The 544,674-nt window shown below is 41.8% G+C and overlaps 4 protein-coding genes and 1 long non-coding RNA gene across 5 annotated transcripts; 1 reads left to right on the plus strand and 4 right to left on the minus strand.

Annotated features, from left to right (window-relative positions):
- Window positions 1–39,330: 39,330 nt before the first annotated feature.
- On the plus strand, window positions 39,331–162,528 carry CEP85L (centrosomal protein 85L). The gene is made up of 13 exons (XM_082481490.1): window positions 39,331–39,484; window positions 56,526–56,687; window positions 86,559–87,322; window positions 126,973–127,094; window positions 140,633–140,750; window positions 142,716–142,892; window positions 147,505–147,657; window positions 147,937–148,091; window positions 149,715–149,832; window positions 150,152–150,202; window positions 155,879–155,986; window positions 156,376–156,589; window positions 157,983–162,528. The coding sequence occupies exons 1-13, from the start codon at window positions 39,436–39,438 to the stop codon at window positions 158,144–158,146; spliced, it is 2,355 nt and encodes a 784-aa protein (XP_082337616.1). The 5' UTR covers window positions 39,331–39,435; the 3' UTR covers window positions 158,147–162,528.
- On the minus strand, window positions 91,489–108,460 carry LOC309670521. The gene is made up of 3 exons (XR_014269015.1): window positions 108,377–108,460; window positions 103,109–103,143; window positions 91,489–95,638 (listed from the first exon to the last, which is right to left on the minus strand). It is a non-coding gene; the product is annotated as an uncharacterized lncRNA (long non-coding RNA).
- On the minus strand, window positions 100,037–100,344 carry PLN (phospholamban; the record flags this gene model as incomplete). Its single annotated transcript, XM_082481491.1, has 1 exon — window positions 100,037–100,344. One exon carries the CDS (start codon window positions 100,342–100,344, stop codon window positions 100,186–100,188), a length of 159 nt encoding a protein of 52 aa, XP_082337617.1. The 3' UTR covers window positions 100,037–100,185.
- Window positions 162,529–211,166: 48,638 nt separating the features above from the next.
- On the minus strand, window positions 211,167–459,320 carry SLC35F1 (solute carrier family 35 member F1; the record flags this gene model as incomplete). The annotated part of the gene is made up of 8 exons (XM_082480362.1): window positions 211,167–211,391; window positions 232,473–232,627; window positions 237,888–237,940; window positions 242,079–242,235; window positions 247,634–247,793; window positions 260,712–260,839; window positions 314,768–314,943; window positions 459,106–459,320. The coding sequence occupies 8 exons, from the start codon at window positions 459,318–459,320 to the stop codon at window positions 211,167–211,169; spliced, it is 1,269 nt and encodes a 422-aa protein (XP_082336488.1).
- Window positions 459,321–525,005: 65,685 nt separating this feature from the next.
- NUS1 (NUS1 dehydrodolichyl diphosphate synthase subunit) lies at window positions 525,006–542,348 on the minus strand. The gene is made up of 5 exons (XM_082480660.1): window positions 541,712–542,348; window positions 532,768–532,890; window positions 530,224–530,376; window positions 525,956–526,055; window positions 525,006–525,236 (listed from the first exon to the last, which is right to left on the minus strand). The coding sequence occupies exons 1-5, from the start codon at window positions 542,121–542,123 to the stop codon at window positions 525,146–525,148; spliced, it is 879 nt and encodes a 292-aa protein (XP_082336786.1). The 5' UTR covers window positions 542,124–542,348; the 3' UTR covers window positions 525,006–525,145.
- Window positions 542,349–544,674: the final 2,326 nt, after the last annotated feature.

Consider the following 544,674-nt stretch of genomic DNA (forward strand, 5'->3'; position numbering starts at 1 on the left):
GCTTTTCACATTAAATTCACGTTTCACATTAAATTCTGCATTTCCTAGGAAGAAGTTTTCATATATATGATAATAGATTCTATGTATACTTTCATGGGGTGTCATCCACTGTAAAAAAATCCCAGCACCTAGATATGTCTTACAGGTAAAATTTGTCAGTAAGAAAAGTGAATGTGCGTGATGAAACAAATATGATATCAATGCCTGCTGTTACATTTACTGTATCAATGCAATATCATTTCATAAGTCCTTAAGGAGACCCATCCATAAAAAATGCACTTATATGAATAAAAGAGTGCATGTCTTCTCTGAATTATTACTCTACATTTTTAGGTGCTATGTTTGCCTCCTGCTAAAAGGGAATTCCTTCTACTGAACCAAATATTGCAGTTTTACATATATGAAGAAACACAAGGTTGGGCTGCCAAACTTGTAAAATCCATTTGGTACCTGAATTTTCAATGAGTTTTTAAAAATTGCCCATAACCAACAAAAGGTGTCTCTCAAGTGAAGTTATACTTAAAATAAACCTGGGGAATGCCATGTCTTGCACTGGTTTCTGTAAATTGCAAGTGAATAGGACCAAATTACGAATTTTTTCATCATACACAATGTGGAATAAGATCCATGGTTCCTTCTCTCTCGTGTTGTCTTCACAGGTCTCAAGGAATTTAGAAAAACACAGAAACTTATGTTGTCAGTTAAAATAATGAGCTTAACAGAAAGTCTGCAAAGATCAGACCACAGAAGTGTGACCCTTCCTGTCCACTTGCTTTGTAAAGACACATTTTAAATCAATGGATTTTGAACTTGTGCAGGGGCTGCATAAGGTCAAGATAAACAGATATGGAACTGGCAAAGTGAAATAAAAGAAATGTATTCTGTGGTTGATTGCCCTGAGTGCAATAGTTATAGCCATGTGACACCACAGCTGGAAATGATGAAAATATAGCAGTCTGACAGGAATTATGTATTTTGTGTTCTTGCTGAGGTAAATAAAAGAAATATGATTTTTTTTGTTTGTACTGTACATATTTTTGCAGCATAATGTCAGGATGGCCACATTTCTAAAACTCATCTTAGATGGCTAACCATTCCTTTACAATGGTATGAATCAATCCAGTGGGTCAGGAACAGTCTCTCTGGTTTTCTTTTCTTCTTCTATAAGATGCACTGTGGGGATTCCTGCTGAATGAGTGATTATTTCCAGCTGTGTTAATAAATTTTCTGAACAAGGAATTGTTTGGATGTTGTCTTTTAACTGTCTAAAATCAATTTTGAATTTGAAAAGGAAGTGCCTAGTATCAATTTCAGACATACAGTTTGCAAAGAACTACCAAATATACTGTGGGGAACAAATCTTTACGAGGAGTGGAAGAGGAGGAGCCCTGAAACATTTCTGTGATTCAGATATTCTTCAGAGTGTCTTCCTTAAAAAGGGCACTTTCAAATAAAAATGCTTCCCTTTTTAAAAAAGAGGAGGATTTGATGCCATGCTTGGGTTTAAACTTATCCTTGTCTCTTCCCACACAGTGAAGCCACATAGTTTGAATTAAAGAAACAAAGTAAAAAGCAATAACTGTATTTTTAAAATGTTGCTCAGGAATGTGTCCATTAAGGAGAATAGCTAATGTCAAGAAAGAGCTTTACATAATGAAAAGGCTGAACTCCAAAACAATTCCTTATTCATTCAAAAAATAAGCCTGCATAAGCATCTATTTGCTACAGACGGTACTATCAGCTCTAACGAACCATGATTTTAATATGAATTACTGTGGTTTGGTTTTGTTTTAGGCAATGTTTATCCAAACAGACTGTTTAGACTAATTATTTAGCCCACAGGTATTTGTATTTCCACCCACTGAACCTCTACAGTCTTCATTTGCAGCCATAAATTATAGCCCTAAATTACAGATCTGGTTTAGCAGATCTGATCGTTCTCAGAACTGTTAAAATTTGTTGCAAAGAGAAAATGGCTGTATTTGCTGTTATCTTTGTTTGGGTGAGGACAGCAAGTTGTCTCACCAAGGGAAAAGAGTTGCATAAATGCAGCGGAGGGATTCGCCCATTGGCAGGTAACGGCCTAACATTACCCAAAAGCAATCAGTGGTAGCAAGATCAATGTTTATCTTACCAATATTTATCTGCACATTTGCCTGGATCCCAAGAGAAAATGGCAGTGAGTAAACCCCACAAATCCCATGAGGACATGTAACTCCTAGCCAGGAAAAATACTTCAGTGTTTCATTTAGCCTCAAGAGTATTGCATCAGAAAAACAAAGACTCGGGCGCCTGAGTTAAAAATTCGTATCTTCAAAACCCCTGCAGTACTTCTGCCCAACACAAACGGGAGTTTCTGTGTGCCAGCTTTCCAGCAGTGAAGTTCCCTCAGGAGTTGAAGTGTATGTTTTGTGTACAGTCTGTTGCTACCTAGTGTACGTAGCTAAGTTACACTGAGATCTTTATTTCAAGCAAATATCTACTGAGCTGATTGGTAAGACTAGGTGCATTTGGTATTCAATGAACATGGTTCAATGTACAAGATAAATGAAACAGTAGTTCAAACACTTGTTTGAGTTCACGTCCATCTTCTCTTCATGAGTTTTTGAACTCATCTCTATTATGGATACTTTAATTAGCTACATAACACTACAGGATGAGGCAGCTTTAATAACTTCTCTTGCAAAATGGAACAGCTTAATAAAATAATTAGAGAAAGACAATAACTTCATGGCTAGACCACTTGTCTAGATTGGGGGAGGGAAAGAAGACTCGGGTTCTTCCTTCTACTCTTGTGAATACTTAACATTAAATATCCTACCAATAAATGGGTTTCCCCAAATCTAGGTGAATGCTTAAACCTCAAGGCCATGGCTAAACTCAGTGCAAATCTGTAAATATTCAATGCAAAGAGCAATACTTTCAACACAAGGAATCAAGAGAATCCCATCCTATGCTGAGGCCAAAGTTGGTAGCTCCCCTGGGGCTTTGTTGGCATCTCTTTCCTGTGAACTGAACTGCTTCCAGGAAAAGTCTTGGTATGTGACTTGCTCTTTGTGAAATGAAAAGTTTAATACGCATTTAAGGCCGGCAATATCTTGTTCCACAATCGGACAGTTAGAGCATCTAGATAGGAAACCGTAGGTTTTCAATGCTCTGTAAAGAGATCAAAATTGAATTTGGACCTTCCATACACTGGCCCAAGCAGTGTTTTATTAGGAATTGGAGGTCTTCTGATGGTAGCAACTGTGACAATATCTGTGAAGAAGCATTAGCATACAACATTAGGGCTCTGAAGTTAAACAGAAAGCCAATCACTTAAGAGCCAGGTGTTGCAACATGCACATCCTTTTGTGAAGCTGGTCCCTAGCAGAAAGCAGGTGGGTCCTTTTCCCCCTCTCGTACTGCTGTTCAGTTACATGCATACAGTATAGCTCAAAATAACTGGTGGTCTTTGGCCAGGGTGATGGGCTAAGAGAGAAAGGGCAGGACAGCTGGATGAACTTCCACAGAGGAGCTAGCAACTTTAAACTAAAGGGAACTTAAAGGGAAATTGTGGCTATACCTGAAAAAGCTGGGGGGGGGGGGGGGTGCAAGGGAGGAAGGGAGAGAGAGCAATCCTGAAGGGTTGCGTTATACAGTCTGGACTGAAGGGAAGAAGAGGGGGAGACGGGGAAACAATCAAGACATAAAAAAGTGTTTGATTTTGTTTTCATTTATACCATTCCTTATTAGAAATCTTCTTAGTAAGAGGAGTAAGCGAGAAGTTAGGAAGCTAGAAAGTGAAGAGTCACTTGAAAAGGAAATAGTAAGAGGGTTAAGGCGGTAACAGGAACCCAGGGAGGAAATAGAACATGAAACTCGAGGGCAAAAAGGCCTTTAGCTTTTGATGAATTGCATAGACATCTGACTTGTCAGGGGACAGCCTTTTCACTTCAGTCAGCTAGTAATACCCACCATTCTTGTCGAATCATCTGTTGCTGTTATCTGCTGATAGGATTGGGGGGCGGGAGGGGATGGAATACCGTGTCTGTGTTCTCAGGTTCCCAAAAAAGTGGCAAAGTTACCTGTGGTATCAAATAACCCGCACGGCAAGTGCCTTTGGTGCAGGCAGGTATTCTACAGAAGTTGAAACTATGTTTTTCCAGGCACTGCTGCTCAGACCATCTGCAGATGCAGTGAGGAAAGACTGGATATGTTTAATGGGGAAAAATGCAGAGAAACCTGGCGCATTTCACTGAAGCTAGGTGAAACCTTTCTTTCCTTCAGGGAGTCTCTACATCCTTTTACTTGCGTTATGCAAGAGAGTATTACTAACATGCTTTAGTCGCTGGCACAGTTGTTTCCTTTCACATGTGCATCTCCAGTGATTTTTTAGTCTGACATGTAACTGTGTAAGCAGCACCTCCTGGACTCTATGTCATGGAGCTGACTCAGCTTACAAACAAATACTTTTCCCTAATCACTAACCCTGCAGAGTCAGACTGAGATCCTAAAGGCATTCCGCAAGTTTCTTGACTCAGGCCCAGAAACACAGGTTCTGTAGGCTACGATCTGCCCTTCAGCAATACCCTACAATTGCTCTTTTCTGTAATTCTGCTGGCTTTTCCAGCCACACCATCCCTGCAAGATTTTTCAGGTGTCAGAGCAGTCAGAATTTGTTCTTGCAGTTGCAATTTAGTTAACAGCATTTAATCCACTCGCAGGAATATTTCATTGCTCTGCTGTGACCCTCAACCTTATCTAACCATTCAGTGGGTGCTAAACTGACTTTGACAAAAATGCAAATTTGAAAGTATAAACCTTGCTGAGGCAATCCGGTTAGTAAAGGCATGCCAAACTGCCTGCAGTATCTGATGTTATCAGAGCTTTTCCATGAGTTCACAGTCTTACATACATACTTGTGTGAGCTGGATATTAATGGCAGTTTCCTGCATCTGTCAGATGCTAATTCAAGAAACAAAAAAGAGTTTGTAGTTCCTGTCTTAAAGGCTGTGGGACGCTGGCACAGTTTCAGCTAGCTGTCTGCCCTACTATGAAACCCTGTTGTAAGAAGAAAGTAGGAGCAGGGTCCCAATTCACTGCGGACAAAGTTCGGCCTCAGCCAAGAATGCAAAGGCACGTGGAGTTGTCTTTGGACCTACTTGACTCATGAGCGTGCACATCTGTTCTCAGCACCCTCTCTACCACGCTGCAGCAAAAGACGAGGCAAGAGAGGTCCGGGTTAATCCCTATATGACTAGGAGAGAGTAAAAGGTCAGTGTTGCCTTTAATAAAGACAGTGAACATATCTCCAGATAAAATCAGTAATAAATGATGGCACAACTCGGATGCTCTTCATCTGTAGGTCTCGGAGCACTTCACAGTGGTAAGTGTTGCTATTCCAAGCACAGAGCTATCATGAGTAATAAAGCCTTCTCACAGACATATTTCATGTGGATTTTTGTTAAAGCCGCTTCTCTTCACAAGACGCCTGTTTAAGATTTACATGCGAAGTACAAGAAGAAGGGGAGGCGGCTGTCAGTTGTTGCTTACCAATCCAGTGCTGATTGCCTTTGCACTTTGCAGTGGGTGGTTTGAGCTGCAGGCGCGTAGCTTACCCGTAATTACCACAATTTCCTGTTACACTCATTTGAAAAGACAATGTTCCTGAGGAAGTTATGAAGACGGCAAGTAAGTTGCTGCCTTAATTTCTGCGTGTTTGATTTAAGGGGGCTGTCTTAATTATGCCGGTTAGAGCTTATTTACAGTGCTTCTCAAACGCTGCTGTATTTGGAGGGATAAGAAGGCTTGTGCTTCCAGATAACATATGGGCAAATTCGGATATTCTGCAGCCCTCTCAGCATGTTGCTCAGAAACAGCTGCAGGAGATTCAAGTCAACTCTTTCTTTTACGGGTGCTGAAACTGTGAGGAAAGTAGCTTAAATATTCAGTTGCAAGATGCTGCTGCAGCTGGGATGTCAGATAAGAAAATGTAGCCATCACAATATTTTTATATTATTTTTATGTTACAGTATGACTGTAAATGTTCCTTAAAGGCAATAACTGAAAAAATAATTTCACATGTTCAAACCAGCATGTTTTTTTACAGTACTGAATTATTTATGCCTTCGGATGGACTCTCCCGACGGTTGTGAAGTGTGTGCTAGAGAGCTCCCTCACTGCTCACAAAACAGGGTTTTCAGTAGGAAGGATATCTGTACCTTTTTGCTAACAGTCATGGCTTCCTGCCTTTGTTAGGGGAAATACGGTGGAGGGAAGCAGCGAGTTTGCTGTCTGTCTGATGCACAGATAACCTGTTCGGGGCGCAGAGCGTTACTGCACGGCTTGCAGCACAGACAGGACTGGTTTGACTTTGCCGGCGCTGTCTGTCGTGACAGCAATTGCCTTGGCTAGTTACAGCTCCAGTGTGTACAGAGGGCTGAATACAGCTCTCAAGTAAGGGGATTACCCAGAGAGAATATTAGGTGCTATACTTTTTTTCTGGGCACACAACGCGTGCGAGGAAATGTTGTGGGAAAAGCTGGGTTGCTAGGCAGTTGTTTTGCTGGTAATGAGGGAACTAAGCCAGCGCAGAGCAAGCCATAGAGGCTGTTCTTTTCAGGCCACGGAACAGCAGAGAGCTTCAGCACGTTCTTTGCACTCTGAGTTTTGATCTGTGTCTGTTTGGAAGCCCTTGATGCCATGTACCACCACTCTTTAAAACTGACAAACCACCTGTGACGCTCTTCTCTCCATTCACCATTCACCCCAAAGGTTTTAATTTCTTTAACACATCTCTGATCAGTTTTTAAGTTCCAGTTAATCTAGCAAAACTTCCATTGTCACCACTAGAAAAAGTGAGATTTAGGAAAGGAAAGAAAGCTCGTAACTTGAAAAGTAGCAAATGCAAAAAATGAGAGCAAAAATTATTACGGTTTAGTGTGTGACATGAATAATAGAGAAAATAAATTATTTGGCTGTACGCTCACCAGTGACACCCCAGGTTTCTTTGCATCGTCACTTTAAAGATTCATTCTGCTTAAGGTTGAGCAAACTAGAATAGTCCCCTATACGCTCACACTAACTTAAAACATCATTAACTGGATACGAAGTGACATGTGGAGGTCCAAAAAGATTCCTGTAGTTTACGTGAAGAACTGCAAGATCCAGAGACTTACGACGCAGCCTTAGTAATAGGGATTAAATTCAATTTCTGAGATAAAGTAGAGAGAAAAGTACAGCCCTTGGGCATTACACCGCATTTCAGGGAGCTGTGTGAGCCAGTCTCAGGTACTTCAGCTGTAGAATTGGAAACCCCATGCCAGACAGAGGGAAGCCACAGAGCTGCTCTCGGGGAGAGTCACAGATACTGTACTCTGACTCTGATTTAAAGAAGAGAGAGGGTATTTTTCAATGCCACTATTCAGCTTGTCTCCGTTGCCTCCTGTGAGTCCGCAAAAGGCTTTGTGTCGGAGAAACTACCGTTAGACTTGGTGCTCATGGGCATCACCACTGACAGTGCCAGCAGGGTCTCAGGGCCTGACGAACGTGGAGAACAGGATCTTGCATTCTGAGTGACCTTCCTGCTGTCTGGTGGCAAATTCTATTTGAAAGGATTATTGTAGCTTCGGGTTGGTGGTGCCAACCCAAATCTCTGTCAGTGCCAAGCCTGGCAAGGGTGTGAATGGTTTGCCATGAATGTTCGGGAGGAGGATGAGTTTCTTGCAAAGGGGAGCTCTCATTCCTGCTGTCTATAATGCACAAGCCCTGCGGTGGCCTGAGAAACCAGAAGCTGGGTGTCATCTTTCACAGTTACTGTATGTGCCTTCCTTCATTTGCTTTGATATATTTAAGTTAATATTTCCCAAGTTGTGGCTAACAACATTATGGCATCTTTTCAGCTCATGTTTGTTAATTCCAATTTTAGCTACCATGTTAGCTGAATAGAAGACCTTATTTTTTTCACACACTAATTCATTTTCTTTCTTCCTGCTCTTCATAAATAAGTCAATGTACAGAATTGTATTACAGAAGCTCTACTAAATAATAAATAATGCATTTGGCTTGCCATATGATTCTGTGCTTGTGCCTCTGCCCAGTGCTCCTCTAATTCACAAAATGGGGTTTTTTATCATAGGGCATGTAAAGTTAAAATTGGACTTTTTGTTGTATCTTTCGGAAAACTCACGCCTATTCTGAACAAGACGCTTCTGCAAAGAGTTTATACGGAGCAATAGTATACAGAGCAAAAAATCTTTATTTATTTTATAATCTCTCTCTGAGGTTTTAGTTGTGGGGGTTTTATTTATGTTTTTGTTATGAAGTTTGGAGTTGATAAGCAGTGTTCTCCCAAACCCTCATGACTCTGTCACATACAGATTCTGTTTTTAAATACCTTCTGAAGGTGTTAGGGGAGCTCAGAGGCTACCTGTTCTGTGGCTGTTGTGTACTTCCCTGGTATGAAATCCATTCAAATTATCGGTATGTTTCAGGAGAGCAAATGGTTCTGTTACAAGGGCAAGGGTCTAGAGAGCAGTTTGAGAGAAATGTTGATGTATTGTGGGCTGACTGGACTATCCAGATGCTGATAGCTTGCAGGAGTAAGTGCAGACGTGGAGCCAAAAACTAGTAAGTGAATGATTGTTTCTCTTCAAAAGCTTCTACTAGAACACGTGCATTATAATGTTCAAGCTAAACAGAAAATTGACCTAAGAGATTCCACCTGGTATTCACCGTATCAAGAGTGATTCTTCCCTGAAAACTCACTCGCCCCTTGTTTAGCTCAGTGACAAAGTTTCCAGCTAAGGTCTTGTTGCTTCATAGCAGTGTGAGCAGCGAAGGCAAATCAAGATATTAATAGAAGGTGCCAGAAAGACCTATGACAAAACGGGACCGTGAGAAGATGGTGAGCCACAAGCTGTTGGCACCAGCCCAGAACAAAGTGCAGAGGAATATCTACAGGCAATTAAATTAGTCCTGAAAAGCTTGAATATGCTAGGAAAGTGGCTAAGGTAACCTTGATATTGGAAGATATCCTGGCCCGTGAAAAGGCAGAGGCAGTGGGTCACTGTAAAGGGGCATATGCATTATGAATGAGCAAACCTCAAAAACTTTGCAGAAAACACAAGCAAACAGCTAAGGTGGAAATTAATGAATTTGCCAGGAACTTTGATATTGCAGAATTCTCTTCAGATTTTTCAAGCTGAGAGAGGTATTCAAAATAATAAGGACTAAGAAGGAAGTACTACCAGGCAGACTCTAAGTCACCAATGCTGAACGTTTGATGATCTCAGGAAAAGGCACCCTAAAGACAACGTAATATTCAAAACATAGACCTTTACAAGCAGGATGATAATGAGCACTGCGTTGTACTGGAGAAAGTTACGAGTACTGGCCAGAAGTTTCTGGAAGAAAAGGTCCAAAGAGTGGATGGGTGTGAGCAAGGTGATCCAGAAGAGGAGGAGCTGGTCTGTTCAGGAAGTCACATGTGCTATATAATACCCAGAAAGAAAAAAAAGATTCTTAAATAAGGGATGAGGAAAGTCAATTCTGCGGTTAGTGCCTAAGAAAGGTGAGCTGCTAAGCTGCACAAGTCACCGTAGACGGCTGATCAGTGAAATTTAGTCCTTCTCAAAAGATTCACAGTACAGAGGAGTGTGTCTGAGGAACAGGCCGCTGCTCAGTGTCTGGAACGCAAGACTTGACAGCTGTGAGCTGTTTGGTCTGCCTTAATAAAGCACTTCATAGTCCAAAAAGCACTGCTCTGGATTCACTGGAGGTAGGCAAGGTTGGCTCCCAAAAACATCTCAGGTAAGGTGAGATCAGTGGACTTGACAAACTGCTCAGGTTAAGCACCTGGTTCAAGGTGATAACTGGCAGTACATAGGATATCTGTTATTTCCCAGTGCTTTCCTAGCCTTCCTGGAGAAACTCATTAATGGAGATATAATGGCAGAAAGGGTCACAACAGGAAGATATGTTTCGCAAAGACAGAGAATACAGGTTTGAAGAGCGAAGTCAACAGCTTCCTCAGACCGGTGAATTACTTGAACTGCTCATCAGCGTGTACAAGGCATGGCAAAAACAGTGGCCTTCTGCAAGGGAGAGGAAAAGAATTACGTGGATATTAACAAGGCAGCAGCACGACTGGTGTGCATCGTCTTCTGTGTAAAGGCAGCTTGATCACATAGGATAGCAATTGTTTAAGGAAACCATGAGGGATTGCTCAGTGGAAGTGGTCTTGGCTTATGCAAGGTCTCTACAGAGGGAGAGATTAGTAATTTTCAATTTACAAGTCCCTGGGAATTTATGGACTTCTAAGTTCTTGAAACACCATGCAAAAAAGCAAGCTTTGCTGTCAGTGAATTTAGCGTTTGTGAAAAGTGTTGAGAGAGCAGAGAAGAGGATTAGCAACAAGGACAGAAAGAGTGGTGTATGTTGCAATTTAGTTCCACCTATAAATGACTGGAGCAGGTCTGTTAAATCTCACATCGCTCCCCGGCCCTGTAACTAATGTTGCTCTAACAATATGGACCTAGCATTTGCCTTGAATCTAAAGAGTTGCTACCAAACTTTCAAAGAGAAGATATTTTCCAATGTGCGTCATCAGTACCTAAATTGGGGCTGGACTACATAGTGCCTTCATCATGCTCCGAGTCACTTCATGCCTTGGTCATGCCTCCATCTCCTTCTCAACAGTCTGCCAGGATGAAAAGGATCTTATCCAAAGACTATTGCATCTACTGCTGACTGATGGAAATACAATAGCATTATCTTTAAAATACTGGTGAGTTGTGTGGCAGGATAGCATTTGTTAAAATATTCTTCTTCCCTGTTTAATTAATTTGTATGACTTAGTGTCTTCATAGTTTTAATTTTTCCATCCGCTGCTCTTAGATTTATGGGCAACAGCATGGTGACCCCTCTGAAAGAATTCCTTGGAATAGTTTGTGCAGTGATGTCTTGTGAGGGACAAGGACACGGGGTGCTGAAATCTTATTAGCCCTCACATAAGCTGAAGCCCTTTCTGAGACGTTCTGAAAAGAATGTCAATAAAATGTCCGTAAAGCAGATTGACAGGAGGAGCATATCCTCAGTGAAATGCACATGGGAGAGGAGGTTGTAGGGCAAAGATCTCAGCAAAAGTGCTAAGAAGTAAGTAGCTGTAGCTACCTTCCTTTTAAGCTCTTCTCCTTTATAACCTCCTCTTCTAGCAAAGTCATACTCTGGTGAATCCTTTGAGATAAAAGTAATAGGAGTTACCCTAGGGAAGGGATGAAGTAAGTGGCTCAGAGGACTGTAGCCTAAAGTTTTAAACAGTAAGAATTAAGAAAGTGATGCTACAAGGAAGACATTTTAGAAAATGAAAAACTGAGCCTTAATCTGAGTGTGGCTTTCAAAGCAATGATGGTTTCCTTCCCCCCCTCCTCCCAGCACATACGCACATATTTCCCTCAAAATAGCAAATTATGATGACTACAGTACAGAGAGAGAGCCAAAAGATTTGCTAATATATATTCTACGCATACTAGTGGTGGATATGTCATACAGAAAAAATGCATGGGATTTTTTTTTTTACATTTCTAATAGCAATAACCAACAGAGGTCAGGGCACTTCCTGAAGATTTATTGACTGTTTGGAGCTAATATCATTCACCTTACTTACGGATCACCGTTTGCTCCCATCCAGCCATTAATCTGCAGGAAACACCCTGCACTGTAGTCACTGTTTCCTATGGGTAACAGCAGCGCAAATCAGTAGAAATGGTGTTTGAAGAGTGGGTAGAAATGCTGCCCTGTACCCAAAATACATGTCATGTGCAAGAATAAGGGCAAGAAAAAAGCGCCTCCTGCCCCCAGGACCAGACTGATTCTTGTATAACACAACATTGTCCTTCCATTGGACGTTGAGGGAAATAGGTTGACCTCTTCTGATCCTCTTCTAGTCAGTAGCCTCACCACCTACAACTAAGTTCCAGCAGGAAACATTACTTGACAGCAGCACCTCAAGACATTATGGCACAGACGTAGGGTCTTTTCTGTCACTGTTGACTTTTCTGCATTTTTTACCCCTCTGTTTTAAAGTTATAATAAATTAGCTAAATGTGTCATATTTGATGAGTGACATTTCTCCATGCTTGCAGTTTTTTTCAGTCTATAAACAAAATTACACTCCCTTAATCTCTGAAAAATTACAGGCTGAGACTAAGTGCAGTGTAAGGACGATGGTCTCTGGGAAAGCACAGATGGAGTCTGATAGAGTAGAGCCATGGAAACTATATAAATAAAAGCAGAATTGTTTATAAATATTTCCCTTTTTGTGGTGTGGGTGTGCACAATTGCATTATTTGAAGACACTTTTCTCTCATAACGTCTTTTTTTTCATCCTCGGCGCAGCAGTGGGTTCCTAAGTAAATGCACAGCAGTGGGCAGGATGGCTGCGGGAGTCCCCCAGGGATCACAACGCAGCGGAGGAGCCCCGGGAGCCCCCGAGCTGGATCTGCAGCGGGAGCCCGGGCGCAGGGCAGCACTCTGCCTTGCCGAGTGTGCTCTGCTGAGCAGCAAAGCCAGGGAGCTTGGACAGCCTCTCCGCTAACGTGACTTAGCTGCTTCCAGCAACCAAAATACTCCTCGTACTGCCTCCAACTGACTTTGTAGCCAGTCCCGTCCTGTCACTCAAGTGGTTGCAATTGGAGCTTTCAGCACGTAATTGAAAGCTGGTGTGACGAGGAGGGTGTTATGGCTTCACATAATAGAATTTAGGTTTACTGTAATTTACAAAAGAGAGTGTTATAAGTGGTTAGGCACAAAAACTCTCCTAAAAGAGCTTTGCTTCCAGGTCGAGAGGTGGCTTTACTCCTGCAGTGGCTTTGATCCTGTAAAAGCACATATTTCCATCTTACATAAACTGCCTTGCACCTTTCAAAATGATGCCGCCCATGCTCATTAATTCAGCCTCCCAAAGCTCCTGGGGGCAAAGATGAGGGGTAGCACCATGGAGGGGAGCGGAGGGGACCACCAGCACGGAGGTCCTGTAGAAAGAGGAAGCTTCTCCTCTGAGCAAATGCGCAAGCAAGGCAGATGGTGACAAGGTGAAGACATGACCCCAGAAGAGGACACACAATTAGACCGAGGAGGAAGCTGAGAAGAGGATGTGATTGGCCAGAGAGGGGCAGGGCATGGGGAAATAACAGCCAGGTTCATGAGAGAAACCGAGTAGAAAAAATACAAGCAAAGAGTTAGTCTCCAAAAAACCTATAAAATATATGTCCAAATGACAGAACTGCTGGTATGTGTGTGAATATTTCTAGCAGTTGTTTCTTACAGTTTTGAATTTCTAAAACATAGTAGTATGATTTTACTATGTTATCTTATTATTTAAAAAGCTTTTGTTCAGATCTTCTGGATGGTGTCCAAATAAGTCTTGTAATGTGTATTTAGAACCCTTGTTTTGGAAATCTGTTTTACACATACGAAAGAAACACATCTCTGGTGAGCAGTATTGCTGGAGATGGTGAGGATGCGTAACCCTGTCTTGGTATTCCTACTGGCGCTACTCCATGGGCCCCAGCCAAGAGGCTGAGGTTATGCAGACACAGGGTGACAGAAAGATTCTGCTTTGGAAAACTCGCAGGGCTTTTATTCTTCTTTTATTCACTGCTTTTAAGCCTGGGGAGCAGAGCGGATGTCGTCAGGGCCACGCTTACCACACCCCGGCCCCATGGCCTGGCACTGGCGTCAGGAGGGGCACCCGTCCGGGCTGGAGGCCAAGCGATGTGTAACACCCCCATGGGGGTCTGTGGCTCAGCCCAGGGCATCTGTCTCACTCTCCTCCCACAGGGCCAGGAACTGGTGAGATCCCATGGCCGTAGCTTGGGGAGACGGGCAAAAATGCATATCCTGAATTAAAATCTGGGAGAAAATAGCATTCTGAAAACTTTGAGCAGCATGCTTAAACATGGCAATGTTTTCCAGGACTGCCCTGGCTGGTGGCTCTATCTGTGTCTCCAGCCAGGCCAAGCGTCCACTCAGACTTTCCTCAGGTTTAACTGATGACTTCCTGGAAATGCCCATTAGTTACACCAGGAGGAAAAAGCATTTGACAAGACCTAAATCAAAGATAATTAAGCTCACTAAACTGGAAATTCCTTTATTTGCGTAACCGTGATCATCATGGGGCAGTTCAGGGGAAGGTCAGGAGGCACACAGGAAACAGGTCCATGGCTGGGGCCATCACCAGGCTGCAGTAAGCCCTGGAGAAGTAGGAAAGTGGTGACCAAACCAGGGAGCAGGGTTGGACACCAGAGCCATAGAGCAGGACACTGAACTTTGGTGCAGAGGAGGGCAGGGTGGAGAAGCTGGACTGGAGAAGAGCTGGGTGCTGATCCTCATATGGATTGCTGGGGTACAGGTCCCTTCTCTCCTGTTCTGTTCCTACTTTAACCTATTACTGCTTCTGGTTTTAATTTTACCCGAGGCATCAGTACAGGTTAGGGGCTGACCTCCTGGAGAACAGCTCTGTGGAAAGGGACCTGGGAGTCCTGGTGGACAAGAAGATGACCATGAGCCAGCAATGTGCCCTGGTGGCCAAGAAGGCAAATGGCATCCAGGGCTGCATCAAGAAGAGTGTGGCCAGCAGGTTGAGGGACCCCATCCTCCCCCTCTACTCTGCCCTGGTGAGGCCGCATCTGGAGTACTGTGTCCAGTTCTGGGCTCCCCAGTTCAAGAAAGACAGGGAACTGCTGGAGAGGGTCCAGCAAAGGGCTACTAAGATGATTAAGGGATTGGAGCATCTTTCTTATGAGGAAAGGCTGAGGGAGTTATATAGGCAATCCTGCTTTAGCAGGGGAGTTGGACTAGATGATCTCTAGAGGTCCCTTCCAACTCTGAAAACTCCGTGATTCCGTGATTCCATGAGTTGGGTCTTTTCAGTTTAGAGGAAAGAAGATTGAGGGGGGATCTTATCAATACTTATAAATACTTAAAGGGAGGGTGCCAGGTAGATGGGAACAATCCTTTTTCAGTGGTGCCCAGTGATAGGACGAGAGGTAACAGGCACAAACGTGAGCAGAGGAATTTACATCTAAACATGAGGAGGGACCTCTTTACTTTGAGGGTGGCAGAGCACTGGAACAGGCTGCCCAGAGAGGTGGTGGAGTCTCCCTCTGGAGACATTCAAAACCCTCCTGGACACTGTCCTGTGCAACCTGCTGTAGGTGACCCACTCTGGCAGGAGGTTGGACTAGATGATCTCCAGAGGTCCCTTCCGACCCTGACCATTCTGTGTTTCAGTGATTCTGTAATTTTGCTGAAGCACAGAAGGCAACATGGGTTGTGCCAACTCATACAGTTTCTAATTTAGCTTGTACATCAGTGCATGAAAGAAATTAGCGCATCCTTAGCCAGGATGTGAATATATAGTTCATTAGCTACTTTGTACTATATGCTTTATGGGTGTCCTTAGTATACAATAAATATTACAGTAACTTACTCTGTGCAAAAGCCTAGAGCGGACTACTTGTGGGGAGTAAATTTACACTCTAGCTACTGCACACTAACTTACTCACTGTAGGCAGACCCCGACTTATAGCCGCATCACTTCTCTGCATAGATGAGGTTTATTTTTTTGTGCTTGTAGTTCCTATATGATCAGGAATCAACTGCAGCCGGAGCCTGTAAGTGGGTTTGTAATGGAAGCAGAATAATAACTAATTGAAATGGAATAAATTGGTTGTGTCATTGTAAGCATGCTGTTAGATGAGGTAAAGAAAGCCCTTAATTTGTAAGATGTTAAATAGAGACACACAAAGACCCAGTTCCTGTCTTTAATTTCTTAACTGATGTGCAGTTAAGGGTATTTGTGGGTATTTCTTTTACTTCCAACCTGTCACAGGTGAGGAACAGTTCTTTTACTGGTGTTCAAGCAGTGTGTTGTGTTTTGGCTGGAGGAATCTGCCGTTTATGTCTGGAGGAATCTGCCATTTATGTTTCCTTGCTTGTGTATCAGGGGGCCTTTGGCTTACGCTGCCGGGACTTAAGGAAGTAACTGTGAAGCCAGGTGAAGAGATGGGAGGCATCTTTCTTCAATCTGTTCTCTGTTCATCCCAAGCTCCTGTATTTGGAGGACTTGCAGAGCTATTTGCAAATCCAGGTGATGACAAGCCAGGAACGCTGCAGTGAAGACAGCCAGTCCCTCTTTCCCCAAGCAATGGAAGAGCCATCGCTTGGAGGCACTGTTCAGGGGGACCTGTTTTAATGAGATAAACAAGCACCCAAAACGGTTCACTGTATTGGACAGGGTAGAGAGATAAAGGTTAACTTGTTGCAATTAACCAAGGCTATAAAGGCAAAGATAATTAATTCTGTGTTTAATTAGGAGATCATCCCTGTGAAAAGGGATGTTCCATGGGTTAAGTTTCCTACAGTGTATAAATGCCAAGACCGAATTCACTAGCTTGGTAAAAGCAAATGCAGAGGTGAAGGGGTTAAAAAACACAGTATGTAGCGCACATGGGCTTGTAGTAGCGTGATTTTATTTTGTCGTGGAAAAAGACTGAAAGGGCTTGAATATTACTATTTGAGGCTGGTAAGTGACACCTGACCACTCTTGTTAATCAAATGCCACATTTTGAGTTCTTTTTTAAAAGGCCGTTTATTTCTTTATAGCCTTACAATCATAAAAATCTCATTTTTTATTTAAGAATCAGTTAGTTCTAAAAGAACATGACTTGTAAATAATGCTAGCTCTCTAGCAGCCTGACAGACAGGATGATACTCTGCTATCACCGCAGATAACATCAAAGAAATGGGTCTTTTCAAAGGACAATGGTTGTGCTGATACATAAATATTCCAATATTTATGCAAAAATAAATGTCAAGGCGAAGGCAACATTCTCAGCAAGTAACCAACTAATTTCCAGAGCAATGTATAATTGTGTACTTTGGGGGAAGTCCTCATTTATACAAAGTCTTCTTCCTTCTTCTGAATGACCTCAGTGTAAATGAAGGTGAAGCTTTTTACACAGTAGCTGCTGGTGAAGCTGCAAGTGGGTTGCTTTCTGTGCCAATATAAATGATTTGCATTCTGAATGATGCTCTTCTCTTTGGTTAAAACGAGAAGTTACTTAGAAAAATAAAGATGCTGTGGCACTCAAGGAACGTTACCTTACCTGATCTACGTAAGATTTATCTATGATAGAATCATAGATTCATAGAATGGTTTAGGTTGGAAGGGTCCTTAAAGATCATCAAGTTCCAACCCCCCTGCCATGGGCAGGGACACCTCCCACTAGACCAGGTTGCTCAAAGCCCCATCCAACCTGACCTTGAACATTTCCAGGGATGGGGCATCTACAACTTCTCTGGGCAACCTGTTCCAGTGTCTCACCACCCTCATAGCTGCCCTGCAAAAATATCTAGATTTTTACAATTATTAAATACAGCTCTGTTCTTTGTTGTTTTTTTATTTTATTTTATTTTATTTTTTTAGAGAAACTAGCTTTTGATGGAAGAGCTCTGTTGCTGTTACTCTGGTGAGTCAAGCTTGATCAGTAGAATGAAAGGAAGTGTAACATTGGTAATTATTCCTTTTCCATGTAGCCAAAAGGACTTCCTAAGTTCAAAATATGTTCCATGCAGATTAGATAATTGCCACTGATAAGTGACCAGAAAGAGAACAAGAGAGTCAGAATGTGTTTATACCTATGAATTAATGACCTTTCTCGTCTCTACTCTTTACATCTCTATTGCAAACCTTGTGCTATGCAACTTCTCTTGGAATGCGCCACACCAGTGCAATTATGCCGATGCTGCAAACCTCCACGTCAGAACTGCTCCCGGTCGTGAATGAGTTGTACAGCCAAGGTTTCAGGAGCTGTCTTTTGTGTTAGGAATGTTGTGTTGGGCTCTAATGTCACCAAGTGAAGCTGTGAGAGGGATGCATTGCTCCATGGCAGAAGCTATGGAGAGTGCTTTCCAGAGGGAAAACTTATGGGGTAGTACAAAGCGATAAAATTCCGGAGGCGTTTGGTAGTATTATCCCAGGTACATGTCAAGGGCCTGGTCTTGGTTTAGGGTTTGGATATTTTTTTATTTCATTCCTACTTTTTTCTAAGCTTGTCAGATACTACTCTGGACTAGGCTGTTATTTCACAGTCCCAAGGTCAGCATACTCGCTCCGCCCAAGATCACGGCAAGAATGTAGACTAGTTTCCTGAGAAGTGCTAGAAGCTGTATTGTTCAGGACATTTGAGAGGATGCTGGAGAAAATAATGTTAAATAAAGAAAATTCATTATATTTTGCAGGAGGATGAACCATATCACCCAGTAAGTTTCTTCTAGATGTACCTTTTGTGATTCTTTGAGGTAGATAACAGGATCAGAAAACAAGATGATATTGTAGAGCTTTCAAAAAAGGAAATCTCGTTTTTGGTTCCAGCAATATTAAAGAAGATTGGGGAAGGAGAAACTGTAATTGTTGCCATCATTGATTTTTAACTGAAGTCACATATTGTAGCTAGCAAGACACTTACGTAACACTGTCTAAAATGTCTTTGTACTTAGGAAAGGTCATAAGTAAATGACTTTGAAGCTTAATCAGTGGAAGTGCAGGACAATTTCCGTATTTCATTATAAATCCAGTTTAAATCCAGTGAGGTCAGCAGAGTTACTTGGGATTTACAGGAGCGTAAATGTGTGCAGAATATGGCTCCATGATTTTAACCGTGCTTTATTTCCAACTTGCAGAGAATAATTTAAAAGACTCAGTATACAAACCCATAAAATAATAGGCACAGGGCAAAAAGTGTAAAGTTTAACGTTGCTTAATATACAAAATATTTTCTAGTGTTTCTACAATAGTCTACAAAACTACTGAATACTTTTTGTAGGGATTACAGTGACTAGTTTTGTATGTAGGACATTTTAGAACAGGATTTAAAAGTACAGTCTTGCTGTCTTTATAGTTATGTTTATCTTCTTGATGCATTATATATTTTTGTGATCTGTAGGCCAAGCCATAAACCCTTTGGAGAAGGAGCAGCTCTCCAGAGGAGTCTAGTTTGTTAAGTTTCTTTTGAGCTAGCTTAGATCCCCGGGTTTGTTGGGTTTGGTTTTTGGCACGTAGATAACAGAGAGCACTTTCACCATCTCAGGTCACACAGAGGAATCGGTAGGGCCCTTTGCTTCAGGATATAAATGTGCCGTCGGCAATGCTGGGGAACCAAAGGCAGCAGGAGAAGACTTTCAGCACGAGTGCTCTGTTTTCTGAAGCAGCTGAGAGTAACATTTGATTTGAACCTATAAAACAAATCCTGCACTTCTGTATAATTGCTTATGAAGAATACAGTAAAAGGCAAGACTTGAACAGAGAATAAAAATCAGAAGTAATAGAATAGAAATCACATTTGGATTCACAAGGTTTATATGCAGGACTGGGTCAAAACTTCCAAAGAAGTCACAGGATTTAGATCCTAAGCCTGAAGTTGTTTCAGTACTAAGCGGAATGATGTAAAAGAAGAGAAGAGGGGAAAGCATCCAGAAAGTTACTCGTGGAAGGTAGACGTAGCCCATCTAAACCAATGCATTTTTCCTGGGATTCCTGTGTGGCTTTTTCTAGAGGGGACATATAGAGACACAGCAGTACTGAGCAGACTGTAGCTACTGTCTGCTGCTGAAGCCAGTGCACTTTCTGCAGCTGGGACTCTTTTCACTGATTCGTGTACGAAAACTGCTCTGAACCCGGCCCTGAAAGTAAAAGATAAAATGACAGGGAAGTTCTGCTCAGTGGTCTTATTTTGGGGGGATGAATTAGGCTGTGCAAAATTCAAAGGGGTGGGTTTTCCTGTTTCTTTTCTAGTGGCGATTTTTACGGTGTGCAAATATGGGAGGTGCACATATCTGTGGGCATTCTTCCTGTAGAATCATCATGGAGTAGACAGATAAAACAATACAGCCAATTAATTTAGGAGTGTTATTTAAAGGTAAAGAGTTGAACAACACAAGCGACTGTTAAATTCATTGCCAAATACAAGGGCTTTTGTGAGTGCTCTAGAAAAATAATCATAAATATGTTTGTATAAAATGTCTTCTGTTTGTATGTTTTGCTATCTTGGTAAAAATAAAAAAATGCCCTTCTTCCTGGGAAAATTTAGTGTGATAATCACTTTTTGAGCCAGACGGATTCAGAAGACGAGGTGCAGCTGTGCTGCCTCTGGAGGAAAGGACAGTGTTCCTGGGCATTTCCTGGCCCAGGAGGAGTATGGCTCTCGTCAAAAAGCCTGCTGCACTGAGGGTAAAGCTTGTACCTCTTTTGGCTGGACACCTTGCTGCGTCGCAGTGGCTCTCTGCCAGGTGGTAGGAGCAGCGCCTGTGTGCCTTCTGGCAGACCTCTCCACCGGAAGACTGTTTGATGCACTGGAATTGAGGCTTTCCACAGCAAGATGTCCATTTTGCTTTCAAGTTCAGCAAAGAAGCAAGCGGGGAGGCAGCCTGGCTCAGAGGTGACCTCAAACGTGATGTGGCTTGCTGCCTGATGGTTCAGTGTTCTGCCAGGCCACCGAAGCCCCAGGGGGTTCTCCAGCCAGGATAGGGGGCAACTGTCCCCCCGAGAGATGCCCCTGGGGAGGCAGCTGCAAGGAATCTTCAGGGCCAGGCTTCCCGGGACCCTGGGCAACTCAGGGAACAGGTTATCTGTTTGGAGACTCAGGGATCCGCCTATCTCAACTGAGAACAAGGCCACATCTAAACTGGTCTTGACTTATTCTCCCCAGGAAAAAAAAAAGGTTTTCCTGCTGATGCTAAGCATCAATAAGGGCACAAATAATGCCAGTCTAGGAATGGAGGGTAGAATATTCATACCGCTCTTCCCTACACTTAGTCTAGTCCTGTGCATGCAATGCTTTCTATCAGTTACTTGATAACCCATCATTAAGAATTACCCAGTGATTTGTTGATTCAGGACATATGCAGTGATTCCGCTGGTAAGCCAAGAGAATTTATATTTGACAACAAGTTTCTGAATAACTAGAGATGGAGTGTCATTAGGGATGTATTCAGATTGTGAAATGGGCAGATACATTTTAAAAAATCTTATTTTACTAGGCTTAATACTGTGCTGGCAGTGCTGATGTAGCTTGTGGAAATCAGTTTACATTTCATGTAAATCTGAGAGAGATTTTTTTTATAGTTATTTCTTGTTTTAATGACAAGAATGTCAATCTACATAGTATATGAAATTTACTGAAAACTAAACAAATAATAATACCATCAGACACTTGGGTCTTGTCTTTGTGTTCCAGTGGCAGGGCTGGGTATAGCGTGAAGAACGTGACCAGAGCAGCTGGTTTCCATCAAATGGCATCATGATGATATAGAGGAAGGTAAACTGCGCCCTGCTGACTCTATTGTTTGTGCTCTGCAGATCAGCTGATGTAATTTTCTCTGATGGGTCTCTCTCCATTTCTGTAGTGTCCTGGGGAGCTGCACCGCAGTTGCCTATTCATGCTGCCCTTGACAGATAGCTAAGTGCATAGAAGTGCACCATCCAAAAAGGCAGTGGTGCCGGCTTTCCATTAATATTCCTGTGTGTCCTTTTGGTGAGTTCTCTGGGTGAAAAACCATCAAGTCTGGAATCTGTTACCTATTAAGTAGCTGTTATCTTACAGACACGGCAATGTTGATGTAAGGTCTTGTGATACAATGGGTTTTGCAAAATAATGCCATCTGTCTGCTGGAAATCAGATTATATACATCTCTTTTTATAGACCAGTGACTATGTGTCAATGGCAACATCTTTTATTCAGTGACCTGGAACCTGATTTGTAGATGCATCCGTCTGGTTTTATGTTCATATGCATCCTTTGTGTTTTTTAGTATGCTAGTGCCAATGTAAACACGCTTCATGAAGCAAGCACCTTGATTAGATTTGGGCTTGTGTAAATATTTTATTTTATCTATCCTAAATTACTTCTTCCAGATAACCACATTTTCTTGCACGTCCAATGTAAAAACTTGCCAGGTGCCTCACACTCTGTTGCTCTAGCACCAAATTACTACAGCTTTAACTCTCCCACAGAAACATTTGTGTGCAGTAGTGTTTTTGTGCACGTTTTAAAATTGCACTGTGTAGTAAATATGCTGCTCAGTGACAAATAGAACCTATTTCATAAAAATGTGATGAAAAAATGTAAATATTAAACAATTACATTTCATTTAAGAGCCAAGGCCATGCCTCATCATGATATGTCTGACAAAAAGCTCGTATGTAATTATAAACTGAAATGATGACATAACAGAAAGAGAGAAGCTTTTTCTCTGTCCTAAAAGAAACACAGTCATAGTTTCTGGAAGTCAAATCCTTGATAACCTCTGCTGAAGTTCAGCCTTCTGAGAGTCTTCTTAGAGCTGCAAAAAAATTCACTAAATCATTCCCTCTCCTTCCCCGATTTCTTGAAACCATGCAGGAAACAGTCTTTAGATATGTTCTCAGATCATTTTTCTATAGCCAAATTATATTTTTTTTTACAATCTGCAAACAGCTAGAATGTGATTTTTTTTTTTTTTTAAATCTGCATTGGCAGCAAGGAGAAAGCTAAATACAGATGCTGTAATTAACATTTATAATGAAAGGTACTGCAAAACCAGCAAAACTTTGAGCATCGCCTTAACTGGCTGGTTATAGTCTCTATTTTTCAATATGAAGAAAATGAGAGAATACAGGACTTAAATGCTCAACATGTCTTTTAGGCAGCAGCTTTCAATCTAACTTCATGAAGAATTATATGCAAAAGATCATTATACAGCACATCAGTCAGAAGAGAGTCATCCTCACTGCATAGATAGGGGCAGGGAGATTACAACAAACACCTTGTACCTTGGTCAAGTTCTTTCTTTTTATTTGGCCTCTGGCTTGAAAGAGGTACGAATTCTAGATTAGAAATCCAGTGTATTACATGCTTTTGTGAGTAATCCAGGTTAGTTTTAAAGTACTTGTGTTCTATGGCTTATTCATGATCTGCATGTCCTCAGATGGTTACCTACAAAGCCACTGCAAGGAAAAGTGCTACACTTGTCAGATCGTGAGGGAGCCTGTGGCAGGCAGAGTTTGGAGTTGGCTCCAGTCCCCTCAGGGTGCCAGGCTGTGGGGACAGTGGCCAGGCACAGACACAGCATTTGGGATGTAAAGTGGTCTGTGAATTACTTTTTAAAAGGTTGTGTGGTGCTCAGCTGGGAAAGGGTTTGCGCTCTCTCTCTCTCTCTCTCTCAGACACTGATCCAGACAGGCAAAAAATTTTCTGGTGAAGTCTGTAAGTGAGATAAAACCTGGTGAAATAGTAAGTGAATGCAACACCTTAGAGCTGTGCCTGCACAAAGAGCCTGTGTTGGCTCCTTGGGATCCGGTCAGACATAGACCACGGACACCATTCTCAAGTGAGGTTATAAAAAGCTGGTCAACTTCTGGTCTGGATGACACTCAGCTTTCTAGCCTGTTGACTATGTCTTCTTTCTGCCGGCTACAAAGCTGCATCTAAATACAAACCCCCCAGAGCAATTAGATTTTCCCACACAACCTGAAAGCAAGCATCCCAACTTACTCTCCTATGAGGAAAACTCCATGTTTCCCAAATAAACCCCTGCTGGATCGCTGGGACTTTGCTGTCAGGAAGGTTTTCACTGGTGCGCACTGAAAATCTGGAGCCTGTCGCGCTCAGTGCCCATACTCTGTTTTTAGCAGGGTTTTTATTTCTTCAGCCAGAGCTGGGAACACTGACATTCACCCAGCATGTTTCCTCTGTGCTGAATTCCTCTACGTTGAATGACTAACAAGAGACCAAGGAACACTGTGAAGATAGCTTTTCATTGGTAGTGCTCAGATTTTTCCATTCATTGCCAAGGCACAGCATCCATTTCCAGCAGTAAATGTCATGCACACAATAGCTCTGCTGTCAGTGTGAAAACCTAGCTTAACTAGAGGAGGAGGCATAAAAGATCAGAGCACATCCTCTGGGTGCAGAACTGTACAATCCAAAATAAGTCTCATACCGGCAATTCAAAATAGAATGATTAGACAAGGTTGTATCCAAAGCTTCATTGTCTGACTGCATCAGATGTTACTTTTTTTTTTTTTAACTTGAATCATCTTTACATGCCTGGGTACTCAAACTGATTATGGTCCTTACTTGGCCAAAAGAAGGCAGTGTTTGAAGGAAGGTTTGCAGACTACAGACCTGACTACATGTCGTCTTCACCTGGGTGAGCAGGGGTTGGGTGAATTACAGGAGATACTGGGGCTGTTTTTCTTTATCCAGCTTGGAGCAGGCAATCATAGAATCATAGAATTGCTGAGGTTGGAGGGGACTTTTAAGATCATCGAGTCCAACCATTAACCTACCCTGACAAAACCACTTCTAAACCATGTCCCCAAGTACCACATCTACCCTTTTTCTAAACACCTCCAGGGATGGTGAATCCACCACCTCCCTGGGCAGCCTATTCCAATGTTTAATAACCCTTTCAGTGAAAAATGTTTCCTAATATTCAATCTAAACCTGCCCTGACATAACTTAAACCCATTTCCTCTCGTCCTATCACTTGTCACCAGGGAGAAGAGGTCAGCCCCCACCTCTCTACAACCTCCTTTCAGGTACTTGTAGAGGGTGATAAGATCTCCCCTCAGCCTCCTCTTCTCCAGGCTAAACAACCCCAGTTCCCTCAGTCGTTCCTCATAAGATTTGTCCTTCAGACCCCTCATCAGCTTTGTAGCCCTTCTCTGGACACGCTCCAACACCTCAATGTCCTTCTTGTAGTGAGGGGCCCAAAACTGAACGCAGTACTCGAGGTGGGACCTCACCAGTGCCGAGTACAGGGGGATGATCACTTCCGTAGTCCAATGCTCCAGAGGTCATGTTTAAGCAAGCAGGAGATGTGAGGGACAGCAACAGAAGATGGCATAGGACAAAAGCAAGCAGATCCAGCGATGTCTCAGTGCAAGGCAATGTTAGAAAACAAAGGCTAGGGAATGTGTTTGAGGTCAGTCTCTGAGCTAGGAGCAAACCTCAAATCAAAATCTGAATCTTCTGCCTTGTAGTTTGACCTTCACTGCATAGTCTGTAAATTGATTTAAAAGCAGCGTAATTCCTCAGTGCAAAAGAGTTTCAAATGTATGAGAATATTTCTCCAGCTTTATATAGTAAGGGACACATAAAATCTGATTTGAAAAATAATATAGCATGCAATGAATAAATGATACGCTCTGACATTTGGTGGTGTTTGTGAGATATAAGTCTATTTCTAGTGCAGGGTAGGCTTAAATAGCCAGGTGGTGTTTATAGGAGATGGGCTGCTGCATTCCTTTTCAGTTTGCTAATAAGCGCTAGTCCACTGAAGTAAGCCAGCCCTGCGCTGAATAAACACATGGGACTCTGTTCATCTATAGGATGATGTGAATAGACCATCATGCCTTCGCTGGAGATCTATGCATACATCATATCTTAAATTGCAAAAAAAGAAAACAGAATTTAACCTAATTGACAATACTCTTTGGATACATGCTCAGCCTCTGTATATGACTTAGTTTAACTAATTGAAACTTGACTTAAAAATAATCCGTAGCTGGAAAATCTTTGTGATGGACACTGTAAAATTCCAGTGAGATGGTTGTGAAGTGTAGTTTATTCTTGTAAAATGCTTTAGGATCTTTGTTTTAAATGTTTTTAAACCGTAAATGCTATTAAGTGTTTGTTTTACTGCTGTTCAGTACTTTCAGTGTTGCATCATTACATTAAGAAATGGAGGCACGTCACTTTGGCTGAATTACCATGCAAAACTTTGTTCTGTACAGTCCTGCAGCCAGAGCACAGAAACCTGAGTTCTCCTGTACTGGTGAATATACTAGAGAGATGGGGATACCGAGCTGTGTAGTGCCACCACCAAGTAGTAGATGTAGGGAAAAAATCATCTGGTATGACTGGACTGACATTCAGTCACTGGAAAAAAAAAAAAAAAAAAGCTAACACAATAGGGCAAGCATTAATGATTCTCTTCATTATCTCTCTAAGAGAATTTTGGCTTGTTTGCAAGGTGATTCTAAATCCAAAGTACTTTGGGAGGTTGTGGGAAAGATTTGAATTTGAATATAGATTGTCCTCTCAGATTTACAGTGGTTCTCTTTCTCTACAGTGACCTGAACAACCCCCCAAAAAACAATGTCTGATCTTCTATAGATGTAGCTGGTGCATCATTAGGAGCTATCAGGCCTTATTCAGAATGCTGCTTTCAGTCTCCAAAAATTCAAATCCCATCTACTTTAGGAAGACGCTGAGCCAAAGTCCCTGATCGTTTCTTCTTGGATCTTGCTTGGGTAGTAGCTAAGTGAAAAGCTTCACCCAGTTCTCTGAAAGCAGCTCCCTCCTACCCTCTTACTGAGAATCATTTTAACTGAGATTATTGCTGTGATCAGTTAATTAAGCCAGATGATAGAAACATACTGAGAGCCGTGGCATGATTTTCACTTGTAGCGTCTAGGTCTTGAGAAGGAAAATGTTAACACGGGATACTATCTTGCCACTTGGGAATACGTAATTGTGCTTGAGCGCTCTTTCACTATGGAGAGGGACTCTGTAAGTGGATTGCAAACCTCTGGAAGTGGCTTCCTAATGGAAACAACAGATCACGCACCAGGTAACTAAAGTAGCTGCTGGATTGATTATATTAATGCCCAGAAGGAAATATGTCCCTTAATTTTTTTCTGTGGCTTTCTATTGTAGCTTTCAGTCATTTAACAATGATCCACATACGAGATAGGCTAAGGACAATGCAAATTGGAGGAGGGAAATAATTGCCTTTAAGCAATGTCCTTTTGCTGTCAGACTAGCTGGGATTGTTTTCCCTCTCTCTTAGGAACCCCTATGTATAGCCAGTGAGCAGGGTCGGCTGCTTGGTTTGAATTTCTCTTTGTTTACTGTGACAAAAAAGACCTCAGCTTGGAAGCAAACTGCAAAGCATTTAGCAAGGATGTGTTTGAAGGACAGGAACAGCTGAGCCTTCTGGAGCCTCTACAGTTTGTTGATTATTGTCCTCTCCTGGCTGATTTTGCTTAGTTATATGTATGTGATTTATCCACATATCCAATTTTATAAATTATTCCAAAGGGGAATCAGTATAATGCTAGTCTCAAAACTTCCCTTTCCCTCTCTCCAAGATGAAGAAATCGTTTTTCCAAAACTGCATGTTATCAGAGCTTTCTTCTCGCCCTTTCTCTCTTTCTCTCCTTTCTTTCTTTCTTGCTTCCTTCCTTCCCTTTCTGTTTCTTTTCTTCTTTCCTTCCTTCCTTCCTTCCCTTTCTGTTTCTTTTCTTCTTTCCTTCCTTCCTTCCTTCCCTCTTTCTCTTTTTCTTTCCTTTGTTCTATTTTCTCTTTTATTCTCTCTTACTTTCCTTCTCTTCTTTTTTTACTTTCTTTCTCTGCTGCTTTGTCTCTCATTTTTTGCCTTCTGTTTTGTTTTCTCCCCCTTCTTTTGTTCTGTCTCATGCTGTCTTTCTCTCTCATTCTTCTTTCTCCCTTTCTGTTTTTTATTCTCTTTCTGAAAGCCACTACATTTTTACAGAGTGGACAAATAAACTTTATGTTTTGTTTACTGCTTTCTGAAGCACTTTGTATGAAGAGAGCTCATGATCTAAATGCATACCTTGCTGATGGTTCTTTTGACCCTCTGTGAGTTTAGCAAATCACTCATCAGCTTAACTTGGAACAGGATCGGGCCCCCAAGATGAATTTCAGTTCTGACTGCACACAAAATCATAGTTTGGGTTGGAAGGGACCTTTAAAGGTCACCTAGTCCAACCTCCCCTGCAATGAGCAGTCTGCACGAAAACAAGACAGAAAAGAAAGACTCATCAATTTATTTACTTGTCTACCTAAAACTATTACAACAAAGAAAGCTTGAACAGTTTCTGAACTAAAGAGTTTTTGAGGAAAACATGAACACTCCAGGAGCTGATATCAACACATTTCTGAAAAGGCACTACTTCATAGTACAGTTATATGTTTCTTTGTAGCATCCAGGAAATTATATTTGACTGTTGCTATTGAGAACTGACTGTGCACTTCATGCTGTTGGAGAGGCAAATGAAAATTCAGGGCCTCCTACCAGGCGCCTGTTTCTTATTTCTGAAAAGCTAACTATGCTTTAATTGTGGTCTGGAAGTTAATGTTATTTCAGAATTGTCTTCTTAATTCCCATCATTCCTATTCTGCAGATGTGGAAAATTACCCTCTTTACTACATTGCCCATGATTCTCTTCATTATCATCTGCTAAGGTTCCAAAATCTGTTATGAGCTCACTGCTAATTTCAACTTCCTTTCCTTTTTGGGGGGAAAAAAAACCCACAACCCACAACAGAAAATAACCCATCTGTATAGCTACTGAACAACTTACCCTGTTGTAATAAAGAACTCTTTTCAGAGACATAAGTCAATACTTCCGCTTAGGTCAGCCAAGAGGAATTGTCTTTTCTTGGGTACATCCTATACCCATCTCTTCTTTCCTAGGGAAAACAGTTTGCACCAGGCAAGCTGATACTCTGCCAGCTAGGAAAAAAAAAATGTGGTGTTTGAAAAATTAAAGTTGTCTTTAATAAAAACCTCTTTTCTAATATAACCATTCCTCCTCTATTAGCCAGCTATGCAGTGGTAAAGTGTTCGGAAAATGGTATTTCATAGTATTATGAAAACAGCAATTTTCTAAAATGTGCATTCATTTTTAATTTTGTCTATTCTTTGTCACTTTTTCTAATAGCTATGCACAGCATAAAAGTAATTGGACTGTTTGGATTCTCCCTGTGTATTTTTAAAATAATTTAGTTTAAATGATAGACTTGAAACCAGTCAGTAATAATATCACTGTTGCAAAAAAAAATCCATTTTTAGCAAAACCTCAGCTTACTAAGCTGTGAATAAACACTTCTATGGGTAGTGACTACATTTAGCATTGTCTAACGGGGAAACATTAAAGCTGGAGAGCCCGGAACTCCCTTCCCAACTTCATAGTGGGCTGTTGTGCACCCAGTTTCCATCATCTTTGAAACGGCCGCAACGGGACTCACTCCCGCCGGCTTGGATGTGATGTCTGAAAGTGCAAGGCAGAATAAGAGTGAAAGATTTTGAGGAGGGGCTATATAGCATGAAGGCCTGGGGGGGACAGATATTTTACACCATGTCTTTGAAAGCCTCGACACACGGATATATTATCACAAATAACTCTTATGATGCATTTGCCGGTTACTTCTGCAGATACTAGCAACCCCCTAAAGGATCTGCCCACTCATTTGTGGTAGTTGAACAGGACTGAAGCCGTTGGCAGTGCCTGCATCAAAGCTGAAATATGATGAAAGGGTTTGTGTTGTGTGTACTGAACGGGGGCAGACCTGCATCACGCTCATTTCTCGTCCAGCAAATGCTACTTGCTGACGCCGTGACGTGTTTATAGGGGCAGGTCTCCCTCTTTCCTGTGCCAAGCAGTAAGCCCAGCTAAGTCTGCCATCCTTCTGTTAAATTTGTAACAGCGTGACCAACTGTCAAATCTCAGGAAATTCTATGGAGCTAGCTTTGTATATATAAAGAGAGCTGATGAGGGGGTGGGGGGGAAGAACACATCCAGAAATCTGGCTTTTTGTTCTTTGCCGAACGGCCCCACTCTGTCTCAGGTGGATTTTGCAAAGAGCTCACCATATGGGAGGACAAGGGCTTGGGAAGACCTGACCCCAAGTTCCTTCAAAAATGTGGTCTTCTGGGATGGTAAACCATGCGATTAAGTTGCACAGCTAATTGGATAATTTGTTCTACAGTCCTAATGTACTTATTCGTCCTGTATATAATCAGTAGAGTCAGTGCTGAGGTCCAGTCAGTCAATGGGTTACTTTTCAAGCCTTTGCAAGTGGGTTTGGGGACCCTGCAGGTGTGTCAAGCAGCGTCTCCCCACAGACCAGAGCCACGGGAACCCCGAGCCCGAGCCCTCTTCTGCACCACACCACTAACTCTTGTCTCTGCCCCTTTTTTGATAAATCGACCATAGCGTATCAGGGAGCTTGTAAGCCTGCATTGTGCTGCTCCGTATGGAAACACCATCAGGCAAGGAGGACCTGCTGTACGCACCCCATGCCACATGTTGTGGAAATGTCTGACGTGGCTGAGGTCCAGGGGCAGTAAAACCCTATATTGCAGTCGCTACTTGGGGTCGCAGAAAGGATTTTTGTGACCAGCTGTGGATATGGTTCATCAGGACTCTTCAAGACAGTCCGTTTCAGTGACTGCTCGCTTGTATTTTAAATGAATGAGTCTTTAGCAAAGCAGTCTCTTACCATATGGTCCGGTTTGAGTACCTAGATATACTTCATGCAAAATTATATTTAAAAATCGTATGGAAGATTATGCTAAAAAACCCAGTGAGGGAAAATTAGGGACTTCATTGGATAAAGAAACACAGCTCGCAGCCTCTCAGACTAGATAGTTGGATCTGTTTGATCCAACTTGGCTCATAAATTGACTTCCTACCCCAACGGAAGTTACTGTATTTATTGACTTACCCGTTCTTTTAAAAGAAGGAACTAAACTGCCAACATTTTATTTACATCTGTGTTCACCCAAATTTGAATTTGCAATAGGTCGTGTTTTGTTTGTGATGGCACACTTCAAGAGCTCACAACAAAATGTTGATAATTCATCTGAATTTTAGAATTTTTTTTGTGCTTCAGAACTGATGTGGAAATCTTGCAAGGTGAAGCTTTGTTCTGAACATTCAGTGTGCCTCATGATGACATTTTTTTCTAGTGATTTTTTAATGCTTCTGTAGATGCAGTTTCAGCACTTAAAGCACGACGCAGCAAATTCTAAATATAGACTCAAGTAAAATAGTTGGTAGTTTTTGTTTTACACAGCTCAGTTTTCTTATCTCTGTGCAAGGGAGACTGGTTTACTTAAAATGACATATATAAGCTCAAGGATATATAGCACTCAGTAGATATTATTCTTTGATTATGTTCTGCTTTTAGAGTTTGTTACACACTTATAGGGTTGAGATCTTTCAGGTTACTTTAGAGGTCTATTAGAGTCACCCTTCAGAGGTCACATATTTATGTTTTAACCTTATGCGTTCTTGCATATCAGTAACATCTGAAAGCAGTAACACATAAATTGAGCAAATTTTGTGGGTTTGGAATATGTGGCCCTTAATACAATGCAAAATACATGTTTTTCCTGTGTTTTTAATCCAAATTGTGTTAGCTTATCCTTGCAGCAATTATCTTCAAACACAGAAGTGAAAGAGAAGTAATATTTGCCAGCATTAAAGGATACTTTACTACAGCGGTTTGTTTCCTTTTAATTTCTTTCTCATTTTTCTGTTCTATCTTTTAACCATAGTGGCTGCCCTAAGCAAAGATCTTGTCATGGTGACTGCTGGGTATGTGTCCAGGAGGACCAAGATCAGGAAAGGCTAACGTAATGTAAGCTTAGTGGTGGCTTCCAGCAAGGACTTCCGTGAATGAATCGACTTCATGGAGCATTCATTCACTGGAATAGTTTGCAGATGGGAGTCTTGTGCATGACTGCTTCTTGCATTTTTTTAATGCATATTAGCTGCTGTCCGTTTCAGCTTCCTGCACTGCTTGTCGTGTCCTGTTTCAGTATATTTTTTGCTCTTTGTAATTTTCACACTGGGAGCATATACATAACGTTGTTTTGTAAGGATGCAGCCAGTTCCAAACTGTGAGATAGGCTATTTATCTCTTCCCACTAATGCATTTCATTTGGGTGGTTCAAGCCACTTACCTTGTGAAGAGATGTCAATCAGTCTTCCTTCAGAAGGTAGGGGGATGGTGCCATGTTCTGGGTTGACCTTCTGATGCTTGGCTCAGAACATCGTAATGCTGAGAACTAGTGGTCAAAGTATAGAGCATATTTGTACCATACATTTGTACCGTACATGTCCTGCATCAACCAGAAAATTGTAATTATGTTTCTTCAATTAGTTTTTAATTGACTTAACCAGATATTCTTATTTGAGATGTTAGAATGGTACGCCGGTGCACTACATGATGTGCAATTCTTAAACCATGGGATTCCTAAATTAGTGGGAAAGTCCCCAACAATTCAAGCAGCAATACTTAAACTTCTATGCTTCTCTTATTTACGTACATTTGAAGTTACATGCTCACTTAGAAGCCCCATTTCTTGTTTTCTCTGTGACCAAAGATCAGGTTGCATGTTTACTAAAATGCCTCCCAGATCAATTTGGTCACTCAAGCAATGTGTTAAAAGTAGAATACGAGACAATGATCTTGCAGCCAAGCCAGAGTCACAAAGTTACTTTTAGTAAACACTGTTGTCTCTGATAATTTTAAGTCAAAAGCAAAACAGTCTAAGGATACTGTGGTGGATTCGTATGGTAAGTCATATACTAACCCTGAGGTCCCATGAAAAAAATCTGATGGGCGCTGTGGTCAGTGCAAACTAGTACAGTCCACTTTCTGCATTTCAGTCATTTGTATAAAAAAGTGTATGCTAATATATATATGTTTATCAGTTTAATGTGAGAATGTTATTAAAAAGACTGAAGGATACGAAGCTCATGGTATAAGCAAACTGTGCTTTGCGGTCTCAGGCATAAGAAACCCAGAGAGTGTTTTCTCAGGCTGCCAATCCTGCACACCGGGAAGTTCCCAGCAGTGCCATGATTGACGGCTGCTGGCCCTTGTGCATGGTACCAGGAGTGGGCTGCTTCTGAGACATCTGCAGGGGGTGTGCTGGGTGAGTCTAAAAGTGTCCTTTTAAACTGGATTTTATTCCACCAGCATCGAATACCCCATCGTTTTAGGCATGGACCTCTCACTGCTGAGAGAAAACAAAAAGTATTGTAATACTGATACATTATTATAGTATATAGTAGTGAATGATTGTAAAATCAGTATGTCAGTGATTTTTGTGGAATAAAAGTCAATGGAGAAAAAAACGAGGCGGGGAGCTTCACAAAGTTAATCGTATTTATAGTCAAAGCATGAAATAAATTTTTCCATCAGACTTCTACATATGGGCATATGACAGCACTGAGCTGACTAAACCGAGCGCTGGCACAACTCCATTGACTTTACTGAAATTTCATCCCTTTGCAGCAATAGCGGGTTTGGCTCGAACACAAGTGACCAGATAATTTTCTGTCTGGTAATGTTCATAGGTTGTATTTCTGACTTGGAGTAAACAAACTGCATATGTCAGGCTATAATCAGATAATGATGGCCATTTGAAAGAAATTTCCAAGTATTAACACAATGTTGTATCGCTGGCTGGCTGTGCTCTAGTGTGTTTGGCCTTCCTGTACACAATCACTTGTAGTTTTAAATACTGTATTTCTCAAAAGTTATAGAATTTGGTGGGGGGATTTGTTGCAAAAGGAAAACGGGATTTATTCCTGTCCGCGCCAAGGTGGAGATGGAGCAGGGCACCTCGGTGCACCGTCTGATCCTTTGTTTCAGTGACTGCATACAAGGGGGATGCTTTTTGATTAACCTTTGAAGCAGGCAGGTTTTAAACAGGTCAGGTGAAATGCTGTTTTGTGCTTCTAATATGGCAGTTACTTCACATCTGAGTTTAAGCTATATAAAGAGGCTTAGAAAAAATCTGCAAATTATCGTATAGCGGCATCATCAAATGCTTTATCCTTCTGCACTCATTTGTTTGTGTATAACATGGAGTGAAAGAAGACTGCCTTGAAGTAACTTGTCCACTCTAAAAACTGAAGCATTGCCAGTGCCAGTCGGATTGAAAACCTAAACTGCAGCACTGCTGGGGCTTCTTAGGCTTTAGCATGGAAAATTAAACACAAAAAGTTCAGTATTTTGATAATCCCAAATTGAAAGGGGTTTGGTACAGCCATTTTGGACGTGAATTGTGCCTGCCTGGTCTGATGACTGGTAGCACAGTTATATCATGACTTCATTTTCTTCATTTTGCTGGTCCTTCTCTCAGAAGAATACCAAACAATACTTTATAAAGTACCAAATTATAATTTTTTATTAATTGTTACAAAGAAGCCTCTAGACTGCAATAGGTCCCAAATATGGCCTTCATCAGATGTTTCAGCATCATAACAGATATAGAATATCACCAAGAGGTCTCAGTCCTCTCTCTCAAGAGGATTTACAGCTAGACCTACTGGGAGAAAAAAAAAAAAAGGATGGGTGCTCCTAAAATCAGGTCATGTGTTCATAGAAAGTGAAGGTGACTCTAGCGGGCTCAAGAACAAGAGAACTGGAGAGATTGTGAAAAAGTCATGCAGCACAAGCAGGAAAAGGAATTTCAAAAAAATATTTTTTGTTGAAGTATTATGTCCTGAAAGGAAGTTAGATATGTTAGTGAGTCCTCCCAGGGCTAGGGGAAGCGGCTTGCTGCTCGGGTACAGGCAGTCTGGCTCTTAAATGTGTTAGGAGCCAACCCTGGACACCTGGGAGAAGCAGCCCTTCCTGCAGCCTATAGGTTTTTATGTATTCTCTCCATCCCCTCCCAAGTAATTTGTATTTGCCCTACTTTCCCACTGCCTTTGGGAGAGGAGGGGATGAAAAAAAGAGAAGGTAGAATGCAGAACTCAAAATTTTCCCCTTGAAAAAAACACACCTTGGAAATTCCTGATTATCTTCACAAGCTACTGGCTAGATGCCACTGGATCCCACCCCCTGCATATGTTCTTCTTCCTGCGGTGACACAGAGTTTATGTAAATCTTTTAGCTTTATTTTAAAATCATATGACAAAAAAAAATTTGTCCCACCCACCACTAACGAACCATGTAAACCCCCTGACTCCCAAGGGTCTTCTAGCAATGATGTAAATGACACTATTTTCAGGCTGAGGTTCTCAGGTGAAAATCTGATTCTGAAACCTGGAACATGAAGAAGAATCAGAAATTTCAGGAGGCTGGTAATAAACCATAGCTATGGTTGCAACAAGTTGGCTAGCTTTTATTCTCTCTCACGATATAAGCTGTTACCGAAAGCGCAGGGCAAAGCAGATTCAAATCAGTATCAATTTGTTCTCCTTTGTGAAAGACATCCACTCTCATTTGCTTGTAGAAAAGGCAAAAATAAAAACATTGCACGCACCACGTTATTTCATGATGCCTGCTTTGCAGCTATTAGGGGACACAGTTTATTGTTAATGCAGTGAAAGCAATGTACTTTTAGTGGAACATTTCAGTCTTTTGTAGGCCAGCCTGCCCCTACCAGCAGGGGTGCACTTTATTAGGTAACCTAATCTGATCTTAATTACAGTGCCACCCAATATTGTTTAACATCTCGCTTCGTAACATGCATAGTTATTTTTTGCAAAGCAGGCGGAATTACTCTAAGATTTCTTGGAGGCTGCTTAGACTTTGCTAGGACACCGTGTTCGACTGAAAAAGTTGTAGGTGGAAGAAAAGGATTTCTGTACTTAGTGAAGCAACTCAGTAACTGAAAATTTGTCATTTTAATTTCAAAGTCATTTACAATATAGATGTGCTTACAGAAATGTCGCTGTTGCTTTTTGATAGAATGCACACATGCTTGATGTCTTAATTAGATAGGGGAAATAGCCTGCATTCTCTTGGAACAATGTTTAGCTCTTTAGCATTTGGGTTTTTTTAATAATCTTTTAATTCTGTTAAATGTGAAAGCAAGTGTGTAGAATAAATATTGAATGCATTTCTGGCTTTAATCAAAGAAAAATGCTGCTTTCAGTGGTTATGCTTCAGCTTAATTCCATTTAGAGCATTATGTTTGTACTCAGGGAAAAAAAAAAAAAAAAAGAGATGTGATTTCTCAACCTGGAAATAGATCACAAACCCTTGGGTAAGATGGGCTGCAATTGACATTGATGAGACAGCATCTGCCTCGTACCAATGCCTAAGCTGTTACTTTCTATTGTTATTTTTCTTTGTTGATCCTGCCAAGAGGGTAGAGTTTGTGTCAGAAGATCCTGAGTAAAGAGGTGGGGAGAAGGCTTTTCAGACAATAAGAACTCGAGTCCCTTCATTGTCTGGAGCATCACATTTCACAGCAATTATGTGAGGATGCAGGCTGTTTCCACTTACCATTGATTCACATGTAAGGTTACATGAGCATTCCCTCGTACCACGCTGCCCTTTTCTATGAGTATTGAGACATTTATACCCCTCTTGAGTGGGGCAATACTGGAAGACAGATTGCCACGCTCCTAATTCTTACCAACCTAAGAGATGTTAAGTGGTGATAAGCTAATGCAAGTCATCTTAGTGTAGGTAGGCTCCATTAGGCGCAGAGGGACAAATGCATGTAGAATGGACCAGAGCCAGTACCACCCACCAGCTCTGCACGGTTGGGCCTCGGAGGTGGGACAACAGAGACTGGTTAAGACAGGGGCCTTGATGTCGCCAGGGCCCACTGCATTGCCAGGCTGAGATCCATGTGAAAGTAGAGGCTTGCTTCAGCAGCATTATATAGCACAAATTCATCTCTGCAGGAGGTCCAAGCCAGCTAGTATGCTTTTTCAAGAGGTTTTTTGAAAATCTAAAACAAATACTGCTCCCAGTCTATAACTGTGTACATAAGCAGACTGTAGATGTAAAAGATTGCTGGATAGTGAATAAAGCATTAACAAGTTAAATTTATTTATAGAACAAAACTACTGGCTTCAGTTTGGCCTGGTTTCCAGACAGATTAACCGAGGTTATTCATAGCGAAAAAAGCTTTACTAATTACATTCAGTTTCTATTAAAATGACTTAAAATCCAACCAAAAGGATGAACATATCTCAGGTTCTGTTATCTGATTCCTTAAATTTAAGCACGCTTTTTTTTTTTTTTTCTTTCTGCTCTGAGCAGTAGCAGTGTCCAAGCACAGATGCCCCAGTGGGGATGGCTTGGAAGACATGGTGCTGCTGTCAGAGGTGATTCTGCGAGACTACCCGGTTGTGTTCTGCCACCCTCATCTTGGCCATTTTATCTGTTTTTTTTTCCCCTCTGTGGTATTGTTCATGTGTAGACAGGAGATACATAGGAAATGGCAAAGCTTCCATTCATGGCAATACCAAGGTACACAAAAACACTGCAGTGACATTTATTAGGAGATGGACGAGCTGTTATCACAACACCTCTTCCAGGCATGCAGCTCTCTGGGGTCGTGATATGCCTCTGGATTCTTGCAGCTGCATTATGGGGCAGCATCACAAACTCCAGAGCTCAGCAGTGATGAAGTAATTTTCCTCTTCGCCTACTGCTAGATGCCTTCCCCTTCTTGATATTCAGCTTCCTCACAGCTCACTGCGTCCTCCTGTAAATATGCTAAGTACACATGCTTATTGAACAAAATCGCATGCAACAAATGTTACACGCAGACAAGTCCTTTAAAAAGGTCTCGAACTAAGCTGTTTACATGTTTCTTGATCTTGAGCGTTTTGCAAGATACTTTAGCTTTTCTTCCTATATTCGTGTTTACCTCCCATGCTCTTGTAACTTTCCGCAGTATTGAAGTTGGCTTCAGGGTTTGAAAGGCTGGACAATTTCACTGACGTGTTATTAACAATAATTTATTTTCCTGTGTTGGTCTTCTACTCTAAGCCAGTATTTGTGGTTGAAAAGGCTTCCAACCTTTCATCATTCAGAGAACCTCTAGCAACAGCCTGCAGGTTTTGACAGGATCTCACAGAGTTTTAATATTTCGGGGTTTTATTCTTTATTTAGTAACTTTTTGAAGCCTGTGTTTCTACAGCTTTACCTACGAAACACCTACAGTTATGCTCCATAGTTAAAATGAGCTGGTGAGGAATGCATGTTGTGTCAGGTCTTCAGTGAGTACGTAAGGACTTTAGATGGATGAGAAAGAGAATGACATAACAATATGCAGCATTTCTACATGCTCATTCCAGTACTTCTGAGGCCTCTTTTACTGAGTACATTAGCTAGGCATAAATAAAATATGACTTGTGCTGAAATATAACTTTCCAAAGAGATAAAAGCTATTCTGTGATCATCAGCTACTAATTAAAAATGCATCAGGTCAGCAGGAAGTGTTTGAACACAGATTTTATTTATTGATTGAACACAGAGCTGCTCCGGTTTCACCTCGCCTCCCTAAGCTGTAATGTCCATCACTCTGCAATGCCACCTAAAGCCTTGCTTTCTGTCTCAGTGGTGGTGCGTTTTGTAATTTTGGGACGGTTACACTGAAGTTAGAAGCTGTCCATGTATTTTCTCCTTCTCTTTGTTTTTGCCTGACAGTGCTGATCGAGTCAGGGTACACTTGTTCAGAAGGCAGTTTACAACGGGGACCACTGCAGTTGCAAACAACAGTAGCGCGACGGCTGCTATTGCAGAATTATCTCTTGAAGTATTTGGAGCAGACCCAGAGCGGCCCGGGGAAGGGGGGGGAACTGGGGAAAACTCTTGCTGGGTTTCTATTCCTGCTGACAGGAGCATTTTGTTTCCAGTCCTGTGGCGTACACTTCATGACGATACGGAGGATCTTTCAGTCGAAGCGGTCGTTCAAATGAACTATACGATTCTTCTTTCTTTCCACATCGTTTTCTTACTAAACCAAAAGTACAGGAAAATTGTGATTTTTATTATAAACTCCGCACCTACGGGCCTTGGGTATTTCAAATGCCGTGATTCTGGAGTAAGCCATTTCGCTTTCCTTTACCAATTATCTTCATACCCAATTAAGTGCTTTCAATTAGGTGGTTTCCCCGATGACGGTTACGCGCCGTTGCTAACCGGCGCCTTCCCCGACCCCGGGTGGAGCGGACGGGAACCGCGGGTCCCGCCGGGGGCTCATCCCCGCCGGGCGGCCTCGGGGGCGGCCCCACGAGTAAGTTAACAACCCGGAGGCCACCGGGAGCGCCCAAACCGCCTCCGCGGCCCCAGCGGGGACCGAGCGGGGCGCGGGGGCCAACCGGCCGGGTGCTGCGGGGGAGCGGCGGGGCCGCGGCCTGCGGATCGGGCCGGGCCGGACGGAGTCGCCCTCCGCGTCCGTTCGCCCCGCGCCCCCTCCCCGTGGGCCGGGTTATGCAAGCGGCTCATCCCCAAGCAGCGGCGGCTGCAGCAGCAGCAGCGGCGGCGGCAGCATCTGCGGGGCTCCCGCCCCTGTCCCCGCCCCGCTCCCAGCGCCGGAGAGGCAGGCGGCGGCGGCAGCGCAATAAAGCAAGTTTTGTCTCCGGCGGGGGGAGCGGCGAGGTTCCACCGCTCTCCGCGGCCCGGCACTATGGCTGCGGCGTCCCTGGGGCAGGCAGCAGCCCCCGCCGCCGTGGCGGCAGCAGCAGCTCCCCGCTAACCGCCCTCGGCAGCGGGAGCCGCCGTCTCCCCCCCTCGCCATCCGGGCCGCGGCCGCCCGCCGAAGAGCGCGCAGCTCCGCGCCGCCGCTGCCGGAGAGCGGCGGCCCTCCGAAGTCCGGCCCGGCACGATGTGGGGCGGGCTGCACCCCCAGCTCGGCTTCCGCGGCTACAAGGCGGGTAAGGAGCCCCCGCGGCCCCGCCGCCGGCGGGGCGGGAAGGGGATGAGGCGGGTGTGTGTGTGAGTCACAAGGGCCCCGCCGCGGTGGGGCAGCGGCGGTGGGGCGGGCCGGGCCGGGCCTCTCTCCTTATCCCCCGGCTCGGCTCGCTCCCGGCTCCCCACAGAAACGTCTGAGGGAGCAGCTCTCTCCCCGCCCGGCTCTGTGAGGGGGGACGTGGCGGTGGGGCCTCACGGAGTGGGCGCGGGGGCCGTCCCGACGCCGCCGCCGCCGCCGCCGCCTCGGCCCCTACCGGGGCCGAGGCGGCGGCGTCGGGCCGTCCGTCCGGCGTGGGGGGGCTCTGTGTTCCCTGAGCTGGACCCTACAGCGGATGATAAAAACTGATGTTAACCCACATAATCCGTTTTCTTGGTTTGGGTTTACCCTCTCCCTCCCCTCCTTTTTGTTAGCAGATCCTTAGGCAGAGGCTGGAATCGCGCTTCCCTTTATGCTTTTGGTTTTAAATGTAGACTGCAAGAAATCGGTCGAGTCCTATTCCTCCCCCCCCTCCCCCCTTCTCTCCCCGCTTCTCTGTCTCTGGATTAATTAGAACCCGGTTGCTGCGGGTTGGCAGGGATACGCTGAAATTGTACGCTTGGAGTTGGGTCGTTACTGGGGAGACATCCTATCTGCGAGCCCTGGGCTGACTTTCAGCCGTAAAGGCTGTCAAAACTGGGAGGGGGGGAAAGGGGTGAATTCGTGGCAGAGCTTTTACTTTTGGGCAGGTAAGGCTAGGCACCCCCTCTTTTGGATGCCCTTTTCAGGGTTTGGAAATGTTACCGACTGTATCACCTGCTTTACTCTGGCAAGAGTTCCTGCACGTGTTTTGTGATGTTTTGACTTATTGAGGCAATTGATCACTGTGGCAGTCTGTGGTTTGGCTCTGTTGTTACAAATGTTGGAATAATTTTTTAACTGTTGGAATCATTTTTTTTTTTTCTTCCTTCAGAAATTTGGGTTCATGTTTTAATTTTGGGATTGCAAAATACGACTGCATAATGCGTATGCAGTTAGTTGACATATTTAAATGGCAGGATTGTTTTCCTTTCTACTGACAGGGTTTTTCTTGCAAATACAAGAGCTGCTAAGACGTTCTCAGCAGCTGCCTCAATCTCTACAAGGAGTCTAATGTTCAGTCCCCATAGTGTGAAAGAAGACATTGTTCCTTTTTTCTGTGCTATTATTAAGTTATTAATTTCTATGTATAACACGTTTGCCTTGTTGAAGTGTTGTCAGGTTTTTGTTTTGTGTTTTTTTTTTTTTTTTTTTTTAACGCTTCCCGCAGAAGAATTGAGTTACATTATCTTTGTGCTACAGCTTGCTAGGTGCAGAGATTTCAGTTAGTTTGATGGCAACTGCAGGAATTTTGGGTGTTTCAATTGATTATTTGTGTTTAGGGCAAGAATATTCTAAGGTTTTATCACAAGCATGTACTGGCACTATACTTCAGACCGTTATAAAGATTGTTGACACTAATTTTTACATTTGTTTCAGAAAACTTTGGATTTTGCCATTTGCTACGGTGTTATCCCTTCTGTTTGGGGTCAAATAAAGTGTTTTCGCACTGTGTTGAATTTGTCAGCAGTTCTGATCAGTCAGTTATTGGATAAATGTTTTACTTTTGCTTGTCAAAATTGTCTAAGATTTGAGAACTGATTTTGTATATTGCTTTTCTTTTTTCCCCCATCCCCTCTTTAATACTTACGGTCAGTATGAAGTTCAAAATATACATTTATCTGTAAGCAGTGGAAGTATAAAGCTAGCAAAACTTGTAGAAGAATCTCAAGTTAGAGACAAGATAGACTAACAGAAGGTGGTGGTTAGTTAGAAAGCAAGTAGATAAAGTTTTAACCTTGAGATATGATCTCTGCACCATAATTTCCAGCATAGTAGCCCGTTCCTTCATCAGTCTCACTTTGAAAGAGTTGGGAAGTTGTTTTGTGGGCTTCATAATCCCTCTGAAGAAGAGGAAGTTAATTAGCTCCATGCAGGCATTTTAATGAAAGGATGATGGCTATGAAGATCCCGTGCTATTCTATTATTGCCAGATTAGATTTTCGTCGGGTTTTTTTGAGAAGGAAGCTGTCCATGGGAAAAGTATTTTATCGCAGAATGGTAGAGTCCTACTAGGAAGCAGAAGTTTAAGGTTTTATTTTTCAAGCTGAAGGGATTTTTCTTTTGCCAAAATATGTTTAATTCTTTAATGGCAACTACTTGCTGTGGATTCGATTGTCTTTTAAATATCAGTTAATGACTGTGAATTCTTGTTAAGCTGCGTTTATTACTGAAAAGCATTCTATTTTGCTAGTTGTATTTTAGTTATCTATGGATATGGGTATTTAGAAGTCCCGTTTTGTTCAAAAATCTTACAGTTCCCTTACAAAGCTAGGTGCCTACTGAAGACTTCTGTAACTATTTACACGTGGGAGTTATCAGATTTTCAGTAATATATGCAAATTAATTCTGATTTTCTTAAAATGGAGCAGGCAAGGACACTTCTTGGGGAGTATTTAATTTGTGGGCTTCAGTTTTATTCAGTCTTGTTCTTGCTTTTCAGTTCAATAGGAGTGTGTTCTCTGAAAAAATATAATGTGCTGTCTTGTTTGCATGCTGCTGAGGTTTTTTTTTTTAGGTAGGTGCTGCTTGTTTAACCAGTGGATTTAATGACAAAGTTTGCTGCCCATACAAAATAAATTCAGCTTCTCACAGTCTCAGTACCTGTCCTGAAAAATTAAATTGCTATTTTTGGAATGTGTATGGTTGACTTAAAGTCTTTCAGTCTTCTTGTACGCATTTAACTGTTTATGAAAACCTTACAGCATCATTTATACCTCTACAATAAAGACAGCAGTTACCCACTATGCTGCAGGAATTTAAATAACTGCAGTGAAGGACATGCAGGATTTCAAACCCTTTGCCTATTCATCTAGAACGTCCTTGGAGATGCACAGTTGGTTAATAACTTTTAAGACTATGAAAATATTCCTCTAGGTGTGTTTTTCCTTGGGCCATGCAGTCAAGTCAGTCAGTTAGGCTATGTGTGTCCAACAGATGCCTGTGGAAAGTGAAGCAAACACACTTTAAAATGTAGTAACAAGTATTTATTACTTTCAGTTAACTGTGCCACTTCTGGTCAAGCTTCTCTCCACTGTCCAATATTACCAGTAGTTGACCACTACTGAAATTTGGCCTGTAATAGCTGTTTAGGTGACAAAAGTACGAAGTGGTGAAAACTAGAAGTAAAATGCTCAAATGGATGTGATTGACACTCCCTAAAAATAGTAGCCTGCATCCCTCTGCTCCTAGAGCCCTGGCAATGTGATTTGTTCGTAAGGCAAATCCCAGAAGTTACCCGCATTCTCCTACTTAACCCTTGTTGGCAGTTATCATGATGCATGTCGGTCTGACAGATTATTTAATGAAGTCGCAGTCAAAGTGTCAGCAGCAATAAGGTCACAACACATTGTAAGGCCTCGGGGGAGGCTGCCTCCGTGGGGTACCCATGGAGTTCACAGGCAGGTTCACAACACAGCCAGGGGTGGGGAGGATGGGGATGACGACACTCCTTTTCATCCTTTGGAGTGGAGAGGGGACAGAAATCCAATGGTTTCATATCTGTAACAAGTTTTATTGCTCTGCTGTTGGAGGTCTGCAGCTGGGGATGTGACAACTCTCGGGACATCTTGAGAAGGCATGTTTGTCTTTGCAGGCTAGGCAAGGCAATAGATGGTGAGTTAGTGTTACCAAGGGTAGACTTCAAGATTGATTCCCCGAGCTTAAAAATGTAATGTTTCAGCTGCAAGACTGGCTACTAGAATGGCCTTTGCTATCTTTCACAGATCGCAATGACGTGAAATGACATTCTGTTTGAGTGGTGGCGAACAGGAGTCACTTACTTCCCTTCAAAAACAATGCCCTTTTTTTATTTCCCTTCCTCCAGGCAATTAACTTCTATGGACACAGTATCCACTCCTTTAATGTGTACAAAACATGAATTTCTTAACTGCTTAGCTGCAGGAAAAGAGTGATAGAGGTAAGGGTGTATTATATTGTTGGTCTTAGGGGTTAGCAATAGTTCTGATCTCTTGTATGTTAAATGTTTACTAACTGAATACGGACGTGGTTTCAGTAATTCTGTGCTTTTAAAAATTTAAAGGAAGTAGTAATTAGTTTAATAGTTTTCAGAAGAATGCATTAATTTTAAACAGCTGTACGGAATAAGTATGTAGTAAAAAGCAGCCTGAGCCATCACATCTCTGCTAGGGGATAGTGGTGAAGAAAGTGCTAGTTAGGATAAGAGCACCTGTAGTTTCTCCACAAGAAGGCCTAGGATTTATGTCCACCAAATATTGCTTGTTACAGTTACAAATTATTTATGCTATGATTTTGCTCAGGCATTTAATAACTGTTAAAGAACCCATGTGTTTCAAAACATGGAAAAGTTGTCAAATACAGTAACAGTGCATGGTTGTAAGAATAGCTGAAAGACTCTGAAATCAGTAGTTCTTGCATGGCTTGAGGTTGTAGCCAGATGTGATCGTCTGCCATTTTGGAAACAAAGCCTGTTTGTTGTAGACAGGTTAGTTAAGGAGAAGAGGGGTAGTAGTACTGCACTTGTTCAATATCAACTGCTCTGCCTTCTGTATTCTTTGGATGCTTGTTTTTATCACATAACTTGCTTGTGGTTTAATAGTTGCAAGGTTAAATTAATTGTCAAGTCCCGTGCTGGTTGTTTTTTTTTTTTTTGCTGAAAAAGTGCTGACTTGGTTGTAGTTGTTAGTAGTCTCTCAGATGCCCAAATGTGTCTTGAAATTGTACACTGACAATAAAACAGTTTCATTGTGGTTGTAATGGTTGTAGCTTTAAAACGTGTTCAGTGTGTTTGCTATGTGATTCAAAAAGTAGCTTACTTACTTACTGACTTCTGTGGTGGGTTGACCATGGCTGGCTGCCAGATGCCCACCCAGCTGCTCGCTCACTCTTCCTCAGCGAGAGGGGAGAGAAAATAGGCCGGTAAAGCATGTGGGTTGAGATGAAGACAAGGAGATTGCTTACCAGTTACCGTCACAGGCAAAAGACACTTGACTGTTGGGTCAGTCCATGACAGCTCTCCACGCTCTGTCCTCCTCACGCTGCCTGCTGCAGCGTGGTCTCTCCAGGCCCTGATGGGGAATCTCTGCTCAGGTGCCCAGAGCTGCTGCTCTTCCTCCTCCTCCCCTCCTGCTCTTGCCTCTGGGCTCTCAGGGCTGTTTTTCATGCTTTTTTCACCTCACCTACTGCCCCCGGGCAGTGTTTTGCCCTTCCTTATACACACTTTCCCTGAAATGCCACCATGGTGGCTCTGGGGCTTGAGCGGGGCTCTGCGGTGGGGCCATTGGAGCTGGCTGGAATTGGCCGTGTCTGGCACGGGACAGCCCCAGCCGCTTCTCACAGAGGCCACCCTGCAGCCCCCGGCTCACACCTGGGCACCTGCAGCCGGTACAACTTCTGAAGAAGGAAGCCTTTACGTTTTGAGTATTTCTTCTGGTAGACCTGGAATAATACTATACATAACTCTGAAGTTTGTTCCTGCTGACCCTGGGGGAAGGTGGGGTGTTGCGGCCAGGTAGAGGGGAGCAAGCACACCGATACGATGTATGTTAGCGTTAATCTCCGCTAAGCTCCGTTTATTGCTAACACTCGGGTTACATATATAGTCATTCATATCTTGTACACGCGATCACGCATTGTTTGATTGGCTGTCTCGCTTTGTGCATGCGGCGAGCACGCAGGGTTATTTCACCCATGATTGGTTAACATTAGCATATTGTTTAATCTTGCTCAAGTGTTATTTTTCTTGCTGACACCTGTTCTTGTTTTACTCTTTTTGCCAACTTTCCCTGTTATCTAGTCTCAAGGTTAAGGCGTCCTTCACAATTTGCTATACACATGGTCTATTTTCCAAGGACTAGCTCCCACAGTGGGGGAAGGCATACTGAAGTATAAGAAAATTCTGCTTTCTGTCTTAGGCTCCCACATGGGAGTTTCTTGCTGTCTAGGGCAAGTTGAGGAGGTTCTAAATGTGGCACATGGGAGACTGCAGATCAGCTGCAGAGAATCGGAGGTGGATGGCTGGAGAAGAAGACAAGAACTCGCAAGCCGGGAATAACTTGTGTAAATATGCTCACAAGTATGCCTAGGTTTGTGTTAGTCCTGACCGATCATCCCTCATGTGCCCTGAAACTGCTGACCCCCATGGAATCATCCCTGAGGCTGCCAGCTTTCCCCGGGCACCGTTATCTACAGCATCTGGCTTGGTTGTCTGGGCTAGAACATCTTATTGATTGCACAGCTATGTTCAAGTGACCTATTTTTCTGCAACAAGCCATGCCGTAAGTGGCACTTCATCTTTCTGTCCTCATTTCCCAGGGATCTTTGCTGGTTTTTTTAGAATCAAAAGGCCCCTCTGTAAAAGGAGGCATTAACACAAATAAAAGAAAGGCAAGCGTTGAGAATTTTTTTTCTTTTTTCTTTCAAGGTATGATAGTCCCTGGAATGTGGGAAGATGTGACAGGTAAACTCCTTTTGGCTGAAGGGCTGTATGTGGGCCGATTGCAGGGCATGATTTAACAGCTAAGATAAACTAGTGGGTAATGCTCCCACCCTTCTAGGTACTTCCACTTATGTATCCTTACTGTATCCTGCGTGCCCACTCTAGCACTTGATCAGCCTTATGGCAGGCTAATTTGGGGACCTGGACCAGGAAAATACTAAAGTTAAATAAGTACTGAAGGGGGGATTTATAGTTGCCTGACCCGGTGTGAGACTTTGCTGCAGGAAGCATCTGTGCTGGTGTCAGGTGGGTGTGGAATACCTGGAGTCAAATAGGCTGGCCCTTGAGTCAGCTGATGGATAGCGGAAAAATCTCCTAGCACAATCTTGCTGCACCACTGTTGATGACATCAGGAAGTGTATAGTTAATCCTCAGACTTACTGTGAAGACCAAGGAAGATTAAGAGGGAGGATCAGGAAAAAGTTACATTAATTCCGCTAGACAGGGTAGCTTCTACCAATTAGTGGACTTGCATACAGGTTGAAATGGGTCCAGGATAACGGATAATGACTGGAGAGGTAGTAGGAGACTGTCTCAGTCTTGCTGAGGAAGGGCAGTGCAAGTAGTGTCAAGGAAAACTCATGCCGCCTCTTTATTGATTAAAATACCTGAAGTAGACTTAGCAAATACAAGTAGAAAAGCAAATGATGCTTTTCAAACTTTCAACTTCCTAATATGTTAAGAGATCGGTGGTGTAGTATTCAGACAAGAAACATTCTTGAATCGTCCTGGAGTCAGCTCTGAGATTCCTTATAAGGTATCCTTATGTTTTTAATGTCTGCTTTACTCCTTTTGTAGCATAGTTTCCAGATGGTGTGGAAAGCTGCGACTTTTTTGAATGTTTCAGAATAAATAAGACCTTTTTCAAGTCTGTATTTCTTTAAAAGATGGTATCTTCTCTCCTGAATATCTACTCTACAGCAAAGCTATTTAAACCTTTTGGCAATTCTGAACCTTTGGAGACGTTCTTATAGTTGAGAATTAATGCTTTGTATAAAAGTTCGGTGACTAGCACTGATCAAAGGCCCAATAGTTCTGTAGGCAGTAAGAAAACAAAGTGGGAGTATAGTGGCCCAGCTAGAAGCACTAAAAGGCATTGAAAAAACTATCACTTTATCACTTTTGCTAGAGACTTCATGAAAAACAAAGCTAACAGTTGCGATCTTAACCTCTTTCTGTTTACTCCATCATCTGAAATACGAAACATTGAACAATGGGTTTTGTGTGGTTGGTATAATTGTTGTAATGTAAAGATTTACATCAGAAGAGATTGTAGTTGTGAAGATGGAAACACAAGAAATAATGGTTTTGACTGGAAGTATCCTAGGTAGGGTTGATGGTATACAGTGTGAAGGATTTTTTTTTTTAACTGTCCTTGCTTTATATTGAATAGGTGTGAGTGGAAGCTGAGAAGCGGAGCTTGGGGAAAGTTGTGGCTTGTGACATGACCATTGGAAGTTTTTAAGGAAAATCTCCTGATGACTGAAGGGAAGCCAGAATTTCATCCTTTTAACCCAAATGTAACAATGTGGGAACTCACATGTGCATACTTCTGTTAGTGTGCGGTAAAACTAAAGTCTGGAGGCTCAGTTTCTGGTACGTCTATATTAAAGTACATCCTGTTATATGTATAATGCAGATTAGACATCTTTGAAAAATGATGGAAAAATTCTAGCATCATTGAGCAAAATGTTTCGGTGAATTTTTTTTTTATCTGTCTTCACCGTTTTTTGTAGTGTCAAGGGTATCTTTGGATCTGATACCTGGTTACAAGGAGGAGATACTTTTTTCAAACATAAGCATAATTTAAGACTGCTAGACTCTTTTATTTGATCCACCTTGGTAAGTGTGGGAACTGCTTAAAACCATTAGTACTTTTTGACTCATTCTAGCAGCTGTGATTACTTCACTTTTCCCCACATATAGAGGAGGTTGAATTAACTCTTGAACTAGAAAGAGGGAGGACAAAGGTAATTCTGTAAGAGAAATGTTGTAATGATAAACAATTTTGGAGAAAAACTTACCTGATCATAGTTTTGCATACCAGTAAAGCCAAGCTGCAAGAAAGGCTGAAATATAGATGATAATCTGTGGTCATTAGCTTTTTTTTGATAGGAGAAAGATTCAGCTGGTCACCTGCTAGTGCACAGCTTTTTAACAGGCTCTAGGAGCTGACTGCATGTCCTGAGGGCTTGCCATTTGAAGTTGATATTAACTTTAAGCTTAACGTAAAGTGTTTATTTTCCTAGATATTCCCCTCTTTATATTCTAAGTGATAAACTTTCCAAGTTTAGAAGGTAGCCTTCTCCGCCGCAGTTACTATGTGGAAGTGAATGGAAACTAAGAATATAATTTTGTGTTTCTAAGGGGTGAATAGTGCATTGAATCCGAAGACAAAGAGGCAAGCCAGCATAGCAGGCATGAGGTAATATATGTAGTCTGTGTGCCAAACACGAAATAAGAAACATCTGCAGTTTGTATTTTGAAGTTCTGTTTTATGCAAATACCCTATCTGGAAGCTGAAAACTCACAGGAGTGCCATCAACAACTGGACTGAATTCCTGTTCTTGCTCCTGTCAGTGATGAAATGAAAGCAAACCGCTTTCTTTCCTGACATGGGTAGGAATTTTATCATTGGGTTGATATTAAATAACTACAGCTAAATTCTGTCTGTATAAAAATGATAAAGCATATTATGAATGAGTTCATTTTACATACTTTCTAGACTAGAAATCAGGGAGACCAAGTCTGTTACTACATACTGTGTCAGTCTAAAGGTTTTGCTACCTTTTCAGCTAGCAGAACGCTGTGTTGAACATAGGTTTCTGCTAGTTGAACAAATTTTGTCCTCCCCAGTGAAGCCAGCAGAGATTTATGTCTATCTTGCTTCAGTTTAGAATCTGCCTTAATGTGCGATTTGGCAGTAAGGATACACATAGTTACTAGCTAGTTGCTGCTAGGCATGAGAAGTGTGCCTGTACGTTCCTGCTCCTTCCTTGGCACTGCTCCTAGTCTGACCCCTTGCTGCGCCAGCTTGGGAAATCAAATTAGCAGTTAACCTTTTCTGTAAGTGGGGACAGTTTGTTCCTGAACCACTTTCTGTGGTGTCTGGGGAAGCAACAGTGAATATGTGTCTGGGAAAGGTGACCAGCCTGTGCATAGCAGCTGACCACTAGATCCGATTAGCTCTAATGTCAAACAGCATTCTCAGCTCAAACCCGTTTTAGCCAGCGGCGTAAGCTAGCCAGCTGGACTCCTTGATGGAAAGTCAGAGCTGGGCATGTCTTGCCTTCTATGGACCCAGGTGCAAGGGGTTGAGAGAGAATGAGCTACCTGATTGTGTCTTTAACTGCCATGGCAAGATTCTGTAAAGCTCATTTGTCAAATCGACATATTTGTTCTTTTTTGTTTCCATTCTTCCTTCTAGACTGCATACTTCCCTGCATGAGAAACCTTGTAACTTGTACAGTGCCATACACATTTGTAAAATTGTAAAAAATTGTAACTTGTGAAAGTTCACACTGAAATACCATTTTGTATAGAAGACAAGGGTTTTATAGATGTAATTATTTATGATGAGAGATTGTACATTTAGCCTCTTCTGGGGGGGGACCAAAATGATTTAACTTCTATTAAGGAGTTCCAGAGGCAAAAGAAGCTGGAGGTTTGGTGGCACACTCTACTTAAAATTTAGCTCTCTTAAGAAATTGAAGCACAAGTTTATGTTCCTTAAAATATGATACTAGTCAGGTTCCTCTAATTGATACTACCAATTAGGTGTATGTTTACTTAGAGGATTGTATTTTGAGGATTTTCTTCTTTAGGTTTCTCTCTTCTATTTTCATGTTTCCCTCTGCTATTTTATGATGTTTTTCTCTCTCTCTAGTAAGTGAATTCTTTTGCACACGAATAGTACAGAGGACAGCCATGGGCCTTTGTATGCCAGGCAGTATGTTCTCAGGCTGTACAAGTAAAAATGCCAGTAAAAAGGTGTCTCTCAATATTCTTCTGCTTAAACTCTTGCATTCCTGTTTTTCTTTCCCTGCTTCCCTCTATATCTGTACCTTTTTGTCTTTCTTCATACTTAAGGATTAGTCTAATCAGTTTCCAACTGAAAAACTAGGAGAGCTTAGTTCAATAGCTTGCAGGCTCTGTCAAGAAAGCACACTAATAAAGGATATGAGTCCTCAGGATGAATCATCCTTTAGCTGTCTGACATTGTAAAGTGCTTTTGAGAAAATGAAATGTAAAAATTCAGTAGTTACGGCTGTGATTTCATCCCGCTTTGCCCTGCTCCTTTTTGTGCTCAGATTAAGCTGTATCATCCACCTACTCTCAGCTGCATTCATGTGAGAGGAGGGACTAGGACCTTCTGGTACCTCAGTTCATGGCCAGCTGGTAGAGCTGTGGGCTTCCACCACCTCCAGAGTGTTTGTGAAAAGGGTCCTGAAACTGTCATCTGGCCATCTTCCCTGAAAGCGTTAGAAACCCTCTCTTACCAGTGTACTGCTCAACTCAGAAGAGGATGCATTGTAGATGTGGAACTTGTTTTGGGTGTTTGTATTAATAAAAGTTGAGATTTGTTTTGCAGAAGTATCATGGAGATGTAGAGCACCTAGCAAATATTTGTCTAGGTGTCAGGGTTGGCATCCAATTTTTTAATATTATTTTCAAGAGTATGTATTTATTGTGTCAGGATATTGGATTGAATCCAGTTTATCTTTTGCTTCATCTTTGATAGAAAGAGACTGCTGTTGCACTGTGATTATAAGGCTGACAGCTTTTAAAAAAAAAACAAACAAACAAACAAACAAAAAAAAACAAAACCAAACAAACCCTATATAAATATGTTAAAGTATGACATCTCTTGTGTTCACTTTTTGAAAAGGGCTTTTATTGGCATTTTAAGTTCCCCTGCCTCCATTTCCTTTACTCACTATTTGTGTCTTCTTTCTAGCAGTTAAAAAAAAAAAAGTTGTTGGCAAAGAATTGTCGTGCACGAAACATGCACTGAAGTGAGATTTCTTTACTTGTTCAGCAATAATGATCTTGCAGCTATGATGAGTAAACATAAACATTTTCCTACTGAAGTAAGTTTATTCCTACAATACAGCAAACGGTTCACTGAGAGACCATGTGTGTGTTTGTGCAAAACCTTGAAGGCTTCGTTGAGAATGAGTGGGGGGGAATTGCAACTAGAGTAAGTTGAGCAGTGTCAGGAGAGTGTATGAGTAGGTGCACAGGAACTGGGTTGAAGGTGGGTTGACTTCTTTCAAAATACTGCTGTATGATCTTCCAGAATAAGTAGCAGGGTTTTGGGTAAAGCTGTTGATGGTGAGGGTGAACCAAATAACTTTGGCAGCATGTTTGGGCTGAAATGCTGGCTCTTTCCTTGAAAGAGCTTCGGGCAGGCTTCAGTGACATCGTGGCACTAAATACTGTTGTACAGCCTGGTCACATCTGTGAGGACTAGACTGTGTAGTTGTCAGTTTTGATAGTACTGTAGTGAGATCTTCCCTTCAGAAGCCTTTGGCTGTATAAATTTGCACTGGCTGTCGTGGGTGATTCATTCCTGGTTGCAATCTATGTCAAAGTCATGGTGTGGAATAGAAAAATCAGTATCCTTACTTAAGGATACATCTGCAGTGAAACCCAGTTAAGTCTTTTGCTGTTGCTTTATATTCAGCGTTTAGGTAAAATAACAGTATCATAGCTGTCACTTAAAATAATACTTTTTAGATTCAAGGATGTTAGAGGTATTTTAGGGACCAAATATAAAGACGGTGGTGTTATTTTGTGTATGTAGATCATGTGGGATCTGTGCGTGCTGCTGAAATTAGGAGTAGTAATGATCCAGAATTACTGGGTGCCCTCCTGCCAGCAGTAGCTGACAGCATTCTGTAATACACAGAAAAAGATACATGTTTTTGTGGAGTGAAATTTCAACAACTGTTCTCTTCTAATAATCTACTTCCTGCACTTCATATAATTAGTTGTTAACTGATCTGTTTTAAATGCCTAGACTGGGAACATAGTACTATGTTGGTATATTTAACTGGCCAAATTCAAGGATGCAGTCAACAGTCTGTATAAACAAGGTTCTTTCTGAGATTGTTTGGGATCTTGAATGTATTTTCTTTGTTATGTTTGTTGTTGGAAATTGTAGCCAGCTAAGATGACACTACTTTTCATTCCAGTTAGGAATGATTGTAGTCAGATGGTAATGTACAATTTAACACCACAAATACCTATTAGAAATTTTTGCTTGCTTCTCTCGCCCCACTCTGTATTTTGGGCAGATGGACAGTAGCTGTTGATTGGCAGGTTTGAGATTCGAGCAGCAGGGTAAAGCAGGTGTGCTAGCTGAGCAGCATGGGGACTCCTGTGTATCTTCTCCCCCTCTTACGGTTGGTTCGTTTAGTGTAGGCAGTTGGGTTTATTTTTGCTGTGTGATCATTCATTTATGGAGAGCTGTTGGAAGGGAGATGAAGAGCATAGAACAGGGTGCATGGCGATTGGTGGTGCTTCAGGATTTGGCTCTGAAAGTTCCTTTGCAAATAATGAAACTAGTAAAGTAATCTTTAAATAATGACTTGGACCAATGAGGTCTATAAAGTGTTATTTTCTTGGTTGTTTCCTTATTGGAGTTTGTGTAATTACCTTCCCTCAAGGATGGGAATGGGGTCTGCTATCTGACACTTTGAATTGGGTACACATGACTTACTGTTGAGACTTTTACAGAGTCCATCAGTACTATCTTGTTGACTCCTTTTTGGCCATTTATGGGAGTGAGTTCAAATAGCTTTGAAAAGCTCTTTTTACGTAGACAGTTTATTTTCATAATGGCCTTCTATTGTGCAGAATCATCGTTAGTTCAGCAAGGTAAAGCAATGATGCGGATGCACCAGGAAACATTAAAAAGTGTAGACTTCTGGAATATCTCATTAGCTTTCTTTAAATGTCTAGCATTTTTTTTTTTTTAATGTCAGGATTTCTGTGGGAGGCAAAGAGAAAGAGTTCCTTGAAGTGATCACATGCAAGCATGCTCTGTTGGCATATCTAAAACAAGTTAAAAAGCGCACACTGTTTCCCAATTCCAATTTTAAAACAATTCTCTTTCTTGGGACATATCCCTTTTAAATCCAGAGGCTGCTCCTGAACAGTAGAAGCCCAGTGAGTAAGAAAATGAGACTTTTCCCCGCCATTCCCACCCCCCTCCAAGCCTCTGTACAGGATGGCTGTAAGGGAAAAGCGTGATCCTGGTGATAGCACCGTGGGCGCACTGCTGCTGCACAAAGCCAGCTGTGCGTCACAAGGGATGGTGAGAGGGAGCGTCTGATTGAAGAGACGCTTCTGGAGCCCAGAGCACAGTGCAGAGAGACTTTGAGTGTTTCCTGGGGGAGCCAGACGGGATCTGGCGGGCCTGTGCTGAGCCAAAGCTAAAACTCTTGCTGGCCTTGTGCTGATCTGTGTGTAGCTATGCATGTGTACAGCACTTACCTCTTCAAGGCCTACCAGCTTAAGAATCGGGCTTTATTTAGAAATGCTGTACTGCCCCTGGATGCAAAAGTGCTCCAGAAAATGCTATGTTCATGTTGTGTTGTGCCAGCAAGTCCGCCTGGACCTATGCTTCAGCACCACAACTGGGGCTCAGTATGTCCCCAAGCTGTCTGTGTGTAGATTGAAAATTTAGAGTAGCTGTTTTGTGAGGCTTTTGATTTCCTCAACTAACAATACGTATAGAGATCCTGATGGGAATGACTGTCTGCCCCTCGGTGCGTTAGCCCTTTTGTAGAGTCTAGTTGCACTATACTGTCGCATCTTTTGTGATATGTTGCAAGAAGCACAGTCTGGATCATGAGACTCTGATGAGATGTTAGGAGAATCTTCTTTGCACTGAGGGTGGTTAAATGCTGGAATGGGCTACCCAGAGAGGTTGTGGAATCTGAGTCCCTGGAGGTGTTCGAGACTCAGCTGGATGTGACCCTGAGCAGCCTGATTTAATTAGCTTCACTTTGAGCTGGGGCTTGGACTAGATGACCTCTGAATGTCCTTTCCTACCAAAGTTACTCTGTCCTTCTGTGGTGTTTTTAGCTTTTTTAACTCAAAGTTCCACCAAAGTGAAAATTATCTCTCCCTTTTGGGGGTCTGCACATGGATGGCTATAGGACCATGTTCTGAACAGTTGTCCAGCCAAGAGGTCTTAAGAGTTTGACACTTAATGCTGTGTTGATTTAATGTGCAGTAGGTGTTATCATTATCTACTGTATTTCTTTTAACACTTTTTTAATGCCATAAAAGCTGAAATGTCACCAAAGAGTTTTATTGTGGAGAACAGCATAATAAAGGGTAAATGAAACTAAATTTCTCTTCTATAAATGTATTTTAAATGTCTTCTAAATCAGAACTGTCTCTGGCTTAATTAGCTTGGGCTCCCATAAGTCAACTTCACTCTTGCTGGAATAGCTAGATGCAGCTTGAGAAGCATGAAGTAGAACTCCTATGTAAAGCAGACCTATTTAGAGGGAGGGACGGAAAAATTACTGCTCCCAAAGCAGCCAGAGTGTTTAGTGAAAAATGTGCTGGATGGTAGGGAAGGAAGAAACGTCCCAGTTTCCCACAAGCTGTACGTGAAACTATCACATTTTGGTATGTTAGATGATGACACAGAGAGGATGGGATAAAGAATGACACCTGGAGTGGTATTTGTTTAGGATCTTAGCTGGGATCTCCTTACAGGATGTGACTGGTGAGCCATGGGCAGTCACATTCATGTCTGGTTCCTCTGGTCTTCTGTTCTGCTGCGTCACCCTTGGACTTGAGAGCTACTCAATGGTATAGTTAAGAGACTTTTGGGGAAGAAAAGCAAAAAGTTTAAGGAAGAGAGGAAATATATTGCACAAGTTATGGTTAAAGTAGAAGGAAGGGGAAGGAGAACTGAAAGATTCTGAAGACTGAAAAAAGATAGTTAAAGAGAAAAAGAGGCAGTAACATCAGAGGAGAATGAATTTGAGGCAAATGGGATGGACGGGCATATCGAAGATCTCCAAGAACCTAGTTACAGAAAGTAGATTGTCCTAGATGTCATGTTACAGTTACATAGTATATACAGTAAGGAAGCACATACTGTATTCCTCAATTTACAAGTGGTTTGGCGAGCAGCTGTTATCACTCTGGCTAGTGATTTGGCTGCTATATGGGGAGTATGTATATATTCATATATATGTGGGGGGTTATATATATAAGCACATATGTATTCGTTTTTACATCCTTTTCTAAACTATTTAATTTACTGGGAAACAAGTACAGCTGGAAATAGGAATGATGTGCAGATGTCATTGCAGAGGCAAATTGCTGTTACAACTCTGGATGGACACTGCTGAAAACGTTTAAGTGACCTAAAAATAACCACATGTAGCATAAGAGACATTGTATGTGAACTGATACTTCTTCATGAGTCATTTCCTGCTGAGTGTGTTATGCAAAGCTAACTGCTAGAGGGGGTGTATGTATGTGATTATATATAAAATCAAGAGCAGGCCATGCTTTTTTCCAGGGCTCTTTATGTGGCTCTGCTGGTTTGGAGTGCGACCATACTGATCAGTATTCTGCCTATAAACAATGCTCAGATTTAGATATTGGCTATTTGAAATTGTGATGGTCCTCTGGGGTGTATTTTCCGTTGGGACTGACTATAAAGTAGGCCACACATTCTCAAAAATTCCTTAAACAGAGGAACTATTTGCCACTCTGAATTGCTCTTTAAAATTTAATATTATAACAATTATTTAAATAGAAAAATAAAATAACCAAAATGAAACAAAACACTAGATGACTAGATGTCTCACAAAGACAGCTTGTGTGCAGCTACTATGTAGTACCTGAGTTGGTAGTCTGTCTTTTGATAATTGAAAACTACTGGTACCAATGGAACGTAATGAATTACTTTAAATATCAGTGTTACCAATTTAATTGCTGGCTTTATTTTATTGCCTAGGTCATGTGGTTTGTGCACAGCTGGAAATGACTGTATTTAACTGGCCAAATCTTCAACTGTCCTAAAATTCATTCATCTCTGACTGTACTTAAATGCTTGCAATGCTAAATTCTGTGAATTGAGAATAAATTCTAGGATAAGAATCGTATGATAAATGTCTTGTTAAAGTTAGCACAAAAACAGTTTAAGGCTCATGTTTTTAAATAGTAAAAATGTATTCACTGGAACTTTTTTGGGAAGCTTCCACCTAGCAAAAGTATTTTAATAAAAAGATACCCCCAAAACATTGGCACAGAGTCTTGGCTCAAATCTGAACTGTGAAATATAGGATTCAGTTTTCATCTTCACTGGTATTTTGTTGTTGAATTCTGTACTGTATCTGTAATGACAGACTTCTGGCTTCCTTCTTTATAGGCTCAGATTATTCCTCAGTGGGATGGTTACCTGGTACTGAATCCCTGTGGCAGTCCACAACCATTTCATCAAGCAGTCAGAACAATCCTGTCAGAAGACACAGTATAGCTTCCGACAGCGGGGACACTGGGATTGGTACCTCCTGTTCTGATAGTGTGGAAGGTGAGTTGACACTGCTAAGTTTTGGATGTTTCTGAGAGAGAAACGATCCAAAATGTTTCAAAGATACTTTTCCAAACATGTTTAGTGCATGCAGTTCTTTGTTTTCCTGTCTGGACCAAGTAATTGTTTTGGTGGAATTTAATTAATTTACTTCTGCATGAGTTGTGTGCATTAACTTGCGTTTCTGCCACAAAGCTGGGACTTGTGTTAGATCTTTTGATAATTGCAGTTACAAGAAGTGCCAGATTTATACAAAGAAGTAATACAGCACTTGATAAACAAGTGGTAAAAGCAGAAAAACTTTTGAGGGAGTTGATGAACAGACAATGCTTTCTGGTATTTATTGTGTGTGTCAGCAAAGAAAGCTTACTCATTGGGGCTGGGATGGGGCTGGGGCATGTTGTCTTCTCATTTCTTTCTCCTGCTGGGAAATATGTTTACATTTTATTGCATGGCATTTGACACATAGTCAAAGATCTTTAGGGAAAATCAACAGTATCTAAAGATTGTTAATACTTACTTAGGACTAAATCATGATTACTCAAAGTTGATCTTATCAGGGAGGGGTTCAGCTTCTACAGTAACAGCATCTCAATAATGTTGGCACCCTCCCTTACGGAATGTGTCACTGGAATTAAGACTGAATGAGAGACTAGTCAGTAATAAGGTTTGAGGTTTTCTTGTTGCATAGCCTTATTTCCCAGTAAGATTTTTCAAGACTAAGGTAACAACTGCGGGACTGTGATGTACTTTTCTCCAGCACCTTTCTGTGCCTGGTAAATTTTTCAAGAAGGGGTAGCTGAAATGAGGAAGAACAGGAAGAGTTAATAGAAATGAGGTAAGGAATGCAGAATCAATCTAAAAGACAGAAGTCTTTATAGGGGTGCTGAGCATTCTTGAGAGGTCTGAGTGCCTCAGAGTTAAGTCTGTCAAACCTCTTTGCACATCAGGAAATGCTTTCCACCTTCTCCCGGTTGCATCTGTCAGTTGGAAAGGAACTCGGTAGGATAGTCCTCATAGCTTTCTTGCTGCTTACTTTGATTTCTAAACTTTTATCGGCATTGGCAAAATAAAGTTCTTACTCAAATACTCAAATTCTTGGGTGTAAAACTGAAATAGTAAATGGTTATTAATGCAGAAGCCTTATTGCCTTTTTTTTTTTTTTTAAAGATGTAAGGGGAATAAAGCACTTTCATGATGTGTGTATATAGATTTACAATCAGACTCACCCAAGAGTTACACAGTAGTATTTTAAGATGCAGCATTTGAATTAAAAACATGCTCTCCCCTCCCCCCCCTTTGAGGGCTTCTCCATTTGAGGGGTGGGAGGAAGGAGAGGAAATGAAACAGCACCTCATCAGATGTCCTCCTGGCTAAAGAGAACAGAACAACTGTTCTTGGGGGCGGGAGCATGATGGCACACTGATATAATGACAAGTTTGATAAGCATTTGTTACTAGTTAATTAATAACTCTGTCCATTTGCATGCTTTTAATAGATCATTGTTATGAGCTGCTTTTGGGGTTTCTCAAAGTAAAATAAAAAGGGGAAGAGTTGCAACACCAGATGTTTTATGACATTTGTGCCTCTGGCGATGCTTGATAATGGTCAGTTCTAGTGTATCCTTAAGGTTGTCGGTTTCCCACCTCCATGTTTGAAAAACTTTCAGTAGCAGAAAAGAAAATGTTAAAGAAAAATGGAGGGAAACCTAAATGTAAAATGAAAGTTAATGGAAGGAGCATATGGCAGGTTTGGAAATTGACTGTATATGTACGTTGTTAGTGGAAAGTACTATTGCCTGTGATACCTAGTTGTCTGCATCTCTCAAGCTGCCCCCTCCCCACATCCAGGAAAAGAAGAGAGTATCATTGTGATCTGTGGGACTGCCAGGCCAGACTGGTAATTGCAGACTTGATGCTGGCCATCTGCTCTCAATGTGGTGCTTGGGAAGAAGCCCTTGGGGATTTTTCAGAGCGGGATTTTTTTCACAAGTCAGCAGATCATTACAATATTTAACAATGCTCAGGGAATGAAATGTGGCCTTGTTATTTTCTTAATATTATTCCCACTAAAAATCAAAAACTTAATTTCAGAATCAACATTAACATCTGCTTTAATTCTGGAAGTTGCAAGTGAATTCATTTGTACAGATGTGTAGTTACTAGTAAATATGCTGGTGCAGGGTATGGAGCTCAGATGCATTTAAAATGTGTTTTTACTGGTTTTCCTTGAATCTTTAATGTTCTTTTAAATTCATCTTCTTATAATTCATTTCAGGAGCTCTTGTTCTTTTTGAAAATGCAACGTTTAAAGAATAGTGCCAGGTAGCTTTTGTTTGGCTCAAACCTGTAACCTTTGGAGGGGAGATGGGTTTTGACAGAGACAAGAGGAATCTTTTATGTCAAAATGTATTCAGTTGGTTGTCTGTGTATTATGTTGTGCAAAGGCAGGAAAAATAGGAAGTGAAATAACTAGTGGAGTTTGATTGTTGAAGTTGAGCAATGTTAATGAGCACTGGGGGAAGCCGAGGAGAGAAATTTAGAAGCTGTAAATATGGGGATGTTAGTTTGGGTAGAATAGGTCTAAAACTTTGAATTAAGAGTGCTCTTAAGTTAAGGATAAAAAAGCATTTTATTTCTGTGTAAACTACAGTGAATGTGGATTGTTTTTTTTGTTTGTTTGTTTCCTGTCAGAAAGAGGTTCTGGATTCAGATCAGCTTTTGAGTGAGATAAAAATAATTCTGTATGGAGCAGGAGGAAGAGATTTTGATACAGTGTTTTCCAAGTTCTTTTCTTTTTAAACTTGCCTCTACTTGTAAGTCGCCTCTGTTATTACTGTTTTGAACTTACCCCATACTAAACTGACTGAATAGTTTTGTCTCGGGCATTGACTGCAGCTAAGTCTTCAGAAAAATCTCATATTCTCTGTTAAGAAATATGGTGGAAGTGAAACATAGAGCCCTATGAAAGTGTTGAAAAGTTTCGGAGTTTTTGGTAGAGTAGGAGGTTGTGTTTGGGATGAATCATGTGGATGAAAATGTTTTAGTTGATGGCCAACAGCTGATCAGCTATCAGTGAAGACTATCTGAAAGGGCTTGTTCTCCTTTGGTTCTCACTGGCAACTCCCTGAAATCTGCAGACGTCATATTTGTGGCTTATGCTTATAGGGACAAACGATAGCTCCCAACGTCAAACAGCTAACAGCTATGCTATGTGTAGCTCTTTAGATTTAGGCTGTCTTTTAAACTTCAGACTTTGACCAAAAGATTGTTGTTACTATTTCGGAACTGAAGCTAAAAGAGGAAGCAAGGTTAAGGGGAGGTGAGTGGCAGAAAAAAGCCTCCCGTAATGAAAAAGTGTGGGTATAAAGTTCTGAAAACTTTTAGTTACAGGATCTCATGTCTTTGCAGCTGAGAGGTGTTTCAAATGGAAGTAGACTGTGGTAAACTTCTAAATTATGACTTCTCTAATTCTGTCTACCTTAAATGCATGGTCTAGATTAAAGTGCTTCTCTTACAATTTACAATGTCAATGAGGAAAAAGGTGTGGGATACTGTATGGAAATGTGTAATGCATTCATGAAGCACAACGTTTCCTATTCTCCATCAGCAATAATAGCATTTATACTTACAGTTTTTAATAACCACTATGACACCTGTGCCAGTCATCCATTGGTCTCAGTATAACCATTCTTTGAGTACCATTTACATAAGAAACATGACGTATATATTTTAAACGTTTTTGAGACTGTTTTTATTTGGTTACCTAATTAGAGAATCGGGGTCTTATCTGAAATTAAATGGGCTGTTAAACCCCAGCAGAGCCCTTTTCCCTGTGTGTGTTCTGAGTTTTGCCTTTTGGACAGGAGGGATAAAAACTAGATATTGATGTGACAAAATACAGGCCCCGTGGCTCTTGCAGGCCAAAATATTTTCCTCCATCAGATAAGCTTGCTATGCAGTGGAAAGTTCCTTATAAAGGAGATCTTTCTCCCTTACTATTAAATACAATTCTTGATTTATCATTCCTGGTTGTAAATTAGTAGGCATGAAAATTCATAGAATGTTGCTTTCCTGGAAGAGAGAGACTGGATGCAGAGGATCAGCCTTACTACTTTTTTATTGGGGAGTTGATGTTCTGCTAGGTTAAATTTAAAAAAAAAAAAAAAAACAAAACCAAAACAACAAACTTTTTTAAACTTCTCTCCCACCCTGGCCCCTGTAGAAATGTTGATTTAAGATGGATGGGTAATTGTGTCTCTTTTAATATAACAATCTGAGTAAGCGTGGTCTGTTCAGAATTTAAAACGCTGTTCCATAGCTATTTATAGAGGTTGCGTTTGGGAGAGGAGTTTCACAAGCGGTAGTTCAGAGAGTATAGTGGACTAGATGCAGCATGTGTGATATATTGTCACTGCATTTTGTGTCTATATGACTTCTGTGGAATACTTAACTGATAGAAGAGGAACTTGTTTTAATCTTATGAGACCCAAAGGAGTCTCTTGTCTCTCATTTTGAACTGAATATGTTACCTTTTTAACAGATTACAAAATCTAATTAGTTCAGTTTAATTTTAGTGTTTCTTGATAGGCCAGGGAGCATGGTACAGCCACCTCCAAAGTTACTTGATTTTGCTATTTCAAGCTTGCTTCTTCCAGCGTGTTCTGAGCATTGTATTCTAACACTTCTTTTTTTTTTTTCTCTTTGCTGAAGGGAAAATAAGTAATAAATATAGCTATTGAATATAGTGAAAGGCAGACCTGAATTTCAGGAGACAAAATCTAATTATGAGTATGTTGGAGGGGTTTCTTCTTTTGTTTAGTTTAGCATGCTGCTAAAAATAATGGGATTGAGAATGTGTACAGGTCAAATACTAGTTTGCACTATCAGTTTTGGTATCAGAAATGTGCAATAGCACAAGGATCCTAGATCTTGAGAGCTGGCAGTGTACTTTGTGCTCATTGTCTCCTGTGCTCAGTAATTTTGGAAGATGATGGATTTTCAGAGAAGTCCCTGAACTTAATTGATTTGAGGTTAATCTCTATGCCTTTTGGATTCTGGCAAGCACTGGCCTAAGTTTGGTGCAGTAGCTAGATTATTTTGAGGGTAGAAAATAATTGTTTCAGGCATTCTTCCTTGGTTTCCTTCCTCCCTGCTTGCCAAGTCTTAGGTTGTGGATCAGTGTCCTGCCCTCTCTGTATTTCTGAGGGGAATATAAATATTGATGCTCAGAGCTTGGCTGTTTATTTTCTGAGGCCTTTTTGGTAGGATTTGAACAAAATTCAAACATGGGTTATTTCAGAATTCTAGTAACGTATTTCCAGGATTTAGCGGCGAGGAAAAAATGATGCTAATAAATTTCCACTAAAATAAAACATGGAGAAGTTGCTTCAAATGACAATGACATACTCCCTGTGTTAACCTGCATACTCTGAATTTGAAATTGGCTTGAACTAAACTAATGGCACTCACTAGTTCCACATGTGAATGTTCTGCAGAAAGAGATAGACGCTGCTTTAACTTCATGCTTTGCCTTCTTTTGTGATAGTTTCTCCATAGAAACAAGCTCACAGTATGCACATGCTCAGTTTGCCTCATATTAAAAAATACTAGCAGGATTTTTCTGCAGCTAGTGGGAGTGTATCACCCAGTGAATTTTGCTTTCAGCTAACATCAGTACTTGGTTTTTAGAAAGATGACTTCTGTTTGTTCTAATTGGAAATGACTCGGTGAAAACAAATTGTGCTTACTTAGGATTTGGCAACATTTGCTTTGATACTGTGCAAAATGTTACTTCCATCATATGTATTTTGGAAGCTATGCTGCTGTTTGAGTTATATCAAAATGAATGTGTTTGAGATGGTATGGGAGGTTGTCCCCTGCTGGCAGGTAAGCCCCCAAACAGTCTCTCACTCTCCCCCAGTGGGATCCGAAGAGCAAAAGCAAGGGAAAAAAAAAAAACCCAAACTTGTGTGTTGAGATAAGGACAGTTTAATAAGTGAAAGCGAAAACATCAAATAAACAAAAATCAAGTGATGCAAAAACACCACCAGCAGACCAGCCAGTCTACGAGCAACAAATACTTTGGAAAAAAACTGTCCTCGGTTTTATTGCTGAGCATGACATTATATAGTATGGAATCTCTTTGGTATTTCAGGTCAGCTGTCCCAGCTGTGTCCTCTCCCAACCTCTTGTGCACCCCCTCGCTGGGATGCAGGGGCCTCGATGGTGTGTAAGCACTCTTCAGCGATAGCTAATGCACTGGTATGTTATCAACACTGTTTTGGTCACCAGTGTGAAACACAGCACCATAGGGACTGCTATAAGGAAAATTAACTCTGTCCCAGTACAAGCTCTGCCCCTTATTCCATATAATTTGCGTCATGGTCAAGTGGAAAAATCTCGGGGAGTTGTTTTTAATATGAGCTATAATCTGTGTGTTTGGAGTGTAGTGGATATCTGGGATTCTGATGGGAGCACCATACAATGATTTTATCTGTATTAACGTTGGCATCATGAGACTTGAGCATGTCAAGCATTACACATCTTTGCTGAGAGATTTCATGGAGGACTTTGCACTTTCCCTTGCTGCAGTTACGTCAAAGAAAACTCTCTGGCCTGCATTCATCAGCTCTGTAACTCAGGATCTCATGAAGCAAAGGAGTGAGATCAGTTTCAGAACAGCAAGAGGGGAACATTTTGAGCATTAAACTACCTTTGTATGAACACTGGAAACATTCTGTAGCTACTCAGTATTTAAGGTACACATTCAAGTAGCATTCGTGGCCTTATCTGAAAAAAATCACAGGACTCCTTAATCCTTTCCACTGTAGACAAAGTAGTGCGCTTAGTGATAGGCCATACTCATTTAGGATGTAGGCAGTGAGGTGCTTATAGCCTGCTGAGCAAGAAAATGCCGGTTGCTGCTGCCTGGAGTTCTTGTTTGGGACTTGGCTGAGAAGACGGGTTGTATCCCCCATAGAAAGGTTTGTAAATCCCTGTTTTTTTTTAACAGTTTTATGACACTACCTGTTTTTGGAGGGCTTATGCTTTGCTCTTAGTCTTTATTCAACACACCTGTTTCTACCTTAATGTATGCAGATAAAACCTTTTTTGTGGGTGTAAAGTCCAGTTAGTGTGTTTAATGTCATCCTTTATTTTAGCTGTGATTTCAGCATACTGATAAAAGGTTTTTTTACAAAAATTCCTTATTGAAGTGGAAGGTAAAAGCTGAAAAAGGTTCTCTTTAACAGGGAGGACCTCACTTGTGTTTCTGTGAGTGAGACTTTTTACATCAATCTTAGCAGTGTAAAGGCAGCAGTGAGAAAGAACAAAGTGCAGAGACCACTCTTACATGAAGCAGAGTTACTCCTTCTCACTTCCTTCATCTCTGACTTTCTTCAGGTTAGGGGATTAAATGTCTGTATGAGAAAGTAAGAAATACACAGCAAATGACAATCTGACTAGCTAGCTGAGATTTTGGGTGAGATGAAACCATTTGAATTGTGAGAGGGAAAGAAAAAAAGCCTGCAAGAATGCTTTCCTGTCAAGAATGGTTTCCTGTCTGCTCGTGGTGGGGGGGTGCTGTTTGCAGTAACCTCACCTGAGTGATGGTTGGTAACAGCTGGCCTGTTAATTTTGAGGCAGAAAAGGTGCAAGTTGGTTGCTTTTGATGTGTTAAATTCCTTGGAGAAGTGTAACTGTTTTGTTTTCAGAACAATTTTTATTGTCATTGTTTCAGCATCTTAAATGCTTCTAAATTTGACTGGGTGAGACGGAAAATTGGTGTGGGTTTTTCCCAATACAAACATGGTAAAAGAAATATTTTTTTTTTCTTTTATCTCTCAGCCGTTTTAAAGGAAGAAGATTTTGCTATGACAATGATTGCATTTGTGTCAGCTGCAGTCGCGGGTGTCTGCACTGTAGAAATACAGTCAGCTACACAGGGGTTGCTTCTCTGCCACTGAAAGGCAACAACCCCTCATTCTAGAAAGTGTCTTTTAAGTGTGCACTTGGCAAATTCGAATGTAAAACTATGAATTGAGATGACGATGGAGTTGATCTGCATTTTTTACATTATATTGAGCTATCAACAGCTATCATCAGTCTTTCAGTTAATTAGAGTTTTTTTGCTTTCTTAGCGGCCCTCTGACTTTTTTAGAAATTGCGTTTAAAAAATATACACGTGTATCTTTCCTTCATTCAGGTTGAAGAGATAACTAGGGCATGTAATTTGAGATGAGCAGAGGTGGTAATAAACCTAGAAAAAAAGGGCTGTCTCGCTTAAAAGGATTCGTTAATCTATAAGAATAATCTTGATTTAGTCCTTGTGATAAGTTATTCCAGTTTTAGGTAATGTTACAGTAATTAGAAGTTTTCCTAAATATTTTTTATTTAAATGTTTATTTTAGTTTTTGTATTTTTAGTCCTTAGAGAGTGTGCAGTAAATGTAATCTCTTCTTCCTGCTGTGTTAAAGAGGAAATTGCAGGTGAAACCCCAGTCACCTATGTGCTGTGGTATTAAATATTTTCTCTGCTCTATGTTTTTGTTGTACTTGAACACTTTTAAAGCTCCTGGAGCAGATGGTCATATTCTCACACCATCACATCACATTCTCATGTCACTTTTAAAGGTTGCTTGTCGTTTATTTCCACAATAACTAGAATCTGTGACCCTCTTTCACAGCCTCATACTGAGTGCTACGATGTAATTTTACTGAAGTTTTGGAGACTTGAGGATGTGTCTAACTTTAGGTACGCGTACTTCTAAGAGCTAATTTACCCAGGTTTACAGTTTGTATTTTCAGCAAAAAATACAAGGGTAAAAGTAGCATGTCATTAATTCATTGCAAATACAAGTATTTGAGCTGAAGAAAATTGAACAATGAGTGGGTGCTAAAGCGAATTCATCATTAATGTTGAGTCTTAACGGAAGAAGAAAAGACTTTCCAATGCAAAAGTGCATGAGTGAATTTAATTTCTTTGATAGCTCATAGTTTTACTGTTCTTTGTTCTTACCAGTAGTGAGGTTTTAGGGATGTGGTGAAAGAAGAAAGTTCTTAATTCAAAACCTCCTTGTGTTTAAGAGGAATTGGTATGAAGTATATCAAGAGAGTGGAGGTGAGAACATCTTCCAAGTAGGTGTTCCTCCATTTGAAATTCAGCTTTATAGCTGTGCACAAAAGATAATATTGTGGGTGCTATTTTAAAATAACCTGGATGAAGTCTGTACGTAGTCTGAAGAATAGTTTTGGTTATACAAAACACAGAGGTAAGTCTTTCTTGCCCAGTTTTTGCCAACACCTTATGAACTATTTACTTTGTTCATTTGGATGTGCCAGGTAGCACCAGGTGACCTGTTGTGAGCATCAGCAGTTGGTATTTGGGTTGAAAGCTGCACTGAATTTGGAACTGGGCTGAAATGAACTTGCTGCTTAAGACATTTTTTCTTATGGCTCTGTTGTTAAGATCTAGACAGTATCAATACTGTTGGTAATGCCAGGAAAAAGAAAAGCCTAAAAAGTGGAGGCCCTGTGTTCCCTTCTGGCTGCAGGATGGTCATTGAAATGTAGCAGTAAATAGCCTTTTGATTGCAGGGTCAGAGTTGGGACCTTTGTCCATTTCTCCCTGTTTCATTTGAGAGAAACTCTTTTCATCTCTGAAACTTAACATTAAAAAAGCAAAAGCATCATGCTACAGATAGGACATCTGAATATGCTGCAGTTTTAAGCCAGCTGCAAAGAAAACCGTAAGATATGTCTCAATTTAAAAGTACCTTTTTTTTTTTTGCTTTGTGTCATGATAACTTGTCAGTGATACTGAAAAAAAAATGCTTGAACTTTGAAAGAGTAGGTTTTAATGTGGGTTTTAAAATATAATTTGTATAATAAGTCTTGCCTGTTGCTCTTCAAACTTCTCAGTTTTCTGCCTGTGATGCTCTTCTTATTTCACTTAAAATTTGGTTTAAAGTTAGATCTGTTTTGTCTGGATATCAATCCTGGACTTGCTTTTGTCCAGAACGACATTATGGAGCCTCGTCCTATGGATGGCAGGATATTGGCCACTGTGAGAGGAAACTTGTGTCTTGATTTGGCTTAGTTTTGGTTTGTTGTTTGTTTTTTTTTTTTTTTTTTTTTTTTTCTCCCCTCCTGTTGTTGTTGGTGGGTTTTTTTCTTTTTTATAGAACCCCCAAGCAAAACCCACAGTTCTTCTCTACTGTGAAATCCTCCGATGTTCCCCACCCCCACAGGGATAGCAAATCCTCTCATGAAGTGCCCACATGGAGGCTTTGTGAAGGTTTGCTGGTTTATTTTAGTACCCTCTATTGGTAATAAACCTCTTAAAGTATGTTCTTGCCTCTTGACTATTTTGAAATTGTTGGAGGGAAAAAGCTTCCATTAGAGATGATTTTTCCACTGCAATTTTATGTTCTTGTATTGAAGTTATCCTGTGTAATTGGTTGAAAAGTTTATGCCTCATTCTGCTTACGAAAACAAATACAACTTATATAACAAATAGCTTTTTAGTAAATATTCAAGCTTTTTCTGCAGAAAAATGCTTTGAGGCAACCCTGGTAGGAAATGTTAGTCGCATAGATCTAAAGAGTATTTTCCATGTGTGTATTGTTTTTAAAATGTCTATTAACTAGCAACATCAGAAAAAAATATCAAAAGGCCATCTAGTTGTGTATGTGTTTTTTTTTCTGGCCAAAACTGTGTACTGGCTCAGCATTCATCTTTCTCACTGTGTCAGCTGTTTGTATGCACTCATACTTTGCTGTTGAGAATGATGACAAGGTTTTAATTCTATGTTAGCTCGGCTTGAAAAATTAATTAAAAATATGTTCAGAGTGCATAGAAAGGGATTTGGAATCACTGGGGCACCCATAATCATCATTTGTGGTTCTCCTCACGTGTTAGAGAAATCTTACTAGCCAAAAGAAGTCTAGTTGAAAAAATTTTAGAGACTATTCAGAATTCAAATGAGAGGTGCTGAGTTTTTATTTTTTTTATTTTTTTTTTTCCTTTTGGCAGTAGTAAACTAAGAACTGGCAAGTTCGTGGTGCAGATATTTAGTAAAGGGAGCATGTATGATTGTCTTGTTCTAGTATAATGATCTTTTTATTTTATTTAACTGTGTGTTTTAATGGGATTCTTAAAAGCAACAATTTAAAAATCAGCCTTTATTTATGACTCTGCAAAATGTATGTGTAATGCACATGAGCAGTTTGTGTTGATTATCCAAGTTTTGTGATCTAAAATTAACTCAAAAAGGTGCTAAGCTGTGAATTAGGATGTTCAAACTCTATATGACTTTCTACTTTTATGTATATGCAAGTCCTGTTGGTATAGAGTGCAGCTATTTTCTTTCTTGGAGGAGAATAATAAAAAGTTACTATATTCAGAGTATAAAGATCTGCCTCAAAATGTGGTTATTTTCAAGCTTATATGAATCTGATGTCATAGATCCACAAAGGATCATTCTGGATTGGAAGTGAATGGAAGGCCAGGGTATTTGCAGGTTTGATGGACATGGAGACTTGGAAATCATGGCTTTTGTGTAAGTTTGTAAGTTACACTGGAAAAGTTTATTTTGTGGGGTGATACTGCTTGTGGAAGAACAACTCTTTTGCCTTATCTAGACCAGGAGAAAAACTACTCGCGATGAGAAAAAAAAAAAATCCCTTGTGAAGAAAGCAATAGCACTTTTTGTGGAGGTTGCTTGGATATCTGTTGTCTAAAACAGCTTCTGAAAAGTCGTGAGTGAAGTGATTCATGGCTTCTGTAGAACTGGAAACTTTCTGTCCTTGTGGCATGTGGTCTGAACTTGATCTTACGTCATTTTTTCTCTCCTTTCAACTCTCATCAGTGTTACCACCTCTACTATTCCTGGTCAGGTCTCATTACTGCCCCATCTTCTCTCTCCTAATGGGGTTAAGAGAGAAAAGGGCGAAGACAAAACTGACTTGAAGTAGTCCAGAGGATAGATATGCTTTCTACATTTGGAGCTCTCTCACCAGGTACTCAAATGATGTTACTCCTTGATGCTGAGGGGACTATGGTAGAGGACTTCAGTACAGGATGCTCAGCTGGATTAGCTTTACGTACACAACTGTTCCAGTTTGTTAATTTTCTATTCTTTCAGTGTCAGTTCCTTTAAAAAAAAAAAAAAGTGATGGAAGGCTGGTTCTGGCCAGACTTCCTGTTTTAAGGTCTTTGTCGTAACTTCTGATGTTACTAATGGCTCAATTCCTGTAAAACTTTGGTCTTGAGAATCATCTTTTGGCTTAAAAAGAATAGTATGTGATATAAAGAACAAGAGAAGAAACAGACCTTGATTTATAGTGGTGGGATTTCTGCTTTTAGAATATCTTTGAGATGGTGGGGTAATACTTTTTGTCCTTCTTTTCTTGCTGATTTTTTTTTTTTATTATTTTTTTTTGTAAAATGAGGTCTGGGAGAGTTGCTTTGTTTTCCTACATTTTAAGACTAATATCAGTACGTGATATAATCAAACTCTTGCAGGTTACAAAGATGCAGTATATATACAGACATAATGAGTGAATAGCAGAAATTGCAGATTTTGTGTTTATCCATGAGTTTAAATTAATTTTTTAATGGAAATTAAAATTTATTTAGTCCTTAATGGAAAAGGGGATGGAATATTTTGGAAGAAGATGAGGAATGTGGAAAAAAAACCTCAGAAGCTCTTAAATAAGTACTTCTGAAATTTTGGAATGGAATGGAAATTTGAGAGTAGGTAGGAATATTTTTATGAATATTTACTTTAGTTCTGGCAGGTAGCATAGTCTAGTAGAATTAATAAAACATGTGACTTAGTGCCAAGAGTTCTTGTTTATATGTCTCCGGGGCTACTATACTCCCATGGGAGTACTATACCCTTAAATTACTGTAAAAGTTGAAGAATAATTAATTAGACTGTTGCTTACATGAGTGGATATTATTCCAGCCATTGGGAGGTAGGAGTGGGACTTGATGGAGAATGTGACGTGTGGTGGAATTCTATGTTTCAGAAGTCATATCCATGCTTCTCTAAGTCTGATATTACTTTTTATTTCCCTCTGAAACTTACTGATTTGTGAGGGTGGTTAAATAACTTAATTTATCTTTTATATGTGCTTATATAGATAGTTTCATTAATAGGTATTATATGAGAGTTTGTATGTGTGTATATATATGTACAACACAGTTACCATGCTTGTTTTTCCAACATCATTAGTTGTCTTGGCCTGTAATAAGTGAGAATATAAATTAAAATTTAAAAATAAAGTGCAGTACAGAATGACAGGATGAAAATATTTGGGGTTTCTGTTAAGAAGCTGTTCTTGCATTCAGTGTTTATAATTCTGTTATTGATACAGTTCAGTTTCCACTGCTTCATCATTTCAGTATTGTAATTGTGCCTAATCTGCCTACAAACGCTAGCCCAAGATGCAAAAGGGAATTTAGCAGTGGCTGATTATAAAAATATTTTATGGAATGTGAAGCGTGGTAGTCTTGATTTGTCAAAAATCATTTGTGTCAACCTCTTTTCTAAAGCTGAAGTGCATTAATAGCCTTCTACCACTTGAGTGGTGATCTGAAGATCTGTATGTAGCTTCTAAAATTGCTACCCTTTGCAGAGTTTCAGATTTCATCCTGGTAACTTGGATGGGGGCTGAATGCCGTTACAATTTGCTATGTTAGGGATTTACTGGTACTATTAGGTAACACTGGAGAACACATTAGATACTGCATTGCGCAAAATGGCTCTGTTGTGTTTTGCTGGAGTGAAAGATGACTTCAATTATTAACTTCATTAGACAAATTTAATTTTTTTATTTAAATACTTGCTGTGCATAGACAATTCAGACTCTCTGAGCTAGAGGTTATGGAGCTGACTTTATTTCAGGTCCAGAGAGCAGGTCCCGGTAAGCTGTTCTCTCCCTCACCAGCTTTTATGATATACTTTGTTCCTGATTGTTTTGATCAAAAAGTAAGATCTGAAATTGAGTCTAGCTTTTTAAGAGTTCTATTTTTAATTTCTGGAACATGCTGTGCTAGTAATACCACAGCTGAGGTGTTTCTTAATAGGTTGGAGAGCGGAGAAGAAACAGTTTTGTATTGTTTTGTGTGGGTCAAAGCACTGCTAATGTGCTTGGATACCATAGTGATGAGTACTATAAATATCCAAATATATGAGCCAACAACTGGAAATAAATTTATAAACACTAAATTCTTTCCATTATCAAAGGCAGCAATTGAAACATTCTCTGCTCTCCCACCTCTGGCTCTTTACTTGTAACTGTGCACATCAGAAAACAAAATGGACTTACAACCTCTCGGTCTTCTAATTTTCATGGGGTGCAGGCAGAAGCGATCACCAAACTCTTTGAAGAAAAATGTAATTCTGATTGTTTTTAAGCTTGTTAGCTGTTTGTAAACAGTGAACCCCTCTTCTGCTTTAACGATGTCTAGGAGTTAGTGCTCAGAACACTGTTTAGTAAGACAGGTAGCAGCATTTAACATAACTCAGCAATTCTTATGTCATATGATATGCTTTGTTTAAGCGTGAAGGCTGTGCTCAGTAATGCTGGAGATTCAGTGGGTGCTTTGGAGAGGCATGTTGGCATTGAAGCAGCATCCCATTTAGGTGCTAGGTAAACCACCCTGTTGGGAATTGAGATGCCAAACTGATTTTTAGAATTGTGGTGATCGAACCCCAAAACTTTACTAAGGAAGGATTTTGTGTGTGTGGTGACATCTTTTTGTTTTGAATGCTTTAGCGTGTTTTATCTTCAGTGACTATAGAAGTTATCTCAAATGCACAAGTTGGAGTTTGGTTACAGTTCTGTTCAGTGGATCAAGTCTTTTAACCTGAGACTGTTTATATCATTTGTAGCAAGTGTTGTGTTTCATACCAGGGAGATGGATTTGGCAGACCAAATGGTGCCTGACATATATATAAGTTGGCAAAGGAACTTTTTGTCTTTTGGGATGAGAAACATTCTTTTAAACCATTTGTTATAATTAATGACTTACATTTTCTTGCTCTTAGGATTTAGTTGTATTTGTCACTTTCATTTAATTAGTGTGCTAATTAATAAAATCTTCTAAATTCTGGTAACATCAGGGCACTAATACCTTCTCTAGTATGGGCAGTGGGGGGAGAAACAATAACTTTTTTAGAAATGAATTGCCAGTGAAAGAATGAAGAAGTAATAAACTGCTGTTAATGTGTTTTGTTTTGTTTTGTTTTTTTTTTTTTAAATTATTTGCAAAGCTGAATATTTTCATTAGGAAAAGCTGTGATAAAAGACTGTACTGGGCATTAGACATTTCTCTTCTAATTTGGTATCTGTTTGTTTAAGTGTTGGTTATAGTTAAAATCATGTCTTACAGCCAGCCTTTTCAAAGCACACAAATGGCCTTCAATTTTCAGAATAATTCTAAAAAAAAGTGACATAAAGGTCCTTACTTTACAGACAGACTACTAGCAGGTGAAGAAACGCTGGTAAGCATTAAGATCTGCATATATATTCCAGGAAAACTTCAGAGTAATATTACTCAGATGGTAACATGCATGAGTTTTTCTTTTTCTCCAGCCTTTAAAATTATCTTTTGGGCTTCTTTGATGGTGGACATATAAGGAAGTATAGCTCCCTTCTGGAGGGAGGATTGTTTTTTACAGTACAGAAATCCTCCTAAGAGTGAGATTTAGTTCTAAATATAGCCTCTGAATTAACACTGCTAATTTTACCAGTGTATTATTCACACTTGCTCAAACTATCAACTGTCCTTCAAAAAAAGCACAATTTAGTCCTCAGAGTGTGTGTGGGGAAGGTGGATGTCTTGGAGGGAGGGTTGTTTATGGGTGTTACAGAAATGTGAATCCCTCTCCTTTGTTTTATGCTGTAGAGAAATTATGTATTAGAAATGGACCAACATTCAGTTATCAGTCTTAGTATCACGGCTTCACAGGTGTGTCTGAAAAAAAGAAAATATTAGAAGCTAGAGTCAAAATGGTGAAAGCCAGATGATGCAGGAGAAAAGGTTCAGGAAAATCAAGGGTTTTCCACATCTGTTTGTTATATTAAATCAGTTTTGTAGGGTGGAATTCAGTAACTTTTCCGTATCTTCTTCTTGCCACTGTTGCTTTCAGAAATGTTTCTATTAGTAATAGGAATGTCTAATTCTTTGGGCAGGTATCAAGTTTTTGGTTGCTATAGGAAAATGCTGAGAATGTCAGGTCGGTCTTACCCTCCTTTCCTCCCAGTTTATTCCTTCTTTTTGTTCCACTTGAATTTGCAAAGCTTAAAATGTATACCTTATACCGGGGTAGCCAGTATTGCTCAGTGTATAGAGCAGTGGGTGGAAGGAGGTAAGATTTATGAAGTGACGTCAAGCTAGTTGTTGTAACACTTTGCCTCCTGTTCTTGATTTGAGAAATAATGATGCTTAATTTTTAAAGTATAAAAAGTGACTTCTGTAGGATATAGAGCTATGCTCAAATCCAATTTAAGGTTAATCCTCTGGGACCTGAGCTGGGTTCCAGATGGTGACCTACATGTGGAGTAGGCTGTTGATTTGTTATCAGAGACCTGAAGTGTCCAAGAAATTTTAATGGAAGGAGAGAGTCTGATGAGAGTAAATAAAGGGTAGAGTAACAAAGCTAAGAATTGAAAGTTAGCAAATAGAGAGCTAGATTTACTTCTGCAATATTGTATTTTGCTCCTTTGTGTATTTCTTTTATGTTTTTTTTTTAATGTGTTGGGTTTTGTCTTGGTGAGTAATTACATAGACCAAGACTACTAGATCCTCAGCAGACCTATTCCAGTTGAATATAAGCATTATTCTGGTGCTCTTTGGGATTCGGCTTCTGAAGGGGAGAGACTTACTTCTCCAATGAACTAAATTATTCTTGAGGCAGTAGTTGAATTTTTAGGATTCCTGGGGATGATTTCTTCCCCTTGGAAGGGATTACTGTTTGATGCAGGCTGTTGCCAAAGTATATTAAGTAAATTGCTTGTGGTGCGGTAACCACTTGAAGTGGTACGTAGCAGCGGCAGTGCTGTGGCAAGATGACTGTGTTTGTCGACCTGGCCTGACCTTTGTCTGCAGCAGAAGGAAGGAGGAAAGAGACAGGCAGAGACAGTCTTGCTATGGATCGGTGTGAGAGCCATCAAGCAGTATCCTCCTGCTTTGCTGGGCCTGTGGCAGCCTCACTGCTGTGCCTGCTTACAGCACCTGCTTCTGCCTGTGAAAGGATTTCTTTTTCCATCTGGGTAAAAGCTGGTACACATGCGCTTTTATTGTACAGAAGCCTGTGTGATACTTGAAAGGCTCACTCATTAAAGGGTTATCAAGCACTGGAACGGGCTGCCCAGGGAAGTTGTCGAGTCTCCATCCATCCATAGACATGTAGATGTGGTGCTTAGAGACATGATTTAGTTGTGGACTTGGCAGTGTTAGGTTAACAGTTGGACTCGATGGTCATAAGGGTCTTTTCCAACCTAAATGATTCTATTCTGTGGTTATGATTTTGGGCTGAGGCTCCCAAAGTGAGAATGCAGAAGTAAACTGGGAGGATGACTACTGTGTGTAAGGCTTAACGGGGGGAAATCAGTAGAGGAAATAAGGTGGGAGTATGAGGTTGGGAGAGAAAATGACGACAAAGTTATGCCTCCTTCCACCCTTGGGTAGTGTGGCATAAAGCTGAAAGCTGCTGCTCATAATAGGAAGAGCTATTCTTGGTGGGCTGTAAAGCAATATAAGAGATCCACTGCTTAGTGGTGTGCAGAATGATGAATCTAAATTTTAAGCTAAAGCCCGTCTTAGTAGGAGCAAGGATTAAACTTTCAGTAATGGATAATTATCTCAAAAACATTGCCAGAAACTCCAGTATCCTTGGAAGTTGAAAGTGGGATTTAACCTTCTAAAGTTACTTGACGTTAAATTATAGGCTCTGTTTCTACCTGTACTTACGAATAAAATGTAAGGGATTGATATACACCTTGGTCAACAACAAAGTTTTAACTGCATGGAATGATAATGCTCTGTGGGAACCCTCAGGTTTTCCTCTGGTCCCTTGAATTAGAGGAAGTCTCTTCTCTTAACTCTCCTTGTGTGGGTCTCCTCATATGACCCTCCTTTTCCCTTCATGTCTTAGGTGAGGGGGTGTCACTGCTGAAAGGCATCAGTCTAGCTAATGTGGGAATGCTGGTGTTGGAGATGACACCTGGAGTAAGTTAGAGAGTTGGGATAATACAAATAACTTTCCTTTGGAGCCTGAGAAAGTACTTCTGTTTTGGTATGAGAAAGTGGAGGGGCAGGTATGTTCCTGCTACTGGATGTTCTCTGTAAGAGAACAAAACTACCTAGGATTTTCTCCCTTGGGAGAGCAGGGTGGATTTTGCTTCTGATTGGCCAAGTTACTCCCATTTTTTTGGAGTCGACCCTAGCTGGGGAGGAAGAAGTAATGCCAGCAAGAGGGAGTATCTGGTGGCTGTTGAAGTAGATGGTATTTATGGCCTGGGTATCTTGCAGATTCAGAAAGGAAGGAGATACATTGTGACATCCGCAGTAATTATTTTTTTTCCTTTAGCCATTACTTTTAGTGAAGGTCCTAGGGGAATATTTGATTTCTGCATGTCTTCACTGTTAAGTGCTTTTTGTTGGAAAATGGAATTGGAAGCTGTGGATAGCCTTCATAAAAAGGCAAATGCAAGTTAAGATCTAGACTTTAAAAAAAAAAAAAATGAACCAACCACAAAAGAAAAAAAAAAGTCCCTGTGGCAGTATAAGTTTTCACTCATGCTTTCATTTCAGCAAAATGAAGTTGCCTGATTACGTGACTGCTGTTCTGGAATATTGCTTTATCCTCTTATCTGGGGGGAAAAATAGAACCTGTTAATCTAAAAATCATTCTACTTAGTTATATAACTATTTCTTAAAAATAGCTCCGGATTGCTGGGGTACAAAATTTCTATTTTGTTCCGTTTCTGCTCTTTCACATAGAGCATCCACATCTTATATGCAATATTTTTTTACTATTTTGTAGTGACCAGTTGCATGTTACTCACATGTACTCATACAGCAGCTTATGAACGTCCTGTAGTACAGTTCTCTATCAGATGCTGTATATGTACGGTAGTAATAACACCAAAGCTGAATGCTGAAGAGCTGGTAGGCAGAGAGGTACACAAAGAGAAAGCATTGAGGATGGGGTATCTCTTTGTACGTGTGGCAGTTAACTGCTGTGAAAGTTTAACTTTGAAAATGATTGTTCAGAGCATCCTTTGTTATGTTGTGTTTCTAGAAATCGCAATTATATTTGACTTTGGATGTGTGATATCTGTGGGATAAGGAGGCAAAATGCATAAATCAAAAGGTTTGTTGTATTCTGGTAAAATGAATTATTTCTTTTAAGACATACTTCTATCTTAGGATGCTCAGTTTTCTCATCTAAAGAGATATTATGTAAGTTAGGTTAGCCTTTGTCTTTGTAGATTAATTTAGCCGATGGCCATTGCAAGCTTGGACTAATGGCAGTTATAAATAACTTGTTTCTAGTGACTGATATGAAGTAAAAACTTGCTCTTGGGATTACCTGCTGTTTACTTTAGACTCTGATCAGATACAGCCTGTGAAATCTTTTCTGCTTCAATTAAGTACCCTTAATCTGTACTTTCACATTTCTCTAACATTGGCATCTGGAATAATTGAGTACAGTAAAGAACAGAATAGAATCTTGGAATAGTTGATTCTGCTGTAATTATTTTTCTCTGCTGAATAATCTTCCCTGTAAAACTATTCACCTGCTGCTTTTTGAACTGTGTGCTATTTCGTTAAAGCTGTCCTTGTTGCACAGGACTGATACCTGACTTCATTTTGGAGTGGCAGCATCCCATCTCTGTGCAGTGCTACTCTTCTTTACAGTCTCCTGTTAAATCGTCTTCCAAATATGGACTTCATGTGTGCAAGGTGATTTGACCCAGATCTGGCTCAAAAGTAGGAAGTTATTAAAATTGTTTGAAAATGTTTCTCTTCTGGAGTCATAGATTCCCTGTCTGAGTATTATTAGCCTACATATTGCTAGGCAAATTGTCACAAAAATATTAGTAGGCAGTCCTATTTGTATTAAATCTTAAAATATCAGTTATGTTAAGATCCCTTAAACAGGATGGCTGTACTTGGTGTGTATGTGATAAGTTGGGGGCTTAGGGATTTTCTTTTTTTTTTTTCTCTGCGTGTATATATCTAGTGCCTGTTAAAACCTCAGTTTTATCACAGCAAATCTCAGGAGTTTTACTGTACCACACATAGGTGTTTGCCTTTGTTTGTTTGTTTGTGGAGCTTGTATTTGTTTTCCCCTATCAAAAATTGTTGCACTGGCTTGGTACAGTCTCCCTGAAGTCAACTGTTGCAAAGCACAAAATGTTCTTAGAAGTTTTTGTTAAGCTTTATTTGTTGAAATGCACCGTAAACTTTTTATTATTTGAGATTTTTGATAATTGATACTGCCAAACAGCTAGTTTAAAGGAACATTTTTTTAAGCAGAATGTGGATCATTTTACCAGATATCTTCTTGCACAAAAAAACCACCCCAGCTATATATTTCAAGGGAACGCTTATTAATTTTTAATGGGGGTGGCTTGAATGATAAGACATTTCAGTAGAATGACCTTTCATTTCGGTTAAGGTAATTTCTCAAGTATGGGACATCACTTTTTAAATAAATGAAAGCTGGGAGTGTCTGCTGTGTCCTAATGAGAGTTGGGCAAAGAGCAGACTTCTAAAAGTGTTTCAGTACCCTAACTACTATAACTGAATACAGTCGAAGTAGTAACTGTTACAGGGCATGTTCCTTGTCAATACTGTGTTCTGGTAAATCTGAAGCAGGGCAACCTTCTATGTGGTAAGCTGAAAACAGGATTTAAATAGTATGAAAATAGGGAAATATGAGTAAATAATTTTCTAATAATTGTTCATTGAAATGGTTTTCGGTGGCAATCAGTTTCTGTGTTAAGCTTTGTTAATGAAACTTTAGAACATACTTGTTTCCCTTTTTCCATATTATTTGAAAGTTAAGAGTGTTAGCCTCACTTCTTGCAGTAAGTAGGATTGTTGCTCCCTTATCACTTCTCTGGCAAACAAGGGAGAAGGTAAGTTTGCCAGAAGGGTTGTGGAAATGAGTGAGGTGTCGCAAATGGAAAAAGGAAAGTCATTAGCTGTATAGGAGGAGGATAATGAAGATGATACCAAATGGCCAGTTCATAATAAGTTAGGTGGGCTGTGTTAGGCAAGTTTCTGTTAAAGTATTTTCATAGAATCATAGAATTGCTGAGGTTGGAAGGGAACTTTAAGATCATCAAGTCTAACCATTAACCTACCCTGACAAAAACCACTTCTAAACCATGTCCCCAAGTACCACATCTACCCTTTTTTATAAACACCTCCAGGAATGGTGAATCCACCACCTCCCTGGGCACCATATTCCAATGTTTAATAACCCTTTCAGTGAAAAAGTGTTTCCTAATATTCAATCTAAACCTCCCCTGACATAACTTAAACCCACTTCCCCTCGTCCTATCACTTGTCACCAGGGAGATGAGGTCAGCCCCCACCTCTCTACAACCTCCTTTCAGGTACTTGTAGAGGGTGATAAGATCTCCCCTCAGCCTCCTCTTCTCCAGGCTAAACAACCCCAGTTCCCTCAGTCGTTCCTCATAAGATTTGTCCTCCAGACCCCTCACCAGCTTTGTAGCCCTTCTCTGGACACGCTCCAACACCTCAATGTCCTTCTTGTAGTGAGGGGCCCAAAACTGAACGCAGTACTTGGGGGGGGGGGGGGGGGGGGGGCTCGAGTACAGGGGGATGATCACTTCCCTAGTCCTGCTCACCACACTATTCCTGATGCAGGCCAGGATGCTGTTGGCCTTCTTGGCCACTTGGGCACACTGCTGGCTCATATTCAGCCGGCTGTCCACCAACACCCCCAGGTCCTTTTCTGCCAGGCAGCTTTCGAGCCACTCCACCCCAATCCTGTAGTGCAGCATGGGGTTGTTGTGACCCAAGTGCAGGACCCGGCACTTGGCTTAGTTGAGCCTCATACCATTGGCCTCAGCCCATTGGTCCAGTCTGTCCAGATCCCTATGCAGACCCAGCCTACCCTCAAGCAGATCAACATGCCCACCTAGTTTAGTGTCATCTGCAAACTTACTGAGGGTGCATCCAGGTCATACATATGTAGTATTCCTTCTGTTCATAAGGATGTTGTTTAACATCCTTACGAGCAAGGTACTGTTTAGCGTCTTTGTTGGTGACATGGATATTGGGATGGAGTGCACCCTCAGCAAGTTTGCCGATGACACCAAGCTGTGTGGAGTGGTCGACATGCTGGAGGGAGGGGATGCCATCCAGAGGGACCTGGACAGGCTGCAGAGGTGGGCCCATGCGAACCTCATGCAGTTCAACAAGGCCAAGTGCAAGGTCCTGCATGTGGGTTAGGGCAGTCCCATGCACAAATGCAGGCTGGGCAGAGAATGGATTGAGAGCAGCCCTGAGGAGAAGGACTTGGGGGTGCTGGTTGACGAGAAGCTCAACATGAGCCAGCAATGTGCGATCGCAGCCCGGAAGGCCAACCATATCTTGGGCTGCATCAAAAAAAGCATGGCCAGCAGGTCGAGGGAGGTGATTCTGCCCCTCTGCTCTTGTGAGACCCCACCTGGAGTACTGCATCCAGCTCTGGAGTCCCCAACATAAGAAGGACATCGACCTGCTGGAGCGTGTCCAGAGGAGGGCCACGAAGATAATCAGAGGGCTGAAGCACCTCTACTGTGAGGACAGACTGAGAGAGTTGGGGTTGTTCAGCCTGGAGAAGAGAAGACTCCAGGGACACCTTATAGTGGCCTTCTGGTATCTGAAAGGCACCTACAAGGCTGGAAAGGGACTTTTTACGTGGGCTTGTAGTGATCGGACGAGGGCTAATGGCTTCAAACTGGAAAAGGGGAGATTTAGAATAGATATTAGGAAAAAAAATTTCACTCTGCAGGTGGTGAGGCACTGAAACAGGTTGCCCAGAGAAGTTGAGGATGCCCCGTCCCTAGAGGTGTTCAAGGTCAGGCTGAATGGGGCTTTGAGCAACATGGTCTAGTGGAAGATGTCCCTGCCCATGGCTTCCAACCATTTAGTTCCAACCTCCCATGGCAGGGAGGTTGGAAGTAGATGATCTTTAAGGTCCCTTCCAACCTAAACCATTCTATGATTCTGTGTCTGAGAAGCTGTTTACCATTTGCTTTTACTCTTTCCAGCACTGCTTTCTGCTGTTTACTAGAAATACTTTAAACTCCTCATAGTATTTTTTGATTTTTGTAGGTTGTAGGAGGTCTGTGAGGCTGACCTACCATTTATTCCTTCTTCCATCTCCCTACAATAACATTGCTCAGGGATATTAGCTTTACAAGTATTTCATCACACATCTTACTCTGTAATGATGCTGTTTGAAGGTAATAATAAAAGCAACAAGATTGCTTCACTTTTTGAGAATTATGTCTCAGCTGCAGCCTCATAAGTTTGCATTTGTATTATTCAGGGTTGTACTGTTTGTACTCGTGAGTTATGTAGATTCTAAATTACTTCAACTTTTAAAAATAGCAATTTTTTAGGTACAAGTTGCGTTCTTTTGGTGTGCAACACAGTAGATTACAGAAAATTTTACAGGAATTAGTTTGAAATAAAGTAGAACTGACTCGGAGTTGCTCTTCTTATGTAGAACAGTTCTGATTGACACTGCCAGTATGGTAACTGGTGATGGTGGAAGCCAGTGAACTTGCTTCTTCTTTTCCAAATAGTGTTAATTAAACTTGCTTCTGGACACCACTTGACTGTTTCTTCTTTGAAGGCATAGATGTGACACAGGCAACTCAGTTTACTGGCAGTAAGTATTTTAGTTTTTAATATAGTCTTATTTTAAATTGGCATTAATTGGTTAGTATTAAGCTATATTTTGCCTCTAGTAGGTTTTTTGTTAGTTACTGTTTTGTTTTAGTTCCTTGCCGTTGAAACACAGTATTTTATAAACAAATAATGCTTAGGAATTGTATGAGGATTTGGGGCCTGCTTTCTCACACAGAATTTGTTAAATGTCTGAACGCTTCTCTCCTGTGTCTGCAGCGCTTCCTTTTCTGTTACAGCTTTCTATGATGCATGCTTGTATGTATTTATTCTTTGGAAGGGATTTATTTGCTGAGTTTCTGTCCATTCACTCACCTCATATTCTGACATAGTAAACTTGAAGTAATGTGAACAGGGCTTGTAAAAAGGGGTGGGAGGGGGTCAAAAAACCCGAGCAAAACAAACCAATTAAATCCAAACCATGATTGCTACTGCACCCTGCAAAGGCATGCTTTTGCTTCCACAGGTTGAGGAGTGAGTCTGTTCAAGGCTTTTTGCCAGGGCTGGCCTCCTGTCTGTCCATTTTGAAATTTCTTTTGGCTTATCTGATTATCTATGCTGCATTAAGGCTAGTCCAATTTGTAAGTAGGTAGGTAGAGGGGAGCACACGAGTGTAAATACTGCTGTCATGGCACACCATCCTAAGGTCTTCATTTTTTGACCAACTCCCATGAGAGTTAGACACTCCTGGCCCCTTCAGTAAGTCATATGTTGGATGCTGGAATTGTTTGTGGTTTGTTGCTGGGGTCCATGCAGTTAAAAGTTACAGAACAGTTTAGAGAAGCATTCAGAACTAACATCCTATAATGAATGTTAGAACTTTTGTACGTTAAACCGCAGCCAAATTCAAGACCTTCAGTTTGTATAGTAAAGGCTTGACTTCCTACGTTTATCTTTTGCTCAGTTATTAAGAATAGTTCAGTTTATTTTGCTGGATTAGGGTAATCTATGTCAGTGTTTTGGGGGGATGGGAGGGGAGAGCAGGAAGATGAGGTCAGCTGTTTTTAATACTGGTGTTTTTCTCCATGGTAAGGGCTTTCTAATTATACCCTGAATAAAATATCAAATTTCAAAGTCCTTCACACAAGGAACGTTCTCTGTTTTCAGTGGCATTAGATACATATACATCACGTGCATTTTGGTTTTGATTAGTATTGGGTAACTGTATTAGCTGATTGCCCTGCTCTTGTTTGATAAAAGCTTATTGGGAGCAGTGAAGAAATTGTCACATATAGGAGTATATCTTGTAGATGGGGATTCTTACAGCACTAGTTCCATTCTGCAGCTAGAGAAGTTATTCAGGGTTACAGTTAACCTTCTCTGTCTCTTGTGACCTGTTGGACAACAGATAAGGATTTTAAGTAGCTGAGTGATGGTGTTGTGTATCTGACATGAGAAATGGCTTCAGAGATTTTCTTCTGGGTATGATATACATAGTTGGCACTAGTGATTTAAAAAGCATAGCACAGGAAAATGTAAATGAGTAGGAGCCATTCATTAACTTTATATTGGAGGGTTTCTTTCTTCTCCCCCTTCTTCAAAACAAAGTGTCTGCTGTGCTCTCTCTCTGTGATTAGGTTTTTAAGACCAAAATTGATAATGTTATTTTCTATGCCAGATATGCAGTAATGAAATGGTTCAGAAGTGTAGCATGAGATAGTAAGAAAGCCATATGAAATGCTCTTCTTTTTTATTCCATCTGCTCCTATTATGTGGTAGAAATCTTGTGGCATGTTTTTAAAATACATTGTTTTCAATTCTCTTATGTGGTTTGGGAAGTACTGGATCAGGTATTAAAATGTCACGCCTATTAGGAAAGTGCTCTAGGGAGCTTTGTGGTGGGCCCTCCAAAAAATTATTAGGATAACTGAAAAGCAAAATTTGACGTATAATCTTGATGCTGTTCAAAGGAAAGCCAGTAGTAAATAGCTATTTTTTTTCTTGTCTTTTAAGTTTTCATTAATAAGAGCAATCTTAAGCATTTAAGACTCTGATGACACACAAGCCATGTTTAAGAGTGTGTAATCTTCAAATAAATACTAGCGCAGTGAAATGAAAGCTGAGTAATGCTGAGAAGAGAGCACTTTTAGTTCTGAACCGGGCATTTGCTTACCCCTGACTGTATAGAAGGGAAAAATCTGCTCCTTGGATAAAGTGGTCTTTGGCAGGATTTGGCCAAATGAAGCTTATTCCCATGACTACAGAATAAGTAATATCTTTTAAGTTTGATGGTACTTTCTAGATTCTCTCTTATTTTCAATGAAATTTCTGAATTTCATGCTTTTTGTGTTGTGAAGAGATGTTTCAGAATGCAGACTGGCTCTCTTTCCAGCTGAGCCTGCAGTCAAGGCAGACTGAAGCAATATGCTCTAAGAAGTGGTGTGAATTTTCTCATATGTTTCATGGAGAATTAATGGGAAGACTAATTAGGACAACTTGAAGCCAAAACTGCTGTGTTTCTTTTTAAGACAAATTAACAGAGACTTCCATCAGCTGTAGCTGCATGTATGTAGCATTTCAAGTTTAAATCTACTTGAAGAATTTAGAAACGGAAGTGAGGAAAAGAAGTTTAAATGTAACTCAGGACTTAAATTCAGAGGAGAACAAGGAAAAATAAAAATCTACCACATATGAATAACTATACTGTAATAAAAATAGGTGATCATATACTTCTAATTATTATTGCTTTTAATACTAGTTTGAAGACTGCATGTAGATGATGTTAAGTCAGTATTTCAGACTGGAAATACCATAATAAATACTATTATAATTTTCTTTTATATGGAATTGTATTTAATGTTACAGATACATGCATACAGATAGGGTTTCTTCTCTTACCTTTCTCTTGCAGGTGTGATAGTTCTACTCGTAGAAATTTGCATAGCCTAAAAGAAAGGTCCCCACTGTCAGTTCTTTTTTTTTGCATCCTAATATACTCTTATTTCCGTTGGATATAAAATCACCTGTGGCCGCTTCCTTATGCTATGTCAGATTCAGCTTCTGGGTACAGTATAAGAGTTAAGTTGCTTGAATGTTAGAGGCAGCAGCTAAGGCAGGCTAATGAGTACCTGTACAAGAAGTGCATTTTTTTGCTGTGCATTTTCTTTCCTACTCTCCCCAGGAGAGTAGAAGAAGAGCAGGAGTCTCTCCCTGCTCTTCTGCTGCGTGCTGCTAGAAAGCAGGACTCTAACCCTGTGCTTTCCATCCATATATATGTTTGAGTCTCCAGCTCCATCATGTCATATACCTCTTTTACCTGCTTGTAACTGCTTTGATGTCCTCAGCCAGAGATGACCGAGTACCTTTACTTTCATTGCAGAGCAGGGATGGAAGCTGGCAGCCCCTGCCATACAAAGTAGCAAGAGGTACCTGATTTATAGTGGGTATCTATGCAAGTGTCTACTGTGCTACTAGAGAAGGCAGAAAGGCAGAGCTGAGAGAAGCTGGCCCTGCACCTAGCACAGGCAGATTGGTTACATGTGGTGGGCATATCACTGTTTTGGGAACTTGTAGTATTGCGTATCACTGTCTCCACTGCCTCAATACCTGCGGGCACAAATGTGTTTGGTCAGAATACTGTGATTCCTTCCACTTGGAATGGGTTGTGGGGCCTTCTGTCTTCCCTTTGACATGTCCCACCTCTTGATCAATATCATGACAGAGAAAACAGCCAAGGAAAATGTTTCTCTCTGCAGTATAGAATTTTTAAGGAGTAATTGCAGGGAAGAGGGAAGGGCTTTCCTCTTGCATGTAAAAACTGGTACCTCACACTTATTAGCAATGTGATCCATCAGGTAACAAGCTGGTGGTATTCTACTCCCCATTTCACTTTCTCTAATGTGAGCATCCTATGTGTATTTTATGGCCATCAGCAGTAGCCTGGGAATAACTCTTATATTGTTGGTCCATTTCAACCAACTCTGACAGTTTTGTCAAGTCTTAAAGATAGGTATGTTCTGTAATTACTGTGCTAGTAGGTGGCTAGGTAGAGGCAAGAGACAATGTAGTATGACCTTATGTGTTGAAACAGGATGGTCTGTGGTGGGACAGTGACTCATTAGGAGGCAGGAAGGCTTCAACAAGAATTTTGACCTTCTTAAGAGCCCTGGCTCCTTCGGGAGCCAGAAGTCAAGTATGTAATAAACAGGTATCAATTAAGGAACCGTTTATTATTTTGTGGACTATAATGCATTTTTCTCATGAGAAGTGTGGTTATATTATTTTGTGCTGTGCTGCAAGTGCAAGGAGTGATGAAGTCTGGTCCCAAATAGGGAGAGGTATTCAAGGTGGGGGTAAGGATATCTTTATTTAGACACGTAGAAAAAAAAGCACTGCCATTTTTAAAAGTTGTTGCACCATTGGAAATGCTCTTCTCTTTCCTATCTGTGGCATGGTATATTGAGTCAAATACATCCTTTGAAAGTGTGCATAATTAATAATGTGTCCTGGCTTTCACCAAATCACATTAATCTCATGTAGCCATCAAACTGGGTAGGCCAGCTGAACTTCTAGAGCAATTTTTTTTTTTAATTGTCCCATTATGAACTGTTGTACCAGCTGACAAATCCCAAAGAAAAACGTTCTCTCTAGGTTACGACGAGAGAAATAAGAAGAGTGTATCTGTCTTGCTCTTGGCAAAAAGGACCCCATAAGAATCTTCTAATGAGGGCAATTTCATTCTATCAGCCATGAACCTAACAAGCAATATAAGTGTCCTAAGGTGCAGCCATGGGAGATGATCCTCTAATGAGAGGATTAGGTGTTTATTTCTGTTTTTCCACAGCCTGCGATGCTAAGCACATGTCACTGGGTGTGCAAGAGTTCCCAGCCAGTCCCCAGTAATCTCTCCTTTACCTCTCTCATCTTTGCTCTTCTGTCCCCTCCTGAGTATCACCTCACTGATTTTTCTGTTCTTGATATTTCAGCTTGGGATAGGTTTCATAAATTATATTACACATGGTTTCTGTGTGTTATTGTATTTGGGTCTGTAAATAACACAAAACCTAAATGGAATATGAAATTTTTCAGAATCGTGTTTTTTAGCAAATCACCTGGGGAAGTGTTGTGGTTTAACCCCAGCAGACAACTAGGCACCACATGGCTACTCACTCCCTGCTCCGCCCCACCCCAGTGGGATGGGGGAGAGAATTGGAAACGTAAAAGTGAGAAAACTTGTGGGTTGAGATAAAAACAGTTTAATAATTGAAAAAATATAATAATAATACATTGACTCTGTGTAAGCACTGCTCGGCAGTAGCTAAAACATCCCTGTTTTATCAACACCATCTCCAGCACAAATCTAAACCACAGTCCCATACTAGGTACTATGAAGGAAATTAACTCTATCCCAGCCAAAACCAGCACAGCAAGCATAGTTTGAAATGGGTGAGATCAAAAAGGGATGAATAGTTCTCTCCAAGAGGCTTGTCTGCAGCACTGCCACTTTACAAAGTACTTTTAGTGAATTGTTTTGTCTTTAAAAAATGAGAAGAGGGGTGCTGGAAGGGGAACCAGTCCTGGGGCTCCTGAATTGTGATACCTCTACCCTTTATCGTACAGAAGCTTCTTAATATTATGTGAGGTGGGGGAGAAATCCAGCGTGCTACTTCAAAGCCAAGGAATGAATGCTGCCTTCTGCTTACGGCCCAAGGATTGTATGCAGCACTGCTGTTGCCACCACTTAGTATAGTTCTCTTTTTGTAATAATGGCACCTGAGCAAAATAAATTTGAAAATCTCCTGCTTTAATAGGTTTCCCTTCTCATAATCTTGAATGGTTTAGAAGACCCTATTTTATCAAGAAGCCTGTTTCCTTCTATTTTTGCGTTTCACCTTGAATTCGATGTTTTGTTCTCTGGGCACTAATGTGAATATGAGTTCTGTATTGTACTTATTTACATGATAAATCTCTCTTCCCAGATCATTCGACTTCAAGTGGTACATCCTCGTTTAAGCCCAGCCGATCACTGGTTTCTATTCCCACTGCCCATGTGATGCCGTCTAATGCCAGCTCTTCACTTTCCAAACACAGGGAAGCTTTCAAGTCTGATGGCTCAAAATGGAGTACAAGCTTTGTACGGTCAGGAGGAGGCAGAAATCAGGGTGCACTGGACAATTCTCTTGACATGAAGGATGTAAGACCTGTAAGAAAATGGTCCTCCTTGTCTAAACTCAGCTCACCAAATACCTTCAGCCAAGATGGTAGTAGTCATTCAGTGGACTCCAGGGCTAGTACAGACAAAGCTGTGTCACCGCAATTAAGGACAAATGGGCCAAGTTGTTTGCATGATAGCATGGAGTTGCTAAAAATTGAGGACAAAGAAATGGGGAAAAAACGATCTTCTCTACTGGACTGCAAATACAAATTTGAAACGTGCAGCAAAGATGATTTTGTTTCAGATTCCTCAAGTAGGAGACATGCCTTAGACTTGACCTACAGTGCCTTACCTGAAAGCAAACCTACGGCAGCCAGTTGTGAAGCTTTCGGACAGAGATACGCAACTCTGGGACAGCAGGCTGTGAGCGGAGCTCCCATACAGCCAGCAGTGAGGACTCAAATGTGGCTTAAAGAACAGTTACGTGCAAATCCCCTGGACTGCAGGACTGCTGAGGAGCCCTACGGTGTAGCTGCATGGCATGTGCAGCAGCTTGAAGATTTTAGAACAGGTGAACAGCCTGTGCAGGTAAGGCTAAAGCTTGGTGTTTGCTGCCATCATGTGGCATCATGTGTTGTACCTGAGGAATGACATCAGGCAATTTTCAGTAAACTAGGAAAGGGGACAGGTCCTCTTAACCAGGTGATGGTGTCTTTAAACTTTGATTGGGGATGCTGCTGCTTGCTTCCCCATATTGCCTGAGTGCCAGGGTTTGGGTTTTTTTTTCTGACATCTGCTTATAGTTTACTCTGATTCAGTGTGCCTGTTTACATGAGACTAGCATCTCTCTTTCTGAAGCTGGACAGAGTAAGAAGTTTATCAAATAACGTTTTCAGTAGCTCTTAAGAGAATCTTTGGTCACAGTGTGGTGGAGGAATGTGAATGTATTTTGATCTGAATGGATTTACAAAGATGCTGCATTTATGTGTTCACTGAAAGAGGAGTGACTCCTGCGTACTGCAAGGATGAATATTCAGTATCACAATGCCTAGGACTTAAAAACTGAATTCATTTTGATATTACTGCTTATTTTTTTTACTAATTAGAATTAATTAATAATAGTCAACCAATCTGGTTTATTTTAATAAAATAATATATAATTTTTATGTGTCATACTTGAAGTATTTTCATACAGAAAACATTAAACAGTTTTAAGAGACAGATAACCCTTACTAACACGACAATTCACAATCTTTGTTTACAGTTCTTACCCTAATGGGAAAAGATAGCTTGTGAAGGAAGGCAGTATTTAAAATCTAAATGTTCAGGTTTACCTATGTAGGTAATACTTGATTTGTGAAAAAAATCCCAAGCAGATTACAACGTGTAAATTTTCCTGAAAGTTAGTTTAAGGTTAGACTAGGATATTACCAGAGCGGAGATAATCTAGCTGTATGTGCAAATACCTGTTTTCTCCAGCCTGAAATATTAAGTAGTTTACAGAGTTGTGCTGAAATTTTGTTGTTTCTTTCACTGTGTTGAAGGAGAGACTGACAAGTTCAGAGGTTGTCAAGATCTAATTTTGCTCTTAATAGTGATCTGGGGTTTTAATTCTTTTTTTTTTTTTTTTAACCTTAAATTTGAATGCAATTAATATGGCTGAACTAACATTAATTCTTAAGGGTCGTGCTAAAAAACTGGCATTGTTCCAGTAGCCACCCTTTTACATTACCCTTATTACTACAGATACCGTCATCTTTCTCTATGCTTTTTGAAGATTTCCATTGTGAGAAATTGCCCAGGCAGAGAGTTGATGCTGAGGGGTCCTCTCGGAGCCAAAGCAACAGAAACTGGCTCAGTACTGAGGCTGTGTTGGGGACACAGCTGAGCTCTTGGCAGCTGGGAGCTACCAGTGGCATCGGGGTACAAAAGAGGGGTTTGGGGAGCGACAGCAGGGTACTGCGGACGAGCTCTGTCCATCCATTCATTCAAGTCGTCTTGACACCTGTGGGACGTGTAGCTGGCTGCAGCTGTCAGCAGTGCTGTCTGTGAGGTTTGCATGCAGCTTACCATGCCTGGTGGTTCTCCTTTTGAACTTAAATATATATTCAGGGTAAGCTTTATCTACTACTTCCCTTCATGTAGGTATATGTCTTTTCATTTTCTCTTATGTACCTTTCACAACAGTATATTTAGGATAGGTGTTTAGGTCAGAACAGCTCCCAGCTGTTTTTTATGTCTCATGAGTGCTTTCTCACTCTGATTGTGATTAAATACAGTGTCTCCTTTTTGAATGAAGGCAAAGTTTCATGTTTGAAACAGATGAAGCCCTGTATGTACTATTACGGTTATTCAAAAACTTTGTTCGCGCAGGCATTGATGCTGAGCAGTGTTTTGAGGACAGAGCCAACAGGGGGAGCACAAGCATTATTTATCTTTGTCTGAATTAATAAAATGATACTGCACCTCTTCGGGTTTTTTAGATTGTAAGATTATAGGATGAAGTTTTGCCTAAAACTAGTTGGTTTTTTTTACTTTTTCTTTTTCTTGCTCCTGTTATTTTTATATCTGTATCAATAACTGATATATATATGCTACAGCACCCAGCTAGCCCCTGGCTTGGTAAGCAGTGATCCTATCAGCTGTCTGGTCAGTCCTGGAAAATAGGGGCAGTCCTTGAAGCTGTGGCCTTTACTCTGCTTAATCCGACCTCCTGCTTGTTGCAAGGAGGGGCCACAGGGAGCCTGACAGTAGTTAAGGGCACAAGGGGTGCAGAGGAGGTTCCTTGTGGCCTTAGCAAGCACTTCCATTGGTATGATTTGGAGTTGCGTAGATGAGCCTTGAAATGCTACCTGTTATGTTGCCTCAAGTGAGAAGATGTGGTTGTGAAATAGGACCCAGAGAAAGAGAAAATTAAAGCGTGTGCAAGAGCAATGAGCCTTTGGGCATCCTCTGCTGGCCCTCCCTGCCTGCCCTGTCTTTCTGCCCAGAGGTTACAGCTGTAAGGAGGAGGGATGCGAGAAGACATTAAGAAAGGAGAATGGTTTTCCCTGTCAACGCCTGTGTTTTGTTTTGTTTTGTGTTTGTTGTTTGTTTTTTTTTGTTTTGTTTTTGTTTTTTTTTTAACAAACCTCGACATAAGGGCGGGGTAATCCTTGTTATACATACAAATTGGGGGATGATAAGCTGGAGAGCAGCCCCACGGAAAGAGATTTGGAGGTTTGGGTTGATAGCAAGTTGAGTATGAGTCAACACCGTGCCCTGTGAGCCAAAAGGGCCAACCACGTCCTGGGGTGCATCAAGCACAGCATAGCTGGCTGTTGAGGGAGGTGATTGTCCCACTCTACACTTCAGTTTGGGGCACCTCAGTGTAAGAAGTACATCAGACTAATAGAGTGTGTCCAGATGAGGGTGACCAAGATGGTGAGAGATCTTGAGGGCGAGACTTATGAGGAGGAGCTGAAGTTATTTCATTTGTTCAGCCTGGAGGACAGAAGGCTGAGGGGTGACCTTATCACAGTCTAAAACTTCCTCAAGGGGGGTGGTAAAGGGGAAGGTGCTGATCTCCTCTCTGGTGACCAGCGAGGAAATGGAATGAATCTGCATCAGGCTAAGTTCAGATTGGACATTAGGAAAAGGTTCTTCACTGAGAGGGTGGTTGCTCTCTGGAGCAGGGTCCCCAGGGAAGTGGTCATGGCACCAAGCCTGTTGGAGATCAAGGAGCATCTGGATTAGTCATATGGTTTAATTTTAGGTAGTCCTACAAGGAGCAGGGAGTTGGACTCGATATCCTTCCGGGTCCTTTCCAACTTGAGATATTCTACGATTCCATAATTGTTCTATGATTTTTTTTTTTATGAGAAAATTAGTTTATCATCCTTTTACTTTAAAAGCACCGTTGCCATGAACAGAAAACCAAATGAACTTGACTTTTTTACCTGTGTATCCTTACAGTAGGCTGGCAGAGGGAGAGACTATAGAGGGCAGCTATCACTAATGAAGTAAGAATAGATTGCAATGATTTTTGAGTTGGTCTTGAGAATTGGTGGTTCAGCAACAGCTATTGGACTTAGTAGACAGTAATACAGTCTACAAATAAATTTTTATGCCTTTACAGACTAGTATAGACAGTTTACCCCACAAAACTCTGAATTAGGGTTTATTTTTATAAAATCAGACAAGCTTTGCATTTGTTTGCTGTAAAAGGGTAATGTATTGCAGTCCTTAAAAGCTGTTCCAAGGTTAATTAATCTCAAAAATAAGATTCTGTTCTTCCTTAATAGTCTGAGTTTAACTGAACGCAGCATCTACCTGTTGGTTTTTTGTTACGCTTTGCTCCCCGAGTTAAAAAGCCTATAATGTGGCTTGTACATTTCAATTGTAAACTATAATTTTCAAAATAAAACATTTACTGTGCATTGTAAGGCAAGCTCAGAGTGTTGGGTAGAAGACCTACAGCTACAATGAGATTTTCAGGTTTGCAACCACAGAAAAGATGCAGTGGATCAAAAGAATGCCTCTTTAGAGAAGGTTCATTGTTTAGCTGTGGGTGTGATGTTTGTACATTTTGGAAATAAATCTCCAAGGAGGATCTGGTCTATGGTTATTGTGTAACATCATAGTTGTATATGAAAATTCTTTTCTCTAGCTAATGTGTACTATTTGATACATACTTTTTGAAGATAAACATTCTCCTATGCATTACCAAGGAACACATTTAACAGTACATCAATGAAAATAATTTCCATGCAGAATTTATATTTCACCATACGCTTTATTTTCAGTGTACAACTGATCTTTCAGCAGACATGAACATTATAATACCTTTTTTCTTTTTTAACCTCCAAAGTAAGGAAATGTGTGATTAGGCCTGTGTTAAGGGAAAAAATGCTTGTAATACACGACAGCAGTTCCCATTTACTGAACTGGGAGGCCATACAAATCTGGATAAAAAGGAAGTATGCTTTCATGTAAAGGCATTTCTTAAAGCCTGATCCTATTATCTGTCCTATTGTCTGAATGTACCTAGGTACATACTGTATGCTAGTCCAGAAATGAGGTTTAAAATAAAAGCATGCCTTTAAAATTGTGGGAGATAATACAATAAGAAGGAAGATTTCAGAAGGTCACGTATCTCCTTATTAGCTCTGTACAATGTTGTAGGTGTCACGTGATGTATCTCTGTTTTTTGCCAGTGTATGGGGCATCTGTGTGATTTCTTCGTGGCATGCCAACGTGTGTCAGAATATAGCAGAAATAATAAATGGAAATTGCTTCAGTGCATCTCTTTCCTTTAATGTATCTTGTTTACTGTTTTTATCTTTAATGAGGAAAACACTGCCTTTTTCATACTGTGTATATAAAAGTTACTGGAAATTAAATTTTAATGCCTTGAGAAATTTAGAGATACTACAGCAATCTTAATTTCAAGAGAGAAGGAAGAAAGTAAACTGCATGCATACCTAAACATAGTTAAACAAAAGTTGTAAAACTTTAATTGAAAGAAAAAATTATAGCATTCTTCAAATGATGTTGCCACAGAAAACTTTATTCTTAAACGTCAACTCAAAACTAGTTTTCCTTATGATCCTGGCAGATCAGAAAACTAAAACCAATTACCGGCAACATTTTTTCCTGTGTCACATTTTGATGAAACCATACTTTTCAGCAGGATAAAACTTTTTAACATGAAGAATCATTGCCTTTAGGGAGAGCAAACTCCTTCAGTGTGAGCCACAATTAAGCTTTTATGTTCTGTTCCTTTTGCTGTGAAGTTCGTAGTCCAACAACTGGGATTGCGTTTGTTACACTGTATCTGGGGGCTCAGTCCGGAGTAAGTGCTAGCAGGTGATGGGAACCCAAACTTGGACTGTGCTTAATTGCAAAAAGAGCCTTGGCATGGGTTAACTGATAACTTGCCAGTTGTATGTGTTGTCTTAGGAGAATGCATGTTTCAGTTTCAGCAGTGTATTTCAACTTTTGTTGAAGAATCTGTAACTTTCATTGCTGGCTGAGAGGAGGCTGCTGGAGTTGTTTCTTGGGGTTGTTTCTGCTAATGGTAGACTTTCTTGTAGAATTCCTTTGTATGTATTTTTGGATCTGGAAGTAAATGATTGTTGGTGGTAGTAGATTCATATTTTTCTTTTATTAAAAAAAGCATATGTGATTTTTGTGTGGTGTTTTTTTTTTGTTTTTGTCAGGGCTAGCTCATTTGTCTCATTTTAGCTATTAAACTGTCACAGTGGTTTCCTGAGGACAGGAAAACTTTTGAGCATACAGAAGAGCATACAGAGAATAAGCTTTGTACAAGCATGAGCAGTGTATCAGTGAATTGCCATTTTGCTGGGAAAACCATTTTTATTCTTCTTTAGACTAGAGTGGGCTTCGTATCAATTTCTGTCGTTGTGGTATGTTTTGTGCCATCTATGTCAAGCACCAGCAGAAATCCTGCCAAGTAATACATAACTATGTTATAATATATATCCCTTGTATATAAATTTATGGATTTTTTTTTTTAAAGCAGAGTATTTCAAGGTTATCAGAATAAGCGATAAAGTGCTTACAGTGATGTAGCTGTGCAAAGTTTCCTGCTTTAAATGAAAACAGACAGGAATTGATATTACTATAGCAACATCAAAAAGGTATAGATGTATTGTTGCAGAAGATATTTTAAAGGATTACTGCACGTATTTCAGAGCAGATGAGAGAGAAAACCTTTTGTTTTGAGTCTCTGTGCTGTCCCAGCTAGTGTTGCCTAAGCTTTGGAGCAGGTAGCATAAAGTAGAATGTGGATGCTGTTAATGGTAGAACTCGCATAAACCTTCTGTTTTGCCTAGACATACTGGTTTTGTCCTGTGAAAAGTCTTTTTGTTAATCCAATTTAGATGCATCTGTTCCCGATAACTGAACCACCCCACAACAACAGTAGCTGTCTGGAAGTCCTGAGTGTGAACATGAGCAGATCAGCTCTGTAATATATTCGGCACTTGCTCACGAGTGCTGGACCACCAGTATATGTGCTGAATCAGGGATGTGCTGTTGGCAATAAAAAGCTGGAAGCTGGGGCTTGCCCCACCATGGGAGCAATGTCTGCCTTTTTTGCTTGTGTGCAAAAGACTGTTAGTGTGTGTATGTATGGCATTAAGTTTACTGTACAATGTATATGTGTTGGTGCACTTTGTTACCAAGATGTACTTGAGAAAGAGAGATGCTAAGAGTAAGCTGTTTGGCCCCAGTCTGGCCACCATCTTTCCCAGCATCTCAGGTGCGTAGAGCTACCTTCTGGGTAAATAACTCCAGGAGAAGCAATCTCTTCTTGGCCACTGTCCTTCCCAGGGACCTGTGGAGAATGTACATCATTCTGTAAAGAGCCATAGAAGAAGGTCCTGTAAGAAGTGTAGGTTGCATACTTAATGTGAGGACAAGCTATGGACTGGGTGATTGCACTGGCAAGTAACAAGTGGTATGTCAAATGCAGCTTGAGGGCTCCCACGCTGCACACTTGACCTGTGCATAAGTGGTAAATCCGGCTTGTTAAGGCTGTAGCACACTTCTTGCGTTTGTGCAAATGCACCTACTGCTTATGTACGTGGCAGCGTTAAGGGCTTCGTAGGCACAGTTATGATAACCCTTGTTAATGGTCGTTTGGTTTTCAGTTGTTTGGCAGCTGCTTCTTCTGATGTTGCTGGATAACACTAATGGCTTCTGGCTTTTAAGGTGTTGCTGTGAACCGCAGATGTCAAAAAAGGTGTAACTAATAATTATGCTTTCATATTTAAACTTAACTTATCTCCGTCTCAGCTGCTGCAAGCTGCTTGTCATGGATATCATTGTTTGCATCTACAGCATCTGTGCTTTTGCTCTCCACAGGTAATTTGATGCATGCTGCCAACCCAATGTAGGTGTTTTGTTCTGTCTTCCTGCTGTAGCCGTGTCATTTCCCATGAAGGAAATGTTCTACAGAAATCCCATTTTTAAAATTTGAGTTCTGCTGTCCCCTTTGTAGAAACGGTGTTCCTTGAAGGCTGCAGATCTTCTGTAGATTTTTAAATGCAAGTCAGCTGTAGCAGTGAGCAAACTACAGTAACTGCTGATGCATACTTGGATTTTCTCATGTACTCAGCAAGGCTCTAGATGCTTTTATTACTCAATGGCAGGTAGATAATTGTGCTCAGCTTTTGGGATCACTCTCCGATAAAATAGGTATGTGAACCCTTTTCTAACTGTCAGATGTTTCAGTACGCAGTCTTTGCATATTTTTGTTCAGATAGTTTGAAGTGTCTATGTTATCATTGCAAAACCGTCAAAACAAGATTTGAGAAAGAAACGGAGCCTTATGGAGGTTCACATCAGCTTCACAAGGATAAATGCGAGCACCAGAACCAAGACAATAAGCAGAAAATTGAGTAGCAGGTTGAGACCTCTGTTGTTAGCAAGATCCATAATGGGCAGCCGTCTCTTGTGCTTGCAGCAGGCTCTTGAATGCAGCTTTGGGTTGCTCCTTCAATAGTAAGCATATAGTTTCACATGAGTTTCATTGTGTCCTCAGCTGTTTAACTGCTTGTAGTTTCTGCCACTTAAGAAAAAAAGGTTTGTTTAGATTTCTTTGTTTTCCAAAACAAGGAATATGGATGCCCCTACAAGCCTTTTTTCCCCCCAAATACATTAAAAATAAATGAAAAAAAAAGTTAACAATAGCTTTCATTATACTACTGAAGAATTTGTGAAGAACTGATTGATGGAGAAAGGACTTGAATTTTAAACAGTTTGGCTCTTTATTTATTTACCTTTTTTAATGTGTGTGTGGTACTCCAGGTCCATTTGATTTGTAAAAGAATGGCTATTCTCCAGACTTGCTCTGTTTCAGCAATAGATTATTGAAAATTTACTTGTAAAAGAAGATTTCTGTAGGTGTAAAAAAAAAAAAAAAAAAAAAGGCAAGCTTTCTCATCTGGGCAAAATGTACCTCTGTTAACAGGAGCATTTCCTACCCTTCTAGGGTTTGGCATCATGCAGTGCAGAGGTAGCATTTGCCAGCGGTGTGCTGTGTAGGATTCATTGCAGCTTTGCAAATGCCTTATTAAGAATCTAGACTGGGCTGGCAGAGGATGCATACTTAGTGCTTTTAATAGCACATACGCAATAACTTATTTTAAGATAGTATTAATAACTTAGCAATTGTGTTTTATATATAGAAATACATATATAATTATCTAAAAGAAACAAATAGGACTGCTCAGTTCTAACAGTGAAATGTTGCCAAACTTCCTTTTAATAACCAGCTAGGTTTTTAGGAAAGATCACAAGAGGGCAGTGTTTTATAGTTTTATATTTCATACAAAAATGGAACTTTTGGCATTTTTTTATCTTAAAAAAATACAACGGGCTTACAAAGCAATCAGCTTGCCTAAACTAACTGTCAGATATTACAATAAATCTAGGGCCTGTTTTAAATAATTTAAAATTACGAGGATTCTTACTGAGATGAGCATCAGTTTTTGAAGGAACCCTTACAAATATGTTCTTCTGGTTTTAGTCCTTGCAATGAGCAAGAGGTGTTTACTCATCTCCTCCTGTAACCAAAAGAGGTTGGTTTGTTTGTATTTTCAGTTTTTAACATCTAGGTCAAAGCTTATAAGGACTACATTTGTTGATTAAATAAAATATATGTATGCATCTTGTAGGAATTCACAAATATTTTCTAATTGTATTCTGACAGACACTATTTATTAATAGCCATACAAATACAGGTATCTGTTCTGTAATCTATAGTATGTTAGTATGCTTCCAGATATGAACTAGAATATTCTCTAAATGAATGTGTTCATTACTGTGCTCTGTTTTTGGCAGAGAGGATATAGGTGAAGTACATCTCAGCATAAGTGTGTATGTCTGACACAATTATTGTTCTGTGCGTAATTGTAGCAGAACTTACATAAAAGTTCTTTATGCTGGGGCCAAATATTTTGTGCATGTTTTGTGAAAAATTTTGTTTAAGCCTATTTCACGCTTGTCTGTCCACTGAGTGGTTCAGTTATGCTAGTAAGGGCAGTTGTTGCTAAATACATGCAGAAAAGTTAATAAAGAAATGCAAGTACCTGCAGCCCTCTAAAACGCCTTACTGACTAGTCTTAATCAAACAAAATTTAAATTCTGAAATGGGTTATGTCTTCACCAGAAGCAAAATGGGTAGATGTATCAATTTTTGCTGAAGAGCTGGCTGAGGAGGCACATCTTTAAACCAGGCATATTCTTGTTCCTGATTCAGCTCTTTTCCAGTGTAAAAGTGCCATGGAAATTTGTCATTTGTTTTTCTGGAGAAAGAGTAATACCAGATTGTTGCCTGTCTTCTTTTCTTTATTCACTGTCAGTGTGTGTAAGATGAACTTAGCAAAAAGACGTAGCCTTGGGTGGAGTGGAGCAGAGAAATCAAAACTTAATCCAAGCTACATGCTGTGTTTGGAATTTTTATTATGGCTTATAAAAGTAGTGAACTCTGATTACACTTCCATAAAATTCATTAAGATTGCTTATGTGCAGTAGTTGGTGAGTGTAAATTAAGTATGTGTAGGTGATGTGGACATTGCAAAATAGGCAAGGTTACTGTTGAAAACCAAAACAATAAACAAACAGAGGTATAAAGAATTGGAAATCTGTGTGATGACTAGCTCTTTTTCATATACCTTTAATAAGTAGGTGATAGAATGGATATTTCTTTCTACACAGAATTGTATTTAAGTATCTTATTTTATGCATTATATATTTTCAAGCATTTTAATAAATAAAAATACAGTAGTTGTTAGTATTAAAGCCCATGTAAGTATACAAAGAAGATTGTACTATATACAAAAGGTCATGGGTTTTTTTAATCTCTGGGTTCAGTTGACATTTAGTTATATAGAGGGTGATAGCAGTCTTTCAAATCAGCAGAACCATAAGACACAAAAGACCCATACAGTACATGCAGTTTATTTGCATTGCTGTAAAATAACAGTAGGGCTTCCAGTTTGTTTATACTTTGGTTTTGTTCTTGTTTATTCATTGTTTTTAGATAAATAATGGCTTTTCAGGTACATAAGAGGGAAGTGGTGGGTTTGTTTATGTGAGGAGGGGTGGGGTTCTTATTTTTTTTAGAAATAGATTACTTTGGCTTCTACATATTACTGGCTTGTGAAACCTATAGTCCCAATGTGTCCTCTGAATGTTTGTGCTGATATTTTACTCTTAGCACCTTTTTTCTTCAGGAACTTTTCAGTACTGTAAAACTGTTGTTTATTTCCAATTGAAGTCTCTTGAAATGCCTCCAAAGCAAACTAAAACTGGAAACCCTATCCATCATAAAAATAAAGCTTTAAAAAGAGAAGAAAGTAACTTTAGTTTTTTGTTATCTTCAGCCCTCTCCCTCCCTTTCTCCTCCACACCCCGCCCCCCTGAAGTGCACCGTTTGTGGTTTTTCTTAAGAAGAAGGATTAATGAAGGACAGTATGCATACTAAAATCTCATGCATTTGTGATGGTGGTCAGAATGCATGAAATGGAAATGAGATTTACATTGACAGTTTGAATCTGTTGTATTCATATACTAACTTGCAAGTGGGGGGGTGTGTTGCCAATGCCATCAGTGCTTGCCCTAATCTTCATACAGTAGCTAATTTATTTCCTCCAGCGATTAACCTTATTTCAGAGGTCTGGTCTCAGCATATCTGTTTGCCAGATAGGAAGTAACTCACCACTGGACGTGCTTGCATTCCATCAAATACAGAGTTTTTTTCAAAGATTTCTTCCCTTCCTGCTCAGCTGTTCATTTTCAATCTCTACTCATGGAATATTAAGTCTTAAAGGCAGAATACAAGATTAAGATAAACTCGTTTTGATTTTCTGTATTCATCAGTAGTATTGCTTACATAGGGTGGTATAGAAAGACACCTGTTTAAAAAATAAATGCCTGTTTGACCTCATCTGTTGATTGTTGAGCTTTCTTTAAATTTGAAAACCTTATAAAGTTTCTAGGAATTTAGCTTAATACCAGCAACACATGGGAGGGTTGGAAGCCTACTGCTCAGTCTTGTTACTGACAACTGCTGGAGTAGAAACTTCATCGTTTTATGCATAGAGACTGTGGTTTACATGTTGAAAAGATACTTCTGCAGTGCCTTCCCTCCTGTATACAATTGTTTATAATTTATTTTCTTTTCTATGTATTATTTAATTTAGGAAAACACTTGCTTGTTCTCTAACAGGCATTTGCAGTTGAAGGTGGTGGTGTCACTTGTATTTGTATGATACACTTCAATCGTGGCAGTAAAGGAGACCTTAACCTTGCTCTTTACCACATCAGAGGTAAACCACCTTGAGTGACACTGGCAAATACCAAGTTTTCTGTAGTTTTAAACTGAGATTATTGCATAAATTGCAGCAGGCCACAATAAAGTTGTCTGAAGCCAAATAATAAGAACTCGGAAAACTATTTTTGATTTTTGAGGTGTGTGTATTGTCATGCCAGTTAAATGACTATAGAAAATTCAATCTTTGTGTCATGGTTTGGGCTGGGCACACGAATGACAGATGGTCTCTTTAAATACCAGTGTGATAGTGTCAATTTTTCTGCAAAACATAGTGAAAAAACTTTTCCAGATGTCATTTAGTTCTGTAAGGATGCATCTGGTGAAAAATACAGTGAATGAAGTTGCCTTTTTTCTTTCAGATCCAAGTAGTGGGGGTGTGTGTATATCTATACATACACACAAATACATATGTGTGTATATCTATACATACACACAAATACATATGTGTGTATATCTATACATACACACAAATACATATGTCTTAAACTGGGAGAAAAGCATATGAAATAGTTTTTATTTCTGGGTTAGAAGACTTCTTTGGTTTATTCTCATATTCCCTTAAAAACACTAAAACCATTTGAAAGTCTTCAGTTGATAATACAGGGATGCAGCACCTTGAAGTAAGCAGGGCAGAAGTCTTCCTGCCATGCGTCGAGGGCTGTGTGCCTGTAGGTGTGTTTTGGGTGGATGTGGACTGAATTTAGAACCCCTGTAACGACTTAGGGATTTTCTGAGAAACTTAAAAACACTCAGGCCTCCAAAAAGTGAGGTTGCTGTTTGTGTGATCTAGCTAAAACATTGAGGAACTTACCAGCTCCAGGAAGAGACAGTACTTTACCCCATTCTGAAAAGACATCTCTTGACTGAGACAGACACAATTAGGTCATGCACAGCTTTGTAACAACAGGCTCTAAACACTGCTCTGCACAGAAGTGTGGTTTTAATACATGGTAGGTAGAAAGAGAATAGTGCGATGGTTGGCGTACAGCTCTAGTCCAAGTGCTAGCCCCTCTCACAAGAGGATCCTTGCATTGGGAGTTGCAGGTGTAGGTGTCTCTTCCCTTTTGGGTGACTTTCCTAGAGGACAGTGCAGAGAAGTACTGGAACTTCAGAGGAGCATCACAATGATACAGATCAGCAAGAGGCAAATTAAAATCAGGCAGAAATTCACAAAGAGCTCTTGGAGCCTTTGGCGTGCTTGTGGGTTGACCTCAATAGTTGAGGCTCTCCTCAGAGCAGAGCGGGTTATGTATTGGACCTTCTCCATGGCAACAAGAAAGCAGAGGGCACAAATCAGAGGTTTTAGGAGTGCAGGGAAGAAGAGAAGTTGTCAGGAACAGTGCAAAGTGCCTGGTGTCTTCTCTTTTTGTTTTAGACAGCCTTTGTGGAGCTGGGAAAGCAGGAAAGTGAAGAGTTAGAAATACAGAAGAAAAGAGTTTTGATGAGTGCAAAAGGAGATTATTTTAAAGTTCTAAAAACCCTGAAGTAAATAGGTTGCCTTTACAGTGCTTTTACTTTAAAACAGGATTTGTGCTGTATTGTTTCTCTTTCTGAAAGCTACTGACCACCTGTCTCTTAGCAGTGGTGAGGAATTGTAAAATGGAAATTGTGGATTTGTGGGATTTACTCGGATCATTGCTTTAGATCCTAATCTTTTGGTCCTTCACAGTTGGTGGAAAGGCCATGGATGACTTCCCTCCCAGCCACCCACCCCTGCTTTAATTGTTTAAGCACAGCTGGAAGCCTGATGATAGGGCTGGAGTCACAGACCTTTCAGCCAGGAGATCTGGATGTTACTGCTGGCTGTTAGTGACTTGGGCAGATAACCTGGTTTACCACTACCTTATTTTGAAAATGAGGAAAGAAATCTTGTTGAAGCATTTCCATTCCAAGTAAAAATACTTTAAGGTATGTAATTAACAGCTATGCATCACTGCTGTAGGAAATTTTAGTAGTCAACAGACAAAACAGAATAAGGACTAAATTTTTATATATATATATATATATATATATATATATATACACACACACACATGGGACCATGTGTTACAAAAATGTAGGTGCAAAAGCAGAGGACTGTTTTATAAGGAACAAAATAAAGCATATATATAACTTTGTCTCTGAAGTGAGTATGTTATTTGAAGTGTATTTCCTCCCTTTTTAATGTTGGATGGAAGCACAGGATGTCAATTGTCTTAAAACTCCCAATATGTAGTTGTGGTGTAAAACCCTTCTGTACGAATCTTCCATGGTCTTGATATATGCTTGCTTAGCACATAGCAAGGTGGATTCTGTAGGTGCTATTGCAATGTGAAAAAATGGTTTTCAAGATGATGATGATATTTACATCTCAAACTTTGCTCCTAAAACTGCACTTGCCACTAAATGTTTTATGAGTATATATCTTTGAGAGAAAGCCACTCCTTGTCATCTTTTTTTTTTTTCTCCAATAAATTAAATTTTTATCTGCTCATATATGCCACATAAAGGAAAACCATTGCTTAGATATCTCAGGCCTAAATTATATGATGATCCTGATATGCCTGAATCAGAGGTACTTTGTTGTCCACTAATTTGTCTTTAGATAGACTAAAATGGAAAACCTTAAAAAGAAACAGAGGTCTCTTTCAGACTCCTTTTTAGTCCTTCCATGTGGGGGCTGTAGATTCAAATAGTGCTGTGTGAGCAGAATATGTGTGCTTTCAGTGGCAGAGTTGGAATTTATAAAGAGACTTTTAAAAGAAACCAGATCACACATGGATATTTTAATACCTTTAGATGATTCCATGTGATGACATCTCCTCTGAAAATTGAACTTCGGATTTTGTTATGATGTTTTGAGCTACAGCTGATTTAACTTTATTGCAAACGAAATGCACACCAGGAACTTACTTGCATAGTGACTGTAATTTTTCAGCTTTGTTTGACTTTATGCTATACCCGTTTTCATCTATTTAAGCAGTTGAAGTGCTTGCCAAGTATATCCGTAGCTCTTTGCTCGTCACTGTCTGTCCCAAGTGCAGTAAAAGCAAGACGTGCACAGGAATTCTCAAGTGGCTTGGCTGACGGCACATTCGTTCTCCCAGCCCAGTACAGACTGAGGTGCATTAGGCTGTTTATCCGCTTCTAGCCAAGGCACGGTAGGTGAACCACTGACGGATTTATGCTAGTGCAGAAAAGTTTGTGTAACTAGCTTGTGTGACGGACACTGCACAGAGAACAGTATTTCCTGAGGATGACTCCATAACAACTTGCTACATATTTTTTTTTTTTTTTTTTTTTTTTTTTTAACGCAGGGTGTGTGCAACCTGTGGGCTTTGGGCTGTGCATGACCTGCTGCAGCAGCGTATCTGTCTTCTTCCTGGCTGCCCTCAGGAGGGCTGGAGCAGCAGGAGTTTTTACCTGCATATATGCACAATAAGTCCATTTCTGTGTACAGCATTAGATTTACTACACATGTGCAAGCAGCTGCACTGCTGTGTTACTGCATACGTTTCACTTGCATGACTCAAGGGGCAGGGCCTGGGGCTTTGAAGTGCTTTTGTAAAAGGCAGTATTTGCTAGTTGGGCATCTTAGATGCAAGGCCAACACAGGTGAGCAGAGACAGTGCGATCTCTGGGGACAGGAAAAAAACCAACCAAACCCAAACATTATTCGCCTTGGAAAGGGTGAGAGATGTGTCTGAAGGAGCAGGCAATAGGTCAGAAGGCTCAGTTGAGCTGTCACGCTGACATTAGCGATAAGAAAGGATTTTAAAAAAAGGAAGGTAGTGTAAGTTTAAAATGGATACCTTTTATGGCTAGAAACTGGTGTAGAGAAGGGATCAGGAAAGGTCAAAATAGAGTAACCTGATTTTCTTGATTTAAAGGCTCATATGGAATTGGAAATTTTTAAAACGCCTACATGTTGTTTTACCTACTAAGCCTGTCTGTGGGAGAAGTTTTCTTACAAGCAAAGGAAGCAAGTTCTGTGTCTGTATTTCAACAAGTTTGTCTTCACAAGTGCACGGCTTCAACTAATAAACACATACCTTGCTTGTTAATCCTCCATGGCGCTGTCACCCACCTAAAGTGTGCATAAAGAGAAACAGGATTCAGTACCGCAGCTGCATATGGGTGGCTATCAAGGTCAAAAGGGACAGCCTGAAAAATCATTACACTGAAATGAAGGCTGATCATTGCCACAAATAGTAGCTGTTCTCTGCTGTTCAGACCCCTGACTGTGTTTTAGGTCAGTATTAAGAAGTATCGTGCATGCACACACTACTTCTTGAAAGGAAAGTGCAACAAAAGGGCAAGGTATAGTTGACCTTTTTTTAAAATTGGTGTTGCACTCGTGTGACAAGACCAAGTATCGCTCAAGAGAAACTGTTGGCTGCATTGCTGTGCGGTTGTGTGTTTAATCCAGTGTTGTTAATGGATGTCAAAGGCTTGGTTTATGCACAGCATCAATCTGCAGGGAGCGGTCACATGGCTGACCCCGTATGTTACTGTGTAGGGGTCCCCTGTACCTGGTGCCCTAGAATGAGTCACCGATCACAATTATTGCTTCCTTCTTCACTGACATGTGACTGTTTCCCTGATTTGTATTAGGTTATTTTTATCTTTGTTCCTGGGTGTCCTTCACAATGAGAGGAGGTATGTGACCAAAGTGAAAACTGTGGGCCATGCTCGTTCCTGGTGCAACTGCATTGACTCCATTGAAGTCACACAGGATAAATTTGGCTCCTTTGGAAATGCCACAGCAATTTTAGACACAGCCTGTTTCCTGTCATATGTTTACTAAATGCAGCAGTGATATCAGTGGAATAGAAGAGGTTTGACATATTTGATTTGTTGCTCTCCCATATGACCAAGTGAAGCCCTGAAAAGGCATTGTTAAAAAGTAATATTGCATAACAATCTATTGCATAGATTTTTACAATGAGATGTCCCCAAAACCCAGTAATTCAGTTTCATCCATTGAAAAGAAATGTCTTAACCGTAACCATAGTGATGCAAAAAGTACCATCAAGTTACGCGATCCTCGGTCTAGTACGTGTTTGGAATTGTTACCAAGAATTACCTGGCCTGGGAGATTCCCGTAGCTGTTTGTGTGAGCGGTATGATACTCCTAGGCAGGAAGAGGCATCCTCTGCATGTCCAGAGGAGGTAAGTTTAAAGATTTGTGTGTATAGTGCCAAAGCAAAGAACCTTGCGTGCAGGACTAAATGCTGTGAATTAAATTGAACCTGGAGCCCTTTGTCACCATTACTTGTGGATTGTGTGGCCCCCAGAGGAGAAGACCTTGCCGAGTTCTAAAGCTGTGCCTGTGCACAGCAGCTGCACTTGATGTGTAGGCATGCTTGGCTGTCCTGTGTTAATGTATATATCCTCCTCATATGAGGAGGATGAGGGGTGAGAAGGGAGTGAAGAAGAAAGAAGTCTGAATTAACGCTAGAGACCTCTAGAGGGTCTCACTGCTGTCAATTTAGTTCAGTAAGTAAAAGTTTCCAACGATAAAACAGAAGTTGTGTGCAGGTTTACAAGAACAGATTATAAAGGTATGTCATAATTTTTTATTGTTGTTCTTTTTACAAAAAAAATGAATAGTATGGAGATGACTTGCTAGGATTTACCCCAGCAGCTGGATTTTGTATTCACCTATGCTAAGGGTGCAGAATTCTGTTGCTTATTCTGATTTTAGGCTGAGTTGCACTAGGCAGTTGTGTCAGTGATGAAGGCTATTAAGGGCATTAGCATGAAAGGGGAAAGAACGAGCTGGAGGTCGAAAACAAAGACTGGGATGGGTGAAGACAAGAATGCAGTCAATAGAGCAGGAGAGGACAGATTGAGGGAGGAAAGTAGAAGACAATGAACAGGAAGAGAGGAGAGTGTGGAAAAAGAGCAAGGAATTGCACGAGGGGAAGGAGAAAACTGCAGCTGGAGTACATTGCCATTGAAGAGAGCTAGAGACTGACTTGTAGAATATATTGTCATTTTTTTAATCACACGCAGAAAACATTTCCTTGGGATAGGGAAGAGCAGCAATTGAGTCCATAGAGTTTGAGAAGTGCTGGTAACAGGAAAAGCAAACTTATTTTATCCTTCTTTTTACCTTTTGTTTTAAAGTCTGTTTTGTACTGGTGTGAATATTTTTCGTGTGTTTGGGAGAGGCTAGGGGAAGGCTCACACTTCAGCTTAGATTCTTTTTTATTAATTCTTATTAATTCATTCCTCTCAGTCTTCTTTTTGGCTAGCTTTGATCTTCTTGGTGTTCTAGATGCAAGATTGCCAGTAAGAGCCTTTGCCTGTATTTCAAGTCCATGAGAATGTGACAAGTGTAGGTACAAAGAAATTACACTGACGAACAGTTGAACGCGCCTGGTTTGACAAGTTGTTCTTTGGAAGTTATCCGCATACCTTGTGGATAACTGGGACTTCTATCTGTGTGCTGGCCCCTTAGTAGCCTGGGAGCTAATGCTTTGGGCTAGTTTTTAACTCTGGGTTAAATTCCCTGCCACTGTTGCAGGACCATGGAGTGGGACCTCGGGCAAGTACTTCAGTCTTCATACTTATCTGTTCCCCTAATCAAAATAAGACATATAATAACCATATACTTTTTCCAATCTGTTGGTATGATTTACCTTTTACGTAGTAACTTTATTTTAGGAAATTAACTCCTTCCTCCACTGCATGCACCGAGTACCTAATGCCTTGTAGTTTCAAGTTGGGTTTTAGGTTCTGGTGGTTCAGATGACACTAGTTATTAATAGGAAATGGGGTAAGTGCAATTTGAACTGAAGTAAAAATTGAAATATATCTAGTATGTATAAAAGGTAGAAGTAGAAGGGGATGTTGCAAATTGTGTTTTTAACCTTTTTAGCAGCTCAGGGGACAGTGACATGGCATTGAAAGAAGAATATAGTAGATAAATTCAGCTTCTGAGAAGTAACTTGCTGCCAGGAAAGTCCTCTTAAGCCATGTATCAATCTCTAGAAAGCAAAAGCAATCTTCCAGTTCTAAAGTGTTTTGTAGTCTAGGGAACATAACATTACTTTCCTGTGGGATTTTTTGTTTCTCCAGTTGGGGTACTTTTCTATTCCTAAATCAAATTATTCTTAAAGCAAATAAACTGTTCTTGTGGCTGTGTACGTGTATCCTATATGTTTTTGTTTGCTGATTGTCTGAAAAAATCAGTGAAAATCACCTTTATGCTGTCTGATTGCAGACCGATTTTAATGAGTTTCATATTGTGCAATGAAGACACTATATTCCTAACCTCTTCAGAGGATGAGAAATAAATGCAACTTTTTCAAATAGAAATGTGGTATATACATAAATCTGAATCTCTTTAAATACAAATAATGTAGCTATCTTGACAATTGAGTGGTTAATTAAAAAAAAGCAGAAAATGGTTATTTGCTGTAAATTAAATGCAGTATTTCACATCTGACTTGTAACACATTACTTGCTGTATAGCACATGCTTCTGTCATGACTGTCAGTTGTTGTTACTTAGGATTTGGATGTCTGTGGCATGGGATGTTATCGGTGTGAAATTTTTAGATTTAACTTAACAGCTGAGCCACACTGTCATCTGCTTTAAATTACCTAACTCTGTGCAGGACAGAATTAAGATGCATGGGTGTCTAACCTGCTGTAGCTATGGATGCATTCCAGTAAAGAGCCACCACAGCAGTTAGGTTTCAGTGTGTATGTTCGTAAACTCTGTGTGCGTGTGCATAAACTCTGTATTTTTAAAGGTGTGTGTATGCAGTGGTTAGGAGAGAAAGATTCTCTACATGCTAGAATAAACCCAAGCTACTCTTTTCACTTGAAACTACATTTTATGTTACTTTAGCCTTGTGCAAAAAAAATATAAATCTGTCTGTCTCTCAGGATCACAGAATAGTCAGGGTTGGAAGGGACCTCTGGAGATCATCTAGTCCAACCCCCCTGCCAGAGCAGGGACACCTACAACAGGTGAATCTTCTTGCTCATCGTAGGCATTGGTTCAAAGGCACTGGGAGTTCTGAAGTGCTGCTTCTGCCTACTGGAAACAGCTTGTAGAGAACTTCGTAACAGGTTGTTTGCCTTAGGAGTAACAGGACATCTGGGCGTTGCCAGTACTTGTCTATTCAAGACTGGTACAAGGCTGCTGAGCACAAAACCAAGCACCTGCATATATTTTTGCCTGATGCCTACCAGTCAGTAATAGGAAAAGGAATTAGGTGTGTCTGTTTGGCAGCGGGGAAAACACGCCTCACAAAATTAATGTCTATATTGTCTGTCTTTTCTAAAACCAGAACCTTAAGTAGACATAAGGTGTGACTTGATGGAAGGGGGGAATGTGATTGTAAAGAGGAGAAACTCCTTAGAGACCTACGCACTCATGAATTACATTAATTTTAAAAATATTTGTATATTTAAATATTAAAATGTCCTTTATGTGACATGTTTTTAAGATGCACGTTTTTTTTTGTTTGCAGTGATTTTTAAAGCTGGGGTTGTGTTTTGTTGTACAGTGTGCATGCACTTCCCTTAGCTGGAAATAAATGGATTACTTTCTGCATTCAGAAATTCAGTTCATGATGTTACAAAGCCTAACTAAATTATTTGTCTGTTATTAGAAGCATTCTAGGACAAGTCTGGCAGTTGCAATGACCAGCCAGAGAAAATAAACCTTTAAAGGAATTCACAGCAAAAATGCTGTATGAATTCTGTAGTTTGAACTGCAGTTTGAATAATGTGGTATAATTTCAGTCCTAGTACTTCTGTAAACGGCTTAAATTTTTTAATTAAGGGTACTTTTTCATTGTAGAGCAAAGAAAGGTTTTCTCTCTCAATTTGTTAGAAAAATGCCGAGTTAAATGGTGAAAGAGCTTTACATTTGCTGGGCTGTGGATAGGCAGCTTTGGGGAAACAAAAGTGCATCTACAAAACCTTAAGTTAATTACTTTGTGGATTTTGTATTAAAAAACAAAAACCCACCAAATTTAAAAGGAGAGACAAAGGTCTGAGGAAAATGATGAAAGCTTCTCACCTTCTGGTGTAATGCTACCTCTGTTAAATCATCCTACCCAAGGACAGCTAGTGTCCCACCAGCATGTAGAAAAATCAGTTGCCTTTATTATCCCTAAAATATGTCCCCCACAGCATTATATTTTTGACTCAGAACTGTAATGCCTACATTTCTATATTTTTCGATTAAACAATTATAACCAGCTGTTAATTTGAGTAGAGGAGTTTTTGTAGAAAACTACACCTAGAGTGCTTTGCTTTAAGAATTAAAAGCGTAAAAGAAGAGAGGTTCCTTACCTCTGGTGTGACTGTTAGTGAAGCGCAGAGGAGCCTGCTCGGGGCTGTGGGAAATGTCTGTAGATCTCTGGCAACTTGTCCGAGTCTGTGACCAAGTTGTGGGAACAATTGAAGTAGGTTGAGGGGAAAAAATAACAAAAGTTTCAGAGGCAGGACTCGTGGTGTCATTCAGCAGCTCACAAATTGTGATTGGTCCCACTTCTGCCTTCTGACACAGACAGTTGCTCCTCTAAACTTGTTCACAGCAGTAATATATTAAACATGGGCAACATCTTTCCTCTTGTGAAGGGAGCTGTGCCAGGGAGACCACCTGCGCAGCCTGAGGATGAAGGAATCTGGGAAGCAGCACTCTTCAGTGGGGTAGCGAAGGGAGCTCCTTGCTTACACCCTGCCTTTTCTTAAACAAGAACTTAAATGGGAATTTGTTCAGGGAGCTGTTACTTTAGCTACAGCAGTGTTTATTCATCATGAAAAAAACCCTAAATCTCGTGTGTGGCATCACGTTTCATATAGGCTTTTGACTTGGAGTAATTTTATTTTTTTTTGTATAAGGGGTTTCTTAAACTACACTTCCAGTATGTATAGTTTTGATAATTCTTTTACACTGTAAACTGAATACCAGCTGTGTTTGATGTGTATTTTCCAATATCATCTTTCATCTGACAGTGCTTGAACTGAAGTAATTTTTCTGTATTTCAAGCCTCTACCAACCTTTCAAGCTGATTTGTGGGTTAGAGGATTCCCCCCCCCCCCCCCCCCCCCCCCCCCCCCCCCCGGTAAAATCCACACTCCACCCCCCTTTTTCTCCCCCTCCCTCTTCTTGTGGCTGGAAACTATCCAAGTGATTTTTGAGAACCCCTTCTGTTTGTTTGGATAGGAGTAGCAGGTGGATGCTACTTTGCAGGTTATCTTATGTATATTATCCTGCGTTGGAAAATGACAAATAAGACCACAGTGCATATACGGAGTAGGTTTTGTGCATCCAGGAAGTGGAGGATTTACTGGATGTGAAAGGACTGAACTGTTGAGTGTGTGAGCATCCAGCATCAGGCTTCGTATGTGGGTGCTACTGACAGTATGTGCCTTTGCCCAATTTGGAAATTGCAGGCAGAAATGCAGAAGCTCAGCCTAACTCTGAACACTTGCAGATCCAGTTTTGACAATAATTGTTTAGCATAGGTTAGTGCTTGGCTTTGAGCAGGAAACCAGACATGGTGGGTTTTTTTTTCAGTTGGGTTTTTTTTTCATTCCCTACAAGCCCTGCTGTGATACATGCTGCAGAGCAGAGACAAAAAGGCCTTGGAGGTGATGTACCACCTTGTTTCAAATCGAGCTCTATTTTTATTTTTGTAAATAAGGTTTAGCTCTTCTGCAAAATTGGTTGTAATGTAGTTGAAGTTAGAAACTCAGTTTTAATATAATAAATCTGCCTGCTTTGTGTTATCCTTTAAGATCAAACCCAGGAAATTTAGGGCCACATATTTCGGCTGAAAGTTACTTGAATATCTCCACAGTGAAGAGTGATAGTTCTTTACCAGTGCAAAGGGTTTCATAATTTACTTATAATGGCATTATTAACATTATAAACCTATTGCAGTCAAGCAAACCGTTTGGCCTTTTTATGAGGGAAGTGTCATGTTTTTATCGTGTGCTGTCATCCAGCAAAAGTACTGTTATCGTTGCATTGTCTGCTTTTTGTAAGATGTAGGGTGAACTTTTACTATTGAAATTCAGCTCTGTACTTTGTTATTAAAGGCCAACACCCAGCACTGCAGTAGCTGTGATGCGAGTTCCTCCCTTTTACCAAGTCACTGTAAAATGATCATGTTTAATTACTCTGCCCCAAATTCTCAGCTTTTTTTGTTACAGAATTGGACCTAATCAGCACCTAGGAGCTTTTTAGAAATGAGGTGCCTTAAAAGAATGCTGATTTTGTGTGTGAGTTGCTGACGGTCATAGCTTAGTGTTCTTTTTAAAGAATTATACTTAAATATGCAAGGTAAGGCATTAGTAAAAATAGCGGTATCTTAAAAATACAGTGCCTGCCTTCTGTGTATGTCTAATTCGGATAAGAAATTTTCAGATGGAAAATATTAAATAACAATAACATACACAAATTCAGACCACATGGGTGTTGTAGATCTTGTATTGATGCTGTTTCTCTGACAACAAACTTGTTTGGGTACCCCCTCTCAAGAACATTTTTCCAGTTCAGTTACTCCCTCGTGTAACTCACAGGGATTTTGGTGGGGTTCTGAGGCAGATGCCAAAGCGCTGCTCGTAGGACATGTCAGTCTGACAGGTACAGACAGTATATACGAGTGCATCGTTGTGCTGTTTGATTCACCCCTGGGTGAACGGGTCCAGACACCCGTGGATATCAGAAAGGAAAAGCTTTAAAAAAGGAATCTGTGTTGGAGGTTCTGGTCTGCTTTATTTTGTTCTGGGGAACAAAAATGTGCAGCTGTTGCTTGCTTGACCTTAAATGGAGATGGTCTGGGCTTTCTCCAGTGGGATTAGAAATCTGCCACCAGAGCATGTTTCTTCTCATAAATTTATTTAGAGATCTGGTTGAAGTTTGGGATAATGCCCAAAAAGAGATGGGTTATACTTCAGCGTACCAGCTCCTTTATTTAAATAATAAGACTTATATTCACATTGGCAATAATTTCCGGGACTATTTTTGCCTTTCATGTGATAGTTTTTAAAATTTCAGCTGTAAACACTGTCCACCTGCAAAATCTGTGTAAAGAGTTTGAGATATCAGTATCTCTGGTCCGTTGATAATCCACAACGCTGCATAGAAATGAACTGTTATCCAAGCCAAATTATTTGCACAAGTAAAGAAATTCAGTGGTAAGTCCGAGTACTCAGGTTAGTGTGTTATTTCATGTCGCTGCTGCAGTTCTCTTTCATACTGCAAGTGTACTTCTACGATACTACACTGCTAAGGTTCTTGGGTTGCACGTTTGGTTTAAAAGTAACTAAAAACGAAGAGAAAGGAGAAGCGGGTGCTCCCACAGATGTGCACTAGTTTGTGTGTGTGTAGGTGAGACAGAATAGCAGATTTTGGAATTGAAGCTGAGTACTAAAATGACATCTTTTTCTTTTGTAAATAGTATTTTTCTGGTCTCATTCTGTTGCTAGCAGCAGCGTGTGTAATGGCTTGTAGGCATCCAGGTATCAGCAAATGTGGCTTACGAGACGCTTTTTGCTGATCTGTGCTAAGGGAGAGGACCAGCTAATGTATCCTTCAGTTACATTTGTACTGCAGGTCTAATACAACCTAAAGGGAGACGGGAGTTTTTTCTTCCTTCTAAAAATACATGAAAAGCAATATTTTCAGCTGGTGTGAACATCATTCCAGATTTACACCAGGTAAGGAGACAGCCTAATCAGTTTGGAGATAGTAACATTTTTTTATGCCTTTGAGGTTTTTTTTTGCTTGAATTTGATAGATTTATGATCCATATGTTTGTATGTTTTACCTCATGGCTCCTTTAATGCTTATCTGACTTCAGTGATTCCAACTAACATCTGGAATCTCAATGTTTTTTGGATGTATGTGAACAAAGTTGCCTTTCTGAGGCTGCAGATTTTCCTGCTTCTATAATGAGACTTACAGTTTCTGTTAGCATTATAGGAAACAAGTCTGCTGAGACATCTAGGCTGTGTGTCGTGTTATGCTCCTCTGGGACAAGAAGTATTTACTTTTCCTTAGCATTGGACAGTCATTAAATTAGTTTGAACTTCACGTTTTGTTCTTCATTATAAACAAGGTGAACTATTTGAAGCTGCAACTTGTGAAGTGTACCATTGCAAAGTGATTAAAAAAACTGTACAAAATAAATTAATCGAAAACTATACAACTTGGGCTGAAATATTTCTCATTTTGGGAATGCTGAAGGCTCTGGCAGGCCTAGTCATCTGATTTGTTACTAACCAAAGACATTTTTGGAAAGGTCAGCTTGAATGTTTTCATTTCAGTCACGGTTACTGGCATGAACTTTTAACCATTAAAGTAGATCACAAGGCTCAGAAGTGTATAACGCCTGTTTATTGTCTCTAGTGCTTTGACCCAGTGTTAGGAGAGAAGTAGGGGAACATGAAATTTTGCCTGGCTATTGCTCTGAAAAATCCACGGTGTCCTTCCTCTTCCATACCCCCGTAGGGAGCACTTCTTTCACTTGGAGGCAACACAGTTAGTACAGCCTTGACCCATGTAGCTTTTCTGTTTTGCAAAAAAATATTGACAGCACAAAAAGCCATGCTCTTTCAAATACCTGGTTGCTTTCATATCAGTGAAGTATACTTTTTTACTCGACCGATGAAGTTCAAATAATTGAATAGCAGAAATTAATTGCAGTGGTGCAAAGTGCCTTCAGAATAGCAACATGATACAGAGCAGGAAGTTTGGTGGTCTTCATTACCGTGGAAGGTTTTTTATTTCTATGAAATGCCTGGAAGAACTGTGTTTTGGTGTTTACTAGTGTCCTCAATTGGTTAAGCTGAACAATGTGCTTTAGGTGGTGTGCTGAGATCCTTATACCTAAGAAACTGTGTTGAGTGTCTTTGAGATAAACTGTTCTAGGAAGCACAGAGATTAGTTGTGTTATTTGACATGTTATGAGTGATGGATGAACAGCGGGACAAAGGCATATGAAGGAGAGATAAAGTCGGAAGACCATGTTCCAGTTGCCAAGTGGTGGTGCTGGATTATCTCCACTTAAAACAGTAACTGCAGAATGGAGGAGAAACGATTGGGGTTTTAGATTTAGCTGCTACCTATCTTCAGCTGAAGGTTGTCCTAACAGAAATGTGTAAACATTGCCCAAATGATGAACACATTAGCAGCATTCGGAAGCTGAAGGATTCTCTTGTGCAGAGTGACCGCCCTCATGTAGTGTGAAGGGGGAGCTTGTAAACCAGTGGCCTCAACATCTTGCCCAACTGGGGTCTTCATTTAGATCAACTTCTAGATCAGAGATTTAAAGGGTCTTTATGCTAATTTTTAGTTGGTCCTACTTTGACATGTGCATATGGGAAGTGTGAACCAGAAATACCTTTCTTTCTCTTGGTTGAGGTTAAGAACGGTGTCTTTCTTTTCTTCACTTATTTCTTCTGCCCATTGCCCTGCTTTTTTTTTTTTTTTTTTTGGGGGGGGGGGGGGGGGGATGGTGTGGCTATAAATAAGACTAGCACAATTCCCATGGTGAATGTCAAGCTATCTATCACTTCCTTTCTACATGCTATTCGTAGAGGTAGTTTTTTTACTACTTCAGAAATCACTGAGGTTTGTTTAAATAGCAGACTGTCTTTTGCCTCTTCAGCAACAAAGTGCTGTCTCCCAATTACATATACAGGAAAAACATCCTTTATTTTGAAAATAAAATTATGATTCCCTCCTAGACATCCAGAAAGTTAACATCCCAAACTCTATAACTTGAGAAATTGAGATACAAAACTTTGGGGGTTTTGTTGTTTGTGGTTGTTTTTTGTTGGTTTTTTTTTTTTTTTTTTTTTCCCCTGTTGTAGAATCTGCCAAAACAAAAGAATTGCTGTACTTCTCTGGTTCAGACCATCTGAGTATCAAGAACAGATTTCCTGGTCTTGCAAATATTTTCTGATTATGTATTTTGTTACAGGCAGCTGCTTCCTCATGGAAGTTCTGTTGTCACTCACTGGAGTGTGGAAACTTTGTCCTGTATAGTCTCACAGGTTCTTTTGGCTGTAGCTGCCTGGCCACCAAAATGATGTGAAGGAGAGCTTTTCATCCTCCTTTTATGACTTTTTTTCTTACAGAAGAAACTATTTGCTTTCCTCTTTTTGTGCTCTCTATTGAAAATAAATTGGTCCTGTAGTTTTGATATATAGTCCTTTGTATCTGTTGGTTATATGAGTATTTGGTATAAAAATATTATTGACTTCTTTGAATTAGAAAATGAAAACAGTTCATTCTGAAACATGAGCTTTGCCACCTTCTAGATGAGTCTCCTTCTTCTGTGTTAAAATACAGTTGCCTAATTCATGTTATATCGGATTACTCTAGTACTAGTTTTAAAAAGAGACTAAATGTATAGTTATAGTTTGGGTTTTCTTCCTTGCAATAAACTGCAGCATTTACATTAAATTTCAAACTCTTCAGACTGCAATAACTCCCTTCTAGATTAAGAAGTATACAGATTGAGGATATACCGTTTTACTTGATTAGTTTAATGTGTTAGATACCACTGTGGACAGAGTGTGAGTGTACTTGATGAAGGGAAGGGAAAGGAAACAAGGGGACGTTTCAGTGTAAAAAAGGTCTTCAAATACGCTTTAGGGTTATATAGCTGAAAAACACACCTGCTTGAATAGTCAGTATGACTTTTTCAGTGTGTAGGACTACAAAGGCAAAAGTATAGAGTATTTCCTAAGGTCCTTACAGACCAACTGAGGTTCCTGGTGCTTCTTTCTATCTATGGAGGATTTTGCAGATTTCCATTCATCTAAAACACTTTAGTAATGATAGTGCAGAAAGGTAAATCGAGAATTAGCAAGCCTTTTGAATTTGACTAGTGGATAGAGTATAGCTTAATGGAAGTAGCAGTGGACTGGAATTTGGAAAATGATGATGCTGAATCTCATCCACGTTACCAGATTTGTGCATGTTTCTTTTGATATTTTTTTTTTCCCCCAAAGACAGTAGGAAAGCTATTTTGAGCTTCTGTCACAAAGAAACTAGGGCTCTGAAGTAGTTGTTATTGAACCAGCTTTTAGTTCTTTCCAAATGTTTGGTAGTATTGACAGGACGAGGGGTAATGGGCACAAGTTAGAACATAGGAAGTTCCATTCGAATGCACGGAAAAACTTCTTTACGGTGAGGGTGACGGAGCACTGGCACAGGCTGCCCAGGGAGGTTGTGGAGTCCCCTTCTCTGGAGCTTTTCAAGACCCGCCTGGATGCAGTCCTGAGTAATGTGCTCTGGGCAATCCTGCTTTGGCAGGGGAGTTGGACTAGATGATCTCTAGAGGTCCCTTCTAACTCTGAAAACTCCATGATTCTGTGATTCCATGATTGGTGCATTATTAGACAGTATACTAGGAAGGGTTTGCTGTACTTCTAGCAGAGTGGCTCATCACTACACTGGAAATCATGTTCCCCTCTCATTCTCTCAGTATTGGACACACAAGGGAGTCCCCAGCTGGAGCATTAGGTGATCTGCCTCTGTGTGTGACATTTTCTAGCATGATGTAAAATAGATTCAGATACTGTAAGACAGGATGTGCAGCTTTATCTCCATTTTGGCTCCAAGGATGTTCTGGATGCATAAGACCTTGCTTTTCTTCTTAATTCAATCAAAAACTTCATTCAACCCATGTTTATTTTTCTTTAGGCAGGGATAGTCTCATTTGTGTCTGTTAAAAACAGTATTTTGCTTACAGAATGGTTTCCACACTGGAGAATCTTCTGTGTTTTGGTGCTCTTTGGAGAGCCTTGGACAGTCTTTGCTCTTGTCTCAGTTTCCTTTCTGTAGAATGAGAATTACACGACTAGTTTCTTTTTAAGATACTTTGAGACTTACAAGTGACAAGTACTAATTGCTAGTGATGGAAGTGATACTAATTTTTAGTGTGAACTTTTTCTGTTCTTTCTGCTTATATTAAGAAGGTGCTAGGGCTCCCCCCCCCCTCCCCCCCCCAGTTTATCTCCTAAGGAAGGAAAACACCTTCACACACTGACACGGATGTTCAAATGCACCCTTACATCATACTGCTACTTTCGTTAGAGACAAGTGCATTTCAAGTACCCCTCATAAACTGAAGTGGGAAAGGTTCACAATCTGGATTGAAGCCAAACAGTTTAAATATCTGTCACTTATTCCGCATGCAAATTGTGTGACTACCTTCCATGCTTGTGTGGTTCCCAGTTTCACAGGCAGTGTCAAACTGGCTGTGTTTCTTGTGTTTGTCAGTGACACAAAAGTTTCAGGCCAGGATTTTCAAATGTGTGACTTTTGAGATTCCAGGGCCTGATTTGTCAGAGGTACAAAGCCTGTGCAATTCCCTGTGAAATTTAGAAAGTCACACATGTACATGGTGTCTCCATGTAAGTTAAAAATTATTTCTTTTTTTTCCAGAATTCTTGGGCAAGTGACAGAATCATTATTGTTTACATGATGATACGTGGTGTATGTCCTGTACAGGAATTGTGGTAGAATCCCTGCTCGAAGCAATCAAAATCTTTTCGTAGCTGATCCATGTGCTGTCCTGCAGGAACTTGCTGGGTGAAACCCAGCTAGTTCCTGCAAGGGAGAATTCCTGCTGTGGGGACAGAAAACATGAGTATGCTGATAATTTTTCCATCTACTGAAGTTTTTCAAGGTAGTCACCAACAATGTAAATGAGTACTGTGCTCATGTTGTGCAGAGCTCTGACATCTATAGACCTTATTATCTCTGCATGACATTTGAGAACTTGGTTTTGTCTTAAAATCTCCAGTAAAGTGGCTTTACTAAATCCCCCGCTTGCTGCTGTTCATAGAATATTCTTGGGTTTTTTTCCTTGTCTTTTTTAAATCTGTGTTCATGGTAATGAGAGCTGGGAAAGAACAAAGATGGGGGTGTATGTGAGAATTCTTTCTTTCTGCTTTATCAGCCTAAAACGGAGTGGAAAACAGTATATTACCTAATCATTCCTTCCCGACGTGCTATCAGTTGTAACATGTACAGAAGTTGTATCTGGAAAACTTGAAATGCACAGGTTCCAGTAATTTGGCTAGACTCCATTCTTTCTGCAAGTGCCCACAGAGACCAGTTCTGGATTGCCATTTGTAAATAAAGTGCGCTTTTACGAGCTTTTGTGAGTGCTTAGATTTGTTGGCATATAAATATTTTGAACATTTTTGCTTTATTTTTGTGGGAGTTTTTTCCTTCTTTTTAACTTCAGTTAAATCTGATGAATATTACGCTCATAGCTCACGTTTCTTTTAAAGTCATGAAAAGCTAAAACAAATAGAATGCAGAGGAAGAGAGGCCCACTTTTCTGCTTCAGGGGCCAGGACCCTTTGCAGAATCTAAAGATCTTTCATTTCAAAAATTGGAACCCTTGATAAAGAATTTGCAGGGCATCAGTTTTCCCCAAATGTATGCTCCTACTTCATATTAAATTCATAGCGACTTACCTCTCCTTCATGCATGTTTTGCTAAGAGAATCTGATGCTCTGTGCTTATTGGGTTCTTCTAAAATTTTCTTCTCAATTACTACACAGCAAGTAAGTATTCCCCCCCGCCAATATTCACTCAAGTTGCACTCTTTTCATTATCCTCTTGTTACAAAAGGGCTCCTGTCCATTTCTGTGCAAGACTGATGGCCAGCTCTGCTCATCCGTGCAGAGTTCCTGCAGGCTGGAAAAGATACCTTTTTGCTTGCTTTCTACATCACTTTTTGCATCCACTCTTTTTTGGTGTGAGCAGGAGTAATAAGTATTGAATGAGCAATCAACAGTGACCCTTAGTAAACTGGTATTTGTAGATATTAGCAATGTACATTTAAGATAAAGGTTTTTATAAATGATCAGAACTTGATTGAGGATGCCTGAGTGCAAATGCCTGAGATACTTTAGTTTTAGGGGTGCTTTCGTTTGTGATTGATTTGCGACTTATCTTGTCTTCCCAAGTATTCCTTATTTCTAATCTATTTCTGTCTTACTTATACAGTTCATAAAATTTTGTAGTGAATAATGCATGTCCTACATTTGTGCAGCACTTGAAACAATGGTCTTCTTGTGGGCTTTGGATAACTATCGTCACTTTTTGGTCATGCTGCTTTCCAGGCCCGAATAGGAAACAAAAGAAAAAATCAATGTAACAGTGAAGCTTTCACTAAAAGCTTGAAGAAAAAAAATAGTTAAAATCGTTCTCCTTGTAGAAGGTCCCTTTTATCTCAAGATTTATTATTTTTTTTTTAGTAAAGAACATTTGAATTTCAATGTAATGGGAAGATAAAATGAACACTTAATAAAACAAGTGCTTCTATACTTAGGAAAGACCCAATTGTTATCAGTGGAAAATTCCAGGCACTGTTGCTTTTAACGTCATATTAAGTGGCACCTAGAAGTGTTTTGTGTTCATAACATTTGCCAGAATATAAATGGAAAGGATTTCTGACAAAAATAATATTGGTGTTGTGTGGAGTATAAAGGAATGTTATAACAACACATAAAAGTGAGAGAAGTGTAGTTGTTCATAGGAAGATAAGCAGAAGAGGGTGTATAAGGCAGCCTGCAGCTCTGGGAGTGCCGCTTTCACCCTTTAAGAACATAGTGGCTTAAGGTGGCAGAGATGAGAAAGTCATGGAGGACTGCTGAGTGGCTGCAGCCTCCTGTAATGATGCCGTCCCTGACTCGTACGGTAACAACATGCATCTGTAGGGATCTTGCAAAGTCTTTTCAGAGTTAATATGTTGACTTCCTAGTTTGTTGTTTGAGGCTTTTGCACAATAAATACCATCAAGGATGCTAGCGGGAACGAAACCTTGCCAGTTTAAACGGTGGCCAGCATTCTGGTTCACTTCCCTTACTAATCCCCTGTTGTGTTCCTGTTTTATTTAGGAACTCTTGTTGGAGGCAGATTCTGAGCACATACAGATCTTTCACATGTACAGTTTCTGACTATAGGCTAGGACTGTGGACTCTGCTGCTGGTCCTGTGTGTGCTCTCGTAAATCAGATAACCTGCGCAGGCGGGACTACTTCAAAAGATAAGAAAGTGCGGGAGGTTGGTTTTTTGTTTGGTTTTTTTTTTAATTCTCTTATGCCATCTTCATGTGGAAGTTCCTTTTCTTGAACTGGTTGCATGTTTAACCACCGGGTGTTGGTCAGTAACTTGACATTGTCACAGCAACTGCGTAGTAGTATTTTTTTTCAGAAGCTTAGAAAATATTCAGTCCACAAACCGATACTTTTGGAAGGTTTGGCACTGTCTAGAGTTGAGATAATTCACCTTGTGGTTGTGTGTTTGTACTAATCCAGCACAAAGCTGTGCCACTGAAAACCTTGTTGTCTTGTACGCTGTCTGTACACTTAACGGTGTGTGCCGGTGCTAGCTTTCACGTGGCCTTGTACAATGAATCTGATAGGAGCCTGCCCTACATACAAATAACCGTCAGGTGTACGGGATGGAGGGAGAGTGTAGGACTAGGGCTGTCAGGAGGGAGCTAAAAGGTATGAATGTTTGAAGTGGTGAGAAGGGCCTGCTCCCTTTGATACCAGTGTAAACCTATGCCACGTTTAAGTGACCATGCGGTTGCTATCAAAACCCTGTAACTATGCCATCAGTAGCAAATTTCTGCTATTTTTTTTTTTTCCTCGCTCCATGGTGAATAGCATACCTGACCTTACCATTTGTTTTCTCCCATCTCTCTTAGTATCCCAGCAACCATGTACTTGTTGTGATTTTTTTTTTTTTTTTTTTTTCTTAATTCATTTGTAAGCCATTGTGCTAAGGGATCATGTCTTCCTCTTGCTGTGGTTATCAAACCTGACCTTGATAAAGTTCAGAAGCAACTGCAGTATAAACAATGCTGGGGAAGAAGTAAACATACAAATAACAGTAACTCATAGGACAGTTAATTTCCTCCCTGGCTTATTTGGGTCAAGTCCTTGAGGTCTCTATAAGCACATAATGCCTTGTGTGCAATGGGAATTTCATTTGTGAAGGAGGCTTCGGTAAAGGTTCTTGAAAATGTGTAATGGCTAGTGGGAGTGCTGCATTTAGGAGTCATTCTAATGCTGTTATTGTTTCTTCTTTTCCTTTTTGAAAGCTTTCCACTTTCTAAAAGATACGATGATAGTGGTGGTGTCTGTAAAGAGTCAGCATTAGCATTTTAATTTTTTTATTGGAAAAGCTTTAAAAAGTCCTACAACAGATGTAATAATGTGGTTAACCGAAGAGAGGCACGTTGCTCCCCGGCCCCCCTTGCAGACCAGAACAACTCATTGCAATTTTAAACACTTGCTGCAAAGAGAAGGAGCGGGTTAGTGCAGTAGTAAAGAACTTCGTGTGCTTGCGTAGTAAAGCCCTATATGATATTGCAATGCCAAATTGAATGGCTCTGATTCTGTAATGGCAAAAAACCCACATGAAAATGGCGGCGGGGGGGGGGATTGTCCTTTTTTTGTTGCATTGTTTAGCCAATTTTGAGACTCCAAATTACCAACACTAATTTAGACTACTGCGAGCTGGGGTAACAATTAGTGCATCTGTCATGCTGGCTGCTTATTATGTAGAAATTCTTTCTGTAGCATCCATGTAGCTCAACTGCGGCTATATATTTTTAAGGTGAGTCCTATCTTAAATGAGTTTTGATCTTGTTTTTCAGTCTGAGGTTGGAGCCTAACTGTAATTCACTTCTCAACATAGTGTAGTCAGTTTTGTTCTTAGTCACGTGTACATGGTCCCAGCATAGTTTAACACTGAGAAGAAGTCCTGATGTGTCATAAGTAAGGACTAGCTTGCCCTTTAGTTCATAAACTTCATTTAGTGTAGATCCTAAAATCTTAAAATCTGAACCCTCTTTCAATTGTTTGTGAGATGCTTTTGCCATTTTTCTCCTTCTTTTTAGTTTGTTTGTTTTGTTGTTGTTTTGTTGTGTTTTTTTTTTTTCTCCCAACACTCTTGTGTCAAATTGTCATATCTCAACTTTCATTCCATCAGCCTTGGTTTGTATGGACTGTCAGCCTAGGAAACAAAGTATTTGCTGTCTGATTTCATGTCTCTTCAGCCTTTGTGGTATTTAGCTCTTTACTTGCATGTCGCTCTTTCTAAGCTTTTTAATCATTAGACTTGCTCTTCTTTGGACATGTTCTACTATTGCAGTGGCTTTCTGGTAGTACGATGCCTAGAACTAAACACGTTCTTCTAGCCGGAGCTATTTAAAGTAACTGTCTTACTCCTTCCCTCCCACCCTTTCTCTGTGCCCTGACGTATTATATATATATAGGCAATCCAGACTTGCATTAAGCTGATTTTCAGGACGGTTAAATTGTGAACTCCTGTGATGTTTATTCTCCCTGTTAATTGTGGTTCCTCTTATACTAACTACTTTGCAGGTTACATGTCTGTATAAAGTATATGTTTGGGAATTTTTTCCAAGCGTTATTGATTTTTTTGATATTTTTTTCCATACTGGATTTCACCACTTGCTGTTGGCAGTGCTAACGTCTCTACAATACATCTGTATTTCTCAGTACCTCACAACTTGGTGATGTTTCAAATTTTAATTATGTCCTCATTAAAAATTCCCCCCAAACACCCCATGTGTACCATGGCTGGAATAAGGGTGCAAGGGTTGTTCTCTCCTCCATGGCTGCTGGAGACTTGTGAAAGTATAGCAAAATGCGATACAGCCTAGGTGTGGCTGCCAAGAACTGTAGTGATTAGATCCTGCTGAGCAGAAACACTGGCTTCCCTAAATGGCAAAGATGGAGCAGAGTGGACCGGTAAGTAGGTGGTGGTGAAATACAGACACCACAAATCAAGATTTCTTGAATCAGTCCATAGCCTTGTTCTTACTGAGCTGGGAATCTGTTGTAATGCTGCTTTGAGGCTGTTCTTTCTAGTGCATTTCAGCAAGGCACAGTCTCTTTCTATAGAAATGATTCCTTGCCTTGCTTTTAAAGTTATTTAAAATTAGGGCCTGATTCCGTGATTGCAGCCTCCTCTTGCTTTTCCTGCGCGAGAGCCTCTAGCCCTGTCATGTTTTGCTGGCAAGAAGATGGATGATCCTCCTGAATTGTCTGAATTAAGGGAGCTGTTGTAAGCCGAAACACTCGGCCTGATGTTAGGAGAAAATCTGGGTGGGGAGGAAGGGATGGGTAAATCCTTCTTTCCTTACCCAGGGTGGGGAGCAGTTGCAGAGCTCATTAGTGGCCACTGCTTTGCCTTTACAGATCTAATCCTTTTCCCATCACATGGAAGCCAAGAGCAAGGATCATCTCTGTGATAACAGTGCGTTTGGGCTTGCTGGTGCCACATCCACCTCTTCTTTATCCCTCATTGCCCAGTGAGGTGGTAGGGCAAGTGCCATGTCCCCGAAGCATAGCCTGTGAGGACACTCATATTTGTTTCCTCTGCTGTCAGTTAAACAAAAGGAACCATTTGTGCTCCTGCTGACGTTGGTTGCATGGATTCTTTGCCTTGGATTAGCTGTGGATGCAAGGAATTCTTTCTCCTGAATAATGAATGCCTGTAAAATGCAGTGAGAGAAGAATGATACCTACAGAGAGGGTTTATGATAGCGTAGGGCAGTGCAAGCAGTTGCCCAAAAGAGATCATTCGCTTAGCATAACCTGTTGGCGCTCTGCTAGCGGTTAGTAATGGGCTATGAAAACTTTATGGTTGTAGTACAGACAGTGTTAAATTATTTAAACTGCAACTTTCAGGGGGAAAAAGAACCCCAGCTTTAAAATCCATTCCTTTTTTGAGATTAGCTATCATTGACAATTTTGGACTCCACCTTTTTACTTTGTGATACAACTTGTTATGTGGAACGCTATGCTACTCTATGCTGAGACACTGAACTGTTTCAGACACAAACTACGAGCATGTTTGGAGAAGATAATTTTAATTAGCACAATTAAAATCTCAGCTGTTATTGGCCCAAGTTATCCAAGTGTTGTTACCCTCTAGTCCAGAGAAAAATTATTTTCCCACTGTTAAGAAACATGATGGAATCGGTCAGCAATGTGTGTTCCAGCAATAAGTATTTGCATATAGGCTAGTACAGCAAAGATTTTTTAATTATTTTTTTTTTCTCAGTAGATAGCTGTGCCTCAGCAGTGACTTGAAGGCTTGCCAGGTTGTGAAAGTCAAGGCCAAGCCCTTGTCAAAAGACAAGCTAGTGAAGACCTTTGGACGCCACTGTGCGAAGGATACTGTTTTAACTGAACAGATGTTCTCAGTCCAAGGCTGATACTCTTGGAAGAGGTGCCAGGCGACAAAAATAGTTGTATTTTATAGGGCAGATGGAAAAGAATGCTGTGCGTTTCAAGATGGTATTTTATTTTGCAGTTGTGGAGGATTCAAGTTGGGAACTTGATGTTGTGGATGGCTTTCTGTGTATGAGTCCTGAAAGTGTATCTTGCTCTTAGTATTTGGTTTGATGTCCTTGGGAGTCAAAATACTTGAGTGTAAGTGGACCACCTGTGTGTTACCACACCGTTCAAAGCAGCTAGAAAGCTGTTTGGAGTAGTCAACGCCATGTGCTTATAAATGAGTGAAGTGTCTTGTTATTCTGGGAAGTGCTAAGAAGTATTTTTAGCATATTCTTTTTTTTTTTTTTTTGTAAATTGGCTGAAACATGATATCGGAAACAGAAATATTTTTTTGTTGTTTTCGTCTGTTCAGAGTGACAAATTGAAGCACACAGTTATAATACAGAATAATATTTTTTGTTGTTATGTATGTGTATACAGCATCTATATATTCCATAAGATTAGATATATTCCAAAGCTAAAAGCGTCTCAGTCAGTCAGCCAAGGAGGCCTCATGTATTAGATTTAAAAAAAAAAAAAAAAAAACCACATATTATTGTTAGCATCTAATTGACAAAATATTGCTGTTGTTAACTTTGGAAAACTCATTGCTGTGTTTTTTTAGCAGCCTTTAGCAGCCAGTCAATATATAATTGACTTCTTGTATAGTCACTTATGGTACCAAAATTGAAGGGTATCTTTCTAATTTTAGTGCAAACTATTACGTTTCCAAAGCTGATAGATTGAAGTAATGGTCTTACTTTGAAGAATTTTGCTAGAGAAACCACTGGTGGCTTCCAAGATGTTTTCAGTTAATAGGGGTTCATATGTAAATAGTTGGTTTTAATTCTCTTCATTTTTATAGTTTAGTCTTAAAGACAAAATCACCTTGCTCAATATATGGCTTGATTTTGTTCTGTAAAGCCATATATTTCCTGTTTATCGTGTCAAACCCTTGTGGGTTGATTCTTTTGGGTAGAGATGGACTTTCTGGCTCTGAAAAGTAAGGATCTAATCCCAGCTGCATTGAGGACTCTTTCTCTTCTTTTGACTGTAGCATAATGGTAGATAGAGAAAAGCATTCTTCAGCACTGTAGTGGGAGGAGCAAAGGAAAAAATTCCATGGCACAAAGTGCAGTGATAGTTCCTGATATTGTCACTTTATGCTGCATGACATGGCATGTGTGACTAAGAGAAAACTATTTCACTGAAATAGTTTTGTGCTGGTGCCTGTTAATTCGGCCAGTCATGTGGATAACTGTAATACAGGACAATATGTGACAATCCTAAGGTATTCTGTAAGCACCAAAGATGACTTTGAAGTCATCTGGTCTGGATTGAGTGATGCGGGCAAAATTAATTTTACATTCATTTGATCCTTGAAGACTCTGCACATGTATTGCTTACAGGAAGAATCATGATGTGGTGTCTTTCCTGGGTTTTCTTAGACTGCTGCCCAAACCAAAAAAAGCCAAGGTGATATCACCAATTTAGGATGTTTTAATGCTAATATTAATTACTGCATGAAAAAAGAAGCAAGACAACCGTTAAATCGATCATAAATGTTAACAAATGGGTGATAGACCTTAATCCAAGCAGCACTTAGCTTTGCCATTCCTTGCCTCCCAGTGGAGTCCAGTGCCATCTTTAACATAACTTCCTTGAACAAGCAGAGGTTTAATGGACTGACTTACTAGAAATTGCAGATGTGACAAATTTTATTCCCACAAAACTTTCATACCTAGATTATGCTTCAGTAAGCAATTGTATGAGGCACGTTTTTAGGTGCAACAATTGAGAGAATTTTCACATATTTTCTGTGGGTTTTATTGCTTGTGGGATGTAATCATGAATGAGCATGTGATAAGAAATATTAACCATAGTCATAAATTAGTGAATACTTTTAAGACAAAGTTTTATTTTAATATTATTTCACATTTTACTTTTCCTCAAAAAGCAGTGTTTATCCAGCCTCTTCAGTAAAGATACAATACTTTATATTGTTCAGCAAGGAGCACAGTCAACATTCCAGAAACTGGCATGAAGTGTTTAATCTGTAGAATTGTCGATGTGTGTTTTGGTTTTTTGTTTTGTTTTGTTTTTTTTTTAAAATAATTCATAACTAATTTCACTATTGAAGCTATCTAGTTTCTTAAGCAAAGGAAATATTCCCTGAAGTAGATGAATTTGATTTTGGGGGGCAGGTCACAGTCTTGAAAGATTTTAAAACTAGTAAGTCTTGTCATCTTATATGTAGTTTTAAGTTACACATTAAAAGAGGGAAAATGTGTTTCTGTCCATTTTATCAATGGGTAAGCTAGGGATTGAACTGAAGTAGACTGAATGGGAAAAAATACTTTTGCAATTTACAGAAGAGAGCACAGCTGTCAGGAGTTGGTTCCTGACTTCAGCATATCATGGTATGGGGGTTTAGGCAAAATTCTCTCCATTCAGTGTTACAATTCACAGTAAAGTTTTCACCAGAAGCATGGATTGCTTGACAGATGTTTACCTAATTTTAATTGTTGCTGGTATGTCTTGTTCTTAATACAGTTTATTTTAACTTCAAATGAAATTTAAAACATTTTAGAGCAATACAAGTAAAAATATCCTAAAATCTAAACTTTTTTTTTTTCTAAAAAAGGATCCATGTTTTCTTTTTTTTTTCTTTTCCTTCTGCTCTCTTCCAAAATCATAAAAAGGCAACATGGTTCAGGACACCTCCCAGATAATAAAAAGAGAAATCTTTTTTTCAGTGATTTAAAAAAAAACTGGTGGAAGATTAGATGATACCTCATGGCAGCTGATGCTGGGTTCCCTCACTCTGATCACAGAAGTTCTAACTTAAACCTTCCCTTGTGTGAATTCCTGATACAAATATTTGTAGTACTTTTTGTATTCTGAGTATAAAAATTTTCTTCATTAAACATCCAAGTTAGTTGTTTACTTTTCTTCCAAACCATAATGTTGTTGGTTCATATTCAGTTCAACAGTCATCCTCAGTTTGTTGTCAGACACATAGCCTGGCTTTTGTGAAGGTGAATGGAAAGCCTGAAACCTGTTACTTGTGAAGCTTTTATTTTTGGAAACAGTTAGAATTTAACTAGAATTATATTCCCATGTTCTGTATTTTAAATGCACACATGTCTAGGTGAATTTCTCTTTCTCTATATGCTAAAGTTACAGGTGGGAATCAAACAAGTTAAAGGAATGGTAACTGTTATCTGCAATTATCAGCAGGTCTAAAGCTATCTTGTTTGTAGTACTACAAGAATTGCAACAGATGAACATTTCATGGTGTTTGTCTTAATTATATACTTACATTCTAAATAAGCTTTTAATCTTAAACTGCTTTCAGAGTTTCAGAAATTATAAAATAAGTTGTAAATCACTGACACTGGACTGAAATTTGTTTCAAGAAACTCGTTTATAAATCCAATTGTTTTATATAAAGCAAATCTGAATTAAACTGAAGAACTACTGTTAGGTTTCTGAAACAACAAACCGCTTTGTAAATGCCCTAATACCTGGGATATTACTTACCTTTACTGTTTTGGAGGCTAATTGCGCAATTATTTTATGCAGGTTCCGACTGGAACATCACGTCAAAGTTACCCAGCTACCAGCTATCAGGACTTCAGCAACTGGGAATCTCTAATGAAAATTAAAGAGGGGCTGCTAAGACAGAAAGAGATTGTGATTGATCGGTGAGTAACCTGCGCCTGCTGCAGCCGTTAGATTAGGTGATGTAAAAGCTATGATGTAGGAACGGACTTTCAGGAGAGCTGCTTACTCAGTAAAGTTGTTAGGTTCCCGTCCAGCAAATATTTATGCAAAAATATGTGAGAGCTAATCCTTCCTAGGAGAGAAGACTGGCTGCTGGCTAGAAGTCTTTTACAGAGTTAGAAATTTACTTAGGGGTTTAATGCCTCTGCAATGGAAAAGGGAGAGTGCGAGCAACAGGCAGTTCTGCTGTCAGCTTCCCCGTCTTAGCTTCTTACCAGTCCGGGGGGTTGTGTCGGACATCTTTCTGCTCGTACGGGTCTTGGACGTGACTGGCAAGATGAAAATTGGTAAACTGCATTTCTTTTCAGTGACAGGTACAGAAATGCAATGTATTTGAAGCCAATTGATAAAGCTTTGAGAAATCGGCCTTTGCAGTAACATGCAGTGGTAAAATCCTATTCAAATGCTCATACAAATTATTCAGATAATAAAATACTAAATCCAGGATCTATCTGTCAGTAAATACGTCACTACTTATTAAAACTGATATCAATCTGAAATGGGCCTTGGCAGCAACTCACTGCTGTTATGTTTCTAGTATATCTGAAGTAATTTCTGGAGTTCTTGATGCTAGGATAAAATGAAGCCTTAATGAGGAAAATGTGTTTTAAATAAAGGGCTTGAGCTTAATGAAGCTTACACTAAATTAGCAGATGTCAGCAGGAGCTGCAGAGTTTGTATGTAGGACATTTAAGAAGGGCATTTTTATGTTTGACATAATTATCATTTGGCTTAGTCTGTGTTTTAATAATAAACTCTTGGCTCGTGGCTGAAAGAGGAGTGGTTGTTCTGATCTTGAAATAGTTGTGCCCTCTTATTGATAGTTTGCTCTACAGCATGAGGAGAACTGCGTAAAGCAGGTGTGTGTTGATCACAGGAATGTCAGGCATCTATTATGAATGTTTTCCTTTCATCTAGCAGTTCTTCTGTTTTAATGGGTGGAGATAGACTATTTGGGCATAATTTACTTTGGGACCAGGAGAATTATGCATGTGCAGCATCTGTTCCTTCCTCTATTGCAACAGAGCAAGGAATTGCCGTGGTTTAAGGTGTTTCTGTCCCCTAGCAATCCGGCCAACACCTCTGTTGGCACTGTAGTGAGGAAGGTCAGCATCAGCTTTCCCAATTTGATGTGGGCATATTGGTGTGCCTTTACCTGTCTCTGCAGCTGAAGGTGATACTCAAAGTTACGAACTGCGGGGGCTGAGGCACGGGCGCACCATCCCACTCCGCAGAGGTGGTGATCTCCCAAAGGGCTAAGTAGTTAAAACGAAAACAACTTTGACTGTTGCTTAGATCTCCTCTGTCCTAACCTTTTGATCAGCTGCTTAAAGGCTGTCTGAATTAGTGTTTTTTTTCAGGCTTGCTGTTATCAGTAGTAGTGCTGTATAACCTGCAGCCCGCCTCCCCGGGCCCAAGCTGTCAGCAGCATTTGTGAGCACCTTGGCCATGGTGGCTAGGGGCTGTCTATGGCGCCTCCCCTGAGCGTATAATCCGCTGCGCTTTCCACGAAGGCCTGTTATACAATGGCAACTAAAAAGGCAGTTCACATCATTCTTCTCACACTGGAAATGCGTTTACAGCGAAGAGTGACATTTCTGAAGTGACAGTTTGTAACCTAGTTGCTTGTTAATGTTACTTGATACTGACCATGTTGAGGAAGAAAAGCTGTTTCTTGATACCTGATGGCAGTATGCTTGTTCTTATTCAAGGCAAACAAGGCAAACTTTTTTGTCACTTAATGGTAGTGAATACAGTTCTTCCTGGATTTCTGACCAGAAATCCGTTGAGATGATTCCTTTTCATTCAGCTGCAAAGGCAAAATACATTCTGGAAGCTATTGAAGCAAAACAAAGACCACTTAGTGATGTTACAGTCGTTTCCTTTAAGTAGATGTTTGGTGTTATAGTTAACAATGTTGTAAAATATAATGATGCAGTATAATAATACATCACAGCAAGGGCTCTTTTTGAATATTGAGCCTCCATTTGGGCAAAATGTGTCTTAAAAGTTATTTTTAAATGAAATAAAATTATTTAAAATAGATGCTTTGTATTTAAAATTAGTACAAAGTGATGTTGCGTATTTATAAAGATGTTGCAACAGATTTTTTTCCTTTTTTTTTTCCAGAAGAGGTAGTGTTTTCTATGACGAATAAAAATGTTTGTTTTCATGGAGAAAATAATACGTAGCTGCTGTCCAATATCCTAGAAATAGAACTCCCTTATAAAGCAGTAGTGTTATATTTCTTATTAGATGGGTTATTAATAATACTTAAGTGTGAATAATACTTTTCTGCAAAGCACTAAGTGAAAATTTTATATTTTCCATATTTAATGCATAGGGACATGAGGTGTTGCACTGAGAGTCAAGATGATGTTTAGGAGTAAACCTAAGTCTTCCAGCTCCTGGTCTCCTGAGCTTACTTTAAACTTCTTTTCAGAATTTGAATTTACTTGGGAATAGTGACCTAAAATATATGTATAAGGTTTGCTAAATTGTGGTTAATTAAGATTCAAGATGGTGGCAGTTAAATTACAGAGTTTATGCTTTCAGAAAGTGGAGGAGGAACTCTTTTGTTGACTGAGATTTGGTGGTAGGTGTCTGCTGAGAAGGCCCTTCGTACCTGTGGTTCTCACGGAGTTTTAAAAGGTGTTCCCTCCTTAAGTCATGTCTCGTGCTGAATTTACAAACTGGTAACTGAAGAATGCCAGCAAGACTTGTTTAATTCAGGGAGGGACGGAAGCTTGGGAGTGGGGTTAACCTTGTGCTGTCTGGAAGCCAGAGGAGCAGGATAGCAGCCAGCATGGTGCTCCAGACCCAGCTGTTTGCTGCTGATGGGTATAAGGAACGGCTTGATAAAAGGAAGCACACCGGGAACACCCTGCTCTTGCCCTTGTCACCAGACTCCCTTTCAACCACAGGGTCATTACCCAGTTCTTTTTTTTTTTCAGGTTAAATCCTTTTCTGTTGGGAATTGCACTGGGGCCCCACTAATCCAGGAGGTGGAGGAGATTGACATCAATCTTTGCATCGCTGTCATGGTTTAGGCACACCTTGTTCTGCATAGCAGTGTTTAAATCTGTTGAGAAGTAGGAAAAGTAGGCTGTGTACAGGGCAGTATCCTTAAGCTTTTCTACCTTTATCTTGTTAAAAAGGGAGGAGGAGGAGGAGGAGGGAAAAGAAACCTGTTGCCTGCTTCCCTTCTTTCCACACAGTGATTAAAAGGCAACAAAAATCCAGCCCTTCCGGACTAGATTATTAAACTTCCTTGTTTTGCATTGGAAATCTAACAGTTTGGAATAGCCATGAGCAAGTTCCAAACAGTCATTAAAAACAATTCAAGGAATAATACTTACAATGTAAATCACTGTATTTGGATAGTTTGGTGTATCACTGGAAATTCAAAGCTGTGAATAGCATTTTTAAAAATGCAAACAGTCACTTGCATCTGTGAATAGAAGAAGTGGCTTGTTTTTTATTCTGTACACTGTGTTGAAGAGCAGATTTAGTAATAGATGACTTAAAATTGATTTGATTTGGGTAGTCTGTTCGGCATAACAAATGTATATTTTTAAGTATAAATGAACAGAGTAGCATAATTGGGTGGGTTTAAAAGTGGTTTGGGTTTGCTTTTTAAAACTACTGTAGGAATCACTGCCAATTTAATGAGTAAGAGCCTGAAATTGTTTTTTAAGTCTGCTTTTAAAAAATGGGATGGAGACCATACTTTCAGGAAGTGAAAACGTGGTGTGTGTGTGTGTGCACAGGATCACAATGGCACTTCTTAAAGGTGTGTGTCGTGTTTTCTCCATATAAGAACTGTTGGTACAGGCTGTGAGTAAGGATTTAAGGATTTTGTCTGTAAGAGAAAATCTGCTGCTGTAACACTTATTACTAAAATGTCTGTCATCTACAGTACAAAATAATTGGATTATATCATTGCCTTACTACTTTGGTGGTTTAGTTTGTAACACTATGCTATATTATGTTAGCACCAGTTTTAGTTTGTAGCACTGTTATATATGTTAGCACCAGAGGGAGCCAACAGTGTTTGTATTGGTTTAGAAAATTACGGCATCACATTTTAATTCTCTGTGTTGCTCCTCTGTTCAGTACATTCACAACACTGAATATTGTACAGTGTTTGATACAATAGTGAATGTCTATTGAGACTGGCCAGCCACTGTAGATGTCTCTAGTGTGGCCCTGGCACCGTTTCTTTGGCAGGGACTGCACATAGGGGGTACACGAATAAATGCCAAATATCTGAACATATGACATAAGCTGCTGGGAATAACACTGTGCATGCAGTGTTCTCTTCCAGACAGCTTAAGGGCATTTGAAGAGCTTTTTAAGGAAAGGTAGATATAGAAGTATAATTTTAGTGAATAGCTGTCATTCCTCGGGACATAATAACATTTACATTCTTAAACCAGTTGCTAAATCATTAGTTTTCCACCCATAGCTGAATTATGCTGAGGTGTTTTCATTGTTACAATAGAATTAGATTTTCCAACTCTAATCATTCTGTGATTCTGTTGTATGATTTTCTTTGCCTTATGTCAAATTACCCTGACTTCAGTAGTTGACATCAAACTGTATGTGCTCTGACAGGGCTTGTGTTACTGCTAGCGTAAAGCTATAATTCTCTTAATTTAGGATGGTATGTTAAGATCTGCAGCATTATCATATCCACTTGAATGATAATTTGATGTCATTTTTGAAACAGCTTTGAAGCTTTACGCAACCCAGGGTCTGAGTGCATGCACGGATAAAAGGGAGTCCTGTGCAGGGAGCAGGGCTGTAAGGAACGTCATCAGAGTGTCTTGCTGTGCAAAATATTATTTGCTCGCAATAATAGCTTGAAAAGGATCCATTTATCTTTTTCTGATATCACCAGGTGCCCAGGTAACTTGTGGTTGAGGCTTTTGTATCTTGGAAGATTTTGTTACAGTGTAGTTATTTTAGCAGTTTTAAAAGCTCACCTTTTCAGAGGTGGATACTAGTAATATCAATGACATGGAATTTGTTAACATTATTTTTCCCATAGTAACCTAGATCTCGACAATAATGAGAGAATGTAGGGCTAGAAAGGACCTGTCTAACATCTGTTGGGTCCTAGGGAGGACAAACTGTAGTGGTGCCACTCCTGGTAGATGTCTACGCTATTGCTATCTGCAATAGCAGATGTTCCACAGCTTTTAGGGGTTGGACAGTTCCGCGATTAATTAGCCGAAACACTAGAAAACTTTTCCTGGTATGACTTAGTCTTTCCTCCTAGGTCATGCTTTCTAGATCTCTGGTAACCTTTGTTATTCCTTGAGATTTCTCCAGCTGATTAGTACTTCTTCCCTGAAGTATCCAAACCAGCCCGTCGAGGCTTCCCTCCAGCTGAGCGCTCATCTGTCTCACAGGCCGTGCTTGTGTAGTGTTTGCTTTTTGCAGTACGAGGTTGCGCAGTTTTGATCAGCTGCAATCCCAGATCCTTTTCTGTGGAACTGATGTCAAGCCATTTCCTGTTCTGTAGGTTTAAATATTTTTAGGTAGTTCTAGTATTTGGCAGAGCTGAGAACGGCAGGGGAGGTGCAAGGCTTGCTCTTGTAGTCATCCTGTCAGGAGACTGCAGAAGTCGAAAACCTCCCACCGTGGGAGGGAGGGTGCAGTTCTTTCTCTGCTCAGACAGTCACGTCTGTGTCCCACCTGTGCCTCGCACCCCCTTGACTAAGTAGCCCAGAATATCTGAGAAAGTAGAGTGCAGTTGCTGACTGTGCTCTTGCCTGCCTTGCTTCAGCACTAGGTTACCTCCCGTGAGTCAGGCTAGTATTTCAGACTTCTGTGCAATTCAGAAAAGTGATTTTAAAAATAACAATCCATCCAGAACAGAGATCACCTCTTGAGTCTCAGAGGTAGCGTTCCCATCTTCTTTCAAGATAAGTTCTCCTGTGACTGGTGGAAATTAATATTCACTTTGAACTGCAGGCTCTTGATTTCACCAGAAATCCAGATTTTATTGCGTAGGAGGTTTGAGATCATCTTTTCTCACAAGCTTTGCTGGTGTTGGAGTTCTTTGGCATTGCCTTCCAAATTACGGAAAATGCATTCGCATTGGTTTTAAGACTTTGTTTACTACTGATCTCTTTCCCTATCAGTACTCTGCACGTTTGGACTTGTCCCAGGAGATCATCCCTTTAAAACAAAGGGATATAAAAATTAGTATCCAACAACTTAAGCAACAAAGCAAAGCGGCATACTTCCAACTGCAGTGTGGAACAAATTATATTTGTAATACAGAAGGATCTGTGTTATATATTACTTTGCATCCTAATACTGAGGAAATCTGCTCGGGTATTTTCACCTAAAGCAACTCTTTCTTGTTAACTCATGACTTTTGAAGGTAAGCCTCAAATGTCGTTTGATTTATTATGAAGTTACTAGTGTCCCTTCTGTGGGGGAGGAAGCTCTGTTCTAAAGTCCCCGAAGTGTTTGAAGATACTGGACCTTTATCTTGACTTACAGTGTAGGACTTAGATTTACGCTAATTTAAGTCTCTTAAAAGTTGAGAGGAGGAAATGCTTCTCTGGCAGATGTGGGTTTCTAAAGGCTCTTTCAGGTTAGGTAAGTGAGAGTAAGATGGGTTTATAGAGAACAGATGAGTTAGTCCCTGGTTGAAGAAAATGTGGTTTATTTCTGGATGAATGCATATATGAGTGTCTGTGTAAGCACGTGTCCACAGTTCACTTGTCCTGTGTGAATACGAGAAAATGATGTGAATGTCAGTTTTGTTGTACTAATGTTTTTGAGACATACACAGAAGCAATTTGTATATTAAGCAGAATATTTATTATTAATGCTCGTCTCTGAAGACAGTCCAGCTGACTTCTCTTCTCTGCTATCCCATGTCCTTTGTGCTGAGTTGAGTTTTCAAAGGGGGCTTGTTTGAGCTAAAGGACAGAACTACAAATTAATCAAAACCGAGGTCTGTCCCCCCTTCCCCTTGATAATCCAGTCTTATGGCTGTAACTTTCTTTTTGCTCATTTGAATGGATCCAGTTAGTGTCAAGTGGCACCAGTAGTTTTCCTCTGGATTCTAACCAGCTTCGTAAGTAGAGACAGTCATCCAGGATGGGGGGAGCTTGGCTGCCATTTCATGGGGCGTAGTGTGTTGTCTTCCCCATGTTCGTCTGCAGAGAGTAGTGGCACAGGGAATATGCACCACCAAAACCACCCTCTTATTGTTCATGGGCAGAGAGACTGCAAATTTAGCAGACCCATAATGGAAATGCACATGTGAAGCCTCTTTTGGTCATTCCCTAGCCTGCCTTTAAGTGTTTTCTGAGTCTGACTATTAAATACAAATGTCCTCGTGAGGTGATGCTCTGATCACTGAGGCGAGTATTTGGCCTGCATTTCTCCCTTTGTTAATGTGCAGAAGAGCACTAACTCTTTTGATTGCACAGTGATGCCGGGGTGGGCCATGGTGGAGGTCCCTGTTCCAGCTCTGGCATCTTGGCTGGGCGGTACCAGCCCAGTATGGTGTGCCATGGAGGGGAAGGAGAACCATAGCAGTGCTGCCTGGGCTCTTGCCTCTCCTCCTCATCAGCTCTCCTTAGTCAGTCCCTCACCTTCAAGTGCCATCGCAAGGCCCCAGCTCCAGGGACCATCCCCAAAGTTTTGCTCATGGCCAGGGTAGTTCATAGTGCTACAAGATTGTCCCTGGTTTTTTTACCCACAGCTCCTTCAACCCCAGTAACTTCTCACTCTGCTCTCTCCCTTCCAGCCCTGTGAGGGCCAGAGGTTCCCGGGGAGCGTGACAGGGTGGGCAGGGGGCCGTGATCCAGTGAGCTGTTGAAAGCTGATGTCCAGGGTGCAGGATGGACACCAACAGCCTCTCCCCAAACAGACGGGGCAGCACAGCGTTAGTGCATTTTCTTCTCGTCACCTGCATATACCAACTGAACGTGAGCTGCTTATTTACAGACCTGGCTGTACGCAAGCTAGAAATAGTTACTTGATGTTGGGGCACGCTAATGGTCATTACAAGAGAAAAGGCTAGCTGGTGGGCTGTTTTGCTGTTTGCAAGGGCTTAAAAAGAGTATTTTTTTCCTTAGGTGCATAATTGGCTGAAAGTATTCTGGGATTTGCTTTTGCTTCCCTTGTCCTTGGCATCAGAAAGATAGAATTTTGAGCCAAATTTGGTGAACCACCCTTCTCGGACACTTCATGCTCAGATTGACTTTCTCCCCAGACATAGTGACATTCAGGATCAAGGGCTTTTGCTTTTTTTCCCACAGCAAAGGACATTGGCAGAGACCTGTCAGAACCATGCAGGCGTATGTCGCTTTGTTGGTTTCAGTCCTTTGAGCATGGATTTTTTAGCTTCCTGATGCTCAACATTCTTCAGTTTGATTTAAATTGTTGGGCTTGTCAACACAGAGGTTGCTGTGTGGGAATGGAAGTGTCTGTGGCAGGCAGGAAGCCAGGTAAGGAGAACTACTCTGCATAAATGCCATAAAAATAATTAAGCAGGATCAACATCTCGGGTAGCCTAGTCTTTCGTGCCAGCGGTTCATGTAGGCATAGTAAGTAGTTGGTAATTCTGGGAAAGGCAAGAGAATGGTACTATCTGCCATGACAGGTTTTTAACTTTTCCTTCCTTACAAAGTATCATTTATCTGCAGTAGTGAAACATGACTGAAGCCTTGAAGTCTTGTTTACAAAAATAAAGAAAGCTCAAGGAAATAGAGGAAAAGGCAACAAAAGATGTGTGCGTTTTACAAGACCTGAAAGTAAGCCAAAGTCATTAGTTTTTGAAAATTGTAGGATTTTCCATAAATAATCTCGCTAGCATGTAAATAACTATTATGTGGGAATTGGAACAAAAGAGGTGGTTATAGGGGACTGTAGAGCATGTAGCCACCATTTGACTCATATGTTGGTTAACCTATTACTTCCGCTCAGTTTGCTCAGAAAGAATGTACCTGGGAGCAGCACAAGGAGGATTTGATCCCGGAATGTTTATAAATTATGGCTGGAGGTCCAAAAAAATTGGGTGCAAAGGCATAGTCCAGGGTATCAGTGAAATTTTTAAAAGAAAAATAATAATGAAAACACAAAAAGCAAAAAAAAAAAAGCCTTAAAATCATCATATCTGGAAAAAAAAATAACACAAGGCAATGTCTTCAGTGTTTTCATTGCAGAACTCTTCTGCGGGTAACTGCAATGGTCTTCTGTGTACCAGAGAATCTTCTCCTAGTTCAAAAGGAGTTTCAGTTCTCTTTTTGTCTGTTTGCTTCTGCACTGCCATCCCCCATTCCTGGAGGCAATATTACACCTTGAGGGACAACTGGAAAGATTTGTGCCAGAAGTGTTTGTGAAAACAATGTTATTGGTGCCATGTTTTTATTACTCAGTTGGATGGAAGAGTTAAAGTGTATGCATCTTTTAATGACATTTTCTTCTGAAACATCAATTTAAATAAGGCACTCTTATAAATGTCACTCCCAAAAGGATGTTTTTCATTCCTGCCTTTTGTGACTTTTTTTTTTTTAAAAAACAAGCTTTTCTCCTCTCTGAATCCCTTTGGTTGGTTGATGACTTTAGAGCAGGGCATTGCCACCTTTGCTCTTTAAGTCTGAGTGTAAGGGGAAGGGATGTGTCAAGACAGACACTTGAAGTGCAATAGAGTACGTTCTCTTTGGACAAAGGAGCTGAATGAAACCATGTGAGAAGTCCCGTGGCATTCACATAATATGCAACTAACTCTTACTTTGCTGTCAACATAGAGTTGTAACGCTCACTCATGGGAAAAAAAAACAGGGAATTTGTGAAGGAGAGTAGTTCCCATGGTACCTAGGTACAGTATGTTCATTGAACCTGGTTGTGTGCGTTACGATCTGGTTTATGTAAAGGCAAGTCTCAAGGGTGGGCTCCTGTCAGATTCCCCCCATGCCTTGAGCTCAGGCCACAGCCTGTGCCCACTCATACGCAGGTGGCTTCTGGAGTCACAAAAGCTTGAAGAGCTTGACGTCTGGAGACTTCAGTCCTCTGTAAGACCGAGTGATTGGAAATTCCTGTGTTGAAGGTTACAGGAAAAAAGAGTAGGTGAGAGTGATGCAGTCCGGCTCTGTAACTCTAGCATCTGTGGCAAAGAAATAAAAAAAGGGAATTTAATATTTTTTTTATTTAACATCTTCAACCCCTGGGGGGACTTGGGGGTGTTAGCAGCTGATCAGAGGAAGGGAAGAGTGCAGGAGAGTTTGCCGACATCGGTCACGTCAGTAACAGAATTTCAGTCTGCTCTACTCTGGCCTTCTGTGAACACAGAGGATGCGCATGAGGGTAAAACGTTACAGCTGATACAGGGTGAGAGTAGCATTGCTGCTCATAAGGTAAAATACCTCAGTTTCAGTATTATTTATATCTGGTTTGGGCCTACCCAGAGCGGCAGTTGCCATGCATCTGAGCAGAATTTTGAAAGCATGTAAATGCTGAAGGTTTTTGCTGTTTTGGGGTTTGGTGGTTTTTTTGTTGTTTTTTTTTTTTGTTTTGGGGTGGGCTTCTTTTTTGGTGTTTCGGGGATTTTTTTTAGTGGTGTTTTTTCTTTTTTAAGTGCTAGGGTGATTGATTGATTGGTAATAGAGAGTCTTCTGGGGACAGTGTTCCCACCGCAATATGCGAGCTGTGTTTGTGAGAGCATTTGAACTTTTCTAGACTCCCTTTAAATAAAGCTCACAGCCTGTGGTTATGCAGCGGATTAATAGTAACAGCTGTGGGCTAACAGAGGATTAAAACTGTCTTAGCATATGAGAACATCAGTGATAAAATGCATCTGGTATGAAGTCTCCAAAGACTTATAGGATTGTATGTAAATAGTAAATATGTTTCTATGGTGCTTATCTTCTGTTCTGCTTGTGACTGCTGGACTGTTTTCAGAATTTTTGTTTCTGGGTGCCATGAGGTTAATGGTATTTTCAGAGAGGCGGTTATGCAAAGAAGTTGTGCGGAATCTGCGCAGCCTTAAAACAATTGTGCGGTGTGTTGTGTTGGCAGAGTTTTATAACGGTGGAGAGTTTCATGCTTTGCAGAGTGAAAAGAAGCAAGCTAGTTACACTCTGTGCTAGCGCAGCTCTGTTTCATCAAGGATTAATTTGTCTCACCTTTTTTCCTGCAGGGATTTGGTAGGGTAGGCAAAGGATTATGAAAGGAAATATGGTAATGTAGTTCAGACAACATTGGAAGTTCAAAAATATTTTAAAACATTCACTCCAGGCTGTAGTGTTTAGTTCAGGCTATTGAAATCCTGCCTGTGAAGGAAGGCACTGCTAAGATACAATCAGCCACAAACAGAAAATCACGTAATGCCTTCAAGGGATAAGTGACAAATGGATAAATAATTTTAAAACACATGGGACAAAGATATTTTAATAGAACTGACTAGTAAGTAATAAGGTGATAAAAATAAAAAATTACTTTTATTCATAGGTTAAGACAACTCATGCTAAATAATTTTGGTATCTGTGACCAAGCATGCACAGGAGTCATCAAGCTTTTATATTTTCTCATGTGATTATACAAGCTCTTGGTCTGTTACAAGTTAAGAGTGTAATCTTTTACCTAATCTTCAAATCTGCTTCTTCCAAAATAAGTTTGAAGATTTTTGTTTGTAGTGCCATTGTACAGACGCCAACCAGAACCGTACTGTCTTTCAGCGTTACATACTTCTTTTATGTTTGTAAAAGCTTGTTCTGTCTAGGTAGTGGAACGGAAGAGGGAAGTCTCAAAATCACCTGTGGTGATACAGAATATTTTAAGGCTTCGTATGGAGTCACATAAACACATTCGGTTGCTCTGTTTGTATGCGTTGCATTGAATGAATTGTTCTAAGATACTACCAAATTGCAACTTGTTTATACTGGTTTTCCATTTGTTGCTATTCTTTATAGATATTAAAGTAGGGAAACAAAAAAAAATGTTCTGTAGGCATTGTATCTTCTGAAATGTGTATAGCTTAAAAGTTTAACTTATATATTCTCTATTTTTGAAATACTAAGTTCTTCTTGTAAGCCAAATAATTTGGATACAATTGGCTGATAACTAGCTAGGAGAATGTACATGGCTAAAATATTCCCTTTATCTGGGTTTTCACATCTCATTTTTCCTCTTAAAATTTGCAGTTGGCATCTTTTCAACTAATATATTTGGTGTTAGTTTATAGATTGTATAATAAATATTTTGTATACTCATGCTAACATTTCTGAGATGCTCTTCCTAAACACAACTCCCCCCAAATTTAAAAAAGCAAACCAATTTTGATCGTCTCCCGTGCTTTTGGAGGATTTGCTTCTCCAGTATGTACACAGGCAGGCCTTCTCCCTTGAAGTTAACCTGTATTTGCTGTTTATCTCCTCTTAAGATTGGGTTTAGTCATCTCTGTTCAGCATCATCGTTTCCAGAAAAGCCAATCATATTGCATGCTTAGAGGTGAAGTGTTCAGAAACAATTTCATGCTTGCATGCAGATATTTCCTAGTATAAAGAAGAAGGAAAAAGGGAAATTAAAGGAGTCCACAAAATTGATTTTAAGTTTGAGAAGGTTGCTCCTTTCTGGAGCCAATCATTGAGGTGCCCATTGCTCCATAGAGAGTAGAACACATCTCAGAGGGCTGTAATGTGGGCCGGGGCTGAGACCTGGCTTGTATTTGCCCTGCAGTCATGCTAGTTCAAATGCAGTCATGATGTAAGTAGTGATATGATTTGTGATATAATTAAATAGTGATATAATAGTGATACTGTTTCTGCTGTACACTGGCCAAGCGATTGGTGTAAGAGGTTAATTCTGGTTTAGTATGCTTGTGGTATTTCACCCTAGGGGTAGGGAACATCTTATGTAAAGTAGCTGATTGAGCAAGTCTTAAGCAAAGCAAAAAGAAAGACCTTGCAAGAAAGCCATGCTGACTATCTTCTATAATGACTTTTTCTTAAGTTCTTTCTGCTCAGCTTGATTTGTACATCCTTAACCTGTGTCAAAAGTCAGCTCTGGCAAAGAGGGGCTGAGCAGATGTCCAGGTAAAACAGAAGTGCAAGTTTTGTTTGCCCTAGGAGCAAATGACAACAGAAGCCTCTTTCAACCCCCCCCAAAATTGATAGAGATTTCAAGTCGTATTTCTACAAGATTTGCGTATTATTGATAGTTGAGCACAGACCCTTTGGGGTACGCTTAAGTGAAAGTTACATGACAACTGTAGTGTAATAGCTCATATCCTGATAAGATTCCAGTTCTAGTGGTAAACTAGACTAGTTGCAGTCTGGCTGTGGTGGGAAAAAGCCCACAGCTGATGTCGGTCCAGGATAGTCAAATAGCATTGTTACAGTATTCTTCAGTATGAGTCTTAAGATCTATGTTTTTTTTAATCTCTGTTCCATTCCTTTTCTTTTCAAATAAAATCTGTGTATTACAGGCAAAAGCAGCAAATTAACAATTTACATCAGAAGATAAGGGAGAATGAATTACGAGCTCAACATGCAAGATTGAGCCATCTTGTGAACTGCGAAGAACCTTACATGGCTAATTTGCAGGTAAAATGGATATTTCTCTTTTAGCAAAGCTTTCCATTGCTCAGTAACTGACACCTGAAAGCACATTCACAATTTACTGCAGTCCAAAATGTAGAGCTTTTGTGATTATTGATGGTTGTGTAATTGTATAACTATAAATTGCATAGAGGAGTGTACCCTGCAAGTGTTAGAGTTTACCTTACATTTGCAGAAATCTAAGTTACATTAACATTTTGTACATGTTTGACATCTGATAAAAATAGGGTAAAATGAGGGATTGTGACACTGTAAGAACAACTGATGGAAGGTTTTCTGAAGAGGAGAAGGAGGTAATGCCCAAAGGAGTGGTTAGCTTGTATCAATAGAATAGAAAGAAGAGATGTGAGAAGGCAAACTGACTGGTGGAATATCTTTGTACAAGACACCCGAAACAGATACGGATTAGTACTCCTAGGGAACACCTAGTCTGAAAGGGAATGTGTAGTGGTATTTTGGGCATACCTGTCCTAATTTTTCTCTAACTAGTGCAAATATCAGAAAGTGTAAGGAAGAGGTAGCATAGGCTAACTGTGAAAGTTTGAGGACTGTGGCTGCTACCCTGTCGTAGCACAGAAATTCCGTTTCCAGACCTTGGTGTATCTAAAAGGCAGTGCAGAAAGAGAATGTTAAAGGCAGATATGCAGAGAAATAGCTTTTCTGTCACCCTTTTATTACGTTATCTTTCTCTGTCACAAACACTGCGCCAGGATCTCAGGATCTCAGCTAGTGTACTTCAGCATGATGTTAATTAATTATCCTTGGGGTAGCACAGCTATGCATCAGGTGAAAGAATCTGGTTTGTGTGAGACAGGAGAGAAATTCAAGTGGAACCTCGGTGGGAAGTTAGGTATTCAGAAACTTTTTCAGACATCTAGGAATGTGGCTTTTGGTGCTTCCAGAAGCTCTTTTATAAAATACTTCAAAATTCTGTTACAATAAAGATTTTGAAGAAAAAAAAAAAAAAAAAAAGACTGCAGAAACTGAAATTCTAGTGTATGTATCTTAGTGTACTGTAATACACTTCAAATAAAGCAACAGATGTGTTCATCTTTCTTAACTTAAAGAGTTAAAGTTTATGATGTATTAGGATTTCTGCTTCATTTGTGTGCCTTCTATAAGATTAACTTACAAATGCAAATCTCCTTTAATGGAGGTTCTAATCTCTTTTAATGCTTTGCTGAAGGAATGTTACTAGTTAAAAATAGTCTCTCTATAATTTCTGTAAAGACACCAATTTATGTTATTAAAAGAATCTTGAAACTGAAAGCCTAGGGGGATGCATCTCCTTTTTCATCCCACATGCAGCTGATTTCCATTTTGTGCTTGTCTTTCTGTGGGCAGTGGAGGTAGAAGAGTAATATTGAACTGTATGAAATGGAGGAGGGTTTTGGTAGACAGGACAGAAGGTAGAAGGCCTGCCTTCTGATTGTAGCTCTATTCACAGGCTTGTGCCTGCACCCTTCTGCACCGCAGGTGCGAGAGCTCTAAAGTTTGACTAGTACTAATGTTCTGCTTTAGAGGGATCTTGAAATTAGAGCATCTCTTAGTTTAATATATTCATAGTCATTTTATAGAGTGTTTTTTCTTCTTAGGGAATGGCATGATAATGCAGTGGCAGTGATTTGTTTGACAACACTTTTTGTTTGGATTTTCAGGCCTTTCTTTTGGAGGAAAAGTCGCACCTCTTCCATATATCTGAGGGGAAATTGGCCCCACAGTGTTCATTTGCATGTCTTGTGAATGTCAGGGTGTCCAGCATCTTTATCTTTTTTTCTCTAGATTCCTGAAATACATGCTGTTACCTTGTATTTTAATGTTTGAACAATCAAACCCCACCCTTCCTGACAGTGGGAAAAAAAATGCAGGACTTGTTTATTGCTGTGCTGCTGAAGTATACCCTGGTACGTGTGCATTCATTTGTTTGATTGTTTTATTTCTTTTTGTAAGCAACCACAGTATGAGAGCACATCACTGCAACCTCACGTTTCGGAAAGATCAACATCCCACGTTGAGGAGCTTGAGCGAAAGATTGCAGCAGCTGAGAATAAGGAATTACAACTCAGTGAATTTATAAAACAAATTTCAAACAAATCTAGTGAGGAGAAAAAGAAGATGGAGGAGAAAGTAAGTGTCTTTCATGTTCCAAATTTCCTTTTGACACTCATAGCAGTATATGTTTTGTTTGCTAAAAAGGAACTTAGTATGTGGGTTGCTGAGCTATTTTCAAAAGGTAGCTAAGCTATCTGTGATAGAAAAATTGATAGTTAGTGATTGTAGGTGTCGACAATGGATAAATCTCAACTAGTAGTTAATACACCCTAAAAAGCGAAACTAGATGAAAAGGCTATTGTGACAGTTTTAACCAGGTATCAGTTAAACTTGCTTTGAAGAAAAGCTAAGAATTTATGTAGCTTGAAGCATTTATTACAGTAAACAAAGTAGCATTTATAAACATAGCAAGAGTGTGAAAATTTTTAGCATGGTCTGTAAGTGCATGCCTCATGTTTTGAGATGCACTTACCAGCCTGGGTGTGTGCACTCAGCAGGAGTGATTCTCTTGTAGTCTTGCTAGGATGTGCAGAGTAGACTTTAGTCTGAGACAAGGAAGGGGCTTAGATAGCTGTGTTCTTGGAACTCTATTGACAAGGGGTTTCTTTGGAGGCTGAAGCAATACCCATGGGTAGTTTTGAAAGTCCTGACAGCCTTCCTTTACTGCAACAGGAATGTGCTATTGACCAAGTCATTCCTCATTAATGTTTAGGGATATATTGTCACTGTTACCATCTCTTCTTTGATCACTGGGCCTTACTACTGGGCTTAGATTTATACTAATGCAGGTTTGAGGGGTAGGAGCAGTATGATACAGTGAAGTGGCAGGTGAGAAGACAAAGAAGAAAGCATAATTCATCTCAAATTCTGCCTTATCATTTCCTATGAACCCTGCAGTATGCTTTTCACTGAGGGTAACATTCAGGAAGGGCAGAAATTGGATGCTGCTGCTTCCTCCTGTCTCAGCTTTTACTGCTTGTGTTCCTCACTGTGCAGGAATTCCTGCTGTAGGTGGTGGCAGTGGTGAGAACCTGTGCAGCAGCGCTTGTGTCAGCGGATTGTACGTAGCTAGGAGCCTGATTCACGGCACAGTTTGGATTCTTCCCCTTAACACCCATCCGTTCTGTGCGCTGAACAAAAGGCTTTCAAGGAGAGAAAGGGCAGGGAGGGAGAACATGTGTTTCTATCATAAAATTAGTGCCCTTATGTTTGAGGGAAGACTGCGGAGGGAGGAAGGAGCTTTGCTGTGTTCCTACAGGGATGTGGCAGGCTGGGAACCCGAGCCGTGGGCTGGGTGCTGAGCCTGGGGAGAGCTGTCTCTAGAGTTCCTCTGCTGTGCTCATAGGAAGATCATCCCAGAGCCCAAAGGCATAGTGTCCCAGGTCAGTGACTGATGTTAGGGGCCAAAACCACAATTTCTGTACTGATCAGAGGGATTGTTGCCAATAGCTGTGCTAGGGTTATTTCCAAGTGAATACCTGACTCTTCAGAGAGGGTAAGTTGTTTTTTTTTTTTCAGCCCAAAGCTGGTTTTGGGCAGGGAGTGGAGAAAATGCTGTTAACATTCAGGTGAGCTTTGCTTGTAAGTGTATGCTAAAAGAACACATAGAAGTTTAGGTTAAGTCTGCTGGCATGCATTTCTACTTCTCTGCCCCACTTTTGCAAATAATATTATCTTTTCCTGCATTAGTTTTTAACATACAACATTTAAATACAGTGTACAGACGGTATGTTTTTGGCAGTAATGGACAAGCTGTGACCATTCGGTGTAGGTCATAGGAAAGAAAACATGGAACAATCCCGTTGCCTTGACCATCTTTTGTCAGTGGTTAGAAGTCTGGGAAAGTCTCCCTCCTCACAAACCCAGCATGTATTAGAACTGGAAAAGGTTCAGAGAAGGGCAACAAAGCAGATATCCATCAGAAAAACACAGGAGGAATGACAAAATCTTCACACTGGAAAAGAAGTGACAGAAGGGGAGCATGATGGAGTGTGCAGAGCCACAGGCAGCCTGGAAGGGACGGAGGGCAGTCAGCTCCTCACTGCAGCTCCCATTGCAGAAGCAAGGGAACATCTCGTGAAGCTTCAGAAGCCAAATACATGATCAGCAAAAGGAGCTGATTCCTCATGCCAGTTCTCTATAGTGAACCTGTAGATTGTCTCTCTGAAGGCTGTTGTGGATGCTAAGAGTATGAGTAGTCTCAAGGGAAAAATGGGTGAGTTGATGGAAGTGCTCTCTTGTTCTAAATGCACAGAAATAATGACTGCCTCAGGAGCGCCCCTAAGGTGAAAGCAGTTGGAGGCTGGAAAAATGTGCTTTCCTTGTTCTTTCCCTACCATAGACAGCTGCTTATGGCTACTGTTGGAGATGAGATGTCGGGCTAGAAGGCCTCTTGGTCTGAAGCATTGTGCCCCTTCTAACATTAGGGTGGATATACTTGATACTTTCCTTTTGAGAAACTGCAGGGCCAGTAGAGATCAGAGGTGCTATTTGTTCACTGCTGGTATCATACCTGTCTTGGCCCCACGCAGACATACCAAGCAAGGAGGTATTTCTACCACCTTTTGAATAATTCTCGTGCCTGAAAAGAAGCATTTTTTTCCCAAGGCTCCATGTGTAGTCAGTGTAGGACTGAGGTGATTGAGAGCTCTTTAATTGGCACTGAAATTTTAGAAGCCTGAAGAAGCTTCCCTGATCTGGCTGGCTAGTGGTCGTGGTAGCTCCTCATAGCTTCCTAGTTGAGGCAGCCTGCAAAGGTAGATACTACAGTACTCTCCACCAGTGTCCATGTCAAGAATTCCTAGGTTCTTCCTTTTCCTTATGCCAGGCATGAGTGTGCCTCTTGGCATCTGCAGATTTTGCAGCCCTCACTTTAGTTCTGAGGCACTTCATCTGGAAGTTGGACTGCTGGGCTGGAAATGCTTCAGTTCATACACCTGTACCCTGGTGTCTGTTCCATCTCCCTCTTCTATGGCTAATTCTGAAGGACTCCTGAAAAGTACTGCTGATAGCCTGTAGTAGTGTTCTCCCCTATGATATCTGTGGCCTTGCTTTTAATATTTAATTGCCAAGAGATGGGAACTTTCCTATTTTTTCCTGCCCCAACAAAGTCATCAGCAGTGTGTGTATGAAGGAGGAAATAAAAAAAAAAAAAAAAAAAAAACAAAAAAAAAAAACCCAAAATCTAAAGGTTGTTTTCCCCTCAGCAGAGTCAGCAAGAGTGAATGGGAAAAAAAAAAACCCAAACGCTTTTTTCTTCTTAGGTGACAGAAGGTGAAAAGAGTCCTTGGGATGATGCTGGGGATGGGATTTAGAGAGGGCGGGAGGAATCTGAAGGCAAACATGGTAGCTACTAGAAGGAGGGAGGTTACAGGAGAAGAAATTGCCTGTGATACATATGCAGGACAAAAAGATTTGGAAACCATGTAATCTTTGTCACACAAGTACTGGAGTATTCTGACTGGTCAACTCGTCGTCCTTAGTGGTATGTGAGAAACAGAGGGAAGGGATTCACTTAGCTAACAGTCAGAGTTTTGGCAATTCTTAATGTGCAGTGTTGGCTTACACGTGCATATTTATATCACTGCCCTAAGGCTTGGGCTATAGGGGGGCATATGTGGTTCTGAAGCACATGTTGTGGCAAAAGATCCTGGCTGAGTTGTAAATTTGCCTTACTGAATGTGTGGTTTACTTGGGCTTTGTGTAATCAGAAAGATTTTAAAGCAGTCTGAAAGCTTTGTTCAGTTTTGAGGTCTTGATAAAATAAAAGATATAAAGATTTCTTGGCCTTTTCACCATCCTCAGTTTTTAGGCCCATATAGAAGGCTGTCTCTGGAAAAGCTTTCCAGATATTATTGACTTAAACTTTTCAGCAGGCTCTGTTACTGAGCTCTGACACTGACAGTGTCACACATTTATTTCTTGGTGAAATGGATGTATGTGGCACCGAAATAAAAGTACATTTAGCATTTACTCTAGTGACAAGTGTTTGTTATCTGCAAATTACTACACCTTAGTTCAAGCAATAGAGATACTGTTCTTCATTAAATTGGACTATGACTGGAAAATACTCCTTTTCCTGCCTTCCTTTGTGCTTTTTTGACCTAGGTAATAAAGCAAAATAAGTACCAGGAATGCAAGCAAAGATAACACAATATAAAAAAAACCTTTTGCAGGCTGATGGACAATTAAGATGCCTGTAGAAAAGGTGTTTAGGAAAGGCACTATTCTGTTCTGATGTCATCTGCTGTAATTGACAGACTGCATGAAAGTCAGGTTGCTGCCTCCAGGTCTTGTTAGGTTAAGTTCTTGGTCCCTGTGTTTTTAGTTGTTTTCCTAGGCCAGAGGGAGAGGATAGACTAAAATATTTCCTGATCATTTGTTGCATATAAACATCTTCATTGGTGAAAAAACTAAGAATATTTTAATTGTTGAACTGTCCGTGTGTTCAGTTCACAAGGCATGTGGAGAGTTCTGGGCAGAGGTGAAGCAACTGTGGTTTGAGGTCACATGTGAGTCTATGATTTGGAGCTGCTGGGATTTATCATTCTTTGGTTTTGTTTTCTGTAGTAACCAACCCTTTTGTGCAGCTGAGAGTACAAGTCTTGGAAGAGTGACCAACCTCTGCTTCCAAAGCAGGTTTATTTTTCACTGTAATCATAAAACATGTACTCTTACTTTCTTCTAGCTTAAAACTAGAGACCGATATATTAATAGCCTGAAAAAGAAATGCCAGAAAGAGTCTGAGCAAAACAAAGAAAAACAAAGACGAATTGAAACCTTAGAAAAATATCTGGCTGACCTACCAACGCTGGATGATATAGAAGGGCAGACTAAGCAGGTAAGGTAAAGGGAGTTTGGTTTACATTTTTAAAATGCAAGTAAGCTCCCTAATCTGTTATCAGGTTTTTTTACTGTTTCAACATATTTTTTTTTTCCACGTCTGTTTAGGAAGAGAAGTATTTCAATGTTTTAGAAAGCACTGTAGCTATTAGGGATTCTCATACTCAGATAAGTGAAATGGGCCTAAGGTTTTACAGCAGGTAACTGCAAGGCTGTGGCCTGCCACAAGGCATTCTGCTAATGTGACATCGTGTCTGACTAATGTAATCTGTGTTAGCTGCAAATTCTAGAAGAGAAGAACAAGCAACTTCAAGAAACTATGACTGAATTAGAAAAGAAGCTTGGAGAGGCCCGATCGCAGTGCAGAGAGAGAGAACTGCAACTGGTGTGTCAGAAGAAAAAAGAAAAAGAGCTGGTCACAACAGTACAGAGGTATGAACAGCTGCTTGGGCTGCGCCCTGAAACGGGTGTGCTTTCCCACCTGATGTCAAGACCTAATGTTATGCACTCTTAATCTATTACAATGCTAATGATTTTTCATGGCATAAATATATTACTGTGCAGAATGACAGTGTAATGCAATGGAAAATCCAACCAGATTTTTATTTGTGTCGAGTTGCAAGTAATGCCACAGAGAAGAGTCTGCCTAGGATGCTCTTCACGATCTTTCTTTAAAGATGTGGGACACCGCTGCAATGGCATCACAGGCTGCTGCCAGATAGAGGGTAGAATAAACACGTGGAGCAAAGGGGCATTGTGTAGAAGCTGTCAGCACTCCTATTTGATAACTAATCCTGTCACGAGCTGTGGAAAAGCTCCCTGGATACTGGCTGACGGGTATAACGGGGAAGGGTCAAAGATTTAAATAAATTGTAGCTGTTTCTTACCTTTTCACTGACGGTGGGGTAATTTACAGGGAAATTTAGCTGTAGCTAATCTGCTGTCATTGAACTTGCATAACTATGAAGAAACAAATGGGACAGACATACATGAAATGATTCCAGATGAGACATGGAGATGTTGTTCTGGTACATTTTAGATCAGGAGAGCTGCTTAAACACTTCTTTTAAAAAAAAAAAAAAGAGGCAAGAGGGGAAGCGAGGGGGAATCACTTTTAATAATTTATGTGGATGTTACTACAGTTCACTGTCCCTCCAGTGGGTAAAGGTGCATGCCAGAGGAGTCTGAAAGTGTTTCCATGATGAAAGGCAAGCTGGTTGTGACACCTTGCCAGCAAAATTGTTGATGCATTGTTTCCATCTTACCAATGAAAGGGCTTTTTTCTTCATGCCCTCATAATCTAGAGGGGGATCATTTTGCCTTTTCTGAAAGCCTACAAATAGTTGAGGTGGCCGCTGGTTTCTAAATTAGACAGCAAGATTAACACTAATAAAGTGTATTTCCTTTCTGAGAGAAGGTGAGCAGGCAAAGGACCTAGCTACACCTAGGAGCTTGAGCTGAGCTAGCTACAGAGGGTCTGAAGGTTGTGTGGGAGCAGCTGGCAGGAGTAGCTTTATGTTCTTCCTTAGAAGTCATAGAGGGCATGAAGGGTAGGCCTCCAGTACTCGGTGCAGCCTCCGATTCTGGACTCCACTTTGAGGTGTATGTGCCCCCAGTGAGAGAGTCTGATTTTAAAGCTCCTGTAACTTTGAGAGGTCCAAAGACTGTTCTGATCTATGGTGGTGCTGGCTTTGCCTGCCACAGTAGCACAGAGCAGCTGTGAACACCACAAACCTTTTCTTTGCTCCTCTCTGCCCACTCTCCTTATGCTGTACTGCTGGAGCTCTGCCTTTTGGGAGATGCACAACAGAATCTGGTCCATAAAGCCTATTCTGCATTAATCTATTCTTGTCAGTGCCACGGTAGCTTTGGTAGTTTAGGATTTTTGCATCATGCATCCACTGTTGGTTTGCTCATTCATAATGCTGAATTCTGCTGGGTACGGTTTTACGGTTCTGGTTGGAAGACGGTGCAACTTTCTAATTTTTCACTAGAACACACAGACCTTCTGGTTTCTGTCAGCACACTTAATTTTTCTTTCCTGTTGAATGGCAGTTTACAACAGAAAGTAGAAAAATGCCTGGAAGATGGTATTCGCCTTCCCATGTTGGACACAAAACAGCTTCAGAGCGAGAATGAAAGTCTCAAAGAAAAGAATGAGAAAGCCAGTAAGGTTAGTCTGCAAATGATCTGTTGGTGGCATCTTTAACCTTGAGTCCTGAATTTCTTTATTTTTTTACTTTAGAAATAAAATCTCGCTAAAGAATTACACATTTGTTGCTAATTCAGATTTCTTTTCAATGGCTGTTTGTTTCTGTTCAGTACGTTTATTTTGCACGAATTTCCTGTTCTGTCAGAGTTAAACTCTCTGTCTTATCACTTACATTTTTTCAAATATTCCATTTAAAATTTGGCTGCACACCTGTCAGCTGATTTTTAAAAAAGGACCTGAAGAGATTCAAGCCTTTAAATTACTCAATTTTATATTCTAGGTCATAGACAATCAACAAAATCAGATAGCTGGACTGATTTTAGACATGCAGGTAAGGAAGTGTGTATATTCTGTTGTTTACTCTTCACATTTTCAGTTCATAAATACAATATTACTAAAGTTGAACTTTGCCCTTTTATCTTCCCAAATAGAAGGCAAAGGTAGAAATGCCTGTAGTTGACCCGTGTTCTCTTGCGGGCTCATAATGCCTTTGTTATTGATGTTTGTATGGTTTAGCACTTTGCTGATACTCATCATAATGTAAAAAAACGTTGCTGTGTAGCATCCTTATTCTGCTGGTCTAGTGGATGTCATATCAAAGCTGCCTGTTTCAAGTATGAGGACTGCCTCTGTAAGTAACAGTGAAACCCCCCATCTGACTTTGGGCTTCAGATGGTCATCCGAAGTGCAAAAAGGGATGTTCATAAGGGGCTTCACTGCTGAGATCCTTGGTGTAGACAGGTGCCTTTCTAAACCATACCACTTCATGTTTCACATTGTTTAAGCAGGTCCCTGTTCAATGGTTTCTGACACGTCATTCATTTAGATATCTTAACTCTCTTGGCGGATCTTGGGCACCTAGCTTGGAGCCAAGGATTTTTCAAGACAGCATAAATTGGCAGCTAGGAGTCAGTTGCAGCTCTGTGGATCAGGTTAACACATCAAGCTCCTGAGACTTGAAAGTTACTTAGTGACCAGTGTTTGTTGTGGAGGAAAGGAAACATTATACAGGTTGTAGGGAAGAAGGTATGACTTGCTCTAGAAAAAGCTGAGCATTTAAAAAAACAAACATCTGTTTTCAGAAAATACTGAAGCCAAAGTCAATAAATTCTAGTTTCTGCATTCTTCTAGATTGGCATTTGTCTCCATGTTTTTGCTTCCTTGCCCTCCAGAGAGACTGATGTTACAGGGTTGAGAATGAAGAAGGTGTTTCTGCTTTGGCTGTGTGTACATTAGGTTTGGAAGAACAACAAAATGGTAGTAAACAATCAGCTGAATGCCTGCTCTTTCTGAAGTGGAAGGGAACACTATGGAGCTAGAATCCAAAGAACAAAGAGACACAAAACTGTTTGTGTAACACTTGCTAAGAGAAAGTGCTTTCTTATTTCCACTTTGCACACTGGAGCCAAGTTTGCTTATTTGTAGCTGTTGAAAGTAAGTTGTCTTCCACCATTAAATTGCTTCCTTTCTCTACCATGCAGGTAAATAGCAGGCCTGATGCACGTCAACAAATGTATTTTTGCTTAATTAAATTACCAAGTATTAAATACATCTGTAGAGAAGCAGCAGGGGAATTTAAGTTGCAACACAACATACGTCTGTTAATTGAAAAGCAAAATCAATCGCTAAGCTTCTGAATATTTAAAGAAAACAAAAATCATCATATTGAGATGCTTTCATGGAGCAGCCTGTTATATGCAAAAATTGTGACACAAGCAAATGTAGTTTTCAGTATTTCGTAATTTAAAAGAAAAGTTCCATAACCATTCTGAGGTTCTCTGTCCCTTATCCCCAATCTTTAGTTAAGATTATTTACATATTTACTATGTGTATAAGAAATATGCACAACTTGCCTAAATGTATTATGACCAACCTAAATGTTCTCATATTTCCTAAACATTATGATCTTTTTTTCTCCGTCACCTTTATCTTGAGACTAGTAACTTCTGTGCACGTTTATACAGATGGCTGTTTTGTGTGCTTAGTCTGAAATGACTTTAGGGAGCTGAGACCAGGAAATGCTGAGTAGTTGTGACAGTCTTGTGAACCGAGTACCGTTCTGTTCTTCAGGACTTTCTCTTACATTTCCTCTTTTGAGGTATTTTATATAAGGACAGAAAATAAGATTTGAAAATGGTGTTAGTCCTCAAATTACTTGTAGGCTACAGCAGCTTCTTTGTATCGTTGATTCCCCTCGCTTTCCACGTTTTTTCCCTAGGAAGCATTGAAAATTAGTTCATTATAAACTGAAATCCCGTATCACAGAGATACAATTTATCTTCAGCTCAGAAGATCTCATTTTATTCCCTGTCTTCTGCCACATTGTGAACTTATTCTTGAGAATGTATTTCAGTTCATTGTTTTTAACTTGCAAGCTGAAGACAAAGAAATTCAGTTTCAGACAGCAGTGTATGAAGCTGTACTAGTTTCTATTTGCTGATAATTGCAGTGGAATGATTTTGATCTTTCATGTATGGTTTTGCTTGGTTGATCTGTTCTCCTGAGTATGAGGGATTAACATTCTGGTTGGTCTTGACAAGATGTCATGTTGCATATATAGTATAACTTCAGAAAGAGAAAAATTATAGATGAGAGCGGCATTTAAAAAAAAAATCTGTATGTACATGATTAATTTAGATATCAAAAAATTAGCATTTTTGTTACCAAAAAGACAGTAGATGTAAGAGTGTGCAATGCCTGCGTTGCCCAAAGTACATCTGTCAGTCCTGTCAGTCACAATAAACCCAAACTCTGCCAGGCTAGGAGTAGTGCCACCAAATTGTAACTTTGGAAAGCACATGGAAAAAGTTAGGATGAAATACAGAGGACTGATAGCACTGTGAGCACTGGGAAATCATAACACTGTGGGCTCAACCAAGCTGGTAAGCACATGTACTTTTTCTGACCTTTAAGATTAGGTTAGCACAGAATGATAGATGTTAGGTGTATCTTCTAGAAATGGGAATTAGTGTTTATTTCTATTAGTTACCATTAAACAGTGCAACTCATGAGCTGAACATATTATTTGGAATATTCTAGAAGTCATTTTTGGAGTAGTTTGTACAGTCATGTAAACTTAATAGCAAATGTAGTTCTGAAAATACACCGAGGAAGGTAATATTTCTGAACCTGTCTTCCCCACCACCTACCCACCCTCAGGAAGGCTGCACGGTCAAACGTTTAATGTCTGGCGTTGACAGAAACATGGAAAGTGTAAGTGGTGGTTCTAATGCGTGTATCATAACTGGGGCTCTGGGTGTCCCTGAACTTGCTCATGAAAGAGAAGTGCATCAAAGACTATTAAAAATTTGAAGACACTTGGAAGCTGGGAGGGTGTTTTGGACACCTGCAATTACTGTACTGCCCTGTTCTCCTCCTCCCTAAGCATCTTCTGTTTGGCTGCAGACAGATCTAGAGGGACCTTCAGTCTGACTCAATATGGCGATTTTCTCAGTAAAAAATGTTTTTGGTGTTTGTGTTGTGTGTGTGTTTTTTTTGTTTGTTTGTTTTTTTTTTTTAAAAAACACACAAACCAAAAACCTAAAGGAGACGGTTCAACAGCACTGCAAGTTCTGATCATCTGCAAGCGCGACAGAGGAAATGCCTGAAGCAGAGCTATTTCCTGCCCTCTCCTGGCCCAGGGTGTTTCCTTTGACGTGGGACAGGGCCCTCTTTCTTCTTCCCCTTCCTCCCACTGGAGTGCGAAACCGTGCTTTCTTGCACAGCTTATCTTTAGGATGCACATTACTTCAGCACTTCCTTTTGAGGGGCACATCAGGGGTGAACTGAGAGGTGGATCAAGTGTGTGAAAACGGTTTTGAAAACAAGTAGTCATGTCTGGGTTCTGCCTGCTGATTCTGATTACTTACATGAAAATAAAATGTGGATTTTTTTTTAGTTCATATTAAGTGTGTACACTTAGCACCATTGTTCCCAGCTTTGCAAAGGGTATGACAAGGTACTGTCTCTTCTCACGGCTTGTGCAGCATTGAGCAGAATGTGATGGGAAATTTTGTCAAGGCTGCACACGTCCTATGAGTAGCCAGGCCATTAAAACCTCTCCTCAGTGTCAGCCCTGCCTTTCCTCTTGTCACTCCCTGCCTTCTCATCAGCACTAATAATTCTTATAGCTGGCAAGTCAATTAAATGGCTTCTTGTCCACCCAGTAGGCCACATACATGATAAAGGGCAGGCCTGTATATATACATAGTCTCTTATGTGCTACAGCCCCCAGTACTGATAACCTGAAAGTTCCATTCTTCATACATATTAGGAGCAACTCACACAAGAGTAAATTTGTTTCCTTTTCCAAAGCTAAATTGTTTTCCTAAGACCCCAAAATCAGCATAGCTTGACGTGATTTGCTGTGGTTCTGTCAAGTGGGGAGTTTGTGGGTTTTTTTTTCTGTCTTTGAATAAGGTTGCAGAGTCATAATGCAGCAATTTAAACACATTTTTTACTGGGGACTGACATTGATCTCTCTATAGCATTTTTTTTTAAGCTACCACATAGAATTCCCTGTGAGAGAGTTCTCTACTTTGGAAGAAGAATCATTAGGGTTGTTCCCACAGAGATTCAAGAAGAAACATTCTTCTGGGACAGTGTCATTCCATAAACTGAGCGCCATTGGTTTGTGGAATGCAACTTCTCCCCCCATCATTGTCTCCAGTTCCACTCTGTGGAAGGCTACAGTCAAAACTGTGCCAAGACATGCACCATTGTTACCAGTGCTCCAGCTGTATTTTGAGCATGATGGGATTGGATTTGCATCTTATAATTGAAATTGGGCAACAGGTTTTACATATTAACGTGCTGAGCTTGGGGTGAGGAGTAGGTTTTATATGCACTGTGCTAGCACAGCATTGGATTTGTGAGTAATACCATTAATGACAAAAGAGGATTTTTTTCTTCATGAAAGCTGAAAAGATCTCTCTGTTTTAAAGCATCAGGAGTTTATATAATCCCTATTCATTGTTAATAATATTCAGATAGGATAGTTCGAATATTCCTTTTTCTGGATTTTGCCAGATGACCTTGAAAGACACATCTACAGATCTAAAAGCCAACTAGTGGAATAAATATGAGTGCTTTTAACAACAAAGACACCTGTGGTCATAATGAATTCACCCCCCAAAAAAAATCCACTTTGGAAATACCTCATGACTTCTCAGTTTCAACTTTCTAGGTGAAAACTGGGGAGCTGACAGAAGCTGTTTCCATATTGCAGTGGTTGTTCATTTGTTGCTGCTTGCGACTGATCTGGAAGTCAGTCATGGAAAGCTCCAATACTTCAGTCCAACAGCACCGTAGAAACTTACTGCTGTTTTCATTACTGAAAATAGTAATTATTGTATCTGTTAAAAATGACATTATAAACTACAAATAAGTTGTTGCCTGTGGTTGTTTTTTCAATGTGGTAGAGTTGTATAGATGGATCTGATTTATCTTATATGTGAATGGTTTTAAAGTGCTTGCTGCTCTGTATCAACTGTCAGAGGCTTTCCTCTTAGCTGTATAGAAGGTGAGATGAATTCTGTGTTACGAAAGGTTGTAGGAAGCCCTGCCATAGACTTGTGGAAAATAGAGACCAAAAAATTCTTCAGTTACAACTTGGAATTGCACAAATGAAGCTTAGCTGTCATTAATCTGCTTATTTCAAGTTAAATTATTTATTTAGAATAAACAATATTGCATGGCTATTTTAGACTTCATGCATTCTGCATTGGAGTAACATTTTGCATACATATTGTCCTTTTGTTTCTAAACGGATACTGCTTATTTAAAGGGTTTCACTGATACTTGGAATAGCTGTGTTAGTATACATACAGCTGTTGGGGTCCAGTTGAATATTACAAGGTGAACATGGTAGAAAATAAAACCCAAAGAATTAATATGAAAGCAATAAATAATTGAAACTCAGAAATTTACTGAGGATGCATGTTTTTGTCAGTACTAATATAAAGTGTGAAAATTTTAAATCTTTACCTATGCTTTTCATTCGATTTAGTCTATGCAAGAGAAGCTTTTGCAAGAAAAGCTGATAGTTCAGAAGATGACAAATGATCTTGAAGAAAAAGAAAGGAATATAGAGCAGTTAAATAAAACTCTCTCTGAAGTAAGTAAAAACTCCAAAAACCCAACCCCTGACCACACCAGTTGGGAAGAATCTTATGGAATGATTATAAGATTTCAGGGTAGGGCTGTATGAGCTTAATTACATACTTGACTGTGCTGCCTGACCTGCAGACATATAATAGATATTATCCCTACCGCAGGAAGTGAGAACTTCAAGGGTGAAGGCCGCTAAGCAATGGTAACATGAAATAGACAGCCATGTAAAAGCTGTCTATCTGCCATTCTTTAGAGGGGTACAGAAATACTGATTACATGTATGGAAAGTAATTATTTTTAATTATATTGTTTGTGGTTTGAATCAGGAAACTTTCTGCTACAATGTGTACTGCAGACTAACTTTCCCCTTTTTCCTATCTACTTTTCACAAAGAACCAAAGACTGATGGAAGAGAACGCTTCCCTGAAGGAACAGATGCGGCAGGTGGAGCAGTCCAGGCAACCAGTATCTGAGAAGATGCCTATAGCAGACCAGTTGTTCAAGGAAATGTCCCATTGCTTGTTTGACTTGAAAGCACTGTGCAGTATTCTTACCCAGAGAGCTCAGGGCAAGGAGCCTAACCTTTCCTTACTGCTGGGAATCAGATGTAAGTGATGTTGTCGTTCCAATGCTTAGTAGTGTTTTGACACAGAGGAGTAACAGTTTTGCTAAGTGGTGCTCAAACTGCCAGCTGGGCAGTCCAGTGTCCTCCTTGCTATGCAACTGGAGCAGTTGTGCATGATGTGTACTCCTGGAGCTCTCTGGAAGAGCTGGGCTTTTAGTGCACCTGTGCTGCTAAATGCCTATGACTATACAGGTCTTTGCCAAGTCTGGAGAGAAGGTAGCTGGGTCTTCATATGGACCCAGTCTGTACGTACATTCACCCCACCAGAAGAGAAAGGTGTGTAGCCAGATGTCCATCCCTCCTGAGACACATTGCAGTCGCCATGAGGGTTAATGGATGCTTTTCTGTCAAACGTGTTCTGCTCTGTAAACTCATTTTAAAATGAGAGAGGTTAGGCATAAGCGCACCTGGTGTGGCTACATCACAGGCCTGGTGTGGCTAAATCACGTGGTTTTGTTTTAAAGTCCTTGGGGTCAAGTGGGAGGAATATACATTTGCTGTTTCAACATGTGTATGTCTGGTTTAGGGGTGGGAAGTGAGGGTGTCTGCATGTATTAGATAAGCCTAATGCCCAGCAACTCCATCTCCAGTACTGTTAACGGCACATCTAGTCTTCAGCACTCGTTAAGCTGTTAAACTTAACCAGGAAACGAGAAGCATGCCCTAAAGCCAGTCAGCATAGTGAGTTTGTGTTAGGTCTCTTCTTTTAATGGGCTTAATAAACAATTATGTTGCTTTGACCTGAATGTATCCTATTCTATTGTTTTCTGAGTGTTAATTAGAATTAATCAGATAGTCGAGTTCAGCAACCAGTCTATCAGCAAGGTAGAAAGGTAAAAGTATAATGTCCTGTGCAGCAAGAGCTGCTACGTGCCACATACTCATTTACACCATAACCCCCTGAAGTACTGGGGAGCGCAGTATGTGCCGGTCTCAAAGTCCATGAGGCCATCATCAGCCAGCAGGATGAATAGTGCAGCATATCTGTAGTACTATCTCATTGTCTTACATGGCCTCCTTTCCCAAGCCCTCCTATCCCTCTTTTCCGAGTGGCTGTAGAAACCTCCAAAATCTCTAGGAAATAGTTGTTCTACCCAGTTATTTCACTGCTGTTGAGATCCATCAAACTTTAGCAAGTCTAGATCTTGGTGCAAACAGCAAAGCATGCCTTTCAGAGAAGCGCTGATGGACTCTGAATTGACTTTAAGTTCACATGGTACCACATTTTCTTGGCTTTTCATCATACTAAAGCACGACTTGTCTTGATGTGATTAAGTTAAAGTGACCTGCCCCTTATTTCAAGGGGGACTGACTAATTGAAATATTCACAAAGTGCAGTTGCTAGAGCCTTAACCTTGAGCGTTGTTTTTTGTAGCGCTGAGCTGTTCATCTGAAGAGAATGAAAATTACCACAGCACAGAAACCCTTTCGAAGAAGCTCTTGGACGTTTGTCAGTTACGAAAGGATATTGATGAATTAAGGACTATAATGTCGGACCGTTACGCTCAGGACATGGGGGACAATTGCATTACTCAATGACAACATTTCATCTAGTAGCAAATGACTTATTAAATGCTGCTGTGTCGCAGGTCTTTGCATTTCTATTAAGGAGCCATATTGGAAGACTGCAAATAGCACCGCACGTGCGTCTCTCTGAGGTTTGTGAATATTTGATCTCGGGAGTCTGGCGGGTAGGGAAGAGTCATTGTTTGAACAGTGGTACAAACTACAAGAAATCTTTTCTCGAAACTACTGAATGTAGGAACAAGCTGTGAAGAATGATTCAGTTGGATACTCGGTTTCCTTCAGTAAAGCTCATTTTGTTACTTCACCTAGTTTGTGGAATCAGAGCATCAAAACAACCGTGCTGCTACTACTCTCTTTTCCTTCATCAAGGGTTTGTGTGGCATTATCTGTGTTCTGAAATTGGAGCAGAGGGTCAAAGGACCTACAGCTCAGTGTGGTGAAGCCAGAGGCTTCTGCAATGGCACGTCACTCCAGGAATTGCAGTTGGAACAATCTCGGAGCAGTACAAAATGTAGTTGCTCTTCAAGTTGCCTAAAAATTTCGATACAGGGAAGATGATGTTTTTAGTAATGGATGTCTAGCTGCTTTGCCCAACAGCAGAAGACTGCCAAGTTTTAACTCCTTTATGCAGATGAAGTCCATAAACTATAGTGCTGTCAAATTGTTTTAAGCATTCTCACATAGCTGTAAGAAGTTTCAATAATGAAGTCGGTGACAAACCCAGAGAAGCTGGAAGGCATGAAACTGCAGCGCGGTATGTGGCTGTCAGAGAGGGGAAAAAAAAAAAAGACTGTATTTTAGTGTTTGTACCATACTTACTTTTCCCTTAGGTCATCTCCATTTTAAGATTTGTCTGGTCTATATTCCATCTCTGTAGGCCTCTGATGAGGTTGTGAACCACCTCAACCATTCCTTATCACAGCTACAAAACGGGTGTTTCTCACTTGGCAGAATCAGGGCTCAGAACAGAATGTTTCCACTTAGCAGTATTAAGGACTCGGTTATGGGAGGACTGCAAAATTTTCCACGCTGTTTGGGAATTCCTGATTTCTCCATTTATGTAGGAAGCTATTACATTAAAAAAATAAGATCATGTTCCATAGTTTATTCGGTGAGTGTCACTTGGCAGTGCTGTTTCACTCCCGTGGGACAGATGACATATGAACGCTTCAAATTTCCTGGAACATTACTGCAAGTTAGCTGCACAGTTATGCATGGTGTAAAATAGTATTTAACTGAAGGAAACAAAAACTTGCAAAAAGCAAACCCACTCTCAAATCACACTGTTAAGAAAACATATGAGCATCAGTTACGCGTATGGTATCAAAAGCAAATTTCAAATGACTAAGGTGCGAGTCAGTGAACTGACCCAGAGTGTGGATAACAGCAGAAATCTCTTAGAAAGCTTAGCAGTTAGAACCAAGTAAATTCTAGGGTAACATTTTTATGGCAAAAGTGTTAGCATCTTCAGTTTTCTGATGATATTTATGTTAATAGAAAAAAAAATGGTATAGCAATGTAGACTGGTTACCAGTTTTAACTTGGTGATGTTTTGCTTTCTGTTCATTGTTAAACAGTTATCGTTAATGTTGTTTTCATAATTTAGTGATTTTATTTTTTTTTAGCTATATGGACTTATTTATTTGACAGTTTTCTCTATCCTGAACCTACACGTGGACTAATTTGTGAGAAGTAGTGTTGCTATTTATATTATTGCTACATGGTGTTTTCAGATAGATTAATCTGACTGGTTCAGCTCCTGTGAGCACTAAAACAGTGTTTAGATGAAATCTCAATTGAAATTGCCTAGTGTCTCTACTTCAAGGTAAAAACCGAGGCCATTTTATTTTAAATTTCTATGCTCTTTCTGTAGGTCTGAAGGTGTCCTTTTATACTAGTGCAAAACTGAAAACAAGGATCTTCGCACAAATGGGCTTGCAGAGTTTCCTGGGCCTCTAACAGTATAGGTTTTTGTGACTGGGGCCTCAGCTTGTTCCTTTGGTGTAGTTTGTTGGTTTTGGCCCCACAGTGAAGTAATAGTCTCCGGTTTGTGGCATCTGTCTTGTAACAGAATTCAACAATAGCATTTCAGATAATAAACCAGAAGTATTAGGGAGAGAGGAAACACCTAAGTTGTATGTTATTATTTCCTTAGATGGAAATGTACCTATAAAAAATTACAAAGCAACACATTTTTCTAAATTTTATGGGAATTAGAAGCAGTTTAATAGAGCAATTAGAGAGGAGCAGGAGATTTTTTGAGTCACCTTGAACTGTTAAGCTGGTCGCTTGGCTGGTGTGCTTCCACTGTCCCTCCTCTTAAATGGTGATACTGTACTGCAGAGTTGAGATCAGTAATTTATATTTGCAAAGCACTTCAGGAGCTTTTATGCTCTTCAAGTATTAGTTGAAAGTCCCTCAGGAAGGAGGTCCCATTTCATTTGTAATTCTTTGATAGCAGTACTGTAATCCTGCATTGTAATATTTTTATTATGGAACTGGTAATATTTATGTTGACTTTAAGGCACTTGATTTTAAAAAAACCCTGAGTTTATCTGCCTCTGTCAAATTGAAGTAGGGAGGTAAATGATGGATGTATGAGCCAAAGATGCAGACTACCAATTGACTGTCTACAGTGATACAGTATTTTGCTTTGATTTCTTAAAATTTGGCCTGTTATAGTAGTGGCAATTACTATATATGCATCAGTTTACGGATGCCTCTAAATGGAATAAGCTTTGTCTAAGATATGCATGATTGTTTAATTAGTTAAAATGTAGTGCGTGTGGTCTCATTCAGCATATTTAATACAGAGTTGATTAATGAATGTTAACATTGGAACTGCTTAGATTTAGTCATGACAACTTTTTGCTGTAGCTGTTAGACAATCTCAAGGGCTGAAAAACAACTGCTAATGAATGGATACTGTACCGTTCTGGCTGTCAGCAAATTTGTACAGTAATTTTTTGTATAGTTTCCGATTGAATTTATACAATCCTTTAGAAGATATTTACAGTAACTACTGTATTCAAGAATGTATTTTGAAAAAAAAAAAAAAAACTTGGAAAGTAACTGTCTTCGGACAAGCTATAGGTGATGCTATGTATTTACTATATAGAAGTAACGCAGCTCAGTTGTGTAAATGTGATTTAGGTTGCTAGCCTCTGCTGTGCAGCTTTGTAGTGTGATAGTTGTGTGAAATTGGAGATTGCTGTCACCACCCACTCGGGCTCCAGCATTTGAAACTGCCCTGGCCGTAAAGTCATTACGAGAGCTGAAATTTTGTCCTTTTCACTTGAAAAGGTTTCCTTCCTTCCTTTGCCCTCGCTGCTCGCCATTTGTTTCAAACTTTTTTTGGACATTTTTCTTGCAGAGTAATAGCACAAGGAAAGAAAGCAAGCAAACCCCTTCCTCCGTGACCTGCTGCCCTAGCACGGGCAGTGGTGGCACGCTGCAGTCTCTCCACATGGATGTAGTTTGCTCTAGTTTTCCTTGTCCTTATCAATGATGTTACGTAGGTGGAGTTGGAGGTATGACTGGGCTCTTCTCATTGATGTGACACGTTCTGTCATGAGCGGGGAAAAGATCTTCTGAACTAATCTGCATTCTTCGACTGTAAACAAATCAATGGTTATTATCTATAGGGATGACTTATTCTGGTAGCTCATTAGCAATATTAATTCCACAGCTGCATACCTTTGTGCCTTTATTTGCCTGAAGTAAGTGTATATTCCCCTTGAACTTTAGATAAGTTGTTAGGATGCTGATGACTGCACCTTGTTTTCCTCTTTACCTGCCGGTATTTTGTTTATAAGCTTTTGTAGTAAGAACTCCGCATAATGCCTGGAAACAGAAGTACTTAAACTAGGTACTAGGTGTACACTTTGAATGTTAGGCTGGTTGTAGTGTGCAGCTTTTTTGAATATGAAGCCTGAACAGGAAACTCAAATCATAATGTGTTTATTTTGTGTATATTAATTACAGTATATCATTAGTTCAGTGGGGAGGAGTGTCTGGAGCTATCTTTTAAAAGCACAGCTGACATACGTACTGGATCAGTCCCTGAAGACTGGTAGTTTTGTAAATTGGGTTCAATTTTTGAACCGCTCAGAATACCTCATATGTAAATAGAGTTGTCATGACTTAATCACAATGTGTTCATTGTAAAAATTAAAGGAGCCACTGGCTGGCTCAGCTTTAGGCTTGTTGTTCTTGCCTCTTTTTGTAATTTTTTTTAAAGTAGGGTTTACAGCTAGAATTTTGAATGCCAAAGTTCTATTTATTAAATAATAATAAAAGTTTTCATTGTTAATGACTGGTATTTTTCCACTGGAATTTGTTTGTTGATGTTTGGGATTTGTATCCACAGAGCAAAAATAAATTTTGTTACAAAAGTGATTTCTTCATTCTTCTCATTTGTCCAATATCTGACATGTGACAGAAATGACCAAAGCTGGTCCAAGGGCAGGAGACAAGAAAGGAATCGTGAAAGAACTTCCCAGTGCACACCCCAGCTTCCCTTTGTTAGTCTGTATTTCTGCTTGAATACCAACTGATGGAGCTCCCTTCCTGGCATTAATTTAAAAAACAAGCAAACAAACAAACAAAAAAAAACCACAACAAAACAACAAAAAAACCCCAAGGCCTCGGTAGTGAAAACATCGTATCAGTGTAATGAAAATATTTTAGAGCAGAGTTCCATGTAAAGTCCTTGCTGCTTTTTTAGGCAGGTGCTGCTGTTGTCCATCTTGGATGCTGATTGGAGACATCACAGGTAGGACTCTCTAAAAGACAAAGTTGGCACAAAATAGTAGCCAGAAGTGTTATGATAGTTAGTTTTGAAGATGCCAAAAGATTCATCAGCTTTGGAATGTGTGGTTGACCCAAAGCCAGTCACACAGGGCAAAAAAGAAAATGGGATGGTGAAACGAACAGTGGTAGGTAATGGTACAATGGTACCAAGGAGAAAACTCGGCATCAGAAATGATGTGTGTTTTTAATTATTATTTTTCATTTAGAAAGCACAGATGGATGGATGGCCAGACTGAGCAGTAGTTAAGGCCGTCGAGAATCCCTGCCGCGTGACGTACTGCAGGTCAGCATAGTTCAACACAACCAAGCGGTGTTGACTTCCCTTCCATATCAAGTTAGTGCAGCCTCGGGAGAAGTTAAAGGTTAAGGATTTTAGTCAATGAAACAGGAGCCCTCGCAAGTGCCGAGGGAAGCGGGGTCACCCAACAATGGTTTCTTCTCTGACAGCTCCCTATGAGGAATCTTAGGTCCTGTTTGGAGCGTCTAGTGCTGAATGAGCTTTGTGTGTAGAGCGGTGTTCCCTGCTTCCCCCAGTACACTGCATTGTGCAGAGCACAAAAGCTGATGCTACCTCTTCTATTCAAAGACACTGGGAAATTCACTTTAATTAGCTAATGCATTATATATGGTAGAGATCACTCACTTTTCTCCAGCCTTGTGACTGAAAGTTGAATGATGGGCTTCTAACTCAATTAAAAACATTCTGTGCCCTGTGTAAATGTGTGTAAAGGGCTGCACAGATGCCAACTTTCCATAAGATTTCTGAGCGTGACCTTTTGTGAGCTGCTCAAAGTCAGGTTTAGGTTTCAAAGTATCATGATTAAAGCACTGCTAACAATAGTAGTGGTAGAAAATGTTCTGTTGCCTTTATGCCACAAACAAAATACAGCTCCAAATGTGGATAAAAATGAAACCTTAAAACAATAACGTTGCGCATAACCCCGCAGCATCTTGAATGAGGACAACTTGCAACAGCTAAATCTGTGGTAGATTGCCTACGTTATGTAAATTAAGCAATTCTGCAGGATGTGCTAACGACACTGGGTCGTTTGTTTTGTAAATGAATGGGTTCAGTATACTTGGCGAATTGCCAAGTGGCAAGGGAATGACGGTATTTAATTATGTTTTAGTATGCGCATATTTCTCTTCCTACTTTGTGCCCTTTGGGGGCGGCTGCTCCTTTTCTCCTTCTCTTGGTGTTGCGGGTCTGAATTTTCTGGAGAAGGCGGCATGCTTCAAGTCATGGACCTGAAGCCTGCTCAGTTTGTGGGGAACCTGATATGCTCAGCTAATGCTTCGCGGCCCTTTCACGAACGGTTTGGCTGCTCTCCCAAAGAATGCGACCCTGTGGGTATTAATAGACCAGAAAAATGATTTACTGGTCTGTGTACCTGCGAAAGCATTTGCCTGGAGGAAGGCAAAAGGAAACCGATGTCAAGTTCTGGTCGAGAAAAATGGTATCTGTTGCTGCGAGGGTGAATTGCAAGGCTTAAAGGTTGTGGTAAGAGAGTTTTTGGAGGGAAAACCCCTCCTGGAGGGGGAACCAAATAGAATTTAGTATCAAAAAAAAAAAAAAGCTCATCTCTGCTCCATTAAAAACTGAGAACACAAGTAGTCCCTGACTGCCAGGGAGATACCACAAACCCATCCCAGACCAAATGGGCTGTATTAATCTTTGCGGTGGCCCCAGGTGCCAAACGGGAGGCTATTTCAGAGCCCGGCTGCTGTCAGCCTGTGTTGGGGAGAGGGCCCAGCCCCATGCAGGGATGGTTGCCCACTGCCCTGGCCCCCAGGGCTGAGCTCTGCCTCGGAGGGGTCAGGAGCTAGCCCCTGGCCTTGCGGCCACAAAACTGGTCATGGTGGTCCAATGTGGGCTGAGCCAGAGGCTGGATTTTCCTGGTTTCTCAAGATGATGACTTGCCCTTTCTGGCACCAGGGAGATGCGGCTGATTAAGGATTTTGGCTAGCTGTGGCACAGGCGCTGCCGCCTGTAGCTTCAGTCACAGAAAATGTAGACCTTATCCCTCCCATGTTAGCACAGGGGGGAAGAGGCAGAGTGTGAAGCCAAATTAGCCTTTTACATGTTCCCAGGACTGTTGTACTGGGCCAGCAGAGAAAAGTAGTTCAAAATGTCTGCGTCGGCTGCTGACCCTTTTCTCTGATGAGACAACAGTTCCTTATCAATTGTAATGATTTACTATTAGGGAAAAAACCCTCAACCTTTAATCACTACATTTGAATGGCTTAAAACAGTTTTTTGCTGTTGATTGTCTGATGACAAATTAACTGCTGTTGGCTTTTTTTCCAGGCTGTATTTATGACGCCGGTGTTGTGGAGGAAGAGCATTACAGAAATCAGTTTGGCTGAGATCCTGACACTAATGCCGTACTTGCAGCAAGGACTCATTACACTCTCTGTAATCATATACGCTTTCATTAATTTACCAAAGTATTTTGCAGGATGCTGCAATCACTTTGAGACATTTTCGTTTGGTTTTGCGTTTCTAACTGGAGGGATCAGGTGTGTAAGGTCTCGGCTGGGGGAGGACAGGGAGGAAAGACCTCGCTGTCTGTGTAGATGTGGCTCTTCACAAGAGCAAGGCAGCATGCCTTTCTAAAGGCGATTCGGACGACAGGACTTAATGGGCTGATGCATTTTCTGACCTTCTGCTATTTTTGATCCCATAATGGTTAAATCAGACATTGTCTAATTTATTGTCATTTTACTCGGAGGGGGAATCCAGCAACAGGGAGAGAGGGAGAGAGGGTGCCACTGATCAGAGTGAGCGATGACACACACTTTTTCAGGTGATCCATCTTCCCCCAGTGCATGGACCCTTGAGCTGTTCATGAAGCTGGTCTTGTGTTGGTGCATTTGAGCCCGGTGTTTTATGGTGGCCCGTAAGCAATGCTGGCGCCTGGGGCAAGTCCGGAGCTGTGGAGCAGCCATGGATGGGCCAGTGAAGACCCTCTGTCCCACTGCAAACAAATCCTAGCTGCGAGACAGGCTCTGGAGTCTGACGCTTACACCCCACTCCAGCCCTTGAAAGCCTCACTGGGGCATCCTGGTGGCTGTCACACCTTGAGCACAACCCCCTGACTCTTCATTCAGTTCAGCCTTTTGAAATCTCCCACAGGATTTTCAAACTGAGCTCTCTCCCTTATGAGCTCAGCTACACTGCAGCGTGCTGCTGGCCTCCACCCTCCCGGTGATCCAGACAGCTCCTCGATGTCCTTTTTACATCAGAGCTGGGGTGGCAGGACCCAGTTTCTGGACCCTTCTTTGGTCAATAACTTTGTTATGATAAATATGGTTTAAAGCCACAAAACAGCCACCTTCCAGAGAAAAAAAATCATCCCTAAAATATTATAACAATGACCAGATGATCATCAAACTTCAGCTGTTTGTAACTGAGCGTTTGCCCCCCTCGTGGGAGCCCATGGCTTTGGGGATAGAAAATAAAGGTTACAGCTGGGAGGGAGCTGGTGGAGGCGTACCCCCCCCTGCAGAGCGCGCTGCTGAAAGGGGGAGTGCTGCCGAGGGCTTTGATTGATGGCACAATCTCATCAACCCCCAGCCACGCTTCATTATACAAGCCGCCGACAATCAGATCATTAGTTACATTATCGCCCGCTGCCTTAGTGCCCGTGAAATAGCGAAGATAAGTAATAGAATATTTTTAGTTTAAATTATGGTTCAAACATTTTAATTAAAAGCCAATTATAATCAATCTGTTTCTAACGCTCCTTCATTCATAAAAATTAATTACCACCGTGAAGAGCCGGTGAGTGAGTATATCCCGTTCCTGGCTGGGGACAGCTTCAGAGGCCGGGTCTGGCACTGCTGGGAGGGGAGCTGCAAGCACGGTGCCAGCCCAAATGGTGTGCGTGGGCGAAACCAGGCAGGCAGGGCAGGTTAGCGGCCCTCCTGCTGCCAGGGGTGGCCCAGCGTGGGCTGGGTTGCAAGTCGTTGAAGCAAAAGCGATGTACCCTGGTATCTCGGGCATCCGTTTGTGTCATGGAGGTGAAAGGAACTGCGAACACCTAGATTTTTCACCGGTTTTAAAAGAAAATTGTTTTCTCAAAGTGCTGGCATTTTCAAAACATCCCAAATCTTCCCTAAGGTGCTCCTATGAAGGTCAGCACAAATATCACCCCAAATGGCTGAGAGCCGCTAACAGCATGGGCATCCCAGACACCTTAAAATTAAGTATGTGCAGCCTGACCCCCAAAATATATTGAGACTGTAAGAATAAATACAAAACTGATCCTTTTTTTAAAAAAATTAACCCCAAGTCATTGGTTAAACTTTGCCTTGACCTTCTCAAGGCTCATCACTGTTCCCAGCCTGCATAAACAAAGGGACAATTTGGCCTTAAAATACCTCATTTGGGAATTAAACTCTTTCCAGCAACTCTGCAGTCTGAATCACAAATGTTTCCTCTGTCAAAGAGAAATCGGCAATTCTAAGTGAGGGCTTTTCTTAATTGTCAAAAAGAAAAAAGGAAGCTGCTGTTATTTCCCCGTGGGAAGTGCCCACAGCTTTACTGCTCCCATCAGGAGGGCTGGAAAGCAGCTCCTGGTACGGGTTCGAAAGAAGGAAAGGATTGCTGTCCTACCAAAAGCAGCCTCGTGCCCTTGCTGCTGTGGACGGACCCACGGACAGGCGTTTGGGCTGTGGCATGAATGCATTTGAGAGCGTTATCTACCCCATCAGATTTCATTTCCTGTTTGAGGATGATCCAAGCTGGTAGGGACCTTTATCTTAAGCGGCTCTGATGCCGAGGGGTAAATATTTGGGAGCAAGGCAGTTTCTCTCTACCTTTCAGGCTGCTGGAGGAAGGCACCAAACCCCTTCTCATCCCATGTAAAGCTCTGCTCTTGGCCCCGCTGCGTGCGGGTCACTGTGCTGTGCTGGTTTGGGGTGAGCGAGGCAGACCCCAGGGAGCAGTGCTGACCTCCTGCCTGGGGACAAAGCCCTTCCTTTGTCACTGGGGAACCTGGGTTCAGTGCTCCTGGGGCTGACTGGATGCAGTCCTGAGTAATGTGCTCTGGGCAATCCTGCTTTAGCAGGGGAGTTGGACTAGATGACCTCTAGAGGTCCCTTCCAACTCTGAAAACTCCGTGATTCCGTGAATTATGAGATTATAGACCGTGACAAAACAGGGGCAAAGCATCTTGTTGAAAGTCAGAGGCCACCACGCAGCTACTGCAGGAGAGTGAGAGGAGGCATTCTGCCCACGACCTTCAGAAGTTTTGGAGCAATTTGAGTAAGCCACCTGGCTGTGTCTAAAGGGACGTTTGACTGTAAGAGTGCAGAATGGTACTTCTGCTGCAAATCCTCCAGTTACCCAGGAGCCTTTCTGGGCGCAGGTTGCTGTGGGACAGAGGCAGGAGGCAGCCGGCCATCAGCTTAGGCATCTTTTTGCTCCATATAGCACGAGGCACAAACCCTTCTGGTGGGGATCTGAGCTGGGTTGTCCTGGTTTGAGGTAAGACAGAACCAATTTTCTGTCATTTTACTTTTTAGCTAGGCATCTTCTAACTACTGAAATTAACAGCATATTGTGCAGACACTGTTGACTCTCAGAGTGATAAGACCTATGTTTATAGCTGATGCCAAGGAATGGTGTGCAGAGAGACTCCTGCTTATACTTATTGCTGTAACAGCCAAGGCCAACCAACTTCATTATTTGCCCCATTGGGGGGTCAGAAGCGGAAAAGCGTAGAGGAGTCCCACCTGCGGGGAGGAGCGGACGGGACAAGTGACCCAAAACTGACCAACGGGGTATTCCATCCCATCTGCCTCATGCTCAGTATAAAAGCTGAGGGATCAGAGGGTCAGCCCTTTTTTTTTTCTTCAATGGCTGGCATCCGAGGAGGACTCTGTCTGTTCATCTGCCTTTGACCCTAATCCGTGCATTCCTGAATGCAGATCCGGAATCCAGTTCCCGTCCATCACTGAGTCCAGTCTGGGACTTTTCCAGTGACTCTTGGTGACATGATCATCATCCTGGGAGCTTGATACAGTTTTGTATATATTTCTTTTTTTAATTTTTTTTATTATTAATATTTTTCATTAAAGTAGATTAGTTAAAGTAGATTAGTTTCTTCTAAAGTCTAAGTGTTGTCTTCTAAAGAAGACTTAGGTGACTGTGCAAAGCGAAAGAGTAAGTCAAAGACCTTGATCACATAAAGTAAGAACACCTAGTTCAGGAAAGAAATTCAGGTCCTTTTTTTCTAAATAAGCAAAAAACTTCACTGTTACAGGCTTACAGACAAATTAACCGACAACTGCAATAGGACCCATAATTCATCAGTTTGTCCATGAGGATGTTATTGGAGACAGTGCTGAAAGCCTTCCTAAAGTCAAGGTGATATCACCCATTGTTCTCCCCTTGTCTACAGAGCAAATAATTTTGTTGTAGAAGTCTATCAGGTTGGTCACCCATGATTTCCCCTTCATAAATCCACGCTGACTACTCCCAATCACTTTTTTGTCTTTCATATGTTCAGAAGCAGTTTCCAGCACAACTCGCTTCATCACCTTCCCAGGGATCAAGGTGAGACTGACCAGCCTGTAGTTCCCTGCATCCCTCCTACTTGTCCTTCTTGAAGGTGCCAGTGACATTTGCTTTCTTCCAGTCATCAGGACCCTCTGCCTAGACTGTCCAAAGATTATCGAGCGTGTCCTTGCAATGGCATCCGGCAGCTCCCTCAACATTCATGGTTACATCCTACAGGGCTCAAGGATCTGTGCATGCCCAGCTTGGTTAAATGCCTAACCCAAGCCACCTTCATGGTGGGTAAATCTTCATTGCTCCATATTACATTGCTCCATATTCCCAAACCTGGAAAACAGTCTAATCTCTGCCAGCTACAACTGCATTTAGTGCTGCTGTTCGCTTGTTTGTGTACCCCTTCCATTCACTCTAAAAACATCACAGCCCCATAGTACTATTATTTATGCACACATTAATACAAAACACCACAAGGTTTCTGTTTAATTAAAGCAAAAAAAAAAAAAATTACATAAACTGACCCTCTAATAAGAAGAAATTAATTAGCCCTGCACTTACACATTCTAAATCTGACTTTTGACTGCTTTGAATTGTTTCAGTGTACAGAGTGAAGAATTTGTTTCTTCTTGACACAAACTAACCAAGAAGAGGTCAACCTTACATCTGTGACATGCCTGAAACATATTTCAGAGGCACCATGTCCTGGAAAATAGGCACAAAATGCCCAAATGTGGTCCTGCCTGTTCTGTTTGGGGTGTGCTGGGCAGCTCTGGGCAAGTTGCTCGATCTCAGTGCCTCGGTGTACGTGTATGTCAAGCGGAGATTGCACAGGCCCCTTTGGAAAGCATCTTGACACCTCTGGATGAAAATTTCTACAAGAACTAAACAGCATCTGTACTAATCAGAATTCGCACACAAGACTGTGGCGTGTGAAATTAAATGCTAAAAAAAAGAAAATAGCAGTTTTCAATCTACCCAAAAAACTAGGATTCTACATCTGCTGTCTTGAATCCCCTACCACCCCATGGCAATCAGTAAAGCGGGAAAGCCGTCCTACTCCCAGAACTGAGATTAGTTGAGCTGCACAAAACTAAATCCATTCCTCATACAAGAGGGAACAGGGGGGGGAAACAACCTTTAAAATGTTTCCTAACTAGTACCCAAAGGGCCAAATTCTGCCAGAAAGTTATAATTTCATTTACATGCATGATTTTACATGATTTCCCTGGATCCACAGGTACTACAGCAGGAAGACCTGAATTATTTTTCTCTCCTTCTTCTGTAGACCTGGCACAGAACATAAGCTTTCCTTCACTGAGTACCAGATCAACCTGTCAATTGTTGAATTCCCCGGGTTGGCTGGGTTCCCCACGTTGGCTCCTGCTCAGTCGTGGTGTGGAGATTGTCACCCTGTGCTTGTGCACCACGGGGGAGTGTTGCTGCCTCACGTGCTTGCAAAGGAATGACCAAGAGAGCGGAAAAAGCTAGCGCATCGCTCAGGCATCTGGCTTTTTTTGGGAAGCAGTCCCTTGGGAAGTGAGCGCTATGGGAGAGCATCATTCAACATCGCGGGGCTGCGTGGAGCGGAGGTTTGCCTCCCACCCACCGCAGGCAGCGGATGCCGCCTTTGCTGCTCTCCCTTTTTTGTCTGTCTGCCCCTGAATTTACAGAGCAGCAGCTCCCAGCCCCCCTTCCTGGCTGGACCCCGGTGTTTTTCCTCCCCACCACCACTAAGGCACGGACAGGGGTGGTGAGCACCACCGTGGCAGTGGCTGCTGTTGCACACCGATGTTACTCGGTGATTTAATTCTCATAATTGAAAGCCCTCTGCTCAGATGTTCAGCAGTCTGACAGTGCTTCAGGCTGTGTATGTGCAATACAAAATGGAAAATGAGCTAGAAAATATCAGGAAAAACTTAAAAGCTCAGGCACAGCTGTTTGATCCTTTGACAATCAGTGGACAGATTACGCTTTCTCATTTCAACCAGGAGAAGGAACATCAGGATTACAGAAATAAAGTAGTTCCACCAGGAAGAGTCCCGGCTGAGCAAACAGAGGTTTGCAGCACTGATGAGGAAAAAACATGCAGGACAAAATGTACAGGATTAGTTTAAGTGGGTAGATGTCGGGATCGTGATGATCACAAGTGGTGTATTTACAGTGCTCTTAATTTCCTTCGGATTTAAAAAAAAAAAAAGCAGTTGACTTTGTCCCCTTGCTTCACACCGGGGTGGCAGCAGCATGGGATCTTAGCCCCACTCCGTGGGATCTTAACCCCCTTCCCTTGGGAGCAGAAGTCTTACCAGGGTGTCCTACTACCTGCATATCTTACTCCGTTTTAGGGACTGTTCCTTAGCTGTGGCAGATGGATGAAGAATTCTCTCCCTGCCACAAGCTACGTTTCCTGCAGTCCCCGTGCCAAAGGCTGCCGATGCACCTGAAGCAGCAAACGCTCCCACGTGCCGGCGAGCCCTCGCTGTGCAGAAGCAGCGTGCCGTACGGGGGTTTGTCCCCAGGTACGGGCAGGGGGCATCATTCATCTTATTCCAACAGCCGCGGTAAAAATACTCTTCAGCCGTGACTCAACGATTTTCATTACCACTTAGTAATGCATTTCCCAAGTATTAACAGCCCTCCTCTCACTCCCTCACCCTTGCAATACAAGGCGGCAGAGCAAAGCATGAGTGCACACACGGTGTCTCACCTCCCGCGGCTGCTCCTCGATTATCACAGTATCACAGTATCACAGTATGCTAGGGATTGGAAGGGACCTCAAAAGATCATCTAGTCCAATCCCCCTGTCGGAGCAGGAACACCTAGATGAGGTTGCACAGGAAGGCGTCCAGGTGAGTTTTGAATGTCTCCAGAGAAGGAGACTCCACAACCTCCCTGGGCAGCCTGTTCCAGTGCTCTGTCACCCTCACTGAGAAGAAGTTTCTTCTCAAATTTAAGTGGAACCTCTTGTGTTCCAGCTTGAATCCATTACCCCTTGTCCTATCATTGGTTGCTACTGAGAAGAGCCTGGCTCCATCCTCATGACATTCCCCCTTTATATATTTATAAATGCTAATAAGATCACCCCTCAGTCTCCTCTTCTCCAAACTAAGGAGACCCAGCTCCCTCAGTCTTTCCTCATAAGGGAGATGCTCCACTCGTGGAGATGCTCCACATCGTGCCAGCAGATGAGGCCCTCGGTGCGCACATCAGCTTATTCACTGTATCGCCTCTGCCTCGCTGCGGGAGCTAAGGGGAAAGGTGGGGGGACACTTGGCTCAGTTTGGCTTCAGCAATGGGAAGAGTGGAAGGGAGCTGGGCGAGCTCTTGCTGCCCGTCCCTGGCACAGACAAACCGAAAGCAAGGCTCAAACCCAATCCTGACTTAAATCCCTGCGGATCCTGCTCTCGTGCACCTTCTTCTTGTACCAGCAATCGCTCCTCCACCCACCTGACATTTTGCTAGTTAATGATTCATGTGTTTGGCCTTCTCCTAAGGCAGATTCAACAGCACAACCCTTTCCATCTCCAGTCTGCAGAGGCAAAAGGTGACGCCGTCACAGTCTGTTTTAGAAACATCCAAGTGTCTCTGGCTGAAAGCAGCATAGGCTCCATTCAAGTAAAGGATTCTCCTTTACAGAAGGGAGACCTTGAGGAGCACAACTGCAGCAAGATTTACTGGCTAACCTAGCGGTGGGCTGCGTTTTCAGAATGGAGATTTTTATTTTTGAACACCTTTGGCTCAGCATTCAGTGAGAGCACTCATCACTGGGCTGCCCAGCAAGGAGTCTGTCCTCACCACAGACTATGCTGGTACCATTGCTTCTGAAAATGGTGAGGGTCTGTGAATACTGACCAGGAAGAAGATGACTTAATCTACAAGTGAAATATGAAGTTATTGCAAAAGAAACTGGAGAAATGACTATGAAGTCTTTAAGACTTGTGTTAATTTGTTAGTATATAAGCGCCTGTAACTACCAAGACCTTTATGAATAGGAAAACTGAAACGGGAAACTGTTGCTACCTCCCTTTGGATCAGTATTGCAAACAGCTGCTTTAAAGCAAACCAAACAAAAGTTAGATTGGAGAAAACCATCCAACAGCACAGCTAATAAAATACCATATTGAATTCCAGTGCAAATAAAGCGAATTCACCTGAGGAGTAAAAGCTATCCATTCGTGCCAAGAAAATCCTGTGCAATACTGCTCCCTAATTCAAAGTGTAGGCAGTATATGCCATCAAAGGCTTTCTAAGAAGCAGATCCTATTCTTTCTCCAAAGGGAGAAAAAGAAAAGGCTGGAGAGGCTTCATCAAAAGCATCACTAACGCAGAGATAACCCATTCAGTACATGCCAGGATTGCGTATGCCTACGTGCCTCACTATGGCTCAGGGGGAGCTTCAAAGCATGAGGGACCCTCCTGAGATGCCCCCTGTCATTCAGGTAGTCATCACTTGCAAATGAGCACATTGTGGGAGAGGAAGGGAGATAAACCATCAACTCCAAGAAAAGCCTTGAAATTCAAAAGCCCAAACCATGGATATTATGAGCCTGATGTTTTGAAAACCCCAGACTAAGGCTGAACATATGAATGCAGGGATTCCCACAAGCAGTGTCTTTGTGAACACACAGTCCTCCTCTGACTGGACACAATAAAGCTTTGAACATTGGGCTAGCTGGAGGCGGCCATGAGCCTTTGGAGTAGGCCCCTGTTCCACCACTCAGTGACATGTAATGAAGGATGAGCTTCAGAGCAGCAGCACAGTGAACCTGGGGCGCCATCACCCAGGGGAGACACCACAGATCTCACAGCTGGGACGCAGTAACTCTCAGTGGGACCACCAACCTTCACACTGGCTCTTTCAAATGTGCCTCAACATGAAAGTCCCTTGATAAGATGACCTTTCTCTACTTGTCATGGTGCCCCCTATAAAAGATAGCTACAAAGAGCACTAAAGTGAATGACGAGAAGACTTCTTAAAAGGGACTTTCACACCATGACATGTTTGAAAGCAGCAGTGATGCAACAAATCTTTCCCTTGCCTGCATTTTTACATCTCTCTCTTGCTCTTGTTGCAGATCTGTGCTGCTTGTCCAAGCTCTCTCCCTCTCGCCATGTCTCCCGTCTGCATCCAAGCAAGGCCACACACAGGAAGGTGGAAACGCTCAGGATGGTTGCCAAACTGGCCTGGATACAGCACAATGAACTCAGACGGGTGTGCTCCCCACCGTGCACCTTCCCGTGGTGGAAAACTGTTTGGGAGCCCCCAGACCCTCCCCACCAGCTCCAAGCCCCTCGCAGCCTGGGGGCTGCTCTCCTTAACCCACGGAGGGGCTCTTCAGGTGCCCTCACTTTCCTTAAAGGAAATTCACTATTCACGCACTGTGTTCCCTGTCTAATTACCTGCTGTAGCTCTCAGCAATTATTCCAGTGGCCGGTAGCAGTAAGTGTACTGCTATGTAAAAGAGGGACAAGGCTCAGCCTTTCGGCTCAGCTGCTGGCGCTATTCCCAAGCTCTACCTCACGCCACGAGCAGGGGCGACCCCTGAGCACTGCAGCCATGCTCACAGCACGGCCCCCAGGAGCAGAGACGGATTTCTGGTCTCCTTTCAGTCGGCAACATAGTCATGGCTGTAGAGACATCTTTGGGAATAATAATAGTAATAAAAAAGATTCCTTCTGCAGCCTTCAAGCCTCATTTCTGCTCTGCAATTTTCCGTGAGTACTCACCAAAGCTGTTTGGATGCCTGGACTGTACAGCAAGAAAAAGAGGGCCTGGATCACAGTTTGTCTTGGATGAACATTTATCTTTATTAGTGATTTATCACCAGTCACTACTTAATCACCAACATTTACCCTAGCAATAGGCACATCAGCTACATTATTAATGCTGTAAGGAATTCGGTTCCTCCATTAGCTGTTCTGTTTCTCTTGCAAAGACAGGGAAAAAAAGTGTTTAAAACCAGCCTTTGGCCCTAATTTATCTCCATAACAACAGCCGCAAACTTGTTTTTCCTGACAGCAAACGCGGGTGCAGCCGGGCTGGCTGGCCAGGCTCATCTGCCCTGTGCTGCTCCCAGGATCCCACTGGGGTCTGGCACCGGACAGCCGGAGGGGGGAGATGCACAAATAGAGCTTCTTCACGATGACAAGCACTTAGCTAAAACTGCCCCCTTCCTGCTGGGAATATCCGTTGGCTGGAGACGGGAGACATGAGAGGTTTACACATTTTGCCAAACCTTAGGTTATCGTATAGTGTGGAATGATCACCCCTCGGTTCTCCATAAGGAAGTGTAGTTGCTTCTAGAGATGTTTGGCATCAACCACTGCCCATCCCACCCCCCAGCCCACAACCATTTTTGCAGGGATGCTCAGGGGCCCCTGTTATTTTGCAGCACTGAAAAACTCAACATTAAACTGCAGTTGGCTGTTTGTAATCCCACTCTTCCAAACTGGGATGTGCAGGGAAGCCATCGAAAGGGGTCACTGCTTGTGCCTGGGAGGGCAGGAGCTGGGCATCCCACCTAGGGCTTGCGCAGCTCCTCCTTATGCCACCTTGGTCCCCTCTGCCCTGCCCCAGCTGTCCTGCCCGTCCCTGGGCTGAAGGACAGAGCCCATGTCCCCGTCGCTCCTGACCACACCACCACTGCTCTCTGGGAGGCACCGTACCTGACTCTGGGAACACACTGGTTTTTTTTTTGGGGGGGAGAGAGTGGGGAGAAGGTGAGAGAAGCAGCTTGTCAGGAGTATACATAGTACATACAAGTTTGTATAATGAACACCACTTCTCCCTTACTGAATTTTTGACCCCTCTGATGAGGCAGAGGATAAAGAAGAATGATGAAGGGCAGAAAGATGTTCCTCCCTCAGTGGTGAGCACAGTGCTCTGCTTGCTTTTTCAGGAAAAAAAACATAAAAATTCAACATTTGTGCAGGATGACCCAAATTTCTTTTTTAAAATATGCATGAATCTTTAATCTTTTTCTTCCCCCTGACATATCATTTAAATTCAGAGCAATGGAGGTGTCTATATCCTGACAGACAGTCAGCCCATTTCATTCAAGGTGTTCATAAAATATTTCGCACACTAAGGATGGCTGTCACTACAAAGAGTAATTCCTACATAACAGTAGAAGTTATTATGATAGCATTGAAATATACGTATTATTTCACAATAATATTTTTTCCTTGCCAGGCCAGAAGATGGTAAAAGAAAAAAAAAGTAATATCAAACAAGAGTACAAACAACTTCACACTTGGCACCTATGCCTTCATCTTGTAGGCTACTGACAAAATATAATCTATTTGTTCTTCACACCTATTAGTGATATTTCTGTTTTCAGCCACTGCTTGAACAGCTCTGGAGGCAGGGAGAGGGTTGTGGCTGCCCACCTCCAGCAGCCAAGTGCAGAGAGGCGGCCACCCTGACGCTGGCTCCACTTCCAGACCTGGCAGATCTTATCCCCCGGACCACGCTCACAGCTCCCCCTGAACTCATCTAATCACTGGTTCTCAAACTTACCTATGGAACCAGAATAATGCTGGAATCAAACCCACTCTGACTCCAAAGAAGCCACACCCCAAGTTTTCCAAGTCCCAGGCAAATATCCTGGCACGTGCTTGGGGGTTGTTACGAGGGAGGAGGAAACAGAGCAAAATGCATAAAGCCAAGCTCTTGCCTCCTTGCTACGGAGCTTCTCTGAAGACAGCTTAAGATTAATAGAGGTGCCCATTGTGAGGTCTTCAAGCAGGCAACTGGTCGGATCTACTTCCATGCCTAGGACAAGGTTAGCAGAAGGCAGCTGAGAAATCATGGCTTCAGATTAAATTGGTTCATGGCACTCCCTCCATCTGTGGCTAGTGGAGAGAATTATGCCCCTAACATGAGGATCTCTGTCACTCCTCATAGCTTCCAGGAATCTTAAATTTATCCATAGATTACACACATTACCGGGGCAACATCCATATTTTTAAATCAGTGGAGAGAAGAGCTTTGAACTGGTAAGTGTATCTTGACAGGTCAACGTCTGGTCCCTCTGGGCCCCATGTCAATGGTCAAAAAAACCATCTGAAATCCATTAATTTTCAATCTACTTGCTTCAGTGTAATTGAAATGCAAATCTCAGCAAAACATCTTGGCTAAACTAATGAGTTTCTCTTTCAATCATGCAACGATGCCATTCTTGAAGAACAATTTGCTTGACACAAAGCGCACAGGCTCTGGAGACCTCAAAATCTACCAGCGCTTAAGCTTATGAATGATAAACTTGCCACATCAAAACATGAGGAATTAATTGCTACTAACAGCAGGACTTGTCTGATGTACTCAATTTAAATTATGCATCTTTCAGAGTAACATGAATTGCTCATTTAATGGACTTTTACATGGAGCACAATTGTAGCAACACCTTCAAGACCTGAAATATTTGTAAGACCCTCAGTAAGAACGACCTGAACATTTGGGACACCAGAGACTTGGTGAGATAGGGTAATTTTAAATGAACTTTCCGGTCTAAGCAGAACCAAAAACATCAAATTACTTTGTTTTTTTTTTTTTTTTTACTTGTGACCCCAAAAACCTAAAGTGTCAGAATTACTGAATATCAGCATTTCAAAGAGTTCATTGCAAATAAGAATAAAAAGGTCTGGCATATGTAATATATTTACAAATGTAATATACTATGTATAAATATGTAATGTAAATACATGTATATGTACACTCATATAGTGCTAATTGTGCATGAGCAACTATTTAATTTAATTAAACAAAAAAACCACCAACTTGTGACAAAAAATTTAAAGATGCTCGAGTTCCTGTACAAAAGCCATAGCCCATTTGGATGTTGGATCGTTCTGTATTATCTATATGGTTATATGTAATAGTCTTTTTCTTATTTTAAGGTGACCATCTACAATGCTCTTGGGAAATAATCTGCAAACTTGTGACAGAGCATTAGAGGCATAAGTGAAGAGGCACAACCTGTGCTGATATTTAGGACATTGCCTGGTGCCCGTGAAAAGGACTTTGAAACTGAGGATGGAATGAGAAGACGAAGACGAAGACGAAGACGTAGAAGAAGAAGAAGAAGAAGAAGAAGAAGAAGAAGAAGAAGAAACAACTGTTAAGATGCAAAAATCTTCAACTGAAAAATGTTAAGTACATTGTACCATGATAGGCTATCAGTTTCCAGTAAGACATTAAAGCTTTAGAAAGCACTGCAGATTTGTGTCCTACAAGTGGGTTAGCATTGACCTAATGCTCCACAGCCACTTCGTGTGAAGAGAGAGAAGGAGCAAACATGCAACAGCAATCCCGACTTCTGGGAAACAACCTGCCACAGAGAGCTTGTGGGTGGATCCATTACAGCACTAAAGAAATACTGAACAAGACCAATGGAAATGCTGCCATAGACTTTCCAGCTAACACTACCCATGTTTGAAGAGACAGAAGACAGCTGTCAGTCTCTGACTAATGAGGTGCCCTCACCGCACAGCAGAAGCATGGTGCATTCTTAAAGGTCCACTTCAAAACTTCTGGGATGTCGTTGATGATTGAGAGGCAGGAAATAGATCAGGACAAATTCACCTGTGGTGTAAGCCTATTTATTTCGCTCTATTTAGATTAGATTTGAAATTGGTTCTTACTGGGATTTTAAATGATGATTAAATTTGAAATGTCACTATCGGCCTTCAGAAAAGCGAGAGCTCCAGCAGGCACGTACGGCCTGTGGAAGGAAGTGGTGCTGAGCCACCTGGAGAGCAGCCATCCGTCTTCCTGAAAGAAAATCATTAAATTCTTCAACCAGAAGCTTATCAAGTTATGGGACTTTTAACAGAGCAGCCTTCTAGGTGTCTACTTTGTCTCCCCGCATGTGGCACAAGTTGCCAAATTTCATTACAGCCGGGATAAGACGGTTGGCCCTTGTGTCCAACGAGCTATAGCAGCTGCATGATACCTGTAACAACTGCTGCTCGAAAGAGCACAGTAATTTCTCTCTTCAGCACCGTGCTGGCTGACAAATTCGTGACATGGGTCCAGATGTTGGCAGACAGCTGTTCAGCAATGCTCCAGGTGATATAAAATGTGCAGACGTTCTTGTGGCTTGAATGTCTTCTGCCCTCATGTCAATCTTTGTCCAGTCTCAGCCAGGTGGCTCTCGCCACCTCAGCGGTGTTCATCAGTGGCACAGGTGGGAAGGAAATACAGTGTTCACCTTTTTTAGACATTTGTTCAGCATGATATGGACTGGAACAACATTCTTTGCATTGTAAATGAGTCATTATCGGGGTGAGGAAAATACTAAGGCCTAAAGCTGTCGCTCTGTACCCTCAACCTTGCCTGCAAACATATTCTACTTAAATAGCAAATGGAAACAATGATTGATAAAACTTTAAAAAATTGATAAAACTCCTACCTTTGCAGCCCTGTTAAAGCACTGCCCACTCTGACCTTTTCCGGCAGGCAGTATTGTAAGCTTGGTTTCAGCAACTCCTTTTCCAAAGTCAAAATTCGTTGCCTTTCTTGTCTCAGCAGACGGTTATATTTCCCTCCCACTGAAGATCAGAGGAGCTTTTGTGTGACCACATTTCACCCAGGCGATGGCATCATGGATTTGCGGTATGCTCCATATGTCATTACAAGAACACAATCTCAGCTGCAGTGGAAAGCAGGCGCGTGCTTCACAGTGACCCACCTTGCCTTGTCCACCAAGCAGAAGCGTGTGTTGTAGAGCCGCTTCATAGACTGCGGATTCGGATCTAACCTTACTCACAACTTGCTTGTGAGCGACAGCAGAGATGTTATTCTTTCCTGAATGCTATTTTAACCTTGCTGGAAGCTGATCAACAGCAGCTTGGGTGCTTCCTCTCCAAGTGTTGGGTTGACGGTAAGGAAATGTTTTGGAGGCACGACTTCCCCAGAAGGCCCCCCCCTTGCAAATTGGGGTGTCGGGGAAAGAGCACGCAATGGGTAGGTGGGAACGCTAGAGGGGTGGCAGTAGAAGGGGAAACACTGCTCCAACAACGCTTGGGTGAACAACTTTTCAAAACATATTTAGGGACTGACAAATGATAGGATCAATATTTGGACTAGAGATTTTCAAAAAGTGCTTCAAAGTTGGCCCAGTGTTGCCCCTCGTAAAAATGAGAGCTTTCCCATGAACCATGACAGGAGAGAAGTTTGAGGTCAGTGCTTAGTTCCTCTTGAAGCAGTCCAGCACCGGCGTCTGGTACACTGAAGTGGCATTAGTGCACTCTCTCAAAGAGAGTTACAAAAGTACATAAAAGCAGAGAGAAATTTATATCTGGAGACACATGCAACTTTCCAAGGTGGCAAGGAGATCAGTGGAAGAGTTAAAATCCAAATCACAGACAAAAGGCAGTAAAGTTCTATCTTATTTTGCTTAATTTAAAGGGTTAGAATACAGGCACTGACCCAAAGAGGAAATCTTGTTAAGAAAATAAGGTAGAAGGGGAACTGCAAGAGCTGAATCTTTAGAGGGGCATTGAGACAATTTAGATTTGCCTCTTTGGGAGCACAGAGCAAATAAAAAATCACAAACAGTAGAAGAAAATCAGGTATGTCGAAAGGAAAACAGCATGGCTATGTGTCAGCGTAAAAGATATAACTAAAAGCAGTAAAATATCCTTACAAACAAACAAACAAAAAAGCACGGTGTCCTAATTAGGGTTGCAAACCTGGCAGTACACAGGCCAAAAATGTGTAAGGAACAACTTGTAAAGTACATCATTGAAAAAAAAATCCCCGAAACTTTTTTGAAGTTATTAAGGTTATCACCTAAAGGACATACAGATGATCCAGATATGATAGAACTTCCTCGAGAAAATCAACCATGGTCAAACATCTAAGTGAATCTCTTCACATCTGCAATTACCGTTAAGTAGCTTGAAGAAGTTCAGTGCTAGGCCTGCTCCCTCTTGTCCACCCCCGTTTTTTTTAGTAGAAGACACAGAGGATCTCTCTCCAGATGCAAACTTTGGCAGAAGGGCTATGGAATCATGAAGAAAGTGAAGGGGAGGAGAGCATGTGGCGAATGGACAGAACGAGCAGTAGCAAATAGCCGGGACCCAGTTGCATTCACTCTGGAGTTCTCAAGAAACCCTGAGATAAAATAGCTGAACTGCTGCCAGTGGAGTGCACCCTCTCACCTGCTGCCAGAGGGAAGGGGAAGGTGGAAACGTGATGACAATATTCCTAAGAGGTGCCAGGGAGGTCGGGCCACCACAGGGCAGGGATTCCCAACTGACAGGAAAAGTGTTCAGTGCTGTGAAGAAGAGCACCGCTGAGCACATGGGTCACTGCAGCATTTTGGAGAAGACTCAGCCTGGATTTCGCAATGGAAAGTTATGCTCATCTATTGTTACTCTTTCAAGAAAGCAACAGCCCGTACCTCCTTGTCCACGTTCTTGTGCCGGCTCCTTGGTTTTCAAAGAGGCTTTCTCAAAGTCTTCAGAGGTTCTTTAGGGACTCTGGTGCCTCGAGGTGAATGGAAGTGGCCTCAGACGGATCGACAGCTTGTTAGAGGGTTGGAAACAGAGGGCAGAACTGAACAGATCATTTACAGAGTAGAGTGAGAGCTCACACAATCCTGTGCTCAAGCTGATGCTATGCAACGTATCCAGACATGATCTGGGGGAAAAAGAATTTAAAAAGGTTTTCTTCCAGAACTAGTTTAATCAAGATATTCGGGGGGGGGGGGGGGGGGCAAGAGAAGAACTATAGAAGACTTTGTGATACTGAATGATTGTATTAAAAAACAGAAGATGAAATGCAGCTCCCCACTGAAATATCAGCTTGGGGCGGGGGGGGGGGAGGGGGGAGAGAAGAAAAGGAGAAGAAGAGAAGAGAAGAGAAGAGAAGAGAAGAGAAGAGAAGAGAAGAGAAGAGAAGAGAAGAGAAGAGAAGAGAAGAGAGAAGAGAAGAGAAGAGAAGAGAAGAGAAGAGAAGAGAAGAGAAGAGAAGAGAAGAGAAGAGAAGAGAAGAGAAGAGAAGAGAAGAGAAGAGAAGAGAAGAGAAGAGAAGAGAAGAGAAGAGAAGAGAAGAGAAGGAGAAGGAGTAATTTGGAACAAGATAACAAACCCAAACATACAGCTGGGACCCTGGCTACATCTGTACCCTGAATGCTGTAGGAAGTTCCTGTCTCAAAGACAGTAAAGGAAAAATGGCTAAGTTTCTTCGAAAGATGTATGGAGCAGCTTTCAGGTGACAAATAACTAAAGTCACTAAGACTCTTCAGTCTAACAAAAAAATACGCCCAAACCCCACAAAACTGCATTGTCTATAAAATTGCAAGTGTCATAGAAGAAAGAAGTTAGGATGTTTCCCATTCTTTCCAATACAAGTAAATGGAGCATCAAGTTCAAAAAGAAAACAAAGTGAAGAGGTTGATCCCCACACAGCATGGAGAGAAGATGATAAACTCCTTGTGAATGACATTATGGATGCTAAAAAGATTCTTTGGGCTCAAAAGAGCACCTGGAAAATTTGATTGGAGAAAAATCCATCACAACTTATTATATACAGGTCACCACCTCTGGCTCAAAGTTCCCCCATGGCATTTCTGCCTGTGGCTAAAACTTTGTTCTGGGAGTTATTGCTCCTGGGTTACCTTGACCTTCTCATCTCCTCTAGGCATCTGCTGCTGAAGGCAGGAAACTTGGCTATGGGTGTCTTTGCTATCGCCAAGAAAAGCCTTTCTTTTTCTCTGGTTACCCTAGCCAACAGGAAACACAGTACAAACCTGTTTTTGAGAGGAAAAACAGAGAAATGTGGAAATGCAATTAAAGAAATCTTTTATCCAACTGCAAGACAAATATGTCATTGCATCTGTGTATGAAACACCATGTAAGCAGTTTCTGTTTGCATTTTTAATCAGATCCATTTTCACCTTTCACTTTAGTGTCTCAAACCCATTACTAAATTTCAGATAGGATGCTAATCACTGGAACCAGGTAAATGTGCACTTTTCCCCCAGATGGATCAGTAACAAGCACAAAGGCTAGAAGATGGGGCATATTAATTATTCCTTCCAGTGGCAACCTTATCCAGAAGATGTCACCAAAACACAAGTAGTGCTAACAGTTCCTAGAACACAGAACATAAAGGGAAGGACTTCAGACGTATAAAAAACACAGAAATATCAAGAAAGATTTTGAAAGAACATCTCAAAATAAAAATTGTTCTTTTTTGGGGAAGAAGATTAAACCCTCATCACAGCAAGAAGGTTGGTATATAGATGAAACGATGTACAAACAGCAAGTCACGCAGACAAAATATCATTATGTTGTTTTGAGTGAAGACTACATTCTTTTCAAAATTCTTCCCTTAAATTAACAAAGCACAGGCATAGCAGCCAGAAACCTGATTGCTTTATTTTTCCATCCTCACCGAGTCCCTTTACTGTTTGTCTTCTCTGCTTGGCTTGCATGGTAACAATCTGCTTCTATCTCAGATTGTGTCTCTGACCTATTAGGGAGTATATCTGCACACACACCGAATCAATACCTAATTGCTGCATTATACAGATCAGCTTCATGCTTCAGAAGATCATGTTCACCAAGTTTTTTCCTTTTGCACTTGCACTGTGAATTTTAAAGCACTGAAGACCATCTTTGTCTGACTGGAAACAAAAACTGAGCTAAGAAAGATCAAAGGGATTCATAACCTGCGGGAATGCAAAATGCATCAAGTGCAGCAACGAAAAACATTAGCGTACACAGATCCAGAGCTACTCTAGTGGTACCTGCTGTGTGATAGCTGAACCCAAGCCGCAACAAAAACTAGGGGATCAGTTAACGTCAAATCAGTGCCTGGAGCAAAGCCTCTCAGTGTTTCTGAGAGTTTGGTCTAGCGTGGCAGAAACGCTGCCACTGCTGCAATCTCAAGCAGAGCAGCAATCAGCAGCTGACATCTGACAGGTAAATATCATTTCACTTCTTTGTGACAGCTGAGCGCAGGTATGAGCCAGCATGGCTTGTGTTGACTAGCGCACTGTGGCTTGGAAGACGTGCTACTGCGGGAACACGTTTAACATAAAGCACACAGACCAGGACACCACCCAGCAGGAATTGTCCTGAGTCTTGAGCTTTGGGTTTAAAGGTTCTCTTGACACTCTGTGACACCAGGAGATAAGCCCCATTCCACCACATTTATCCTTCTCTAAGAAACCAAAACAAATCTACCTGGCAATGGTGAAATACACAGATACTTTAGGACTGACAACCTGGGAGGGTTATCACCGTCTGAGCACCGCTTTTCACAGACCACACCGATGAAGGTGTTCTAGGAGCAATAACAGTATGAATCACATAACTTTTAAACTCAATAGCCCTTTATTCAGGTCTTGTTTGTGCACATGACTGCCCAATCGATTTACACCATTTTGAGCATGAAATTAAAAATAACATTTGCTCCAGCTTTTTTTGCACTGTTATTGGAAAAAGTTTTGTAAGAAGTGCTCCTAGGAGATTGTGCATAGCAGTTGCATAATATGAGTAATCATGTTCTTATAATGTCAATTAGGTAGGGTTAGCCTAATCTCTAGGAAACTTAGGCTGATAGAAAGTGTGTCCTCTCTGATTTTGTATCAATCTAAACAATGGAATGGGACCAGGTCTACACTTAAAGAAAAAAAGTTTCTGTTACCTTGAAATCTGAAAGTATTTCACCACGAAGTTCCAGTGTCCTGAAGCTAGCTATAGTCTAGGCAGATTTTGTTATATGCTTCTAAATTATAAATACATATATATATACACACACACTATTAGGAACATTCCATTTCCATATTTAGATTTTCAATCTACCCAATGCAATCATAGAATCACAGAATCATAGAATGGTTTGAGTTGGAAGGGACGTTAAAGATCATCTAGTTCCAACCCCCCTGCCCCATCCAGCCTGGCCTTGAACGCTTCCAGGGATGGGGCATCCACAACTTCTCTGGGCAACCTGTTCCACTGTCTCACCACTCGGAAAGTAAAGAATTACTTCCTAATATCTAATCTAAATCTACCCTCTTTCAGTTTAAAACCATTACCCCTTGTCCTATTGCTTCATTCCCTGATAAAGAGTCCCTCCCCAGCTCTCCTGTAGGCCAGCTTTAGGTACTGGAAGGCTGCTATAAGGTTGCCCCGGAGCCTTCTCATCTCCAGGCTGAACAGCCCCAACTGTCTCAGCCTGTCTTCATAGGATATGCAAGTCTTCTGTAAAAATTAGTATTGCTTCAAAGTCTGGACATCTAGCACTTACTAAACAAAAAAAGTTTTTCTTTTTCAGTTTCTAAAAATTCATAAAAACAATTTAGCCAGTAGTGAGGTGAAATGAGAATTCCTTTTAAATCAGAATTTATTTGGGTTTCAAAAGAAATGAATAGCGTGCTTCTTGTCTGAAGAAGTTCAAATTGCAGACAGAGTCCTTAAAAAAATCAATGCATAGAACCTAGCCTTGTTGCTTGTGTCTGAATAATCAAAGCACTGTTTTGTTTTGGATAAAAAGAAGCAGTTTCCTTAGCAAGCTCTGAATGTTAAAAAACACAGTAGCAGAAAAAAAAGGTGTTTGCTGCACACACATACTTAAAGTAGTAATAAAAATGCTATGCTACTTTACTAGCATGTTGGATCCCAAGTCATGACTAATAGATGAAATCTTAGAACATCACATAGTCCTGAGCTCCCCCACAGGGAAGAAACTCAACAAGGAGAGAGGGTCAGGAAGTTAAAAGCAATCTCTGCAGAAGTCAACCGTGTTATAAACGTAATTCTCCAGTGCTCATGATGAGGACTTGCCTGGTTCAGAGAGTCCTTTTCAGAAAGCTCTTCTCATTTGCCTCTGCCCATAACAGGGGTATTTTTCTGAGTGAGAACAGAGGTGGAAGGAGTGGGGCAGGTGGTTGTTTTAATGCAAGATAGGACTGGAGATCAGGTTGTTACTGACAAAGATTCTTCTCTTTGTCACACATTAAGAAGACCATATAGCTTTATATAAAGGTAGACTTTACATCAAAATCTAATGCCTGATTAGACATAATTTGGGAGAGCAGGCATCCAGCCTTAATGGGTAGAACAAAATCAGAATTTCAGGCTCTGGGAAGCTCTGTTTGCGGACCTACCGGGCAATAAATCGCTGGAAAATCACAGGCATTTGGACAGAATGACAGAAATCCTCCTCCATTCTACAAAACTATTTCTTGCTCTCTTTGCCATAGTCTAAAAGAGGGTGGTTGATAATAAACACCCTCAAACAATTCTCATTAATTTACTGCTGTTTGTGCAAAACCTTCCTGGTTTCACACAGACCTGGACAACCAGTATGGTTAGGAAGTAAGATGTTGGGACCAACCAGAACCATCACAGTTATCAACTGGGTAACTGATGAGATCTTTGCAATTTTAAAAATCAAAAAGCTTTGAGTGTATATTTCCATGAGCAAAGACACTTACAGAGAAATGAAAATAAGTCGGGAGATATTGAAATCCACTTTTTTCTCTTTTGTTATTTTGTGAGTAGACCCAGATTCTGTTCTGTGTTGACATCACAGTTGGGTTTGCTGGTAGATCCCAAGAAAAGCATTTACCATCCTAAGACACATTTTATTGGGAAAAAATGCTTCCAAATGCAGCAGTAAGTAACTTTAGCTACTGTCAACCACATGCAATTGAAAAGTCACATTTTATTTCACATGCTGATCATTTACTCTTCTATATTTTCAGCCAGTGCTTAGCAGTATTCACAGGTTGTCATATACATTGCAATTAAAAAGAAGACACAGTTATGAGAAAATTACTAGTTCTTTACATATACTTTTACCTTCTATTCTGTGCTATTTTCTGTATTGCTATAGAATACAACATCACATATTGCTCTTTTATCAAATGCCATCATGCAGTACTTGCTGCTATGGATTTCTTATGTTCTAAGGAGCTATAGGCACGAAGTTTCTGCAGCTGCTGTACCCACAGTACTGATTACTTAAAAATGGGATATAAAATGTAATTATACGAGTGTACCTTCAATTTCATTCAGAGAAAGACTAGGGTTACATTAAGGCCGACCTCAGTCTCTTCTCTGAATATTTCGCTGCAGGCAATGAAACAGAAGTGTTCGTTCAGAAGCTACACTATCATGGTGATGGTGATCCACTGCCAAATTTGGCACTGATGCTAGGGACAGAGATTTGAGCTGACACTAAGTCACAAGGTCTCTTAAATTAATTTGGCATCAAGTAAAACAGCCTGGCAGACACAGCAGAGGCAGACACAACCAGAGAGTCTGGTTTCTCAATGTTCATTTTTCAATCGTACCTCCTTTATCTAAGTTGCTCGGCTGGAGCCCTTGGATGGTGCAGAGACAGTTCCTACTCAAAATACAGTGGGTACGAGGTTGTACCCCTCCTGGACCTGGCTGTGCAATTTGCTTCCTTAGCTGAAGCACTACATTAGTGGTTAGAAGTAGCAGACTTGAAAGTAAGAATCTGTATTTCTGTGAAGAAGAACAACATTGGCCGCATCTGTGATGAGATGTGGCTCCGACGATTGCCACCCCAGCCGCAGTACTTCCAACTCCAACCTTTTGTCCTTAAATCGGGAGTTCCTCAGGGCAGGTAGGTATCTTCCCTTGAAGTTCAGAGAGGAAAAAGAATTCTGAACAGCACCATAGCTAATTAGAGGCTACTATTAGGGAAGATGGAAAAGAAGGTTAACCGAGTTTCTGTGACTGTTCAGGTGCTTGAGGACTTGCTAATTAAGAGGCTGGATAACTCATAGGCTTAACCTGAATTGTATAGTTAAGCACAGGACTGCATGAAAGCCTGTGGCTTCAGCCACTCTGGGGCACTTGGAGCATCCTGGTACTTACATTTTGTGGTACAGAATCCCGTCTACTAAAAACTAGTCTGAACCCTTAGTTTATTGTACAAGCAAGTCAATGAAGAAACTTAGATTTCAATAATTTTCTGTTAGCATGAATGTAGGAGGGTTTTAAATAAATCGCAGTAAGTAGGAACATAGTAGACAGCCTATATGCTTAACCATCTCAACTTACAGGTCTGTCTTTTTTTTTTTTTTTTTTTTTTAAAAAAAAAAACAACAAAGTGGAAATATGCAGGATCATTCCTTTTTGTTTGGTAAATGACAGCATTGTTTCATATAAAAAAAAAAAAGCCACGCTGCTCAGCCACCCACACACTTTCTTTAAAGCTCTCATAAACTGGATCAACATTTAGAAAGCACAGCAAGTACTGGCATTTAAGTAATATTATAAAAACAGTCAAGCTGCAATAGCAAATATGTATCCTTCCTTTGTATGTTAGCTACCCTACGCACATACGACGTTATGAGATGCTGCTCAGCAGTACAAGAGCATGATTTTCAAGGGAATTTCACAATTAGAAATCACCGCTTCTCTTACGTACACGAGCAATGCAGCTAAGCTCCCCCTCTCCCCAGCACCGGCTATTCGCAGAGCTGCTCCCTCATCCTGCCTCTGATTACGTGGTTATCCTCTGAGCTTGGTGGCATCTGCCTCTCCCAGTGCAAGAGGTTCGCCACAAGCTCTTTGTGTCAACTGCATGGTCCTCCCACACCTCAACTTAAACTGAATTGGATCCTTACGTGCCCTGGGAACGGCTACAGCTATTGCTGCGCCCTATCCCTACTTCGTCCAAAGTTCATTGCTGTGTCAGCACTATGCATCCTCTGCTGCCAAGGAAAGACAAGTTAAATAAGATAAAACTGTTGTAAGATTTGCTCAACTCCAAAATACACAGTTGTCGTTTCATCCTTTTTCACATACAATGCAGTTGCATGAAAACAAGCTTGGGTTGGGTTTTTTTTTGGGGGAAAGTCACTTTTGGTAAAGTCACTGTGAACAGACAGTGGTGGTCTCTCATTCTGCTGCTTTGGCTCTGGCTATTATTTAAAGTTTGTGTAATGTTTACTTTCTTTTACTGTATTTTGAAGCAAATATACACACACTAACTCAAATTTTAGGATTATAAAGAAGCTGGACAGATGCATTATTACCCTTTAAAAGAACACCAAGTCTTCAATGTTTACCCACTTGTCCTCGTTTGAGGTAAAACAGAACCAATTTTGTTCAGTAACCGCTTCTTAGCTGGGCCTCTTCTAATTACTGAAATTAACTGCATATTGTGCAGACAGTGTTCACTCTCTCAGAGTGATAAGGCCAATGTTTACAGCCGATGCCCAGGCATGGGATGCAGAGAGGCTCCTGCTTATACTTATTGCTGTAACAGCCAAGGCCAACCAACTCTGTTATTTGCCACGTTGGAGGGTCGGAAGCGGAAAAATGTAGAGGGGTCCCACCTGTGGGGAGGAGCGGACAGGACAGGTGACCCAAACCTGACCAACAGGGTATTCCATCCCATCTGCCTCATGCTCAGTATAAAAGCTGAGGGATCAAAGGGTCACGGGCTCTTCCTTCAATGGCCGATGTCTGAGGAGGACTCTGTTCATCTACCTGTGATCCCGATCCTGACTCCAGATCCGGAATCCAGTTCCCGTCCATCACTGAGTCCAGCCTGGGACTGCCCCAGTGCCAGCCAGTGACGTGATTGTCATCTCGGGAGCTTGATACGGTTTTGTATATATTTCATTATTTCTTTTTATTTTACTATTAATATTTCATTAAAGTAGTTTAGTTCCTTCTAAACTCATAAGTCTCTTTTTCCTCCTCTGCCTCTCTCTTTGAAGAGGGGTAGAGGGGAGCATCTGTCGGTCCCGTTTGGGGTCCCTCGGGTCCCCAGTGGTGGATTTGGCCTAAACCACGACACCACTTTACTGCCAGTTCCTCCTTAGCACCAGTCTGATCTCTCCTCTTTGGGATGTTTGGGGTTTTTTTGTGCCTTGAATTTTCAACAGAGCTGAAAGTTAACAAGTTATTGAGATCTTGTTACTATTCTAGCTGAACCCTTCCGTGGTCAACCCTCACAAGATGCATTGCCCAGGAATGTGAGCTGGCTTCTGAAGCTTGGCTTCTCCCTGCTTCTGAAGCACCGCGGAGAGAGCACGGGCATCCCAGGAGCCCACCCCATGGCTGGCCCAAAAACTGAGCAGTTTTGCAAATGGAAATCCTAATACATCAACCAGCATTAGCATATGCCAGAAATATGTCAATCAACTTGAGTCTTCAGCTACCTCACATTTGAAAGCCAGGATACACACGTTAAAACAACGGACCTACCCCAATTGTTTGGGTTGTCGGCTTTTTACTGATGTCCTTGCAGTCCCCTCTAGAGCACATTGGCTGGTAAAGAAAGGCAACCAGCAGGCTTCTGAGGGTAGGGAATGTTACTTTCTAGGGAGGCAGAACCTGAAAAGGTGTATAGTATTCTCTTTTAGCTTGCGTACTGCTGCTGGTGGTGTCAGAGGTGTTGGTGAGTGATCAAGACAAGTCGTAATTCTGATTTCTTTGATCTGTATTATCTGCCTGCATAATCTTCACAGGCTATGAGAGACAGGCAAACGTGTCCTCTGAGCAACCACAGCATGCAGCTTTTTTTTTTTTTTTTTATCCTTTCAAGGAATGCCGGGATGAAGGGACCAGCGTGGGGAAAGATCTTTGTAGCCCCTCAAGCCACTGGGATGGGGGTCATAGCATACCCTTGGCTGGCTGAGGCAGAAAGAAGATGAACCTGCCCAGCGCTGATGCTCAGAGGAGAGTGCCCAGGACTGAGAGCCTTCCTGGGGTGCAGGAAGGACCCCTCACTCCACACTCCCCAAGGGTGGCTGGCAGCTCTTGGCGAGGCCGTTCTCCTTCCCTGCCACTCAAAAACACGTACAAAGGCTTACATGTCTTATAAACTGCGCCTTGTGAAAGTTAATGTACGGCTGTGGCCACAGTATGTTCTCTCTTTAAATAGAAGTGATGATGCTTACAGCAGGATGCTGGATCCTATCATCTGCCCTCAAGGCAACATCTACCCAGTCATTAAGTGGTCCAACAGGCTTGCTCTGCTTGGGCTAAGCAGGGACCATTCAATTCATTTCACTCAGAAGTGGAATTTAAAGCAGAGTTTAAAACTGCAGACCCAGAAAATTGATCTTAAAAACCCGGTTGGCTCTGTGAAGAGCTCATAAACCCCAAATTAAAGCTTTAAAGTAAATGCAAAAGCCATCATCTACTGCATTATGTTTCTTGGTTATACCAATTTAAAATTTTCACACTGAGATAATCAGAGTAGCCCAACTCTGTCAGTAATATCACCTACACTAAGGCCCTGCAAGCACAGCAACAAACCCTCTCAGGCAGGAGGCCAGGTGCCAGCACCAGCTACTGAACTTGAAATCAATTTTTTCTCTCAAGTGTAACTTTATTCTTGTACTCTATGAATATATCACTGTGTACAGGGACAGCTGTACACACATTTTACAGAGATAAGATGAAACCACTGACTTAATAAATTCATTTTTTTTATAGATGTACAGTACCTCTGTGCAGCTGTGTAACACAGAGCAGGACTGAAGCAAAGTAATGCAAAGCAGGAAGAAAGTAAAGACAAGGAGATCTTCTTTAAGATCTGTTACAGTTTCTTGCTCTGGAAAGGAAGCCCTATTTCTCTCCTGTGAGCTTTATTGTCTCAGTGAGGGATTGCTTTGAGGGTTTTCACCATTTTTGTCTTAAAGGAGTTGACTCCAGGCTTTATTTCTTGTTCTCCTGTCACCCACACAAGTAAGCCGGTATTTGCAACCGCAGTTCTCCTTCTCCCATGTCACAACGGTTTAAGTTTACCTGGTCTATAAAGTGCCCCAAAATAAGCTGGACTTGGAATACCCTTTGCAGATTCCCAAAAAAGGAAAAAGTGCAGATGAACTACCTTATCCTCTGAGTTAAGAGATGTAAATTATTAGTTCCAATACTGAATTATGGCATATAAATTCACTCACAAAACATTCGCTTGGAGTTGGAGGGGAGGGGAATAAGGAAGAAAAAAACATGTTCAGAATAAAGAGAGCTGGCTGCAGAAGCCCGCAGTTAATGCTCTGCTGGCAGCAGGCTGAGGTACCTGCATTTATCTTAAAAACTAAATGTGAATTAGACAGTTCTTACATACAATTAAAGTAGTAGAAAATACTCATCACCTTCGGTTTGTAGTCATATCATTAATAATATGCATACCTATTTTTTCACTCATATTAGACCACTTAAGTCTGAGCTGAAATTCTTTAATGTCCTTTCGCCAGAAGAGTTAGTTAACGGCTCCCTCTAACTCTAGGGTGACACATCTCAGCACAGTTCAAGCTCACGCTTTTGGCAGAGGTAACCCTCTCAGGAGGCAGATCTGCTCACTACTGCGACCATTTGATGATTTTGAAACAAGCAGAGGCGTTTAGGCAGAAGTGCTGTGGTCGTCTTGCTCTAATGGCTTCGTTATCTGGCACGATGCCTGGCATCTTTTGATGCCTCGTTATCTTGTAAAAGCAGAACAGCCGCACACGTGGTACAGTTTTTCCAATGAACAAGTCACAAGACTCTCAGAGATACAACTGGTGAAAGGCTGTTGAAATGCTCTTAGAATTATAATGACAACTTATCAATGCTTGGAACAAAATCATCCTTTTACTGATTAATTCACAGGCTCCGGGAAGAGTATTTGCTTGTGAAACCTCTTCTGCCTTTTTTTTTTTTTTTTCTGTCTTCTTCCTTACTTTTTAATGGCGAGCTGTAAAAAGAGAATGTTAAGAACAGCACAGCCGTGGACTCTTCTGAATTTAGCTCTGTTATCAGATAGCTTTCTCAGGAGACTAAAAGATAAAAGAAAAACATGACTTTTCTCACCAAATAACAACTGCTTTGACATGCACAGTTGGAGAGATAAGCTGCCTGTGCCTGTCATCATCTACAGGCCTGTGATCTTTGTACTACGGCTCTGTTGCCCACTGGGTAGCCAACCCTAAAATGTGGGCATCAGCCCACCTGGGACCATGCGGAAAAAGAAGCTCCTTAGGACTCTTCAGCTGAGTAGAGATTCCCTCGCAGGGAAGCTGATAATACAAAACAGCCCCAGATGAAACTGCATATAGCTTTTATCAGGAAGCAAGAGTGACAACCTGTATTTCAACCCGTAGCCGGTAATTAAAGATCCCTTACTTGACTTACTCAACCCCAGGCAAAAAATAAAGAACTAAACCCATGATGCTTGTTAGCAGCTATTCAGCTGATGGGATTACAGCCGCTAAAAATTATACTCCAAGAAAACAGAGATGATAAGCAGAAGAGACTCAGTATTAGATAAATTTACACATGGAGAAGAACTTTTCTATCTGACAGGTCTGAATCACACTCTACCGAGGACAAATAACTTCACATCTTTCCAAAATAAGCCGCAACACAGCTTCTTTCAAATAGAGGAATGACTCAGAGGGTGCCACTGTCACCAAGTCTGGCTGCGAGTCCTTCAGAAGTCACAGTGACACCCTCTCTGGCTTCAAACACTGGATGACAAAAGCCAGAGCGATCTTCACACTTCAGGCTGCAAAACAGCAGGTGGTTTGCATTTGTATTTAATCCAAGTGGTACAACGGCAGGGTTTATATAAGCTCACACAGCTGATAATTACAAAGTCCCCTATGGTAAACAAGAAAAGCCACAGAAGCCACCCCTCCCTGTCAAAACCCTTGACAGGGACTATAGTCCATGCAGAATAGGTCCTGTGCCAGAAAAGTCCTGTACCCTCAGACCTGGCCAGTGCCAAGGCTTGTTCTTTCTGCAAGCAAATCACTGAGAGAAGAAAAGGACACAATGACACGTTTCTGAGAAGGCAGATTAGAGCCTAAGAGCACTAAACCAACATTTGCCTTGGCTGGAAGAGGAAGTGTGCTGTAAAGATAAGTCTCTGAGTTTTGTCTGTGGCACTCCTATTTGTGTCCTGCAAGGGACACTATGGTTACCATTAGGTTATCAGAAGTTTCTTGTTTTCAGTAGTGCTTTTCACTTCAGGTCCAGCTACAAGGCAGGGAGAGTGCTGGCTTGAGGTGGCAGCATCTAGAGGGACTCTTACCTCCTTGAGGAAAGGAGCCCGGTACGTCTTTGTCAGCCTTTTGAAGTTACCAATCCAAATGGAGACAGAAAACCCTTTGCACCAGCTCCCCAGGACAGGGATGTAGATTTCTCAGTGATGAAACCTCTGCTTTACTTGCTGCTCTGGTTACTTTTCATCTCATCTACGGTCCCCACTCACAGCAGGCAATGTATGCAACATCTTTGACAATCTACACACTTGGTCCAAAGAAAAAAACAGAGATGCTGGCATCCAGATACACTGGGGTCATCTACAGCTTTTTGTTTGTTTTGCTTTTCTTTTTTTGGCCTTCCCTCTCCCAAATCTTCCTTATGCAGCCTTTAAGAAGGCTATGATAGAATGATACCACAGTGGTAACAATTGCAGAGCGTCAACAGGCAAAATAAGCTCTTTCATCTCAAAGCTGTTTCCAAGAAACTGAGGTACACATTGATTAAGATCATAAATTGCGCATGCTCATGTGAACACTGACTACGCAGTCGAGAGGGCAAAGGAGGTACTTTATGTACGAAACACCAATATTATTTACTTGCACAGAAAAATACCCTAAAAGACATCTTGCCAGTACGAGTAGGATACTTAGGTTTTTACTCCCATTAGATCAGCCATTGGATTATTTCTAAAGAGACATCGTCCAAAGAGTCCAGAACAAAGGAACGCAGATGTGTAGCTCCAGAAGCAGCTCTACATGTTGAAAAGATGCTCACTAGGATCTAAGTGGTATTATGTTTTTCTTCTGGAAATAATTAACCTCCATAAGCTGAAGGAGTTTGCCAACTTGGTAAAACTCAGACAAGAATGATGCAGCATTACTAATACAGGAAGGCAAATATTGTATTAGGATATGAAATACGGTGAATGTCGTGCACGTAATCTGAAAATCACAGCTCAGTGCTGACTTCTAATGAGGTTTTGCAATTGTGCCAGAAGAGGCTTCCCCAATAAGGGAGTAAAAATCTGAGCTGTTTATCATTTACTAATACATAACACAACTGGTAGAGACAGCTTCTTCAAGATCTAGTATTGTAATATATATTTTGACAGCTGTAATCTTGGGATAAACAACACTGAACATAATGTGATTAGCAGCTATAATTTCCATTTGACATGAATGCAATAACCCTGACTCAAATCTAAACCAGAAAATGAGTAACTAAGAAATTTTCAGCCAGTCAGCCCTGGAGATAAAGTTAAACAGAGAGTACCCATCTCCGTTGTGGAAACAGTCTGGGGCTCTTGAGATGGACTCAGCTGGGCCCCAAGAAATACCACTTCCAATAAAGCCAATCTAAACACTTCATATCAATTTAACTGCAAATTATAAAAGGTGCTTTTTTAAACAGAATAGGGAAGAATTTTCCAAAGCCTCTGATTTTTTTATACTGCATTAGTTAGCATAGGAAGAACTGATTCCTGGTAACAAATATGTTATTAATGTCATACACCGCTCTTGGAAATCGGAGACAACAAGCACCTGGTAGCTTCTTGACAGTGAGGTCTCATCCAAGAGATTTTCTTATCCCTTCTTTCCTGTCAATTTTTGTTCTTGATGGTATTCTTACATTGCTTTAAACGCCCTAAGTAACGTGGCTTCTTCATCATGTTTTAGGAAACCATTCTAATTTGATACATAATACTTACAAATTTACTTGCAGGCTAAATTTTTTTGTTAATTAGTTTAATGCCATTGATTTCAGAATATCTACCCCGTTTGAGAGTCAAGCCTTTCAGATACTGAGGAAAGCTCACAGCTATGGACAGATAATGTTATCTTGCCTACTTTTATAAAGCCTTTTTTTTTTTCCCCCAAACCCAATCTTTCCACATTTCAGACAGGCTCTCAAGACTTCTTACCCTTCCTGCAATTACTTAAATTCACCAGAGCCAATGCTTTGGAAGGCAGAGATCAGAGCCTCGTCTTGGTGCAGTTGTACGTATACTAGGCCTGGCTGAACTCTGCTTCACCACACATCTGATGAAGCTAAAAATCTTGAAGGGATTTTTTTTTAATTATTTTTTGTCGTCAAGCTAAATTCTCTCCAGAGAAAAGAACTTTTTTCCCCCCTTCCCAGTTTTTCTCCCAATCTGAAATTGAACAGCAAATTTTTACTCTCTGAGAGATGTAGTTGCTACTGTGGAGTGAAATTAAATGAATTCAAAACTGGGTACGTACTGGCACACAAGATAAAAGACAAACATAAGGAATATACAAGAGGTTTCCAGTGGTCTTACATGCTTCGTTGTGCACATAATACAACATTGCAGGTGGCAGTTCAAGCCTCAGCTTAAGAGGTCCTGTGAGAGCAGCAGCAAAAGACAGTTGTTCAGTTGTCCTGAATATGCACTGTAGAAAAGTGACACTAATGGCTATGACAAATTGTTATCTAAAGGGACTGTCAAAACCTCTAACTTGGGACCAAAGCCTTACATAACCCTGCAATGTACTCTATACACACCGGGTAAATTAATCTTTATTTAATAAAGTCAAGCAGACAGCTCCAGTAACACCTCATTCCTATGCATCAGTCATTGAGGTTTTTGGCAAACCACAAGCATCGTTAATTAAAAGAAAAAGAGCACAACCATTTAGCAAGAACTACTTTGAACGGTTGAGGTAACAGATGTGATGTCCTAGCTACTGCCCACCATTCCCAGAGCACACAGCAGAGCCCTCTTGATAACAGCACTATGCATGTAGCCACTACTTCTGCCTTCTACGTTACGTTCAGCTCTTTCTCTGCCTTGCTGTGTTTTGGGGACTCCATTCTTCCTGACTTGGGACCTGTTGGAGCACAGTACACGGAAACCAGAGCCAGAGAGGACTGGTGCATCCCAGACCTTACATCAGCGTAGAGCGGGTGTGTAGGTAAGGCATACCTGCAACCAAAGCAATGCCTGTGTATGAGGGCACCGGAAGAAAATGAAGAGATCAAGGGTTAAAATAATAGCAAATATCACTAGATAACTGAGTACATGGCAGACAGCAATCAGACTCATAAACACAGAGGAATGTGTTGCCACCAGGATGCATCTCATCTAGATGTGAACAAGATGATGGCAACAAAGCTACATCACATGCGCCGTTCCCCCCTGCATCACCCAACCAGAAGTCAAGTTACAGCCAGAAACATAAACAAATCAAGGAAACAAAGGCACCAGGCAGCAACTGCACCCAAGATTAACAGAAGACAAGAAAAGCAAGGTTCAGAGGTGAAAGCTTATCCCGTGGTAACTGTTGAGTCTGATGAGGCTCACCAAGTCTATCCAGAAACAAGTTTTTCTCTCCTGAGAGGAGCTGAAGACTTAGAAGCTGAAGTTCTAGTTCTTGGTGTGGCTCACTACTGCTCTTGGATGGTTTGTGAGTACCTGGGTATGAATGAGTGCAGTCCATGCAACAGTGAACATGACTGATGGCAGTTGTTGTTTAAGGTATCTCCTTCCCTTTCCATAAGGTCTTACGCAGACTTCTCTTACATTAATTTTCTACAAAATTTCAGGTAATAGAAGATTGTTCTATTTGAAAAGAAAGAGGTGACTAGCTTCCCTGCACTAAGGAAACCTTTAAAAAAGAACCACAGAACAAGATCCACCTACCTGATGCCAGCTGAACCCACAACACTTCAGTGATAAACAGTGAGGAGCCTCTGCTGCTGCAGACACTTGTGGTAATTACTTTTCCTCCTCCTTATCTGCAGCTGAAGAAAAAAAAAAAAAAAAAAAGTGGAATTGATCTCTTAAGTGCTGTGCCTGAAGAACCTTTAAGGAGAAACTACTTTAATTAAACCAAGTTGAGCAGCAGCATTTCTTCAGGACAAAACTGCACACCCATTGAAAGGAGCAGTGGCTTCAGGACTGCAGAGTTCACAGTAATTAAGAACAGAGATAAGCAGCTCTGGTGGGAAGGGACTGAGCAAGGCTTAAGCCAGGCTGTCACCCACAAAATGATGCCAGAGAGACCAGCAGATGGTTTAGTCTGGACAGAGAAAACTGATCTGAACTTGAGAGGAAGATTTGGAAGTCATTAGCATTCACCTGGCAGATGGTATATGAACAAGTTTACCCGTGGATAAGATGCAGAAGGAAGAGAGAGAAAGCAACCAAGGAATTACATTCTCCAAGACTTAGAGGAGAGCTAGAGGGGGCACAGTTAAAAGCATTCAGAACATACATTAGAAAAACTGAGAAGATCAAACCAAAAGAAGGACAAATTTCTAGATCTCAGGAGTATATGCAATTGCCACAGAAACTTGCTTGGATGATGTCAAGGTGATTGCTAGTAAAATAGGGAGAGGAAGGGCAAGATCTGACATGCGTTCACAAAGATCTTCCCAAGGGCTGGGCAGGAGCCATCCTGAAGCTTCAGCAACATCTGGCAGCTGGGCAGAAGGCAAGGGGATTAGCTACTGCCCAGCCACCATTTGCTCAATGCACCTCCAGAAAAGGTTAAAATTTGCAGCCATCTGTTGTTAAACAGCTTTCTGTAGAAGTTGTTCCCTGTGTACAGACGCCTGAAGGCATCATCAGGGGATGGAAATGGGAGGGTGGCATCCAAAAGGAGAAAACCCATTTAAAGAGAGACATCAGTTGACAGCGCAAGAGAGGAATAGATTTCCAAAATAATCTGTCTGTACACTTTTGCAGCAGTTCTCTTTTCTGTTTAAGTGCTTAAATGCAAAATCTATTAGGTTGCTCTTATTTTAAAATACGATACATAGAACACCACATATATATTGGAGAAACAGGTATAAGTGTGGGAACTTCAGTAAAAGAAATTTAGAACTTAATGGCATTAGTTTTAAATACAACAGCATGTTTGAATTTTAAGAGCTATGCCATATAAAACTGGGAAAAGATAAATGTATTTCAAATACTTACTCCTTTTATCAAGGGCTTTTAAAAGATATCCCAAGTATATCCCAAGCATCTCCCAAGCTGAGATGTAAATATCCAGAAAAAATCTGATATTAAATCATGACAAGTTAAATTATTAAATCATCACAGTGGCAAGACCCAGAAACAAGACTCGGCTCTGCCACCATTCATAATTAGCACTGATCACTTGCTTCAGTAAGAAGAAAGTATGAAGGCCAAATGGGCATGGTACCATTGTCACCCACAGGGTACATGGAGCAACACTGTGTATACCGCTCTGCTGTACACAAGCCCTTACGTATAGCTCTGCAAGCGTAATAGAAGCATTCAGATCTAGTACCATGTTTCTCCATGTGGCAAGTGAGTCTTAGACTTCATGAGAAAGAAAGAAAATATTCTTTCTTTTGAAGTGCTACTGGACAGCACAAATGTCTGTAGTACGCAACATCCTCCCACACCCTCAGCAGGCTGAAAATTATTTTTGCTTGTATCTAGGTAATAGACACAAATAGCTGTAAATTCAATTGATAAAGTGAAAATCACCTTTGCATACGCAAAGACCAGATGACTGATTGCGTTCATGTCACCAACTGTACGTGAAAGGCCCCTAGCGAAAGGTTTGTTCTGTGGGGCCGGGGCTAAATAACGTTGCCTCAGAAGTAAGACAGCTCCTGTGAAAGACGTGTTTTCACCCCAAGGACATGCTATTGCAATCTGGGTGGGGATAGTTCTGCGTAGACATCTTCCATGTGGGGATTAGTCCTTCTGCACTCATCAATGGATGATGTGACAGGCTGGTTCATTTTCTGTGCACCACACCTATCATTTCATGGAAATCAGAAGGCCCAAGCATTTTAGCTGTGCTATTTTTTCCAAATGCATTAGTGACCATTAAAGGCTGAAACAGTCTGAGGTTAGTTGTAAGCTTCTGTTCAGTGTGCTCTCATATGTGCTGCTTCACTCTTTTTTCTTTATTCTCTTTCTCAAATCTGTGTGTCAAAATGGACCCTGTAGGCTCTGTTATTAAAGATTCCGGCACATCTCTAGGCCTAGGGAGAGGAAGAGTTCAGACTAATTGTGGCTTCAGTACTTTATGAACCCACAGTTACAGAGGCAAAACCATCACATGAGGGGCCCACAGAGCCCCCAACAGTTTTTCTCCGTTTATTTCTCTCATCTTTTCTCCTTCCTGCAGAACGAGCAGTGAAAGAAATGACACCTTTATTTCCTAGCTCTGTTGCAAGCCAAGTACGGGGCACGCGGGAGAGGAAACGTTGAACATAAGATCTGGGAGTTGCTTTTGTCCAGAAATGTTGATATAACAAGACTGAGTTATTTTATAAGGCTTAAAATTCTTCCAAACAAAATGTTTTGAAATAACAAACAGAAAGTTCCAGGCACTTCTCATTAGATTAAAGTGTCAGTGGCAAACTCCAGGCACTCCTCTTACAGAGCCTCAAACTTACCAATTGCCATTCAGCTTTTGCAAAAAAAGCCAGAAGACAGCCAGTATCAACACTGTGAAATACAGAAAAACAAATGAGGGTGGGTTACTTTCCCTCTGCTCAGACATACTGACAGTCTCTCACGTTCATAGAGATGTCATCTCCCCAGAATACAAATGTTCAACACAGCAACAATTTTCCCTCGTACATTGATATATACTTTTAAAAGTCAGTCTGGGGCAGGGGCCATTTGTAGGAAAAGGCCCCAACAAGCAAGGCAACAAGGATACCTTGTATGACAGCAGGAATAAGGTCCCTTTCCATACCAGTATTCTTGTTTGATGATTTTTTCTTCTGTCTTGAATATCTGGGAGGGGTCGTTCATTGACTTTGGCGGTGTCTTGTTTTAGGTACACACAACCCCAACACAAGGACCACAAGATACAGCTTCTAAGGAGGAGCCACATACAAATGAATCTCCTTTTTATTTCCCTGGGGATTTCAGAGGCAGATCAGCGAGGTGGGAAGGTGTGAGTCCCCAGGAAAAGCGCTGTCACGTGGGAAGGTCAGCAGTGCCAGAATGCCATTAAAAGTCGGTGGGAACAGCTAAGAGTAGAAGTCCCTACTTTCTAGTATTAGTACAAGTCAAGAGAAATGACATTGTGGTGTGGAGACGACCTGTTGCTTTATAAAATCAAGGGAAGACACAGATGGCTGCCTGCAGCAAAGGGCAGATGCTCCTCTTGAGGGGATGAGGACAGAACACGTTTCCCCTGCACCCACTGCTGATCGAGGGGAGAGCTAAATAAAGCCTTGGATTTTGCAGCGTTTGGATAGCAGGCAGGGCGACGAACCCCTCTCCCACCCCTCTTCAGCCTTCTAAATATCCCCCCATGCCATGGTCCTTCTGCTCCCAGCCTTTCTCTCCCTCACAATTCATAATCTTTCCCCAGCCCTTTTCCATCCCAAGAGACCCCCTCTCTCTCTCTGCCCATAGTCACCACTTTCCTCCCTTCCTCACTGCCGTGGCTTTCCCTTTCACGACAGTGAGCCTTCTCCCCCACCACCGTGGGGCTGCAGGAGTCCAGACCTGGCCTTGCAGGCCCCTTCCTGCCCTGTCCTCTTACCGTGTGAGTGATGTGCAGGGCTGAATTTAATGTGACTGAAAGTCTCTTGGGCTGCCAAAGCCTTTTTTGTGGTCCTTGTGTATCTGCATTTTGCTCTGTCTCAAACACTGATGTGGAAAAGGTCTCTTGGTGTAGACAAAAAGCATGGCAAACTCACAAGGAAAATGCACAAGTTAAAATGGGAGTGCTACAGTATTATTTTTTTAATGGACAAGTCAGCTCTCCCTGATATTTTGTGATGCAAATTCAGAGTACAGTTTATCAGTATTCTCTTATCATAACAGAATACCTGTGCTGTAGCTGGCAGTGATGTTTCTCCCTCCTCAGCAGTGGAGACAAGCCACGGGTAGCGCAGCTGCTGCAATTACTTTCCTTAGCGCAGCAGCTTACAACAATAGTTCTAATTAAAGTAAACCTGAGGAAGGTGCCGGACTGCTGGCCCTGCTGAGCACGGCCCTATATCCACCCACAAAATTTGAACTCAAGGAGCTGTAGCAGCACAAGCTTTCTCTTGCTGTCTTGAGCGTACATCCTCTCCCCACGCACCCAGAGGAAATAAAGAGAAAGAGCTCAGCTGGGTCCGTCTCTCCATCTTCTCTCATGAATTGAGGTCTGGGATAGAAGTGAAGATTTAGGTTTGGGGGCTGAGTATTCACAGTCCTGCTCTCGGCCTGTGATGACAAATGCCAGCTCAGCCACGGGTCACATTTGAACCAAACACAGCTCAAAGGAGTCGTTAGTACAAGGAGGAAGAGGAGCTGTGATACCTTGGATAAAGCCTGCCCCCCTTTCTTTTTTCTCTTTTCTCTTTTCTTTTTTTTCTTTTTTTTTTTTTTTTTGAAACGAAATTAAGCCTTTTCTTGGTGTGACCAGCTGCAGAGAGGCTGGAGAGGAAAACATGAGCTGCGGGAGAGAAGACTTGGGAAGAGGAAGCCAGTCTCCATGTGTGTGAATGGATTGTCAGTGCCATCTCTGTAAATAATTTAAGTAATTGCAAGCTGGAGAGGCATTTTGCTTTTTATGTTTGTCTTTTCCATCAGGAAGGGATGACATGGGTAATTGTCACTCGCTCAGTCCAAATGTCACAGCCTAAAATATGGCGCTTTTTTTGTTAGAACCAATGACTTCAAGGATACCTGTAGCTCATTCTCCACCAGCCACCTCTCAATTTCCAAGTCAGAGACAACTTTAGCGAGTAGGAGTCTCCATCTTCTCTGTAAGTCAAATGGCATGCAAAAGCACATTTTCTGAGACTTGATTTTCCAAATCTCTTATGGCTGGTTGCATATCATATTGGTATACGATTGGCTGAATATCATATAGTCAAATGGTGTTGTGGGGGAATCTATTTGATTTTGTTCTATTTTTTCAAGATCTCCAGTTGCAATGGGTCAGGGCTGGAATCTGACATTCATATAGATACTGAAAGAAGCTTCTGTTCAAATATCCTGCGACCAGTTGCCCCCATGTCAAGGCCAGAAGCCCATTTTGCTGGACTGCACAAGCAATGAAGCAGCAAGACGTTTGTCTGAGAGGTCAGCGAGCAGGCGGAGGACCCACGCTACGAGGGCAGGCTGGGAGGGAGAGGCAGGACAGCAGAGGGACTTGAAGATGTGAATGAATTCATTTAGGTCAGGGCTTCAGCAGGTGGTGTGACTAACAGCAAAAGGGCAGAGAAGATGAGCTTAGCAGTTGTCCTGGCCATGTGGAGACTGGCGGATGGTGAGACCGTCAGACAATCTGTGTAACAGAGCACAGGTATAAGGGAGCTAGGTGCTATCCTCTTTTCTTTCAATACATACTTGTTTCACTTTAAAACACTGTTTCCTTTTGTTGTGTGTTGTATTAAAGCTCAAGACTAAAATAAAGACTCATATTTCAGAGTTTTCAGACGCTTTGCTGGCCGGTGTGGCCCACTTGCACTGTTAGCAGTCCTGCCACAGGAGGTGGTGTGCTCCGATGATGCAACGCCACAGCGGGTGCTGCTGCGCTAACGTTCCTCATCAACTTGGTGGCCAAATGAATCCTGCTGAATGGAGGCTGAAGTGTGGAAAATCTGAACTGCAACAGTTTTAAATGAACAAAGTTGTCATCCTGTTTTGTGGGTAGTCTTTCTCTTTAATTAAAGTGTCGGCTCACAGAGGAAGTATAGGGACATAAAGAGTTATGAAATCCAGTCCAGCGGTTGCCTACATGTGTGACATCTGCAAATCTGTTTAATGCAAAGAACTACATCAGATAATTCAAGCCAGAGCTCACAGGGAGTCATGTAATGAGACTGTTCAGATCCTTGTTGCGATTAGTCCATTCCCTTTCCCCTTCTCTCTTCGGAAGTTCATTTAGGCAAGCAGTCATTTTAAGAATATGCAAATGCTGACTGGTAGTTTGCTACGGATCGGGCAAAAAGCCAGGCTTATGTGATGCCGGCTGCTATAGGCAGTGTGAAGTTAAATATGCATGACCTCGCATAACATCGATCCGGGGGCTCACAGGCGTTCTGCACCTTTAAAAATCCAAGCCTACCAACTAAAGGTCACTATTCTGTAGGCAAAGTCTCTAGCGTTGTACTCGAATCACTTAGTTTTTCGGTGCTCAATGATCATGCAAACTCAGCACGTGTTCATTATATATCTCTGCTTTGGTAAGGTCTCGGATAAAAAACGTCCTTTATTTATCCATGGTAAATCTAGTACTTTGCTCTTGACGAGCATGTATATATTTCACATGGGAAGGAGGGGAAGATTTCATACTGTGACAACTTCGCAGCTATGTTAAAATTGGATGACTCCGCTGCTACCAAGTCATAGGCAATAAAATGCAGTAGTTAGTATAAATAATGTATATAACAGTAAGGAATTAATAATGCAGTATTAAGACCAGGGTAGCACCAGGCAATTGCCTGAGGGCATTGTGCATAATCAGGAGTCACAAAAAAGGGAACTATAGCTCAAGGTTACAAATCAGAACCTAAGTAGCATAAAAATTATGAATCCAATAAAATCACCTAGTCTTAATTTACAATTATTTACAAATATTTGTATACAAAATTACAAATATAGTATATAGGATTGATAATATCGTATTCATTAAAGAGATTCTGCAATGTTAGACTATCCATAAATGGCCAAATTCTGATCTCATTAATATCACAGGAACTCGGTGCAACAATTTCAATTAAAAATGGCTCTTCTAGGATAAGAAAAAAATGACCCCAAATAATAGCAAATGTACGCTTTTACAACACAAAGGAGAGCAGAGAGGGCTGACTTTTCATATTGAGCCTCAGGATTCACTTTCAGCCCAGTTTTTTTCCTCTGCCTGGTTGTTTTACAGTAAGAGTGGTAGCAGGGGCTCCTCCTTGCCGAGGGAGATGCCAGTGAGAGGCAGCTCAGCGGTTCTTCCCTGCACCCAGCAGAGTGACCTCATGGGACCACGGGCCACCTGTGGTGCTTTCCAAGGCTGTGGAGGATGCTCTGCGCCAGCCACCCAGTGATGGGGCCTGAATAAACATTGTGGGCCTTTCACTGAGACAGAAATGCCAATTGCCATGCAAATTATTATGTCTGAGGGTTACAGCTGGCTTTTTGTGGTCTTTTTTTTTTTTTTTTTTATCTCATGTTGGTGGCTCACAGCCAGTCTGTGACTAATCAGTGATTAGTGATCCCAGCCCTATGGAAGGAGCACACTCCATATAGCAGGAATTTTTATTAATAAGTACCGCAGTGCACGACCCTGCACTTAACAAATTGGAGGAGGATGACAGGGCCAATGCTCTTACTTCAACGCCATCATCACCGCTGCATTGTTGGCGTTTGCTACCCACTTCGCGATTGCTGTGGGAACAGGTCTACGGCTGCACAAGCAGAGGTGTTCCCTTTTGCAAAGGTTTGGCATATTTTTTGTCTTAAATTGTGGAGCAGGCTTAACAAAACAACTTTTGTAATTGTAAAAAGTATTGCTTCCTTATTTGTGTGCCACTGTATATTGCTGTTAAGCATTCAGCTTCGCATTTGTAATATTTTGGAGAACTAGTTCTTAATAAACAAAACCAAAGGGAGACTGGTAGGTTTAAGCTGATTGAGCGTCCTTCAGTGTTGAAACATGTTTGATTTAAGCACAGAAAGTCCCATTAATGCCTACTTATGATCTATTTTTAGAGTAATTCCAAGCAATTACTATTCATATGACTCAAGCACCCGGGCTGAATTCTAGCCAGGCAATAAAAGGCGGTTTTTGTAATGCCAGAGAGACTCTTGAGCAGATTTGGAGGAAAACACAAATCAATTGATAGCATGATAAAGCCATGCATAGTAACTCAGTTTCTGGAGCTCTCGATGACTCAGGAAATATTCGCACTGGACATTCAGACATAACCCAGCACATTGGGGCAGCACTGCTGGCTTTGTAACGTCTGGGGCTCCATACAGTTACGGTGCAGGGAAAGGCTGGAGATGAGCTCACCAGTCTCCATTCCCTTCTTTGCTCTCAGCAATGAAGTATGTGAGAAATACTGATGCGAAGTTTCCTGCGGAGACGTCAGCCAAAGAGAGATGGACAGATGCACATGCTGGCAAACGCTCTCAGAGATGAATACGTGTTCACAAAATCCCTCGCTCTCCCACACTCAGGATCTTCCTTTCCTTTCTTCCCTTGTGGACTTTACACCAGCCAAAGTCTCGTTTTCTTTCTTTTCCCAATTCTTCTCCTCCTGACACTCCTTTTCCTCCCAGTGTCTAATTTTTGTCTCCATCCTTTCTTTTCCTGTTTCAGGACTCTCCGGGGAACAGTGCTGCAGCGGGGCACCCGCAGGTGCCCCCGCAGCCAGGAGGGAGGGAGGGCTGGACAAGGCACCTGCAGGCACTCAGTAACCTCTGCCAGATAAGGCCTTCAAGATCATACGCGTGCGTTGCTCCAGATTAATTCTAAAGTGATTAATCATTTCAGGAAGGCAGTGGGGGAGCGCTTTCGTGTCCAAATGAGGGCAAGGAATATCAGGATACTTGAGCTAGCCACAGGGGAACGGTGCACAGGAGGCAGAGGGTGCACAGGAGACCCCTTATCCTTCTGGAGCAACACCTGGGGGCCAGGCAAGATACCTGAGGGTTCCTAATGGCAACCTATGCTCCTTGGAAGGAGTTGCAGGTTAACCACCTCACAAGGGAAAGAAGTCCTCAGCACAGCAAAAACTTACGCCCTGCAGTCAAGGTTTACACTTCAGAAAAATCATTTTAGGCTAAGAAAGGAAACAGGCAAGGAAACAAATAACCCCGCTTTCATAAAGCATTTATTTTTTTTATTTGAAAACATTATACAGGCATTACATTGCCACAGCCAGTCCATATAGGAGCATGCAAATATCAAAATGGAGAAAGGTTTGTTCAGCTTTTCGATGCAGGATTTTGGGCTGGGATTTTGTTTGCTTGGTTTTGGTTTTGGTTCGTATTTCCATCTGCGGTGTCAAGATTAGTGTGCTTTATTATGGCATTTAACAATAAAATCCTACCCATGGGGTAAAATTTATATTTGTAGCTAGCTCAGGAATACTAAATGGTTTTAAAAAAAAAGGAAAGAAAACCATACTACACGCTTGTCAAAATGTTAATAGCACAAGTTAGCAATCTCTACACTATACATTGAAACTTCTTATGACACAGTGGTGCAAAAATTGTCAATTGCTTGGTCTATCGTTGTGTGTTGTCAAAGTTTGTAGCTGGAACAAAGACCAGGTCTGTCTCCCAGTGAAGGTTTTCATCCAGTAGCAGAAAATTACATCAGTCTTGCTCAGGGCTGCTCGGGGCCAGCAGTACAACGGAGCTGCAGTTCGTTCAGGCAAGGAGATACACAGAGCTAAAGACGTCCTATGCAACACGGAGAGTAGCTGCCGGTTAGAGAGCTGGACCTTTGCTGGTGCGTCCTGAGGTCTTGAACCGCAGAAAACAAGCAGGTAGAAGCAATGTTTCCCTTTACTAGACCCCGGGTTTTCAGTCAACGCGGTCACTTGTAAAGCTATACTACTGTTTTCCTTTGAGGCCCGCCCAGCGCTAGCACACCAGTGCTAAGCCAAGTTTATCCACCTTGTTTAAGGGGAGACACAGACATCGAAGCAGCCCCAGTTTGCACCTCAAACTCCTCCTGCGCGAGTAACACAGGGGACGGTGGCTGGGCACAGAGCGTGTGCCACCGAAACATTCAGACCTTATTTCCGTACAAGAGAGCCTTTTGAAGTAGCCTACAAAAATTGCTTCAGATGGCACCTCTCAGCCATCTGTGGAGCGCAAACCCTTGTTCGTAAAAACTCCCAGCCCAGCGACCCGGCCGGGAGAAGCCTCCTGCCCAGCTGTTTCTGAGAAGACTCTAACAAACACCTACAAGTTAGTGTCAGAAAAATGAAGAGGGGGAGGCAGAAGGACTACAAACATTTGGCTTAAAAATAAATACTAAGAATGAAATTAACCGAACCAATTATGCAAAAGGAAGGAATTGTAAACATGAAACAAACACACGCACACGCAATCCTCAAAGGTCTCAAGACCAACACAGGGACTAATGTTCCGAGAAAGGTATTTAATTGGTATAAAAGGTAGCAAAAAAGACTGAGATGACAGGTGCCCGCCAGTGCGCCTCTGGGTACCTGAGGGAGCCGTGGTGGTTGTAACCAGAGCCCCCGCTCCTGGGGAATGTATGAAACCCACCTCAAGACGAAGCCCTCCCAGGGCTTGACCCAAGGAGGCTTGCTGGCCCCCATGCATGAGGGCTTCACCCAACCACACGCTTCCCACCTGGACTTCCAGCCCACTGACCTTACGCTGAAGCATCAGGTAATCCTTCTTGTGTGGTTTTGAATTTGTTTTCTTTGAATCCCGTAGTATTTAGACTTTCCTTAATACCCCCAGAATACGGACCCTGTTTCTCTGTGGGATTTTTTTTTTTTTTTAATCCTCAATGTTTTAAGAGAAAAAGCTTGGAAACATGAGTGCTAAAAATATTAAATAAACAAAAGGCAGGGAAAAAAATTCATACATTTGTTATGATTTTAAACCACGCCATCTTAACTGAAGCTTTTGGGCCAGTTTTGGCCATGGTTCAGCAATACTGCGGACCCTTCCCTCAGCTGCAGCAGGATCGTGGCAGATATAGCCTAAGCACGGTGGGACAGAAATCGCCTCTCCTCCTCCTCCACAGCAAGAATAAGATACAACATACTTCTGCTGTTCAATAGCATTTCGGCATTTGCCACTTCATGTATATTACACATACATACTTCTCCCAGTCTGCTTCAGGGAAGTCCCTTCTATATTAAAGCAGAACAGGACTATAAAAGATGAATGTTACCTCAGCAGAAATTCATCCTGCTTGGTTGAACTGTGTGGCCTTTCTAATCTCCAGAGTACAGATTGATTTTTTTTTTTTTCATTTTCAAAAAGAAATAGGTAAGTTGCATTTTTCAAACATGAAGCCCTACATTTCCGCTTAAGACAGACTTCTTCAGCAGAATAACATTCAAATAAAATTCATCTTCTATGCCCACAAGGAAAATATTCATCAGCCCTGCCGTAAACTCCATTTCCAAATACAATGCAAGTATGCACACTTTTACAGCACTATTGTGTACTTCATAATCTCCTTCCTTCTGAAGACCCTGAAGCATTTTAAAATAACTTGGTCCCACAGCACCCCTGTGAGGTAGGTAAAACAACATTATTCCCATATATACAGATTGGGAAACTCAGCCACACAGAAGGTAAGTCATGCCCAAGGATCACAAAGAGTTGTGGCAGATCTGTGAATAAAAACAAGCTCTCCTGGATCCCTGTCCTATCTGTTAGACATAAGACCATCTCCCCTTCCTTAATTTTAAATTAAAAATAGATGATGGATGTTGAAATAATGATTTCCTTTTATTGGGCTCTCAGAAGAGCAAACGTACAGACAGAGATGGATTTTTCATGGTGGTGACTAAGACTTCCCCCATTCTGATAAGGCTCCCGGAGCAGAAGTACAGTTGTGGAGCACACCCTTACTGTAGTCACATGTCCCCAGGAATGTAAGAAAACTGCTGAATTCTTCCGCTAGTTTTGTAGTTAATGAAAAATAATTGGCTGCACCCTGCCAGTATGAATGCCTTTGTGCTACTGCAGCAACACCAGCAGATGGTCCAGTCTTTCTGCTCATGAATTCCTCACTTAATCTTCCTGATTTTTACAATTTGTGGGGTTTGGTGAAAAACTGACACATTTCTAAATAGCTATTGTTAGAATAATCAACCACAGGAGACTACGCAAACTGGAACAGCAGAAGGCGCCCTCGATGCACTGAGTATCTAAAGTAGGTGCCCTGATCCACATGATATGTCATCTTACCATGGAGAGGTACAATACATAGGAAACTAGAAAACGTGGTTTTCTTTTTACAGATTAAAATTTAAAAAGTAAGAAATCCGTGTTAAGACACCACTACAGAGAAACTAACTCCCTGTCACCTGATGCAGAACCTCAGCCGCTAGGAAATCTGCCATGGATCATAGAGAGGTCAATGCTTGGGTACTTCACTTCTGCAAATATAGAAAGGCTAAAATGCTCGCCTTATACCTATTCCTAGAATAGAGACGGATATTGTAAGTTGTCCCTTCTCTGGATTCATGGAACAGATTACCTAGAAAGGGCAACTAGACAGATAGCACAGATGAATTCGTCGTCTTTCCCTTGCCAAATCCAAGGTGCTAGCAAAAAGGTGTCAGGGTGTTGCTATCACGAGTAACCCATCTATTTTGTGCAAACAAACAAATCTTAGAGAGAAATTAACAGTGACTGCACAAGTGTATTTGCTGTAAAAAGGCAGCTTTTCCACAACTGGTGTGGCTTAGGCATAATATCGCTCAGTGGGTGCAGAAACACCCTGCTAGGAATTTCTTTTTGTAATTTCAGCTTATATATTGAATATCTTTCACAGGTAGTCTGACATTAACTGATTCACATACAGCAGTTTGTATCGCAAACACGCTGCTCATATCGTAAACGAGGGACTGGCATCTCCTTGCAATGAACACCCTGGAACAATTAATTTTTATTTTTATGAGGTTTCCTTATTTGCTACCTTGCAGCTCACCGGTGTAACTGCACCTGGTAAATACCTTTCTCTATGTACAATACAGAGATAATGGATATACGAGCTCCACTGAATCATCAGTAGGTGACCAACAGCCCTGGGTTTAAGCAACTCTAACATGAGGCTCCTCTTCTGTCTCCTGCCCCAGGCTGGTGTATGTCACTGAAGGCTCCAGCTGGCCGGTGGCTGGCAGGTCTACAACAGGTCCTGAAGGGTTTCGAAACTGCTTGTACACCCGAGGATCCTGGGCTACGTAGGTGGACGTGGAGGAGTAGAGCACCAGCCCAACAAGGATAGTGAAGAATGACAACAAGTAAAGTCCTGAAAACTAAGCAGAAATAAGAGTAATTAGACGCAGTACCGGTTATCCTGAGCTCATGAAGACCCACAGGCAGGGAGGGGTAGGCATAGATCCTTGTTTTGGTATGAAAGGCACAGAACAAACCCCCTGTCACTGGGATATCTATTTCTTATGGGAATGTCTCTTTGAAAGTTGGTTTGGTCCCATTAACTTCCCTGTCTTGTGTAACTAACAGCCAACCAGTGCCTTCCCATGCCCCAGACATCTTACGTATTGGTCAGGAGTGACTTGGGAAAGCTGGGTTCTGGTCATAGATTGAAAGCTGACTTTGTTGTGCTTTTAGACAAGACAACTACTTCTCTGAGTGCAACTTTCTCTGGCTCCAGCGTGGAGTACCATCATCTGCAGTTGTCTGACAGGGACAAATCTGAAGTTAATTACAGCTAAACCACAGGACTGTGAACTATAACATGCCATCGGTGATATAAAAAAATAGTCAAGTATTTAAACAAATTAAATAAACATTTACAGAATCACAGAATGATAGGGGTTGGAAGGGACCTCTGGAGATCATGTAGTCCAACCCCCCTGCCAGAGCAGGGTCACCTACAGCAGGTTGCAGAGGACGGCATCCAGGTGGGTTTTGAATGTCTCCAGAGATGGAGACTCCACCACCTCTCTGGGCATCCTGTTCCAGTGTTCTGCCACCCTCAAAGTAAAGAGGTCCCTCCTCATGTTTAGATGAAGCTTCCTGTGTTCAAGTTTGTGCCCGTTACCTCTTGTTCTATCACTGGGCACCATTGAGAAAAGACTGGTCCCATCCTCCTGGCACCTCGCTTCAAGTATTTATAAAGCATTGATAAGATACCCCTCAGTCTTCTCTTCTCCAGACTACAATTAACAATATATATAGTTATATATAACAATAACATATATAATTAAAATATTTTAATAAAGGCACTTAAAAAGCCCACCTGCAGCTTCTCTTGCTTGTAAACAGAAAGCAGATGCTGGAAGATTTAATGTGAGGATGAACTTGAGCTGTGAAACGTGCTCTAGGCTGACCTCAAGAGGTTTGAAAGTACACGTGGAGGGCAGTTAACTGAAAGCTCGAGTATACACACTTTGGCACACAGCTCCACTAGATCAGAGGTCAGCCTGAATTTTTGGACATATCCAGACTCAGTGTGCCTGGACTAAAAACAAAACACTAATTACCTTTTTGGCAATACATTAGTCCTTGCAGGTAAAGGTAAAGGCAGGGATTTAAAAGTACAGACCATTGGATACTAGCTTTAGATACTGGGTTTCTGCTATGGGGGACACAAAAATGGCTTTAAGCCCATATGACTTGTCTCCTGATCCTAGACATCAAGTTATTTCTTCTTGTGCGCTGTATGTGAGAAGCAATGAAGGACAAATTGACAGCCAGCTTGTTGGTAGGGATACGCGCATCAGTATTCAGTGGGACTTTAAAAAGTGCCTGTATTCTGCAGCCATCAGAGATCCATACTTAAACACCAACAACTAGCTGCAACCTGTTATTAGCTGCTTCATGAGGTACTTCACTATTTTACATAGAGATGTCTGCAAATCTGATTTTAATCCTAACTGACTATGGTGCTTCGGTGGGTGCCAAATTTGTTTCCTCCGGATCATTTGAGTATGGTACAAAATGGATAGACCGGACTATATTATCTTGCAAGAAGCTTTTTCAAAGTTCTACATTTTATATTTTAAAAAATAATAATTGTGATGAAAGAAAATTTTACTTAAGACAACTTTGAAATTATGTTAATCTGTTGTCATTTAAGAGACCTACAGAACCTGTGTCCAACTTCCCGCCTGAGGAAGCATTTGGCTTTTTTGCAGAATCCAGAGTATCTTTGAAAGCTTTGCACATAAAACCCATGGTGTTGGATGTTTTTGTTTCCCACAGCTAGTGTGTACATTTTAGAGGAAAAGTACCATGATGGGGAAAGTATAAAGTGTGTCGGAAGGATTACAGGGTAGGAAGAGTTCTGCTTTTCATCAGCTGTTAATTGCTTTTTTTCCAGGAATGTCACCAGGTTTTCAAGTGTCATTTGGCAGTATGATTTGACGTAATCATCCAGCTGTCATACCAGCCACAAAGACAGTGAGGAACCTCACCCTGCATCTGCTGAAGGATTCCCCCACGTGACACAGCTCTGAAAGGACTGTTTAGGCTTAGATCTCCCCCACGTGGCAACCAAACCCAAGTCAATCATTTCAAAGCATTTTCGAATTTATTTTTTTTCCCATTTTCAGTTCAATTTTGCTTTCAGCGCTTTCCTCCCCATTTCGTCTTTGCATGCGAACTTGGGTACTGCTTGGCAGCAGTGGGCTTGACTAAGCTGAAGCAAAACTCAGGAGCCAAATGCATCTAATTTCCCAAGCCAGGAACTAGTTCCCTAGTTTCCCGCTGTTCCTCCTTCCCACCTCATGCCTGAATTTCTCTCCCTGGACAGCCAGCTCGCTTGCTCCACTGTATAACCGGAGTGCCAGCCAGATTTGTCATTGTCTTGCGGCCTACTGTGAGGAATCTGTGGGGCTTCCAGCAGCTAAATGTGCCCTTTTTCTTGGTCTAGCAGCTGCCCAACCAAAACCAATTAACTTTTACTATATTTTGTGGCTCCAGCTCTACCATATCCCCCTCCTCCTGGCCATACCTCTCATTCCTCTCTCAGCAGCTTCTTGCCAGTGGGCTCTTTCACCCGACAATATTCCCTCCATGGCAGTGTGTCCCAAAGTAGCAGCCCTCTACCCTGGGAGAAGGGGTTTGGACGAAGTGGGTGGAAATCTAAACAAAGGCCTATGAATAATTTGTCTTTGATATGTGCGTACAGCTAGTGCAAAGAAACCTGGGTCCTGACTGCCCTATAACAATTCCATCTTTACCTTCCTCAGAACCAAGTTAAGGTTCAGGCTGAATTGTTTTCTGCAGCAACTCCCTGCGGCACTGAAGTAAGGTTAACCTAGGAATATATATATATATAAGAAATCTCTGGGTTTTGTGAATACTCTGTCAGATTGACCAAAAGCCCCTTGAAATCAATGGGTGTCTTCCTCCTATTAAAATGGCAGTGTGATGGGAGGATGCCGACACAGTTCATCAGATGCAAAATTTGTTGTTCACTGTACTGTGTTCCTCAGATTCTAGCTGAAATCTTTGTATTTTGTTGAAGATAGGATTTCCAGCACTGCTATGTCTACATGTAGGTTTTGGAGGTGTTTTTATTTTGACCTGCAAACCTCATCTGCTGAGATTGACTATTAATAGACAGCAAGAAAGGCACATTCAAAACCAGCAGAAAAAGCTATTCCTAAGAAATTAAATGAGTGAAGATAATTTTTCATTGCTACCCTCTACATAACTGCAGTACCAAACTGCAGGCTCTCAGGAAGCGTGTAATTCCTCTCTGGCTAAAAAGCTACTTGAGAATGATATTGTGCTTTATTTTTCTGACTTATCTCTCGCTTTCTACAGAAACATATTTCCTCTAAGAAAAAATATTTTAAAAATATCCAGATTTGTATGTTTCTCCCAGTCCCACTTCCCTCCGTGCTAAACAGGATAACTGTAGGCTGTTCCAATAGTAACACGGTCAGAAATTGTTGAGCTCAGATTAGCTAATGGGTGTCACACACCTTGGAGTAAGCAACCAAAAAATAACTCATGTTTGTATCTCATTAAATAATTTTACTATAGATTTTGTATCTACACATATAGGTACATATGTCTACAAGCTTGATTACCATGTAGTTTATTGAGACACCAGACGACGTTGTGATTAAATCAGTGATCTAACATTCTTGAGTCCTGGGATTGATTTTCAGCCCATGAATTTCTTTCATGAATAAAAATTATTTTAGATGACCGTCAGTTTCTTACCCATTTAAAAGAGACAGTAACACTTGGTTACCGAATAAAGACGGGTTTACAGAATAAAGATGGGAAATGGGGATATCATCCTCTGACGAGAAGGCAGAGACCTTCTTTGCAGAAAGGCATCTTCCAAAACTTACTGACTAGCCAAATGAAGTAGTTAAATCAGCCCTACAGACCGCACCATGGCTACTCTGCTCTGATATCTGTGTGTCTATAAATGCTTTCCCAACCAAAAGTATTCCATATGGAATACACAATGATATTTACAACCATTAAATAATTAGGAAAACGTAAAAAACATGTCCTCGCTAGAGTTTATTCAGTACCTGTGGTGAAAATAGCTTACAGTAAACTACCGTTAATTTTCAGTGTACAAAAAGCACTTTTTAGGTGCCTGTCAATTTGAAGATAAACATACAAAGCAAAACCTAGACAAATGTAACAAGATAACATGTATAACACGATTTGCTCAGTCTATCAAAACCTGCACTGATTCTGGGTGAGTGGATGCTTCTGGTGTTTAAGATATTCCTTAGGGATCCAGTACTTGAATGCATTTGCCCACTCAAGGCTTACCAGAAGAGCTAAGGACACCTGCTGGCCCCTGCAGGAGCAGGGTCTCACTCCTCAATATGTACTACTGCAGAACCCCACCAGAAAACCACTGTAGCAGTAAGGTCTAGCTGACCACAGCAAATATATGGTGAAATCAGTCTGACTTTCTGTTATCCACGCACAAAGTCTTTTACATTAAAAAAGAAAAGAACCCAAACATATCTGCAGTGTGCCTTTTTTTAAAGTAAAATACCTTACAACAGAGCTACATACAACTGTGGATGAAGTTTACAAAATCCATTTGCAATTTAGTTTATATACAGTATTTTTATTCCAAGTAAATCAAAATTAGGCATTTTGGGAGCAAGCCAAGCATCACAAGATTTCTAAAATAAAGAAGAATATAAAGGCATTGGAAAACTAAAGATTTTTAAAAATCCAGAATGAACTATCAAACCTCTCAAAATGTACTCCCCACTAGTTCTTATCCCCTACTTCTTATTATCTCTCTGTGCAAAACTTGTCTTTCACATATCCTTAAACCATTATAGCGAAAACACTACTACTATTTGCATTTGTGATTCTTGCGCTTTAAAGTAGAATCTAGTTGAAAAGATAGGTGCAAAAGAAACCTCTCGAGGGGGAGCAAACAGTGCATCTGATTTCATCATCTTGAATAGTGATAAGACAAGGACGGTAGAAGAAAAAAAGAAAGAAAACCTGTTCAGAAGGCAGTAAATTCATGCCTGGGTCTGGAGAGAGCGAGTCATTCTTCAGTACACAGATCATGAATTTCGAAGGGAAAGCGGCGAGAAAGGGCACAGAAGAATCGCTGTATCACAGGGAGGGAATGCTGCACTGACTCACTGACTGCTGCAGAGGGAATTTGCAGACAAGTATGTCTGACTGTCACAGATGTCCACATCCAGGTTACCACTGACACTAGGGCAAAACAATATCCAAAGTGACAAAACCAGACAGATGAGAGTCTGCAGAAAAGCCCACACAGACAAAGAAACTCAATGATTTGCTAATTTTGGTTTTTCACTCAGCTATCATGATAACGATCATGATCGTTATTACAATGGTTATGAAAATGCAAATTCTGTTTTACTCGGCCCATTGAACTGGAAATAGTCTGCAGGAGCAGACTGCGGTGCTCCAGCTCCATTTGTATTTCACAACAGCAGCCATAGACTGAATCTCTTGGTAGGTAATATGAAGCCCAGCTCCTAGCCTATGGTAAACTAATTGCGCTTTTTAAGTCTTTAAAAAGGATTTTTTGTTACATGACTAACTGAAAATTTAGAATTGTCATGTTTCATATATTCAGTGATAAAGCATGAAATGGAATAACTACCGTAACTACCTCCTCTAGAAATTCTACCCCTAGAAATTCTACCTCTAGAAATTCTACCCCTACCTCCTCTAGAAATTCTCCACATTTTGACAAAAATGAATACAGAAATCAGGTCTATAAATTCAAATTTTAAACTTTAGAGAGACGCGATCTCCTCAAAATTGCACTGATGAAGAGGGATAAAAATGTACATAGCAGGTGGAACTCATTTAGTCCTTTATTTCTGCTGACATACCCCACGCCCTCCAGACAGGCAGTTCCCACCAACGTCTTATTCCCATCAGCGGGTCTGTGCAGTCTGATGAACCTCTCTGTTTTCTGAACTAATTCGGTTTGTAGCATACGCTGCAGAGTCAGTCAAAGCTAAGGCCAAGAAGGGCTCCTGCACTGACTTATGTCTTTTCCCCCCGGGTAATTTCACACATGAGTACCTGAGCGGGCTGAGCTAAGGGAGTTAAAACCAAATTTCTCTCATTATCTTTTATATAGCAAACAGACATTTCCACTCGGTTTGATGAATTGATCGAGAGACTGAGCTTCTTTTCACACTGCTTTCTATTTTTGCCTCCAATATAGCAAATGAAGTTCACCGTGACCAAGTGCAGAAGTTGCGCTGTGGGATGCACACGCTCTCCAGCCAGTAGCAGTACCAGGAAGGGTGAGGGCTGCGAGAGCTGTGAATTCGCACAGTTGCATAGCTGGATATTACAGACATATTGCTTTATTCGTAGGAACAGAAGCCAGCATCCTAGTCATAGCTCATAGTGCCCTCTGGCGACTCCCTTGGCTCAGACCCATGAGGATCTGGCCAAATTTGTCTTAGGTTGAGACTGTGACTCACTCAAACTGTTGCTGACTATTTTTGTCCCAGCCTGTGAGGGAGATGTCTCCGTTTCCTCCTACCAGAGAGGAAGGGAGGATCCCTTTGGGATTCAGGGTCTGCCCTGCTCTTTACTGGCAGAACAATCTGCTGGTTGAACCTCAATTATTGCTGTCTGCCATCAGGGATGAGAGATAAAGACCTGACCTTTGGCTGATCACTGATCCTAGATGAGAGTTATGGGCAGAATATTTCCTAGGGATATGTAGACATCTTTCCAAACAGACTGCAGAACTAAGCTCTACGCAGGTAATGATACATCTTTGTCATCAACAGAAATTGGGGCTGCCACCAACAGTGAAACGCAGTATTGTGTAAAACCCAAATGGCATCAAACACTAGAAGGGCTGCTGTGAGTTTTCCAGACTGTGTTCGAACAGATAAAAGAGCAAAGGTGCCCAGGAAGGCTGGGCATACTTCAAGCAGGTGCTCTTAAAAGCTCAGGAGAAGGCCATCCCCTTGTCTCGAAAAACGAGCAGACGGGGAAGACGACCAGCCTGGCTAAATAGAGAACTTTGGCTGGACCTCAGGAAAAAAAGAAAAGTTTACATTCTCTGGAAAAGGGGGTTGGCAACTTATGAGGATTATCAAGATATAACAAAGCTATGTAGGGGGAAAATGAGAAGGGCCAAAGCTCAATCAGAACTCAGCTTGGCCACTGCAGTCAAAGACAATAAGAAAAGGTTCTTTGAATATATCAATAGAAAAAGGAAGACTAGGGAAAATGTAGGCCCGCTGGTGAATGAGACAGGTGCCCTAGTGGTGGAGGACGCAGAGAAGGCAGAGTTACTGAATGCCTTCTTTTCTTCGGTCTTCACTGCTAAAGCTGTCCCTCATGAATCCCACCCTCTGAAGGCAAAGGGGGAGGTCTGGAGAGTGGAAGATTTTCCCTCAGTTGAGGAGGACCGGGTCAGAGACCACTTGGCCAAGCTGGACATTCACAAGTGCATGGGCCCTGATGGCATGCATCCGCGAGTGCTGAGAGAGCTGGCGGATGTTATTGCTAGACCACTCTCCATCGTCTTTGAACGGTCATGGAGAACAGGAGAGGTGCCTGAGGACTGGAGGAAGGCCGACATCACTCCAATCTTCAAAAAAGGCAAGAAGGAGGACCCAGGGAACTACAGACCGGTTAGTCTCACCTCTGTCCCTGGGAAGGTATTGGAGCGACTCATTCTGGATGTCATCTCCAATCACGTTGAGGAACAGGAAGTTATTGGAAGTGGTCAACATGGATTTACCACGGGTAAATCGTGCTTGACCAATCTGATAGCTTTCTATGATGTTATAACTGGTTGGCTGGATGAGGGGAAAGTCGTGGATGTCATCTACCTTGACTTTAGCAAGGCTTTTGACACTGTCTCCCATGACATCCTCATTAGGAAGCTGAGGAAGTATGGGCTAGATGAGGTGACAGTGAGGTGGATTGAGACCTGGCTGCGGGACAGGACTCAGAGGGTTGTGATCAGCGGCACAGAGTCTAGTTGGAGGCCTGTAACCAGTGGTGTCCCCCAGGGGTCAATACTTGGTCCTATTTTGTTTAATATATTCATTAATGACCTGGATGAGGGGACAGAGTGTATCCTCAGCAAGTTTGCTGATGATACCAAACTGGGTGGGGTGGCTGACACCCCAGAGGGCTGTGCTGCCATCCAGCGTGACCTGGACAGGCTGGAGAGCTGGGCAGAGAAGAACCTAATGAGGTTCAACAAAACCAAGTGCAAGGTCCTGCACCTGGGGAGGAAGAATGCTAGGCACCAGTACAGGTTAGGGGCTGACCTGCTGGGAGATAGCTTGGAGGAGAAGGATCTGGGGGTTGTGGTAGACAGTAAATTATCCATGGCCCAGCAATGTGCCCTTGTCGCCAAAAAGGCCAATGGAATCCTGGGCTGCATAGGGAAGAGTGTGGCCAGTAGGTCGAGGGAGGTCATTCTCCCCCTCTACTCGGCACTGGTGAGGCCACAACTGGAATACTGTGTCCAGTTTTGGGCTCCCTAGTTCAAGAGGGACAGGGAACTGCTGGAGCGAGTCCAGCGAAGGGCAACTAAGATGATTAAGGGCTTGGAGCACCTCCCTTATGAGGAAAGGCTGAGAGAGCTGGGACTCTTTAGCCTGGAGAAGAGAAGGCTGAGGGGAGACCTTATTATGGCATACAAGTATCTAAAGGGTGGGTTGAAGAAGGATGGAGCCAGGCTCTTTTCATTGGTTCCAAGTGACAGGACGAGGGGCAATGGGCACAAGTTAGAACACAGGAAGTTCCGTTCAAATACACAGAAACAGTTCTTTACGGTGAGGGTGACAGAGCACTGGAACAGGCTGCCCAGGGAGGTTGTGGAGTCCCCTTCCCTGGAGATTTTCAAGACCCGCCTGGATGCAGTCCTGAGTAATGTGCTCTAGGCAATCCTGCTTTAGCAGGAGAGTTGGACTAGATGATCTCTAGAGGTCCCTTCCAACTCTGATAATTCTGTGATTCTGTGATTCTGTGATTCTGTGAAAACTCGTGCACTTGAACCTTTATATGTCCTGCCAGATCTCTCAGATCTTTACTCTAGAGATCCCTAAAGGGACCCAAACCACTGAGATATGGTTTAGCATGTCTTCTCAGCTCTCCAACTGCAGAAGTTGGAATGCCTGAGCAGAAGTGTCGGTTCTCTTGCTGAGAAGGACACCAAGGGGTGCTGGACAGCTTCAGTAATGATGGTAACTTCTGGACAGGGAGTCTGTCCACTAGCAGCAGGATTGCATTATCTTCACACTTTAATGACCTCCAAGGCAAACTGTGAATCTTAAGTGATGACTTAAGGTCCTAGCTTGCCCTCTGAACTCGTCTGGAATGCAGACTGAAATTTGTAGCTGGGTCTTCCACATCTTTTTTCTTTTTTTTTTTTTTTTTTCCTCTCCATTGGCAGTCACATAAGAAGTTTTTCACTGGATGAAGGAGGCTTGAGCTGCAGGGCATGTCTCAACGCATCATTGTTGCTCGTGCCAGCCAGAACTCAAAGCAAGAAGCATCTGGCTTGCTTAAATGACAGTGAAAACCTGACATCAGCCTCATTGCCATTTGGTCAAAACAAAGAAGCCAAAGGAAGTTTTGCCTTCGTCATTTCACGCATGAGACAAAGGTCATACTCCTCAATTCCTGCTGCCTGCTTGCATACTCTGTGCTCTAACTCAGATGAAATGCTGCCGTTATTGTGGTTAATTAATTCCTGCTTATACTGAATCGTAAATGTTGCATAGAAATTGTGATGTGAAGTAATGATATGACACATTTTCTGTATTTTCCAGTTGTTTATCAAAGATACTATTCTAGTGCTCGCACGTTTTACTCTAGGTAAAACATATTGGTCCATGCCTTCTGTCATATAGCAGCATCCTCTTTTTCACTCCTTGCATGGTATTTGCTGGTGGGCACAGTTTAACTGGTAAGACCACAGTGAGTGGGAAAGTCCTAAGCTCTTAGATGCTGAGGCTGTCTATATGGGAGAAAAAGGAGGAGGGGATTAACAGAAAAACTGTCACCACAAATTCTGTTAAAATTTGGGAAACTTCATAGTTTTCCTGGAACTCATTGGTGGAATAAAACAAACTTATCAAAAAAACTGATAGCATTTGGAGAAAAATCTCTGAGGTTGATGTAGGCAGCTGTAAGGCAAATACTGGTTTTGCACAAAACTGCACGATTTCATGCTTCTCAAATGGTATAATCAGAAAAATTTCATAATAGGCTCTCCTTTCTAAATACGTGCCTGTTAGGGCAAAATATTTGTGTGAAATGGCTTATCTTCCTTTCCTGGGTGCCGGGAGAGACGGGAATGCTGCTCTCTCTTCTGTATCCCTTTGTTGCCTCCGCCATCAGATGTGGACAAAAATGAGCCTGTGTTCAGTACCCCTGCGGTACCAGCAGTTTGTCTAATTAAAAAGTGCAAGGTAGAATGAGTCCTGCAATCTGTTTTAATCTTATCTACATAGGAAAGGGATTTTTATGGGAAGTTAAAACACTTAAATTACACTGCTCTAATTTCCTGTGAGCATCCTTACTGTGGGATAAGTGGGCTTCATTTCTGGTTATTTTATATCAATCACTTGGCAAGAAAGTGGTAAAGCAGTTATTCTTTTAAATGTTCTTAACAGTAAAAGGAGGAACACAACAGAAATGCTTATAAAAATAAAAACAATGCCCCCTACCCACTTTTATCTTTCAGTATTCTTTTCTGGTTTGCTCTATCTGCTGTCAGTTGCCACGTGTCTTTCTGTTTTGTGTGTAAGTATTTAATACAGCTGTCTGCTGTATTTGATTCTGTATTACTGTATATGAGGCTAATTCTGTTCAATGTGTTCGAAACCAAGGTTACAATAATTGATTCATAGTGGATCCTTTCTTTATATTTTTCTGCTGAATCTAACAATATATTCCTGCAGTAATGCTCTCCCAGAATGGTGTTCTTTTCTCTCAGCCATACAAACAGGGAGGACTCCTACCTTGAGAAATAAGGGATACGCAGCTGCAGTTACCCTTACCGTGAAGGACTACGTAAACTGTCTGGAGGGAGTGGGATGCAGCTATTTCACATCAGAGTTTTCTGTGGTCCGGCGCGTTTGCCGCAGGCAACCTGAGGCCGAACTCCAGGAGCTCCAAGAGCTCTCAGCTGAGTCAATTCACACCACAGGTGCACGAGGGAATCGGAACAGAGAGCATGTCCAAAGCCATCGAACCTAATCCCCCATTACTGTGTGTAGCCAGATAAGATATTCCACCTGGCAAATACACCCTGTCCTCCTGCAAGCGTTATTAGTGTTTTTGTCCACTCCCCCTAATCTATTTGAAGTCTGTTCTGGAACCTCCCTGATACAATCGCCAAAAAATCCCCCTAAGTTTGATTCCAAGTTTATGCTTTCTCAATTTTCACCTGTATGTTCTTATGTCAGCACTGGTCTTTAGCTCAAATAATTCTCCTTTCCACCCTGTGAATTTATAGATTTATTTGTGTTTATTGAGGTATCATAGTCCTTCCCGGTCCTTCAGAAATCAAAGCTATGCTACATAAGGCAAAATTTTTTTAAGATATGCACATTGAGGATGTTGCTAGCAGATGCATGCTTGTTCTGTCAAGGCTTTGTAGCAGATAAGAGAAAAAGCTCTGGTGGCCCTCTTGGACTGACCAAAAATCCCCAGAGCTACAGCTAGCAAAGTGCAGTCCTGGGATTATAAATTGTCCTGTCCTATGGCATTCGCACTTCTCCATATACTATATATATAAAAAATACTAGAAATACTTAGACTGACCCATTTGGAAACAGCTTTGTTACAACCATGCTCAAATTCCTCCCATCTGTTGCCACAGACATTACTCCGCACTTTGTGCTTCGTAGCATTTCTCAATGTCATTCAGTTCTCGTTGCCTGAGATTTTAACCCTTCTTCCTACTGGAGGTGCCAGAGCTATTACTACAGTCACTACACAAGACCGGTCTTCAGACTAACTCTTCGGGACCTCCATCAGTGAGCTCCTTCTAGCGAGCTGTTTCTCTGTCAGCACACTGCCTTGTCCTTTATCCCAATTAGCCAGTTTCTTACCCAGTTTTCAACCTCTACAGCGCTAATCCTGTTCCTTAGCTTAATTGATAATTTTCTGCACTGCACCGTACAAAAGCCTTCCAGATTTATCTACCATTTCACTTCCGTCTTCAAAAACCTGCAAAATTCTCAGACAGGCATCAGATTGGATGATTTACCTTTTGTGAACTATGTTACATTTTATCCAATTTTCCAGCTATCTCCATCTCCCTAATTATTCCTCCCTGGTGTTAACTTCGGATTTTAGTTTATTGCCTAATTCCTATACAATTCTTCCAACTGTCTATATTCCCAAGCTTGGAAGTATTCAGATTATTGTGTTCTGTTTCTACTTCTGATGTAGTAATTTCCATTTCTATTGATTATTGTGCATTGTCTTCATACTTAACTCTCATCCTTACTGAATGTGACAGAAGGTCCCGATTTCATTTTGGTGCCAAACTAAAGGTTGTTTAACTTTGGTGTCTGCTGTCTTTGCATAGTGAAACTGCTTCTCTTCATAAACAAGAAGAACTTTTTGCTGTTTGTTTCACTTTCTTCTTCATTGCCAAGCTTGGTTTATCTTTTACAGCAATTAGACTTCTTTTCTTTTTCACCTGCACAGTATCAGTTTTCTTTCGTGATTATTCTTTATTTCTTGTTTTTTTTTCTCTATTTCTAACAGTTTTTTCAGAAAAGACTAGTGGGATGGCCTCTTCTGACAGTGGACAGCAGTGACTTCAAATTACGCACGAAATGAAACCAGCATCTTGAATTACACCTCCCCCCAGTTTCCTAACCATTTCTCACTAGTTCCTAAACCCTACTCCTCCTTATTTGCCCCTGCTAAGAAATCAATAAAGACTTGGGAATGATGGACTCAGCGTTCTGCAAGGTGTTGAAAATTCAGGTCCCATGACAGTGATGTGAATTACCTTCTTCAAGCAGTCAAAGTCTGTTCCTGTTTATCTATCCATGTTCAACTCATTCTCCAAAGATAAATATTTTTTCAAGACATTTAAGAAAGAACATTTTGTAATAACTGAGAGCAATATCAACCCTCAGCATAACATCATCTGTACAGGGAAATGCCAATGTTGGAAATTTACAATCCTGTAATTCCTCTTCATTTTGTATAAAAAATTAGAGGAAACTAATAGGTTCTATGCTAGGACTTAAAATCTTTTTTTCATGATTTTGTTTGAAAAATAACGACTTCTCACTATAAGGTAAGTAAACCACTTTCCCAGTGCCTTGTAGGTCAGAGCACTTAAGTGGTTCATTGCAAGCAAGTCTGACCACCAATTTAAGTAGATTACACAGGCAGATGTACCGTCTCTTTTCTTTCTCTGGGGATTGCCTGTGAACAGGCTGATTTTACACATTCATTTACTACACTTAACATTTACATTCTTTTTTGTTTCATGTATTCTTTTCAGTAGTCAATACCCATTACGCAATTTTTTATCCAATATGACCAAAGGCAGAACTCGGTCGCATAGTGGTGCTTTTTTCCCCCTGACTGGTTGGACTGTCAGTATAAACTACTTCTTACTTCAGTCTGAAACCGGTTCTATTTAGTGATTACATGAGTTTCAACTGGCCTCAAACACCTTTTATACAAATGACAATTTACTTCCATACCTACCTTACACAGGTATTTAACAAGAGTATAAATGTGTCAAATTGAAAAGCTCTTTAGAAATTGCATACAATTCTTTTAAGATTTTAACACTTAAGCTATGGAGGAAGATGTGATACTGAAACATAAAAAGATTTGATTCAAAAGTTGCCCACAATAAAAAGGGTGGAGAAACAGAGAAAGAAAAGCAATATTACAACCATCTAACCATTGATACAAAACCCCCCAAACTACACTATGAATTGACAAGTGGGTGCAGAGTAGCAAGGCACAGAACTGTGCTGTTGTAAATAAACCCTGTTAACCAGGCATTCACTAAGAATATTAAGAAATCTAAATTATGTAGTTAAGAGAATATAAACCCAGGCACAGCTAGGTGCACAACTCCTGGCTGTTGCTGTAATTATGAACTAGTTCCTGGCTAGGAAACAGAACCGTTGTTCTGTAATTAAAGAAAAGAAAAAAAAAAATTCCTAAACTGAAACGAGAAGTAGAAACCGAAGCTTTTCCAAGAACAGAAATCCTGCATTTGCTGTTCTTATGAAACACCTAAAGCTGTTGTTTCTAAACCAAAGTATGCTTGCTGGAAACTCCGGCAACTGCTGACTGCAGCTGCCAGGATTATCTCCATGGCAGACTCTTGGAAGCCTTAAAAGCTCCTTCTTAGGGTTCTGGGCTGCCTAATGCAGAACTAAGATTTGTTCTCTCACTTCCAGAATGCATGAGCTGTGCAACTCGGATTTTCCTGTGCCTGAGATCTTCCAGTCCTAGAATACCTGGCTGAAAATGCTGGAAACTCTGTGCTGCTGCAACCTCTTAGATGGGCGGGCAAAACAACAGTCGGGGTCTGAGAAATGCCAGCCGATGTTTCCTTGGGAGCACATGGAAAACAGGGTGTTTTCACTTAGCATTTCTGGCTTGATAATTAGGCTTTCCCAACAAAAATGTATTTTGCTAGAAAACTCCTAACCAGTTCTGTTGTAGGCAGTCTTTTAACGCAAGACCAAGAAAAAAAAAAAAATCCCAAGCTAAAAGCCCTGAAAACAACCTACAAAACTTGACATTATGATGAGAAAGTAGCTGAAAAAATATTGAAATTGAAGCTTTCATCATAACTTCTTCAATATGAATGACATCTCTTTTACACTCTTTTTTGACGGCTCCAAAGCAGTGAGTATCCATGTTTCACTATTCATGCTTTGCAACTAATGAATCTATTGCAAGATAACACTGTGAAAGGAAAAAATATCCTTTTATCAACGCAGTATTTTCAGAAAGCTGCCATATCTGTGCTGTGTTGTTAAAAATCTACTGTCAGACTGTGCAACATCTTGGTAGGAGTCATTTCATTTTCCAGCCTCTACTCTTCTTTGTCATTTTACTTCATAGCTTTTTCGTTGTACGGCATCCTGCACCCTCAGACAAAGGGTGGGTGGATGTGGCCCTTTCTGTCACAGGAATATACATTCAAGTGTCACCAAAGACACATCTGACTCCTTTCCGCCTTAAGGTAGCTCTTTAAATATAGATACCTATTTTCTAACTGATTATAATTTGGAGGAGGAAATTACAATAAACAAACAAACAAACAAATAAATGTAAAGATGTTAAAAAGCAGCTTTTAAAATGCCACTTCGATAAAAGGCATGCAGACAGTACAGCTTAATGGGAACAGAGTTGCTGAGAGGGAGTCCCACTCTAAGAAATCCAGTACTGGAACAGAAAGGGAAGCACGCACATAGGTTTCTGCACATTACCAATGGCATAAAGAATTAACTAGTAATATGACTTATCCTCATTATTATCAAAGGCTTAGAAGCCTTCACCAGGATAAAGGCCCTGTGAGATTAAACTCCATTCAAAGAGTGAGTTTATGGGTCAAGCAGCTTGCATATCCAATTTCATCAGGAGAATATCCTAACTTATACGACTGAGGAGGAATTAATGTGAAAAATAGTTGTTTAGCCTGCACTGCCTGCTCTACTAGAAATAACGATGCACCTCTCACGTCACCACTGTCAAAGTTTAAAATACGTAGGTGTTAGTCCTCTAACAAGTACAAGCAAAGAAAAGGATCTTACTGACTTCATCTTATAATTGCAGATAAATTAAAAAAAAAAAAAGTGACAACATCATTTGAAGTATTTTCTCAGTTTGGTCAGATGATTGGGAAAAGTCTCTCAGGTGTTTATGGATGGCTGCCAAGTAGAAGTCAAACTAATAAACAAACAATCTTCCCCCAAACCAAACCAATTCTACCTCCTGCTCCCAAGCCGCAGACGTTGTATCTGTCCTCCGCTAATAACAAAAGGACTGCGTGAAGCATATGGATTCACAGTAAGGCAGAGTCTTTATCTCCATACTCATGAAACTGTGATTTTTTTTTTTTTAAAGATTGTTCCTTGAATGGCAGACTTTCCTAATTTAGGAAAACGAACAGCAGAAAAGCTCATACTGGCTTCAGTGATTTGGATCAGGATGGTAAAGTATATGTGTTTAATGGAGGCTCCTAATTCTTCTATTTTGTTTCCAGTAAGGGCCAAATTTTCATCTCTGTGAAGTCCACAAAAATCCCCTATTCATGGGCATTGCTCAGGACCTGTGCGGGCAAAAATTAAATTGGAAACTATCGCCCCCAACTTGTAGCCCCTCTTCTCCATTATGTTAAAAACCACTCTCTTTTATGGCTTGCTTCTTGATGTAATGGGCAGGCTGTCATCTGTTTCCTTCCACTGGAGGGAATTAGCGTTGAAAAGTCATTTTCAGAAGCATCAGTGAGCATCAGCAAGCAAGGTTTCAGCTAGCATCACTTCAGATTTCTAGTGCTGAAAGGTTTTGAGTATCATGTCTATCTGTGTAGCCAAGTCCGTTGTCACAGATTCTCTCGATTCTAAATCAAGATATATGACTTCCTTGATTTATTATGAAATATATGCATTTTCTTCATTTGGAAATTGCTAATATAGCCAGAAATTCCGAATTTTTATAGCTGCGTTTTGGATAAAATAACAAATGAGTTTGCCAAGGCAGAATATAATTGATTGTGCTTGGCTTGCTAGGTAATGATCTAATATAGTGTGACTCGACCTGCTGGTGCAGAACACAATCAGTATGCATGCTCTTGCTAGGGGAAAACATAAACTAAACTGCTTAGATTATTTAGTGAGAACCCAATTTGCTTAGAATGACTAAAGCGCAACATACGGCTTGCAAACAAAAAGTATGAACTTTAAAAAGTCACATAAAAATAAAGCTAAGGCTGAGACTAAAATGTTAAAAAGAACACCTCTTAAGCTAAGAATAACTGAAGTTATACAAAATTTCCAACCCTGTACACCCAGACAGCTGGCGCTGAATTTCCCAGCACCACTGGTATCGGTGTATCCATGACAAAGAATGGCTATCGCAGTCTCTGACAGGGCAAGGACAGTCCTGTTACTCAGAACATTCAATTTCCTCCACGCTATGCCTAGACATCCCTCTGCACAGCACATCTCCCATTTGTATCCCAGCCTCCTGTTTGGTTCCCAAGCTGTTTACCATGATGTAAACCTGTTACCAACCCATCACGTAAACCTGTTACCATCCTGTTAAGTTTTAGGACTCTGATGCCCTCTGTTTGTCAAAGCAGGAGATAATTTAATTGTGCTTAAGAAAAAAGGTGAAAGGAGAACAGATAGCTAGGAAAGTTTTGAACATCAAAATTGTATAAAATATATAAACATAGTAAGAATCTAAAAAAAGGACTGAAGATATGGGGTTGTATACCTAAATGCTATGGCAGTGGCCAATATTCAGCCACCAAAGAGGCCAGACACGTTTCCCATTCCACTGGAATATTTGGAATCAATTATTGATTACAGAAGAACTAAAAAGAGAGCTTTTATTGGGCAGATGCAGATAATTTTAAGAACGATGCTCTACAATCTAGTAATCCATCTCAAATTGAAAGTCATAAATCATTGCATTTTAATACAATAACACCTTGAACAATTAACATCTTGAATTATATCACCAGAGTTGTGTCACGCTAACGTGCTGTATTTCTAGCTTCCAACAGCCTGGGAACTGTTCAATGCGCCACAAAGATATCTGCATATGGGGTAAGAATACAAATGCAGCTGTTTATAAACTCACTGTCCCGCATGTCATGATGTTGCAAGTCTGTATTATAAAAAAATGAAATACTAACGAATCAAAACACTTCAGACGCAATCTTCCCCTCAGTTTTGTTTGAGAGGCTCTAAAGCCCAGTTGAACTCACTTCCTGCATTTTCCATGGATTTTCATAGATTTATGGCTAAAAGTGCAATAAACTGGTCTGGCGATAAAAGTAGCAGCACAGGAAAAAAATCATAACTGTTTCTTGAAAGCCTCATAAAATTATATTCTGCGAGGGGCACTAAACCACTCAGTTGTTCCTAATTCAGGGTAAAATCACTTCCTTCCCAGTGAATTGGGGCTTCGCCCATTGGCCAGTGCAGCCATAAGCACAAGGAGACGTGTATCTGAAGGAGACGTACAGCTGGGCTGGGAACAAAACAGCTTTTTAGAAGCTAGAAAACAAGCAAGAACACACAGTCTTAGGAGAGGAATTAATTTAGAACATTTAATGTTAACATACTAGACTTCATTATTTAGTGCATGTTGCAGATTTCACCATTCTACTTCCTCATATAAAATGACACTCGATAGTAAACCAGAAAGAAAAGGAAGAGGTGATCTGACTAAGGATAAAAATACGGTAACTAAAGACGTAACCAGATAATTATTTGGGCTTTTAAATCTAGTTGTTCTCTGAATATAACCTCTCTTTTCAAATTTCCTCTGCAATATAAGTTGGAAGGGCATGAAAGGAGACACTGACAGCTCGGGAAGTTGATACTACATTCCAGGTAAAGGCCTTTCCATAACGTCCTGACAAAGGTCTTCTTAACAGCACTTCAGCTGGGAAGAACAAAGAAGAGACATGCATGAGTCACATGGATTGTAGGATGAGTGCAAACCACAAAGGAAAAGCAGTGCTGGAAAAAGTAAATACAGTCTTACTATTTAGGGGTTAACATGTTTCCCACAGAAATGGAGAGGCAAGAGCATTGCACCAGTTGCTGGCGGGAGCTTTCCTGCTTTTTGAGTTTAAAGACTATCTCAGGAAGGATGAAATCCAACCAAATGAGGTGCAGAGAAGGACAGAGAGGTGCTCGGGGGAACAGGTAAGAGTATGGCTTGCTCTGACTCGTGAACTAGGGGCTGAGAGGGGATGGGATTGCTCGCTATTGATGTACCAATAGAGTAAAATGCCAACAAGACAGGAGCACTCTTCATGCTAAGGGATAATCTTGGCAGAACAAGCGGATCAAAACCAGCCATAAATAAATTTATGCTGGAAATAAGAAGGGTTCTAACTGTTGGAGCAGCAATGTTCTGAAACAGTATTCCAAGGAGAGCAGTGGAAGTAGAAAACCTAAATAGGCTGAAGTAAGAGTTTGATAAGAGTTTGTGAAGAAGATTGAATGATATGGTTAACCACAGGAGAATGAGATTTTCAAACAGTTTTCTAATCAGACAAGTAAGGTGCAGAGGGGTCCACCAGCTACTTCAGAGGTGGAACTCAGCTGGTTTATCAGGACAGATGATGAGGCCTTGCTTTCAACCAGAAAACCTTCCAGTTCTGAGCCGCCTTCTCCTGAGCACTTTTTCAGTATGAGTCTTAAAGGGAGGCCAAGGTGCCATTGTGGTCGAGTGCTGACATGCACATGCAGTAGAAAGACAGGGGTTCAATGAGGTTGAAAATTCTGCCTTCCTGGCCCTGTCAAAGTACCCAACAATTAGACGCAGGGAAAAACTGAAACCTTTTATGCACCTTCTGCCTTTCAAGTGCCTGAAGTTTAAGGTTTGTGTTTGCAAAACTGCCTGTTTTGTTAGGGTTGAGCAATGCTGAGCACAAAGCTGTCCAACCCCCGTTGCCTTGAGTCTCCCCTTCTAACACAGTTTGATTTTGCTAAAACATCACCACTGTTTTCAGAATTAAATTTGTCTGTCTTTTGTTGTGTTACATAGGCATTTTTCTTAGAAACAGTGGACAAACATCACTAAATATATTTTGCTATGGATATCAAATACTATTATTAACAGGGGATAACAATTTTTAGCTAATACCTAATGTCAAACACTTTGGATTTGAAGTGTGGGGCAGAAAGAACTATGAACCAAATCACCACGAGACAGACCTGCGAAGCAGCAGACAACCTTTACACTGTGTTCTCAGTAAAATTTTTGGTTTATACTTGCTTTTCTTTTGTCTGCAAAATTCTTAAAGCCATAAAAACAACATAAAAGGCAATAGTGAAAACTAATTTTACATTGCACTCTGAAGCTGTGAACCTTCACCGTCTCGTCCAGATTCATTCAAGTACCATTAGTATCATAAAATCTCTTTTGGGTTGGTTAGCTACTCGGTATCTTAAGGCTTTCACTTGCCTAACAATTCTTTGGCCCACCATTTTAGTAATCAATTAACCACCCTCTATGAATAAATGATGGTACAAAGCAATCGCCTACGGCACCCTGATGCCACTTTCATATAATCGACACTGGGGGGGATACTTGTGAATAATGAAGTATTCCTTGCAATTGGAGACCAAATGTGTGCCTGTACAACACAGTCATGTAAATATTAGAGGACTCGGGAGATAAAAGTTTAATTTCAACACAAATCTGCTGCACATTTTGGCATTCACACTAACAGGCAAGCCATTGGTTTGGTTGACAAGAAAGGTGTAATTCATGGACAATTACGAGCAATAAATTCAGAATCAGCATGAATGAAACAACCTTGTTACCGGACAAAAAAAATCTATTAGATTTTTGGAAGAGTCCTTCCCTTCATGCTGCCACCCTGGGTCTCGTCACAACAGCTGAACGTTAGCTCTGATGAGTAAAATTAAATTAGTGATACAGTTGCTGATGAACAGGTACTCAAATCTTAAAAATTGTAACAAAGAGACCAAATGAGCTCTCTTCAACAACTGGAAATCACAAAATAAAACTGGTTTTGGTGTGGGAAGCCTGAAGTATAAAAAAACCCTGCACTTTTACTGTGTAGATCTAGCAAAGCTTGGAGGTTTCGTTTGTTTCATTGTTCTGCACTGGTATTTCTTCAGGCTTACAGCTATTACCCAAATACATCTCTCATTTCCACATACCTTGTAGTGGAAGAGGAATAATCCACAGAAGAGGCTGTACAGGTCAGCTGTGAGTAGGGAGAGGTTGACGGCAGTAGCACTGGTTTTCTTTATGACCACCGGCATAAAGCTGTAGAGGCCAAACATACAGGCGCTAAAGCCGACATACAACAAGCCTGCAGGAGAGAAACAAGAAGCAAAGTGACTCTCCATAGTCTACAGAAATGACTTGTGTTGGGAGGAAGGCGGCTGTGTTTTTAGAAACAGATGAAGAATACTTTTCAGAAAAACATGGTTTCAAATAATTAAGATGCACACATATGTATATGTATAGATTAAGAACATCATTCTAAATATATACAAAAAACAGTGAAAACCATACCTACACAGCAGTGGACACAATGTCTGCTCTCTCTGGTCCCCATCATAGCAGCGCTGTTTTAAATTGGTGTCTTACTACTCGTAAATACCTCATGTCCAGCGTAAGTTTGGATGGAAGGATGCATTTGGGCACATCAAATCTAGTCTCTTAAGGAGCTGAACATCATCACCTAAGTTCAGCTGAGCTGGATGGAGCACACAGTATTTTCTGGGAATGGACCCAAAAAATGAATGCAAAAGTATTTGCAGAACAGTTAATAAGCCAATAGATGAATGCAGGAGGACAGAACTCAAGTGACAGAGGTCCTAGTCCTATTTTGCCACCAAACCTGATCAATCACTTCACAGTTTAGTGTTCTGTTCTATTCCTCTACCACTTTTTGTCTGCTTTCCTTAATAAAGCTTTCCAGAGCTGAGACTATTTCTTGCTACATGTTTACAGAGTGCCTCACACAAATTAGATTGTTAGACACTAATATAATAAAAATACATTACAGTAAAAATCTAATTTCATTTAAAAACCTAAATAACTTACTGGGAAAGAATTCATTGCCTCAGTTATTACTTGATAAATCCCAAGGCAAATTAATCAATATGAAGTTAAAAAAACAGCAAACACTTCACTCATCTGCTCTCATGCAAATGATATTTCTTAGGCTGCCGTATGCTACAGAATTCCCAGCTGATATGTGCACAAGCCTAAATTTAGACTCACGCCAGCTCTTCAGAGCATGTTGTTATTGACTAAAAGTTGCAGAAAATCTGATTGCCAAAGTCCTGAAAGGAATTAGAAGGGGGAAGAAGCCCATATGATTTGTATCTGCTTGTGGATCCACTTAGTTAAAAACTCTTTAGGAAAGCTATCTAAAGGACAAAATCAGCAGTGACAGCGTGAGTCCCTTAGAAGCATCTGAAGTGTACATTCACCCGAAACAAACACAGCAGTCACAAAATGTCAGTGTCTGTGTATCAGTTGTTATGACATGGTAATGAGCTTGAATTGACATTCAGAATATCGATAATCATGGTAAGAACTGGTTTTAATAACAGCAAATTTTTAAGGTGTACACTGTATAGGGGTAACAACGGAATCAGTCTTAGGCAGTGCTTGAAAGAGTTGCCTTATGCAAACTCTGCAATTCTTCTGTAGTAGGCAAATGAGTGCATCAGACGGAGCGTGGTTTTGATCAATGAGAAACTGTTTGCATACATGAGCATTAAGTCAATTTTTCTTCCACGCTTAAATCAGGAGCAGGTCAGGCGCAAAAACCATTCTGGACCTGAAGTCAGCATTCTCAACGTACAGTCTGCAAATCACCAGCTGGTCCACCGAGCCCCTGCTAGTCAGTTTGGATTTAACACACATATTCAGGTGCTTTGCTGGGTTATGCTCTTGCTAACAATATAATTTTATGGTACTGCCTTGGTGCTTATATTCTTTGGCAGCCATCTACATGCACTTCACAGGCTGCTTTTCCAAAGAGCATTTCAGTTCCAGGGAAAAACTGCTTAAACTGTATCTGTCCTATCAGAGGTGAATATAAGGTGGCATTTCATTTACATCTTAAAAATACATGTAATACCCACCAGCTGGATGGCATTTAGTAGTAACAATAAGCAAAGCAGAAATAACATCATATGATTTTCAGATATTGCTTCTTAGAGGGCCAGTTTTTAGACCAAAAAAGATGTCTTAAGTCAAAGTTTTAGAGCCTCAGCTTCCTTGGGTACCCCTGCAGTGCTAACGGCAGCCTTAGGAATTGCCACTAGCGCTGCAGTCCCAGATGCTGGCACCTGTGTCTAACCAGGCACTAAGTCACCAGCACCAATTGCCTGTAGCAGGCACTGGAAGGAAGCAACCTGGTAAGTTAGGAGGTGCTTTTGTGATGATCTGCTCATCAGTTGGTCTGTGTTAATCCCCGAGAAGCTCATCATTCGTAACTGTCTGCTTTTAGATGTGCTGGCATTGTCCCAAACTGAAGGATTAATCCACATGAAGGCAGCTGTGGGTGGGATTCTTTACACCTAGCTCTGGACACTTACTGAGGGTTGGTGGTCAATGAAGAGATTGGGAAATTCTGGGGTGCAGATTGTCTAACCTCTTTTAGACACCAGCTTTAGCATAGTATGATTTGTGTCATGCCTGTTTATTCTTGCTGATGATAAAGGCAGTCTATTTAACTAAATCAGATGTCCACATACCAGATATCTAAAGTTGGTGGAAGGAATCTCATCTTGTCTGTCAGCGCACACGCTGATGGGTAAGGTCACCAGTTTTGCTTGTTTGGGTGTGAATGCCTCATAAGTGTCTGAACTGGGCACTTAGGACCACAGGAACATGGGGTGATCCAGGCTGGAAGGGAGCTCGCAAGTCTCTAGTTCAAACCTTGCTCAAACCAGCTCAGCTGTGAGATCAGACCAAATTGCTCGGGACTTTGTCCAGCCTGGTCTTGGAACCTCTGAGGATGGAGACCCACAACCTCTCTAGGCAACCTGCTTCACTGCCTGCCTGTCCTCAGTGTGAAGAAGATTTTCCTTTTGTCCATTCTGAACCTCTCATTTCAGCTTCTGCCTGTTGTCCCTCATCCTCCTGCCATGCACCACTGTGAAGAGCTTGGCTCTGTCCTTTTGATAACCTCCTTGTGGGTAACTCCTTGAAGCCTTCTCTTCTGCATGCTGAACAAACCCCAGTCCCTCAGTATCTCCTCACTTGTCTTAAAACTGGGCATCTTCACACAGATGGGTGGGATCTGCCCCCAGGGACTGCTCTAAAGTAGCCCAAGTACCACCAAGACTTGGGAACTTCTGTTTTAGCTCCTGAGCACGCTGGTTGAATGTTGCATGTTTTATCCTTCGCATTTTTTCATTGGGATGAAATGGAATCAGTTATGATTTTTCACGCTGTTTTCTTGGAATAAAGACCATATTCAAACCCCCTGTAACACAGAACACTTCCTTGGAGATTCAAACTGGCTTTTGTCTTAAATAAAACTGACGTTAATTTATTTTTTATTATTTCATGTATCACTCTACAAAATGTGTCATGGTCTCATATGAAGCCACTCAGTCAAAACAGTATAATCATTACCCTTTCAGTCAGGTTGTCAGCATGTATTAATACTCAAACCTTCAAGTATTCAAACAGCTACACTGATTTATACTAAGTGTAAAGATGATGCTATGTATCAGGGGAATTTCCAAAATTAAAATCAGGAGGGCCCCAGCCTGTTTTAAACATGATAGACATAACAGATTGTCTTCAGATCTTTATATTCCAAAATCATTTGCATTTTACATCAGTTGAAAGGTAGCTCATCCATTCTTAATAGCACAATTATGGCAGATGGCAACAGGCCACCTTGAGTTATTTATTAGGTTGCCTGCTGTGACTTTATCACTACCATTCAGAAGGCTGATGATTTAACTCTGCTGGACTGCAGGTTTGAGTCTGTCGCAGTGGATAACTATTCAGGACAAGGCTGTGAACACCCTGACAGAGATTTGTCAATCACTGCTTGACAACCTTGTATCACTGCCAATGCAATGGAAAGCACACTAAGTACAGTGGAAGTCAGGGAAGAACACAAAACTACACATAATTGTCACCATTTAATCCATGTTCAACTGCACCACATTTCCAATTATTGCTTTAACAAAACAAGTACATACCTCCTCCTTATGAAGCGCAGGGACTCTTCAGAATTAGTGACTAACTTTCAATGACATTTTAGTGGCATCACAGACCAAGGAAGACTTTATTTTAATAGCACATTTCACTGATATTGAGTTACAACAGAACTCCCATGGAAGTATATATGACATTTACACAGAGAGTAGATTAATTCACTATGACCATTGCTAGTTCCATCACTACCAGATTAATTATGTTCCTGTGCTCCTTACCATGAAGTATAAACAAACACTGATGCAATTATGCTAATTATCTCAGATTAAAGAAGGCCAATACACTCATAGTACACAGTTGAATGTGTTTCTCAGTGGATACTTTAAATTGATTTGTCATTTAGTTTTACAGCTCAACCATCAAATCTCCAAGACTTCTAGGTGCAGTGTTTTGTGAAAGATGCACTGTTTTTATTAAGGTTTATGATGATGAGAGGAAATTGTGAACTAAGTTTAAAGAAACAACAACGTATTCCATAACTTGTATCCCCTGTCCCCAGGGAGTCCCCACATAATCAGTTGCCTTTGCACACTTCTGAGCTGTCATTTTGATGTTTGTTCTGAAACTAGGTCAAAAGCTAACGTCAATTGATTGCCAAAGCTTGAATCCCCCGCTAAGTATATCAGCTCTATGCTATTAGTATTCTTTTATTTCTTCTATTGTCATAAATAGTAAAAGAGTGATTATAGGGACTCTCCTTTCCTAAATGTTGATTTGCTTTTAAAGCAAGTAATTTGTTGAACTAATTAGAAGGGAGTCTTAGATCATAAACTTAGCTTCCAAGCTGAAGTGGGATAATGCAATCCACTGCATAGAAAAACATCGTAAGAGCTTTGTTGCACATGATGCTACCTAAACTTGTCTAAAAGACACATTTGCTATATTCCACCAAGACTACTTGGAAAGCAATTAACCATTTGCATACAGAAAGGTTCCCCTTGGAAATGGGTTTATGAGGCTATAATATGCACTGCAAGAACTTTTTTAGGTTTTTTTGTTAGGTTCCATTTTCGGTCTTTGGCATTCATTGAAAAGGTTTGGCTCCTAATGACTACCTCATTTATTTGTCCCAGTGTTGCACTGAATCTTAGAACTGGAACTCCTTTATTGTTTCACTTCACGGCTGTCTGAATAATTATCTTATGGCATTCATATGCTTAACCTAATGGTGCAAGGAAGGCATAATATGGCAATGGGAGGACAGGTCATTTAGGAAAGGTTATGAGCTGTGTGGTTCAACCTTTGGCAGCAACTGGCGGAAAAGTCACAAACATTGGCTCCTGCGAAACGTAGTGCCTGCCTCCCCAAACACTGGTTGCCTCCACGCCTCCTTCAGTAACTTTCTTCAATGAGGTGAAGCGTTTTCTTACCTATTTGCCAATCCCAGGGAACTTTCAACAGCTCTTTGTGTTCCATGATTGCACTATAAAAGAAGAGAAGGCAAAATTTGATGGAAGAGAACAGAAGTTAAATTACTTCCACTCATTCAATTCAAATGCTGGACAAAACAACATAAATAACCTTATAACAAAAAATCTCTGTAGGAACCAAATGCAATCAGACTTTGCTAATCCACTCTGGCATTATCCCTGTACCCGCGTATTTGAAAGACCTTCAGGGCAGCAATCAGATGTGATAGCATACTATTTGTACTGGTTTATTTCCAGCTCTCTATATACCTGCCCAAAGTGCCCACCCCCCTATATATTCAATCCTTTTGTACTCTTCTGACTTAATATTCTGAAAGCTTTTGAACTTTAATGATTAATAATGTATCTGTCTGAGTTATTCACCCTTCAGAGCAGCTCTGCAGTGCCAAATAAATAGATATCACAGGCTGGCTTTGGGGAGAATACTGTGATTTGTTACACACCGAGAGAGATTGAATAGTCCCAGGAATGAAAGTCAGGAAGCAAAGCAAAGGATGGGCCAAGCTGCAAAAGTCCATTTTCAACTCCTTGTAAATCTTGCATTGTACATTAACATTAGAATCCCAGATCCAGAAAATTCTAAGGTGACAACAATCCAGGCAAATAGACCCTTGGAAATTAGGCATCTCACAAGCTAGGTCTTCATTCCGCTAACTGCTTTCTCTGATCTGTGATTTGCAGATAACTCCTGCTGTGCAGAACTCTGCATGCTAGTCTGGACACTATTTTAAACAAGTATAAAACATGGAATTACACAGATATAAAAACAAAGTTCCTAGTACAAAAGGTGTTACGTGTAAGGACAAGTCTCATGGTAAAACTGCAGGAACTCAGTGCCTTCCAGATTAATCTGGTCTAGAGAGCTGCATCCTGGAAATTCTAATTTGCTTGCTGCTGATTTGTGGCAAATCTAATACTGTGTACAGAATAATAAGATTATTTTGTCTGGAAAATAACTAAATTGTGTCTTTGCATGCATAAGTCATATGTCTCTTATCAGCAATTCCTGAAGAATATCATGAAAACAAACTGCAATGTCTCTTGTTCTGGTAAACAAATTTTGATATAACTTAAATTTAGGAACATTGCTTTCATACTATTGCCTAATGAATACAAAAGAAGTATAAAACAATATGCTATGGGCCATGATTCATTATGATCTGTGAAACAAAATGGGGTAAGAGCAACCTTGCACGAAGTTGCCATTTAGTAATGCTAGATTCACTGAAGAATTGGAGCCACAATGATTTTTGAAAGGTTGTGGTGATTGGAGGAAGTCCCTGATGACTGAAAAGTGACAAATGCAACATACAGTTTCAAAAAGAGCAAAAAATATTGCCTGGACAGCCTTATGCTAATCTTTGGGAAGATTATGGAGCAAATCTGCAGGCAAATCTGCATTTGCAGGCAATGAAGAAGAGATGACTGGAAACAGCCAGCTCAGAATTCTCAAGAGCAAACCAAACCTGACCAAACTGACTGCCTTCTATGATGAGATGACTGGCTCAGTAAATAAAGGAGAGGGAATGGACGAGAGGATGATGTGTAACCTACCTTGCCTTTAGCAAAGCTTCCAATATTATTTCCTGAAAGATCCTTAGAAACCGAAGAGGTATGGACTGGATGAGTGGACTACCCACAATGTAGTCTGAAGAAAAGGGCCAAGAGAAACCTTGTGAAGCTCAAGAAAAGCAAATATGAACTCCTGCACCTGGGGTGGAATAACCCTATGTAACAGTACAGGCTGGGAGCTGACTGGATAGAAAGCTGCTTTTTAGAAATAAACCTTAGAGTACTGGTAGGCATCAACCTGAACATGAGTCAGCAATGTGTCCTTGGAGCAGAGAAGGCCAACAGCATCCTGGGCTTGGTTGGTAAGAGCCTGGCCAGCAAGCTGAAGGACGTGATTTGTGAGACAGCAGTTGGAGACCTGTATCCAATTTGGGGCTGCCCAGAATAAGACAGACATTGACAAATTGGAGGGAGTACAGTGGAGCTCTGTCACAATGGTCAGGCGGCTGGAGCACATGATGTAAGAGGAGATGCTGAAATAGCAGGGTTTGTTCAGTGTGAAGAAGAGAAGGCTAAGCCACTTTGTGGATGCCAACCGAACTTCGACCAGAGCTGTGTCTAGCATCCTGGGAAACGGCCCTATTTCTGCAACATTCCTTCCCCAGTGTACTTCAGTTTATAGGACCCAAAGGTCCTATATTGCACCAAAGTGGCCAGTAGTGTTTCAAAGGAAGAGTCTGCAAGTGTAATAAGGGGATCTGGCTTCTCTTTAAAACAATTGGTATAATTAGTTAGATTAAACCTCTGTGAACTCATAACTATGTGATGTCTGCTCTTCATTTCAGGTAAAGGTAAGAAAATGACGAATTGTTTCATGGAACCAAGTAGTAGGAACATTATTGGCCTCTCCTGATATGCAAACTTTTGCCACCTCATTAAAAAAGTCCATATATGAGATAAGTGTGGTCGGGGCTCCACAAAGTGCCACAAAAGCACTAGCAGCAAAAAGCTGCGGAGGTCGGTGGAGAAAAATATGCTGCTGACAACTTTTGGGTCAAAGGTTGACTAGAAAAACCTTAGGGCTTTCAGCAAAGAAATGGCTTCTTATTGTTTTCTTCCAGTTGTGTCTTCTGTATACAAAGATGCCTTGTTCCAGCACCAGCGTCTTCTCCCCAGCAAAATAAATCACAGACCCGGAATTATGACTAACTGCTTGGGTCAAAAGGGGGTAACGGCACTTTAATTAAATTCAGGAATACAAGACATGTACATGGCAGTTTACACACTCAGAGCAAGACAAGGGCACTGCTTTGATGCCCTCAGAATCAGTATCTACCTACTATGAACGCTGTAGGTAACAAAAATGCTTTAGCCAAAGACACTAGGCACATTTACATGCTCTTGAATTCTATATTTTTAAAAAAGGAACTGCTTATGTGTATACGCATAAGTATAATAAGCTTTCTGGCCAAAGAAATAGAACTAATTAAGTGGGAATTGATGGGTCATTGATTTGATCAGTCTCTGTTTTTAGAAGTTGAGTAGCTCAGATGTGCAGGGAAGCAACCTGGTTTTGACTAATAATCAAAAGTTATTCTGTGTGACAAGCACCAGTGATGGATCTGCATAAAATGTGGTAATCTTGCATGGTAACTTTTACCACACTTTCATCAGTCACAATATTACAACAGTGGAAGGTACCTTCCAACTCTTAGGCTTGCAGATGAGGTGCTCATTAGGTACATGTGGATATAGACATGAGTCAGTAGTTCCTGAAATCCATGTGACAATCTTCTGAATACTAAATATTTTGAAGAGAAAATGCCAATTTCTTAAAGGCTTTTTCATTATTTCCACCTTATCATAATGCAGATAGACAGAATGAGCCAATCAATAAAACACCTTCTCACTGGAAGTGTTTTCTACCTGTTTAGAAATCTAAGTGACTTTTAAAAAGTATGAAACAGAACCAGAGAGAGTTGTAGACTTTGTTATTCACAGATCAGACCAACATGTGAAGTATCCACTTGTCTTCCAGCAACAACACGGCAGGCAATGTCTTCTACTCTTCCCTCCCCATGTGACTATTCAAGTACACCAGCCATAGAATCACAGAATCATAGAATGGTTAGAGTTGGAAAGGACCTTAAAAATCATCTAGTTTCATCCCCCCTGCCATGGGCAGGGACACCTCCCACTAGACCAGGTTGCTCAAAGCCCCATCCAGCCTGGCCTTGAACACCTCCAGGGATGGGGCATCCACCACTTCTCTGGGCAACCTGTTCCAGTGCCTCACCACCCTCAGAGTAAAGAATGTCTTGCTAATATCTAATCTAAATCTAACCTCTTTCAGTTTAAAACCGTTGCCCCTCATCCTACCACTACACTGCCTCCCCATCTTTCCTGTAGCCCCCTCTGAATTAGAGTACTTAGGTACAAATTTGTATTATTCTTCAAATCCATCGATTTGAAATATGAAAACCAATGCAAATTCCAGGATCAGAGGACACTTACTCTCCACAGGAAATGGCTACCTTTGAAGAGAGGGTTAGAGTACCTCAACAAAGGCCCCCGCTGCACTTATCTGAATGACCTTGGGGCTCAAACCTGCTCACTTACAGCTGAATTCCACTGAAGAAAGAGCCAAAGAGTCCGATCATGCCCAGGAATTCCACTCGACTCAGATTTCGGACGATATACTCCTCACAAACGTTCGAGATGCCGTATAGCGTTGCTCCGCCCAGTACTAAGAGATCCCCTATCAGTTTATTTTCACCTAGGAATAAACAGGGGAAAAATCAGAATGTCTCAAAAGAACCATCTTTTGTCTAAAACCGTTGCAAGTTCTTCCCTATAGATTTCAATCCTTAGTCACTAAGTAGCCCACGTCTGGGTTAACAAGCTGAATGCAAACGTTCTGTCATTTTAACAGTTTTCATTCAATACTCCAGCAAAATCTAGCAGATGTGAAGGGAGAGCATTAACCTTGCTGTGGATAAGAGAATCTGAAAGAATATGAAATAAAATAATAATAATATAGTAACCAAGTGGCTTTCTTCAGTGACTAATCCTTTTTATTTTATTATTATTATTTTTTTCCAGATACGTGACCCAGCTACATAGCACAGTTTGCATCTCATCTTGAAATCTAACTAGGCTAAAACATGTCCAGTATTTAGATGTGAAATCAACCAAAAAATTCCGTGTACTTGTGAAATGAGTGAAGAAATCATTACAACCCCAACATCGACCTTATTCTCACATGAAGCTGTTTGACAAGAAAGAGAGGAGGAAGGATGGGGTGTAGTCACAGTGATGATAATGACAGATTTTTAAGAGAGGTTCGTTCAATTAACATAGCAGTACCTAATGCATGCAATGAACACCAAGATGTATTTTCAGTGCCTCCGGGTGTATATAATTACTACAACACTGTATTATCAAAGACTGTTTGAAATCTTTTTAAGTCTTGGAGGCTTTTATTATTGGGGGGCGGGGAGGGCTGCAGGGAGATTTGACCAAGATCAAGTTCCAGCTTGAAAACTGAGGCCCTGGCTTTGCAAACTGATGTGTGTGATTCCCTCTGCACATATGGCTTGTTAAATGAATCCTGCAAGAGCTACAGCTTCACAAAGCTGTCAGACATTCCTGCAGAACCATATTCCAAAAGCCTGGATATAATGGAATTTCCTTTGAAAAGAGTCAGTAGAAATGCTGAAGTACTAGACTGTATTTTTTTTCTGAAAGAAAAACAAGAAACCTTGTTTTCTTTTAAAATACCTCTTGATTTATTCTTTTTAGTTCCTGCCTTTTTAAATTTTAGTATTATTAATTTTTAAAATATACACTGCAGTAAATAAAAATGGAAGCCAAACATTCTGATTTGTTCAAAGTTATCTTTTCAATATTTTTCTTTATGGAATTCTTTCAAGCCTTCAGTTTTTATTCCAAACTACAGTTCTGAAATTTCCAGGGAGAAAAAATTTACGAAAATAAGAACAGTCATACGAGGACTGACCAAGGATTCATTTACCCAGTATCCTGTCTCCAATGCTGGCTATAAGCACCAGTAAAGTATAAGGTGTTTAGGCGCCAACTGGAACAGGGCAAATGTTTTAAATACTCCCAGTAATACTCTCTTAGTCTCCAACATTTTTCAGCTCAGAGGAGATGTGGCTTCTGTGTCTTTAGCAAACATTATTAGATTTCTCTTTCATGTATTATTATTAGATTTCTCTTTCAGCCAGTCTCTTACTGAATTTCTGTTTTGCATATACCTTGACTGACAGCATGTTTATATTTGACCATTTATCTTTTTGAGATTTGGTACTTATTTTCCTTTTAGCCTTCTTTTGCAATCAGCTACGGAAGATGCTCTTAATTTAAAATAAGCATCAGCACTTTACAAAACCTCTTCATGCCCCTGATGCATTTGATGTTCCACAGTGGCTCCAATCATCCCTCACTGAGCTCACTCATTTGGTATTTATTACAGCTACTCACTGACACTTCGGGGAAGTACTGCTGAAAAAGCTTTTGACCTTAGGGGTTGGCTGTGATGAACTGCTGAGACAAAAATATCATCCTTTTGCACCTGTGAAACAAAGACGGCGCAGAGGCTGAGTGTTTTCACGGAGATGGGATGGCCCCAAGCACCACACCGTGATGGCTCTTCCCAAAGCACACTCATGCTCAGAGAGTGTGAACCTCAACCTTCAGGGCTTTCCCAGAAGAGGAAGACCTGGTCAGAGCATGGGTCTGCCCAGCCCAGGACCCTCCCCCGGCGCTGGGCAGCACAGGGTGCCTGAGGAAAGCAGAAAGAAATAGGGAAGCACACAGGGGTTTTTATCAGCCAGTTAGCAGGAGATCAGGGATTTTCTGAGATGGAAGTTGCATTAGACCACTGAATTTAATAGGTCCTGATGGATTTCTTCATTAATTTGTGTAAAGTGCATACATTTTTGGCGTCTGCAACACCCTGTGGCAGTAACTTACTCAGTGTAAGTATGCAATATTAAGACATACTTTGTGTTTTTAGCTTTTAAGGCTGATACCTCAAAACTTTATTGGGCATCCCATAATATTCTCATTGGAAGAAATATTTAAGAACCGTTCTGTATTGACCCTCTCCATATCACTGAAGACTTCATGTACATTTGTCGTAGTCTGTCTCTTTCTTGCCTTTTCTGGGAGATGAAAATTCCCCATCTGCCTGCAGGCTCTTCATCATGAAGCCATTTTATGCCCTTGAACAGCTTTCTCAACTTTCTACAGTGCTTCTATAGACTTATTTTCTGGTCATTTCTTTTTGACGTGCAGTGACCAGAGTAACACATGGTACTTAGGAGGCTAGTGCATCAAAATTTTATACACTGGCATAAAAATGTTTTATAATACAGTTTTTGTTTCTTTCCCAATAATTCCTAGCATTCTGGTTGTCAAATGCCTTTGCTTCTTCCAGAGACTGACTTTGGAACTTTCCCCCAGGACTGACATATCCTAATAGACATATTTTCATGGATGTAAAGTCCACAGGCATCTACTGGTTTCATTGCTAAGGAAATATGTATCAACTGAGTAGAGGCATTCAAAAGACTTTTAGGTTAAGACCGATTTAATGGCCTAGGTCATTCTTCTGAAGAAACACAGGGCACAGCTTGGCAAAACATGCTTTGCATTAATCACTGTTAGCATATTTAACATTCTCTGGAAGCAGAATTCATACAGTCCAGAGAGGAGTTAATGTTTTGGGGACCAGTTATAGCACTACAGTGTAACATAAATCATTTAAATATGAATTATGTTCTGACAGGGTTGCTTTTCACGCTCTCACTAGGCCACTTGGCCACATTTTTACCTTAACCTCAAGCAGTAAGAGGTGTTTCTCTGTGCTTTTGGTTGTAATTACTGATGATCATAATATCTAGAAATCAGTCTCAATGTGTCTCCTCTTAGACTAAACATACTCTCACATACTTATTAACAGGACCGAAGTGACTGGCTTTTAGACATCGTAGCAAGATAAAGCTGTGTAGTGCTTTGAAAAATCTGGATGAAATACTTAGACCTCTGTGACTTAGACTCCTGTGTATTGCAGCAGCACAAGTAATAAGGCACTTCAGGGGTATTAGTTCAGAAAAATGTTATTTTAAGGCACACTTGGCATGCAAGGTGATAGAGCACAAACTACTAGGTAGTAATTGCTTTTCCCATTGAGAAATGTGCAAAACTTCCGTCCGGATACAACAAAAAGAGGTAAACTACCATAGATTTACTGAAAGTTGAGAGCATGCCTGCAAATTATATCTAATTCTTGCAGATAGTTTGGAAAATACCTGTTAATCTCTCAGTGATGCACTTTAAATTAATTTCCCCTTACTGTAATGGTTTGCAGGTTATACAGTAGGTGCCTAACCAGAGCCTTGTGGCACTTCTAGTATAGTAGATGGTATGGTCACACAGGGCAAACAGGTGTCAACAGATAATATACAGGGGAGTTTACTGAGGACTAATATAGTTTCATTGCTTTTGGTGCATTCCTTTCTTTTATTTGCCCGGTCCTGGGAAATATCCTACAAATAGCATGGAACTCTTCATAAAGAGTTTCAAGATTTATTTTTTTTTTCCGTCAATATTGTAGATTTTTAATGGATAGTTTAACCCATACAGAGAAATCAAACGAGCTCATCCATTTTACTCTGTTAAAGAGGATGTGGTAATTTAGAAATATATCCCTGTATCTTAATAACATCATTTTTGCCACTTAAAAAGCCGCAGTCTCTGTTGTTTGTGGCTCTGATCTGAATTCCTTCTCCCTGGGTAGCGATAAGCAAGGGCGTGTTTTCATGTGTAGGTCTGAATTAAAAGGCAATAATGCATTCTAACAAATTTTTCTGGACAAATTTACGTAACAGCTACACCCATACTTTAGTAATGAATATGGCAACTAATGTGTAATTACTGGAGTTGGATGGCAAAGTGTCAGTGTTCTCCAATCTGTTCCTTGTCCGCTGAGGTCCACTGCCCCACATGCTCCTGCTGAACCACAACTCACCCGCCCCAGCATGTTACTCTAGATTACTGGGACACAGGATGTTTTCTCTCGTCCCTCTGAAATCAGTCATTCCTAATGCAGCTTTGGCTGGCTGATTTCATACTACAGAGTATAGTCTTTCCTTTTTAGCTGGGGCAGGGCTGTTTTTGGAGGGGACCAATGAACTGAAAGTCTCCTTTTGCGATAAAGGACAGGGATAAAAGGGGGCAGGGAGATATGGTGAGTACTGTCACAAACTGCCTTGTTTTATTTAGTAGCATCCTGGCAAATGCAGCTCTTACAGCACTTGCATTTGTATTCAGAAAGCTGAGTCAAGAATTTTAAATCCCAGTGTATTATGCTCAGCTCACAATTCAGTGCTTTTAATTAAGAATGAAAACTGTGCCTAATTGACAATCTCTGAAAAGAATTTCCAGCCTTCCCACATCATCTGGGTTGACACTAGAGAAATCAATGTGACAGAGGAAGTTGATCAATGAAATCTAACTCTGTCTAGTCTGTATTAATAGCTACACACACATTATTCATATGATGCCACACATAAAAAAGAACATTTTACACACAGGAAGGTTCTTTTCAACAATGGCACAGGCAAATCCCAAAACATTTCTCTGAGACTGTATGCAAAACCCAATTAGTACAGTTAGTATGTAGGTCTGATGTCTTTTAGCATCTACTCAGTGACCCTGCCTCCGTACAAAAAAAGAAGCAAAGTTGAAGAGAAGTGAGAGTACACAGTGGACATGAGAGGTGCTTATGACTCAAAGATGTAGCCAATTTGTAAAGGAAGCAACTGTTTGCAGTAAAACAACTAAGCCGAAACAGAATGAAACTACAAGTATTTAGCTTGTCGCCCCCGGCCTGCACAGAGGGTGACCTGTGTTGCAGACACGAGGGCCATGAAGTCCGTTTGCAGCAGTGCCAACTTATAAGTGCCGACCCATTTTTGTTCTCTATCCCTTCCGACAAAGAAGCAACATTGGATGGTACAGTGCTTTGGATCCACAAAGGTACAGGATTTCTTGTCAATTTTCCCTCTTTTTTGTCCCAATCTGACACGTTTTGATCAGTGGTTTCTCTGAACAGAACCTGGTCATACAACCCATCCATACTTACTCACCCGCTCCTTGCTGTCTCCCAACGAGGACATCTGCTCCTGCCATGCAGCCCATGCCCAGAATGCAGACCACGATCCCAATGAAATGTACTGCCTTGTATCGTACCAGTAAGAAGAACCAGGAGAGCAGTATCACCACTGGGATGACAAAACAGTCTAGGAGCTGCCAAGAAAGAGAGGAAAAATCAACAAATCAACCTGTTGACACTGTCCTAAAATACCAGGATAGATTCCAGCCGAGGGGAGCGGGGTTTAATCAGTTAGTAATAGCACTTTCTACCAGACAGAAGGTGTAATTCAAGTGGTCATGTCGTCCATCAGACAGAAGATAAGACTATTCTGTTCATGACTATTCCATGAATTCAGGAGAGCTGTGGCTCTATGGTAACACTCAACAGCACTGCCTTGCTCTTGGATTCAGATGCATATTTCAAATCCATGGGAAGGAAATCTGGGCCAAAGGAAAGCCACACCACTCCATCTGGTCCTCACCTCTGGTGATTAATGGACAATGACTGAGGGCAGTTTTCCTGCAGTCTAGACATATGCTTTAATTCAGTCATTTCAGGTCCAATTAGCAAGAATGTTCATAATACACAAGTTGACCAGATTTATTAAATCTGGCCATATAAATCAAGGCATTTCTGCATGCAGAATACTTATGAAAAATCTGCCCCCTGTGGGGACTATTAACGCCTTGAAACTACAGTCCCATATGCCTCTGAAGGGAAAAAAAAAACAAACAACAAGAAACCACCTTGCCTGCAGTGCAAGATACTCAATCTTCTTGCCAATAGACCCTGGGTAAGAACTTCCTCAAAGAAGTGTTATGAAACACAATCTTTAATTGCCTTTTTTCAGAGACACCCAGCAATAAACCCAGAGAACCCATGACAGAAAAAGAAATGCAGCAAATGATTGTGAGAGGACCTCGAGATTTTCAAATTAGAATACACTGTAGAAACTACCAGCATGTCACCAGGAAACAAAAATCCCAGGTAAGAAACACTCAAAGAAACTTGACTTGAATCCAAATTCCTAAAAGAACACAGATAAGTAAGACTTGCGATTCTGTGGACTAACAATGAGATTTAACAAATTGTGCAGGGTACACTACTGTTCAATACCGATTGATATAGCAGGAACCAGAGCTATATGACTGCATCTTCTTCCTAAGGAAAATATCTGGAACAACCAAAGGAGGAGAGTCTGTCATTAGTTCTGGAACACTAATCCAGATGTTGTTACCTTAATTTTAGATGAAGCAATTTTGTTTTTCTTCCCTTTGGGCTTATTACCTCCTACTTGCTCTCTCAGTGTGATTTACCACTAAGCACACTAAGTATTATCAAATAATGATCACATGCCTTTTAACTTATTTGTCTGTCCATGCATTATCTGAAGAGAAAAAGATCTTTGGACAATTTCAAGAATTTCAGTGCTTAGAAAATTATTCTTTACATGTCAGATACCTAGATAATAAATATTAAATTTGGGGGATCAGCAAAAATATAGAAGCCAATTTTTGGACTAAGGATAATTTCCCCGAATCTTTGTTTGAAAATCAAGACTGTGCAGAGGAAACCCATCAATTTCAAAGATTCTCCAGACAGTGAGTGGCAAAAGCCTTGAGAAGAGAATCGGTTCACCAGCGGGACCATACTGCTCTCAAGAGGCTCAAGCAGTCCCAAAGAACTGCAAAACAGATGAGGGAAATTACAAATGGGAAAGGTCTGTGCTAAAAGCAGTTTCTGCATTTAAAATGAGAGCTAATAATCTAAAAGGCATGGATAGGCCTCTTTACTTCCTCCAGCAGTCCTCAAAACGTCATCCTTCACGGACCAGACACGAAAAGGGAGAAGGTCTGAAAGAACTGCAACAAGCTCCTTCGTCTGCATAAGGCATCTGCTCTGCCTCTGAAGAGCCTATAACGTGTACAGCGTATAACGCAGCTAACATGCAGTAACCAGTCTTTGCAAAAACGTGCATATAGAATACATCACATATACAAGAACAATTTCAGAAGTGGCGCTGCTGGGAGCAGCCAGCTCCTGGGGCAGGGAGTGGTGGTGGCAGGACGACCGGGTGTACGCATTAAATCCTGGCATGTGGTGCGGGCGAGGTGGCACATGGCCTCCTGTCACTGGAAGGAAGTACAGGGCCCACCTGGCCTGCAGAGATGGTCACTGCTGCATGGATAACATCCACTGCACATTTCTCATGTACTGTGGACTTCTGCGCTTCACCAACGCAGCCCTAGCATGTACCAGCAACAGGTGGCACATCTGAGGGAAGCTCACTCTTCTACGGGATGTGGACACAGCTCAGCACCTGCCCTCTCAGCTCACAGCTCATGTCATCATGCCTGTACACGCTGGATGTGTGCTCTTCATTAGCTGCGCTAGCATACAGTGCATCCATTATCTCTGCTGAAGACAGAGGGAAGGCGGTACCAGGCAGCAGGGAGGCAGGTAGTACATTGCTCATAGCTATTCCTGAACTCTCTCCCATTCCCTCCCAGTGCAGCATTGAACAGGTGAGCTTAACTCACACAGTTTTCTGACCTCGTCACAGTTTTCCAGTACTTAGAGTGGGACTACAAAGAAGATAGAGGCTCTCTCTTCACAAAGTTTTGTTCAACATATTCATCAATGACCTGGATGAGGGACAGAGTGTATCCTTAGGAAGTTTGCTGATGACACAAAACTGGCTGACACACCAGAAGGCTGTGCTGCCATATAGTGAGACCTGGAGAGGCTAGAGAGTTGGGCAGAGAGGAACCCGATGAAGCTGAACAAGGGCAAGTGTAGGGTCCTGCACCTGGGAAGGAATAACCCCATACACCAGTGCAGGTTAGAGACTGACCTGCTGGAAAGCAGCTCTGCAGAGAGGGACCTGGGAGTCATGGTGGACAACAAGTTGAACATGAGGCAGCAGCATGCCCTGGTGGCCAAGAAGGCCAATGGTATCCTGTGGTGCCTTAAAAAGAGCGTGACCAGCAGGTCAAGGGAGGTTATCCTCCCCCTCTACTCTGCCCTGGTGAGGCCACATCTGGAGTACTGTGCCCAGTTCTGGGCTCCCCAGTTCAAGAAAGACAAGGAACTACTGGAGAGAGTCCAGTGGAGGGCTAGAAAGATGAATGGAGTACCTCTGTTACAAGGAAAGGCTGAGAAACCTGAGTCTGTTTAGCCTAGAGAAGAGAAGACTGAGAGGGGATCTTATCAATGCTTGTAAATATCTAAAGGGCGGGTTTCAAGAGGATGGGGCCAGACTCTTTCCAGTGGTACCCAGCGACAGGACAAAAGGCAATGGGCACAAACTGGAACACAGGAAATTCTGTCTGAACATAAAGAAAAATGTCTTTACTTTGAGGGTGGCAGAGCACTGGAACAGGCTGCCCAGAGAGGTGGTGGAGTCTCCCACACTGGAGACATTCAAAACCAACCTGGACGCCGTCCTGTGCAACCTGCTCTAGGTGTACCTTCTGGGTTTGGACTAGATGAACCCTGAAGGTCCCTTCCAACCCCTATCATTCTGTGATTCTATACGACAGTAATCATCTGCAAGCATTTTTCCAGTTCTTTTTTGAGCGAAGGTGAGTAACTGAACCTCAACCATCTCTGAACCAACTATTTGATTTTGCAAAATTGGGAGCTCCAGTCACTCACGCAAAAAGTATTTAAGAATACAAAGATGTGATCTTGCAGCTGGCAACTACTGTCTCTCCAGAGACACAGAGTGACTCAGTGGATATTTTTAACCCCCAATATCCGGAATACAGCTCTTGCCCCCCTTTACACACACTGTGAGACAGGAGCTCTGATGAGGGCTCCTTGTCTTACTCTAGACTAAGCACACAAAAAGAACATTTTCTTGTGAATGTGAGATATAATAGGGTGCTAGTGTGGTTTCAGTAGCCAGTTTTAAAAATTGTTTGTACCTGCAGCATGTGTACTTCAACATGCAAATTCCCACTAACTGTGTTTTAGAGGAAGATTTAAAAAATTCCTCTCATTTCATAAATATTTAAACATACCCATCCTTTCAAGTATGTGAAGATGTGTCTTTTAAGCACTAACGTGAAAAGATGCATCAACAGAATTGTCACAAACACACAACGTGGACAGCAGCTGGAAAATGCCCCTTTGGGGCTGGTAGTCCAAGGTCTAATCCACAAATTGCTATTTGGAATACTGCAGCACCAATAGATAAAAACATGAAATGTCGGTAATGTTCATTGACATTTTATAGCTCTTGCATTGTGCTTAGTTTACACCTATAATTAAACAATGGGGTAAATAGAAATAAATTAGGTTGCTACAATATAAGCGATAAGACAACCTAGTGTGCATTGCTTAGCTATTTTTCAGGTATTGTTTTATATTTCATTTCTCCAGCACTAAATTTGCTCTGCCTTTCTTTTTTCCGCAGATAAACCTGTCCAGTAGAAGAAAAAATGCACATATATTCTACAGAGAAAAGATGTGAGATTGTGGATTACCTGATCTGCAGTAGGGCTTTCTTGTTTTGTTTTTTTTTTCTTCTTTTTTTTTCTTTCTTTTGTTTGTTATTACTTATTTAAGCTATTAAGAAAAAAAATATTATACCTAATTATAATCTTTCTGACTATAAAGCTTTTACGATAATAAAGATAAATTATGCTTAGCTTGAATTTCATTTATTATACATAAAGGTCAGTTGTTTACCAGTATTTCCCTAAGACTCATCTTTGGTATTTTCCTTCCTTTTAATTGCTTATTCAAAAGGTACTGCCTATACCCTGTAAATTACTGACTGACCTGATTTTAATCAAGGTTCCTCTTTTAATCACAGAAGTTATCAGATCTCACTAAACTAAAAGAAAATATCTTTCCTATTTTGCCATGGGAAGATAATAAAACTGATACGAGTGCTTGGTGCAGACCATATTCTTTGATGCTGCCATGTTTGTCTGTGGTCTTCTTCAGTCACAGCTCTGAACTGGGCGCTTTAGAAGACAGGATACAAAAATATATAATCTATTGATATACCACCCTACAGCAACTCCTTTCAATTATAAAAATGCTGTGTTGTTATAGAGACTGAAGATTATTATTTGATCCTAAAAGATATCAGACTGCATCTAAGTCGGTTGATGATACACGATGTTGAAATGTATTTCTCTGATTATTTGTTTATTAAATTGACTTTATTATACTTGTGAATCATAGACAAATACTCTCTTGCTAACAGTAAATGATCAGTAAATGATAATCAGTCTCTGATCTCACAAATTCAGCATGTGTTTGCACATATATAGCAGTAATCTACAGTGAGTCATTGGAAAGGAGAGCTGGCAAGCTTTACAGGAAAGGTCTGTAATACAGAGGGTGAACTGCTGATCTGTAGTGATATCAAAAAGAAAAAAGCTGGTCAGCAAACTCCCTATGGGAACAGCGGAGCTGAATCTTCCTTTTTAAACATTCATTGGATTTTTTCCCCCCAGTTATAAGCCCTTTTTTTTTTTTCACGTTAGGGGTTTCTCATTAGCGCTGCCCTCAAGCAAGTCATGCAGAGAATCAGCTGCACCCTCTACTTTGCCTACTCTCCAGAGCAGAGGGATCAGTAAAATCAGCGTTTTATCCATCCAGCGTTGTATGGTCCAGTACATGTGATGGGTACTGAATTTCAGCATGCGACCTGGTAAGTTTAATAGAACAGCAAGTGCTATAACCAGTCAAAGACGCACCTTCTGACATTTGCTTTGTTTTTTCAAAGGAAGAAAGGGTTTGCTGCCCATTTGAGGGCTCTTTCTGTTCCAGTTTTCACACTGCCTTCACAATACCACACACACTTGATTCAGCTGTACTTTACGCATCCACAAAAGCAGCTGAGATGTGAACGCTCACAGAGGTGGCTGCTGGCTGTCAGGGGAACTGTGCGGCAATTACGCTACCCTGCGACCGAAACCTTCTGCAGGGAAGGTGTGGATGCTGACAGCGTTTCTGACAGAGTTATTTCAAGCAATTCAAATAAAAAAGGAGCATTGTTTATACTTTTTGTGTTTCTATTTGCTATCTCATCACAACTTAATCACTTTCTTGCATTGTTTTTATATAATCACAAAATTAATTTGAAAACTATTATTTTTTTCAACCAGCCAAAATGTAGGGTACTCCAGATAGAGAGATTGGTGACAGAATCAGTTAGTGATGTCATTTGTCAAAAGTAAAAATGTCTAATTCCCATGAAATGGAAGAAGCAAAAGCCAGAAAACTGATCCCAGTCTGAAGCCTCTTTAAATCAGCATTTTGCCCATAAGATCTCTAATTTTTTTTCTTGGGGCCACATGACAGGTGCTTCTGTAACTGTTCCCATCAGTTCCTTTAATCTGTTCTCAGGATTTTCTCTTTTTTCCTGCGGACACAGAAACTTCATTAAAACTTTCACTAGTGGAAGACCTTCACCTACAACTGACTTGCACCAACACCCAAAATGAGGATTATCACAGCTCCAGCTTTCTGTCTACATATAAGGAATTCAGCGACTTCTTGAAGTTATATTAAATGAAAGGTGGTGGTCGCATCCAACCCACAGCTCCTCTGCTCCCAACTCTCTACACATGGACACACTTTACTACCAACGCGAGTAAACATATCTTGACTCTTTTAAAAAAAAAAATAATTAGGACACACCTCTATCCTCTCTTCTGATTACATGCAGTCTAGTTGTGCCGATGCAAGATCTGCTCAAATGCCAGGAAGAGTTACCAACAAACTGACCACTGAAATGGCCTTTCCTTTAATTGCATTCACAGAATCACAGAATCATGGAGTTTTCAGAGTTGGAAGGGACCTCTAGAGATCATCTAGTCCAACTCCCCTGCCAAAGCAGGATTGCCCAGAGCACATTACTCAGGACTGCATCCAGGCGGGTCTTCAAAATGTCCAGAGAAGGGGACTCCGCAACCTCCCTGGGCAGCCTGTGCCAGTGCTTTGTCACCCTCACCATAAAGAACTGTTTCCGTGTATTTGAACGGAACTTCCTGTGTACTAACTTGTGCCCGTTACCCCTCGTCCTGTCACTGGGAACCAATGAAAAGAGCCTGGCTCCATCCTCCTTCAACCCACCCTTTAGATACTTGTACACCATAATAAGGTCTCCCCTCAGCCTTCTCTTCTCCAGGCTAAAGAGTCCCAGCTCTCTCAGCCTTTTCTCATAAGGCAGATGCTCCAAGCCCCTAATCATCCTAGTTGCCCTGTTCCTCCTCTGATTTTGCACGCCACCATCAGAAAAAGATCATTCTAAGACAGCAGACAGCTCTGCCAGCAGTCACATGTTTTTGCAGAAAAAAACCTATTTTCTGTTTTTCTTCTCTCTAAGTAAGATGACTGGATATGGTCTTTGAAGACCGTTTTCTCAAGGTTACTAATTAGAAACTTCTCCATGGCCTCAGCTGCTGTAAGATATGCAGGGGATTAGATCCTGGGCAGAAAAACCTCTGCTTTTGCATTTCACTTGCAAGAATTTGCAAAATGGGCACAGAACACCAAAATCTCTGCTGTTGTAATGGGCACAGCTCCACTGACTTTAATGAGATTTTGCATATTTATGTTAGTAAAAAGTTTGGCTCAGGGGGAATTTTGCCATTGGAGGCAGGAGCTCTGGATACTGAGAGCTCAGTTGACTCCAAAACCATGTACAGAGACTGAAGATAGTGTAGGGGCTGGTTTGCCATCATCGGTATATAACACAGCTAAAAGAAAGAACAGTCTCTTGAAGTGTGATAATAAATCAGATGCAAAATACATCCCACAGACTCTCATAGTATAAATGTATGGTATGCAACACTCCTGCACAACACCATTGTGCAAACCTTATTAACATTGCAGTATTCCCTCAATGCCCTGAAGCAAAACAGGAAAGTACGGTCAATGTTACACTCACAGGATGAGGGAAGGAAGGGAAGGAGTGGAATTTATCTCTCCTTTTGAGATATTTCATGTTAGAGAGCACTGGACAAGGCGGATCAACAACATCAATATTGCAAATCCCCTGCTTCTCACCTCCCAGATTTGCTTCAAAATTATCTCAAACCTTCTGCCTCAATGTACATTGTGTCCATAGGGACCAAGAACAAAGCAAAGTCTATTGCTATCCAGCACTCCTATAATAAGCACTTACTGCTGACTCCTTTCCTTTTCTGGTGGCTGTTGTTGAGGTATGAAAACTGCCAGAGGTAATTGGAAGTATGATGTACTGCTGAGCCTCACAGTGATCTAAGAGTAGCTGAGAACACCAGCATCGTAGTTTTATTGTCTGTCTCCGGGTGTCTATAAATCCCAGCTTTTACTACCTTTGTTTTCATCATGCCAATCAAAGGCTTGATTGCTCAAGGAATAAATTACCAGATAAATCACTATTTGGAAACATAGCGCTTTCTTTGTCAGAGCCTTATTTCTTGCGACATCGTATGCATATTCCACAGTACCACTATGCAAGGCATTACAGAAATAGTCCAGATTTCTATGTGATGTCATAACAGAGAAAAAGGACAACATTACCTCCAGACAGTGCAACACAACAGTGTCATGTGCAGGTGGACAGAACAAGTGCATTTGCAGAAAGGAGAGCTAATTCATATGAGGGTGATGGGGGAGAAGGGAGAGGACAGTCTGCCTCATAATGCGGCTTGGTATGATGAGAAAGCACTTACCTGGCAGCAAAGGTTACAAACGTTAGTACCGTAACAGGCTTAGTGGAAGACATTATGGACTTGGTGGGATGTACATGTGCAGTACACTGTAAATGCAGTATAGGGAAGTCAAAGTCAAAATGTAGTTCCAAATGAATTAAATATCTAGTCTAAATTACTGCAAGACCTTCAGAAGCTTTTCATTCCCTCTGAGGGAATGAATTTTATCTGCTGCGTAAAAGGCGTCTCTAATAGTAGTTAAAACACCCTTCTTGACTAGTTATTAAACCTTCCAGAGGCCTACACCAGGGTTGTTTCCAAAAGCTAGGATAAATATAGACAGCATTACCACAGGCAGTCCCGAAAGTTAAGTGTTTGGTTTTTACAAAAGAGCCCATGGGGTCAGGTGCGAGTGTACATGGGAGTGTTTAGTGCGCTTTCTGCACCTGCCTCAGCTGACGGACAAGAAAACTGCAAAATCTAGTGCAAGTTAGATTAATGCATCAAAGAGAAACTAAAGATCATTTTGCAGGTTTTTGGCCATCGGGGAATCAGGACTCACGCATCTGAGAGCATTAAGTGTGACTGATCTCTGGCACTTCCAGCAGTTCTTGCAATGTGTGGTTTTGGATATCAAATTGATCCATGGACAAACTACTGTGCCTTTCACCCGGTGTATACTCAGTTTTTAAATGTGCCCTCTAAAGAACAGCCTTCACTTACCAGCCAGAGCATTTTCATGGCTGTTGGAAGCTTGAGATTCAGTCTCCCCAGGTGAGATGGAGTTAACACAAGCCCTTTCTGTGGGCTACTGTTTTAACCGTTATGGCTTTATGTAAAAGGTGGCTCTACTCTTGCAATTTGGAAAGCACTGCAGGCTTTCTGTAAGCACCCGAGGCATGCTAAGATCATATCTAACAAATGGAGTTCCTCAGGGTACTTTGATGCAGGAATACTTAGCTTTTGAATTTTAAAATGGAGGCAGGTATTTATGCGTCTGGTTCCATCAATACAGAAGCACTCTGGGCACGCAAAGAACCAGAACTTGAAGCTCCCAAAGAATGTGCAACACAAGAAGTTCAAACTTACATTTTCGTGTCCCAAGATTGTGCTCTGAGCAGCAGGTTAATATGCATAGACCAGGGGATGTTAGATGTCCATAGCATTTTAGGTATGTTGACAATTAGGTGTGGATTGTTCTATTAAATCTAGTTGCCCTTGGATTACACTGCAGGAACCTAAAGGGTACGTTGGATTTTATCCTTAGCAATTGACCTACACCTTGAAGTCTGAAACACAAACAGTGCATTGGTTTTTATGTCACCTAGTTTTTAAGGGAGGTCTTTTACTTTTAGGTTATTTTTCAAAAGGGAAAATTACGTGTTTCTAGGCTTCACAGTGGTTTGTTTTCATCTCATGATGGAGCCGAGTACCACATTCTTAGACAGTAATTATAGAGTACAAAAGGATTTGAAATAATCAGAAGCACAACCAAATGTAAAGGTCAGGTACCATATTCATCTCTGATTTTGCCTGTGTGTCCTCATTCACTGTGGTTTTGAAGGTATCTGGTAAAAGACTTACAGGAAAGTCTATCAGAAATTTCTGTTTTCCCAAATCAAAACCAAATGGGAATTTTAAAGGGAAGTATATGAAAGACTTGGGTGTGAAACAGTGGGGAAAAATAGGCCATGACTTTCAGTCTCTTCCTAGAACAATGATGAGATACTGTCAATAATAAAAAAAAAAAAAGATGGATTTTAAAGTAGAAATTTTGACACTCCTAGAAGTTTAAAGCTACTTGGCAAACAAAGTTACTGAGTGTTTGGAGATGTTTGTTGAAAGCAGAACTGCAAGTCAATTGCAATAAAGGTATATTTTTACAGTTAAACTTTGGCTTTTTGCTGGGAGCAGCTTAATGTTTTTTGCCTAAAAGCACCACAAGCCCTGTACAGTCACATGTTAGTTTTGCATGACGGAGCAGATACCGTGTGGAAAATAAGTATATGCTGTAAAACTGATTTCCTACTGAAATGGTCCATGTACCACCAGTATAAAAATACTGCAAGATTTCTCATTTACTGAAGTGACAATTTAAAAAACTCTTATATTCTCTCTATCAAAAGAACCTTGCTGTAAAGCCCGTTGAGAATAAAATCCCCCAGAATTGACTTGAGGGGCTTGATTCTCAGACAACGTATATATCCACATAGCTCCCACAGCCTTCAGTCGAAGCCATGTTGATTTGTGGTAGGTAGCAATGGTTTCTCAGGTCTCAGTTCCGAAAGGATTTGAACACTTCTTGTTATGTACCAGTGAGCATTTATGGCCTCACAGGTACTGCTCTTGCAGGATCAGGCTTTTTCGAAGATGCTCTCAGAGAGTGGTCCTGTTTGCTTCTTCAGAAATCAGATCCTCGGAAAAGCTTGTTTTTTTCATCTTTTACTTTCCATTTCTTCATTTCATACCATTACACACTTTGACCAATACTGTTCAGGCTGAATAATCCCCTGAGCTGCTTCTGTTTCATCTTTAAATGAAAGAGGGCGTTGTTTGGCTACATTTCATAAAACGTGTCATTTGATTCAACATCTTCATGCATTACCTCATACTCATCCCATTCTCACCATATCTTTGGTCTTGTTTACACATCGAAGCTCATTCAACTTAAGGCATGAAGTGAATTTAAAACACAACAGGTGTTCCCAGTCACTCCACAACCAATGGGAAAAGGAGACACTGCATTCCCCACTTCTGCAAAAAAGCTTGACAGCATTTGAGCTTCTACCTCTTCCTTCTTCCAAGGTACTTGGGAATGAGACCTGGACTCTGTTGTAATCTTTATGTGGAAGAGGTCTAAAAAGGACACAACGCAGTCTGTGTCCTATGACAGTTCTCCTCTTCCACCCTTCTTCTCTCCCTCAGTCTAAAAGGAGACTACAGCCCATTTCAGCTAACAAATTTCCTGCTGAGACACGGGCAACGCCCTTGAACTCCTGCCTGCTTCCTCGCACTGTAGTTTTTGATCTCTCACACTAAAGGCCATGCTCATCGCAGAAGAGCGGGAGGGTTTGCATCTTCTGCAATCAGTGTTGCATGGGCCTGGCCAGATAAACCTCTGATACGTGCTTTTTGGTGGCTGTGGGAGATGGGATTTAATGACCTACCTGGATCATCTTCCTCAGTCCTCTATTCCTACTTGCTACCAGTGAACACACAAAGGAAGCAATTCAGCTTCTGCTTTTCTCTTAGAGGCTTATAGTAGCTATAAAATCAGACAGTACGAGGTTTACACGGATTTATGTTTTACTCCATACTGAGTAATCTGATTTGGAAAAGTGTTAAAAGCAATATTACATTGTCTGGGCACGTTTCAAAGAATTCTCAAACCAAGATTCTGATGGCAGAGTCATTTGTCAACATTTAGTATAAACCTTACATTCAGATTCCTTGAATTCATAGTTTTCATCTATTTTTACTTCTTATTCAACTAAACATGCTCAGTATTTTCCGATATCACTTGTTTAACTATGGAAGAGATATATTCCTAAGTAGCTTTGGTCCTGCAGAACATTAACTGGTGCTCCTCTATTTTACTATCTCTAATGCAAACTTCAGGCAAATAAGGTGTAAATTACACTATCCAGTGTTGCCCAGTTATTTAGAGATAATGTAAAAATGGAGCAGGTTTGTTTTCGAACAAGTAGCAATGAAGTATGCAATGATTTCCCAAGATAGAAAATTTCTACTCTCTCAAAAATGTTTCTGTTATTCACTTCTCCACTTAAACGGGAAGGAGCCAAACTTCTTTGTGGTTTCATTTAAAATATACATGTTAGATCTTTGGAGAAATTGCTACCCTAGCTTTTGTTCACTGCACATATAATTTTTTAAGGGACAGTACACTTTTTGATAGCTGCAATTAAGCCGTTATATAACATAACACATCTAACCGCTTGCATTAAAGTAAGACTTCTTCATCATAACTACACTCATTTTACTTAATCACAACTTTTGCACTCAGATCTTATTATGGAATCCTAAAAGAAATGCTTGTATTTTTTCCAAGTACAATATAAAGCGAGAAAAACATTTCAGCCCATCTGAAAAGATTTCCTTAAAGGACCAAATTAAGTAGATTATGTCAAAAATGTGATTATGAATGGTTTAGCACAGGAGAATAAAATGAAAGTCAGTATGGTTTTGTACAGTTTGGAAAATACTGAGCAGTAGAAATAGTCCAACATGAAAAAAAACAAACTGTGTCTTACGAGGCAGCATTAAAAAGTACACAGAAGACAAAGAGAGGAACTAGCTGTCAGTGCACTGAAGCCAATGGACGCTGCGCCATTGACGACACTGAGCCTATTACCTTACCCCAAAAGGGAAAATCCTTTGAGTCCTTACCTGTACACTAGTAAGAGTGGTGTATTGATAAGCTTTGACTACCAGGTAATTGGCTTCTATATCTATTATCCCCAGGATCATGTACTTCCACCATCTCCTTTTCAAAATTGCCAGCAAGTTTTCTTCTCCTGTGGTAATAAACAACAAGAATTATGTAAAAGAGTTAGGTTTACATGCACAAAATACCTGCCTGTCAGGATAAATTGTCTACAAGATCTCTCGCGTTTACAATATGCAGTTGAAAAGCACCATATATAACTAGGTACTGCCAGGAGATGAAAACTAAGGCACTCTATTTGTCTTGCAGATATTAAAACAGCCAGCTTGGAGAAGTAATATGTGAGGGTCAGATTGTCGCCTTCCTTAAGATGTAAACAATGCTGGTAAAAACAAGTGCAGCTTGGGCAGACTGTAAATGTGTTCTTAGTTTTACTTTCATATATACACATATATATACATATAAAACGCTAAAGAATAGAGCAGTTTATTACATACATTTATACTTCCCAGACATATTGATAAATGTATCACACACGATGTAAGAAGGTTTTGCCAGAGTGGAAGATTACCAGTATTTGCAAATATCATGGAATATTAGAGCAGGAGAGTAACAGCATCACCTTTGGGCAGATTACAGATCCTGTTCCAAGGATGGTTATTACAATCCTGGAGGTTCAAAATATCAGACTTGTTTAGAGATAGCTGCACTGAGACAAATAGATTTTGCGTGACAGGTTGCTCTGCTCCCAGGATCAATTTCTGAAGTAGGCAGGTTTGCTGCCTTCTACGGGAGCCCTGTCAATCACCCAGTACTTCATTTCCACCACGTGAAGACTGACAGTACAATACGGCCTGCAGATCAAACCCACAACTTTCAAAAGGTCAAAGCATTCCTCATGCTAGGCTAGGGATTATTATTGTTCTCCATTCAAAAGAAACCAGCTCATTAGTGAGGGTGGGCAAACCTGCTACTTATTTGCATTACAGTAAGCTCCAGACATGATGGGACCCCACTGTGAAAGGGGCCAGGCAAACCGACCGTGAGTGAACACAGTATGACCAGAGCTCTTTAAAAGTCTTTAGCCTAAACAGAGATCTAAGTAGGGTTGACCTGTACTGTCAAAGTACCATAAACGTAATTTGAACTGTCTTGAAAGTTTAAAAAAAAGACATCACTGTTCTGAGATTTGTTCATGTTGCTGCAGCCTTTCTAAGTGCCTGTGATCATCAAAATGAGTGGTGGAAAATACGGAAGAAAAGGAACATTATTGTCAATTGCCACCAAAACTTGCTCAGGCTTCCCGATTCTCCCTCATCATTTTCCATCATCACAAGTGTGTTCATTCTCTGGCTCAAATAGACCCACTGACAGATGTATTGCCATACAGTAATGGCAGGTTCTCTATAGCACAGGACAATCTCAGATCTTATAAGATGCAATCACAGAAAAACAGATAATTACTTCAGAAGATGATTCAAGATCTTAGATGTTAAATCTTGGCTCCACTGAGCGACTCGAATGGGTATTTACCTGAACAAAGCATCTGAATCATTTGATGTTTGTTCCTTAACAGATGCTCACCCATACACACTTCCAGTGGGATATTATTAGGCAACAACCTAATTATTTGTTACAGTGATAATGACACTAAGTGCAAAACTGTAAATGCTAAAAAGCTTCCCTTCATTCCCTTCCTTCCCTCCTTTCTCCTTTTCTCTTCCTTTTTCTCTCAGTAAGCAGCAGAGACACAGCAGAAACAAGCTGGTGAGTAGGCTAATTATTTAAGACCCTAAATAAGAATGAGTCAGTACATTCAACCATACTACACTTTCCTGTTACCACCGACTCACAGGAAAACTCAATAAAAAGAAATTCCTACCCTTTGTTTGTACTGGGGTACAGGAACAACACATTGCAGACATTAATTACGACTAAATGTATATATTTGTTATGATTATTTGAGCATGCAGAAAGAAGAATATTTTACACCTTATTTTTTAAAACATTTAGGGACGTCTTTTAAAAAAGGCATTTGAGATTGGATGTCCTTATTCCTACTAAAATGAGTGTAAGTCATGCAGATAGATCCTTTCCAGGTACTGAAACTATATCTCTAATTTTTATGTTGTCCAGATAATACCTTTCAAACACCAATTCAAAACCATCAATCCAATGGAATGGCATGGTTCACATTTCAGAGGAATTTTTCTTTTTCATTGTAAATAGAAAGTTTAAAAATCAAAGACACCAAATTGCAGTCTCTATTCTAATGGTGCAAATCCCATCTAAATCTGGTTTTGTGGCAGTAGGCCCTTGGTGGTACCTACAAAGCACTGGCATTAGGCTGCCTGAGCAAGGACTGTGGACAAATCTCCAGGAATCTTTTGGTGTCCCTGGTTTGCCAGGGCTTGCTTTCACCAGCTTCAGTGTCTAGCCACAGATCACTGTATTGTTCACATATGGCCAAATAATTTAGCTTTAAAATGAACGTATGGTCATGACTTCTGGCTAACAGGTAAAGTCAGAGTTTCCAGAGACACAAATTAAATCTATAATTTCATCTGACATACATGGTTCTCTCTTTTGCTTTCTCAGTCCTCTCTGGGCTAATGACAGAAATAAGAAAAATATTTGGTAAGTGGTATTTTACATTCGATATACAGCTCTGAGATGTTCCAAACTGCAAAAGATCAAGTTCAGCTGAGAAGGCTCTGCAGAGCTAAAAGCAACGCCCAAATGAATTTATGCAGGCACTGCGCAGCTCTGATGAACGTTGGTTTAGCTTCACAGCAAGTGTCTCTGTCTTGCCCAGTGGAAAGCAGGGAGATGTACAGGCATTCAGTGTGACAGAAATAAAATAGAGAATTTGTTCCTGGAAAAAAACTCCTGTGCAGGAGCTGCATCTTTCTCTCTGGAACATATTTAGTCTTCACTTCACTCACTTGCTGCATCTCCTGTTACTTCGTATGTAAGAAAGGTCTGGCTTCTGACCAGGGTCCCTCTGTCCACATTATTATTATTATCGTTTATCATTAATATACCAGTTGTGCAGATCTACAAGCATTAGCAAAACTGATGGATCCTATTTGAGGGTATATCTGAATAAAAAGCAATGCATGTTTAACATTGTTAATCTGGCGACTGTTATTTGTTTACCGCTCTCTATTTCTTTGGCATTGTCATCACAATTCGTAGAAGGGAATGACCTGATCCTAAAGTGCGAGACTTTCTGGGGAGGAGGGCAGGAGAAAGAAGATGATTATCTGCAGTGAGTGTCAGTCCAATGCTATGGACAAATCAAGGAAGAGGTAGGTGGAGTCCCAGCTTTTAAATGGGGCTGAAATAAAGCCAGCATATTCAAATGTCACACGTTTGCAAGAGTGACCCAATAGAAGGTAACAAAAAAAAATTGGAGGGGAAAATTATGTGAGAGTTGGTCTCTTTTCCCAACTAGCAAGTGACAGGATAAGAGGAAATGGCCTCAAGTTGTATCAGGGTAGGTTTAGACTGGATGGTAGGAAAACGTTCCTCACAGGAAGGGTTGTCAAGCATTGGAGCAGGCTGCCCAGGGAAGTGGTTGAGTCGCCATCCCTGGAGATATTTAAAAAACATGTAGATGTGGTGCTGAGGGATATGGTTTAGTGGTGGACTTGGCAGTGTTAGGTTTACGGTTGGGCTTGATGATCTTAAAGCTCTTTTCTAAACTAAATGATTCTATGATTTAATTAAAAACAGAACAAAAAGAGACAATATGGGTGTTTTTTATTTCCCTTGATTACAACTCAAAGCAAACTAGTTATTCAGGTCTTTTGAGTTGTAAGCATTACAGGCCAGGAGGACCAAATGTAGATGCCCACAATCGAACCAGCCAGTAAGGCTTCTTTAGAGCATTTTTCACCTAATATATTCCAGGTGAATTGATTAGGATGCGATTAACTAGTGTTTTGAAAATAAACAGCTCTCCCACTGAATATAAAGGAAAGAGAGATTACCTCAGATCGGGTGTTTTTGTTATTATCTCGATAGGACTGTGACTAAGGCTTCCAGCCAGTCATATAAACAAATACTAAACCGTAAAGTGTGCAGGTTAGCCTAAAGGCAACATTTCCAGCAAGCCAAAGCACATATTGATGTTGGTGAACATGCATTTATGTGAGTGCACAGAGCAATGCCATCTTCAGACAGTGCCATATTTTGATGGAGATCCCTCTTCAAAAAACAAACCCCTAACTTCCGTCAGCCCTTGAGCTTTTGAAAATGGAAGCCTTCGTATTCAGTCTAATCCAAATGTATGATAGATTTAAAAGGAAATTGCATATTAAGAATGTTTTTAGATTTAGAAGTCTAACATACTGCTAGCACAGAGAAATACAAACCTCCTCTTTGCGCCGTCTAGAAGGATAGGTTTAGGTTTTACATTTTTTTACTAATTTTGCAGCGAGACACACGCTTGACAGTTATATATACAGAGGAGCTCTCAGTGTTTGGAAAAAAGCTACAGCTTTGCCTCTGCTGGCTCAAATTAAAAATCAACAAATAAGCTGCTTTGTAGAAGAGATGATTTTACATCATATAATAAGGATTTACCCCTGAGGGGTTACAAAATTAAAAATAAATTAGAGAGAAAATTAAAAGAGGCTTTAGCTGTGCTGTGTCTACCAAAAATACATAGATACATGTGCAAAACCCTTTTCACATTCGCCCACAGCCACAGAGGTATAATAAAAAACAAACCAACAGCCATTAAGACAGCAAATTCCCAATTATTTGTGTATGGGCTTGGGACACAGGTAGAATAACAGCACTGCTAGACCAGAAAATAAGCATATTGCTTCTCTTTCATCCACTGCAGTCTCTCCCTTTTAATTCCGATGACAACACGCTATTTAGATCAAGATCATCAAAGGAGCTGTGCTCGCCTTCTGCTTTACGGCACAGAGCCCAGTAGAAGAGATCTCAACGTGCGCAGGAGACTTGCGAGGGGGGAGGCAGCACAGAGGGAGGGCTGCCGGCACGCTGGTCCTCCCCTGCCTCCAACAGGGGCGTCAAGCGCTACATGGCAAAGAGGCAAAAGTCTCACAGAGGATAAAGATTAGACCAGAATTCACTTATTATCACTTTCTTTGAAAAAGGATCTCGGTTACAAAGCACAATTACAGGGTGATTGTTTCTTTTCCATTTTCACACGTTATAGCGAGTCTTGTAGACACCGAACTTCACCAGTAACAACATTGCTTCTCTACAGACTTTGCAGTCATGCAGCCCCGCTGCAGGGCCAGGGGAAGGAGGCAGTCAAATGGGGTGACACAGATCTTCTCTGTATTACTACGCCAAGAGGTTCCCATGCCTAAATAATAAAACTTTGCTTGTCTCCTGCTTGGCCAAGTTGCTGGTTCAGGGGACTGAAAGTCTGTTGTAGATGGCTTTCAGTTCTCCACGAAGCTCAAAAGAACTGTCCCTCTTCCGTGTGACTTTAAATCCTATGACCTAAAATGGTTTCTTATTTCCTCACATCTATTCATATTACTGATAACTACTTTAGGGTAATGCTGTTGCCTAAAGGCAAAACACCACCGCTGCTTAATTATTTACGCAATAGAGAAAACGCTCTCTTAACAGGAATGCTCCTCCAGTCTGGCTTCACAAAACACCCGAATATACTCTGTTCGCCTTATGGGTGACTGCTTATAGGCTGCACTGCTTTTGTCCTATACCATGTTTTCAGTAAGCCTTTTGGGAGAGTAGCTACCCTCAGCTCCTTTTGCCTCCTCGGAATACCAGATCTTCTCCAACCTGATCCTATCCAGAGCTTGCTTCTGCTTCCTCTCCCACAGTGGGAAAACTGCGTAACCCACCAACACGCTGCTGGTGGTACAGCCCCAAGTCGCGGCTGCAAGTGCGTGCCCTCCAGCTGCCGGCCAGCTGTTCCTGCCGCTCGCCTTGCGCCAGCACTGCTGCGCGTGGGGCGGCACGGCGAGCCAGGGCAAAGAACTGCCTGGAAACAGATATTTTTGGCTTTCAGATCAATTTTCAGACTGTGTCCTGAGCAGTCTGTGACCAAATTAATGTTAGTCCTGTGGGAGGTGAGTAGCAAGTAATAGGGGACCCAGGCAGGGGACGACGCCCCCCTTCTCTGACACAGGATGAATCGTGCATGCGTCCCATCTGTCACAAGGCGACAGCAGTCACTGAACACAGCCAGCAGCCATCACCACCACCCTTGCTGTGAATATGCAGTGTACAACGAGGCTGCAGGTCTTCCTGCCGTGTGCGTTGAAGCAAACCTGCAATGGGTGCTACTGCTGAGGGTGGAACGCAGTCACAGGAGATGAGCTGGTGTATACGCCTCACCCGGGGTCAGCTATGGCATGGCAATGTGTTTTCACCTTCTTAGGAAGCAAATCTTATTTACAAGTCACAATCAACAGGATTTTTCAGTTTTGAAGGGGTTATATTTATTTTCATTGTCTGTTTCAACTCTGCAGAGTTTGAACGTCCACGTATCATACTAACTTTTATTTAGCTGGCACTTTAGCAAAAGGTACTTTAGATAACCTTTGATTTCCAGATTATCATAGCAGTAACACAAATTGAAGGTAAGGTTTAAGCCCTTTCTGTCTGCTACTTTTGTCATTTTGAGCCTCCTCTTTTCTATAATATGCTTAACCTATTAACATGACATGACATAGCTTTCCAGTTACTAAATTATGAGCTCATCTGAAGTATTTAGACTTCTTATTTCCTTTGAGAGATTTTGTAAATCAGTCTGGTTTGGCCCTGGATGTAAATCGTAATAGCTGAAGTCAGATCTAGGAATTTGAACATACTTTTTCATAAAACGTGAAAGGATTCATTTCTGGTGCCTTGATTTTGATCCAGCCTAAGCACTGTGGTTCAATCTGATAATCTTCAGATGTATTCTTATTTCATGAGATAACTCGTCATGCAATTTGCCTTTAAGATTAAATTACAACTAAAACTGCAACAATAAAGTAGTTGGCGATTTTGGAGATGCCTCAGTTTCTCTCTACCTGCCCGCCCACTCGATTACGTACCATTTTTCCCTTGGTGGCAGACACAGTGCTGTGTGTTACTGCCACAGGTTACTGCAAGGAACAAGCCAATGTCAAGAATTATACAAGACCTGAAGAAAGCTCTGAACATTACACTGTTTCAAAACACCAGACCTCTAAACTCCCAGTCCTTGAAAACGTCAAGATAAAAAAACCTGCCATGTTTCTAGCACACAAATTTTTCATTCAAGTTCTTTTATCTCCCAGCCTAAACTTAGGTAAGCATTTTTCCTGAAATGGCAGACTGCGTCCTGGGAGAAGCACTTGCACCTCCGTAATGCAGAGACACGAGCACATCCAGAAGCTGAAGCCTTCCCTCAACCCTGAGATTTGATCACGTGTTTGTCTTCATGCATGAAATTTTCAAAATTGATTTCTGAACTATGGTACTCTCAGATTTAAATTCCCTCTGAGCTAACAGTAATGTCTGCCAACTTTTTCATTGTCTGCCCTTTTTGCATTGCTTATCCTATTTTATCTAGTGTGAAGCTACTTACAGCACTACAAAGAAAGGGTTTCAAAAGAAAAAAAAAAGCCCTAATTTTCAAATTTACCAGAGTGTTAGTGAAATTAAAGAAATCTGTATATATGTCTCTATAGCATTTATAGATGTGTAATTTGCATGAATAAATTATCCTCCTAGATAGTCTTGGGCTTGTTAATCATATTCACGGGACTTACTTAAAGTCAAATAATCTTAAAAGAAATAATGTTCATTGTTTAAGGCAGAGGAATCAGTTAGGATGCATAAGCTTTCTTTTTTTTTTACCCCTTTCATCAAGTCATTGCAAAAAGTTGGTCCAGCCACCCACCCATTCTGTGACATTTTTTCCCCCAGCAGACAGATATGAATAATGAATTATCTACTTATTATTCGTAATTCCTATGAAGTCTCTTCCCCAAAGCATGAGATTTGCCTGAGATAATAATAAAAAAAAAAGACACAATGCAAATTGTCATTATTATTAACCACCCATAGCTCAAGCAGATCCAACTGAAGTTGAATTTCTAGCCTTGTCTTTAGAGGAATAAGGAAGTCAAGGAGTGTGTGTCTTTCTCTGTTCCCCATCAGTAGTGTTTGAACACGCTTACCCAATTTAAATCTAACCTGACACAGACAGAGTGCAAAGATATTGGTTCCTACAGGTTTAATGCGAATAGGTAACTGAGCAGAAGAGAGAAAACCTAACATTGTCGCCACTAAATCCTGATGAGATCATGAGATCAGGCGATGCTGGTGCAGGGACTCACTAAACTACCTGGACTGGTAGTACTGGACTACCAAGGACCGCATACAACATGGGGTAAGCATGAAAGAGAACCTGCTTTTTGCAGGCTATGAAACTTAAAGATATCAATTAAGGTATTTGTCTGCTGATGACTACCGAGAGCCTAGTACTATGAAGAGGAAAAAGGCTACTGGTGAATAACTGAAAATGGGAGTGTTGTCTTTTGTGGTATGAGCACTAAGGACAGACATGCACTCCAATATGTGACAATTCTTGTTAGTTTAGCAACAACTAAACTAACATTTAAAAGGGCATTTAAAAGTAGAGTCAGATGGGAAGCTGATGCTGAAGAAGCACTGCTGGCAGAACGAAAACTTTATCTGGAGCCAATAGTGTTAACCGAAAAGATATAAAATCCTAATACCCAGCACTATTTCGTGTCATTGCCCTGGGCCGGGGGGAGAGCTGAAGAGTTCAGAATACATTAGGGCTGGATGGCTCAAGATAAATATGGCTTTACAGATGCTCCATGATCGCTAGAGGTATTTCAGTATTCTTCTGTATTAAAAGGTTGCAAACATGCACTCAGTCCTCTTGGAGTACCTCTTTGCGGTAGCAGCCGTGGGAAAAGCTAGCAGAGTTATTCCCCTTCTGGGACTTTCCTCACGCCACTCTTGGTGAACTGGAATAAGGTTTGCTAAACTTCCAAATTAAATATTATCCCTGGAGGAACACAGAAGCTTTGGGAATATGTTGCCATCATGGGTTATAGTAAAAGCCTCACATCAAAACAACAACAGGTTATTCAAGAAATGCCACTAATTACACATGAAGCAGAAAATGTAGGAGCTGCTACTTGGTTAAAGCAATTGTGGGGCCCAGGACACTTCTTGTCTCCAAGGTGACCAGCAGCAGAGGCTCAAGAGAAGCACGCAAGACACACCAGCCCATTGTGGCTCCTTCATTGTTGGCCACAGCGTGAGCACCTTGTTTTATGCATGGCAGGAATTCTAAAAGGCATGAGTAAACCCAGTTAAGAATAGAGAAAATGCAGACGTGAGCACACAGAAATATGCAAAACACAATGGCTTCAAATAACACCCAGAGCTGGTGCATTCAATGATTTGCCTATTTCATGATACTTTAGGGAATCACAGACACCAGAAATCTCAATGCTGTGTTTCTAATGATCAAAAGTACTTTAAAAAACCCGTTTATATCATTTGCAGCATGACTACTGATGGATGTTACTAAAAGCATAAAACATCACTGAACCATGCTAATTAATTGGCATAAGGCATCACACAGCTACCATGTCAATTAGACACTTATAAGCAATTCTGCTGAAGAAACTGGCTATTTGTTATCGCATAATCCTGAATGAGTTACCCAGAATGACCATTAAGATCAGAAATCAGGCCAGATATTTTTTTAGACGACGAGTTGTTTGGAGCAGGTGATATTCTGTTGCATACCTGTTGTGTACCTAAAACAGTGGAGTCTCGATGCGCCCTTTGGAAATTTAGCAATAATTAGTATCAGAAGAACAAATCAGCATTATACATCCATATATCTACATAAAGGAGCATGCAATCTGGGAGACAACAGGAAGGATGGAGAGCAGCCCTCCATCCTGGGTAGTCACCTGCCACACACTTCTTTCCTCCTGAGCTGCAGAACTGGTCTAGAAAAACTTTGCAACAGAGGCAGGTCTGTAGCATTTCTAACAGGAAAACCACAAATTGATTCAAACTCTGTAACAAGAAAACTTACAGGTTTATGAAGCACCTCTAGCACATGTACAGTCGTAGTAGTACATTTTCATTTATTTTTTGCCAGCTTTCACAAGCACAGTTGTCAGGACTAGCACGTAAGCACAGTCATACCCAGAAAGGTGGAGAGCTCTGCAAGCTGATGCAATACAGTTCAGACATTATTTTGCTCCGGATAGAACATTAAATCTTAATTAAATGCTTGGTGTGTACCAGCTTAGCTTCAGTAAATTGGTCAAAGCAGCTTTGAAGCAGGGACTGAACCTCACCTGGCCTTGTTTTTGAGCAAAATAATGACCGGCATACAAAACGATAACTAAGATCTAGAGACAAAGGAAATTTTGTGTCCCTGCCTAGTGTAGTCTTAAGCTTGTCTATGAAGTCCGAAACATACAGAATCTAATTATTGTTAGCTGTGCAACTGAAATAATGAGGAGATTGAGGGTGGGACTGATAAGCAGTTGGATGGTACACTAGCAATCTGGAGGTCTGTAGTCCACCATAAGTCTGGCAAAAATTACCTGCAGTGAGATGTGCAAAGCTGAGACATATTCAGTCAGTGCTATTATAACCTGAATTAAGCATCTAGCGCTGCTGCTGGTTGGAGATTCTGCACATGCTTAAGGTATCAAAAAAGTAATTAACTGAATATTACATGTATTATCTGTCTGTGGTAGAAGGTGATAGCCGATAAAAGTATGATAGACAAATCCAGGTTCTCGTCAAATATATAGAATAAAGTTGTTTATTAACGTTGTAGTTTAGATTCTCAGGTATGCAGGAGAGCTAATGCCACCGTGCTGCTGCTTAATCAATGAAAGATTAGTATTATCCTTGCTGCTTGCTATACGACCATAATAGAGAAACCCCAGTAATTCATCCAGTATGAAACTAAACTTTGCATCTTGGAAAAGCCAAATGTGGTTTTAGGAAGAGCTGGTGCTAGGGGCAGAATCTGGAGCCAGCACGTAAGCAGGCGCTTCCCAGAACAGTGGTTTGATGCCCATTGGGGTCCAGTCCCAGGAGAGTCCTGGGAGGGCAAGAAGAGATCACTGGGGGGAGGCAGCCACTGGAAGAAGCAGCCAATACCCAATTTTGGCTCCAGGGTAAATGCAAGTAGATCGTAATGGTGTATTAAGATCCCTCCTGAAATAATCAGCACTCAGTGCTTGTCATCTCTAAAACTCTTGGTCACTTTCCGTAAACTGTCCTGTAATGTGTGGTACTGAATCATACAGTGCTTAGTAGGGCGCACTGAAAGTTAAACGTTTTCCACTCCTCCCCACCAAAAATACAAGAAAACATATATCTGAAAACGCCACTGAGAGGTATACAAACTTGACACAGGAGCTGTGAGGAAGGACTGCTCCTCTCTTGATCCCAGCTGATTGCCACAAAGCTCCAAAAATCTCCATCAATAAAAAAGCAGTGATACTTGCAATGAGCAACCTTATTATAGGAAAGTGTTTCTTTGAAATGAATCCTGATTTATAAGCAAATTGCTGAATACTTCACTGGCATTTATCTTACCATGTTGCCTGTGCTTTAAGAGTAATTGACACAGTAGCCTTTCCACAACATTAAGAAATAACACGTAGTTAAAAATATGCCCGAGTCCTTCTTTAGGAGAGGAAATACTAATGTGTTAGGAAGATATTCTGTCTGGTAACTGCATCATGAAGTTCTATAATGTGAAACTGAAGGGTTACAGTAAGAGGAACTTGGAACATGTGCAATTAACATCCAAGCAGAAATCCCATCAACTCATGAGATAGCCAACCATTAACGTGCGAATTACAACCATGTATCACAACTACGGGGTGTCCCTTTACACATCAAGCTGGTTAGTTACACCAACAAAACCTCCGCCATCTTGCCATCTATCAGTTTGTTCAGGGGCACAGCTTCCTATGCTTACAAGCACGCGCTTCTGACTCAGACACTACCGATATGCTTTGACAATTTCATCAACACAGTTGTGAAAGAGTCATTGTTTTTCTCCTGTTTCTTCCGTTCCACAGTTGAAGCCCAGGGGCAGTTCAGTCACACAACAACTGTTCGGCACATGAAAGAAGGGAGCCAATGCACCTTCCTAGCGCAAGCTGCTGATAAAAGCGACAGAGCACAGAGAGATAGCATTTTTGATATTTTACATACAAGAATGATGCATCCAATGCTGAGCAATGCATCAGCACAATGCTTCAAGAAGAGGAAACCATCCCAAAAGTAGGAGTCACCTTACCAATCCCATGTCTCAGAAAACTCATCAGCGCAGACAGAATGAAGGTATATCACACAAGATCAGGCAGCCAGAAAGCCTGAGCAGGCTGTCTGACCCTCTCAGAGAAGACATGTTACCTCAGTCTCAGTGTGGAAGACTCAAACTTCATCGTAAAGGCCATGACGGATAAGTATGAAATCTTGTTTGCCAGCAACAGTAAACCAGCCCCAGACTGTGAGAGAATATTAAGCTTTCATGAAATGTACTTAATATAATAATTCCCATAAAACACTGGGTGGCATCTAGCATCAAGAAAACCTTCTTGTTGAAAAACTGGATGGATTTTTTTTACAGAAAACAATTCACAGGTGATGAACCTGCATGTGAACTTGATGGGAAAAGGAGGTAGTAGCTGCCGCTGATCCCTGATCTACAGAAGGGAAAGCCAAGGGTTCTGTAACCCCATCAAACAAGAATGAAGGCAGCACTGAACATCCCATAACTGTTTCCGTTCTTTGGCACTTAAATACACATTCATAATTTTTAAAAATTATGACCTTGATTCTCTGCAGCCTTGTGTCCAGTGAGTGCAACCTGTGCGAGGATGAGTTACACCTGCTTTGCCCAGTGTGGTAATGGCTCCCAGAAGTGCACAACAGCAGAGAATGAGGGCTGCCTGTGACGTGGAGCAGATCTACGAATTGTGAAACATATTCCTGCTGTGAAGGCTCAGCCCTTTCAGCCAACTTTACCACCGACACAAGCTATGTGTCACGTAACACATGTCACATGAGCACAGGTTTCAGGCGAAATTTATGCAAGGCAGCCCAGGTGAATGAGATCCTGTGGGATGTTCACAGAGTGGTGGGTTTCTAGTTGCAAGCACCAGGCTGAGCTTTTCCAGTAAGAAACTCCGAAGAGGCAATTAATATTTGCTGGCATAAAAGCCAGCATGCCAGACAGATGGCAAAGGGAGAGGAAGTGGATGAAGGTAGCACTGGACATAACTATGCTTCTTGGACATATGCATTTACCTGGTAAAACCATAGATGCAGTACCTGCATAGGAAGGGGTGCTTATCTACTTTGCTTACAGTGACATTAGGCTTATGCAAGAAATAGAAACACCCTATAAAGATCTGTGAGCCACAGTGATTTATAGGCGGATCACGAGATCTCTATCAATCCCCAGGTATATACTGTAGCTGACTTTAGCCACAAGCGCACTAGCGGGAGTTCAAAAAGCCCTTCTTTTTATTTTGTTTCCCTGCTCTCCATTTCTCTCTCTCACACTCAAGATTTTAATGGAAGATCCCAGACAACCTTTCCATGGTCTTATGCAATGGGTCAATTTATTGTTATGCTCTTTACCATCTCCCATGCATATGCAGTAACACACACATATCTTCAGTAATTTCAGTCTCGCAATATTCAGTATTTGCATAAAAGATCTTTGCTACTCCTAAGTGAACTTGAAGACAACTCCAATGGGATGATTTAGGCTTGTTTATGGGGTTAATAAAAATTTGTTTTGGTTTTAGGCACATAGGTTTAGAGTTGATTTCTAAATAGGAATAAGTAACAAGCCATTTTTAGTTCCAAAAATGGAAACCATCAGTGCTGTCTCATGTTGTGACAGCAAAAGACCACAGAACTCTCTGGACAAACTCTTTTTCTATTTTTTGGTCTCTCCTTATGCTTTGCTCTATTTAGTGTTGCTGAAGAGGAATGCATAATATTTGGGCATAAAAATACACAAATCCTCCTTTAGGAGATGATGTTACTTTGAATCGAACAGGTCAGTATAGTTCATCTATATTATGGCGCCGGTATTATATGATCACATACGTCACCTTTACATTTGTATGCAACACACCCATTACAGACTTCGTGCTGGAAAAAAGCTTTAAGAAAACAAACAAACAAACTCCTCCAATATGTTGGTCCAGGAAAGCATACCCTAACAAGTGAGCAAGCTGTACATAAACATGTACATCACAACCACACCCACTCAGATTTATGCTCTGGAACTTACATGCCACACAACAACAGCATATGCAGAAATTCTCTTGTACGCTCGTTTAGTCAAGATATTGAACTACATAGGCTCCTTTACTGCCAAATTCTTAGTTTCTTAAATGTGCAAGATCCTTAATAACTCTTCAGGTCTGCTGTGATCTGTCTTACACATCTCCACTGAAAAATTCCTGCTTCAAAATAAATGACTGCATTTATAATTGCTTACCAGTTTACATAATTTGCAAATAGAGGAGGCAGAAAAAAATATTCCTGGGATTCAGACTTCCGCATCAATTTCACCAGTCAAAAAGCAATAATATTTGCTTAGAGAAAATGAAGATTTGTTATGAAAATTGAATAACATCTCCAGTGAGGAGAAAATGCAAAAACTTTTGCATTGGAATTCTCATATATTTCTTTTACAAGTTTGAGATTTCATTTTGATTTTCAGTTCATTAATTTTTCATGTTTTTATTATTTACATACTTTTAATCATTTCATAGACGGTCAGGAGAAGCAATGTGAACTGATAGACTCATGGTCTGATAGTTGCGATATATAAACTACCAATATAATACTTGAAATACTTAGGGTTTTTATCACGATTTTTTTAAAATGAATCATAGAATAAATAGAGACACTGATTTTGGAAAGAAGATAAGCTTCTCTTAAGAGGTGTCAAAATAAACTAAAATGAAATAAAATTCTATTGCAACTAACCATTAGTCACGATCTACGGAGTGTATTCGGAGATGTGGCTTTATGTTCTCAGCTCTTGCTTCAAACCTTGTGCCTTACAGCATGCAGTCCTGTGTTAGGGGAAAGGGCTAAGGCGGATGGCTTCACCCAGGCAGGAAGGATATCATTCACAACATTATTTTTTATCATCTTACTCTGTGATGTCATATATATCTTTGCCTATTGCAAGTATAGTGTCAGGTAAAGAATTAAGACTAAATATTGAAAAGAAGCCTATTTTGAAAGAGGGTTTGATACCAACAACAGCTCTCGCAATCAGAGTATTTTGTGAGCTGGAAACCTACATGCAGATGTTTTCAAGTGTTAGTTTGATTTGCATTCTAGAAAATTCCAGCATTCAAATACAAAATATCCCCCCAAATAATTATGCTCTCTCTCTCTTTTTCCTGTTCACCTCGCATACTACTTTCCCCTTCGCATTTTCTACCTACATGCCCTCTCCAGCTTTACCTTTGCTTTCCCAACCTATCTTTCTAGACTCATGAATGTATCCTGTACTCACACACCTGCCCTTGTGGTCAGCCTGAAGCAGTTCAGGCTAGCACCTTCCACCACGCCGCCGTTTGACTCTGCCCAGCAAGCGGCACCAGCCTCCAGCCAGACATTTTACCTTCTGTGTCAGGAGCCAGCAGATCTACTCCACTCTCGTGAGGCCCCAACTGGAGTACTGCTTCCAGCTCTGGAGTCCCCAACATAAGAAGGACATGGACCCATAGGAGCGTGTCCAGAGGAGAGCCACGAGGATGATCCGAGGGCTGGAGCATCTCTCCTATGAGGAGAGGCTGAAAGAGTTCACGTTATTCAGCCTGGAGAAGAGATGGCTCCAGGCCTTCCAGTACCCAAAGGGGGCCTACAGGAGAGCTGCGGAAGGACTTTTTACTAGGGCATGTAGTGATAGGATGAGGGGGAATGGCTTTAAACTGGAAGAGGGTAGGTTTAGATTAAACATTAGGAAGAAATTTTTCACTCTGAGGGTGGTGAGGCACCGGAACAGGTTGCCCAGAGAGATTGTGGAGGCCCCATCCCTGGAGGTGTTGAAGACCAGGCTGGATGTGGCCTTGGGCAACCTGGTCTAGTGGGAGGTGTCCCTGCCTATGACAGGGGGGTTGGAATTCAATGATCATCAAGGTCCCTTCCAACATAAACCATTCTATGATTCTATGATATTTATTTATTTATTTATTTTTGCCACCAATTGCTTTCTTTCTTGTAGCTCACAGCAGCACCGATTTTTGAATGTAAAATAGTTATGGAAACATTGATCTTTAAGTTATTAGACTTCCTGCTCCAGCTGCCTTGACCAAAAACTCCCTCTCCAATAATGAAAGGGCTTTCTGTTTCCTCCAGAGGTGGTGTGAAAGCTATTGTACATAGGCACCATTTACTGGATCACAGACATCAATCATATTTCTAGTGTTTGGTCTATTATCACCTAACAAAGACAGACGACTGGCAGTTGGACCGGAAGAGATCCCAGGTCATGTTTTCCCACTGGGATTCACACCCAGGTATGGTTTAATTTAGCAGCATGAACTCGCCGTGCCACATGGGTCCCCTCTGAAAAATGTTCATCTGAACCCTTAGAAATGTTTGTGATCTGCTTGTTGTTTACCAGCTGCCTCCATTAGGCAGGTGGGCTCATGCTGTGGGCATCACCAGTGTTCGTGGGTACTAAAGGCACTTGTTTAGGCTCTGTAAATGAATTTGGTAGAAAAGGACAACATTGTTTATGCGTATGGCTGACATTCACCTGTTCGCTTAAAAGAAATAACGTAGTAACAATGCAAAAGACAGTTAACAGCTTCCCTTTGTGTTTTATGGAAAATGAAGTTACTTTAACATTACTGTAATCATTGTAAAACCTTTCTATAAAACGCACACCAGTATATTTAATAAAGGTCGAGTGAAAGACAACGGGCCATTTTTCTAGCTAAATCTACAAAATTAAACTGCTAGCTTGTACTGAATAAATATATACAGAAACACTGAGGCTGGGCAGGGGTATTAATTATTTTTGCTGCTATTAGTCCACAGTGCCATTTGTGTGACCAAGACATGACTTCTGGCCTCTTGAAGGGCACTGTACTAATTTACCAGATTTTTAGGACCATGGCAATGTCACTAATGTCTGCTCCCCATCTTTCAAGAACATGAGCTCTCACAAACAGCTGCATTGGGAAGAAGTAGAGCAGAGCTGCCAGGCACGTGTGCTGGGCAGGAAAGCAGACAGTGGCGTAAGACTGGGATTCAAGAGACTGCTTGGCCATGAAGACAAGTGTGTGATCAGTCAAGCATGCGGCTAACAAGAAGCCACATATTTTCAAGTATCGGCACTATTTTACCCATGAATGGCTGGAAGATAAAGTTTAATTAGGTACGTATACAAGCAACCATTACATTTAGCATGTCTATACTACAACTTTTTCCACTCAAAGCATATTTGGCAATGCAGCTAAGGATTTCTTAACTGAGCAACTTCCCAGTGCCCTTAACATCATTAAGAGGAATACCAAGATTAATGGCAGCTACGTCTTTGTAAAATACATGCTTAAAACTCATCCACGAAGAAGTGCTACTTTCTTCATAGGTTTCAATATGCTGAAGCATTCAAGAGAGGGGGATGTTGTCCTCAACAGTAAAGGCACTCTTTTTCAGTATGCCATGTGCAGGACGCTGAGTATATGGATGAACAGCAAGTTGTGATAATTTACCATTCATCTGTTTCTGCATTCACAAAAATCTTGCTCCTATATTCGTGAGATGCTCTGATGCAAGCCATGCTGCACTTGGGTGGTGGCTTACAAAATAATTTTGCTGGTTCCTGGCATATTAACTCAGGGCAAAGGCAGAAATCAAGAAATTACCTTTTTCTGTCGCCCTGATATGGTTGCATATGTGTCCCGGTTTAAAATGCATAGCACACAGTAACACGTATGCTGTTGGATACACATGGAGGGAGTGATCATACCCTTAACGTAGGACTGAGGGTCCCTTACCTTGGTGTTCTTAACCTGACACACATACCACAGAGATGTGTGGGCATGTTGTGGTTTCAGTTGGGATAACTTTCTTACTAGCAGCTGGTATAGTGCTATGTTTTGGATTTGGGATGGGAATAGTGATAGCACATTGGTGGTTTCGATTGTTGTTAAGCAATCAAGGCCTTTTTTGCTCCTCACACCACCCTGCCAGCAAGTAGACTGTAGGGGCACAAGAAGTTGGGAGGAGACACAGCTGACCCCAACTGACCAAAGAAATGTTCCATGCCGTATGTTGTCGTGCTCACTACATAAAGCTGGAGGAAGAAGAAGTAAGCGGGGGACGTTTGGAGCTATGGCATTTGTCTTCCCAAGTAACCGTCACATGTGATGGAGCCCTGCTATCCTGGAGATGGCTGAACAACTGCCGGCCGATGGGAGGTAGTAAATGAATTCCTTATTCTGCTTGCCTGCGTGCATGGCTTTTGCTCTACCTTATTAAACTGTCTTTATGTCAACTCATGAGCTTTTTCTCACTTTTACTCTTCTGATTCTCTCCTCCATCACAACTGGGGTGGTGAGTGAGCAGCTGTGTGATTCTAGTTGCCGGCTGGGGTTAAACCATGACAGGGAGAAAGCAGGCTTTCGAGGCAACGTCATCCTCTTTCCCCACAGGTATGTTTGAAGGAAACGGGAAAGTGATCCCGCATTTGTTGCATGCTAGAATATAAAACCGAATAGGGGAAAAAATGACCTAGTCTCTATGCTCGTAATTTCTGTTACAGCCAAGAATTAAAAATACATTTAGATTATTTCACATTTGGAACTGTCATGCTAAAAAAAAATGGCAAGCAAATTGCATCTGCTAGGTCAAGCTTCCCATCCCCCACCCCAGAAGATCATCAACCCACATGTCACTAGTCTGTGTTGGCTCTCACAGAAGGCAAACCGTATGTTATGTTCCCAGTGTCCATGCATTTCTGCAGCTTCTAAATAGCTGGCTCCCTCGAACTGCTGTTCGCCAGATTTTGGTTCTCTTCCAGTGCCGAAAGGCAGAGTGTAGGAGATGTCCTGCTGCTACTCTCCTTTCATTTAGAAAATGGAGAGGTTGTCTGGCTGCCAACCTGTCAGTGCAAATAAGTCCCCTCTGCAGACCTTATCAGATGAATCCCAATGTGAAAACTTTTTACATATGAATTGCTTTGCAAGGAATGCCTGACTCTTTTCAGAACAAATAAGGAAAAGAAGAAAAGAAAAAGTAAAAAACCTGCACTGAAAGGTCAGGTCAAAAGAACAAAAGTCCACATGGCTTCTTTGTCCTGCTCTCTTTTTTTACAGTTGGCTCCCCACCATCTACATGCTGCTCCCCTAACTGCAGTGGGCTTAGTCACCACAAGCCTCATCAGTGTACGATTAATTACTCCTGTTAATCAAAGCTGAAAGCCTGAAGGAACTAGACTGCCCAGCAGATCGGTAATGGAATATCGGACTCTCATCGGTGCCAGAAGTCCACTCACAGCCTAGGTGAGCGAAGACAAGAGCAGCTCACGGCTACCAGACTTCCAGCAGCCGAGGCAGAACAGCAAGCTGAAGGGAGCGTCAGGCTGCAGGAGAAGTAACGCTTACCCTGGAAACTCCCCAGCACTGGAAATGGTAGCCAGGACCGTTGGTTACATTAAATCAATATTGTTAGTTACGTTACTAAATACTAATCTGAGATATAAAAAATAGAGGGTTCTTCTGGCTCTGCCAGAGACAGGCAGTGTAATCATATGCAAATGATTTCAGATCCATTTCAGTTCCTCTCAAATTCCCATCTGTAAAACAGATAATAATATTTCCGACCGCCCACCTTCTGCAAGCTTGTCTCTCTAGGCAGGCTCCCCGGCCACCTCTCACGTTACCTACGTGTAGCCTCCCGGAGGCTGGCACCTCTAGAGGCCACTGTAACGTTACAGATGAAGAGACACGGCAGGGAAAGGTCACACATCTTGCTCTGAAGCTCTAGGGTCTCACCAGCTCTGGCTTGTTGCAAAGGGGTAACAGCTTACACGATACTGTAAAACTATTCACAGTAGTTGAATCAGAGCACCTTGAAGCAAGATGGAGCCATTAGATAATGAAACGCAACAGTCACAAGTATAGACCCTAACAATTCTGGCTGCGTTACCCAGCCTTTGTCAGAATAGTGTCATTCTGACTAAGAGTTAAGAGAACCAAATGGTTGAGAACTGACAGGTGATTCAATACCTTGAAAGGGACTAGCGCACCTACCCTGAACACCTGCGTGAAGAGAACAGTTAATGCTGCTGAGCTCCACCAGATGGTTTGTCTCTGGTTGGAGAAGTCAACTTGAAATAATAGTGGGTCAAAATTAGTGAAAGCACACTATTAGTGTATTCATTTAGTGAATTAGTGTACTAATTAGTGTAATTAGTGTAATTAGTGTAAACATTTCCTCCACATGAACAGAAAGGGGTTTGGAAAGGGCCAAGAAAGGAAAGAAGAGGTAACGATTTCATGTTAAAAACGAGCATGAGGGAAAAATGAGGAAAGGGGAAACTTCAGGAATACTTAACAGGGAAGAGTGCAGGCCTCAACTGAGGTTGTAACTAAACTTGTGCTCGAGTGATGTGCTGAACTGGGGACAGGCGTGCATGAAAGAACATAGAAGACAAGTGAGATTAAAACATACAGAAATGCCAGTTCAGCACATGCATCCTATTTCTGCCAACAGTACTTTATGCACTCCAGAATACCACTGAGGCCTAAACTCCTGACTAAAGTTAAGCACATGCTTAAATGGCTACCTGAATTGAGATGAACTGATGAAATGGTATCCCAGAATATAATAATTGAAGGACAGGGAAACTTTAATTCTAAGCAGTCATAGAGAAATCACGTTCTTTCTGCTTTTGACAGATGCATGTACCATGTTCATTTCTGTCTTCCTAAATACGATTCTGTTATAATGGAAAAATAAAAAGCAGGACCACACTCAGACTCTGGAACTGCTCCCTTTTCACTCAGTGAAAAGTCCCTGCATGTCAGCCTTTCAGGTGCCAGTAATTCAAATTGCTTTTCCTGGATGGATGATAAGCCAGGTGAAGTGACACTGGCTCAGCAGAAAGCCACTGGGTGAGGCAGTGCACCACTGGGTGCATTGATTGCAGCGCGGTGCCCTGTCCTGAGCTGTTTAACAGCTCAGCAGTCCCACAGCTTCGGTGCTCAGAGGGCAGACGTGGATTTTCTTGCACATCTCTTACAGAGCTTAGTGTGTAGCAAGTAAATAACAACAGATTTAAGTAATAACAGGAGATTTTAAATACAGAATATGAGGCTGTTGAGTTTCACAATGGATTGAAGTCTCTCACCTATACTGAAGTCAAACATTAAGCCAGATTTTAGAACTATTACAACTTTGAAACACAAAATAGAAGGTACTGTGTATGGAGCAACCAGGCTGACAACTTACTGTGTATGGAGCAAAGTCTCTTATTGCTACACAAAAAGGCAACTTACCTTTAAATGCAGCAGCAGATACAGTGATTTGTGTTTCATCTAATCTGTTTTGTTTCTCTGAACATAATGGCATTTTGTACCTTTCTATTTGATCTTCATTCCCCTTTTAAGGCCAGCTTATTTCTTCTTGGTGGTTTATGCTAACTTGTTGCACTGTATTTCACTTGGGTAATATTTTAATAAATTCTTTAAGAGGTTACTGATTGACACAGATCATGAGGCAGTAGGGAGGTTAGCTATCTGCAGCAGTTGTATGCTCACACTGACTTACCCCATTTTGGGGAAACTGCCCAAGCAGAGGCAAACTGGGATAGCGATGGATAGCAGTAACACTACAATAACGCTTGTTGATGGTGATAATTACAGTTCTCTGGGAAAGGAGACTATGGTTTCCATGATTTTGTGATCTCATGGTGCAATCTTAGCCATAAATCATTAAGGAGTGGTAGAGAAAGAAAATATGAGAAAAGGGACGTTGTTGATAGGTTAATGCTACTTTCTTTACTACGGGCAGCCCTGTCCATTAAAATAGAGACTTGATGCTGAACAGAAAAAAGTAAGTTGATGTCTGTAACGCATAATTGCTAGCATGCCATCCACTGGGACTTCATAAATCCATATGTAAGAGATCTAAATAATAAAAGAAAGATTAGTTTTCATTACATCTCTCCTAACATGATAATTTCAATGGCTAATTATTTTCTAACATGTTTGCCATAGGCATCACAGAATGTATGCTACTTCTTTCAGCCAAGACTCTCACAAAGACATATGGCAAGCTTTGTACATGTTACTATGTCTCATCTGCAGGCCAGGATGGGTAAGAACAAAGCTTTCAGAAATAGCTATTGATGTGGGGTGCTAAAGCACTCAAAACTAAAAGCATGAATACTTGCAGGTCAACAAAAGATTTTGGCTACCAATATAAGTAGTTGAAACCAAAAAAAAAGACTTGAGTGCAGGATCTGAACTTCAACTGCAACTGCAACATCTCAGTGATTAAATGACTCCACAACAGATAGGGTCAAACTGTTCCTACTGCTTCTCCCAGGGAAAATGAACTGCTCTTCTTTGGGGGGAGGCTCTATAAAGAACACATAGGAGATCACGGAATCATGGAATTTTCAGAGTTGGAAGGGACCTCTAGAGATCATCTAGTCCAACTCCCCTGCCAAAGCAGGATTGCCCAGAGCACATTACTCAGGACTGCATCCAGGCGGGTCTTGAAAATCTCCAGAGAAGGGGACTCCACAACCTCCCTGGGCAGCCTGTGCCAGTGCTCTGTCACCCTCACCGTAAAGAAGTTTTTTCGTGTATTTGAACGGAACTTCCTATGTTCCAACTTGTGGTGAGAGATGCAGGACTGATCTCTCACCCCGGGGAAAGACAGCAGGAATGAGAAGGGCTATGGCATGCCTACATTGATGTGAAGCTATGGGTCTGGTCTTCCAACACATGGTGGGGACCATTAACTGGGAAAACACTTGTGACACTGTCTTCATGGGAGGGTGACTCCAAGTGCAAAGGCTGTGCCACAGGGATACATCGCCCTTTAGCAAATGGCACCTTAACTTGCTGCTGCCCAAACAGGGCTACTTGCATTGCTCTCCACCCCTGGTGTTACTCAGGGGCTGAGGCAAGACTCTCACCACTTCTGGGATACGACAGCAACAAAGCAAAGGAGAAGACATCTGTTTTCTTTTGAGACGTATTGGCTAGAGAGCTAGAGAGGAAGACAGCAGTGAGCACCAGCTGAAACCCCTTCACATCAGGCCATCAGCTAGCAGCCAGCCTGCTTCAGCTCTGGTTTTGCAACTGGACCTCCCCACAGTTGCTCCACTTGTAATTGTTCGACTGCCCATTTGGCTAATTTGTTGCTGACTGGATTTGCTGCCCGTCGGCAAGGCCCCAGAGCACTGCGCTGGGAAAGCATCAGCTTAAAGGGGTTTTATTGAAGTCAATGGGATTACAATGGAGGTATCAGTGAAGAGGAACTCGGCGCCAGTCTTACTTCTACCATTTACTGTATTTAAGTTTCTCAGTTTGTCTTGGTCCTACCCGTAGATGTAACTAATTAGATGAATTTACAAATGCTGGTTCAGACTTTCAGCCAGCCCTTTAAGACCTAAAGAGTCATTCCAACCTAATAAAATCCTCCTTTCTCTATAGAAAATGACAACTCTCTGTCTGCTCACCTGACAACAGTGACACCATGAGCCACTGTAACTGAACTCCAGGAGCAAACCTGACACAGAGATCGGCTCTTTTGCTGCTTTCTGTCAAGACAAACTACAGAACCAGAGACCAGTTTTGCAACGAAGAACTAATATAATTTCTCCACAGGTTCTGTTGATCTGTTCAATGCTACATTTCCTTAACCTGTATTAAACTGACTTCTTTTAATGGTGTCTGCCAGCTAACTGCTACCCAGACCAAACATCCTCTAGCAGAGCATCTCTGTACTCCCTTGTGAGCAGTTCCCCAGCCAATAATGTCAGCATATCATCAGTTCTGGTACCCAAAACCCGCTAAGTTTCTGAAATTGGAGAAACTTTATAAATATCCTGCATTAAACATAAGCGGTGAGATCTAGAAAATACCATGCAGTTTTTCTCTCCACCATCTCCTTGTTATTCCCACCCTGGAATGCTATGAAAAGGGACAGCCAAGTTGCTCTCCTGTGGGACCACAGTCTTTAATTGCGAATGGGACCGATTTCCTTCATAGCTGTTCTCCGAGGACAGAAAGCCCCAATTCAACTCTTGCTTCTCCCCGAGTGAGCCACAAAGAGAAGGGAGCCAGGCTAAACAACAATAGCTTCAATCAGCCACACACACACGAAACAAAGGGATTTTTTTTTTGCTGCACAGCCAGAAGAGGAGGGGTCTGATTGGCATTCAGACTTTGCAGCATCTCACTGTGGGAGAGAGGTCTTCTGCAGTCATTACTCTCCTATGGTGCTTGTTATTGACAGCACTTTCGACCGACTCTGGCAGAGAATAAAAGTATTCCTCTCAGTAATATCATTCACTTTCCCCGCTTGCTGTTCCCCCTCTCTGTGCCTCATCCAAAGCACATGTGCAGCTGACACTGAGTGAACACGGTGACCTCCTCTGAATATGCATAAATGCTAAGGATCGTCTTTCTTTTTTTGCTCTGCTGCCATGGCTGACTGAAGCAATAGCTTGGCCAGCATTTTGCTTATGAAAGAATGCACGAGTTTGCAACTGTTAGCCCACAGATGGTCAGCTCCTGAGTCTGGCATGCAGACCTCGTATTTAGTCTCACAAGTAATTTAGAAAGCATACAGTTAAAGCTGATGAGATGCTGATGTTCAAATAATGTGCACCTGCTATTATTTTCTTGCAACAGTTTGGGAGATAGGTCAATGTGCTGAACATGGAGTAGACGTGATTTAAGGGAAGAGAACACTAACGTTACCAAATGATTTTTTACAATTTAGCTCTCCAGTGATTGGCAGTCAGAGTATGCATGACTGAAGTACGCTAGATGTAAACACAGATTAAAGAAAGGGCTTTATTCCCACTGTAGCTATGTAGATCCAACACTGCTGAACTTCTGTAGGTTATATACATGAAAAAGGGGGATTCGCTGTCTCCATTCTTTTAAAATCACAATGGGGGCTCCTTGCAATGATAAGATTAATCATGATTAAATTTTGCTCGTACTTGTTGAGTACAATGCTCTTTATTTGCTTTCTGCCTTTTAGCACTTATGATCTTATTTTAAAGCATTTTCTTTATCCATCAAAAGTTAAATGCTCACTGTTTAGTTTTAACAGAAATTGACTGGCATATTATTTAGACTTTAGGACTAGAATTTTCAAAATAAACATGAAAACGATTAAAATACTAGAAGTAATAGTAATGCAGAATATGGAGATAGGTCTGCTGAGGCCTATTTGCTCTTCTGCTAGTGATTGCTGGGATGAAGGCAAAGAAAACAGACAGTGCCATTGTCTGATGAGTGCATTATCACAGGATATGCTTCAAGGACCTTATAACACAGAAGTAGGAAATCAATTAATCACAGACAAAATTTTAAGCAATCAATAAACCAGTAAGGTATTTGGGAATGTCACTGTACATTCACGATTCATGCTTTTTCTTCCTTGCAGAGTTCAAATAATTCTTAATTCACCTTTATATTGTCCTCCTCCCCTTTTTATCAGAGAAATGCTTACATTTCTTATATTTAATTTGTTCTTGTATTCCTACTAGCAAGCCGGCATCATCTGTTGGCCACTGACTCCTTGGCCATTCCAGCCGAAATAATACTTCCAGACGACTGTAACCACCAGTGCCACTGACAAACAGAGCTGCAACAACTTCACTCTTCTTGGGCTGTGATGCTGATTTCTTGCAACAAGTCTCCCATAAACACCACCAAACACCCAATTCACAGCTGATACCCTAATTCAGCTACAATGGTTTGTAAGTGTTGATTTATACTACTTAATTCATACCTGTCCTGAAGTCCTAAATTCAAATCTTCCTGTAAGCCGCCAGAATGACAGCAAAATTTTCCTCTGCAGAAGCTTTAAAATAAAATCTAGTTTTCCTTTACAGCTTGTCTGTCATTATCACTGAATCACAACCTTGGAGCTTTTGTAATGTGAAGGTAGTTTAACAGAATCAAACACAAGAATATCACAGCGCACAGCAGGGGTAAAGGATCAGAAATCAACTCTGGTCAGTATTACTGCTAATAACTGAGCCATGCCCTAAAGAAATGAAAATAGCTGGCTGCCCAGTAAGAGAAAGCGAATGAAGCAGACAGATGGAGAAAGAGAGTAATAAAGGAAAAAAAAAAAAAAAAAAAGGGGTATTTGTAAGGGCTTGTGTCAGGAACTGGAGGTATGGAATTGATCAGCGCTGAGATTTATAGTGAGCAATTAGTTAGACAAGGGGAAAAACAAACAAACAAACAAAAAAAACCAACCCAACTTTGCTTGTTCAACTAACAGTTCAGTGAAAGAGGAATTGCTGGCACAGTTTTGCTCTCCAGAAAGAAGTGAGGATCTGGTTCTGCAACTCTGACCCCAAGACACACTTGTTTTCTCAGACTCAGCATTGCAAGGTCCAGAGTAGATGCCTGAAGTGTTAGCATCATTTCTGAAAGACTTAGGAGCTTGGAAAAAAAGAAAAAAACAAACCTCTAATAAAAATTAAAAAAAAAAAGGTAACAGACCTAATCTTCAGAGATAGGGGTATTCATTTCTAATGCAAAAAGTAATTTAAAACTTTAACAGACAATTCAGTACATATTCTGCTTTAACCTTCATACTGCCTTAGAAATCTGTGTGGCACAGCAGTCATGCAGCATTTCCTCTGCTTTGTGGCAAATAAAGAAAAGAAACATATTAGTGCTGAGTTCTGTAAACAATACTTGAGAAGTGATAAGAAATTAAAGAATCTATGCTTCAGTCTATTGCTAACTACATAACCCAGGGGCATGCGATCTCATACCATAAATGGCTGCACAGCATGTGACTTGAAAGAACCTGCTTGCAACTTATATTTCTGTAAAAATGATCTATTATATCACAACGCAAAAAGTTTAGAAAACAATTATTTTGCTTTGACATACACTCTGAAGTGTATCTCATTTTCACATTTTCATAAGGTAATGAACAGATTTTTCCAAATGTATGAGCAACCTTAGACAAGAACAGAAAAGATTTTGTATTGAAGACAAAAAAGAAATCCTATTTCAGGAAAATTTTTAAGGGCATTTGAGATTGAAGAAAACATTATTTAAAATGTTTTGATTGCTAATTTGATCAAGCATTTTTAAATGCAATTAAAGTATTTTTTAAAATTAAAGCCTTTCACATTTAAGAAACAAGAGGTTCATTTTGAAAAATGTTGAAAGGTTATTCTTGGATTTTTAAAGAATTACAGTGTGAAACATTTGAGAAAAATGATAAATTTCTAAAACATTTCACTGGTGCCAATCAGTATTTCCTTTGTAAAACACTGCATGCGCAAAACCATCCCTTAGTTTTACTTACAGTACTTGATATTTCCCTCAACATACAGCTTCTGGTATCAATTCATTTTGCTTCTATTGGAACCTCCATTAAAACCTGAAGCCAAGCATTCACTTCATACAGCAAAACTTGAAAATATAGCTTATGTGTATTGTAAAAGTTAAAACCTGCCATCAGCCGAAAGGCATCCAAAATGTATTATTCTTAGAATTCAGGTTTTTTTAATTTGTTTGGTTTTGATTATTTTTTTTTTAAGGTCAGTTGCACAGTATCTGAGAAGTTAAGGCTGACAAATCTGGTACTTTAAACACAACAGAAATACAAATCCTCTGTTTCCCCAGACTACAAATAAGAGTTACTGCATAAACGAATTATACCCTGAAATTTGCAAGAGAAACTGAAATAAGCATTGCCTTCTTAGAAATCATGACCTTTGGGAGCACTCGGAATGATCACTATGATATCAATAAACTTTCTGTATAGTAAGAACTTTTTCAGGGTACATAAACTCTGTTCAAATCCAAATACCTTTGAACTGAGACAAAACTAAAGTCCAGAGTTTGCTCTACAATTCATATTTTAATTACTCAATGAAATATAGAGAAGTGAAAACCAATTTGTGTATATATAAATAAAACTTGAAATGTAATCTAGCAAACAATACAAACCAACCAGATCTATAAAATACTTCCTCTCCTATACAGCTGCAAGAGCAATTTTGGTTTTCACCAGAAGGAGGTGGAAAAGTTGCTATTTAAGGCAACATTTGCTTATATCTTGAATTGCAATTTTTAATTTGAATTGTTTCTAGTCACAGCTAATTGTGTTGAAGCACACAGAAGTAAATTAAGCAGGTGAACAGAAGTAACTCAGCATCCAAAAATCAGTAGGTGCAAATTGGTCTTGTAATTAGTGTTAACTGGAAAAAAAAAAAAAGGGTTGGATGAAGGTGATTTGTAAATCAAGGGTCAAGACTATTTTTTGCCCAATGGAAAAGCAATCCTTACCAGGACAACTGTGATTACTTCTATGATGAATATGATTAAGCCAAAACTCTGAGTAATCTCTGTGGACACAGCAGCTACAGAAAACTTGTATGATTAACATAGCTTTTAACAAGAATGTTCAAAAACAAACAAACACATTTAAGGCTTTTTCTTTTCTTACCTAAAAGGGACAATTTTCTCTGCTGAACAGGTGATTAATGTATCTGCCACTAGAAGGTGAAGGCTGCATTTTGGCAAAGAATATGCAAAACCAGGCTTGGTCACAACCTTGGGACTGTCTTTCCTGCTTCCACACTGCAGGATCCTGCTCACATATATCAAATAGAAGATGAAGCTCCTTCCTGATAAGAATAACATTAGCTGATCCCAGACTTCACACGGGAAGAAAACTGCAAGCAACAGGATAGACAGAGTAATACAGAATTTGACATGGGACACCTTATCCTGCAAGGAAGGCATCTTCTTCCTGTCCTACTCTGGGAAGCAGCAGATGTAGCTACAAAGATCTGTGAAACTCTTTTAATGTGAAAGCTTCTGGATTCAAACCTGTACTGCCTTAAAGCCCCCGTATTGAAGGCTATTGTGCCTGCGTGATATTATGTGCTTTATAACTCAGGACGTGAAGATCATACATGATAGAAATTTGCACTGCAGTAACACAGAAGTCAAAGTGCTTCACAGCATTATTTGAATAGGCTTCTTTGTATTTCAGACATCCGATTATGACATAATAATCTATTTTTAAATAGGGTAGTTCCAGTTCCTTGGTCAAACAAGCACTTTTGACATCTATCACAAAAACAAATGCACTTGTTTTTTTTAGATTTTAGTATTTATCTGTTGATGGGCAACATTTCATAGATGCCTATGATCTAAATTTTAAATGGGGATAGCAATTTTTATTGCTTTTGTCTCAGAGAGCCTTAACTGATGTGACAGCTGTGAATGGAAACCTATCCACAGAACCTTATGCCTAGTGGAGCTAGGTATGTCCAACGATCCACTATACAGATGAACAGAAAATGCTTTTTTCTCTGTGCTCATAAAAATTCATAGTATATTAAGCAGCTATTCTACAACCAAACTCCAAAAAGAAGCTGCCAAACTGCAAACCACTAATAATGCTAAAGGAAAGTTTCAGGATATTCTTTGCAATGCAAATATGGATGAACTATAAGTCAATAGTAACTGTCTTCTGTAGTCTGTCCCTTCCTGCTTGTAACTATATCACGTCTGGTTCAATGACAGCAATTGCTTTCATAGAATACCTGTCTGAGAAACATAGCTGATTTTAATAAGCATTTTGTCTTGGAAAACTTAAATGGGCTGCTCTGCTTTGCTCTTCATTTAATCTCCTCTTCTCCACTACCTTTTATCTCTCAGCTTAGAGTAACTGCACCACATAACAAACTCACAGACAGAACTGACTGGATCGCTCTCAACCGCAATTTGTTGACTTTTGTATTGGAGTTCACAAGGAAACTCCACCAGAAGTGCCTAAAAGCAATTAGGGTATTGGCTATATTGGGAGGCCCTGAGGAGTTACAAGATATCTTAGCGTGAGACCAATTTATGGATGCTTAAGTTGTAATGAAGCAGAAATTGTAGAGAAAAAGAAACAATTAAAAAATATTTAATCTTTTGTTGCATGCTTTGAAATGAGAAAATTTCTATCGTATTTTCCAAGCAGCAGAGTACTCTATGATTTAAGAATAGGCCTGTTTCTTGAGAAACAGTAAAAACTGCTTTAAAATTAAACGGTCCCATATAAAAGCCAAAAAGCAAGACTATATTAAGCTTGGAAACAACAAGGGAAACAACCCTCCATTCAGCACAGAACCAATACTCCATAAGAGCTAGGAAACTCTAGGTAATAGAGATGAAGGCCAAAATTTGATCTTTAGACAAGCTGTCAAAAAAATCTCATTAAATCCTCAAGCGCTGAAAGAACTGAAAGAGCTTGAACAGTAGACATCATGGCAGAGGAAGAAATGGTACCAACTGCAAGCATCCAGCAAATGCACTGAAGTAAAAAGTTGACTTTCCCTTACAAATTCTGCTGTGACAATACTGATCATGATGTGTTCAGAAGACTAGCAGCATCATAGATGAATGCATTTATGTTTTGAATTTAGTTTTCTAATTTTTCTGATGCAAGCAGCAAATCATGACTGAAGAGATGATGCTCTTAAGAAACATGTACCAGTGGTTTCAAATACTCAAACAAAATTAAACAACAGATTGGGGGGTTCTAAAAGGCTCTTATGAATAGAAGATATCAGGCGCAAGGAGTGTTATGAAAACATTTATACAACTCAGCAATAACCTCAAAACTTAGAAATCTAAAAGATAGTGACTCTGTTATTTGATATTAATATTTATTACAACCTTGTGCAAAATACTGTAAAGATAGTGCTTTTAAACATAACACAAATTGAATTCTCACACAGATCTGAGTTTTTTTCTGGGAGAAGTATTGCTGAGAGGACTATGTTGGAAACTGCTAAATAATGGCTGAAGAGGAAAGTCAACTTCAGTTGACAGTCCCTCCTTCCTAACTTTTTTTGAATAAAAGTTTTAAGAAATTTCTCACTGGTGAAATTTCAAGTGAGTTAATTAGCAGAACTAGGCCATTAGTGTCAAATCACAGAAACATGGTGGCATGACTCCCATAACTAGAGTGCTGCAATGGATGGCTATAAACTCTTCAGAAGGGATAGGCAAAGAAGGAGAGGCGGTGAGATGGCCCTAGATGTTAGGGAGATTTTTAACTCTTTAGAGCTTGATGCTGGTGATGATAGGGCTAAGCGTTTATGGGTAAGAATCAAGGGGAAGGCCAACAAGGCAGATGTCATGGTGGGAGTCTGTTATAGACCACCCAACTGAGATGAAGAGGAAGAAAAAATATTCTATAAGCAGCTGGGAGATCTCTCAAGATTGCTAGCCCTTGTTCCTATGGGTGACTGCAACTCACCAGGTATCCGCTGGAAATACAACACAGCAGAGAGGGAAAAGTCTAGGAGGTTCCTGGAGTGTGTGGAAGATAGCTTCCTGACACAGCTGGTGAATGAGTCAACTAGAGAAGGTGCCCTGCTGGACATTTTACTTACAAACAGAGAAGGATTTGTGGGTGATGTGAAGGTTGGCGGCCATCTTGAACATAGTGCTCATGAAATGATAGAGATTTCAATTCTTGGAGAAGTAAGGAGGGCGGTTAGCAGAACTGCCACTTTGGACTTCTAGGGGGCAGACTTTGGCCTGTTTAGGAGCTTGGTTGACGGAGTCTCTTGGGAGGCAGTTCTGAAGGGCAAAAGACTCCAGGAAGGACATTCTTCAAGAGGAAAATCTTAGAAGCGCAGGAGCAGGCCATCCCCATGTGCTGAAAGACAAGATGGTGGTGACAAAGACCAGCCTGGCTAAACCAAGAGCTTTGGCTGGAACTCAGGAAAAAAAAGAGAGTTTATGACCTTTGGCAAAAGGGGCAGGCAACTCACGAGGACTACAAGGATGTCGTGAGGCTATGCAGGGAGAAAATTAGAAGGGCCAACGCCCAACTAGAACTTAATCTGGCTACTGCTGTAAAAGACAATAAAAAATGTTTCCATAAATACATTAGCAACAAAAGGACAGCAAAGGAGAATCTCCATTCTTTATTGGATGCAGAGGGAAACACAGTGACAAAGGATGAGGAAAAGGCTGAGGTACTTAATACCTTCTTTGCCTCAGTCTTTAATAGTAAGACCAGCTGCTCTCTGGATACACAGCCCCTAGAGCTGGACAACATGGATGAGGAGAAGAATAAACCCTCCATAATCCAAGGGGAAATGGTTAGGAACCTGCTACAGGACTTAGACACACATGTCTATGGGCCTGGATGGGATCCACCTGAGGGGTGGGTACTGAGGGAGATGGCAGAAAGTGCTCACCAACCCACTTTCCATCATTTATCAGCAGTCCTGGCTAACCAGGGAGGTCCCAGCTGACTGGAGGTTGGCAAACGTGACACCTACCCACAAGAAGGGCTGGAAGGAGGATCCAGGGCACCATAGGCCGGTCAGTCTGACCTCAGTGCCTCGGAAGGTTATGGAACAGATCATCCTCAGTGCCATTACACGGCACATGCAGGAGAACAGGGTGATCAGGCCCAGTCAGCATGGGTTTGTGAAAGGCAGGTCCTGCTTGACAAACCTGATCTTTTACGACAAAGTGACCTGCTTAGTGGATGAGGGAAAGGCTGTGGATGTTGTCTACCTAGACTTTAGTAAAGCCTTTGACACCATTTCCCACAGCACTTTGCTGGAGACACTGGCTGCTCATGGCTTGGATGGGTGTATGTTTTGCTGGGTAAAAAACTGGCTGGATGGCCGGGCCCAAAGAGTTGTGGTGAACAGAGTTAAATCCAGCTGGCGGCGGTCACAAGTGGTGTTCCCCAGGGCTCAATATTTGGGCCTGTTCTCTTTAACATCTTTATCAATTATGTGGACGAGGGGATCGAGTGCACCCTCAGTAAGTTTGAAGATGGTAGCAAGTTGGGCGGGAGTGTTGATCTGCTTGAGTGTAGGAATGCTCTACAAAGGGATCTGGACAGGCTGGATTGATGGGCCAAGGCCAACGGTATGAAGTTCAACACGGCCAAGTGCCGGGTCCTGCACTTGGGTCACGACAACCCCATGTGGTGCTCCAAGCTTGGGGAAAAGCTACCTGGCAGAGGACCTGGAGGTGTTGGTTGATAGTCAGCTAAATATGAGCAGTGTGCCCAGGTGGCCAAGAAGGCCAATGGCATCCTGGCCTGTACCAGGAACAGTGTGGCCAGCAGGACTAGAGAAGTGATTGTCCTCTTGAACTCGGCACTGGTGAGGCTGCACCTTGAATACTGTGTTCTGTTTTGGGCCCCTCACCACAACAAACACATTGAGGTGCTGGAGCGCATTCAGAGAAGGGCAATGAAGCTGGTGAAGAGTCTAGAGCACAAGTCCTATGAGTAGCGGCTGAGGTAACTGGGGTTGTTGAGTCTGGAAAAAAGGAAGCTGAGGGGAGACCTTGTTGCTCTCTACAACTACCTGATAGGAGGTTGTAGCAAGGTGGGGGTTGGTCTCTTTTCCCAACTAGAAAGTGATAGGATAAGAGGAAACGGCCTCAAGTTGCGCCAGGGGAGGTTTAGATTGGATATTAGGAAAAATTTCTTCACTCTGCTGAAGCATTGTCAAGCATTGGAACAGGCTGCCCAAGGAAGTGGTTGAGTCACCATCCCTGGAGCTATTTAAAAGACATGTAGGTGTGGCGCTTAGGGACATGGTTTAGTTTATGGTTGGACTTGATGATCTTAAAGGTCTTTTCCAACCTAAACGTTTCTATGATTCTGTGCAATATGGTTTTAGATTAAAAGGATTAAACAAAGAAAAATGTTAGAAATTGTTCAGATTTTAAGACAACGTCCTCAACGTGGGTAAATTAAATTTACTGCCTAAACACAATATTTTTGCTTAATGCCATCTCACTTGGAGTTGTGGGGAAGAGCAGTAAAGACTCTGTGTGCTTCGGGAGGCTCCAGAGGAGCTAACTTTACTTTGGCCATTTGATTTCCACTGCTCAGCTAATAGTGACCTCAGGATGGACCAGCCTGCAGATACAGCCAGCAGCCAGCCAGCTCCCAGCGAGCAGGGGAGCCTCCTTCCCCCAGCCCCTCCTGGGGCTGGGATGCAGAGAGCAGTCTCCAAAACTGCAGCTCAGCCCTGCCCTTATGGGGCTCATGCAAAAGGGGGGCCACTATCGCCTGAACTGCAGTGGGGGGTGCTATCAGGGTTGGTGTAACAGATTGGGTCATTTTCTGCCTCTGACCTTCCACTTTGTTTAAAATGTGCCTTTAATTTCCTTTCAAATTAAGTCATCAGTAGTGACTTTTTTTTCCTGCCTAAAGTATTTAGATTATTAATGTGGGAAGAATGCCCAAGACCAATAAGCAGTCATTCCAGGTCGCTTAATTAAATTTAATTTTATTGTGGCTGGATGGTGAGTATTGACCAATTTGCTTGCAGTTAGCTCCTGGCCTATTTCACTCCTTTCAAATGACTGCTTACTAGCACAGTGAATCTTCTTTTGGCTATTAACACTACGAGGAAATACCCTGTTTTGCTTTTGTGAAGACCCTGTTCTCACCAGAGTTAAGCAACAGAATTGCTCTTGGACCAGCTGATGGTGGTGCAGTCTGACTGGGCAGGATGCTGCAGACACAGAGTGACACAGAACAGGAGCAGCCGTCCAGACTCTTCTCCACAGAGCACAGAAAGAACATGTTGCAAAGTGGACTATGCTTTTCTTAATTGTGGGACATTTCTCCTTTCTACTCACCAAGGTACTGTAAATGACATCTTCTCTACTCTACTCCAAAATACTGTCCTGTTCATAGACTAATATTAATTCTATAAACCAGCACGAAACTCAAGGCAATAAGAAGCTGATTTGAATAATCTCCTGTTGAGAATACCATAACACTGTAAGAAGCACACCATTGATTGATTTGCGGCAATAGTCCCCAAACTCTTTGAATCCAGTTCTTCCTTGCTATTTATTGCCTAATTTACACCTGTATTAGCACAGAAGTCAGCAGAGCCAGATCAGAGAAAGTGAGAGAAGAACAGGAGTTTTTTGACCTTGTTTTCCATTAGAGAACCCTCTAAGGAGTCCGTGGAAATAAGTATCCACAGGAGAGAAAAAGCTGTAGGATCCCCTACTTTTGTTCACAAAGAGCACTCACTAGAGAGACTGAAATGCTTGGGTTTATACGGTGCCCTTAAGCATTATTACTTATTATCATTTATGTAATTACAAGCTGTGTTCACAGCAATAAAATAAGGCTAAGCTTGGGTAGTATTAATAGCCCAACTAATTACACCGCTATAAAAGGTTTATGGGTGGTATAAATTTCAATATTATTACTACCATGCCATGACACTGCTTTTGTCTAAATGAAGGCATTACAAAGCCAGTACTCTACTTTCACTCTAATTCATTAATAATTAGTGAAGACAACAGGATAGAAGAGCATTCCCACCTGGCTGTAGGGCCAACTTAAGTCATGTCTAATCCTGCAGCTACAGTAGAAAAGCATTATCACTCAGGATTCCTGTTTAGAGATGGAAAAGTGCAAAAGGTTTTTTTCTTATTTCGATGGTCATTTAGAATTCCAGCAGCGTTCCTTCAGCTGTGCCCAACCTTGTCAGACATCAAGAGCAATCTGAGATATTCAACTGGAAAATTAAAACCTCTCTAATCTTCTACTTTGTGAATTTGTTCTTATTAATAAAGAGACATGACCCTACTATTACCTAGACTTGGAAACAGCAGAATATCCATTTAGGCAGGAAACCCACCAGCTTAATGATATTGCTTTGTGGAATACTGCACAATATTCTAGGTCATATTATAGATAAGTTCAGCGATCTCAGAATGATGCTATTTGATTTTAGCAAATCAAGATTCTTTTAGCTCTTTGAGTTAAAAGAAAGCAGGAGAAGGCAAAATATTATGGAAGTGAACCTCAAAGTTTATATATGGCGTAAGAAAGAAGGATCTGAATTTGTTCAACATTGTTCTACCGCTTTCTGTATCAAAACAGAGCTGCAGAAAATGGAGAGTTGCTATTTCATTCAGTAGGGCAAGTAATCTTCCAACAAGCTAGCTATAGTTGCCAGTGGGGCATTTGAACCAAGCTGAAAGTGTAAAATGGAAACACAGGAGTGCCTCTTGATCAGGTGGCTTTTCTTCCATGTTACCACAATTGAGCTTTCTAATGTGATGGATTTAACAAGGCAACTGGGAACAGCAGGGAGGGAGGGGATGCTCACTTACTGGAGCCAGAAGACAAAAGGCAGTCTGCCAAGGCCAGACAGAAGAATATTGATGGTGATCATCCAGAATCAGGAAATGAGGATTCATCTGCTACTAGAAGGAACACATTGCCACATAGCATTGCTGAGTGGGAGGGTGAGATGGAGGGTGAGAAGTCATTACAGCTGGTTTTAGAAATGAACAATTGGAGCCATTGCTGGGGCGTTTGGCCACTGAAGGCTAAAAGGGTTTTTCTAAATTGGATTGGAAGTGCCTGTCATCCAGTGCATAGCTGCATCCACATTACCCTTTAGAAGACCAATGCTGCAAGACCTGTAGAGGCTTCCAATACTGGATTCCAGCTGGAGTGCTAAGTGACCCATAGGAGTCATGCAGGAGAACATGACCGCTTCAGTATGTTCCTAAGAGTTTGTTCCACAAGATAACCATCAAAAGTGGCAAACAGCATCTTGCCATCTGTCATATTCTATATTGGATGCCATAGGTGTTCTTCCTTTTACAAGTGGAGGGAGCAGGTAGCCACCATAACAGTATACAAGGGGGCTGTGTGCTTTTGGTGGCATGGGACTCTTCTGCACTCCGTGAAGGCTGTACAGTCCCTTACAATTCTAAAAACTGGGATCAGTGGGCAAACTGATATGCGTTGGGCATAATACTATCAGCGCCATTCATGACAGTCTTTTCTACGGTTTGTCACTACTTTCTCTTGCTTTGCCAAAGAAGAGCACAGGCAAATGTAGCCTCTTCTTAAGAGCAGCAAATTCATACACCTATTGATCAGGCATGTACTGTTTTCAGTACAGCCAACTACAAACATTCAAAAGTTTATTTGAATATCTCATTCAAAATTTGAGAGACATCTCTGAGAATCACATTATGCTAAACATACTAAATTTGAGATTAAAAAAAAAAAAAAAGAATTTGAGATTCCATGTTTGAACACTTTTCTTTACAACCATGGAAGAAACACTTCCTATAAAACTCAGGGGAGATATTCTCAGTTGACAAAACTAATTTAGGGTTTTAAAGAAAAAAAAAAAAACAGATACATATTAACATTAATATCTTTAAATTACAAAAGTGTTCTATGAAAGCTGACAGTACTATTCTGTACAAAGCACAATCTTTGGCAGTTGACTTCACTGCCTCTGCTGATTTCCTTTCCTGTCCATAGCAGAGAAACAAGAATAAGATTATCCTGTAAACAACTTGTTCAGTGTTATACACTGAATCAAAGCTAGAAATAGAATTTTGACACTTTAAATGTGTTGTGTAATATATTTGAACATATGAGGTCTAAAATAAAATAGCTTTTAAAGGCACTCAGCTACCACAGTAATGGACGGATGGACAGATAGATAATCTGTGCACTTTTGATGTGATTTACTGGCTTCCAGGAACCTGTGCTGTACAGTACTGAAACTGCAAATTCCCTAAGACTCTGTGCTTGACTGATCTCTAACCACAAGGGGCATACCTTTCAAACATAACTTCATTGGTTTTATTTCCATGGTAGCAGCTAAGAAAATGTTATCCCACTCAGACTAACTGCACCAATATTTGTGATGAAATATTTAATCATCAGATCTCTGTAAGTTACCAGTTATATTTACTATAATTCAAAAAGACAGAGATGCAAATTTGCCTCTGTTACTAGAACACATAGCTCAAAAGCTGGTCAGAATCTTCTGTGTTAATAAAACGCCTGACTTCAAAATAGTCTATGTTTTCTCAAAATTCACTCATATGAAAAATTCTCATTACAGCTTAAAAAGAAATCAAATCCTTGTGAAATTTCATTCAACTTCTGTCTGTATTTTAGATATGGATGCAATCCGTGATTGATATAGTGAAAATGCAGCTCTGCAAGACGGAAAACATCTTGTTCTAAAACGCAGGTTCTTTTCCTTTTTTTCTTGCTCTATACTATGATGCTTTCAGACAAAAGCCCTGAGAAATTACCTCAGAATTTGGTCTTAATGTATCATTTCTTTTGGTAACAGCATGCCTTGTACAACCCGCTATTTCTGCTCTGATCTTCACTTCATTTCTCCTCCTAAAAATAGTAAACAAGTTGCATCCATATGAAACTGTATTAGAATAAAAATTGTTCCTGACACGTTAACATGGAGTAGGTGGAAAAGAAGCTAACGCCTGACTCAGAATTAAATGCATCATTTGAGAGTAGTTTCAAAGAAGTAATCAGTTGAGAAGCATTTTCCATCTATAGGCAATATTTAGAATAAATCACAAAAATGCTTATATGATAAGGCAGGGAAGCAGGGATCGGTGCCTAACATGGCTGAAAGGACTCAGTGAAAAAAGAAATCAGAAGATCAGAAATGAGAAGAGAAAGAAAGCTTTGGATGGCACTGACAGTAGGGACAAGCAGCATAAAAATAATTTTGATATGACAGGGAAAAATGGAATCAGCAGGGAATTCCTCTGATCACAGATGCAACACAAGGCTCTCAAATTAAGCAGAGGATGAGAACTGCTGTTCTCCAGGCATGCTGACTCACTCAGTGTTCTGCAAGCCTACACCAGTGTTTTCGTCTCAGCTCCCACTGCTCATTATAGCTTTGTTTTCTTGATTTACATGTCTGTCGGTCTGTTCAGGCAAAACCTTTAACAGATTTCTTTGTATACGATCTCCAAAATTGCCCAGAAGGCTACATGAAGATCATATTTTATTTATGTTCTGATCTTAATAAATCACTTTCTGCGGCAGTTTGCTTATAGCCTGGTCCATCCAAGTCCTAAACCTAAATTCCATGTTCAAACTCATGGCCATCTCTATTTCAGCCGTAATTTCATTTTGTCTTTTCAACTGGAACTGGACAAGGTCAAAGACAGTTTTTCTCTGTACAATTGCTCACTGAGGCGGTCAAGGAGTTAGAAAGGGGTGCCATCAACTCTTATCCTTAAACTGAGCTACTACCTAAAAAACCCCAGGAATTTGTAGTGTGGATAGGAATGGTCTGCTTTGTAATAATATAAAACCCAAACCTGACTGTCCAAACAGTCAGCCACCACGTAACCATCTGAAGACTGTGCCATCAGCAAATTCAGACATCCAGAGCACAAGGTATCACAGGCTGTGCCTGGTTGTTGGGTCTGACAGACACATCCTGGAATCAGATTTCTACTTCTACATGCTGGAAGCAAAATCCTTTCTGTCCCGTAGGCCATTCCACCACTGGAAAGGGTTGCAGTTCACAGCATTTACAAGAGATGATCACTAAGCAATGTCACTTTGTGACTCTGGTGCCATTCTGAGTTGGGGAAACTGAGATTAGTTCTCCAGGAACTGTCCTTGAGGAACTATTCCAATTAAGTGCTCCTGTCTGCAGTCGCTTTCCACAGCAGTTCCCTCACAGAGTCCTTTTGTAAACCAAACCAGCAAAACCAGAGTTCCAGCAGTGACATTTCAAACCCTCTTCACATTGACATACAGGTAATTGAGTATCACTTTCCTGTGCTGGGAACACTTGACCACGAGAGGGGAAGAATGACCTATGCAGGTCTTGGGGAGGGACTTAGACAGGACTGGTGGAAACACTCCTGTGTTTTCTTTACTCAGAAGAAAAAGCTGGCCACAATCTGTGGGATGCCTGTTTTGTGACTGTACAAGTCAGCCACAGAAGCCTGCCGCACATCTTCCAGCCTGGTGCTTAGGGCATAGAGAATGACCCAATACAACAAAAATAATTCTTTTGTTAAGGATGCTCCTGTGGCGCAAGGGCAGTTTCCAAAGCAAATAGTTGCATTTCCTGAGCTTTCCCACCCTGCTGATGTTGTCTGACAACTTTGCTAAGAACTCCTTTTCTGACCACGTCTCCCTGAAGTCTCACCATACTCAGTTTTTTATGCTCATATTTTCCTTACCTACTAGATGGTACCCTCCTTTGAGAGGAAGCACTGTTTGTGCTTGGCCAAAGACTTACAGAAATATAAATCACCTAACCGGACCCCTTGCAAGATGATTTCTTGTATCTATATATTATGTCTTGAAGATACTTTTCAAATACTAGTTATTAAAACCAGTTGGTGATTGCTGATGCGGTGGTTCGGTTGGGTCACACTGTGTTCTCTCCAAGTTTAACTTAGGAGGTCTTGTTACTTTTTATGATCATTTAATATTCACTAGGCAATATAATTTTGGAAGAAAGTAAAAAAAACCACAACCTTTCTCACAATCATTTAAAGTTCGGAATTGCTTATTATCAATGTATCTATTAAAACACTTATTGTCCTTGCTTTGAAGTTGGCAATGTTAATAGGTAATAAAAATAATTTGCAACGAAGAAATCAGTTTACTAAATTCCTTGAAACAGAACGGTTTATTCCTGAATGACACTTTGCAGCTAAACTGTTGATTTTCAGTTGAAAATCACTATCAATAATTTGCTCAAAACTCTTCACTAAAGATATAAATTTTGGCTTCTACAGCTAATTAGTTCCAACCTAACAAATATGACTCTTCGTCTGTGAGACTGCAAAAGGCAATGACAAACATCGCTGCTATTGATCCTGTTACCTGCTACTTCTTAATTCTACAGCTTTTTCTATGTGCCAATAATGTGTCTCTCCATACCCAGGTTTTCATGAAAAATTCGGCTTCTTTTCAGTGTTGATTACATCTATAACCAATAATCTGTCAAGGCCATTAAATACTATTCAGTACAAAACAGATTAAATCCATAAAACATATTAAACAGAGCTCAAGACATTACAAATAAAAGCAACAGAGGAAATATTAATACTATGATAGATCATTTTTTTGAAGAAATATAGTCAAGAAGATTATCTCTCAGTATTGTCATTAACAGAAGATAGATTGTTCCCTCACCAATGTAGGATCAGTGAAAAATATGGAAATAAACACAAGCCTCATCAAACGCATGAGAAGAAATGCCTCTGCAATGAATATGACAGAGACAGCTGACAATGAATTTCCATTTTTATTCCACCGTTCAAAATATTAAGAAATAAGGAGATGACATTTCGTCACATTACTGACAAAATATGAAATATATTAACAAGGACTAAAAAAAAAGTCTTGTGAAAATTGAGAAGGAAAGTTGATAGAACCTGACAATTTGCACTAAGCAGCTTCCAATTAGGAATGAGTTGCTGCTGTACTATCAGGTACGTATATAACAGAAATTGAAGACAACTGTGAAACTTTTAGGAAGATACATGCTGTTTAAATTTGAAAGATGTGGTTTTCTTTCTTTTGTCAGTTGGCTTGTGTTAGCCTGTTCAACTTGGGACTTCAGGTGCACATACTTATAAACATTTATCTAAATGCTTCTTGGGTACATTTGCTTAGAAAACCTTTTCTATACAAGTTCGTTGACATACCACCTCTGCATTTTAGACCCCCTCTCCTTTTTCCATGGAGACGTCTATCACTGTCTTTGCTGCTTGACAAATGAAACAAGCACCTTGCTTTTAAATCGCGATTGTTTTTATATCTAGATGATTTAAAAGTAAAACTAATCAGCTGTAAAGATGACATATCTTTATGCAGCCTTAGGCATGGATACAATCCTTATAAACAGAGACACTGAAATACAACCTATGTATGAAATGAGTCAGCCCTGCCAGAAATGTTTCTATCGCCAAGGCATGGTAATGGTCCAATTCTTTCACAGACACTCTGGGAGCTCTTCTTCGTAATCATGCATGTCTGTTAATAGAAATACAAACATATACAGCAAGAAGTAGTTGTGTATACCTGTCCAAACTTCAGTGTTGCCTTGTATCTCACGTTTATCCCAATGGGCTGCATTATGAAAAGCTCTTGGTGAGTGTGATCTCTATTTTGAAAAAAGGTCCTATTCAGCAGTCATTATATTATTGGAAAAAATACTATCATAAATACCACAGTCATTTGTCTTCTTAAAGGCAGGTTGTTCTGAGATCTGACTTGAATTCTCTCACCTTGAAGCAACAACACATTTCTTTTCTGCAGTGTGCTATATCGTTTCAAGAAAAAAGAACCCTACTTTCTTTTTTAGCAGTTTTATTTCACTCCATACTTCATAGAAATATTCCTCTGATAAAGACAGACTATTTTATATTTTCTAAGCAAATAACAATAGAAGAAACAAACACATTCAAAATCCTCACTAAATTAAAAGTGACTGGATTCCCACATCTCTAATACCCCATTCACCAGAGAAAAAGTGGTTTTGAGTGTGCAGATCTCAGACCATCACACACTGCAGATCCACAAGTATTCCTAAATATTATTATCCATTCAATTTCTGTGTTACAGCTGCAGTGTGGGGAGAAAAGTTGGGAAAAGTTTTATTAGAGCCTTGCTTCTGCTTAGTAACTTTCAGTGATTATTACTTTTCCTATATATCCTCAATAGGGCACTTCCCCACAGAGAGACACAGTCTCCTGTAGGAAGAGGAAAACACCAGTGGGAAGAGGAGCATGTCACTTAGGACGTGACAGTGATATATACCAACCATATTATCTTCTAAACGGGAACTAAAAAACCAGGGCGTACACTTTTTGGTACAATGTGCCGGTCCCTTGACGTGATTTCTCCACCTTGCCCACCTGACACGCTGTGGTTCCTCACGTGCCAGCGTTCAGGAGTGCACTGGGGCAGGACCATTTCCAGACTCCACTTAAAAAGATGTTTCTTACTCAGACTTCTGACTGTGAAGCTGCCTCTGCAACTTTAACTCCTGCCAGCCTGCTGCCCCCCTCAGCCAGCTGGTTTTCTTAGAAAGCACTCAACGCAATGATTTCAACCCAGTGACTGCCTGGCTCAATGGCCAAGTCCATTCAGACCTCTTATCTCCAGTTTTAGCAGGGACCAGTTCCCAGCAAGCATTTCTACAACATCAGGTTTGGCTCCGTGATGAGGGCATCAGAAATTCACTGGAGTCCTTCAAATGTTTTTCTTGCTCTCTTCAGCTTTGGAATACAGTCTTAACACAGGACACCTTTTGTCTTAACACAAAAATTAACCCATGGTTTCAGCACACTGTGGCAAAAGGCTCCACAGGATCCTTCATCAGTGTCCATGCATTCAGGAATTCACCTCGGGGCATGCCTGGGAAGAGCTCACTGGAAACTTGGTTCACAGAGTTATTGGCAAACTTCTGTCCCCTTTATGGCATGTCATCGCTTTGAAGTGTTATAAAAGCTCTGAAAGGACATGAGATGTCCATTCATGTTACACCATGGCCTGTTTCTTATCATACACCTGTGAATAAGTGTGAAGCCTAGCTCAGGAACACCTGAAGTTCAGGATCTTGAGATGATAAGCAATACAAAATACTACTAAAAATAAATTCTACTGATAATACGTACGTTTTTTTGTATATGTGTAAACATGTGTGTGCATATATGTAATCATACGCGTGTGCATGGAAAGACTCTTAGGATCACCCCATAAGGGCAAACCCTTATGTGTTCTAAGCCACTACAGGTTCTTTAAAATGGAGCCAAACCTCTTACATGCCAAACATAGGAAGTAAGAGCACTAACTAGTTGTTCCTCTTGTACACCAAGCAGCTGAAATCTTAATAGGATACTCAAGAACATGTTCAGACAAACTATTTCAAATAGTAATAAAAACAAACAGCATACATCATAATTCATCGTCATGAACATGCAACTCCTTCACTTATATCATCCATGGTGCAGATTCATTTTATTAAAGCAGTGACAGTCCACCTCAATCCTGGGGTATTAAAATCTCCTTTAAAATTAAACAAAACCAAAGCAGGTATCAGATTGCAGACAGATATTCAGAGCATGGACAAATGATATTGCGTAAATATTCTAGTAGCTGCACAGAAGCAAGTTTGTGAATACTTAACTCAGAAAAGGTACAGATGCATAATTTTCCTTTGACACCTCATTTGCTATATTTCTGTTAAAGTTACAAAAATATCCCTGTGAATTGGCTGTCACTGTCATATTACTGAAAACTAATGGATAAGTGCTCCTCTGAGACATGCACATGGTCCTCCCTCCCCTGTGTATCTGGAGAGCTCACTACCTCTGTCCCCTTCCCTCAAAGATTTCTCCTCCCATCAGGGGAAATATGCGCAAGAAATGGAGGAGGCTGCTCGACGGCATGTATCATCCTTCTCCTTTTCTCTTTAATGCTAAATCAGGAAAGATAATGTAGGGAGAGGTTCTAACAGAGCCCGTTGGTACTGAACCTGAGCTGCTCTATTCAGTAGCGACCTGGGTCTAAAGCATCCTCAGGGTTTACGAAGCAAAGTTTCAGCCAAAGGGAGATCTAAGCCAAGAGGTCAGTCCCCAGGTCTCTGAATTCTGAGCATCTTCCAGAAGTGGCTCGGTGCTCCCGCCTGTGCTCGGCAGCTTATGAGCAGAAGGGAGAGCATACAGCACAACTGCAGCTTGCATATTGAGAACTAAATTTGTAAACAACTCTTTAGATGAAGCTTCAATTATTATTATAGCACTATCATCCAGAAATGCAACAGGAGCTTGAAGTAACCATATGCCAACGGCTAACAGCTCAGCCAAATATAAAGGGAAAAACATAGTCACAAAATGGTGGAAAACCTCATAGGATATTTGTATATCTTTGCCTGAAAGATGTATTTAGTTGTAACAATAATAATATGGATTAGCCTGACAATAATGGAGATGAAGAAAGAGGAAAATTACTGCTTGTGTTACGGCTTGGTATTAAGCATGAGCCAGAAAAATAAGTTGAAAATAGAGATTTTTCCCACTAGCATGACATTATTCCCTTGATTCACATTGTCTCATAGTCCTTATTTTAGAAAAGGCAGTTTACTTAGATTAAGTCCCATAGTTGTGGCTGCAAGTTACCTGAAGTATCACATACACTCTTTGCTCTTTCCTCTGTGCCAGTACCATCTTGTTACAAGAAGCTAAAGAAAACAGAAGAAGAAAATGGAGAAGCGGAGTATTTCCTATGTAAGAGAAATATACCGCACTCCCAGACCTTCACAAAGGATGTGATCTTCATAGGGACTTTGCTACAAGTCTTGTGTACAGTTTACAGCTTGGCTCTGCAAAATGGGGTGCTGCTGAGTCTTTGATTTAATGAAAACTTAGGAAGGCAATCCAATTCACTGCAGGGACCGCTTTGTTCTTTCATTATGATTCTTTTTTAATGAGAAAGACGATCGCAAGGATAAACTCCATTCCTCTGAATTTTTACACTAATTACATACAAAGCACCATTCTGGCAGAGCGGGACTTATCTCCTTCAGGCAATACAGTTATCATCTTGTAACCACACTTCAAATCTCCCGTATGAACGCTGGAGCTACGTGTGCTGAATGTGGATCCCGCTACCCCAGCTAGCTGCTTGAATTGATGAATGTTTAAATATTCAATAAATCACAGGCAAATACTGATACTGCGTGAAGTGGCAGAGACAACCCTTGCGTTCTGCTTACAGCTGTAGGATCAAGGGTATGCTATTTTATCAGAACCATTAACTTTCCTCACTGTGGTGGGAAGGGATAGTTGGTTTTGTGAACAGCACTTGAGATGTTTATGTATTAAGAAGAGTCAGACCTACATACTAACACTACAAAGGACAGTTATCCCTTAATTATACAGAAAATCAACTGTTTGTGATTCAGCTCACACCCTTAAGAGACAATTTATTATTTGACATACTGTAAGGCATCTGGGCTAGATAGGGAGCTGCTTTACCCTCAAATAAAATTACTGAGAACCACATTCACCCCTGCACAATACTCTGATACTGCGGACCAAATTTCAAAGCTCAGTATGAGCTCGCTGTCATGGTATCTGAGCACTTCCAGGATTGTGCCGTGCAATGCCTGGCTTTCCGCAGGCTCAAAAGCCTTGATTCTTTTACCCATAACATCTGTGTCCCTATCCGAATCTGTGGTACAAATACAAATGCCTGTTAATGGCAGCTGCAGCGATGGGGATGCAAACTACACGGCAAGTGCCTCAAGTGTTCAAACTGCACCTCCTCAGACCTTCCTTGAGCCTGCCCACTCATGCCTCTAGTGACAAGGTTTATCTTCTCAAACAGGTACTCATGGACTTGTGTTCAGATTAGCACCACGTTTGACAGGCTGGCATGGTACCTGGAAAAGTGTGCAGGGGGAGCTTCCCAGGCTCAGCAACAAAATCTAAATCCTGATCCAAACACAAATGCTTGCAAATATGTTGCAGATCTGCCCCAAGTCTCAGATTTAGGTGCTGGAATCACCAAGAAAAGCATCACAGTACAAAATGCCACACTGTGATAATTTTTTGATTCTGCTAAATTCCACTAGCTACCTGCGGTGTTGCAGCTGTGAGCTGAATAACTGCATCGCCTCCCATTTTATTGCATCTGTGGTTTCTATTTATGGACTTAGTGGCATGGAATGACCACACCTGGCTAAATGTTCCTAAACTGTATGTACATTTACCTCCAGGGTAAAACTGCCTTATTCTCGAGTAGTATATTCAGTACAGGCGTTGCCTCACAGTCATGATGCAGCATCTTGATGCAAACACGGTTCATCATCCAGGACTGTGGCCAGCCTAACGCTTGGCATTCCTTTCACGCTCATTGCACTTAGTGCCCATAAGATTTGCTCTCATAAAATACACACCAGTCTTTGAACCATTGTGCAAATCTGAACGCTTTTTCCAGAAGAAACTGGTTAAGGACATAAACTGGGGCAGCCAGAAACATGACCAGGCCTGAACTTCCTGCGGTGAGAGTGACCTGAGCATCTATGCATTGAAATGTCTGATTTTAATCCTCCAGGGACTTTGTTACAAGGAGAAGTACCCCTAGTTCACATGCAGCCTTAGTACAAATTCACTTCTCTGTGTGGACAAGACCTCCCATCTCCTCATTTAGGTCAAGAGGACAGTAAGAGAATTCTTTTTTTTGTTTTGTTTTGTTCTCTTGTCTGCACCAGCGGGCACAGGAAAAACGAGGTGCTCCTGTCCTTTCACTCAATGCCCTCTTGCACTTTCTTTTGTCTCTGATGGCACAAATAATACTTCTTTGAGTAGCAAAAGTATTTTGAAAGCAAGAGACATCTCTCAACTGAATGAGCTGCATCAGGAATCACGAGATACAATTACAGAGAATGCTACAGCATGGATGCTTACTTAGGCCTGGCCTTTGTTGCTTTGGGGTCATCATGAGTGTATTAATGTTTGCATCATTAAATCATGACACACGGTGTTCATGCTTAACTCTGCCACCTGCACCCTAAAGGAACTATACCTTCCAATTTTCAGTTTGTATGTGCTGTGGGATGGACATGATTTATTCCAACGATAGGATGCAAGATAGACTATGCTGCTTTGGCCAGGATTAACAGAAGGACACATATTTTGTAACACAAGATGTGTGCTGCGCATTCAGAAAGCAGGTGTCTAACCTAACAATCAGGAGCACAGAACTGAGAAATAAAAAGACTAGAAAGAAAGGGCTGAGGTTTCTTTTGAGCCTTTACTCGCCAACACATTTTCACTATGTTTGGGCCCAGTATTCCTCTCTGTAAGTGTTTATTCATACCTTGTTAAACAGCTGGCAAAGCAAAACGCACCTGATGAAAATTAAAATTGACTAAGCCCTGAGATGCCCTCAGATGTCTGGTCCCTTGTGTGGGTGGGAAGGAGCAGCAGGGCCAAAGCAGAAAGCATCTGTCTGCTGGCTAGTGTAACAAGGACAGCTGACAATGAAAAACCCCGAGGACTGAAATGAACACCCAACCACTGCAGTAGGAATAGCAAAACAAAACAAAGCAAAAGAAAGAATGGTCAAGTCTATTGGTTTTAACCCTGCCTTTGTATCACCAACGTGGTCTATGGTTTTTTACTCTGTCTTCCTACCAGTTATGTGGAATAAATCATACTCTGTTGAAATTGCATCCATTTCTGTATTATTCTGTAAGAAAGCAAGATGACTTCATTGGACTGGAAAGGGAAATTCTGTGGTTTTGGGAAAGTATCATAAAGAATAGGATCCCAAGTTTCTGTATGGAAACTATAAATCTAGGAAAAGTATAACACCTTAATGAATTGTAGCCATCTACAGACTAAAATAATAAAGGTTCATGCAGTAGAGAGTAGCAGCATTTAGCATTTTACAGCAGGAAATTTGTAAAACTCAAGTGAAAGGAGGGGGAAAATTCAAACACAAACACAAGGATGATATAAATGGGACCAAACAGGAATCCGGATCTAGTCACACTGTTTTTTTTCTAGGTAGCTTGCCGTGGTGTCCATGATGTGATAGGCAAATCCTGAACACATAACGTCATAAATTCCTGATCCTGTGAGCATGCTATCCAAACCAGAAAACTGCACATCACAAAGAAGATCCCTGCAATTTGAAGTGCCTGCAAATAGCCACCATTCTAGTTTCATTTCTCCTGAAGTACAGAATTCCCTCTGAATATGAAAAGAGCTCTTCAAAGCCCAGACAAAAGGACTGTTTGGCTGACCATTTTCATAATAAACATATCCCACACAGTTTGGCATCCCTAATTAGAAGCCCAGAGTAATTAGGAGAAAGTGCACTGCAGACTGCAAAGCGCAACACAGCAGGGAGAGTCTGCAGTGCTGCTACGAGAATACCAAAGACCTGAAGGTCATTATTTTTCACTGGTCCCAAGCCATGCTTGCTGCCCTGTTTCGCTTTTACAACCCAGTGTCAGCCCGACCCCTTGCAGCGGGAGGGCCAGGAGGAGCTGGGGCAGCTTGATGTGCCTTCCCCTGTGCTTCAAGGGGAAGGCCCCAGCTCTTTGGGACGTCTGCCCTGCATTTGCAGGCCAGGGTGTGGGCTGGGTTGCCTCGAGGGACCAAGGACCACTTCTGTCACTAGCAGAGAGGACCATAAAGCTGCTTGGTTTCAGCTCGTGCCGGTTTTGCTCGACACTGGAGGGATAGCCGAGCTCTTTGTTCTACAGCAGAGACATGAGCATACTTGGGAAACCAAACAATGATGAAATGCATCTTTTCTATTCAAAATCACTCCCTGTCATCCTCGGTGAACAGAAAGTGCCAGATTTCTGAAGGCTTCTCATTGAAAATGCTGACGGGATCGATGCCTTTCCAGAAGACATTTCATCTCAATGGTACAACACATATTGCCCAAAGTACATTATATCTAATATAGTTTGGTCGGTTTAAATCATGTACTCTCTCTCTTTCCCAGGCATGTTCTTATGGGCAGCCAACGAAAAAAGGTATTAATATTGAAGAAATTCTGGTACATCTACCTAAGTTAAGTGCATAATACTAGCTTTGTGTTAATAGAATATTGCTAGTGGAATGAAACTGAGTAAAAAAAGAGACATTTACCCTTTCTATCATTCAATAAATAGCTGACAAGCACTGCAGCAAAACAGAGCAACTCCTATATAGTGCTGTACTTTTCTTCAACCAGCCTGTTTCAGTCAATTCTAGGGAAGTAGGAAGGATGTTGGGGGGGTGTTCATGCATCTAAATGGAGATACAAATTTGAATAGCAGATAAATCAGGAATTTACATATGACTGAGATACTAATGTCATAAACCAATCCTAGATAGAAATGCATAAAAAATGATATTCCAGTAACAGAACTGCAGTCCTTAATAGTCTCACAGGACTTTCTACCTGACTCAGAGGCACAGATCACATCTGATTATATGTCAAATCTAAGACATTACAGTTACTCTAGGGAAAACCATATTTCCATTGACATATGCTATAACCTCATCACTTAGCCTAGAAGCAGAATTCATCCAGACATATACAGATTCATAAAACCTTTTCTGAACTAGCAAATTCTTGCCAGCCCTTAGTAACGGTGGGCTGAAAATACTCGGTAGCCTGTTGCACTAACAGTAAAGGAACATCTTGCAATGTGGAGCACAGAATCTGGCCCTTAAGGTTTTATGATTCCCTTCTGTTCAAGAGACATCTCTGCTGCTCCCTCATTTCTTGTTTTCTAGAATAACAAAAAAAAGCAGTTTCATATTTTTTCTTTTTTAATGATGTCTGGTAGATGTGTTGTTTTCATTTGTAGCATATGTGAGGTGGCTTTTAGAAGCAATTTATTTTCGGTGGCAAGTGGCTGATGCTTGCACCCATGTTGACTGTTAGTAATTAACGCCTTCTGGTCCACTATGGACAATTTCCCACTTACTGCTTTTTAAGGCGTTAAAACTAATCTCCACCAGCTCTACATCCCATAGCTCCATTTCACTGATAGGAGGCTTTTCTTGCTGATAGCCAAGGCTTTTCTTTTCCTCAATTACTAATAACACACACCCAAAGGAATATCTGGAAGTGTCCTGACAAGATTTTGTTAAGCACAGTCCTCTGCCGACAAGGGGAATGAACTGAGATAATATGTGTTAAAACCTTCTTCTCGACTCAGAGGTGTTACCATGGACAAATACAGGTTTCGGCCATGAAAACAACAGGCATGAGAGGAAGTTACCTCAAGAGAAAGAACTGAGGAGGTCTATATTACCTATTAAATTTTTAGGATATCAGCCCGATAAAACATAATGACATCCATTGCCTTATAATGCTGCATTAGTGACATTAATTTTATAGCATTTTTCTCATACGAAGAAAACTTCTAAAGAATTATATTTGGACCTCAGCAGTGGTGTATTAATGAGCATTGGACTGGAAGCTCTAGTGGATATGTATTTGCGGGTAAGTGGGTACTGGCATCTATGTATGCCTAAGCGTATGCATTCATAACCGTGAAGAACCTCTGCACCCACCTCTTTCAGGAAATAATACGTTCAACTTCAACTTCAATTTACTTATAACCAAAAAAAAAAAAAATAAATTAAAATGAGCACAAAACCATCCAGAATAAAAGAGAGAGTTTTCTAGATACCATACTCATCATTTGACAGAAACTTTCGCATTCAACTGATGGAAAAGGTGATTGGATTTTGCATCAGGAAAATCCCAGTTTGGCCAAATTCCTTCTCTTTTCATGACTGCTATCTGAGCAGTACCCAAGTTGTAAGGCTCATATGAAAATCTCCCAAGAACACACCTTCTTGTAACACTTCTGTCACTGCTTCAAAGTGGGATCCACAGTAAATCAAAATTTGGAAGAAGCTTCTAAAGAAAGAGGAGTTTCTTATGTCTCATAAAATTATAGTTTTCAGTCCTACAGTGAATTAAGGGTTTTTTTTGGCCACCTCAAGTGATGCCTCCTTAGCCAGTACATTTCTGCAAAACCCCCAGAGATTAAGAAAGCAAGCAAAGAAAAAGACAAAGGGATGCAGTTATTTTTGACTAGCAGCCAACTTATTGTGGTTTGATTTCTGAAGGAGAAAGAGGATAATTTAAAGAATCTTAAATCTTGCACACAAAGTAGAACTGCACTTGAAAAAAAAAAGCCTTCTAATGTTCCCAGCACTCAGAACAGAATCATCACATATAAAATTAATATCATTACTATATGATTTCCATCTGCTAACGAAGCCAAACGATTAGAGCAGCTAGAAAAACTGCCTTAGTGGAACAAACACAGACAATGAATTTGAATAAATACACACGCAAAAAGACAATGCCAGGCTCAATCACTTGGCAATATTAAATGAGTTAGCTGCATAGGGCTATACCATTCAGCAGGAATGTTATACTGAGTTCCTGATCATCGCTTTCATTACTTCTGTAGACAATTTTGCTCTGGATTTTTTTGGACCAAGCCATCTTTCTTTTTTTGACAGCTCCTTTTCCAGACTATTCCATTGGCACCCTTTACATTGTGCTCTCGTTTGTACGGTCCGTATTCAACTGCAGGCCCGTTCAAACACCCTCCTCACCCCTCCTCACTTGTCCAGAAAATATTTTTCACGTATCCCTAATGCTTTCCCCATTCACTTCCCAAACCTATCTTACTGGCACAACAGATAGCTCCAACAAATTCTCTTTAGTCCACCACTACATTTTTAAACAGAATCAGAAAATGATTTCTGAAGTACAGTTTTAATACATATTTTTACGTGTGTAAAACAGAGTGCTTGATAGCATTTTGGAAATGCTGATATATAACAGGTGTCAAACATTATTCTAAATAAACCCCTGTGATGCACAGCAGTACGCTGGCCTATACGTCCTCTCACAAGCTAGCATGTTCAAAAAAGTAAAATCTATTTAAAAGTCACAGGGACTTGGCTTCCACAGTATCTAAATCAGTCCAAAGAAGGACATTTCTGGGACAGAACTTGTGAACATATAGACAATCCTACACTCAGAAGAATCGTTTTTAAACATAGTTCTCCAGAAAGATGCTACTAATACACATTTTAAACCTTTTGCAGAGCAAAGCATGTGGTGAAGTTTCCCCCTACACAATGTGAAATACCAAGACAGCGAAACGCTGCCTGAGCAATCTCTCCTTATATAAGAGCTGACATTTCCTCCACAGATTGGCCTTCATCACTACTGAAAAATGTCAATGGAGACAAAAGCTTAGAACACTTACGTTGTAATACATTTAAGCGCTTTGGCTGGAGCACAGCTGTATATTTTTGATGGTTCATTTTTTGCATGGAAATGAAGTCCTTGCTGTTTTGGAACACTTTATATTATTGTATCACAAGACTGTACTATAAGTGAATAACTTAAGCTTCAAAGTTGTTCCCAAATCATGAAAAGACCTGAAAATATTTGTAGTTCTTTTGCTCCATACAGCCCTTCCCTCCATACGCCAGAAGAGCCGAGTCAGGAAAGCACATGATATTTTTGCTCTTTTATTTTGCTTCTAATCCATGTGTTCTGTGAAGGTGAGTAAATAAAATGATTACAAAAAAATGAGTGGGTGAGAAATGTACTTAAACTCATTCACCTCCCACATCGCATCTCGACATGAAATCTCAAAGAAGGGAGGAATGGGCAGGAAAGGCACAAACACCCCTATGTAATGTATGTATACTGTCAAACAGAGGATCATTTGACAACACAGTATTACCAAAGTGTACTACAATGGATTTTTCACTTCGGAGGTCAGATTGGTTACCCAGGCCCAGTCACAAAGCAGTGGCAGGGCTGTGCTCTGCCACACAGCATTCCAGAGAGACAGCACCCCGAATTCCCTCCCTCCATCTCCTACTTCCAGTGGTTAAAAATTGGCTGCTATTGTTTTCTAACAATAGGTGAACTATTGAATTGCCTTGATCAGCAACTGGAATAGCAAGCTCTTCTTTGCTTGCATCTGAACTCTACTTAGCCTATGCAAGATGTAAAGCATACTACTATTTCCAAAGTATGTCCAAGTAAGACATACAGTCAAATCCAAAGCGATCCCTGAGCGTGTGCTTGTGGTGCCAGCGAGGCAGGTGTAAGAGGAGCATTCCCACAAAACCAGTTAGGAAGTGAAAAGTACTGATGTTTCTTTTTGCATGGCTTTTTGTACCACTGTCCTTGATATCTACTGATTCATTCTTTGCTAATGAAGATCTATTGGGGGTTTTTTAAGTTCATCCAATAAGTATTACTAGGTAATGTAAATATGTAACAAATGTTAATGGGGTATGTGTCTAAATTGCATTACTTATCGTTGTTCTGCAAAAGCCTTTACCCTTTGTTTTCTACAAAACAGTTTCAGAGAGGCACTTACCTTGTCTGACAGCCAGTGTTGTTGTGTAGACCAAGAATAGAAGGATATAATTGAGGAAGCTCTGAAAAACAGGTGTGTTGGCATGGAAATCTTCTGACAAATACTTGCTTGTGAGACCAATGCCACAGATAAGGAGGGAGAGTACCTGGCCAAGCGCCACAGACAGCAAGAGATCCCTGAAAGGAATGAGAAAAACACAGACATAAAACACCCGTCCTCCTTGCCAAGGAGGAAATGCTCATCCTCCTCCAGGAATCATGTTCAACAGTGCAGAGACACGGCAAGAAACGCGATGCTTTAGTCAATGAGGGATCTGCTGGGTGTAGCCGACATAACGTTTCCATTATTTCTGCTCTTATCACGGGCTTAAACATTGCCCAAACACACTAGCTTTTATTCACGTATTAAACAACAGCAGATGGTACATCTCGACCATTTAATTTCGCATTTCGCATTTCACAAAGGATAAATGGTAGTTTAAATCAACCAAAACACAGCACTGCTTCCTTCGAGCATCTTCCCTAACAGAAAGACCCAGGAGTATCACTCAGATAGAGCAGGAATCTGAGCTCTTCCAGGACTTAGTAGCCACAGAGAAAAAGCAGAGAAAGGATTGTATTGTGTTTCACCATCAACAAGAATTTACCATATAACTTCCTTCCCCTCATTTCATTTCCATTTCATCGTATAAACTATTCTTTCCATCTACTCTGCAAATATAGGCATCTTTTCTTTCATCTTTGTCACCGCTTACTTCCCCTTCTGTTTGGCGGGAGCAGGAGGTTCCATTTTTTCCCTTCCTGTCTCCTCCTGGTCCTTAAAAATGTATTTTCTGGTTTGGCTTCTTGCTTTCATCTGTTTTTCTTGACTTTGATCTCCAGTCTCCCCTGCATTCCCCTATTACAACGTTCCCCGTTCCCTCTCCCTACCTGTCTCTGATAGTTGCTCCTTTTGTGTGTGCTCCCTGTCTCCCTACAGTTTTCTCCTCTTTACTCAAGAAACTGCTATATCTGAAAGCCCACCTTTTTGCAGCGTGTATTATTTTTATATTCTTTCTTCAGTCTTCTCAGTGATATCCTTTTCCCTTCCAACTACCTTTATCTCTTTTACTCTTCTTGCAGTATTTACTATCTAACTGTACAGCCCAATTCAGACCGAACAATCCTGCTTTTCCAATTTTTGTCACAGGATCTCCTATACCTGCAGCACAGGAATATGCGTATTTTTAAATTACCCTTAAGAGGTTTCCCAGGTTCCCCCTGTGTCAGTACTTTCCTGCTGACCGGCCCTGCTCCACAGCTACACCTTCCCATGCAGAAGCATGAAATGCAAAAGTGTTGGCCTGGAAGAGGAGCAAGCACAACGACAGCGAGGGAGAGCGAAAGGATGTTGGAAGGCGATGTTTAGTCCAAGCCCGGCTGGCTGCTGCTGTCACTGTCACCAGCCCCCTGAAAAGAGGAGCTCTATGTCCCTGGGGGAACCCACGAAGGAGAGGGGAAGGCGGGAGAGGAGCACGGTCTGCAATGTCTCATTAGAGCTTGGTACAAGGAAAGGGAATTAGGCAATCCTAAGGGAGTGGAGGAAGGAGGGCAGTGGTCTGCTCAGCTGTACCAATATTTCATGTGTGTTCTCTTCTGCCAGACGGTTAAAAAAAAAATTGTTTCAAGGCTGCTTTGCTTTCCCTGACAGATTTCCCTGACCTCGGCTGTGCGTATTCGGCAGCAATGAGCATCTGTGCTCCCGCAACAACTTTCCTGGTAAACTCAAGTGTCAAATTTGTTTCCCTTTTTCTCATAAACAATCCTCCCACTAACGTGTCTCGGTGTCAGTCATGGCGTGATTCAACCAAACAGACACTGGAAAGCACGGGAGGCTGGGTAGTTATACTCAGCTAACATACCTTGCTGACAAACAGCCTGACACAGATAGTAAGAGAACAAACTTTATTGTGCTAAACCGCCTGTTTTGACGGGCGACTGCTAGATAAGTAGCAAGTAAGACTCCGCAACTGCTGCCTCCACTTTTACATTACTGACTCTACTATGAAACATAACCATGGGAAACAAACATACTCCACGGAGATGACATCTCAGACGATAATGTGAATGCTGCCAAAACTACGGATCCTCAGTTTCTGCCATTACCTGCTATGCTGTTGATGTGGGATAGGAAATTGGAATAGTGACTGCAATTTAAATCCACTTATTAATCTTGTAAACTTGTTTACAGTTCTTCATTTAGTTGGATAGTGTTTCCTACATCTTTCTCCTGCAATGAAGTTTCACATAGGGCTGTCCTCTTCCCTACTGCAGTTTTTGTGGTTTTATTTCATTAGTAAATTAAATGTGTGCAAATCTGTATCTCTAAACGTGTTGCCTGCTACATGGGATGCAGGTGGTTATTAGCTGTTCTCTGTATCTCAGCTATGCCCGTGAAAAAATGTTGTATTACATCCATTGTGGGACCGCATCTGTTCTGGAAAGAAGCATCTTGGATGCTGCTTAGATTAACAGAAAGTGATTTACAGAAAGCTAAGTATATCCTCACTTATGAACGGATTTTCCAAATAATATATTCCTTGCTCCATATGGCAGTTAGCTGTTGGGCATCACTAGCCATCACATTTTTTCAGTCAGGTCGGAAGTCTGATGAGGTCTTATAAAAGGCCTAACTTTTTTATCTCAGCTTTCTATATTCAGGCATGCCACCAGGCCTAACCAGTCAGTACTGACCTCTGTATTAAAAATCCAACCAACCAAAAACACCAGGTAATTTTTCAAGGCTCCATATAATGACTACAGCCTTCTCTGGAGTACATTTTGATTCTGTCGTTGCCATTTTGCAATTTATAAAACAGACATATTTTTTTCATAGATTATTCTTTTGAAAGTCATTCAACCACATCTACAAGTGGCAGTAAAGAGTTCAAGCAGCTGTCTACAGCCTTATGCATACATAGCCTATCCTCAGCTTGTATATTTTACATTTCATAAACATATAAATGAGAAAATAATTCAAGGTAATTAAAATTCTACGGTCCTCTTTCTAAGAAGTCATTTAGAATGTATTCTATGTCTTCCGTCAATTACAAAATATGTCAAAAATTCCATTCACTATTGTATTACTGAAGTCATCAATGAAGAAAAGAGTAATTAGGACTTCAGCAAAAACAGACATGGACAAGAATCAAGACTATGAACTTGAACACCTCCAATTCTGTACATAAAGGTTGGATGTGGATCAGAGTATAATCTCTGTAGCCTGAAATAGCCTTTAAGTAGAAATTATCTTTTGAATAATAACAGAATGTAAAAAATGCAGAAAACTACTTTGCAGAAGACCAGTGCAAGTAGTACTGTCAATGCCACCCGCTTTCAAAACGCTGACTGCATAAATGATATTGAATACCTACTGCTTGTCTCTGTTTTTTGCACACAATTGGTGTTTTTAATTATGTACGAAAACTCATTCTGAAATCAAGCTGTTGTGTTCCTCCTCCATTCAGAAATTACTTAAACATTTCACAGATGATATAGACATAGAGAGATACATCTCTTCTTTTATTATCTTGTCAGTGCAAAGAGTAGCATAAGTTAAATGTTTAAGCAGAACTAATTCAAACGTCCATGAAGTGCTCAGACTTCAAGCAAAGATGATCCATTTTACACAGTGTAGTTATTCCTAAGACTGTTCATGCCCACATTAACTCTCCTGCCATACCTAAAGATATGTCTACTACAGACATGAATGACACGTAGGGGCCCAGAAGGTTTGGTATGTTCCCCTCCTCTCATCAGTGTAAGTTGCAACAGACACTAACCACTACCATGGAAAACAGGTGAACTGAATAAATAAGAGAAACCAAAGCACAAGATCAACAAAATGCTGATTTTTTGCCTTGGGTGAATGGAATAGAACAACTCATCTCTCTCCAAGCAGAAAAGCAGAAACCAATCTTAAATTATTTGTTTTAATTAGTGACAATGTCAGCAGCAACAAAGAATAACAGAATGTTTGGATAACCCTAATAACCAGTGTAAGATGCCTGAATTGTACAGAAAATGCCTGATAGCATTTCATTTTCCCGGCCAACAATGATAAGAGTCTTAGCTCCTGAGCCTTTAATACCTGGATGAGAATAACAACATACCCGTTCTTTTTTAAGAAGAAGCAGCAAGCAAACATTGAAAAGAAGCTTTCAATGGCTGTAGAAAACCTACTACTTCCTTTAGACAGAGCAAAAAGCAACTAACTCACTGCTGTCATCTCTGGCACTCATTAGTATCTTTCCTAAATATCATAATACTGTTGAAATATGCATCACGCTCCTATCTGCAACACTTTCCCTGTTGGTTTCCATATCCTCCACTACTCAAAGACTGGCACAAAGGATTACTTCTTCCCTAAGCCTTTGGTCTGTCATGCTGGCTTCAATAGTACATTCATTCACTGAGGAAGCAACATTCATTCATATCTTGAAGAAAAGCTGTACGGTTTGAGTGCCTTCAAACAGAACACCAAAAAGAGTCTCACTACAAAAAGCTTTACAAAAGTGAGGTTTTCTGCCTTTCAGGGTCCGATTTCTCTTTAGTTGAGTGCTATTCTATTTCTTTACCTGTATTCTATGTAAATCAGAATAAAACAATTCTTCAAAAAAAACATTTTCCCTCACTAAGATCACCAGCATCTTCTCAAGTCAAGTTAAATCAGGGGAAGGTCTTCAGCTTGTCTTCTCTAAACTTTGATCTCATGAATGCATAGAATCATAGAATCATTTAGGTTGGAAAAGACCTTTAAGATCATCAAGTCCAACCATAAAGCTAGCACTGCCAAGTCCACCACTAAACCATGCCCCTAATTGCCACATCTACACAACTTTTAAATAATTCCAGGGATGGCAACTCCACCACTTCCCTGGGCAACCTGTTCCAATGCGTGATAATCCTGTCAGTGAAGACATTTTTCCTAACATCCAATCTAAACCTCCCCTGGCATAACTTGAGGCCATTTCCTCTCATCCTATCAACAGTCATTCAGTAATGCAGAGCAAATAGAAGACATTATTCTCCTGTAAACCACCAATTTAATGCCTGCTCCTTGAATTTTTTTGCTTGAATCAAAATCCTGCATTGGAACCAATCAAATTCATTTTACTGTAGCCACACTTGCTAGTTAATCTGTCCAGCACATCCTATTGAGTCAGATCACAGAATCACAGAATGGTCAAGGTTGGAAGGGACCTCTGGAGATCACCTAGTCCAACCCCCCTGCCAAAGCAGGTTCACCTACAGCAGGTTGGACAGGAATGCGTTCAGGAGGGTTTTGAATATCTCCAGAGTTGGAGACTCCACAACCTCCCTGGGCAGCCTGTTCCAGTGCTCTGCCACACTCAAAGTAAAGAAGTTTTTCTTTATGTTCAGACAGAATTTCCTGTGTTCCAGTTTGTGCCTGTTGCCTCTTGTCCTGTTGCTGGGCACCACTGAAAATAGTCTAGCCCCATCCTCTTGACACCCACCCTTTAGATACTGATAAGCATAGATAAGATACTCTCTGTCTTCTCCAGGCTAAACAGACCCAGGTCTCTCAGCTGTTCCTCATAAGAGAGGTGCTCCATTTCCTTGATCATCAAATGGGTATTTTGAAGTAAATAGTAGGTCACAATTACTCCTAAACCTCCAGGTGTCACACTGCTGGGCATGTATCTTGGGTTTTTCATGATATCCTAATAGAAATTAAACAATACTTCTTTATCACCTCTTTAGAAGTGAAGCCAGAAGACAAAGCCTCATCTTCACATTCGGAGCCATTTAATTCTGTTTAAATGCCTGGGATGGTAGCTGCTGTACATCATTTTTAGTTGCTCCTCCAGCACATGGAAATTTCTGCCACTTGAGTTTCTCCTTGTTTACCAGTCATCATAACGCCATAAACTTCCAAAGGCAGACATTCTCATATCAAAGAACTCTGAAGCTAGTGCTTGGTTCCCAGCACATATACACGGGCATGCTATAAAGTACTGAACAGCTATCCTCAGGTTCTCCTGCATTTTTCATAAAGTTAAAACTTTGACTATTAGTACATATCCATGTCCTCCCCAGAACATTAAAGCACCATTCACCACACAAAATCAACGTAGTCCAACATTCAGAAGTGGCCAAACCATCACAGCTGCTGTATGCTGGAGAATCAGTGACATGCAGAGGGTGGCCAAGTGATTTAAACATTCGGGTCTGTTTTATTCTGACACTAAATCCTGTTTTAAAGCACTCTCCATGTCAGTTTTCTTTTAACTTAATTGCTTTCCCTCCTCTCTTTTGTACTTTATTTGGTCTCTTTCCACTGATAGGTCCCCACTGCACCAGTTAAAGAGTACCTCAGAGGGTAAAGAACAGAGGCTACTGCTACTTTTAATCCCTAGCATGAGGTGTGTTAATCCTTCAGCATGCCACAGGCTCCAGCAGATGAGGGATTAGCAGTCTCTTTCCTGAGCCGAGATTTCACTAGAGGAACGCATCTGTAAAGGCTGCTCCACAGCACTGTTAGTGTGGGCCTGCAGGCAGGACCACGCTTTCTCCGTGATGGTAACGACTGCTATACAAAGTTATTGCTCCAAATGTTCCAAGCGTGTATTTATAAAAAGAAAAAAACAGACACACTTCATTTAGAGACTGATTACTGCTGTGCCATAGTGAAGCTGATGATGTCAGTTACAGCACTGTGATTTTGCCAAGCTTCTTCACTTGACTGCATTTTAGTGTGTTTCTATAAAAGTGCAAGGAAAAATAAAACAAGGTCTTAAAAACTTTCCTTTGATTCAAAGTGAGCTGAAGTTATGCCCCCATAAGAATCCAGTCAAATATATTTAAATGCTTAAAGGTTTATCTTAAACACCTATCGATAGAAATGTTAACACACATTACCATAGGAAAAGCAGTAACAGCACACATGTCGGAAGCCTCAAATACTAACAGCCCCACCCCCCGGGGATGTGGCTTCTTCCACTGTGAGTTCCTAAATTCCCACACCACACCACATTGAATAGTTGCTTAATGAGGACATGGACATTGCTTGCATATTTTGCCGTTCACACTTAATGCACACATAGGCAGCTTGTGAAAGAATAAATTAACAAGATTTGGTAAAGCTTTTATTCAGGACAATCAACTGAGCTCTCATTGAAAGCTAAAACTGCAGATTTTCTAATAGGTCTTATGCATATGGAGCCTCCTATTAGTCCTGCATTGCTCTGAAATCAATTGCATCTAGAGAACAAGATTCTACACTAATTTTGCACAGACACGTTTCTTATTTTCCCATTATTCTGACATGTCTGTTACACTGGGGAGAAATTCTACAGGTTAGTACATGCAACCCTTCCCTCTTCTGCTTCTCTCAATAAGGTAAGGATTACAGCAAGTATCTTCAATTAATGCGTTAAAGCTGCACGCTGCTTTAGAGCAATTTACAGAAGTAGTCACAACACTCTACAAGAAAATGTCTATAGCACTAAAGAGCAACCAAGTCCCCCCACATATCTACTGATAATAACACCATTGGCATATGTACCACATTTATTCTATTAGTCAACTACTCCCATAGTGTACGTTCTTCACGATCATTCTAGATGATGTCTCAAGAAAATATAATGGTCTTGAAGGTTCTTTTAATATTCTTGCAAGGAAGAACAAACCAACCTAAAATATCTTCAGAATATAGGCGTCAAGCCATCATTGAACAGTGAAATACCAAAGCCTGAATCCCAGCTAAACCCATATACTGCATTAGAATGTGAATAACTCTCATAACAAATCAGAGAGTGAAACCCACGCAACACCAAGCCTATCCATCACTTAATTCCTACTGAGTCATTATTTTGAAATCTTCAGTTGCAGTTAAATGATGTATAGGCTTTGTACTTGATCTCAGCACAAAGGGTGAATTTTCTACACGGTGGGTTGCAGAGCACCTCAAGCTCCCACTGATGCTCAGAAGAAATGCAGATTCTCTGCAGTATCTTGAGAGGATTAGCTCTTCATTTTCCCAATATGACCACTTTAATCTCTTTATGAGAGGACAGCACTGTGGACTCCATGCATCTCAAATCTACAGGCTGGTCTGAAAAGCTCCAGGTCTTGACACCGTAGGCCTAATTTTTGAAGAAAAGCCAGAAGAAGAGTAAAATGCTACCCACAAGCTCCTCATTTGCTTTCTGCTCTGTGCCTCAACTAAGCTAAAAAATAGTTGTGGGTTGTTTTTTTTTTGGACCAAGGCTTTGAGCCCTTTCAGGTGGGCCAAAAGTACAAAATTCGTTCGTTCCTTCTGACTGCAGTTAAAAGTCTGTATGCCTTAAGCTGGGGAGAGAAGAGGAGCTCTGCGCCATCTTGCTCTCCTCACCCTCACCCTTCCCACCTGCCCAGATCCTTCACTGCCTCCTTATTCCCGCTGCGGCTCTGGACCAAACCTTCGAGATATTTCCTCAGTGGAGCAAAGCTCCGTATTGCACGGTATTGGCTGTATCTGCATGTTCCCAGTTATCCATGATGTTTCTGTAACAAGTCATTGACTTGGACAGGCCCCACAAGAGGGAAGTGGGGTTGCTTTTCCCTTTGGAGGCCCCAGGGAGATGGCTGTGGGAGGCCCAGGCAGGGCGAGGAGAGTCACGGTGCGAAGCTGAGGGCTGCAGCCCATGCCACATCCCAGGGACAGCCCTGAGGAGCAGGGGTGGGACAGGCAGACCTGGCCCCACGGCTGGTGCTGGAGAAGCCCCGGCAGTCACCACATTGACTGGAAGGACACACTGGGCAAGGGGAGAGCTGCACGTGTTTCTTATCCTTCACCTTTTGCTTTCCTAGTTGCTTTGAGGTTTTTCTATTTAAAGCAATTAAGGTTCTAATTACTATTCAAATACAACTTGAATTTAAGATCCTTTTGGGGACCTCACTAAAATTCAAGTTCTAGGTACTTCCACCCCAAAGCTGCGGCTGACTCTGGCTCTGCTGCTTTTAAGTGACAGCTTGCAGGACCAGCACAGATTGCTGCCTTTCCATAAAAACAAAGCAGAATCATATTCAGCAAGTCTTGGGAGACTCTGGAAAGGTTTCTTAAGATGAGATCTTACCTAATAAATTTCCCAATTCTTGTGTATTGCCAATTACTGCAATTCTTGAAAATGGGTTTCATTTATGATAAGGTTTTTTCACTGGCTTCACACACCCCCACCCACACCTGCACACCCACACATGCTCACAAATATGTATGTTTTACAATTCTTTGACAACAATGGAACTGGAATTCTTTAAAGACTATTCTTACACAGATAAAACTTACCCCTCCACTAAATATTTAGCAATATACTGCTGTGACAATCTGCTGCACTATCAGTGCAAAGAAGGCACTTTTTTTTTTTTTTTAATAAGAAATACATTTGAAAACAGCAAAGGAAAGTGAGGTTACAAAATGTCCATGCTACTATCTTGATGGATGCTAGTGGTAAATCATTACAGGCAAACTGGAGGCAGGAGTGTCTGTTGGCAGCTTCATCCTACCTGTGAGCTAACAAAGAAAAAAAAGAAAGTTTATCCTAAAAACATATCTACATTTTGAAACAGCCAGCTTCCTTCCAATCAGCAATTTCCTGGTGCTTTTTCAGCTACGAATCACAGGATTTGGAGCACCATAGGCTTTTTCTCTTTTGGAATGATGGGCTCTCCACATACAATTCTTGGCAACTTCCCAATTTAGGGAGCACTGGATAGACTGAGAATATTCTAATCTTTCTGATGAAATAAAAAATATAATTATAGATGACCATGCGATAGAAGAATTGCATTTCAGTTTATTTTGGCTGAATAAACTGACTGAAGGTAGTTGCAACTCATAAATTTTTATAAATTGTCACTGTCTACCCAAGTATGACTAGAGACTTTAAGACTCCAAGATCTAAAGATTTGATCTAGATTAGAATAATTCATGACAGAATTAACTTTCCACATAAGAGCTTACAAAACTAGTTACAAACACTAATTAAGGAATGCGGTACTTTTAAACAAGTAAGTCTTCTTCCATATTTTTCCAGAAATTAATTCAGAAAGTGAGGCTTCCAGTCTTAGAAATAGAATAAGGGACTCAAATAAGGATTAAGAGTGAGCTGTAATTTCTCAGGCTAGAAATCCATATGAAATATGACAGCTGCTGAAAATATTACATTTTAGCCTATGAAAACTAGGCAGTCATTGGGCTCCTGATCACCATTATTTTTACAATTCAAGAATAAAGCACACGAATAGATGTCTTTTTATGAGATAGATACTTGTTCTAACTCTGTTCCAAATGAACCAGTTTTAGCTTTCAGCTGTTGGAAGAAACTGGGACGTGGAAGGACTGATGGCTCTCTGTCTTTTGGAGAAAACAAAGTTCTCTGTCAAACTTCATTAGTTCATCTCACTTGCAGTGGTTTTTATGCCTGAGGCTCAGGACATTATAAATATGGTGATGAATATCTTTAGATAATATGAGAAGCAGTTTTAAAAGTTTCAGTTCAGTTAAGACCATCATTAGCTCCCAGTTTTCTCAGAGGAGCTAAGAGCCTACAGTAATAGACCTGGATGATTCCCAGCATCAAGAAAAATAGCTCACTAGTGCCCTAAGAAGTACAACATCACTTCTTATTGCTCTCTTGCCATTACTGTACAGTGCTAATACAGTTTAAACTGATGGGGGTTTATGGACTAAGTCTTACAGCTATTGAGAGACAGTTGATAAAGAAGGAGGCGAAAAGCATTACAGCTCCTGCTATACCCCTGCCACTGATAAGCCCATCTTGATTGAATGCTCTGATGGAAAACAAGTTTACATGACACAAGATTCCTCAAGTGATAGATGCTACTGTAACTTAATTCAGTGTTGTCAGAAACAAGAAGTATGGGCTTGGAATATTAGGTAGAGTTCCTAGAAAATGGTGTGTATGTAAGTCAGTACGATGGTATGATGGATGATTTCAGGTTTTTCCTGATGCTCCTGAAAATTGCAAAAGTTGTTACTGAATTTCTGTCCCGGTAAAATGCATAACTCTAAGTATATGAACTTCGGAGTACTAGCTGTGCATCTACAATTAGGCATCTAAAGCAATTAGGGTTTGTTTCTCCAATAAAATTAGTGGTTAAAAAAGTGACAGGTATGAATATTGAAAGTGCAAAGGTGCATCTATGAAGATCATGGCTGGCTTTTGGAGAACTAAAACTACTAGTTCAATTATTACAGGATTTAGAATTTTATTTTTTTATATCAGCATATCTGCAAAATGTAGATGTTAAATAACGATGACTGTTCATTCTAGAGTGCATTTCATATCTAATGTAAAAGTTTAATTTAAAAATCAATTTGGTCAGCCTGGATTTTGCAAAATCTTCTGCTTGGCTAAAACTAACTATATATAATGCTTCAGAACACAATTATTTTTCTTTTTTTTTTCCAACTTTTCTGGAAATTATCAATGTTTTTAATAACATTGAAACACAGAAGAATTGAAAAATCCCTGCTTCAGTGGGCAACTTTTTCTCCCCAAGTAGGCATGTGCAATTCCCGTAAATCTGAATCTTCTTTACAGTAAATTCCAACTATTGTCTATATGCTTAAAACACATAAAAGAAACCTTAATAAAAATGTCCTTAAATTGGCCCCTGCATATTGGCCCCTTAACTGCACGCCTGGTACAGAAAGACAAAGGATACCCACACGAACATTTCACCAAGGATTGCACTAAGGCACTGAGTACTTTCCCAAATCTCCCGCTACTTCAAAGAAGAGATGCTTGTGTGCCTGTGGCTCATTCTGACTTCGACTCTTCAAGGCCCTGACCTTCTTTTACTGTTTCCCACGTGTGGGCTAGAATTCCTACTGCCTTGACCTGCAGCCCCTCCAGCAGGAGTAATGCTCCAAGTTGCTTGCTCATGGATATTATAACAAATGCAAGGACATTAAAAATTTATGCATTTTTTTCCCAACAGTTCTTTAATGCACAGAGGCCAGGATTTTCCCCTTTTGAGTGAGTGTCTTTCTCTACCTTCTTCTTGCCTGTGAAACCTTCACGCTTAGTTTCATGGTGGCACAACTTCATTAAGGAGGAACAGAAAAACACCCCCACTAGATCTACCTCTAATTTGGTGGTTAATACTCAGAACGAGACCACGGCAGCTACTTAGGCAAACAAATTAAGGGTTCTGCTGTTTTACAGAGCAGAGTACCACCTTCTGGAAGAGAATTCTGTGCGCCAGCTCTAGAGGAACTGCGGAGGCACAAATAGAGAGGGATTTCCTGGTTTAGGTAGGTAACTACCCCAGGGCTGCAGCAATGAGGGTTTTCAGTAGGCCACACCCTTCCTGACACAGCTAGTTTCCCTTAATAAGGAATTATGTTGCTTAACTCAGGCTTACAAATTCTGCTGCAAGAGTTAATACACAAAAATTACAATAACAAAGCTCACATCACCATCTCCACATCCCTCTGTGGACCTGGGCAAAGTCAATACCTTAGGGATGGGACTGATTTTGAGTGCCCTGCTTACAGGACTTGAAAGGTGTTGAGTTTGCTTCTATGTCTGCTACTGGTCCTTTCCAAAAACAAGTTCCCTCTAAGGTGTTTCAAGTTGGGCTCAGTTGAAAAAACATATGGGCACTGATCTCATTTTTGCTGGTTTTAGTAGAGTTTATAATTGCAAGGAGTTTGAAATAAAAAACGAATGTGAGCGATCTGGGAAGGTGTCAGCTGTGGATTTTTAGAGGGTCAGGGCCAAGAAATTCCTGCTCCACAGGATCGTGGTGTGATGCCCAATGTACGACCAAAGCCACCAATGACCTAAAAGATGAGAATGATGACTCACTTAAAGTAAAATGAAACCTGTGAAGAAAGGGGAGCTGTAAGGTCCTCTTGCAGGAGATAAACTGGGTCTGACATTTTGACAGAGCACTGATCTGCCTCCCAGGTTGCTTTACTGCAATTTCTTCAAAATATTGCATCTATATTTCAGATGCAAGGAAAGAAAAGAAAACTCAATCATGCACAATAAATATTCTTAGGGGGATGTGGGTATATTTTTGCCTTCCCAGCACTGAACCTGCAACAAGTGGGCTGTAACGAGGCCACTGAGTGTCTCCTCAGTGTGTGAGGAGACACCTTCCCATACACAGGGAGATGGTAGGCCAAAATGCACTCCTGAACCAGGAGAACATGGATCACAATCAACATCCAGCTGCAGTAAATGAGATCAGTCTCTTGAGGCTTTCAGAGTTTATGCTAGGAAGTTACTCGGCACCACACTACTCCCTTGACAGTGGCAGGTACAGAGGAGGCATAGCTGTGTTCTTCCCCTTATCCTTCAGGTGTGTCAACCTCCCCATCCCCAGCACTGGAAAATGGCACTCCCGTATGATCCCCCAGGTTGCTCTGTGCTTCACCAGCGGCACTTATACTGGTTCACCCTCACACAGATGGAGCGGAGAGCAGCCTGCACAAGCTGAAACTGCCTTCTGAAGAAGCCCGTCTCCTGTGAAGACAGCCACGGAGGATGCCATTCCAGCTCAGGCATCTCTCCAAAATAAAGGCTTCTCAAAAACGGAATAAAAAGTCCATTGGGGCACAGGGAGGTTTCCTCACAAACCAAACGCTTTTCTTTAGCAGAGGATCTTTCGCCTTCCAGCCATATACAAGTGTGGTCACAACCTTCAGCTGGCAAGTTTATTTTATTTCCCCTCCCAGCACAGTTTAGATCTGTGCTTGGAGCGAAGAGAGCAAGGGGTCAGTCTGACAGCTGAAATGAAAAGTGTGAGGAAACATCAGCGATTAAATCATTTTCTGTGCATGCATGACATTTGAGAGACTCTGTTCTAAAGCTTTATACAGCTACTGTTACAAAAATACAGGCATAAACCCACTGCTAGCATTAAAAAGAAGAAAAAGAATTTCTGTATTATTCAATAGCATTTACTCTTCAGAAACCACCCCTCTGAAAGGCGTCTTAAGGATGTAGTTATAACTGAGGGATGAAATCCCAGCCTTAGCTCTCCATTTCCTTGCCTTTTGGAATTGAAGTTAGCCATTAAACAGGATTTCACTGTAACAATGTGCATTTCATTTTCCATTGATGGTTTTTTTTTTTCTTCCAGTAAGAAATAAGAGAAACAGAGAAAAAGCAGAAATTCCCTTGTAAGCCGCAGGAGTGAATCAAATGACATACCCATCATACACAGCATACACGCTGGGTTAAGGGATTATATTCATGCAGGCCATACTGCAACATGATTGTAGATACCTTACACATTGCTTTTGAGCAACATGTGCTGGTCAATTTATGTTTGGAAGGGATTATCTGGCAAGGGCCATATGGGGCTGTAAAGCACCTAAATACCTCATAGATGTAAAAAAATAAAATAGCTTTTCATTTCCTTCCTTAGTTTACTTATGGATCAAACTAAAATTTAACTCAATTGTAACTAAATTACTCTGTATAAGTCAAATGCTTTTGTTTATAAAGCCCAGTCTGAACACACGGATCCATGTCTATATCTGAGTTAAGCAGTTGCAGCTGATCTGGGAGCTCCCAACGCAGGTGACCCGAGGCCAAGACAGAGTTCCCGGTGACTTGGGAGTGTTTCCTGAGGCCATGGCACTCACCCCTCAGTTCCCCACATGGAAATTTGGCTGTCGGTCAAAAACATCTCGGTGGCCTGCCCAAGCAGAAGCAAGGAAATCCAGAACAACACTGAAAAGTTGTTTAGACTTGTGAAATATAATGAACAGGACGTCATTCTGCTTTTTCAGATTCTGTTCTTTATAAAGAAGATTTATTTTCTTGGGAAGACAGATGGAAAGGACATCACAGAAGACTGTTTGCAGCTGCAAAAACATCTTTACTCACAAAAAACTAAATTTGGCATGACAATGGCCCTTCAAATGTTCAGCTTTGCACAAAATTAATGATGAGGATTTTTTTTCATTGTGACTATTTTCCTGTTGCTCCATAAGTCTGATCACTGGGCTAAGTGCCTGGACAGACATCAGAGGGCTTCACAGGGGAAATTACCTGAACAAAACAGTGGCAGTTTATGAGAAAGTTTTGGTATCAATGGCCATCAAATCATGCCACACTGCTGTTACAGCTTCCTCACTGCATGCATCTTACTATGCAAAGGTAGATAGTATATGGCTCTTCAAACATGAGAGCAATCTGAGAACGAGATACTATTTTTTTGCTAGTTTTCAGTTTACGCTGTTGGGAAGCATCACACTTCACCTGTGTGTACTGTACAACTGTGTGAGGTATAGAATATCATCAGTATCATGTTAAGGTGTACATATAAATATTTTCCTCAACTAATATGATTATGTATATGCAGGCATACTTGAGAGATATCATGGGACCAGATGAGAGAGATTAATCTTGTAATTAATTGTGTGCTTGAGTTTAATTTATATGCTTTTATTATTTAGTACCTGTGTCAACCACTTAATTTGCCTGCAAATCATTTTCTTATATAATATTAATGAAACATGCTATACTGAAATTCATCAAACGATGGAAATTAGAGATTAGGAAGACTCATTATATCATCAATTTATCCTCTTCTAGTTTAAAACAGTTCAAGAGCTGTGGCTTCAGAAACCTTCAAGGACAGTATTTCAGTTCAACAAAGAGTGTTTGTGACCAAATGGACAATGTTTTTTCATAATCAGAGATCAGAACCAAAAATCTGATTTACACTGTGGAACAAACTACTTATAGGAGTCTAAACATCATTTCTTTCCTCCAACAAGACTTTGAGAAGGAAGAAATAATAACAGTAATATTCATTTCCACACAAACATAAGACAAATGTCAATGTTTTTACAGTTCTGTACATATGCCATTCTGAGCAAATGAAGATCATGAGATTTACCCAATAATAAACACACAAATTCATCTGCACAACCTGCTCAAAACAATTCATGCCCAAATGTGGAGATGGGGTTGCTTGGGGTGCTAAGGGGCTGCTGACTGAGCACAGGGAGATCAAATCAATGAGAAACATCAAAGTAATTGCTGCTTAATCTTTGTTTAATTGCTTGCTTAATCTTTGGGTTAGCCTAATGAATGTTTAGGACACTCCTGGACTACCCGGTTGGGAGGGTGCATTGCTGTATTTCAGGAGTGTCTGGAAGTGAGAATGGCTGGGAATTAGCACTGTTGTGAGAAGGGGAAGAAATTGCTAAGAAGAGAACCACCGGTCTACAAGGTCCTGGGGGGCCATACTGGGTCTGGCTGGGATAAACTACCTTTATCTTGACCCATGAATTTTTCATCTTACTTTCTCCCCCTGTCCTGCTGAAGAGGGGGAGTGAGAGAGCAGTTTGGTGGGTATCTGGCAGCCAGCCAAGGTTAACCCGCCTTAGGGGTGGAGGAGATCTTGTTGCAGATGGATGGATGGATGTGGGAGAACACTAGCAAGCCTCACACAACCACAGGAGCAAAGAAGTCTCACCTTGAGACACTTCTGCCCTCCCTCTGCCTGTGCCTGACAACAAGAACTTGAAAGGTGGAGCAACAACCATGCTGAGGCCAAATTGACTGCTGAGCTTCTGTCATAGCAGTGTCAAGCAGTAAAAAAAAAAGTAACCCTGCAGCTTCTGACATTCTGGCGAGCCTGTTAGGCTTTCCATTATGTCTGATTATTTTTGCAAGGCCAGACAGAAGTAGCACTCCAGTAGTCCAGCCTGACTTGTAAGATACAAATTATGGTGCTTGGTCCAAAGGTCTTACCCATGCAGTGGGGATCAGGAAAAGCAGGCAGAGGTCATAGAATGGTTTAGATTGGAAGGGACCTTAAAGATCATCTAGTTCCAACCCCTCTGCCATGGGCAGGGACACCTTCCACTACACTAGGTTGCTCAAAGACTCATCCAACCTGGCCTTGAACACTTCCAGGGATGGGACTTCCACAACTTCCCTGGGCAACCTGTTCCAGTGTCTCACCACCCTTATCGTAAAAAAATTTCTTCCTAATATCTATTCTAAATCTACCTTTCCAGTTTGAAGCCATTACCCCTCGTCCAATCACTACATGCCCTTGTAAAAAGTCCCTCTCCAGCCTTCTTATAGGCACCCTTCAGATACTGAAAGGCTGCTATAAGGTCTCCCTGGAGTCTCCTCCAGGCTGAACAGCCCCAACTGTCTCATCCTGTCTTCATAGGAGAGGTGCTCCAGCCCTCTGATCATCTTCGTGGCCTTCCTCTGGACCCGCTCCAACAGGTCTTTATGGGGTTTTTCCCCAAAGTCTGTTCCTAGTTCTAACACAGACCTACCATGGGTATTTTCAGCTCGCTCTGCCTCAATTTACTCTCCAGTAATAACTGCTGTGTCTGCTGAGGTCATTAGAGAAATGACCCTCTTATATTAAACCAGCACCTACCAGAAAGCCTTTGTTTATGTAGGAAACAGAGTAGGAACTGAGAGGCAACATAAAAATTGAGTTTCCACAAGAAAACCCAGTGGAAGGTGCCCACTAGTATTGGTGGTTCCACCCCTCCTAAATCCTTGTGGGCAAGACATCCTTCATCCCTTAAAGAAAAGTGTATTATATTGCCTCTTTGTAACTGTGGTTTATTTTTCATAATTTTCTTGGAACAGCTAAAGCCTTAAACTTTCCTTGTTTCCATTTTCAGTGAACCTTTTGTTGTGTGACAGCTTTTGGTTCTTTGTAATAAAAACTCTTTCATTGCCCGGTTATATTGATTTTCAGTTTCCTGAAGCTTTGTGCTTTCCTCCTTCTAAGGTTTCGCTGACACAGTTTAGGCTGAGCTTCACAATCCCATTCCCCCTTGCTCCTGACTGAAGAAACAGTTCTGAAGAAACTGGATGAAACTCATCAGGCATTTAAAAATGATGCCTGTTCAGCTCAAGCCTCCTATTTCGTCCACTCTTTTCATCTCTTCCATCATCCTCCTGGCATTTCAGGCCAGGAGTTGAATGCAGTTCAGAATGTGAAGCAAACTTCTACCTTGGTGAACTTGTTCTACAGACAATTAGACAGTTACAATGGTGATCTATACACATGGGGCTCTATAGGTAATTTTTTTCTTACAAATATACTGGTACTGAGGTCAGAATGTAACTCACAGGAGAAATTTACATTGACAAAATTCAATGATGGCACGTCCAGTCTCACTAGAGGTGAACCTGGTGCTTTGTCTCTATTTCTTACTTCAATCAATTGAAAAAGGACACAGAGAAAACCAGATTCTTTAAAGTGAAACCTGAGTCAGGCTTGAAAGCCTCAGCAGCCAAACATTTTTCTTGTCATTGAGAATTCCCTGGATAAAATGGCAATGCAGATTGCCTAAGTGCTTTTTTGTTTCATTATCCAGCAAACAAACATCAGGCCTAATTTCATACCCAAAGTATGCAAGGTTCACAATTTGAGAAGAAACTCCCAGAGAGGAAAATTCTTTATGCATCAGCTAACTCCGCATCTAGTAGCAAGAAGTAACATTTCCATATTTTCATATCTCAGTAGGTTTTCACTGGCTACCTACTAATGAGTCCTCTCAAACTGTTTTCCCGCACTTACTATCTCAGAACTTTCAATGCTCAATGTAATATTTAATCCTAAAATCACTTTTGAGAAAAGTAAACCATCACAGCATAGATGTAGACCAGACAGAATGCAACCTCCAAATTATTCTTAAATTATTTTTCCATAATTCCTATCTGTCGCTTCCTTAAGAAGTCTAGTATTTGCCTGTTTGAATTCCTCCATTTTTTCTGACAAAATTCTTTTGATCCCAATTCTAGCATTCAGGCAGCTTCACATCAAACAGCTAACCCAAGCAATACAGGATATTTAGAAAAATACAGAGCTTAACACTTTTAATGCCATGATATTGAAATTAGAATGGAAACAATCCATTCATGCAATCTAACCCTGGGTATAGTACACACCAAAATACTTTACGGAGCAAGTCCAGGATCAAAATCAGCACTTCTAACACAAAATCCTCTTTCAGAAAGACATCCAGTTTTGTTTGACTGCAGGGCATGGGAACCTGCCAAATTCCTAATTAAATTGTTTGAAGAAACGCTTATTTGAACCTTATTTGTAGTGTGAATTTTTGTAGTTTCAGCATTCTACCACTAGGCCATATTATGGTTTTTATCAGCTATCTATCATATGAGAAGAAGTTAAAACAGGAAAACAAAAAAAAGCTAGCTATAAACTTCGAGTTTAACTGAAAAATTGGAAAATACAGCTCAAAATACACTGAAGGAAAATCAGTTTCTGAGAAGAGCTTTACAGCTTTTGGCTGGCTGACTGTGTAACCAATTATGCTCGGCGCAACCTGGCATCCTGGCTAAGCTGCCTCTGGTCAGGAAGCTGCCACAGAACGCTTTTTTTGCAAACAAAAGTTTTTCCTGTGAAACTGTCACAATTACAGCTAACGTACCAAAAGAAAACTCAAATGAATACAATTACTACAGGTACTTATTCTAACTTTTTTGTTGTTGTTGTTTTTGTTTGGGTTTGTTTTTGGGGTTTTTTTGGTTGGTTTTTTTTTTTTTTTTTTTGCATTTGGCTAGTTTGAGCTGTGTGTAAGTTCCAACAAAAGAATATAGATATAATAAGCTAAAATGTCAGCAGGGACCCGCATGACCGTTTAGTTTGACCTCTAGCACAACACAGGCCATGAGACTTTTTAGAATTAATTCCTGTTTGAAACACAGTACATATTTTACAAAGGCATCCAATATCGTCCTAAAAATGTCCAGCAATGGAGCGACTTGACAAGTTGCTCCAGAGATTAATTACCTAATTATTAAAAACCTGCGTGTATTATTTCTAAGAGGAATTTTTTTAGCATCAGTTTTCATTATACCACTGCTTCCTGATGCTCTATTATCCATTTTTGCTTAACATACAACAATCTCTACCTAGTCTTAGTTTTCTTTAATTAAACAGGCCAAGATTCTTCAGCCTTTCACTATAAAGTGTTCTTCCTTTTAGTGCTCTTGTGGCTCTTCTCTTAAACTTCTCTAGTGCATCACTATTCTTCAATTTTGAACAACAGAATGGGACATAGTGTCCAAAACCCAGTCACACTGTAACCAAGAAGTGTGCTAATGTAGTCTCCCTCCTCGATATTCTCTTGTTCAGAAATCAAAAAATCTCATTATCCCTTTTGGACCATACACTTATAGTAGGAGGTCATACCCTGCTAATTTGACACACAATGTCTCTACTTCTGTTACTGCTTCCAAGGATAGGGCCAACAATCCCATCAGCATGCCCTACAGTATTTATTCTTATATACTATCCTTTTACTTGGCCTCATACAAACTTCTACTGCTTTCTTGCATTTTATCCACAGTAATCAGGGCAGACCACTCTGTACAGCAACTTGTTCTTTTAAATATTATCACCCTCTTTAACTTTGCGTCATCTGCAAACTTTATGCAGAAAGATTTTCTCATTTCTTCCACACTCACTGATGATAATGTAAAATAGCATGCAATTCGGCATCCTGTTTGTTGAAGAAACACATTTAGGTTTAGAGACTGCCGCTAAGCCAGTTTTAAAATAATTTAATGTGTGTATGATGTTGATTGTGGATCATTCTACTTTCTTAATCAAAAAGTTGTGTAATATTAAGTTGAAAAGACGGAGAGGAGTTGAAACACACAACTTCAAGACTGTCCCTAAACTAGCAACCTCCTCAAAAAAGACACAAAGCTATTTCGACAAAAGGTATTCACCATAAACCCACATTGATTAGAACTAATTATTTTAACCTTTCCTTAATATTTGATTAATCTGATCCCAGATGTGCAGCAATTTCAGATCAATGGCAAGGTGACAGGACAATGAATATTTGGAGCACCTGTTTGGCCTTTAATAAACCAGTACAACACTACCTCATTTCCTCTTCTCTGGAGCCTCCCCAGTGCAAACGAGCATTAGCAGCACAGAGCAGTCCTCTGGATGCAGATTGCACTGGCTTCCTCATTTACCAGTATACGGCTTCAGTTTTATATCTTCCTTAATTACTGCTGGAACAGAAAGTATTTCATCGTTGCCATACAATACACAACCCAGATTTTTCTCAGAATCCTTCTACTTTTCTGATTTCTCTCCTGAAGCACAACGAACAAACAACTCCCCTTTTCCCTGCAGGATACCACCACCAACAGCCCCCAAGCAAAGCAAAATCATTTCTCCTTCTGCTTTCCGCCTCTGCTCCCCTCACATGTTTTGTACAGTCCTCAGCTTTGCCTGCCCATAAACCTCTACCTGCTTTCCTTTTCTTTCATTGGTTATACATTTTAAGTCTTTTTGTTGATTTTTTAATGAAGTCATGAAAGCACGCCTGACTGGAAGGTAGAATATTCTGGGTGTTCTTTTAAGAAATGCTATGAAACACTTTTCAGAAAAACTAAAAAGAGGTACCCAAAGAAGACCAGAGAAATATCTAGAGAATGTTTGCACTCAATCAGAGAAATCCACTCAAACCCAAGTAATGCTGAGACCAGTGGCATTTCTCAGTTCCATTAAATACCAGGAAACTTTCAAGCCCTAGAAAACCTCACTGTATTGCAAATGTTTACTTGCACTGTTACCCATCCGTCCTGATCTTTCACTACATGGACTGAATATTGTCTTCCAAAATGCAATTTGCGCAGGGATGAATATTTTCTATGCTGATCAGTGGATCAGGACTGTGCTTCTATAGCTCAGACTTTGAAGTTTTTCAAGATAGGGAAGAATCACATGTTTTTAATAATTCCCCACAGCAGGTAAAGAATAGTCATAATTGTGAGAAAGCTTATTAGAGTTACATGAGTCTTAATTGACCTGTCCTGGTAATAAAAGACTCATTTACTTTTGGCAAACCAGAGGGTTTGCACCTGAACATGCAGAAGTCTACACTTCTATACATCTATTACAAATGGAAAAAAATCATCTTTGCACAATTAGTTTAAAAATACTGTTTGAGCCATCAGAGAAGGACTTAAAAGGAAATTAATTGCTAGAAAGTCCTTGTGAGGCTCTTCATGCTATAGAATGGAATCTTGGTTTCCCTGAAATCAATAAGAGAGAAATCAATACTGACTATTGAACTAGAGGTTTTTAGCTCCTTATTATGGCCCCCATTGCCTTTTGAATTTCATTGTAACAACAGCTGGATCCAAATTAAAATCATTCTCCCTATTGCTTCACTGAAATAACAGTTGTATTGTTCTTTAGTGATCCAAGGGAATAAACTTCATCTCTATTATATTAAAAAGGCTGGCACTTTATCAAACAAAAATGTGTGTTGATTCTGGTTTACTTTTTTATTGTAAAAATAATGGCTTATACTTTGATCTTTGAGAAAGAGCATGTAGTGAAAATGAGAGCACAGTTTATACATATTTCTACTGAGAAAGCCACAGAATCATAGAAATGTTTATTCAAAGGGACCTCTGGAGGTCATCTGGTCCAACCTCCTGCTCACAGCAAGACTATCAACACCAGCAGATGAGATCAGCCTTGGCTTTGCTTATCCTAGACTTAAAAACCTCCTTGGATGGAGATCCCATAACTTCCCCAAATAAGCTGTCCCAGTACTACAATGTCCAGTTCAAACCTGCCAAGCCGCAACTGCGGCTTTTCATGCTGAAGCTCAAGTGATTCAATGTACTAGAATCAAATACAGCACTTGATGTCACAGGACGCTGCTTGCCATACCCTTCTATATAAGTCAATGGGAATTAAAAACCACTCAGGCTGTTAGCAGAAAGTGCTTGGTTTCTCAGTGGCCTTTTCCATAGAAACCTTCTCATGATTCAGCAGTCTGTATTTAGCATGAATAACACACAAGTCTGTCAGTCTGTATTTCTACAACAGGTAGGTCTAAGCGCTACACTCCCCAGTCAATGCAAGTCAAGGCTACACGACGGTTAAGATGCAGAGCTGGGCTCCACCTTCATTCTGAAGTGCCTCAAAAGACTGACAGACATTTTCTTGCATTCAGGTATCTATGAATAATATCAATTTCTTCAAGTGGAAGGCAGAATGTTACAGATGTGTCATCTTTTGAAACACGGGTATGCATTGTTCACAGTTCAAAACACAAGTTATAATCCACTTGCCTTACTCATGCAAATAAATGCTCTTGATGTAAGCAAGTACGGCCCCATACATGCCTTATTCTCTACTTTCATCGCTCTTAGTTCAGCTTGCTGGCATGCACTAAAGGAAAGAAATAGTATGCCAAGATGTGGAAACCCATAATCTTGATAAAGAGGATGTTGTTCAGCTTCTATGGGAAGTTTAGCTGATCGAAAGAGAAAAGAAAAAAGCTTCTTTATTCTCACTTTTTTTTTCTTTTAAGAACTGTGCCTGCTACAAGGCTATACAAGGCTAGCAGTAAATGGTGAAAAAAACAGCAAGGAAATGAACCCAAGGGCACCCATGCAAGTCTTATAATGCTATCATTTAGAATGTAATTAGAATTATTTCTATTCCTGATTTCAGCAGTTCCAGGAAGCACATTTCCCCTCTTAACGCTCTCAGCTTTTTGAAAGGCTAGATATACATACAAAGAATTTGTCACTGCAGCCAGGGTCGATAGGTCTTCCTCAGCCATTACTTCCTGCTACATTTTGTCCTCCATTTGTAATAAGCACACTTCTTCGCTCAGCCCCGAGCTGAACAAAGATAACAAAAAGAGATACGCTTGCAGGGCAACTTTAACAAATGTTAAACCTTTATTTACCCTAGGAAAGGATGTTGAAAATGAAGGAAGGCAACAAGCATTAGGAAAGGGTAGCAAAATGGATGTGATGAACTGGGGACTCAGCTCAACCATCTGTGCCTCAACACTTTCAGTAAAAATCTCCAGCACTAGGGAAGGATGAAGCCCAAATGGACGCACCCCTGTCCTGGGTTGGGTTATTTGCTCCAACCCCTTTTTCAGTTCAGGAACTTTATCCTCCACTTCATGAGCATCATTATGAAAGAGGCCATGAGCCATGTTTTCTAAAGACAAGCAACACATTCCTGTCTTTCTTTATCCTCTTTACATTGGGTCTATCTCTAAAAGCAAACATGAAGCGACACCAGACATAGCGGAAAAGACAATTGATTAACCATACCCTGGATGAATTAACACCAGCAGCGAGTGAAACCCACCTGCATGTACAAAGTCTGTAATGCAGTTGGATTTTTAAGTCTGATTTCCAGGCTTTCTGACTTTGATTAGCTTTTCAAATGGATACACCTTAGAAAAAGTGAACAAAATTTTGAGGAAATTGCCAGTTGACAGCTTGTGAGAATTAGCAAATGAAACTGAAACGTGCCGGGCACATCATGAATCCTTCACAGCCATAAAGCCCTCTCCTTTCGGGGAACAACAACAATAGCTCTTTGTGTGGAACGCAGCAATATTTCAGTGAGAAAAACTAGGAATTTTCTTTTTGCTCTTGGTGAAAGGTAATGATTTTTCTGGATGAATATGCCTTTGACATTTTAATGTTTAAGAGAAGGAGGTATTTGCATACAGTGTTCCCCCTGTTTTCTCCCCGGTTGTTGGTAAGCTCTGGCGTCTCTCTCCTCAGGCAATTCTCAGCACCTTTTTCTAGCCTCACCAAAATCCGTTTTCCCATGTTGTGATCTGCTTATCCAAGCATGGCTTTATGGTCTGAAAAGGGAATCTTTCCACTCAGGAAAACGGATGGTAATTACTTTAAATGAATATTAACTTCTTGCTAATGAATGCATTACATCTCTCCTAAACATTTCTGGAAAAAGAAGCAAGAAACGAAACAAAAAATAACGAGACATGTCATTCATTTACCAGAACTATTAATTACAAGTAATTAGAAAAAGTGACTCATTTTTGAAGTATACAAGATTCCTAAAAAGAAATACAAAGGTTTCAGCAAGAGCTGAATAGATGCATCGGTACCAAGTGGATAATACTGTGTAAAAATATAATATTACATACATAACAGCTTTAATTTTGAAGGGAAAAAAATCCAGACTTTTAAATTTCCAGTGATAGTAACCTACAACTGCCATAAACCCTATCAGTATCTGATTGATTTCACTGTTCAAAAGATGCATCCAAGATCTAGTTTGCATTTACTTTGACTCACCTGCTCTTGGATCTTGTCCACCCTTGCTAGACCAAAGACTTCCCTGCCATATAGTTCCCATTCTCAAGGTCTCCACTTACAGATAGCCCCTAGGTAGGTTATCATCTTTTCTCCCACTGGCTTCTCCTTTCCAGCATATATCAGGTACAATAGTGAATTAAGAAAAAAATCTTCCTTTTTCTTCCCCTTTGAATGCTATTGCAAGCCCCCACAGAATTTTAGTTAACGTCTCCTACATTTAGACTATGAATTTCCACAGCTGTTGAGTTGAGGCAAAAATTAAACTGAACGGATCAAATTCATCAAATGTCTCCCTTTTAAAATTTCCCAGTCTTCCTTTTGGGTCTTCTCTCAGTCAGGTCCAAAGCCTGGCTGAGCCATGGCCCAGTGGGTCGATGTAGCTCTGGGACTCACAGCCTGGCCTGCGGTTCCAGCTTTTCCAAAATCCCTGTTTCACTGACATCACCACAGGTTCCGGGAAGCTCCAGGTCTTCCCATCCCCTATGGCATTCAACCAGCACACACACCTCTACTCCCTTTTTGACCACCAGATCACCCTATTACTAAGGCCCACGCAACTTCCCAGTTTGCAAGTATAATATTTTTTAATCCACTGGAACACAAAATACTTTCAGCAAGGGCAGATGGAAACATACGTAGGTGTTAATCACTTCACCTTATTCGAATCCATTCACTTTAACCATCTCTAATGTGAAACCTCATAGATATTGGGCAGCACTGGGGAACACTGCAAAACCAGACAGGAGAGAAAACATCTGGCTATGCACAACGGGAACTGTAGGGGAATTCAGCTAACGAGGCTACAACGGGATGGGACAGGATGTTCCTACCTGCCTTAGCCCCTGTGTCTTCTTCAGCGATGGAGGAGGAGTTGGTGTAACTCTCCAAAAGGTGGCACCAAGGCACCCCTCCTTATGCATACCAATGAATTTTTAATGGATGTTCTCCCTTTATTGAATCTTTAATGCCAGTATGTATAGCGTAACCAGAGAGCAGGAGCAAAGCTGTCATGCCACTTTAATCTTTGCTGCATGTGAGTTAGCTTGATGCCCACCAAACAATAACGGTTTACGTTCTAATATTGTTGTACTTCAGTTTCTATGAACAGGAGAGAAAAACAAATGAGGAGACTGGGGGAAAATTGCACTTGCAAAACAAATTTGACAAACTCAATTATTTTAGTATAATACACTGCTCAGGATAATTTTGCCTTGGATGTGCCACCAAATAAAATATCGCTGCCTGACACTGCAAAGGGGAAGCAGGAGATCCTTTTATTGGCTCTGCAATTCCTTAGGGCTTTATTCACTGTGTGAAGAACCTGCTTTAAAATGGGATCGCTCTTTTCCTCAGAGATCCTGGTGGGAACAGTAAATCTCTTTTACAGAAGTGCAAGATGAATTCCCAGAGGTGTTAGAGACAGCTCAGAAAATGCAGCAGGGTACAGTAGCATATCTATTTTTTAAGTTCTTAAAATACGCATACAGCAAAACTCTATACAGCAATTCATCGTGCATTTGTATGCATACACTTAAAAATGGAAAAGAAATATGGAAAACAGTCAATAATGTGAAATGCAAAAAGGAGGAAAATGCAAAACTCTGTGGAATCTTTTTGACCACTGATCGTTAGTTTAACCTCAGCATTTATCTCAATAGAAATGTTTTGTATTTTAAATCAAGTATGTGCTTCCAAACTGTGTTATATTTAAATGTATGAGAGTCAGATTCAGTGAGGTTACTGACAGTGTTGCCGTGCTCGGCACCGTGACTTCCATTTGGAAACATTTATTCTATCATGACTTTTCAGAGACAATGGAAAGGCATTATCTGACATAAAAATATCTACATTTGATCCTCAATAAATTTGAAGGAATAGGGTTTCTCTTCAAGGTTCATTGCCTTTATCTGGAAGGTTGGTTTTCCTACACACAGTTTTATTTGTTCAGCAGTTTAGGATGAAAGAAACATGTTAAACCATCCCTAGAGAAAGATGCACACTGTCCCTGAAAGGCTTCTCCTGTCATATGCTCTGCCCTGGCGGAGGAATGAAATCTGCAGGATGAAGATTTGCTTTTGAGTCTTGCTGCATACAGCGACTCTCCTTTCATAATTTACTAGTACCAGACTGCATGCTTTGAAATGCTTTCCAAAAACCACACGGACTTGATGACTGATCACAAAAGAGTTTATTAATAAACTCGGCCGTCAATGCTCCCATCTTCCTACAACCATCCCCCTTGTGTTGCACAGGGACACCGTTTTGAGAAGATCACATAAACATCCCTGCGCTTTCGTCAACTAAAATACCACTACTTCCCTACTTGTTTCACTTTTTTACTCCTCAGCTTACCTGCCTTCCCCACTATCAGTTACTGTCAGCGTGGCTGCTTTGAAGTTCTGTACTCAAAGCCCTGAAGGCGTAAACAAATATTCGTATGTGCTATCAATAGAATTAAATTCTGCTTTTTTGACCATTATTTATCAAGTTCTCTCCCTTAGGCCAATGTAATCTCTCTATTGACATTGTTTTGGGGTTTTTTTCCCAATCTTTTACAGTCTCATGATTTGTTTGGTCATGTCTTTCTGCTTGACGTTAAATATAATATATGTGCGTGTATATTTATATATGTATATATGTACACTATATATAAATCCAATTTATTTTCCCACATTTTGCAGTCCAAATCTCATTTTCAAAAAGACCAACATAAATGGCTATTCACACTGGGACCAGAAAAGAAAAAAAGCAAACAACTGGTATAGAAGAAAAAATAAGTCTGGGCTGAAATATGCCAATAAACCAAAATATGGTTTGAAAATTTCACTTTAAAAATTAGAACTACTTGCAGGGGAAAAAAATGCTATTAATTTCATACTCTGGAGAAAATGATTGTGGTAAGTGTTACGCGTAGTTCACACATTTTAAAAACGTTGCTTTTCTCTCGGGCACCCTCAGAGCAGTTCAGGGATGGATTTCAATGCACAGCAAGAGTGCACTCATTTTGGCCACTAGCACAGCTCCTAAAGAGCTGGCGCTTTTTCCACAATTTATAAACTGTAACCCTGTGGGCCAGGTTGTTAGGCTTCATGTGTAAGTGATCCACTCCATTATTGTTGCAACTTCAACCAACTTGAAAATTGGATTTTATTACTTTTGTTGACATAGTAATTGGCCTTGAGAGGCATCATTTACATCCTGAGCACAGAAAAGATGAACGTAATGATGCTTTTTTCATGCACTGCAAACGTGTGTGCGCTCTGAAGGACTTGCAGGTGGCTCTGGACCTCAGCAAGTGTATGTTTCCTGCTGTTGCCATTTTTTCTAAAAGAATAAAGTCTATATCAAATTCCCCATTTGTTGAGAAGGACAATTTTGGGGTCGTTGGTGTCATCATTCCTGTTTAAAATGAAAAAATTTGAACAAAATCACACATTTCTTCCCTTTTTCTTCTGTAAGAAGGGAGCACAACTTCCCTGGTGACCTGTCCTATTAGTAAGCGTCGAAACTCTGCATTAAGCTGCGAAGGCTCTGCTGTCACAGTGGGGCAGATATCGCTCATTAGCTCTGCCCTGGGCACTAACAAAGCAGGAGTAATTCCCTCAGTAGGGCAATCAGGCCAGCTGAGAGTCTTGGGAGGAATCCTTTGGGTCAGAAAGTTTAAGGTGACAATATATGCAGTAAGGATGCCGTAGGGACTTCAGATCAGATCTAAGGAATGATATTTGTACGTCTAATAAGCAGGATGAGTCAAAACTGAATGCTCATGTTCAAACCACTCAAGTCTTAGTCCACTTCCCACTCAGGTCATGCGAAGTTGGCCACCCACTTCCTTGTTCATCTTCGAAGCTCTCTAGGCAACCTGAGTTCTGCATGTAGGTAATCCCTAATTTACTTGTTGCCCACCTGCAATTTGCAAAGTTAAAGGTGAGAGCGTGCATCTATGACGTGACAGACTGGAGTATGATCTCTCCTCAGCTTTGCTGCACCTTCTTTCCTGGACATGGACTTCTACTGTGCCATGTTGAGGCTGCGGCACGATGAAGCAATGAAAGGCACACATAGGGAAGCCCACGAGAAAGAGAGCTTACAGAGTGATAGGAGGTTAGGGTGTGCCTTTGGGTACATTAAAATTTCAGTCATATGTGGGGTTTCTAAGCCATATTTGAGATTCCTTTTAATGTGATCATTATAACCCTTCCTCTCTGCAGGTGGCATTGCATGTACCTTGCTCTTCTTAGCAAAAAAAAACCCAACTTTTTTTCTCCTTCTTTCTAAACACATATCTCAACCTGACAAATATTCCAGGAAATAGAATGTCTTTTTATTACCCAGCCTCCAAAACAATGTGTTTTCTCTTTTCTCCTGTTAACGACACTTGGAAATGAAGACTTAAGCAATGATACGGAAGAATAACACACCAACAGAACTGAGTAGCAAGAGATCTTAAATTTTGTCTTGTATAGCTGGTATATTACACAATAAATCCTATTTGTACATAAAGACCACTATACTTAGCTATACAAAAAAAAAAAAAAAAAAAATCTGCAGTTTGAAATATACTTGACAGGCAAGAAGATTTAACTTTAGAAATACAGTATTCTGACAGCTGGGCATAGTAGCCTCATTTAACTCACTTTTTAATTGTCATTTTGAAGTCTCTGCCCTTTGTTTTGTCTGTGAGCAGCCAGCTTGCTTTAGAAGAAGCTGAACTCCAAACCTGTTCTTTTCTCTACCCCTTTATCTATCTAAATCAAGAATTAATTCTATGTCCTTTCTCCTGCTTCTTTTGGCTGATTCATAACTGATATAATTAAGCAGTAAGGCATGGCAGGAGTATACCCATGGGTATCACTATCATACCACAAATCGCAGGATAAGATATTAAATTTTAACCATCCAAGAAGAGCTGCAATTGTCCAGAGATTTTGTTTGAATTTCCTGTGCTATTATTGAGAAGAGGAATCTATTAGACATTGAAAAAATTAGGAAGACTGGAAGGTTTGCCTCATATGCCTTTGCATTGGGTAGAGATGACTGGGTCAACACTTTCGGAAGAGGCAGTGGGTGGTCTGCTTTTCAGCGGTTCCCAGCTTAACCTTTCAGAAACTGCTGCAGAAATCCTGTGCTTGTACCTTCTCCGAGAAACCCACTAGAAAGTCTCAAATTGGGCAGATGATGGGACTGAAGGCACACACAACTGCCAATATTCAAGTTTAAAATTCTGACTAAGTATTTCAGCTAAAGCATTAACGGTAGGAAGTAAACAGCTTCACAGGACACAGTGCTAATCTTCTTCAGAGTTTCACCCCAGTCTTTCCACATTGCCCGTAATAGTGGTGTTGCAGTTTCAGCACTAGACAACCCTACAGATGCTATGGGCACAGCATCCCGGCTCACAGCCAGCGGACCAGGTTATTCATCCCCAAATTACTTTCAACTGTGTAAAGAAGGGTGGCTGGGCTGGATCCACTTTGGGCAAAGGCAAACTAATAATGGCAGGAGGCATGTCGGTGCAGAACAGGAGCTCCATGTGCACCTGTGTACCTCCAGGCATGTATTTCTGGGGGCTATTGCTACATGGCAGTGCTGCCCTGGGAGGGAGGGGGTCTGGCTGCAGCCCTGGGGGTCCCCACAGGCAGGCAGAGGGCAGGCAGAGGGCAGGCAGGCTTCCACACAGAGGAACAAGACCATTCCTGCTTGTGGTGGGTCTCTGAGCAATAACACAACTTTAGGGAAAGGGTACCAGGTGAGAAAATTTAACCTCGGCAAACTCACGGTGACAGCGAGCCCAGACTGGTTTTGCTGAAGAAAGGTAAGAGGTGGGTGGGCAGGAGGGGCCTGGGGTGCATGTCCTGGCCCCTGTTATTTGTGGGAGAGCGGATATTGGTCTCGCTCCACAAGCTGCTCTCATTTTCAGAGCACAATCATTGAGCAACCCTAAAACACACCACTGCACAAGCAACCACAGAGAGCAGGCGCTTGTCACTGGCCATGTATTTTCTGACTAACTGAAAAACCAGCAAGAACAGGAAAGCACAGTCACTAATTCTTCTCAGACCAAAATTTCATCACGTTTGTTCTCATACAAAACCTCGGCTCCTCTCCCTGCTTCAGCTTCTCCTGAAAGCAACTATTTTTCAGAAATTCCTCCCTACTTCCAGTTTAGCATTACATCAGGTTTTATTGCCTTTTAAACACACCTATTGTTAAATTTCTAAAGCCCAAACTCTCCGAGATCCTGAAATTCATGGTCAATATACATTGTCACTATTGAGAAAGAGCTTTAAAAAAAAAAAGCCCGCGGCATTTATTTCCATGGTCACGTTACACAGGTATGCAATGAAAAGGGACCCACTTTCTTCCCCCACCTGGTGGTCTCCTACTGTATCTACAGCAGCTCTGGCACTTGCAGCTTGACAGGCTCATCTGCTCACCAAGACAGTTGGATTTTCTCACCACATCCCCCAACGAAAATCTTGCAGTAGCACAGAAGATGGCACTTGTCAACACCAAGATAAAATATCCTGATGATGAGCCAGATTGTACTCAGGCATTCAGACTAGCCAGAAGAAAAGAAAAGGAAAAAAAAAAAAAACACACCAACAAACCACCCAAGAGACGTTCCTTTTCAGGATCTCACAGCCAAAGCAAGCTACAGCAGTCAACACTGCAGAAATGTCTGCGTTGGGAGAGCTGGCATGTAGGCAGGCATGGGGGAGGGCCCTGACTTCTAACGAAACAAAGTAAATGAACAGTAAATATCACTTAACATTGTGAGAAGCATAATTTTCATAGTATGGGAAAAACATTTTATATTCATTAGAATTTAGAAAGCAAAACTCATTTTTTCAAATACAATAGGAGTTGGCCAAATATACTTGAATGTGGATCACCAAACTGGTCATTTCCAGCACGTGGACTAAAACCAGTCTAATCAAATAGCTACAGACTAAAGGAAACCCTGAGTAGTGTAGGCAAACTAAGGTTTGTTGCAGTTGAATTCTGAAAAACTACTTCCCATCCTTCCATATTACATATGAGTTGACCAATATAGACATGCCAAAATACATGCCACACATGATATTTTTCATTTGGTAATTTGGGCCTCTCCCAGCACATAAAGCAGAGGTAGTAAGGCAAAAGAAAGAAGAAGAAAAAAGGAAGAAAGGCAGCCCCTATTGTTTTCAATCATCCAACATCCTCAGCAGGGTCAACAGGAGAGAAAAAGAAAGGGAAAACTGGGGGAAAACAAGAATAGGGAAAAGCCTTACAAAGGCGTGTGGTGCCCTGCCACTATTTTAGCAAGGATGAAAACAGTTCTGCTTGCGGCAGTAGCACAGCCCCACTGATGGACAACGGCCCTGCCTATGAGCCACCAAGCTACAGACCCTAAGTTAATTGATTGCACTATATCGGTACTCAACCAGAAGAGAGGACAGCATGTACAATGTAGAAAATCCAGTAGTCACTGACTGACAGAAAACAGCAGGGATACAACATCTAGCACGAGGACAAAGTAAAGATGAACTAGGAAGGTAACACCCTGGGCTTCTGAAAGAGTATTAGTCCTAACTGACTGGACACATCGGTCCTGAGAATCACAGCAGGCTGTCAGTGGACACACTAAAAGCCATGACACCTCTAGTTGTATTACCCTTGGCAGGTGCCATCAGTCAAGCAAACAACTGGAGACAAAGAAACAACAGGCGACAGCACAGCTATCGGGTGGTTACAATGGGCACTGGCACATCACTAGCAGAGCTCTTGTGCCACCACATGTTAAGACTCTGTGGTTTCCTCACTGTGGTACACCAGCTGAACCTCGCTTTCGAGGGCGTACGGCAAACAATACGCATTGCTGGCATAATGAACAGGAGAAGAAGTGCATGAACCATGGCTCTGCCCTGCCCTATCGTCCTACTCAAACAATGAGTCAAGCTGCTGTGCTGTTTTGTCTCAGAGCAACATTTCATGGTAGGTCCTAAGGGTCAGCCAAGTTCATTCTGGCAATGCCTCCTCTTCTTAATTCAATCTGATCCACATAACACCTGCAGCAAATTTGTGACTAGACTCTTTACTTCATTTCTGGTGTCTTTATGTTGCTCTGATGGCAATCAGGAATCACCTTGGCTGCACCATCTCAGTTGGAGCATTCCTTAAGAACAGACAAGCTCTCTACCCAGTGCCACTCTGCTGGCTCTTGACCTCTGCTTCTGCCTCCATCAGTGTCAATACAGCCTGTTCAAAAGCACTGGCTCTCCACCCCTGTATATTGTTTTCACATGACTCTAACTTCATTGATGCTGAAAGACTTCCTCCAAGTTTTCATAAACAAAAGGGACAATCATGTCGGTTATGGACCAAATTACACAGAGCATAGATGGCATTACTTATCTAACAATAGTGGAGAAGCATCAGATTATGCGAACAGAGAGTTTGGTCCACCGTATGAAGTTATCTCATAACTGTAATCTAGCACCTGTCCAGATGTTAGTAGGCTTTGATTTGAACTTTCACTGCATTCTATAAATGGACAGCACCGTCCGAAGTCTGCAGTCTCCTTATAGTTCAAATACTAATTTCCCAGACACAGAAGATAAATTTCACAGGAGTCAGAGAAATGTTCTTTCTGAGCACTTCTGTCTCACAGTTTTTCTTTTTTCAGGAACTATTCAAACAGCCATTTCATCTACCCTAATATCCACAACACCTTTACAAGAGGAAGAAGACAACTAGGAAAAGAGATTAAAATAGGCAAGTAAGAAGGCATTACAAAGCAAACCAATTGGGCATTGGGCAATGCACATTTGGGAAGACAGTGTAAGATATTTGCATTTTTACTACTGAAGTGGGAGTCTTTTCCCACCCATCTCAGACTCCCCTGCTACATGGCCTTTCCTGTTAGGGACCGTTTCCACAGCTCAGTGGGCACCTTCCACTTCTGCTTCATCTGGGTTTTACCCTGCTTGGTGCACTGCACGCTGTAGCTGTATCTTATATCTGCCATTCCCAGATTTGCTAATGGATGGAATAAAAAATGACCACAATTGGATCACTTTCTCACTGAAATGACGAGTAGGTTATTAAGAACAGCGCATTATTTTTTTAATGATGGAAACTTACTTAGTCTTACTCAGTAATAGAGAACGTGTCTGTGTTAGGCACAGGACTCGAATGTGTGAAGTAATCAGTGCTTACACCCAGAGGCAGCAGGAAAAATCTTGCACGTAACGAATTTAGCATTCAGCACCACTTAATTTTCTCATGCTAGCTAACTGCAGTCAAAAGCAATGTACGGGCAGCTGCAGATGCTCCAAGTGCAGCTCCAAATGATAGCAGTAACTATGGAGTGGAGTTATGCAGGCTCTGAAAACAACGTGTCCAAGAGCTAACCCATAACTGCAAGTTCTTCTTGCAGAGCTCTGGCTATTTTTCTACCTGAGAAGGATTTTACTTGTGACCTCAAGCAGAGCTTTAAAAAAAAAAAAAGCTTTAATTCACAAACATAGTGTCTTTTAAAATTTGTTTCTACCACCAGATACTCATTTCAACTGTGCAGCTAGTATCATCAAATAACTTTCCATTTCATAAATAAATACTTACAGCATTGCTACTGCAAAACCCAATCTGATGATAGCCAAAGGGATTATAAAGACCTCAAAAGAAATCCATCATTTAACATAAAATCCTTTTTTTCAAATAGCCATTTAATAAAAAGACAAAGAAAGAGAATAAACCGGGTCTGATCTCCTCTGCTTCCAGAAGCAAAGCATGCATTCGAGTACATCTTACCCAGCTTGTATGAAGAGACACTTCCCCAAAGCACTGCATCCCCCTTTCATCTAGAAAAACCTCTCCTATGCATCATCCAGATCAGATGAATGAGATGTGTACAGACAGGAGAAACAGATGTGGGTAATCTTCTTTAGTGCGCTCTCTGTCTTGAGACAATAGATTCTTAACTAGATATTGCAGCCTGAGGAAATGACTGTTTTAAAGCAATATTTAGTTTAGGCTCCATTCTTTTACTCCTGTCAGAAAGGAAGGCAGGCCACGTACATCAGGGTGGTCGAAAAATGGGTTTGTAAGAACAGAGTGAAAGGGCCAGAGATGTTTAGTAGCTTGGTAGAGAAAATTGTATTTTGGAAGCTAAGAGACATTTGGTCAAGTCTCATCACAGAGAGTAAAGAATGAAGTCTAAATATTTCACCAGCCATTTCCTGCCCACCAAAAAAGGACAAAAGGGAGATACCATCTCTGGCAGTTTACTGAACTTAAACTTCAGTGCATTTGATTTCTAAAATAAAACTATCTAGTGGATTATTCAGACAGAATTAATGAACTATTTTGTGACAACTGAAGCCGAATGTTTGACAAACTTATTATTCCCTTCCTCTTCAGTGTTAGGCAACTCTGATTTGCATGCTTAAGAATCTCGGGTCTCCAGAGCCAGAATCAATGGGATTTGAAGGCTTCATCCAATACCTACAAGCTGTGCATGTGTGCTAATACACAGGAACGGAAAAGGAATAAGGATGTGGTTGATTATCCATGCTGCTAGGAGGGAACTTTGACTCCCACTTCTTTAGGGAAACTCCAAGAGTTTCCAGTATTTCCATAAGAGGATTTGCTTGACCCATTGTCATTAATGAGAGATCATTTGGAAACTGAAGCTTTCTAGGGTCAATCCTGCTCAGACCACTACAATGGAAGGATTATCATTGACTTCAGTAAGAGCAGAATTAAGTCTTCTGTTGATATAAACATACTTATTCTATGGTAAACTTTCTTTCCGATTTATATGTTTATCTAGAACATACAGATCAGTATTTTTATATACGAAAAACCTTCCAACAAAATAAAAAGTTCTTGATATTAATAAGATATGACCTGTACTTGGTTTGCTATGAAAATACTGCAATGTAGCATACACACATGTATATACATGTGTGCGCACATGTATATATATGTGTGCGCACATGTATGCACGTATATTTCACACATTTTTGCTGCTGAAAATGAGCATACAAGGTCCCTACACAAATAAGCACACTGTGATACCCATCAGGATTAATTCATCATGCAATAACTAAAACATCAAATCGAAACAGATTTTCATTTGTACCTAATAGTGACTCACTCACATTTCTTATTTGCATCACCATCCTTTTTGGTCTTCCCTAGGTCGAGAATGCCAACCCAGGATTCCTCGGTTCTCCTTTGCCATTTACACAGGCAGATTGTGTTCCTCATATGTGAGAAAGAATAGAGTGTGGCATTGCACTGGATTTTGAGTCCAGACTCAGGCCAGACCCCGTGACATGCTTTTCTGGCACCCAGCATGTTTCAGTTCAAGGAGGGACAGAGATAAGCATGTGCTGCTGCTGTGACTGAGATTCGGGGTGCCGGGGCACTTACCCCCTGTCAGTCAAAACACACACAACTCCTCCAGCCCGCCAGCAGCTCCCACCACCAGAAACGTTAACACCACCCCCTTTCCTGTCTCAATGCCTGAACTAGATTATCTTTTTTTTTTTTTTTGTGCCAGAACCCTGCATTTAGATGATTGAGTGCTCATGGGCAAAAGCACAGCAGCACCTTGTGGTGCTCTGAGATACCCTAAAACTGTTGCTACCCTGCTCCACTCTGGAGAGCAAAGAAGGAGAGGAAGAAACATGCTCCCAGCTTCAGAGCTTCCTCGAAAGGCAGCTTGCGGTCCTTCCTGGGCGACACCCAGCTCAGCTGGAGGGCCGCTGGACATCTGTAATTCTTCCCACTGTGCACTAGATGCCACTGCGCAGACTGTTTTTAGCAGCCAAAGAGCCATTGCCTTTTCTCAGGCAGCCACACTCTACCTGTTAGAGGTCCCTCATTACCACTGGCTTGGAAGTTCAACACGCTTAGACCAGCAAAGCTCCCATCACTTAGGACAGGATGGTCATTTTTTTTACAGATGGGGAACTGGGGTAGAGAGACTACAGCATGATTTTGCCATGGGTTGGGTATGGCAGGGCGGACAGAGCATGGACTTCAGGAGCAGTCACCTCCATCCATCACCAGACTAAAGTCCCATAGAGCAGACTTCCTGGCTCTCTCCCACTGCCACTGCTGAAGCCAGATACAGATAGGAGAACAACCTGGAGCCAGAGTGGAGAGGATGGAAAATAAGTCACAGTAGTGGCAACAACCAATCACTAGTAATCGCATGTAAATTCAGCACTTCATAGAGGTTCCTGTGACTAACCTCGGTTTCTCAACCTCCTATTGCCTGCTCAAACTCCTAGGCACCTCCTCAGGAACCACCTCCACAGGCCTCACAGCCAGGCACCCTCTTCCCTGTGGGCACATCTCCATGTTCCTTCAACAGCAGAACTTTCTGGTGGTGAGGAAGGAGAGGCAGCAGGAGAGATTTCCTAGGAAGGCTGGAGAATCTTCATTGCTCAAGGTTTTTAAGAGCAGGTTAAAGGCAGCAGAAGAAGGTGTCCCCACATTGTGACACTCCCCTCATTTCAAAGAAGCTGTATGGCCTGGGATAAGGAGGAGCTACTACTCCTGCTAGTGGCTCCACAAGACAGATAAAGCTTTGGGAACCTCTGCAGTACACCATCTCTTCCAGCCTTACTTTCCTTTGATTCTAGGGACAGATATACAGATTATGGAGGAACATCAGTTCCTTCTCCTCCTCATTGCAGATTTCCTGACAGATGGAGAGATTTCCTGGCTTCTCACAGATGCCAACCAGCATTCCCAGATGTCTTCCAGCACACCCTCCCCTCCAGTCTGCTCCACCACTCTTTCACATGACCCTACTCTGGAAAGATGTGCTAAGCCTTGTGCATCTATCTCCTCATCCTATGCTTGACACAATCAGTGGAGGAGCATGTTCACCACTAGCTAAAGGTTGTGTGACATCTTATTTATAATCTGTAATGTAGCTCACTAGAAACAGCTGTTTACAGCTGTGAGTGACAGGGTGTCACCAGTACTTCAAGGGCTGGTACCATTCCCTCCATCTGCTGCAGCAGGAGCACACAAGCCCTGGCTGAAGGGGGAAGCTTTAACCACGCTAAGCCCTGTCTTCTATTTTCCACCTCCCAGCACAGTCTAAGCTCTTGGTTTGAGGACAGGCCAGAAAACACGGCTGTGCGTTAACTCAGTGCCAAGAACTGCAGCAGCATCCCAGCACCAGCCATGAGCTTTTGCACACCTGCGTGGGTCTTTTATGTTCGCTCTGCCAAGTGAGCTCATTCGCAAATTCTGTTTCTACAGCAGATTTTACTGGCTTTCAGGAGCTGAGCAAATAAAATTAAGGACTCTCTGACAGAAGCAGGTTTCATCCCTAGGCTAAGCTGCATGAAATAGGAAACAACCGCAGAGTCTAAATTGAGGTCTTCCTTGAGGTCTAAATCAATTAACCACAAAGTCTGTCAGAGTTAAAGCTATGTTACAAAAGATTCAGCTACGATAAATACTTGTGTCAGCCCTTTCTTTCCCGAACAGTGAGTTTTTAAAAGGTACTTTTGTGGCCATGGTAATTTTCAGTTCTGGTTGCTCGATTTCTGCTTGCCAGTTGAAAAGCCCTTTTTTTTTTTTTTTTGCTGTGTGAATTTTAAAGATTACCCTCACTTGGGCAACCGCTGGGTAGGTCTCCATAGTGGAAAGAAGGCTGGTCCCAGAGGTTGCCGAGCCTGAGGGCACAGTGTCACACTCAGCCATCCACGTTAGTTGAGACCTGCGCAGCCACACGTCTCAGGGCTGTACTGCAGGTGGGCCAACGAGCCTCCCTCCTCATCGGACCCAGTATGGTGGCCCCTCCTCACGTCACCCATAGCACTTCTTCCACCTGGTGTAATGCTGTGCTGCCCTGGCCGCTACCTTTCATACTGCAGCCTGCACGTAGCGTCCACCCGTGGGGACCCCCTGAGCTTTTCCCCATCCCCCCTGAGCCCGCTGAAGCCAGCAGTGCTGTGCCGGAGCCAAGAAGGCGGCTGTGCTGGGCCAGACGCTCGGCCGGCCCGGCAGCGAGGAGAGCCATGGCCGGCGGAGCCGTGGGCCGCACTGGATCGCCGCTTCCAGCCCACAGCGGCCTGGGGCTGTGCAAGAACTTCCATGAGCAATAAATATCCAAAGCCTCCACGTTGTCACAACAGGGTTTACATTTGCACTCCGGAATAACTACCGTGTAATCGGTCATTTTTTTCTGATGATTATTACAGCTTTTACCTGAGTGTTATTTGTTTATTTTATGGATTAGCATACTTTGCGTGGCTGGTCTCAAGTATTCCTGTTGCAGGTTTATCAGCCATCACTTGCTGCCAGCTGAGTAATTCTGTAAATGAGATTTGCATAAACTTTCCCATGTAATTAAATCTATACACAAAAGCGTCGCTCCAAGAAAGCTATCTCTTGCACGGGAGGTAAACTGCATGTGCGCACCCATCTGACACCCAGGCCCAAACCAGCCTTGGCCACTGAACAGGGGATTGTGGAAAAATACAAAGCAGCCTGCAGGAATGCATGTAGTATTTTTTAAATCTATAGAAGAAAGAAGGCAAAGGAAACCGGGAATGCCTGTAGGCAAATATTCTTAAATAAAACAGAGTGAGAGAGACAGAGGAGCTACTAAAACAATACCAGTTTTCTTATTCTACACTATTTCTAACACCAAGAATTCAAATTATGAGTTATACATCCTAAAACCAGGAGACTTGCTACAAAAAAAAACAGAAACTTTAAACAAAAATATTCCAGCCATTACTATTATTATTTCTCCAACTTCTGAAACTTTTGTGTAAACTTTGTCAAGCTTCATTCTGAAAAGTTGAAGGCTACCAACACAGCCATGAATCTTAATAATTATTCTTGGGACTTAAATAGACATGCTAAATACTCTGACACTCACAATAAAATGGTGGTCATACAGACCTATTATACACCAAGTACCTTTCAAAAGGGTATAAGTACCTTCTAACAGCATGCCAGGGTGCAAAATTAATCAAATTAAATAAATAGAGTTTCCTGAAGGCAGCATGGTAGGTACAGCATAAAAAAAGTCACTGAGGTGTGGAATGAATTGAAGAATGTGGGTAAATGAAAACCAATTCAAAATGCCATTACATATAGAATTTGGTAATTGAAAAATTTGGCAGTTGAAAAATTAGGAAGCACAGATAATAACAACAGCATCTGCCCTGTGAATGGCTACATCCCAGGCTCTCGCCAGAGAAAACAACCAAACTTGGTGGCAGGTCAGAAGCATGGCCATTACACATGGTACACCCAGAAATCCTGCTAAAGACAAAAGTGAATGTAGGAACATATAATGGAGTTACCAAATAAACATTAACAAACCTATAAATAAAGTGCCAAGCAGTAGCAGACCATGGACCACAAGGTTTTTCCCTTTTTCTTTTTTCAATCAGGGCTGACTGTTCATCAGCAGCAGGACTCAGGTTATTCACAGTAACAGCATGGAGAGCTTAAGTGACTTTCATCGCCATATGCAAGGCAGTTGCTTGAAAAGAAAAAAGGAGGGTGGAGGGCAGACAGAAATGTCATTGTGATGGCACTCATCCGGATGAAGTTCTGGGAGCTGCAGACAGTGAGCAACTTTACCTGCCAACTCTGGAGCATACTACATAACACTGCTGGGTCTCAGCAGAACATCAACTAAGCCCGTCCCAGTCCGTAAGTCTGCAAACTAACTCAAAGAAAAAGAGGGACTAAAATCTTAAAGAATCATAGCTGGGAGAATTTTCTTCCATAAGACAGCGTGTTTATTAAAAAAAGAAGAAAGTCTATATTCTACTGGTACTTTGAAAAAAGGCATCGGTTTGACAATATAATGGCATTTTCTCTCTTACTTTTCTCTGAGAGCTCAGCAATTACCTTTGCTTCCTTGCCACACTCAAATAAAGGGCATGATGAATTAGGGGACTGGCTAAATTACAAAGAATGAGTGAAACGTGATTTCAGATACTACATTGGTCCTCTTGCCCTCTGTTAATTTTGGCAGGGGGTGACAATTTCTTCCAACCTTATGAAAAAAACCTATGCAAATGGAAGGAAGAAATGGCTGACTACACCGGGGTAAATATGAAAGCAATAATACATAGGGACCATAACTCACCTCCCTACAATAACACTACCATGAATACCTCTACCAAAATATGGAAAGTTGTAAACTACAGAACACGTTCTACTTACATATAAGAGTATTGAGTGGCTGCTCTCCTGTCTAGTATTATACTGTTTATTTTCATGCCATTGGACAAATTGAAAAGCTATCTTTTACAGCAAGTCTCTAAAATAAGTAAATTTATTACATTGACCAAAGAGAGAAGGCAAGCAGCAGCATCCTAAATCAGGTGATTTAGGATGCTCCAAAAATACGGCAACTAACACCTGCCGATAATTCAGACAAATCCTGGTAGAGGCTGGAGAGAGATGCAAGAGACTTGGTACTGTCTGTCACGAGCAGATGTCCCACTAATAAATGCTGTTGACTTTTCTCTGTCTCTATCCTCTTTTTTTAAAAGAAAAAAAGTTTTCTTTACAAAATCTGGACTAACCCAAAATTTACTCTTGGTTCTACACCAAATGTTTAGGTGTCCACATCATATCCACTACTTCTTTAAATAACTGAGAGAATATTACAAATCATCAAGAATAAGAAAACATTACTTGATTAAAAACAAAACAAGACTGTATCAAGTTGTATACCTGTTGTGTATTAAGTCACCAAAACATATGGGGTCTATCGTATAATCATAAATCCACAAGAAGGTACCTTCAACATCAAGCTATATTTATTGCTGTTAAATTCAAGAGAATGACTAAATTAAGTCCCAGTTTAAGTGTTTTGCTGAGCAGAAAAGAGCTACCAAAGCAGGATCCTTCAGAATAACCAATTAACACAAAAATTTTTGCTATGTTTTTTGATAATCAAACAACTTACACACGTAGCAGAGATAAGTGTAATAGTTTAGACCCATCTATAAGGAGAATGCTAATGCTCAGCACACTTTAAGGGAGTTGTCCAAGCATACCCAGTATAGCTGTTAAATCATTAAAGTATGCGTATATTATAGAAAAAAAATACCAAAGTTGGAGATGGGATGCTCCTTATGATCACAAAGTCCAGGATACTCATATAGGAGTATGTTCAGTCAGACAAAAAAAAAAATAAATTCCATCAAACCCAATATACATTGTAGAACAAAGTTATTTTCACTTCTGCCCTGTGAAATGCAATGCAGCTATTTTCTTCTGGTGAAGTATGTTATTGTGTAAAAAAGAAATGCATGTCTGTATATAGGCCACAGTTCACCACAATATTCAAGTAGATACCTAGATAATAATATTACATTAGAAAACCTCCTAATTAGACTTTAGAGGCTTCATACAACCAACCGAATATACAAATTAATATATATTATAAACGTACATACATACACACACACAAACATACATACTCTATTAGTCGGTGCTTTCCTGTTGGTGCTATTTGCACACCTAATTATGGCATTAGTCTCCTTAACATTTTCATTACTCTTTCTAATGCATATTGGGCTGCAGTCATCTAAGTCATACAGCTCCTACAGGAAAAATGTGGTTTATGGGACCACTGTCTCCAGTGTACAGTTTAATAACGTTAAAAAGATACCGACATAAAATTAATGACTATATTTTTCACGAAGGGAGAATTATATTTTGACTTAATGGGGATTTAAGCAATTATTTCTCTATTATTACTATATTGCTGAAACTAACGTTCAGTAGCCCGTTGTACGATCCGATGGAGAATCTAAATTACTATTGGTGCTAATGATAAACATCCTTAGAGAGTAAATATCTTCTGAATGCTGCGCCAGTTCTAATCTGACTGTATTTCAGCCGTGTAATGAAATCTCTTCTGGTGCTGTTTGAAAGAAAAGGATTAAATAAGACTTCAGTTACTTTTCTGTGTCAAAGGGAATATTTTCAGGCTCTGTAATTTCAACTCGCTACAAAGCGGAAGCTTTCTAACTGGGCTTCAACATCAACATACCTGGCGTCAAAACTCCAGCATGTCTACTTTGCTACAACTGTACGAGCAGTGGAGAGCAGCGTGCCGCAGTGACCCACAGCTGGCTTCGCTGCAGTACTCCTTCCTACTAACGGGCAGAGTAATCTCTTCTCAGCACTATACAGGAAAGCCAGAAGGATCCAAGCAAGAAAACAGTGTTTTCACTTCTTCTTTAAACACGGCAAATGTTTTACATTTCTTCTGTGTTTCATCTGATAAATTTGAAGGTATTTTAGATATCCACGTTGCCTGTGTTGTATCATACATAATCCAACGGTAAGTATTTGTTACATAAAGGAGGGACATTTTGCTCTTTTCTTTGTCCTCCCTCCTGTTCCCTTCCATACAGCGTAAGAAGAGCTGGCCCGACAGCCTGAGGAAACGAACCTTGCATCCCCCAAGAGGAGGCACAGCTTGGACAGCATGTGCCCAAGCTTCCCCACACAGCGACACCAGGCTGCTCCTCCCGTGGGCTCTGGAGGGATGCAGATACCCCTTTTTACCTCCTCATCCTTTACCATGAAAGCAGATTCCAACCCCCTTAGCCACTTCAGTTCCAATTACTCCACGCATTGCTACCTGTGTCACATTTTTACTCCTCGTTCCTGTAGGTCTAAAATCTACGCTTTTTCCCCCCACTGCTCACGTAGCATCTGCTCCGTTTAGCCCTTTTTATTTCCAAACATGATTTCTGTGACCTTATGGCCTTTCTAATTCCCACATCTTGCCTAAGTTACTCATAAAAATAGATTTTCTCCACAGACATCTTACTTGCCTTTTGCTTTGCTCACACTATCTTCTCTTTCATCACCACTCACCCTCCTTATATTCCCTAAAATATAAAATATCTCTCCAAAATATTAAATCTATTTTCTGAACACTCCTTTTTGCACCAAGATTTTTTTGCTCCCTGTCAGTCGGAGAGCGATGCTGTCTCATGCCTTTGTTCTGCACGTTTCCCCCACTGCAGTCAGTGTCCCTGGGTCTGCACAAATTGCTTTAAGCTACTACCTGTTTTCTCCAAGAACTGCCCAACCTCCACTTCCCCTAATGACCGCAAAGCCTAGATGACCGGCAGATCGATCATCCTCCCCTAGCTTCTCACTTGCACACACACCCTTCAAAAAGAAAAGGTTTCCTTTCGTTAACGGGGATAATAGTTCCTGGCACAAACACTTCACTATCCGTATCTCTTCCACCACCACCTTGCCTCCAGGGTACCTGCTTTGATTGAGCCACAGTGCACATCAAACAGGGTTTGGGTTAGGTTTAGTATTCTGGTTGAGGACACGGGTAAGAAATGATGCGACCACCATAGGTAAGGGGCAGACACCTGCAGCCAGGGTTGCGGAGGAGCAGGAACTTCTCCTCAGGAAAAAGGCAAAGCCAGGCAAGGGGACTTTCTCAAATTGGCTGCATCCCCAGAAAAATCAGACCAGGGAACTGCCACCTAAGGCACCGGCTCAGTTTTCCATCTAATTTCTGATACTATATAATACTGGTGTTTGCCCATGAGGCCACTGTTGGGAAGCACAGCTAGTTAAACCAGCTGGTTTCAAGTAACTAGAGCTGACAAAGCTCACTAAAAATCTGAAGCCGAACTAATTTTGACTTGAGAATAACCACTTCCTCTTCTAAATCAAACGCAGCAATTCAGCACAGCAGGCCAGGACCACGGCACAGCACAAACTGTCTGGGATGCCACTTCTTCACTGACAGTATTTTAGTTATCGCAAGTTTAAACCTAAATTTACACTTGTTAAATATAAGCATTCACAAAGTAAACTTAGAAGGATGTGGAAAACTAACCTGATACTTAACCCGCTTCTGATAAGCTAAAATATTGGCTCAGGGCAGTAAATGGATGACAATCAAGGCAAAAAAATGGACAGAGACCCCATGGGAAATGCTTTCTTGGCTTGCTCGCACATTTACAAAGGCCTAATAGAAGGAAAAAATACAGGAAAAAGCTATTCCTACACGTGAATTTGCAAAGATTTACCACCCAGTTTACCACATACAAAGCTTGTGATTCCCCACTTACATTTGTAAACAGCCCAAATGTTTTTCATGACAACACGACAAACATTTCCTCCAAATTTGCATTCTGTGTATGATGACTTAAAGATGCTTTTGAACAGAGTGACACCTCCCACTCTTTTTGTTAAATATTTGCTTTTATATGACTCAGTTTAATGCATCAGGTTTCCCCACATTGACATTTACAATTTTCCCATCACTCATTTAATCACAGTAATTTACTTCAACAGTTTGGTCCAACCTAACATTGTCTGGGATCCACTCTTGCAACAGAAAGCCTTTACCCGTATTGCTCATTCTTTTTCAAATGGGCAAAGCTGTACCCATTAATAGTTACCCACTCATAGAAGGGTTTATATGCTTGTGTCATTAATGAAAAAATAGAAAGTTCTTATTGAATAAAATGGGCTGATTTTTTATCAAAGTGCCGGAGTTAACACCAGTGACCTTAAATTGGCACAAGAGACACACACCATCACCATGATCTGGGAAAGTTGGCTTAAGAAGCAAAAAAATCTTTTCTCTCCAATTTAAATTGGACTCTTTCCATTGACTTGACTGTACTGGGCTTTAGAGGAGGGCCTGAAGCTCCTCAGAGGCTGCAGAAGAGCAAAGTGAGAAGGTGTCTATCGTGCCTGAAAGGTACAGTTAGAAACCTGAGGACAAAAACGGGCAGTGACAGATGGGTTGTAGCCTTGCTTCATACATTTCACTTTTAAATTAACACTTTCTATATCAGAATTTAAGAGAATCCCTGAGGCACTGGAGAAATTAGCCATTGTTCATGTTTTATTAAGTTATAAAAAGAAACTAAAAAGATCTTTGTGGCCAATTCAGAATGCTTCAGCTAGGCTGTAAAGCAAAGAGTCCCCTGAGCTATTCCTTTGTCTAACGGATCATTTGCTTTGGGTAGGATTTTTCTTCACAGCATGGAGCATGCAGCCTAGAATCGTCTTTAATTTTTCTTGACTAAACCGTAAGTCAGCCCTTGCTCCGTAACAGAGCCATGGGAAGTATAAATCATTGCAGGAAACAAGCGATAATTATCTGGCAGCTTAGTTACCAGTTTAGATGTCAAGTTATAACCCACTCCCCAAACATCCCTCTGCTGCTCTCCATAAGCATGCGCTCCTACAATAAAATCAAAGACTTTTAAGTCCCATCAGGGCACTTGGAAAGCTGGCAAGCCATGCAAGACTGCCTGCAAACTTTACAGGGTCCATGGGACAAAGACCAACTGTAAAATGACAGTTACAGTATCTATACGGAATAAGGATGAGAATTTCCTCTGTAAAGCAAACATACACAACACTAGCCTGGTCTGATCTCTGACCTAAGGGTCAGGCTTTTGGGAATGGTTTAGGACCAGAACACAGTTCTCCTTCTGAGAAATAAGATGAGAAAAAGAATAAACCCTACAGTGACCAATGCTACCACACTACTCATCACACTACTTAGGTGCAGAGGGTGTAAGGAGTTTGGTAAAGTGGAATAAAAAAAGTCAAGCTCCCTGGACTTCTCACAGATTTGTGTCCAGGGATGCTGGAAACAGCTTAGCAATGGACCTTGAATCGAGTAAACTGACAAAGGCAAAAACGAACAGAAAAAGAGAGAAGAGCTCTTCCTCCCTGCTGAGGCACAGCCGGCCCCCAGTCATGCTTCTCTACCCGTGGCAAGACTCTGTCTTCAGTGGGAAGTAACCAGAAGATCCTCAAGGGAGTCTACTGACAGTATGAAACAAAGACTGAAGCAGCTCTGAATTAAAAAAAAAAAAAAAAAAAAAAGTCCCCTCCAGATCCCCAAAGTCTGGTCAAGAGTTCCACATATGTTCAAGGATACTGGAGACAATTCAAAATATTTCCTACATTTTCTGCTACTTGTAGACACTTCTCATCCAGTCCTTGGAGCAGTGCAATAGGAAGCCAGCACAGCCATGTCACCTGACAGACTGAAAAACACTTTCTGCCAAATCAGTCATCAGCAGCCCTGCTAAGATGACTTTTTCTCCATTTTACCCCAGTCTCTGCTCCTGCTCCTAGAAGGTCAGACAGCAACTGCAAATTTTCTTTGCCACGCATCCTAGCAAGCCTCCACCAGCAATGACTGTCTGATCAGAAAGGGTACCGCTATTAATCAGAACACAAGTATATCAGGCCAGCTGACAGCAAGGCAGGAAAAAAGAGCAATGTCCCAACCATGAAATAACACAGCAACAAATTTTATGCATGGTTTCATTTGTTAAAGTCCTTTTGCCCGCTGACATTTAGACCTTTTCCTCTAGCTTAATTCCTTATAACATGAGAATGTCTTCAAATTTCAGGGTCAAGTGCAATATAGTCTTCTATATAGAGAGAATATATTCTCTATATATTCTTTGTGCTGGATTCAACTTGTAAAATTTCTCTACTGTGGATGCAATTACACTAATACAGGTTTATTGCCTTTTTTGTATGCTATAGTGTAAAAAACACTTGTAGTGGTGCAACTGAACTCACATAAGGCAACAAAAATTTTTATCACATCCATACTATATGTTATTGTCATAAACTTAATTTTGTAATCACAATGCAAAGGAATGAATTGCCACCTTTTTTTTTTTTTGAACCAGAACCACTTATGTGGTTCAACAAAACCTCTCAAAGCTATCAACTATATGGGAAATAACTGGATTACTAGCTCGAAAAAGATACTTCCAAACAAAATTATTCTCTACGGTAACTTCTCCCCCTTAGTGATTAGAACAATGGGAAAGGGAGGACCTGGGCTCACACCGTGTCTGGATGTGGCCAATCTCCCATACCTCAGAGCCGAGGAAAAACGAGCTGTAGAGAAGTAACCTGGAGGAACATTAATTCCTCGGCTTCCTGTTTCTGAGGGCCAAGTAAAGCCAAATCTCCTCTCAGGGGTAAAGTCTGATGGGCTCTGACATATTTCCACTCAAGGCCAACTGGTTTACTCCTCAGGAATGACCACTGCCTCCTCTGCACTCGCATCCCCCAGAGGCACGGGGCCGGCACGGGCCGGCGCTCCCAGCACCTCCAGCACTTCTCCTCTGCACCTCCACAGGCAGGTCCGTGCTGGCTGCACAGCCACGGCTCTGCAGGAGGAACACAGGCTTTGAACTTATATTTGTAAAGCATGTAAAAGGCTCGACGGTATATTCAAGCAAGAGGAAAACCTTTAAACTCTGTCACACTCTGGGCGAGGTGCCTTAAGGGTAAGCTGGCGTACCTCTGTAAATAGATCCACCGCTCCCCGAGTGCCTCCTGCCTAGCGAGGAGTTATCAAGAGATGACATTTAAGACACAGGAGTTCAAACACAGCAGAGTAACAGCTTAGGTATTTGACTACAAAATGGGGAACAGCTACAAAAAAAGAAAACCAGCAAAAGTCATAATGGAGATCAACCCGAAACTCAGATGCAATGCGGTGGCCGTGCAGATTTCCTTCTCAGGGTTGGTCTCTCTAGGGAACTAACCCCAGCACATACTCCATCTTTCCAAATGTAAACTCTGATAGCCGGCCCCTTCATCTATCAGTTACATCCTACTTTTTGGAGTGAGCGCTCAGTCTGAGGAACCTTCCAAATATATCTGGGTCTCGGACTTTTCTCTGGCTCCTATTCAATTCGCCAATATAAGTGTATAGTGTCTTCTTCTGTCAGACAAAATGCCAGGGAAACATTGTCTGACTTGACCAAAACAAAACCACTTGGAAACTCTTTTGGATGCAAATGAATACACAAATGCATTATAGTTAATGCCGTACCTGTATGTTACAAAACGTATGCCTTAGGCACCACTTATGCACATCTTATAGACACGCACACTTCTTACTGACGGTGCTGGTTTCAGTTTGTCCCTAGCACTGCAGAAATTCAAACCGTGACACAAACACGGATTAAGACTGGGGATGCAGGGACCAAGCAAATCCCTCCCTCCCTCCACGCACAGACAAGGTTAGGGGAGTCAGCACTATTTTGAATGATTCTTCCAAAATACTAAAAAGAGAAATATTCCAAGGCAGTTTTCTTCTTGTTTCTCTCCAAAAGTCCCTTTCTTCTGTCTTTTCATAAAACCAAAGGAAATTCTGATGTGATGCTAGAGCACTTACTGGGTACCAAACACGATTTACAATCCTGGGAAAGGTTCTTCAAAGTTTTCCTTTTTTGCAAATAATATCTTTTGGGGGTTTTATTTGTGCATGTCCTCATACTGAAGTCTGTTTACTGTGGAGATATGCCTGTTCACTCTTTGGGGATTATTTTTTTTTTAAATCTCAAGTTAACTGTCTCCCAATAACTGAAGCTATTTAGCATCTTTGAAAAAGCAAGTCAGAACTCTCCCCAAACATTTGTAATGGGCTACAAATATTTGTAGTCTGGCTTAATCTGATCCCTAAAATAAACTAGAAATGTTTGTAGTATACATTTTAAGATTGCTTTGATTCATGGTTGACAGAGGGGTTTTCACTTTCTGGAGAAGGTCAGCATTGAGCTGAGCTGCCCTTTGGCTTTTTATACTGTGGGGTTTTTTTGTAAAAACACCAGTAACAACCTCTGGAGTTCCAGTTCTTGGGCCTATGCCTACACAGTTTCCTTTAAATAACTTTTTCATTGAAAGAGTGTTGGAATTTAACTGTAATAGATCCCGTACCTACCCAAAGATAATTTTGAGGATCTTCAATACTACAATAAAAAAAAATAACACTGGGCACCTGAATAGTGCAAGACACAGGGAGTATTTTTAGGGTTACCAATGAAACAGAATACATCGTGTATAAACAACCACAGAAGTATTTTGTAATTTGTATTATTTGCTTATATCCAACTTGTAGGAACTGATTATGAACGCCCATCCCAATACTCTTTAGAACTGAATGTCAAAGCAGGATCATATGCAATCTCTTCTTTCACTAAAATTTCATTAGCATTTATACTCATTCAGACTACGCATATGTTTATTTACTTGATTGGAGAGAGGCATCGTATATATTACAGCAATTAACTTTTCTCATGTTACAGACAGGAATTGCAAGAAACTCTTTCTCTGTCCTGAGCTGAACAGACACTCTTTTGTCAAGAAATAATTTAAAAGGGTTCATACCGATTTTTGGGGGTTTTTTTCTTATCAATCAAAAGTCTACCTCTTCAACTATAGCTGATGTATAAAGTAAACTTTGCAAGTTGAGAAGCATAATCAACTTCTTGAACACAGTAACTGGACAGAAGAATGGCCAGTTAAAGTTAACTCTGATTTCTTTTAGTGGGTGGGATCCATCTTATCTTTCTATCACCTAAATGTAGTAATTTAAAACTTCAAGTAGCTAGTTTAAGATTGCTGTTTAAGTGCTTTCTCTCTATATAGAAACACATGTATAAACCTATCCATAGCAAGTAGTTGATGAGATGTATCACAAACCAAGTAGAAAAGGATTTTCAGAGAACAGGTATTTACTCAGCTTTGCATATAATAGTTTCCCTGAACCTCAAGACTCTGATGTGCGATTTGATTAAATGAGGATTACTTGCAATGACTGGCAAAATAGAAATAAGCAAACGTCTAGCTTTACGCTAAAGCTCAGCAAAACGCAGCGGTATTTAATTCGGTGTTTGGGTTGACCTACCGTTGCTTTGAACTGGTGAAGTGATAAAAACGCGTAATACTTGGAATGATTAGACCAACCTGCTTAATGGGTATAATCTAAGCAGCTATACTCCCAGATTTTATTTTTTAAAAAAATTCATATGAATTCTAGCCTTATACTGTTACTGATACACTTTTATCTGGAATGACCAGAGAATACGTTTGAAAGATAAAAAAACTATTGGTAAAACATCCATTTCGAGCCCAATTACTCTTCCCAACAAGAGATTGTACATTTCCCCCTATATTGCATTTACTGTAGTCATCTGACAAGCAAATCATGCAGGTCTTGAGGGCTGTTTAAGATTTACATTCATATGTAGCTTATAAACGCACTGCCCATTTTAGCCAATAATGTCTTAGAGAAATGACTTTTCAGAGTCTAGAATATTTTCTTGCTAGATTGACATAACTCGGACCCAAACTTCTCACTTTCTGACAATCCAGGCTTTCTTTAGATAGAAATTTTAGCAAAGCCTTGGAGTTCCATAAAAAAACAACAGACCCATGAAATTATTTTCTCATGTGTTCCTGCAAATCTATTCTTTGGTCTAGATCTTTCTTTGTTCAAGACAGTAGCAAAGCCCTGCAGGTGAATCTAGGTGTATCTCAGTGTATAGACTGAGCAGAATCTGCAATCATCTCAATAATTTCTAATAAAAACCTTTATATCCCAATTCTGCCATTATACGGATCCATAAAAAGTGCAAAGGTAAAGCTGTTTCCAGCTGTAGAGAAAGCATAGCTAGTAGCTTCTGTTACAGCCCACAGAAGTTCCTGCTATAACTAAACATTATTAACAACCCCTCCAAGGAACCTACTAATAACCTCCTTAAACAAGTGGTAAAATTCAGATGAAAAATTTTCTGGTCCTGGAATTTTATCATTGTTCATATTTAGCATAACTTCGAAGAATTTGCCTTCCATAATTTATCATAAAGATTTTGTCAATATTTGCAAATTTCCCACATTGAGACACATTCAACTAACTTCTAGTGGGATATCTGAAATACACAGGTTTTCATCATAGAATGAATCATAGAATGGTTTAGGTTGGAAGGGACCTTGAAGATCATCGAGTTCCAACCCCCCTGCCATAGGCAGGGACACCTCCCACTAGATCAGGTTTCCCAAGGCCACATCCAGCCTGGTCTTAAACACCTCCAGGGATGGGGCCTCCACAACCTCTCTTACCACCCTCAGAGTGAAAAATTTCTTCCTAATGTTTAATCTGAACCTGCCCTCTTTTAGTTTAAAGCCATTCCCCCTCATCCTATCGCTACGTGCCCTAGTAAAAAGTCCTTCCCCAGCTCTCCTGTAGGCCCCCTTTGGGTACTGGAAGGCCGCAATAAGATCTCCCCGGAGCCTTCTCTTCTCCAGGCTGAACAGTCCCAACTCTTTCAGCCTCTCCTCATAGGAGAGGTGCTCTAGCCCTTGCACCATCCTCATGGCTCTCCTCTGGACACGCTCCAGCAGGTCCATGTCCTTCTTCTGTTGGGGACTCCAGAGCTGGATGCAGTACTCCAGGTGGGGTCTCACGAGAGTGGAGTAGAGGGGCAGAACCACCTCCTTTGACCTGCTGGCCACACTTTTGATGCAGCCCAGGATACAGTTGGCCTTCTGGGCTGCGATCACACATCATGTTGAGCATCATGACCAGGAAAATCTAGCAAATGTGTCTGTTTGACAGACATACCTGCGTTGATAAGTACATATTATTACATTCAATTTAACAGAATCTCTGAATAAAATGGATGTATAGGTTAAAAAAGCACGCCTGTAACATGCTAATTTCAGGGACTCATTTAATATTGTCCATTAATAACAATAAACAACAAAGCCAAGCTTCTATTTGCAATAGTTAGTTTTGCTTCTAATAGTTACAAGCCACTGCCATGTGAATACTTTAAATCTCCTAAATAAATATTTTTTGAAAAGATAATATAGGAACTGAAACTGCCACACTGTTTTTGGTGCACAGACACATGCATCACTATCCCACAGCGGCTGTCCTTGTAGATCAGAAAGTGGGGGACATAGAGAGGGGAATTAATGAGGTTGCACACATAGACCCACACACCTCTCTTCACTCCTTATCTGCACACACACATACCCTGGAGTTCAGCACAGAAAGGGTTATTTTGACAAACTGCAAGGCTCTGGTGATCAGTGTCGAAGGTTCACTAATATTAGTATGGGATAGCCTGAAAACAACCATAACGCCACGCTTTTTATGATGTCTGGACTATTTTCTTCCATGGAAAATTTCCATGGTGGTATTGACAGTTATGTTCTCTTGCCTCTGCTTTCTTCTTATTTCTTAGACAAGACGACAGTGAGTTACAGCCCCAGCAGCTGAAGAATGCTGGTGGAACGTGCTTTTAACACACTAAAAGATAGATGAAGAAATGGGATGCCGAGGTTGATGATAAATATCCACCTCTTATGACAAAATAAGTGCTTGCTGTATTGTGTATGACCTTTATGAGACCCACGGAGAGAACCTCAGAGATGGATGGTAGGAAGAAGCAGGCCGACTAAGGTGTTTAACACCTGCTGCACAGGGTTTTTTTAATCCTACAATACATACCGGAAGATTTAGGTTATGCAGTTTGGGGACGTGGCTTTGATGAAGACTGTGCTGTGATAGTCTCCGGTGTTTTCAGGTTAACACCCGTATGTTGTTTGATAGGCTGACAAGATCCAGGAATTCATAATCAATTTCTTCCCTGTTGGGACCATAGATGATAATGACAGCAGTGCCAAGACCTTCTACCAAGATGCAGTTACACCTACCGTAGGAGCTGCAGAGCATGAAAGCACGCATGGGGGTCTTGTGACTACTCCTTACGCTCTTAACGCTAATGAAGCTTTTTGGCTCTGCCGAAAGGAAAGTTGGCAGAACGTACAACAGGGGAGCTTGCTTCAAGCTACTCCAGTATCTGGAAGGGCCACAGCAGTCTCAGCCACAAGTTGTAAAGAAAATATAGACGTGTCATTTTTCTTAAGTGAGAACATCTGGAGATGTCCAATATAATTATCTTTTTCTTGGTGATGAAGCACAAGGTTAAGCGGCACAGCTTAACAGCTGATATGAGTAATTTGCGCAGCCCGTAAGAACTGAGCATCCAAAAGCAATAAACAATAGGATGGGGAAGAGCATCTTAAATGTCTCCGTGAAACAATTAAGATATAAAAGGCATATTTAAGAAGCGATTCTTTCTAACCAGGTGAAGTTAAGCAATGACAGGAACCAGATTGAAGAAAAAATACAGATGTACTAATTTGTTTCTGATAATTGAAAAACATTAATCGCCTCTGATTTCCGTACAAGTAAAACCGGATGTTTCCCCCGAAGCAGAGGGAATCTCTGCAAGGCAGAAATGCACAAATCCTAGGTTGACCTTATCCAATCTCAGTGTAACTAGACAGCCTTAAACACTGCTCTCATAACCCAGCCGCAGGTCCTGGTCTCTGTGAGGACAGCTAGGGGGTGTTAAGGCTCGACAAATCTGCTGCCCGATAGAGGGAAAGCTGCTGAAGATCAATGTCCCCATGCCAAGGCAGAAGCCAGGCTGAGCGTGTATTCCCAGTAGGCCACAGGCGCACATATCCATACATTACATAGACGTGTATGTGTGCAGTCAAGCACATCAACTCAAATCAGGAATACAGCACTGACGCAAAGACAAACAGCCTGGCCAGCCACGAGCGCTAACCAGCCACTTGTTTACACGTGACCAGCCCCTTTTATATCCTTTTCCTCTAGTTTTCCATGCTTGTTCCTCTCCCAGTCCCTCCTTTTCTCCACCCTTGGTATTCTCTCCAAACATCAATCCCACAGCAAGTTTTCTGCGATCCCCAAGTGCTCTTCCCCCAGCACGAGCCCGTACCCCCCGGCAGTGACCCCCAACCCATAGGGGATCTCAGGACAGACTCTCCCCCTGACTCTCGGTGGTGGATGTCACCCCAGCAGCCAGCACACAAGCAAGGAAGCGATATCCACCCAGACTAAGTCACCCAAGCAGAGGACAAAGAGCAAGCGGGAAGGATGGATGAGCCCCACAGTGGGGAAGGCGCAGGAGCTGGCAGATGCACAACAGCTTTGTCAGGAACGGGATGCGTGACAGTTGCTGTGGATGAGCAACTCCTGTTTCTGAAAAGAGGCTGAACAAATCCATGTTTGTGGACACAGAAAGAGGGAATACAAGACAAAATAACTTGAGCAAGCCTGTAACAAATTTTGAGTGCGGGTGAGCTTTTGGTTCAAAAGAACTAAACCCCTTTAGAAAAAAGCAGTTAATGAAAACAAAAGCACAGCTCCAACCAAAACATACCAACAGGTTGCACAATCCATTTCCCTAAAAAAAAAAAAAAAAAAACAAACAAAACAGAAGGGCTGTCAGCATGTCTAAGCTATCAGCAGATTTACTTCATTAAATCTAATTGCTACGCATTAGCGATTCCAATTGACGCATAGCTGATGGAGCCTCCAGCCAGTCTGGAGCAGAGGCAGATTCCAGGCACTGGAACTCCTACTCCTACTCCTACTACTTACACTCCTCTTTGAAATGGGAAAACTGGACACACATGCTTCACCAAGGCTTGACCACTGCAGCAATTGGAGATGTTTTAATAGCTGCTGGTTGACAGTTCACAAATTGATCGGGTAAGTAGATGAGAGACCACTTCTGAGAGAGCACTTCTTTCTGATTTTGCAAGTATGGGGTGGGTTTGTAAACCATGCACACTGCATGTATAGACAATAAATTAACATTTGAAATAGTAATAATGATCTTATATTAAAAATATTTATCAAGAACCAACCAGCAGTAGTGAACATACAGTGAAGAGCTACTCGTCTTAAAATTTTGATTCTGCTCCTTTGTGCATCTGGAGACTATTAGCTCAGGAAACTATTCCAGCATGCACTTAAATCCCTCTGAAGTGAAAAGAATATAAGTGCAAGCTTAAAGTTAAGTGAATACTTACACAGCCTTCCTAGACAAGGGAGTGCAATTTGGGCCATAATCTTTAACTGTATGACCCTATAGTCCTCCAGCGTTAGGTCATTTCTTACACGCTGATAAGCATCTTTCTGTCATGTGTAGTCTTTGGCTGGAGTCAAGCAGAATTCATGAAAGCAATCTCATCCCACAGTAAATTTCACTCCCAGGTCCTTCTACAAATTAATGAAAATTTAAGCGTTACTGCAGGTTGGCTGTACACATAGCCCACTTTGGTTTGCACCTCCCAAATTATTGCAGTTTTACAGACAGGACTCTAAGACCCATCTACCAGCCTCTCTGAACTGGGAACTTCTGTCAAAAGACCTGCAGGTGCCCCACTCCTAAGAGAAATGGATCCATATACTGCAACAGCTTGTGCAGTCCCAGCACTCCTTCAGCAATCTACCCTTTTCCACCGTAGTTTTCAATCACTGCTATCTCACCAACTGCAAGTATTACTTCTGGCCTCTGTTTTAGAAAGCTGATTTCCATTCACTTTAACCCCAGCCTCTTAAGACACATCTCAGGAACAACGATCTTGCTCAGAAGTAGAGTATCCTGCAAGACCTGCATGTGTGTGTGTATATATATATGTATATGCATGTGTATACAACCCAAAAGAAAATCATATGAGAAACAGAAGATACCACCGAAATGGATCAACGCTATCCTTGTATCTGCCTTTTGCACAGAGAGCTGATTAATTTCTATTTGTGGAATCGAGGCAAGTGGCTGCTCAACAAAGAAACTCAGTATATTAAGAAGCGAGGAAACAGCACAAGCAGTCTTTGAACGTGGCCTGCTGCAGTCCCCAGCTGAAAAAGATGGAGCGGTGTCCACCCAGAGACTGGCAAGATACATCCCACTGTTATGCAGATCGGAGGCAACAGAAGTGACTCCAGAATTTCCAAGCGTGCTAGGGCTGTCAGGCCAGCAGGAACAGAGATGCTTTCCCAGGCTGACATAGTGACCACTAGTGGGTTCACAAGAACAAATAGTTTTCTTGAGGATCTGACCTAATCTTTGCTTCTCTGGCTGAAGCTATACAAAAAGCAAACAAAGAAAACAAAGAACGATGGAAATAGCATGTGCCCCGCCACCATTCATCTCATTCAGAAGCTACTATCAAGCTTAACTAATAAGCATCATCAGCTCTAAACATGAACTTCTGCATCTTTCAGCAAAAGCTTTCAACTGCTTGTAAAACGGGGACAGAGTACAGGTTACTGCTGAAGAATCTTTCCCCTTGGCACCCCCCTGCTCACCTCCAGGCAGGTCTTGGACCAGTCCCAAGGGCAGGACTAGTTTGGGGCTGCTCTTTTCTTATGCCGCAGTCATGCGTGAATAGGGGCCTGATACAAAGGCGGTATTGTATCAGCTTTGTTGGGGAGGTTGTAGCTTCTCTTCCCTCCTCCGAGTCATCCTCCCGACACAGGCAGCTCGCTGCAGCTGCGCAGGAATGCTGCGTTACAGATGGAGTCTTAAAAGTTCCCAAAATAATTCCTGTGAGGAGTGAGAAATTGTGTTTGAATCCCGACAGAGTACCAGACAGGCTGAAGCTGGATGGAGGACAAGTAGATCAGAGACGGAGCAGTCACGACAATACTATGCTATTGAAAATCAGAGGACCTAGGCAAGGTACAGTATCTGCAGTCTGGGGGAAAATGAGGCATTTTTTCTCTCCTACACAGAGCTAAAAAAAGAGAAGAAAAAAAGCAAAGGAGTCTTGGTAATCAGCGATCTCCGACTTATACCTGCACTCAAAGTACAGCGGACCAGTGCTAACTTTTTGATGCCATCCTCAAAGCCTGCAGATAAACAGGCTCCAGAAAACAAAGAGCACTGCTGTTAAAAGAAAATGCAAGGCAATCAGCCCATCAGAGAGGCAGACACAAGGCATTTCATATAAGCATCCCTAAAGGCATCTACTCAAGATTTGGAGATTAATTTTGAAAAAAACTTGAAAAATATGGCTCACATTTGAGCAGGTAACTGTAGAGCTGCAGTCTGCGCTGTAAAGAGCTGCTGGGCATAGACCCCCATCGCTGTTTTAAGAGGTTAGTCACAGATTTGGTAACGTTGACAGTGACTTTCCTTGAATTGCACGTTCTGGAGTTCAGCCTCCCATTATATTTTCATTGCAGCGAAATTAAATTAAAACTGATCAAACGATAGCTGAGTATTACAGTCTATTTTAAGAGGCTGTTCTTTCACTTTGAGCTAAAATGAAACATTGCCAAGGGCTGGCAGAAAAATAGCAAAGAAGGTACATGATTAAGAAGGAAAGCATTATTACAAAGACAAATTGCACATTTTGCATGTTGGCTATTACAGATACTTACAGATCTTATAAAAATAATGCACTGAGCTACTGAAAAGGTGGTTCTGCACAGGTGGGGGGGCTGTTAAAGGGGGAAAACCCTTCTCCTCCAGGCATATGAAATTAAAGAAAGGCTTTGTACCACGCACTGCTGCCAATCCATCAGGGCAGAAAGAACTCCAAGCGGCAGCTCTCGCCGAGGCGTCAGGGGCAACATGCCTTCACACTTCACTCTCCTTTTCTTAATTCTGGCTGGCGTGACCCATATGCTGAGTCTCTGGCTGCGCACGTCACGCACCGTCCCCAGCCCTCCAGACCCAGGCGGGAGGTGAACAAAAGCCAGGGCTGGTCCAGAGAGCTGGAAACCTCCCCCTTGGCAAAAAGTGAGAAGCAGAAGCAGCTTCCCTGTCTTTTGACGGGCTGCAAGAGTTAAAAATGGTGTTAAAAAGAATACAGGATTTTCCACTGATGCTTTAAGAAAGTTCATTAACACCTTGAATGGCGACTCTGCTCATGGTATTTTCTCTGGGTGACGAATCTCAACACCATTTAAATACCGTTTGACCTTGTGTTTTTTTTATTCTGGCTGCTGGTGCATTTAAACCTGAAAATCAAGGTGCCGTTTGGGTCAGGTAATGGGCCTGGTTGAAAATCATGAAAATAGGCTTTCAAGAGACAATTTTGCCGAGTGAGCCCAAAGTGTTTCTGGTGGGGTGTGCAGGTGGCACCGGCGATCTGCCCCTGGGGAGAGGGGGCCGCCCCGGCAGGCAAGCGGCGATGCCTCGGCACCCGGTGGGGACGGATGGCAGAGAGCAGAGCTGAAAACCGCTGCACCGCAATCCAGCGCACTTGAACCACAGCCAACATCGCATCACTTATTAAGATAAAGAAAACCTATTTAGCTGACATTTGCTTTGTGTGCTGTTAAGCCAGACGCTGCCTTTGCCTGCACTCGCCCCGTTGGCACGTACGTTGATGCACAAAAGGGTACAGACAGGCACCCACGCTGCGGCAGCCTTTCCCGGGGTTTCAAAGGGAGCCGGGCCTGGCACCACCACCCCAGGTCCTGCTTTATTCCAAATGGCTTTTGCTGCGTGCCCAACTGGCACATCCTTTAAAGTTGCGACAGCGGGTGGGGGACGGGGGGGGGTGGGGTGTGTTTGCTTTCCTCAGTGAATTAAGGAGTTCTGCAAGAAGCCAAATTTGCAATTCTGGGAACCAGACTTGTGTTTAAGTGCAGCGCAGACAAGGGGAGTGGGAGGAAAGCGGTCTTTCCCACACCTTCTTCCAGCACCGTTCAATGCCAGGCAGAGACACCGTGCCGGCCAGGGCGACCACTGCTCCTGCCAACCCAGGTGGCAGCTCTGCGCCAGCCGTGACGATGCTTTTTGTCATTTATACAGCTGTCCTGGAGCAACTGGGCTGCTGTCACCTACTCAGTCAACACCAGACATCTAACACCTGCCTAATAACAACCATCTTTGCTCTTTACTGGTTTAAACCAGGAATTCAGAGGAGAAGGACAGATTGAATTACTACCTCTCTGACTGCCTTCACCTAATATTGTTAAAGCCTGATATGAAATAATACAGGATGAATTGTGAACCTCTTTATTGGTTTCTGGGTAGACAGCTTTAAATGCTAATCGTAGCTAATTAAATTACTTAACTTCATTTGCCTCTGCCAATGGGCCATGTGATAGGATGACTTTGGAAGACAGTGCTCTTGGAGGCTGTGGCTCTTACATTTTACACCGGGGCAATGTTAATCACCAGAAAATGCAATTACCACATTATTGCTAAATCCATATCTATGAAATAAAATGAACTCCAGCAACGGGGAGACATGAAATATCCAACTTCTTGAATAATGACAAAAGCTGCTATTTAATCTCCTCTGAACACCTTCCACTCTGGGTAGGTTAGGCTCACAGAAAGAGAGGAGCGTGTTTATGACCAAACTAATATTTATAATACTTATTAAAAGTCTACCACTTATCTCCACATCCCAGAGAAGTATCCAGTCAAACATTTGCTGTTGCCATCTCAAAATTTCAAAAGGTCCATACCAACAACAAACACTGGCACAGAAGCTCCTCTCTGCAGGAAGACTTCTCACAGTGCTTCATCACACAAAGTGTTTTTCACATCTCTGCTCTACAGCTGGAGAAGCTGAGGCAGAAACGTGAAATCAGTTCTCCCCAGCTACTGATAGAAAGGTTATCAGATGCTAGAATATAACTCGTGAGATCTTGGGCCCTATTCCTCTTATACCTTTCTCCCACATAACACTGCTGTTTTTCTGCTGATGAATACTATGTTCAAAGCCTGAAGGCCAACCACCTCTGTATCACTGGCCAGCTGCATCCTTCAGCTGCTTTGATGTCTTCTGTGCTAGCAAGCCTGCCATTTGAACTACAACAGTGCAGTTAAAGCACCACCACCACTCTGTATTTATACGAGTATGAAAACACTTCTAGATGATGACTGTGTTGAAGAAGTCAGGAATAAGAGTCCTGAGCAGATCATTGGCCAAAAAGCATACTTCTGAAAACACTAAGCGACTGGCCACTGAAATTTATCACTCAATTTCCATTCCTGGCCACAGCCTGCAAAAGAAAACTCCTTCCCATTGCAGCCTGGCACGTTGGCTATGCCAGTTACTACAGCACAATGCATTATTCATGCGGGGGACGTTCAGTCCCTCTGTATGTGCTGGGGTCATCAGCGTCCCCCTCAGACTGCCTGCTCTATTCACTTATTGTTAACATCAGCATTTGTTCACACCTCTCCCTTTTCCCAAATGGGGCGTTTTTCACATAGTGGTTGTTTATTCAGCTCTTCTCTCAGCTTCTCCTACCCACCAGTCAGCCTGGCTTCAGCTGGCCGCGGCCTCAAGCTCTGCAAATGATGAGATTAGCGCTCGGGCCTTCCCGTTTGCGATGCTCTGACTCCATCACTTCAAGAAAGCAACTTAGAAACCTCTCGCTTTTTTCTCACGATGATGCAGCTTCCCCAACCAAAGCCAGCATCTAATGACAATCGTACGTTAAAAGGCAACCAGGAAAGCGTGCACTCATCCAGATTACCATGGGAGACAAAAGGAGAATTAACTGCTTCAAGAAGGGGCAAACTCATGCCGGAAGCAAGAGTCAGGGGATGTAGTGGTAGCGACAGCCACCACTGGCACAGACTGGGACTCTCACCAGTTGCTGCACGGCAGCGGGGCTGTGCCGTAGCCTGCAAGTGATGGGCTGGCATGGACCTTTCTATTCAAAGAACATGCAAAAATACTCCTCCTAACAGGAACATATATACATACATCTCTAGCTTTCCCTTTGGGCCATTTTAGGAAGACATGAAGTTTTCACAATACATTTTCCATGGAGAGAAGGGAAAAAGCAGGCAAAACATTGGAGTGTCATTACTTTGTGATACCTTACTAGCCAAGAAGATTGTGAAAAAAACTCTTTCTGACAATATGTCACCATGAGGCCCTTTTAATCAAGAGCAAACTGACTAAAACGTTCAGCCTGGATTAAAAACTGCTCTTTTGCCTTAAATATGCAATCAATCAAAGCGACACAATTACCTGGCCTGAATTAAAACACTTGGTGATTTGTAGTTCAAACGCAGACAACTCCGGAAATGCAATTATTCCTTTAATATTCAGAACCAAAGCAAAACGCTTCTGAATGCTTAATAAATCTTCAGACAGAAAATTTAACATTCAGTAACATGTTATATTGGTTTTGCTCCCAGTTTTATAAGTACCAATTTGTCTCTTCAAAAAGAAAGGCATGACTGACCGCATTTCTTAATTGAGCCAGCAGCTCTGCCAAAATGCTCTACACCCCTTCTTAACACGGGGAGGAGAGGGAACCACTTCAAACAGAAACAGTCATGCCAGGCAGTCTTTGAACATGCAGTCTGTACCGAAAAGGCCAAGGAGAAATCCCAAGGTCCTCATGATCGGTTGAGGACCGAGTAAAGACTTGAAGATCCGGTGCTGTTTTGTTCACATACAGGGATATTGTCCAGAGCAGAGTAAGGCATCTTAGCTTGGTTTTCAGTGGTATTATCCCATGAAGTTGCAGAAGAGAGTTCCATGCACTAAGGTAATATTGAGATGTATGCTAATTGTTTGAAATGCTGTATATAGCTTTTTTCTCCCTCGTTTCTTGTTGCTATGAATTACAAAAAACAATAGTCATTGTTGCAAATAGTTGTAATTAGGGTAAAAAGACACATTCTTGCTTTCACCGCGTAATTAACCAAATGTTCTTTCTCTGTCAACTCGAAATGAAAACACGATCGTGCAGACTACTAATAAGCATTAATAAAGAGATTAACTGTACTTAAATCACTAAGCTCAATATAAATGTTAACTTCAGTTACGTGCCAGGGACCGTACATCACTGTCATGGAAAGACAATCAGTTTACAAGCTGCAGAATAGAGAATAATGAACTAAATATCATTGTGATCAGATACAGCCCTCAGCCAGAAGACAGTGGTTTTATATCAGAAATGGGGTTTTAACCGAGAGCATCTAAGTAAGTTCATTTTCAAATTGGTAAAATTAAAATTGTAGTACTTGACTGTAGCAGCAATAGAAAGATGTCTATGCTTGTACAGCAAGATCGTGCTTCTGAAGGAATAACAATCCCAGATGATGATACCTCAAAGTAGATTTGTCACATGTTAAGGTCTTCTTTAGAGTGAAATCTTTGTTCACCAGGGAGTACTCCTCCATCATCATGTTATGCCTGTAACAAGCGCACACAAATTCTCAAGTGGTGGCAGTCAGGCAAACCAAAAGGCAAAACAGACCATCACACACCTGTATCTCATGTTTGTACCACACCACTTCTGAGTAAAAGCCAAAACTTCATTCCAACATCTGCGAGTCCTAGCAAGTGAGGAAGGGGGGAAAGAGTCTTGGCTGCAGATGAAAGTGAACCAACTCCATCCATCGGTCCCAGAGAGCTGGGGGGGAGTGGGTATCTGATTCACCCTGAAGGCATCAGACAGGACACTAGGCTGCCTTTGCACAGCAGCAACGCTGTGACATTATTTGCATCACGGTGCTGCAGCTGAAGTTACTGAGGAGGGGGAAGAAACTGGCTCACTACTAGGATGTAATTCAAACCAGTAATTTGTAAGGAGATTTACCAAATGCAAAGCATTTGACACATACCCAAGTTGACAGTGAGGATGAGGGGAAGGGGAACCCCAGAGTATCGAAGATCTTTTTCTGTGAGTCTACAAAAAAATCTAAATTTCCAACAATAACTGTACAATCAACGTATCTTCCTTTAAATGGATAATAGGTCATTTGGTACACACCTCACAGAGGCAAGGTTGCATTGGACAGTCTTCCCTCCCATTTTACAAACCAAAATATGACTTTGGATTTCAATTTAGCTTTGTAATTAGTAATTTAGCTGAGCTGTAGAAAGAATATATCTATCAAACTTCAACTTCCTTAACTTCAGGAGAGGACCTGCCTAAGACCTCATGGCATATATAAATCTTACAGTGCTTAGATGGCAGCTTTAGAGCTGTGGCAAAGCCCTTTTGACCTAAGAATTTTTGCTATGTTAAAATAAAATTCAGCATGTAAAAAGCTAAATTAGTAACTTTTGTAAAGGTATATTCTATTTAATAAGATATTTTGTAATCCAGTGCTCTTGCACACGTATACTTTAGACGGAGTAATAATCCTTTCCTTTCCAAATCTAATCCAGAATTACAACCATGTAATCGTAATCTTTTAATTAATGGATCCTCTGAGATGGAAAAAAAAAAAGCCACACGGTTGGAGGTATAAATGCAGAAATAGCAGTTACCCAAGTTAGTCAAGTGCTAAATGAAAAAAAAAAAAAAAAAAACCCAAACAAAAAAACAGGAGATGAGAGAAGCCAGAACCAGGGCTAAGCACAGGAGGGCAAAGGTGATATTATTTTGCTGTGAGCAGTGCTGCTGGCATGCTGTGCAGCCTTCTGCTACATATCTTCTCCAAAGACGCAGAAAACATGGAAAAGGCTATATAAAAGAGCCATTAAAAAGGCTACAGGGCTCAGAAAATACCTAATTGTGAAAGTGGTTATACTTTAAAAAAGTCTGATTACAGTCTATGAATACCTTTATAAAGAGAGACTAGTGCCTGGCAAAAATAGTCTTAATTAAGTTGAGAAAGGGCGGAGAAAAGCTAGGTAAATTAGTACTGGAAAGAAGGTACAAAACCTAGGTGCTGGGGCAAACAGCTGAGAAAAGCAGTACATTTTCCATCTGTGCCGTCTTCAAGCCAAAGCTGGGCATCCTTCTGGAAGGTACACCTGACTCCAAATCAGATTTGGGCTGTCGCAAAGAGAAAAACGCGCAAAGCATAATAGTTTGTAGTTGCATGAGTTTACATCTTATAGCCCTTTTAGGCTGAGCGCCTCTTCATCTGAGAAGCAGACACCTGTGCCTCCCTGAACACAGCCAGCGCCGAGATGGGCAGTAGAGTGGCCTCCTTTGGTCTCACGCTTCTCATCAGCAAAAGCCTAGAGCAGCCAAGATCCAGTTAAATGAATTAATCAGGCAAAGAGAAACCAAACAACAAGCAGCAGCTCTGTAACTTTTCAAAAGCTTTTGAAGTGAAAATTTCACTTTTCAGTGGCTATGGTAAGTCTCTGCTACATCATCTTTTAAGGCTAAAAGAGAAAGGACAACAGTTAACGACACAAACGTCTTATACTGACCAAACCAAAAGCATCTAAATCCCACTCCTGGACAAATTCACAGATTCAAAATTTATCTCAAATACAGGCATCCTTCACATGTTCTGTATCTTTTTATTCTTTCATGGGTATATATTATCAAAACTAGTCACAATATGAAAACATTTCCATGCAACTTTTTAAAAATACTAAAGCAAATTCCTCTCTGAACATCTGCACGCTTTTATTGTCCAGAATTTGTCTTTAAATATCCTTCCTCTTACAGTTTTCAGAGTTGTGTTTTGGGTTTTTTTATACTATGATCGCTCACTATTAATAACTGTAATAATTTCTACGGATAAGGAAGAACTTGAAAGTCTTAACCAGATTTCAGGCAAGGCAGTTGCTGTTCTGCATCAAAGATGTTACAGTCTTATCACTGCTGCTATAATTGCCTTCACTCCTTTTTGTTCTGCTCTCTACTATAATAGCTCTATGCTTCATTGACCTTCCCTTATTTTCATAAACTGTACTAACCATTTCCCTTTATTTGCTCCTCTATTGCTACATTAAAACAATTCAAGAAGATTAACTAGTGAAGCACAGGCTGCCTTTCCAGAAGTCATGCTATTTTGACCTCATCTTATCATGATTTTCCAGCTGCTTGATAGCAGTACTTTTTTTTTTTTTTTTCCTTTTTCATTTTAATCAGTTTGCTGGGTACTGAGATAGGGCGTAGTAGTCTGTAATACCCTGGATCACCTTCAGTACCTATAAAGAATACAAACACCAATGTGCTCTTTGCCACTGCTCCAATACACGTTGTTTTAATCAGAAATGACACAATTTTATTAGTCAGCAGAAATACTTCCAAGGTATATTTTGCCAAATCCAGCGCAGAGGCGAGGCTGCCACTGCCCCACACATCCGTAGCAAATGGTACATCAACAACTATCGCTACAGTGCGGAAAAGCAGCACAGAGAAACCGAGGCGGGACCTGCCAGAGCACCCAAAGCAGAGGCTGGAGCCTTGGCAGCGGAGCACGGCTCTGCCTCGGGTGGGCAGCGCTGCCAATGCCCCCGCGCTGCCCAGCATCTGCCTGCGGCTGCCTGCACTGCGCTGTACGCAAGCCCACAGGCATTAGCTGGGGTACCACTACACCATGCTGATCTGTGTGGTCCAGAGAGTTGAAGTTGTTGCTATCGTGTTTCATAGTGCACTTTCCTTTAAAGCTGAGCCAGAAGTACGAGCCACAGATAACAATGCAGGAGTCTTGGGACAGTTGTGCTGCCACCTGGACCATGGAAACATTAGCATCTTATGGAAACGTAGGAGGAAAAGTCATATACTGCTTGTCATTTTAGAAGCTTCTAAAAATAAGCTCTGTGTGTTGCTGAGTTGGAGATCTACAGAAAGAAAAGCGCGCCTGTTACTCACACGTGAGCCTGCCAGACACCACACTATGGTGTCTGCTCAGTGCTACCTGCAAAAGGCAACACGGCGAACGTGGCTGAGCACTGCATACTGCTAAGTTTTAAGAGCTTGTCAAAAAAGCTAAAGACATCTGTAAAAAAAAAAAAAAAAAAAAAAGAAAAATCTTACTATTCTTTTCAACTTTAAAAAATTGACAGGTAAAGCATGGCAGGTTAAACTAAATGATTATCCAAAGCCATTTTCTTTTCCAGTTTGGTGGAAATAAAATATTTTGGAGGAAATAAAATATTCTTCCATAGCTGACCTGAAATAATTTTTTTTTTCCCAGTTGGGTAAGATACCTCACAAAAAAAGAAACAATGCTTAGAGTATTACTTTAAAAAAATGTTGTGTGTGTGTATGTGATATACTTGCCAAGTTTCAAGTCTCTAGTCCACACCCAAGAATTACAAGACTTCTTAGTAACTGTAAAGTAACATTTTTTTCCTAAATCTATTCTAAGATATAGCTGAATGTCTTTTTTAGAAGTACAGCAAGCAGGTATTCCTCTCCTGAGAACTCCCTCTTACCCCCAGAAGAAGGTCCTGCAGATAGAGGCAGTCAGATGGGAACACTTCAGCCCACCTGGTCAAAAGCTACAGCCTAGTAGTTAAAAACTTAAAATCAGATCTTAAAATTGAAACCATTAGGTAATCACAGAATCACAGAATTATCTGAGTTGGAAGGGACCTCTAGAGATCATCTAGTCCAACTCCCCTGCTAAAGCAGGATTGCCCAGAGCACATTACTCAGGACTGCATCCAGGCGGGTCTTGAAAATCTCCAGGGAAGGGGACTCCACAACCTCCCTGGGCAGCCTGTGCCAGTGCTCTGTCACCCTCACCGTAAAGAACTGTTTCCGTGTATTTGAACGGAACTTCCTGTGTTCCAACTTGTGCCCATTGCCCCTCGTCCTGTCACTTGGAACCAATGAAAAGAGCCTGGCTCCATCCTCCTTCAACCCACCCTTTAGATACTTGTACACCATAATAAGGTCTCCCCTCAGCCTTCTCTTCTCCAGGCTAAAGAGTCCCAGCTCTCTCAGCCTTTCCTCATAAGGGAGATGCTCCAAGCCCTTAATCATCTTAGTTGCCCTTCGCTGGACTCGCTCCAGCAGTTCCCTGTCCCTCTTGAACTGGGGAGCCCAGAACTGGACACAGTATTCCAGTTGTGGCCTCACCAGTGCCGAGTAGAGGGGGAGAATGACCTCCCTCGACCTACTGGTCACACTCTTCCCTATGCAGCCCAGGATTCCATTGGCCTTTTTGGCGACAAGGGCACATTGCTGGGCCATGGATAATTTACTGTCTACCACAACCCCCAGATCCTTCTCCTCCAAGCTACTTCCCAGCAGGTCAGCCCCTAACCTGTACTGGTGCCTAGCATTCTTCCTCCCCAGGTGCAGGACCTTGCACTTGGTTTTGTTGAACCTCATTAGGTTCTTCTCTGCCCAGCTCTCCAGCCTGTCCAGGTCACGCTGGGTGGCAGCACAGCCCTCTGGGGTGTCAGCCACCCCACCCAGTTTGGTATCATCAGCAAACTTGCTGAGGATACACTCTGTCCCCTCATCCAGGTCATTAATGAATATATTAAACAAAATAGGACCAAGTATTGACCCCTGGGGGACCCCACTGGTTACAGGCCTCCAACTAGACTCTGTGCCGCTGATCACAACCCTCTGAGTTCTGTCCCGCAGCCAACTCTCAATCCACCTCACTGTCACCTCATCTAGCCCATACTTCCTCAGCTTCCTAATGAGGATGTCATGGGAGACAGTGTCAAAAGCCTTGCTAAAGTCAAGGTAGATGACATCCACGACTTTCCCCTCATCCAGCCAACCAGTTATAACATCATAGAAAGCTATCAGATTGGTCAAGCACGATTTACCCTTGGTAAATCCATGTTGACCACTTCCAATAACTTCCTGTTCCTCAACGTGTTTGGAGATGACATCCAGAATGAGTCGCTCCAATACCTTCCCAGGGACAGAGGTGAGACTAACCGGTCTGTAGTTCCCTGGGTCCTCCTTCTTGCCTTTTTTGAAGATTGGAGTGATGTCGGCCTTCCTCCAGTCCTCAGGCACCTCTCCTGTTCTCCATGACCGTTCAAAGACGATGGAGAGTGGTCTAGCAATAACATCCGCCAGCTCTCTCAGCACTCGCGGATGCATGCCATCAGGGCCCATAGACTTATGAATGTCCAGCCTGGCCAAGTGGTCTCTGACCCGGTCCTCCTCAACTGAGGGAAAATCTTCCACTCTCCAGACCTCCCCCTTTGCCTTCAGAGTGTGGGATTCATGAGGGACAGCTTTAGCAGTGAAGACCGAAGAAAAGAAGGCATTCAGTAACTCTGCCTTCTCTGCGTCCTCCACCACTAGGGCACCTGTCTCACTCACCAGTGGGCCTACATTTTCCCTAGTCTTCCGTTTTCTATTGATATATTCAAAGAACCTTTTCTTATTGTCTTTAACTGCAGTGGCCAAGCTGAGTTCTGATATCAATTAGAATTGTCAAGAACCATGACATGTAAAAAAATCCCAAAAGCTCACATGACAGCAACGGTTTCAGTGGAGTGGTACTGCATCCCATGAGCCCGCAATCTGCCCCGATGCATAGAGCAACTGTAAGGTATCTATCACCTGACAAACCTATCACACTGTATTTCTGCAGCTGTTAGAGACTGGCATACTAGCCAATCCTCCAAAGATGATTAGAAGGGCATGGAAAAATCTTTCTGAAAGTGATAACAGCATATATTGAGCAGCTTTTCTTAAAGTAATCAAGTTAGTCCTTTTATTCCAAAAATCCCAAAGAATCTAAACCAACGGACAAACATTATTCTTTCAGGGCACATTCACAGAAGCTATACAGGCTACGCAAAGAAGAATGAATGAATTAATACAGTTAACTTTTCATTTGTTTTATATTCATAGCTTTTAAAGATGTGGTCAAATTTATTCTTCCTTCGCTTGTTCTTTTATAAGACTCTAGAGAACGATGCTGACCTTCTGAGAGATGTGTCATAGCAGGGTTGTTGACACCCTTCTTCATTAAATGCGTGTAATGCCTGACTGATTTTAGCCATGTAATGCGTACATCTAGATATGCAACAGCTCAGTAAAATCAAATGATGAACAAATGCAAATTTACATGGTCAGTTGTCCAATATGTAAATGCATTTGTTAACTGGACTCCATAATTTGCTAACAGTATACAGTCATTAATGATACAATCACATGAAAAAATAGGCATACTAATTCATTCGGTAATAGTCTGTAAAATATTTAGCTACTTCATAGCATTTTAAGTGAATGCACTCAAACTCCTTTAAAAGCTACCAAACACAAAACCCAAACCTGAATCGTTGCGTGCCTAAGAGTTTGTATTTGACCACAGCTTTATTTAATTCAAGTAATGAATATATATACCATTAGAAAAATGTGCCAAACATCTTCTTCACCAACCTCTTAAGACAATTAAGAAGTCTCATTTTGAAAAGCATGGTCTCTCTCATAGACACATTTTTCACCCACCACTCTGGACCATTACTAAGCTGCAAGTGTAAACTGGTGCAACAGCAGCTATACATACGTGAGAAGAACCTGGTGACACAATGCTCAGCTGTGCTGATATGAGCCTACAATTTACACATCAAGTTTAAAGTATCTGTATCAATAACAGGGTTGGAGGTTAAGCCTATAAGACGGTTTAGGTTCCTGACTATCTTGGAAAACTCTCCTTCCTGTAGTGCCCGACTGTAAGAGACCTAAAACCTCAGCACGCATCCACAACAAAGCAAGACACAGAGCAGAGCAAGGTCTATCACTGATATTAATTCTCCAAAAGAGGCAGTAGTGAGAAGACTGAGAAGGTCACTGGGACACCATACCATCTCCCTTTGAATCTTCTAATCAATCTAGTGGAAATACAGTACAAACAAGTTCAAGATGCACATTTTTTCCAAGAAGGAGCTGGAAAACTGATGTAATTTTATGTCTTTGCAATTACAGCATCTGTACTGCAGACTGATAAAAGTTTATAACATCAAGTGTGGAACTGAAGCAAACGCTGTGATTTATATTCTCATCTGAGTACCAGAAACTACGCAAGCACATTGGTATTTCTCTACATTAGTGAAACACATGTCGAGGGGCAGGAGGGGAGAAATCAAGGGATCTTTGGGGTGGGAGTGCACACCAACCATCAGAACCCTTCTCCTACTGGAAGGGGAAAAACAAATTTCCTGATGGATCCACTTTAAGTAGTAGTATCTGGAATATTAAAAAAAAAAAAAAAAAAGGAGAAAAAAAGAAGAAACAAATTCTCAATCCTACGCCTTGGATTTGTGCTCTATGGCTTATGCTTACATCTCAGAAGACTACACTTTGAAAACTTACTTTTCCACTGCTTATATGAAAATTACTACAAAGTCACTGTGCTCAAGAGACAGGTGAAGCTTCTTATTCTCATAACTTGTTTTTACTGCAAATGTTCTTGTTCAGTGCAGAGAACACACCGCTCATTTATGTAGAGCTGAAGCTCATTTCTTACATATGTCAAGAATCTGCTCTAAGGCAGGAATGCTTTCAGGTGAGGTAGGCTACATGGGAAAGATAACAAAAGTCTCACGATACTGCAGACTGTTTCAAGTATTAGTTTTTTAAAGCACCGGTGTACTCCAGGCACGCTTTTATTGTATGCTGGGAAAGTACAAGTATTCATCAAAACACAGCAGGAGTCAGTTCTAAAGCCGTGTACCTGACATTTAATCCCGCCAATAAAATGCCGCTGGTGCACAGTTTTTAGGGCAGCCAGGTTAGCCGATAAAGAGCCCTTTTCATCCTCTGCTGTCTGTAATTACTGCATCCCCGTCAGGAGCAAGCACCGCAGACCCTGTCCTGCACACGCAGCAGTGCAAATAGGGAAGGGTAAAGTTCGCAAAGAATATCCAGTTTAAAAGCAATCACCTGCATCAGAGAAGCTATAAGGAAAACGGTTTATTGCTGCAGATCAACAAACATTATCACACCTACTTAAGTGCAACTCTGCGTTGCCAGTAATTCAAGTCTTTAGCAAAGCGGTTGCTTAATAGCAGCTTCTAGCAGAAAGAGAAAAGGGAAAGAGAAGGCAGAAAACAACACACAAACGCAGAGTCTGGCTCTTCTGCAGATACGGCGTGTGAGGAGGCTTCTGGCTCTGCTTCCAGAGACCTCCACCACGCAGCTTCTCCCACGTTTCTGCAGTGTACAGGGCTGGCTGCACAACTCAGCTTCACAGAGCTAAGGCAGAGCGACAACCTCCAGAGACTCTAAAATGAAAGCACTGAATATAGAAAATAAAAAGGAAAAAAGAAAAATATGTCATTCAAGAACTTTGGTCAATCTTTTACAGCACCACCCTCTAAACACAAGATAGACAGAATTAGTCCACTGCAGCCTAGAGAAACCAAGCATAGAATAAACATCTCTGTGAAACTGCAATTTCAGTATTTTTGTGCTACTGAATACAGGAGTTTTCAAGGACATAACGAAGTGAAAGCACCCAACTTATCCAGTATCATTGCTCTTTGCAAGAGGGACCCCTTAATTTGCTTTTGACCTATACAGGAGCATGAGCCACTTCTGTATCTCAATAAAGGCATGCAAAGCCTGGGTCAACGGGGTGACACTGTGGTGAATGTCAAACAGGACCGCAACTCAGATACGAAACAACACTCTCAAGAATGTTTAAAACATTTAGGAATTTCAGAAGCATTTGAAAGCTTTTTATTCGTACCTTTAAAAATATCAGAATCAACTGCTGGGCTACCTGGTCACTTGATAATCGGTCACCTTGAGATTTTAACGTGAGAGCTCCAGGAACTCAGGAGAAACTAGTCTAAAGCATCATAAAGCACCAGAAGGCATTGTCTTGCATAGCAGACAGAAGTTTATGGCACAGAAAAATGGGAACAATATGCCAACAGTGAAAGTTTGGTAGGCAAAGAGATCTAGTTTATCAGCAAACTAATCATTGTCTGTTGACTCTCTTGTGCCTCTTTTTAATAGAATATAATGAAAACCCATCATCCTATGACCAGGGCAGGTACCCCCACCCACAAGGCTCACCAACACCATCTTCCATCTTCTTTCCTATCACCCCCAAGCAAGTCTGAACTCTTTGGTCAGTAAGGTGTCACTGGTTTGAGTCTTGCAAGATGTGGATAACCAGCTATGGTAGAAGAGTGGTGCAGACAGTCAGTATTTCTCCCAGTCCTAAGAAAATTAGCTTAATAATAAACTTCACCTACGGTCTCTGAAATTTCATTTTAAAAGCACCTGAATTCTCATTTAGTCAAAGGAGCCAGATGTATTGAGATCCTGGGATCTAATGCAGTTGTGCAGACAGCTGAAGAGTCTGCTGATTGACTCCAGTGGAGACATGAACATATCATCCACGATTTTCATGGAAACATAAATCACAGCTTTGCCAATCTGAAATTCAAGGAAGACCAGGCAGTGGGAAAGGGAAGAAGGTGACCCAAGAAGGAAGGCAGGTAAATTAACAAATGAATATTTTAAAACTTATAGAGAACATGTCTTCAAATATCCTCACACCACGTGAAAATTCTTGCTTCAATGCCCATGTATTACTTTAATGAAGATTCATCCTGACTTTTACCTACCTTCCTGGGTAGCAATCTTAACAGCAATCCCTGTGTAGGTTTTGCAAAGCACTACACTGGAATATTTTTTCCTCCAGTTGACCACATGGGTGGCAAGGCTCTGTACATATCAGTAATTTGATTCCTGAGGAGCCGTCCATCCATCACACACCTGTTTGGCTGAAACCCCCCAACAAATGAGCTGCATTAATTCATTTCTGTGACACCTCACGCTGAACAGCCCAGTATGGGCTCCAACACAGTGCCGGTTGCTTTGCCACCTTCCAACACACTTAGCATTTTATGGATGCTTCTTTGAAAGTAATCAGTTAAAAAAACTTGATAAATAGGTAGGGAGTCTCAATACAGTAAGGAGTCTCAATACAGTAACCAGAACCAAAAAAAAAAAAAAAAAATCATCTAAGTTGCACTTGTGGCCTTCAAGATGATGTGGCTTCTCAAAAAGTTATTTTAAATGCCTAGCCAGTGGGAGTCAGGAGTTAATAAGGCCATGCAGTATCTGCCACCAGCAGAGCATATGCTTTTATGCAAAGAAAAATTGGTACTGCCTTAGAAAGCACCATATGAAAAAATTACTTGGTAATGTACGGCCCCTGAGAATGAGAAGACAGAGGGAGAAATTTGTTGCCTGGAGGAGGCCAAGACTCGAACTGCTCTGCTGCTTAGCGTGAGAATGACAAATTTCACGACAAGGACGAGCAGCATCATTTGCTTTAGCACCGTACTGTTCTTAACCTGAAAAATACTGCTGCATCAGGTTCACTAATAGAATATGTAGCAAAGACATTACTCAAGTCCTTTACACACTAATCTATTTTAGCTCTGTCTACAGGAAACACTGTTAGAAAGATGATAAATTACCAAAAAATAAACAAAATCAAAACCAAAACTTAGGAAGGAGCAACATTATGAGTTGGATACCAACCCTACGCAACCTTAATAGTGGATGTTGACTGATCCCAAGTGCTTCACCATGGTAACTTAACATTTTCTTGAAAGAAGAAAGATTTTCATTGGACTTGTTTTTATTCCTTTAAGATAGTAACAGAAAAATATACACTATATAAAAATAAGTGTTTGAAAAAGTATCAGCAGGATCAGAACCTTGATTTATTCTCTTCTTTTCTAAATCACTACACCACTTTCCTAATTTCATAGACAAAAAGAATAATTTACATGCAAACAGTCAAGAGCACGCTTCTTAAGTTGTCATTGGAGTTCCTCCATCATGATCTATCAGTTTTAGCAGATAATCTAATTTCCATCATGGCTTCCCCTGCACATTTCAGCAGCTTGGCTGATTTTGTCAGGCATGAGACAGAAACTGCATTTATACAGATTTTTATGTAAACCAGTTTCTGAACGTTTACCAATTTAAAGTCTGAGGAACACAAGTGTCCTATAACTTAACAGGTAACAGTCCCAGCATCTCTGTCCACCCAGACAGAGGTGTGAATTCAAAATTATTTCTTCTGATGTACCATGAGAATGGAAGTTTTCTGTTCCAGCAGATTTATCACTAATCTTTGTCTCTTTCAATTTCAGCAGAATGGTTGGAATAAAACACAAGTCAGACTTCTGCTATTCCTTTCCATTGGGTGCTCCTACTCAGGCACTGGAATTTCAAAAAGAAATGTTTCAGATTTAAAATTTCCATAATTGGTTTCTGCTCAGAATTGTATTCTTTATTTGAAAATTTGGAGAGAGAAGCTGTACAGTTAAGAGGTGGTTTTTTTTTTTCAAGCCTTTAATACTTGCTAAACAAACTATTAACATATTTTCAAACTGTAATCTTCTGACTTCTGAAGTTTGGCACGCTGAGGCTTTGTCCACAAAGCCAAACCTGTTAATCTTGCTACAGGCTTGTGTGACTGAATGAGAAATAAGAAGCGTCCAGACATACTCTCCTGTCACTGCACCCCGAGTCTTGCGTGGCCTCTACACACCGATCCCAGCACCACTCTACAACACAGGGTCATGGATCCATCCTCTGGACCCACCGTAGAAAAAGAGAAATAACTATGTCAAAGACCAGCAACTCCACATGGTAGCTCAAAGAGTCAAGTCATCTGAAACGATCTGATTACTGCCCTAATTATTCAGGATGATGTAAAGAGCTAAGTCACGGTAAGCATTTCATGTCCTTCAAATGCTTGGATCATGATATGGTAGTTTGAGAACTTACATCAGTGATAAACATATAAGTTAATTAAAAAGGAGTGAGGTTGTACATTATTTCTTCTTCCAATATTCTACTTGCCAAATACAGTATTGACAACTCTTGGGGTGTTGGTTTTTTTGTTTTGTTTTTTTGTTTGTTTGTTTTTTTACGGATTAGGAATTAAATAGAAAAGGAAGTGTTAATGGAGTTTCATTAAAAGTCAGAAATGTCAGTAAACTTTTAAATATCTGTTCAACTAGCGATATTAATTCAGCCCTATTATGTATATTTAATATTTTTCATCTTGCTTTTCTTATTAATTACACAGCTTAATATAGTACTACATTTTACACCATTTAACAAATACTGTAAAATACACAGCATGTACAGTGAGACAACATTAATACTGGAAATTTGCTGGAATTTTTACTTTTGGATGTTTGGTGATCTGCCTTTTCACCTCAGTGGTACATTACAGTTTAATCTCACTACTGCTTTGAGACTGACTAGGTCCATCTCCAGCAGCTGTTTCTTGTAAAAACAGCCCAATTTCTGACCATCTGGGCGTTCCTGAACCCTCAGAGGGAATGTTCAGCCACCGGCAGAATAGGGCTTCAGCCTGGATCATGTGAAGATTTATGCACCTACATTTAACAATGTGTCTTCTTGCACTTGCGCTATTCTCATATATGTCAGCATATACCAGATCAAGACCAAAGAAAGGTAACACCAGTTTTGAGGAAAATCAAGAGCCGACACCAGCATTAACTGTTTTTAAGATTTTTTTTTTTTTTCAGTGAATGACAAAGTAAGCAATGTTTTCATCAAAATCCTTAACTGAGTTATGTGGGAACCAATTTGTCTATGATCTATGATTTGGTTTTTATTTCCAATATACTTATTGATTTAAGAATCTATTTAAAACCTAATCCTTTGCAAACAAGCCACAGCAATGATGTTTGCAATCAAAGAGGACATCAGGCACTAAATGAGAGCTATATGAAGCAGATGCATCAATTTTAGAAGAACAATAAGAATAAAGAAGAATACAGTAGTATCAGGTTAGCATGAAATACAGTATTTTTGATAGAAATCATTTGTATACAAACTATTTTTCTGGGATTGCACAAGAAAAAAAAGAATGCAAATCTATTTTACTGCATATAAGTGGCTAATGAAAAAACAAAAACAAGCTTATTTCAGATAGTGGATTAAATTTTTATTGTTGCCTGGCACCCAGCCTACTAAAGACGCGTCATTTTATTTCAAAGCCTGAGCTGTTGAAGCAGCAGATGGAACTGGCACAAACCATTCCCAGCCCGTTACCTCTATGGCAGGTAGGCTGTGCCGGTTTCTGGACGGCTGCGCTTGGTTTCACTACTGCTACGGTGTCGCCATTACCACTTTTTTGCAAAATACTGATCTGCTAACAGCAGTAACTGCACCATACTGGGACTGGTTCAAAGCTGACTGCAGACAACGGCAGCCTTTCCAGCTTTTGGTTCAAGATCCCCGAAACATCAGATACAAGTAAAGATAGGAAAGGCCCGTTACATCGCACGGCTCGGCGTTCTGACCGGTACAGTTATACACCCGGGGATATAGTTGTAAGCTTTATAATAGGATGTTTGATTTCCTGACACCTGTAAGCAATTTTGGAAGTAACATGGCTCCCATTTTGGAAGGGGGTGAAGAAGGAACAGCCACCAAGATGCAAAGAACGAGAGAAACATCATAGAAGTTGAAGACTTTGCAGAAAACCTTACAACTGGCAACGCTGCCCATTAGAGAGTGTAAAAAGAGCAAGTCCTCTTCAGATATCTATTAGATCCTGTCCATAGAGATCCTGTCCAATAATTAGACCCTAGAAGAGCAGCCCATATTCTGAAAATGAAATGAGGAGAGAGTAAGACCAAAAATGCGTAACAGTTCACGTCAAATACTGAGCACTTTTCATGGGCTGTCCAGTGAAGAAGGAGCCTCACCACTGTCGCGAGGGCAGCAAACCCTTCATGCAAAAAAAGCCCCGTATAAAGGAGTCAGACACCTGGGAAAGCCATTGGTGCTAGCTGAAGAACAAAACCAAGAGCCCTCTTGGCATTCCTTCAGATTTTTCAACAACCGTATGGACTTGCATTTGCTCACTTGTATTGTGAATCTCAGTTGAATATGCAGATTGAAAGTCTACAGATTTTTTATGAAAGCCCATCATTTTTGAGCTTAAGAATAAACAATCTGGGCTTTTTTCCAGTAGATTTGCGTTGTTTATTTTTTCTAAGAAAGAGAGTCCCCTGCAGGGGAAAAATCAGTCTTGGCCACAATACCCACAGGCAAACCTTCTTAGAAGAGTTTGTGCCAAGCTGATCAACTTTACCCGCAGTGGCTCCGAGTAATTTATTACAGAAAATTAGATTTTTTTTTTTCTGGGACTATGCTTATTATTTTCACTGGCTAGAAACCACCCAGCATTGAGCGGAGGTTAATGAAAACCAACTCTAAACTTCAATGCAACTTGCGGACAGTTATAAAAAGTGCAACCATTCCCACCTGTATCTGAATCTCTCTTCTTTTAATGTGGAAAGTTTCCTGCGGCCTCAAGCAGATAAGCCATCCCCATGGACGGAGAGCAGACTCAAATCACAGTGTTTAAAACCAGGCTTTTCTTTCGTTTCACGTGAAGTGTTTCAGATTGACGGCCTTGCAGCCGGCCACACCGCAACACTTCCTAAGGAGCAGGCAGCCCTGCAAGGCGCTGCTTTCAAGGGCGTTCAGTGCTATCAGCAGGGGTGGTGGCTGGAGTCAAACTCCTGTGATTTGAATTGATATCTGCCTCTAAATTACAATTTGCAGATCCATATGTTGTGACTCGTTGAAAACAATATTATCAATATTGTATGAACTCAAAGAGGCACGCAGTAACAGACCTAAGCGTTGTGTGAGACCCACTTACCCTCTACACATACAGGCAGGTAACAGCTTGTAAGCTCACCCTTCACCTATGCATTCTTCTTCACTCCATCAGCATAAAGCTTTAGGAAACCTGTGTGTTGCTTTAAGTTGCATTACTAGAAACAAATTTATTTTATTTTTCAAGATTTGCATAATCTTGTGTTCTCTTTTCAGTCTTTGAAAAGTATTTGGCACTGTAAGCTCTTAGCAACTTTGAAAGATTACTCAGAAATAGTATTGCAACATACATTTCAGTGGCATTAATTTGAACAATTTTACCAGTAGCACAGTAAAATGCTTGAAAGGAAAAGGGATTTTTTTAATTTAGACCTGCCTTCTTTTTTTTTTGTTTGTTTCTTTCTGGAAAAAAAAAAAAAAAATAAAAGAACCAAAACCAATCTGATCAACCGTTGCTTTAAATCTTTCACTTCGTTTTTTTTTTTCCCCCCTCAAATATAATTGCTGATGCTTTCTGATTTTGCCTACGAAAGTCTGTTGTTAGCTTTCTGTATTGGGAACAGTTGGAAGAACATCATCTTTATTAAAAAGGGAGGCTATTTCTGCCTGCAGTGAAAGTAGGAAAAATCAAATAACCTTCCATAAAAACTAGTAGAGAACAGCATTGACATTACTGATACTTTGAGAAAAGTTGAGGAATGGAAGTGAAAGTCTATAAAGAAGCCCTGAACATTAGAAGAAAAATAAGGAAAAAAGTTCTTTTCTTTTTCCTTTGCCCATCACTTTACAGTATCTGTATCATTGAGATTCTTAAGGGCCTTACAATGGATTCCAGGAACCTTGCACATAAGCAAGATATGTCAATATACAGGAATCAGAGAAATCATTTAATGTATGCTTAGAAAAACGTGGACAGTGACTGTAAGCCAAGTGAATTTTGGGGGAGAGATACGCTATCCCCTTTTTGCTAACACAGTAACCACATGAAAACATCTACGTAAACTGTGATCATCTTTCCAATAAATGGAATGAAGACAGACATCACTGGGTCAAAGAGCATAAATTAGCTTTAAACAGTCTAGGTTGTAAAACTGAAAAGCCAAATCCTTAACATCATACCTCCCCAAAGCAACATTCAGTTCGTCATTCCCATCCTCATTTGCTAGCTCCATATGCTGGCTCTTGCTTTTACAGACTTCTCAGTTTCATCACTTCACAAGCAACAACCAAATCAATCTGAAGAACAACCTTGAGTAGCTGTGTTCACCAAATTCCACCGGCACAAGTGAGAGATAAAACGATGGCTTTGAAACTTGGGGATGCAATGGGAAAGGGAGGAGGGTTGAGCTAGGTGGCACTGCGCTTAGGGAGCACAAGTGAGTCTACCCAGGGACAACACAGCAACTTCTTCCAAGGTATGGAGTCACCTTCCCACCTTTGTGCGCTACACAGCATACACGAGAAACGTGGTTGTGTGAACTGCAAAGCTCACACATGGCTAAAATACTTCCAAAACTGACGGAAGTGAGGAAAAAAAAAAGATGTCATTTTCTTACCTCAGTTTCAGTGACTTCCAGAACTAAACAATGAAAATTAAATAGAAAGACTGATTTTCCACTATCTTTATTGCGTTTTGGAAGCAAAAAAACCCACAAGGATCTCCACAAAGTTTTTGAGTTCAGCTCTGAAGGGGTCTTCTGATTTTTGTTGCTCCAGGTTCCTGAATTTTCTTAAATTTCACCAGAAATAAACAGGACACTTCAGCCATTAGATGGAACAGGAAGATCCTAATAAAAACATTTCATTTTCATTCATCCTAGTAGACAACTATTTAGAGAATTCAAGTTTAACTTGTAGTTTATAAAGTGCTAAGCTGTATAAAAATGTTTTAGAATCAGCATGCGTATTATGATCATCTAATAGGTGTAAGTTAAAGCCAGAGACATCTTCTAAATGACAGAATCGAGACTAGAAGGTGCATCTTGGCTCCTCCATCCCAAGCAGCCCTAACCATTAAGTTACAGAAGCAGCCTTCTCCTGCAGGCTGCCTGGTGGCCCTGCTCTGGTAAGGGACTATCAGTGGTCAGGCTACACTACAGTAAGATAGACCTGGGTTCCCTCAGGCTTCAAACCACCCAACAGCTTGTCCCATCTGAGCTCTCTAGATCATCATCTAACTACCTTAGCACCCAAATCTGTGGTAGTCAGCTTTGAGTCGCTGCAGCTGCTGTTCCACATCACATCCTCCTTGGCTGAGGAAAGCCACCAAACCTTTCTAATAGCTGCAGGAAAACAAAGTTGTATCCTGGATGGCTGGTTTTGCCTAGTGTAGGGTTGCTGCCTACTGAAGGACAGTTCGGAGCAGAGCGACATTGCTGTGTGACACAACACCTTCCCATCACTTTTCATTTAAAGAAAGCAATGAGACAGAAGTTTCATACACCCACAAGCTGCTTCAAAACTCATTAAAATTCTACAAAGGCTCCTTTTGCCTAATTCCAGCATGTTTTACTCTATTATTCATGGGGATCAATGTTCATTTTAAATGTTCTATTAATTGGAAGTCCAAGCAATCATCAAGGAAACTGTAATTTTGATTTATGCTTTGTGGGAGTCACCAGTTTTCATTTTCATCTCAGCACTTGATTTAGTGACAAAACAGGCATGTTTCTTCAGCAAACGGAATAAAATAAATCTTTGTTAGAAATGACAAAAACTCCAAATCCTGTAGCTTAGCATACTGCAATAAAATAAGGCAATTTTAATGGCTGAAAAATTACAAACAAAACCAAAAAAGCAAATTCCATTGAAGAAAAGCAAAATTTGAGGAAAAGTGTTGTAGATCTGCACCATAAGATTAAAAATTTGCAATGAAACAACTGCTGCGGCAATTGTATGCACCAAACTGATGCATCACTTCAGGCAGGGAAAGACGAGTACTGCTATTCAAGCACAGCAGAGCCGAATGTCAAAGGCCATTTAAATAGCGCCTAGCGGGCTTCCTTCTTCCCCCGGGGTATTTACTTGGGGTGCTGCAGCATTTTATGCAGCGTCCCTTTCCACTACCCAGGTCTTTTGGAAAAGGGGAAACCACAACCGGTGCCGTGCCGCTTGCACATTCAAAGGAGCATAATCATGAACCACCGCGCTCCAAGGTCAGCGTTGTGGCTTACGTAAAAGCGTACCAAACCTGACCCAGCCCTAAGGGCAGCCTTAGACGTAGGACTAGGACAAAACTGCCTTCATTAAATAAGACATCCCCAGAATAGTGCCTTGCCCACCTCTGCCTTCTTATTAGTTGTCTTTCCTTAAACTTCTCTTTTCAAGCTGTCGTTCCTGCTGTGAGTGCAAATATATCCAATATAACGGCACATTTGGATGAGGGATGCTACAAAGTCCCAGTGCCCTTTGCTACAGCATCTTGCTTGAGGTACTGCTGTAGACAGCTCTAAAGATTCAGAGACTTGTTTAATCTAAGTCCTGATGGCACAAAGTTAAACAGTAACAGCTGGCATTGGGCCAGCAAAATAAACTTAGCCTTCCAGCCCCCTGAAACCTCAAAAGAGTGGAGGAGCACCCGTGCGACCTTGGCTGGCTCGCCTAAAGACACAAGCAGCAGCCTCCAGGCATCCAGCAGTGCACAGGCTGCTGCGGGGCACCAGCCGAATCAGCCCGAGAGTGAGGAGCTCTGGCCTGCATGGAGGGCAGAATGCGAGGGACCACTTCCAGTCCTCCCCTCCACCACCGACTCATCTCGGAAACGAGAGCAAAGGGCACACAGGATATGGATAGCTCAACTGGAACGGTTCACCTAACAGGTTTAGAAGACTTCCGTTTCAATGAAAATCTCCAGCCTTTTTTTTTTTCTTCTTCTCCTTTAAATCTGTCACGACAACACTAAATCATCCTTGAGAATCTTTTGCCTTATGATCTCCGCAAATTATTTTTAACACTTATTATCTACAAAAGTGAAATGATTCCTTCATCTCTATTTGCATAGCCTTTTAAAGTGATAAATCCTTTCTTGACAGGCCTTCAATGTGCAATAAATGGAAAAGACAGAATCAGATTTCAGTAGTAGCAATTGCTCTTTCCTAAAGCATCTGGATACCGTTCTTTAAGAAAAACTTACGCCAAGAAAGGGATCTAAGGGGAACAACAGGGAAACCCAAAACAGACAAAAACGCTTCTGATGCTTTCTTCAGTTGTTGGAAAACCACAGGGTTAGCACAAGACCCAATTAGCCACTCTAAGATTCCAGCTTTATTGCTCTGGCTTCTAAGAACATTTGGCTAAGTTTTTACGGATTTTCCCCGCAGGAGGCAAATCTTTCATATGAATATTGGACTGCATATATCCCCACTGAGCTTGCCAAACTAACACAGCAAAGCATTGCTAGGTTAAATATGCCCCGTTTGGCTGAGCTACATTCCTATTAGACAGATGCTAAAAAAAGAAAAACTAAGTGGAGTAAAATGAAAATGTATACCAACACACTAACAAGAGTCAGCAGATGGATTGGCTTCACAAGGCAGGACTAGCGTACAACCGGCACAAAGCTGAAACGTCTTGTTCTCCAGCCTCACCTGATGTGTTCAAAATACCTTCCAAGATGAGACGACAGGAACTGTAACGGTAACTTATATATATATATATAAGTATAGGAAACGCCAAAGGAATGGAGCTCTATAGATGACCTGAAAACATTTCCAAACACTGTGCAGGAAAGCAGCCTAAAAACAAAACAAAAAACGAGGAACTAAGGAATAACTAAATAAGGCAGCGATATGGGAAAAGAAGGAAGAGGAAACAAAGTACAAGAAAAAGTCCCTCTTCCCTTAGCCTTAAAAAACAGCTTTTCTCCAGCCTTTTAACATAGTTGTGTTTACTTCAAAATTATATAATGTGTATCAAAAATTAGCTATCTGCATCAGCCCCACATACATGTATGTTGGGTCAACAAAGGGTTCACTACAACTGGCTGAAAATCCACAGGCTGATCATTCACAATTGACTCACGGTGTCTACAGTCTTTGGAACAAACATGGGAGGATATTCAGAAATGCTGATTTCACCATCCTAAACCTAATTTCCCAAGGTTCTATTTAATTAAGCCTCCTCCCTCACCCTGGACCTGGCACTCACACAGCCGTGAAACAACTCAGACCCACCGGCTCATCTGGATGAACACTATGGATCAGAAAAGAACGTATGAGTTTTCTCTCAGGCAGTTGCTTGTTCCAAAACACCCCATAATAACACAGTTGCTAGATTTAAAGTCTTTTACCCAATAAAATATTTTTCTGTTAAGCAGTCCATTTTTTGTTGATCAACAGCAAAAGAAAGATATTTGGACAATTACTTGTTTTGTTTTGGAATGGGAGACTTCAAAACAAATCTTCTCCCACAGTTCTGGTTTCTGTGAATCAGCATTTTCTGATAAAAAAAAAAAAAAAAACCTCTCGCTGGAAAATTCCTCACCCAATTTATTTCAATTGAGCAGCCTCACAGTCAATTGCTGCGTGAATACTTTACCTGAATCGCAGCACCCTATTTGTTTCATAATTTCTTCGCTCACATGCTGAGAGGTTTGTTAATTTATTACTTCGGCAAACCCTATTGACTTATGAGTAAGGATTAAGTGGTATTTCAGCATCCTTAGTTGCCACGGTTATTGTTGTCTTTGCTGTCAGAACTGAAGAGCAGTTGAAGCGCTGTCTCCATCCCCCAAACCCACCCGAAACAAACCTTGCCAAATGAATGAACCGCACCAGTGATCCATGGATAAGCACGTGTTTCTGTGGGACAGAATCACCTCTTCAGGGTTTCCTTGCCCCAGTATGAGCACATCTAATTTTAATCAAGTGCTGGTGTCATGAGGCAGCAGAACTTAGTCAAGCAATGAAGTGGAGAAAATTAGTTGTATTAACAACTAACGTACACATGAGTTTCAAGTAGTCCTGCACAAACTAGAACTGAAAGGGCACTGGGGCGGAAACAACAATGTTGATGTCTGACCTGGCATATTGAAAAAAGAAAGCTACTGTACTGATCCCTATATGCTATTATTATTGCATTAGAAAAGTAGAGAAAAACAAGAAAAAAATTGCATGAGGTAGAAAAACAGCTTCCCAAAAGGCCTTGGTATGTAAAAAGCCTACAAAACTTGTATTAAGGTCACACAATCATTATAAAAGTATTGACAGCACAGTCTCGGCAGTTTTGTGCTCTTTGGGCTCTCATTGAGTGATATCACAGCCTAAGTTAACTCTTTCATCACTGGTCCTTTAGTACTAAAGATTGTGTATGCAAAAATACTTTCCTGTATTTAAAAAAATCCTAAATATTATCTACTAACTTATATGTTGCCTTGGTTTTCATCATAAATGACAGAATGTCCCAAAATGTTCTGCAACATTAGCGCATAACACAGAAGTGGCAAGGCTCAGCAGGTCAAGTTGGCAGCTAATCAGATATCGGCAACTGAGGTATCTCATACCTCTCCCATTTCAGTTGGGTGGACCTTCATGGAACTTGGCATTTTACAAAAGTGTCAAGAAACAATACTACTGGAATAATCTCGCACCATAAAATACATGCTATGCATAATCACCTTTTTCATACCCAATTCAGCATTTTTGCTGCTCTGCTCTACCATGACTAACTCTGTTGCTTTTCACCAAAGGAAAACACAAGAGAGAAGTGACACATTCCCTGGGTGCTCTTCTGCCACCCAGGGAATGCCTGGAAGCAAGGCAGCAGCCCTCCCCGTTCATTAAGCACGTGCCCTGCACGCGTGGAGAGGAAACTCAGCCATCAAACAAGGATGATGAGGCACAGGGAATGCAGAGAACTTGGCATCTTCTATACACCACGTATACAGCGTCAGACAAAGGGTGCAGCACTCCCAAGAAAAACAGGAAGGAAGGTTTCAGCAATAAAAGCAACTATGTTGGTTAAGTAGCTGTCTCCCAGCAACTCTACCCAAGTCCTACATGTTGTTGTCTAAGCTAATCTTCTCCATGACTGGTGCTTAAAACTGTACCAGCATCACTTGCATTACTGTAATTAGGACTTCTTTTTCAGGATATAATTTCTGCTCCTTCAGACTCAGTCAGAACCACTTACATCCACTTAGTTATGTGTAACTTATGCCACTTCATTTGCCAACTCCAAATCTAGTACAGTAACTTACCTACTTTTGCATTTAAATTGTGCTTGGCCTTCAATTTCATAGTGCATGTAGCTACTTGTTCCTTGCTGTGGCTCACACATCTCATTTCTTCTTAGACTACAACAGCTTCAGCAAAAAAAAAACATGAAAAGGGTTGATTTCAAGCACTTCAGTCAATGAGTACCTTCTACAGAAGAGCACTAAAATAACACCACCAGACTAAAATAACACGACTTTCACATTAGGACTAGCACAAAAGCCTACTGTTGATGAATGATAGAAATGCAATTAGTACAACCTTACAGCATTGCTTAAGTCGCTATTAGTTAGAAGAGCCTTCCATACTTGCAGTTGAGCTTTTGACATGCTCTGTATTTGAGAACCGGTAATAACCAAAGGAGGAGCGCCCCAAAAGAGCTCACAGGCATCATATGAAATCAGAGGGATTTCATTAGTTGATAACACACCAGGCCCTACCGCTGCAGAGAGATCTGGCAGCAGCAAGCTATGTTTATGGCCTGAAGCTTTGTAGCACACTGGGAAGTGGAGGGGGGTAGTGCTCTAGAAGAGTGCTGCAGTTTTTGCTCATATTTTACACGGCTGCTGAAGAGGTACTGCTACATTGCCAGGCATCACGAGTAATGGCAGGTATCACGGCAGGTGTCACGCTCCTTCCATACCACTTGAGAAGAACAGGAGTGCATCTCTGGAAGAGGTATGAAGATGAGCAATACCATGCAATTTCATGGTTTCCCGGTTATTGTGGTGACAGCCACGGTTGTTGACTATCTTTCCAACAATATTAATTAAAGGTGATAATTATAAAATCTTCAGAAGAGTGCCTGAGATAAAGTCCGATGATAAACCAAAAAGATTCTGCATCTAGAGTTAATGAAAGGTAAGAAAAATAAATAGTCTCTAGGGTAAGCAAAAGCATATTCCAGAAATTAGTGATGTAGCCAGAGTCACAATAGCATTTCATTAACCATGCACCTCTGGTAACATAAAACCAAATCATAACTCAATCATAACTCAAAGTTGCCATTCAAATTGAGGAAAATACATGATTTCTTTTATGTCCTTGCTGTGATTTCTCTGCTTCTGAACCTATGTTGCCATATTCAAAATGTGCCCCGTCTTCCCAATAAAGTGCTTCTGAACTGCCAATGACTCTGCCTTTGATTTTTTCAAATTTAGACAGGAATTTTATGGGCCTCTATTTGGTATAAGGAATGCTACTTTGGTTATAATCTTAATGGTTACATTTTTCTGGCACGTCAGCCTAATTTTCTTACTTCGGTAATCAATTTGCTTCTGATTTACATCATAGTGTACATACACTAAAATAAATTCATGACTGAAATCAGAAGTGTGGGGGGTTTTAGTCCTTACAATGCAGCACACAGAATAAAAACTTCTGTTTTCTGAAGAATGTGAGTCTTGCAATTCCAGCACTATTTTTAATATTTTATTTCTTTTTTCTTCAGGGAGTTCATTTTCTGTTCTCTTGAGACCTTGTACACATCCCAAAAAAAGGCTACCCAATAGCCTTCTAATTTTATGCTACCTCTTTTAGGTTTTTAATGACCTTTGATCCTATTGCTCATGCAATGGTCACATTTTACTCTGGTGGGATATACAGCATAAGAAATACTTCTGAACTTCCCCCGCTTTCCCCACAGAAAGGGTCCTGCATGGTGAAAAAGGACGACAACCTTGTGGAAGGCACCAGGGCAGCACCCACCAGACCTTCCTCTGTTCAGCCTGGAGAAGAGAAGGCTCCGTGGAGATCTTATTCCGGCCTTCCAGTACCTAAAGGGGGCCTACAGGAGAGATGGGGAAGGAGTTTTTACTAGGGCATGTAGCAATAAGATGAGGGGGAATGGCTTTAAACTAAAAGAGGGCAGGTTCAGACTGAAAATTAGGAAGAAGTTCTTCACTCTGAGGGTGGTAAGGCACTGGAACAGGTTGCCCAGAGAGGCTGTGGAGGCCCCATCCCTGGAGGTGTTCAAGGCCAGGCTGGACGTGGCCTTGGGCAACCTGGTCTAGTGGGAGGTGTCCCTGCCTATGGCAGGGGGGCTGGAACTCAATGATCTTCAAAGCCTTTCCAACCTAAACCATTCTATGATTCTATGATTTGCTTTCTGCATCAGATTGTGAGGAAAAAGGTTGAGGGTAACAGGCTGTTAGAGAAATGAGAAGTATATGTAGATTTTTAATATACCTTGCTGCCTGACTTGTCCAAGATCCTTAAGAAGGCATTTGGAAAGAGACAGTCAAGTGACAAAGAAAACAGGCATCTTAATGGAATAGGGAAGCCAAGATGAAATACCACTAAAGCAGAGAAAGAAAACAGTATGATTACAGGATTCTCGGGTTTTGAAATCCTACTGGCTATCCTACTATTTCTAAATCTCCAAGCTACAGTGACAGTCTTTTTCTTTTTTTCGTTAAATAAATTAAACTGTAAATTAACCAAATAAATGGTACAAAATCTACAGTTATCACAGCATTCAAAATAGCTCAAACAGAGCAGTCATTATATTCTTCTCCTTCCCATTCCAATAGATGAGTGGGCACTGCAAACAGAGGAATAACGTATCAGGAAGGCACAGGGAGTCCTCCCACAATTTCACCAACCACACACCAAAATCCCAGGATGGGGATGTAAAGTTCTGCAGTGCAGAAAACCTGGAGGCAATGCTAGTTTGAATTAAACTGACATATTTTAGACATTTATGCAAGCATAAACTGAAACAATTTGGGGATTTCAAAGACAGGTGTGCACTTCTTTACTTGTGATAGTAATTTTAATATGAATTATTTTCTTAGCACCCTGAAAGCTCAAATTGTTGATAGGGGAGGTGATTCCCCGGGAAACAGCATGCATAAGGGTAATTATATGACATCGCACCCAATATGACCTTGAGATTCAGAAGCCATGAATCAGTTTAACACTACCCTCTTCAACATTTTTTGAATTTTTTTTTTCTGGTATGGCGTATATGGAAAAATTGGCACCTGGACAAGCATCAAAGTCTCCCAAATTGGGGATTAGAGTGAGCTCATCCCATCATGGTAAGAACCGGTCTTTGTTCTCAGTGTGACATCTTGCATTAATAGGAGATCATTTTCTCACAATCACTGCCATTCATCTGGAGTGCAACGGGGTCTGCCTCGAACAACTCCTCATTGAATTGCAGAAAACAGGGAAATAACTGCCGAGTTTTCCCGGTTACGCTATTGATATTTAAGTGCCGTTCTCTGTGGGGACATAACAGCTTAACTCCAAAGAGGCTGTGACCTATTTCCATGATTACTGCTGCACTAATGAACAAACGGTTTCTAAACGGACATAACCGCATCGCAAAAGTCTGGAGAAAGACGGACACTCCCAAGAGAACAGGCTGGGTTAGATAAAATATGTAACTCCAGGAATTAGTTTTTCTAATTCTGTACTGAACAACAAAATAAATGTTTGCGTACACATCCACAAACAAATACTTTCGTATTGATTCTGTGTTTTAGCTCTGAATCCACTTGACTTCGAAGCTATTCTCACAGCATCTTCGGTTTGGAGGAGATGGAAGTGTGAAGATCTGAAAACACATACATTGTCCACGTGCTCAGCTCTAGCAAGACTGTAGAGAGAGATAAAAGAAGTCCATACTAATGTAAAACATATCCTTTTTAGAAGACAATGTCTTCAGTGCTGTGTCAATTTCACTAAAGAAAGCTTAAATCATAGACAAAAATCTCGTTTTCATTGAGAATCGGCCTTTTAACCCTATTTGGCATCAGGGGTGGCAGGACTAAAAGGTCAACAAGATCATGGAAGCCCATGAATGAATTTAAAACAGCACTTCAGCTCGTTCTGGCTCCAAGACCTTTGTTTTACATGAAACAGCCATACAAGTTGCTTTATTCACGAGAGCACAGTTACAGGATGCAATTCTTCATCCCTAAGAAATCATATTCAGTCTCTCATCACTGTGGGTTGTGTTTGAATAGCACTAGGTGGGAAATCAGCTCAGTCATATATGTGAAAAGCCCCTCTCTTTTGAGACCGTACATATGTAAAAACTCACAGATTACTAGAAAGTTTGCAAGTTTAACTTGAGGGAAAAGAGGCCTCTCTGCTTCTAACCACTGACTGGGCTAAACTTCACACAGAAGCACACCAGACAAGACTCTGCTACACGAAAGATTTGCTCAAAACAACAGAAGTGGTTCTGCCTCGGGAATTGACAGAGATCAGATCTGCTCAACAGGATCCTCCATGATATTTTGGCAGGTGAATGGCACAAAAGTGCAACCAAGTCCAGCAGTGCCTTTCCTAGGGAGGAGATCTCTACACAACATGTGCCTTTTAAGCAGCTCATTACATCAGATTCTTTCCTTTCCCTATAACTGGCACATAAATTTCCAAAGCAATTTACATGCACAAAACCTTAAGGGAATAGGCACCAACTGTTTTAAAATATGACAAAGAAGAATTGCACCTCTCTGACTTCAGTCCTGCAGAAGTTAAGCATCTCATCTAAGATTTGCATCTGGGCTTGCTCTATAGTTCACAGATAAGACAGGCACCTCTAGAGCGTTATTCACCTCATTTGTCTTACACAGCTGTATCCACCACTGCAGAGGAACACCCTGGTTCCTCACACATCTCCTCTGTTTTGACCATCTCGTCTTATCTGGCACTTCAAAAGCATTTGCTGGGGAAAGTGGTGCTGAAACTGGTGTGTTCCCGAAGATGCCGTGGTTCTGTTAATCAGTACTTTCTAAAGAAAAAGCAGTTTGTGAAAACATAAACCAGCTCTCCTCATTTAGGCTATTCTTGCCAAGGAACTAAATCTGCAAACCTCTACAAATAGCTTTGTCAAGTAAAACGATTTTTAAAGAGCATTACCTGTTCAGAGACAATTCCCTCTAGTCCCACATTTCAACCCCCAGCCTGCATTCATTGCTGATATTGTCTGTATCCCAAATGAAGAAAACTTGCTCAAAAAGCAGCCACAACCTTTTTTCAAAGTAGCCTACAATAATTCACAGCCCGCAGATGAATACACTCACCATAGCTTGTTCTGCACTGCTGACCAAAATGCTCCTTGGGTCATTTAACGGCTAAGAAGGAACAGGGTTTGGAAGCAAGCCTTTAGCAACTTCCTCTCTTGATGGTAATGGATTAGTTTCAAAGAAAAATGAAGAATATACAACTTCTGTGTTAATCAGTGGAGATCTGTAGATGGTAAGCCCTAGAACAGGTTGTCCAAAGAGGCTGTGGATTTTCCAACTCCTGCAGATTTTTGATCTGAACTGCACAAGGCCGTGAGCCACCTGCTATAGCTTTGAAGTTAATCTGACTTGGAGCAGGAGACTAGAGACTGATAGAGTCCCTTTCAACATAATATTTCAGTGATCCTATAAGATCTTCCAAAATCAAGTTATATTTTTTTGATACGCATTTTCCAACTTGAGTATGTCACTGGTGGATGAAACAGCCAATGTTAAAACAGTTAATCAAGTACTGATTTATTTGCCTTCACCTCCATTTACATTTAAAATCTTCTTTCATTGCTGCGGGGGGGTATAAAAGAGACCTTATAATAAATGAGAATAAAAAGCATTACATTTTGGTTTTAACCCACAGATCTTCATGAATATGCAAGAGTTTCTTTGAGCTTTAATGTTTGAGAAGAGTATAGCGTATTTAACTCAAGGATAGCGAGCTAACGTAAATAAATATATATCTCTATCAATATTGAATTACATATAATTTGTCACAAAAAGAGACTACGTATGTGTGGATTTATCAATAACTGCCTTGAGCAATTATACCAAGCATAGGGACGTTCAACACTGCCATCATTATACACTGCCTAGTCTCCTGAAAATTATTCCGAAGTTACATGTTACATACTTTTCCCTAGCTTTGACCCCTAAGTAACAAACACAGAAACTGCACATAGATTGCAAGTGCCCTTAAATCCATTATACATGAGTGATTACAAGACTTCAATCGAGGATGATTACTCTTGTGTTATTCTCTAACTATATTTTATTAAATACTTGAAACACAACAAATAAAAGTTGTGCTAGATCCAAACCCGGGGCTTATAAATATGAGTCATGGCTCATCAGTGATGTGTTAGATAAATCACACTAGTGCTTTTAAAGATACTGAGAAATCTCTCAATTGTTATATCTTATCTATACCCACTCAAACTTGGTGCCACAAGGCATTCCCCAGGCTAGGCTGAGTAGGACTCTTCATTGTTTTCTTTTTGTCTCTCTTTATTATTAAAGGAGTGATCCATTCTTAAAAATCAGACTTTTTAATCTAATTACTTTTTATTGCAGTGCTCTATTTAACTGGTAATATCCCTAATCTCTACTGCTTTCTGTGGCACACTATTATCTGAAGTTTATATTATTCTTCCTGCGAAATGTACGTATACTGTAAATTCTTTGAGATTTGTCTGTGTTTGTGCTATGAAGCCCTGATTTTTCCAGACCCTCTAGGTACTCTTGTAACACAAAAGTTAAATAATCTTCCAAATGTTCCACTCTGGTCACACTGAAGCCAACAGTTTTCAGTAAAGATTCTGGAAGGCTTTAAGACTTCTGATTTGTAATAAATCTGTTCAGAGTTGTATGTGATCTCACCTTTTTGTGCTCTTTTCCTGCAATCAAGATACAGAGCATGTATGCGCATATGCTTTTTTACATTCAATAAATCAATGGAGCTGAGTAGTTCAAGCTTCCCCCGTTTTTTTTAAGTAGCTAAAAATCAACAGCAAGACATTGCTCTTTTGGGCTCCCAGATTCTGAGACGTTTCCTTGCTAAATGTCAGACAAAGGAGAGACAACTACACATGAGCTGTTTTAGACACCTTTTAAATTCAGTGGCCACAAAGAAGTAGTTTTAAGGAACAATTCATTAAATACTTCTCTTTTTTTCTTCTCCATTTTGCATGAAATGCATTGATCCCACAGGTGTCTTCTCTGCACAGACTATACGGAATAGTCCAGACCTGCTATCCGATGTAGGTGTTTACCTCCATGCTGACGATTCCCCAACACTTCTGCTAGTCTTAAACCATGTGTTAACCCTCTCAGACTTCTGTAGTATAACAAGTGGTTCTCAGCTCACAAAGGTGATGAAATAAAACCTTCCAAGCGAACACAGAGAAGTTTTGGCCGATTTCACGGTACGCTGGCATAGAAGAGTACAACTTTCCATAGTTATCGACACATTCCCATGCTGCCTGGATTTGCAATTGATTGCTCTTTCTAGAAATCATCTGCTACACAGAAGGAAAACAAAGAACTCCAAATCATAAATCGTTTGACAACTCCAGTGCCCCATAATCTCATGAAATGGTAATCCCTTAAGCATTTTTCTGACCCAGTTTTCCTATTTCTGTTGTGAATTAACAGGCTACAGACAACCTTTTTGACCCTGGACTCAGAATAAAGGCATAATGCCTAAATGTCCCCAAGTGACTGGTGGTTCTGGGTGTCTGTCTTGGGACACAGGAACAGGGACCAACTTCAGTGAATCATAAAAACCAATGTATCTGAAGTCACTGCTCTTTTCTGAAATCCTAGGCCACTGACAGCGTAGCTTCTTGGCACGTGTGCATGCCAAATGTTCCCCAGCGTACCAAACTGAAAATTATCTTGATTTCATTCCTGTCTTATTGCACTCCATTTTACATTTGTATGCTGTATTACAGTACTGCAGCGCAACTAACGGGGCCACTATAGACAAAAAATGATTCTCATTGCTTCCTCTGACCAAACCTTTGCTCTCATAACACCACCACTCATTGTCGGTGTGCTCAAAATCCATCCATGGAGTTTGAAAAAAAGGTTACGGCCACTTTCAGGGCAGTACAAAACCACAAATTAAACAAATTACCCACATGTTCAAATTCCTACAATAACAAAACTCTTTATGACAGAGAAATTCTCCTTTCCATACCGGATTTAACAGCCTAGTGCAACTAAGAACAACACAAACAACACAGCAAGAAGAAAATACTTTCCACCTTTCTTTAGCTCTTAGCACAGCACCAAGGGTTGTATGATTCATCCCTGCCTCGAAGGCAGCTCCGTGGGAGCAGAAAGACGCCTTTCCCTTGCCCTTTCTGGGCCCAGTCCCCTGAGACACTGACTTCAATAAGAGCTATTGGTATTCGGCAGGAATGGGCTTTTGTTAATAAATAGTGGAGAAATACAATCCTACATCTAGTAACTTTGCTGCCAAGTGAAGGCATTAGCACACTGATTCAATATATCCAAAGGAGCTGCAGTCTGCTGGGACCTTCTGCCTTCTCCAAAACCCCACCTTTGATCCTATCTGCCTTCTTAGGTGCTTCTCATATTCCTGCTTCCCATCATTTGTAAGGTAAATGCAACAATGAAAAGCTATGTTTTAACTCCTCCCATTTCATCTGCGGTTCCCAGCAATTTCACGGCTGTCCCTTTTACTGGTTTTGCTGTTGTTGAAGTCTCCAGCAATTCCTTCAAATTAGAGGCTTTGACTTAGCCTCTGTCCCCCTTGGCCTGTTCATGACTTTCAACAGTTCACATTCAACACAATATCCCAATTCACACCATCTACTCCCCTCCTGCTACGTCAGTGCCAGGGTCTTGCCTAATGGTTCTTGCTACACTTCTCTATAAAGCACCACGACTTCTCCGTCGCTTCCTCCGTTTCCTTCTTTACCCCCATTAAGTCTGGGATGAATGGTATCCGTTTTATTTATTTGGTTTCCTGTGGGAGTATGTTATAAAGCTGTTTTGTTCCATGCAAGTAGGACGCAGAGAGGGAGCATCGCTGCCTGCCTGCTCCCAGCTGCAGCACGCTGCAGGGGGTAGAAGTCACTGGTGGGAACAGGAAGCTGTTCCTTCCCCAAAAGCAATGGGTCATGTTAACCTGGGGGGAACCTTCCAGAACACAGGTCAAGTAAATGTAAGAGAGATACGGGGAAGGAGGAACCTGGGTGAGCATCAGAGGTGACATCAAGACAGAGGTGTTCCCTAGAGCAGCAGGGAACTCCGTGGAAGCTGTTCAAACCAGGAAGTCACCAAAATTAAAAAGATTGACCCCGCAAGGTCAGAGCAAGCAGTATTTGCTTTCTTGTCCTTCTACTTTAATCTGTTCCTATTCAGAAGTCACCGTATTAAGAGTTATCTGCACCCTAGTCACTTTTAACATCCCACAGTCAGTATGCAGAAAACCTTCTCCACGTTTTCAGTCTCTTGGGTCCACCACATTGAGGCTGTATCCAAACACTGCCCTGTTTCTCACTGGAAGATTAATTTCTATCCATCAAGTCCCTTTTCCGCTGATTGTGGTGACCACTACTCTCTTCTCAACTTCAAATCTGTTATCAGGACCCTCTTCTACCATGTATAAATTAAAATATTACACATGTGGCAATGTAAATGTATCCATCTCAACCATTCCCACTCTGTATATTGTTCTGTAGAACAGAAGTTGTACAGGGAGTAGGACACTTCCACTTAGGTGTCTACGCATAGGTGTCCACAGAGGTACCACTGGCCTACACTCATTATAATCAATGCAGATCGTCAATACAATCAGTGGACCCTACAGTGTGATTCAACTCATGCTTAAGTCAACATCTAGGGTACAATCCACCTGTCATGAATCACAGAATCACGGAGTTTTCAGAGTTGGAAGGGACCTCTAGAGATCATCTAGTCCAACTCCCCTGCCAAAGCAGGATTGCCCAGAGCACATTACTCAGGACTGCATCCAGGCGGGTCTTGAAAAGCTCCAGAGAAGGGGACTCCACAACCTCCCTGGGCAGCCTGTGCCAGTGCTCCGTCACCCTCACCGTAAAGAAGTTTTTCCGTGTATCTGAACGGAACTTCCTGTGTTCTAACTTGTGCCCATTACCCCTCATCCTGTCACTGGAAACCATTGAAAAGAGCCTGGCTCCATCCTCCTTCAACCCACCCTTTAGATACTTAATGTAGGACATAAAGTCACTAGACATAGCTGCTCAGTGTCATATTCACAGGAATACCCATCCTAGCTCCCAGCTGCCTGTCCAGAAGGGCATGGAGCAGGTATCCTGCAGGAGCCTGTACGACACTTACCCACCCATGTGCCTGATTCTCCAGCATGTCTCAAATACCACTATATGTCCATGTTTAGGCAACTGAATTGAGCCTACACTGGTAAATAGTTGAACCACTGCTCTCTAGGCTTTACTGATCACACTGACTGGAAGTTTAGGCACCCAGTACACACTGTAACACTCAACATAGGTGTCTTCACCTCAACCTGAATCATACCTGCTGTGTCCTCCAGGATGCATTAGCAGTGCTTAGTGCCTTGTGGCCATCACAGGAATTGAGCAAGTAATAATAGCAAAGAACATTTGCCCTTCTTTCATTTCACTATGCAAATATTTAACTGTTAATCTAAAAATGAAGATGGATGTGTTTAAGTACCTATCCTGTACCTTTCTCGTTAGAGGAGCAGGACGTGGAGTTTTGCCCTCAGTGGCAGCAAACTTCTGATGCTGTCTATAGAAAAGGAGAAATTCCTGCAAATACGGTGTGATAAATAAGTCACTTAGCTTTCTTTGCATGAATGGGTTCATTATGTGCAGATGTTCAGTGCATTTCTACAAGTTTTTATGGAAGAACAAGTCACATCATTATTGTGTTATTTGACCAGAAATGAAGCATGGACTAATGCCATCTGGAAAAAAAAAAAAATCCCCATGTTTTTGAGTTAGAACCTTAGGCGAATCTAAAAGATACATGCAAAATGAGCAAGAATATACCTGGAGATGCTAGATGACTCCTGTGATGAATAACAATTTATCATAAAATAAGAAACTGAATTTTTCATTACACTGCTGTCTCTATAATATCCTTTAATCTGCTTCAGCAATTTTACTACAACATCCAGAAAATCACTTTAAACTGTACTCTGATAGATCCTCTCCAAGACGAAGAAAAAAAAAAAAAAAAATCAAGCACAAACTATTTCATTATATTAAGCAAGGAAGCTGAGCATCTATGGCAATTTTCTAATTCCATTTATGCCTTGGATTAAAAAAAAAATGTGACTCGGGAGTACTTATACTGGCAACTACAGAAAAAAAAGCAGCTAATTATAAATTGTATCTCAATACTTTTGTCGAGTTATATGACAAAGCATTCCTTATTTTCAAATCTTATGGCAGCAGAGTACAAAAGCCCTCTTTCAGATACTACTGACATCCATGTAAGTTAGACAAAACAGTAACTCAGAAGCATCCTCATGTACTAGCAAGGAATAAGACCACCACCACAACCGTTAAGTTTTCTAATTTCTTCAACAACAGACATGGTCTAAATAGAAAAACATTATTAGGGGCCAAAAATACCTCAAATGCTGCAAAAAAGTGGTGCTAGGACAGGGTAGCTGATGAAGAAAATGCTTTCAGGCCTGAAAGCTGGTCGATCAGAAAGTTTTTGGTAGGAGGGACATAAATCAGGGAAAGCAGTAGCACTTTCTCCCTACTATGAAGGCACAGCAGGGGCCAGGGGCTCCCCTGAGACCAGGATCAGTGGGAGCCCCCCCCCTGGGCAGGGCTACTAATTTAAACTTTCCTTGATTATTCTATGATACTAATCCTGTTGAAATATACTTTTTTTTACAGTGAGTAGGAAATACTTTTTCTGCTAACAATCAGCCTGAACATTGCAAAACTGAAGACTCCAGTCAACAGCATATACAAAGTAAAAATTACTATTTTTTTTTAAGTTCATAAGAGTATAATGCCATGTTATCACAACTGGTACAGAGTTAACATGTTGTGTGAATCCTACATCTGACGCTTAGGTGCCTCAGCAAAAGACAAAAAGAACATAAATAGAAAAATACTCCATTACAGACGTTCAAACCTGAAACTCTCAGGGTTTGCAGTAGGGCATTTTGGTTTGCAATTCTTCTATTTGTTTGCCAATTTTGGCATGCGATTCCCTGTAGGACTCTACAGAGTACCAAAAAGCAGGCGTGGTGATGCTGCAGAACAGGACAAGGACAGGTGTTAAGGCAACGTCCTTCAACTATAGCACAGGGCAAAGAACCAGCAAATTTATCCCCAAATCTATGTACACGGTGAGTCAGCCACCCTTGCATTATAGAAGATTCACAGTAGATGTTCACTCTAGCAATTACCTCCCGATTGCATGCAACAGGTACGCTGCCTATCTACCCAAATACTCCAGCTAACCTACGCTCAACCTAGGAAAGCACCAAAACTGTGGTTCTGTTGAAGCCAACGGATCCAATAACATTGTCGAAAATTAAGATGATGCTTAAAGGGCTTTGGATTCCTTCCAATATGGCTTCCTATCATCAGCTAAAAAAAAAAAAAAAAAAAAAAAAAAAGAAAAACCCACACAAAAAAAAACCCAAAACCACGAAACCCTCAAACAACTGCTAAATCAAAGCATCCAGTGTAAACAAAATTCTACTACACAGTATTTTGTTTCCATAGCACAAGTCATAGCTGAAAAAGATACTAATTACAGCACTAGTGCAGCTGTATTAATTACAGCTGCATTAATTAGAGCAAATTTCTATAATTTAACTAGGCTGGCACTTAAAAGTGCTTGTTCAATTAGGATACATTATAGACCTCTGTCCATCTCTCAACAAGTTGGTGAACTTTTAGATAGTGCTGTGGGGGTTACACAGGTATCCATTCACAGGAGGTGATGTTTCATCAGCTTCAGCTGCCCTCATGTTATCGGGGGAGCTCATACAACCGGCCAGCAGGCAGAGCTCAGCCTCTTCCACCTACTGCCTGCTGCGGCCCTTGGATCCTAGGACTCTGCCTCTCATTTTGGGCCTGCCCTGACAAAACAAATGTCAGCCTACAACATCCCGCGTTGCTAAAAAACCCTTTTAAACTCAAATTGATAATTTCAACACCAATCAAAAAACCCACAGTTTGCCTTTACAGACTACATGAAACAGGGCAGGAGAAAGACAAAAATTCTGGGTCAAGATTTCTCAAATCCCAAGGGAGTTGCCAAGTTTTTAATCAGCCCACGCTCTTACTAAAAAAAAAAAAAAAAAACAATAGTGCAACAACAAGAGACTTTTCCTATGCAAGAATGAGGTAAATGAAAAGTGAGCAGGAGCCAGACCTCAGAACTTTGCTCTTTACATGCACTCAGTGCCTCTTCCAGATTTTTATGTTCCAGTACACTTGTGCCTGAGCTGAAGGTTCTTGCCAGCCCAGACACTTTCACGAAGTTTAACAGTATTGAGGTATTTAAAGACCTGCAAGTCCACCCCACATAAAAGGAAGAAAAACTGAAGAACAATCAGTAGGATGAAGCTTTTACCTTCAATATTGGCATGCCACTGAAAGGACAAGACAGAGAGTCCATATCATACTGCATTCGTACCACAACTGTTGGGGCACCACAGCCCCAACAGACTGTGCAGGAAATGGAAGGGGTGGAGGAGAAAGACCACAAGAGAAAAGTTGGGGAAAACATGAGGATGTTATACAGCAGAATGGCACATCTTTCCTTGAAGTTGGGATGCCAACTAATAGTATGACTTTGCCAGATGACTCCAGTTCTGAGTTAGAAAGCAGCTCATAGGCTCACAGAATGGTCAGGGTCAGAAGGGACCTCTGGAGATCATCTAGTCCAACCCCCCTGACAGAGCAGGGTCACCCACAGCAGGTTGCACAGGATGACGTTCAGGCGGATTTTGCATGTCTCCAGAGTTGCTCCTCTCAGCAACTTGAGACGTAGGCATATACTTGAAGTACTTGAAGCATTTAAGGCCTAGTAACGCTCGATATCAATAAGGGAATGCAGATAATACGTTCGTAAGTATCAGTAAAAATTTTAAAACCTCTCAATATCTAAACAGACATGAATCACAACATAATCATCCTGTTTCTTTAAAATTGGTGTTTTACATAGGTGTATATTCTCAGATGAATTTTTAAACGGACTACAATGACCCAAATGACAGAAAATTGTGAAGACAGGCTCATTTTTAAATGGCATGTAGCCACAACATAAGCTAACCAGATTTTTGCAGGTTGTGATGACTAATTAAGTAAATGTCACTGTCTACAGGAACATATGTTAACAGAAACTCTGTGCATAAACGTATACGTGTGCATGTGCTAGTGTGATACCCAAATTCAATTAACAGGTCTCTACTAGAAATATGTCTATACAACAAGAGAAAGCTAAGTAAAAATACAGTCTCAGGCTTGACTGAAGAGGCAGTGAAGAGGCTGAAGCTGTGGAAATTGAATGAAAACAGAAAATTATTTTAACTCCAAGTAAATAAATCCAGGAAAAAGTCACTAATAAATATTATTACTGATATCACTGGAGACGAACTTTGTTTAACAAAATGATGACATAAATGCAGAAAACTATGCTGTGCTCAAGATACATACTGACCTGCGAGGAAATATTGGTTGCAGTGAAGTTGAAGACGTAAGTTGCCTGCATGTGGCACACAGCCTACATGCACATTGATTACCCTCCTACACAAAAATCCCCAAATGCATTCCTTGCATGTCAGCCAAAATGCACATCGCAGGACATTCAAAACAGCATAAAGGATTCAGATGATCATTTACATCCATCTCAATAAGAATTAGGTACCCTACTCCTTTACATTAGTGTATATTGTTATAAGTGGTTTTAATCAGTGGACAACTTAATAACATAGACATCTGTCTACTGTAGCCCCGATTGTCAGCATTAACTACAACACTTAATATTCTACAGATGATACGCTGTCTGAGCCACCGAGAGCAGCTGTTAACCACTGATGTGGCAATGAAGCAGCGGATACGGATATACCACCTGCTGGTCTGCTCCATCTTAAATATAGGTAAAACTGTCATTATCTCCTGAACAGCCACCCAGAAATAATATTCATCTATGCTGTCTGATAGCTTAACGTTGCTTTAGATTTGAGTTGCATTATACTGAAGGGGAGATAAGAATAAAAATTGCCTATCCCAATACATATAAAAACTAATCATGAGTTTGTACTATTGTTACCCATATAAGTTACACAAAAACACAGTATCAGGCTCCTGCTACCAAAACCTACTTGAAGCACCTTCTGAATTGGCAGCACAAGTCACTTGCTTGCTCCATGTCATAAATTACAGTCAACTACCCAAGAAACCTTCAGGTCGCTGCGTCTTGTCCAAAATCACAGAAAACGTCAGCTATAACACTCTCCCCCTAATGAAACCTAAATCCACCACTCTTACTCCTTAAAGCAGTAATTGGGGCAAAAAATCAGCAGAAATCAGCTCAGGGATAACAAAGCCTGGGCAAAAAAAAAGTATAAGGATTAATGCTTGTCAATCATAACATAAATTGGAGGCCCACAGCTTCAGGAGTAAAAATGGTCAGCGTTACCTGTTTGTGATGCACAGCTGGCTAGGTGATTTATCTTCTAAGATCAAAACAATACACTGACTTTTGGTTTTGTTATAAGGCTTAAGTCTTCATCATTCAACACCCTGAATTAGCTCCAGCCTAGCACTAATCCTGCCCTTTCCCATCCATGTTAGTTTAGCAGCCACTTCTTTTTTCTTTTTTTTTTTTTCCTATTTTCTGTTGCTGTTTTTCGTGGATTTTACGAAGGTCTTGACACTGAAGGCTGTGACATCACGGGTCAACATCAAACCTTCAGCTCCATAACACTTGGTTTGTCTCTGGCTATCTTTCTCTTTCCCAGATATTTCTCTACAGTATCTCTACTGGTAACTCAAACTGAAACTTCTGCCCAGAAGAGGTGAAAAGAATGAAGGGGGCTTCAAAATCCCTAGCTGGGAAGTGTTAAACTTCACCTGCGTTCCTCTATGAAAAAATGCTCAAATAACATTGTGGTGGAGATGGATTTTCTACATCATAAAGGTACAAAATGTTGAAAAACAAACACCATAAACTCAAAGCGAGGTAAAATTTGTATGTGTTAAGATTTCAGATTCTCCATTTTAAAGTTGTTATGCTGCTTCTGTTTGTCATCAAGACATATCAGGGCCTGAACCCAAGTCTGTTATGCTGAATGAGGCCTGACACCACAGAGATTCAGATACAACACTACATGGTGCAAATAAAAAGGGATATTTTCACGTAGTCGCACTGTCAATGCGTGCTGCATTTCCAAAATACACCTAAGTTACATAGATAGGCCTAAAGAAATTAAATCCTAAAGCAGAGACTGAGAACTATTGCTGGTCCTGAGCAGTCTGCCAAAGCAGAAGCAGATTTTAACAAACTCACTCTGCAAGCAGCTGACCAAAAATCACCCCTAGTAAAATGAGAGCAAATGCAGGGAAAAGATCAAGCTGACTCCAGTCAGAAACGGGGTGATATCTGGTTGCTGCAGGTAAAGAGGAACTGCTTAAGGAGATTTGGAGAAGTCAAGAGGTGTCTCTCAAATAACCGAATGACTTACCTAATGATTACAGCACGTGGATTCCTGTTCAAAGAAATTATTTCTGACCAACTGGAATTCAATCACAACACAAAACCAGTCAGGGTTTCCATCTCATATCTGTATCTTGTGGACTAACTATGGACACATTTTCATTTAATTGATTACCTGTGTCGCCGATAGCTGTTCATTGATACAGAAGAAGGCACCGAATATTAGCACATACTCTCTCCGCCCCTGCAGAAGTGAGAAGCATCTTGCACTCAGCGCTGCCAGCCCGCTCCCTCAGATACCCGGCAGCCACCGCACGCAATTATGGGTTAGTACAATGGAGTGTGCAAAAACTCTTTATATTGCTGTCACCGGTGAGACTCCAGAGAAATTTAATCTCAGGCAGTCTAAAGAACAGAGAACCTGAGACAGGCAACTAACAAACAATTTCCCATCAGCATCAGTGTGGTTAGTGCCTTGCATCCCAGACATTTATTACAGGGCAGAAAAGAAAAAAAAACTAACGGATCTGAATTTTTTCACTTCTGTAAATAGCAGTAGTTAAACTAAAATAGAAGAAAAGATTTAAAAGGTAGTGTTCTCCTTTTTTGTTTTCAGTATAAACGCCAGCAACTCATTAAAGAATACTTGCAGGGAATCGGAGACGAAGCATTCCTACAATGGGACTATGTGAACAGGAGCCAAGGTCTCGTAATTATATAGGACAAGGAGCCCTTTCACCTTTTCATTTTATGCCTTTGGCATTACACAGGATACTGCTAAAAGGCAAAGAGAAGCGGTTATAGCTACTGCTTACTTAAACAACCCAAGCTACCTACATAATACTCACGCCGTTATTTTCTCTCTGCTTATTATCCTGTTGTGACTAAAACTCTCCTATTCTGAATTCACACCAGGGTGTTTGCATGGAGCTTTATACAGAAAAATCAAACCACTACATATTACAGAGACTTTCAAACAATACTAAGACATTGCTTTATTTGTAACAGCAGTAGAAAGCTTTAGTACTTGGCAATTTGCTTGGCAATTTACCGGAATATCTGATCTGCAATAACTATTTTGGAATACTGTCATTTTTCTGAAATCAATCCCCCTGTTATTAATTAATATCCAAAACTCTAACTGTGCTTTCCTTACAGAGTAATGAAAGACTCTACAAAGGATATTTTTTCTGATTGAAAACAAACCCCTTTGCTACAACAGTGACTGGAGATCCCCAGGAAAGATTATTTTTTTTTGCATTCAACATTTAGTTTTTTCAGCAATTAAGATTTTTAAGTGAACTGTAGCTTCAACTGAAAGAACAGATAGGAACAAACAGGGTACTGAAACTTTCTAGCCACAGACGTAGTACTGCCCTGCAGCACAAGTGGCATCAAAACCTTCAAAAAAAAAAAAAAAAAAAGCACTAAGGGCCACTTCTGTTAAGTGAAGGAGGTATCTCAGGCTTTATAACCTTTTAATTTATGCCTCAAAGTCTCAATATTAGATTCTACGTTGCATCAGTCGAGACGAGCCAGCCTGTTCACTGCACACAAAGTACTCTTAAAAAAAATTCAATTTTTACTATTTAATTTACCTATATCACTTACTATGGTCTAGGTAACAATCTTCGAAACCCATTTAAAGACCTCAGTGCCATGCAGGAAGGCAAGAAGGATACTAAACACAGGGCTCTTCTCTGAAAGCACCCAACAAAGCAAGGAACCCCTCAGAGAGAGGTCAGAGACAAAACATACTGCACTCTCCTGGTACAAGTCTTACTGGGAGGCTCTTCTTTGTCATCAACACTCCAGAGAGTTGTCAATTGTCATGACAAGAGCATCACCACAGAACATACTGATTACACTTCATTTTATATTGTTACTTGCTTAAATAAGACCAAAAAAATTTAGCCCTATACAGTGTAACAGCATAACTGAAGAGGCCAAATAAATCATATACAGCCAGAGACACATCACTAAAAAAATTAATAATAATAATAATAATAAAAAAAAAAAAAATCTATGAATCATCAGAGGAGACAACCCTTCCTTTGGTGGTTCAGACCTAGCTTTCAACCTGATTTCAGTAGATGACAACAACTTTATTGTCCAAGCTGCTGTTTCACACTACACTTGATGCTTGACAATTTCATTGTCGAAAATTATACACATGAAAAATACAGAACTGTAAAACTACTGTTATTAGAAGTTATTACTGCTGAAGGCATGATGCCACAATATGTTCATTTTCATGCATGAAAATTTTACTTGGTACGTCCCACATTTTGCAAGTTTGTTAGACGGAGCCAAGCCCAAATCAGGGGCTGAGAGGCACAGGCAGAGAGAGAGAGACAGATGAACCCAAGGATCCACGCCCTGTGAGACAAAGTAGAAGAGCAGCTCAGAATAAATTACAAACTCACATACTGTTGGTTTTGTAATTTAGATAGGGATTACAACCTTCCAAAACTTTATGACCCACACAGATGAACGTACCCTCACTTAACATGTCACAACTCAGCAGAGATATATCTCATTGAAACATAAGAAAGCTACAGACTTTGGCAAGTTATCTTTTCTTCCGTTCCCTTGCAGGTACCGATATTTTTAGGAAAAGAGAAATACATGCTGAAAGACAGTTTCTCTGCAAGAACATGACCTTTGAATACAGAGTGAAATTTCCAAAGGCAGAAATGGCATCAAGGTGCCTGAGTCTCACTGAAAGTCAACAGGAACGGAGTGTCAGATTGTCATTTATGTTTTATTATAATGAACAGCAAGAGCTTAATTATAGGTCGTCATGGAACACGCCCGACCTTCAAACTGACTTCAACAGGAGCAGAACAGCTTGATCAGGCTTTTAAGTTATAACTGCCATCCCCAAACAAAAAAATAAACAGCAAAAGAGTGTTGTGTACAATGCAAACTAATTACTTGTATGGGAAAATTAATTATTGTGATTCCAAGCAGTAACAATGGTCATCTAACAGAGGAACCCTGCCCTCCCCAAACCAATCAAGCACACGAACACTAAATTAAATTCTAGCTACTGCAATGCGCGAATGACCTCCCACTCGCTAGAAACCATGCGACACCCGGGTGTCTGCAGTAAGTGCCCACCGTGAGAGTACCAAAGCACTATATTCACAGGAAAAAGCATATTACTGAACTTGGTTTTCAACCCTGTCTCTCCCTGCAAGCAAGTAAGCAAAAGTGGTCAACATCAGACCTCTGTCACTCTCTTTTCTTTTTTCTGACATGCTATGAGCAAACCACAAAGCCCAAGTTCTTGCACTAACACAGAGCCGGCAGCGCCAGCTCTCAACTCCAGTCAATAGGCAGGCAGGCTACTCTAAAGTCCCCACACCAACTAATTTGAGATGCATGAGCTCCTGGCAGCAAAATAATTATTTCCTCAGAGGTTCTTATTGTCTCCAGCACGCCATGAATGCTGTTCGAGTTCAATGTCAATTTATCACTCGACATTACTGGCAGCAGCTGACATCATGGGTGCAATTGTTAAAGAAAAGGGAAATTATTTCTGCCCTCGTACATTTAGATCCCCTCGCCCCCCCCAAAAAAAGCTCAGTGAAGGGAAAAAGCTTGGAGCAATCTGAAATCGCAGAATGCTTCTTTCTATAAAAGCATTGCACTTGCCCAGCAAACCTCTCTATCTGCCACCACTGAATAGTATCAGGTACTACAGACACCTGAAAGGGAATAAAGTATGACCTGCAAAAAGGTAGTGTTTCTAAAGTACTATGTAGTTTTTCCCCCCCTCTAACATGCAACGCTTTCTTTGGGCGCAATACAGCAGGGTGCTGCCCCCTCTCTAGCAAAGCATGGCAGTATGTGCTACTTACTAAGCACAGCCAGCCTGGCACAAAATGAAGTGCTCTTTTGAGGGAACACCAGTGTCAGCACCTCACAGGCTGCAGCCCACCAGCTTGCATCTCATGGTCCTGATACACCATTTTACTTCCCCCCCAAAAAAAAAAAAAAAAAAAAAAAAAAAAAGGAGGAAAAAAAAAAAATCTATATTTGCAAGCAAGTGGGGTAGTAAATTGGCTTAAAACTAAGTTACATTCCCCCCCCAAAAAAAAACAAGGGACCGTTTATACAAGGTGTGTTACTCTGTCAGTGCAAAAGTACCATCAAACTTCAACTCTGAGTTAAAAAGCAACTCAAAAAGCCGTCATTTCAACAGAAAAAAGCAACACTATGAGAGACAGGACTTGTTTCAAATAACCATCCTGAAAGTTAGCCTTAGCGTACTTTTTCCAAAAGAATTCAGCAGCTTAAGTAAAAGATATGAAATGAGTCTCAGACAGACACATCTTCACAGACTCTAAAAATTCTGTACCTGCCCTTGAAATGTTGCAATCTGTTTGATGATATGGAAATCTTCCAAAATGGTGTAAGCACGTCCTGGCAGTGCACAAGATGGAGGGGGGGGTAAAAGTGAGAAGACTGAATTTTAATCACCACTAAAAGGGGAAAACAATATTTATTTAATTCAGTGTGCTGAATCTTGCAGTGCGTGCAGCACAACCCCACCAGCAAGCAGCTACAGTCCAACTGGTGGTACCAGCTCTTCTCACTAGTGCCCAGTGGCAGGACAAGAGGCAGTGGGCACCTACTGAAATATATGGAAAAAAATGAAGATAAGACAACTTTTTACTGCAAAAGTAGTAAAACACTGGAACAGGTTGCCCAGAGAGGTTTTGGAGACCTGACAGTTTAACAGGCTTACACACGTACTCACGGTATTATTAAAATTTGATCAAAGGATAAAAAGTTTTCTCATTATCTTTCAATACCAGATAACGTCACGAATGGCACAGAAATTCCCTTCCGTTAGGAAATTAACCTCCGTGGTTTTAAAAACTTCAAAGATGCTTCGTTATTGATTGCCTAAGCTAACTTTCCATGCCTTGAAGGCATTTCACACCAACCTCCCCCCCCCCCCTTTATTTTTTTTTAATGTTCACTGTGGTCAGACTCTTAAGCAGCAGCTTAGCCTGTAAGCAGCAAGTTTTAACAGGCTAGCAGATGTCCACCCCGACTCTGTATTTAGCATTACTAGCTAAAACGCTAAATCCATAAGCACTTGAAGGCTTGTCACTTTGAGTCCTGTACAACTTATCCTTCAAGGCAGCCTCAGACACTCCAAACTGCCGAAAATCTCCTCTGCCATCCTGCAATTCCCTCGCTTGCTGCATGTTTTCCGGCTACTGATAGTGGGACCAGGTCAGAGAAGGCAGCAGCAAAGCTGTAGTACAGGACCCCAACGCGGTCCTGAGTAAGTCCTACTGCTTACTGATGGGGAGGGGAATTTGCAGCCCACGACTGTACGATCAGAAGCTCTACCATAGTATAAAGGAGAAGCAAACTCAATGTTTACGGGTGACTCATTCTGGCAACTGAGATATGCTTCACGAGCAACCCTAACGGTACCCTCCCGATGCGAGTGTTTGCATTTAATCATTTAGATTTCCAATAACAAATGGCAAATCCAGAAATGTCCTCACTGGACATCCTGCTAAGGTTCACTGGCACAGCGGGAATTTACTGATCTGCCATTTGGGCAGATGAAGTAACTGAAATTAGTTACAGGTTGTCATTCTTGTGGTTGGCACTGGAAAAAGAAAGCCCTCTCTGTCATTAGATTTCAAGTTACTTGGAAGCTCAGCAGTGGTGAGATGCGAGAAAACCACATCCTCTTCCAGAGCTGGACGACACTACTACTGTGGCAATGTACCTTTCTGTCCACACCCAGTAAGCGTAACTCCTTCTACACTCTTACTTCTGCCCTGTGCCCCATCCATTTCTTCCTACCTGTTGTTATGTCCTTTCCCACTCACCCCCATATCTCCAATTTCTCATTTTCATACAATCTTCCCAACAAATTATCCCCCCCGAGCAGCACCATCTGTTTCAGTCGTGCCCTCATCCCCTCAAAAATAGTTTCTTCTGGTCTTCTAGATCGTGTGATCTCCCTATCTGAACTGGGAAACCTCTCCCCCTACACAGCCGAAGTCCGCAGCGAGTTTTAAGGGAGGTTACAGAAGACGGGCAGGTTCTCTGTCCTCCATTCAGATGCACAAATCTAGCCCTAAGACAGGCCCACGCAAGCCAGAGCTGTGACCACTGGGTGACTCCAGGTCAGCCCACAACTGGAGCACAGCCAGTATAAACGTAACCCAAAAAGACTGCTGAGACTATGTTAACTGCAATTTCTCAACGCCATGTAATTAGAACAAATTCCTAAGTGTGAGAGATCGACAGACAGCACACACTGCACCTCTTTCCTCGGAGTTCAGGATTTATATTTGAGCTCTGGAGGTAACACTGGTTTTAAACAAAACCAAAGAAAGTGGGCCAACAAAAAATATTCTTAGAATTCCTTAAGGCAAACAACACCCTCTTATCTCTGGTCATATTATCAGAAATTGTAAATTTAGACTTAAGCTTAGAAAATGAAAATCAACCAGAAAAATCCATGGTGCACCCTACCAAATACGCCACCCTGGGGAGGGCAGGCTTGCCCCAGGAGAGCAACGAGCATCAGGAGACAGCGTGCCAAAGGGGGACAGTGCCAGGTCCCCCTCACGGGCAGAGGTGCCAGCCCCCACCAACACCACACCTCCAGAGTGGCCCCTGCAGCTTCTCCCCGTCACACAGCCTCAGCCTGGTGGAAGCTCTGCCTGCTAAAAATAACCTTTATCTTCTCATTTTTCTCTCGTCGGACTCTGCGCTGGTTATGGCAAACACAGCTCGAGATGGAGGAGCGGAGCTGAGCTGAGTTCAAAAAGTACCGGGGCATTCACTGGAAGAGCGTGGTGGGGGCTGAAGGACAGCCTTAAGGTCTGGGTTTCTCACGCAGATGTGGTGGCAACGTGAAAGATGTATCTGCATTTCTGGTCCCTTATTACGGCAGGGTTGCTACATACTCCTCAGACAGACACGTAGGATTTTGCTTCCCTATAAAATAGCAAATTCATCCCTTTGTTGTTTTTCTTTTTTAGTAGTAACAGGATTAGGCATTGGTATTACACCATATTAAAACCAAGAAAGAAAATGATATATAGACAAAACCAAAATACATACATGCTGTCGTAGTACTTATTCTTGAAGTAGTTAATAATGTCCTTTCTCAAATTACATAAAGAAGATGCAAAATATCCCATTCCCCACCAAATCAAGGCTTTTTCTGTATCAATTTAGTTTAGTCATAGCCAGGCCTGAAATTTGCAAAAAGATAACTGCATAACAAGGCAAATCTATGTCACAGAAAAATTAATTTGCAGTTAAATGTTATATTATGGAAGAATTTTACCTTGCAGATGAAAATAAAATTACAAATAGATCAGCACTCTGAGACTGCGAATCAGCAAGGCCTTACGAAAGAGCAAAGACAAATCAAGTCTTCAGATTGTTTGAGAACCACCTGCTTTCTGAAGAATAAACTGTACCTGTACCACATACAAAAAAAAAAAAAAAAGACAGATATTGATGACATGAAAAAGTTTATTTGAAAACTTGAGGATTGATCTAGTACAGGACTGTTCTTACTGGTTTTAAAGCAAAGGCAATGCAAAGGTCGGTCTGTGAAAAGATGACCTGACTGCAGAGAAGAGCTAAAATTGGATCTCCATTGAATATCGACTTATGTCTCTCACTCTCCATATAGAGATATATATACACACACAGCATTTCTCCAGCTTTTTTCATCCAAATAAGACTATAAAATACAAAAAGCAAAAGTAAAAATATAGGCTATACAATAAATGCCCATAACCGCAAGATGTATAAATACTTACTCCTGCAAAATCTATTGCTTCTTCTTATCACAGCCTTTGACAGAAAGTTGACGTGCATTTAAAATATGCATCGATTAAACATTTTGGTAGTAAAAGAAAGGTCAAACTAAAAGAAACACCATGGGAACACATACTTAATATAACATTTTCACCTCTGGGTTAAAATAATGCAAGAGGTTCACAAGCAACTTGTATCAAAGTAAATCAGCTTTGCATTGTGGTTTGTGCAACCCTTTAGTGTGTGTTTAGGGGAAGAAACCCAATTATTTTTAACAGGTATTCCCTAAAGCAGAGTTTAAGACAGTTCCAAGATTAAAGAAACTGAAGTCTCTTCATATGCTGTTGACAGGTGGGTTTTTTTTTTTTGTTTGTTTGTTTGGTTGGTTGGTTGGTTGTTTTTTAAGAGCTATAGGAAAAACCTCCAGCTGCAAATCCAAGTATTCTTCTAAGCTGGATTTTGTGACAGCTGGCTACACCTATTTCCAACATCCGCCTCTAAAATAAAAAGCAAATACAAAATCTCCCGATTACTTATGAATGTTAAAGAAACCATATCATTTTGGGCTTGAGTAGTCTTTTGGCTTGGTGTCCTGGCCCAAATCCAGCTTCAGTAATTACTCCGAGATGCATCTTGCCCTTAAGCTGCATTCAGCAATATTAACTAGCTTTCATTTTCCTCCCTATGGTTACAGAGAAAGTTGTGTAAATTTTGTGTGTGTGTGTGAGAGCACTGCTTCAAAAGAGAACTTCAGTGACATTCTACACATATATGGAGAGACCCTCCTCCAGAAAGCTTTCCAAGTCCATAAATTACAACAATAAAACCTTGCGTAACCACACTTTATATCAATGATTCGAAGCAGAATCAGTCTTCCTTAATACCACAGAGGCGCACAGGCTGGAAGGCAGATCTAGCTGCTGCTGGTGGCCTCGGAATGCTCCCAGATGGACAGGGATTATATTTATCATCCAAATAAATGGAAAAAAAAAAAAAAAATCATTTTTGCTCACCTGCACTGATATAAGCTGCATGCTTCTAAATTCAGAATGTGTAGTTTTAAATGCCCTGCAGTTATGGGAAATCTGCATCATGAAAGATACACAACAAAGACTGTTTATTGTTTTTTGTTTAGAAATAATTATTCTTCTTAAAACAGCTTGGTTTTGGTAAAGCAAAGAGAGACTTGTAGGAGTCTCAGAGTAACAGGATTATGAGAAATTCATTAATTGAGAGGAGAGAAGCCTGAAAGCAAGCATGAAGATGTGAGGTGGTCAAGGAGCACGCTAGAAAGGACCAGGGAACCTAGGGAGAGGTAAAAACTCAGGAACAAAACTAGGAAAAGAGCACACAGAAAGCAGATCAAACCCAGGATTTCACAAGAGAGCCAAAAGGTACAACGTTTGAAAGAAAATCAGAGACTCTACATGATGCCCCACATTGCCTCGGCCCTACCACTGAGTGGGGAGGACCCCCAGGGAAGGTTCTCCTCACTGACCACTGGGTAAGCTTCTCTCTCAGCAGGTGGGTTTCTCTCTGACAAATTGAGACCCTAAGTGACTGATCTGGTCTTATTCATTAGCATCCTGACCAAGGGACATCCAGCACTGCCAACTTGTCCTGGTTGGACCCTGGGTGCAGAATCGCTTCTTCCTACACTTGGCAGCCACTGCTGGAAAAGCAAATCCCGCTGCACATGATCTAAATCCCACTGAAGCTAAGGAAAAGACTGCTTCTGAGCTCTATGGCATTATGATCACAATAAACAAAATCTGAAAGCACAAGAAAAAGAGGATACCGACTCCCGGGACTCCCATCCGGGCAATGGGACCTGCCCCACAGCACTGGCTGTGCCACCTCTGCAACTCTCTTCAGGCACTCCTGAAGCTGAGGGAGCTTTAAACTCTTACCTTGCACAAAAAAATAAGGCATAAAAAAGCCCTCTTAAATTCGTCTTGCTTTGAAAGAGAACTGCAGGGCATTTTATAATTAGCTACTAACCCAGGGAGCCAACGCTGCCGTGTATCTCGGCAAACAGATTTTTTTTATGAAAGGGCCAACTATTTGAAAAAAGGTATCAACTCGAATAAATCGCCGTTCCCCATTGGTGCAGGCTGATTATCCCGATGCTTCAGGATTTGTAGCAGCCTGAAGACCTGCATTAGCTACAGACCAAGCAACCTCAGCACCCAGTAACTTTAATGCTAAGTAACAGCATTCAGCATTATTTCAGCCACAGCAAAGCACAGCTTTGGGGAACTCACAGGACAAAGGAGTAGTGGGAGGACACTGGATAGGCAAAGAAACACCAGTTCATAAAGGTTTCTAGCAATACCGTAGTTGTCATATTGCTGTAGCTATGAGTGATAAGTGCTTCCTGCACACACAGACCTTGCTTAAAAAGCTCAAAGTCTATCTTCTCCAGTACAAAACACAAAATCAAACATAGGAAGAAAGAGCGAGGGGAAGACACAATTGCCCTTTCAGATTACAACCGGTTTTGATGTGGCCATCTATTGCATTTTAATACCATCAAAAACACAGCAAATACTTCTACCACTAAAAATTCCACAGAGATATACTTTGGGGTGTATAATATTTCTTAGAAGTATTATTTGCCTTTTATTCCTCTGTCAGCATGCATATCAATTCATCAGCCTCCCTCCGATTTCCTTTCCCTCTGGAAGAGAATACTTCCTGCCTTGCCCTAGAAAATATGAAACCTTTGGAACAGAAAAGCTCATTTTTCTACTTCATCAGATGCTGCTGCTGTTCAAACTCATCTCAAGAAATACTGCCTGTGTTCGTGGTCTGCACGCTCGCTCATTTTCCCATGCCAAGAAATCAGCTATAAATGCCAGAGACGGAATTTCTTCCTGCTTCTGTCCAGTTCACGTGAAAGTCAGCTGGAAACTACCGCTCTGGTAGTTGCGGAAAATCACGTAGAAAGCAGTAAAAAAAAAAAAAAGGATGATGCCAACTTCAGTAAAAAGAATCTCTGTTCTCCTATGTAGCCCTTGGAGATTTAAAAAGAAGAAAAAAAGCAGCTGGAGGAGAGTTATTTTAAATTGCAAGCATAAATCAGATTCGGAATACGACATAACCCATAGCCCATCTGTGTCTAACGCCAGAGGCTCTGGCCACTCAGTTATTTTACTGCTTTTCACCGAGGATGCTGCCCACAATAATTTCACAGGTGCTCACCTACTGCCTGGCTCTATCAGTGCACGCCTGCTCACGCCACAGCATCAAACTCTGGCTCCCAGTATAGGTACTGGGCACCGACAGTTCTCCTGAACAGCACTAGAGATGAAACGTTGTTTGCAGGAATTTGACCTCGTACACCAGCACTGAAGCCTGGCAGCACGTGACTTCCTGACTTTGACCCACCTGTTGATTCACGAGTGCCAAAAATAAAAGACATGGGGGGGGGGGGGGGGGGGAGTTCAAAGCCACACCTGGTTGCCACTTGGACAGACGAGCCTGGAGAAGGCACTTCAGAACATGTGCACGTGGAGCACAGATGGAAGCAGCAGCCAGTTTCATCTTGTAAAAGCTCCTCAGGGGAATGCTGATCCCCAAAATGATACACTGGATTACTCAGGCTTGCTTTGTGATCTTTACAATACCCAAAACTTGTATGCAGGCACACAGAGATATGTTTAGTCATTTACTGAGTATAGCCAGGTGTCTATAGTTCACTAGTTATTCCCCTCAGCAAAAAGTCTTTCTAATATACAACAGCTTTCTTTTCAGTGAACTTTACATCATACGATCTGTATTCAGGAGACAAGAGCCAACAAGTGGGCTGAGTTACAGTCCTCCTTGAAAATCACAGCTTTTACTTAGGATACTTAGACAACGTAGAAATACTCTGATCTGTTTTGCCTCTTTCCTCAAAACACACAAGGACCCCAAACTAGAGGAGCAGCCAAACCAAGGGAATGTGACAAAGCTGTTGGTATCAGCAAGCCTCTCCGGAGGGTAAACAGTATCTGATATTGATAAAGACAGAAGCTGCTGCTTTAAATATTCTGGTGGGTATGATAACAACTATATTTTACAGGACCACTCTGCAAAATTTTAAGGGAGGCTTCAAACTTGTTTATTAAATTTAATGTTTGGGTTTTTTAGCAGTTGTTGGTTTTGTGGGTTTTTTTTGCTGGTGGGGTTTTGCCTCTAAGTCAAAGACTAAAGAAAAACCCATTTGCAAAACTGGAAAACTTGTACTGGGAAGTAAAGACAGTCCACAGAACTCAAGACTTCTCTAGATTTAAAAAGAGAGTTATTCCCATCCCTGAAATACATCTCAGTTTTTGCACAGACAGACCATCTCAATGTTTTTTCTTTAGCAATCAACATTTGCAGCCACTACAATGTCAGAGCGCAGGAGACCCCACCTCCCCTCTACTGACTGCCACAATTAATTTGATCAACTTGACTTATCGACTGCATGTTTTATATTCTTCAGAGATTGTGCATATTCTTTTTTCATGTAGGGACATCAAACTATTAGAAACTCTTTTGCTAAATGTACTTGGCAAGATAACAAACCCTTATTAGAATTAGCTATGTTATTGCAGCTTAAGACAAGGGAGGTCCTTCCTTTCCTAAATTTATAGTTTTATAATTGAGTGTGTCAATTAAGATTTAACCAAGATTTAGCAGGCAGTAGCTGAGGGTAATTACTGCAAAGTCACTGAGGTAAAGATATGTGCCTTTATTTTTCCAGAAAATGAATTAATTTTATCTAGCCATTTTGTACAGCAACCATCTTCTTTATGCAACTTTGCTCCTTATTTGCAAGACACTGGACTTTATATTTGGAAGCCAGAGGATGGTACTGTCACACTATGGAAAATTTTGTCTTCTTCATTGTTAAAAAACCCCACCTTTTACTTGTCTATGGGAAATCTGAATTTATTCTCTTTTTCAGACTCTGATGCTGACATTTACAGTACCACAATTCCAAGTTAGATTTCCCAAACTCGGATCTTGTTCCTGAAGACATGAACATATTTACAGAGCTCTGAAACTCTTGGTAGGAGACACCCTTCTCAGGGTTCTAGATGACACTCACAAAACATGTTATTTTAAAGGCTTTATCCTTAAGAGTGACCCATGCTCTGCCTGAATTAAATGGGGTTTGAGAATGTGAAAAATGTCCTCTGAAGAAGCCTGTGTCTCAATGGTCAGGTGCCAGACATCTATCAAACAACATACTGATATCAACATGATGGTATAAAATGGTGATGATATACTATTATATCATATTGACAATGAAGACAGTTTGAGATAAGGTATCTATGGGTTACGATGGGCTATCCATGCTCAGTACTACCTCTTCCCCGATGTCAACAATTGTTTTAATGGTGGAAAGCAAAAGCAGCTGGAAAAAGACACTTTCCTTGTGTCCTGTTTGGTGGCTCCATGACGCTTACATTATTGAAGTAGGAGATATATCTCTGTCTTATTAGAAGAACACTTGAAGTCTGGTGTGTTGCCAAACACAAGCTGTTATTATAGGACATCCATACGTGATTGTGGGTTTTCAGAAGTGTAACGGCCAAATTAGAGCAAGATGAAAACTTGCAAGAGCAAGTAGATGGTGTCCCTCAGCCTCCATACCTACTCAGTGCCAAGGCCTCCCCAACAGCTCTAAGGGGCTCTGCTGATATGAAGCCTTCATTAAAGGTACAAGAATTATTAAATGACATAGGTCTAGTACTCACTGCTGCTTCTCTGTAACACAGACGCTCACCTAAAATTACCCAAAATTGATAGAAATTAAAGCTGAAGGGACACGTTACATATTAGCAACAAGAATTAGGTCTGACAGCTTTCCACAACTATTCACTCATCAGTGTGAACGCTGCAGAACTGCCCCGGTGTTATCCAGATGAGGACCTTTCCAGTGCTGTCTCCAAGAACGAGGTAAAACACGGGATTATTTTTGCAACTGCTAGGAGTGGTACGATTGCATTAGCTGTACAACAGCCCATTATTATCACACAGCACGGCAGCGTGAAATATAGCAGAAGCACAGGGGCTGGGAGAAGGAAATCAATGGGTATTTAAAAGACCATTTAGTTGATTTACCTATAGCATGAAGCACTGTCATTTAAAAATCTCTCATGGAGATGTCTCTTCTCCAAATAAATGTCTGTACTGAGGAGATTATTTACTAAAAGGCTTTTAAATGCTGCCATTAAAAGCAACACATTAAAATCAATTAAAAGGTTTTCTAAAAACACCCATCTTCTCTCTCATTTCACAGTATCACAGTATCACAGTATGCTAGGGATTGGAAGGGACCTCAAAAGATCATCTAGTCCAATCCCCCTGTCGGAGCAGGAACACCTAGACGAGGTTGCACAGGAAGGCGTCCAGGCGAGTTTTGAATGTCTCCAGAGAAGGAGACTCCACAACCTCCCTGGGCAGCCTGTTCCAGTGCTCTGTCACCCTCACTGAGAAGAAGTTTCTTCTCAAATTTAAGTGGAACCTCTTGTGTTCCAGCTTGAATCCATTACCCCTTGTCCTATCACTGGTCGCTACTGAGAAGAGCCTGGCTCCATCCTCATGACATTCCCCCTTTATATATTTATAAACGCTAATAAGATCACCCCTCAGTCTCCTCTTCTCCAAACTAAAGAGACCCAGCTCCCTCAGTCTTTCCTCATAAGGGAGATGCTCCACTCCCTTAATCATCTTAGTTGCCCTACGCTGGACTCTCTCCAGCAGCTCTCTGTCCTTCTTGAACTGAGGGGCCCAGAACTGGACACAATATTCCAGATGCGGTCTCACCAGGGCAGAGTAGAGGGGAAGGAGGACCTCTCTCGATCTGCTAACCACCCCCCTTCTAATACAGCCCAGGATGCCATTGGCCTTCTTGGCCACAAGGGCACAGTGCTGGCTCATGGTCATCCTGCTGTCCACCAGGACCCCCAGGTCCCTTTCCTCTACACTGCTCTCTAACAGGTAGCTCCCCATCCTATACTGGAACCTGGGGTTGTTTCTGCCCAGATGTAGGACCCTACACTTTCCCTTGTTGTATTTCATTAAGTTATTCCCTGCCCAAATCTCCAGCCTGTCCAAGTCTCTCTGGATGGCAGCACAGCCCTCTGGCGTGTCAGCCACTCCTCCTAGCTTAGTGTCATCAGCAAACTTGCTGATAGTACACTCAATTCCCTCATCTAAATCATTAATGAATATATTGAATAATATGGGCCCCAGTACCGACCCTTGATTTCCTACATTCTTGCTAGCATCATTCCACACTTTCATACTCCCACTAGAGCAAAAAAGGTGGTTTTTCCCCCGATTCAAAGAGCACAGAAGAGACCATATTCTAGCCATTACGACACGACATCGAAGCCTTGTTCTAGGCACTGCTCAAACATTTCCGGATAAGCGTGTGTGCGCTTTCATTTAACTTTAGTGCTCTCTTGCATAACAGAGGTTTACCTTGTGTATGTGTTGGTTGGGGAGGAGACAGACAGTCTCAATCAGAATGTTTATCAAGGATTTTGATTCCCTCAAAAAGACAAAGACAGCAATTGATATTAATATCTATATTAATGTCAATATTAATTTTGCAGCGCAATCCATCCCACCTAACTTAAGCCATCAAAACCCCACCTGTCAGGTCACTTCTACTCAGTCTTTCATGAAGGAGAGGGAAAGGCACGTTCAGAGGACAAGGACACATTTTAAGACAGGACAAGCTATTCTCCAGGAGGGTCTCCCTCCAAGGAGCAGAGGGAACATGTGTTACCAGAGGCCCTGTCGAGAGATGGTCAACGTCAGGCAAAACAAACCCCAATCTACATTACAATTAATAAACCATTTTTTACACGTGGGTTCACTATCAAATTCGACCCTATGTCCATGAAACCTGGCAACACTTGACGATCATCAAAGTCTAGGAGCAAAAATTGCGGAAGTAACAGAAATCATTTAGGAGTCTAAACCCCATTTTGCAAAAGGCATAGTGCTGCTTAAGCTCTCACACAGAGAATACAGAAGGCTGCAAAAGTGGGATCTATGACTTCCCCACCGGCCAGATTTAGTTTCTTAAATTTTAGAAATGCACATATATTTATTAAACATATACCCAAAATTAGAGCTTAAAAGAATAAATAAATAATAATTAAAAAAAAAATCACACGGGCAATTTTTCAGTGAAAATTATTAACTTTTGAGCACTTTACAGCTTGTAGAAATAATTCAGGCTGCTGGTTGCGACAAGCCTGCTTCAGGCAGCAGAGCTTGCTTAGATGAAAAACACAACAGTCACACAAAGAAGAAAGGATGGCCAACTTATCTCTGCATCATGGCTGGCATCTCGAGTTTGCCAAAAAGTGAGCATAAGTTTCCTCTCTTCTTTTTTGTTCTCCACCTTTTTTAAGTTTGGCTAACCTTTGGGGAACTGAAGTTTTCCTCCTCTCTTCCAACTAAGCTGCCGCTTAGAGTAGACAACAACAACAACAACAACAAAGTCTACAAGGAAAACTTCTGAAGCCTGTATCCATCACCAGGAGGCTGAAGGTCAAACAAAGCATCATGGTTTTGGGCACTACAGCAGAGAAAAAAAAAAAAAAAAAAAAAAGAAGGGGAAGAAAAAAAAGGAGGTGCAAGCTCTGCATTATTTTTCTGCTTAGCCCATGAAAAAGAAGCAGCCAGTGAATTCTCAAAGGAGCAAAGTTTAAAATTCATTTTAAATCACAAACTAATTTAACAGTTCCACTTGTAAATCTCAGAAAATCATTATGTGTTCAGAGTTTGTGTGGTAATTTGAAAGACATGCCATTCCCTATTCATAGCCAAGCACTTGGATTATCTGCTTTAGAAGAAAAATTCCACTCATTCACAGCCTCGGAGCGCAACTGGGGCTTCCATAAGAAATAATAATTAGAGCTGGGAGAGCACTACCTCAAGCCAGTGCTACTCCACTAACTCAATGGAATTTCACCCATTTGATGCAATATTTGCTCTCAGGCCAACAGGCAGAGAATTTTACTCTCAGAATTTTACTTTAGACTCAGTTTATTTATTGTCCAGCTACCAGGACATCACCATTGTTTCACATTCGTGTTTGGGAGGTGGGGAAAAAAACCCAACCACCACCACTTTTTGTTTGGTTGTTGTTTTTAATCTTTCAAAGCAGCCTACAAAGTGCTGTTTCACCTCCTCATGCAGCAGTTCTCAGCTACATTTCTGCCTCCAAATGCCCACAGTTCTATGGAAAAAGCCATGTGGGCCCCCGAGTTCATGTAACGTTTTGTGGCGATACGTTATTTTAACACAAGAGGTTTAAAACCCTCAGAGCAATTCCCAAGAGCCAACTTCCCGACGGCTCGGATTAAGCGACAGAGGGCTCGGGCAGCAGAATTTGGCGGCGGCCAGCTTGTTGCGGAGGCCTGGATGCACACGCACAAAGGCATCATCATTCTTTCAGGCTTGGGTTTTATCAATGAACTGAGCGGATTCCAGGCGCTGTTCCCCCGTTGCCTAGCGGAGGGACACTCATTGAGGCTTTAATCACAGTTTAGGTGCCACAAAGGAGGGGACCAGAAGACTACGCCGCACAAAGCAGCCCAGCAGCACATCAAAGAAGCGGGAGCTATAGCTGCGCCCGGTCTCATGTACGCTCTCCCACCCGGCAGCAGCTGCCCATGAAGGACGATGTTGCTGCTGTCCCCATCATGGGAAACCCCCGCAGGGGGAGACCAGCTGCGGTCCGAGACGCCACTCTGATCCCCACCGCTGCTCAGAGGGGAAGGGCATGCGGGCTCTGCAGGGGGACAACCAGAGGCCACTGCTCAGGGTCTCATACCTGCCCGTGCACGGGGAGGGTGCCCATGACAAATCATACCCCTGCACCAAGGGAAACTATTAGAAAGTGGCATGCCATAGTGCCATAACAAGCCTCACGTTTGAATGCAAATCCTTCATCCCTTTCTTTAATAACTCTGAAATTGCAGCTTTGACAAAGAGCTAAAAAAACACAAAAAGTCACAAAAATCAGAGATACAAAGGATGTTTAGATCATCTGTGCCTTCCTCTTCTCATTAGCAGAGAACAATTTCCACCATGTGGGTTTGGAAGGGCTTTCTGTGATTTAGTTTGGATGATCTCTCTTTTTCCATGAAAGCTTAGTCCACATTCAAATAGATGTCTCCATTGAGTCCTGTTTTCTGTTATCCAACTTTTGTGTCTATCTCATTAGTCTTAATTATGTCTTTTTTGAGATGTCCCAAATGCCTTCTGCGATAGCACAGAAAGTAAGACTTTCAGATTTTGTCCCTTAAAAATAAAAATGAGTGGCACAAACAGGTTAGCAAGTACATGTTCTTTTACATCCTTCAGCCTTCCTTCCCCAAAATGAACATAACCTCTTTTCTAAGAGCACACTGCAAGACAACACAGAACTAGGACTTCACAGAAAAAGATGGTATCACAAGAACTTCTAGCAAAGACAGCAAGGAGAAAATTTGATGAAAAATCAGGGAGTTTTGGGGGGTTAAATCAATCTTTGACATACTGGAGGGTACTGATCTCCTTAAATGCATTTTGGGACTAATTTTTATCTTAAGTCATCCAGCAAAATTCAACTCAACACATGCAGAAGTAATATTTTATTTAAGAAGTTGATAAATCTTGCATTGAACTTATGAAAACCAGCTTCAACACAAAACCCGTCTGTTGATCCTGGACTATTGTAATAACTGTGCCATGTCACTTGACACAGATACCAAAACATTCAAGAATTACATTCTTTCCAATTTCTCTGCCTTCTACAGACGCCATGCAAGATGCAATTGTCAATTTTTCCTACTTCTGTAGAGCCAAACTGTACAAGCTTTGTAAGAAAACACCTGTTTTCCTAACACAGACTCCACACTACTCTTTATTTTCTATATGCCGAAGACAATCTTTCTCAAATATTTGAGATTCAAATTTCAGGTTCATTAACTGCAGTTAACGTTAGCTTGTCAACAGTTACCTCTTCCTCCAAGTAACACTGTTTGCTGTAGATTTTTGTACCCTGAAATCTGAATCTCAAACTTTTTTGCTTCTCTGGGCTTATGGATGCGTATATTAGGCTATCATATCACAGCCAGACCACCGCATTTGTTGATGGCTATTCTGCCTCTGATAGGGGAGAAATTTGTGTTCTGACGCTTAATCAGTAAAGATATTGGTGCCTAAGAGACACAGAACTGAGACATGGAAAAGAAATTTCCACAAGTTAAGGAGGATGTGGACATGCTCCAAAGGATGTGAGCTGCAAAGTAGACAAAGAAATGTACTTGCAGACACATTTGGATCTGAGACTGGACAAAACGCTTCTGCCTGGGTTTGTTATTACTGTTTCCAGATAAACTTTAAGATGTAAAAGCTCTAGAAGTACTATGTTCGTAATATACTTTACTAATCCTCATTTTTACCTCTGTTAAGAAGGTACAGTGTGTTTAAAACTACGTTGGAGGCCATTCCTATTGTGACAAGTCATTCCAATGGTAAGAAAACCTAAGAAAGGCAATGAAACTGCCAGCAGAATGGCTTTTCCCATTTTCAGGATTGAAGTATGTGCGTTTATGTGGTCAGTTAGAGCAGTGAAGTATTTCAGATGCAATCCTAGAATACCTACCAGGATGAGCTCAATATTAATTTAAAAAGTCGTAACAGTCAAGGGATAATTGTATATAATCAGGCCATGCAAGTAAATGAGGAGGCAGATTATTTACAGAGACTATTCTGTTGGCAAGAAAAAAAGCATTACCAAAATGAAACTAATAAAGAGCACAGTGCCAATATTATACATAATTCAACAGCGTCCCAATTACATTGCCCTTTTATGTTTTCTTGAGCTGCAGTGAAAGATGGAAGAGACTGCTCCATATCTGTGCCATGGCCTTTATAGCCTCTCACTCTCTTTCACCACGGCTGCTCCTTTCCCTTGCCAGCCTGTATTTACAACACAAATTAGAAGCATTTATAAATATCTTTCCTGTTGCTCCATTAAACAGTCCAAGTCTCCCGATGTAGGGCTGGTGTTTGCATCCAAGGGTGAAAACCAGAAGCAAACCAGGGAAATGCCTTGCTCGAGAGGCAGGGACTGCACGTCAGAACGTGGGTTAAAACTGAAGAGGCTTCATTCTATGTTCATACCGCTACCTTGTAATTATCCCACTACAGCATTAATCTTTGCAGCTAAAAATAACACATCAAGGATACGTGCGAAATCAGTTACAACTGCTCTTCCACTAGAGGGGATGCTGTGCCTCACACGACGTTCTCTGTGGCTGGAAGATCCATAGCCCCAAGAGCACGACACAGAAACACCAACTCAAAGACCTGCATGTGGTGACGGTGAAGCTGCTGCCACAAAGACATCATTTCCAATCCAATGGTTATTGTCACACTGAATAATCTCAACCACAGAAATCAAATTTTAACGTTTTAAAGTTTGTATTTATTTTTATTCAGACATGGTACTTTTGTGAAACATGCTAAACAGACTAAAGCCATGAGAAAACAGACCCTGCTCACTTCTGCTCCTCAAAGCCCCTTCAATCCTGCACGTTTACGTAGAGCCAAGTACCTCCATGAGAGCCTGGAGAAGTCAGGGGAGAGGACACGGGCTGCAATTCCTCCCAGCAGGCACCAAAAAACAGCTGTGCTATTTCAGTCTCAAAACCCTGAGCTACTTTCCTCAAGAGCCCTGAGCATTTGACCCTTGCCTAAGAATATCTTCTCTCTGGGACGGGCAAGAAGAGGAGGTAGCCAAGCTGGGGAGAAGAAAGAAGGGGAAGCTGCAGGTGATGGGGTGAAGGGAACATCAGCCACACAGGGGACAGAGGAAAAGGGACAACTGACTAGTGCTTCACAAAAACACAGCACTAAAAAGAAAAAAAGTCAGTTTCTGAGCACTGGCTCCAGGACAGGTGGAGCAGGCACAATGCTGCAGGGCTCAGTCCCAAAAATGTCTTGTGTGAGTGGTGCAGGGTGATGGCTGGCAGCAGCAGCTCCTGCAGAGCACTGTGGTGGTTCCTGTCAGCAGTCTGGTGGCCTACAGGTGGCAGGGACCCAGGGCTTGTAGCAAGGAAAACTCAGGGATGGGCCACTTTCTCGTGAGAGAGATCTCTCTCCCCAGCCCACCAGTCCTGCTGTTCATCCCTGTCCCTGGCACATCTCAGCTTCGGCAGGTAGGTCGAAGTGGCCAGTAGGTCGAAGGAGGTCATTCTCCCCCTCTACTCTGCACCGGTGAGGCCACAACTGGAATACTGTGTCCAGTTTTGAGCTCCCCAGTTCAAGAGGGACAGGGAACTGCTGGAGCGAGTCCAGCAAAGGGCAACTAAGATGATTAAGGGACTGGAGCATCTGCCTTATGAGGAAAGGCTGAGAGAGCTGGGACTCTTTAGCCTGGAGAAGAGAAGGCTGAGGGGAGACCTTATCATGGCGTACAAGTATCTAAAGGGTGGGTTGAAGGAGGATGGAGCCAGGCTCTTTTCAATGGTTCCCAGTGACAGGATGAGGGGCAATGGGCACAAGGAACACAGGAAGTTCCGTTCAAATACACAGAAACACTTCTTTACAGTGAGGGTGACAGAGCACTGGCACAGGCTGCCCAGGGAGGTTGTGGAGTTCCCTTCTCTGGAGATTTTCAAGACCCGCCTGGATGCAGTCCTGAGTAATGTGCTCTGGGCAATCCTGCTTTAGCAGGGGAGTTGGACTAGATGATCTCTAGAGGTCCCTTCCAACTCTGAAAACTCCATGAAAGGTGGGAGACTGTCTGAGCAAGCAGCTGCCAGCTCAATGACACCACATCAAAGTACTGCTCTATTGTACAATAGCAGTACATGATTTTCCCCTCTCTCTCCCTCCCTTTCTAAAACCAGGACAGGGATCCGTCAGCTCCACCACACTCAACAAGCAAGCCCCTCATGAAGTAGCTTGCTTATCTAAGAGATGCAAGAGGTCTTTCTCCCCAGACACACTGGTTTGAAGGAGCCCATTAAGCAATATCAGGCCCCAGGGCCACCAGGACATGCCAGGGCACATCGCTTGGCCTTTGCAGCTTCCCATCTTCCAAGTCCATCCTCCATGTCTGGGCAGCTTTCCACCAGAGAGAGTTTACAGCAACAGTGCTGCTGGCTGCCCTGCTGCTGGGAGTTACCAGGCTGGAGAGGACAGGATGGTTGGTATCTGCCGCTCTCAAACAAGAGTGAGTTTCTTCTTTGCCTCTGCTGGCAATGCAAGAAGCTGTTTATACATCATTCTGCCAGGCTTCAAGACATTGTAACTGAAGAGAGCTGTCCCAGCTTTCTGCTATCACATTGAGATATCTCCTCCTGGCCTCCACCAGCCTTTCTGTAGACAGTCTCATGGGCACCTGGGGGAGTTTCACCTAAGAAAAGCCCTGAGAACCTAACCCACCATTTCCACAGAGGGGAGTCCTGGCACTGCAACAGCTGGAGAAGGATGAAAAAGTTTTCAGGACTTCTGCAAGAATAGGATGACCGCTGAATACAATACACTGCACACCACCAGATCCTGTATTATCACACTGATGTGTCCAAGACAAGCACTGGTCACATACACTAGGCTGTCTGGAATATTTTCAGTGAAGCAAAAATACCATCATAGTTTAATATTGCACTAAAGGAGAAAAAAAAAATAATCTTGTATTGCATGGGGTGTGGAGAGGAATACTGTCTTCAACAGTTTCTTGGGAAGAACAGGGCAAGAGGCGATAGTCTGGCAATTCTGGCAGCAGCATGGCTGCGGACGTACCCAAGTTCAAGTCCTTCTTCTGCTGGATCATCAGAATCACCCTGGACAAAAGCCGCTACAAGCATGGCAGGAACTGAAACCCACTCTATCTCCCATCCCCTGCAAGCTCTCTCCATCCAGATGCCACGACGGGGCTCTGACTGCCAAAGGCAGAACAAGTCCAGAGGATGTCACCATCTCCAACATGTACCTCCAGAACTATTAGCAAGGAGAACAGGTACTACCCTGAAAACTCCATCTGCCTCAGAGCCTTTCATGTGTCTCTGCTGATCAGGAACAATGCAGACCTGGGAAAGGGATTTCCACAGGCTCTGTGAAAAGGAAGGAAGGAAGGAAGAGAGCAAAAGGCTCTTTATTTAACTGGTTGCAATTCTTCTACACAGGAAAGCTGATCCTGGGGGATACAAACTGAAAAAAATAAGACCTTAGCCTGCAGTCCTTGAACAGCAATTTTGCACACTTTCAGTTTAAAAGTCTTTGATAAGGAGAAGAGGTAATGGCTGCAGAGCCATACATTGTGGGTGAGGTCCATTTTGATTACTTCTCCTCTAACTGCTCCAGCCTGACCAGTCCTGAAAGATCATACTGATCTGCCTGCCACACGTAAGATGAAACAGGACTACTTACTGCTGATAATTAAACTGTGGCTGAAGAAAGTAGTACCTGATGCTCCTCAAGTATTGAAATACCAAAATCAGAGCAAGCCAATATTATGTTCCTATAGTCCTGTAAATTGTACATTCCTGTGCCTCTGGATAGCAGGACTAAACCAGTCACCCAAACCCAGGATATACAGCATGCACTGAGCGCGGACAGCTAAAGCTACTGATAATCAAAGTTACGTAATCTGTTTTATCGTGTTTGACTCTCATCGGGAATACCAAAGAATGCCAACATCTTACCCACTGTCTCCAGTAAAGGTAATTGCAGGTTTCCATGTGCATATGTTGTGTATACAAATGTGTACGTATCAAGGTGACATTCATTTAAAAAAAAAAAAAAAAAAGTATGCTGTATGTAGCTCGGAGGAGAAGGATCTGGGGGTTGTGGTAGACAGTAAATTATCCATGGCCCAGCAATGTGCCCTTGTCGCCAAAAAGGCCAATGGAATCCTGGGCTGCATAGGGAAGAGAATGGCCAGTAGGTCGAGGGAGGTCATTCTCCCCCTCTACTCTGCACTGGTGAGGCCACAACTGGAATACTGTGTCCAGTTTTGGGCTCCCCAGTTCAAGAGGGACAGGGAACTGCTGGAGCGAGTCCAGCGAAGGGCAACTAAGATGATTAGGGGCTTGGAGCATCTGCCTTGTGAGGAAAGGCTAAGAGAGCTGGGACTCTTTAGCCTGGAGAAGAGAAGGCTGAGGGGAGACCTTATCATGGCGTACAAGTATCTAAAGGGTGGGTTGAAGGAGGATGGAGCCAGGCTCTTTTCAATGGTTCCAAGTAACAGGACGAGGGGTAATGGGCACAAGTTAGAACACAGGAAGTTCCGTTCAAATACACGGAAAAACTTCTTTACGGTTCAGGTGACAGAGCACTGGCACAGGCTGCCCAGGGAGGTTGTGGAGTCCCCTTCTCTGGAGATTTTCAAGACCCACCTGGATGCAGTCCTGAGTAATGTGCTCTGGGCAATCCTGCTTTAGCAGGGGAGTTGGACTAGATGATCTCTAGAGGTCCCTTCCAACTCTGATAATTCTGTGATTCTGTGAATCATACCTATCAGTTTGTTTACAGCTAAGACAGAATATTGTGCATTTGATAACTTATCCCTTTAAACTTGTTTCCTTTCATGGGGTTCAGTTTTGGTGGTTTTGGGTTGGTTTTTTTTTTTTTTTTTCCTGAGAAGCAATGTTAAAGGTAACAGAGACTTTAATGCCTGCAAGGAAAAAAGAACTTCTCAAACTTCTGGACAGATTTTACAACCATTCTAATAATGTACTGAGGAAATTAAGACTGCTTTTCAAATGAATGGGACTTTAACCTACAGTAAAACTTTTAAGAACAATTTATGTTCACCATTGTTCAGGTTTCTGGGATAACGACATAGTAAACATCATCTATTACCTATGCAAACAGGCAAATACAGAGTTCAGTCTTGCTGTAGCTGATTTTCATTTCCGTCATGGTTACATAAAGAGATACAAGCAGCACAGTAATTCCCAGTTGTTCTCTTTACAGCACAAAGCCAAACACATACACATTAATTGCCTGGTGTAAACCTTTTGACAATTAAAAAAAAAAAAAAAAATCCATACGCAAGTCAAAGACTACGCTTGTTAACGTTTCCCAGGCATGCGTGATGTGCTGGTCACACGAGGGTTACATGCGCAGTGCTGGAAACTACCACATCCCCGTCTATTTTGCCATCGTTCTCCACAGAAGTTACCTGTGTCTCAGCAAGCCAGGAAGGTGAGCCAGTCCAACAATATATACCAAGTTATTCTGGCTTTTCTCATGAGCAGGGGGGAAAAAAAAAGAAAAGAAAAAAAAAAAAACCACAAGAAAATAAAACTCAAACCAAAAAAACCCTCCGTCCCATCTTTTAGGGTAAAATAAGATAGAAAGGTGTCTAAGGAGCAGCTTTAACTAGTGTTCTGGACAATTTACAGGGATTTGTACTCAACACCATCCCTTAAAAGTGGCGATTAATTGCTATAGCAACCAGGGCATCGCACCACACGCACTTGGGCTGGGACACAGGGACTGCAGTGTGCCCTCTTACCCACACACGCATCTCAAAAGGGTAACGGGCTCCTCGAGGGGCCGCATTGTCTGGGCACAATTAATCCTCTATAATAGACCCTCTTCATTGGGGATGGGGGACTTTGCCCATACTCCCCCGCCTCTACAAGGAATCTTCCAACCGTGGTGCTGCTGCTGTGGCTTTGGAGGGAGGCTGCATGTAGCGGGAGAAGGAGGAAAGGGGAAATGTTGGACATGCGGGGTAAACAAAACTGGGGTACCATCTGTCTGGGGATCCAGGTAGGAATTCATCTTAAGAACTGATGTACAACTTTTTCCCTTGCTGCTATTGTATTTTCTTCACTTGTTTCATGGGTCCTTCATTAAAAAAAAAAACCAAACAAACAAACAGATGTCCCTCCCTCTTTCAATACGTCACCATCACTGCATTTATAGAAGACAGCCAATGTGTTTATGCTATATTCACAGGTGCAAGCCAGTACATTGCAAGCCACATGGTAATCTCCGCCCACCTGAAATCAGCACAGAGCCATAATCATTAGAAACACCCAAAAGGCAAGGAACAGGTTCTTCCTCCCTCCCTGACAGTTTATTTCTATGCCACAGAAGCATACTTAGACACAGGGAGACAAAATGAGATGAAGATTTTTTGCTGTGTTGCATCTCTCCATTCCCAACAACCAGGATTCAAACACTGGCAGAATTTACCTGGAAGCTTCTTCCCTGGCTTCCTGCTCACTCATTTTGGTATCAAACCACAAAACCCTGTATATTGCCCTGTGGCACTGTTGGGGTTTTTTGTAGTTTGTTTTTGTGTTTGGTTTTTTTTTTTTTCCATAAAGAAATCCACAGGGCCTGTATTCCTACTAATAAAGACCTTCCTAGTCTGAACATGATAGTTAAACTTGCCTATGGGACAGGTGGGATTATTTTTTTTTTTTTTCCTATCAATCAGATCCCAACCAAAGCTATTTACAAGCTGTTAAAGCTTTAACTGGGAGCAGTAGTGTGGCAAAAATACTGGTTTGAGCTTCCCCAAAACAAAACCAGCCACAGCAAACAATCCGAGTTTGTGTTGGATAATAATTTGAGGTATAGAGGGGAACCAAGAATGAGAGAAATTCCTGTGCTAGGGCACAAACCAAAAAAAAGGAAAACATCACAGCTGTCCCATGGCCAAATTTGCTGTCAGTACTGTCACCAAAGAAATACTGATGTTAACACCCAGATCTGTAGGCAATGACACATCTAATTCCTCATCCAGGCAGAAACACAACTCTCTGACCTGAGCCATAAAAGCAAAGCCTCCTACAATTCTACTACAGGGATTGGAAAGTGGTCATCTACCACCACTCATGGAAATAACTGGCCAAGAAACTCAAGCACAACTTCATATTTGCCAAAATCTGGATAGACCGCAATGTCCCAATTTATTCTTTTTTTTTTTATTACGAGAAAGTCACAACCTAAAGAGGCTTTAGGCCCTAATCTGGAATTTCTATTATCGCTTTCATCTTTTTTTCAATAGGATCAAAATAAAGAAATGAATGGTTGTAGATGCTCCTTATTTGGATTTGTCAACCCCTTATTTCTCTTCAGGAACAGCATACAACCATAATGTTCTATACCTATTGTCTTCTACAACACCCATTTTCCTCCTTACCTCTGTCTGCCTGTGCTTTTGGTGCTCCAAATCCAACAGCTTTACGTGCTGGAGGAGAGGAGAAGGTGGTGTGAAGCAATGCAGATGGACTGTGCAGCACCTTTCTACAACAGGAAAGGGGGGTTGTACTAGGTGTCCTTTAAAGGTCCCTTCCAACCCAAACTATTCTATGATTCAAACAGTACTGACCAGTGACAGTATAACAGCACACTAGGAGGACACAGGATTGGTTCAGGAAGCGGAACTAACAAAGAGAAAACTCTCTCTATGTCAGTGCAATCTGCCTACCCAGAAGGAGCTCTGGTGGTACTACTCCCAAGGTGATCAAATTGGTGGATGCTTTGCTCTTAAGAGATTCTTTCTGCAACCGAAGTTCAGCAGCCACTGATCAATTACTATTTTCTTAATCAGCAACAACAGAGAAATTACTGCACACCTTGCCAGAGAGACAGAAGTGAGTCATAAAGCCCACAGTGCACTACCATACACTGGATATAATGATTTTAGACCTGCTGAACACGCACCTCTATTTTAGTTACTGTGAAAAAAAACAGTATCATAGAGAAGGCTCCCATTCCATCTTCCAGCAACAGGGAAACACACAGTATGCTTATATTAAAGTTTTGCACAAACCCCCATCCTCACTGAAGTCAGCCCTGCCTATAAATAAACAAAAGGTATAACAAGGAGGACAATTGTCCGTTTAGGGCTGTATCACACCTCCAAGAGCACAGCACACAAGTACTTACAGGCCTAACAGTGCATATTTTTCCCCCAGCTCCATCCAGGCTCATGCTCTCAGATGTCAGGCCACCTTCTTTTTTCCCTCTGGGTACAATCACATCACTTCCCCCCTGTTTGAGTGCAGAATTGGCTACAGCTGACTGTTTACCCACCGTTGATACCCACCAGGTCTCACCTGGGGTCACCACCACTCTTCTCAGGAATATCTTCACTAGAGTTTGTAACAAAGGAGAAGGCAGGACAGCAAAGGTAGCAGGAAGCTAAGGACCCTGGCAACAAGCAGTTAGCTCAGGCACAGTATTACAGTACAGATGAGCCAAATGAAAAGCTTGTGACCATAGCAAGAGATACTTTCCCTTCCTTCTTTCCAGTTTCTTTTACCTCCAATCCTTATTTTCCCCATCTCTTCTGCCCCTGCTACTCCCTCTTGGCTGCTTACAGGCTTCTTCCTTTCCCCAGTCCAGGCACTACTCTAATCAAAAGTTAGCTAAAGACCCAGCACAAACAGCAGCCTTTTTCAGCCAGGTTAATTCTCTGCTATTTTAGTGAGCTGACTGTGAGATGTGACAGGAACCAGATCTGGCTTAGCTAAAGCAGAAGGAGCAATTTGGCCAGGAGCAGGGAAGAGACAGAAGTGAGACCTCCTGTTGGCAGTTTGTGAAACTGTGACTTAAGAACAAACTCATTCCTCGGCCTTAGCTCACGTTTATCTTACCCAGTTCTGTGAAATGGCTGAGAGGGTGAATCTTCACCCCGCCCCCACCTTTTTTTTTTTTAAGTCTCCTATTAAACCAAATAAATACATGTGTGTGCATGCGTATTGTTCACATAGTACCACAGACTCATGTCATAAGTATCGCAAATAATAGTGTCAAGATGCAAATCTCAGAAATTATTACAGGCTCATCTCCAGGGCATCTTTAGCTCCTTCCCCCTTGTTAGCAGAGTTTCACACACAGTGTGGTGAGCTTCAACCAAGACCAGCTCTTCACCAAATCCTCTCTCTTATGCTGCCATACACACCTCTGATGAAATCAGCATAACCTGTCTCAGGAGGCAGGAAATAAGATTAGCTCACTAACACACCTTCAAACCCTTGTGAAGGCAACATCTTCTGTGTTTGTGTAACATGGTTTGTGGCATCATCTCCAGTGTCAGGAGAGCTTTAGCAGCCCCTGTCCCTCTTTCTCTCCAGACACTTGTTCTCACCCCTGTACCAGCCTCTTCACCGTGCTCTTCCATGTGTTTGTAGCCACATGATAAACTACACTGGAGAGATGATCCACGTGGAAATACAAACAAACACAAACTTTTTTCCATTTTTTTTCTCATCTGGATCAAGCCACCAACCTGGTTCTCCATGCCACTGCGCAAACAGCTCCACCAGCATGAGAAATGGGGAAGAGGCTGGGGATGGGGACAGGAGTAAGAACAAGCAGCCGTGAGCGGAGCAAGGAGCTCTTCTGCCGCCTGCCAGAGCACCCCTCTGCTGTCCCAGCCTCATCCGACACCGGTTTCAGCACCAGACCGCTGCAGGTATTCTCGGGAAACCTCCCCTTGTATTCTGACAGTAGGTACCTCAGGAAAGTTAGGTGCCTTCGGAAAGATGCCACCCCCTCATCTCCCAAAGCCCACATGTACTGCGCACATTAGTCATTTTGTTTCTTGGCAAACATTGGCCCATAAAGTTTCAGAGAAGCACTACAGTAACTGCAGACCAGATGCTGACGAGTACTGCGATGTATTTTATAGCACTGTACAGCCTTTTACAAGCATTAACTAATCAACAACCCTTCCAGGTAGTTAAGTTTAATTATCCCCATTTTACAGGTGCTGAACCAGACCTAGGGAGGTTGAGAGGTTTGCCCAAGGCTGAAAAAACAATTGGGTGTCCAATGCTGGACTGTAAATCAGGAGGTACTGTGTGTAACTTCTTCCTGAGCCTCTCATTGCAGCAGCAGATTGAGTTCCTGCTGCAACACAAGCTTCTCCGAAAAATAAAACGGGCAAAAGCCCACCCCTCCCTGCCCTTCACTGCAAAGGGTTGGTCAAGCTGCTTTTTGTCCACCAGCTCCCCTGTAACTTAGTCAAGCACAGTCAAGATGACACAAATCATCGTGTTCTGGCTTTGGTCCCAAACCCAGCGACCGAATCAGGCAGGCAGTATTGACAGGGCATCTCCCCATCTTTCTAACTGTGATGCCTACTTCTGCATCATACTTATATATGATGGGGTTTGGGGTGGTTTTTTTTCCCTCAGTTTCACTTTATCAGCTGACTGGTCTTTTTGTGCGCACTGTTGTTTGTTTATCACGCTTGAGCTTTCCATACCCAGCAACTGCAGTGGTGCACAAGCGGCAGCTACAGTAACACCAGTAAGTCCAGACGAAAAAGTCGCAAGATGAGCAGTATACTGAGTGGATACAGCAACTTTTACTAGAAAACAGCAAAGACAGACTGGCAGAAGAGTCAGTTTTAAGGAGCTTCACCTTACAGACCACTGGATGAAACGTTATCTCTGTGCGGTTGCAGCTGCTAGAGACTTCTCCCCAGAAATGTTTGCTGAGCTGCTTTGGATTGGATTTAAAGGCTGGGCTGAGGTCAACCCAACTCTGTAATTCTCTTCACGAGGGTTACAGAATATTTCTGGTCCATCCAAAGGAAGGAAGGATGGTATCTCCAAGCACCACTGGTGCTGTGATGGCAACAGAAATGCCAGTGTTAGGACTGCCTGAAGACTGATCTCTCCCTCCTGTCAGTGCTGTCTACCAGCCTTGAGCTGGCAGTGCAGACAGAGGTGGCCAAATAGCTTGCTTTCTTCATAATTTCTTTGGCCCTCACCTCCCTCACTTCCCACCACGAGCCATCAGCACATCCCATCTGATGCTCACGCTCTGGAAGCAAACAAACAAGTCCCACACCAGTTACCCATTTCGGCTGGTCTTTGCTACTGCTTCTCAGATAAGCACCGCTGCTTCTGAAAGATAAATGCATGCATGGCCACTGCTCAAAGAAAAACATGCAAATATACTCTATTTGGCAGGCAATTTAGTTGTAAGTTACATTTGTACCTTTGTTGTCTCTCCCACTTTAGAGCCTGCCATGCAGAATGGCAGCCAAAATGTGTCTCAAAGATTAGGTCTGGTCTCAGAGCCCTCATCTTGCAAAAACACAGAAATTGCTGACTAGTCCCAATGACTAGAGTATGATCATGACATGTTTGATGCTTGATGCATGGCATTTTGCTCAAACAGAGCCCACATACATGGAAAAAAAAAATCATTAAAGGACAAAGATGAGAGACATTTAAAATTGTTGGAGCGTATGCTTCAAAATAAATTGCAGCTAAATACTCTGAAGTGTAACAGTATTTTGGATGTTAGTAAGACCATTCATAAACGAGAAAAGAAATTGGTATTGATTCTGCGGGCTCATGTCTCAATACATCTATAGGTTGTAAAAGTGTAGGAATAAATCTAATAAATTAATCTAGCTGAGTAATAATAAGTTCTATTAACACAGTAATACCTACCAAATCGATATGTATGCACAATTTCAGACATCAAATTTAACAGAAATTCTTCTGTGAGTTAGAACATGCTAGAATTTATTTATTTATAAAGGGTCATTACGTTTGGATAACTTTTGTAGTTCAAAGATCTCACGTAGTTACACACAGACAGTCCTTTTTTCAAATGAATTATTAGGGAAATATTTGGTGTCTTAAACTCAAGTAACATCTTTAGAGCAGAAGAAACTCTGAATCCCAGAGATTTCACTTGGTTAATATAGATGCAACATAAGTCTTCCACTTCAGGTGACCCTCCAACCACCACATGGCGCTACATCTCACCCTGACCACTCTGCCTCACTCCTTGAGTGCATTTCTGCTACTGAACAGTTTTTCCAATGTCACTTTTTTGTTTAAATGAGAGACAACCTGGAATTTTCCTTTTCAATGCCAGTAAGCGGTGCCTTCGTACATGTACGACCACCATCACACCACCTTGGCCCTGTGCTTCTAGATTAAGTCCTCCAAATGTCCCGGACTCTACTGAATCTCTTCAAAGACACGATATTCCCTGCCACACATTGGACCTGAAAAAACACTGAAATATACTGTCAAAAAAAGTATGCTGGTCAGCACCAAATCAAAGCAAAGCAGCTTTTGTAGAAGAACCTGAAGAGGAGGCAACAAGGACTCCAGGGCTACGCATAGGTGTTGTTCACTCTGGGAGGAACTTCTGCAAATGGTGATCCCTAAATTCCAGAAACACATTTGTTTTTCTACAAAGCATTCCCCTCAGCACACCAGCACCCAACAGTGAGGGTCAGTATCCAAAATCTGACTAGAAGTTACCTGTACATATCAGGTAGGTACGCAGGAAAAGGAGGCACTTCAGTCTGGCCATTACATATATTTGAGTGCCCATCCACTTTTTTCCCACCACGTTAGATGAAGCTCGGAAACTTTTCCTGCCTGATGGTATTTAATCCTCATACCCAGCCTGATGAAAATTATATCTACAATATTAAAGTTTTATTTTCTTCAAGTTTCAAATCCCACAACCATCAAAATATTTTCCAGCTCCCTGCTCAACTCCTCCCAACCTACCTGCTCTTTGCTGTCCTTCCGCACTTTCAATCTACCCAGGACGGTCCCCACACACCTCAATATACCAGCAGCAGGAAGTTAAAAACTATAATCAAAACCATTTCATGCCTGCAGCAGCAGCAAAGAGGGAAAAGGAAAGGAGCAACAGGAAAGAAACACTTGCTCAGTTTTATTACAGCTCTCAGCTTCTGGTAGTAAGAGATTTCAGAAGGTAAATGGCCCAAATCAGGCTGCAGAAGCCACTTAAAACACAGAGCTATTTAAATTCCATAAAACATCTGGGCTTAGAATAATCACAGCATAATTAATTTCATTTTATTAAGTATTTTCCAGCATTTGTCTCATCATCATAGGGGTGGAAAAAAGCGAAGAGCCATACAGAATAATACTGCATCCTGGGATAGACACAGAGGCACCTGGGTAGACAACTTGAAGATCCGAGTTTCGGTAAAGAGCAGAAAGCACAGGATAGGGTATAGCTTGTGCCTTATATCCCGTGGAGCATTAGGCCCCTACCTGTCAGTGACTCACTGCAGGCCTTCCCTGTCTGTGATTCACAGTCTTCAAGAGTTAGATACAGACATCTACCTCCTCTCTTCAGAAAAAGGCAGCAGGAACTCACTTCTACCTTGTAGGCACCCCCCTTAAACTCCCCCTTCAGCTGAAAGGGTCTGAGCTAGCAGCCCCAAGGCTACATTAAGGCTCAGGATTTTAGTTATCAGGCTGGGGAGACCCCGGAGCAGAGCTGTGGAGCTCTCTTCCTCTTCAGTGAGGTCGATGAAGAGGCACCAAAGCAGGAACAGGCTCCGGGTATCTCCCTCCCACGCTGCCGGTGGCTTCCTCTCCATTTCACCAAATGGGGGGGAAACGTTTAGTCCCCTCTTAACCCCTTTTCCATTTCTACCGAATGGAAACCAGAAAAAGTCAGATCACATCAAAATGCTTGCCCAATGAGACCAAGTAATGAGAATGAACGTGGCACAGAAGACAGCACCATTTTAAAATTAAGGCAGCCCAATAAAAGACAGTAAAGCAGGCTTCTGGACACACGCGTGACAGTTTCTTTGATAAATGAACACCAGAGAGGGCTAAGTAAACTAATGGCCATCACTATAAATGTTTCAAATTTTGTTTTCATTCCATCATCAGCTAATACTGGCTTACAGGTTGCAATTAACACTAGGGCTTAGGAGGTAATAATTATGGTCTTGCTACTGGGCATAAATTACCTCATTTATCTGTATTAGAGATGCAGCAATCTGTTTCAAGCAGTGTGCTTTTGTAAATGAACACCTTGAAGGCTGAAATGCCTTGGGAGATGAGCTGGGCAAAAAAGCATCTTCTGGTTCCAAACTTTTAAATTTCAAAACTTCTCCCATTTTGCATTAGGACAAAACCATGACCTTTTTAGGTTCTTTATCCCAAGAGAACTTCACAGTCCTGTGTTCACAGCAGCCCTCAAGGATGCAGCAAAGCAGAGTTAAACCTGGTCTCCTATGGAAGTACTCTCATCACCATGAAGTCTTACTCACTCTCCATCCAAAAAAAATCTAGTCTGGACACAAGAAACCTTGCTGAACATGCAGTCTTGAGAAAATCCCATCCTTCTTGCCAAGGCTTTGACTCATCTACATTTTCTGACAGGAAAAAAAAAAGGTATAGCAAATGAGAAGATTCATCATGTGGCTCTTAAGTTCCTACATGCTGCCATGGGTCAGACCTATCTGAAGGTGAAGCGTGGCCTTCTGCATCACCACAGGAAAAGGGACTGTAAGGAAGCAACTGACCACTGCTCCAACAGAAAAATTAAGGGTCGAAATGACCGCATCAGCTACAAACAGAAGATTGGCTTAGTAAGTGCCACTATTTTTTACAGTGGCACCTACATGGCATCATCTGTGGACAGACCCCTCTGGTGAGATCGAGGGTCATCCACATTGTCTAGGGAATGATTTGGCTAGGACTGTACCGTGGCACATCCCAAAAAGCAGGCGCACTCCCTGCATAAGTACAGCGCAGTATTGCCACACAGGTGCTCTCACCGAGCACGGCCGGGCTGTGGGGACGCTCCCTCCTCCGTCTCTCGCTCTTTAGTTCCAGCCGTACCAAGGAGAATGTGATGCATGGGAGTCAAACTCGCTACCTCAATCATTTGGTGTCTCTGAGAAAAATGATGGAGAGAGAATATGTATTGAAGAAATGCTTTCTTAAATCATGAGAGAAACTAAGTCAGAGGAAGCTGAAAGACAAGCTTCAAAACCGGCGTGTTTTGAATAAAAATCCCAGAGAGACAGATGACAGACATAAATAAGCTGAGACAGGTAGATTAGGCAGTTCACAACATGAATTTCACAGCCACCAATACTTACACACTTTACAGTCATAGCAATTTATGAGTCCCCATACAGCTGTTCTTGCAACAGGTGACTTCAGCTGAGTTTGAGCTCATCTCACAAGCCTTTGAGCATGAGTTTTCCGTCCTTGTTGGGTTTGGGGGGTGATTTTTTGTAGTTTTTTAAGGTTGAGCTTCTTCAGCAAGTTCTTTTTCTGAAGCTTGACTAGTAATTAGCCCTAATCAGTATTCAAGTGCTGATCCGTAAGGCTATCTGCTGACTTAAAGGAAGGGAACACCTCACTAATAGCCCCAGTGTTTCTCTCTGCCTGCAGAAAAAAACCTTGATAAGGACAGAGACTCCAGCCATCTCTAAAGAGACAGAGCCACAAAGAGCCCTTCTGATCACTGCTGGCATCTGGCCTTCCCCTCATTAGCACATTAAAGCTGCTCTGTCCATCCCATAAGAGCCACTCTGTCCATTCCTCCAGCTTTCTCTATGGAGCCATTTACAGTGCTGCTCCTTTGAAACCCCCCTAGTTCAAGAGGCAGTAACCCCTTCCCAAAGCCCACGGCACAGCCGGTGTCAAAAATTCACACTTACAGACAGGCACCCAGTAAGTACCGGCCTTCTGAGAGTCATAGGTAGACAGAAGACACCCACATATTTGCCTTGCCAAGTTGCCCCTCCTAGGGAAAGTCTTTTTCCATCAGTATGTGGGCTGTCAGGTTTAGATTACAGTGCACTTACCGTATTAAATCGTTCCACTTCAAACAACTCCTGTTTCAGAACAGAACGGGCAAGGCTTGTATCCCCAAAGGTGCAAATTCTCAGGAGCAAAAGCGAGGCAAGGGGGACAAGGCTTTCCAACACTGACTCCAGAGCTTGTTAGGAAACCACGCTCGTACACTTTGAAACCAGACTTGGACAGACTTCCAGTACCTGCTACAGCAACAACATGGAAGCTTTCTGTACGTTAGCTCATCTCCACTCCTAAATCAAAGCATTTTAAGTGTACTACGGCATGCCAACAAGTGTGCATTCACTAGAATAAGCTGTTTGGAGGGGAAAAGGAAGAGCTGCTTTTTCTCCTGTTTTACAGGTATTTCCCTTATGCACCCAAATTATTGGGAATGTAGCTAATCCCCAGAGATCACTTGCTTTCAAAAAGGCAATTACAAGTAAACTAATGAGAAAAGGAAACAGTGGACAATTTTTCATCGGTTGATTTCTATATCCTCTGCCAGAATGCTTTCCTACAGTCAGATATGACCTTCCCACTCCCCCCACCAAAAAAAATAATACTAACAGGTACAAGAAGGCTTTATCTACACTATGAACACATTTGCTTTGACTTAGAACAGTATAAATATTTTCACCTAAAAGGAGAACTACAGCTATATGAATTGGGCTCACACTCATTCTTCTACAGTCACTGTTATTCTGGGTGGACTTTGAGAAGCTATTTGTATTTTTAAAGAATAAAAATCCCAAAGGAAGCCAATCCTTTTGTTTTGAAGAAGAAAGCGAAGCAACTGAAGGTTATGAATGCTAACTCTTTTTTTGGATTCCAAAAATGATGTGTTTGATCCTTGCTTTTTCATTAAGGAAAAATGCCATAAATTATTTGGTTTGTTTGCCTCTCTGATCAGTCAAATGAAAGACGTTATTGCTGTGGGGCAATGAAATATGTTGCCTCAATTCCATTATTACCCAGTTTTAGGTTCTTTTTAGTACATAAACTCCTTCTGTGTGATTTACTATGTGAATACGCGTTATTAGAAAAAAAATCATTGGTTTATAGCTTTTGATACTTGCAGTGTCATTTAAACAGCTCTCATCTCTGAAGAGTTAGGAGCCTTGACCCACAGTTCAAGTTCAAACTTAGTCAGCTAGTGCGCCAAATTCTTCTTCAACTCCATTATCGGAGACAAACTGGGCGGTAACATGCTAGAAAGGCAGAAGTTTTACTCAGACTGTACCTACCCAAACGGCCTGGCTTTCTAACAAGAAGAATCCAAACTGCTTTTCTTCACAGAATTTTGTTCAATAAATCACTGCCTAGTTTAATGAATTATACTTATTAGCAACATTGCTTTTTCTTCCTTTTCCTAAGAAAGGGAGTGGTAATTAGCCCATACGCTGGCTTTATGCACGAGGCTAGAATTTATCTGAGAAAGTGAATAAGTGGGCAAAGAAGTAGAGACTCACGCAGCTCCAGAGAAAGCTTTCACAATTCACTAGTGCAGAGAACATAACTACAAAACTATTTAAAAGATGGCATGAGTATGAGTGCCTGAAATTACTCTTGGTCCATTTTCTGACATCAAGCTGAATATGTCTCTAATATTCTGATTTGATTTTTAGGAAACTTCTGAAAAATACAAGGTGCCATTTAGCAACAGAGAGCAAGAAAAAGCACACGAAGACATCCTTGAAACAGCAAGATAAGGCACGGCTAGATTTTATAGCTACTACTCCTTACAAAAGTAGCAAATGATAGAAGTGGGTAAACCCAGAAAAAAGTATGTGCTGTCCAGCATTCTAAAAAAGTCCTCATCAAAGAAAGCAATACAATAGTAGAGCCTTAGACGTTACTTTGGAGACCTGAGTTCATTGATGTGGCTGTGGGGTTTTTCTGTTTCCCGGAATAATCATAGAATCATAGAATGGTTTAGGTTGGAAAGGACCTTGAAGATCATCGAGTTCCAACCCCCCTGCCATAGGCAGGGACACCCCTCATTAGACCAGGTTGCCCAAGGCCACGTCCAGCCTGGTCTTAAACACCTCTAGGGGTGGGGCCTCCACAGCCTCTCTGGGCAACCTGTTCCAGTGCCTCACCACCCTCAAAGTGAAAAACTTCTTCCTAATGTTCAATCTGAACCTGCCCTCTTCCAGTTTAAAGCCATTCCCCCTCGTCCTATCGCTACATGCCCTAGTAAAAAGTCCTTCCCCAGCTCTCCTGTAGGCCCCCTTCAGGTACTGGAAGGCTGCAATAAGATCTCCCTGGAGCCTTCTCTTCTCCAGGCTGAACAGCCCCAACTCTTTCAGCCTCTCCTCATAGGAGAGGTGCTCTAGCCCTTGGATCATCCTTGTGGCTCTCCTCTGGACATGCTCCAGCAGGTCCATGTCCTTCTTATGCTGGGGACTCCAGAGCTGGATGCAGTACTCCAGGTGGGGTCTCACAAGAGTGGAGTAGAGGGGCAGAATCACCCTCTTTGACCTGCTGGCCACACTTCTTTTGATGCAGCCCAGAATACAGTTGGCCTTCTGGGCTGCGATCGCGCACTGCTGGTTCATGTTGAGCTTCTCGTCAATCAGTACACCCAGGCCCTTCTCCTCAGGGCTGCTCTCCAGCCATTCCCCGCTGAGCCTGTATTTGTGCTTGGCATTGCCCCGACACAGATGTAAGACCGTGCACTTGGCCTTGTTGAACTGCATGAGGTTGGCTTGGGCCCACCTCTGCAGCCTTTCCAGGTCCCTCTGGATGGCATCCCTCCCCTCCAGTGTGTCTACCTCGCCAAACAGCTTGGTATCATCGGCAAACTTGCTGAGGGTGCACTCGACCCCACTGTCTATGTCGCTGACAAAGATGTTAAACAGTACAGGCCCCAGTACCCAGTAATCTAATTTGCTTAGTTAAAATAACATTGTCACAGTATCTAAAGATATTAACTTATTTTCCTTGCAGAAGCTTCATTTTTCCTCCTTGTCCTGGTGCCTAGGACTACAGAGATAATGTCCACGTATAAGTAGGTACCTCACTTAGACAAATAATTTGCAAGAATCCCCCAAAGACAACCCGCTCCCCCTGTGTTTCAGCGATGTTTACTCTCTGCCCAGTTCCTCTAAGGAGGTAATAAACAGCCTTCACAACATGAGATCGACCTTTAAGTCAGTCCAAAAGGCTTCAGGGGCCACAGGCAACATTCTGCGGGTGATTCTCTGCTCTTGACCATTCGGGTCACCCAGGGAGTGCAAGGAAGGGAGACAAGCCACCACGCTGTGCTGGGATACAGCCAGACAGCCAGCCCAGACCCACCTACAAGGTGTCTCTGAAATACTCTGGTGCCGGGCTGGAGAACCACAAAGCTCCAAACCACATGATTTTCTCCTTTTATTCTTGCTTCCCACTACAGGTGGGAGGCAACACGGAGCAGGTGAGTCACTGCTTATTAACTGGTCCTCTACAAGCAGACAGAGTTGGTGGAGTCCAATTTTGGCTTTGCAGAGGCTGCGGGGAAGCAAGCAAGCAATCAAGCAGCCAACATTATTCTTTCTCTCCCCCTGCAACACAGCAGGGCAGGGTCAGCCAGGGACACCTGCTGAGCAAACGTCACAAGGAAGGTACCAGGCAGGTCCCTGCAGCTGGGATTCACGGACCACGAGTGTGAGTCACAGGTCCAGGAACGTATTTGCAGCATGCAATCACCACAATATTTCCTCTTAATGCAACGGCAGTTCAAAGCCATCCTCTCCAGATTTCACGGATAACAGGAAGCTTCGTCCTGTTGCAGCAGGTCCTGTTCACCATCACTGGCAGCTCAGAATTTATATCCAAACTATTCCAGTAAACCCCAGAATTCCATTGAGCGTCTCCAGTCCTCCATGATTCTGACCCTTCAGTTGTGTTTTACTTTGGTTTCCTGTTATGGCCAACTTTTTCACAGAGTGCAGTGTTTGCTGTGATCACTGAAATATATTTTTACAGTCAACCAGCTCTGCTTTCATTATATTCTCCCTGAAACACCCAGTGTCTATCCCCATTCTCCTGCTGTCGTTTCCTCCCTGACCACACCAGAGTCTGTTCTCTTCCTGGGGACAGACTTTTTAGTAGAGCTTGTAGCAATACGACAAGGGGTAATGCTTTTAAACTAAAAGAAGGTAGATTCAGACTAGATATAAGGAAGAAATTCTTTACTCTGAGGGTGGTGAAACACTGGGACAGGTTGCCCAGAGAGGTGGTAGATGCCTCATCCCTGGAAACATTCAAGGTCAAGTTGGACGGGACTCTGAGGAACCCGATCTAGTTGATCATTACTGGAGGGTCATTACTAGATGACCTTTACAGGTCCATTCCAACCCAAACCATTCTATGATTCTGTGATTCTACCAGCTACAAGCAGGTTTCTGAAAACCTCATCTGTTGTCAACCTTTTTATTTTGTTCATCTGCCTGAGGAGCCCCAACTTTGTCTAGCAGAAAACAAGCACATGAGCTCAACTCAATGAGGCAATCAGGAACCTTTCACAAATGGGTCTCAAGCGAGTGGACACACAAAGTACAGACAGAACGGACAAAGTGCTCCCCTTTTCCAGTAGAAAAACATTAATTGAAGAAGTCAAAGCCTGGTTTGTTCTGGGCTGCTACTTCTTTAGGAATATGGCACAAACATTTCTTCCTTTCCTTTACACATTTGCATGCTATTGTTTCCATAGAAGATGAAACTTTGCGTTGGCATTCGTTTCACTGTGTCAGGATTTATTTCACTGTATCAACAGAAACACTGAATGAAAGCCATGATGTTACATGGGCTGAGTCCTTAGTTCCCATGTAAAGTTGAAGGAAACCTAACTTGGGCAAAATTTCTCTTGATACAGACTTCAGGATGGGCTAAGGATTCTCTTACACAAAGAAAGGCTGCCTTAAAACACCTCAGTAAGAAGTCTTCTCCCTCTCCATAAATCACATAAATTTGGAAAAAATTGACTATTGTTTCATGTTTGAAGAGGAGAAAAGAACACGTTCAGGAAAAAGTGACTGCGCTCCTGTTCATTACGGTGCTGCCCTGTGTGACGGGAGATCTCATTTCCAGATGCAAGTTTGTGAATCAACAGAGATTTGAACTCTAATCAACCAGAGACAATTTCTACCCTTTCTCCCTTAAAAAAAAAAATTAACCTAGGTATTCTTATTTTAATCACGTCTATATAACAATAAATACTGATTTGACTCTTTGTCTATTGCTGACAGTCATATATATGCATAAGCATGGTAACTGCTTGAACTGTAGGAATTAATCCAACACCTCCTAGCCATAAAGATTGTGGTCTGTTTGATGGCTCCCCAGAGGTCACTATTACCACCCTTCAACAGGAGCACCTATTGCTTCTGTACCTGATTCCCTCACTACATCTTTACACATCTCTTGCTGCCCCTGAGAAAACTTATTTTCTCTAGTGTCTTATTTCAGGACTGACACACACCTCAGGATGACCAAGCAGAAGGAAAGCAGGATTTTGCAAGCACAGGACACCTAAGATGACACAGACTGTTGGGTTGAGGAATTGAGTGAATTTTACTATACTGAGAGTTGCAAAAGCACATGTACAAGAAAATCTGTGATTGGGTTTGTACTGAAGCAGCTCTTACTTGTTTCAACTTCTTTTCAATCCTTCTCATGCTCAAATAACAAAGGATAAATATCTCCTCCCTTACTGATGCTTCTGAGGATCCTCCTAGAATGGTAACAGTTAATTAACTGCATATAATAGCAATGAGCTGTGAGCAATCAAATTCCTTCAGGTATTTGTAACAAAGATAGTAACAATGATAATTTCCTAATGTTTAAAAGCTTGAAAGAGTCAATGAGCGTCTCCTTCAAAACTAGTACATCCAGACAGAAGAGCTGATTTTCTCAGTCGCTCATCCATATTAGACGGATCTGAAACTAAAGCGGGGACAATGAGGCCGACACTGGTACACATCATCCCATTGCTGCTCATAACGCTGCAACTGCTCTATTTAGCACGTAAAAGTCATTAGGCAAAAGTGATGGGTTCACTTGGCTTTTCAGAGAGGAGCTCAGAGGCTCCGACCGGAGAAGAGCAACCAGTTCGGCTCTGTTTTGTAGTAAAGAAAAAAATCTCAGCCCTAATCGGTTGCAGTGCAGAAGAAACAACAACAAAAAAAAAAAAAAAAAAAAGGAGAGCATAAAGGATTTAAGTAAGATGGTTCCAGCGTTTTCTTGTGCGTTCGGTGAAATAATTTACCCCGAGCACCCCCCAGTTCCCCGATATTCGCACTGACAATTCTGAGCCGCCCGAAACAGGCGAGCCGACCAGCTCCGGCTCTCGGTAGCATCCCGCTCCTGAAGCCCCACCGCGCTGCGCCCTGACCACACGAGCTGGTCCGAAATCGGGCAAAAAAAAACCTCCCCCGGGGCCACCCGGTACCCCGGAGATCAGGCCTCTCCCGCCCGCTGCCGGGGACCCCGCCGGGACGGGCGGGGCACCCGACCCTTCCCTTCCCCTCCTCTCCCCTCCCTTCCCCGCCGCCCGCGCTCCAACTTCCCCGGCGGCGCCTCCGCCACTGGCCGGGCTGCAGCGGCGGCAGCGGGGACCCCGTCTCCCTCCTGCCCGCCGCCCCGCGTGTCCACGGCGGGCCGGGAAAGCCGAAGCAAACGGGGGTCGCGCTCTGGGGGTGTGGCTGCGGGCAGGACAGGTGCGACCGGCACCGGCCCCGACCCCGGCACCGGCCCCGACCCCGACCCCGGCGGGGAGGGAGCGGGCCGGGAGGGGCCGCGCCTCACGCCGCCGCCTCGGAGGCAACAATGGGCCGGGGGGAGGCTCCGCGCCGCCGCCGCCGCCCCCTGCCCGCGGCTTCCGCGGGGGAAAGGTGCTGCCAGCACAGCCCAGCACAGCCCCGCCGCCCAGACGGAGCTTTCGCGGCCCCCCCTTCTCGCTCCATCCCACCGAGGGGGCCGGGCCGGGGCTCCCCCGACGGCCGCCCCCGGGACCTGCGCGCCCCAAGGCGAGGGGCGGCGGGGCGGGGAGCCGTGCCGCGCCGCGCAGTGGCGCCGGAGCCCCGGTCCATCCCCCGGCCTCACCTGTTCAGCACTTTCCTGATCCTCTGGCGCACGCTGGAGGAGGGCGCGGAGATGCCGCTCCTGCCGCCGCCGCTGCCGCCCTCCGCCGGCAGGTTCTCGATGGTGGCCACGACATGGCTGGGCTGCGGCGGGTGGTGCGGCGGCGGCGGCGGCTGCGGCGGCGGCGGCGGCGGGGGGTGGTGGCGGTGGTGGCGGTGGCGGTCGGGGGAGAGCATCGCGGCGGGGCTGCGCCTCAGCGGCGAGCGGGGCGCATCCCGGCGGGAGGGCGGCGGGCGCTGCTGCCGCCGGCGCTGGCTTCCCTCGGCTTCCGGGCAGCGCCGGACCCTCACCCGCTCCTCCCTCACTGGGCTGCCATGCAGCGAGGGGCGGGCTGCCGCCGCCGCCAGCGAGTGCCGCTCACGGTCGACGAAGTGGCAGCAGTTTGGCGACCCTCCTCCTCCTCCTCCTCCTCCTCCTCCACACACACACACCCCCCGCGCCCAGCCGGTGCCTCCCCCCGGCGGAGCCGCCGCGCCGCCTCGATCCCCTTTGTTCCCCGCACACCCCCGGCGCAGGGCTGCCGCCGCGGCTCGGCTCGGCCCGGCCCGTCACGGCGGCGGCGGAGCCCCCTGGCAGCCCGGGGTGGCGGCGGCCGCCCCTACGCGCCGCGGTGCTGCCGGGAGTGCGCGGCGGCGGCCGCCAGGGGGCGCCGGAGGTGGCGGCAGCGCCCCCGTTCCCCCCCGCCAACACCGGTGCCGCCGTGTGCGACCCGCGGGGCGCCCCGGAGGAGCGGGGAGACCGAGGGCCGCGGGGGGGTATGTCCCCCCCATCCCTCTCCGCAGACCGGTGCCGCCGTCCCGCCCCCACCCGTTTGTCCCCTCGACAAGGGAGCAACCGGGCCAGCGGCTGAGCACGTGCTTACCCCCCCAGGCTTCATCCCGTTCAATACTCCTCGGTTTTATTTTTTGGGGGGTTGAGTTGCCTTTTTGGGGGTATTTTTTATTTTTATTTTTACTAGTCAATTTACTATTGCCCACAGCTGGGTACCGCGGCATCTCCTCCGCGGGTGTGGGCACCCGGGAGGTGCCATCCACTTGTCCGCCGAGACGTGGCGGGGCCTGTCTCTTCTTCCGTGAATTGGGAAAAGCGTAAATAAAAAATGCTTCTGAACAACACCCTTGGTCCCGCACAGCCGGAGAGGCAGTAAGGGGCCGCGGGAGGGATGGCGGCCGCCATAAAGTTCAGAGCTCCATACATTTTTCATAGGGCCGGTGCACTTCAAGTTCATGTCTGGGCGAGGCTTGTTATGGGCTATTGTGTCAGTCCCTTTCACATACAGGGAGCCTCTCTGGCAAGAAATGGAACGAACGTGGTTTTAATATTTCTTACTCTAAAGAGTAAGATATTTCATTTTTAAAATTGAATTAGGCTCAGAGGAGGTAAAACGTATACATACCTTTTAAATCGATCACGTCCCTCTGAAGCATATTACCTGATAATTTTGCAAAGCCCTGTAAGTGAAATAAATTTCAAATTTCACCTTTTCCATTCTATTGTTCCTCCCTACTTATTTTTGTCAAAGATCCTTTCCCTGTATTCCTGTTTGGGCGAACCTTACACAAAGGCGCACAGGTAAGAGGAACATTTGTAAAAAGCAGGAAAATGTGGTTATAAAGCTGTGGAGTGTCCCCCAGGGAAATCAGATAGATGTAATACTCGAAATTACTTTTGCTTTTTTTTTTTTTAATGACTAGATTTCAGGTCGGTAATATCTGCTTATAGGAACTATTCCTTTTGACGACATTAATTTTTAATATGTCGGTTTACTCTGAGTACCTCCGCAGCCTCAGTCTAACAGGTCTTCATACGAGATCCAGTGGACCATGTTGCTCTAGCAGAGGAATGCTTTTGAAGATGGGGCTCACTCACTTGAAATCCTCTAAAGTTCATTCTCCATTCTGGGCAGCAAGCCAGCTGTTTTCAGCACGAGCCGCACCTCCGTTGAATCGGATTATGCTACTAAGAGATTCTCCTCTCTCCTATTCCCCCCATGGCAACCACATGTTTCCATAAGTGGAGAGAAGATGAGGTTCATTCTCCCTGGCAGCTCTTGGAAGTGGAAGGGACAGAGCCTCCAAAGCCTCCATGCCTGCAGCCGGGGTGGCACAATGTTAGCCACTGCATGCCACCCGTGTGGGTCCAGCCGTAGCTATCGTGTACCTCTAGCACCTATTTGTTAATGTTTCCACGCCCTTCGTTAAACGCGCTGTTTCTCCAAACTGCGGCCGAATGGCAACTGCAAATATTCTGGAAACACTCTCTGTGCCGGTATGAGAGGGTTTAGATAAGAGATGGGTTTGCTTCTGGGTGCTCAGTGGCCGTTTCAGACTAATCCGACAGCTGAGTGGATCAGAACAACAGTGTTTGTGTAACTTTATTCCTACTGATTAAACCAAATGAATGCATACCTGAAGTCTAATCTGGGTTCTGCCAGTAAACAGGGGGGCTGTGGGAAGCTCCTATCCACAGGACAGCCCCCCTTTTTAACAATGGGAGGGAGGGAGGCTGTAGGTTCGTGCAGACAGCCCTGCTGCCATCGTGACAAATGGATTTCTTGCTACCACAGGTCCCTCATAAATACAGTGCCAAACTTTTGCTGTGTCCAATAAAATTGTTTCCAATTACTTTTCAGTTTGTCTCGCTATCATACTGCACATGTAGCGTTGCGCCATCACATGGCTTTATGCATTTAATGTTGCAGCTTAGCCATGCTGGGTTTTTTCCATGATTAGACAAAATTACTGGGAGGAACAATTATACTGGATGTATTCTGTTTAGTAGTATCAGCAGATTGACTGCATCATACAATCAGTAGTGACTGATTGAGAACAGCATTTTTTAACATTTTAATAATCGCTCAAGATGTTGTTCATGTGGTTCAGTATCCTTTGCAGTCTGAGCACTCTTGGCCCTATTTCAAACACAGTGCTAAGCACGTTCAGCTCCCTTGTACCTGTTTCTCAGCCTGTTGATGTTCAATTATGTCACGTCTGGCATCTTCATTAATGTAACAGCCAACTGTATTCATTCTACCAAAAGATAAGTATGGAATTTGTATAATTGTGAAAATGTATTTTTTTTGTTAAGCGTTTCATCCCACTGATTAACAGATGAACATGCTAGAGGTTAGTTCAATGATTCCTCTTTGTGGTTTATGCTGAAGAAGTTGCTTTGCCTTCTTAGAATGAAGTCTGGTTTTAAGTCTGAGTTTTCTAAAATTATCACATGAATTTAAAGCCAGGTTCTCGAAGGCGCTGAGCTGACTCAGCCTTTTTGGTCACTAATGTCCTCCATAAATAAAACAAGAACACTTCTCCGTGGTCATCTGAGTTCACAGGGGACCGAGTCCTTTTTACTTCTGAGTTTCTTTCAATGAACACGCAGCAGCAGCCACACCGACTTGCTAACACGCTGCCCAGGGGCCTGGCTCAAGCCTAAGTCCTAATGCCTGAAGCCCAATCCTTAAGCCAAGCGGGGAAGTCCTCTCCTGGGGGTCTGGACTTGTAGCCATGGTTTGACCCCACTCAGGACCCTGCAGGACTCATGACAGGACCAGAGGGTAACCAGTAACTAGAGGGACAACACGGCACCAGTAAAACTTATAAGCAGGGGAGTAGTGTCAACAAATTAGAAATTTTTATAAAGGCGCACACATCCATCTCCAAGTAGGTTGAACACTGGACTTGGGGACTTGGGCTCTCACCTCAGCTTAGCCAAATTTTAGAGAGTTAAAACTCAGTCTTTCCTATTCCAGCTGAATCTCCTGGAATTGCTGAAATTGCTCTTCTGCAGTACTGTTGGCATCCCTTTGTCCCCAACTGATGAGCAGCTCCAAGAAAAGGAACCCACGTTCCAGTGGTTGCAACTCTGGCCTGAGATGTAGAAGAGCTGTGAGTGTTGTACTCCCAGGGCTGGTTGGCTTGTCATGGGGATTCTGTCAGGCAATCAGCCTCTTCCATCACATTTTTTCAGCGTTGGGGAAACTGAGGTACTGAAGCAGCTCTGGCCAAGGCTGGACATGGCCTGTCACTTCTCAAGCAAACACCAGGGTTACCAAAAGGAAGATTCATGATCTCTTTTTCATTGGTCTGAATGACTGTTCTATATTTTCTGTTTGCTTTATATAAAAATTATGCTTTGATTTATTAATATTTAGATTTTTTTAGATTTAATTTATATTAAACCTTTTTATTTGACATAAACATTGGTTGATTATTACTAATAAATCAAATATTACATTTGCTTTTATACCTGGAATGAAATATTTGCAGCTGGAGGGAATGAGAAGACCTTTCATTAGCACGCTCTGCTGCAACACCACATGGATCAATGTTAGCTTAGAGCCGAGATTCATCCCACTTGTTCCTGCATGGCATTCCAGAAAAGAAGTATTCATACTCTGGTGAGTTTGGGTTGAGGACTGTCCTGAAGCTGTTGTGCTTCTGCCCATCTTATCCAAAACTAGCCCAGGTATCTTTACACACAGTGCTGCATAGGGCAGTGGTGACAGCCTTTGTTACAGTGCTGTTGGGGGACAAGCAACACCGAGGCAAGGTGTTGGTTTGCACAAAAGCTCTTTACTCAAAATCCTTCTGAGCCTCTTATCAGGCAAATTTTTATTAGGAGAGCCCAACTGCTCCAGCCACCTCCCAACACCCTTCCAGAGAAGCGACAAGTTTCCAGCACGTGAGGCTGACCATGTGAGAAAAAGAAACAGGGATAGACACAGCAGCACAACCTTCATGTTAATCCTCAGGCTCCATGCGCCAGCGTCCCATTTGGGCACCACCATTGCCATCCACCAGGTTGTTACAGACAATAGGACCTCACAAGTCATCTTCTTAGGAGATGAGAAGTCAGCAGTTCTGAATCCGAACGTAGCATGTTTATTCATACATGCTAGTTGATGAACAGCTGTGGAAAGGCAACATAGCTGTGGGGAATCTCAGCACACAGCCCACGTACAGTTCCTAGACAGCCACTCTGCATCTGATGAAACAAGAGGAAGAGAGCATGGAGGCAGGCAGACAGAGCTGCTCCTCCCACGAGCTCCTCACTCCCCTGCAGCACAAACCAGGCGAGACACCCCACCTGCGACCCACAAGGGGTGAGGAAGGTTGTGGGTAACAATGCCTATTTTTCACATCCACTGTAACAATATTTTATATTTCTCATTGGTTGCAGGAGGGAATGTACCAACTGACTGTAATACTTTTTTCTCTTGTAGGGGAATATTTACATACACACACACAGGGAGAATTACACTGCAGTACCATTGGAGCCTGAGACCAAGCAGCTGAGTCCGTATGAAAAAGATAGATTATACAATACAGAAAAGGCAAAGTTAAATAGAATTTATTTGTTTCCATCACCTTGGGTGAGCAGCAAAGGCACAATAAAAAGTACAATAAATAATCTGCGAGTGCCTTAGCTTACAATGGTACAAGGTTCACAAGCAGTTCAGAAAAGAAACATCTGGGATAGCTCAATTTCTCTGGAGGAGGCTGGGGAGAGCTCCTGTCTCACATCTGATTGCCTCTTCTCCAAGATTTCACTTGCTTCACTGCTGCAGCTATCATTTCAGCAGAGTTTGTAGTAGCCATGCACTCACCGTTAGCTTCTAGACAGTTGCAGACATTTATCTACTTGTCCTTTTCCTAATTTGCATAAACATAAATGAATCCTGCAGAGGTTAATTAAGAAGCGTATTAACTTTCCTGCTTTGCTTATAGCATAGGTCACTCACAGACTCAAAACCTCAGGTTGGAAAGAAAGCTGAATCTCAAAAGAAAGCAACAACAGCTCATCCTCAGAAAGCTGCAGGGAGGCAGATTGTTATTTCCCGTGTTGATATTCAGTACTGAAAAAGCAAGCGGGAAGTAGTCCCTAATCTGCTAGCAAAAAAGAAATGAACTTATAAGAGTCGTGTGATGCTATTTTTGCACAGCCCAATAGCATTTTCTATCTATTTGTTCTTCTCAATAAACCGCATTACAATCACTTTTATTTGTTTTATTGCACGCTTCCTCTCCTTCCTCATTGCATAATTGAATGTCAGCCTACAGTACGCCCTGATTTAAGTGTCTCTACTTGTCCAGAAAGAACCAGTTTTTTAAATAATCCTGTTTTTTTCTGTGAAACAACAATAACCCTTGTCAACCTGTTGCTGTTCAGCAATCAGAAAACGTGATACATAGATGTGAAAAATCAAACTGGTTCCTTTTGAGATTGAAGAACCAAGTCTTGAGAAGTCCTTTTTAGGAGGAATATGACAATGGAATATTGCTTTACTTCTTCACTTATCTGTGCTTTTTACAAAAAAACTCAGTCTTGCAGACTTTGTTCACTCATGCATCACCCCTAGTGCTCATGCCCGCACTTGGGAAACCCTTTGCCCGCCATGTGAAAGGGAAATTCCTCCCCCGGTGGATGCCTTGGAGAGGCAGGCTGCAAAGGAGGGCTCTTCTCTGCCTGGAGGACTCAGGGAGCAGGTCAGAGGCACAGATCCATGACTTGGGAAACATTTTTGGGATGGACACAGCAGGCGTAGCCATTCTATTTGTCTAGGAACATCTGTTTCCCTGCCTTGAGAATGAACCTTGCCCGTGTCTCTCCTGCATGCAGAGCTATCCATGTGTCTGGGCCCCTGACTGTGAATTAGGAGTGCTGGCCTGAGGATAACTAGAGATTGACTCGCTAAAACGGTAGGGGTGACACACTTCACAGCAGAGGTGGTTTATTAGTCCATTCACAAGCCAGATAATCAACAAGGCGAGGACTGGGTTTACAGGAGTGAAGTTGCCCTTGGACTAAGAGCCATTTCACTGCTCCAGTTTCATCACACAATTTCCATACAGAGATAACTCAGTGCAATGCAGAGGCTTGTGATGTAGAAGAGGTCATATAAGGTGATCTCGAGGTCCTCCTGGCCATGCACTCTCTGAGTAAGTGGCGTCCAAGCAAACACTCGAGGTGAGAGGACAGAGACGTATTGCCAGACTCCAGGGCAAAGCGACACAGCAGTTTTGCTGGACAAGAATTACATTTGGAAAAAGGATTTCAACATCTAAAGAAATTCACCTTGGGAGAAGAATGAGAGTGCATTTTGTTAGGGAGGAAAGCCATTAGATGTCCTGTGGAGGAATTAAAGGGGCTTCCCAAACAGCAAATGTGATAACCTCTAGAGAAAAACAACCATACATATTGTATGCCTTAGTGTTATTATAATACATTTTATTGACAGACTTTCGTCCTACTTAATAACACTTCACTTTGAGAGGTCTCTGGGTTTCTAATTACCGCTGTCACAGCTCCCAGAGGAAACAAAATGGCAGGGCTGAAACCTAAATCAAGCCTGCTGGAGATGTGAGCCGGACCCCAGGGACTGCAACCCCAGCCCTGATGGAGGGCGAGAGTGGCGTGGTCCTCCCTCCTCCCCAGGGCCGTGGGGAGAGGTGTCCGGCCGCCAACAGGCTGTGGGAGGCAGGAGCAGAAGGGTCGTGCTTTCAAGCAGTAGTCATGACAGTGCTGGCAGGTTTAGCTTTTCCCTTTTCATTTCGTCTGCACGGTCCGGCCATTTGAAATGGTACTGCTGTGATCAAATCTGCGTCTTCGCTGGCACTGCCTGCCCTTCGTGCTCAATTCAAACTTCTCATGTCTTCCCTCTCTGGCCTTGTGTACATCTAGTCCCACCTGCCTTGGCTCCTGCTGCACAGAGCGCCTTCTCAGAGCTGATCCATACGTCTGTGACAACGCAGCAACTTTTTAATTCTACAGGAGGAGGAAGATGACTGACCTTCGCACGGCCTCTCCTTCTGCTTTTTTTGATACAGCATTTGGATCCACTATATTGAAGGCTGAGTAGGCTGTTGGAAGCAAAAATGGCTTTCTATCATTTCTAACTTCCTGAGGCCACTTAGGACCGTCAGGATCTTGGTTCCACCTTGAGGCTGCCCTAGAGTCTGGGATACACAGGAACAAACATGCTCTTTTTCTAGTTTGAAGATGCTCTAAAGACACCAAATCACAGCATCGTTAGGGTACAGGCTACATCAAGGTGCTTTATTAATTCTGTCAAGCAGTGGCACAGACTGCCCAGGATGGAAAGTCTCCGTCCGTGGAAATTTTCAAGACCCAACTAGAAAAAGCCCTGAGAGGCCTGGTCTCACCTCATGGCTCACCCTGCCATGAGTAGGAACTTGGACCAGAGGCTTCCTGAGCTCCCTTCCAAGAAGAGTTATTCTACAGTCCTACAAATTATGATTATAGTTGTGCTGAGTAATGTTTCAACAGTGTGTGCATGTGTAACTGCAGGGTCAGAAAACTCCAGAAGGGGAAATAGCTGGGAAGAGTAACCTTTTCACTCTTTTTCGCTTTGTTAGGGCAAAGTTACAGAAAAACACAAAAGGATGAGGATCTATAAAGTGACTTATTCCCACATGGCATTATAAAAGAGCGAAAACAAAGTGAATGAAAATGAAGCAACAACAAAGTGCTTGACCAATGCAAATTCTTAATTAGTCAAATTTATTGATAGAAACAGTGGAGATTCAGCTCTCTTGCCATATTCCTTGCTGGACTGGAAAGACGAGCACCTCTTGGGATTATTGCCTCAGTCAAGATTCAAAATGTATATGACCGACTGGTTATTTAGGGTATCCATCAATAGAGGTAACAACTAATAAAAACAGAGAAAAATCAGAATACTTCTTTCAGGAGCAACACTATTTGGGGATATTTGTTATTGTTTTCCAGTGATTCTTTATGTCTAGTACATTTTTGCAAAATGTCTTAATCTTTTAAAAATAAAGACGGATCTTCAGATACTAACAAGTTCTCCTTGTCAAAGTGTGAAGTGCCTTTCCATGTTATCTTTTTTCATGTGTCACTCTGTTTTGCAGGCCTCATTGGCAAGACACAACTGTAGTTCTGCAAGTAAGTGAGAGGAGGGGTTGTTGTTGAGCCAAGTCCAAAGGCTAGTGTTCTGAAGGAATTAAAAATAAAGACAAAATACATAGCTTTGGGGGGCAAGGAAACTACACCTGCTAGTCACACTTTGCAAATAGATCAACTTTGGGGGTGATTAATGGAAATTATCAGGTTCAAGGCTTTATTCAGTTATTATTTATTTAGTTCTGAATTACGGAAATAGCAACAGCAGACACGATTAACAGGACAACTCGTGCTTAGGAAGGTATCACGTAATGAGGTCATCATGGCAGGATCATTAGCGGTGTTCAAGATAAAGATGAATAGATGGAAAGTGGCATTATTTCAGTGGTCAATCCTGCTTGATTCCAGAGATTAGATTTGATGATCAAAGAAGTCATGTCCTACAGTACCCTCTACAGTAAGTTTTACAGTCTAAGAATATGCTAAAATAAAGGATTCTTCAAATTAACACTGAATTTTGAAAAGAGAGATGGAAACCAGGGTCTGTGGGCAAAAACACTGGACCAAGTTCAGCTCTTTTTGCTGACTGGGATGCTAGATGCTTTTGACTTGTTCCTTTGAACTTGTTCTCAGAGCATGTTCAACTATCTCCCAGGCTAAATAACAGCTGCAGGACTTGAGCAGAAATTTTACCTGGTGCCAGACTTTTGCTGCAGGTGCATAAACCACTCTGGCAAACACGGGTTTTCTTCTTATTTCTATGCACATTTCTACCTAACTGCAGAGCTGGAGCCCTGCCCTGCTCTGCACTTAGGACGAAGAGCGGAGGAACAGGATGAAGAATGTGCTTGTCCTTATGTACAAGCAACCAGGATTTGCTCCTTACTACACTGGGATTAATGAACATGCCTATCATATTCTGGAGAGTATTTAACTGCCATGCCAACTGAAGCAAGAGCTACCCTCAGCGATAAGAACTACTTAGTAGACAGATATAATGCCTGTGTTGAAGTAAAAGCAAGTAAATCCCACTGTAACGTGCTCCTGTACATACTATGAAATCCTTCTCAAGGAAGCAGGGCCTGGGTTACGGAGTTTAAATCCAGTTGAGACAACTGGGACTGCTTTTCAGCTTTCTCTGACTCAGTAACCCAGCACAGGACTACTGGAGACAAAGTACCAGAAGGGTGCTAGACATGCAAAAACATTTCATAACTGGACTTGAAGACTGACGCGTACCCATGAAGATGTATTGCCTGACAGCTAATCCTGTAAAATGTTGCCTACTGTCGTATTGAAAGCCTGACAGATACTGCAGGTCCTTCTGCTTGCTGAGTCCTCCATTTCCTTGGACAAGCACAGAAACCATTTGCAAATTCAGATTCAGCTCTTTCCACCTCAAACTATCCAAAGAGTTTATCAGAAAGAAAAATGGGCAGCCAGGCTAATGTTACGGCAGGTCAAGTGTCCTCTCAAAGTCTATGAAATGCACAAAGATGTTTCAAATTTTACATCAAACACTTGTAGTAAAGAGTGGAGATCTGTGATACAAAAACAGGGCCCACCCTCTGCTTGAAACCCTCTGAAATTGTTCAGAGGCTTTTGAAATTACAAGGAAGAGCAGGGCGGATGATGCAAGAAGCATCCTCAGTACTGTGGTCTAAGAGCAAACAAACCACGAGTCCCCTGCAGTATGGCATCTGCCATGCAGTGAGCATCAGCTGTTTAGTGCTTTGCAGGCAAAAAGAGTGCTGATTTTTCTGTTCTCCAGAATACCGTAAATGGTCAATGCAATAGCTGCACATGGGCTATACATTTAGTCTAGGTGAGGATCTTCTGGGTCTCGAAAAGTTGAATATCCAAGCCATGCCTCATGACAAGGCAGCAGCTTACGCGTTCATGGCAAACAGTGTACAAAAGCTATAGTGAATTAAGGCAATTTGGGGAATACTGTCATAACTGATTATGGTATTTCCACCTGCTGGACCAACTGCTGGACTAGGAGTCCCTGTGTGGATGACTTTCATCCCTGCATGACAGTATAAGCACAAAAGATTATATACTCCAGTCATTTTACTTAAACTAAAAATACTGTGCAAGTGAAACAAAAGGTATGTGCCACTCCTTCCCAAGGGCCTGGATTTCAGACAGAGTAAGAAGCTGTCTTCTTGCTTTGTAAACTACTTTGAGGCTGCAGTACTCAGAGGATGTGTTTACACCGAGTAGCTGGACATGAGCTCTGGAGCTGTGTTCGTTGGTAATGCAACTGTAATCTGTGCACAGAACATGTTAGAAGTCTTGGCACGCCCCTTACCAGATGTAAGGTTATGTCCCACTCCAGTATAAGCAGCTGCTGCATCTTTCCAAAAGGTCTGGAGGGTTTAAGAGTTACGTTACAGCAACAAAACATACTCAGAAAATGTCAGTGTGACAATTTTCACGGGATCACAGAATCACGGAGTTTTCAGAGTTGGAAGTGACCTCTAGAGATCATCTAGTACAACTCCCCTGCCAAAGCAGGATTGCCCAGAGCACATCACTCAGGACTGCATCCAGGCGGGTCTTGAAAAGCTCCAGAAAAGGGGACTCCACAACCTCCCTGGGCAGCCTGTGCCAGTGCTCTGTCACCTGAACCGTAAAGAAGTGTTTCCGTGTATTTGAACGGAACTTCCTGTGTTCCAACTTGTGCCCATTACCCCTCGTCCTGTCACTGGGAACCATTGAAAAGAGCCTGGCTCCATCCTCCTTCAACCCACCCTTTAGATACTTGTATGCCATGATAAGGTCTCCCCTCAGCCTTCTCTTCTCCAGGCTAAAGAGTCCCAGCTCTCTCAGCCTTTCCTCATAAGGCAGATGCTCCAGTCCCTTAATCATCTTAGTTGCCCTTCGCTGGACTCGCTCCAGCAGTTCCCTGTCCCTCTTGAACTGGGAAGCCCAAAACTGGACACAGTATTCCAGTTGTGGCCTCACCAGTGCAGAGTAGAGGGGGAGAATAACCTCCTTCGACCTACTGGCCACTCTCTTCCCTATGCAGCCCAGGATTCCATTGGCCTTTTTGGCAACAAGGGCACATTGCTGGGTCATGGATAATTTACTGTCTACCACAACCCCCAGATCCTTCTCCTCTGAGCTACTTCCCAGCAGGTCCGCCCCTAACCTATACTGGTGCTTTGCATTCTTCCTCCCCAGGTGCAGAACCTTGAACTTGCAAACCTACAATTTTGTAGGCTTTCAGCCTGAAACCCGCACACCCCCTGAACGTACTCTGGAAGCCCAACCATATTGTTTTTTACAAGCCCTTCTATGTGCCTGAAGGTCATCAACACTGACATTTCTGACCCATGGAGCTCTTCAGGAGCCTCTCGTGGTGTTTTTGGATGCTTCCACAGCAGATGAAAAGGTTCCTCCAGCACAGGTAATTGTCTGTGTACAGTAAAAATTAAAGATGAGAAGTGACAGCTAAATGGGCAGTGCTTATGAGATAGAAAATACGGGATTACAACTATCATCACTGGTCTCAAATTTTCCTACTCCTCAAACCCTGCCCGACTGTAGGTGTTTTTCCCATTTCTAATACCTCTGCACCGTCTTCTCTCCCTTGTTCCACAATTTCATGTGCTCTTTGCAGCACATAACATGGTATCAACAAGCTCCGTTTTCCTCCAGCAAAGGAAGAAAGCCCAAGCTTTGACTTTCTTCCCTTGCCTTGTGACTTTGCTGGTATTAGGTGAGTACACTGGTTAAAAAATAATCATGATTGGCATTTGTGGCAGGAGCAGAACTGATGCAAGATAAATCAATATGAACATGGGTTAAACCAGCTTCAGTACATCTATCATAGTAATTTGCATAAGTTTAAATCAATTTAATTAAACTGACTCACTTTTCTGGTAGAGAGAAGGCTTTACAGTTTGCCAAATTTAATCCATTGACTGGATTAAAATAATAAAAAAGGGGTGGCTGGTGACTTTCAAGTTCAAGATGATGAGTGACCGGTAGCGTCATGGAGAAGTAGCCATATGAAGATAGCTGGATGTGCTCTGAAAGAGGAAAATTAATCATAAGGAAGAAATCTCCTTTACAGTGGAGTGGTGTGTGATAAGCATAATTACTCTGAATTGTTAACCCTGTGCATTACCAATACCTCCGTAACCCTTGCTTCTGGCAGACGGTCACCTCTAAGAAAAGTCTGTCATCTGAGACAGCATAACTCAGATCATTGCATATTCTTAGCTGGCCCTTTCTACAGTGTAAAACTTCTTAGTAGAAATCACTTTCCCCTTTAAACCACTTGTTTGTAGGGTAAGTCTTGCCCCTGAAGAATGTGCAGTAATTCAGCATGAGTTTTACTTAAAATGTTCTTGCAGTTTGGGCACCTGGACATTTAGCTCAGCACAGCTGATTAGTGGTAACTTCCTAAGTTGTAGTTAGAGTCTTCTAAACTCTCTAGGCCAGCCTAGACTTTGCTGACTATCTGCAATACTCCAAGTAGACTGTCATTTACAAATTGCTGTATCGTGGAGTAGTTTGGGACCCACCAAAATGTCCACCAGGGACCCCTTGCTGAAATGCTCATAGAAGAAAATGGTAACAGTGTGGATGACAACACTGAGTGTGTATGGATAAGAATTAAGGGGAAGGCCAATAAGGCAGACATCGTGATGGGAGTTTGTTATAGACCTCCCAGTCAGGATGTAGAAGCCGATGAAGTATTCTATAAGCAGCTGGCAGAGGTCTCACGATCATCTGCCCTTATTCTTGTGGGGGACTTCAACTTCCCAGACGTCTGCTGGAAATACTATGCAGCAGAGAGGGAACAGTCATGGAGGTTCTTGGAGTGTGTGGAAGACAACTTCCTAACACAGCTGGTGAAGGAACCAACTAGGGGAAGTGCCCTACTGGACCTACTCTTTGTTAACAGAGAAGGTTTTGTGGGGGATGTAAAGGTTGGAGGTCGCCTTGGGCAGAGTGATCACGAAATGATAGAATTTTCAATTCTTGATCAAGTAAAGGCAGGGAGCCAGCAGAACTGCCACCTTGGATTTCCGAAGGGCAGACTTTAGCCTGTTTAGGAGCATGGTCAAGAGTGTCCCTTGGGAGGCAGTTTTGAAGAGCAAAGGTGCCCAGGAAGGCTGGGCATACTTCAAGCAGGTGCTCTTAAAAGCGCAGGAGAAGGCCATCCCCTTGTCTCGAAAAATGAGCAGACGGGGAAGAAGACCAGCCTGGCTAAATAGAGAGCTTTGGCTGGACCTCAGGAAAAAAAGGGAAGTTTACATTCTCTGGAAAAGGGTGTTGGCAACTTATGAGGACTATCAAGATATAACAAAGCTATGTAGGGGGAAAATGAGAAGGGCCAAAGCTCAATCAGAACTCAGCTTGGCCACTGCAGTTAAAGACAATAAGAAGAGATTCTTTCAGTATATCAATAGAAAAAGGAAGACTAGGGAAAATGTAGGCCCACTGGTGAATGAGACGGGTGCCCTAGTGGTGGAAGACACAGAGAAGGCGGAGTTACTGAATGCCTTCTTTTCTTCGGTCTTCACTGCTAAAGCTGTCCCTCATGAATCCCATACTCTGAAGGCAAAGGGGAAGGTCTGGAGAGAGGAAGATTTTCCCTCAGTTGAGGAGGACCGTGTCAGAGACCACTTGGCCAAGCAGGACATTCACAAGTCCATGGGCCCCGATGGCATGCATCCGCGAGTGCTGAGAGAGCTGGCGGATGTTATTGCTAGACCACCCTCCATCGTCTTTGAAAGGTCATGGAGAACAGGAGAGGTGCCTGAGGACTGGAGGAAGGCTGACATCACTCCAATCTTCAAAAAAGGCAAGAAGGAGGACCCAGGGAACTACAGACCGGTTAGTCTCACCTCTGTCCCTGGGAAGGTAATGGAGTGACTCATTCTGGATGTCATCTCCAAACACATTGAGGAACAGGAAGTTATTGGAAGTGGTCAACATGGATTTACCACGGGTAAATCATGCTTGACCAATCTGATAGCTTTCTATGATGTTATAACTGGTTGGCTGGATGAGGGAAGAGTCGTAGATGTCATCTACCTTGACTTTAGCAAGGCTTTTGACACTGTCTCCCATAACATCCTCATTAGGAAGCTGAGGAAGTATGGGCTAGATGAGGTGACAGTGAGGTGGATTGAGAGTTGGCTGCGGGACAGAACTCAGAGAGTTGTGATCAGCGGCACAGAGTCTAGTTGGAGGCCTGTAACCAGTGGTGTCCCCCAGGGGTCAATACTCGGTCCAATCTTGTTTAATATATTCATTAATGACCTGGATGAGGGGACAGAGTGTATCCTCAGCAAGTTTGCTGATGATACCAAACTGGGTGGGGTGGCTGACACCCCAGAGGGCCGTGCTGCCATCCAGTGTGACCTGGACAGTCTGGAGAGCTGGGCAGAGAAGAACCTAATGAGGTTCAACAAGAGCAAGTGTAAGATCCTGCACCTGGGGAGGAAGAATGCAAAGCACCAGTATAGGTTAGGGGCGGACGTGCTGGGAAGTAGCTCAGAGGAGAAGGATCTGGGGGTCGTGGTAGACAGTAAATTATCCATGACCCAGCAATGTGCCCTTGTTGCCAAAAAGGCCAATGGAATCCTGGGCTGCATAGGGAAGAGAGTGGCCAGTAGGTCGAAGGAGGTCATTCTCCCCCTCTACTCTGCACTGGTGAGGCCACAACTGGAATACTGTGTCCAGTTTTGGGCTCCCCAGTTCAAGAGGGACAGGGAACTGCTGGAGCGAGTCCAGCGAAGAGCAACTAAGATGATTGAGGGATTGGAGCATCTCCCTTATGAGGAAAGGCTGAGAGAGCTGGGACTCTTCAGCCTGGAGAAGAGAAGGCTGAGGGGAGACCTTATTATGGTGTACAAGTATCTAAAGGGTGGGTTGAAGGAGGATGGAGCCAGGCTCTTTTCAATGGTTCCCAGTGACAGGACGAGGGGTAATGGGCACAAGTTGGAATACAGGAAGTTCCGTTCAAATACACGGAAACACTTCTTTACGGTTCAGGTGACAGAGCACTGGCACAGGCTGCCCAGGGAGGTTGTGGAGTCCCCTTTTCTGGAGCTTTTCAAGACCCGCCTGGATGCAGTCCTGAGTAATGTGCTCTGGGCAATCCTGCTTTGGCAGGGCAGTTGTACTAGATGATCTCTAGAGGTCCCTTCCAACTCTGAAAATTCCGTGATTCTGTGATTCTGTAGGCTATGAAGCCCTACCCTTTTCAAGGAGAACATTTTGCTTACTGCTGGGACCAATGTCATTTTTACCAAACCCGGTTTTGCAGAGGTCATCGGTTATGAGTCAAAGGGCAACTTTATGTAAGAACCTTTGACTCTTCACCATCCTCTCTTTCCATTCCAGAGATGACCTCCAAGGAAACATCATTTTGAAGCCCCTCCATTACAGTGAAGATGACTTGTTGACATGTCATTGTTTCTGGTAGTCCACGTGCTTGCATTGTGACCACTCTGGGGCTCACATCAGACACTGAGGTGGTGTTATTAACTTAGAATTTTTCCCTGTAGAAAGGTCGAAGATCTTATGCACAGACCACGTAACGATGCAAACATATTTGCTCTATCGCTCCCCAGCTCCCCAGCTCTTGTTTTTCTCTAATGCACAGTCCACTTTCAGAGCACATGTCATTTGTATGGCCAGGAGGGAATATGTTACATGGATGTGGGCTTCTGTTGTTTGTCTTCCCTCCTTTCCTCACTCCAAAAGAGCATATGGGCATTTTAGGTGCCTTGATGACTGATGTTTATTTTAAAACAAACTGTTGAAGATTGTATACATGCACTTTTTCATTCTGGATGAGACTTAATTAACTTTCACCAGGCTCTGATTTCCCAGAAAAACAAACTATTCCAAATGCAATAATAACAAGCCCTAAACAAATAAAAAAAATTAGGTTTTCCTGTCTGACATCATGTAAGATTTCACTTCAGCACACAAACATTCTCATACAACTACTTTGGTTCCTCTGATCTCTGAAATTCAGGGGGGCTGATTTTATTTGGTCCACTTATTCCTGTCTGGTTTCCAAATCTGCTTTTTTTCTCCAGTCTGCCTGATATCTAAGGAGCAAATCATGGCAAATGGCTCACGTCTTGTCTAGCTAATTGCTACACCGGCACTATGAGCAACAGCAAAAGAAACAAGAGGGGAGTTTGAAAAACAATAATGCCACACGTTTGGTAAAACAGGTAAACAGGACTAGGAAATCATCTGTGTTGCACTTGTAGCACATCCCTCTTACCATGTTTAATAATTCTTTCTCCCAATCACAGAACTGACCGTCACAGCGCTTCCTCAAGATTGCCTGCTATCTTGTACCCCACAAATAAGTACATTTTGTCAATACATGGAGACTCCCAAATTACTGGCCACTACTATTGCAGTAGTAGTGTGATGCTTTTGTCCATCCTCTTCTATTGAGCATTTTTTGTTGTGTCCTATTTGCTTCTCTTATCCTTCTTGGCAATGTGCAGTTTAGGATAAAATGGTTTTCTCCGTCATAGCAAAGTCGCATGTAACTGCTGCCAGCTTGAGTCTTACGTGGTACGCATTTAATGTTTTATCAAGCTTTTGCCTTGATTGGTAAAAAAGGGAAGGTTCCCACTGAATGTTTTCCGTTACCAAGAAGTAATCTGCAAACATATTTGGAGCTCTCTTATAGTAATTTGCTGCCCAGCTGTAGTAGTCCATCAAAAAGTTAGGGTTTTAGACCTGGCAGAAGACTAACAGCGAACTACACGGGTGGGCATCGGCCATTTATGAAAGGACGTTACTGAGACTTGAATCCATTCCTTCATGCCCATCTGGGCAAAAGAAATAATGAGTCTGAGTTTAGAGAGCATCATCTCTTCCACCAGTCTAGATAGCTATGACGCAGGCATGAATAATAGGGCTCTTGACAATAGCTAAGAAAATACAGCTGGATTATGGTTCAGTCCAGCTGGGCTTCAAAAGTTTGGACTGCTAAATTCAACCCCAAATCTGGATATCCTGCACCAGTAAGCTCAATTTTATTGAATATTTTGTTTTCAAAGGAGGGAAGGGCTGTTAAAAGTTGGACCGTGATTTTGTAGCTTTATGAGACAAGGTCTCATGTGGCAGTACCAGCCTGAGGCTTTGATGTCCTCCTCTCCTCTCCTCTCCTCTCCTCTCCTCTCCTCTCCTCTCCTCTCCTCTCCTCTCCTCTCCTCTCCTCTCCTCTCCTCTCCTCTCCTCTCCTCTCCTCTCCTCTCCTCTCCTCTCCTCTCCTCTCCTCCCACCACCTTGCGTCTTTCTACCACTCTGCTCAAACACATCGCTGCCTGAAGTGCACGGGCATGGTTGTTGCTACAACACTGTGAAAAGGATGAAGGAATCAACACAGCTTCTCAAGGGGTGTTTTTAATAGGTCGTTTTTAAGCCAGGTGGGGTCCATCCTGGCTTTGCTTGAAGGCCTGGGGTGTGAGGGGAACTGGGCAAGCAGCAGTGAGTGGGGCAGCAGCCCCTTAACGCTGCTAATAGTGCTGCTGTTGGAGACTTCATGTCACAAAACCACAGCCGAGGAAGGGACTGCCAAAGGGCTGGGTGCCATCAGATCCCCAAGGCACAGGGAGAGGCAGCTATGATCCTCCATCACTTGTGGTTTTCAGATTTCTACTCATTCGGTCAACAAAGAGTGGCACGAAATTAAATACTTGACTATTAAGGTTGATTAAGTGACCTCATTTGCAGAAGTGTAGCTGCTACTGGTGTCACGTTCCAGGTTAGAAGCCAAATTTCTGGGGTTAGTTTCGTAATGCATTGGGCCAGATTTGTCTTCTTGCAGAACTACAGCCGCCAGAAAGGGGCTTTGTGCCTGCTTCGGGAAAACCCTGCCTGCTGCCCGATGTTCGTGTACGGAGATTATCTCTGCTTCCTCACCTGTAAAAAGATAATTACACTGCCCAACTTTCTAAAGAGCCTTTGCATCCCCAGATAAAATGTACTACAGAGAGGCACTACATGAATTATTCAGGCTAAATTAAATTAATGAAGACTGTGGAAATTCAGTTGCTTTTGTTTCTTTTTTTCTGCACCAGGTTCAGATCCTGCAGTGGCCTTTGTGGTCTCAAAATGTGCTGAAAGCAGAGCACTGCTAGCTCACAGCTCTGCTGAAAATATTTTCTTCATTGTCTGAAAATATATTAATTTAATTATTGACGAGCCCATTTGTGAGAGAACTATTGAAGCATGACCAGCTCACCACAGTGTTTTCTCTAACCATAGGCTGCCACAGGGATTGAAGAATGAAAAGTCAATGCAATCTCTGTGAGACAGCAAGATGGATTTATGAGGAATTACAGGCTGGTTTAGAAGGAAAAAAAAATGATCATTTGGCCAACAATGTAGAATTATAAGGACAGTTCTTGCGCCATCCAGGAAGGACCTAGGCAGAACGTGTACTATGTCACTCCAGGATGCCTTAAATCCTTTGCAACAGTGCTTTTGGGTTAGCTGTGCTACTGTCCCTGCTCTGGGCCTCTCTAAGCAGCTTCTCTCCCTTCCTCTCTCCCCAAGATGCCAGGAGATGCCTCCTGGATGAAATTCTGCAATTCTCACACCAGAATGCGGGATGCAGGGCTGCCAGCACTGGAACATATAAAGGTCTCCTTCTGGCAGCCTACAATAGCAGCTTAACTGAAAAAAAAAAAAATTTATTTTGTCAAAAGGCTACACAGCTCTTAATAGAATGGATTTAAGAAAGGTGCCTTACACATTATTTTTCTACTCGTACTTAACTTTCCTTGCTGGAGCTAAGGCAGACGTGGCATTTTTCCCCAATATGGAGAACTGGAAGCCGTCCATCACGCTTGCAGCCTGGTTCCCCTGATTATATTTTTTTTTTTAACATATCTTTAGCCTGTCATCTTTTCCCAATTCACATAATCCCCTGCCCTTTCCTGGAATCTCAGAGGTGTTAGGGGCTCCTTTGAAAGCAGGCTCGGCTACCGGAGGAGTCTCCCAGCCTGGCTGGGTAGAGCCAGACATTGTTATCCTCACCCCTTTGAAGCTGCGCACCTGAGCCTGGCTTAACCGGGTGGTTGTTTTACTTCCCCTTGCTCAGATCAGTAACAAGCTCTTTATGGCTTGCTTTCAATCAACTCTATGAATTCAGGCGAGCAGCAATGGGAAATGTGGGGAGGGGGCAGGAGGAGCTGTATAGCATTAATCAAAGGGTGGCACAGACATTTTCCCAGTTAGCCCCACCTTGTTGCCATAGGCTTCCATGTGATCCTGAAAACAGGGATTCTTGCCTAGAGCCTATAACAAACAACCTGTCACTGCTGGGTTTCTGTTTATTTTAATTAACAAAAGGCTAATTTCTGTCTGGCACGCAGCGGAGCGCAAAAGCGGGAAGAGACCAGGCTTGGCTGTGCCATCCCCTCCCTGCTGCTTCGGTGAGGTTGGGCTGAGCCCTGGTGCCAGGCAGTCCCTGATGGACCCCAAACCCTGCCCAGGGCTGTGGATGCAGCTGGGACATGGCCCCTGTTCCAGGGAAGGGCAGGGGATTCATAATTCATTGGGAAGTACCTACCTACTTCCCGGCCAAGACAGCAGGTTTATTTTTCCAGAGTCAGATCTCAGACCCAGACACACACTGCGCTGCTGGAAGGGGCCGAGGGAGGGAGGGAAGGAGGGAAAAGAAGGCAGCAGCTGCTCGAGGTGAGGTTTTGGCAGCCGCCAAGAGCACCCACTGCTTCTGTGCATCCACCGGCGGGAAGATGGGGCTGGGTGCAGCCTACCTAAAATCTGAAGGGGAAGGATGAGGTTCAGGGAGACCTCAGCTATCCATTTTCGGTGCCTTTTCCCCTTCCTTTTCTGGGTGCAGGTGTGGTTCAGGTTAAAAGCAACGGTGGTTTGGAGTAACTTTACTGAACTGCCGGAAACAAGCAGACTGCCAGGAGAAGACTATCTTGTAGAGCCCAGCTCAGGTAGGACTGCTGCCTTTCCATGACAGAGCAGCGTGGGGCTGTGACCCAGGGGTGGTGGGACCACGCGCCACTCCGTGAAGAGGAGCCATGCCTTGCCCTGCAAAGGGCTTCACAGTGTCTCTCCAGGGGAGACAACTTCTGTGTGCGAGGCCAGGCTGTGGCTTGACCAGCAGCGTTTGATGCCAGCTGCTAGCTACAAGGGTGCAGGGGCTGTGGTGTGGCTCTCTAGCTGCTGAACAGCCGCAGGGGACTTTTTTAGTAGGGTTCAACTAGAGAGGCGTGTTTTCCTTTGCTCTGGTCCGTGGTGGATGTCTCTGAACCTGCCCAGCACCGCAACCACATGTAGCGAAACGGAACATAAGGGCATTACATTTTTGGAAACACCATGAATTTTTTTAATTTCGCAAAAATAAATCCCAGCCATTAGGAATGTGTCTAGAAAACCCATTTAATATTCCAATTTTTTGAGGCGAAATATGAACAAAAAGGTGAGCACATATGGATGTTCTTGGTTAGCTGTCTGGTGAGCTAAAGATGTTTTTTACTCTTCTTGTTTCCCATGCAGTGAGCACAACAGAGTACGTGAGTTCCCCATTCTCATTATCTGATCGCCTCCAAAAATAGGTTCCTGCATATTTTATCCACCAGAAAACTTTGAGAGAGAGGAAAGACCTACTTTTCTTTTTTTTTTCCTGCCAGTTGTGCCTGAAGCCATGCAGCACTCTGAGCAACTACTCAGCAGCTTTCATACTTCCTCCTGCTTTGACAACGAGTCAGCTGCACAGATGTCAGGGCCCTGAGGGCAGCCATGGGCCTTACTGCTCCTGCCCAGCCTCTGCTGGGGCCACCTGGGGCCAGGAGCCCCATTTCAGCCCAGCTTGGGGCTGTCAGTCCCTGCCCCAGTGATGCCGCAACAGTGCCAATTGTCTGTTGGGACTCCTCAGTTGTCCATCGCAGCCTTGTTTCTGGTCCTTTCTCCAGCCCCCTCTCCTTTAGCTCCTGACAGGAGCCCCTGGATGGTCTCTGGCCCTGGTTCCTTGCTTTCCAGCTCAGGGGCTGTTGATGGACCTTGTTATAGCTGTCATCTCTGCCCACCATGGTCTGACCCTGTGGGACAGCACCCACCAGGGAGGGCATGTCCTGTGCTGGGGTCACCCTCAGGTACCAGCTCATCCTGCTTTGGGAACAGCTGTCTCTCACTGAGAAGCAGTGGGAACCAGCTCTGATAATACAAGTGTGGAAAAATCATGGTAACGAACCACCTTCATCTTGTAGTATTTCTGTGTGCAAGCAATAAGCACCATTACTGGCTGTGTGCTAAGTGATCAGAAAACATCTGCTACAGCCTGGGTCATGCGTATCGTGGTGGCTCTGCACAGGAGCAAGAGGGAAGGGATGGAGCTCAAACTGCAAGGTGTTCCTGTTATAGAGCCATCTAAAAGTCTTTAAAACACCCATTTAACTATCTGTAATTTTAGTTACATAGCTTACTAATTATCTGTCTTGTGATAATGCCTGGTTCTTACAGCAAATGAAAAGCTAACAGATCCAGTTCTCTCAAGCCTTTCCTCATTTTGCACGTGCTCTGTCCCCCTGACCATCCCAGAAGATCTTCTCCAGTTTGTTGATCTCCCTCTCATACTGGGGGACAAAGCTAGTACGTCAGCTGTGTGCTTGCAAGTGCTCAGTCACGGGGAGAAACTGCTCCCCTTGGCCTGTGGTTCCCTCTGGCTAGTGCAGCCCAGCTGCCAAATGAGCCCAGGAAAACCAGGCTCAGTGGGATATCCATGTTTTCTCTGCCCATTCACCCCCTCTCCTCTGAACTCTCTCCAGCTGATCCCGTCTTTCCTGAGGATGCTTAAAAATACCAGCGATACCCACCTGTGGAGCAGGTATGTCATGAGACATGATGTGGCTCCTACAGAAGGCATCACTTGGTGGATGCTGGGGGGACAGGGACAAACCTGTGAAGGTTGGAGTTACCTGCACATGAAGTAAATTGTTTGTATCGCTGCGTGAGCTGATCACAAAATGCAGAGAAATCTCAGAAGCAGCTTGCAGGGTGCAGACAAGACAGTCATAATGATGACTGATCTTGTGACAAGTCACCTTGTTAATTCTCATTTTTCCCAAGTGTAGAAATGCTGACATTTCTATCTTTTCTTTAAAAAATAGTTGCATACCTTATGAACAGGAGACCTGATGCTAGCCCTCCATACTCTTCTTACATTTTATTATTTGTCAAAACCACCTTTGGTAGAAGCAAGATTTTTATAAATATTGCCTAAACTGCACCCCTAACTTTTCTTTCCTTTCCTTTCCTTTCCTTTCCTTTCCTTTCCTTTCCTTTCCTTTCCTTTCCTTTCCTTTCCTTTCCTTTCCTTTCCTTTCCTTTCCTTTCCTTTCCTTTCCTTTCCTTTCCTTTCCTTTCCTTTCCTTTCCTTTCCTTTCCTTTCCTTTCCTTTCCTTTCCTTTCCTTTCCTTTCCTTTCCTTTCCTTTCCTTTCCTTTCCTTTCCTTTCCTTTCCTTTCCTTTCCTTTCCTTTCCTTTCCTTTCCTTCATCCTCCTTTCTATTTCTTACTTATTCTCTTCCTTTCATAATTTTAATTTCCTTCAGACTCTTCCTTTTATTTCTCAAAATCACTGGTCCTTCTCCTGGTTAATTTGAGTTTCTGAAATAGCTATGAAAAAGCTTTTTTTCCCCAAGAAAAAATAAAATGCTGACACCAGAAAATAAATCACTTCTAAGAATACCACTCCTAGTATTTCATACTCAGCACTAAAAGACACAAGGGGCAAAAAGAAGTTAACTTTTTAAAAGTCATAAATAGAAGTATGGTTTTAAAAAAGTCTTACTGAAAAACAAAATTTATGTATAAACATAAGTCTATAAGAACAGGTAACTGCAAAATATCTGCTAATTCTAACTGGGAAACAGACATCTGGAGTATCAGATTCACAGTCTAGTTTTTCCTTCTCCTTGTGTGAGTTAATATTTTTCTTGAAAAAGAATTTATCGAGCACTAAGCAGATACTCAATTTGTCTTTGCCCACAGTTTTCCCCACTGATATTGAGTCAGGGAATACCCAGAGGAACAAATTCAAATTATGAGGTGAAATGTGGGAAAACAGAGAGAGAGAGCAATTATGAGAGAATTATTAGAACTTCAGTTTTATGTTTGCAAAATCTTGCCTTTTCCAAGTCTTACTCGGAGGGTGCTATTCACATGACTTAACCATAGCCATGTCGGGCTGTCTGAGGTGCTGTAGAGTGTCACACAGTCTCCAGCTGCTGGTCCAAGCTGTGTGGCAAGTTTTGTGCCATGGCTTTCAGCCTTGTGGAGATGTTTTGTGTACCTGAAACGGCACGCATTCCCTCTGTAAAGGCACTTGAATTGCTCCCTTAGTCTTGATATGGCAAAAATGTCAGTGACAGCCACACAAAACTCCCTATATCTAAGGACCGGTAAAGACCAAGAAGCTTTCAGGATTGTGTCTCTCACCTTATTTTCCACATCAGCAAATTATTTCAATAGCGCCATGAAGTGCAAAAGGAGGTGGATGCATTGTGGAGTAGAGAAGCGTAGTGAAAGGCAGTGCCCAGAGACTGCCCACAGCCAAGATCAGATCCCAGCCTCAGCACAGTGCTGCTCTGAAGAAGAGGAAGGTCACACTGTTCCTGCGGGAGCGTGAGCCATGCTGGCCTGTTAAGCAAAAGTCCCAGAGAAGCAGGTCAACATGACAAGGAAAGGCAACCCTGATATCTTGTTTATCTACTAGGGGGTGAGAAAAGATGCTGCTGCTGGTTGCAAATGAAAATGTGTTTTAGTACAACAGTACTCTCTGGAGGGTTTATTGTATTCACCCATCATTATTGGTTAGCTACGTGTCCTGGCATATATCGTGTGTGCTTCAGAAAGCTCAGATTCTCAACATTTCCCACATTCCTAACAGTTAAAACTATCTGATCCCCCATGGGACAACTGGATTTGCAGTGCTATTCAGCAGTCACGAGTATTCCTCCTCGGCATTTCATGGAATAGTGAGGGGATGAGCCACCACAATTAAATGAAAGAAAACATGAACACGTATTAAGAAACCGGGGGAAGATGGGGCTTTCTTGCAGGACACCCATCTGCTTGATTTTGAAATCCCACAACTTCAAAGAGACTGAACAAAAGAGAATGACAAACTGGAAATATCCTTTCCTACAAAAGGAAGGGACATACCTATATTTCATAAGCCATTAGGCTTAATTGAACGCCATCAGAAGCAAAGGATGTCCAGTCTCTTAATTACAGATTAAGTTTACTGACACAACACTCTTACCCAGGAATACTTATGTCACCGACAGAGATTAATGCTGTCTTTAACAACCTGACTTACTGGATGCCAGTTTTCGCTATAATCCACCCAGCGGCTGTGTGTCCAAAGGAGCTCCCGCCTCATGTGGCCGCCTGCTGGATGAGCAACTCAGGAATGGGAAGAAAGAAGAGGAGAAAGTGAATTTTCAAGGGATGTGCTCAAGAATAGATTTAACTGTAATGCTAAACCTCACAGTAATCTGTCATGTCCCTAGTGCATGGTTACTCGGTTGAAGTCCAGGTGGTACATGGAGCCTAGGTAAGCCAGTGGATGACTCTTCCCCTACCAAGTTCACCACCCATGGTTTCGGCTGTTGTTTTCTTCAAGCTGCCTTCTTCCATAGAAGGGACTAGAGCATCCACTATCAGAAAAACAACACAACCCACTCCCTCTGCAAGTACCACACAAAGTAATAACAAATAAAATCCAGAGGCTTCCTCTGTCTCTTTACCAGGATCTGCTGTTTAAACCCCATTACAAGAAATACACCTCAGCCAGGAAGCAGCTCCAGTCCACATCCTCCTGCTGGCCCACATGCAAAGGCTGAGCTGGGGCAGGGAAAGGGTCAGGGAGGGAGTCTTGGAGAGGGGCACGAGCTGCTTTAAGGGGCACTGCCGCTGCAAGAAGTACATACATAAAAGCAGACGTCTACGAGGGACGAGACCCATAGGCAGGGATGTATCTCGCTCCTCGCCCACCTCAACGAGGCCTAACGGAGCATGGCCACAGGTGAAAAGATGTTATGGAGACCGCTTTTGCCCTGTTTACACTCCAGCAAACTTCCTTTTCCTTCCTTGTATCTAACTTTGCTTGCAAGTCATTAAAGCTCGCTTGGCAGCTGTTTGCGGGGGAGGTGGAGAGCTCCGGGCAATTAAAGTGTGACAGTGCATGCAGCCAAGGGGAGGGCTCGGCAGTGGAGGCAGCACACCTTCCACCTCGCAGCACAGAAACAGAGGCAGCAGGAATTCGTTTTACACTGAAGAAGAAATTACGGATACCGGGAACTTCAGCTTTGCTTTGGCCAAAATTGTTTCTGTAGTTTTGTCGACTCACTTCCACTCCATAGGATTCGCAGTAATAGTAGTGCCTGGGGCTGCCGGTGATGCAAATCTTCCAGTGCCAGAAGTTGCCTCCCAGGATAGGAAACCAGTATTTCTTCTGTTCAAAACACTATGTGACCTTTTTAAATAGTTTTCTTTCCATTGCCTTTGCCTTCTCTGAGTGCCTACAACACACGATGGTAAACAAAGGCACCAGCTTCCTTATAACAAGGCATTGTGCTGACAATACATTGCATTTACCTTCAGGCTTCACTGGGGTGCTTCGGGGGATGTCCAGCCTCCTCTCTACCGCACTTTCTTTTCTTTTAACATGGTTTTGGAATGATCAGTGTCTCTGGAGTGTCTGTTACTCCTCTTTCACACGTTTTTTTGCCTTTGCATCTTGAGAAGGTAGAAAAAACAATGGATTTGTGAAGCACGAGGTCCTTTTTTGAACAGTTTTGAGAAGTGAATATGACATAAGCAAAATAATTACTTTCTCAAGTCGAATTGGCTCAATTCTGGCTGATTGCTTTTTTGAAGTTACATTTCAATACAACTCTGATCAGATCAGCCGTTTTCCATAGCTAGTATTTTTGGTCTGTGTGTTATTTTAAGCCTATCATTACCATGGGACTTGAATTCATTTGGAACTCATTAATAATCAGTATAATTCCTTTTCATTAGAAATTTCTTATTGGAATAACTGCTTGTGATGTAAAATACAATTCCCATGAAGCGACCATCTTTGTAGAGATACAGCTGGTGACGATGAATTAATACATAACTTTATATTAAACTAATATTCCCCAAAATAATAAAAAGCCTTAATATATTCCATGCATAGTTAATATAAGATCAGAAGGATGAAAGGTACAAGTGGAAATAAGATCGTTTTCTTGGTTATCAGAATTCCTCTTTTTTGGTGTGGTACACTAGAGGGATTTTATGTTGCATATATAAGCTTCTTTCTCTGCACAATGTATTTTTCTGCCACGTATAATGGAACTCACAATGAGAAACACTGACATAGCCATGAAGACAGGGTCCTTCCCAACATTAACACAATGGCTGGCAGTTCATCATGTCAGAAGAGCAGATTTTAGAAATCAAAGACACTTGAAAGCCTATGAAAGAGAAAGTTAAGAAAAAAAGAGCACTTTTTCTTGGAGCACGGAGTGCAATCTTCTCTGTTTTTCTCTAAACTTTTACTGAGCAAATGTATCCATATCTTGACCTTCACATGTTATAGTTTTTGTAGAAATACTCGGACGCAGGCTAACAAAACCAAGCAAAAATATTCATGCTGCTCTCAAGGGGTGTCAGTATGTCACATTTCCCTGAACAATGATGGGCTGTAGAGGGGGAAGAGATTTTAAGTAGCTTTGAAAGAACATGGAACAATTCCCTTGTTTTATATCTCTTCCATGTGTAAAACTACTCCACCATGAGACAATAGAAAGCAAAAATAATAGTTCTGGCTAAATTTGGTGAGACTCAGATTTTCTACAACCACACTTCTGCTGATAACTTTTGAATCCTTTTCAAAGAGGATGAGGAGGAAAAGAGTAGTTAGCCAAAGCTGGGTCTGGAAGCAGATGCCCCTATTGGAAGGAGGAGGAGGACAGGGATGGGGACATGTCCCATGAGCAATTCATTGCCTTTTTTGCTGTCTAGCTTCATCCTACTCCAAAGCCGGCAAGCATCTCTGGGAAAAAGTTTCTTTCAAATGTGTGCAATCACGGGTAGCATTTCTGTTGCAACAGATCAGGCCATTTTCTCAAGAAAACCATGACTGACTCTAATAGTGTTTGATGACTCCGCTTTCAGGTTATTTCTATCATTCCTTCTACCTCCGTAGCTGGGTGGAATAGGAAGCTGCCATTAACCCATTCATATTTTGTTTAAGCGTCGGCATGATAATTCCTGCTGCACCAATGGCCATACCAAAGCAGCAACAGCTCTGTGCCAGGCAAAGGACTGCTCCTCATCTGCCCAAATGTAATGATGTGGACAATCCTCTGCAAACTGCTCCTCTAAACCTCTCTCTGGCCCATGGCAACAAGTCTTCTCTTTCTAAAGTGGGCATTTCTACAGAGTTGGCCTCGAAAAACTCCGACCCTGGAAGTGCCAATTTGTTTCTCCGCACCACGGTGGAATCCGAGCTGGCGCTGCGGGTAGGGGCAGCTTCCCTGTGTGAAATACTGACAGGTCAGCTGCCAAGTCAGTCCCACCCCCAGCGACAGTGCCCTGGGACCTCCCTTGAGTTTTCAGCATGAGGAGATGAAGGTCCTGATACAGCAGAGTTTCCTTAGACTCTTTCACACCTCAGATGCACTGTGAGGAAAGAGACCTTCATCCTCCTAATGAGCAAATGTTCTCGGATTAAATGCACTCCTTGAAGGGCGTTAATGCTTTCATCACCACTGGCTAATGAGCCTGAACTTGCACCTTGTACTAGATACTAATCAGATTCCTCTTTCTGTACTCTCTAAAGCAGTGCAATTCGGTCTGCCAGCTGGCAGTGATGCTGTTTAAAAATAACTGCACATGGGTGTTGTTATTCAATGTTTCTGTCACAGGAGTTGGTAAAGGTCTGGTCCCAGGCAAGATTAGGGCCCGTTTCAATAGGCAGTGCACTCTTAATTTCTTTCAAGATTATTATTAACTTATTCCATTTACAAAATCAAATAATAAGCCTTTTAATTGAAGAGCAACTATTTCTTGTACAATGTAATTTGATTTTTTTCCCTCAAAATTTCAAATTACTTTGGTCCTGGTTGTTTTGTTTTTTTTTTTCATAATCATTTGCATAATCTACAACACTTTTAGGACTTTCTTACTTTGCATAAATCAATTTCACTTCTTGTTCACCTCATCACTTTCAAGGGGATTCTTTTCTGCTTTACTGGACTTAAATTAATCCTCTGGAGGAAGCAGTGTCACGACTCGGCCAACATCAGAATCTGCATAATGAAAGCCATTTTTTCCATTTAAATTGGCACTCAAGAATATCACTGCTCATTAGCAGACTTTAGATCTTTTATTTCATTTTAAGTGAGAAAGACAAGCATTCTTTCCCTAATATGTTTCTTGCATAAGAATTTATTCAGAGACCTTTAAATTTATTACAGTGCAAGTTAGGTGCCTAAATACCTTGAAAAAACAAGTCTGTGTGTTTTGTAGAGTATTAACATCTCTAGCAAGACCATCAAAATTGCCATGCTTGATCAGAGTGGTGATCTGTCTCGTTTGGTTTCTCTCTGGGGTCAAAACTGATCTGAGAAGATGGCTGAATAATGGATGAATGTGGAATCACTTATGATGAAAGGGAAATTTCTTCCTGATTCCAGGCACTCAGCAGATGTTTTTGCTGGTGATGATCTTAGATGAGGTTTAATACGAAATCTGTACTGAAACTTGTAACTGAGAAGAGCGCTCAGTATAACAGAAGGAGAGCTTCAGGAAAAAAAAAGCTCTTAGTTTGGAAGGGGGTGAGATGCAAAATCTGTGTTGCTTGTCTCTTGGGTACACAGCTGCAAAGCAGCCACATCTGTTTCACTGGAAGTCTCCAGGGCTATTTAGCCTTCCAGGGTAGGTGCCTTCACGCTTTCCTGCAGTCTGAGGGCTTTATCATTAACAATTCCATATTTATCTTTCACAGTTTCAAGAAATATCTGTCTGTGGGGAGGAAGGGCACTTCTCGCCCTCGGTCCTGTAACATAGCTTTGGGATGGTGCAGCTTGAGCTCCTCGTGTGTGTGTAGGCTTAGTCAGGCTCAAGAGCCAGGGGCTGCCCACTGTTGGCTTGTCTCTATGGCCCTGCTTCAGGCCCCCATAGACCTGTTGTGCATGACTAAGGCATCCCTAGACAATGCTACTGATTTACTGATCCCAGGCAATCTGCAGTCCACACTGATCTTTTCTATTCTGTCCTGTCACAGTTCCTCGCAAAATGCATGTTTTACTGGTTGTGGTCCAGTTGTCAAAAATAACATTCACTTTCTTTGTAAGATGAAGATTATTTTCTTGACTTTCCTTGCAATTCACTCTTTCCATTTGAATATTTGATGGGATAAAGTAGCAATGGTATCTGCTTGCCTTTTGTTAAGTTTCCTGATTTAGGAATGAGAAGTTGCTTTTGTCTAGTTAATATGATGATAAAGAGCATTTAAATGTTCAGAAGAAAGTGTTGATGCACCTCCTTCTTCTGCATAAATGTGTATTTTTCCAGTCATTGCCTATTTCTTTGTCATTGCCATGATGTAGAAGAAACACAACAGAATAAACTGAGCCTCTGATAAGAAAATAAATGTTTCAGAAAGGGCATTGAAAGTTATGTTTAATTTGGTAACATTTGTGAAAGACTTTTTTTTTTTAAATTACTTTCCTAGTTAGTATGTATTATTCCAAAATACATACCTTTGATTTTAGAAATTGTCAGAGGAAATGAATAATTTTACCACAGTTGTTAAATGTGTTGTTTGTCTTACCCATTCAGTGCCAAATAAAAAAATCTGTTTATGCAAAATTTATTTATGCTAAGTCTTGAAAAAGATTCACATGCTAGAAAAGTGGAAGACATGGTGATCTTCTTTATTGCAAGACACATTAAAAACAAAGCTTCTGTCTGACATGTTTCAAGGTACACATTTTTGTTTTGTCTTCCATCAGTCTTCCCCTAATTCCCTGATCTGTTGCAAAATAAACATAGGAGCAAAATGAGTGTTATTGACCTTAGATCAGCATTATTTTCTAGTTTATTTATCAAACGTTTTCAAAATGAGATAACTTGGCTCGTCAGATGTATATCTGAATAGAATTAATCCTTTTTGGAAAATGTATCCTATTTATCCCAATACCTTTTGAGAGCTGTATTTGGGAAGCCACTCATGTTTTCTGCGCTTGCGGACAAGATGCCTGGAGCTGGGATGAGAGGAGAAGAGCGGGGATAGTGGCAGTCCATCATTTGGACACCAGCAGGGTGGAGAGGGGGAAGCTGAGTGTGATTCCTTCACCCTGTGTTGTTTCAGACCTTATGTTGTAGTTTCTGGATAAAATGATTAGTGCATCTAAAGGCTTGATGTAACTTGGACTTAAATCTTCCATTTCCTTGGTGACCATGCCAAATCCTTGGCAAGAGGGGAGTAGCCATGCTATTGAAAGACAGAGACCTTGCTCAGCCCTTTGGATAAATGTCAGTAAAGCATCTATACACTGCGCAGCGCTGACCTGTGGATAGAGGCACTTGCCAGAGAGATGCAGGCTTTTGGTTACAGCCTTGTGGGCAGCATTTTCTCTCTGTCAGCCTTGAGCATCCTCCTGCTGACAGTATTATCACTAGGTGCTCCCTGTTCAGGCTGCAGTTTCCTTAGTCCCTAACCCTCTCCAAGCCCTGCACAACAGGGAGCAACGGGGCTGACGGTTCCCCTTCACGTCTGTACTTGAAAACAGTGAATTTCACTGGCTGAGACTAAAGAAATTTGCTTTCTACCAGCTCTTAGTTTTTCAGCCAGAAGAAAATAATTTGGCCATGTTATGCCATTGTGAAGAGCAGATCCATGGACCATGGGGGTGCCAGAGAGACAGTATACTGCAGAACAGTAAAAAAACCTACTGCAAAAAAGTTATGGGCCTAGTAGAGTTGAAGCTCCTACGGTCAGGATGGAAACTCCTCTATCTCGCTGTCTCCCTGAGGTCTGCTGATCATAGTAATTGGAAACTGGAAAAAGATCCTGCTACAGAGCAGTCAACTATGGCAGGCTCTAATATTGGGGTTTTTTTTCCTTCTATTTGTTTTAGGTTTTCAAATAAGAAGAGAGAGCATGCTCTTCATCCCAGGAGCTTTCACTCTAATGGGCTGTTAATGAGCTATCAATTACTTATGCAAAAGGAAACACACACATATGCACGCATTATTATTCCTTAGCTGAAGGCTTGCTGTGTTTAAATGTTGGGGGCTGTACCCTCCTTACCTGGGCCACTGGTCCTACGTACATCTTCATCTGCTTTCACCCTATTACAAGGTGTAGCATGTAACACTTCAAGCCAAATTGTGTATTTGAGGTTCATGGACTCATGCTCTAATCTCATGCAACATTGGCAGTTCCCTGGGTAAGTTGATATGTAGCACTTCTCTGCTATCGAGCAGTCGCAGCGTATTAATCAATCCTCAAGCCCTCTTGTGAAGCACACTAGCTGTTAATCTTATTTCTAGAGGCACCGTCTCCTTCTTGACTGTGGATTCTTGAATTACAATGGCTAAAAAGCATTTCTGTCCGTTCACAAGAGGACCAGAAGCTAAACTTTCTTCCACCCAGCCTTTGTCATCTGCACAGAGAGGACTGATCATTGTCATGAGCTTGACCTCGTAATGAAATCGGTGACCTTGAAGGTGGCGCAGGCAATACAAATCCTCTTGTTCACCCCAAGTTTAGAAGCCATTTGCCTGACTCCTTTGATCAGCTTCCTCATGAATGAGGAGCCCTCAGCAAGACCTGCCTGAACCACTTAAGTTGCTCCCTCCCATATGGCACAGAGGAAGCATTTGTGTGGCCCGGGGGAGTACGGGGACACAGATTGCTAATCTCAGTACTCGAGCTGCTAGGGGTCCTTTTCTTTCCTCAGAGTCCTCTCCTACATTTCCTCACATATTCCACTCCCTGTTAACCCTGTAGTCACCCCCAGTGTAGCCTCCAACCTGAGGACCAACAGCATCTCCTACCCATGGCCTTCCCTGCCCCATCTCCTTTACTGCCACCTGCCAGAGCTCCCCACGCGCAGGCTGCCTGAGCAGAGCAGCACGCAGAGGTGCTGGCAGCGGGAGTAAGAAAACCAAACAGAAAGTGTAAAACAGTACAGAAAGGAAAATTTTATTTTTTAAATGCATTGGTTTTTTCCTTTGTGTGTGTGTCTGCGTGTGAGACTAGACCGCGTCAAATGAGCTTAACATCCTGGAATTAGCCAGGCTGCTAAGGGTTAAGGTATTTATGAACTTGTTAAGAGATGGAAACATTATGCATTGTTCACAATGTTTAATTTTAACTGCCACGCTAGAGAGAATCTTTGATTACATTATCAGTTTATTCTCATTGAATGTTAGTTGTATCTTTTTTTTACAATGCTATTTCTGTGTTAGAAAAGATATTTCTCCTAATTGACTGGAAATGGAGGATTTTAATTAGCCAACCTTTTCACGCAGAGTATTCCAGCTGCCGAAATCCTGGTTCAGTATAGGGTTAAATGTCAGTCTAAAAGATTAATGACTTAACTGAAAACATTGTATCATAGATGATACAGGAAATAAATCCCATTCCCAGAGAGCCACAAAACACATGTGCCATTGCAGAAGGGAACCGCACAAACTAATAACAACCAATTGCTCCTGCACCGGCAAACCACAGTGATAAGACAAAAATCATTATAAGGATCAAGGATCAAAGTCGCTGAGCTCCTTGGCCAGTGCTGATGCTTTGGGGCTGAAATATGAGGTGCGTCGCCTACCTTGGGGGTGACTTTCTCCAGAGATGTTCAGAGCCTGTGCCCTCAGCTGGCTTCCTCAGCACAGGAAAGCAGGGATATGTGCTTTCATGCTGGGTTTAGGTGAGTGAGAATACCCCACATTGCTGTAGCGGGGGTGTTTTTTACCCAGAATTTAAAGCTCTGGTTTGGATTCCCAGAGGCTGCTGCCGGGATGGACGCGATGTGGACTTTGAGCTTCAGAGCCCCAGCCAGACGCATACCGAGGGACCAAACGTATCAAATTTGCAACAGCTCTGAATTAAGCTTTTTTTTTTTTTTAATTTCCAATTTCTCCTCCTTCCTTAAAAGTAAAAAACCACCCCACCACCCAACCTTTCCCCACACGCTTTCCCCTTCCTTGTATCGTTCAACACATAGCTGGCTGCGACTAGAACAAGATGCAGCAAACGGTGCACCTACTGACTGACAGTGGTGTCCGGAGAACATGCAGGAGCAAAATGGACAGAAATCTCTCCTGGAGCACAAACATTTAGCAGCTACAAGAACAGCACACTGGATATTACATAAACGTTTGGCTGCATGTGTTTTAAGGCTTGCTTGCCCACGGATAAGGAAATTAATCTGATGTTTAGATTAGGTTCGTGTCTACACACTGTAAGTACGGATTTAGTGGCTTTTTGGCCAGAAATGAAATCAAAGATGCTCAAAACCACAAGCTTTACAATGTTCTCTCTTTTCCAGGATGAAATCCTTAAGTTGTTAATTGTTAAACAGGGAGAACTTTGTCTTGATGAGAACAGAAAAATATCACCCACGGAAAAATATATCTGGGCTGGGTGGGTGACTCCTCTGAAACTGCTACCTCACTGTGAACATTGACCTGCTCAGGAAAAAAAGTCTATAAAAAACAAGTCCTTCAGGGCAAGAACTGCATCATCTTACTTCACACTTTCATTTTTCAATGCAAGATTGCTCTGTAATTTTGCAAAAGCAGCTCTCAGTAGTAGGAGCCGTCTTTAGCAGGCTGAGTGAGGGGCATAAAAAGTCACGGAAGGCCCTGTACACCAATACCACTGACATACACAAAACTCCCAGGTACTTCAAAAATATTAGGCTGCAAAAAACAGGCACTGAAAAGAAGAGACAACATGGCAGGTGTTTGGACAACTTTAATTCAGTTCACTTGTGTGACTGTCTTACAGCACAGTCTTACACAACCCTTCTGCCTTGGTCCCCTGCGCTGTGTAGTGCATGGGAGAAGGCAAGCCACTCATTGAGCAGATGGTCAATATTTTATTTTGTTTCCTTTTTTTCTCCGGTTTGTAGCCCCAGGCCTTTTCTACTGCAGACTTTTCAAATCAGCTCTGAATAAAGATGTGTCTATTTTCTCCTTGGCCTTTTCTTTAGCCTTCATCATTATTATTTCCGACTGCTTCAGACACTGGTTTAATTTCACCGCTTTGTAGATACTGCTTGCTTTGGCAGATGGAGGATTGAGGCATTGAGTCAGGGTGGTGTGTGCCTGCCTGAGGTAGCTGGACCTACTTTCCCTTGAGCAGCACACACAAGAGTAGGTTAGGTGTTCAGGACATTGCTCCCAATCACTTCAGCTGCAGGTATTATCATATCTACAATGGAAGGGAAAAGAGAAAAAAGAGCTCCAGGATGATCCCGTAAAAAAAGGGGAACATCAAATTCATGACAGTAGGCTTAAGTGACTGGACATTGCAGTGATGAAGAAAAATAGTCAAAAGATGATTCAAGAATAGCCAGACTCCAGCTGGTACTGCTGCGCTACGGAGAGCCTGTAACAAAAGCTCTGCCAGTCTCCACCTGCCATTACGCACTGGGGAGCACCAGGCTGGGGCACGTCAGAGGAATTTAACCTGTCCCAGTGCGGTACATGGGTTTTGCTTGCCCAGAACAAAGCCTATGTGAGAAGTCTTGCCCCACCACGCAGCCCAGCACAACTGCCTGATCCTGTCACAGCTTGGGAGTCTCCTCGGTCAGGTCCCACCAACAGGAGATCTGCACTGCAATGGGTGAAGGAGCAGCATTGCCTTGTGCGGGAAGGGGTCCCGCTGGGACGTCCTTGCGTCCCAGTTCTCCTGTACTCTTTCCTGAAGTAATGAGCTGTAAGAAGAAACCTTCTTTTTATAGAAAGTTACACAAAGGAGCTACACGAGTTCTTTGGTTCTGCCTTTGCATCCCAAAATATACAACTTTCTTCCTGATACTGTATGATCTCCAGTTACCATACAAAAATAAATTATCTGCAGGAGAATGAGGGCAAGCTGAAAACTTATTTATCACCCAACCATTATAATGTGGTTGATGATCAAACAACCTGTGAAGCTGAGATAATTTTCTTCATCTTCAAGTAGCCACTGGAAAGCCTCATTACATGCCTGAAGTTGCATTGCTTAGCAACAACATTTCAGAAATTCAAGTTATCAGCATGATCACTAATAAGACAGTAAGCTGCAAAAGAATCCTGAATAAACTAGATACATTTGCATTTCAAAATAAATGAGACTAAATGTCAGATTGTGTTTTGGAGTATATGAACTCTTCTTAGCATAGATATATTGCATTTACTCAAGCATTTGTACAATGGAGACAAATCTGAAATGTTTCTAAAATTTCATAAATACAGCATGTCTGTGAGCTCCAGATTTTTTACTACTCTTTGACTGTTAACTTCAGCTAAAGAAGTCTGCTATCAGAAAAACATGCTGTCAAAGTATGGCACACACAAGAACAATTAGAAGTGGTATTTCCCACGGCAGGACACGACTATGAACAGGATGAAGATACAATTAGCATGCTGCAATGCGCAGGGTCCATTTGAAGGAGCATTGGGTTTCTTCAACCATAGTTTGGGAACAGTTTTTTAAATTTTACAAATACTCGGGAGGGAATTTGTTAAATGTCATGTGAAAAGCCTTCGTGGCCTCTGTGTAAAAATGTAGACAGTTAAGAGTGGTTCACAAAACCAGAGGAAGTCTGGGACTTTTCTGCAGCCCTGGATTTCTGGTGAAACGTACAGAAAGCAGAGCCATGGGAATGCTCAGTGAAAGTAAAGTGAACAATAGCCCAAGCCTATCGGTGACATGTTGCCTTTGTCACCTGGTCATAATGTTGAGCTGATCAACAACGAAGAACAAAAGTACCTGCCAGCGACCACGAAGCAGCTGCTTTGAACTTGTCCCTGTCTTGTCTCCAGGGAATTCACTTGAAATGTTTCTGTCCCTCATTCACTCACAGGCATAACATTTAGGGGAAAACCCCACTTATTCCTGTTCCCCCTACAGGCAAGCCTCACTTACCGCCCATCATCTTACCTACCTACTTGTAGCTAGTAGGCACCTTCCCTAGCCAGCGTGCATATGGATATTCGGGCATTTCCAGAAGACGCCACATCCCACCTGTGCAAAACCTCCTCTTTGGCTGCAGAGGGAGTCTCCTGTCCACCTTTGACCCATTGCTTCAAAATGCACTGACTGAACTGGAGGGTATGAATTATTTTTCTAAAAGAGCACCAGTGGGGACAAGCAAAGAGAAGCACAGCTGTGAGGGCTCTGAGAGCGGGATGGACAGGAATGGCCTTAGAAGAGCAACAAGGGTGGGAGGGGAAGCACGCAGAAAGGAAGAGTGGACGGGATGAAGGTTACCCATGAACCTCACCCAGCCCACCACAGTAGGACTTTTCAGGGCACTTTCTTTCCTGTAGATCCCCTTGCTTTATGTAGGACACAGGATGAGCAGTATTCACATGAACAACAGTTGGAACTTTTAGCTTTATTTAGTAAACACTACTCTTCACTCGTATTAAGCCTGAATTACCAGTTTATTCCCTGTGGTTATTCTCAATGATTTTGCAAGTTATCTTTCCAGAACACTTTTGAGGTGCAAGGAAAAAGATCTGAATAGTCCGGTTTTACTGTTGGGAGACTGATGCACAGAGACGTTAATCAGGGTGCTCAGTCAGAGAGGTCTAAAAGGTAACTTCTCAGAGCTCTCAGTAGTATGTACTGCTCTCCTGGGTCCAGAGCACAGCTCATCTCCCGTATGTTGGCAGCCATGAATTCTCAGCACTTCTTTATTCAAGCACCAGGGTCTCAAACTCAGCAGTTAGGGATTTTCTGTGAAAAGTTTGTCTTCAGAGTCTTTACTTAATTGGACGTGTCAGATAAGCTTAGCAACAGAGAAGGCTACTGACCCTACCTAGACCGCAAGTCCCCTTTTGCACCTCTGAGGGAGAGATATTATGCCTTTAGCAGTGTTAAGATCCGTACTTGTATAGCCTGTATTTTTATAATTCTACCCAGGACGGGCTAGATATTTTCTTCTCAACTTCCTCCCATGAAAAAAACAAGGCTCATCCTTGGCTTTCTTTTAGTATTAGTTGTCAGCAAATAAAGACAAATTCCAAGCCAAGTTTTCTCTAGTCTAGAGGTCATTCAGTGGGGGAGCTCTTTTGCCTGCAAGGGAAGAACATGAATCCAAATGACAGGCAAACATATCTGAAGGAGAGAAAAAGAGCTTGGCCTTGCAAAAGAGACAGAGGTAAGGTTGTTTGGATACTTCAAGAATATGAAGATGCATATTTTAAATGCCACGCTTCTTTCGAAGAGTTTTTTCAAAACACTTTTCATAAAGTACAGAATTATTGTTTCGCTGCAGTATTCAGGTCTTTTCCAACTTAAAGACCTAGTCTGAAGTTATTTTATCCTGCAAGCAGATATTATTTTAATTTTATAATTTTTAGAAAAAGAAATAAATACATGTGAAGTGGTATTTCCCCTTATTTCAAAGCCTATTGTTAGATATAGTTTGGAAAATGCTAGAATTTTGAGTACTGTGAACCCTCTTGTATTTTGACACCCACACACAGCTCTTCTGGCCTACAAAATAAGGTAAGAATGGAAAATAGCTCATTCTAAACTTCAGTCATGTTTAGTGCTGAAAATAAAACATGTAGACAACCTTATAATTCTTATAAATAATGATTCTACAGTCCAGAGCAATAAATGTGAAAACTATGGTTTATGATAATGTATTCTGCAGTGACAGTAGAAAAATAGGTCATCATTTGGAAAAGGAGAGAAGCTATCTATCATGTTGAACACACTAACAGGAAATTTGAAGTAGCTTCAGAGGCAGTTAGTCCAAGATATTGTTCTTCTGACCCCCATGTCCCCGAGCACGACATGGGAACGAACAGCTTGTCGTGTCCACTGTGCAGCGAGTGTTACTAGATGTGTCCATCCCAAGGCTTGTCATATTTTGTGTTAGGAATCTACCTATCTAGCCGTCTGTATCACAGAATATTGATCTGGATGCCATTAACCAAATCACATGAGTTTTAGTGAAAAAAAAAAAAAAAAGAAGAAAAAAAAAGAAATTAAAGCAAGGTGTTTAAAGAACAGAAGTTACTATTGTTAGCTACGTGAAAGGCATGTTTAACTGCAAGCCCCTGCAGGTGCAAGCTACCACAGAGCAATGAATCATGTTTTGTCTTTACCCAGTTAAACACAGTTGCCCCAATAGATCTAATTAGCCAGTTTTTCAGGCAGATAATTAATGCTTTGGTGGCTGGACTACAACCAAAACCTATGGCTTACAGGAAAAAGTATGTTCAACATGTACGTCTCCATTAACAGTAGGTGAAGATGGTCAAATCTCTGGCAGAATTTGGTTTTACCTTTGTCTACATGTCTCCTCAGCGATATATTTATCTCTGCAGCTGTAGGGTGTGGGGGGAGGCTCAGTTCCACACAACTAGGGCAGGATGTGCTTTAATAAATATTTGACACAAATCCTTTTCCAGCCAGACAAAGGCAAAGGTTCCTTCATTTAATTGGTTTTCCAAATTGTCAATGTCTGATTCATTTTAGTCTGATGCTTTAATTTTTCTGTGGTAATTGATTTATATGTCTTATCCACTTTATCATTGTTACAAAAGAGGAGTTCACCAAATCCCATTTTATTGTGCTTTTGTTCTACGTTTTTCCCTTCCACAATCTCTAAAGCAGCTGCTTTTCAGCAGGAAAAAGCCTGCTCAGACTTTTCCTTGCTCTCCGCCTTGTTTATCTTTACCCAGTGTTCCTGAAAGTGCACTGCTCATTCAGTATCTCAAGAGCAGTCTCCTTCTGCAGACTGATCTCCGCATAAACTCACAGTAATTGGCCTCCAACAGCCAATTTAACAAGTTCGGTGAAAGCCTTGCATCTGAACACTAATTTTGGAATAAAAAGGTTAATGGCAAAGTCAACTAAAACTCATTTGTCATAAAAGTAAGTAAACTGATTTGACTTTATTTGACTTTGCATCAAATAGATGCCTATAAAAGGTCCGATAATAACTGTGCATCTTAAATATAGTTCTAGAAACATTGAAAAGGACATTTCTGACCAGAAAAGAAGGGCCTTTGCTCATGAGCAGTGGGTGATTAAGGTTGGTTGTCTCAGTCAATACTTTGGGCTTTCTTTGTATGCAGCCTTGAGCAAAGAGCGCTTCCAGAGGGCTATTCACCATCCTAGTCTCAGACATCTTTTTGTTCTGTAGCATCAGTGTCTGCACTCTTCTTTGCAATGAAATAACTGACGTCTGTTCCACTCACTGCATTAGTTAATTCTGTATAGAGGCATATATTAAGAGCCTGAAGTTATTCTTGCAAAGCTGACCTGGCAGGAATTTCCAGTGAAAAACTTTATAGAGGTAATATCGCTGGAAAGAGAGGCCCCTCACACAGTGGGTGTGTGTGAATCACGGTCTTGTTTACCCCTTCATACTCACAGACAGCTGCTTGGTTTGATACAGAAATTCCTGGATTCCTGGATTTTTTGTTTAATTGTTTTGTTTGATAGTGGTTGGAATCAAAAGCTAGATTTAATCTAACAAAGGTCTCTTGAGGTGGCAGGTTCGAAACAAACAAAACATCCCCAATTTTTCGTACATACTGGGGGTTTCCCTCAGAGCAAGGTTTGGACTTGACATAGTGTAATTCATGCAACACTTATCTGCAGAAAAGAGGGGCTTCAGGTTTCATTTGTCAGAATTATTATGATGAGGCCTGTTTTCATTTAATTTGACATCTGAATGGAGGGGCTGGTGAGTCTTCAAAGTATGGGCACATATATAAGTGTGCTTTTACGATCTGTATATATGCAAAACCGTATAACAAAGAGTTATTCACACGCCTAAAGAGAGAGGGAGGAAGGAAAAAGGTCTCCAGCGTAAAGTAAAATTTTGAGTGCTTTCTACACAAGCAACACTAAATGGTCTGAAACATCCCTCTTGCCCCATTCATTAAAGCAGCCTCTTCTTCATCTCATTCCTTAAATATATGTGTGGCTTTTCTCACCTCAGACTTTAAGTCTAGGCATCTACCTTTGAAGTGTCCTAGTAAAAGGGCGAAAGAATCCCTCAATTCTCATGAACCCAGACCACTGCCTAAAGCAGACTCTCCCCAGCATGCCACTTCCCAACAGTAGGCCCTTCAAATGACTTGCCATCAGCCTGTCTCCTATGTATTCCGAAATATTTTCTGAAAAGACTCCAAGGAGGAAAACGGGCAGGTGCACTGATCTTTTGTAATGGGAAAACCCAAAGGAAGCTGGAGTTGGAGGAAGGAAATCCCTGGGGGCAGATTTGTCAGAGGCTTTTGTCTTGTCCCAGTCTAGCAGTGGGAAGGAAACAGGACTGAAGTGAGCCTGGGAATTTCCTAACCCCAGGCAATAACAGCAGCCAATTCAGCATTGTGGTTATATATTTTTATATATATATAAATATATATATAGTATTTTTCACAGCTGCAAAATGAACGCTGGGAGATTTTAAATTTTAAATTTTAAATTTTAAATTTCTGGCCTTCAGATATTGTCTAGCAGCAGAATTCACTCCCACTTTTATTAGCTCAGCTTTACTCTGATCTTTTTAAAAGTTAAGATAAAGAAATTTCTCTTTAACAATATACATAATATATGGATGCCATAACAGGATCTTAAAAAATAAGTATTCGCTGCCTTAGATCATCATCATCTCAGGTTGGGATGTGTAACTTTAAAAATGGAACTGGTCAACTAAGATGTGATATAAGAATGTGACTCGGTTCGGAGGATATTTTTATCAGCGCTAGAAGAGCTTAACAGAGAATTACCTCGTATTTTTCTTCCAAAAACTATCCTAGAAAACTCTGTGGTGGACCTGAACATGATCACTAAAGGGAGCAAGCTGCTAATAATTTTCATTTCAACTGTTTTCTTATGGCTAGCTTGTGGTTTGACTAATAGGGCCCCCAGGGATTTTGGTGTTAGTGGATGGATTTCCCACACAATATATGTTACGGGTCTGATTTTTTTTCAGAGTGCAGATGGCTTTAGTTAATCTCTGAAAATTCCCACTGACCTCACATACATACACAGTTCTCTCCTTAAGAGTTGGTTCAATCTGCCTCCTCTGTCATTCCACTTGCAGCAATTGGAAGATGTTTTAAGCCATTCTGGAAATAGACTTTTGGTGGTGGGCTCAGTCCCAAGAAAATAAGAATCTCCTCCTTGTTCCCTGTGGTTTTTTTTTCCCAGGGAGGGCATTTTTCTGGCCAGTGAGAAAAATAAAGGCACAAAAATACTTCAGTTAAAAGAAACATCATTTAATGTTCTAGTTCCTACTTCAGCAGTTGGTATCTTCTTGTTTTGCACCTTTTTCTGTTTCTTTCTCAAACACACGCTACTCTTTTTCACTTATATTTGATTCGCCACCATGTTTTACTTAAGAGTAAAATCCACTGTTTCTTCATCATTCCTAGACACATTTTGGGTGGGGGCGGGTGCACTGCTTCCTTTTCTCCCTAAAAGACATTTTAAGCCATTTGCTACAAAATTCTGATTCAGGGAGCTTCCCTGGAGCAATGCCCGTCCTCCCGTATTCCCCAGGCACGGACAATCCTTTCAGTATTTCACATGGGAGACTCTTGAGCTCCATCTTCTGGAAAATCTGAGACAAACCTGCTTTTCCAAGCTGGTTCCCGGGAAAGCTGGGCGGGTTTGGGGCAGTGGCTCTCGTTACCTGGCAGAGCACCGCAGGGCAGATGTGCTCCCCGCTGCCACCTAAGGCAGACTCCCCCTTGCACCCCTTTTTCCCACTTTCTCGAAGGAGAACCAAAGCTTCTGCAAGGCATTTGGAAAATACAGGTACAGCCCCAAGACAGGTACCGCCCAACAGATCGCTTGCGTGAAAAGCCTTTGTGATTATTTTGATACCGACAGTGGCATCACGGTTAGGTGCAAATGGCCTTGCAGACTCATTGCTCTGGGTTTGAACAATGGCACAAGCAGTTTTCCCCCAGCCAAACGTGAGCACACATAAACATCTTTAATTTTGTTTTTCAGCCTGTTGGATGTTTTCTGTGCTTTGGCTTCATTGAGGAGTAAGTGATTTAAGTATGCTTGGCCAGCGCTGACAGGCTGTTTCTCTTTGTTACAGGAGAGGCTGAAACACCACTTCAGATTATGCTTTTACCTTGATCTCCCTTACTCAGCAACCTGTCTTTTTGTGCTTCAAAACTGCGCGATCAATCGTAAAATCTTCACTTTTTTTCTTCTGGACCACTTCTCCCAGGCCAGAGTGAAGGCAGCCGCCCTCCACCCCTGCCCCGAAATACCCCCCAGCCAAGCAATGCAGGCTGAAACGCTGGCGCTGGCTTTGCCAGGCTCCACCAGGAGAAGTCCTGGTCTCCACAACCTGCTCCCTCAGGGACCACAGTGCCAGCAACCTTAAGCCAGAGGGAGGGAGGGAGGGGGAAGGTGGTCTCCAGGGCATCCTGAAAGTGCTTTGGTCCCAGCTGGTTCCAAAAAATGGTTTTCCTGATTGTATGCCGGAGAGGGACATTGAAGCAGGACTGTCCTCCTCACGCAAGCAAGGGCCAGCACACACCGAGGTACACAGTCAGCCCTCAGGGGTTCTCAGGCACTGTGTATTTAGTGGTCCCTTGCCCTCTGTGCACTCCGCGGTGCCACAGCTGAAGTACTGCATGGGGGCACAGCAGCAGCAGTGCAGGCAGCACTGGGCCTGACGGGGAATGAGAAGAACCAGGGTACTTGTAGATAACTTCTTGTGGTGAGGACAGCAATATACTCGGTCCTCCCCTTGGGACATGCTGGGAGAAACTATATAGACTATAGTAGTGCCCAGAAGCGCCAAAACCTGAAACAGGCACATCATAAAGAGACAGTTACTGCCCAGAAAAGTCTGATATCTTAGTACAGGAGGACAGTGGGATAGAACATGGGCATCCATGAGTGGAGAGATGCTATGTCCTTAGTAGGCTAAGCAGGGTTATTTGAGGCCATTTAATAAACGGCAATTTTTATTTAAGATATTTCACTTTCATAGGGGCTGAGTGGGAGCAGAAGGGGAATTTAATGCCATAAAGAAATGTAGATGCAAAATTCCACTGAATCCAAGAAAAATTTAGGTTACTCTGGAGGTCACTTATCCAAACTCCTGTTCAAACCAGAGCCAACTTCAAAGGTACTTTGGGGTCCCAAGGTCATCTGGGACCTTGTCCAGCAAATCCACAGGCTTGGAGAGGCCGCATCCTGCCTGGGTCCTGGTTCCAGCACATGGCCCACTCACTGAGACATCTGTTTTCCCATTTTTCCCATGTGTGGGAAAGTCCCTTGCTGTAGCTTGTGACTGTTACCTCAGGTGCTGTCACTGTGCATCTCTGAGAAGTCTGTCTCTGTTTTCTCCATAGGCCACTATTAATGTGTTACTTAATTTCAGAGAGCACTCTTCATTCAGAGGAAAGGAGTGGAGAAGTTGTAGTAGCTAGGATAATGACTGCACTGTCAGCTTGAAATGTTTTCTGTGTCTAATTCTGAAAAAAAAAAAAAAAGGGAGAAAAAAAAATAAACAAAGCAGTGCTTTCGCTACCTGAATGTCAACAACAATAAAATTTAAGTTTATGATCAACCTCAGATTAATTCAGTGTTTTCATTCTCAATGACACCATTACAAGGTTATTTTGAAAATAACTCCACTTCCACTCACCAACCTGGAGGGACTAAAGCTCTTCTGATACAGAGTGCTAGCACTTGATCTGGAACTAGAAAACCCACTTGCACAGCCGTGACTTGAACACTTGATGAACACATGTGACTTGCAGGAGAAATTAGGGTGCTAGTGGGAACCCCTGGTTAGAATGCATTTAATTTAGAATAGGTGCCTACTGTATTTACATTGGCAATATTACTGTAATTTAATGTGAACAAGTTGTCTTACGGGGATGGTATTCTGATTTAATGTGAACAAGTATTTGCAGCAATAGAATTTAAATATCTGGAATTAGGTCTGAAGGCTAAAATGAAGGGAGGCTATTTTGACAAGAGGTCATTGATTGCATATGTGCAAAAATTCTGTACTGAACGAGTGCTGGATGCATTCAAAGATTTAGCCTGTTTAGACAAATAATCTCTGCATTGCAAACATCACAAGATTTTCCCCTCAAAGAAGGGAAAGAAAAAAGGAAAGCAGGTCTTTACAAATGCTATCATACTTGGAGCTATTGCCAGGAGGCTATTGAAAGCTGTAGCTCCTCACAACACAGGAAAAATCAAGTTCATCTGAGAACTGAGACACAAACCACACTCTCCCTTTTTGATTAACAAGATGCAAGGAGTAGATTTTCCTTCTTCCCGATTTTTGAGAACTTTCCCTCAAATTAGGAGCAGCTAAGCTGATCAAGATTCACCCAAGCTGGTCTTGGTCCCCCAAGGCATTCCTCTAACGCTCCCCATATCACAGGACAAGCTGCGAGCGCAGCATGCCCGGGCAGGGGAGTGAGGCTGGGCACTGGAGAAGAAGTGGTGCCTCCTTTTTAGACCAGCTAGGAAGATGTGTCTTGCGTCCTGTTTTGCTATGTTTTCATAGAATTATAGAATGGTTAGAGTTGGAAGGGACCTTAAAGATCATCCAGTTCCAACCCTCCTGCCATGGGCAGGGAGACCTTCCACAAGAAGTCTTTTGGACACTCAGTGCTGGCTGTGCAGTCCCAGCATGGGTTATGACCTGTAAGCACAGCCATTTCATAGATGTTATTAACAAAAAGTTCTTATTTTCCCAGCGCCCGCAGGACTATTGGATAAGCGCAGGCCTGGAGAAAATGTTGCTTAAAGGAAGGGATGTGAGTGCTCTTCCACCTTTCCGTAAGATACCCACCAGAGGGTGCAGTCCTCAGCCCTCCATGCGGCTGCACAGCAAGATTAGCCTCCTTGATTAGAACAGAAGTTTTCAATTCCCATCTCAAAGGCGCACTGTTGCTCAAGAGCTTGGGGAATATCGACAGAGTGGAGGTGTGTGGGAGCAACGCTGAGGAGGGCGGCCGGCGGCGGGCGAAAGGGAGAGGAAGAAAAGCACTGCAGCCCTGGGGTGAGGCAGGACGACCCCAGAAGCAGCCAGGCCCCGGGGGGGAGGCAATGGGGCCGGGGGCTGGCAAGCCTGGGGAGAGGGAGACTTTGTTCAGCAGGCTGCCCTGTGGGAGCCATGGGTCCCCATGTCTCAGCCTCAGGCAGTGGGAGGGCTGGTGGTCGCCTGCTCACAGCTCCTCCGAGGGACCGCCTTTCTCCTACAGTAGCTCTGGCATCCTGCAATGAAACCTGGAGGAGCTCTCGCTGCTCCTTGTTGCCGTTCCCCTGCCATCCATAGCCTGCACAGTAATCCAGGCCTTGCCCACTTTCACAGAATCACAGAATCTCCTAGACTAGAAAAGACCTGTAAGATCATCTAGTCCAATCATTAACCTAATACTGACAAGCCCACCACTAAGCCATGTCCCTGAGCGCTATATCTACACGACCCTTAAATACCTCCAGGGATGGGGACTTCGCCACTGCCCTGGGTAAGCCGTTCCAATGCCTGATGACCCTTTCAGTAAAGAAATTCTTCCTAATATCCAATCTAAACTTCCCTTGGCACAACTTAAAGCCATTTCCTCTTGTTCTATCACCTGTTACTTGACAGAACAGGTTGACCCCCACCTCTCTGCAACCTCCTTTCAGGTAGTTATTGAGAGTGATAAGGACTCCCCTGAGCCTCCTTTTCTCCAGGCTAAACAACCCTAGTTCCCTCAGCCGGTCCTCATAAGACATGTGCTCCAGACCCCTCACCAGTTTCATTGCGCTTCTTTGGACACGCTCCAGCGCCTCAATGTCCTTCTTGTGGTGAGAAGCCCAAAACTGAACACAGTACTCAAGATGCGGCCTCACCAGTGCTGAGTACGGGGTTAAAATCACCTCCCTGGCCCTACTGGCTACACTATTCCTGATACAGGCCACACAGAAGCCAAGACGAAAGCCGTAGACAAGAATGCAGCTGGTGTCGTCCTTCCCACAACACTTTCTCCTGCTAAAAATGCGGTGCCTGCCGAGGGTCCAGGAACTGTCACCTAAGGCTTCCCTCCTCATCACACTTCATGTGACATTTCAGATGCGTCAGGTGGGAAATGTGCTGTTTGCTGTGGTAAAGCAGCCAGGAATGCAGATTTCCCTAGACCTTTGAGGTGGTTTTAATTAATTTCCATTCCCTGGGAAGCCTTCCTGCAGCAGAGGCAGGACCACTTCCCTTGTGGACACGGAAGTTTTCTGCCTGTGTGGCCTCGCACACTTTTAAACACAAGCACTTTGGCAAAGAAAAGGCGAAGAACACATTTTCTTTTCCCCACAGCATGAATCCACCAGTGATTACTTTTCCAGAAGCAAATAGACCCAAAGGAAGAGAGATTTTTAAAACTTAAAAAGTTGGAAAGGAAGGTTCCTTGCCTTTTCAGTTCCACTGCACAGAAATATTCCCTATCAGTGATGAATAAAGTCCACAGGAGGTTTCAGCCAGCGGTTTAGGTAAAATTTCTCCAGCCAAATCTCATCTGGTGCAAACCAGTCCTGCTTAATCTAGAACCAGAAGTCTGGAGGGTCAGGAACAATGACAATAAAACACTTAGGCAGGGATTAATTATTTCTTATAAGGAAGACCACAAACATATATTGCTCTCTCTATCCACACCCCATTTTTTTTGAGAATGGGCTTAAGAAAAAAGTGAAAAAATTGCAATGTAAAAGCAACCTTCTTTTTGCAGCTTGTCTGGCCTGGAAGTGCCCTGGGAAGTGCACTGCAGTGGTGATACCATCTGCTAATACGTGGATGTGTTTAGAATCATAAAATCATCTATGGTGGAAGGGACCTTTAAGATCATCAAGTTCAACCATCAACCTAACACCATCAAAACCACCACTAAACCATGTCCCTAAGCACTACATCTACCCATACCCCCTAATACTTCCAGGGATGGTGATTCTACCACTTCCCTGGGCAGCCTGTTCCAAGGCTTGGTAACCCTTTCAATGAAGAAATTTTTCCTAATATCCAATCTAAACCTCCCCTGATGTAACTTGAGGCCATTTCCTCTTGTCCTATTGCTTGTTAATTGGGAGAAGAGACCAACCCCCACCTCTACAACCTCCTTTCAGGTAGTTGTAGAGAGTGATAAGGTGTCCCCTGAGCCTCCTTTTCTCCAGGATAAACAACCCTACCTTGGACTTTTGGAGGGCAGACTTTGTAGAAGTTTCCCTCTTGTCACCATCATTAAGTTCTAGACATTCAAAACACTTCCTAACATACAGGGCCACCCCACCGCCTCTCCTTCCTTACCTATCCCTTCTGAAGAGTTTATAGCCATCCATTGCAGCACTCCAGTTGTGTGAGTCATCCCACCGCATTGCTGTGATGGCGACTACCTAATAGTTTTCCTGCTGCACAATGGCTTCCAGCTCCTCCTGTTTGTTGCCCATGCTGCATGCGTTAGTGTAGAAGCACTTCGGTTGGGCTATTGATCCCGCCATCTTTTTGCTGGGAGAAACCCGAATTCCTACCTCACCATTCCCAGGTACAGCTGTAGTTTCTAACCCATCAATGTCCCTCACATCTCTGCTGCTGCGTGAATCTTCACTGAGTCAACAGACTGAGAGACCTCACTAGCACTCCATCCCACAGACATTGGCGTGCCACCCCCAGGCTTACCGCTAAAGAGCCTGGTTTCATCCCTTTCCCCCAGTTTCCTTCAGCAATTCCTCTAGGTGCAAGCTGTTGTTAAGTCTTCCCAGCTTTAGAGCGCGCTTTCTAAAAGGCAGATTTTTGCCTTTTCATCTGTTTCAGTGTCTGTCTTTCTTTACTTTAGCTATATAATTCTTCTTTCTGCTTTGCTAGTTTTTGCAGTAAATTAAAGTAGCGTGCATGCTTTCCATTACATATATCATTTCAAACACAGAAATTTTCAATCAATTTTGTGTATCCTAAGTACATTTGAAAAGCAGCATGCCTCGCTTGAAATCACATTTTTGTGACATTCGGAAGCAAAACCAGCAGTTTCAGCTACAATCCTTTTAATTACTTTTTGCTTTGATTAAGACAAATTTATTTCCCAGAGTTATGTGTTTGCACAAAAATAGAAAATACAGAAAGATCCTATATCAACAAAATGACACTGGTTTTACGAATTACCTTGACTGCAAATATTTATCATTTGAACATCTGTCAGAGCTGTGTTTCCTAGAAACACTTATACTAAATTTTTGCTTCATGCAGATGGAAAAGAAGGTGAGGAAAGGAGCTTTGAGGCAAAATTATGCAGCATAAGAAATACAATCTAATCAAGTGTCTAAGGTACATGGATATTAATTCTGCCTGCTGCTCTTTCCTAAATAATGCTTAAGGCTTCCTGTGTTTCTTTTCAAGTTTCCTTCCTCTGTTGACTCAATTGAAGAGGTTCAAGTGGAAAGGGACGCTGACAAATTTTTGGACATAATTTCAAAGAGAGCTAGAATCAATGCATATTTTTTTAGTAGAGCCCAGATAATAACCAAACCCAATATTACTTTTTATATGAAAAATTCTGCGTCTTATCAAAACTTGAGAAGGCGTGTGTGTGTCTGGGAAGCAGTTGTTGAAGGAGCCAGTCGGTATCTGCTCCATCCCAAGAGATCCAGCTGTTATCCAGCTGACAACTATCTCCTGCACAAACTTTAACTTTGGTCCCTACGGTCAAAATAACAAATGGCTAATGAGCTTTCATCCCGTGTTGGAAATACAGCATGCTCTCAACAAACATCTTTGAAAAGAAGGTATTAACCGTATATTTATTCACTGAGGACGAGATTGTCCTAACTGAATAAAACACTCAAAAGGCTTCAGGACGTTATCAGCTCTACAAGCTACAGCTTGAGATGCTCTTCTGGCTGCCGAGGGGCAGAGTATATAAGCACCATATGCCAGGTCTTTCAAGACAAACATTTAATAGGCTTAAGGAGATTTCGAGGTTTGCTATAATAAGAACCTGAGAATGGCCCTACTGGGTCAGACCCGAGATTGTCCAGTACATTGCCTCTGGCAGTGGCCTGCAGCAGATGACTAGGGAAGAGCGTAAGGCCCATGTGACAGTTGGGTCACAACAACCCCATGCAGTGCTACAGACTGGGGGCGGAGTGGCTCGAAAGCTGCCCGGCAGAAAAGGACCTGGGGGTGTTGGTGGACAGCCGGCTGAGCATGAGCCAGCAGTGTGCCCAGGCAGCCAAGAAGGCCAACACCATCCTGGCCTGCATCAGGAATAGTGTGGTGAGCCGGACTAGGGAAGTAATCATCCCCCTGTACTCGGCACTGGTGAGGCCTCACCTCGAGTACTGTGTTCAGTTTTGGGCCCCTCACTACAAGAAGGACATTGAGGTGTTGGAGCGTGTCCAGAGAAGGGCTACAAAGCTGGTGAAGGGTCTGGAGGACAAACCTTATGAGGAACGACTGAGGGATCTGGGGTTGTTTAGCCTGGAGAAGAGGAGGCTGAGGGGAGATCTTATCACCCTCTACAACTACCTGAAAGGAGGTTTTAGAGAGATGGGAGCTGACCTCTTCTCCCTGGCGACAAGTGATAGGACAAGAGGAAACGGGTTCAAGTTATGTCAGGGCAGGTTTAGATTGGATATTAGGAAGCATTTTTTCACTGAAAGGGTTATTAAACATTGGAATAAGCTGCCCAGAGAGGTGGTGGATTCACCATCCCTGGAGGTGTTTAAGAAAAGGGTAGATGAGGTGCTTAGGGACATGGTTTAGAAGTGGTGGTGTTTTTATCAGGGTAGGTTAATGGTTGGACTTGATGATCTTAAAGGTCCCTTCCAACCTCACTGATTCTATGATTCTATGATTCTATGATTCTATATGGTACCCTCCCAGTCTCTGCTTGTATTCAGCCCCTGAGTTAGAGGTGTTTTCTTTGCATTTAACAGATCTCAATGGATTTTTCTTCTGTGATTTTCCTTCTTCGAACTGCTATAGACATTTGGCATTGCCAGTTCTCTCTCTGCCTTACCTGTTTTAGTGACTGCTCTGTAACGCACATCCTGCGCCACCTGGGTCAGTATGGGTTTTTCTGGGAGGGTACGGAGACAAACCAGCCTTCTCCTATGGGAACAGCTTCCAAACAGTCACCTGCAGAATGTTTCTGAGCATCAGAAAGGCAGATTGGTGTAGCAAATTCACCACCAACCAGGTGCAAATGCACTAGAAAAGACATCCTAGGAATAACTTGTGGTTTTGTTCAGAAGCTGAAGGCATGTTTTAAATTTCACTATGGCCTTAGGCCAGGTAAAGAAGACCAAGTCCATGAATGGCCAAGCTGAGGCACAGCAAGGTGAACAGAACTGCCTCTCTCTGTATGACTCGGAGGCAAAACTGGACTAAGAAACCATTGTACTCTGACCACAGTATGTGTGCCCAGCCAGGGGGACAAGGCATGGCTGTAAAAGCAAAGGGTGTCTTCTGTTGGAATCTGACTACCAATAGTTAGGGTTTTTTTTTTCCAAAGCATGCTTCTGAAAGCTGAAAGCCACTTTGGGTTGGGAGGAGTTATTCCAGCATGAAGTGGAAGCACGTGGCCAGTTTCCGCAGCTTCCTTTGTCTGTAAGAAGAGTAGTCCATGGACAATTTCTGACTCTGCGTTTACAATAGGGATACACCAAAACAACAGTCTCCATCTTCCTTTACACCCACAACAGCTCTTTGATTTTATCATAGTGTTGATTTATAATGTTAAAAATTCTACTGTTAAAAGCGTGAATATTTCCTAAGCTCCAGTATAGACCATATTCTCCATAGCTTTGAAATCTGCTACACTTGTGGAATCTTTTCTTTTTCCCCTGTATTTTACTATTGTAACCCTTCGTTGCCCAAAAGTGCTCAGGTACATTTTGGTTGAGTACTAAACTGCAGCAGCTGCAGTAGCAGTATCCAAAGCTGGCAGCTCCTTGAAGAAGGAAAGTTGCCCCAAGCACTTTGGTGCTCGTTGCCTCAGGTTTGCTGTCGGTCTGGGCAGTGTGAAGGTACTTTGGTAAGGACAGCCAAGGCTCTACACAAAATTTTGAAAAGTGGTCAGTAATGTTGACTGTCCCAAAAAGCCTGAATTTCTAGAAGAAGATGCTCAGCACTTTTTAAAAAATTGTATTTATTTCATGCTCTCACCCTGAGAGCATGAGTAGGTCTTGGCAGTTCATTTTTGCAAGTCAGGGTTTTTTGGATGCCAACTCAGCATTGATCTGAACATAAAATATAGTATTATGCACTAGTCATGGAAAAAAAACCTTGCCTTTTAGTTTTTTTCCACTTTATTTACTTATGGGGGGGGTGGAGTTGGGATGGAGCGTACTAGACCTGCAGCTTCTGTATGGCCAGAAAATTTTCGTTCTTTTGTTATTTAAATTTCTGACTTATCTCCAAGCTTAATAGCTTGCTATACTCATCCCCACTCACTATTGTTTGTTGATAAAAAAATGTTACTGAGCGACTTGCTTTGAACTTGCTCCTTTTTTTTTTTTCTTTTTAATATCGCTAACTTTCATTTTTTGCATGCTTGCAGATTCTGCAGCATAGGATGTCCTCCCGTTGTCCTTGTTTCTGATGTTAAAAAACCTGTTCCATCCCTTGGCAAGCGACTTTCTTCTATCAGCCTGCAAACAACAAAAGAGGCTTTAAAGATAAAAGGCAGAGGAAGCCAGATTCACTTTTTAATAGTCTGGGGACTGGACACTATCCCCTAGAACAGTGGAGTTTGACTGCAAAAGTCTCGAGATGATTGAATTAAGCTCACACACGTAATGTCTTGATCCCACAGGACAGCCCCAGGTGGACGTTCAGCAACGGCCTGTTGCTAAAAAGATATATTTTAAAAAAAGCAAACATGATCTGGAATCAATATGATATCCTTCTTTCCTTCTCTTGCTTTCCACTTTGCTGCTTTCAGACTGACAATACCGTAACCTTCGGAGTCACCTCTGCAGAGATCCTGCTCCCTCTGGAGCAGCATTGGATGCTCTGCAGCCGCGTGCTTCTTCCCCAAGGTCAGATAACAAAAGTCACACATCTAAACATTCGTATCTTCTGATTTATGCTTTTTCAGGCTGAACATGGAATCTGTAGAATCTTGTGCATTAAAAAAATGGTGCAGATTTAAACCAGAGATTTTAATTTTGAATGTTCCTTTTTTCTCAGCATACTATGGCTCAATTTGTTTTCAACAGCCTTCCTAGAATTTCCTCCTTTTCGGGGGGTGCCTGTGCCCCCTATGTTCATATTAACTCCTTCAACATTCGCACTTCTTTCTTCACAAGTTTGCTTTCTTAGAAGCTTAACATATGATGTACTTTAACATATCAAAGCAAATATTAAAAGCAATCTTCTAAAAAGAAAGAACCCCAACCCCCTTACACAACAATTTACTCTTTGTCTCTTCAGACATAATCTTTGTAGAATGACAGTCTAACTTATTAAAGAAGAGCATGTTATCACACTGTTTAGGAATATTGCAATTCTGCGTCAATAAAGCTGCGGCCTTTTTTCACCTGGTGAACTAGGCTAGGCCACTGAAAAAATACCATATATTTTTGGAAAGTGTTGTTCTAAACATGTCAAAGCAGCAGTATTTATTCAGTATTTGTGTACAGCGGAAATTGAAGGCGCAGGATGATACGATCGTGCTGCAGTTTTCATTTCCTGCATAAAAATAAACTGCGTACTACAGATTAGAGAGATCAGACACCATTTAATAGATTCCTGATTCAAGAGGTGTAATGATCAAGACAAGCTGACATGATGACCCTGAAGAATAAGATTGCAAACGATTTAAGGTCAGAATAATGTTATGATAGGTTGCTCGTGGGCCTGTTGTCAGATGATATGTTCTGCCCATGGAGATTTGAGTTACCCGAGCCACCTTTATTACAACCATAATAAAAATGAATAAGAGTAGGTTATGTCTCCCATTCACTGATTTAATGTCAAAGCTGATGCTATCTCATGGTGGATGTCTTACTGTAAAAGACCTGGTGACCTATATTTTCTAGTTGTTAGTTTTTTGCAAAACAGTCATCGAAGGTGGAATTGATTCTTCTGCATTGGTCAGCAAAATGCTAAGGATTTAAGAGGAGATGTTCTCCTCAGGTCAAAGCAAGAGCTGATCTTTCAGGACACAGTAACACCGGGGCTACCCATGCAGGTTTCCCAAATATGCTCTCTTGTTTCTCCTGGATTCTTTGTCCAAGCAGAATTCAGGCACCTCCGTTATCTGTGTGTTTTTCTGGACCGGTGACCTCCTTCCTAAAGCTACCGCCCAGTAATCCAACCCAGGCACTGTCCCTAGGCAGTAGAAATGGCTGTAATGCTTCCACAAAACATCACAAAGGTTCACTGCACCTTTGTCAGCAGGGTGCATTAAGCCTTGGGCTTGCAGCCAGGGTTGCACTTCTGGTCCACGCAGAAACCACAGAGCACAGGCGACAGCTCCGGTACTTCTTGGGAAGACTGGGTTCATTGCTCCCCCAGGCACACGTTGTGATTTGAGAGATGCCAGGTAGGAAAGCAGCAGCCCAAGGCCATCAAGCAGTTTATGCTGCCCTGTTGGTACTGCGGATGCAGCGTGAGGAAATGGGACTCCAGCTGCAAAAGCGCGACAACTTATTTTTATATTCCAGCTACAAAAATATATCTAATGCACTACAGGTATTGATACTGAAGGAGATTCTGTTCTTAAGACAGTGAAAAATGCAAACAATTAACAAGACAAGTGTTGTTACAAGCAGACCCATTTCTATTCATTGTACCAAGGTTTGGGATCAGATGTGCAACCTCTTCAGGTGCCTAAAGATGCAGGAGGCTGTTGTTGGAAGCGATTGGAACCAACACCAAGGTGATCTGAAATTCTGATTAGAACGAGCACAGCTGCATTGGCAAGCTCCTAAAAACTGGAAAAGATGGATAAACCCGGCCCTCACACCACAAACAGTAACACAGTGAGCAGTAGGGGTTGTGATGGCTCAGACAGATTTTGGCATAGTCAGCTTTGCCTAAATAGCATTTATACCTTCCTTAGAACTGTTTTAGCTGCATACGCAGGTTGGGGGGGGAAGATCTCCTGGTATAGACAAAACACGGAGTTGTGCTACACTTTCCAGGGCTTTTTAGGATGCTAGAACAAAATCAACTCTTGATATCATGTAAATAAAGGTTCTGTGATAAATCTATACTAAAAAACAGCCTTTCTGATTTTGGGGAGCTCTGCACATTTCGGAGCATGGCACATCGTCAAAGTTGGCTGTTTGCCTTGCATGTTTGCTGAAAGTGTGGTTGTGGGGCATCAGTGCCTAGCCTGCTTCATGCCCTCTCTTAGCAGAGGCTTGGCTTTTTCAGCGGGGTGGGGGGGTGGGGGCAAAACCCAATCTGCCACACACTGCTGGAGGGCAGCCAGAGAGCACAGCTCCGCCGATGTGCTCTGGTGACGCCGTGGATGAGCGCAGCAAGGAGGGGTTGCAGGTACAGGGCTGGGCGCTCCCATCGCTCCTGCTGGGTCTGTGCTGCAAAGAGGGCCGAGGAAGGCAGCGGGGTGATGAGTGCGGTGGGGCTGAGCAGCCCTGCTCTGCCCTCGGCTACGGCGTTGTGTCCGTCCACACGCTGTGCTTAGCGTCACCTCTGAATGCCGGCATCTGAGAGAGTGTACAACTCTGTCCTGAAGCCAGAGCAGGTCTCCCATGTCCCCCCCACCCCATTTCCCTATTGCCTCCTTAATACGTTATGGGAGAGTTAACTTTATTCATAAAATGTAAAAGACCCTGAGACTTGGATGCTCTTTTTTTTCCCTGATATTTAGCATTTATACTAACCCAGCTGTTACCCTAATGCATTGGTGGCTTGCCGGGGGCTGCAACCATCCCATACAAGGAGCTTTCTAAAAGCTTGCACTTATATTTCAGAGCTGATAGCTCCTTTCTTGTGAAGATGTCCTTATATACAACTCCCTGCCCTCGTAGGTTACCCCTGCCCCCTCAGTTTACAGCACAGCAGGGCAAATGGCAGGTGCTGGGAGGTGGGGTAGTGCACCTTAAGAGCTGAAAGTATGGCTTTTGAATTACAACTGGGATCGCAACTTTGCTGTCCACTGCCTGAGATATTTATAATTACTTTTCACAAGGCTTTAGCAGCTGTTTCACTGATTATCTAGACAATTAATTTACTTCTAAAGCCCTACATGGGACAATCTATCAACTTGGTGTGCAAAGTGACTTCCACCCCCCTGGTCCCCTAGAAAACCAGCACTTCTACAGACACTAAACAGAGCAGAAATTAAGAGCAAGCTTATTGCAGGCTTGTGGTTGCCAGCACAATACCAACAGAAGTTTGGACAGGGTCTCCGAATGTATATGGCAAACTCATGCAGAAAGGTGCTGTCTCTTGTATCTGCAGGTCTCCACAACCTTCTCCATAAGCTGCACAAGCGTGTATGCATTGCAGATAACAGTTGCAATGGTCGTTCCCATCTGTGTACCTTTGTCTTCACACCTTGTGAAGGAAAAAGACCCTGTAAAACAATCTCACCTGCAGTAACAATCACAGGTCCTGCTTCTGCTGGAGGAAAGATGGATTAATTTGACCAGGTCACAATAAAAAGGTAGGATAAGCTGGGTAGACACAATCTCAATGTATTAGGATTTAAATGCCACCACCACCAGTAAAATGAGCGAGAGGAGGAAGCAGTAAACCTCAGTGCTACTAAACTGATTGTATTGCGCGACTGTTGTGGTATTAATCAGATCATTTTGCATATATACAATGTGTGCAATGCAGCTGAGCTGGTGTCAGTATAAGAAGCTTTATCTTTTTACTCCCATTCCTACAAGCTTTTAAATTCATAGTAGAGATGATGCATAATAGAAATTTAATTTTCTTTCCTCTTTCCACTGAAAAGAAACACACCCCCCAAAACCTCATATTCCAGCATTGCTGTCACCTCCCACACATTTCACATATTTTAAAGATTCACTATGAATAAAACCACACACACTTATTTTCAAAGTAAGCTGACTTTTCATTTATTTTGGAAAAAAAAATAAAAAAGCTCCTTAATGAGGATAGACTTCTTGATTTGGAGATCGAGAACTTGAAAGACTCGCTAGCAAGGGCTGCAGCTGCGGTACCACAGGCTGCTGCTGGGAGCCTGCTGTGTGGAGATAAGCATCCCCCCATGCCTCTGCCTGCATGGAGGGACCCTGCAGGATGAGGGGGCCTCAAAGGAAAGAAGCTGGTCCTCAGCACATGCTCTTGTCAAATGAGCTTGTGTCTTGCGGGAGCAGAAGGGACGTGCAGGACCAGCGGGGGCTTCCTGCCCACACAGGAGAAGTGGGGTTTTGCAGAGATGAAGATGAGGCAATGGGCGGTGGTGGGGAGGGGAGCTGTGGCTGGGAGACATGGCATAGCCACGTAGGGCTCCTTGATGCTGCACTGGCAGGCACCACCCTCACCTCAGCCTTCCCCTGAGGTGGACCAACCAGGTTATGCTCAGCTCCTTCCTGGGCACAAGCAGTCAGAGAAGTCAAAACAAGCTTCAGAGGAGTGTCTGGAATTGCTTTGAGCTGGAGGAAGCTGCAGGCTTTCAGGGCAGAGACTGCCATACCCAGCCAGCTAAATAAAACATGGTCAGAAGCAGCTACATGGAGAGAATTGGAAGGCAGTGATCATCATCATCAGACATGCTGTTTTATGCTTCCAGAATATATTTGCACAGAGGGGCTCATGCAGACCAAACAGGGCTTCAGTAGGGTAGGAAACAGTCTTGGCATTGCTAGACAGCGTGGGGGAAAGTCCTGCCAGTCCTGTGCCGCCTTCCCTGGTGCCTAAGTGATGGGTTGAGCAATGAGCTGAGCCCACCCCGCAGCTGAAGTGCAGCATGAATAGCGTTCGCCAGCAAGTTCCTGTGATGGGCTGCATGGGTTGTTGGTTGATACGCAAGGGAAATTAAACATCATAGAATCATAGAATCCCAGGTTGGAAGGGACCTCAAGGATCATCTGGTCCAACCTTTCTCGGCAAAAGCACAGTCTAGCCAAGATGGCCCAGCACCCTGTCCAGCTAAATCTTAAAAGTGTCCAATGTTGGGGAATTCCCTGGGGAGATTATTCCAATGGCTCATTGTTCTCACTATGAAAAAAAAATATTTGATGTTTTGATCAAACTACTTTAAAATATATAAGCTACTCATAAAATTTGCAAGTTGAGTCTGTGAAAATCCAAGCTTCTGCTCTAAAAGATACAAAGGATCAGCAGCCCCTTCCGTCCAAATGAGAGGGTTTTTTGCCAGGGCCTTCTCCAGGGCAGGTCCCCAAACTTTGACACTTCTTTTCCAACCCCAGAAGTGTGTGACAGTCTTGATCCAACAGTGTCCACAGCAAAACATCCATCCTCATCTCTGAAACCTTCCTGAGTTTTCTTTCACACCTGAAAGCTGCCGGTTCAGGCTACTGAATTACAGCAGCCCAGCTCTGCAAGCGAGATATTGCGGGGATGAAGTGCTGGAGGACAGAAAACCTGAATCCCAGGTTGGACTAGGTGATCTCCAGCCATCCTCCTCCCCCTGAGCAACATTTTCCTGCAATTCTCATCGCTGTCTTACTCTGCTTTTTTCCAGTGCTGCCACACTACCAAGAACTGGGGCCAGCACAACGCTCACCTGTATAAGATATTATTTCTACAATGCCAATATGTTCTCCTGGGATCCTGACTGATTCGAATAGTGTGACAGCTCCGTTGCGATAGAAAGAGGAGATTTTATTTGGCATTCAACTTTGAATATTGCAAATTGTAGAATGGCTTATGACATCAGTTTAACAAAAAAGTCTTTGCCCTGCCAGATTTACAGAGCAGGACCCTTTTAAATGACATTTTCAGACACCTTTGTGTTCGCAAAAAAATATTAGGCATCCTGCCAACAAAGCGGCAACTTTTGCAGAAGCATAGAATACAAAGTCTAATGGGAAGCTTTTAACTTTGATAGCTGGCTGGGAGAGACATTTTCCATTAAAATTACAACAAACACCTGCAGCCAAGGAGTAAGACAAACGTTTCCTTTCAGTTTATCAGCTACTGGGTTACTACTGTTTACAATGTGAACTGTATTACAAAACTGTTGTACTAGTCATGTTTAGTTCAATTAAACTTTCCCCTGAAAAATGTTTTCTGTATGATCAATCCACTAGGGTCTTCTGCTCTGGGTTTTGGGGTTTTTTTTGGGGGGTGGGAGGCAGATTTTTTGCCGGCCAGGGAGGTACGTGCAGAAAATAACAGTACTGAAAACTGCCTGGCTGCACAGGCTGGGAGAATACACGCTGTACGAAAGCGAGGCTTTTGGGGAGATGAAAGAGCCCTGGCTTGTGTTCGCAGTCAGCCAGTTAGATATAGCACAGCAAAATCCTCAAGGCGAACGGCTTCATTAAACATTAATTTGTGAAGCGCTTCAAAGTTAAGGTTGAAGCATGCTTCTGTGTAACACACAATATTATTCATCATCTAAAAAAGTTGTTTTGGATGCAATTAAGGAATAATCCTATGGCTCTCAGCAGAGTGATTCAATGGAATTCAGGGAGGTCTTGCATCATTTAACACAAACACAGCAGAGGAAGGACTTGCAAGCCTGTCTCCCTTTTAATTTGGCAGATCTGAGGAAAAAAAGTTGTGTAGGGGTCTAAAGCATGGCCTTGGATTCATTTGCTTTCGCATTTCAAGCTTATCAAAGTAGCATAGCTCCTAGAAGACAGCTAGAGCTTGTTTACAGTCATTCGTGGCGTGGTGTAAATTGGACAAATGGTAACCTTCACACCAAGACTAGTCGGAACGTTTTGCATAGGATGGGCTACAATTCAGCCTTATTCTTCAGTTCCTTCCTCACTCCTGAGCCTTTTTCATGCACTCAGGAGCAGCAACGAGAACCTCTTTCCAAGAAAGCGTGCAGATGTCGTGGTTGAGGCCAGTCCGGCCACTGAGGCGGACAACAGATGCTCTCCCCCACCTCTCTTTCCAAAGAGAGTAGGGTGAGAGAGAAAGAGACTTATGAGTTCAGAAGGAACTAAACTACTTTAATGAAAATATTAATAATAAAATAAAAAGAAAATAATGAAATATATACAGAACCGTATCAAGCTCCCAGGATGACAATCACGTGCAGGCACTGGGGAAGTCCCAGACTGGACCAAGCAACGGATGGGAACTGGATTCCGGACCCGGATTCAGGAACACACAGATCGGGATCAAAGACAGACAGACAGAGTCCTCCTCAGACACCAGCCATCGAAGGAAGAGCGCTGACCCTTTGATCCCTCAACTTTTATACTGAGCACGAGGCAGATGGGATGGAATACCCTGTTGGTCAGTTTGGGGTCACCTGTCCTGTCCGCTCCTTCCCGCAGGTGGGACTCCTTTATGCTTTTCTGCTTCTGACCCTCCAACGGTGCAAATAACAAAATGAGCTGACTTTGGTTGTTATAGCAATAAGTATAAGCAGGAGCATCTCTGCATACCATCCCTTGGCATCAGCTATAAACATAGGTATTATCACTCTGAGAGTGAACAGTGTCTGCACAATTTGCTGTTAATGTCAGCAGTTAGAAGAGGCCCAGCTGCAAAGTAAAACTACTGAAGAGAAGATTGGTTCTGTTTTACCTCAAACCAGGACAGCAGAGAGCAGAGCTCTGGGAGGGCTGCCACCCCGGCGAGGACAGCAGCGTGGAAGCCAGCATGCCGAAGCAGAGCGCCTGTCCCCGCGTCCCCAGCGCTCCTCCTGCCAACGGTGCTGGCTGGGCGGCACAGTCCCGGCTGGCAACGCGGGGCAAAGCCGACCTGCAAGACAGCTGGTGCATCGGGATCAGCAGACGGGGGCTAAAACTATCTGCACGTACCCTTCGGTATTTACGGGTATACCCACCTTCCAGCGCCAATGAATAAACACGGTTAATAGTGCAACATTAATTCAACTGTAAAGACTAAACCAATGCTTAATCTATGCTTTAAAAAGTGCTTATTTCTTACAAGACTTGGGACAATTCAGGGCAGCTATGATTCCACACACAAGCTGAATTCATGAGACACACAGGAAATCCAACCAGCAGGTAATTTTTTCTCGTAATTTTTGTGAAGTACTGTAGAAAGCACTTAGAGATATAAGTGTGCAGGAATATACTTTCTTCTAAAAAGAATGACCTTTCCTTTACATTCCACTTTCTCATAAGCTTTCACTCAATGCAGCATGCCATGCTGTACCGCTGCTCAATGCATGTTCATAACAAAAAGCCCTAAAAATCACTATCATTTCAAGAACTGCTTTGTAGGCCTATTTCCCGGAACAGCTGTATTATTGACCCTGTCCCCAAATTCCCTGCTGCACAGCAAGAATTTCAGAATCTCATCTAGTTCCTTTACTAGGCATCAACTACTGTGCACCACTGGAAGGGGAAAAAGAAGAGGAAAGATGTAGAAACTTGACTCATCTGTCAAGAGACTAGCAGTTACCTTGAATGGGGGCTCTCACTTACATTGGGGCAAGTTAAGATGAATTTTCCACCATACAGACAGCTCTAATATTGTCATTGAAATTACAAATTAACTGCAGTGAGGTACCTTCGCAGACTCTATTAAAAACCAGCTGAGGCACGAGAGCCCAGCAGCGCTGTACTAGCACTGCTCTAGACTCAGCTCCAGTTTGGAAACGACTGTTAACCTTTACAGGCAGGTTGTATCTGTGCAAGTTATAATCCAAAATGCACCCAACTGCCTTTTCAAGAAGCAGCTTAATGCTGGCAAACGTGAAGCTAGGTGTAAGCCCATTTGGTGAAAAGCCACACAAGTTCCTCTGCATTCACCGTCTGCTGAGTTGCATGGTAACAAGCTTCTGGTATCATCTAGGGCGTACCAAAGAGTTACTTTCAAGAACGTTTTCTTACCAGGAGCTTGCATCTCTAAGGAAACAGACTGCCAGCAGCACCGGGGAAGGAAGGAAGGAGGGAAGGATGGATGAAAAACCTGTGATAACAGATAACACAGAAGAATCCCCGTCGCAAAATAGCTGAGCAAATAATACGGTTTCTCTGTCAGCAGGTGGGATTTTGAGACCCAGGTGTTAATTTGCAAGCTTACTGAAAACTCACCACTGTCTGTGCCCAGCATGCTCTTTCCCTGCTGTGAGCAGAGTGTGCCAACCGGGAGCAATATTGCTCCGCCACCCCTCACTTTCCTCTAGATTAAAGTGTATGTGGTTACAGCCAGCATGGAAGTGCTGTACGCTGAACTCTGGTCACAGCAGACTATTTGCCACAAACCCTCTTCTCTGTAAAATAACACATCTGCCTCTTGAGCTTTCTGTTTCACAGCACAGCTGAGATGGGAAGGCTCCTCTGGAGATGATCTAGTCCAATACCCATCCCACACACCCCCATGTGTCCAGTCGGGTTTTGAAGGAGCCTCCACAACCTCTCCAGCCACCCTCGCAGGAAAAGGTTTTTCTGATGTTTAACTAGATTCTCCTGTATTTCAATTTGCACCCACTGCCTCTCAGCCCATCCCTAAGCCCCAATGAGAAGAGTCCAACTGTTTTTACTCCCCATCCATCATATATTTATACACATTGGTAAGGTCCCTCCTGAGCCTTCTCCAGTCTGAGCAGTCCCAGCTGTCTCCACCTCTCCTCATACAACAGCTGCTCCACTCCTTAGTGATCATCACAGCTTTTTGCTGGACAAGCCCCAGTAAGCCCAAGTCTCCCTTGTACCAAGGAAACCCAGAACTGCAAAACAGCACTCCAGACATCTCACGAGATCTAAGAAGAAAGGGTGACCTCCCTTGACCTGCTAGCAACACTCTTCCCAGTGCAACCTGGGTGACCATTGGCCTTTGTTGTAGGCTGGCTCACGGTCAGCTTGTTACCTACCACGACCTCCAGTGCTTTTTCAAAACTTGCTGGAACACTAGCTTCCTCCTTCAGAAGAGGGCATGCTCAGCACCCAGGCATTGCCCAGACTGCAGAGGTTTCTTCCCCACCACACCCTCACTTCACCCAGTTCCAGAGGAGAGCACTGGCAGGAGTCCCAGCCCAGCCCACGGCTCAGGTCTGACTCAGCAGCAGGGAGAGGAAGGAAGCTTTTGAGTAGCCAGGAACAAGTTTAGCAAGTTCCCACGACTATCAAAGAAGTACTTTTATGGTAAACGCTTTACTAGAAAAGCTTTCATAAGAGCTTCTTAGAAGTTGGAGATAAAAAGAGAAGTCCAGTTCTTACACTACAGAAAGCAATTTAAGAAGAGCACAGAAAAGCATGCCACTTGGAGTTCTCTTACTTTCCCAGAGGGATGTGGCAATATGAATAAGGCAACATCTCCTCAGTCAAACCTGCAAAAGTATTCATGTATCACCATAGCCTGTAGAAAGATTATAGTCTTTTATTGATTTCTTGTTTTACAGATTCAGATTTAACTTTCAATAATAAAGTTCAATAAATTGGTTCCCTAATCATAAAAACTTGTTTTACACGTTATGTACAGGTACCCAGAGGCTACAGCCATACAGCATGTCACAGCTACACCACAGACCTTCACACAGAACAAGCCGGGGAGAGGCGCTAACTGCAATGACATACATTCAGAGATCAAGTCGCAGATATGCACAGTGCATTTGGCACAGCTCACTGAAGATTGTCCACACAGGGACATTAAAATAATCCCAACTAAGTGATAACATGGATTAGTTCAACTACATTAATTCCAGGAGGAACACTTAATTCACAATTAAACTAGCCATCAGGAGAGATTTGATTAAGTTGAATCAAATGCAGCTGAACTAATCATTTTAGTTTCATTAAGCATCTCTCTGTAGACCTTGAGATCCATCTCCAATATAAAACAAGTCTTTGTAGTTGAGATATGCAGAAGTTTGAGGACCAAGAGGAGTCCAGGTATTAGAAGTATTCTTTGGCAGTCTGATACAAATACAAAAAAATAAATTACTTTTGAGGACTAAACTAAGCTTTTCCCAATTTATCTCTTTACTACCAGCACCAGAACTGCTTCAGTGACACAGTAACACTTATATATGGTAAGTTAAACACAACTTTACATTTAATGAAACAAAATTCATATTACCGATAAACTTCAATACTCAAGATAGCCTGTTGGAGGCTATCTGCTCCCCACAAAAAAGTTAAACTTAACATTCAGGGAGAAACCAGGGAACATTGCATGACTGTTCATCTCCTCTGCAATACAGTAACTGGCAAACATCAGAGACCAGTCCGCAACAGGCATCCGACTGTACTCTGAGCATTCCAGCTCATAAGGAATGTTATTTGATATCAAAACCATTAGTCAATTGATTAAGCATCCCTTTATGAGGGATGTCTCAAACTTTATGAGATAAAGTAGACCACAGCATTCTCCCATAACTGCAATCTGATCTCGGTACGACAAAAAACTGCAGCTAAGAGTTTCTGCAATCTGCTTCATAACATTACATCAAGCTACAACAGTTACAATACACTGTTTCACACAGCAGCAGACATTCATTTAAAATCTGGCAGTTCCTTTTTAAAAGTAGTTGTTTTCCCTTCTAGTGTCATACCTATCCTGAAGGAGATAAAGCCAGACTCATTTTAAAGAGGGGGAGGAAAAAAAAAAAAAAAAAAAACAAACACACCAAACACTTCCAGAATGAAGCATCCAACAGCTCTACAGCCTGCAAGGCAGAAGGCTGCAGTATTAATGTTTGTCTCCAGTAATACAGCTCGAAAGATATTGCTTTGTCCAAATGCTGCTATAAAGACTTTCAATTTCAAATTATTTCCAACAATAGGAGTGTAACCCAAGTAGGGCATTCCACAATTAAGACCATTTAGTTAATACATCTACTTAGTTATCTCAGTTTTGAGATACTGTAGTATCACTTCATCTTCTTTCTTTTCTGCTTCAGACTCCCATTCAAACTTCTAATAGGCAATTCAGAACCAACCTAGCAAAAGGCTGAAGCACACTTCCCTGCTGGGTACACCAGCACAAGCAGCAATGGAAGTGGACCTAGTCCATTTTGGGATTTTTCAGCAAGTGATGCCAGAGCCTTAGCCGGCTTGTCTGAGAATTTTATGGGGAAGATAGATACACAAACAATACATAGTACTGTTTATGCTTATTCCCTGTGGAAAACTGACTTGATGCGAAGAGAAGTTTCACTCGGGGATCTAGGAATACTTTGATGTTACCTCTTTAAAAAGAAAAAGACCACAGATAGTGCTACACAGACTGCCTAATCCACTTACCACAGAAGCTCCCATCCATTTGTAAAGAATCTTCTCAGTATTTCTAGCTTGATACCTACTGCTTTCTTAGTCATCACAGCCAAATAGCAGTCTCCATTCTCATAGTTAACAGAACTGAAGATAAGCCAGGTGATTAGCTCTGAAATGTCTGACCACTAAGAATTAAAACGAAACAAGCTGACATGAGAGTCCTTCCTTAGATTTAAGAGCTTTCATGGCATGGAACTCCTATTTATGTTGTCCCGTAGGCTTCACAAGACTTAATTCTTGCATGTTCTTTTGGTCACTTGGACACGAAAGTGAGGGTAATTCAGCTTTGCTTGTAATAACTGTCTTTTTCATAAAGGTAATCTGTGAATTTCCCCCTCCCCATAGATTCTCACGCATTCACACAGACTCTCTAGAAAGGTAAGACACTTTATTGTATTTGTTGATAAATTAAGAAAGGACTATGAACCAGACATATGGGTCACAGGTGCTTGTAAACAGACATCAATTCCTTCCCACAGAAAGCCTGACTCCATGTGCTCCGCCAGAAGTCACTTTCCCCAGCGCTGCTCACAGGCTGCATAGTGATGGAGGGCAGAGAAAAAGTCTTCATAGCTGATGTTCAGGTGGGAAGGCAAAGAACTAAGAAAGCAAGTTAGAAAAGTTAAAATAAGCTTTTATAAACACCGCATGATTTGGATGGCCAGTGAGGAATATCAGTAATTAAAGCAAGCTACTGTCTGAGTAACCTTGTGAAGTTGTTCTCCACACTGTTACTGTCACTCAACTCTTAACTAAACTACCTGTTAATATCTTGTCACCCTCTAAATCAAAGCCTACCCACTAAAGCACATAGGGTATTTCAAATTAGTGAGAAAGCTGGAGCAGCACAGGTCTGCCCAGACATTTAAGTGCCCTACGACTGCTCTCAAATTTAAGAAATACAGCAACTCTAGTCAGTTCAGTTATTGCCAAAATTGGAAAGTAATCCAGAGGCATTATCTTACATTACCCTATTTCCCTTACATCCTTAGTCTCCCTGATACAAACCCATAAGCCACTCAAAATCCACATAAAGAACAACAGAACTGAGACTGGACTGCTGAGACTAGGTAGTGACAGAAGTTGTTCCTTAAACCTGAGGAGTAAAGCCTGCTGTTGCCTAATCGTGGCTGAAGGAGCAACAATGAATGTTTGCTAGGTTTCATTTAAGAACTTTTAAAATATCCTCAAATCAATTTCCAGACACCTTTGTTTAGGCAGGTCTCCTCTTATGGCTATTTCCATAAGGTAAGTCACATAAGGATTTGTTTAGTTAGATACGATTCCAACCTGTTTCACAGTACTCATAGGCAACTCACATGATCTCTGTCAGTCTGATGTGCCACGGAAGGAATCCTAATGTGCTGTCCACAGGACCAAACTTCAAGACTAAATCAGGATCAGGAAATCCATTTGTACCTGTAAGAACAAGTTAAATTTGGTTGGGTTTTTTTTGTTTGTTTGTTCCCCCCCCCCCCCCCAAATTCACCAGAAGACTCATTTTAATTCTAAACCCTAAGGCATCTGCTTTTTCATCAAATGCATTTTTAATGAAGTGAAGCTCCTGAGGACAAGGTAACAATTAAAAGCCCAAGACGACAGGCTGGTCTTGCACCACCTGAACAGGACCAACTGAGCAAAAGCTGACGCAGCCACTGCAGGCCTAGCTGGACTGTTTTTTTTATGTTAGATAGTTTTCAAAGGCTTGGTAAGGCAGTATTAGGAACAGTTACATTGTTTTGGGTAACAGCAAACCTTAAAACTGCTGTTTAAACTGACTTGTTCTAGTTTTGTCTTGGCAAACTTGACTTCAGTAGCATAAAACATGCTGTACCTACTACAGTCCTAACTCAACTATGTGGAGTTGCAGTCAAGTACAGTAAGAGGACTATTAACACAAAAAAAAAAAACCTTAAGGAGGTTCCACTGAAAAAGAACAAATTGCAATCACAGACCATCAAGAAAACACCTTGTAAAAAAGGTACCCTGTCAGATGAATTGCCCGTTTCTCAGTATGGAGCTAGACAGACAATTTTAAAAACAACTTTTACTATCAAACTGTTGCAGGTGACATTTCTGGTTAGACAAGTAACCAAGAATGGGGAAATAATTTTTTCCTGTTACTAAGTAGACAGCATGACCCATCCCAGTGCAGGGCTAAATAACACTGAAGGACTTCACTAGGTGCTCACACTCTTACTACCTGTACCTTAAAACCCATAACTGTCATTCCACTATTGAGAGCATCCTACTGATCTTCTGAGGTTGAAGATAATCAGTGACCAAACACTGTCTCCCTTCCATATGCTTCTGCTATGCCTGAGCTACTCCAGGCTAAAATTGATAAATAGGTAATAAAAACTTAGAATGAACAGTCTCAGTCCAACTTTCCCTGCTAATTCTAGCAAGTTGATTAGGGTAACACATGAAAACCAGCATAGTACCCCAAGGGGGACCCAAGAAGGTAAGCTGATCTTCATGCACCTACCTAGCTCATCTGAAAAGCATTCCAGCAGTTGTAACTCTTTTGTTATAATGCTGCAATTAGCCATGATTATTGCATGCTATTTCTTGTTACTCCTTCCATTATCCACTAATTCTACAAGTTAACTGCAAGTGCTTACATTGCACAACACCAACCTCTAGCAGATAAAGTTTAATATTGCCTATTTGCTCTGAGCTTCAGATGTTATTTCTCAATTCTTTTCTCACTTGTTTAAAAAAATAAAACAAACAACAACAAAAAAACAACAAACCAGTCAAGAGCCTTTTACAAGTTTAAGTTTAGTCGTAGAGGAACTTAACTTTGGGAATAACAGAACAGGAAACCGAAGTCCTAGCATATTTTGCTCCACCCAGGTTTTGAAACTGAAGCTGAAGACTTCAAAAAGTTCACATCCTCCCTCCCCACTGAATCATTACAACAGTAATCCCTTTACCAGAGGTAAAGCAGCTATTTTCCCAAGCACATGCATTTCTAAGAAAGGATGAAGTATTTAGGTATGAGTGCCTAGTGTCACAATCCAAATCTCATCTCAAAGTTAAGAAAAAGATTATAAAGCAAAATCCACTTATGTGTTCAGAAGCTAGCATGTTAGTATGAAAGAGCTTTGTAGGGAAGCAGTAAATACTTAGAAGTGGGGACACTAGAGGAAGTGGACAGCTTTACTCATCAGCTGATTCAGTAGCTGAGTACTCCTCAGCTGGCCAGTTCAGCAGCAGGATCTTCAACACTGCAATGGCTTTTCAAACAGGAAAAGACCTTCAGAGAGCCCAGTTAATGCTAATATTTCCTTCAGATAGGAAACCGAAGGAAAATGAAGATGTAGACTGTAGTATTACTGTCAGAACAGACTATTCAAAACACAGTACTGTGCTTGCCACTCTGCATCCATTTCTCTACCTAAACATATCAACACTACAGATACTTTACATATGGAAGCTCCCTCAGAGCTGCTAGAGTTACAGCACTGTTCAAGTTTAGCATACACAAGACAGAAGGATTTGGGAGCAGACTGAGGAAAAAAAGGCCAAAAGACTTGGACACTCGAGTGGCAAGAGGAATCTGGCAACATCCCTTCTAGGTCAGCAGTTCCGTGAGGGGAACATGAAGGAATTCGCAGAGCTGACAGCACTACCCTTCTCCTCTCCACATGGATTTTATAGGACAACTTGAATAGCCTTAACTGATATTCATGTTCTTGACTGGGAAGGCAGACGGCAAGTAGAGACAATATTATAATGCAGGTGCCACCTACTTTTCTGAAAGCAAGCTGGTTACCTGAGGCATTGCTCAGAAGCAAGTACTCTTACACTGAAGAAAACTCAAGCCGTAAGAATTAGAGCATGACCGGATTAAGAATCAGAAAAGCCACATGACAGGCTAGAGCCATACCATTTTAGGACTAGACTTCGTAACTGCATCCTAAATATGAACAGAAAATTAAAAAACTACATTATCAGGTATTTAAATCAAAAAGTGAAAAAAACAGAAGCTTACAGACATCATCATGAACACAAACGCTAAAAATATAGCTACTTAAGTACTGCTTTTCAGAACTCACTCTCAACTTAGATCAGTAACTCACAGATGTTTACATTCAATACTTTGCCATTAAGGATGCACAGAAACTAAATTTGCATACAACTAAAATGATTAGTTTCATAAACTGCAGCTAAATAAGTCATGAAAGAATAGTTCTTCACCTCCAACTGTCCTGAACATTAAAACCAAGGAAATTAATAAGCAGGACTAGTAAAAGATACTATCCTTAGTTATTAGCCACATAGATTAAGCAGCCTGTTTACAAAGTTTACAGTTTTGACAGATTAAAAGTCTAGGATATTTATCTTTCTGGTCTCAGGTAGCATGCATCACTTGAACAATACCTCTGCTCCATTTAAGACTGGACCTAATACCTTCAATATATCCAGATACTTAAATGCACAGACAGAAGATCATGAACAAGTGTTTGAAAAGCTCCTGCTAAACGTCATTGGCCAAAATACATACGTGGGTATCAATTGTCACCAGTTCTTCACAAAATGAGTTTTAAAGAGGCAATCAGTCGTTTCCTTAAATTGCCTTTGGGGTATAACAGGATAGATGTTTAAGTTACTTCTTCAGGTGCCTTACTAAATATGTTTAATAATTCTGTTGCAGTTAGAAGGTATTATACAGTATGCTGACAGCAAGGATAGAATTCAGTTTGAAATTAAGATTAAAGTGACCAAACAGCCACAGTAGTCAGTCTGCAGAGCAATTCAGCCAACCACCCATTTGAAAAAATCATCACTCTAAGGTCCAATTAATGGGAGCCACAATAATGTGTCTGCAGACATCTAAGCTGAAGTGTGCAATCTGAAGCCTGAACCCTGCCAAGCTAATTACAGCTGCAATTAACATGCATGGATCACCTAAGAAAGCTGAGCAACTATTACAGCTCCATAGCACCACCGGGGAAGTGGAGGCTTATTCTATAGTACTTCTCCCAGATGTGAGACTAGGGCAGCCCTGCCCTTTTCATAGCTATTGCATGTAGCCATACACCTCAGTGCAGAGTCAGTAATCTGCATAAATTAGTAACGAAGATAACTACGTTAGTGTGGGTTATACGGCAGCAAAAGATCAGCAAGTGCTCCAGGATATGCACTCAGAGTGGTAGTTAGGCAGCAGTAACAGTTTTAATTGCTGTAACTAGATCTCGAAAATACTCTCTGCCCATACTCAGGTTTGCAGCATGCTAACTTTCAAGAAGTTAACTTATAATAGTCTACTTTCAGGGGATCCCAGCAGTACTTTTTTCAGAAAGCTCACTACAGAACATCCCACAGAGGTTGTAAACTCTGAACAGCTGAGACTTTCCAATTTAGTTTACAGTTTCCTTTTTCTGCTTAAAGAAAAAGCTCAAAAGGGAGTAAGCCAGTAAGACATTTTTCGCAGAAGCCCAAAATCAATAACCATTGCTTAGTCTGTCAGGGTAAGCATCAAGATGCACACATTCTAAGCAATAAATATACTAGAAACCAAATCCATTATGAATCGAGTATTCTTTCCCCTCATCCCCACAGATCATGTCATACTTACTACTTAATAAGTTGTCTAACACATTCACATCCAGGTCTGTGTATGTTCTTTGCTGCTGTGCTACCAACTGACAAAAGTTCTGAGCAGCTTTTACTATGTCTGCTTTTCCATCTTCCGGAGACAGCACCTTCAACGTAGATTGGCAATTTAAAACTGAAAGTACAAAACACAGTTTAAAAGCAACAGAAATATAGTTGTTTTGAACACACTTTAGATATTTACAGGATATGACTGAAAGTAATCTGTAGTTTGCTTCATATATTATACAACTAGTCATAGATATACCTCATCTGTCTCCTACAGAAATGGGGAAGAGTCTTCTGGATTTGCTGTGTTACTAAAACACAAGTTTAAGATGACTATTTTGAGAAGCCTTGTGAAAAGTCGTTTAATTAATGTTAATCTTGAAACATAGAATCTTCCAGGGAATTTGCATTGGTTCTTGCACTGTCAGGCAAAGCAGTGAGAGGAAGGTGCCTAGATAGTAACTTGGGGGGTGGTAAGCAATGCAGAAAGACCTGCAGTTCAGGGAAAGGAAAAAAAGATCTAATTCCTACGCTAAAAGAGGAAGGTGTTTCAACAGCTACTGCAGACATTCATGTGACAATGATTAAGCTGGGCCCCTCCCTGAATACCATCACAGGATCTTTCAGCAGCACTTCAAAATTGATGCAAGAGTTGCAATATTGATCTAAGATTGCTATAGAGAAGGTAGGAACCAGATAAAAGTATGAGAATTCACCCATTAATCTGTAATTATGTCTGTGACTTAAGAGGACATTTCACAACAATCTTACCATCTACACTATTGCTAGTCTTCTCACACTACATGACTTGCATCATTTTCAGTTCTGATAAGGTACTTAAGAGGTAAACTCACCAAAGGAAGCAGAAGGCTTACATATACCACACTAAACCCAGCTGGAAGGAACTGGGTTAAAAACTAGTGTGTATTATACATTACACTGACTCAAAGTTATAAACAAATACTTAAAAATGGCATTTATTACTGCAGAACCTGACTGCAAAGGACCACAGAATACAGTCAGAAGACTCATAAGAACACCTAGAAAACCTCAGTCTCTCCAAAGCCACCATAATGAAAATAGCTGTTTCTTGATATTCTTTGACTTGTTTCATGTCCTATGTTAAAGAGTATTTCTCAAGCAGTATTCATAGATGCAAGATGTTATTTCACTTCTCAGAAAAGTGAAAAATTGCAGTTTAATATTATGAACTCCATAGAGGTCAGTTCAAAGTACAAAGCGTCTGAGCTGACTGTGAAGCCCTCTAAGTAAGAATGAAAAATTTTAAAGAGAACACAAAACACCTCTGCTTTTCATTGTCTCCAGCATATAAGGTTCCTAAGACTTAAATGTACCCTTTCAGTCAGCAAGTCTGAGCAGTCTTTCAGTAGTTCATTTGGTCTGGACACAAACATCCCAATTTAGGTAAGTGCAACTAAGTATATCAGAGTGCAAGACATTAACAGCTTGTTTACCCCGTTTTCTGCTGGTTATTTGAACCTTCACAGGAATAAAGACAAATAACAATAAATTTGGCTGTTTCTACATAAATGGCAGCACCTTAGGCTAAGCTGCTTATAAGGCAAGTTTATAGTACAACATTGGGCTTTATACTGGAAAACTGGCACAAAGGATCTCATCATCCTATCAGCTCTTGTAACGGAAGCAAAACTCAGCCAGCAGCATCTTAAATGCAGCTGAATGTACTAGAGCTTGTGAAGTATTGTCTTTTCTTAGGTCTTTGAACTAAGTAATATGACTGTCTTAAAACATAAGGGTTGGTTTTTTTTTTTTTTTGAGACCTGTTTAAATATTATGAGTTTTAGTTGGGAGACCTCTCTAACACAAAGGCCTGCTTTAGTAAGTACTTCCTTGTGATTTACTACATTTTGAACAGACTTCCAGCATTTGTGTAATACAGCAGATAGTACTGAATAAGGAATATTAACCTCCAAACATATTCCTGTTTTCCACTTCTTCTACATGCAAAAGCTGCTATCACAGAATTTAACTTACACCCTTTACGTTCCTGGTGTAACTACATATTGCCACGACAACCAGCAGTTTTGCTCTTTCCCTTCTTCCTCCCCATTTTAAGGTATAAGTTTGGAAAGATGGAAGCGCATGCGTTTGTTAACTTGACATCAGTTCACTTACACTTACTCCAAGGCTTTTTCAACTCTCTCAGCAAAAGAATTCATCTCATTGAAACAGCGGGAAGTTGAGCTACACTGATGCATTAAAGGGGTCATAGCACGACAGTTGGGCTACAGGGATGATCAGACTACCCAGTAGTGATCGCTATGGGAAGGAGAGAGCAACACTTCACTATTAGTTAAACTTTCATTGTGCTTATTTGTTATTAATACTAGCCCAGGAGGGCTGCACGTATTCTGATAATCAGTGCTTAATGAAGGAAGAGGTCACTGTATACAGGAACCTGTTTAAGTAAAAACAGAGTTATGATTTATATACAGCTATTTAGAGTCGTATCAACCCCCCTCGCAATTCATCTTACCTTCATCAGCTTTGTCTTGGTTTGCAAATTCCACGGTGTACTTGGAACAATCCAGTCCTAAGAGTTCTTGCTGCTGTTTTAAAATTTCATCCATCAATCTTGAATTATTCCTCTTGAAAATACCTTTAAGAAAAGGTTGCACGTCAGCCAACTCCTATAAAGAGTGCTACAAAATAAATTTGACACTAAGCAGGAAGAAAAAGGAATCAGGTAGTCAGTACTGGTTTCAAACTGGAGTTCACAAGTACGATAAAAATCCAAAGCAAATGCTACTACATGTGACTAATTTCAGTGACCTTGGAAAGACAGCTTGCATGCTTTTGTTCCTCTTTCATCCAGCCTGGTTTAAGTAGCAAGCTACAATTGCATAAGGGATAATTTAAGACTTGCTTCATTGTCCATCGTACTCTAGCAATAGTTTGACATAACAATACCCTACCAGCACAGGACCACCAAGTCAGTTTCTTTAATGCCCATGCTGCTGTGGATTTGCAGCTTAGGTCTGCTACCACTTACTGCCACAGCACTAAGGCTGCAGCCTAACAGAGCAAATCACCAAAAAGCAAGCCCCAGAAGACTAAATCTGTATCAGGTCACAATAACTGTGCACTCCTATGCCATGGATTTCCTAATAAGAGGATTTCATAAGCTGTATATTCCAGGGAATTAATGCAGTCCAAAGGTTTTTTTATATGTACATGTTTATGGTAGACATTTGGAGTGCAAGGGATTAGAAAAATTTGCTTAACCAAAACTACTTTGGTTGATGTTTAAAATAAATTCTAGCTCTTGAGATGCAACACAATTATTTCTAATTAAAAGCCACAATAAAAATTGTCACAGCTTAAATATTTACAATGCAAACGCATGGCTAGGCATATTTACTTAGGAACTGATAATGCTTTTATCACTTTGTATTCAGGGTTACTAAGAGCCTAAATTTCATTCAGAAATCCTATGACAAGCACCTATATTGGCTAGTCTAAAAAGGCCCACATGACAATCTTACAAGAAACTCTGAACTTGGGTAAAATTTTACGATCGGGTTTATGATTCATCACCTCAACCTGATTCTGAGATTAGAAACTGCTACAAACAGCAGTTTCCACATACGTAGTGGTCAAACAGCATATAAGCATTGGGTCAAGACGTTAGGAATTAGTTTGCTACATGAAGTGATACAACCCATTTATTTAATATGTTAGCCTTTAGGCATAGTGCATTAGTATTTTTATACAGGCTTCACTAGGGGTTTTAATAGGTGGTAAAGCATCTTGCTTTCCTCCCATCCTGGATACTTCCTGCAAAAAAATAATTTACTTCATTACACAAGTGTTAATGATGCTTATAACTGATTTAACACATTGACATGCAAATCTCAGTAAGGTAGCAACCTTGATAGAAAAACAGTGTTAGAATACTTCACTAAGTCTAAACTGAAGTTAAATTGTTACCCACTGTGCTCCTGCTTACTCGTGTCTATTCATACATATTAGAAATTGAGAATGCTGCTTTGAATAATACTGTTTGACACAACGCTGCTTGGACAAGTCTGTTTTGTGCTAGGGTTAGCACTAATTGTCTTCCTTGCTCTTAAGGTCAGCAGCAGCACAGCTACTGCAATTGCTAATCCCACACCATCTTCAAGTAAGACCTGTACAAGGTTGCATGTGCCTCACCTCTAAGTCACCTGATTTCCAGCCACTTTTCAAGATGAGAAAGAAAAAACTACACTCAACATTCAGAAAGAGAGTTGGCATAATTAGTAAGGGCTCCCAATCTGAGAAACAGACAGCTGCTCTCTTCTTCCCCTTCCCCACCCAACACTAATGATATCAATTTTTCTCATGAAAAGTTGTTGCCTATTCCTGTCAAAGATTGGAAGAAGATTTAAGAATACGCACTCCAGGTCTAAAGTAACTGTTATCCCCAATGTCTTTATTTAGGAGAACCGACTAAGGTGCTTACTGCTCAGTAAAAAGGAACATCAGATAAAGGACTTGGTCCAGCTCTGAAGTGCAGGTTCTTAATACACACAGTGGATACTGAACCTTAGATGTGTTCTTGAGATTTATCTGAAAATCATCAGCATTTCTCTTCTACTGTCCTCATTTCTCTCTTCCACCTCCTTAGTTGTTCAAACCTGGGTCCTGCGGTGCTCTTGGAATAGCAGTTTAACATAAACTGGAAGCTACTGGTAGTTGAACTGTATAGTTCTTAGTATGTCTTTCTTGGAAAAGACCTCCACACCTAAACTCCAACTAATCCACCAACCTTGACACACCTGCAGTTTTCCTGCAGAGAAGATCCCGAAGCACATCAGAAGGCAGTAAATATCTAAACTAACAGAAATCTTGATTTAAAACCAATGGCATTTGGTAACTTTACTCCTCCAGTGTTTTGTCTCTCAGAGCACAAGAGACTTTTCCTTACAAATGCGTATGATGGCAAATACACTCCTGCCAGAAGCAATGTACACGGGCCAAATTCACATTTGGCTTTAGAAGTTATTTTACATGGTGGTGGCTCAGACATACACCCTCATCCCTTACAGTATCTCAAAAATGCATTCCTCTACAAGGTTCTTTTTTTTTAAGCTTCTGAAATATATCCAAGTTAGTTCTAGAAGATGCTGTTGCTAATTTATACATGATAAATACAGTAAGCAAGAGTGCATGAGTAGACCAACTCACTAACAAAATTCAAGCATTCCTATGCAGCGAGACTTAAGTCTTGATTTAATGCTACCTTCCAATTTTGTTCAGTCTTCCACATAAATTGAAAACAAGTCCATAGTATGATTTTAACATCATAGAAAGTTAATGTTTGACAAGAGGTATAATAAATTTTAGCAATACAACAGCTGTTTGCTGTTAAGTGGGGAAAATTTCAGCTCTACTACTGTTTCTAGTATGGAACATAAACATGACATTTTCATTATTATTTCTTGTTAGAAATAATTTTACTTTTTGAAAAGCAGAAACAGTTTTGTTCAGTCATAACTATAGAGTAATTGTCTATATTCCAGAAAAAAGTGTTTTAAGAATCATGCATATTTAAGCACTATAATTCCCAAAGCAAGAGAATATAAAGCTTCAGGTGGTTTGGGTTTTTTTTTTTTTTTGCTTTGTTTTTGTTTTAAACTACTGAGAACTTATGAGCTGTTTCCAGGGATAATTCTTGTTTTTACAACACAAGCTGCAAACCTACTATTGATCATTAGTTCCCGCTAGAGCTAAGGCAAACCAAAAGCATTTTAGCCTCCTGCAGTAACCCCCCATTACCCAAGTCTTTTCCAGGGCACATGCCTTTTGCTCAGTTTTACAATAGTTACAAGCCATGCCCCTTTACAGTCAACTGTGGTGTTGCAGCATTTTAGGGACTGACAAATGCAGTTTGTAACTAAGGCTGCAAGTTCAGCAGAAGCAAAGCACAAAAGTGACAGGAACTGCAAACTGGAGGGGAACAACTGGCACAGAGAAGCACCAGGTGGTATCAACCATTTGTCAGGCTAAACTACCACAGCCACCACCTATTAACACCTTGATAGCATCTCAAAGTTCAACATTCTCACTTGCCCTACTTTTTACAGCAGCAGAATCTGGTACAACACAGACTAAGACTCAGCTCTTCCTCACAAGGGAACAGCTTAACCAAAGTTAAGCCTAGGAAAGAATACATTTCCACAGCATTTCAGTCATTTGCTTTTTCTCAACTCCCTTCCAGTGCCAAGAAGGGAAGGGTCATAAGGTAACAAGCATCAAAGCATTAACAGTTTGAGAAACATCAAATCGTAACCCAAGTCAAATAATGTACATGCAAGAAGCTGTTTTAACACACGAACAACTTCTCCCTGCATTCTTGTGCCGGATCATGCTGGTTGATAATGGAGGAAAGCTGGGTTTAAGTCATTACACTGGACCTCACAGGATATGGACAGCTAGAAAAATGTATTATGCTTGCCTATTCCAAGAGCCTAGAAAAAATATAATCCAAGTGAAAGTGGCTGAAGTAACTTAAGTTTCACTCACATTAAAGCCACTCAAGCTAGTGATAACCAAACAGGAAGAATTCAAGTTAGAACTTATAACCTTGTAGGTGATGATTCCTCCCACATTTCTCCTCGGAGGGACATTCTGTACCAGGAGAACAAGAGCTCATCAGCAATTGAGAGAGAAGATATTCCTTTCATATTACCCATACCTATGAGGGGATTACCTTCTCTAGATTACTGTTAGCCCTTTTAATAAATGTGGTCTGAGGACTCCTCCCAACAACACCAAAACTAACTGTTGAATGTGAAGTTTCACATTGATAAAAACCTGCAGCAGATGCTACGCGATACTGGTATCTCACAGAAGTGTTCCAATGACAGAAAACCACAACATATTTATTTCCCCCAGTGAACTGAACACACTGAACACCCAGAAAGTTTTATGGATCGATCAGATCGGCCAAACTACCAAGTAATTTGGAAGAGAATAAAAGGCTACATTTGGGGCCAATGAAAATAATTTCTTTTGCTTACTGCAGTACTCTATCCTTTCAAAGAATTTCTAAGAGAAAATGGCTCAGAAGTAAAGCAGTTCACTGGAAAGCTAAATCCAGGATTAAGAAACCTAAGTTCCCAATACGGTTGTACTATAGGCTTTAAGAAACCTTCAACCTGAAGTATCTATTCAGAAGTCCAAAGTACTCAAATGCCAAGGTTCCACAAGCTCCCAAGAAGTGCTCTGGACTGGTCCCAAACTATTTCAGGAAAGCTTCACTGATGGACAGAGGTAACACTCAAGCAAGTTCTCCTGAGCAGCAAAGTAACTTTAACAGAAGAAAGTTAAAGCATGTAACACTGGTCAAAGGCTTCTACTCCCCTGAAGCTATTTTAAGTGCTACTATATAATTGTGTAATCACTGCCTTCTGACTGCATGAAGGCTTCATTATTTCCTCAGAGATAAGGTCTTGACCAGCATGGCTGGATTTCTACAAAGTAATAGGATGTGCAATACAGAAGTCCACAGAAAAAAAACTTGATAAAAACCTAAAAGTTTCGTCAATCTGGACTTAATAACTGAACTGCACAGTAGCATTAAGTTTATTATGGCTTTTTCACTGCGTATCATTGAAAATCAGGAGAATGAAAAGGGCCCCTAAACACCAGAGGCAGCAAAAGCATGCCACCTTAGGTCTATGCCACCTTAGGTCTGCAAGCCTGCTGAGGCTCTGTTTTGAGAGCTGCAACTCATAGCACCATATATTTATTACAGTACAAAATGGTTACTTACATTATGGACCTCTTGCTTACTCCAGTCTTCTGGCATACTGATCTTCATGGATTCAGAAAAGACAGCAAAGTATCGGATCACGTTCCACAAGTATTAACCTATACACTTGTAACATACTGGGTTCTGTAGTTGCCCATGAGAATCAGCACAACTCTAGCCAAGTTGCTCTTTACAGTTACTGGGGCAGCTGCTGAAACATACTAGTCTCAGCTGGGATGCAGCCACCTATTTTGACACTGAGAATACAGAAACACCCTTCTATTTAGTCATTTTGTTAAAAATATAGAAATTCACTACTATAAACAAATAAACAGCTTATCTGGCACTTCTTTAAAGAACTTCATGCTTCCTTCTCTTCTTATAGAAGGGGCAATTAAGGACACATTTTTAACTGAAGCTTTCTACAGGAAACTTACACAGTGTTTCTTCCAGAAAATGCAACTGTGGAAGACTGCTCTTGTAATCAAGGTTTCCTGTTGCAATGAGAAGAATCACAGTACTAGAAATATGCAATGAAGGAAAAGGAAGCAAATTAAAGCATACCTCACTACATCTAACACAGATTCAGAGCACTTGTCATTGTGTTTCTTTCTTCACCACAGCCAGCATCAGTGGAAACAACATATCTTTGATAAGTCAATAGTTGGTACACTTGTATGAACACAAGACCATACTGAAGCAGCTCAGCAGACCAAAAGTAAGTCTCACCACACAACAAGATGCAAATAAGTGCACAGCACAATTAAGGTTCACCTTCTGCCACTGGTAAGAGCAAGCAGTACCTCACTTTATTCATCTTCGCTGTACTAGTGTTACTGCTGAGGGTTCCAGACATCACTATCATTCAGAACTGGATTTAGCAACAACTGCAACATCCTGCTTAATGATAAGTCTACCTGGAAATGCTGTATGCTCAATCCAAACACCATAAGGAGCTTAGCACCAAAAGAAAGGCAATGTATCTGCTATTACCAGAAGCACGTACCTAAGCCAAACAAATGGCTATTTGCTCACTCACCAAAACCAGTTTAAAAGGCTCAGCTGACAAAATGCTGTGCAAAATGCAGTTGTGGCTGCTATCCCAGAAAGCCCATTGCACACCCATGAAGAACATGCATGTGTAATGGCAGGCCGTTCTCATCAACTCTGGAAGTTTGGCAAAAGCTACTGATCTAAAACATTTTAGTTGCTCTCCATTGTCTTGCCTTCTTCAATTATGTTCCAACAAAATGGAATTCAAGCTGGCTATTAAACCAGCTTATTCTGGTATCAAAGAACCAACAGAAGAATGAACTACTGAAAAGAATTATGTCTTGATACTGAAGTCAAGAGATCATAGCTATATTTTCAGATTTCAAAGGTGTTAACAAAAACTGTTAACATGCAACTCTAAAACGAATGTAATAATATATGGAAACGGCAGCAAATAATCTCCAAGACTTTTGTTTGTTCTGAACTGCTAATAATGACAATTGTTCTGCAAGGTTATTTCAGAGAACATAACCTTGTCGTTTCCATTCATCATATTCACAGTCTTCTAACAGTCAGTCTTAGATCTGACTGTATCTCAACACATGCGCTGGAAAAGCAGAAGTAGCTTCTCCCCAGTGAAGGCACCAGACACCACAACAGTGCTGGCTCCCTGTCAGACAGGATCTCAGCGACAGCGGCTGCCTGAGCATTGGCTGGTGCCTCCTCCCTCCTCAGTGTTGAATGGCTGCAGAGCAAGCAAGCTGAAAGCCAAGACCACCAAGAAACATGACTCTCTGCTGGATCTGTTCCTCAATTCAGTTCTCATACATATAATTTGTGCAGCACAAAGCAGGGATCTAAAAAGGAACTAAGCATTCATACATAACATATTAGGCAATACTGCAGATAGCTTATTTGAGGTTTGACAGAAATTATAGAGATCCTGTACAATAAAAATGTCTCTTTGGGCTATGAGGGAAACTCTTGGTTGGTACTAACGTTTCCTCTGCAGCGTTTAACCTGGTTGAACACTTTCCAAGCTGAGAGTAAAAAAAATATCAACACATAAACGGTGTTTCAGAAGGTGCTGACTGTTTTCTGTGTCCTTGAGATGTTATGCAAATACTTTACACCATTCCTTGACTTCTGAATGAGGAAGTATTCTCCCACTGAACACAACATAACCAAATTCCACAACAGCCCTGCACAGATGGCCAGTTTAAACTACTAAGCGACTGATATTAAGCCCAGCTTCTTAAAAAGATTTAGAGACTTTAGTGAAAGTCAAGCCATTTGAGTCTTGCATCACATATGAAGGACCAGACATGAAACAGAACTATTAAAGGTAGTGGTTTAAAAACCCCTCTAACATAAATGCCTATGCTCAGGGAAAGGCCTGCACACCTCACATGCTTTTGCACACTTGACAATAGATTCCACCTACTTACGTGGGATGCACTGTTGAGTTTTTCCCCTGAAAGAGCACTACAAGGCAGCTATTACAGATTTTACCTCTAAGTTGGCATAAATCTAGAGAGTTAATCTGATTTCCATGACATCTCTAGACAGCCACCAGAAGTGGCTTAAAGTAATTAAACACTGGTCTTCTACAGTCTCACCATTGACAGTAAAAGCATAGGGATCTTCAACATGAAGCTTTCTCCTCTGGAGATGACAGAAACAGGACACAGTCCATCTCATGTATTATTAGCCCTTCTTAGTTGATAGCTTGTCTAGTCTCAGTTAGAGATCATCTGTCAACAGCTGGGTAGAAAGCTTCACCTAAGAATATCTTGAAAATGGCTGGTTTCACCTCCTCAGTAGGCAAAGGATAGGTATGCAGAAGACAGATTTGTTCCACGATTATTCCACAGAAAGTTAAATCCAAACTCTGAACTCATCTTTAAAGTACTTAATGATGTGGAATTAATGTACCCGCAAGAGTGAGAGTTCAACAGTCTTACACCTGAGATGCAATAATGAATAAAATCACACAGCTGATATGAAAAAAACACCAAAGCTTTCACAAGCACTGGCTCAGAGTTAACTCAAACATCAAGGAGCACCAGTCTACCAAATGCAGATCATGTAATTTAGTAACACAAGCAGGACACACATATTTATGTTTAACTACCCTTCCACCCTGTCTCTTCATATGAGAAAGAGCACATGAAAATAGATGGCTACTCTCATTCATCCACTTCTGGAAGTGGAGACATAGCTCATAAACACAAGTCGTAAGAGCAAGCAGCCTAAAGCTCCTTTCTACTAACAGCCCATACACTACACAGTAATGGCTCTCGGATACCAGCAGTTCCTGTCAGCCCAGGGCGGGCGACAAGGGTCTAGAAAGGTCCCACCATCTGCCGCCCCCCTCCCTGCCCCCCCCAGTGAGCAGGGAGGACTGGGTCACCCCAACCTAGGAGCTGGGGCAGGGTGGCACTTGGGCCACTCCCAGGCTTACCAGGGCCAGGAGCTATGCACAGCCCCGGCATCTCCAGGAGATGGGAAAATAGCTGCCAACAGCGAGACTGGCACCCGGCTCCGGCAGACCCCGGCAAAGGAAGGAGGCCCCCTGGCTTCATGCCGGTGGCGCCGCCGGGCCGGGTAGCGCCTGCCTGCCCGGAGGCACTCCCCACGGCGGCCACCCCTCGGTACGACTTCCCCCCCCCATACACCCGCCGCTCACCATTATGGTCGTAGACGCTGACATAGGAGATGCCCACCGCCATGCACCACACCACCAGGCTGGCCATGTCCGCGTAGCTCGGCTCCTCCTCGGTCACCACCAGCCCCATGTGCACCGGCAGCTTCTGCAGGGCCCGCCCGTCCGAGCGCCACCGCTGCCGGCCCTGCGCCGCGCCGCCGGGCCGCCGCCGCGGGGCCGCGCCCGCCTTGCGGAAGGCGAAAGCCCCGGCGGCGGCGGCGGGGGCCAGGAGGGCGCAGGAGGCGGCGGCGGAGGCGGCGCGGCGCCAGAGCCAGGCGCGGGGCCCGGCGGCGGCGCGGCCGCGCAGGCAGGCCAGCAGCGCGCGCTGCAGGAAGAGCAGGGCGCGCAGCAGGGCGTGCAGCGCGCGCCAGGCCAGCCCGCTCGCCCCGCTCATGGGGGGCGCGCGGCGCGGGGGTGGGGGGGAGGCGGCAGCGCCGCCGCCGCCAACTGACAGGAGCGCGCGGCGCAGCGGTGCGGGGTCCCGCGGGAATAGGGGAGGGGGAGCGTTCCTCAGCCGCAGCGCGCCGCCTGCCTTGCCACCGCCATCCCTTCACGGAGTCCGCATCCCCCGCCCGGCAACCACCGCCAGCGCAGCCATCTTCCTGCCGCCCCGCCTGATCTTTCACCTCTCACCCCGCCACACGCAAGGCGCCCGTTGGCCGCCCGGCGGGCTGCCGTCACTTCCGTCCGCGGAGAGCGAATGACGTGGCCCTGAGGGAAGGGACAGGGCGGGGCGAAGAGGGGAGGGGGCTGGGAACGGCCCGGGGCGGGGCAGAGATTTGCCCCGCCCCCCGGAGTGGGCGGGGTCTCGAGGTGGGGCCGCGCCCCCTGGCGGCCGTTGCTGTGGGCGGGCAAGAGGCGGTGGGAGCGGGAGGCGGGGCCGGGCCGGGCCGGGCCGGGGCCGGGGCTGGGAGGTGGGGGAGCCTGGTCGTTCCCCGCTGAATTTCCAGCCTCCTGCCGCTGCCTCGGGCCGGCCGGCGGGGCTGCCCGATCTCCTGGCCCTTCCAGGGGCTTATCCCGACGTCCTGCCCGTGCCCCACCCAGCTCTTCGGCCCCCCGTGGCGCCCTCGCTGGCGTTCGAAACGGGGCGGGGGCGGAATCTGAACGCCGCAAAGGCAGCCGGGCCTCACGCCTGTCTGCGTGAAACGGTGCGTTCCACCCGCAGAGCGCGCCGTAGTAGGCGGTTCTGCGGTGGGGAAGGGGGGTAGCGCGGCCCCGCGGTGGCCGGACAGGGAGGCCTCGGGGGTGCCCGTTTCCGTGTTGCGGTCCCCCACAGAACCCGCGGTGTTCCCAGGTTTTTGCTGCCTCGGCGCCGAACGGCCCCACAGATCCGAAGGTACAAATCCCACTTCAGGCAAAAAAGGTAGATCGGAGCTACCAAGCTGGCCCTGTGCTGTCAGGTGGATGGGTGGGCTGAAACGACCCGGGCAGATATCTAAAGGAGTCTATTAAAAGAATCTGCCAATATAAAATTGAATGAAAAATTCTGTATCAGGAAAATATTTTTCTTGCTCAGAAAATCACGACTTCCCGGACTTCTAATACAGACCACCATTAGCCAGCAAAAATAACACAGTCAAAGCCCAAGGAAGGCTTGTGCTGTTCCATAAATACCTACATCTTTAGCCACCAAAAGTTTGGCTGGTTGATGGTATCTTAAAATGTAAAGAAAAGGGAACTTAGGTCTTTCTGTTCCAGTGGTATAGCTTAATGTGTTGGGTGCCTAAGGAACCCAAGTGTCAATTGCATTTGCCTAGGTGACATAACCAAATAGCTGCACTCTGACAAAACAGCTTCTGTGAATGTGAGTGACTACTCCGTTACTGAATGCCAACAGAAGATAAAGAATAATAGAAACTGTTTGCTTTGAAAAGTAATTTGCTGGTGTTAGTCCTCAGTTATCAGCTGAGATTTATGAACTGCCAGGAAACCCCTTAGATTACTCTTTGTAAGTCACTGCTTTTAGTGGTCTCAGTAATCCAATTTTGTTTAGTTTTCAAGCACTCTGGGAACTGCTTGATAAAATTTGTACGTACATCAGAGTTGATGCATATACCATTAAGTCTTTTTTTTTCTTTTTTTTTTTTTTTTGCGTGCAAAAGTCTGGAAGGTTCCTGCCAGTGAAGGGGGGCACTTGCCGTGTGTACTCCCATGTGAAGTACTGCTAACCCAAAAGTATACACACAGCACTGTGAACTATACTATAGTCAATTAGCTGTTCAGCTACCAAAATAAACTCTTCCAAAAACTTCTGTGTCACTTGGTCTTAGCCTAATATTTGCCAGCGGTAGAGATCTATTTCCTGAGAATCTCCCTTCTTCTGTTTACAACAATAGAATTGGGTCAAGTTGACTGCAGTGTTTTCATTCCTCACTATTAATTAACTTTGGAAGTCATATTAAATCTCATTAACCGGGACACTGGTTCTTCTGTTTGTTGCATTCGCTGTGATGAAGATGAGCCTTTTGTGTTTTACCTGGAGCTCAGCTAATTTAGGCTAATGCCATTTAAACCAGTCTAAAATTGCCCAGGGAAGTTGTAGATGCCCCATCCGTAGAAGCGTTCAATGCCAGACTGGTCTAGTGGAAGGTGTCCCTGCCCATGGCAGGGGAGTTGGAACTAGATATCTTTAAGGTCCCTTTCAATCTAAACCATTCTATGATTCAGTGAAAATAAATAAAAGAGGCAAATATTTCAGGAAAACTGAAATTCATTTCTCAAAAGCAAGAATCTCTGAACAATCCTGAGAAATTGCCCACATCAGTGTAACTCTCCATCTCAAACTGCAGACCTGTAAGTTTAAATGTGTTGAATGCCAGACGTTTAGTAATAGTATCTTGCGGTATTGCAGGGTTTTATTTATGGGGTTTTTATGCAACTATAAGAGTGTTCTACTATAAAAAGGTTGATACAGAGCTACAGACTGCTTTTCTAAGAGATAGTAA

Source organism: Vanellus vanellus (genome assembly GCF_965231255.1).
Source record: "Vanellus vanellus genome assembly, chromosome: 3".
Taxonomy (NCBI): domain Eukaryota; kingdom Metazoa; phylum Chordata; class Aves; order Charadriiformes; family Charadriidae; genus Vanellus; species Vanellus vanellus.

Excerpts from the sequence above, each read along its gene's own strand:
- CEP85L (XM_082481490.1), top strand. The coding sequence starts at position 39,436 with ATGTGGGGCGGGCTGCACCCCCAGCTCGGCTTCCGCGGCTACAAGGCG. Across the intron at positions 150,203-155,878 it reads GACTGATTTTAGACATGCAG|TCTATGCAAGAGAAGCTTTT; the intron begins GTAAGGAAGTGT and ends CATTCGATTTAG. Across the intron at positions 156,590-157,982 it reads CTTACTGCTGGGAATCAGAT|CGCTGAGCTGTTCATCTGAA; the intron begins GTAAGTGATGTT and ends TGTTTTTTGTAG.
- NUS1 (XM_082480660.1), bottom strand. The coding sequence starts at position 542,123 with ATGAGCGGGGCGAGCGGGCTGGCCTGGCGCGCGCTGCACGCCCTGCTG. Across the intron at positions 530,377-532,767 it reads CCAAGACAAAGCTGATGAAG|TTTTAAATTGCCAATCTACG; the intron begins GTAAGATGAATT and ends TTGTACTTTCAG. Across the intron at positions 526,056-530,223 it reads GTTAGACAACTTATTAAGTA|GTACAAATGGATTTCCTGAT; the intron begins GTAAGTATGACA and ends TTGTTCTTACAG.